This window comes from Odocoileus virginianus, chromosome 26, assembly GCF_023699985.2.
Source record: "Odocoileus virginianus isolate 20LAN1187 ecotype Illinois chromosome 26, Ovbor_1.2, whole genome shotgun sequence".
Taxonomy (NCBI): domain Eukaryota; kingdom Metazoa; phylum Chordata; class Mammalia; order Artiodactyla; family Cervidae; genus Odocoileus; species Odocoileus virginianus.
This window is the reverse complement of record NC_069699.1, coordinates 31,676,643-32,179,032: the sequence shown is the minus strand read 5'-3', so window position 1 is coordinate 32,179,032 and position 502,390 is coordinate 31,676,643. Positions and strand designations below refer to the sequence as shown.

The window sequence follows — 502,390 nt, the reverse complement described above, 5'->3', positions numbered from 1 at the left end:
GTTTTGTGTCAAGAAGAGTATCACAGACAGGCTTGACTGTGAGGTTCAGGGTCACTGTCACGATGAGTGTGAGCTTCGGGTCACAGAAAGGATCAGGTTCAGAACCAGGGTCAAAATGTGTGTCAAGGTCAACCTAAGAGGCATGATCAATGAAGGGTTTATAGTCAGAGTGAAAGTAGAAATCAGAGTCAGGGTGAGGGCGATTGTACTATTAGGTCGGTGTCAGGGTGTTGAGGGCGGGTTGTCATCAAGGTTACTCGTGGGTTCATTGTGGGAATCAGGAAGAGAGGGAGGCCAAATAAGGGTCAAATCTGGGGTAAAGCTGAGTTCAGCTTCAGAAACAAGGTGAGTATTAAGATCAAGGACAAGGTGGGAATGTAGGGTCACTGTTTAGGGGAGAGTCAGGGTGAGGATCAGAGTCAGATTTAGTATCAGTGTGACACAAGAGTGCAGGTGTATGTAATCAGGGTCAGGGTCATTATCAGAATAAAGGTAGGGTGACGGTCAGGTCCAGAGTGGAGGTAATATGATGGTCAGGGTGAGCATCTGAGTCAAGATCGGGGTATAGTTAGAGTCAGAGCCAGCTTGAATGTCAAGTAAGCTACAAGGGTGAGGAGGTCAGAATCAATGTCGAGATGGCCTCCATATCCCCTGGGACACTTGAGCAGTACAATGGCAGAGAAAGGAACTTAATCATCTTTGTGTCCTCATACACAGTTTAGTGTCTGGCAAATAGTGCTCATGCAGGGTGTTGGGAAGAAGTGAAAAAAAGGGTTACTCTACTCAATTTATGTACCTCCTTCCTTTGTGTCTGAATTTGTAATCAATATGAGATAATTGACCTAAGGATACAGTACTAGAATTGCCCGTCTTATAGCTGGAAGCTTTAATGAAAATGTCAAGATGGTGTATGCAGCCGAAAGCACCCATACCATTTACTCCTGTAGGTTCACTCTTTTGGATGTTCAGAGTTTTCTGTTTTCAAAAACACTTCATAAAATGCTGATGCCTCATACTCAAGAGATAGGAACATACTGTCTGTTGTGTTCACCACTCTATCATGTCATTAAGGACACTGCTTTTTCATTTTCATTTTCGTTCCTTGAGTGAGAACAGTGACTGGAACATAGTTGGAGTTCTGTAAAAGATTAGTTGAAGGAGTGACTTTCTGGTACCAACTTTTATTGACAGCCGCTGTCTGCTGGCAGCAATTCGTTGAGCTGTGTGATGTTGTTTCAGCAATAGATTAGCAATGTCTGCATGTACACAATGAGCAAAGTGAGGATTTTTGTAATATGTTTGCCATGAATGTGTTAAACCATTCTCCTTGCCTTAGGTATCAGCTAACATTCTGAACAGTTAGTTGACTGCAAAGAGCAAGACTGTGGTACTGGATGGGAGAAGTGTATTAACCAGGAGGACTAAAGGTGTTCTGAGATGGAAATGAGAATTCTGGAAGACAGATTTTGCTGCTTCCCATGTTTGGCTGAGTACTCTGGTGGAAACAAGAATTTTAGGCTTTTTTTTTATTCACTAGCTTTTTTGTTTTATTTAGTTTTTCCACAAAACAAAAGGTTGTGCAATGCAACAGTGTTTTTAACATGATGCTAATTGAATGAAGCTAGTGATGTGCAACGAAAAGGTTTTCATGTTTATTTATTGAGATTGTGCATGCATTCTGTTAATTTCACACTCTTTGCACATGTATTCCTTCCTGAATTAGAGGAGAAAAAAAAAGCATTGTTAAGGCTTAGAGATAAAGCAGTGATTTTAAAGAACAAAGAAATGGATTTATAATTTCTCATCCCCAGAGTCTTATATCTTTCTCTGGTTAGAAAGCGGAGGCACTTGTCATTTTTCCAAAGCTAGATTATCTCAAGGCTTTGTGTCCCAGATCAGACTGGGGGTGTCTGCAGCTGTTTTACTAAGAGCTTGAAGAGAATTTGAGGGGTGTAGAAAGACCTTCTATAGCATAAATACAAAGGATCTTATACTTCTCCCCGCTCAAACTTAACAGCGTGAACTATGTCAGTGCTTGCTCAAAGAGCAGTCATTTTTATCTGGAATGCAGCATGCTTTGTTGGCTATGTGATGGGCAGCTGAGTTTCCTGTCACATTGTCACAGATGCAGTTTGAGGCATGAAAACTCATTGCCTAATTTGTTGTCACTTCGCACCTTCTTGATCAGTAGAGGCAGTCCACTGCACTGTGTGAGAATTATTCATTCATTCATCCAATGAGCATTTTGCCCCAGACCAGCACTCAGGTTACAGGACCAACTAAGGTCATCTGTTCCGAAGGGCATCTGTCTTAATTTCAGTTTCTTCTACAATAGACCCTGAGACAAAGACTTGGATGCAGGTAGTTTTCGGGGGGAGACACTTCCTGGAAGCACAAATGAGGAAGTGGAAAAAGTGAGACAGGAGAGAGGAAAAAGTGGTAAAGTGTGCATAAAATAGCAGATTAGGGCTCAGTTATCCTGGGGAACCTCTGAGAAATGATGTAGAACAAGTACAAAATGTCCCTGTTAGAGTGAGGGGTGGAGCACTGATTTACTTACACTTCTTGATGGTGCCCGCCAAGCTCTCGGAGCAGGAGAGCATTCAGATAGAGGGCAAGAGACTCTGATTGCTGAGTTGAGATGCTGTCTCTGTGCCAGGGACTGTTGACTACAACTGCCTGCAAGCCAGAGATGTGGGGCCAAGCAGCAGTATCATTTGGTGCAAAATCCTCACTTTCTCTGCTCCAAGGCAGGTCCGGTTTTAGAACTAACAGACTTCAAACTAAGGTAGATGTAAGGCTAGGTAGGTTGTGCACTACCGCTCCAAGGCTTGCCAGTTACACGGAGTGAATGTAATGTTTGTCTCCCAGAGCTGTGCAATGAGAACTGCGTGGAACATTCACAAGAACTACTTTGTGATTGTCACCTCTTGTAGCCATGCAAAGCTGTACACTCAGTTTCTCTTTATTTATGTATATATTTATTTATTTAGCTGCACCAGGGTTTAGTTGTGTCACCCCACCCTATCTTTGTTGCGACATGCAGGATTTTTAGTTGCAGCTTCTGAACCCTTAGTTGCAGCACATGTGGTTCTAGTTCCCTGGCCAGGCATCCAACTTGGGCCCTCTGCACTGAGAGCGTGGAGTCAGCCACTAAATCAGGTAAGTCCCACACAGTTTCTTTTATATTAAAAAAAAAGTCTGAAGGGTAGATATTATTTTTGCAGGGGTGAATAAATTATTGTAAAGCATCAGACAGAAGACATTTCAGGAAAAAAGGGACTTCAGTTAGTATGTTTGTATCAGCCCAGTGGTAGTTACAGATTCTAAATGGCCATCAGGCTCAGGAGATCCAGAAAACTTTGCCTAACAGCATCTTGTCTTAGCTTTTTAGATGGATATAGACCACACACACAGCATCTGCACCTCACTGAGGGACCCAGCTGCTATTCAAATTCCCAGTCCTCTGGCCTTCCTCACCTACGTGGACAGGTATAGCTGCCATGTGTACAAGGTATGGGTGTGTCACATTAGCTCTGAGAGTCTGCAGTCTCAGTTTTCAACTAATCCTTTAGACCATTCTAGTCTGGTGTTGTCCCAACAATTGGATGTTTCACAGCAAACAAGGCAGATAAAACCTTCCATGTGTGTCTTAGTTTGTCATTTCCAATGAGACAGAACTACAAGAAGACACACTCTGAAGTTGTTTCAAAGGCAGATCTTGGTTCAGCCCAGGGCCCGATGTGATATTGTGCATGATTCACTTGCAATATTTTGCATGATTCTTTGATGAATAAAAATACAATGCATATGAAACTTGGCCCTCATCTTCAAATTCCTGCCTAAAGCAATTGACAAATGCTACAAACTTTCATGGGCTTTGGGCTTTCCCAGTGACCCAGCAGTAAAAGAATCCACCTGCAATGCAGGAGACTTGGCAGGAGCCACAGGTTCGATCCCTGGTTTGGGAAGATCCCCTGGAGAAGGAAATGGCAACTCACTCCAGTATTCTTTTCTGGGAAATCCCATGCACAGAGTCACAAACAGTCAGATATGACTGAGCCACTAAAGAACAACAACATAAACTTTCATAAAAAAAAATACATAGTTAAAATCAACCTTTTAAAAAAATTACAAATGAGTCTCATCGTTAATTGTAAAATATTTGAAAAAGAAGATAGGCACATAATATACATTGTAGATATACGTGTCTTGCTATAATTTTAAATCTTGATGGTAAGTTCTGTCCCAATTTTGTTGTCCATCTAAGCTTTCTTTTAGAGGACTATTTTAGAAGCTGAGAAGAAATAGAAGTAGAGAAGAAAGATAGTAAAATATAATCATCTACTATTATTGCAGAAACCAGTACTCGAGAAACCAAGCACCACTCTTGGAGAGTTGGAGAACTCAGGTTTATTATGCCGGCAGGCCCAGAGGAGTTAACACTTCAAGCTCTGAGCCCCGAACAAAGGGGTTTCAGAGTTTTTATACACCGACAGGCATGATTAAGCGGGTTTTCGGGTTTGCAGGGGCTAGGGCAATTGCAAAGAGTAGGACAAGGGTGAATGAGATGAGCTCCAGTTCCTAGTATTGTGAGTCCCCACTTTCTGAGACCTATGTCATCTAGACTTTTCAAGGAGCAAGCTGAGTTCCAGAGGCAGAAAGGGCAGGAGGTTATGTAAAAATTTTATCTTTTCCTCTTCACTATTATGGACAGCAAGGAGATCCAACCGGTCCATCCTAAAGGAGATCAGTCCTGGGTGTTCATTGGAGAGACTGATGTTGAAGCTGAAACTCCAATACTTTGGCCACCTGATGCGAAGAGCTGACTCATTGGAAAAGACCCTGATGCTGGGAAAGATTGAGGGCAGGAGGAGAAGGGTACGACAGAGGATGAGATGGTTGGATGGCATCACTGACACAATGGACATGGGTTTGGGTAAACTCCGGGAGTTGGTGATGGACAGGGAGGCCTGGCGTGCTGCAGTTCATGGGGTCGCAAAGAGTCGGACACAACTGAGTGACTGAACTGAACTGATTACTATTGATCAATTGTTGAAACAGTTTATCAGCACAACAGTAGTTCTGCCTCTTTTTCATGAATTAATAATTCACTGTAAGGACTTCCCTGGTGGTCCAGTGGTTAAGACTTCACCTTCCAATGCAAGGGATGCAGGTTTAATCCTGCATCCCCTTAATCCTTAATCCCCTGATCGGGGAGCTAAGATCCTGCGTGCCTCACAGCCAAAAAGCCAAAACATAAAACCGAATCAATATTGTAACAAATTCAAGAAAAACTTTTAAAAAAATTCATTATATGCAAGCATAAAGTAAGCATACTGTGAGTACTTGTGTAGGTAGAGTACTCCGCTGAGTACTTGCCGAGAGTAAAGCACATATTACATGGGAAAAGATTTTATAATTAAAACACTACAGAAAAACCTCTTTGTTTCTGAGGGATTAGCCAACTGTATTCTAGCTTTTTTCAAGCTTATTTTTAATGATTTTTTCTCTGGATTTACTAAGATAAAATCTAGGTTCTTTTTTTTTTTTAAATCTAGGTTCTCCTTTAGTCTTCTTGTTTAATATCTGCAAGCAACACAATCTCATCGATCATCTCAATGACTTTTAACACGAGAGATGATTACCCGCTTTTGTGAAATGGCCATTCTATATTTCCAACCAGGTCACAGTACAACTGGTTTCTCATTGCACTGGTTGGATTCACTTGTGCTACTGAGAGAGCTTGTTTCATTCCTTTTTGTAAAAAAATAATTATTTATTTTGGCTGCAGTGGGTCATAGTTATGGCATGTGGTATCTTTTTTAGTTGCAGCATGTGGGATCTAGTTCCCTGACTAGGATCAAATCCAGGCCCCTTGCATTGGGAGCTTGGAGTCTTAGCCACTGAACCACCAGAGAAGTCTGGAGAGCTCAGTTCTTGAATGAATACCATGGCAGGCCAATGACAGTGAACTCTGGGAGGGCACGGACCAGGGAAATTAGGCTAGGGATTGCTGTGTGGATTACATATGCTCCTTTGTCAGGATCGCCTGCTCTGAACTGACATCCTTTGCTTTCCAAACCCCAGACATAGAGGAGGAATAGTTTTCTGGAGGAAAGGACACCTGAAGATTCACATAGCATTACAGACCCTCTAGAATTGGTCTCCAGAAGTCTTGGCTGTCCGATGACTCTTCCCAATGCACATCAGCTTTGCTACATGCCTGAAGATGCAACTGTTTCTTACGGTCTTCTTCATTCCCTTCCTCCCTTCCTCTCTCCTGTCTGTTCTTCATTCTTCTAACAACTGAACTCCTCCTATGTGTCTAGTGCTGAGTACAGTGGTGAACTTGACAGACGTGGACCTTGCCTTCATGGATTTTATTTTTATTTATTAAGCTGCATCAGGTCTTAGTTGTCCTGTGCAGGCTTGGTTGCTCCGTGGCATGTGAGATCTTAGTTCTCTGACCAGGGATGGAACCCGCATCTCCTGCACTGCAGGGCGGATTCTTAATCTCTGGACTGAGAGGGAAGTCCCCATTCATGGCTTCTATAATCTAGTGGTGGAGACAGCTGAGCATACAAACATAGAATTATGAATTGTGATAAGTGTGGGGGAAAAGCTATAGGAGAAATACAGTACGATGAAGGCGATGTGACAGAGAAGACATCGTCTCAGGAAACTACAGTAAGCTGAGCCGTTAGTAAAGGTCAAGGAAGAAGGAAAGGTGTGGAAGTGGGGGTTGAGTTTGTGTCCAAGCCCTGAGGCAGAAGGTGGGGAGAGGATCAACTTCCCTGGGGGATCAAGAGCAGAGAAGGGTGCCTGGCAGGCCAGGAGGTTGAAGCAGTAGCCTTGGGCCCAATGATTCAGGTAAGAATATAAAACGTCTGGTGAGGAATAAAACCTGCAGGAGGAACTAAAAATTAGCAGAGGACATGGGACTTGCACATAAGTGACACAACGCTCTCTTGTGATTATTTGGGGGAACAGAGGCCATTTTGCAATGTCAGTAACATTAGACCCGAGAAGTGACAAAGGTATTAAGTCACCTTTTTAAAGTGATTTTTTGAGCTCTAATTGGTTCACCCAGGGATGGATGGAGAGGATTACTATTCAATATGGCATGAAGCCTAAAGTGTTCATTTAGGACTCATGCTGGTAACTCAGAGGAGTAAAAGGTCCTGTCCTTTTGAATGGAGGACTGGTGTTTGTTTGACATAAGGTAAGAAGTAATGGGCTTCCCAGGTGGTTCAGTGGTAAAGACTCCGCCTGCCAATGCAGGAGATGTGAGTTTGATCCCTGGGTTGGGAAGATCCCCCGGAGAAGGAAATGGCAACCCACTTTAGTATTCTTGCCTGGTGGGCTACAGTCCATGGGGTTGCAAAAGAATCGGTCAAGACAGTGAATGAGCACACACACAAGATTTCATTGTATATATGCACCACATTTTGTTTATTCATGTATCAATGAACATTTGGGGTGGAGAAAAAGTATCTCCAGCCCCTGTAGAAGGAGGATAGAATTTGACTGAAGTTTATTTTCAATGGGAATCTCAGGGTATAGTACAATGACTACCTTTTTAAAAAATTATTACAATATAATTTATCTTTTAGAGCAGTTTAAGATTCACAGCAAAACTGAGCTGAAAGTGCTCCATTTGTAGTCCTCACTGGGGAGTTCCCATTTACTCCTGGTTCCTGTCCACCCACAGCCCACGGCTGCCCCCACTATCAACATCCCTCATGAGAGGGGTATGTTTGTTTCGGTTGGTTCGTCTATATTGAAACATTATCATCCAAATCCATACTTTACACTAGGTAAATCGCTCAGTAGTGTACATTCTACCAGTTTTGACAAGTCTGTAATGACATGCATCCACCACTGTAGCATCACATAGAAAAGTCTCAATTTGCCTTTTCCAGAATGTTGGAAATCATCCAGTATACAGCATTTTCAAATTGACTTCTCTCAAACAGTAGCATGCGTTTAAGGTTCCACATGTCTTTTCACAGCTTGATAGCTCATTTCTCTTCAACACTGAATACCATTCTATTATCTGGGTAGACCACAGTTTATTTATCCATTTACTTACTGAATGACATCTTGGTTACTTCCAAGTTTTGGCAGTTATAAATAAAGCTGCTACAAACATCCATTTGCAGATTTTTGAGTGGACATAAGTTTTCGACTGATTTGAAATACATGAAATAAATACCATGGAGCACAATCCGCAGATTATATGTTAAGACTACATTTGGATTTGTAAGAAACTGCCAAACTGTCTTTCAAAGTATCAATGACTTCCTTTTGGGCTTTACTGTTTTCCTTTCAAAAACCAGGAGCCCAGACTTGATTTTAATATATAAGTCACAGGTCGGCAGCTTAAATTAACTGAGAAAATAAATAGGGAAATCAGTCATCTACATAAGGCCTGAGATAAGATGGTTCCTTTTTATTTCTTTTACTCTTGCATAGTTGTCCAGAGGAACTGGAAATGGGAATATGGAATTGGGAGAAGGTTTTTATCACCTTTTCAGTCATTAAATTTTGATTTATGAAGGTTTAAACCAAGTCGTTCTGTAGAAAGGAGAGGAAGAAGTCCTCTAAAGAACTAGGCAGTGGTTTAGGCATCAAGGATGATTAAGAAACTGGACAAGAGGCAGCCTTCTTAACCTAGCAGATTGTAAGAATCAAGGAACACCATGATAAAAAATGAAGTTGGGAGGATCAGATGTTTAGAAAGAAGAAAGTCTGTTATGGACAACAATGTGGTTAGCACTTGCTGATGGAATTAATTTGAAGACTGATAAAGTTCTTATGTGTGATTAGCCAGAAGATTGTGGTTTAATGGTGGACATTTTTCTTTTCAATTCCTAAAATGGGAAGATCATGGACCCCATTTCTGTTTTCCCATTATTTCCTCTACTGCAGAGAAAAAAAAAAAAAAAAAAAAAGCTCAATTTGCCCTTGAATCTCCGTAGTGAGTGGCTGAGAAAAATCATTTGTTTTTGTCATCTGTGTCAGGGATCACACAGGTGACATAATTATCAGTTGCCACTTGAACAGAGGAGAGCAGTTACATCAAAGGCACTTCCTTGTTGGATTTCAGTGTGACAGGCTTGCCAAATTGATGGGCAGTAAATGCACACGGCACAAGGTTTTAGGATAATTTGTGGCTCAGCTGGTAAAGAATCTTCCTGTAATGCAGAAGATCTGGGTTTGATTCCTGGGTGGGGAAGATCCCCTGGAGAAGGGAAAGGCTACCCATTCCCAGTATTCTGGCCTGGAGAATTCCATGGACTGTGTAGTCCATGGGGTCGCAAAGGGTCAGACACGACTGAGCAACTTTTCTTCCCCCCACATCCAATGAAGTGGAGATCTTTGTCAGAGAATGTAAAGATTAGCTGAGCAAATTTCATCCTGATTATTTTAATATATGTTTTAGAAACATAGCCAGAGCTGCTTCTTGGGTAAAATACTGAACAAAGTCCAATAATGGGAGATAATTGATTCATGCTTGGTGAAATCTAGGCAGGTTTATATAAACTGGCCCATGGAAAAGACAAAAAATTAAGCAATATCATGTGAGTGGCTGTCAGCTGGAGGGTCAGCAACAATAAATGATGGTAACAATTACAGCAGTACTATTTATTCATTAGAAATGGCCAGTAATGCAGGAAGAAAATAGAGATCATTTTTAATGTACCCAAAGATAACCAATCATCATACAGATTTTTTCTGTGCATTTGTAAATTATATTGATATTTTGCCTGTAAGATTGTCCGTATTGATTGTCGCTGCCTTGTAGTCTACCCTTGTATAATCCCCTCCCTTTGAGTGTAATTAAGTTATAAAAGATTGTGGCTTCTGTCTCGGGTTTTCTCTCTCTCTGATGGAAGCCAGGGGCTGTGTTGAAAGCTCCCACATGTAAAGCCCCCATGGCAAGAAACTGAGGGAGGCCTCCGGTCAATAGACATTGAGGAATGGAGCCGCTCACTCCGGCATTCTTTGAAGAACTGAATCTTGCCAACAACCATGTGAGTGAGTTTGGAAGAAGATCTCCATTTGAGCTGTCAGATGGGGTTGCATCCCTGGCTGACAGCATGACTGCAGTGTAATGAGAAACTCTGAGGCAGCCAGGCCTAGCTATGTCACTTCCGGATTTTAGACCCACAAAAACTCTGAGATGGGACATGTTTGTAGTTTTAAGCTGCCAAGTTATTAGGGTAGTTTGTTATTGCAGCAATAGATAATTAATATGTAAATGTTTCCAAAAACTGGATTAGAGTGTCTTCTGTCAGTCAGAGTTCTAGCAGCAAACGGAAGGCACCCAACTGGGATTTTGAAGAGAAACTTGGGCAGTGTTAGGAGAATCAATAAGGTACAAAGAGGGAGCCAGTGCTGACAACAGTGGGAAGCCATTATGCTCCCTAGACCTGCAGGGGGGAAAAGGGAGCCTGAGAGTGGAAGCTATTCCCTGGGAGGGAACTGGGTAGGCGCAGGGAGGGAGCAGAGACAATCACCCCGACCTCTTTCTCCAGCAATCCTCACATCTGCCCATGACTTTCATTGGCCAAACCATATTGGAAACTAGGGAGCAATTCCTATGGGTTGGCTCTCTAGGACAGAAAATTAGAGAAGAGAAAATAGGAGAGTGGATTTGCTGGGGCATAAAGAGAGAAACCAACATATGCAAATGCTCTTGTGTAATGTTTTTTAAAAAATATTTTTATTTGTTTACTTATTTATTTGGCTACGTCAGGTCTTAGTTGTGGCACGTGGACACCCAGATGAGGCATGTGGAAGTTAGTTAGTTCCCTGATCCCCTGGCATCGAACCTGAGTCCCTTGCATAGGGAGCTTGGAGTCTTAGCCACTGGACCACCAGGCAGGTCCATGTGCAACTGTTTTTATGTTTACCATCCTTCTGTATCATTAAAGATTCTTCTACATCATGGCTTTAAATAGATACATATGGATACTATAACTACATTATCTCAGTCATGCAATGATGAACATTTTTGGTTGTAGAAAAATTCTTCTTTTGCTCTGGAAAGCTGTGAAATGAGTATCCTTAGAGTCATATTTCTATGGATTAAAAAAAAATAGTTCCTTAGAGTACAATGGAATTAATAGAAAAATTGAGGAATAAAAAACATTTTTTTAGGGCTTTGGTATCTTGCCATATCACTCACCAGAAAAGTTGCTTTGATGCTCCCCCTAGAAAAATCTTGGGTGTCCCTGGTGGTTCAGTGGTAAGAGAATCTTCCTGTAATGCAGGATATGTGGCAGGAGCCGAGGGTTTGATCCTTGTGTCGTGAATATCCCTGGTGAAGGAAATGGCAACCCACTCCAGTATTCTAGCCTGGAGAATCCCATGGACAGTGGAGCCTGGTGGGCTACAGTCTATGGGGTTGCAAAGAGTCAGACATAACTCAGCGACTAAACAAACACTCGCTCTAGAAAAGTTTTTGCCTGGATAAGTTTAAAAAATGTTGTATTAATTTTCATTTCAATGCTATTAAGGAATTTAAAATATTTTCACATGTTCGTTAGCTACTTATTTTTCTTCCTTTGTGACTTTCCCCATTTCTTTCTATTGATATTGATGTTTTTTTCTTTCTTTTTTAATATTTATTTATTTGGCTGCCCTGGGTCTTAACTGTGGCATATGGGATCTAGTTCCCTGACCAGAGATCCAACCCAGGCCCCCTGCATTGGAAGCCTGGAGTCTTAGCCACTGGACCACCAGGGAAGTCCCTTCTTTTTAATTTATAGGAGCTATTTAGTATTAAGAATTCATTCTTGTCATATGTGTTGCAAATATTTTTCCTAGTTAAAAAAACTCATGCATAAACCTGTTTATTTACCTTAAGAATATTAAAATATTTACCTTTGCCTTCTAATAGTTTAATAGTCAAATTATGTCAAGTGAGAATTTTAACCCATTTGGAACTGTTTTTGGAGGTAAAGTATGAGACAGGAATGAAACATAATTTTTGGACAGTCTTGTTTTTTTTTTTTTCCTCACTCATTTGAAATGAAAACACAAACCTACATGGAAAGCATAATCTTGTTGTTATCACTTAAAAGAAGACTGTCCTTTTTTTTTTTTAACTTTTTATTTTGTATTGGGGTATAGCCAATCAACAATGTTGTGATAGTTTCAGGTGAAAATGGAAGGGACTCAGCCATATATATACATGGATCTATTCTCCCCCAAACTCCCCTCCCATCCAGGCTGCCACACAATGTTGAGCAGAGTTCTATGTGCTAGACAGGTGTAGGTCCCTGTTGGTTATCCATTTTAAATTTAGCAGTGTGTACATGTCCATCCCAAACACCATAACTATTCTTTCCCCACATCCTTCCTCCGGGAAACCATAAGTTTGTTCTCTAAGTCTGTGAGTCTCTGTTTTATAATTTCATTTTTATCATTTCTTTTTAGATTCCACATGTAAGGGATGTCATATGAGATTTCTCCTTCTCTATCTGACTTACTTCACTCAAAAAGAAGACTGTCGTTTAAAACAGAGTTTTTACATTTTGTATTTTCTTTGCATACAGGTTGAGATATGTGAATATTTGTATTGAAAATGATTCTAACTATTACTTTATCTTTCAATAAAGATCAGTAATAGGAACTTGGAACTTGGGTTTAAATTCTGGTTAAAGATTATGTCCTTTATTTCCCCTAAGGTGGGCCTAAGTTTTTTTTTCACTTGGTTGCATCGGCTCTTAGTTGTGGAATGTGGAATCTAGTTTCTTGACCAGGAATTGAACCTGGGCTCCCTGCATTGGGAGCATGGAGTCTTAAGCACTGAGCAACCAGGGAAGTCTCCTAATTTGTTTTTTGATATACTGTTTTTGATGTCTTGCTTATTTTCATAAATACTACGAATATTTCAGAACTTGTTTAATCGTAAACTTGGCTTACAGAGGTAGATTTAAGAAAAATATATTATTAGTATAATTTCACATGTTTCTGCAAACCGGTAGTTATTGCATTTCCCATTTTTTTTTTTAGATAGAAGATTTGAGTATATACTCTCCTTGCAATGTGGCGACAATGACAATGCATTGTAATATTCCATTTAAAAGGCATGCACAACTGGTAATGAATCTTTCTGTAAGCATTTCATGGAACAGGGGCCCCAGGTCATGTTTCTAATATCTGTATTTCCCAAAGGGTTTCCAGTGGCATCATGAAATACCCGATGGAGCTTTTACCTCTGTACAATAGAATGTAACATTTCTGTCTTGCTGTCTCTTAGGTCACTCACCATGGGGAAAACCAGCTGAGGACACTCAAGCAATCCTGGAGAGAGGTCTATGAGGTGAGGAACTGAGGCCACCTGCCAAATGCTGGCACTAATTTGGTACTCATGGAAAGATGCCGTTTTGGAGGTGGATCCTCCAGTCCTCACCAACTCTTCAGATACACCCTAGCCAATGCCTTGACTGCAGTCTTATCAGAGAGACCCTGAGTCTGAACTGAGACAGGCTTGTTACTGAAATTCAGCCTCTGTCCACTGGTGCTGAATTAAATCTCAGAGACAGAGCTTTGGGTGAAATAGTGTTACTGCTTTGCCAAGCAAAGGGGCAATAGCAGAATAATGCCCTTAAGACTGTGAGTCCCACGCTGGAGTGGGTAGTGAGGAGTCTTATCATGTTTAAGGAATAGCATGTGATCAGCTCGTGGACATTCTTCTGATTGATTGGTAGTGAGGTAATTAGGAGTCAGTATCATCAACCTGTGGCTTTAATTGGTCTGGGATTACATGTTTGTGGGCAGCACACAGTTAACTTCTTCCACCTGGTGGGGATTTCAGTACCTACAAGACAGCTCCAAGAACACGACTTATAATATTATCTATAGTCTTTGAGGAAGAACTAAAGGTCCTTCCTTGACTGTTTAATGGCCAAAGTATTACTATCTTGTCTTGCTTGACTGTTTTCCTTTCTTTCTGCATCTTGTCACTTCTCTGATTAAAGGTATTCTTTTAAAAGTTTTTGTACAGACAGAAGGCAGGTGGATGAAATGGGTGGGGGGCTCTATCCTGGGAAGGCCTTGCAGCGAGTGTCCTGCTCCATTACTGGCTGGGACCTGGGACTTGGAACTCTTTGCAGCAGTGCTTGCACCTTTACAAACATCTCCTCAAGCAGTAAAGAAACTATAAGGGACTAAAAATAACTGATGCATGCACTGCCGGGACAAGTTATGAACAAGAAAAGACCAAGCACCCAACTATCACATCTGAGGAGCTGGGAACAAAAGCAGGGTATTGCACATGGTCCTTGCAGACAGCAACTCCAAGGAGGTGCCCAAAGCATCCCTCCAGCCCGACCCCGGGATCTGCCCCCAGCCTCACTCCAAGGATTAGCTCTCCACCCCCTACCCCTCCCCACCATCTGTGAGGGAGCAAGCAAGGGCACCTGTTACTCATTTTCACTCCTTTGTGCTGCAGCATGAGTCCAAGTAACGGCTTAACTGAATTTATTGTCTGGCCTCTTTTCAATTTTCGTTAACAAAACTGCTCAGGTAAGCCACTCTCAGATTCCTGAATGTTCAGAATTTGAAACGCTAAAGGTATTGTGCTAATCATGTCTAGGTCATTTCCACTGGAAGAAAATAAAGACTGTAGCAGTGGTATGAAAGACACAGGGAAGAGAGGCAGACATAGAGCCTGCTAAGGCTTTAGCACAGGGTTTGAGGAAAGATGAGGAGTAAAATTTCAAGCCTGGGTGCGCTGTGATCTCTGCAGCTTTGGGCCAGCTTCTGTACCAGTTGCAGAACAGGGATTCTCTGTAAAATGAGGATGGCAACAGTGCTCACCTTACAAAGCAGCTGTATTAAGAGCACCTTATCTGAGATGTTGTTGGCCCTTAATAGAAGCAAACTTAGAAGGTATTTATTTAAAAAATGTAAAGTCACTGTCCACTCCAAGAAGCTTATAGTAAGTACTTAAAGTGGTCACTGGTACCACAACTAACAAGATGAGCAAATGAATAACTGAACAAGTGAATAATATTAGGAGCAAAAACTGTCCGTAAGGAGAAGTAGGGGCTTCCCTGGTGGCTCAGTGCTAAAGAATCTGCCTGCTAACACAGGAGACCCCGGTTCGATCCCTGAACCCAGAGAATCCCCTGGAGGAAGAAATGGGAACCAACTCCGTTATTTTCCCCTAGAAATCCCCATGGACGACGAGCCTGGCAGGCTACATTCCCTAAGGTCGAAAAGAGTCCAACCCAACTTAGAAACGGAACAACAACAAGGAGAAGTAGAGGATGCTAATTTTTAACTCAAGGAAGGAATTAAAAAAAATAATTTTAATGGCACGTGGCACTTGGTTGCTGCACCTGGGCTTTCTGTAGTTGTGGCCTGTGGGATCAATAGTTGTGGCTCACAGGCTTAGTTGCCCTGTTGGCACGTGGGATCTTAGTTCCCTGACCAGGGATAGAACCTGTGTCTCCTACATGGGCAAGCTGATTTTTAACCACCGGATCACCAGGGAAATCTCAAGAAGGAAACTTTTGAAGTGGTTTTCTATAGTTAATAATTTTCTAATGATGAGTCTGTTTTATGGAAACGTCAGACGAAATTTCTACAGATGAAGCCAAACGATAAAGCAAAAAGAAATAACATTGGAAGCCACAGGTCTCCCCAGAAACTAGTCCGGCAGCTCCATGGCCACGCCTTCCACTATAGCCACGCCTCTTTTGAGTTAACGCTTGGGCTTCACCCTGCGCTCAAGGCGGCGGGGCCTTGCTGCAGGGTCTCAGTCTAGGCTCATTTGCTCGCGAGAGTTCCTCCACCTAGCCTACTGAGAAGCTGTCGGACTTGGAGGCAGGGAAGAGTCGCGAGACTTGACTAGATCACCCTTTCCAGACTCCGCCCCTCCATCCCGGCACTCCTCCCGGCGCAGCTTCCTCGTTTGCACGTGTAATTGTTGTGGTTCAGCCTCACGTGGCCGCGGAAGTGCCGGCGGCTTCCAAAATGGCGGCGCCCAGTGTCAGGTGCCCGTGACTCGCCGCTGGTCAGCCTTGAGTTATAACCCTGAGCAAGTCTATGGGGCCATGGACCAGCCTGGGTTCACAGCCTCGCTGGTGGTGAGTACAGGGCGTTAGGAGTGTCGGAGTCCTGCACTGGAGCCCGTGCTGTCTTCTCTGTCTTCCGGTTTTGCAAGGTGAATCGTCGCTGGGTCACCGGATACCAGGTCCTGGAGGAAGCGCGGGGGTCCTGGGCCGCGCCGGGGCTTGTGTCAAGTCCCCAAGTCTGCCACCTGTATGCCAGAGGGGACAGGAGTGGGTTAGCGGTGGGATTCTTCACTCGGCCTCCGCACCGCGGTTTATTTAAAGGAAAAAGAAAAGCTTTAATTGTATACAATTATATACCGTAACCACACTTTGGAGAACTCGGCAGTTAAAAAATATTCACAAGGACGCTCAAGCCGCTTCCAGACCTGTTGGCCAAGACTGTAGTTTTGTTTTGCTGTATCTTTTTTATTCTCGGAAAATGATGTATCCCTTCATTCAATACACAATTGGCTATTCTGCTTCTGAGTATTTTTCTAGGCTTTAGGTATGTACTGATGAGCCCAAATATCCGCGCTATGCAGTCAGTGGTGTATAATAGGAAAGAAAAAGAATCAACGTGTCTTAAAATAACAACCGCCCTGCCAAAGTCCTTCAATAAATATTTAAAAAGAGGTCCAGTAGGGTTTACTAGATACAGTGGTGAACCAGACAGATTGCCTGTTTTTTCATTGTGGTAGAGTGGGTAGAGGCAGAAAACAGACAAATATCTTTACAAAACCTTGCCTGAGAAATGGAGACCCAGAGGGCTTTCTTCATTCAATTATCAAATGTTTTCTGCAGGTGTGGGAGATAACATGGTGAACAAGATAGACCTTTTCTGGTAGTGGAGGCTGAAGAGGGAAATGATTGTTAGCCTAAATGACGTGAGGGTTACTTTCAGTGTGGTTCGGAGAGATGTGGAAGGGGGATTTTACTCAGACGTGTGGAAGGTTGGTTTTAAAATCCAGCTTTGTTGAGATCTGTGAAAGCTAGGTTTTAGAGATGCAGAGAGAGGCTTTGCCGCTTTTGAAGGCGTTTTCCTGTACAGCTCGTGAGATAGCGGTAGTACTTGTGAGAGCATTGCTCTGTGCGGAAGTAGGGTAAGCTTTTTAGGTACAGCATCTGATTTCATTCTGACAAACAATTGAAGTCTTCTCCTAGGTCTCTCAGTGAGGGAACTGAGAAGTGATATGTTAGATAATTTGTCCGAAATCACACAAGTGAGATACATTTCATGTGTGTTAGTGTCTGAGCACAGATTCCAGGCCTTGTAACATGGGATTTCGTGCCCCTTACTGCTCTTTAAGGCTGTCTCTTAAGTCAACAACAGTAGCAGTTGCTGAAAGCAGGTGTCAGTTAAGGAAGGAAACATGGTTTTAAAATTTATTTAGGATTTATTAAATAATGGTACATATGTGTACTTTTTAAAGTGTAGTTACAGAGAGTAAAATTAGGAGTGATTGGTTGAAGTTTCAAGGAAAGTTTTGCTCTGGCTGAATTCATTTCATGTGCAGTTTCTCTGCCTTATATTCTGCCTACTGGTACTGTGATTGCCCTTGGAGATTTGATGGCAAACAAACCAAAGATTTACCGTAAGGTGCTGTGAAAGAAATGAATTGAGGTATTACTGAGAATCATCTTGGAGAACTAAGATCCTGCATGCTGCTTGGCCTCAAAAAATAAAACTAAATGACAATGACCACCCTCCCCCCCAAACATGGTTAGTAACCTTTTGTTACAGTCATTAATTCATGTATTCTTCTAATAGTTATTAAGCGCCTACAATTGCCTGCTGTGTACTGGTGCTGGGAACATATTGGTGAACAAAACAGGTATGGATCTTACAGTCTGGTGGGACACACACAAACTTTGAAGAAATGGTCAGATGCTCAACTATAGAATTAAAATTCCAATCAGTGTAGAACAAGAGGGTCTAAACACAGACTTGGGGGATTAGAGAGCATCATGTACACAGTCCTAGAAATAAGCAAAATCAGATGACTCAGAGGAAAAAGGTCATGGTGGCAAGAAGGTACCTGGCAAAGCGTTAATGATGGAGTTGAGGGTGGAGAAGGTGGAGGGGGGGGGGCACGGTGGTGAACTTCTAGAGGCTTGCAGGCTGTACTGTGATTCTGTTTTTCATACTAAGGGCTTTTGGAAGCTTTGAAGAGCGTGGAAATCTGTTTTACAAAGACAACTCTGCCATTAGTGTAGAGGGTCAAGAAGTGCTGCAGGGAGAGTGGGTGAAGGATGTGGAAGAAGGCAGGTCTCATAGGAAGCCACAGCTTTGCATTGAGGAGGTTAAAGTCACTGGTGGCCACCTCACTGTGGAGAAAACCGAGAATGTCAGGGAGGGATGTTCTCCGGAGAAGCCATGTTAATGTTTTTCTTGTTCTTAGTTGTGGTCTAGGCTGGGGGCCTGTGATCATTTTGCTTAGTTAAATTAGGCAGGTGGTTTAGTTTTTGTCCTGTAGTTGAATAGCTGTGATTTTTGTTTTTCCTGTTTTTGCCGGCTTTCTTTGGAGAAATAAAGGTTTCATAGCATGTAATCTTAACTTTCTTCAACTACCAAAGGAATTTCAAAGCACTGATTAGACTCTTGCTGTCTGTAACACTTTTAAATTAAGGTCATGGTATATATGTTATCTATTGTATATGGTATCATGATCTCAATAAATTGTTATGGTGAGGTAAGTCTTGCTGGTTATCTGTGTTCTGTTGTTTTTGGATTTTTGTCTAGTACTTAGGATTTTCTGTGTAAGCTACCGTAAATCTTGAATCCTTTGGTAACCTTTTGATACGTGATCATAAATAATTTCTCAGGCTGAAGAAAAAAAATAAATCGGTAGAGTTCCTTAAGATTCAGTTGATGCTGACTTGATGTAAAATTATAAGCATTCCTTAAGGTTTTTAAAAAAATCTTAAACATGTTGCTGTATGTCTAAATATATATGTATTCTTATTCCTGTTAGCTGTATTTTTTCCATTCTCATGAATTTACATGATACTTGAGTTATAGAAGTTTGAAATCCACAGAAGAAGTTAGTAGCTCTTTTTTTTTTTTTTGAAGTTAGTAGCTCTTGATTCATGATTTGCTAGATCAGTAGATTGAATCTGATCATTTACTCAGTATACAAGAATTCTGATGAAAGAAGGGCTGGAGAATCAGTGCATGCAAAGTAGCCAAATAGATTAAAAGAGTAATTAACTTACTGATTAAAATTTAGCAGTAGATAGCAAGCATCTTTGTGAACCCCTTTCTAAGATTAAAGAGAAAATTAGAATGAAGTGCAGCATATTTTTAAAGAAATCAGTCATATCAGACATTCTCACAAAAATTTTAGTTTTCCTTGTGTTTTGAGAAAATGAAGAGGCACGCAAAATATTTTCTTACATATTGAATTTATGAAGTCCTTAAAGAATAAGTGAGAAGAATGTTGAAAAAATTAACTTTTATTTTTCAACTTTCCTAATTGTGACCTTTGCCCTGTGGCTTAGATGATTTCTTTATATCCAGAAAGATATTCCACATTGTCTTTTTTTTTTTTTTTCCCTACTCACACTTGATACTCCACTGGCACATCTCCGTGTTCTTTTCGTGACAACTTTTTAGGTCATTTGCAGAGTGGCCTGCATGGTTCTGTCATGCCTTTCAAGGTAGTGTACACTAATTTTTAATAATTGACCTATGCTGACTCATTGAAAAACAGATTATTTCATTTCTCATCCAAATAATTTCATTTTTCCAGTGAACTCTTGCAGTGGTTTTATCGTGCATGGCAAACAGAGCAGAAAGTGTTTGCTAGGTACTAACCCTTATACCACCTGAGCACTTTGCAATCCCAAAGGATGGAAACAACATGATTTTGAACTCTGCCTGTATGTTTGAATAGTATTGATTCCTCTTTTCTGTGTCATGGAATATATAGTTTTTAATGTCTGCTTTTACTTTTTGAATAGGTAATATATTCACATAGGTCAAAGTTCAAAAGATAAGAAAGTTAGCAATTCAGTTTAAAAATAACTATATAGGAACCATATTGCCGCTTTATAATTCTTTCATTTACTTGCTATAAAATGGTGTTGATTCATGTCTTTAAATGGTACCTCTAGACCTTGTGTATTGACCTTTCTCTGAGCTGTCTCTGAGCTTCTCTTTTTCTGGGTTTCATTTTGCTTTGACTCAGCTGTAACCGGTTTTTTAAATGTTCTACTCTACCTATGCTTTACTGTAATCACAAGGAGCAGACTTGGTTTTCAATCAGTTTTTAAAGTGCACCTTCCCTGAAGCAACATGGGGTCTCTTGGGAGATGATGCATTTGGGGCAGGTTTAATGCCCTCTAGGAATTTAGCTCTATTTTTTCATTTATTCTCTTAAAATTTATCAAGGAATTTTCCAATATACAAAAAGTAGAGAAAATACCAAGAACCCTCAGATATGTGATTCTTTTTTTTTTTAGTTCTACCACTTTATTGCTACCAACCCATCTCCCTCCACCCTCGTGCACACATGCTCAGTCATGTAAGCCCGTGGACTGCAGCCCGCCAGGCTTCTCTGTCCATGGACTTTTCCAGGCAAGAATACTGGAGTGGGTTGCCATTTCCTTCTCCACGTGATTCTTAAAATGTGGATCTAGATTCACAGGCAGCATTACACATTTAGAATGGAAATTTCAAAACAGTTTTCTTTTAAATGCAGATTCACTACTCAGTTAAAAAGGCCAAAAATACAACATATGGTATGCTTTGGAAAGATCACTGAGATAAACTGTTAAATGAAAAAAACACAGTGCTGCAAACCATCTTTTACTTAAAAATTTACCATTTACTTGTTTTTTATGCATTTTTTTGACTGCACAGCATGTGGTATCTTAGTTCCCTGACCAGTGGTGAAACTTGTGCCCCGTTCAGTGGAAGCACACAGTTCTAACCACTGGATGTCCAGGGAAGTTCCTCATATTCGGATTTGCTTGTATATATACCTAAAGTAACTTAGGACGGATACAATAAGAAACCAATAAAAGTGGTTACCTCAGTTTTTCAGGATAAGGAAGGAGACTTTGAACTCTTTTCTGAGGTTTATTTTACTTCTTTGAACCCTATGAAATCATTAAAAATGAATTTAAAATTAATATAAAAATTGTTAAAAATTGTTAAACATTTGTTTAAAACTGGATATAAAATATAACATTTACAATTTGAAAGTATAGCTCAGTAATGGTTATTTTCCCAGGACAAATCTGTAGATTTAGGTAGGAGGTCTTTTGACTATACCAGAGTAGTCTGGTGATGTTTAAAACCATGTTTGAAAGAAATATGCTTTAAAAACTTCCATCTTATCCCCATCCCTCAAATGGCACATTATATTTTTGTAACTTGTTTTCCAGGCTGGCGGAATAGCAGGTGTCTCTGTCGACTTGATATTATTCCCTCTGGATACCATTAAGACCAGGCTGCAGAGTCCCCAGGGCTTTTCTAAGGCCGGCGGTTTTTGTGGAGTGTACGCCGGAGTTCCTTCTGCTGCTGTTGGATCTTTTCCTAATGGTAACAGTTATGTTGATATTACCCTTGCTTTATATAAAGCCAAGCTAATAGGATTTACTTTCAGAATAATGTGTGGTCCAACCCTAGATAGAATTCCTTATGTTTAATGTAGTTGATTTGTTTTCTAGTCATTAATCCATTATTTTTGACTCAACTAGTGCTAGATATGCCATCCTAAACAGCAACGACAAAAAAACAAAACCACGAGCAGTCTTTTGAAAGTGGTTTTCATTGGTAGAACTCCTAGTTAGAATCCTTAAAGTGTTCCTCTAACGTTGATTGTGATGCCTTAGAGTAGTTGTTCTCAACCTTGCCTGAATGTTGAAATCACTTGGGGAGTTTTACAAAACACTGATGCCTGTGTCTCTGTGAGAAGTTTAACTGGTCTTGGCTTTGCCTGGGTATCAGGAGTTTTAGTAGCTTCCCAGGTGATTCAGATGTGAAGCTAACCTCAGTGACCTCTGCCTTGGGGAGTCTCATGGAGCAGGTGAACCTGGTTTATTTAATCCACCTGTTGGTGTACTCTTTTTTCAGGTACTTATTTTGATAATTGTTTACTGATGCTTTGATTGGCACTCACACTGAGCAAACAGAAAACCACTACCGTCAAACACACACTCACAAAACCACTCACTGCTCCATAAAAAATAAAAATTAAAATTTTTTTTTATTTTTGATTTATTTTTAATTGAAGGATAATTGCTTTACAGTATTGTGTTGATTTCTACCAAACATCAACATGACAGAAGATTCTTAAATTCTAAGGTTTGAGTTCTTTTTCGCAGTGTATTTCATTAGAAATTCTTTCTTGTTAACTTGACATTGAAATGTCCATCTGTAAAAAGTACAGTATTCACATAAAGATCTGTAGTGCAGATATTTTTGGTCCTTTAGTTTATCCCTTCTTCCCTTTCCCCGAGCCATCCTTAGAACAACCAACTGTTTTGAGCTTATCTTTGAATTCTTTTCCCTGGAGAAGGGAAAGGCTACCCACTCCAGTATTCTGGCCTGACAAATTTCATGGACTATATAGTCCATGGGATTGCAAAGAGTCGGACATGACTGAGTGACTTTCACACTCACTTTGAATTCTTTTATGCCTAAATTTTCAGTAATCGATTATAGCAAGTTACCATTTAGCACGCACTCCATGCCAAATATAGCTCTGTTAGTGGGAGATAGGCCTTGGTTCCTGTATTTGTCTGTGTTTCAGTCACCTGATCATTTGAGTTTTTTTGTTTTTTTAAAAGTACTGCTGCCTGTGACCCACTCTCAGAGGTATGGAATTTAGTTGGTCTGAGGTGTGGCCTGGGCTTTGAATTTTTAAAGAAATATATATCCCATGGTAATTTTAATATGCAGACAAGTTTGGGAACCTCTGAACTAGGGAATTGCAAAGAAATATCAGTATGTTACTAAGTCCCTATCTTTTGGGTGGTACTCCTTACCTTGTCTCCTGCATTGTTGTAAATTTTTCTCTTACATATTATGTAGGGATTGTTGGTAGATGAAGTATTAATGATGGTCTGCAGGGTACATGGGCCTCCATTAAGCTCACGGGACTGGTTTAGATTCTTGTGAGCAGGAGTTTACATAGAGAACGTGGTTTTGAATTTTTGTATGTTTGAGAAAGTGGATGTTCTCGGACTGCTTTACTTTGCCCTCTACAGAACATCATTGAATAGGAGAGGCTGGATGAAAAGTCAGAGTGCCAGCATTCCAGAAATGGCTGTTTTTCTGCAAATTTTTAGTGAACTGAAACTCTGTGAGGAACTTTAAACATTTTCTGCTATTGGTTCAAGTTCTCTTCAGAATACAATACACCATTTTCACATATAGCGGTTGTAGGTTTTTTTGAGGACATATTGTGCAGGGGGTGCTGGGCTGCAAGTGTGAGCTGCAAGAAGAGAGGAAAGAACTGCAGTCAAGATTCATAAGTAGAACATGTTTAGAAGGGAATGTAGAAGGAATGTAGAGAAACCAGTTTGTTTGCTTTTTTCCACTGGGGGGGTGGGGATGGGGGTGGGTGGTGCGATGTCCAGTAGGAGGAACTTAGAACTGAATTTGATTGGTAATATTCTAGCCCAGTGGTCCCCAATCTTTTTGGCACCAGGGACCAGGTTCATGGAAGACCCATTTTACCACAGACAGGGGTGTGTGGGGGGTATGGTTTTGGGATGATTCAAGCATATTCCATTTATTGTGCACTTTATTTCTCATATTATTATATCTATTTTCACCTCAGATCATCAGGTGTTAGATCCTGGAGATTAGGCACCCCTGTTCTAGCCCATTTCGTGAGTGGGCCAAAATAGGACCAACCTAGTTAAGAATTGCAGGTGGGAATTAGGTCCTGCGTTAACTAAATACAGCTGCCTGCTCGGGCCTTAATTATCCAGGGACAGTGTGCCGCCTCTTCTGGCCTCCTGTTCGTGGGCTGCTGAGGAGAGTTTGTTGCAAGCTGACTGACTGTGGAGAACTGGTTTTCACTCTCAAGCTCTTTTCCTGAGTATTTCAGACTTTGCTGTGACATGTTCAAATGACCTTTGAAAGATGATTTTGCCATGTATTTATCTTTCATGCCAAATCTTTTATGTGACTGGTACACATCTTTGATTAACAGTACAGGGCAAGTCTAAAAGCCTTCCTGTGCTGCTAGTTCATATGATGGGGGTAGCTTTTTAGAGATTTTGATTTTCAGTTTTAATTAAATAGTTGATTGTTTTCTTGAAGTAAAGGTGAATTGAGGTAGTAAAAAGTAGCCATGGTGATTTTGAGTATCCAGCAATAAAGCATAATGGAATAGGTGTTTTATTGAGATATAGGTTTGCAGTTTTAACCTGTCTGTAAACTAGTGTAGTTGATTATTTTATGATCATATGTAAAGATATTTTGGATCATGGATATTCATATCCTTTTCTAAAACTCTTATTAAAAAGTGTTAAGTGACTTGTCAGTACAAATTGGTAAATGCCAGGTTAGCTGTTAGGGTTCCTCATGGCAGCAGGGATCATGTCTTCTGCATTTTTGGAAGTCCAAGGTCAAGCGTGTAACATGGGCTCAGTGAAATCTGTAAGAGTGATGGGATGGCAGGGAAGAGTATATATTATTATTGTATCTTTATTATTTTTACTTATATTTGAAATATTTATAAATATAAACACACTATATTATTCATATTTAATATTATCTTTATTGTCTCATAAGTTAATAATTGAGTTGTAATTTTTTTTTGAGAAACATATTCACAGTTTGTGTAGATATTCAAGCTTTGTGAAAGATTGGTTTGTTTTAAATTTCAGCTGCTGCCTTTTTTGTCACCTATGAATATGTGAAATGGATTTTGCACACTGATTCTTCTTCACATTTGATGCCTGTGACACATATGTTGGCTGCCTCGGCTGGAGAAGTGGTAAGTAATAAGTTATGTGTATAACATACTTCAGAAATGCAAAGCATGAATTATATTCACTATATATATTAGTTCATTTTCGAAAGATAATTCTAAATTATGAAAGTCTTAAATCCCAATAAATGTAATTGTATTAAACCATGATAGTTGAAAGATAGCTTAGATAGTATGAAAGAAGAATCCAGATATATGTTATTTACAAGAGACATACCTCAAACATAATTATACAGAAAGAATAAAATTAAAGAAATAGAAGAAAATAACCATGTAAATTGTGGTGGCTTTTTGTTGTCAGCATAGTTGAGCAAGAACTGTTTCCTAGAACTCCCTTTCCAGGAGGGTTCCAGGTTAGCCTGGCTACAAGAGAAATCTGCACAATATTTTGAAGGCGAAAGTGACCCAGCATTTGTGTTCCTGCTCAGAAGGTTGGTGTGGGGTCAGACACAGTTGCAGTTCGTATACCTCATGAATGATCTGTTGGCTTCAGGAAGCAAGCCAGGCCTCTAGCTGCTCCATCTCCAGCTGGATCTTCTTCTTCAGCTTCTCTAAGTTTTGAGTCAGATGTGTGGGCTCTGGTGAAGGATGCTGCTTGGTACTACAGGACACCCACAGCATCGAGATTGGTGTGATGGAGAATGTGAAATTCAGTTTGTCCTTGCTTGTCTCCATTTCACACCCATCTTTCCTTCCTGATTGCTTGTCTTCTGAATTTCTGTCCCAACTCTCCATGCAGAGGCAACAGTTCTATATGAAGTGCCTAATTAGCTCTCACAATTACTGTTCGTATCCCTGTGATAACTCCTTATTCTTACCTCTCTTAGTGATTCTACTTCTCTGGTCAGCCCTCACTGATTCAGAAATGCTACTTGAGAGTAGATAGTAATGTTAACATTAGCCCCCCTCCCAAAAAAAAGACTTAAAGCTAATAAAAAAGAAACTGTTGTATACTGATAGAAGGAACAATTCTCTTGGGAAATGTAATAAACCTGAACTTGGACTAAATAGCATAGTCTCAAAATATAAAGCAAAAAAGTGCCAGAATTATAATGAAAAATCAGTACAATTATTATCTTCATTGGTGATAGTCACATCTACTTTATAAAAGTCTTAGGACCAGGCAGGCATAACTTGTTAAGACCATAGAAGATTTGAACACAGTGACAGGAATGGTCTAATGGATTTGTATGCAGTTCTGCACCTAGTTGCTAAAGATTATTTTTTTTAAGCGTACTTGAAACCTTTAATAAACATCTCTCCTTTAAGAGAATGTTGAAAGAAGTTAGCTCAAAAGACACTAAATTCTCAAAACTGTTTTATATAAAACTTCCTTTTGACATTGGTTTACAAATAATTTTGGAGAATCCAAGCCAACTCTGGATTTAAAATTGTGTTCATAATTTACTGAACTTATAAGTGTGATAGGACTAACAATATGTTCGTTTTTGGAGTAGCAAAGAGCATAAAGTGGTAGTTCCTTTATGAGTTAGAGACGCCTTTAGGAAGCTAATGAAGCCTGTGGTCGTCTCTCCCGTAAGCTGCACTTATGGACAATTTGTGTACAGTTTCTGGGGATTTTCATTCCCTCCATTCTTTTTTATTTATTTATTTATTTATTTTTATTAGTTGGAGGCTAATTACTTTACAATATTGTAGTGGGTTTTGTCATACATTGACATGAATTAGCCATGGATTTACATGTGTTCCCCATCCCGATCCATTCCCCCCATTCTTAACCGAAGTAAAGACTCCAGGACTTGAATTCTGCCTGAAAATTAGTTTAGTCTGCCATTTGAAAGCAATTTATATTTAATTTAAAAAATCTTTTATTATCCTTGGCTTATGTTTTTGTGATCATGTTCTGACATTAGAACCCATTGCATGCAGTTATTTTCATGTATAAATACTAAACAAGAAAAAGTGTGAGAGAGTTTCATTGTCTCTCAGCTTGTAAAAATTCTGTCCTTCTGACTGCTCTTGCTGCTGTTTTAGAATTGCCTGTTACTTTGATTTAGTTTAAATATATTCTTGTAAGCTCAACACTTGGCTTATATTTTGTAGTATGTTCTGAGAGCAAGCATTAAAAAGAACTTGGCTGCTTTTTTTTTCATTTCACATATAGGACCGTTGTGCTTGAAACTTGATTTGCCATGTTGGAGGATAGACTTTCTTTCAGTTTATAAAATTTCTGTCTCTTAGACTTACCAAAATTATATAAAGCGTTAAAATCAAATCAGGCAAAGGAGAGCTGTTAGGTCAGTCATATTAAAGATAAAATATTTGATCTGTAGAAAATATTGTATTCTAATATGTTAGTATCTGTAAATGGTGTTTTTTTTTTTTTTTAAACTGGAACCTTTTAAATGTAATATTCTGTGTGTGTACTGTTAGGCAAAATAAATGAATTAAGTAGGCTTCGGAATTAGAAAATAAGTATCTGTAAGACTGGAAATAAATAATTTTAGGATAGTTTTATCAGTATTGTGTCTCATAGTGTTTGCATCGTCCTTCAGGTAGTAAAGCTTTGTGTCAGATGTTTCTGTGGTACCAGGAGAACCTTAAGATGAGAACTGATCAGCAGCAGGTACATAGATTGAGGCTTTCACTGGTGAACCATGGCTTGATGTTGACTTTGATTTTAAATTCAGTTACAGTTTAGTATGCTAAAAAGTTTATTCCATTTATGGAGTTTGTGAAATGTTTTTCTTGTCATCCTGTAATCTTTAAACTTTCTTGATAAACTTCCTAAAGGCATTCAGTGTCAGTGTTCCCAGGAAATGTACCTGCTGCCTTTCTGTTTTAGTCATTTGCATTTGTTTCATAGAGCATCAACTTTCAGTTTCAGATTCAGCCAATTGTGGTCGCTGCAGGAGAAAGAAACAGATGAATTTAGGAGAAACAAATAGGTAAAATAAAAAGGAATAGAATATAAAAAACATGTATAGCTGTCAGTGGTCAGAAAGGTATAAAGAAACCTAGAGAAAATCAGATACAGTTTAGTGTAGTCCTTGTTCTGTAATGCATTTGTGCTGATATAGTTACAGTTGCAAACAGATGCCTTACAAACAATACTATATATTTGTTGGCATTAAATGTGTCCAGTTACTTTGTTGTAGTGATGACAAGTGTATGAAACTTAGAAACAAGGGAGCACTGCTGTAATAACCATTCCCTGTAGTAGCAGGTTGATTAAAAGTTAATGACAAATCAATAAAACTGTAATTACAGCCTTCTACCTTATGTTTGTAATTTGGAATACAGTAAAATCGATCAAATAAGATTTAATATGTAACAACAGCAAGAAGAGTCCCATTTGTGCCGTTTTTATTAGGAGGTTTGCTGTACCAAATCTCTAAATCCCTGTCTTAATTATTTTATGGCTCAGTTTTCATCAGACACAGAAAAAGCCCTGTAAGAAGTAAATAGAAGCTGTAATTAGATCAGAAGGCTTGGGGTGGGTTTACTTCAGTATAACAGATGCTATGACATTGCAGTGGTAATGATTTTTTTTTTTAACTTTAAAATTTGACTTTTCCTGGGTCTGATTTTCCTGGCCTTAGTCAATATTGTTTTCAGAAATAAAAGAGCATTAAAATTTCTTTGCTGTTAAAAGCAGCCCCTGTGATTTAATGTGCTCAAGGGTGATGTGTGTGGATGTCCTCACACACAGAGATGCTGGTAGATTTTTCTTTTCAGTCCCATTCTAACTTGGGATTGAGAAAGTTAGGAACTCAGTGATACCATGTGTTTTCTTTTTCCTTTTTTTTTTTCTGGCCACAATAGGTGGCATGTGGGATCTTAGTTGCCTGACCACGGATTGATCCTGGGTCCCCTGCAGTGAAAGCATAGCGTCCTAACCACTGGCCTGCCAGGGAATTCCCAGTGATACCCTGTTTTCTGAAGTACCTCTAACAGTACTTCTCCACACAGTAATGTGGCCCAGGGAGCACCAACTTTAGAATCAGTTGCCTGGGCATTAGTTTACAAATGAAGTTTTTGGGAAGTGACACTGTGGGTCCTGCATTTTCAGCACAATTCCTAGATGGTTCTGGAGTTCAGTGATATTTAAGCACCACTGATGAAGGATTATCAAAACTTTTAATATATACCCCAGTCATAAACATTTTCACTGAGTTGACTTGGCAGTCGTGTGTTTAAGAATACTGAACAGGTGTGGAGCACACTGATCAGAGCGTGATTCCTTGTGTCGTCCTCAGAATGCCATATTTGTCGGCCTACTGAAAAATCTTAGTTTATTAAACTGGTTAGTTTTTGAGGGTGGCAGTGTATTCACACATGGAGATTTTGAAGTCAGAGTGAGCATTGCATGCAGCATTTTCAAGGCCAGACCTGCTGTTGAAGAGCCTTGAAAGTGAAAGTAGTGTAGGCTGTAATTTGCTACTGTAGCAACTAACAAGGTCAGTGGAGCTACTTCATACAGTAGTCATTCCAGGGGTTTGTTGAATGTCAGATGTGGGTTAAGCATATCATTTTTATTCAGCTTCACCACTAAATTGGCTGCTGAGAGGATTAGATGCATTGTTGTCAGGAGTGTTACCGGCTACACAGCACAGTGTATGTGTTACTTATTATTTTATATTTTCCCTCAGTGGGGATTTAAGCTGTTTTTGATTGTGTTGTTCATAGCATGTTTTCAAGTGCTTTTCATGATGTTTACCGACCTTATCTAAGAAGAACCGCTGAGCAAAACAATAGGAGAAAGGTTGGCAAATTTTGAAATATGTTTCATCTTTTGAAATGATCGTGAAAGGTTTTGAATATCCATAAATTAATAGAGATGCACTCTCATTTGAAATTGTGTTAGTAGTTTGTCAGACTCCTGTGCAGTTGTGTAATCAAATTATGGAAGATAAGCTGAGTGGAAAATAAGATGGGTGTCACTGAAGTGCAGGATTGCTATAAAGTCTGGAGGAAGCTCGCAGGAATGCTGCAGGTGAAAATGCTTGTGTGTGTTAAGATGCTTGAAGGCAGGAGTGTACAAACAGTGCTAGGAAGTTTGTTAGACGATCAGAAGCTGCAGCTGTGCTGTTAGATACCCAGCTACACTCTCTCAGGCACGTTGTTTTTTGAAGTATCTGAGCATATGCCTCTGCCAAGGGGGCTTTTTGCCTTGTTCTCTCTGTTCATTTTCCACTGGGCTGGGAAGCCTCTTTTTCTACTTTAGGAACATTAAGTACATAAGGCAGACTTCATAATTTCTCCTCCTTCTTTTAAAAAAATTTATTTATATATGGAGCTTCTCAGGCGGCACTAGTAGTAAAGACCCTACCTGCCAATCGCTTCTTGGCCTTCTGGCTAAGATCAGGTGAAGAATCTATCTGCCAATGCAAGAGACGTAAGAGACACAGGTTAAATCCCTCGGTGGGGAAGATCCCTTGGAGGAGGGCATGGTAACTCACTCCAGTATTCTTGCTTGGAGAATCCCATGTGGAGGGGCTTGGCGGGTTTTAGTCCATAGGGTTGCAAAGAGTTGGACACGACTGAATGTGACTTAGCACGCACATGCATTTATTTATTTGGCTGTGCTGGGTCTCTCTTGTTGTGTGGGCTTTTCTCTAGTTGTGAAGAGTGGGGGCTACTCTTCCTTGCCAGCATGTGGCCTTTTCATTGTGATACCTTCTCGTTGCAGAGCGTGGACCCTGGAGCCCGGGTTCATTAGTTGTGGCACATGGGCTTAGTCGCTCCACAGCATATGGGATCTTCTTGCACCAGGGCTTGAACCCCTGTGTCCTGCATTAGCAGGCAGATTCTTTACCACTGAGCCACCAGGGAAGTCCCGTAATTCCTTAAGAACCCGAAACGATAAAAATTATAGAAAAAATTGTCTCCAGACTTATAAGAAAGAACCACCTTCCTATTGCTTTCCCTTTTTATACCCTTTCCTCATTTGGACTTCTTCATTTCCTTTTATCTCAGCTGCTTTTGTTCAGCTCCTCTTAGTTTCCTCCACCACTTTTGTTATCCTGACCTGGCAGTGTGGATTTAGACCTCAAGAAGGCCTTAATGTGTTTTTGGCAGTGAGGATAAAATACTTCCTTTAGAGGCTTGCAGTGAAGACATGCAGATGGACATGGAAGTGTGGACGTACAGTAAAGGGTTCCAGGTATTTTAGGGGAAGTGAATTCGAGTGGATGGACGGGTGTTGAGTCAGGAAAGGCCTCAGAGAATAGCTCGTCCTTGAGCTGATTTCAGAGGATGATGGTGAAGTGGGTTGGTACAGGGAAGGCTCTTGAACTTAGGCAAACCCCTTGTTAGACGATGCTTTCAAGTTCCACATGGCTCACAGATGTGACTGCACCGTCCTGGAGGGCGCTGCCTGCTGTGCCGAGGAGTTATTGGCTGTTACCCTTTGAAGGTTTGAGCAGAGCCCCTCAGGGCTGGTGGTTTAAGAGCAACCTCCGGCAGCAGTGTGGAAGTGGGCATGGTGCGTGAGTGGAGGCAAGGAGACTTCTGCAAATCTCAAGGAGAGAGAGATGATCGGAGTCCCTGTTGAGGCAGGGTGTGGGATGCAGAGGGAGAAGGTGAGTTCATGAGAACCCAAGTGGGCGTTCGTCTTTGGAAAGCTTTTCCCGCAGCATTCCTTCAGTGCGTTTCCTCCTGGCTGTCCTTGTTGGCTTGTTGTAGCTGTGTTGTGTGCGAGCTTGAGCTCCTCTCGGTCTCTTGAGCGCTGTTAAGAAGCACACCCCAGCTCTTCTGCGGTCCCAGCCCTCTGAGCCCGAGTGTGGAAAGCGGGGAGAGAGAGGGCAGGGCCTGGCGTAACCTCCATGTGGTGATGATCCTGCTGGTAGTTATTCATTTAAAGAATCAGCGTGGATGTTTTGAGAGATTGTTCCTAGTCGCTCTTGTCAAGGAACTGCTTACACACCTTTCCACCGCTTTCTTTGTGGCTTCTTTCTCCAACAAATTTCAGACTTTATGTTGTATGGACTTTTCTCTCCCTAGTGTCATAGGCAGCGTTCATTCAGGTGGTGTTGACTCATGACCTTGGCCAGCGTGTTTTACTGATTATCTTATGTAGTTTGTGTGGGGCAGTGGGGGAGCTCTGTGTTTTTTATTTAAGAGCAATGTCAGTTTATGCTGCACAAATTAAGCTCAACTTTATAGAAATGATGGGTATGATTTTCGTATAGGATAATGAAGTTGAAGAATCTGACTTAAACTGCAGAATTTACAGATACTTGAAGATTTCTGAGTGCTTAGTACTAGATATCTAGTACTGTGATTGGTGCTAATAAGCATAGAATAAGAAATTTTGACCCCTGTCCTTGAGGGATATATAAAGAAGTTGGATACATTTACTAAGTAGGTAGAGAATATTTTGAGGGCCTCTTTAAGGAGGCAGAGTATGGATCATGAGCTGTCAAGTTACACAGATCAAGGTTGGAATTGTGTCTTATCTGTGTATTTGCTCTGTGTCTGAAGGTCATTTACGGGGCCACCATCCCCAGTGGTTCAGCAGTAAAGAATCTGAGACACGGGATCGATTCCTGGGTTGGGAAGATCCTTTGGAGGAGGGCATGGCAACCCACTCCAGTATTCTTGCTTGGAGAATCCCATAGACAGAGGAGCCTGGTGGGCTGCAGTCCATGGGTTCTCAGAGTGACTGAAGCTACTGAGCATGCATGCACGTGGGCCGTTAACACAACCTCACTGAGCTGTTGTTTTCCTTATCTAGAAAAATTGGGTTAATGATGGCCCACTCACAGTTCTTGTAAAGTTTAAGTGATACAACACTTCTAAAGTGCTCAGTGTAGTGTCTGATAATGTAAAATGTTTATTAAAAATTGGTTCTGGTCCCATGTCACGCAAATTGCTATTAGGAGCACATTCTTAGACTTTTACAGGTTTGTGAAGGCTGTCACTTCCAGAAAACAAAGAAATTGAAAGTCAAAGACATATAGTGGTGCACTCAAGGTTTCCCAGCTGCTGTGGAAAATAAAACACCATTGCTAAGTGAATAGTTAGACAAATATTAGACCTTCAATTTCAACTTTTTATATCTTTTAAAAGTGGCAGAACTGGTGCAAAACTGGAGATGGATGCTGTTTTACTTGGGTAATGTTGAGAACTTGAATCATTTGAGGTTTACTTCTGAGTTCTGTGAGATTCTGTAAACAACTTCTAGACACAGGGCCTAAAAGATGTAATTATTTTTGTTGAGAGGACTCTTAACTTTTTGTGTAGAGTCTGGATTATCAAGTTTGTTAGTTTTGTCAGGGAAGAGAAGACGTATACTTTAAAAAAAAATCTCTCTTTATGCTCATTGGCTCTTTGTATATGTGTAAAGAGGCTTAAAAGGAAGAAGGGCATAGTGAATTTACACCTCAGTATCAGTGGATGTAATTTAAACCCTAAGGGAGATATTGGGCTTTGCTGTGGCTCAGACAGTAAGGAATCCGCCTGCAGTGCAGGAGCCCTGGCTTCAGTCCCTGCTTTGGGAAGATGTGGAGGAGGGCATGGCAGCCCACTCCAGTGTTCTTGCCTGGAGAATTCCGTGGACAGAGGAGCCTGGCTGGACAGTCCATGGGGGTCACAAAAGAGTCAGACATGACTGAGGGACTTAAGCACAAGGAAGGTATAGTAAGATTTGCTACTGCTGCTAAGTCACTTCAGTCGTGTCTGACTCTGTGCGACCCCGTCCCTGGGATTCTCCAGGCAAGAACACTGGAGTGGGCTGCCATTTCCTTATCTAATGCATAAAAGTGAAAAGTGAAAGTGAAGTCGCTCAGTCATATCTGACTCTTCGCGACCCCATGGACTGCAGCCTACCAGGCTCCTCCGTCCATGGGATTTTCCAGGCAAGAGTACTGGAGTGGGGTGCCATTGCCTTCTCCGATAGTAGGATTTAGCAATTGCTTTTTGCGTTTTATCAACAACTGTGATTCCATTTATAACCAGAAGATGGCAGAATTGACAAGCAGATGAACTTTTGCAGGGGTTTTGAATTTAAATGGTGGTGTTGAAAAAGGTAATGTTAGGTGTTCTTAATTTGAAAACCTGTTTTCTAGAAAGAATTTTGGGAATGTGGAATACAATACAAGTAAATTGTGCTTTAAAAATTTTTTGGAGTGCCCTGAATTCTCATTTTCTGTGTGTCTCTTTGTCTCTGTTTCTCTCTCATTAACTTGCCACTTGGAGTTTACTATGCAAAGTCTAAAGCAGATTTTTTGTTGTTGTTCAGTCACTAAGTCGTGTCTGACTCTTTGTGACCCCATGGACTGCAGCACGCCAGGCTTCCCTGTCCATCACCAACTCCCGGAGCCTACTCAGACGCATGTCCATTGAGTCCATGATGCCATCCAGCCGTCTCATCCTCTGTTGCCCGCTTCTCCTTCAGCCCTCAGTCTTGCCCAGCATCAGGGTCTCTTTCAGTGAGTCGGCTCTCTGCATCAGATGGCCAAAGGATTGGAGCTTTAGCATCAGTCCTTCCAGTGAATATTCACAGTTGTTTTCCTTTAGGATTGACTGGTTTGATCTCCTTGCTGAGGAACTCTCAAGAGTCTTCTCCAGCACCACGGTTCGAAAACAGCTTTACTTTGTGATTAAACTTTGATTGGCTCAGTTTTTAAGTTTCTGTTGAACTAATTGTGGCATTGTTGGTTTAAACATAAGAATTAGCTGATAATTAAACCTGGAACCTTTAAGTTCATTAGCTGCATGTAAATATGATACATATTTAATGAAAAATCTGGATCAGTCTTCCAAGGCAATAAAAATCAAACAAAACTAAACAAATGGGATCTGTCAAACTTAAAAGCTTTTGCACAGCAAAGTGAAAGTATATGTTGCTCAGTCTTATCCAGCTCTTTGTGACCCCGTGGACTGTAGTCTGCCAGGCTTCTCTGTCCATGGAATTCTCCAGGCAAGAATACTGGCATGGATTGCCATTTCTTTGTCAGGGGATCTTCCCGACCCAGGGATCGAACCCGGGTCTCTTGCGTTGCAGGTGGATTCTTTACCGTCTCAGCCGCCAGAGGGAGTAATAAACAAAACAAAAAAACTTCCTGTGGAGGAAGTATTTGCAAACAGTGTGACTGACTAGAGCTTAATTTCCAAAATACACAAACAGTTCATACAGCTCAATAACCACAAACAACAACAAAAAAAAGGCAATAAAAAAATGGGCAGAAGACCTAAATAGACATTTCTCCAAAGATGACATCCAGGTGATCAGTAGGCACATGAAAAGATGCTCGACATTTTTAATTATTAGAGAAATGCAAATCAAAACATCAGTGAGGTATTAGCTCACACTGGTCAGAATGACTGTCATCAAAAATTCTACAAATAGTAAATGCTGGAGGGGGTGGAGAGAAGGGAACCCCACTATGCTGTTGGTAGAAATGTAAATTGGTGCATCCACTATGGAAAAAGAGGCAGTTCCTTAGAAAACTGAAAATAGAGTTGCCCTATGATCCAGCAAACCCACTCTTGGGCATATATCTGGGGAAAACTATAATTCAAAAAGATACGTAAACCCCAGTGTTCATAGCACCACTCTAGTAGCCAGGATGTAGAATCAATGTCCGTGTCCATCAACAGAGGAATGAATAAAGGTGTAGTGTATATACATATGTACATGTGAATGTATGTATTATGTATAATACCATAAAGAACTGTGGTGCTGGGAAAGACTCCTGGGAGAGATTGAGGGCAGAAGGAGAAGAGGGCGCCAGAGGATGAGATGGCGAGATGGCATCTTTGATGCAGTGAACATGAACTTGCAAACTTCGGGAGATAGTGAGGGACAGGGAGGCCTAGGGTGCTGCAGTCCTTGGGGTCACAAAGAGTGGGGCATGACTGGGCAATTGAACAACACACACAGTGGATTATTACTTAGCCATAAAAACAAACTAATGCCATTTGCAGCAACATGGTGGGTCTAGAGAATATCATACTAAGTAACGTCAGAGAAAGATAACATGATATCACTTAGATGTATAATTTAAAAAATAATGCAAATGGAGTTATTTACAAAACAGAAACAGACATAGACAACAAACTTAGAGTTACCAAAGGGGAAAGGGTGAAGAGATAACTTAGGAGCTGGGGGTTAGCAGATACAAACAACTATATATAAAATAAACAACAAGGACCTATTGTATAGCACAGGGACCAATATGCAATGTCTTACACTAAACTTATCTGATAATGGATATATATATATATACACATATATATAACTGAATCACTTCGTTGTAGCCGAAAGTAATACAACATTGTAAATCAATTATACTTCAATGAAAAAATTCTGGAGATGATAATCAAAAGATTTGGGTTTTACCCTTGCTTCCTAGGGCAAGTAGTTCCTTGACCTTCATTAACTTCTGTCTCAGATTGATTTATATGTTAAATACTGACATAATTAGCTTCTAATATGAAATTAATATTTTTAGTCTGTTTATTAAGCTTCCTATGGAAAAGTCTTAAGTCAGGTATTTTTTTGTGTATGTAAACTGTGTTGAAATAGTTGGGTAAAAGATAGTGTTAATAGAAGTTACTGTGGGTGATACCCAGCAAGTTTGAAGAGGGTTTCAAGAGTGAGAGGTTGGAGGTGAGACTGTTAATTACTGGCAAGTGATGTGTGGAGGTGCGGGGCTTGGGTAGGGCAATGAGAGAACCAGGGTGTTTTAGCAGCTTCTTTCTCTCACTCCTTTTTCTCTGCCTTCACTCATTTTACCTAATATCAGACCGAAGCTAGCTGTGATTTTCTTTGCTTTCATACACTTACTCTTAGGACTTGTAGTTTTGCATCTTAGTGTTCCATGAATACTAAAAGATATTCTGCTCCCCATTTCAAAAATAAAAACATACCAGAAGAGTTTTTATTTATGTCAAAGAAAGAAAAGTCTTGGTAGCAACTTTCATGTTGTAATCATTCTCAATCTGAAGTTCATCAGAGTGTTGGTGTATTAAATTCCCCTGAGGTCAGTATTGTATTTGAACGTTGATGAAAAAAAATGAGACATGTATATTCTTTATGAAAAGCCTTATTTGTCTTGTCTTTCGATAGAGCTTTAACATATACAACATTTTGGGGTTTAATGAAGATGTCACCTTCCCTGTGTCATGGATTCACACTGAACCCCAGGCATCTGAGGAAAGGATGCTCTGAAGAATGGATATACCCCAAGACCCTCAGACGACATTGCCTTTATTTCCTTTCATGCAGCCATGAGATTGTAACATGTTTTTGTTCCTGTGCAATGAAATACTCTATTGGGGCTCAGATTCAAATCTAAGAAAGATCAGAGTTAATAGAAAACCAAATGGAAGGCAAGGGAGCTGCTGAAGGAAATAGAAGCATTACTTTGTGGCCTCTTAGGCCAAAATTGCCGTGCCAGGGAAGTCAGGAAGCCATGCTGGGTGCTTTGTACCTCTTCTGTTAGTTAGATTGTTTTTCATCTGGGAACCTTTACAAAATTTCTCTGCTGCTGCTGTATTTTTAAGAAATAAAAATACAACATAAGAACATGGAGGGTTATGAAGCATGAAGTTCCATAAATATTTATGCTGAGGCACAAAAGTGGACAATTCCTATTTTCTTGACATATTGGGGTTGTATTTCACTCTTGACCTCTTGAGTTGAAAAATACAAGGAGTTAGCGTACCCTTTTCTTTCTTTTCTCTTTCTTATTTATTTTTCATTTCTATAATGAGTTTTAGATGCTGGGAACTGCCCTGTAAGGTTCATGTAAGTTTCAGTGGACTTTATTTTCTATCCTGGCTTATAAATATGGCTTTAGAAGTTTGCACTCTCACCAAAAATAACATAATTTATATCCAGTTTTAGTTAGTCATAAGCTATTTAATGTGTGTGTGTTAAAATTGAAACTAAATGTTGTTTTTGTCAGGGCTAATAAGTAGGATTGTTTCTAAAAGTGTATATAAAGTAGTCCTTTGATTTTATTTTGTCCCTCACTTAAAATCTTTGGTTCAAAACAAATGTTTTTGCCCTTTGAAATTATGTTAAAGAAACTTACGAAGTAATCATACATGTTCACTGTAGAGAATTTAGAAAATGCAAGTGGTCAGAGAAGACGAACGTCGCCTGTAATCCCACTCTTGTTTTTTCTGTTCTTTTTGTAACTATTGATACATATAAAAATAGTCTATTCAGTTCAAAGGAAGAAAATGCATTTAGAAGATTCTGAAGTATTGGTAATGTTTTTTTGTGGAAATGATTAATTTTTGGCATTTCCCCTCTTCTTGGGTAGTTTTATTTACTTTCTGCATAAAGTAATACCAAAAAATGGTAGATGCAGTTTTGTCAATTAAACCTAAAATCAACTTGGAAAAAATAAACTAGAGCATTTCGTGTCCCCTGCCCCACCCCTGTTGATTCCAGTTGATTAGTAAAATTAATGCATGTTTTTGCCCTCAGATTATTTATGTTTAGTAGGAGAGAAAGCAGTATATTTTCAAAAACTATATGGCATAAGTTAAGTGACAGTTCTCAGTTGAAATCTTTTTGGGGGTGAGAATGGTCAGGAAGTAGTTGATTTGGAGAATAAAGAGCGTCTGTGGGCTCCCCTGGCGGCTCAGACGGTGAAGTGCGCGTTCACAACGTGGGAGACCCGGGTTTGACCCCTGGGTCGGGAAGATCCCCTGGAGAAGGAAAGGGCAGCCCACTCCATTACTCCTGCCTGAAGAATCCCATGGATGGAGGAGATCTTTGAGCTTATAAAAGAGAAAGTATAACAGGCAAAAATTAAGAATTATAGAAATCAAAACCTAAAAGGGTATGATGAAGATTTCTAGTACAAGTCAAATAAGAAAAGCTAGACCCTGGAAGGTGATGGGAATGCTTGAGACTTCACTGATAAAGCTGGGACCACCGACTAGGTCTGAAGCCCTTCACCCAGACTACTGGTCATCCCCTCCTGGAGCCAAGTCCTGAATGAACAGCGCAGTTTGGATGCAGAATGGGTACCCTGTGCTGAGGGCAGCTCAGTTAAAGGGATGCTGTTCCAGTGGTGCAGACATGTGCTTGGGCCCCTGGCTCTTCCTTCTTCATAGTCTCGGGGGTTTTCATGTGTCATCCCATTTCTTAACTAAATTGTCAACCTCTGCTTTGCTGTTACAACTTTCCCTCATCCTACCTACAGATACTTTTACCATCCTAAACTATCTCTCCTAATGTCTCCCCTAGCTTTTCTTTAGGAGTTGTCCACACTTGCCCATCTCTATCTTTGAATCACTTGTGAATTTACTGTAATTCAGTGTGGATTCACTCTCCTGCCCCAGCTCTCCACTGAAACCATTCTTGGGACCTTCACTAGCCCTAATGTGTGCACTGGTTGAGACCTGTGACCCATTATTCTGGAAATCTTCCTCTGAGACTTCTGGTCCCTTTGACTATCAGCGGTCAAGTAGCATTCTTGGTTGCTTGCAGTTGAAATTGATCTTGCTATTGTGTGAGAAAAAAGCTTGGTGTTTGGAAAGTTGGTAGACATTGCTGCTTTCTCTTTCTCCCTTGATTTGCTTTGGGTGGCAATGTCCCTAACCCTTTTCTTGATCTACACATATTCTCAGCCTTCCTAAGAGGGGGTGGCCATGTCACAATGATGGTCAAGTGGACACCCACTAGGGGGCATCTGAAAAAAAAAAAAAAAAAAAAAAGAGCTTTTCTTGCCTGGAATCCAGTTGTATGACCGGGTTATGCTGGAGGATTTTGAGTCACATAACTCATGAGGCAGCAAGCCTGTGGATGGAAGGCCAATACGCCAGCGCTGGCAGAGAAGAAAGAGAAAGAGCATGGATTCTAGCTCACTTTGTAGAGGTTCTGCACTAAATGTTGACCAAAACACTTGTTAGGTGACAACTTAATGTCATTGATTGCCCAAGCCACTAGTTGGTGTTTTGCTGCTTTATCCAAAAGAGATTCTGTAATTGATTCAGAACACTGTTTGATGGCTCTTAGAATAGGTGGAAGACTGGAGAATGAGGGAAATGAATGGGAAGGGAAGCCATGGCAAGGACCCTGGTCAGGCCCGTATCTTAGGGTCAGTACAGTTAGGATGCTGCCCCCGGCACTGCCCGCTGACTGCCCCTGGACCTTGGATGTTGCTCTCTTGGTAGCCCCAGAACAGTACTGTCCAACAGAAAGACTCTCTGACACTGGTGTAATTTTACTTTTTCTAGTAACCACATTAGAAAAGTGAAAAATAAAAAGCTAGCTGGATGATTTTAATACATGTTCTCAACCCACACGTATCCAGAGTGTTAATCTTTCAACATGTAATCAGTATAAAAGAATTATTAACGGGATGTTTTGCATCATTTTTTGACACTAAAACGTTCAGCATCCTCTGTGTGTGTTGTGTTGACAGCACCTTTCAATTGCGCGTGCGCCTTGGCCAGTGCGCTGTGGCCTCACGGGACTCGCGGCTCGGATTGGCCAGTGTCGCTCAGGATGCAAACCCTTGGGTGGGAGTAACTGACAGTTAAGCCTAAGTTGGTGACGTGGCCAGGGAGAAAAGGGACTGACACCTTTTGTTTTCTTCAGTAGGGGGGCCTCTCACACACGAGCGTTGAAAACTGGGCAGCCACAGGAGACCAGTGTTCACTGCAGCAGTTTTTTCCTTCTAATATGTCTGATCGAGTCTTTTTGTCTGCTTTTTAAGAATGGTTGTTCCTCAGGATTCCGTTCTTGACCTTCTGACCTTCCCTTTTTGCCTTTTACTTAGGTAGTTTAATTCACTCTCTTGGTTCCAGCTACCACTTAATGCTGATGATTTCTTTGTCTGTATCTCTAGCCCTGTTACTTTCTAGCTTTAGTCAGATACTAATTTCTTGACCAGATTGAGCCCCTTACATGTGCCACAGACTTCTCAGCGTTTCGCAGTCTGAACTCCAAACCTGTTTTCCCCCTCTGACCCCTGGTCTCATTTAACAGCACCGCTATATTGACCTCTTATCAGTCACCGGGTCCTTTCGTTTAACTCCTGACTCAAATTTCCTTCTTTTATGAACCGTATTCATGTCCTGATATCTTTTACAGAACTGTTGTAGCAGTCTGAGAGCTTGTCTTTTGCTTTCTTTTTGTCTTTCCTCTTTGCCTCTTACCATTCTTTCTCATCCTCCAAGTATTCTACCTGGTGCAGCCAGAGTGATGTCCCTAAAGCACACACAGGTTATCATTCTTCTGCCTAAACTTTATGTATGTATTTTATGTATTTTTTTAATTGAAGCATAGTTGATGTAAAGCTTTATGTAAGTTACGGGTGTACAATACAGTAGTTTACAACTTTTAGCGATTATACTCCACTTATAGTTATTGTAAATTATTGGCTGTGTTCCCTGTTTTGTACAGTTTATCCTTGTTGCTTATTTTTTTCCTTGTACCTTATTTTATATCTGATAGTTTGTACCTCTTAATCGCCTATAACTCCCCTTCCCCAACATCTTCTCCCCATTAGTAACTACTGAGTTATTCTGTATCTGTGAGTCTGCTTCCTTTTGCTGTGTTCACTGGTTCATTGTGTTTGTTTTTTTTAGATTCCACATGTAAGTGGTATCATACTGTGTTTGTCTTTCTCTGTTTCGCTTCACTCAGCGTAATGCCCTCCAAGTCTGTCTGTTGCAGCTGCAGATCTGCCTAGACTTTTCCAGTTGTTGCTGTTGTCTGTGCGTTGAAGCCCAGCCTCTGAGTGTGGCACAGGGCCTCCTTGCTCGGCCATCTGTTCAGTCTTACTCCCCATTACTTCTGACCTTAAACTTGAAGTTTTGGTGGTATGGAATGGGTTGGGTGAGTCCACACTGTGGAATGCTGAGGGATGACTCTGTTACCCTGAACACTCTGCTTTCATACTTGTGTGCTTTTCTGTTTCCACTCCCCATCATGCCCTTTTTACCTTTCTTCGCCAGCTAATTCTTGCTCATTTGGAAGGCTCTCTGAAGGCATAATATCTGACAGTTTTCGTTTTCCCTCACTTTGGAAGTTGGACTAAATACCCCTCCTTTCCATTTGCTATGATACATGTCTCTGCCTCTTTGAAGTTTTATTCTATTTCTTGCCATGTGTTGCTGAAACTGTTATGTGACTGTGGGTGCTTTTAGGTCAGGGCAGCTTCTTAGTCTTCTTTACCAGGCAGTTTCTTGTGCTGTATCTGGCTCCATCTGTTTTTATTGAACCGAATCAGGTAAATGTGAAAGGAGGCTATGGGTGGAAAGATAAACTGGCCTGAATTGCAAATAGCTTTGCAGACAAAAAGCATTCAAGTGATTGATGAATGAGGAAAAACAAGGTAAATAATATTGTTTTGTACGTCTTGTCAGTTTGGGGAGAAAAATGACTTGAGGTCATCAATCCTTTGCTATCCTTGTTAGAGCAGTTGGAGTGCATCCACATAAAGTCCTGTTCCTTCTGAGCTACGTTTCAGAGGTGATACGGCCCTGTTAGCTGACTCCATGACATCTGGAATCACATCACACACCATTTCTGTTCCTTGTGTCCTGGGGTTGCTGAGACCTACGTCTGTCCTGTGTCTGCTTTGCTCTTGCTGAGGCGAATACGAAGGAAGGATTTGCTCGTGTTTATGTCGGGGGTGGGGGGGGGGGTGTTGGCAAAGCATTGCCTATTTTTATAAATAAAATTTTATTGGAACACAGTCGCACCATTCAGTTACAGATTACTATCTTTGCTGCTTTGTGTTCCCACAGCATAGTTCAACTGTAGTGACAGAGATCGTTGGCTTGCAAAGTCTAAACTATTTATTGCTTGATTGTTTATATAAAAAGTTTGCTGATTTGTACCTTTGTCGTTGCTGTTATTTGGTCACCAACTCATGTCCAACTCTTTGTGACCCCATGGACTGTAGCCCGTCAGGCTTCTCTGTCAGTGGGATTTCCCAGCATGAATAGTGTGGATTGGGTTGTCATTTCCTTCTCCAGTGGATCTTCCTGACCCAGGGACTGAACCCAAGTCTCCTGCATTGGCAGGCAGATTCTTCACTGCTAAGCCACTGGGGAAGCCCAGTTTGTACCTTAATATTAAGAGCTACTTAATATTAGAAAGACAAAGCCTTATATAATACCCAAATTGCATCATAATTTCAAATTAGGAATTAGGAGACTGCAGATTGAAAATGGCAAGTATCCTATTTGATGGTATGGTTTTCTTAAATTTCTTGTTTTTATTTCCATTTTGTTGCATGTGTTATTGAAGAAAGAGTGTCCACATTTTTTTATTGTGCCTCATATATATGAAATACATATTCTGAAAGTTTTAAAATTAATCTCAACCGTATACAAAACACTGAACACCAGAGTCAGGGGTGTGAATTCCAAGTTGGAGGAAAAATTTGTATCCTTGGCAGACTGCTTGGTCTGTGGAGGCTTAAGTATAGGACTTCCGTTATAGCAGTTTAAAATATCAGTTTATATATCTCCCTCCCTGTTCCCTGCTGCCTTCTGTCCTCCAGTGGGCAGAGTCCCTTCTGATATGGCCAGTTCTTTATTGTTAACTGTTTCTCTAAAGAAGAGTGGGCTACTGAAAGCAGAGTCCTGGAAGTGTGAGATTGAGGTGCTGTGTAACTGACTCTGGCATGTCCCCAAGGGTGATGTTATAGTTATTTGTTGGCTGGTCTAGTCAACAAATGGTATGGACCAGGCAGGACCCAAGTCTACTCAAATGCTGGAGCAGGGCCCAGGAGTGCCTGGGGTTACTTCTCAGCTGTCGAGTGGTGGGGAGGTCAGGGCTGCTGAAGCTGTGAGCAGGTTGAGGCTGGGAATGGAGTGGAATGGAAGATTGGGGTTATCAGCTGATTTTTCAGTCTTGCCTCTGTCATTGTGTATTACTCCAGTAAAGCTAAGGCACTTTTGATTCATTCATCAAGCAGACATGTTTGAAATAGCTGTTGTGTAAATGCCAGAGGCCCTGCTAGGTGTTGGGAGTTCAGGATGAGTTATGTGAGCTCCTTCCCATGGAGGGGTATACAGATGGGTGTGCTTGGAGCAGTGAGGCAGGAGGTGGGAGGATCCCCACAGAACAATGCATGTCCATTAATGCTCTGAGTGTTTTAGGTTAAAAAAGAAACAAAAACAGAAAACCCTTTGATGTCTTGCAGTGAGCACTGTACATTATGCTTTTCTTTAACTACATTTTTTGCTCATGAAAAAATTTCCACTCTCATAACAATTACTTCACTTTAAGGATATAATTAAATTTATGTATTTTAGGTTGCCTGCCTGATTCGAGTTCCTTCTGAAGTAGTTAAGCAGAGGGCACAAGTATCTGCTTCTTCAGGAACATTTCATATTTTCTCTAACATCTTATGTCAAGAGGTAAGAATATGTATGTTTTTTTTTGGCTGCATCGAGTCTTAGTTGTCACATGAGGGATCTAGTTCCCTGACTAGGGATCGAATCTGGCCCCCTGCATTGGAGCACAGTCTTAGCCACTGGGCCACCAGGAAAGTCCTGAAAATATGTTTTTACGCTCTTGTATTGAGGATATTTTATTGTAGCTGATAGGAACACTGTGGCCTGACCCAGGAGCCTTAGAGCTTAAGGCTAAATTTATTGTCCAGTTATAGCAACTGTTAATGCTAAGATTATCTTTGCCTTTCCATTGTTTTCAATTTCTTATTTTCAATTTTATTTCTTTTTCAAATTTATAAACAAATACACCATTAAGCATGTGCCCTACATTGTAATCGGCCTGTCGTTCTTTCGGAATCAGAAATAGAATAAATAGTGAATATATAAAGTGAATAAAGATGTATTAAAACATCACTACAGAATTTGAGGACCATGGAAGAGACCTGTAGTAATGGAGTGATACTAGTGACCCATGTCATAATATTTATATTTACTTGTAATTCGTCTTATACTGGTTCATGTTAAACTGTGGGTCAGAAATCATGCTTGCTGACCATGTGACTGGGGACCATTGAGCTGCTTTTCTTTATAGTTTGTACAGAAGGCCCCCCCATCTTTTCTTTTTTTAAATGAAAATCAATCTCATGAAAATTTCAGTGAGTCCAGGTTTTAGGGGACTTATTTTTAACAATCTCAATGTCTCCTCATTGAGGTGTGAATGAGATAAGTCCAGGGAAGGGTCCCTGTTGAATCATATAGGTAGTTAAATAGATCAAGGCTTGCCCAGAGGTATTTATCACTTTTCAGAGATTATTTATGAATTTATCATGTCTGATGATTGAAAATATGAAATATAAATATAATTGTTTTTATATGAAAGGATAGCATTCTGTGTGTATTTGCATGTTTATTTAAAACATCTCAAGTATTTTTTTTCCAAGAGATGAAATGTTGAAAACGAATAAAGCTTATTTGAATTGTAGTCATTCTGAATATTTTAAAACTCAAACTTTAGAAAAAGTTAATCTGCTTTATGTAGAATGTTGTTTAGAAGTCGCTGCTCTTCTGACTTTCTGAGCTCTTGGCTTTTTATTTGTTTCAGGGCATCCAAGGATTATATCGAGGCTACAAAAGCACAGTTTTGAGAGAGGTAACTAACTTAATTTCTAATATTGAGGTATAAGAGAATGATACACTTTGTTCAATAAGTTTATTTGGAGAGACTGGTTTAAAAAATTACAAAGGGAAATTATCAGCCACTGTAGTTTTTTCTTTTTTTTTGTTTAATTTTAAGGTGTGGGATTAAAAGAACAGTATTTTTATTTTTGACTGGTCTGGCTGTTTGCATGTGGGCTTTCGCTAGTTGTGACGAGCTAGGGCTTCGTGTTGTGCTGGCTTCTGTTGATGGAAGAATGGAGCGCAGTGGGGCACACGGGCTCCATAGCGTTTGTCTTCAGTAGTTGCAGCACATGGTCTTCATTGCCCCATCGTCTGTGAAAACTTCTGGACCAGGGATGAAGCCTGTGTTCCCTCCATTGGCAGGTGGATTCTTAACCACTGGACCACAGGGAAGTTCACTGTTACCTTGGTTCTGAGTTGGTCCCACTGAAAGAGGAACCCCAGTGGTCAGAATGACCCATCCTATAGCTTCATGTTTATCTAAGGTGGCTACTTGGCCACCACAGCTGACATAGTAAGAAATAGCTCCTAAGGGTAAGATATCAAGTTAATTGCTGTAATACACAAAAGGAGTGATAAAATGGTCATGAAAGAAGCACTCTGGGAGACAAGTGTCTCAAAAGTCTGTTTTTATATGAAAAATTGTACAGTGAGCTCTTATCTTCCTGATGACAAAACACGATGTGTTAGAAAGTTCAGTCTGGACTGGAGTGCTGGCCCGGCCCGAGGCTCTCAGTGCAGTGTGCTTTGCAGCAAGCCTTCCAGCCTCGAAATTCTGAGGTTCAGTATGTGGTCAGTGTCGTTTTTTTCTTTCGTTGAAAAAAGCAAAGTATTTTAGTATGTATATTACTGCAGAAAACATGTTTTAATTTTCTCTTCACATACAAGAGGCAACTTTTGTTTGTTTTTGTTGTTGTTTTACTTTTTTTTTAGATGATTTTTTTAAGATTGAAGGATAATTGCTCTACAATGTTGTGTTGGCCTCTGCCACACAATGCAAATCAGTCATAAGTCTCTATATACTCCCTCCCAGAAGAGGCTATTTTGAAGTTTAAAAGTTGATTTATAGATAAGGTGGCATATGGAATATAGGAGAAGTCTTTGTTTGGTTGGGGCCGTAAGTTTTTTTTTTTTTTTTTTATGAGTTTCAATCCTAGACTTTTTTTTTTGAGGTATATATATTGACAAATGAAATTGTGAGGCATTTGAAGTATACAGTGTGATGATTTGATATAGGTATACGTTGTGAAAAAGATTAGGACATAATTTTCTATTAAAATGCAAAAGAGAATCTGCATACCTCTCCTTGAATCCTTATTTTCTGTTTGGATTTCCCTTGGATGCTAAAATGTTCTCATTTATAAAAATGTGTTTAGTTTAAATATGTATTGTCAGAATTAGAAAATTGAAATTCTTTGGAATCTGAATTTTATTCCCAGGTAGTTTTTTTATTTTGTCTTATTTGTTTGTTGTTAATATAGATTACAGTCTTCTTTATGAAACACCAGCACTGTTATCTGTTATTTGAAGCTTTGATTTCTATGAAGTAATAACCTTCAGTGCAGTGGTGGTGTTGATGTATATCTTTGAAAAACTTCTTTTGAAGGCAGACTGAATGTTTGAAAATTAAGTTATTTGTGTGAAGATGACTTCTGCCTTTCAAAATAACCATCTTCATTCTGTACTTATTTTCTGACTCACTAAACACTTGTTATTTACTCAGGTTTCACCTGGGTGCAGGAAAAAGAGAGGTGGGCAATACATCTCTTTTTTATTTTTCTGTGAGATGCCGAATGAATGAATGCATTTACGTGCCAGAGAATACTCATTGTGCATACAAATAGGTAAAACATGGTTACAACTGCATTCTGTTCTTTTAAAAATTTGTTTTGACATACGTCACACTAGTAATTAATTTCTAGGCTGCAGTTCTTGCTAAAAGTGTGACCCTGTTGAGATGACTTTGTTTACTCAAAATGGCAGTGGTTTGCTGAAAATTTAATTGGGGTCTTCTGCATTATGCATTTTCATAAAAGATCCTTCAGAATTGATTTTAGTTGAGATATTGCTTTTGTACGGATTCTCAGAGAGAATGAGAGAAGAGTTATTGCCAAGTGAAACATAGCTTCTTTTCAAAATGAGAAAAATAAGAAGTGATTTACCTTCTTTAAACAAATTTTTTCATTATAAATAGTTTCAGTTTTTACATTGTTCTGACATCTGTATAAGATCTTTTCACCAAGAGCTTGTTTGATTGTTTCAATAAGAAAATACATTGAAGCTTTAGTGAGAATCACGAGGAAACTTATACATTTATTCTGTGTGTGGTTTTTGTTTAAAATAGTTTTATCTCCCTCACAGTAGCCCATTAGAATGAAATTGAAGTTTGAATCCATACCTTATAAGATAGATCATGTGTATTCTTTAGATTTTGTGAATGCTGTCACATGATTTTTTTCTACATTTGATGTTTGTGGAGATTGCATGCTTATCCCTTATGTTCTCCTAAATTATTTTAGTTACTGTGAATTTTAGACAGAGTCTAAGCAAGGGCAACTGATTATACTCTTTATCTCACCCTTTCAGTATTCATTTTCCTCATGATCTAGGCCAGATTACCTGTGGCCAAGCATTGTGGGGCAGTGCGGTTATTTCAGTAACATGGAAATGGGGAGTAAAGTCACAGCAGCCTCTGTAGCCAGGCTGGTTTCAGAGGGTCCATTGACCCAGACATAGCATATTAAAAAGCAGAGACATTACTTTGCCAACAAAGGTCCGTCTAGTCAAAGCTATGGTTTTTCCAGTAGTCATGTATGGATGTGCATACATGACTGAACTGAACTAATCATCAAGGTCTATAGGAGGCACTTCATGTGGATCTCTTCATTTAATTTGCACGATAACTTCAATATAATTAAAACCATCAGTTCACAATAAAGGAATAAACTCACTCTCAGATACATATTCATATGCCCAGTCTCACTTAAAATTACAGTGAGATCACTTCTCACCTCTGAGATTGCTAGTACTGTTGGTGAGAAGTGTGAAAGTGTTAGCCGCTTCAGTTGTGTCCGACTCTTTGAGACCTCATGGACTGTAGCTTGCCAGGTTCCTCTGTCCATGGGATTCTCCAGGCAAGAATACTAGAGTGAGTTGCCATTCTCTTCTCCAGGGGATCTTCCCAACTCAGGGATCAATCTTTGTCTCCTGCACTGCAGACTGATTCTCTGCCATCTGAGTCAACAGCGAAGCCCCAGCTGTAAAGTGGCTGCCCCCAACTGGCTTCCCCACAAGAATGTGAATCCTTTAGAGCAGAAGTGTTCTGCGTGGTGCCCAACACACACAGCAGGCACCTTTAAAAAGGAGTAGAATGTGTGGAGAAAACCCATTTGTTGAGCTTAACTTACTGGAAACAACTTGCCTCTCTGTTTTCTTTTGCTACAGAAATTCCTTTCTAATTCACATCCAAGTTCAGGAGGCTGCTCTCCATACAACTTCTGGGTCAGTCAGTTCAGTTCAGTTACTCATTGGTGTCTGACTCTGCGAGCCCATGGACTGCAGCATGCCAGGCTTCCCTGTCCATCACCAACTTTCAGAGTTTACTGAGACTCATGTCCATTGAGTTGGTGATGCCATCCCACCATCTCATCCTTTGTCATCCCCTTCTCCCACCTTCAATCTTTCCCAGCATCAGTGTCCTTTCTCATGAGTCAGTTCTTTGCATCAGGTGGCCAAAGTATTGGAGTTTCACCTTCAACATCAGTCCTTCCAATGAATACCCACGACTGATTTTCCTTAGGATGGACTGGTTGGATCTCCTTGCAGTCCAAGGGACTCTCAAGAGTGTTCTCCAACACCACAGTTCAAAAGCATCAATTCTTCAGCACTCAGCTTTCTTTATGGTCCAACTCTCACATCTGTACACACTGGAGAAACCAAAGCTTTGACTAGATGGACCTTTGTTGGCAGAGCAACGTCTCTGCTTTTTAATATGCTGTCTCGATTGGTCATAACTTTCCTTCCAAGGAGTAAAAGTCTTTTAATTTCATGGCTGCAATCACTATCTGCATTGATTTTGGAGCTCCAAAACATGAAGTCTCTCACTGTTTCCATTGTTTCCCCATCTATTTGCCATGAAGTAATGGGACCAGATGCCATGATCTTGGTTTTCTGAATATTGAGCTTTAAGCCAACTTTTTCACTCTCCTCTTTCACTTTCATGAAGAGGCTCTTTAGTTCTTCTTTGCTTTCTGCGATAAGGATGGTGCATCTGCATATCTGAGGTTATTAATATTTCTCCCAGAAATCTTGATTCCAGCTTGTGCTTCATCTAGTCTAGCATTTCTCATGATGTACCCTGCATATAAGTTTAATAAACAGGGTGACAGTATACAGCCTTGACGTACTCCTTTCCCAATTTGGAACCAGTCTGTTGTTGCATGTCCAGTTCTAACTGTTGCTTATTCATCTGCATACAGATTTCTCAGGAGACAGGTCAGGTGGTCTGGTATTCCCATCTCTTGAAAAATTTTCCACAGTTTGTTGTGGTTTACACAGTCAAAGGCTTTGGCATAGTCAATAAAGCAGAAGTAGATGTTTTTCTGGAACTCTCTTGCTTTTTCGATGATCCAACAGACCATGGCCCGGACCATCAGAACTAGACCAAGTTTTTGCATCAGGAAGTTTCCGTAAGCCTCTTACCCTTCTCCATCAGAGGGCAGACAGAATGAAAACCACAATCACAGAAAACTAACCAATCTGATCACATGGACCACAGCCTTGTGTAACTCAATGAAACTATGAGCCATGCCGTGTAGGACCACCCAAGATGGACAGGTCATGGTGGAAAGTTCTGGCAAAACGTGGTCCACTGGAGAAGGAAATGGAAAACCACTTCAGTATTCTTGTCTGAGAACTCCATGAACAGTATGAAAAGGCAAAAAGATAGGACTCTGAAAGATGAACTCCCCAGGTCGGTAGGTGCCCAATGTGCTACTGGAGGTCAGTGGAGAAATAACTCCAGAAAGAATGAAGAGACGGAGTCAAAACAAAAGCAACACCCGGTTGTGGATGTGACTGGTGATGGAAGTCAAGTCCTGAGGCTTAGGGTATATTCAGAATATGTTAACTATGATTAATAGTATTCTTGGTAACTGAAAGGGCTTTTGACAGGACATGACATCTCAGTGTGGAACGCCTCTGTCTCTCACCAGCTCTTTGCCCTTGGCAAGTAACCTAACCTCTCTGAGCTCACATTTGCCTCTGTGTATTTGGAACCTCATGTTGATTGTTCTTGCTGCAGTCTCATGAAGAAGGTGTTACAGCAGTATGGTCTGCTAAGACCAGAGGTGAAGCAAGCTACCTCTAGGCTGTGAGGTTCTTGAACAGGGATGCAGCCTTGTTCTGTCTGCATGTAAACGTGTGAATGCCATCTCATGATGATGAATAAACACTCATTGTGTTTGAACCAGAGGCTTACTAACTGTTACTGCTTAAAGAACTTCTCAGCTCCAATTGGAGAGTGTTTTATCCAAATGTCTTGTAGAATGAAGTTGTTTATTCAGTTAACAAATTGCAACCTGCAATTGATTTTGTGTTCACTGGCTACTTTTGTAGGAAAAACAACATATTGGTTATAATAATGTACAGTTACTCTAGTTGATGGTTGAACTGAGCAAAATTACTAATGTAAATGGGTTGGAAAATTTTTCATAGTTATTCTTTTTTAGGTCATGTTGATAATTTACTGGAATTTTTTCTCCAAATAAGCTAACTGACTAAGAGAAAGGCTTTCTTTCACAGATTGCAATAGTTGAACAATTTCTATTGAAAAATGTTTTCAAGCAACTGTGGCTGGAATTGTTATTTACTATTCTTAAGTCTGTGTACTGTTTCCTGCCTTCATGATAGTAAGAAGAGAAAGAAAGTATTCTCTGATGAGAACTTTGCTCCTTCTATCAAGGCTTTGTATCTCTGTGTGTGTTTGTGTGAAATTGTTTCCTTGGCTTTATCTCTTCCTTTCTCTTTTGGTTTGTTTCAGATATGTCTGGCTATATGTAATTATGCCTGGTCTTCCCAGGCAGTCTGTAAGATCCACATGAAGATAGCAGTGGGATTTTTACCTCTTTGTATTATGCGTGGGCTCTGGGGGTCACACCTGCCACAAAGTCAGTGCTCAGTAATTATTTGTTGCTTTTTTCATTTAAGTTTGATTGTGCTTTGTTCAGATGCTGTTAGACTCCGTGACCATTTCAGAATGCTGGGGGAACTCTGAGGGAACTTGGAACTACGCCGGGTGGGGGCTAAGCCTTTGACACACTACAGTAGATCTTTGCATTAGAGTGGTCATGAAATACCAAAGAGTATATCCTTTTCTAAGATTTCTGTCTTCTTAAATCTTGAAAAAATAGTTTTTATAAAGCTGGTTTCATTAGAAGAGTAATTAATTCCCCCCTTTCCCCTACCACTTTAGTAATTCACTTTAAAGGGGAAAAAACTGATTGTAAATCTTTGCAAACTTTTTTCCCCTGAACTTTTAATGTGAAATTGTTTTCAGTTAAAATCCAATGCAAACATATTGAACCTTGTTTTAATCCTACATAATTCATTTTATTAACTATGACCAAATAGAACATCTGTTAAAATTCCATAATGTTAGCTTCATGGGAAAAGAAAAAAAAAGTCCGTTTGCTCTTGGAACCTGTCCATTGTTTTATTGTTCAGGCTTTCAGTAAATGTGTAATGAGACATTCTTATTAATGGGAATATTAAACAAATGAAAATGAAATATTGCCTTTAATCACAAGCGGTTTATAAAATGAGTCACCTAATTGCATTTACTTTATTATAACTTTACTGTAGAGATGGTCTATGAGGAATGAACAATACTTCATTCTTTAATCCAGAGAGTAAACTTGTTACTCCTCAAATATGGATTTCAGCCTACAGTTTTTCATCATCTCTTAAATAAACAAACAATTTTAGAAAGAACAATTTTGTAAAATTATCTTAATGTAGAAAGATTACTTTAGCCCCTCAGTGCATATTTTCTCATGTTTTGTTTACATGAAACCAGCTGCTATTTACTTTTCTTGTTCTTAGGACAAATTTCATTTGCACTGTACAGTTTTGAAAAGGCTACATATTTCCACTGTTGCATGGTGGCCGTGTTGTCTAGAAGGGGTACCCGTTCATGTCTCTAGAGCGTCCAGAGAAGTAAATTAATAGCATGAATCTTCAGTGGAAATATAAGAAAAGCTGTTGAATAAAGGTGGAAACCATCTCTTATTTCTTCTTTTTAGATGTTAGCATCATATACCATAATATTGAAATAGCTGTGTATAGGGTGTATGTGTTTTTTCATCTCATGTGAAATATCCTGTCTCTTCACATTTGTGTGTTAATTTAGATGGCAGGTTGACTGTAAAGAACAGAAGATCTGACTATAGTGGCTGAACTAAAATATGGTTGTCCTAAAAAAAAATGTGTTTTTTCTCTCACATTGTAACAAGAAATTTGGAGATGGGCCCTCTAACGCTGGTGTACTGGTTAAATGATGGGCACCTAGAAACCAGGCTTTTTTCATTCTGCTTGGGGAACCCTAATACTCCGGTAGAATTACTCATGATTACAAAATGGCTGCTGCACTTCTGGGCTCGTGGCCCTCGTCCAAGCATGAAATGGGAAGGGCAGGAGGCGTTATCCGTCACTCTGTTTACTTAGAAGACAAAAGGTTTCTTGGGCCAGGTGTCTACAGCTCTCCTGAGTTGCATGGGCATTGAGATGTTTGTATACATTGTGGTTTTTCAGTGTGGTAGATAAAGGCGGGCACAGAGGATGTTGGGACTATGGATACTGAGTCTCCAGCCTACAACATCTGCCCTGTTCTCTCTGTTCAAGTCTTGGTAGTTCAAACTCAGCTGCTTCAGAAAGGAAACAGTCTCATGTACCCGTGACTTCAGTTGCAGATCCTGTTGTTCACATTTAGATCACTTGTCTGGACTACAGATTTTTGGACATTTAATTCTACTTTGTAAATTTTGATATCTGTTCTTTTTCTTTTTTTTCTGTCACCTTTGTTTTTGTGGGCATAGTGTGGAAGCTTTTCTTCTAAAATCATTTGTCTGTAATCTTTAATTTGGAGATGGACTTCAAAATTACTTATTTTTCATACATTTTTTAATTTTAAAGTTAAGTTCTCAGAATACCTATATTGATACAGTCATATGTAGACACTTTCCTTAAAAAATAAATGTTAACCACAATTGAAGTAATAGCTAATGCTTACCAAGTATTTACGTTTCTGTGCTACATTCTTAACATGCATTATTTCACATACCTTCACGCTGACCTAAAACACCATTCATTCTTTGTGGAAACTCAGGCTTAGCAAGACTGTGGTTCGTCCAGAGTCTCACATCCAGTAAGGGAGGAAACCGAGGACTTGAAAGCTCATGACATTAGGCCCTGTGGTGAGCTATGTATTTTGCATTTTATACACAGACAAATTTTTCAGGAGAAGAAAATCATATATTTAAAATTTAGTACTCTATACTTTTCATTTTTTTCTCATTTTTAAACCTTTAAGTAGACATTAGTGCCAGGAGTTTGGGAAAAGTAAATCTCAGTAACTAGAGGTCTCCATGACATTAAAAAAAAGTTAATTAGAGGATGTAAATAGAGAATGTGTTGATAGAGATGTTCATGGTGCATAGTGGCTTGTAAGTGCACATTATTCCAGATGTTTGCATGATTTGTTCTTAACCATTCAGGTGTTACTTCACACGTCCCTTCTCGTGAGGGGCCTGCTGTGACCACTCTAGCTCACATACACCTGCCAAAACCCCGCCCAGTTACTTGGTACCCAAGCAGGTACTGTTTCTTATTTATGATTTTTTTTTTTTTTTTGCCTTCCTCTCTTCACTGGAATATGCTCTATTTTGAGGGCAAATGCTTCTTGCATGTTTTCTTCCCTACTATTAGTCCAACACCTAGCAGAGTCCTCGACATATAGCACACTCAGAAAGTATTCAGTGAATACAAATCAAGTACTTAATCACACATTTCAGAAGTAGACTAGTTTTAAATACTTAGATATTTAAAATCTCCATCAGATGCCCAGACTGAGATGTATGTGGCAAGAATTATGGAGTCCTAGCTTAATTCCCAGACCAGTTAGTGATTTTCTGCCATCTGAACTTTCTGCACTTCCAGTGAGCTTAATTTTCTCCTTGTCTTTTCTTATCACATTTCCTGATATTCTTGAGCCTTCTACAAATAGCCCTTATTTTAATTTTGTCATTTCTTGTTAAGAGTTGGTCTTATGAATATTTTATATATGTAAAACTGTTTTTGAAATGACATGTGAAAATAGCAACTTATTTGTGAAGAAAGTCTTTTATCAGCTATTGCAACTCACAGTGAGCACTGAGTAGAAATTACTCTTGAGGTTCTTAGGATTGTCTACTGTCTTACTGGCTGAACAAGCACCATCTTGTAAGAGATATTAAGAAAAACTTTGTGTATTAAGAAATCCAGATGTGCAGGTAAAATCTCAAATGTTTATGTGTAAATCAAGGATTGTGGTTGCAGGGAGTCCTATAAAAGAATTATTGGAAATGCTTACCTGTGGGTTTTGTTGTCTATAGCACATTACCCTGGGAACATACAATGATAACAGTTACAGTTTGAATTCTGGGCTTGTACTTTACTTGTGTTCAGTTCAGTTCAGTCGCTCAGTCGTGTCCGACTCTTTGCGACCCCATGAATTGCAGCACGCCAGGCCTCCCTGTCCATCACCAGCTCCCGGAGTTTACTCAGATTCATGCCCATCGAGTCGGTGATACCATCCAGCCATCTCATCCTCTGTCGCCCCCTTCTCCTCCTGCCCCCAGTTCCTCCCAGCATCAGGGTCTTTTCCAGTGAGTCAACTCTTCGCATGAGGTGGCCAAAGTACTGGAGTTTCAGCTTCAGCATCAGTCCTTCCAATGAACACCCAGGACTGATCTCCTTCAGGATGGACTGGTTGGATCTCCTTGCAGTCCAAGGGACTGTCAAGAGTCTTCTCCAACACCATGGTTCAAAAGCATCAATTTTTCGGCCCTCAGCTTTCTTCACAGTCCAACTCTCACATCTATACATGACCACTGGAAAAACCATAGCCTTGACCAGACGGACCTTTGTTGGTAAAGTAATGTCTCTGCTTTTTAATATGCTATCTAGGTTGGTCATAACTTTCCTTCCAAGGAGTAAGCGTCTTTTAATTTCATGGCTGCAATCACCATCTGCAGTGATTTTGGAGCCCAAACAAAGTCTGACTGTTTGCACTGTCTCCCCATCTATTTCCCATGAAGTGATGGGACCAGATGCCATGATCTTATCTTCAGAATGTTAAGCTTTAAGCCACCTTTTTCACTCTCCTCTTTCACTTTCATCAACAGGCTTTCTTAGTTCCTATTCACTCTCTGCCATAGGGTGGTGTCATCTGCATATCTGAGGTTATTGATATTTCTCCCGGCAATCTTGATTCCAGCTTGTGCTTCTTCCAGCCCAGCATTTCTCATGATGTACTCTGCATATAAGTTAAATAAGCAGGGTGACAATATACAGCCTTGATGTACTCCTTTTCCTATTTGGAACCAGTCTGTTGTTCCATGTCCAGTTCTAACTGTTGCTTCCTGACCTGCCTATAGGTTTCTCAGGAGGCAGGTCAGGTGGTCTGGTATTCCCATCTCTTTCAGAATTTTCCACAGTTTATTGTGATCCACACAGTGTTGTGCAGAAAATTCGTTCGGGTTTTCCTGTTACATCATATGGAAAAACCTGAATGAACTTTTTGGCCAACCTAGTATTTTTCTAATCTTTAGATAAAACTGTAAAGTATTGACTCCTCCCCACCCTCCCTTTAAAAGCTGATCATTAGGCTGAGGCTTGGAAAAGTTAAGCAATGCAGTTAGTATATATGGTATATGGCAGATCTGGAAGCAGAGACCCAGCCTGTGTGTTTCCAAAGTCTGTGTTTCTGGTTATACGTGCTGCCTGCTCATGTTTTGCAGATAAATTCCCTATTCATTTGCTCTCTGAATTTTTCAGTAAAGTGTGGGAAAATAAAGTGGTAGTATATCCGTGAGACTTGAACCCCATCTGTGAACTTGAAGTGGAGCACAATTTCTAAGTGTTAACAGGACTCTGAAAGATAGAAAAGGAGCCATCTGTATAGGCGGAGCACAATGAACAGTGCTTCTGAATTAGTAGTGTTGATTTCAACATCTTCTTTCCTCTAGCCTGTGTGAAGTTTGCTTAAAAATGCTTTGACTGCTTTTAGCCTTCTGTCTGTCCTCTTGTTCCCTGAGCTTTTAGCATATATTCTGAGAAACAACCCAGTAGATGGGAAAAAGTTGATAATCTTTGGCATAAAAAATGGTTTTGGTACTTAGCCACATAATTAACAGATAATTTATTGACTAGTAGAGATGCATAAATTGATGAGAGGGTATTTTCCTTTGTGAAAATACTCTGCTTTAAAATTTTTCTTTTTTTACGGAGTCTGTTGATAGAAAAGTTGTGTTACAACAATGCACACTAGAGGGCGCACAATGTCCGTGTTTTAAATTTTGATGACGAACACTTTAGTGAACCTGAACCTTGAAGCTCTTGAATTGGGACTTTTTAAAAAGCAATTCGAACTTAAAAATGAAAAACAAAGCTTAATAGTAGCACTTTCCAATCCAAGGTTCCTAAATAATATTTTCTTATTTAATCCATACATAACTTCATTATGCATCTTTAAAATACAAGAGCCAATATGTATATTTAACTTTCAAAAAATGAGTATCACAGTCTTAAAGTATTTCCCTCAAACTATTTTTCAATTACAACTATAATTTTAAAATTCGGAAGAACTGGCAGATACTTCTTTATTTAGTTATTTTAATTGCAGGCCAATTACTTTACAGATGCTTCTTTGTTCAAGTGATGAAGGGTGACATAACCAGTAATAAGAAATGTGATACACAATACTACCTCTTTGTTATTCTTGCACCGCCCCCCCAAAATACATAATTTCAATCCCATCATGAGAAAACATCTGACAAACCCAAATTGAGGGACATTGTACAAAATTTTCAAGGTCATGAAAAAGAAAGGTGAAAGAATTGTCACACCCAGGAGTAGGCTAAGGAGATAACAACAAACAAATGCAGTAGATACTAGGGGGGAGAACTGGGGAAATTCAAATAAGGTCTATAATTTAGATGTTTGTACTACAGCAGTTGCCAGTAGTTGGTTTTGCTAATCATGTTAGTTGCTCAGTCGTGCCCAATTCTTTGCGACCCCATGGACTGCAACCTACCAGGCTTCTCTGTCCATGAGATTTTCCAGGCAAGGATACTGGAGTGGGTTTCCATTGCTAATCATACTCAGTGATTAGGTTCTTACCATGTCGGAAGCTAGGTGTAGGGTGTATGTGAACCCCCTGTATTATTTGAGTAACTTTTGTGAAAGTTGATCAATTATTTTTAAAAAACAAGAAGCTGGGAATTCCTTTGTGGTCCAGTGGTTAGGACTTCATTCTTCCATTGCAGGTGGTCCAGGTTCAATCCCTGGTTGGGGAACTAAGGTCCTTCTGCTTCATGGCATGGCCTAAAAAATAAATTAAAACAAAAAGCTGGAAAAGGAAAGATGCTAGATTTAAACCTCGTATGAAATCATTTATTTTTAAAATGATCTTCTAAAATAATGACAATTTAAAAAATACTGACAATTTAGACTTACAACTTAATTTTTTTTTTATCTAAGTGATAGTTGGTAACAATTCAGATAATACTTGAAGAAGATTTTAATATGGAAAGCAAGTCTTCTGCCCTGCCGTCCTTCATGCTAGTCCCACTCTCTGGAGGTACCCGCTTTTATCTTTTTGCATTTTCAATTCTTATTACATCAGTGTTTCTGAATAATTATCATCTGTTTCTTCATCTGTCAGTTTAGATACAGTCTCCTGAGCCTTTGGAGTAGAAGATGAAGTTGAGCTAGTAATATGCTGCTCCCCAACCTTATCTTCCTTGATATCTCAGTTGGTAAAGAATCCGCCTGCAATGCAGGAGACCTCAGTTCGATTCCTGGGTTGGGAAAATCCCCTGGAGAAGGGAAAGGCTACCCATTCCAGTATTCTGGCCTGGAGAATTCCATGGACTGTATATGTATAGTCCATGGGGTCTCAAAGAGTTGGACACAACTGAGTGACTTTCACTTTCAATCTTATCCTAGTGTTCCAGTTACATAAATTTCATTCCTCTGGTTATTTTAGAAACTCAAGGTCATATATTTGAGTCATTATTTCTTAATCCCACAAACTTCCAGCATCTTCTAACTTTCTTCTTATAAGGTGAGCCTCTTCCTATTCGACACCTTATCCTCCTCATCTTTTAGATACCACTTTCTGGAATGACTTCTTGTCACCTGCGCTTCGATCCTAGGTTGTTACCAAGATGAAAGTTTCACCCTGCCCTTCACCCAGTCACTTCTTTGATGGCTTCTCTGGGTTGATTCTGAAAGCTGAACATCAGTGAACTGGTGGTAGTGTTGTCTGCGTCTTCAGGCACGATCACTAGGCCAGGCAGTGTCCCAGGGTTAGACTTCCTGTTGTGTTGACCCTGCATTACTCTGAAAGAGGTGTTTCCAACATCACAGTCGAATAGTCTTGCATTCCATCACTTGCTAAAATTTGTACCATGTTGTAATTTGCTGAATCATGAACTTTTTAATGTGGTTTTTTTTTTTTCCCTTGGAGTTTCTAATTGCCTTATGGGAGGGGTACATTATTTGCCCTTTTCATACATTTGTGTCAGCCTCAAAACCATGTTGTTTTTGTGGTTTTGTGTTTTTTCTTCTCTTGGGAGTCTTGGAATCTTCCCATTTCCCACTTGAATGCACTGTGTCTGGACTTCTCACTGCCTTCCTCAGCTGGCTTCACTGTTGCCTGGAGGTGTCAGGGTACAGTGGTTCAGACCACAGGCTTTGCAGTCAAGACTGCTTGGGTTTGCCCACTGCTCTTCCTCAGGCAGTCCACACCTCTGGTTCTTCACTGTCTTCTTCTAACAAAAACATTGGAAGGTATAATAAATAGAAGGATGTATCTACTTTGTTTGTAAGCCTTTATTTTATCCTGATTTTTTTTTGGGGGGGTCAGGTAATTACCTTTCTCTGGTTCCTAAAACTTACTAAGGTTCTTTCTAATGATACTTGATAATAATCATTTATAATGATTCTTTGGCCTCAACTGTGTTAGGTTGATTTTTTTTTTTAAAGAAAGGAATTGTGTTAAGTTATGATTCTTAGAAAAGCATGTTGATCTTATCAGTTCAGTGTGTATCCTAATTATATATGGGAAGTAAGTGATAAAATTTGTGTCTAGTAATCTTATAAACTGATACCAAATTTTCTAATTAAGCTTTCCCATATCTTTTTATTTTTTTTATTTTTTTTATTTTTTACTAAACTATTTGGTGTTTATCTGAAATAAGGCATAAAAATATCTAAATTTCACTCTTCTTTTAAAAATTGTATTTCCCTTATGTTGTTTGCAGTTTTTTTTTTTTAATTTTATCTTTTTTTTTTTTCCATTTATTTTTGTTAGTTGGAGGCTAATTACTTTACATCATTACAGTAGTTTTTGTTATACATTGAAATGAATTAGCCATGGATTTACATGTATTCCCCATCCCAGTCCCCCCTCCCACCTCCCTCTCCACCCGATCCCTCTGGGTCTTCCCAGTGCACCAGGCCCGAGCACTTGTCTCATGTACCCAACCTGGGCTGGTTATCTGTTTCACCCTAGATAATATACATGTTTCAATGCTGTTCTCTTGAAACATCCCACCCTTGCCTTCTCCCAGAGTCCACAAGTCTGTTCTATACATCTGAGTCTCTTTTTAAAAAAAATTTTTTGGCTGTGCTGGGTCTTAGTTGTGTTATGTGGGATCTAGTTCCCCGACGAGGGATCAAACCCTGGTCCCCTGCATTGGGAGCCAGGTGTCTTAGCCACTGGATCACTGGGGAAGTCCTAAGCACCCCTTTATCTTGATCTACATGTGATGAGTTTTTCTGTTGTTTATCTGTGAATTATTCCATATTTCTTTTTTTATAATTAAATTTATTTTTAATTGAAGGATGATTGCTTTACTGTATTACATTGGTTTCTGTTAAACATCATATTCCATATTTCCATTTTGGGAAATAGAGTGATAACCAAGTTAAAAATCACTTTGGGATGAAGTTTACTTTCTTCAGTGGGTAAATTAAGTATGTATTTTAAGTATGTCTTTTGTCTGGGAGAAGATATCAGTCATATCTGTGTGTAAAGGAGACACTGATTTGTCTTATGTTGAGCAACCAAGATCTTGTGAAACTTATACTCTGCCGATTTATCTGTTAGTTCACACAACTGTTTACAAAGGTTCCTTCTTCCTCCTTGTGGATGTTTAATAAGAGTCTAAAAAGAATTGTGTAGCTAACACATCTTAGTCATTAAGTTTTGGACTAGTTTTGATTAAGTGAAGGCATCAGAGAAAGGGTCTGGCACATAATAACCTCTGAGTAAGTTCTCATCCCTTTTTTTTCTGTGTTTGAAGGAGGAAATAGATTGATTTTATCCAACCTTTGCCACTTTGCCAGACTAGATACTTTTCACATGCTTTTCATTTGATCTTTATACAGTAATCATACAAAGAGTCATAAATGTCAACCAAATGCTTGAAAATTGTGTACCCCTGTTCCCCCCCCCACATATCTAGTCATGATTACAAGCCATTCTATAATGTTTGTCTCTTGTAAACCCTGTTACGAGCTAACAGATAGTTGCCTATTTAATACCAGTGGGAGGCTGACATTCAGATGTGTCAGTAACTTGATCTACATAAAATAATACAGTTAACAGAGGGCTGAGTTGAGCTCTGAATTACTTGAACTCTTATGCTCTTTTCATATCAGTGTATATATTTTCTTTTCTCTTTCAGGGGTGTGAGTAAGTAGGTTTTAGAATGAATAGTATAGCACTTTATTTTTCTTTTGTCCCTCTCCAATATTTTATTTTGAAAAATTTCAACCTTCAGAGAAGCTGAAGCATAAGTTCTTTTCCTGGATTCACTGATAGACATTTTGCCCCATCTGTTTTGTCCATCTTTCTCTATACAGTATTTTCCTGAAGCATTTTAAGTACAAAGACACAACCCAGGATAGTTCATCATTAAATATCCAGCATATGTCTTCTAAGAATAGAGTCATTCCTGTCATAACTATAATACCCTTATCCTTTTAAGAAATGTAACATTGATAGATTCATATTATCTGATACATGGTCAGTTTTATAATTTTTTTCTATTGTCCCAGTAATAAAAACTGTGTACCTTTTCTTTTTGCAGGATCCAGTAAAGAATCACACATTGTCTTTGGCTATTGTTTCCTCAACCTCCCCCCGCCCCCACCTTGCCTTTCCCATGTGGCGTTGACACTTTTTAGAGTCCAGGGCAGTTCTATAAATAGTGCCTTAATCTGGAAGTCGAATTTCCTTGAGATTATATTCAGATCATATCTTAAAATTTTGTGCATGTGTATAGATAATGCATGGATGATGCTGGGTACTTTTGTTGCATTGTATCAAGGATTACATAGTGTCTCATACTTGGTGAAACTAAGTTTAATCATTTGATTACACTGGGATTCCCTACCTTTCTGTACTCCAGAGGTTCATCTGTCCTGTGTTTTGAAAAGTAGTTGATGGGGTACTGGGGTCTTCCTAGAGGGTGCAGCAGTAAAGAATCTGCCTGCAATTCAGGAGATGCAGGAGGCATGGGTTCGATCCCTGGTTGGGAAGATCCCCTGGAGAAGGAAATAGCAACCCACTGCAGTATTCTTGCCTGGGAAATTCTGTGACAGGAGGTGGGGGCCACAGTCCATGGGGTCTCAGAGAGCAGGGCACAATTGAGCGCGCATGCATGCGCTGTGGGGTCAAAGAGCCAACATGATTATCCTGCTCCCCAGTAATCTTTCACCCAGTAGTTCTAACATCTGTGAGTGCTTCTTGCTGGAAGAGGTTATTACACTGGTGATTGCAAAATGCTGATTTTCTAAGGACTGTCCTTTTAATTTATTTGCTGACACTCTTATGTAAAAAAGAGCTTTCTTTAAAAAAAAGAACTTTCTTCCTTTATCAACCGCCCCCACCCCCCACCTAGCCCCCTTTTTTAGTACCCCTATGGACGCATGGATTCTTTTTTTTTTTTTTTTTAATTTTAACAGCCTCATTGCGATATAATTCATGTACCGTGTAGTTCACTCATTTAAAGTAACCATCTAGTGGGTTTTTATCTATTCACTGATCCGTGCAACCATCACCACAGTTGAGGATTCTTTAGTAGTATAAATGTAATAATTATAATCCCTTACCATTATTACTATTTCTGATGCTCAAACTGGCCTGAATTTGTGGTGGGCGCCTCTTCACGCTTACTGTTCTTAACGCATTTCCTAGTCAGTCCTTGGGAATTTCCTTATTGGGGTGACAAGGTGTCCCTTCTTTGTACTTGCCCTGCCCATCTGTAATCAGCTGCCTCTGCAAGGAGCCCTTGATTCTTTTCAGTGGGGAGTGGTATTTAGAAACTAAGTGTGGGATCCTAGGTGTATTACTGCATGTACACTCTTTTCATTGTGCAGAAAAGCTTGTAAGAATTAAATACATTGTTTTTATTCCTCCTCCTCATTTTCCTGTATTTGTCTAAGGTGAAAACAACACATGATTACTATTTATTTTGTTTTCTAAATCATCATACTCCAAAACTGACTTCTTTTTGGTGTACAGAGCTATACATCTAACAACATGTATTCATTCATACAACCAGCAGTACTTTGGGGCTACATAATACTCTGTCATCCCCCAAACCTGTTATCCCTTTGTAGTCATTCTCGTTTTCCTACTTCTAATCCCTGGCAACAACTGATCTGTCATTTAAATGGAGTCATATGTTATAAAACCTTTGAGACTAGTTGTGATCACTCCTCATCATGCTGTTAAGAGTCATCCCAGTTGTGTGTGTATTGGTAGTTTGTTCCTTTGGACCCTTTCATTGTTTGGGTTTACCACAGGTTGTTTATACATTAGTCCACTGAAGGACTCTGGATTCTTTTCAGTTTGGGGCTGTCATGAACAGAATTGTTAACAAATATTCACGTATAGGTTTTTCTGTGAAAGTACATTTTCATTTCTCTGGGGTAGACAGTCAGGAATGGGATTGCTGATCATGTGGTTAAGTGTGTGGTAACTTTATAAGAAACTGCAAAACTGTTTTCTATGTTGGCTGTCTACAGCTTTGCATTCCCGTCAGCAATGGACGCCCTGAATCTTTGCCACCACTTAGTTGTGGTAGATTTTTTTTTTAAATTTTAACCATTCTCATAGGTGTGTAATTACATCCCGTGGTGGTTTTAATTTTCATTTCCCAAATGGTATTGATTTTGAACTTACTTATTTGCCACTGTTAGATGCTCTTTGGTAAAGTGTCTGTTGTCTGTTTTTTAATTGAGTTGTTTCTTTAGTATTTCAAAAGTTCTTTGTATGTTAGAGATGCTAGTCCTGTGTCGCTGATGTGATTTGCATGTGTTTCCTGATAATCTCTAACTTGTGTTTTCATCCTCTGAACATGTTATTTGTAAAACCTTAAAATTTTGGCAAAGTCCAATCTGTCAACTTTTTCTTTTATGAACTGTGCTTTAATTGTAGTGTCTCAGAGCTCTGACTAACCCTAAATCCTGAGGGTTTCCTCTCATATTTTCTTCTAAAGGTTTTATAGTTTTGTATTTGACAGATCCACAATCTATTTTGAGTTGATTTTTAAGTAGTGGGGTTTAGGTTAAGGTATGTTTTTTTCGCACATGGATATTCAGTTGTTCCAACAATATTTGTTGAAAAGACTGTCTTTTCTCCATTGATATGTTTTTGTATCTTTGTATTATAAAAAATCATTTGCCTGTGTCCATCTGGTCAGTGTCTGGAATAAATTTGAATTGGTTCATTGTTAGGTTCCAAGCAACGTGTTTTTGTTTTTTCTTTTCCTCCTCAGGTGTTTGTGTTCATATTTTTGAACATCCCAGTTTTGAAAGATGATATTTTGATTTTCTAACAAGTTTACTTAAAAAATATTAGAAAGGGCTGCTAAAAAAAGCTGCCGAACTCAGGCATTTTCCATCCTTTTTTCTTTCTAAATCATCTCTTTTAAAAAATGATAGGAAAGACTGACTAAAAATACTTGAAAACTTTTATGTGTCTTTTATCCTTTTTTATTTCCATATTTTAAAGAATGACCTATTTTCTGTTGAATTACTGTACCTTTAGTAATGTATCCTGAATAAGGAAATGGCAACCCACTCTATTATTCTTGCCTGGAGAATCCCATGGGCAGGGGAGCCTGGTGGGTTATAGTCCAAGGGGTCGGAAGAGAGTTGAACATGACTTAGTGACTAAACAGCAGTGTGTATCCATCAGTGGGCTAGAGCTTAGTTCTTCATCTGTTATTCAGCAGATAGTATTATTTCCTTATATAATTTGGACCATTAATGTTTTTGCTGTTATTGCTGTTAAATTACCATATTGTATGAATAATCTTGACATTTACTTGCAGAAAAGATGCTATGTATTTTATTGTATTGAAGCATGAAGCGTATTTGCTTTCAGAGTTATCCCCTTAATGCTATTCTATAAAATACAAGATGTGAAATGAGTTACCAATACTACTCTGCTAGTTTCTGGTGAAGGTAAAGTGAAGGTAAACAGAGATTATTTGACCCAATCTAGCTCTGCCTTCCTAGAATGAAAAGGCTGCAAACCATGGAATTAATATGAAATATTTAATGCAAAAGATAGGTTACGGATTTTTTTTGGAGGGGTATACAACAGCTTAAAAGAAGTTCGCTGCAGTTGTGAGATAAATATTGTTGCTGAGATGGTGACCAGTGGTTTTAGCTCAACTAAAAATGTTTATGATGTGTGGGGTTCTGAGCTATGGAGTTAGCAGTGTGTGGATAAGACAAAAGAGGTCAAAGATTCTCCCCTCAGAGAGCTTCTGTTACTTGTATGTGGAGGGGCACTTATGCATTTGAAGACCATTTATCAGTGGTTGAAAATAATAGTGAAAGTGCTGGTAAGTATAGGGGTGAATAGTCAGGGAGTAAAACCTTTATCTCTGGATAAGTTGAATTTTACGTAATCCTTTTACAAAACAGGAAAGGGTAGAGGAGAGTAATGGGATCCTTGTGTTAACACTGGAGGACACATGCTTTAAGAAAGTATGCTAGCCGCCTTTAAAAGAATGTTTTTTATACTTCAAGTGGTACCGAAACCCTGAGCTTGACTTCCTGCTTGTAATCACATGTGTGGTTGGGACTTTTTTTATTTTCTGGAATGCCTAATGCTTGCCTCAAGTTAGAAGGGTAAAGTAGAATTGGAAGTCCAGGTGGAATTTGCTTGGAGAGGGGTCTCTTTAATGTTTTCATGTAAATTATAGGAATGAGTCTTAGAATATCAACATTAAATAGAAGAACTTAGAAAAAATCTGTCTTGTACTGCCCCCAAAATCATACTGTTGGCAGCTGATTAGCACTCTCCGTATAATACTTAGTAACCCATTTACTGTGGGCTTTCCACCGATGACTGCAGGTAAATGTTTGAGAGACCTTTGTTGCAAATGTGTCCCTAAGGATCAAATGTGGGCGCAGTCAAGGCTGACACTCTGCCCTTGCCTCTTGGTGTGGGATTTCACCTCAGAGATTGAGTGTACTGACTGAGTAAAATTTAAAAGCACCGAAGAGTTAACCTCTTAATCATGAACACTTTACTTTGATTCTTTATGTTAAAATAAAGTTAGGTGTATGCTGAATTAAAAAGAAAATGGATGCAAAAAAAAATACTGCCACATTTGTTTCATGCAAATCAAAACCCCCAAATCATTTACAACCTGACCTATTTCTGAACTTAGTATTAAACTGATGTCACCCATATTTGGGGGCTTTTTGAAGCATTTATTCAACATAATGTCAAGTTAGGCTAGTTTTTGCATTTTCTCAAACTTGTTTGTGTGTGTGTGTGGTTTTAAAAACTGTAAAATATTCTAGTTCTTAAAGAAGGGAAGTCATCAAAGTTGGCAAGTGTTAAGCATGCTAATTAATTAGTTCAACATACTGACCAGTTCTCTGAATTATTAGTTCAAAGAAGTATGTGGACAAGGATGAAATTAGATTTGGGCATTTTTCACTCTGGTTGTTTTAGGATACTCAGGGTTGCTTTGATCTGTAAATAACAGATGCTTTTTCATGCATGGTTCAGGATACATCAAACATGCCTAAAGCTTTGTCTCATTTAGAACTCATTGTTTGTATCCAGAATGGGATGTACACATTGTAACTGTCCAGCAACTTCAGAAAAATCTATTCTGAGTTTGTATTTGATAGTTAATAAGTGCAGGATATTTTATTTTTCATAATATGCATGTACCAGCCTTTTTGGAGGGGTAAACTGGTGTAGTTATAAGACAGTGGATAAAATTTATCAGTTGCTAAAATATATTGACTTATTTAAATGTCAATTTTAAGATTAAAAGCTTAGGCAGCTATGAAAGCATAAAGTGTGTGTGTGCATACATGCGTATGCATATATAACTGCTTATGTGTGTTTATGTATATACATATAGTCATGTGCTTTTAGCTATTTGTGTGGTAAAGATAAATATGTTGTCTTATTTTTGTTAGCTAAATATTCTTTTAAATTATCTAATAATTAGAATTAAGAGCAAACCTAGTTGTGTGCACACTAAGTTTTACAATTTACTACCTCCTCTGGCTTTTATGTGGGAAAACTTTAGTGTAATCAGGAATAATTTTTGTAAGGAATGGCATTCATTTACTCAGTGAAAGACTAAGAGAATAAGAAGTGAGAAATCCATGACTGCTCACTACCCTCAGTGGCTGATCAGAAGGCTCTGTCACAGACCATGCTTCAGCTCAGTGTTAGATGCAGGGGCCCATGTGACAGGAGTGCAGGCCGTGTTCTCTACTGTGTAAGGACAGGAGTACTGTGTATTCCTATTTAGAAATAATCTTAGAAATACTAAATAATGTGCTCAGTCGTGTCTGACTCTCTGCAACCCCATGGACTGTAGCCTGTCAGACTCCTCTGTCCATGGGATTCTCCAGGCAAGAATACTGGAGTGGGTTGCCATTTCCTATTCTAGGAGATCTTCCCAACCCAGGGGTCAAACCTCCATCTTCTGCATTAGCAGGCGGATTCTTAACAACTGTGCCACCTGGAAAGCTCTATTAAATAATAATGTCTTGTATTAATGAGAGAGTATAAAAATACCCTTTTGTTTAGTATAAAGTTATTTTTTTCTTTTTGTTTATTAAGCTACATGAGGTTTTATAACACATTCTATTTTTGTGGCTTTTAAAAATCAAACTATTACTTCAACCGCAGTATACTGCATCAGGCATCAGGATTCCAAAGTTCTAGTTGCAATTATGTCATTTACTATCTTGTGCCTAAAAGGCACAAGTTGTTTAATCTCCCTGGGCATTGGTATTCTTATAGTTAAAGGGAAAGTGAAAGTCACTCAGTCGTGTCTGACTCTTTGTGACCCCATGGACTGTATAGTCCATGGAGTTCTCCAGGCCAGAATACTGGAGTAGGTAGCCTTTCCTTTCTCCAGGGGATCTTCCGAACCCATGGATCGAACCCAGGTCTCCTGCATTGCAGGAGGGTTCTTTACCAGCTGAGCCACAAGAGAAGCCCCAGATAGGTAAAATGGTTGGTAAACTTGTGGGCCTGTGCCTGAACACATGCTGTTTTTGTCAGACAGCTTGATTGGCCCAGAGCCGCTCTCACTTGTGTGTCTCATCTGTGGCTGCTTCCACATTTCAGTGGCAGAGTACTGGTGGCAGAGACTCTATGGCCTGAAAAGCTTAAAATATTTATTGTCTTATAAAAAAAAACTCTGCTGAATCTTGGACTAAATCCATCTCCAAGGCCCATCTTCAGTTCAATTGCTCAGTCGTATCTGACTCTGCGACACCATGAATCTCAGCACGCCAGGCCTCCCTGTCCATCACCAACTCCTGGAGTCCACCCAAACCCATGCATTGGGTTGGTGATGCCATCCAACCATCTCATCCTCTGTCATCCTCTTCTCCTCCTGCCCTCAATCTCTCCCAGCATCAGGGTCTTTTCCCATGAGTCAGTGCTTTGCATCAGGTAGCCAAAGTATTGAAGTTTCAGCTTCAACATCAGTCCTTCCAATGAACACCCAGGACTGATCTCCTTTAGGATGGACTGGTTGGATCTCCTTGCAGTCGAACGGACTCTCAAGAGTCTTCTCCAACACCACAGTTCAAAAGCATCAGTTCTTCTGCTCTCAGCTTTCTTTATAGTCCAACTCTCACATGCATACATGACAACTGGAAAAACCATAGCCTTGACTAGACGGACCTTTGTTGGCAAAGTAATGTCTCTGCTTTTTAATATGCTTTCTAAGAAGGTTGGTCATAACTTTCCTTCCAAGGAATAAGCGTCTTTTAATTTTGTGGCTGCAGTCACCATCTGCAGTGATTTTGGAGCCCAAACAAATAAAGTCTGACTGTTTCCGCTGTTTCCCCATCTATTAGCCATGAAGTGATGGGACCAGATGCCATGATCTTAGTTTTCTGAATGTTGAGCTTTAAGCCAACTTTTTCACTCTCCTCTTTCACTTTCATTAAGAGGCTTTTTAGTTCCTCTTCACTTTCTGCCATAAGGGTGGTGTCATCTGCATATCTGAGGTTATTGATATTTCTCCTGGCAATCTTGATTCCAGCTTGTGCTTCTTCCAGCCCAGCATTTCTCATGATGTACTCTGCATATAAGTTAAATAAGTAGGGTGACAATATACAGCCTTGATGTACTCCTTTTCCTATCTGGAACCAGTGTGTTTTTCCATGTCCAGTTCTAACTGTTGCTTCCTGACCTGCCTATAGGTTTCTCAAGAGGCAGGTCGGGTGGTCTGGTATTCCCATCTCTTTCAGAATTTTCCAGTTTATTGTGATTTACACAGTCAAAGGCTTTGGCATAGTCAATAAAGCAGAAATAGATGTTTTTCTGGAACTCTCTTGCTTTTTCTATGATCCAGCGGATGTTGGCAATTTGATCTCATGTTCCTCTACCTTTTTTTGGGAGGAGGGGGTGGGGGGTGGGCAAGAATACTGGAGTGGGTGGCCATTCACTTCTCCAGGAGATCTTCCCTACCCAGGGATCAAACCCTGGTCTCCCACACTGTAGGCAGACGCTTTACCATCTGAGCTACCAGGGAAGTCCCTTGTTCCTCTACCTTTTCTAAAACCAGCTTGACCATCTGGAAGTTCACGGTTCACGTATTGCTGAAGCCTGACTGGGAGAATTTTGAGCATTACTTTACTAGCGTGTGAGATGAGTGCAATTGTGTGGTAGTTTGAGCATTCTTTGGCATGGCCTTTCTTTGGGATTGGAATGAAAACTGACCTTTTCCAGTCCTATGGCCACTGCTGAGTTTTCTAGATTTGCTGGCATATTGAGTGCAGCACTTTGACAGCATCATCTTTCGGGATTTGAAATAGCTCAGCTGGAATTCCATCACCCCCACTAGCTTTGTTTGTAGTGATGCTTTCTAAGGCCCACTTGACTTCACATTCCAGGATGTCTGGCTGTAGGTGAGTGATCACACCATGGTGATTATCTGGGTCGTGAAGATCTTTTTTGTACAGTTCTTCTGTGTATTCTTGCCACCTCTTCTTAATATCTCCTGCTTCTGTTAGGTCCATGCCATTTCTGTCCTTTATTGAGCCCTTCTTTGCATGAAATGTTCCCTTGGTATCTGTAATTTTCTTGAAGAGATCTCTAGTCTTTCTCATTCTGTTGTTTTCCTCTATTTCTTTGCATTGATCTCTGAGGAATGCTTTCCTATCTCTCCTTGCTATTCTTTGGAACTCTGCATTCAATTGGGAATATCTTTCCTTTTCTCCTTTGCTTTTCAGTTCCCTTCTTTTCACAGCTATTTGTAAAGCCACCTCAGACAGCCATTTTGCTTTTTTTCATTTCTTTTCCATGGGAATGGTCTTGATCCCTGTTTCCTGTAAAATGTCATGAACCTGTGTCCATAGTTCATCAGGCACTCTGTCTATCAGATCTAGTCCCTTAAATCTATTTCTCACTTCCACTGTATAGTCATAAGGGCTTTTATTTAGGTCATACCTGAATGGTCTAGTGGTTTTCTCCACTTTCTTCAATTTAAGTCTGAATTTGGCAATGAAGAGTTCATGATCTGAGCCATGGTCAACTCCCAGTCTTGTTTTTGCTGACTGTATAGAGCTTTTTCCATCTTTGGCTGCAAAGAATATAATCAGTCTGATTTTGGTGTCGACCATCTGGTGATGTCTATGTGTATAGTCTTCTCTTGTGTTGTTGGAAGAGGGTTTTGCTATGATCAGTGCATTCTGTTGGCAGAACTCTTTTAGCCTTTGCCCTGCATCATTCTGTACTTCAAGGCCAAATTTGCCTGTTACTCCAGATGTTTCTTGACTTCCTACTTTTGCATTCCAGTCCCCTATAATGAAAAGGACATCTTTTTTGGGTGTTAGTTCTAGAAGGTCTTGGAGGTCTTCATAGAACTCTGCAACTGCAGCTTCTTCAGTGTTACTGGTCGGGGCATAGAGTTGGATTACCGTGTTATTAAATGGCTTACCTTGGAAACGAACAGAGATCATTCTGTCATTTTTCAGATTGCATCCAAGTACTGCATTTCAGACTCTTTTTGTTGACTATGATGGCTACTCCGTTTCTTCTAAGGGATTCCTGTGGCCTCTCTCAGATTTCCTTTATGTCAGCATCTCTTTGATTCTTATGGTTAGTGGTCTCTATCTAAAAGATATAGGGCTTTCCTGGTGGCTCAGCTGGTAAAGAATTGCCATTAAGTCAGAAAACACAGGTTTGATCCCTGGGTTGGGAAGATCCCCTAGAGAAGGGTAGCCACCCACTCCAATATTCCAGTATTTAAAGAATATAATATATCATATACCATGGTTCAGCATTCACTTTTCCCCACTACTTTGCTGCTTATGAGGACAAAGAAAATATTGACTAGATCACTGGTTCTGAGAGTGTGGTCCCTGGAGCAGTTGCGGCAGCGTTACCAGGGATCTGTATAGAAATGCAGATTCCTAGGCCGCACACCTTTGATTCAGAAATTTTGGGGTTAAGACCTGGCACCGGTGCTTTACACGCCTTCCATGTGATTGTGATGCACACTGATGTGTGAGATCCACTAGGCTACATTATACCAAGTTCATTTACGAGATTGTCTTGATTCCTTTTCAAATAAGGAAAAAACTTAAATTTCTACAGCCATTTGATAAATCCTGAGAAAAAGTAAATGTTGGATAGTATTACAGAAACTAGGGCTTCCTTAGTAAGCTTAATGGTAAAGAATCTGCCTATCAGTGCAGGAGACATGGGTTCAATCCCTGAGTTGGGTAGGTCCCCTGGAGAAGAGCCCACTCCAGTATTCTCTGGGAAAATCCCATGGACAGAGGAGCCTTGTGGATAACATGTAGTCCATGGGGTTGCAAAAGAGTCAGACAAGACTTAATGACTAAACAACAAACAACAGCCATTACAGAAACTGGAGAAATTACTAATTTTTCTTCTTTAGGAAAGCCTGTTGTCACAAATCATCATTTTTTTCAAAATAATGAGAAATTCCTGAAAGGTATGTCTGTGTGATGGTCAGCATAATTTTCTTTCTTTTTCTTTTGTGGACAGAAAGGAAAGTAACCTTGACTTCTTCATGGGGTTTTCCCTTTTTTTTTTAGTGAGAGATTATTTTGTAACTAGTGAAACAAACAGTTTTCACAATAAAAGAATTACATCAACTTTTTTTTTTTTTGGGACTTGTAAAGGGAGGGCTTTAAGAAAAGAACATTTGAGGGTACAGTAGCCTGTGTGTTGTGGCTGCCTTTCTTACCGTTTTGTTAGAATCATTTTAAATTGACTTTTTCCTGACACTGGAAGCCACTACAGTTCTAAGCACCAATCAGACTCCTCATCTCTGTTATGAAAGATCACAAACATAATGCTTCATATTCAGTCTCAAAGAGAGGAACAGAAAAATTGTACATGTCAAGAAGGCATTACAGAATGACGTTGTTATTTGGAGAATTGCTTTCATCTCTGAGATTCCTCACACCTGCTTCATTTGGCACAGACTGTTTCCACATCATGGAAACCAGTCTTTGCTCTTCCCCAAGTCCCAAGGTAAACAGACATCACATGGCAATAAGAGAAAACTTTGAACATAAAAACTCACTTAAAGGTGCCATCTGAAATGCAGTGTGTGTAAGCGGAATTAACCACATTTTGTTCAAAAGGGACCCTTAGTTTTGTGTGTGTATGTATAACAGCATACACATAAATAAACTTATACATACATATATATACACACACACACATGATATTTGAATGTGTATAAACATTTCCATGTATGTGTGTGTGTGTATTTAAAATAGTGCATACAACAAATTTTGTGTATTTGGCCCTCTAATACTGTTTATTAACTGGTTCTAAAACCTGTGTTAACTCTTAGTCACTAACAGTTCTGTAGGCCAAATTTATTACGCTGGTTGCTTTTACTTTCTCTTAAAAATCTTTTATTTACTTATTTTCTGCTTTTAAAAAATGCACCAAAAATATAATGAAAAGGTACAAAATGTGTGTGTGTGTGTGTACATGTGTATGTGTGTGACGATCTAATTGAGAGTTAGATATTTCCAAATACTAATAATATGATAAAATTCTCTGAAGTCTTCTTTGGATAAGCAGTTTCTGCCTTTTAGGTCATAGGTGTTTTTGTTTCTATTTTTAATTAAGCATCGTGATTATTTGCATGTCATTTAACTCCTTGACACACTTCGTCCATGCTCGAGGTTTTTGAAAAGGGAGTATTTATTTGCTTCAGTTTTTCAATGGGTAGAATCAGACTTCTTTTTAACATTTTATAGATGACATATTTGGCTCTCCTTGGGCAAAATCCAGTTAAACATAATAGTATTTAATATTTAATAAACAAGCTTTTGGAACCATCTGGAACTTTATTTTCTTTGCACGCAGCATCTGAATTTCAGCTGTTAGAATTGCTCCTTTGCTCTAGGAAGGGTCAGTTGCTTTTAAAGTCTTTGATGCTTGCTGTGTCAGCCCTTTTTGTATTTTTCAAATGCCCATATAAAAGGGCTTTTCATCCGTTCATGCTGATAATTCTTTTGAACTTGAGGTTTCAACCAAACTAATCAAATTTAATTATAGCTCAAATCCCGTTACAGTGAACTCAGGTACACTTCTTCTAGATTATTATTTATTTTTGTTATACTGGAATTTAGCCATTACCAATGTTACTAGAAGTGAGTGGGCCCTAGACTGTGTTTTGGGAGATCTTTTTGTAATATTTTTTGTTATATTCCAGATTTTGTTATACTGACATTGGTAAATATGGATTTGAACTTTTATTCTTCTCTAGAGAAAATACTGTTAGTCTGAAGTAAGATTTCTCTTTAGATTTCTGTACTTCAGGTGATCTTTTCCTGTTCATCTGTAACAGATTTTGAACAGTTCAATTCTAAAAACTACTTTTTGAAAGAATCCTTCAGGTTTGTTGTTGCTGATGTTTGTTTTTTGTTTTGAAGGTTCTAGGCAGAATGGGGTTTTAAATAAAGCCTCCTGGGAGCAATACTGTGGTTTATGTTTTTTTTTTTTTTTCTTTCCTTCTATTTGCTTCATTAAAAAAAAAAAGATTTGGGCAATATTATTTAGTGGAGACACAAAGTAGGAAATATTTATGTTTTAGACTATAGTATATATTTAAGGGAAGTGGACTAATACTGACATTTTTAGTGCTTTCTTCAAAATGATTGCTAACACATGTATATTATGTGTTAGCATCTTGTTAAATTTACTTGTTAATCTGTATTTATGCTTCTGTATATGAGAGTTGTTTTTCCTGACAGTTTAAACTTCTGTCCATTTTAAAATAAGGTCTGTTTGGATTTCTAAGCAGATTTGGGAGTTGTGGCATTTAAAATCCTTTAAGTTCCTTTTTATCTCTAAATAGAGTATACATTTTAATAATATTAGAGTGGTTTTTGATCTGCAAGAATAAAATGACTTTCCTCAGAGCTTTTGACTCTGAAAAAGAAAGTAGGCTTAGTGAAGAAGAGCCAATACCAGAGCTCCTATTAAACATGAAAACTAAACTTTCTTTTTAAATTTTGTGTCAAAACTTCTGGTTTCCCTAAATTTATTATAGCGAGAACTTTTCTTTCAAAAGGAAGGGGATGTGAGTTACTTTACATACCGGTTGTTTTGAAGCATAATATACTTTACATACTAGTTGTTTTGAAGCATAATTTTGCTTGCTAAGTTGTTACGGATTTTGAAGACATGCCTTAAAGGAATGTTAGTAATGATGCTGCCATATGTAGTTTCTGCACAGTTGCCTGGTGTCAGGCAAGTTTGCGCATAAATCTCTGGTGAGTTTAGAATTGTTTGCCCTCATTCCCACTGGTCAGAAAGCATGACCAATTCTGGAATGCCTTTTTTGACTTAAACGCAAGAGGCTCTGATACCCACATATGGTTGTCAATATTCTTACATAAGCAGAAGCACAAATTATCATTAGGAAAATCAAACTCTGACTGTCAAGGAGGACTGGATCTTGCTAAGCCAACATAATTTCTAGAGAGCAGAGAGTTAATATTTTCGTTTAGAAAAAAAAAGTTTGCATTTCCTTACATGTTCAGACAGAGGACACAGCGTTGTTTAGCTTTTTCTCGTCTAAATGTTGGCACGTAGATAAGAACTGAGACTGAGGAAGCATGTTTTATCCATGGGTATAGGTGTAAGAGAGATGGAACTCACTGCCTGCAGATGTCAGAGTGAGAAGGGTGACGGGTGGTGGCTCGGAGGTTGGCCTCCAAGGGGAGCCTTTCTGGGTTCAGGTCTGAACTCCACACACACTACTCTAGGTCCTTAAGCCATTATTTAATCCCACTTTCTTCATTTTCTTCATCTTTATGATGAGGGTGATAATAATACCTACCTCATAAAGTTGTTGGAAAGGTGATATATGTTCATACATAAAAAGTATCTCGGCCAGTGCCTGACAGAGGAATCTGTTATGATTTAAGTAATTGTAGTGGCTGTGATGTTATTGTTTTCCTCATTAGAGTCACCCTTGAACTTGCTAGACTCCCCCAGGAGCCTTGTCATGTAGCTTCATCCTGAGGGTCCCTGCCCCTCTGTCTCAAGCCCTGAACAGGCCCTGAATTCCATCTCTGGAACTTCTTCATTGGCCCTTATTATAATTTCCAGACCATATATTTCAAAGAGCTGGTTCCAAGTATTGGATCCATAAAGTATTTTAAAACTGTAAGCCAACTTGTTAAAATTGAGTGGTTTAAAACACAACTCAAGATACCAAGTTTTCCTGGGAAGTCAGCTGTCTGGCAGCGTCGAGCCCACATTCCTTTGGGGCAGCAGCAGCTCTCTCCTTAGACAGAGCTTGCCCTTCACATCACTGGGGTGTCTACCGCTTCCCGTTGTTTTGACCCCTTCCTCACATCAGCCTTTTTTTTTTTTTTTTTTTAATTTTTTTTTCCATTTATTTTTATTAGTTGGAGGCTAATTACTTTACATCATTACAGTAGTTTTTGTCATACATTGAAATGAATTAGCCATGGATTTACATGTATTCCCCATCCCAGTCCCCCCTCCCACCTCCCTCTCCACCCGATCCCTCTGGGTCTTCCCAGTGCACCAGGCCCGAGCACTTGTCTCATGCACCCAACCTGGGCTGGTGATCTGTTTCGCCCTAGATAATATACATGTTTCAGTGCTGTTCTCTTGAAACATCCCACCCTCGCCTTCTCCCAGAGTCCACAAGTCTGTTCTATACATCTGAGTCTCTTTTTCTGTTTTGCATATAGGGTTATCGTTACCATCTTTCTAAAGTCCATATATATGTGTTAGTATACTGTAATGGTCTTTATCTTTCTGGCTTACTTTGCTCTGTATAATGGGCTCCAGTTTCATCCATCTCATTAGAACTGATTCAAATGCATTCTTTTTAATGGCTGAGTAATAATCCATGGTGTATATGTACCACAGCTTCCTCATCCATTCGTCTGCTGATGGGCATCTGGGTTGCTTCCGTGTCCTGGCTATTATAAACAGTGCTGCGATGAACATTGGGGTGCACGTGTCTCTTTCAGATCTGGTTTCCTTGGTGTGTATGCCCAGAAGTGGGATTGCTGGGTCATATGGCAGTTCTATTTCCAGCTTTTTAAGAAATCTCCACACTGTTTTCCATAGTGGCTGTACTAATTTGCATTCCCACCAACAGTGTAAGAGGGTTCCCTTTTCTCCACACCCTCTCCAGCATTTATTGCTTGTAGACTTTTGGATAGCAGCCATCCTGACTGGCATATAATGGTACCTCATTGTGGTTTTGATTTGCATTTCTCTGATAATGAGTGATGTTGAGCATCTTTTCATGTGTTTGTTAGCCATCTGTATGTCTTCCTTGGAGAAATGTCTGTTGAGTTCTTTGGCCCATTTTTTGATTGGGTCATTTATTTTTCTGGAGTTGAGCTGGAGGAGTTGCTTGTATGACAAACCCACAGCAAGCATCACCCTCAATGGTGAAAAATTGAAAGCATTTCCCCTCAAATCAGGAACAAGACAAGGGTGCCCATTCTCACCACTACTATTCAACATAGTTTTGGAAGTTTTGGCCACAGCAATCAGGGCAGAAAAAGAAGTAAAAGGAATCCAGATAGGAAAAGAAGAAGTGAAACTCTCTCTGTTTGCAGATGACGTGATCCTCTACATAGAAAACCCTAAAGACTCTACCAGAAAATTACTAGAGCTAATCAATGAATACAGTAAAGTTGCAGGATATAAAATTAACACACAGAAATCTCTTGCATTCCTATACACTAACAATGAGAAAACAGAAAGAGAAATTAAGGAAACAATACCATTCACCATTGCAACAAAAAGAATAAAATACTTAGGAGTATATCTACCTAAAGAAACAAAAGACCTATACATAGAAAACTATAAAACACTGATGAAAGAAATCAAAGGGGACACAAACAAATGGAGAAATATACCGTGTTCATGGATTGGAAGAATCAATATTGTCAAAATGGCTATACTACCCAAAGCAATCTATAGATTCAATGCAATCCCTATCAAACTACCAACGGTATTTTTCACAGAACTAGAACAAATAATTTCACAATTTGTATGGAAATACAAAAAACCTTGAATAGCCAAAGTAATCCTGAGAAAGAAGAATGGAACTGGAGGAATCAATCTGCCTGACTTCAGACTCTACTACAAAGCCACAGTCATCAAGACAGTATGGTACTGGCACAAAGACAGAAATATAGATCAATGGAACAGAATAGAAAGCCCAGAGATAAATCCACGAACCTATGGTCACCTTATCTTCGACAAAGGAGGCAAGGATATACAGTGGAAAAAAGATAACCTCTTTAACAAGTGGTGCTGGGAAAACTGGTCAACCACCTGTAAAAGAATGAAACTAGAACACTTTCTAACACCATACACAAAAATAAACTCAAAATGGATTAAAGATCTAAATGTAAGACCAGAAACTATCAAACTCTTAGAGGAGAACATAGGCAAAACACTCTCCGACATAAATCACAGCAGGATCCTCTATGACCCACATCCCAGAATTTCAGAAATAAAAGCAAAAATAAACAAATGGGACCTAATGAAACTTAAAAGCTTTTGCACAACATTAGCCTTTTATATATGATTTGCTTGGCCCATGTGATAGTTACTTGCTGCCAGAGGTTTAGACTAAGCACAGGTTCTCAACTCTGTGCTATGCACAGTCAAGTTCCCTTTGTCCTTCCCTGGTAGGTCGCCAAATTCTGATCCATTTATGAAGCACACGTTTGTTAAGGTCAAGTATACATCGTGGTGTTTTGGGTTTGCCTGTAAAAAGAAACGCTGAGCTGTGCAGTTGTGTCTGTGTTGTCCAGCAGGATGCAGCTTGCTGAAGATCAGAGGTAAAAAAGTTAGCCCGTGTTCAAGCTCAAGTCAAGGAAAAGTTACTTAAAGCACAAGCCAGAGAAAACGAGGATACAGGCGAGCTCTGCCTCCTGATTGTGTCAGCGGGCAGTCAGGGTATGTCACCCGTGGCGCCTTCTGCAGGCTCTCTCACCTCTGGCACCAGTGACATTTTCTGCGCAATAATCCTGTGGCCTGCAGCTTCTCCTCTGCGTCATTGGACGTTGAACCATATCCTTGGCCTGTAAGCACTGGATGCCGGAAGCACTGTCACTTCTCCCCGGGTTGTGACACCCAGCTGTCCCCTGGGGGGCCGACGTGTCGCTGGTTTAGAACCAGTGCTTTCAGACAAGACGTTATTATAATACAGTGGCTGTGCTCTAGTTGCCATTCACCTCCTTAGTGCTGCTCTTCGCCTCTGACTCTTTTCCGGTATCCGCTTTAAAACCCTGCTTTTCTAGAGTGGGCAGTATGTATCTGACAGGCATTTTAATGCAGTAGCTGAGAAAGGAGATACCCTCTCCTTTCCCTTCTGCAGTCAAGCCTGACCACCAGGATCTTCAGAAGAGGCCACCTGGCGGCTGTCGCTCTTGCTGCAGAGTCTTGGGTGCTCCGAGCCCCGGCACATCAGCGCCCTCTCTGCGGCGCGTCCGGACAGTGAGCTGGTCATGTCTGATGGTGGCCAAGGTGGTGCCTTCTAGGTTCACCTTAGGCCACGAGTCCGAAAACAGTGTAGAATTTCTGAAACCGTAACGGCTTATAATACACATATTATTATGTATGTTATTTTAGCTATTCCTTGGTCTGAGGTCATTTGATAGTCAAGATCATGTAACCACAACATCCCACGTTTTCTCCCAGTTAAAATGAGTGACTTCAGGGAATGCCACGTAATAGCCAGTTCACTTAGGAAACATCCAGAGGTGCTTTTGAAGACTGTGTTAGTTTCCTATTGCTGTGTAACAAATGACCACAAACTGAGTGACTGACAACAACATTTATTCATTCTCTGCAGTTCTCTAGACCACAGTCTGGGCCCTGAGTTCTCTGCTTGGGGTCTTACATGGCCGCAGTTGAGGTGTCTGTGATCTCATCTGTGGCTTGGGGCCGTCTGCCAAACTTACACTGTCATTGTTGGATTTTGTCCTTTGTGGCTGTATTGGCACATTATTGTCACTCGAAGAAGATTGACAATGTAGGCTATGATTTTTAGGATCTAAAAAGACCTGTTAAACTCACCCACATTTTATTCCATAATATCAAGAAACTTGAATGATTTTGTCCCCAGAAAGTACATCTTAGGGTTTGTACAATGTGGTGGTATCTGTTGTTAGGGTCCTGGGATTTCTTTTATTAAGCAAGTAATAATTTTTTGAAGCTAAATTTTACACTTGTAGCTGTCAAGCCACATCTATTTCCAAATGATCTTCATCCTTCTTCCCCCAAATAGAAACTCACAAGCTCATTAAGTGGCCTGGATTCTTAGGTCATTCTTTAGTGTTCTCATGGATGGGAGAAGTCTGGAGAAGTACCGTCTAGACTTAGAAAATGGAGGTCTTTGACATTGTCAAGTGTATTGCTGTAAAGACATATGAAAACTTGTCTTTTTTCTCAAGTGGATTTTTTTTTAAAAATGCATGAAAAAGTTTTTTTTGGCTGTGCTGGGTTTTTGTTGCTGTGTGGGCTTTTCTCTAGTTGTGGGACTTGGGCTTCTCCTTGCCGTGACCTTCTGTGTTGTGGAACTTGGGCTCTAGGGATCCAGGCTTCTGTAGTTGTGGCGTGAGGGCTCAGTGGTTGCAGCTCCTGGGCTCTAGAGCAACATGCTCAGTAGCTGTGTCACACGGGCTTAGTTGTTCCACGGCATGTGGGATCTTCCCTGACCAGGGATTGAACCCGTGTCCCTTGCATTGGCAGGCAGATTTTTATCTACCGTACCACCAGGGATTCTGGGATCTTATCTATTTTTCTTCAAAATAGTTCTCCAAGAATAACATGATTGGGATAATTTAATCATTGATATGAAAACTAGAGCTCTTGGCTAGGATTTTAAGATGATATTAACAGACACCAAGTTTGTATAGTAAGGGTAGAGGGAGTTTTCAATTCATAGATTTGAATCTGTCTCTCCCCATTCCCAGGTGACTTTTGCTGTACTCATAAACTGTGATTTAGCACTGATACAATTTGTATATGCCAGTGACTGTGGATACGTAGTGAAGGCAGAGTCACAGCCATCTTCTAGGAAGCTTACAGTTTGAGATAGGGAGTCAAGAGCCTGCTTCATTTAAAACTGGTTCAGTTCAGTTCAGTTGCTCAGTCGTGTCCGACTCTTTGCGACCCCATGAATCGCTGCACGCCAGGCCTCCCTGTCCATCACCAACTCCCAGTGTTTACTCAAATTCATGTCCATCGAGTCAGTGATGCCATCCAACCATCTCATCCTCTGTCGTCCCCTTCTCCTCCTTGCCCCCAATCTCTCCCAGCATCAGGGTCTTTTCCAAGAGTCAGCTATTCCCATGAGGTGGCCAAAGTATTGAAGTTTCAGCTTCAGCAGCAGTCCTTCCAATGAACACCCAGGACTGATCTCCTTTAGGATGGACTGGTTGGATCTCCTTGCAGTCGAACGGACTCTCAAGAGTCTTCTCCAACACCACAGTTCAAAAGCATCAATTCTTCTGTGCTCAGCTTTCTTTATAGTCCAACTCTCACATGCATACATGACAACTGGAAAAACCATAGCCTTGACTAGATAGACCTTTGTTGACAAAGTAATGTCTCTGCTTTTTAGTATGCTTTCTAAGAAGGTTGGTCATAACTTTTCTTCCAAGGAGTAAGTGCCTTTTAACTTCATGGCTGCCATCACCATCTGCAGTGATTTTGGAGCCCAAACAAATAAAGTCTGACTGTTTCCACTGTTTCCCCATCTATTAGCCATGAAGTGATGGGACCAGATGCCATGATCTTAGTTTTCTGAATGTTTTGAGCTTTAAGCCAACTTTTTCACTCTCCTCTTTCACTTTCATTAAGAAGCTTTTTAGTTCCTCTTCACTTTCTGCCATAAGGGTGGTGTCATCTGCATATCTGAGGTTATTGATATTTCTCCTGGCAATCTTGATTCCAGCTTGTGCTTCTTCCAGCCCAGCATTTCTCATGATGTACTCTGCATATAAGTTAAATAAGCAGGGTGACAATATCCAGCCTTGATGTACTCCTTTTGCTATTTGGAACCAGTGTGTTTTTCCATGTCCAGTTCTAACTGTGCTTCCTGACCTGCATACAGGTTTCTCAAGAGGCAGGTCGGGTGGTCTGGTATTCCCGTCTCTCACTTTGTTGTTACTGGGGTAGAATGAAATCAGAATGTTTCTTTTTGAATCAGCATTCTACTCACCTGGTATTCCTGTACTTCTCCTGTCACTGATTAGTGACCTAGTTCTTGTAACTTTCTTTTGTGGTTGATTTGAGTAGCTTTGGTTGAAAATGGTGCCTAGTCTCCCATAAGTGAATTTTCTTTGTGAGCATGTAAATACTATAGACAAAACAGGACCAGAATGACATGTCTTTATAATTTAAAGGCTCAGCTAAACCTAAATCAAAGTACTGATATCAATAATTCAATCTCCAGTTGGGTTTTAGAACAAAAAATATAAGTCTAAAATTCAGCAGCATTAAATACATTCATAGTGTTGTATAAACATCACCTCTATCTATTTGAAAAGTTTTTCATCACCCTCAAGCATAACTCCTGCAATCGTTAAGCAATAGCTTCCCATTCCACCCATGTCCCAACTCTGTAACCTCTGATCTCCTTTCTGACATTGTAAGTTTGCCTGTTCTAGATATTTCGTGTAAGTGGATTGTGAAATATTTGTCCTTTTGTGTCTGGCTCATTTCACTTCGTTCCTTTTTATGGCTGAATAATATCCCATTGTGGGTATATACCATATTTTGTTTAAATAACCACCTATTGATGGACATTTGAGTTGTTTCCATCTTTTGGCTGTTGTGTCTTAGATTTGGCCTATGTAACAGAAATGTCACAGTCTAGAAGACTTGTAAACAGCAGAGATGTAGTACAGTTCTGAAGACTGGAAATCCAAGCTGTGGGTGTCAGCACAATCAGGTGAGGGCCCTCTTCTGGGTGGCAGACTTCTTGTAGCCTCACTGGATGGAAGGAGCTAGGGAGCTCTGTGGCATCTAAGAGCGCTAATTTGATTCATGAAGGCTTCATGCTCGTGACCTAATCACCTTCCAAAGGCCTCACTTTCTAAAACCATCACATTTGGCATTAGGAGTCCAACGTGTGAATATTGAGGAAACATGAACGTTTAGACTGTGGCATGCAGGGACCATCGGTGTACAAGTATCTGTTCAAGACTCTGCTTTCCACTCATCTCAGTATATACCTTAGAGTGGAATTGCTGAATCATACAGTAATTCTCTGTTTAGCCTTTTGAGAAATCACAAAGCTTTTTTTTTTTTTTTTTTTTTTACAATGGCTCTACCATTCTAATTCCCACCAGCACCATCGGAGGGTTCTGATTCATCTCAACACTTGTTTCTGTTTTTGATTATTGCCATCCTAGTAGGTGTGAAGTGGTATAAAACACTTAAATATTTAAAAACAAGTTGACGATAATTTGTTTCTGAAACCTTTAAACTTTGTTTTAAAATGCCCTGAGTTCAACAATCAGAAACAGTTGTTGCATTTAAAAATATTTTACATAAAAGTATTATTAGACCCTTAATTCTTTTCTGTGTTAACATTGGTCATTTTTATCCCATTTGTCATGATGGTTAAAGTGTGTGTAGCTCACCTAAAAAAAAAAAAAAGGGTTAACTAAAGAAATAGAAATAGTTTTGGGGGGAGAAAAAATGAGCTTGTTATAAATTAATGCCAATTTGTTTTCCAACTATGGAAAAATAATGGGATTCTCCAAACAGTTTATACACATCTGCTTTTACCAGTGGTTTTCAGAGTGTGCTCCGTGGACCAAGAGCATCAACATCCTCTGGGAAATGAATTTAAATGCCGATTTTCAGGCCCTGGAGATAGGGCTCAGAGTGGGTGTTGTAACCCAGGTAATCCAGAAGATTATGATGCAGGCCAAAGCTTATTCCATTCTCTCCATTCAGAGTACTTTCCTTGTCCTCTAAAGGATGGTAAGGGTCAGTACATCCTGACCCTGCTGCACTAGTCCCCCTTCTAGGAAGTCTTCCAGCCCCAGCCCGCTCCTGCCCCAGGCTCCCAGCGACTATACTGTAGCGTGCCCAGTAGCTTGTTGGGTATCCCCTGCAGTGTGGGAAGGCCTTCAGTGTAAGGGTTTGCATCTCTTTTGATTTCTTTATCTGTCCTAATGCTTAACAAATTATTGGGGTTCTTTAAAGGTCTGTTCATTTGGATTGTGTGATTAGTGGGTGGGTCAGGGTATGAATGATTCTAGGGAAGAAGCGAGGAAGCCAGTTATTATTTAACTTGTGGGGTCCTGGAAATCATGGTAAAAGGTGGTTTTACATTAAGAAAATGTTTTTCTTGTGGATTTTATTATACTTTCTCAGTGCTTAGCTTCCTGACTACTTCATTGCTCTTTGCCTTACTTTAACCGTGGTATGTTACAGAGAATTCAGAATTATCAGGAGGAACTTGCTTTAAAATACAAGGTTGTCTGAAATGTACTTTGAAGATGTTGTGGGGCTGATTCTGATACGGTGATGATTTGTCTGTATAGTAAATTGTCTTTCTAGGAGGGAGTCCATTATATTAGTACTATTTCACTATTTACTAGTTTGATATATGCTTTACATTTTAAAAGAAGATACTTTTTACCTTACACAATTTAAACATATAAGTAGTTGAAGATGTCATTTAAAGTTTTGGCACACATTCTCTCAACAAACAAGTAATGGGATCCGTGTTTTCTAGCTGAGGGGATAAAAATAAAAACTTGGTGAATAGTTGCTATACTTTCAATCCCGTTACAGCTGCAGTGGTGTTTTCTTATTAACACAAACCTCTTTTGACCACAGAGACACTTTCAGAGTTCAGAAAGCCTCATAACTGAGGCTGCATTGGAGTTGAGTATCTTGCCTTTGACAGACTTCTCGGGCTCTATTTGTTTCCCACAATTTTCTGCGTGTTTGTCTCAAACGAACCATGAAATGCTTCAGTGCCAACATGTGGTTTTCATAACAAATAAGCATGGGCAAATGAGTGTTGAATTAGAATGTGATGTTTTATATATACTATGACTTTAATTCCTAAGTCATTTTATAGCCCAGCAACTCAGTGTTAAATCATCAGTTACTATGAGAAAGTTTTTGTTCTGTGCATCAGTTAATTGGAATGTTTGTTGATGACTGAAAAAGCAAGATTTGTTGGTAAACAATTTTCTGCAGGTTTTTCATACTGAATTTCTAGTCAAGTTTTATGATTAAGTGGGAAACAATTTCCTCCCAGAGCTCTTTTTATCTTCTTGATTTTTAACTGTAATAACAGTTTATATTAAAATGTTAATTACACAATTATTTTAGTATTATAAAACTCACTTTTTTTTTTTAAACAAAATTCCCACTGAAAATGAACTTTTGAAGTAGGAATTTAGTTGCTACTCAGAACATTAGGATTAGGAATAAGGGGAAATTTCTTCTCTCTCTGGGATAGACAGCATAAGGCAGTTGTCTGTGTAAACATGTCTTTTCCCTTAGATGGCTTGTGGGGTGGGGAGTGACGGGGAATGAAAGAGGATGTTGAGAAACAGTTAATAGAGGCCACGTGGAGTTGTCTTGCATTTTAAAAGTTTTGCCTAATCTAAAACCATATTTTCCAGTCAGCTACACAACAATAAAAAAGGATAATCTAGCCTAAAAATAAAGAAGTAATGCATTACATCTGAAAGAGCATCTTCAGTTGTTTTACGCATCTTCAGTTGTTGAAGTCCACTTATTAGCCCCGTTTGTTTCTTCTGTTTTATATTCTGTGTCTTAACTTTTTCGTTTTTAACTTCTTGAACTCATATTTTGTTTTTACATCACGATTTATCTTCGTTAAAGTACTTACTCCTTTTAGGTCAGTTGTATTGAGGTATAATTTGCCTAACAAGAGATGTGTTTTAAACATGTAGTTCCAAAAAAAAATGTAGTTCAGTAGGTTTTGACATATTCAAACAACCTTACAACCCCATCATCCCAAGTAAGATAGAGATGAAGAACAGGTGTCAGAAACTTTTTATGTAGAGGGCCACATAGTAAATGTTGCTGACCTTGTGGGCCATAAAATCTCATTTGCAACCACTCAGTTCTGCCTTAATAGTTTAAAAACAGTTGTAGATAACACATGAATAAGTGGACATGGCTGTGTTCCAGTAAAACTGGCTTGCTAAACCAGGCAGCCAGCTTGCAGGCCACAGTGTGCCAGTGTTCCATATAGGACATTATCTTGTTTTAATATAATTTTATTATTATTATTTTTGGCCGTGCTGTTTCTTCACTGCTGTATGGCGTTATCTCCAGTTGCCGCAAGTAGGGGCTGCTCTTCCTGTTGTGTGCACAGGCTTCTCCTTGCAGTGGTTGCTCTTGTTGCCCAGTGCAGGCTCTCGGGCGCTCAGCCTTCAGTAGGTGCAGTGTGTGAGCTCAGGAGTTGTTCCCAGGCTCTAGAGCACAGGCTCAATAATTAATGGCAAAGAGACCAATCACAAGCACCAAAATTGAAACTGAATGAAAAATCTTGCAACAAACAAAAGCCCAGGGCCATATGGCCTCACAGGTGAATTCTACCAAAAGTTTAGAGAAGAGCTAACACCTGTCCTCTCAAACTCTTCCAGAAAATTGCAGAGGGAGGAAAACTCCCAAGCTCATCATGTGAGGCCATGGTCACCCTGATACCGAAACCACAAAGATACCGCAAAAAAGAAAACTACAGGCCAGTATAACTGATGAAAATAGATGCAAAATTCTTCAATGGAATTCTAGCAAACAGAATCCAACAACACATTGAAAAGATTATACATCATGGTCAAGTGGGATTTAACCCAAGGATTCAAGTATTCTTCAGCTGACAGAGGAGCCTGGTTAGTTACTGCCCACGGAGTTCCAGAGTTGGATGCAACTGAGTAACTAACGCTTATAAGTCCTAGCCACAGCAATCAGGAAACAGAAATAAAATGAATCCACATCAGGAAAGAAGTAGTAGAACTCTATTTGCAGATGACATGATACTGTACATAGAAAACTCTAAACATTCAACCAGAAAATTACTAGAGCTAATCAATGAATACATTAAAGTTGCGGGATATAAAATTGACAGACAGAAATCCCTTCCTTTCCTAACAATGAAAAATCAGAAAGAGAAGTGAAGGAAACAATCCCATTCACCACTGCAACAAGAAGAATAAAATACCTAGGGATAAACCTACCTAAAGAGATGAAAGACTTGTATGCGGAAAACTGTAAGACACTGATGAGAGAAATCAAAGGCAACACAAACAGATGGAGACTTATATCATGTTCTTGGATTGGAAGAATCAACATTGTGAAAATGACTATACTACCCAAGGTGATCTGCAGATTCAGTGCAATCCCTGTGGAGCTACCAGTGGTATTTTTCACAGAACTAGAACAAAAAATTTCACAGTTTATATGGAAACACAAAAGGCTTCAAAAAGCCAAAGCAGTCTTGAGAAAGAATGGAGCTGGAGGAACCAACCTTTCTGGCTTCAGTCTACACTACAAAGCTATAGTCATTAAGACAGTATGGTATTGGCACAAAAACAGAAATATAGACCAGTGGAACAAGATAGAGAGCCCAGAGATAAACCCACACACCTATGGGCACCTTCGTTTTGAGGAGGCAATATTACATAGTGGAGAAAAGACAGCCACTTATTAGTGGTGGTGGGAAAACTGGACAGCTGCATGTAAAAGAATGAAACTGGAACATTTTTTAATACTGTACACAAAAATAAACTCAAAATGGATTAAAGATTTCAATGTAAGGCCAGAAACTATAAAGCTCTTAGAGGAAAATATAGACAGTACATTCTTTGACATACATCACAGAAAGATCCTTTTTGACACACATCCTAGAGTAATGGAAATAAAAAGTAAACAATTGGGACTTGATTAAAACCTTTTGCATAGCAAAAGAAACAATAAACAATGTTAAAAGACAACTCAGAATGGGCGAAAATAATTGCAAAGGAAACAACTAACAAAGGATTAATCTCTGTAATATACAAGCAGCTCATATAGCTCAATACCAGAAAAACAAGCAACCCAATAAAAAAAATGAACAGAAAACCTAAACAGACATTTCTCCAAAGCAGATATACAAATGGCCAACAAACACATGAAAAGATGTTCAGCATTACTCATTATTAGAGAAATGAAAATCAGAACTACAATGAGGTATCACCTCACACCCATCAGAATGGCCATCAAGCCTCTTGCAGTGTTGGTGGGAATGTAAATTGATACAACCACTGTGTTGACCAGTATGGAGATTGCTTGAAAAACTAGGAATAGAACTACCATATGACCCCAAAATCCCACTACTGGGCATATACTGTGAGAAAACCACAATTGAAAGAGATGCATGTACCCAGTGTTCGTTGCAGCACTTTTAACAATAACAAGGACATGGAAGCAACCTAGATGTCCATCAACAGATGAACGGATACAGAAAATACGGTACATATAGTCGATGGAATATTACTCAGCTATAAAAAAGAACACATTCGAGTCAGTCCTAATGAAGTAGATGAACCTAGAGCCTATTGTACAGAGTGAAGTAAGTCAGAAAGAGAAAGACAAATATTTTACATTAATACATGTGTCTGAAATCTAGAAAGATGGTGTTGATGAACCTATTTGCAGGGCAGCAATTGGAGATGCAGACATAGAGGACAGACTTGTGAACGCAGTGTGAAAAGGAGAGGGTGGGATGAATTGAGAGAGTAGCATGGAAACATATACATTACCAGATGTAAAATAAAGCGTCTGCCTACAACGTGGGAGACCTGGGTTCAGTCCCTAGGTCGGGAAGATCGCCCGGTGAAGGAAATGGCAACCCACTCCGGTGTTCTTGTCTGGGAAATCCCGTGGAGCCTGGTAGGTTTAAAGTACGTGGGGTTGCCAAGAGTCGAACTCGACTGAGTGACTTCACTTTCTCTCACTAAAAGCAGCTAGCTAGTGGGAGTTCGCCGTGTGACACGGGGAGTTCAGCCCGGTGCTCTATGATGACCTAGAGGGGTGGGGTGGGGTGGGGTGGGAGATGGGAGAGAGGTTCGAGAGGAAGGGGACATATGTATACCTGTGGCTGATTCATGTTGACGTATGGTGGAAACCACAATATGGTAAAGCAGTTATCCTCCAATTAAAAAAAATAGTTGTGGCTCATAGTCTTAGTTGCTCTGCAGCATGTGGGGTGTTCCTGGACCAGGGATCGAACCCATATTTCTTGTACTGGTAGGTGGATTTTTTACCACTGTTGTATTGTTCCGTCGTTCAGTCATGTCTGACTCTTTGCAATGGCATGAACTGCAGCACACAAGATTTCCCTGTCCCTCACCATCTCCCAGAGTGTGCTCAAACTCATGTCCATTGAGTCGATGATGCCAGCCAACCATCTCATCCTCTGTCGCCCCCTTCTCCTCCCACCCTCAATCTTTCCCAGCATCAGGGTCTTCTCCAGTGAGTCGACTCCTCAAATTAGGTGGCCAAAGTATTGGAGCGTCAGCTGAACCACACTTTTCATCCACCCTAGAAATGTTTTTCATAGTGAAATCTCCATCCTCAGCCCAGTCAAGTACTAATCGGCTATCTAGTACTTTAGATCTAGTTTGTGTGTCTGGAAGAATTTATAGTAAATGAAATCATACAGTATGTTATCTTTGGGGTCTGGCTTCTTTTACTCAGTTTAATGCTTTTGAAGTCGGTCCACACTGCTCGGCGTATCAGCACATTGCTTTCTGTTGTTGAGTGGTATTCAACTGAACAACAAGTAGATCACGATTTGTCTGTCTACTTTCCTGTAGATTGACATGTGAGTTATGAGTTTTTGGCTGTTATAAATAAAGGAACTATGAGCATTCTTATGCAGATCTGTATGTGAATGTTCAACTTCTTTTGGGCAAATACCTAAAAGTGGAATAGATGGGCCATGTGGTATGTAACTTTTTAAGAAACTGCCAGATTCTTTTCTAAAGTAATTGTACCATAGTACACTTCCACCAGCTATGCATATAGAGTCCTAGTTGCTCCACGTCCTTGCCAGCACCCGGTAATTTTCAGTGTTTTTTTACTTTTCTGTTCCAGTAAACATTCTTTTTTTTTTTCCCTTTTATTCCTTGTCTTGGTATACTTGGCTAGATCCTCCAATAAAATGTTAAATAGATGTGTAAGAGTGGACATCCTTGCCATTTTCCCAGTCTCAAGGAGAAAGCATGTGACCTTTTGCCATTAAGTCAGCTATACGCTTCTTATGGATGTTCTTTTTGAGATTAGAAAAGTTTCCTACCATTCCTGATTTGTTTATAATAATGGGGATCTCATTTTTAAAAGATACTTTTTGTGCATCTGTTGAAATTATTGTATGTTTTTCCTTTATTCTGTCATAACTTTTTCAATTTCAGGATGAATGAACCTTGTATTCCTAGGCCAAACATCACTGGCTCATGATGTGCTATCATTTTTATATATTTCTACATTCATCCTACTAATATTTTGTTAGGAATTTTTACATCTGTGTTCACGAGGAATACTGATCTGTAGATTTCTCTTGAAATATCTTTATTTGGATTTGGTATCAGTAAATGCAGATCTCATTAGTATTAATTCTTTCTTATTGTTTGGTAGAGTTCAGTAGTAAAGCCACCTAGACCTAGGTTTTCTTTGTGAGAAGGCTTTTGATAAATTCAGTATATTTGATAAATAGAGGACCAAAGTATTCTCTTTAGCTTTTGTCAGGTTTATAAAGTTGTACTTTTTCAAGAATTTTTCCATTCATCTAAGTTGTTTGTCTTATCTTTTTAATGCGATATTCCTTCTTTCATTTCCAGTTCTGAAATTTGTGTCTTTTCTCTTTTTGGTCAGTATAGCTGGAGGTTTGTGAATTTATTGATCTCTTCAAAGAAACAATTTTGAAATAATTGGTTTTATGTATTTTTTTGATCTGTTTCATATTTCACTGATTTCTGCTGCTTTCTTTGTCATTTCCCTTTTTCCTTTTATCTTGGGTTTACTTTGCTGTTGTCTTTCTAGTTTCTTAAGTTAGAAGCTTAGGTCGTTGATTTGTAGATTTTTTTTTTTCCCCCTCCTCTTCTGAGCATTTGAATTTATAAATTTACCCCCAGCACCAAATTAGCCCAAGTCTCCCAAACTCTAATATGGTATGTTTTAATTTTCATTCCTTTCACAGTATTTTCTCAAGTACCCTTTCACTTAGGATATAAAAAGCCACAAGGAGGAAAGAAGCCAGATAACATATAAAGTCATAGTTCTTTTTCTTGAGCCCATTAGAGCTGAGGTTGCAGGGCAGCTGGGGAAACTGAGTTCTACGGGGTCACAGGAAGAGGCTGGGTAGACACAGACTGTTTGATCTCCTGTGGACAAGGAAGAGGCGACCCGAGAGTGGGCGAGGAGGAACCACTGGAATCTGAACACAGTCTTAGGGCCAGTGTTGTGATCATGAGAGTTCAGGATTCCTGAAAGACTCAGGCGCCAGGCGCATCTGCGCCCATTCCAGAGATCGTCCCATGTCACCCCACCATCTACTTAGAAAAAGGATTTGGAGGCCGGGCAGGAGACCTGAAAAGAGTCTCCTCCTGACAGGGTTTCAAGGTGGCACAGCAGTCGGAGTACTCAGAAAAACCCACCTGTGCTCTGGGCCCTGCTTGAGTACAAAGCGCTGATCAGATGTCGCTGGCACGAAGCTCATCCGCATCCCAGAATCTCCATGGAGGTGCGGCAGAAATCACCTGCAAGGGGACGGAGCAGGTAATCTCTCCCCTACCCCCACCTAGCTTCAGTACCAGACAGCTGAGGTTGGCAGCCTCTAGTGGAGGAAGCGAGAAATCCTCCACAGTCTTCTGATGTTGCTTGGGAAAATGCCGTCTGCCACTTCCAGGGGGCCAGAAAATAAAACCAAAGTATTGCATTTCTTGAACTTGCTACCAGGAAGATGACCGATTCTCTGTGGGATGACTGTGGGCTTCCTTGGCTGAATGTGACTTGGGGCCTGTTACAGTCCTTATTTACTGTAGTGAGGTTACTGCTCGGGGTCCATGTCGATGTGTCAGTGTTCCCTTTGAGGATAACCTAGTGATGTCCCTCCTGGCTCAGCTTGTTAAGCATCTGCCTGCAATGGAGGAGACCCTGGTTCAGTTCCTGGGTTGGGAAGAGCCACTGGAGAAGGGAATGGCCACCCACTGGAGAAGGGAACGGCTACCCACTCCAGTATTCTTGCCTGGAGGATCCCAGGGACAGAGGAGCCTGGCGAGCTACAGTCCATGGGGTCGCAGAGAGGCAGACACGACTGAGAGACTTTCGCTTTGACTTAGTGACTTCCTTTGTTAATTTTATATTTGAGATGTATTATTCTCTTTATGAGGTCCATATTTAGGATACCGCATACATTGTAAATGCATACCTAGTTGTGTCTGTTGCTTTTTACTTTTCTATAATACTTTTATGTCCCACATGGTGGTTTTATACTTATATCTAGAGAAATGTATCATCTCCTTCTCCATCATTTTTTTTCCTTTGCTTTCATAAACAGGACTGTATCACTTTTCTTCTTTGAGCTCTACTACGCATATCCCACATGGCACAGGTCTTAAGTGTACAGCTTGGTGAGTTGCACTTTGGTACATATCCCCATAATCGCCAGATGAAGATACAGAACGTTTTCATCCCCCAAAGGCTCTCTGGGGCCCCTACTCATTTCCTGTTTTCACTCCTGTCCCCAGGAGGTAATCACTCTTTTAACTTTCGTTATAGATGTTTTGATCTCTTCTTGGCCTTCAAATAGTAGAATCACACACTATGTGTTCTTTTTATGTCAGCATTCATTCACTCTGACATTCAGCAGTGTTGTATATGTAGTATCAGTAAGTCTTTTTTTTTTTTGGTTTTCTTTTATTCAGTCCTATAAATATGGCACCATTTGTGTATTGGTTCTCCTGTTGATAGATGTTTGGGTTGTTGGCATTTTTTGGCTCTTTTGGATAAAACTTATGAACACTCTTGCACATGATTCTTTGTGAGTTTATGTACTCATGCGTAGGGGTGGAAATGCTATGTTATAGGGTAAGATGGTATCTTACCCAGTCATTTCTTGTTATCTGTGCTGGTTTGGTTCTAGTACCCCTCCCTGAGGATACCAAAATCTGTGCATGCTCTTGTGTCTTACATGAAGTGGTGTAGAATTTGCATATAACCTATGCACATCTTCCCATGTACTTTTGTTTTTTTTTTGAGTTATAGTTGATGTACAATATTATATGGGTTTCAGGTGTATCTCCTATATACTTTATTTTTTTACTTCAAAAAATTATGTATTTATTTAGTTTTGGCTGTGCTGGGTCTTCATTGTTGTGCAGACTTGCCTTTAGTTGAGGCAAGCAGGGGCTACTCTCAGTTCACGGGCTTCTCATTGCAGTGGCTTCTCCTGTTGACCACAGGCTCCAGGTCACAGAGTTCAGTAATTGCAGCACATGGGCTCAGTAGTTGGCGGCTCCTGGGCTCCAGAGCACAGGCTGAATAGTTGTGGTGCATGGGCCTAGTTTTCCGAGGCATGTGGGATCTTCCTGGTCCAGGGACTCAAACCTGTGTCTCCTGCATTGGTAGGCGGATTTTTTACCACTGAGCCACCAGGGAAACCCGTTATACTTTAAATAATACTTACTTAAGTAGTTAATAATGCTTACTATAATGTACATGCTATGTAAATAATTGTAAATACAATGTAAATGATATGTAAATAGTTGCCAGAAAATGCAAAGTTTACTTTTGGAACTTTCTGGAATTCTCCCTCCCCCCTCCCCACCCCCCAAATAGTTTTCATCCTTGATTGATTGAATCCACAGATACAAAGGGCTGACTATTTAACTTAGTAGATACTTTGAAACTCTCATCCAAAGTGGTAGAACAAATTGGTAATACCCTCCTCCCAAAAAGCATGTACTCATTGGTTTTTTCTTGTTGAAGAGATCCTTTTTTTAAAATTAAACATTTTATTTTGTATTGCAATACAGCTGATAACAACGTTGTGATAGTTTCAGGTGGATAGCAAAGGGACTCAGAGATCTATATACATGTATCCATTCTCCCCCAAACTCCGTCCTTCCAGGCTGCCACGTAACATTGAGCAGAGTTTCCAGTGCCATAGAGTAGGTCTTTGATCCTTTTTGTCTTAAATATTTTTAGCAAAAATTCTATTTTGGTTCATCTTCAAACTGGAGCTTACTTTATGAGAAATATTCTTTTGTATAATTGAGTGACTTAACACAGCTCTACTGAACATGACAGGAGGTTAAGTGCTGATTCCCTTGTCACATCCCAGTATTCTCAAAATACTGTTGTTTAGGAAAAGCAGTTGTTCTTTTTCCAGGTCAGTACGTTCCTTTAACAATTTCATTTCAGCTTATGTAAATTCTTTAGGTGCTATAGAGGGTGTAAAACTTCTTTGTGGTTTTATTTAAGTGTCCTGGCATAAAGGGACTTTTTGTGTATCTCACTTTTAATTTATTATATTGAAATGAAAAACACAACACAACAAAACAGCTTACCCTTTCTCAAGGATATGGGAGAGCAGTGGTTTATTGTTTCTAAGGTCTTCTTTTATCTGGAAATCACATCCATCGTGTATTTGAGACCCACAGACCCATTGAAGTCTTCTACTGACCCCCTGTAAAGAAAGCTATCTTTGTGCTCACATTGCTTGTGCTTAGCTTGATGAGTGAAATGGTGCAACTGGAGAGAACTGTTTAGCAAATGGCATTGTCACAGGGAAAACACTTCGATGGTTCCTGTTTGTGAAACAGTTGAAGTGCTTAGAATGTCTTCCAAATCAAATATCTTGAAGAGCATGTGACTCTCCAAAGGTGGGACCTCTGGTCTCTGTTAGCTGCTCACATAGGAGTGGGGTTTCATGCAATGGGGTTAGTAGTTTAGGTATGCTGGAGAGAGAGATCAGTTCTCAGTTCCTCATTTTGCTCAGTGTCTGTATTTCTACCTCTGTATTCATAAGGACAAGAATGAAGACATAGAGACAAAGGAGAATTTCTCATTTCTCACTCTTGGACATGCTAACTTTGGCCACCTGTTAGGTGAGGTGGCAAGAATAGCGAGAAGCAACTGTGGTTCTGTTCACGGTGCCTCCACATTCTCCTGCCTGTGCTGTGGATGCTGTACTGGACTCCCGACCACAAATCCAGACTTTCTCCTATTCTTAGTTGCCTTGGTTTCTGGCAAGAAGTCCCACTAAATAGAGAAGGGTCCTGTGGTCGCTTAACTTCCCCTGCAGACCTGTAGAGCCTAACCCATGTAAAATGGGATTCCACTGGGATGGCTCCAAAGGTGCAAGGGTCTTGGTTCTTCAGTGTGGCTATGGTAAGAAATGCCAGCCAGGAAAGAGAGGAAGCAGTTGACTTTATTCTTTCCTGCAGCTTTCCAAACCACAGCATGTATGTGGTTTTGGTTTAGCAAACCATGCATTTAAATCCAATACCTACTGTGTTCCAGTCCCCATGCTGGTACATTTTGCACACAGGAACTTGTTGAATCATAACTGATATGTGTATCTATGAGCATACATCGTGGTTGAGGAGGTTTCATAATAGAACAAAATGAGAAAAAACCCACAGGCAAGCCAGTCACTTGAGAATACTGTTCCATCTTCCTTTCATCTAGGAATTTGATAGTATCTTAGAGGCAGAATGGTTTGACTGCTCAAGGATCTGCACATGGCTTTTCTCTTTTCTAGGCTTTAGCTCTCTGGCTTTCATCCCTTAGTGTGCTTGCATTACTGTCTGAGGTTGGTTATCTAAAACCAGGTCTGGTAAACTTAAAGGGCAAGTTAAGTGACATTGATGGAAATTTGGAGCTGTCCTGGGTGCTTTCATTCTTCCTTTACTCTGTACCACCACTCAGCTTCATAGTTGGCTTTCCACGCCCACCTCCCCTTTCATTTGGGTTTCTCTTCATTCTGGAGGGTTGTCTTAACCCTTGTAAAGTTTTCTTAGTCTCCTTTGATGTTTTCATAGTTTAAATGCAGGCATTTCTCTCTGAACACTCATCCAGTTCTAGTTTGTGGGAGACTGGGGTATATATTCAACAAAGAAGAAAAGATTACTAGTGTAAAAGAAGATAGTTCCAGGGAAGGGTGAGATGATAAGCCTTACCCTGTTTGTGTATCAGGAGTTAAATTCAGCTACGCGAGGTATCACAGATTGGTGGGTGGATGGTTAGGTCATTGATTCACTTGAAGTACACACAGTCTTTCATGTGCACAAGGCACTGTGCATAGGGGATGTTCATTAACAAGGCAGGTATGGCCCTACTCTTTGTTTTTGCTTTGCTCTTGGTCAGGTAAGTGAAACAGTAATGTGAACATGCGAGTGTCAGAGGAGAAGCACACATACTGTGGAAGTGTCTGAGTTGTGACTCCTGGTCTTATCTAGGATCAGTTAGTGGCATTTTCTTGGATGTAGTGCTATTGAGTCTGAATTCCAAGGTATGAATCCTAATTAGATGAAAGGGGGTTCAGTGATGGCTGAACAGTCTGGACAGGGATCATGTATGAAGGCTCTCAGCAGATAAGGCCAGAGTGGCTTAGAGCCTGGAGCAAGGTCAGGTGGCTTGAAGTGAACAGTGCATGCAGAGTCTTGAAGACCAGGGAATCATGTTGTATTTTATCATAAAAATAATAGAAACCTTTATGTAGAAGGTGACCACTCACTGTTTCATTTGCTGAACTACTGTTCTAGTACTGCCTCTGGTTCCTCTCAGAAATTTGTGTTGGGGGGAATGGGAAGGAGGTGGGAGAAAGATGTCAGGCTCTTGCAGTTGTTCAGATGGAAGGCAGTGGGAGCTTGGATGAGGAGCGCAATGCAGAGCAGTAGGTTGAAGAAATAGGTAGGAGAGCAGATTGACGTGTTAGAATGGGCTACTAGCTAGTGAAGAGAGACAGGACTTCGCTGATGGCTGGGATGGTAAAGCGTCTGCCTACAATGCGGGAGACCTGGGTTCAGTCCCTGGGTTGGGAAGATCTTCTGGAGAAGGAAATGGCAACCCACTCCAGTTTTCTTGCCTGGAAAATCCCATTGACGGAGGAGCCTGGTAGGCTACAGTCCACGGGGTCGCAAAGAGTCGGACACGACTGAGTGACTTCACTTAGTGAAGAGAAACGAAGTGCCAAGAACAACCCCCAGGTCTCTGACACGATGACCTGGTTGTGTAGTGTCCTTGTTGACACTATAGGGATGCCAGGAGAATGAAAGACTTTGGTGGTTGGGGCAGTTGAAACCTGTGGATCAGGAGCTAGAGGAACTGTCTGGGCTAGAAAAACATTTCAGATGGATTTTAAAAATCATTTCTCTATGATTTCTGAGTGACTTCATTTTCCCTGATGATGAAGAGGACATCTTTTTTTGGTGTTAGTTCTGGAAGGTCTTGTAGGTCTTCATAGAGCTGTTCAGCTTTTTCTCTGGCATTAGTGATTGGGGCGTAGACTTGAATTACTGTGATGTTGAATAGTTTGCCTTGGAAACAAACAGAGATCATTCAGTCATTTTTGAGACTGCACCCAAGTACTGCATTTCGGACTCTTGTTGACTATGACGGCTACTCCATTTCTCCTAAGGGATTCTTCCCCACAGTAATAGCTACAACGGTCATCTGAATTAAATTCACCCATTCTAGTCCATTTTAGCCATCTTGGCTATCTCCATAACTGTTAATGAAGTGTCCAATATTGCAAAAATTTGCAGGCACCACAGATTATGGTAATACAACTTTTTTCTCGTCTTTTTTTTTCCTTTCTTTTAAAGTAAGATATCTTCCGTGACAGCAGCAGTAAGGGAGAATGGAAACCTTCAAATAAGATTACCCGTAGAGTCGCCTGTAAGGAAGCTGCCAGTCACAGGCTATCCTCTTTCCAGCCAGATGCGACGCCCAGCTCTTTATATCTCTCATCCTCCCAAGTAGAACTTCTGTTCATTAGTTAAATGTGATGAGGCTTAGGGACATCCGGTAACTTCACTCTTTGCACTAACACCTGTTGCAACCCAAGAAATGGTTAAACTAATCTCTAGTCAGTTTAAAATCATTATTTGAAGCATCTGTGGTTTCACAGATACCTGGAATGTACTCTGTTTCAAAGCACACTTCTTGACTTCCTCATCTGCCTCTTGTACCAGTGTTCTCTCAGCCAACAGAACTTAAAACTTAGAACCTCAGAATTCTAAAACTTTAGTGTTGGAAAGGGCTTATGAGATCTTGATGTCTAATATCCTTAGTGTACAGATAACCAAACAAAAACATCAAGGTCACAGATCCTGTTAATGGGAAAGGCGGACTGTAGCCCAAGCCTCGAACTCGTGGCTCCTCGTTTCACCGGTGTCCACTGTTGATCTCATCTTTGATTTCTCTGTCGGCACTCACATGCAGCCGTGTAAGCACCATCCACTGGTCTCCCACCAGGCCTTTCAGCCCTGTTACTGACCCCGCCTCTTGCTCTCCCTAGCCTCACTCGTTCTCCCATCCTTCCACACTGTCGCAGGGACCTCTAGTGGGTCTTCGCCCAAGTCCCACAGCGCCCCTTTCCAGCTCACAGCGGTTGAGTTCTCCCCAGAGCCCCGTGTGTGCTGTCCCGGCTCTGCAGCTCCTCTTCTCGTTGCCTGTAGTTGGGCCGCAGCGTCCACCCACGCCCTGCCTGTATGACCCACCAGTCCTCAGCACACACCTCGCTACCCCGCACAAGTCACTGCTCCCCAGGGGCTTTTCCCTGTCTCTGCTTTGTTTCTGCTGCCGGAAGGTCCCACTCCCCTCCTTCACCTTCCAGAACACTCTGTTTCTCACAGCCTGTTCCTCCATCAGCTGCGAGAGTCAGTGGCTCCTGCCTGAGGTCTCCTCTTAGAGCGTTGTGCTCCCGTGCGCTCATCTGCACTTCCACATGGGGCCTTGCGTCTTGTAGGAAGTCTGTAAATGTTCGTCAGATAAGTTCTGTCATTCTTTTTTTCTTCACTGTTGCATTTTCTTAAGAAGACATTGCATTTGCTTCAGTCATTTGGATTTTAAAACTGTAAATATCTTCCGATTTCTGGTAACTTTCCAGTGTGCACTTACGTTCATTGCACCATTCATGTCTGGTTTCTAGTTTTCACATCCCTTTTTGACACTGTTCTTAGGGATGTTTTTTACACTCTTTTGAGTCCTGAGGGATGGGATACTAGATGTTGCTGGCTGGAGTCTCAAGGATTTGGTAAGAGTGGGCCTAATTTGAAAACTAAAATCAGATCATTGGGGACTTAACTATTGTGAGATATTCATCTTTCTTTAGTTCAGTTTGAATTATTTTGCAGAGACCATTACTTCAAGTATTATATTGTCTGTAATTTATCAAAAAGTATTTCTAAATATAGTATAATATATGCATACATATAGAAGTTAATTTAATCGCTGGGTCTGTCTTCAGATTTCCTATAAGGTGTCTTTTCATTGTAAATATCACCTGATAAAGAAGTTGTTGGAAAGGAGACTTAATAATAGCCTAGACCCCTCACCTGCTTCACCTTTATTTGCCTTGCCAATATTTAAACAAAAAAATCTAATCACATTGGCTTAGTCAGTTCATAGAAAGATAGACAAATGGTGAGTACGGTCACCACCAATAAACCTCTCTGGTTTTCTCACACCCCCTGTTAAGTACATACACAGAAACATACAGAGTGATGCCTGGAGCTGGTCCAGGTAGCATAATATTCTAGAATATAGATTTGGAGCTTTTCACTTCTCTCTGACTTAGCTTTATTATGTCATCCATGTAGGGACTAAAGTTTCTGCCTATATTATGTGGACCCTTGGATTTATTTCCCTATTTGGGAGTGAATTTTTATTAATAGATTGACATATTGTAGCTGTATGTTTGTTAAATTATCAGGGATTAAAAAAAATTCTTTATACTGAAAGATCAATTATATGAAGGTTCCACTGAATATTTTATTTATTTTTAGAAAATAAAACTAGCAGATTCTTGGATAATTCTATAGATTCAGCACAGCTTTTTAACTGATAAAATTGGAAAATTAATATTTCATTCTATCTGCATTATAGTGTGTCTAAGAGTTTTACACACATGTATACAGGTATAGTTACATACATATATTTACTGTGCCACCCCCACCCCCCGGCCGTGGCTCACTTGCTAAAGAACCCATCTTCAATGCAGGAGACCCAGGTTCGATCCCTGGGTAGGGATGATCCCTTGGAGAAGGAAATGGCAACACACTCTAGTAGTCTTGCCTGGAAGATCTCATGGGCAAAGGAGCCTGGTGGGCTACAGTCCGTGGGGTTGCAGACTTGGACACCACTGAGCCTTCGAGCGTATACAGGTATACTTGCACACATGTATTTACACATATACAAATATATACCAAAGACATGTAATTATTGATGTAAGAATAATAGTATTGACTTACACATACATGCACACCCCACACAATGTATGAAAGAAAAAAAGTGAAAGTCTCTCAGTCATGTCTGACTCTTTGTGACCTCATGGACTGTACAGTCCCTGGAATTCTTCAGGCCAGAATACTGGAGTGGGTAGCCTTTCCCTTCTCCAGGAGATCTTCCCAACCCACGGATTGAATCCAGTCTCCTGCATTGCAGGTGGATTCTTCACTAGCTGAGCCACCAGGGAAGGCCAAGAATACTGGCGTGGGTAGCCTTTCCCTTCTCTGGCAGATCTTAGGAATGGAACCAGGGTCTCCTGCATTGCAGGTGGATTCTTTACCACCTGAGCTATCAGGGAAGCTCCAAACAGTGTATATTGCTCCCCCCCATCTCCTTTTCCTGTTTCTGTGAAATTTTTTGTGAAGTTACTTGTTTCCAGATTTTTTCTAATTTTTTGGACCAGAACTGAAATGCAGTTACTAGGAGTCATCAGTATCATCTGCCCAACTTTCTTGTTTCCAAATATATAGATACAGTTGAAAAACTTAATAAACTTGTAGCTGAAATAGTCTGGTAATCCTTCCTGTGGTACAAAATCATCTGACTGTCTCCAGGGTCACCTCAGAACTAGTACTCAGAGAGGAAGTTTCTTGGAAGGAATTGATTCTCCAGCTGTGTGACATTAGAGGACAAGGAAGGAGCACAAAGCTTCAATCTCCATCTTACTGTTTTCTCAGCTTTGGAATTTGAGAAAGGTCAACTTTTAAGAGGGAAGTCAATCTGCCTCTACCTATATGCTGTTGCCCTCTCTAGCTGAGCTCCGTTCAGCTCAGTTGCTTTAGGGATCATTTATGAAGTGCTCACAGTGGACCAGGCCCTGGGATAGGCTTGGGAAATGGAGCCAGTGACTTTTGTTCAGTGGAGTTTAACATCTCTTTTATTTAATTCTTAAAAGAAAAAATAACACTAGAATGGAGTCTCCTTGAGGTCAAAGACCTTGTTTTGATTATCCTTGTATCCCCAGGGTTTAGCTTAGCAATGGGTGCTTAATGAGTTGGCCTACAGTAGTTGTTCATAGTGTTCATGGAGATTGGACCAAAATAAGACTTTTTGAATTAAAACTTTCTGAACTTTCATATTGTGTTTTACTTAAAATTTTTTTCCATAAAAAACACTTTTTAAAGGTTTCTTAGTTTTGTTGTTGGTTTTTTAAAAATTTAAACTTTTAAAATTCACTCTGTTCTGACCTTTTCATTTGTTTCTTTCTGATTTAACTTAATGATGGTTTAGTCATCGAGAAAGTAAGGTATTAGCATGTAATAAAATCTTTTGTTGTGTCAAATTGAAAAAAACACATAGTAAAGGTAATGCCTTGGATTTATATTAATACTGTGGTTTATTAGGAATTTGAAGCATTTAGTGAATATTCTATGAAAGTATGTCTTATTCTCTTGTAAGTTATTCCTTGTCTTTTACATTTTATTTCATTTTTTACTTTCTTACTATTACATTTTAATTAGGAAGATGAGTTTCCACAGATTCTTTTCATTATGCTTATCTTTTTTCACATTGTGTTGACGCTGCGTTCTTTTCAGTAATGGTTAGAAAGAGAATAAAAGTCCTTTTAAGATGAAAATTCAAAGAATGACTTACTTCATAGCAAAGGTTTTTCGTTATATTTAGTCGTCAACCTTTTTTCCTCTGAAGTTTTATTTAATATGAAAACCTGTTTCTGAGAGGTGCTTTTCATGTGAATCAGTGTTAGATCTTTGTGGTTTTAAATCCTGCACATGTGGCCTAATGCATAACCTACCACTAAGTAGGAGATCAGCTGTGGCTTCTGAACAGCTCACATATTTTCAGATGGTTTATTGTTACACTGTTTCCTTTAATGATAGGACTGTAAGAGGTTTGCCATCTGACACACTTCTGTTTCCTATTTAACAATAATTCCATTCATCTAAAGCTGCTAAATCATCTACTACATTACAAAATGTTTACCTTAAAGGAAACTCAGGTGTTCAAGAAATAGCTTAGGTGTCTTTAGATAAGACATTGTTTTATACGTTTTTTAATCAATAAGATTGTGTCAGTAGAACACCACTGTGTTTCTCCTTATAAGGTATTCTTTGATAAGTATTTGCAATTATATTTGAATCTTAGTTTCTCATTTGTTGTCTAAATGGCCCCATTTAAAATGTTTTAAGAAGACACTAACATTTTCTTATTGGATTATGAGAAAAGCATATCTTTAAGGAAAAATTACCTAATGAGAAGGTTACCTACAGTATTGTTTTCTCATGGCTTGTTAAAATCCAAAATACATGCAGTTTTTTAAAAAAAGTTGTATTAGAATTAGTTATATGTTACTATTTATTTATAAGGTACATAAAGTGCTTCAAACAGTGCCTGCCTTACAGTGATCACTAAAGGTTTGTCATTACTCTTAACTTGATTTTACAGATGGAAAAGATGGAAATGAAGGGTATTTTTTGGTTCTTACACTGAAATTCCATTTTATCAGTGATCATTATTATAAACTTGTTTCCTGTAAAATTCTCTGCTGAAGATTTTCTTTCTTCATATTTAATTTGCGTGTATGCCATAATTTGTTTTTCCACACTTTCTCCTTTTGTGGTTTCTCTGTAGATTTTTTTAAAAACATGTCTTACTTAAGAATCTCTTCCTTTTCTTAAACTTCTACATCCTTCTATAAACCAAATAATTTATAAAGCCATTCAAATTTTATGCATTTAAGTGGTACCAAATTTGAGAAGCAAAGAAATAAGCTGTATTGCATGCCTATTTAATAATGAAGAATATTGCAGAGAATTGCTTTTAAGAGATTCCCCCCTTTCTACCCCCTTGCCTTCCAAGAGTGAATGAAGGTGTTAGACAAAATTGACATGAGTTTCCATTAGGGTTTTTCATGGAATTTTTCATTATAATGCAATTGCATATTTACTTACTACATTCTAAAATATAAGTAAGGTGAAAAAAGAAAACCACTAAAAGGCAATTAGGTTTATTATTTTATGGCAGATTGTTCTATTATTATTTCACCCACTTTATTTTAACATTGGTTTAGATAGTGATTGTAAATCATCTTCTATAATGAACAGCTGTGGCATTTATCCTTGTGTTTTTTTTTTTTCTGAGATATATTCATTCATTCAAGAAGTATTTATTGAGAACCTGTTGCATATCAGATGTTATTCTTGGGACTTTGATTCATTAAGACACACCACCCCTACCCTATCTTTAACTTCCCTACTTTCTCTTAATCTTCCAGTCTGCTCCTGAGTTAAGGAGTTTCCAGTAAGTTGGCCTATAAAGGATGTGATTTGTGAGAGGAAAAGGGCAGTCATCCAGTTGGCCTATACAGTTGGTCTCTTACCTTAGAGTTCCCTTTAAGATGGGAGAGACTGTAGGTAGAGTAGGTCTGAGAGGAAGATCAGGAGTTGAGTGTGGACCTGCTCAATTTAAGATGTCTGTTAGACTTCCAAATGGAAATGTTGAGTAGGCAGATGTAAAATAATAGAAAATATGTATGTTGATCAAAATCCCTGGTTTTGGCTAGAGATCCTAAAACCCTTCCAAATTCATGTTTGGTAAGAATACTAAGAACATCTTTTGTTCTAATGTTTGGTCTTTGACCCCGGTTCACAGAGTTCCTAAATCCCTTAGGATTTTCCCAGAATGTCTTTTGCCCTAGTGAAGTGACTCATGGTGGGCTTCTGGATGTCCCTTGGTTGAGAGTGGTCACTAGAAAGACGAAGCCATATTTAAAATACTGGACCTTTCCACCTCACCCTCCATCTTCTGGAGAGTGGAGGGGGACTGGAGGCCTGAGTTAATGATCCATCATGACTCTGTGATGAAGCCTTTATAAAAACCCAACATACGGGCTTTAGGGAGCTTCCAGGTTGAGCACATGCACGTACGTGCATCAGGGTGGTGCGCTCCATGGGAATGGAAGGGCAAGACTCTTGAGGCCTCTTGTACCTCTTAATCTGCCTGTTCATGTGTCTGAACAGAACTGTTTTCCTGAAGCCTGTGAGCTGTTGTAGCAAGTGATTGAATTGGGTGGATGGGAGTGCATCATGGGAACCTCCAGTTTGTAGCCAAGTTGGACAGAAGGTGTAAGTAAGCCAGGGACCTGTTATTTACAATTGGTGTCTGAAGTGGAGGGCAGTCTTGTGGGGCTGAGCCCTTAACTTGTGGGTTCTGCTTTAACTACCTTAAGTTAAATTCAATTAAATTATAGGACATGACAGAGGATGAGATGGTTGGATGGTATCACTGTTTCGATGAACATGAGTTTGAGCAAGCTCCAGGAGTTGGTGATGGACAGGGAGCCCTGGCATACTGCAGTCCATGGGGTCGCAGAGTCAGACACGACTGAGCAACTGAACTGACCAGCTGGTTTCACAGAGAATTGCTTGTGTGGGAAAAACCTCACAGATCTGGTGTCATAAGTGGTGTGAGTGTGGTAGCTATTTCTGGAACTTTGTTTCTGGAATTTCATTTCTTGGGTCAGTTTTAGATTTACAGAATTACTGCCAAGATACTAGAGTTACCATATATCCTCTGTGTGTGTGTGTGTGTGCGTGCATGCACGTGCGTTTGCACGGTTGTCTCCAGCTCTTTGTAACCTCATGGATAGCCTGCTAGGCTCTTCTGTCCATGGAATTCTCCAGGCGAGAATACTGTAGTGGGTTGCCATCTCCCCGACCCAGGGATCTAGGCAGATTCTTTGCCTCTAGCACCACGTGGGAAGCCCACTATATACTCTATAGAGACAGTTTATCCTGTTACTAATATCTTACATCAATATGATGGGTTGGTTGTGGCAAATGAACTAATACCGATACATTGTTGTTAACTAACATCTATACTTGAATCATATTTCCTTAGTTTTTACCTTATTATTTATTCCCCCTAGGATTCCACCCAGGATAGCACACTATTGCATTGGCCAAAAAGTTTGTTTGGTCTTATGGGGATAACCTGAATGAACTTTTTGGTCAACCTAAAATATTTTGTTTTCATGTCTCCATAGGTCCCTCTAGGTTGTGTCAGTCTCTAAGGCTTTGTTTTTGAAGACCTTGACTGTTTTGAGGAGTTCTGGTCAACAGCTCTGCTTGAAGAATGCCTGTCTATTGGGATTTGTATAATATTTTTCTCATGATTAGACTGATGTTAGGGTACTCACTGCCTACGAGACTTGTCACTGTTAATGTTGACCTTGATTACCTGGCTGAGAGAGTTAGTACTTGCTAGGTTTCTCGACTGGGAAGTTACTCTTTCTTTTCCCACACTTAAGGAGTGGGGGACTTACGCTCCACATTCTAGAGGACAGGGCATGTGCCTGAATTACTTGAAATTCTTCCATACAGATTTGTCTCTTCTCCCTAATTTAGTTAGTTATTAATTAGTATGATTCATGAATGCTTATTTTATACTTTGGATCTGATCCATTACTACTGTACTTCTATTGTTTGAATTGCTCTAGTTTGAACTATTGGGTACTCTTTCCCTTGGCTCCTATGTCCCTCTGACATACCCTCATCAATGTGAGTGTTGAAGTTTTTTGTGTTTTTGGTTTTGAGTATTAATTTCTGGACTTACAAGATGCTCCTGGCTCTTCATGTAAATTTCCTGCCCTAGCAGTGGAATCCTGTCCGGGTTTTCCCTCCACTCTCAGGTCCTCCCTATGCCCCCTCCCCCAGCCTTCTCTACTGTAAAACCTATTTTGAATGCTTGAAATGTGTTCACCATTTGTGATAGGCACTAGGGCTCCAAGGTGACAAAGGATAAATTCCACATTACTTTTCCTGACATCTCAGACTTTGTATAGACCTGTCCTGGTGTATCGTTGTAGTTTTTACATTTTCTTTTTAAATTTTATCAATTTTTTATGTATTGATATATTTAAAACATATATCTTTTATCCTTTATAAAAGATGACTTACATGGTACGTATTTTCCTGGATTTTGTCTTTCTGTCTTTTAAAAATAGCTAAAGGAGGTCTTCGTCCCACCTGTTAGAATTCTGATTCATTCTTTTAAATGGCTGCTTACTATTTTCTGGTAGGTGGTCATTTTAATGAATACAGCTATTTCATTGTTAATGGTGTTCACATACTTTTCTTCTAAGGCATTATCACTATGAATAGTGTTGCAGTAAAAATCCCTGAACAGAAATGCTTTATTTTTGTAGGATGAATTTCTCAGAGTGGGTTTGCTGTATCTAAAGATATGTTTTTAAATAGTTGTTTCTAGATCGCAGCATTCTTTTAAAACTAGCAAATCACACACCCACCAGGAATGTCTGAGAGGAGCCTTTCCCTTGCATTCTTGTCTGCAGCAGGTAGAGCAGGTCTCATCAGTTTTGCAGATCTGGGTTCTGTGCAGTGATGCCTCCTTGGTGGTTCAGTCTGCGTTTCTCTCGAGCGTCGTCCTGTTTATCGGTTGGGTACGCTGACCCCTGAGAACTGCCCTTCTGTGAGCTTGTTTCTTCTTTGTCCTTTACCATGTTTTTCCTGGGTGCTCATCTTGTCAGTTTGTATAAGTTCTTTGTGAATATTAAGCCTATGTCCTCTGTATTAGAAATATTTCATAAGTTCCATAAGTTGTGTCTTAACTCTTTGCGACCCCATGGCCTGCAGCATGCCAGGCCTCCCTGTTGCTCACCATCTCCTGGAGTTTGCCAAAGTTTATGTTCATTGCATCGGTGATGCCATCCAGCCATCTCATCCTCGGATGCCCTCTTCTCCTTCTGCCCTTGATCTTGCCCAGCATCAGAGACTTTTCCAGTGAGTCGTCCACTCGCATCAGATGACCAAAATACTGGAGTTTCAGCATCAGTCCTTCCAGTAAATATTCAGGGTTGATCTCCTTTAAGCTCGAGTGGTTTGATCTCCTTACTGTCCAAGGGACTTTCAGGAGTCTTCTCTAGCACCACAGTTGAAAGGCATAGATTTTTTGGCATTCTGCCTTCTTTATGGTCCAGGTCTGACAACTGTACGTGACCACTGGGAAAACCCTAGCCTTGACTACGTGAACCTTTATTTGGCAGAGTGATGTCTCTGCTTTTCAGCACACTAGCTTGTCATCGCTTTCCCCTGTATCCGTTGTCTACTCTTCTGTGTTTTCTGTTTGCTGTAGAAATCTAAAATGTTTCATGTAATAAATCTGCTTTTCTTCTTATTTATAGCTTTTGGGTTTAAGGTCTCTTAGATTTTTTTTTTTTTTTTGCAGGTTTTTTCTTAATCCAAATGAAATTTTTTAAATTTACTTTTTATTTTGTATTGGAGTATAGTTGATTTACAATGTTGTGTTAGTTTCAGGTGTAAAGCAGAATGGTTCAGTTATTTTTTTCTTTTTCAGATTCTTTTCCCAAATAGATTATTACAGAACTTTGAGTGGAGTTCCCTGTGCTGCACAAGAGATCCTTCTTAGTTACCTGTTTTATATATAGCAGTGTGTATATGTCAGTCCATTCCTCCTAATTTATCCCCCCCCAACTCTTCCTCATTGGTAACCATGTTTGTTTTCAAGGTCTGTCAGCCTGTTTCTGTTTTGCAAATAAGTTCATTTTTACCATCTTTTTAGATTCTACATATAAGTGATATCATAATGTGTTTGTCTTCTCTGTCTGACTTCACTTACTGTGATAATCTCTAGGTCTATCCATGTTGCTGCAAATGGCATTATTTCATTCTTTTTTATGGCTGAGTGTTATTTTGTTGTATACGTGTACCACATCTTCTTTATCCATTTTTCTGTTGATTGATATTTAGGTTGCTTCCATGTCTTGTCTTTTGTAAATAGTTCTGCAGTGAACATTGGGGTGCATGTATCTTTTTGAATTTTTTGTTCAGGTAAATGCCTAGGAGTGGAATTGCTGGTTCATGTGATAGTTGTAAATTTTTTGTTTTTTGAGAAACCTCCATGCTGTTCTCTATGATGCCTCTAACAGTTTACATTCCCACCAACAATGCAGAAGGGTTTCTTTTCTCCACGCTGTCTCCAGCATTTATTATCTGTAGAATTTTTGATGATGATCATTCTGACCTGTGTGAGATGATACTTCATTGTAGTTTTGATAGCATTTCTCTAATAATTTAGCTCTGTTGAGCATCTTTTCAAGTAATTAGCAGTGTTGAATATCTTTTCATGCTCTTCTTGGCCATCTGTATGTCTTCTTTGGAGAAGTGTCTACTTAGGTCTTTTGCCCATATTTTACCTGAGTTGTTTATTTTTTGGGGCTGTATGAGCTGTTTATGAATTTTGGAGATTAATCCCCTGTCAGTTGATTTGTTAGCAAATGTTTTCTCCCATTCTGTGGGTTTTTTTGTTTTGTTTTGTTTATGGTTTCCTTTGCTGTGCAAAAGCTTTTAAGTGTAATTAGGTTCCATTTAAAATTTTTTTAAATTTTCATTACTCTAGGAAATTGATATATTAAAAAAGATACTGCTGTGATTTATATTATAGAGTGTTCTGCTGGGAATTTCCTCTGAGAATTTTATAGTATCTGCTCTTCTGTTTAGATCTTTAATCCATCTTGAGTTTATTTTTGTGTGTGCAGTTAGGGAATATTCCAATTTCATTGTTTTTCATGTAGCTGTCCAGTTTTCTCAGCACTGCTTATCAAAGACATTGTCTTTTCTCCATTGTATTATGTATTCTTGCTTCTTTTGTCACAGAATATTGGTTCATGGGCTTGGTTCTGGGCTTTCTATTCTGTTCCATTGATCTGTCGTTCTGTTTTTCTTTTTTTTGTGCCAGTACCATACTGTTTTGATTAATGTAGCTTTGTATTAATAGAATAATCAAAGTCAGGGAGCCTGCTTCCTCTGGCTTCTTTCTGTTGTTTTGTTTTTCTCAGAATTGCTTTGGCTGTTCTGAGTCTTTTGTGTTTCCATACAAATTTATAAGTTTTTTTGGTTCTAGTTCTGTGTGAAATACCATTGGTAACTTGGTAGGGATTACCTTGAATCTCTAGATTGCTTTGGGTGATATAGTCATTTTGACAGTATCGATTCTTCCAATCCGAGAATATGATGCATCTTTCCATCTGTGTCATTTTCGATTCTTTCATCAGTGTCTTACAGTTTTCAGAGTACAGATCTTTTGTTCCTAAGGTAGGTTCATTCCTAGGTATTTTATTCTTTTTGATTCAGTAGTAACTGAGATTGTTTCCTTAACTTCTCTTTCTGATTGTTCATTGTTAGTTTGTAGAAATGCAACAGATTTCTGTATATTTGTATCCTACAACCTTTCCAAATTCATTTTTGAACCCTTGTAGTTTTCTGGTAGCTTCTTTAGTCTAGTGTTTATATTTTGTGCCTGGAGTGAGATGGGGTTCTGCTTTAGTCTTCTAGTTTCCCATGGTGTAATATACTAGAACCTTTTTTTACCTTTTTATAAATTAAATTCTCTTATATGTTGAAATTTATTATTAGATTGGTGCAAAAGTAATTGCAGTTTTGCATTGTTGAACTTTGCTGTTTGATATTGAAATACATTCTTAAATAAATGTGATTATGTTATACATCATTTTAATGCATATTTCTCACTTTATGTTTTTTTGCTAATGACTTATTGCTGTTTGTTTTATGTTTATCTTAGACTAGGGAAACGATGTTAGGCAAAAAACAAATTTGAGCTATTTTCTTATTCGAGTTCAAAATGGGTCATAAAGTAGTGGAGACAGTTTGCAACATCAGTGGTGCATTTGGCCCAGGAACTGCTAACGAATGTGTAGTGCAGTGATGGTTCTAGAAGTTTTGTCAAGAAGATAAGGAGCGCAGTGACTGGCCTTCAGAAGTTGACAACAACCAACTGAGAGGATCATTGAAGCTGATCCTCTTACAACTACAGGAGAAGTTGCCAAAGAACTCAACATTGACCATTCTGTGGTCATTCAGCATTTGAAGCAAATTGGAAAGGTGAAAAAGCTCGATAAATGGGTGATGCAAATTAAAAAAAAAAGCATCATTTTGAAATATCTTCTCTTATTCTGTGCAACAACAAACCATTTTTATATTGGACTGTGATGTGCGATGAAAAGTGGATTTTATGCTACACCCAGGAATGACCCGCTCATTGGTCGGACTGAGAAGTACCACCAAAGCTCTTCCCAAAGCCAAACTTGCAGCAAAAAAAGTCATGGTCACTATATGGTGGCTGCTACCTGTCTGATCCACTACAGCTTTCTGAATCCTGGTGAAACCATTATATCTGAGAAGTATGCTCAACAAATAAATGAGATGCATTGAAAACTGCGATGCCTGCAGTTGACACTCGTCAACCGAAAGGGCCCAGTGCTTCTCCATGACAGTACGTGACCCAGTGTCACACAACCAACGCTTCAAAAGTTGAACAAATTGGGCTGCAAAGTTGTGCCTCATCCACCATATTCACATGACTTCTAGCCAACTGACAACCACTAGTTCAACCATCTTGACAACTTTTTGCAGGGAAAATACTTCCACAACCAGCAGGAGGCAGAAAATACTTTCTAAGAGTTCATCAAATCCTGAAGCATGGATTTTTATACTACATGAATAAACAAACTTCTCATTGGCAAAAATGTGTTGATTGTGATGGTTCCTATTTTGATTAGTAAAGATGTGTTTGTGTTTACTTATAATGATTTAAAATTCACAGTCTGAAATTGCATTTACTTTTCACCAACCTAATACTTGGCTCACTATTCTGTTTTGTTAATAGTTCTATTTACTTTTAGGCTACAAATGTATTGATTTGATTAAAGTTTCTTTTTAAGTATATTCTGATATACAAACATGAATTCTGCTTCCCCCCACCCACCCCTTGCTCTTGTTTTTCAAAATACTCTTGGCTATGCATGTGTATAGTTTTCTTCCATATAAATCTTAAGATCAATATGCAATTTTTAAAAGATTGCTGTATAACTGAAAGTTATATTAAGTATATATGTATTAAACTTGGGAAAACTGAGAAGAATGCAGTATGGTTTCTACATTTTTTCCAGACCTTATTTGATGTCTTTCACTAATTATTCTGTAGTTCTGTTCATAATTATAGATCAGTTTTTTGGCTATGCTGTGTGTTTGTTGCTTTGTACAGACTTTCTCTAGTTGTAGCGAATGGGGCCTTCTCCTTGTTGCAGTGAGTGGGTTTCTCATCGCGGTGGCCTCCCCTGTTGTGGAGCATAGGCTCGAGGTGAGAGGGCTTCAGCAGCCCCAGCACACAGGCCCAGTGGTTGTGGCACGTGGGCCTGGCTGCCCCACGGGCCTGGCTGCTTCTGGTTTGTGGGATCTGCTCAGACCAGGGATTGAACCTGTGCGTCCTGCGTTGCTAGGCAGATTCCTGTCTACTGCCCCACCAGGGAAGTCCTCATTTACCTCTTGAATTTATCCGTAGGTTTTGTTACTATTGTGAATGGTCACCACCCCCACCCCCTTTTTTTCTTTTTAGGAGCTTATGGATAAAACAGTTTTAATAGGTATTGACTTGGTAAGTTTCTCGGTGACTCTTGGGTTTTCTATGGCGTGAGAGTAGGAAAGATTCTTTTTCCTTCTCCTTTGCTCTCCTCTTTTTCTTGTGTTCCTACCGGTTATTTTATTTTTTTGTTTTACTCTGTTCACAACCTTTAAGGAATGTTGACTAATACTCTTGGCTGATGACAGTATTATCTAGTTTCAGTTTTTTATTCATGTAATTGCTAAGGTTTTGGTTGGGTATAGGTTTATGACATGGCCTGTTCATATATCCTGGCTTTTATCATTACATAATGACACTTAATGGAGAAGGAAATGGCAACCCACTCCAGTATTCTTGCCTGGAGAATCCCAGGGACGGCGGAGCCTGGTGGACTGCCATCTATGGGGTTGCACAGAGTCGGACACGACTGAAGCGACTTAGCAGCAGTGACACTTAAAAACATATCATTTAGTCATTTTAACCTTCTAAACCTAACTTCTGTGCCTGTCCTTTTAAGTGTTTTTTTGTGATTTTACTTTTAACAGAATATAACTGGGTCTTATAATGTAATAATTTTATTTTTTCACCTGTTGTATAAATAATTTTTCTTTTAACTTGCTTAGTTATATATTTTAACTTTTGGTTTCTTTATTTCCTTTTTATTTTTTGCTGGTTTGATCAAGTTATTTTACACTTTTCTTTTTTTGGTGCTGGTTCTTGTTTAAAAATTGTCCTACACATTTCCATCCCATGAGTAATTACCTTTTCTGTACTCATCATTAGAAATATTTACTTACCCTTATTTGAACGTAAGACACCAGTAATTTCTCCCCCGCAACTTGACTTCAGTATGACCAGCTCAACTCCAGAAAAATAAATGACCCAATCAAAAAATGGGCCAAAGAACTCAACAGACATTTCTCCAAGGAAGACATACAGATGGCTAACAAACACATGAAAAGATGCTCAACATCACTCATTATCAGAGAAATGCAAATCAAAACCACAATGAGGTACCATTATACGCCAGTCAGGATGGCTGCTATCCAAAAGTCTACAAGCAATAAATGCTGGAGAGGGTGTGGAGAAAAGGGAACCCTCTTACACTGTTGGTGGGAATGCAAATTAGTACAGCCACTATGGAAAACAGTGTGGAGATTTCTTAAAAAGCTGGAAATAGAACTGCCGTATGACCCAGCAATCCCACTTCTGGGCATACACACCAAGGAAACCAGATCTGAAAGAGACACGTGCACCCCAATGTTCATCGCAGCACTGTTTATAATAGCCAGGACATGGAAGCAACCCAGATGCCCATCAGCAGACGAATGGATGAGGAAGCTGTGGTACATATACACCATGGAATATTACTCAGCCATTAAAAAGAATTCATTTGAATCAGTTCTAATGAGATGGATGAAACTGGAGCCCATTATACAGAGCGAAGTAAGCCAGAAAGATAAAGACCATTACAGTATACTAACACATATATATGGAATTTAGAAAGATGGTAACGATAACCCTATATGCAAAACAGAAAAAGAGACTCAGATGTATGGAACAGACTTGTGGACTCTGGGAGAAGGCGAGGGTGGGATGTTTCAGGAGAACAGCATTGAAACATGTATATTATCTAGGGTGAAACGGATAACCAGCTCAGGTTGGGTACATGAGACAAGTGCTCGGGCCTGGTGCACTGGGAAGACCCAGAGGGATCGGGTGGAGAGGGAGGTGGGAGGGGGGACTGGGATGGGAAGTACATGTAAATCCATGGCTAATTCATATCAATGTATAACAAAAACTACTGTAATGATGTAAAGTAATTAGCCTCCAACTAATAAAAATTAAAAAAAAAAAAAAAGAATTCGGATCTAGAATTTATTACATGATGCCAGACAGTTAATAATTACTAACTTGGACTCAACTGTATATAAAACTTTCATATTTCATAATTCTAAAAAGGAAGTTTTTTTTTTTTTTTAGCACCTTTGAAATTAAAATGTGCCTTATAATTGATAGCTTCCTAGGATTAAATTTACAATTGTCCTTTGCAACGTTTGTCTTTCTTATGGTTAGTAGAGTCAGCGGAGTTGATACAGATGCATGAAACTGGATATAGGGAGAGGAAGCAAGTGCAAGAACAAAGTGTTTTCTTGCTCTTTCTGATGTCCTCGCTTAGAGGGTCTTTGTTCTAATCCATTTATTCTTCAGTCAGAATTCTTTCACAGATATTTTTCTATATGAGGCTGATGGGTGGTACATTTTCTGAGTATCCACCCATCTGTTTTACCTGCTAGACGTGGTGTTTAGGCATCACTGTTTTCCTTTCAGTAGTCTGTTAAAGTTATTGCTATAGCTTCCTACATTGCACATGAGAAGTCAGATGTCTCTGAATTCTCTTCTCTCTAAGGTCTTGTTACCTGGAAGCTTCAATTTTTTTTCCTTTCTTAAAATGCTGAAATAGTTCAGAAATTTACATAGTTATGTCTAGATTTGTGTCTAGGGTAAAGTGAGCTCTCTGAATCTGAAGATTAAGGTCTTTTTTTGGTCTCAGCAAATTTTCTTCTGTTATGTATTGTTAATTGTCTCTTCTCTGTCTGTTCGTATTTCTTCTGCTAGAACTGCTGTTCTTCTCATTAAATCTATCTTCCAGATCTCTTGTCTTTTCTATCATGATTTCTATTTTGCTACTTTGAGCTATTTTTTCCATTTGACTTTCCAGACCACAAATTTGGACCTTTGCCACAGTTCATTCTTTCCTTTAGTTTATAGACTGTATGTTTTATTTGGAAACTTGTTTTTAGATGCAGGAAGACTGCCCTATGCTGTGATTAAATCTCCCTAAGTTCCAAAATTATTTTTCTGACCCATATTGGCCTCTCTCACTTCAAGCAGCTCTGTTTAGTTGTGGGTTTGTCCCCTTTGTCCTGACCAATCACTATCTTTTCGGATGCTCAGCCTGCTTATATGTGGTCATATCTTCCTTGAAAGCTCATCAGGGTCTAGTTCTGGTCTTGGCCTCTACTTATCAGGGAGACATGCCTTCCTCCTGTCCCAGGGTCATCAGATCTCCATGGACTGGGCTTTTTCTAGTAGTGTTAATTTATAATCTTTGTTCCAGGCTTGTTCCAAGAGGCTGGTCCCCAGGCACTAGGCTCTGCTCGGAGGGAAGAAAAAAAAAACAAACAACATTTTCTAGTTTCCTCCTCTACCCTCGGAGGGATCCAAGCCCTCAATTTCATCTAGGTGTCTGCAGGCTCCAGGCCTATGCCTGTTGTTGCAGCAGATAGATTGAAAATAGAATGGGGGTAAAGGGGACTGAGTTCATGTCGTCATATTCTCAGAATCCTCTTCAAGCCTGGATTGTTCATTTTTTCTTTCCCTTAATGGCTGTGAGTATGCACTTTTGCTCAGACTTACCAATAATGGGGAGGAAAGCATTCGGCATGCAAGTTGGAAGCTCTGTGGGATAAATTATATCATAGTTCTCAGTTCTGCGTCTTTCTCAGTAAGATGATCTGTTATGCTTTGCTGCCCGTGGTTAAGTGATTTGCAGTGCCTCCCTGCCCCATAGTCATGTTTGGCGTCATGACTTAGCTTGGTCAGTGAATGTATGTGAAAGTGACAGTGTTCTATTTCTGAACAAAGCTACAAGAGGCGTAACAAGTTTCTGTCAGGCCTCTAGCTTCTGCCTTTTGCCTTGAGAATGGCATGTCTTAGGTAAGGTCTGTTCCTTCTGATTGTGTCTTGGAGTCAAAGCTATGGTTTTTCCGGTAGTCCTGTATGGATGTGAGAGTTGGACCCTAAAGAAAGCTGAGTGCTGAAGAATTGATGCTTTTGAACTGTGGTGTTGGAGAAGACTCTTCAGAGTCCCTTGGACTGCAAGGAGATCAAACCAGTCCATCCTAAAGGAAATCAGTCCCGAATATTCATTGGAAGGACTGATGCTGAAGCTGAAGCTCCAATACTTTGGCCACCTGATATGAAGAACTGACTCATTGGGAAAGACCCTGATGCTGGGAAAGATCGAAGGCAGGAGGAGAAGGGGATGACAGAGGATGAGATGGTTGGATGGCATCACCGACTCAATGGACGTGAGTTTGAGCAAGCTCCAGGAGTTGGTGATGGACAGGGAAGCCTGGAGTGCTTCAGTCCATGGGGTTGCAAAGAGTCAGACACGACTGAGCAACTGAACTGTGAGAAGACATGGAGCAGAAGCCCCAGCCTGGGGGCGGCCATAGCCACCCTGCAGCTGACACGTCATGTGACTAGGAAAAGCAATGCATAATGTGCCTCTGAGGTCTGAGGATTGTTTTGATACTGAAGCAAGGCCTACCGATAAAATCTGGTTTAATTTTTTTGTTCCTTTTTTTTTATTAGATAAGTTTTTTTCCATCTTTAAAAAAGTCTATTTCAGACCCTAAAATGTATTTTCTTTCTCCTGATCTTTTACCTGACTGATAAGCATAAGCTGGTGTTGTAATTATAGTTAAACACTAAATAGCTATGGTAGAGGATTCACGAATTATATACTAGGACCCAACCTGTGTAACCAAACTGGGAGAAAAGGTAACCAGTAAATCCGGGCAGTGTCTTCTGGTAGTTTATTACATTGATTTATCTAATACCTTAAATTCTACCCCGGATTATTCTTCTGGAAGCATAGCTTCTTTTCAGTTGTACAAAGTAGATTATTTATAGTTCTCAACACCTGGGCTTTAATGCTGTTTTCTACTATCATAAATGGAATGATAAGAGATAAGTGGAGAAGCATTCATAGAGTGGCTTTCAAAAGTTTTTGTTTCCTGGGATGTGTGTGTACAGTGTGTGTGTGTACGTGCATATTTCATCTTTTTGACTTAAGTAACAAATAGAATGAATGGGATCTGTTTTTATTCTTTTAGCTTTTGTGCTTAATTGATACTCACTTTTTTCTCATTATTCAGCTCTCAAAACATTGTTGTAACGAATACTTTTAAGTTAATTGTCAATGAATGAAAAGAGTATTCATTGGACTATGAACCAGAACACGTGAGTTCTACTGTTATCCTACCACTAGCCTTATTTCCTGCCTTCTCTTCTTCCATTCCTTTGCCTTTCTTCTGTTCACTTACATAATAAGTAGTTAGTGAGCACTGTCAGGCCAGGCAGTGGGAGATAACGAGAGGTAAGTGGACACCTCTGCCTTCCTGCCCGTTTCAAGCTTCCCGCCCTCTTTCCTTCTGCTGCTCCAGCCTCTCTTCCTTCTGACCACACTGCAGCCTAGTCAGCGCCCTACTTACGCTGAGGCTCCAGCATAAGTCATTTTATGGTAATATTGTCATTTCATGGTAATGGGACTGCTTTTGAGTTTGCTTTTACGATCATTGGATTACTTTGGCGAGGTTGAGGGAGTTGCTGGGAGAGGAAAGAAGGAAGTGGGAGGGAGAGGTGGAGGGAGCTCCCTGCACAGCCTAACCACTGTACAAACCTGTCTTTATTTTTCATAATTCTTTTCAAGTTGTAGTTTTGCCTACCCAAAGGATGTACCTATGCAGTAGTGGTGACGAAACCGCCTGTCAGTGCAGGAGACGCAAGAAGCATGTGTTTGATCCCTGGGTCGGGAAGATCCCCTGGAGAAGAAAATGGCAAGCCACTCCATTATTCTTGCCTGGGAAATCCCATGGACAGAGGAGACTGGTGGGCTGTGGTCCATAGTGTGGCAGAGAGTCGGATACGGCTAAAGTGACTTAACCCACACACACATACAAATGTTTTGAATATTAGGTGAGGTGTTTATTGCTCCTGGTTGGTCTTTTAAATTGTATTAATCTAATTTTTGTTTCTGAGAATTTGGGAAGCCATTGATTACAACATCTTTATTACCAAAAACCAAGTTGCTTCAGAAAGGAGCAAAACCCAGATAAATAAGTATGTGCCTTAGTTACCAAGGACAGTTGGTGATATAGTAAGTTAAATAATATACTCTCTATTACAGAACTTCTTGAGGGATTGGTTACTCATTTTTCCTTGCTTTCTGAGTCAAGAGCAAGATGGGCTGCTGGATGAGAAGGAGGGAGTGGTAGGTGGGAGAGACAGCCAAACCCTTCTTGGTAAAACCATTCTCAGCCACAGAAAAACATCTCAAGAACAACCTGATTATATTTTGTAAGGGATTAAAGTTGCATGCAAATGCTAACTGAGAACATCTGTTTGCTGACCCTGTGCCAGAGTTCTCACATCTTGACAGGAATTCTGATTTTGAAATTCTGAGTCTCAGGCACCTCCCTCAACTGCTCTCTGGCTGTTTTCTTAGAAGCCTTACATCAACACTGCCTAACGTGTTGGGAATGACTCCGTGAAGAACTGAAAATGAACATCCTTTGCTTTTTATACTCAAAATTTCAGGTTTCATTACCGAGCGTTGTTCTAGTAGCTGAGTGATTAGCCTGAAGACTTGCGGGGTGATCTGCAGTTCTTTAAAGAAGTCAGTGAAAATGAATGGAAAGGAGTCCGTGTGTGTGTGTGTGTGTGTATTGATGGGTTTGGGATGTGTTGAGTCTGTTGCTGCACGTGCTTTTCTCCAGTTGTGGTAAGCGGGGACTATTCGAGCTGCAGTGCACACGCTCCTCATTGCAGTGGCTTCTCCTCCTGCACAGCACGGGCGCTAGAGCCTGCAGGCCTCAGCAGCGGTGGCCTGTGGCCTCAGTGGTTGCGGCTCCTGGGCTCTAGGGCACAGGCTCAAGAGTTGTGGCAAGGGCTCAGTTGCCCCTCAGTACACGGATCATCATGGATCAGGGATCGACCAGTGTCAGGCATTGGCAGGCAGATTCTTTACCATTGATCCACCATGGAAGCCCCTATATGTATATATTTATATAAAGATGGATTTTATTTAACTTTCTTAAAAATAAATGGAAAACTTTAAAAAATATTTCTAACTTTATTTAAGAGTCTCAACTAACATAGTTTTTTTTTTTTAAGATTGGTTACAGCTAGTTCTACTTGTGATCTTACATTTACATTCCATAAATCAGACATATATTGGTAATTCTTGATGCCATAATTCCACTGCATAAGTAGTTGTTTATAGATCACTGGAAGCAGGATTAAATCTTAATGCAAATGTTGAACATTTGCTCAGAGTCAGTTAGTGCTGACTGTTATATTAGAATTATTCACTGGATACATGAAAGCCAGTGTGGTAATGTTGCTTTCCTTTTGATTGACTTATTAAATGATAGCTCATGGAAGATATCTTTGTGCTCTGATTTTCCTGAATGTTAACACTAGGCATTTATAAAGGTGAGTATGTTGATGAATGGTTAATGTTGGACCTTAGCCTTCCACGTTGTTATTAGATATGTTCAGAAATTATATATTAACAATCTGTATGATATATCTAGAATCTCCTGTGTATCAGAAATGAATGATTAAACAAAATAGTATCTTTTGAGGGAAGTAATTGGACATCAACTATTATGGGACAGTTAAATATTATAAAATACTATGCATTGATCCGAAATGATAATCATGGAGATATCTCCATGGAGACATTGTTTAGGGAAGAATCTAAATTTTGGAACTATATGTATACTACTGTTTAATTGAGGGGACAAAAACACTACGTTGAGATAAATGAGAAGCTACATCCCAAACTGTTAATGTCACTTAACTTCGGTTTAACTGGAGGTGGGAAGCCGGGTTCAGCTGTTAGCTCTGGGCTGCTCTAATCCTAGTACACGGATTCTGCTAATGAGAAGCTAATCCTCCTTTGTGCTTCTGTGCTGGTTCTGTGGTAGAGAATCCGCCTGCCACTGCAGGAGACGTGGGTTTGATCCCTGGGCCGGGAAGGTCCCCTGAAGAAGGAAATGGCAACCCACTCCAGTATTCCTGCCTGGAAAATCCCACAGACAGAGGAACCCGGTGGGCTTACAGTCCCACAGGGTTGCAAGAGTCAGACACGACTTAGCGACTAGACAACAATTGTGCTTCACTTTTACAGTTTTTTTTTTTTTCACTTAATAAAAACTTAAGTCATAGGTAAGGTAAAGAAATAGTATAATGAATCCGAAGTGCTCATCATCAGGCTTTGACAGTTAGCAGTAATATGTCATTTTTATTCATCTCTTACCTCAACCCACTCTTCACTGCTATTGTATTTTTCATAGTGTATTTGTAGATAGCATTTGTATATGTTGAAATGCACACATCATAGATACACACTTTTCAAGAGAGGATATATTCGTAATCCACACCCTATTATGATATTGAATATTTCCGTATCTCTAGAATGTTTTCTGATATCCCATACCAGTTACTCGGCCCATCAGGTTAGTTTTCCCTTTCCCTAGAACTTTCTGTAAATAGAGTCTTGCAGTATAAATCCTTTTTGTGTGTCTGGCTTCTTTTCCTCAGGGTAGCATAGGTGAGAGTCATCAGTGTTACAGCATGTATTGGTAGTTCTTTCCACTTTATTGCTAATATTTCATTGTATGAATATACCACAGTATATATGTCTTTTTTTCTGTTGATGGTCATTACCTATTATGGTTAAGGCTACTTTGACATACATATACCAATCTTATCACAGGCATATATTGTTACTGCTCTAGAATAAATAACGGAGTGGAATTTCTGGATCAAATAAAAGCTGAGCAAACTCCTTTTGAAAGGGACTGTCCCATCTTAAGTTCCCACAGGCAAAACATGAGAGCTGTGGTTGCTGCACAATCCTTACCTTTATTTGGTTTTGTCAGCCTTTTTAATCTCAGCCGTTCTAATGGTTGTATAATGGCACCTCAGTGTGTGCTTTTTAAAAAACAGTTTTTAAATTGTGGTAAAATAGGTATCACATGAAATTTGCCAGTTTAACCACTTTTAAGTATACGCTTCAGTGTAATTGATGACATGGTGCAGTCATCACTGCAGTCTACTCCCCAACGTTTTCATCACTGAACAGAAACACTGGACTCACGAAGCAACAACTCCCCACTCTCCCAGGTGGCGCAGTGGTAGAGAAGCTGCCTGTCAGTGCAGGAGATGCAAGAGACGTGGGTTCCAACCCTGGGTTGGGAAGATCCCCTGGAGAATGGAATGGCAACCCATGCCAGTATTCTTGCCTGGGAAATCCCATGGACAGAGGAGCCTGGTGGGCTACAGTCCATGGGGTCGCAGAGAGTCAGACATGACTGAGCTCACCCTGTTGTTCTCTTTCCTGAGTCCCATAACCTTTAAACTAGTTTTTGTCTCTCTAAGTTTGCATAGTCTAGCTGTTTCATATAAATGGAATCATATAGTATTTGTCCGTTGTGTCTGACTTACTTCACTCCGCATAATGTTTTCAGGGTTCATCTGTATTGTAGCATTTGTGTATCAGAACTTCGTTCCTTTTTATGATGGAATAATATTCCATTATATGGATATATCACATTTTATTTATTGATTTATTTGTTGATGAACATTAGGGTTATTTGGTTATTGTCAATATTGCTGCAGTGAAGCTTGTTGTACACATATCTGTTTAAGTCCCTGGTTTTGGCTCTACCTAAGAGTGGAATTTCCAAGTTGGAATTTCCAAGTTGTGTATGTAACATTAGTGGGGGCAAACACTGCATTGTTTTCTCAGTATGCTTTGATTAATGCTTCCTTGATGACTAATGATGTTGACCATCTTTCCTGTGCTTATATTAGTGAATTGTATAACTTTCTTTGTGAAATTGAAGTCTTTGTGCATTTAAAAAAAATTGGGTTATTTTTCTTTGTTGTCTATGTTTTCTTTGTGTTGTTAAAGTTCTTTATTCTGAATAGAAGTTCTTTTTAAGGTATGTGTTTTGTGAATATTTTCTTTCATTCTGTGACTTGTCTTTTTAGTAACAGTATTGTTTAAAAAATTTGACATATGTTAACATTGTAATAAAATACACATACATGTCATTTTAACCATTTTGAAGTGTACAATTCAGTTGTACTGTTTTCACATAGTTTTGCAGTTGTCTTCAAAACATTTCATTTTGCAAACCTGAAACTCTTTAACTTCTTTAATAATCATTAAACAGCAACTCCCCTTTTCCATCTTATCCCAGTCACCCCCTCCTCCACCCCTGGCAGCCACCATTCTACTTGGTCTGTCTGTGAATTTGACTATGTTAGTCACCTCATGTAAGTGGGATCCTCCAATATTTGTCTCCTTCTGACTGGCTTTTACTTACCATAATGTCTTCCAGTTTCATCTGTTCTGTAGCATGTCAGAATTACCTTCTTTTTAAGGCTGAGTAGTATTTTGTTGTTATGTATATACCGTATTCTGGGTATCCTTTTGTCTGCAAGTGGGCACTTGGGTTGCTTCCAGCTTTTTGCTATTTTGAATAATGCTACTGTGAATATAAATGTACATATCTCTTTCTAAGACTTTGCTTTCAGTTCTTTAGTGTTTATCCCCAGAAGTAGGCTTGCTGAATCATTTGGTAATATTATTGTTAGTCTTTTCATGAACTACCATACTGTTATCGAAGTGACTGCACCATTTTACAGTCCCATCAGTACAGCTTGTGGATTCCAGTTTCCCCATATCCTTGTCCACACTTGCTTCCTTCCTTCCCTCTTTCTCTCTCTCTTGTTCCCTCTTTGTTTCATAGTAGTTTCATAATGAATGATACTTTGCTTTTGATTTTCATTTCCCAAATGACTAGTAATGTCGAACATCTTTTCATATGCTTGTTGGCTGTTTGTATATCTTTTTGGAGAAATGTCTAGTCAAATCCTTTGTCCATTTGAAAAATAGGATGTTTTGGTTACTGTTGAATTGTAGAAATTGTTTATGTATTCTGAATATTAACCTGTTATTAGATTGATGATTTGAAAATATTTCCTCCCATTCCATAGGTTGCCTTTTCAAGCTGTTGATTTTGTCCTTTGATGCAAAGTTTGAAATTTTAATGTAGTTGTTTGTCTAGTTTTGTCTGGTTTGTCTAATTTTACTTTTGTTACCTGTGAATTGGTGTAATAGTCAAGAAATAATTGCCAAAGCTAATATCATGAAGGTTTTTCCCTTTTTTCTTCTAGGAGTTTTATGGTTTTAGGTCCTACCTTTAGATCTTTTATTCTTTTTTTTTTCCTTTGATTCATTTTGAGCTCCTTTTTGTATGCGGTATAATGTAAGGCTCAAACTTGATTCCTTTGTATGTGTATATCCGTTTTCCTGACAGTGTGTGTGCGCACACACGCTCAGTTGTGTCCAACTCTTTGCAACCCCTTTGCGGCCCCATGGACTGTAGCCCACCAGGCTCCTCTGTCCATGGGGGTTTCCCAGGTAAGAATAGTTGAAGGACTTGCCATTTTCTACTCCAGGGGACCTTCCTGGCCTAGGGATCAAACACATGTCTCTTGTATCTCCTTCATTTCAGGCAGACCCTTTACCACTGATCCACCAGGGAAGTCTTTGAGGAAGTTGTCCTTTCCCCATTGAATGTTGTTGGCATTATTGTTAGAGATCATTTGAACATATAGGCAAGGGCTTAATTCTGGACTCTTCATTCTGTTCCATTGTCTGTATACTACCGCACTGATTTGCTTACTATATATTTGTACAAGTTTTAATACTCTTAGTGCTTTTGCCTTTGAGATTAACTTTTACTTGAGAATCAAACTGCTTACCGTCATCTCCTCCCCTAATTTAGATTTTGTTACTCTTGGGTCCACTTAGTGCTGTATTTGGAAAGATACTTCCAGAATTTTAGTATGGTTTATAGACCTGTGGGGTGAGTCACTTTAAATTTTTTCTACTTTTAGGTTAATTTCCTTTACTAGGTATACATTCTGTTCTCTATATATAGTTGTGTGTAAGTGAATTATAGTTGCTAAGTTAAAAAAATCAATATGTATTATTAGAATTCTTTTCTGGTATGTCAAATGCTAGCAGACCAGATTTGAATGAGTCTCTCTCTTTTTTTTATAAAAGAATAGTAGTCACTTTGGGGAAAAATACTTTCTGGTCTTCAAATTCAGTTGTCCTTGGTTACCACTGGGCTTGAGTGGAAAAAACCAGAATATGTAACAAAAGATCTGGCCTTGTTATCTTTGCAACACTAGAATGGAAAACCTGAAATCAAACACAGAAATTTGGACACTGTCTTGCAGCAGAAAGGAGACTTCCTTTGGGTCACTTGTTTGCAGCTTACAATCAAGTCTTTTTTTTTTTTTTTTTTTTAACATGTTGGTATTCTGTTAATAATTTGGAAGATTATTGAGACATAGAATTCTAGAGCAAATGAGACTTTAGAAATCATATCTTCATATCCCTTCAGTTATATTGTAAGTCACATTATTTGATCAAGGACTATAGGGTTATAGGCATTTAAGATCACAGGATTGTCAGCACTGATTGGCTTCAAAGATAATTCTAGTAGAAGCACTTGGTAATAGGTAAAGTGTGCCGATTATATAATTTTTGTACCTTCTTTATTTCATTAGTAATGCCCAACACTTCCCCTGTTTACCACTCAGCTTTCACTTTCTCTGCTTCATGTGGAATCCTTATATGCACTCTTGTGTAGAATTATTGCTGTGTTTATTACCAGTGGAATCCATGGTGAATTCTAGCAGGTTCTCCCTCCTCTACATCTGCCTCTTTGATGGTAGTTGGGTTTACTGCTGCTCACTTATTAGTGCCCTGGGTCTTAGCAGCCTTATTCAAACAAAACATCTTAAATGGAGTCATTAAAAAGGTCACAACAGTGAGCCATTTTTGTAACTTTTGGTGCAATAAAATGGGTATGTTGTGTTTTGGAATACAAGACCTCTGAGTGCAGCTATTCATTTTCTTCATCTATAAAACATTTTAGAATAACAGCTTACATCTGTTTAGGGTTTAAGATTCCATGTTTTGAAGAAACATCATTGTTTTGAAACTACAAACCAGACCTGGGGAGGGAACTTGCTTTCTGACTGGCCCATTTTCTGTAGTAGTTGGGAGTGTTTGTTTTAGCTGGGGAGCCATATTTGCTGGCAGTACTACTGTAACATGTGTGGAACACATTTTCATTATTTCTTCATATTGTAAATGACAAGACACATTCAATATGAATTTGACTTGAAGAATGTTTGAAACATTTTCACACATCACGAGTTTATCTTATGAAGAATATTTCGTTACCAGAAGTCAAAAATACATTTAATTATTCAAGCATTTATAGCACATTTAATTACCTGAGACTGTCAGTTAATCTTGTTTTAGAGTAAAGTTGGGATTTACTGTCGGCTGACTTTTTGAAATAAATACTCTATGGAATAGTTTTGGCCATTTCAAATGTGTGATTTCAAAATTATTTGTTTAAATTGAAGTAACAAAGTAATGAATAACTCTTAATAGAGAAAAATGGGCAAAATGTCCATCTATAGTATTCAAAATCTGGTATTATTTATTAAGTATCAAAAAAGTGCCAATAACATACAGTGCAGTTTTATGGGTTAATTTTAATCAAGAAGTGAGGAAAGCTAGCATGGACCATTACAATAAGTTATAAGGTGTTTTTCATCTTATAACTGTGACATATGTATATTCTTATTAAAGTGTAATATATTTACATTTGGTAGGAGACAACACAAAGAAGAAAATTAAAATCATCTGTAATCCCACTTTTCATACTGTTCATGGGGTTCTCAAGGCAAGAATACTGAAGTGGTTTGCCATTCATGAGAAAGGGCAACAGAGAATGAGGTGATTGGATGGCATCACGGACTCAATGGACATGAGTGTGAGCAAGCTCTGAGAGACAGTGATGGACAGAGAAGCCTGGTATGCTGCAGTTCATGGGGGTCACAGAATCAGACAAGACTTAGCGACTGAACAAAAACAATAATCCCACTAACTGTTAGTCCTCTTTGGCATTTTGTTACATGTTATAAATTTTTTAAAATGGTAGTCCAGTGGTTTGGACTCAACACTTCCACTGCAGGGGGCCCAGGTTTGATCCCTGGTTGGGGAACTGAGATCCCGCAAGTGTGCGGTACAGCCAAAAAAAGAAAAAGAAAACTACAGTCAGTTTTTTTTGGTTTTGATAATTGATAATATAGCACTCTACTGTCAGAATGGACAGTGTCAGATGCTTTCATGTTTTGGTAACAGAAACTCAACTAAATTTATCTGCTGTTATGGTACTCTGATGTACAGGATGGGGTGCTGCTTAATTATGAAGATGACAGACTTCTCTGAGACTCTTAGGTTGTCAGCTTAAACTAGTTTGGTGACATAGGCTTTTTTATTTTTATTTTTTTCCTCACTGCCATTTCCTGCCTGAATGGAAGGCCCAGTTTCTTTCTGTGGACACTTGTCCCAGGGCCACTATTTCTTCAAGCAGAGGAAGAAGCTGATGCTAGACTCTTAATTTCTGATTAAATATAAATATTTTAGAAATAAGTTAACACTCTTAATTCACTGGAAGATAAATACTCATTAATCTCTTCAACATTGTGGTCTACACACACACCCACACACGCACACACACCCCTGTGCCTGTTGTTACTGGTCAGAGTCCACATTTACTCTTCACTGACAGCTGACCTGGGTACAGAGCAGCAATTCTGGGGCCATAGTCTGCTTGAGCAAAATCGTCTCTTTCTCGGGACCAGTGCACAGTGCATGGAGATTATCTAGGCTACTGGGTAGGGTCCCCTGAAGTTCAGGTATTTTTATCTTAGGAAATATGAAGGTAGGGTCCTTTTTTTTAGAATTTTAGAAGATTTAGTTAAAAGCACATGGATTATACTGGGGGTGAATTTATATGCAGATAAATCCAGTTTAGGTGTCTTAGGTAGTCTAGTAGTCAGATGGTCTAGGCTTCTTACTTCTTAACTCTTTATCTTTAGGCAAGTTAAACAGCTTCTCTGAAGCTCCATCCCTCATCTATAAAATGGGGATGGTAATGATACCTGTCTCACTGGGTTGTTGTGAAGATTCAGTGAAAAAGAACTGTGAAGTGCTGATAGACACAGTTCCTGGCATGTGAAACGTGCTTGGTAACAATTCTAGCTTATCAATACACATCTGATTGTAAATCTTTAAGTGCATTGATTGTCTTCATGCTAGAGATGACTCTTGTCCCTGACGAAGCTTGAGACTAAATCAGGCTCTCAGGCCACCTCTGCTCCTGTCTGCTCAGGGCCCTCACTCATCCAGCACAGAGAAGCGTTGCTTCCTTCCCACGCTGGGCTCTGGCCCTGGATCCCTCTTCTCAGCTTCCCCCTGCCAGCGGCTCTGCCTGCCTCCTCTTCCCTCTCTCCTGCTCTGTCCCTCCATCCACCTGCCTCACCCCTCTGTTTTTCTTCCTTCCGCCCCCTCCATCCCTTTTTTCTCCCTCCTCCTCTTTTCCTCTCTTCCCTTTCTTCTTTCCTGCTCTCCCCTTCTCTTCTCCACTCCTCCTCCTGTCCTGCCTCAACTTCTTTCTCTTACCCCCTCCCAGTTTCTCTCATCAACCCTGACACCTGGCCTGCAGACAGCTAAAATTCTAAAGCAGAAAAATGTCACGTCCTTAAAGCTTTATTACTTGTGATGGAAAGTATTTATTTTCTCATTTTTTTTCAGTTGCCAGACTCTGCATACTGCACTCCTATTTCAGTTTTAAGAGGGCATCACAGCATCATTTTATATCCCTTGTGCTTAAAAAGTCAGTAGATTCTACAAGCAGTTACTGTTTAATTCTTTACTTAAAAATTTGTTTAATGGTAATTTTTTATGTACATAAAGTTAAAATGAAATAATGTTTCTGAATAATAATTATAAGTTCATATGGTCATGCTAAGCAAACTGATCTTTCTGGCCTAATTTATTTGGTTTTCCTTTTTTTCTCTGCAGATTCCTTTCTCATTGGTCCAGTTTCCCTTGTGGGAGTCCTTAAAAGTAAGTTTCCTGATCTTCATTTAAAATTGCTGTCTAATTATAATAAATACCCACTAGTTTCAGCATGGAATACTGGAATATAATATTGATTATTGATTTAAAAACTCAAAATCATTAGTTGGATTCATTTTGTGAGTGGAATTTACATGCCAGTAAACTTGTTTTGAACTTGTTTAGGTATCTGTGGTATATGGGGAAGAAGCATATGGTAGGCATAACTGAAATCCTGAGATGTTTGGGAAAAACTTTACTTTCCTGTGTGTTGAAGCTCTTTTTCTACCCAGTTGAATTATATTTCAGTTCGCTGTGTGCGTGTAGAAGTTAAGGAATAACAGTGAGGGTAAATGGAAAAGGAAGGAGAGCCAGGCTGTGGGTACTTATAGGCCTAGAAGGCCAGGACCTCCCCCCACCCCCACATCTAGCAGTGGGCCAGAGTGGGAGCAGCGGGGGCCCTGTCTTCCTCAGGTCCCTTCCATCTTCCCTGCTCTCCAGGCTCAGGAACCCTCACTAAGCCTGAGCAGGAGCAGAGTGTAGGGAGTCAGCCGTGAGGAATGTCACGCATAGATTGAAAAAAAAAAAAAACCCAACTAAATGAATGTGTGAAAGCCATTATTCAAAACACGAAGAGATGTTGTATTTGTTTTTCATCTTCTGGTGCAGTGATTCTGAAAGTTGTGGGCCATGCTGTGACTTGTGTGGTTGTTTGCCAGCATTTTAAAGATAACAATAAAAAGAAAATAATAGCATCTTGAGGTAAGGTTAATAAGTCTTATTTTGTCAAACTGAATTGTGTGCACATATATGCACACATCTGTGAACTGGGTTGCAATGTGAAATGTATTTCTCACTGTGGATAATGATCAAAAAAATTTGAAAGCCCTTGTGCAAATGAAAATGATTTAGAATTTGACCAAACTGTAAAATGGCAAAGTTCCTAGGTAGGCACTTGATATTACAAAAAATGAAGGAATAACTCAGTATTGTAGAGTATTAATAATCATGGCACACTCAAAGAAAATGTCTTTGGAAGAGTAACAGTTATTTGGAGTCTGAAAAATAGTCTGTTAAGGTTATACACTAAGGATAATAAAATGAGACAAAACGTTACTCAAAAAATAAGCTCTTCAGTATTTAGTATTGAGAAATACTTCTTATAAGTGATCTGGTTTTTAAGGAGTAATGCAGTTTGTTTAACGCAGGTTTTGGGGTCTTTCATGGTTATTTAGTTTGTTTTTGCTTTTACTGTTTTCTGTGTGGCACACAGGGAAAATGAATTTCTCTGGCAGTGTTTCCAGGCGTGATGTAACAGCTGTCCAATGAGAAGGTCACATTCCATAAGCATAACAGCTCTCTTTTTGTGTGTGTGACAAAAGAACAACGAAGCAACAGCTGTCCTGAAAACAAGACTCACTTTAGTAGTGTCTCAGTAACCAGCATTCACGTAGCTTCTGCACACTCGCTGACTTCCCCAGGCCCGGTCTCTGCACAGGAATGTTTTGAGGCCCAAAGAGGGAAAAAGCATGGGGCTTCTTTCTTTTCAGTTCTCAGGACATTTGTAGTATGGTAACTAGTTAAGAAATGTCTAGAATTTTTCAGAGTTATCATAGATGCCAATGTTGGGCTTTAATACTTTTTTTTGAACCAGTGTTCAGATGCTAAGGTTTTTTTTTCAAGTCAGATGTATTAAGGTATAATCTTCATATAGGAAACCTCTGTAAGTGTACATTTTTATAGGTTTTGGCAAATAATGAGTACCACCCTAAACATGATACAGAATATTTGTAGGTTTCTCTTTTCCAGAATCTCATATAAATAGAATCGCACACTGTGGAGTATTTTGTGCCTGGCTTCTTTCATTTAATGTGATGCTTTTGAGGTTCATTTCTGTTCGGTCCCATACTTGTAGTTTGCTCCTTGTCGACACTGAGTGTAACTTGTGTGCGTATACTATAGTTTGCCTAGCCAGTTACTAGTTGGTACACTTTTGAGTTGTTTTCAGTTTTTGATGATTTTGGATGAAGCTGCTATATATATTTGCATAAGGATATTTTTGTATGGACATATGTTTTTGTTTTTCTTGGTTTAGTACCAAGAAGTGTGATTGCTGGATCTTACGGAGAATGTAAGTTTAAGTTATTAAGAAACTGTCGCAGTGTTTTCCAAAGGAGCTGTCCCGTTTTCTAATCATGTATGAGAGTTGCTGTTGCTCTACATCCATGTCGTTGCTTATTATTAAAGTTTAGCTTTTCTGATAGCTGTGTACTGGTATCTTCATGGCAGGTTTTTTGTTTGTGTTTGTCTTTTGTTTTTGCCACACCGCTCTGCATGCGGGCTCTTAGTTTCCTGACTAGGGATGGAATCCCTGCCCCCTGTAGTGGAAGTGCAGAGCCCTACCCTCTGGGCTGGTGGCGAAGTCCCCTTGCAGTTCTTGTTTATGCAGGTTGGGCTGGGTGCGCGGACTTCGCTCTGCTTGGGGCTCCTCCTCGTTGCGATGCAAAGGCCTCTCATCGCGGTGTCTTCTCTTGCGGTGGAAGCACAGGCTCTGGGTGCACAGACTTCAGCTGTTGTACGGGCTTTGCTCCTTGGCGTGTGTCATCTTCTCAGACCAGGGATTGAGTCTGTGTCCCCTGTGTCGTTGGATGGATTCTTATCCCCTGTACCACCAGGGAAGTTCCCTCATTGCAGTTTTGATTTGCATTTTTCTCAGGGCTAAATAATGTTGAGCATCTTCTCATATTTTTTTTTTTAACGTACATATAATGTGATATCACAGTGCTTTGTAAAAGTAGGTAATTTTTGGCATTCTTTTATTTTTGTATTTATGATTTTTATCAAGTGAAACTTGCTTCTGCAGCCATGGAGACACTGCATTATATGCAGTAGTTTCTTTCTGTTATGTTTAGGGAGAAATACTGCTCAGGAAGATTTTTCTCAGCAAGGACTTTGGTAGATTGTGTGCACATTATGCTGTAAAGTAGTGGGAATCTGGAGATAGGGTCTAGCCACTGTCACCTTAAACTTATTCTGCCTAAAATTGATGGAATCACCTTCTAAAATCACTTCCTCCTATCTCCTTGATTTCTGTTAATCGTACTGCTGTTCTCCTGACTCCTTAGTCTCAAATCCCATATTAAATCTGCTTCTTGGTTTCTGTATCACTCACCAAGTTGTGTTCGCTAAGACTTTTTAGAACCTGTGGTATCCTTTGTTTTTATCAGATTCTTACTAACTTGTGCCTGAACTAAGTTAACACTGATCTATTCTACACACTGAATTTGTGTGATCTTCCTTAAACATTTTTTGAAGTTCCCAGGAATGTGTAATGTTTTAGAACATGAAGTTGTTGGCACTCAAGGATATCCACATTGTGTCCTTAATTGGTTTTTACAGCTCCCTTCCCCAATACTTCTTTTGTTTTGGTTCTTCCTCCCTTCATTTCTTTCCTTCCAACCAGAATAGCCTCCTTACTGCCCTTTTTCTTTGGCTAACCTCTGAAATGCCTTTTCACAGATCAAATGCAAATACATCTTTTAAAGCCAGCTGAGTTTTTTTTCTCCTGCCTGAAGTCTTCCAACCCAGGCCCTGAAGACATACCCACATGTCTAACATCTGTCTGTATTGCTGACTGGTGTTTAATCGTGTACTGCGTTGTGTATAAAACGTCTTAGAGGTGAGCCGTGGTGCGTTCTCATAAGGCCCCAACCCCTTCCACGGATCAAAAAGTGACCGATGCCATTAGTGTACATGTATTGCCTGCCTCCTATGAGCTCGATACTGTGCCCTTTCACAACGGTTCAGAGATGACTGGGGTGTGACTGATGCCCTTGAGGAGCTTGCAGTCCGTCAGAAAAGTGCACACTCAAGGTAGCGCCGTGGTCAGGTGTCTGTGACTGACGCTCACCAAAGGCAGAGTGGGGGTCCGCCCTTCTGACTCCCTGAATCATATCACTGCACCACCTCGTTTCTTAGATTTTCTTTCTGTTTTTAATAGTACACGTACTTACAAAAACGATTTAGATGAGAGACTAAACAGCATAAAGATGGACTTCCCTGGCGGTCCAGTGGTTAAGACTTCCCCTTCCAATACAAGGGATGCAGGTTTGATCTCTGGTCGGCGAGCTAAGATCCCACATGATCTGTTTTTTTTGTGGCCAAAAAAACAGAACATAAATCAGAAGCAGTGCTGTATGAAATTTAATAAAGACTTAAAAAAAAAAACCATAAAGAGAAGGGGAAGTAAAGGAGCTCAGTCATCGTATCTAGAATCCCCACACAAATAATTTTCCTTTAAGGTTTATGTTGACTTTGGAATTTTCTGGCAGCCCAACAGGAAGAGAAGTGTGTTAGATGACATGGTTCTATTACCCAGCAAATGACGAAAGCATGCTATTTTACCTTGTTTCTTGGCTTTGGATGCCATATCGGTGTGGATAACTTGCACATTGAGAGCTCTGTCATGGACCCCCTGCTCTGAGTTACAGCCTCACATGACCAACATCTTTGGTGACATCCTTATCAAGGTGTCTCAGGGGAAGCAGTTCAGAATACAACACTTGGTTTGTATTCCCCTTTTCCCCAGCCTATTCCTTCCCAGATGTCCCCTCCTCAGTAAAATAGCACAAATGTCTGTTCCTTGCCAAAGTAGAAACTTAAGGATAACTCCATGGTTCTCTCCGTCATCATCCAGTCCATCGCCAACTCCACTGTTGGGACTTAAGCCTCTAATTTACCTCCTGTCTGAACTGCTGCATTGACCTCTCCGAGGGTCTCCCTGATGGTATTTGTGCTTTTCTAAAATATCCTCTCTTCACGACAGCCAGAATGATCTTTTACAGAAATAGATCTTAACACTCTCTGCTAAAAGCCTCCAGTGACAGCTCTTTGAAAGAAGAGTAAAATGCGGAGTTTCAGCTGTGGTTGACAGGCCCCACGTCATCTGGGCCCCCCTGCCTCACTGACCTTGCCCTGCAGTGCCTGCCTGCTACGCGTCCTGCCCGGCGGCCCCTCTGGCCTCCCTCTATTCTGTCTGGACTTGCCAGGCCGCTGCTTCTTACCCGAGGGCCTTTAAGTTTGTTGTGCCGTCGTTATTCATTCTGTGCTTTGTGATTGGATGCCTGCTGTGTGCCGAGGGCCTGGGGCTGGAGTGATCTGGGGGGTTGGCAGAAATCCCTTCCGTCCTCATTCCGGCTCTTTTGCTTGGTGTCCAGATCCTTCTCGTTTCCTGGGTCTTAGATCATGTCACCACAGAGAGGCTTTCCTTCCCTGTCCACCCCTCTTTAAAGTAGGACTTTCCGCTCTTCCCTGCTCAGTCAACACAGCACCTGTTTATTTCCTTCCTGACATTTTAATAATTCATTTATAAGTTATGTTAAATTATGAGTTTATAGTTTATAAGTTTAATAGTTATGCACTTACTGTCACCTGAATTCTTGTAAGAAACACATTGTGTGTAGAATAGATGTTATATGCTGGGGTGGGCATTGTGCTAAGCAGTATATTATATATTCCTTAGCCTCTTATTCATGTGACATACAGCTCAGGGAGACAGGGCTTGGTCATCCCCACTAACACAGAGAAACCAGGTCTCAGAGATTGTGTTTCATCTCCCAAATCAGGTCCTTGGTTTTCTGCCCAGCACCCTTTCACCACGTTAACATTGTTTCTATTCCTACAATTATTAGTAGTTATTAATAGCCACAGTAGTTAGCATTTCTCATAGTTACAGTGTGCCCAGCACTGTGATAACCACTTTCCATGGATTGTTGTTCAGTCGCTCAGTTGTGTCTGATTCTTTGCGACCCCATGCAGCATGCCAGGCTTTCCTGTCCTTCACCATCTCCCAGAGTTTGCTCAAACTCACGTCCATTCAATTGGTTATGCCATCCGAACCATCTCATCCTCTGTCAACCCCTTTTCCTCCTGCCTTCAATCTTTCCCAGCATCAGGGTCTTTTCTACTGAATCAGCTCTTTGCATCAGGTGGCCAAAGTATTGGAGCTTCAGCATCAGTCCTTCCAGTGAATAGTCATGGTTGATTTCCTTTAGGATTGACTTGTTTAACCTCCTTGCTGCCCAGGGGACTCTCAAGAGTCTTTTCTAGCACCATGATGAATTTTGACATATTTTTCTGTCTATGAAACTTTATAATGAAAAAAAATGAATATATTCATTGCCTTCTCAAAATTTACTCATGTTTCTCTGAAACCACTTCCCACTTTTATTCTTCCTCTGCCCCATGGGCAGCAAACACTGATCTTCTCTGTGTCACTAGAGATTAGTTTGCTTTTTCTAGAATTTTATAAAAATGGAATTGTATACTATATAACTTTTGGCTCTGCCGCATGACTTGTGGGATTTGAAAGCATCAGTTCTTTGGTGCTCAGCTTTCCTTATGGTCCAACTCCCACATCCATACATGACTGTAGCTTTGACTATACAGACCTTTGTTGGCCAACTGATGTCTCTGCTTTTTAATATGCTGTCTAGGTTGGTCATAACTTTTTTTCCAAGGAGCAAGCGTCTTTTAATTTGATGGCTGCAGTCACTGTCCAAGAGTGCTTTTGGAGCCCAAGAAAATAAAGTCTGTCTCTGTTTCCATTGTTTCCCCATCTGTTTGCCATGAATTGATGGGACCAGATGCCATGATCTTTGTTTTTTGAATGTTGAGTTTTAAGCCAGCTTTTTCACTCTCCTCTCTCACCCTCATCAAGAGGCTCTTTAGTTCCTGTTCACTTTCTGCCGTTAGAGTAGTGACATCTGCGTATCTGACTGTGCGTATCTGATTCCGTGGATTCTCTCATAAATCTTCATGGCAGTTCTGTGAGGCGGGTGCTGCTCCTGTGTGCTTAGTCTCTTGTGCTTGGTCACTCAGTTGTGTACGATTCTTTGCGACTAAATGTAGCCCCCGCCAGGCTCCTCTGTCCATGGGGATTCTCCAGGCAAGGATACTGGAGTGGGTTGCCATACCCTTCTCCAGGGTGAAAGGTTGTTGCTGAACGATGAAAAGACGCCGGGATTCTTCGCCTCTGGAGGAGAAGAATTCAATCCGGGGCCAGAGACGAGGCTTGATTGCTCAGAGCTTTGAGTAATAAAGATTTATTAAAGTATAAAGGAGCTAGAGAAAGCTTCTGACATAGGCATCAGAAGGGGCCAGAAAGAGTACCCCCTTGCTAATGTTAGCATACTCTACAATTAGTTATTACAATGAATCAAAAGAATGTCTGGAGGTTGTAAAGACCTCACTAGACCTATTCCCATAATTTACATTTTAAGATAATGGGATTAGCCAGAAGGTTTTTTCCAGAGACTGTCCTCAAGCAGGATGCATTATTGTTATATAATCCTAAGGGATGTAGAGGGGAAAAAAAAGTTTGTCCTTTCTTCCTCCTTGAGAATTCCAGACCCCTCTCTCCTTGGGCACCCCTGGACTTCTTATCAACCGGCCTAGGAAATCTCTCTCTCAAGGGGATGTTCCCAACCCAGGGATCAAACCCAGGTCTCCCACATTGCAGGCGTGCCAGGAAAACCCAGGAATACTGGAGTGGGTAGCCCTATCCCTTCTCTAGGGGATCTTCCCAACCCAGGAATCGAACCAGGGTCTCCTGCGTTGCAGATGGATTCTTTACTGACTGAGCTACCAGGAAAGGCCTTTGTTTTGCAGATGTGGAAACTGAAGGAGAGTTTGAGTGCCTTGACCAAGGCCTCAGTAATACTCATTGTTAAGGGGTACATCCGGGATTTGCACCCAGACCATCTGACTCCAGAATTGGTGTCCTTTAAAAATTTTTTTCATTGGAATGTAGTTGCTTTACAAAGTTGTGTTAGTGTCTCCTGTACAGCGAAGTGAACCGGCTATATGTTTACGTACGTCCCCTGCTTTCTGAATTTCCTTCCCGTTTTGGGCACCAGAGAACGGTGAGTGACGTTCCCTGTGCAGGTTCCCTCATTAGTCACCTGTCTCATACATGGTGGTGCATATAGTCATTCCCGTCTCTCAGTTCACCCCACCCCATCTTTCACCACGTGTTCATACGTTTTTTTCTCTACATCTGTGTCTCTCTTACTGCTTTGCAGAAACACCTGTACTGTTTTCTGTATCCTACCTGTGTGTGTTAATATATGATTTTTGTCCATTTCTGACTTTACTGTGTGTGACAGACTCTAGGTCCCTCTGCATCTCCGCAAATGGCACAGTTTTGTTCCTTTTTGTGGCCGAGTGATATTCCGAGTTGATGTTCTTAATTATTTTACACATAATTTTGCACATAGTGCATGATGTCTTTAATAATGTTGCTGCTGTTTCATAGGTTCAAAAGTTGAGGTTGTGTTATTAAATCAGCTTATTTCAGGTGTTTCTAGAAATTGTGTTGATTGTTTGACTCGATGATACAAATATGGCTCGTCAAGTCAACCATATTTCTTACACCAGTACCGCCACCGCAAGGGTTTAACAGTGTTCATTCAGGAAAGACTCAGCTCTCAGAGTCTGACATGGGCTGGGGGGGCACAGATGGTTTATGGGGATGAGTGGAACCAGACCACATGTTTCCATACGCTTGTGTTTTAACTCTGCATTTTGGAGGAAGAAACTTTGTCTTCTGATCATTTATGTTTATATTCTTTATAGTTATATCTTTTACACAGCAGGTGTTCACAGCTAATTTACTAATTGTTTGGAGGTTAGCATTCTTTTTCAGGGTCAGTGCAAAGTTGGATAGCTGTATACATGAACTGTTTTATTTATAATTAGTTTCTCTTAGAAATACAACCAGAGCTATAATGTACAGATGTACTCTTACTGAACCTTAGGCAAACAGTACATGGATTGTGAAAGGATATGATAGAATTTCCTGTAAGAATGTCAGATTTGTTCTTGTGTCTGAATATGTAATGCAGTGTAGAGGATTGTTAACAATGCTATCAGGTCTAAGTAGTTGTGCTTCTAGCCACAAGGTGTTACGAAGTTGCAGCACAGTAACTGGAAGAAACCACAAGCTTTAACTCAGATGCAACATTTGAAGCAAACTGAAAATAAACTCAGTTTGTTTAGTGAGATTTTCACATTATGCTGCTGATTTTCTAAGATGAAATCATAGCTTTGCAGTAGAAATCAGGGGACATTGAATTATCATTTCCGTTATAGTACAGTGTATAAAATAGTAGATTTTATGTCTTTTAAATAGACAGTACTTTATAAAAACCATATTTTTATTCAGATTTACAGGTAATAACTTGTTTATTGTTGTTGATTCTTATTTTAACAATAGTTAAATGTGTCTTATCACCCCACCCTCAGGATTCTTCCATTCCTTTGGTAATGTGAACGGAATGACAGTAATGTAAAGGTGCTCAGGCTCTCCACTTCACACTGTTTCAGACACCCACTCACGTCCGACTCTGTGTGACTCCACGGACGGCAGCACACCAGGCTTCCTCGTCCTTCCCTGTCTCCTGGAGCCTGCTCAGCCTCACGTCCCTTGAGTCGGTGATGCTGTCCAACCATCTCATCCTCTGTTGTCCTCTTCTCCTCCTGCCCTCAGTTTCATGAGGCTGGACAATCTAGTGTCTGCACAGACATGTTTGATCAGAACATAGATTCCTGTAAAGGTTGAGAAGGGAATGATAACAGTAAAAAGATCCTGTATGATTTTACCACACTAAACTTGTTCCTTAAATACAGCATGCCAATATGGAAAGAAACACTTGAAAATAAGAGCAAAGTATTTTGTGTCCAGATCACCAACAAAGTCAGAGTTGCCGATTAGGATTTTTAGCAAAGTTGAACCCATGTCCCCTGTGTTGCCAGGTAGATTCTTAACCACGGGACCACCAGTGAAGTCCCTGTATAATAGCTAATCGCCTATGGCATGGAGGGCAGTCGAGTGAAAATAACCATCTGTCTTCAGTGTGTTATAAAATTCTGGTGCTAGACGGACAGCACTGAGACCCGCAGAGAGAATTGTGTGGGTTTTGTTGTTGTTGTCTTAAAGTAATCGTCATCAGTTACTGCGATGTTGATTCATGTGGAACTGAGTAGGCTGTTACAGTACATTCCTACTGTTGTATCGAAAACGTCATGGCGTACAGTTTTGTAATGTTGCACAGTTGGAAGCCACATGACTGCTTCTGAATATAGCAACTGAAAAAGTCTCACATTTAGGTTTCCCCACACTGAAGCCAAAATGGCCTATTTTCAATTTGTTGTTCATTCATAAGACAACTGTATGCATTTGGATGGGTCTTTTAAAGTGACAAAGCCTCCTCTTCATGCTATACTTTTAAAAAATTGTTTATTTTTTAATTGGAGGATAATTGCTTTACAGTGTTGTGTTTCTGCTACATAACAAAATGAATCAGCTCTGTGTATACATAAATCCCTTCCTCTTGTGTTTTCCTCCTGACCCCCACCCCCAGTCCACCCCGCTGGATCATCACAGAGCACCAGGCTGAGCCCCGTGTGATACACAACAACTTCCCACTAGCCATCTGTTTCACACACTCACGAGCTCCATTTATCTGGAAATAGGTACACTGGCAAGTTGTTCTCCTCAGAAGCACCAAAAAATATGTATAATAAGCAGTCACTTGTTCTCATTAATCTGCTGAAGCTCTCTCATCTGACTGCCCGTTCTCAGGAGAAAGACCTCTTTACCTCTTCTCAGTTCGTCCCAGCCTCTTCTTTCCACCTTGTGCCCACAAGTCCATTCTCTATGTCTGCATCTCTATTTCTGCCCTGCAGATAGGTTCATTGGTACCATTTTTCTGGATTCCATATATATGTTTATTAATTTACAGTGTTTTTTTTCTCTGCCTGACTTGCTTCACTCTGTGTGACAGATTCCAGGTCTATCCACATCACTGCCAGTAACTCAACTTTGTTCCTTTTTTTTGGCTGAGTAATATTCCATTTTATATATGTCCTTGTTGTTGTTCAGCCACTCAGTTGTGTCCAGCTCTTTGTGACCCCACGGACTGCAGCATGCTTCCCTGTCCTTCACCATCTCCTGGAGCTTACTTAAACTCATGTCCATTGAGTCAGTGATGCCATTCAACCATCTCATCCTCTCTTGTCCCCTTCTTCTCCTGCCATCTATCTTTCCCAGCATCAGGGTCTTTTCCAATGAGTTGACTCTTCCCATCATCAGGTGGCCAAGTATTGGAGCTTCAGCTTCAGTCCTTCCAGTGAAGATTTGGGGTTGATTTCCTTTACAGTTGACTGGTTTGATCTCTTTGCAGTCCAAGGGACTTTCAAGAGTCTTTTCTAGCATTGCAGTTTGAAAGCATCAATTTTTTGGCGCTCAGCCTTCTTTATGGTCCAGCTCTCGCATCCACACATGACTACTGGAAAAACCATAGCTTTGACTGGATGGACCTTCGTTGGCAAAGTAATGTCTCTGCTTTTTAATATACTGTCTAGTTTGGTCATAACTTTTCTTCCAAGGAGTAAGTGTCTTTTAATTTCATGGCTGCGATCACCATCTGCAGTGATTTTGGAGCCCAGGAAAATAGGATCTGTCCCAGTTTCCATTGTTTCCCCACCTATTTGCCATGAAGTGGTGGGATCAGATGCCATGATCTTTGTTTTTTGAATGTTGAGTTTTAAGCCAGCTTTTTCACTCTCCTCTTTCACTTTCATCAAGAGGCTCTTCAGTTCCTCTTTGCTTTCTGCCATAAGGGTGGTGTCATCTACATATTTGAAGTTATTGATATTTCTCCTGGGAATCTTGATACCAGCTCATGCTTCATCCAGCTCGGCATTTTGCATGATGTACTTTGCATAGAAGTTAAATAAACAGGGTGACAATATAAAGCCTTGATGTACTCCTTTCCCAATTTGGAACCAGCCCATTGTTTCATGTCTGGTTCTAACTGTAGCTTGTTGACCTGCATACAGGTTTCACAGGAGACATGTAAGGTGGTCTTGTATTCCCATCTCTTTAAGAATTTTCCACAGTTTGTTGTGATCCACACAGTCAAAGGCTTTAGCATAGTCAATGAAGCAGAAGTGAATATATCTCTGAAATTCTCTTGCTTTTTCTGTGATCCAGTGAATGTTGGCAATTTGATCTGTGGTTCTTCTGCCTTTTCTAAATCCAGCTTGAACATCTGGAAGTTCTTGGTTCACATACTGTTGAAGCCTAGCTTGGAGGATTTTGAGCATGACCTTGCTAGAGTGTGAAATGAGTGCAATTGTGCAGTAGTTTGAACATTGTTTGCCATTGCCCTTCTTTGGGATTGGAATGAAAAATGACCTTTTCCAGTCCTGTGGCCACTGCTGAGTTTCCCAAATTTGCTGACATATTGAGTGCAGTACTTTAACAGCATCATCTTTTGGAATTTGAAATAGCTCAACTGGAATTCCATCACCTCCACTAGCTTTGTTTGTAATGATGCTTCCTAAGACCCACTTGACTTCAGACTCCAGATGTCTGGCTCTAGGTGAGTGATCTCACCATTGTTATCTGGATCATGAAGATCATTTTTGTATAGTTCTTCTGTGTATTCTTGCCACCTCTTCTTGATATTTTCTGCTTCTGTTTCTGTTAAATTGTTAGCTTACAGTGAAAGTTGTCAGATGCTTGATATCCGAAGAAGATTTAGCTTCGGGACCAGGGACCAGACTTGATCACTGAAGAACTTTTGTGCAGCAGAGTTTTATTAAAGTATGAAAAGGGGCAGAGAAAGCTTCTGACACAGACCTCAGAAGGGTGACGGAGAGCACCCCCCTTGCTGGTCAAAGCAAGGGAGCTGTATACTTTTTAATTGGTTATTACAGTAAATCCAAAGAATGTCTCAAGACTGTGAAGATCTGACTAGACCCGCTTCCATACTATACATTTTTAAGATAACATGATTAGTCAGAAGGTTTTTAGGAAGGAGAAACTGTCCTCAAGCAGGACACACTATTGTTACATAGTCTTTAATAAGGACTGTGGAAAAAATATTCGTCCTTTCCTCCTCCTTGAGAGCCCCAGACCCCTATCTCCTCCTCGGGGACCCCGGATTCCTTATCAACCTGCCTAGGAATTGACTCTCAATATGTACTACATCTGATATATGGCCTACATCTTCTGTATCCCTTCATCTGTTGGTGTAAGTTTAGATTGCTTCATGTCCTGGCTATTGGAAATAGTGCTACAGTGAACTTTGGGGTTCATGTGCCTTTTTGAATTATGGTTTTCTCAGGGCATATTCCCATAGTCTGATTGCTGGGTCACATGGTAGTGTCACTCCTTGTTTCTAAAGGAATCTCCATCCTGTTCTCCACAGTGGCTGTATCAGTTGACAGTGCCACGAACACTGCAAGAGGGATCTCTTTTCTCCACATTGTCTCCAGCATTTATTTTGTAGATTTTGGTGACGGCCATTCTGACCGCTGTGAGGTGATAACCTTACTGTAGTTTGTTTTGCATGTCTCTCATAATGTGCGTCTGAACAGAAGGCACTTGGCCCAGGCTTGGATGTCCAGTTGTTTCCTGGCGTGGAGCCTGCTGTTTGCTCTCTGTCCTGTGAATGAACGCTGGGGCTTATTGCTGTAACCCTGGGGGGAGTGTGTGTGGGGAAGCCTTGAAATTACTTCCTGCTTTTCTTCCTCTGACGGGCCTCGAACTATGAGTGAAGAATGACTTGGAAAATTAGAACAACTTGATTGTATTTGTAGTGCTACCACTAACTGTTCAGAATTCCTCATGATATATTGAATACTACTGATAATAGAAATAGCATTAATTGAAAAAACAGGCTTGCTGTTTAAAAATTGTACACCTAAAAAAAATAAAAAATTAAAAAAAATAAAAATTGCACACCTTTAAGCATTGTGAATGGTGAAATTCAGTTAAGGTCTGTGTCTTACTATTGTACCTATTTTCATTTCCCAGTTTTATAAGTATACTTGGGTTATGTAAGATGTCAACATTAGGGTAGGCTGTGTGAAGGGTACATAGAACCTCTACTATTTTTGTAAATTTTCTGTAAGTCTAAATTATGTCAAAATGAGATTTTCTAAATAAGCTACTAGAAATAGTTTCCAGTCATCCTATGTTAATTAGAAGCTTTACTCAAGACAAACCGCAAAAGTGAGATTAAGAACATTTCTGACTGCCATTCTCATTACTTGAAATGTTTCGTTAACATGAGATGTAAACAAATGAGCATGGATTCATCTGAAAGTTTCATTCATTATTTGAAAAGAAAATGGAAACAGGAGTTTCAATTTTGATAAATAAGCAAACACCAAGAAAAGTATGGCTGCTTGATTTTTAAAAAGTCTTATTTAGGTTTATTTTTAGGTTCCCAAGCTTTGTCACCTCATTCGAGACACCAGCACTGTGGTTTTCATATCTGGGCCCCTCTCTGCGCCTTCACAGGAGTCATCATTAGACCTCAGTGGCAATGGAAATACTTACTTAATGGCAATTAAAAATTTTGATGTTGAGGTTTTAAAAAAAATTCTCCATTACAAACCCACATTATTTAACTAAATTTTATTGACATCAAACTATAATAACTTGCATATTGTAGCTTCTCTAGAAGGTGAGCTGTGTATCAAGGGAGCTTACAAATGTTGTTTATATTACTGTTCTGTCTACAAGACACATGGCTTTGAGGGAACCATAACAACCAGGTTTAGCTCCCCCACTTTCTGTCTGACCTCAGGCAAGTTACTTGACATTGGTTTGCACCGCCCCACACCTGTGTTTATGGATAATAATACACACCTTTCAAAATTAAATGAGAAATGTGAAATCTTTGCATAGTTTCTGGGTACTCAGGAAGTGGCCAGTAATACTGTCAATCACAGTCATTCATACTGTTGGCTGACACTACATTTTTGTTCCATTTCCCACTACTCTTTAAAGTATTCAAAGTCCATAAACAATAATGCTACACTTCCTGTGAGTAATCTTTCCTGTCCTTCCAGTCAGTTTTTTGTTGCTTATGACCCTCTAGTTCCTCCATAACAAATAAGTAATTTCAAATTGCTTTAATAATACATTTTACCAGCCAGATTCTTGTCATTATTCTTGTAGCTTAACGAATTTAAAGTTGCTCTCAGATGAATAATTTGTAAACAACACTTACCTTTTTTGGGTAGCGATTGATCTATTTACTTACTTTTGGCTGTGCTGGGTCTTCGTTACTGCACAGGCTTTTCTCTAGTTGCGGCAAGTAGGGGCCACTCTCAAGTTGTGATGTGTGGACTTCTCATTGTGGTGCCTTCTCTTGTTGTGACGCCGGGGCTGTGACATCACAGGCTGATAGCTGTGATGCATAGGCTTAGTTGCCCCACGGCATGTGGGGGCTCCCTGGACCAGGGACTGAGTCTGCGTCTCCTGCATTGGCAGGTGGGTTCTTTACCGCTAAGTCGGCAGGGAAGCCGCAACGGCACTGTTCTCTTTAGCTTAGTGTCAGTATTCTTTTTCTGAAGTTTTATATTCAGGCAGTTCTTTATTTTAAAAAATCACACATATTTAAAAATTTTTTTTCAAAAAATTTTTTTGATTGGTAAATATCACATAATAGAAAACATACTACATTAACCTTGTTTAGCTGTCCAGTTCAGTGGCACTTAAGTATATTAACATTGTTGTACAACTCTCACCATCCATCTCCTGGGTTTTTTATCTTCCTAACCTGAAGCTGTCCCATTAATTACTAGCTCCCATTCCCCACCCCCACCCCCCACACCCCTACCCCCAGCATCTATGAGTGTACTTCACGGCTATGAATTTGACTATTCTAGGTACCTCATGTAAGTGGAATCAAGCAGTGTTTGTCTGTACCTAATGTATAGATGGGGAAACAGTGGAAACAGTGTCAGACTTTATTTTTTGGGGCTCCAAAATCATTGCAGATGGTGATTGCAGCCATGAAATTAAAAGACGCTTACTCCTTGGAAGGAAAGTTATGACCAACCTAGACAGCATATTAAAAAGCAGAGACATTACTTTGGCAACAAAGGTCCATCTGGTCAAGGCTATGGTTTTTTCCAGTGGTCACATATGGATGTGAGAGTTGGACTGTGAAGAAGGCTGAGTGCCAAAGAATTGATGCTTTTGAACTGTGGTGTTGGAGAAGACTCTTGAGAGTCCCTTGGACTGCAAGGAGATCCAACCAGTCCATCCTAAAGGAGCTCAGTCCTGGGTGTTCATTGGAAGGACTGATGCTGAAGCTGAAATTCCAATACTTTGGCCACCTCATGCAAAGAGCTGACTCATTGGAAAAGACCCTGATGCTGGGAGGGATTGGGGGCAGGAGGAGAAGGGGACAACAGAGGATGAGATGGCTGGATGGCATCACCGACTCGATGGACATGAGTTTGAGTAGACTCCGAGAGTTGGTGATGGACAGGGAGGGCTGGTGTGCTGCAGTTCATGGGGTCGCAAAGAGTCAGACACAACTGAGCGACGGAACTGAACTGCATGTATGTTGGGGGCTTCCCTGGTGACTTGGTGGTAAAGAATCTGCCTACCAATGTAGAAGATATGGGTTTGATCCCTGGGCTGGGAAGATCCCCTGGAGAAGGGAACAGTCGCCCACTCCAGTATTCTTGCCTGGGAAATCCCATAGACAGAGGAGCCTGGTGGGCTGCAGTCCATGGGGTTGCAGAAGAGTCTGACTAGTAACTAAACAACAACAAAATGAATTCTGGAATCCTTTTTTAACTCCGTGTATGTCCTACAAACAGATTGTACCTTCTCCCCCTGCCCCCGTGCCGCACAGCAGGCCTCACGGATCTGCTTCATGCGTCATCGTGTACACAGTCTGTCTGCTCTCCCAGGCCATCCCGCCATGCACCCCCGTGATGTCCACACGTCTGTGTGTCTACTCTGCTTTGCAAATAGGTGCATCAGTACCATTTTTCTAGATTCCACATAGAAACATTAATATATGATATTTGTTTTTCTCTTCCTGACTTCACTCTGTATGACAGACTCTAGGTCCATTCATATCTGCAAATGATACAGTTTTGTTCCTTTTTATAGCTGAATATGTTCCATTGTATGTGTTTATCTTTATCCATCTTTACCCATTCCTCTGGTGAATGACATCTAGATTATTTGCATGTCCTGGCTGTTGTAAATAGTGCTGCACTGAACACTGGGGTGCGTGTATCTTTCAGAACTACGATTTTCTCTGGATATCTGCCCAGGAGTGGAATTGCTGGGTCATATGGTAGCCTGTGTTTAGTTTTTTAAGGAACCGTTGTACTGTTCTCCACAGTGTCTGTATCAATTTGCATCCTTATCAACAGTGTAAGAGTGTTCCCTTTTCTTCACACCCTCTCTAGCATTTAGGGGTTTGTAGATATTTTGATGATCTCTATTCTGATTGGTGAGAGGTACCGCGTAGTTTTGATTTGCATTTCTCTAATAATTAGTGATGTCGAGCATCTCTTCATGTGCCTCTTGGCCATTTGTATGTCCTTTTGCAGAAAAGTCTGTTTAAATCTTCTCCCCATTGTATGATCAGCTTGTCTGTTTTTTTGATATTGAGCTGCATGAGAAAATTCGTATTCTTTAAAGCACATTATTTTGGACATTGACGTAGTTTGTTCATTCACTTGGTTATTCTGTTATCATTCTAGTAAAAGTTATCATCTGTATATAGAACTGTGAAATGTCTTATAGATACCTTTGTTTGCTTTCAAGACACCTCTAACCTATAGATACAAGTTGGAGCATTTATTAACTGTCATTCTTTAAACTTTGGCAAGGTGCTTAACTTCTCTGAGCCTCAACGTCCTTGTTTGTGAAATGATTAAGTGGCAAATACTTTGGAAGATTGTGGTTAGGATTATATGAGTTAATGTATGTAAAGTGTTTGGTGCCTGGAGCGTAGTAAGTTCCGTGTGACTGTAGTTACTGTGGTTCCTGTTACAATGCTCTGTGTTTGCCGTGGAAGTTTTTCACTTGAATCTTAATCTTTTGGTTCTAGAGATTTTTTTTGTTTGTTTATTAGTATCTTTTTCTAATAAAAAATTATTTCTTTTTATGTTTCTAGGCTAAGTTATTCTGGCCAGGTGATAGTGGAAAGTTATGCTTATCTTTGGAGATTCTATTTTTAAATTGTGTCTTCAGCCTTTTGGGTCTATTTTGACCCAGTGGTTTTTTTTTTTTTCCCCCTTGGCAACCAATTTTTTTTTCTTCCCTAGGTTATAGCAGGCACCTCTGTGAAGCCTTCTTCTTCTTATAACCTCTTCTGTCCTCGTTATACCCCCATCAAATATTAGACCTGGGGACTGCTATTTCTTTTTCCCCTGACTTTACACTGCCTGAAACCTAGTAGATATTGAGTAAATGCTCAATTTATGAATTATATAGTGTCTCTGATTTTTCTTCTCCTGTATGACATGTAATACACATCTTATTATTTGTTCTTTATTACTAGTTATAAGGCCTTCCCAGGTGGCTCAGTGGTAAATAATCCACCTGCCACTGCAGGAGATGCAGGAGACACAGGTTCGATCCCTGGGTCAGGAAGATCTGCTGGAGGAGGAAATGGCACCCAGCACCAGTATGCTCGCCTGGGAAATCTGATGGACAGAGGAGCCATGTGGCTGCAGTCCATGGGGTCGCAGAGTCGGACACGACTGCACCTGAGCATGTGCTCACTACTTACAAACTCAGCATTATTTGTAGTATTTTACGTCTGTTTGGAGTAAACTTTGACTCTGTGGAATCCTTGCAGGTTCCAGCAGAAACTGAAGATGACTTTCAGTCATTTCCAAAATGACCATTGATATTTTATGTTTTGTATCCATTTCCTGAAAACTCAGCAAAGTAAAGAATAGTGTTCAATTTGGCATTAGCCTGATAAAATAAACATTTTGCCACCTTTAAAGTAAAAAGTTGTGACTTCCCTGGCTATCCAGTAATTGAGATCCTGCTTTCCAAACAGGGGGCATTGGTTTTGATCCCTGGCTGACAGACTAAGGTTCTGTGTGCCTTGGAGTGTGGCCAGAAATTGAAAAAAGATAAACAGATAAAAAGTTGCTGTTCTCCTGATTTGGTTCTTATGCTGTCTCCAGTACTTGCAAGAGCTCTGGAGAAAAGAACTGTTTTTTACAAAAGCAGACAGATATACTTGGAAACATTAGAACATTTACAGAAAAATACCAGAAATTCTGCTTAATGGCAAGACTATCTTTAGAAAGCTGTTTTTGATTAAACTTTCTTTTTTTAGTTAATCTACTTCCACAAAAATCTATTTGATTAGCTTTACTCAGTCCAGTGATTTCAATAAAGATATTTTCCAAGTAAACAATCTCATTAGTTAGGTGGAAGGAAATGTTGGAGCTGGACACCACACATTATTATACATTTGATGTCTGACTGAAGAAGCGTTGTTAAAGCTGACAGAGACATACATGCCTTGGTTTGTTTACATGGTGTCTTTTCCATTTCTGTAGCAGCTTTCTCAGCCTTCCAAGTATATTTTCAGTGGAGAATTATTGAGAGTAGGGAAGTAGTACTAAGTTAGCTGTTCTTTCGGTTGTGCGTGTATGTGTGTATATTTAGAGGATAAGAGCTGTACAGTGCTGTGTTAGTTTCTGAGGTTCAGTGAAGTGACTTAGCTGTCCGGCCACCATGCCGCCCCTCTCGGTCATCCCATGGCACCAAGTTGAGCTCCCTGTGCCATGCAGCCGTTTCCCGCTAGCTGTCTGTCTCACACGTGGTAGAGTGTATGTCCATGCTGCTCTTTCAGTTCGTCCCAGCCCTGCTCTCTGCCTGACCCGTGTCTGCGTGTCCATCCGCGGTATCTGCGTCTGTATTCCTGCCCTGCAGATACGTTCACCTGTACCATTGTTCTGAATTTCCTGTATATTCAATAATACGTGATACTTGTTTTTCTCTTACTTCACTCTGTATGAAAGATGCTAGGTCCGTTCACATCACTACAAATGACCCAGTTTCACTCCTTTTTATATTGTTGTTCTTCAGTCGCTCAGTTGTGTCTGGCTGTTTGCAACCCCATGGACTGCAGCACGCCAGGCTTCCCTGTCCTTCACCAGCTCCTGGAGCTTGCTCAAACTCATGTCCATTGAGTTGATGTCATCCAACCATCTCATGCTCTGTCGTCCCCTTCTCCTCCTGCCTTCATTCTTTACCAGCATCAGAGTCTTTTCCAGTGAGTTGGCTCTTTTCATCAGGTGGCCAGAAATCTTAGGCTTCAGCTTCAGCATCAGTCCTTTCAATGAGTATTCAGGTTTGATTTCCTTAAGATTGACTGGTTTGATCACCTTGCAGTGCAGGGGTCTTCTTCAGACTACAGTTCGAAGGCTTCCATTCGCTGGCCACTTGGGCATTCCATTCTTTTGGCATTTTTATTGTCCAGGTCTCACATCCATACATGACTACTGGAAAAAGCATAGTTTTGACGCTATGGACCTTTGTCAGCAAAGTAATGTCTCTGCTTTTTAATATGCTGTCTAGGATTGTCATAGCTCTTCTTCCAAGGAGCAAGCGTCTTTTAATTTCATGGCTGCAGTCATCGTCCACAGTGATTTTGGAGCCCAAGAAAATAAAGTCTCTCACTGTTTCCAGTTTCCCCATCTATTTGCCATGAAGTGATGGGACCAGATGCCATGATCTTTGTTTTTTGAATGTTGAGTTTTAAGCCAGATTTTTCACTCTCCTCTTTCACCCTTATCAAGAGGCTCTTTAGTTCCTCTTCCTTTTCTGCCATTAGGGTGATTTCATTTACCTCTCTGAGGTTATTGATATTTCTCCCAGGAATCTTGATTTCAGCTTGTCCTTCATCTAGCCTGGCATTTCGCATGATGCACTCTGCAGATAAGTTAAATAAGCAGGGTGATATATAGAGCCTGATGTACTCCTTTCCCAATTTGAAAGCAGTCTGTTGTTCCATGTTCAGTTCTGTTACTTTCTGACCTGCATACAGATTTCTTGGGTGCCAGGTCAGGTGGTCTGGTATTCCCATCTCTTGAAGAATTTTCAGTTTATTGTGATCTCTGCAGTCAAAGGCTTTAGCATAGTCCAACATAGATGTTCTGGAATTCTCTTTTTCTATGACCAGTGGATGTTGGCAGTTTGATCTGTGGTTCCTCTAGCTTTTCTAAATCCAGTTTGTACATCTGGAAGTTCTTCATTCACATACTGTTGAAGCCTAGCTTGAAGGATTTTGAGCATTACTTTGCTAGCATGTGAAATGAGTGCAATTGTGTGGTATTTTGAACATTCTTTGGCATTGTACTTCTCTGGAATTGGAATGAAAACTGACCTTTTCCAGTCCTATGGCCACTGCTGAGTTTTCCAAATTTGCTGGCATATTGCATGCAGCACTTCTGCAGCATCATCTTTTAGGATTTGAAATAGCTCAAACTGGAATTCCATCACCTCCACTAGCTTTGTTCGTAGTGATGCTTTCTAAGGCCCACTTGACTTCACACTTCAGGATGTCTGGCTCTAGGTGAGTGATCACATCATCATGGTTTTCTGGGTCATGAAGATCTTCTTTGTCTAGTTCTTCTGTGTAGTCTTGCCACCTCTTAATATCTTCTTTTTCTGTTAGGCTTATACTGTTTCTGTTCTTTCTTGTGCCCATCTTTGCATGATGTGTTCCCTTGGTATCTCTTAATATTCTTGAAGAGATCTCTAGTCTTTCGTATTCTGTTGTTTTCCTCTATTTCTTTGCATTGTTCACTTAAAAAGACTTTCTTATCTCTGCTTGCTAGTCTCTGGAACTCTGCATTCAGATGGATAGATCTTTCCTTTTTCTCCTTTGCCTTTCAATTCTCTTCTTTTCTCAGCTGTTTGTAAGGCCTCCTCAGACAACCATTTTGCCTTTTTGCATCTCTTTTTCTTGGGGATGGTTTTGATCACCACGTCCTGTGCAGTGTTAGGAACATTCGTCTATAGTTCTTTGGGCACTCTGTCAGATCTAATCCCTTGAATCTATTTGTCACTTCCACTGTATAATCATAATGGATTTGATTTAGGTCATACCTGAATAGCCTAGTGGTTTTCCCTACATTCTTCAATTTAATCTGAATTTTGCAATAAGGAGTTCACGACCTGAGCCACAGTCAGCTCCTGGTCTTATTTTTGCTGACTGTATAGAGCTTCTCCATCTGTACAGTCTCCCATCTGTATGGCTGCAAAGAATATAATCAGTCAGATTTCAGTATTGACCATCTGGTCACATCCATGTGTAGAGTTGTCTCTTGTGTTGTTGGAAGAGGGTGTTTGTTGTGACCAGTGCATTCTCTTGGCAAAACTCAGTTAGCTTTTCCCCTGCTTCATTTTGTACTCCAAGGCCAAACTTGCCCATTACTCCAGGTATCTCTTGATTGCCTACTTTTGCATTCTAATCCCCTGTGATGAAAAGGACATCTTTTTTTGGTGTTAGTTCTAGAAGGTCTTGTAGGTCATAAAACCATTCGACTTCAGCTTCTTTGTCATTAGTGTTTGGGGCCTAGACTTGAATTATGTGATATTGAATGATTTGCCTTGGAAATGAACAGAGATCATTCTGTCATTTTTGAGTTTGCACCCAAGTACTGCATTTCGGACTCTGTTGTTGACTACAAGGACTAGTCCATTTCTTCTAAGAGATTCTTGCCTACAATCATAGATATAATGGTCATGTGAATTAAATTCACTCATTCCTGTCCATTTTAGTTCAGTGATTGCTGAAATGCTGATGGTTCACTCTTGCCATCTCCTTTCTGACCACTTCCATTTGCCTTGTTTCGTGGACATAACTCTGCAGGTTCTATACAGTACTGTTCTTGCCAGCATCAGACTTGGCTTTCACCACCAGACACATCCTCAGCTGGGCATTGTTTCAGAACAGCAATGTTCTGTTCTATATTTGTACCACATCTTTATCTATGGATGGACATTTAGGTTGCTTCCAGGTCTTTAGGTATTGTAAATAGCGCTACAGTGAACACTGGGTTGTGGATGGTACCCAAATAGTAGGACTGCTGGTAGTTCTGGTTTTAACATTTTAAGGAACCTCCATACTGTTCTCCACAGTGGCTGTATGAATTTACATTCCCACCAATACTGCAAGAGGGTTCCCTTTTCTCCATATCCTTTGCAGCACTTAGAGATTTGTAGATTTTTAATTTTGAAGTAGTTTATTTGTTTAATTTTATTTTCAGTTGCTATGAGTCTTTGTTGCTGCGAGTGGTCTTTCTCTCATTTCAGTGAGCAGGGGCTACTCTTCAGGTACAGGGGCTTCTCACTGTGGTGGCCTCTCTCGCTGTGGATCATAGCTTCTGGGTCCACAGGCTCCATTAGTTGCAGAACTCTGGCTGAGTAGTTGTGGCACATGGCCTTAGTTGCTCCAAGGCATGTGGGATCCAAAGCCATGTACTCTGCGTTGGGAAGGGAGTTCTTAGCCACTGTATCACCATGGAAGTCCAGGTTTGTAGATTTTTTGACGGTATCTCATGGTAGTTTGGCTTGCATTTCTCTAATAATGAGCAGTGGTGAGCATCTTTTCATGTCCATTGGCCATCCATACATCTTCTTTGGAAAAATTTCTGTTTAGGCTTTGTGCCCATTTTTTTATTGGGTTATTATTATTATTATTATTATTTTTGATATAGAGCTGAATGAACTGCTTCTGTATTTTGGAGATTAATCCTTTGTCTGTTCCTTCATTTGCAAGTATTTTTTCCCATTGTGAGGGTTGTCTTTTCATCTTGTTGAGGGTTTCCTTTGCTATGCAAAAGCTTTTAAGTTTAAATAGGTCCCATTTGTTAGTTGTGGTATATTTGATCACCTATGAAAATGTCACATCACCATTGACAGGATATTATATATACCATTCTAACCATTGTAATGAATCTATTCAAGAGGTCTTATTTCTAATATTCTTTGTCCTTATTGCGGTACTTGCCATTATGCTAGAAGCCACAAGCAGTTCAGTAAGGCAAGAAAAATAAAAGGCAGTAATTAAGAAAGAACTGTCAAAACTCAGTAATTACAAAACAGACAACCCAATAAAAATGTGTAAAACATTTGAACAGACACTTCATAAAGAAGATATTTTATGGATGGTTAAAAAAAAAAGTACATGAAAAGGAACTCAGCATTATCAGGGAAATACATATTGAAACCACAATGAAATACTACTGCATATGAATTAAAATGGTAAAATATTAAAAATACTGACAGTACCAGATATTGGAAAAGATGTAAAGAAACTGGTCTAAATGTAAAATGGTACAACAGTTTCTGAAACAATTAGATAGTTTCTTAAAAAGTATACCTACATACGTCTGCCATGTAGTTCAGTTATTTCACTCCTGGATATTTTTCCAAGAGAAATGAAGGCATGTGTACATATGAAGTCATAAATATAAATGTTCATAACAGTTTTATTAGTAGTAGCCCCAAACTGGAAAAATCGTAAAGGTCCATCAACAGGCAGATACATAGACAAATCATGATACATCTATACAATGGACTATTATTTAACCAATAAAAAGGAACAAATGATTCATATCCACATTATCATGAGCAAATCGTACAAAAAATCTGAAGGAAAGAATTTGAGTTAAAAAGTTAATATATAATTACATTTATATAAAATTCCAGGAAAGGCAAACTAATCTACAGGGATCGATCAGATTGTTTAAGGTTTGGTCAGGAAGGGCAGGAAAGGGGGATGACAAAGGGACAACAAAGCTTTTTGGGGTGATGGATATGTTCATTATCTAATCATGGCGATGGTTTCATATGTGTATCAGAAGTTACTGTATCACCTACTTTAAATACATGTAGTTTACTGGGTATCATTTATACCTCAAGAAAGCGAAAAACAAATAGTGCAGGCTCTGCTGTTGGCCTGGATGAAACAAGGACTGTGGGTGTTTTGGGTTTTTTTTGTACATTTGTTTGTTTTGTTTTGTTTTTTAATATTTATTTAGCTGTATTGGGTCTTCGTTTTGTCATGTGAAGATCTTTCCCATGGATTGTCTAGTCATGGCATGTGGGATTAGATACTCTGTGGGGCAGGTAGGATCTTAGTTCCCTGACTAGGGATCAAACCCACGTCCCCTGCAGCACAAAGCAGATTGTTAACCATTGGATCACCAGGGACGTCTTGGGTTTTGATATGTGTTCAGAGGCTGAACCACGGCCTGACTCAGAGCTCTTCACCATTTGAAATGACTGTATCTCATTTTCTAGTGTATCGTAAACTCTCAGCAAGCAAGGCACCACACCCCTGCCATCATCTTGTCTAGTTTTTTATGTTACACATATTACACAGAGCAGTGTGAAAACATTTTGAGGGACTTTACATTGTTTAGTAATAGAATCAGCGTCCTTCAAACATGTACAGCATGGATAAAGATTGAAAACAGAACTGTGGAATTTGATATACACTGCTTTGGAATAATTTGTGTATTATGGTATTTTTTTTTTTAATTTCTTTTTTTTTTTCCATTTATTTTTATTAGTTGGAGGCTAATTACTTTACATCATTGTAGTAGTTTTTATCATACATTGAAATGAATTAGCCATGGATTTACATGTATTCCCCATCCCGGTCCCCCCTCCCACCTCCCTCTCCATCCGATCCCTCTGGGTCTTCCCAGTGCACCAGGCCCGAGCACTTGTCTCATGCATCCAACCTGGGCTGGTGATCTGTTTCACCCTAGATAATATACATGTTTCAATGCTGTTCTCTTGAAACATCCCACCCTCGCCTTCTCCCAGAGTCCACAAGTCTGTTCTATTCATGTTTAGAATTATACAGGAAATATTTTAAATGTTACATTGTCTTAAAGATGTCTTTATTTTTATACCTATATATAAATGTGTTTATATGTGTATGTGTATGACACGTATTCCCAGAAAATGGTTTCCTTTGGGCATGCTAATGTCCCTGTCCCCCTGGTTTCTTTGACTTATTTTAGAAGGTCGTTAAGTCCTTGGGAAAATCACTTATGTCATCAGTGAGGAATGCCACCAAAATAGCTTCTCACTTAAGTTCCCATCCCCAGAGCTAACCCACAGGAGGTTCTGATAAATTCAAATATTTAATAACTTGTATTTTTCTTTCTCCTTTACCACAGGCCCTCTGGTCCTGGCGGCAAGATCATGTGGTGAATTCTTGGCAGTCAGCAGTCTGTGGAGCTTTTGCAGGTGCAAAGGATTATATTATACTGGGAAAGACCAAGGAGGGGGAGAAAAATGTGAAAATATTAACTATGCAAAAACAACATTCTTCAGAAATTCCAGATTGTTTAGAAGAAGAGAGTTCCACTAGTTTGAGAAAAGAGTGTCTGGGTGGGTGTTGTGGGGGGACTCCTGCTAAAAAGGTGTCTGCCTGAAAGACAGCCAATTTGTTTTTGACAAATTTTTCATTTTCTTTTTATTAAAGCCTTCACTCAGGCCCTTGGATTATCTTGAAGATGATTTAGCAAGGCCTCTCTGCGAAGAGCCTAGCTGTGGGTGCAGGGCTTCCAGTGCAGCTGTCTGCCTCGAGCACTTCTTGGGGGGTTTCAGCAAATTCTGCAGGAGGCAGTGATTCACGGTCCGTGTGACATGTTTGACAGACTTGTAGATTAACTATTGTCAGGACGGCAGAGGCTGCTTCACAACTTACCGAAGGCTAAACTGCACGGTGTAGAAAATACGGAGGTCTAAACATCTGGGCGTCTTTCTAGATATTAAACAAAGAGCAGAGTGACAATATGCACTGTCGTGCTATCTATCACTTGATCATACGCATTTCCAGTGAGGTTTTAGGGAGAACGCAGAAACTGGAAACAATTTAGTAAGTGAGAGGTGTAACAGTCTGAGAGAGAAAGGCATTTTGTTGTTGGAAATAAAGGTAAGTGAGAATTACAGTTGAAATAAATTGAAACGGAGATTGGCCAGAAAACTATAAACTGCTGGTTTTGATGCAGACCCCATAAAGTGACAGATACATGGGCTTAGGATACCAGCTTTAGTGGGAAAAAAAAAAAAAATTCATTTCCAATTTGTTTTAATGGTTGTCGGATGGGCTTTTTGTTATAGTGATCAGGAAAACAGAAAACATACATTTTAATAGGATCCTGTAGTAATAATTGGACCCTTCTGACTTGTAGAATTGATAATCCAAAATAAGACTATTGCCTGTAGATACAAAACCAGCTCGGATTGATTATGACGGGTGATTGTTTCCACATGATCCATGTCCTCAGCTGTGTTAAGTGGGTAGGTGGTCTTGATTCATTTGCCAGTGGTCAGGAGTCCTTACTCCCTGGTACCTATGAGGTTCTGTCTGTGGACCCCCTCTGGGGCCTGGGGGCAAAGTGAGCATTCTGGAAATTGAGTCATACTGGTTAAGGAAGGCCACTTCTTAAAATGAACATACTATAAAATGCCCATGTGTTAAAACAAATATATATTTTTTTCTGGTCTCTTTGTTTAAGGAGCTAATTCAAAGATATACTTGCAAATATAATCATTCCTTTTAAGGACATGTGTGTTCATTACAGCTCCTTTTTGTGAGAAGCATTGATGATAGACAGTAAGCATTTAGTTTAGTCAGAGGTGGCAGGAGGTGGGGGTGCGGCAGAAGGGGGAGAAACTTGGTATCAGTGATCTCGGGGGTCTCGGCTGGCAGCCACTTGAAGCAGGGCTTCGGTCCCGGCCAGAGATTGAGGACCGGTCATGGCGGAGAGAGCACTAAATCTTAGCCAGTAGACAGTGGTCAGTGACAAGACCCTGGCTTTTCAACTTTGCAGGAAAAAAATTCCCACAGAGATGGGAAGTGAAGTTTTTATTAGGTGGAAAAAGGGTACAGTACGTGTGGACAGAAACCCCCACAGGCAAGCTTAGAGAAAGAGTCCCTGAGTTGTGCCCTCGGGGCAGTGCGAGTTACTATAGTGAGGCATCTCTTCCAGCTTTCCTTTGGCTAGTCATTATGGTTCGCCCGGTTCATAGCCCATATTTGGTGTATCTCAGGATTCTTCTGTGTGTGCGCACATGTCTGTTAGCCAAGATGGATTCTACTGCAGAGGTTTATGCGTGGAGTATCTCTTAATGTCACTCCCCTTTGATCGCCAAGACCTTTTCTGCACATGTGTGGTTGGGGAGATCGCCTGACTTGGAGAATGAGAAATCTGTGATTTGGGCCGGGCTCGGCCTCCCATCCTGCTGCTGTCACCCTGGAGTTTCAGTCCACAGAGAGTGAGTCTCCAGTCACTTGACCCTGGGTCGGGGAGACGTGGGCTGTCTGCTTCCTGCATCACCAGTATCCACTGTCTGGGTCAGTGGGGAAGCTGGGATCGGCGCAGCCAGTGGATTCGCCCAGAGCTGCAGCCTCCAGTGCTGGCTGACCTGTCCGAGTCACAGAGCTGTCAGACCTCTGTTCTGTCCGCAGCTGGGGAAGGAGACTCCGGGGCCTTGCTAGGCACCAGTTTCCTTACCTGTGACCTAGAAGCAACTGTCCCTCCGTGAAGAGGTTGTTTCTGGGGTAGCTGATAGTGTGTGTTATTGTTGTTTAGTCCCTAGGTTGGGTCTGACTCTTTCGTGACCCCATAGACTGTATAGCCTGCCAGGCTCCTCTGTCCATGGGATTCTCCAGGCAAGAACACTCCCTTCTCTAGGGGATCCTCCTGGCCGAGGGATTGAACATGCATCTCCTGCATTGGCAGGTAGATTCTTTACCACTCAGCTACCTGGGAAGCCCCTGCATAGCGTGTTAGTGTTCGGTAGTCTGTAGAACTACATTTAAAGAATCACTACTATTGCAGTAAAAACAGCTAACACCCAGGAAATGAAAAGCTGTCGTCATCATAGTAATTCTTAACTGCATGGGGGGAAAAAGCACATTAATAAATTTAGTATACCTAATCATTGCCGCTACTCGGGTATAGATTTAAAAGCTCCTCCAAGACAATTATCTTATTTTTTCAGCTGACGTCTGATAGGAATTTGCCCAAGGTCTGCAGAAAATTGTCAGTAGATGTACATGTCTTTAACAGAAGACAAAGTTAAATAGGTTTCTTGTTTACATTCCTTGTTTTGAAATTTTAGTTGGTGCCAATATTGACCCTGAGGAATAAGGTTACTGTTTAAAAACTTTTCTAAAAGATAAGCATAATTGGAAAATACTTGACATTGTGGAAAAGTGATATTCTGTAAGAATTTGCTGCAAGATTGTGTACTACACAGTATAGAGACATGAGTCCCGACTTGTCACATTGGGCAGCCCGTAAGTTCTGGCACGGTTACCCGCTGCACTTTTCAGATGTTTTCGCCTTAGATGGCCATAAAGGCAATGATAAAACTTGCACTTAAACCAGAAATCTTATTTCTCATCCCTGTGTGCTTTTCCGAGTTTAAGCTGATTAAATTGTCATAGACAAAGCTCTCTCTGGTCATCCTTGGGCTGTTTGGTGCCCATGCTTGCTTTATGAACCACTTGGCACAAATATCCAAAAATGTCCCTTGAGATTGGAGGTGTTGATGGCTTGTCATGCTTAAAAATTCCCTTGGCCTCTGGTCAGGGGTTAAATTAGGGGGAAAAAATGATCTTTGGAACTGTTGCCAGCTTCCTCACTTCAAGTTAACTCCTAAACATAAAACCACCATCCAGTCTGTACAATTATGACATCTGCTGTGTGGTGACATTTGCTGTTCTGATGTTCTTTGATTCATTTCCTGTAATGAACACTTACACTCTCTGGGAGAAGGAAGGAAAGCCATGGCTTGAAATTCTGTAACAGGGTGAAGGATTATCTGGGTAACAAATGACAGGGCCCGATACAGTCTGAAAGAAATGGAAACACGTTTGTTGCCATTGTTGTTGTTGAAGCCCCATTTGTTCGGGGCTCTCCGCTGGAGCAGCTCTTCCTGCTCCCAGCTAGTGAGTGGGGGGCAGTGCGTGGCAGCCCCCCACCGCTGTGCCCCGCCTCCACACTCCCAGCAGATGTTGGAGGTGACAGCTCCAGACTTACTGTAGGCAGGTGGCCCCTTTGTCTGGAGGGGAGAGAACCCTGAGGACACGTGAGATGCTGTTTCACTGTAAAAATCTAATTTCCCCTGAATCTGGTTCTTGGAAGCAGTTAGCCTAACATTAAGGACAAACCTGTCTCTAGTGGAACACATAGAAAATTGTTTCACATGTGATTTGAATACTAACATGGCCTGCAGTTGCTATACCAAATAATTATTTCCTGTCTAATACGCTAGCATGTTCCTTGTATTTATTACCAGAGGTTTACAGTTCCCTTAAGTAAAATGTAGAAAATAACTGCATTTTAACTGAAAATACAGCTCCCCTGCTCCCTCCCCATTATGACCGGTTATTCTGTTACATGATCTTCACAAGTCCTTCTTACAGCCTCATAAAAAAAACACTGTGAGGTCTGTGAATTAAAGCAGTCTTTGATATTTGAAGACATTTAAATTGACATTAATAACTTTCATAAAATAAAGTTTCCTTCATGGTAGTAAAATTAGGACCTATTTCAGCATATGTTTTTGTCTCACTTTTCTTTATATTACTTTCAGGAAACAAATCACTGGAAGAATATTGGCAGGCACCTATAGTAAAGGAATAATGAACTTCGCTAATGGCCAAAATAAGTTCAATTTACAGTATCCAAATTTAGTAGAAGACAAATACTTTTCAACACGGGTGATTCGTGAGAGCTTGAGTGGTCAGATGGAGGACTGATGATGTCCTTGTCAATTTTTAAGCCTTTTTAGTTGGTTTAGGTCAGTTTGAAACATTTTCAAACAGGAAAATGGTTATGCACCTAGGAATTTAAACAACTGGACAAATTTGTGTTTGTCTTATATCAAAGTCATTGTGTAATGAAACAGTACTACTTTTGGAGCCAAGATACATGTGACTTCGAGTATCAAAGGCAGAGTAAATGGTTAAGTGATTTAAAAAAGAGAATAGTGTTTGAGGATTGAGTCCACAGAATTTTAAAAATACTTGCAGTTTAGCAGGTTTCTGAATTTCAGGCAACTTTTGAATTGGGAGGAAAACATTTCACATTCATAACTCAGAGGTGGCTAAAATAAAAGGCAACTTAGTATGCATGTTTCTGGTTTTACTCTTTAGCCCTAAATTTGTGCCCTTCTGAGTATATCTTTCAAGAAGTCAGCCTCATAATAAATAACATAATGTTACCAAATGGAGGAGGTTCAGTTTAATGATCTTATTTCAGCAACATATTTAGAAAGATATTTGGCAGAGATCAGATGACCTCCTTGTCCACACAACCCAGAACTTAGAGGGAGAGGCTGCTATTTCTGGAGCATCCTTCACACATGTGTTGTGTTCAGCTCTTAGAAAACTGTCCAATTTCACTGTGGTCATGGAAGCTGAATCTTTAGAAATCCCTTTTGGGCTTACTGTTTCAGTCTTTTTTGGGACTTTGGGGATCTGCAATATCTCTGTAGCATATTGAATAAAATATTGATACCAGATACTATGATTTCTATTAAAAGAAAAAAGAAAAAGTCTTCCACTTCCTCTGTGTGTACATACAGACCCCTTTAAAATATGTAGATTTTTTTAAAGATCCATTTGGCAGTCACAGAATTTAAATAAAGAGGACAGAGCCATAAGGAAGAACTCGGGCTTGAATCAAGACTGACTCTAACAAGAAATGAGTTTAGAAATCTTGTGACTCTAGCTGTCCTGTTGATCAGAAGTCTGGAAATACAGAAAAATGTACTCTCTTAACCGTTAAAAACCCAGCCATGTATACCAAAATTTCCCACAGCAATACACATGTTTCTCTTTGCCAGTTTTGCCTAAGAGCAGAAACCATAGCAGCGTTTTGGAGTCGGATTAGAGAACATAGGCCCGTGAAAGGCATGGACCGCCTGAGCTCATGGGGCGCCGCAGTGCCTCTCAGACGGGCGGGGGCTGACCACAGATACCCCACATCCACCCAAAGGTTTGTGCGCTGCTTCACAGGAGAGCAGGATACGTTGTGGGGCCTTTTTTTAAACTTGAGCGTATAAAACGTTGTCCCGTCACCTCTGTGATAGCAGCAGAGCGTGCGGGTAAAGACGTGGCATGTGTGCGTCCTATTCTTGAATCAGTCAAGTGGATGTAACGATAAAGAAGTATTTTTGGCAGAGTTGCGAGGAATTCTGGAGTAAAAATTATAAAATGCCATGCAGCGTGGTAAATAGTGCCTTGCTTGTGTGTTGTGTGTGTTTATGTGCACAGGTGGCTTTGCAGCTGCAGTCACCACGCCTCTGGACGTGGCCAAAACAAGAATCATGTTGGCAAAGGTAAGTGGTAAAATAAGGTATCGGACACAACAGACGCTTGTCTCCATTAGGGCCAGGGCTTATATGTATATAAAGTGAACAAAGGTGGCGTGATACCTGTGTGTCAGCAGCCTTACGCTGCCTGTTGAGTCACGAATGGAACTGCCTTTGCACAAAGCACTATCACAGGAATCGCTGTGACGGCTGTCTTTTTGACATGATTTTCCTCCGTCTTACGTGAACAGGTGGGGATGGTAGGGCCTCTGGCTGGCAATACTGTTTTCAGAAACTCCTTGTTTTTACTGGTGACGGTCCTGAGGCTCAGAGAGCTGGCCTGCTTCACGCCAGGCAGCAAGTCTGAAGTTCTGAACTCAGATCATGCTTATTAAGCTTTCACCAGATGAACTAGGACAGTTTTCAGAACTGTCAACAAATGACATGAAGAAAAATTATCTTTAAAAAAACTGCATTAAGACTTCAGAGAAGTCCACAGGACATATCTGAACCAAAACGGTGATTCTGAAAGGTCATGCCCTTGTGGAAAAGTGGAATAAAGACAGAATCGTAATATGAAGCTTCATAGGGCAAAGCCAGTTTTAAACAGAACGTAGTGTTCTTTATCAAATGTGTGCATTAGCCACTTAGAGAAGTTTCATAATGCCATTATACTGATTACCCTCCATCCTTCTCAGATCAATTATACCACTTCCCATCTTTTTCCTGGTTAGTAGCAGTCTGTGAATTGTTCGGGAAAGCTCTGCTCATCGGTTGATGGTGAGAGAACTCACCTAGAAAAGCTGCTTCGGGTGGGATTTGGGCCAGATCAGTGCTTGCTGGCAGCTTCGGATGTGAGGGCTGCTAGTCCAGGGAGAGCCAGGGAGCTGATTCCCTAGGGCCTCCCCAGCCTGCCTGAAACTGTCCCAGGTGAGGGTGTTGGGGGGCCAGCTGTAAGTGGCTTGGGGAATTTTGTGAGATGATGTCTTCGCTCTGTCTTTCCTTGCAGGCTGGTTCCAGCACCGCAAGTGGGAATATCCTCTCTGCCTTGCACGCAGTTTGGCGGACACAGGGGCTGTCGGGGTAAGGCCGGGGGGAGGCCTCTCCACCCTCCTCCTCCTCTAGCCGTGTCGGGCACACCCACCCTTCTTCTTCCGCTCGTCCTGATCGTGGAAGACGTTATGTTTGATGTTACGTGTGTGAGGTGCTGCTTACACAGTCGAGCTGACGCAGTGCTGTAGCCGGTGGGTCCCATCCCGATGTCAGGTGATGTCCGTGTGTGTGGCCCCTGCTGGGTTCTGGGCTGCAGCAGTGAGAAAGCCAGCGTCCGCTTGTGTAAGGCAGGACCCGAGTGACGAAGGTAGCGTTGTTAGAAGACAGCATTTGTGGTTTCTACAGACAGCATTTGTGGTTTCTACCTATCTTAGTTATCACCTTCAATATAGCACAGTGCGTGACACCTCCCTTGAAGCCCACAGCTTTGTATCGTCAGCCGAGTGCTTCATACTCTAGCGTAGTGTCCCACAAAGCTTTCTTTAAAATATTATTTCAGTACTACTGCTTTTACAACATGTAAACCTGTTCAAGCGCTTCCCTGGTGGCTCAGCAGTAAGGAATCTGCCTGCAATGCAGGAGACACGGGCTTAATACCTGAGTTAGGAAGATCCTCTGGAGAAGGAAATGGCTGCTCACTCCAGTATTCTTGCCTGGGAAATCCATGCACAGAGGAGGCTGGCAGGCTACAGTCCATGGGACACAGCTAAGTGACTAAGCACCAAAGCCGTCTAAAGGTTGGGATCTGTGCAGATGGGTGAAATCATGATTCTCTCTGGCATCATCTCCAGGGATTTTCCTGAGAGCCCAGCCTCCTTTCAGGGAAGGTTGAGGGAGCCTGGGGACAAGGCTGGTATGACACAGCCCAGCCACAGTAGTGCCCCCTCCTCGTCCCAGAGCCACGTCCATCAGTTGACTAGTTTGTGTCCATTTGGCAGGTTTTATTGCAGCTCGTTGACAGTCTGGAGAACCTGGTGCAGGTTAGCCAGGCCCAGGCAACGGTATTTTGCAGAACAGCCCCATCCTCTATTCAAAACAGCTAATGGTGTGTAGCTTCACTGACTGTGCCGCCTCCCAGCGGATGCCGCGTGCCTGTAGGACACGAGGTATGGAGACTGGGGCTGGGTTCACCAGAGTGGTGGTGAGCCTGGGAGGGCAGGGTGGTAGCTCACCTGTCCTGAGTCAGTGACGCACGGCTAATCGATGGTGAGGAAGTAGGAATCTGGTTGCTCATAGTTGAGACACTTCGATTTTGATGTCAGTTCCTCTTGAAGAAAGAAATGGTGTGAGAGGGGAGAAAAAGAGCTATGAAGTAGCCCAGAAAAGGTTCTTAGAGCTTCAAATAATGACTGGGCCACACAGAGGTGTTGCCTGCAGTAGCTTTTTTAGGTTATCATGTCAGACTGCCGAATTTTACTCATTTGTTTTAATATCATTCTTTTTTTTTTTCCTCTTCCATTTATTTTTATTTGTTGGAGGCTAATTACTTTACAACATTGCAGTGGTTTTTGTCATACATTGAAATGAATTAGCCATGGATTTACATGTATTCCCCATCCCGGTCCCCCCTCCCACCTCCCTCTCCACCCGATCGCTCTGGGTCTTCCCAGTGCACCAGGCCCGAGCACTTGTCTCATGCATCCAACCTGGGCTGGTGATCTGTTTCACCCTAGATATACATGTTTAGATGCTGTTCTCTTGAACATCCCGCCCTCGCCTTCTCCCACAGAGTCCACAAGTCTGTTCTATACATCTGAGTCTCTTTTTCTTTTTTTGCATATAAGGTTATCGTTACCATCTTTCTAAATTCCATATATATGTGTTAGTATACTGTAATGGTCTTTCTCTTTCTGGCTTACTTCGCTCTGTATAATGGGTTCCAGTTTCACCCATCTCATTAGAACTGATTCAAATGAATTCTTTTTAATGGCTGAGTAATATTCCATGGTGTATATGTACCACAGCTTCCTCATCCATTCGTCTGCTGATGGGCATCTAGGTTGCTTCCATGACCTGGCTATTATAAACAGTGCTGCGATGAACATTGGGGTGTACGTGTCTCTTTCGGATCTGGTTTCCTCAGTGTGTATGCCTAGAAGTGGGATTGCTGGGTCATATGGCAGATCTATTTCCAGCTTTTTAAGGAATCTCCACACTGTTTTCCATAGTGGCTGTACTAATTTGCATTCCCACCAACAGTGTAAGAGGGTTCCCTTTTCTCCACACCCTCTCCTGCATTTATTGCTTGTAGACTTTTGGATAGCAGCCATCCTGACTGGCGTGTAATGGTACCTCATTGTGGTTTTGATTTGCATTTCTCTGATAATGAGTGATGTTGAGCATCTTTTCATGTGTTTTTTTGCCATCCGTATGTCTTCCTTGGAGAAATGTCTGTTTAGTTCTTTGGCCCATTTTTTGATTGGGTCATTTATTTTTCTGGAATTGAGCTGCAGGAGTTGCTTGTATATTTTTGAGATTAATCCTTTGTCTGTTGCTTCATTTGCTATTATTTTCTCCCAATCTGAGGGCTGTCTTTTCACCTTGCTTATAGTATCCTTTGTTGTGCAAAAGCTTTTAAGTTTCATTAGGTCCCATTTGTTTATTTTTGCTTTTGTTTCTAAAATTCTGGGATGTGGGTCATAGAGGATCCTGCTGTGATTTATGTTGTTTTAATATCATTCTTAAAGAGGCTCTGGCAACTATTGGTCAAACCTCTGCCCTAGACCTTAGCCCTGTGGAGTCTGAGTGGGGCTGTAGCCTGCCTGCCTTTTCTAGGAAGGTGGTGATGTTTGTGGGGGTGGCCTTGTTGGCAGGACCGTGGAACCAGAAGCTCGCGGAGGTGGGATTTCCACGAGATGATCAAAACTTAACCTCGCCTGTCCCGGCGGTGGTGTCACTGGGTGCTGCCTCATGGGGCCATGCCAGAATCGCAGGCAGAGACAGGGCATCATCCTCATGTCGAGGGCCTGTCCCTGCCCCTGCTGTCAGACGTGTGAAGGGATCTCACCTTCCAGAAGCTTCTTGAGTCTTGGGCTCCCATTGGTATGCCCAGTGCGGTCCTTAGCTGAGTGTTCATTAGCTTCTCATTAATGTGATAGGAGACAAATAATTGGACAAGGGAACTGTAACAAAAGGCAAAGAGGCAAAGGCCCTGCCAACGCGGGCAGCTGTTCTGAGCAGTGAGCCTAGGCTTCTGCTGCTTCCTCTGTCCTTGACGCAGAGGCCCCGGGGGCTCCTGGTGGTCCTGGAACATGCCTGCCGGCTTTGCAGAGGGTTCCAGCTACCTCGCAGGTACAGCCTCGCGCCTCGTGTACACGTGCACACCCCCCACAGCCCAAGCCCCGCTCGGGGCTGGTGCTGAGCTCCTCGCATCCGTTAAAGCAGTGACGCGCTTGGGTCACTCCGGGGAGGGCGGGAGGAAACCATGTTCTGGCACAGATCTGGGAGATGTGCCCTTGGGCAAATTGGTTTCTCAAATAAAAATACCACACGCTCATGCAGCCCAGTGGGCCGAAAGCAGACGGGAGCCTGTTTATCCTGCTCCGTCCTCCCGCTCGCCTCCTGGCCTTCTGCTTTCCTCTCCTGCGCCCTCCCGCGCGCGCCGCCGCTGCCCCTCGGCCCTCGCGTGGCGCCCCGTGTCGTGTCTCCCGCGGGCTCCCTCCGGTGAGGCTCCGCTCTGCGCCAGCTTGTGTCTGAGTCTGGTTGGGGCGCTTACTGGACAGATTACTCTACGTTAAAGCTGTAATGATGTTAACAGACTCAGTTGTCATCTAGTGAAGCCATAAACTGCTTCCGTCTGCCCCTAGCGTGGAGCAGCTGAGCTCATTAGCGGGAGCGGAATGAGACACTGGCTGTGGAAACAGGGCAGGGCGGAAGGATTCTGTGGCAAATGTGGTTTCCACAGCTCGGCCCCTGCCGACCGCCCGGCCAGCTCGGCCCTTTGTAGGGTGGGGGATGGCAGGTGACACTGTTCTCCAGGTCAGAAGGGCAGGGGGCCTGAACGCAGAGGTTTAGGGACACCTCATATAGAAACACTTCACACGGGGCTGAGCTGAACAGCTTTTCCCTCACAAATGTGTTTTCACCGTCTGTAGAATTTTCATGTGGACAAGAAAAAGGTTCTCATTTTGGGTATCATTTTCGTTGATGATTTAAATTCTCAGCTAACTAAATCACTGACCCCCAGAACTCCGGTCGAGTTTGTTTTCCTCAGAAGTGCTGAGGGCTTAGGTTGGGATTGTCTGAGGAGCAGGGAGCCGGCCTCTCCTGGCAGTTAGACAGAAAGGGGGCAGCTGGGCAGCCGTGAATTAGGCTGCCTTCGTGAGGTCTCCTTCCTGTCCGGGTCTTGGCGAGTCTCCCTTCAGCTGAGCATGGAGGTTTCCCAGACTGTCAAGGCTGCCCCAGGCTCCTGTTGGCATAATTATGTATTTTCATAGATCTGATCCAAAGTATTTTTAGTGGTGAATTCACTAGTTCTAACTTTGTAATTTTGTTTTCTGCTTACACAAGTAATACTGTTGGTAAAAAGGTTCCATTATTACAGACACATAGGCGAGGAAAGTCTCCACAGAAAGTTGAGGACACATGTCGGCCGTGTTTGTCCAACATGCAGTCATATTATACTGCTCTGGGACTTCTTTTAGAACCCATTTTGTCTGTCTTCCATTGAGTCCCTGTGCACGACCTTATTTTTCAGTTGCATAATCTCCCAGGTTTGTCTCCTGTACCAGACAGAATCTGTAATCTGAGAGTAGGTTCTTTGCAGTTTTTGTTTCATCAGTGAAACCACGATGACCATCTTTGAACAAATAACTGTGCGTTGCTCTGGGAGTGTATTAAACAATGATTGCCCAACTTACAACCCCAGTAACATTGTTCTTTTACTTTGCATTTCTTTGCTTGTTCGAAAGTTGCAACTTTGATGGTGACTGGCCTTCCCTAGTGCTTGGGGACAAAACCCATAATGAGGTGCTGTTCCCCTCCCAGCTGGAACAACCCATCTGTCTTGCCCTTCATTAGAGGAGAAAGAAAACAGGATCCATGGAGATTGGAGTCCCCAAGTGGCATCACATTTGTCGGGTTTTAAGGACAAAATGGGACCAAGTGAGTCACCGGGAGCAGGAGAGTCGCTGGAAATCTCCCTGAACGCCCAGGGCCCACATCAGGTTTAAGGTGTGGGGGGCTCCAGCCTTCCTCAGGAGTCATTGACAACTCTATTAAAAAGTCGATTTCACTGTCTCTCGAAGACAGAAATGGTGTGAAAGTTGCTAACAGAACTCTTGTGGGGATCAAGTTAGTTTGGACTAACTGCTGGACTTAGTGGTGGGTGCTCACAAGTAAGCTCTGTTTGGTATTCGGCCACTTTAGCCAACAGACAGCTGGGATCCAGCTTCAGCAAGTCTACTCGGGAATGTAAGTGCCATTCTGAAAGTAAAAACACACGTCTGAAGTGCTCTGTGGGGTTTAATGAGCGTGGTGTGTTAAGTTGAGCAAGCTGTGGGTGTTGGAATTTAACCTTTTTTACACACACAGTTTTTTAAACATCTTTCCTCTTGCCTCCCACCAGATTATTTGCAGGTGTCTTCCCTCGAATGGCAGCCATCAGTCTGGGGGGTTTCATCTTTCTTGGTGCTTATGACCAAACACGCAGCTTTCTGTCGGAACTTGGCAGAGAGAGCCCCTGAATCAGAGACGGCCCCTGCCTTCAAGAAAGGATCCTGCTGTGAGAAGAGTTTCCCTTCCATTTAGCAGCTGTCCAGCCATCTGAACGACGAGACTCCGTGCGGAAGCCCAGTCCCGCTCGGGTTACAACATGGAGGACGCGTCTTCCGCGCTGCAGGCTGGCTGGGGTGACGTCATCGGCTCGTTTGCCAGAGTGGAGAGAGAAAATGATGTCCACAGCGGTACTCTGAACAGTTTTTTTCTCAGAACCCCTCAATAAATAAGCATGGTAATGCTGAGTCCAGGCCCTTTCAGAGCCTTCATTTGATCTGTATCTGATCTTTCATTTCCTGCCACCTGATAGTGGAGTCAGCCAAAGGCAGGGATGGTTACAATTTTAAAAGAATGGCCAGAAGGAGACTTACGGAAAAAGTTGAGGATGTGGGTGGGTTTTTCCCCCGGGTTAATTCCAGTTGCATCAGCTTACAGCTTTGTGTAAAAAGAATGAACTACAGGTGCACGGCAAGCATCCTTGCTGGGTAAGCAAGCTGCTGGTCTTAATGACCATCACATTTCACCTATAAAAACACTTGTATTCTTTTACAGAGAGGTGTCCAGCTGCTCATGTGGTGTTTTGTGAGAGAGAACCCAGTCTCGGCTCAGTGACTAGCTGGGCCGTCACCGACCTCTCCCCCTATTTCAGACTCAGAGCAAGGGCCAGGGCTGGCTTTGCAAACACAGTGGTTTCATCCTTCGGTTCACCGTTAGGAATTTTAAGCTCAGCACTGGAAATCGAAGAGATGAAGTGAGAAGGTCACCATTCTAGAGCTTGACTAATAAGTTCCAGGTGTTAGAAAAATTCAGAGAGAAATCTTAGGAATCCAGTGCTGTCATGTCTTCCCTGGAGCAACAGTATATAGTTCTGCTTTGACTAATTTTTTTTTCCTTTTCAAAAAGTAAAAGGGTAATTAGGGCAGGATGACTCCCTTACAAAGGCAGTCTCTGGAATTAAACAGGATGAAGCACGGCTGGTTAATGTAGGTATAAAAACAACCCGCCACACACGTAACATGTTATAAATGAACCTTTATTAAAGACACTTCAATGCCATTTGTTAGACACTTCAATATTTTACATGTTTTTCAATGTACATTGTACCAAAATTTCTATAAATAAATAACTTTGTACATAAAAGTAATACTTCCTCTTTCACATTGCCTCTCAGAAGCAGCAAATTCACATATTTTGTGGAAGTAACAATCAGTTAACTGTTGAGAACAGAATTCTAGATGTGCTTACCTTTTGGGACAGTGGTGACAGCTGACAGTGATTAACATAGGTAAGTAACCATTCCATCAATATGTCCCCTTCAGCTTTTTGGCTAAAGGAACTTGGCTTTCTGAGATTTTTAAGGACCTTGTTTCAATGTAATTTTTCCTGAAATACACATTGGCACTCACAAGATGGTTAGCAACAGGTCTCAAAAAAAAGTGCAAAAATACCCAGGAGGAGGGCTGATCTCTGAGAGTCCAAGCCCGGGGCCATCTGGGTGAGGGAAGGACATGGCCAGGCCTGCTCTGGATCCTCAGTAGAGACATGAGCCCTGAAAAGTGAGGACTCGGATTTTTTTTTCCCCTAAGGCCAACGTAATATTAATTATATCGGCAGAACTACAATATCACTATTGAAAAATCCACAGGTACCAACACCAGCAGCCTCTATCTTATTAAAAAGCCTCAAATGACCATTGAATGATACTGACAAGACCACATTTGCCTTTCTCACAGAAGGAAGAAAGGCATCCTAATTGTTGGAACCGATTGCTTGTGATGGATTAATATTCCACCTGTTAGAGAAAGAACTTAAACCTACAAGAACGCCTTCACCATGAAGGAATGTAACGTCTGCCCCTCCGGGCTCTACAGGGAGGTCCCCGCAACGCTGTCCACACAAGCAACCGTCACAGGAAGTTGCTTCCACTGCAGACACAGCCTCTGGTGGTAAAGCATCCCAGGGATGCCAGAGCGCCTCCTTTCCATCCACCTACCAAACCCTCCTGTGAACAAATGTGGTTTGTAGCTTCAAGGAACTCCATCCATGCATTAAGGCACCAGAACTATCCCCCCCCTCCAAAATTAAACAGCAACCAGGTATGAAAAATAATAATGTCAACATTGTAGGATTTTTGTTTCTGTTAACCATGCACTAAAGATTAAAATAGCCTCTGTAAAAGATACATATAATATATATGGCATCTCTGAGAACTCTTATGTACAAGGGTACCAAATACTTCTCTACCTTTTATACACGCTACTAGCCTCTTGCATTTCTGTGCTTCTACTGCAAGTCCTTTCAGACTCTTGCCGCTCTACGTGGAGGTGAGAACTATGTACAAATCAGTGATGCCCGAAGCCAGGCTCCCTCGCGGCCTCACCCACCTCTCTTTCCTGCAGACGCCATGAGGGCCGAGGTAGACAAAGCCTAGCTTTTCGGTGCAAACAGCAGTGGTGTGTTCCGTCTCCCGGGCGGCTGTCCTGTCAGGGGCGTGGACTCGGAACCAGAGTCACAGGCTTGGGGGAGGTGTCCGTTGGAAAGAAGCAAGTGCTGGCCTTCACCGGGCACGTCAGGGGAGCCCGAGGCGGCGTCCATGAGCTCAGGCTTGCCTGGAGTTAACACAGATGAAGGCTGGAGGTCTAAGGAGTCCGGCTCACACAGCCGCGCTAGAGTCCAAGAGGATGCCCCTAGGAGGGGAGGGAGGGGAGAAAGGAGAGGCCACGTCAGCCTGGCCGCGCACCCCACCTCCCCCCACCCCGACTGGTGACCCTCGGAAGACAAAGCCCCGTTACCTTTCCCATCGAGAGGCACCACGGGCTTCTTCAAGGCGGCCCGCATTCTGTCGTGGTTACTGGGGTAGAGGGGCCCCCTGCTCGGATGCAGTGGAGAGTGTGGGTGCTCACTTGGGCTGGGCTCCTGGCTGCTCGGGGTTCCCGGCTGGCTGCTGTCCCCGGGCTGAAGGTGGCCGGCTGGCTCCTTGGAGTAACCGTGCGAGTCAGCGCTGCAGTCACCGCACGCCATCGGGCCGCCGCGCTCTGTGGATGAGACGGAACCATCAGCCACTCTGTAAGGCCTGAGCCCTGCTCTCATCACCTCTGTAAACGCCTCCCCTCCCAAGTCTGTTCACAGACGAAGGACTGTGGCCAACACCAAGCTATTTGTGAAGAACGGAGATCTTCCACATTGAAATGCTGCAGATGAATTTCTTAATCAGACTGTGAACTGCTACTCTCTGATCCCAGGTGAAAAATCCAGTGTGCATGAGGCGTTGTGCAGTGTCAGAGTGGCCCTGGTGAAAAGGTAACTCTTTTATTTGTCACTTAAAAATCTAAACTCATGCTTACCCCAGCGTAGTATTACTTAAGCGACATCCTATTCTGGAATTTAAACAGGAAGTATGGCCAGGTTCTTTTTATAGAGTGAATGCCAAATTCTGAGATAGTTTGACATCAGTTATGTGTCTCCCCCCACAACTTTCATGTAGCGACTAGGTAAACTCATTTTGATTTCAAGAGCTAAATACTCTTTCCTGAGGAAAGCTGCTCATACCCATTGTCTTCTGGGGACCAGGTGGGCCATCAGCCTTCTCCACCACTTTCCAGGGCTCCTTGGTGAACCCGACGCAGAACTTGGGCTGCCTGCACATAACACCGTGAGCTTCCACCTCGGGAAAGAGGCCTGCGTCTCTTGGACAAACACCTGCAACAGACTCCCACCGGTTAGACTCCCTCCCTGAGGTGGGCAGAGCGCTTCAGACGATGCTGGGTGCAAAGAACGGGCAAGGCGAGCAGCACAGGGACACTCGTCAGGAGGTTCCTCCCAGGGGTTTGTTCCTGGGCTGATAACCCAGAGGTCCAGCGAGGACCCTTCTCTAACCCTGCCTTCACACCAGGCCGGCCTTGCAGCACCCAGTTCTGGTTTGGATAAACTCACTCCAAACCACTGTGCAGTCTTGCCCCATTGCTCTGGGCACTTCCTACTCTGAGAGGCTGGAAGAGCAGAACGGGGCGGTCTCGTGCTTTGCGGCTCTTACTGCAGGCAGTGCCACCTTGTCCGGGTTAGGAGATGGTAAACCCAACAAAGACCTTGTGGAACTTGCACAGGTTAAGTCCCAAAGACCCACCAGCAGACTTGGGTCACCCAAGCTGACAGGTCCCCGTGCTTAAGAGGATGCGCTCAGGCTGAGGCCCTACCGTTGCTCTCCAGATGCCCGTTGGCCTGGTGGCCACCTTCCGTCCTGACTGCAGTCTCCTGTCGGTCCGAGAGCGTCCCCTGAGAAGAGAGGTAGCTCGGGACGTCTGGGGGCACGATGGTTTCATCTGCAGGGAGGCAAGACGGTCAGACAGCAGGGGTCCTGACCCTCTGTGGTGACAACAAGCAGACGTGGGCAGCCGCTGGAAAGCTGTGCAGACGCTGTGTGGCGTCTGCGCTGGAGAAGCCCTCCTAGCACCTGCTTAGCCTGACTACCCAGGATTGGGAGAGATGTCTGTCTGCCTTCTCATCATTGTGCCCCAAGAGAAAAACGACCTGGTGAAATCCCTGCAGCAGCAACCCACCACACAGCAGCAAAGCTCGACGGCTCAGAAAACTGCCGTTTGTAATGTACTTGCATTGAGAGTATTCCCATTAAAAATGTGCTATTCTCGAAAGATAAAATGCGGTCATTGAGAAAGATAAAATGGTGTCACTCCCCAACAATCCAGACTTTTGAGTACACTGAGTCTCGAAAAAGCCTGTGGCCTCCTTCCCAGACAGCCTGGCCGCTCCTCTTCCCTGCGGTCCCCTGGGCTGCGGTGGCTCACCTGTGTTCGTGACACTGTACTCCTCACTCTTCTTCCTGGTCTGGTAGATGATGCACACCCAGACCAGGGAGGTGAGCACGATGCTGCACACCACGGCGATGGTGAAGATGCCCACGGTGGTGCCGTCCTTCCGGCAGCCCGGGGTGGGCAGGACGCTCAGCTGGCTGTGCGCGCGCTCGGTGCCCAGGGCGTTGGACATCTCGCAGGTGTAGCGGCCCGCGTCTTCCACCACCACGTTCTGAACGACCAGCAGCTGGTTGCCGGGGGTGAAGTGGTGGCGTTCGGTGAGGCTGAGGGGCCGGTCCCCCTTGAGCCAGGTGATGCGGGGCGGAGGGCTGCCGCTCGCCTTGCACTGCAGGGCCACCGTTTCTCCCACGGACACCACACGGTCCTCCAGTGGCACCGCCAGGGACGGGGTCTCTGCAACAAAGTGGGGGTCTCACCATTTCTCTCTGGGCCTCGGCTGTTCTAGGTCTGTCCCCTGGAAACGCGTCATGCAGTCCATCTGGGAGCTTTTATCAGAGTGGCTAGGTTTTCTACCAGAGGGACTAAGCCGTGCTGTCTGGGGATGAACTGACCTCAAGCCACAGAACCCCCGTGGTTCCCACACCACCTGGTGACAGGCTCACGTCTGTCCCTCTTGACCCACCCTGCCTGCCTGAGGAGAGGGCAGTTCTTCAGAGTGCCTTACACCTAAGCCCTGTGGAGACTAATCCGATGGCTTTTTTTAAGAGAGGGAACCGCTTGTTTTGTTTGAAAACCGCCTCTTGAACTCCCCGACCCCAGGCTTCACAGGACAGTCTGAGAACTGTGCCTCCAGGTCCCTATGATGTGTGAGAAAACCTCTCCCTCACACACACTCAGCGTACCAACCTAGGACAGTCAGGGTGGCGTTGGCTGAAACGGAGCCAGCCGAGTTCTGGGCGGTGCAGCTGTAAACCCCCATGTCGTCTATCTTCACATCCGTGATGAAAAACACGTCGTCGTCGGGCATGACGTGCATGCGGCGCTCCCGAGCAGCGGGGAAGTCTGTGCCCCCGTCCTTCTGCCAGGCGATCTGGGGGTTGGGGTGGCCGGTGGCAGCACATTCAAGGCGGGCCGTGGTGCCGGTCCGGATGGCGATGTCGTGGGGCATTTTGGTGAACGAAGGGAACACTGCAGAGCGGACAGAGTCAAGTCTGTAGGAAGCTGGGTGCAGAGGCCAGGAGTGGCTTCTGTCAGACTGACTGCCCCACTCCCAAGCGTCAGCTCACACTCACCGCCCTTTGTGCAGCGTCCGCCTAGGACCGCCCCTGCCAGAACCAGGAGCCGGGCTTTCTGAGCGCTGCTGACCGCTCCTGCCGCAGGGGCGGCAGTTATCACTCCCTCTCATCGCGCACACAAGGTTGGCTTGGACCCCTTCAATGGAAGGCTCCCCTGAAATATTGCTACTGTCTGTCCTGTGGTGACCTGTCTGTATAGGGATACCCCGTAAGTGCCAGGGCCTGATACCTGCCTGCCTGCTTTAGTCACCCTGAGGGAGCCTGACTGCTCAAACTACCTCTCTCTCTACCCTTAACTGACTACTAGAAGGGGCCCCCCCGAAGGGGGTCATCTTGACAGGCTCCAGAGCTGGCTGCCAAGTAAAAATCCTTGTCAGATACCCGCAAGACCGTTCTGCTCCCGGGTCACTGGTCCACGGCTCTCTGGCCTGGCCCCACCTGGGCTGGCTGCCGGCCCCAATGCTGGGCTGTCTCCTTGGAGGGCAGCGGCTTCCCCAGTGTTGGGGTGCACTTGGAATCTGGCTGCCAGGCATCCTGGGCTGAGGAGGATAATAAGTGAGGGGGGAAAAAAAATAACAAGGTTTGGTCCTACCTACAATGTGGTGGTGGTGGGGTGAAGTTGCTCAGTCGTGTCCGACTCTTTGCAATCCCATGGACCATACAGTCCATGGAATTCTCCAGGCCGGAATCCTGGAGTGGGTAGTCTTTCCCTTCTCTAGGAGATCTTCCCAACCCAGGGATTGAACCCAGGCCTCCCACATTGCTGGTGGATTCTTTACCAGCTGAGCCACAAGGGAAGCCTACTGTACATAATAACTGGATTAAAAAAAAAAATCACCCCAAAAGAATTCACTGAGAATAACCCTACAATCTGCTACTCCTGAGCCCAAGCCAGGCCACAGTGTGTGACAGAATGACGCCTCCCATCTCAATCACCAGCCGGGTGACAGAGCAGTCCCGAGCGGGGATCTGCGGGAACCCGACCCGCAGTGCAAAGAAGCGGCGCACGTACCGTGCACGGTGAGCTTGGCCTTGTGTGAGTAGGAGGAGCCGAAGTGGTTGGTGATGACGCACTGGTAGCGGCCCTCATGCGCGAAGGTGACGCGGCGCAGGTGCAGGACGGTGGTATACTCCATCACCTCCCCGTCCTGGGCGCGCACGTGGGCGAAGTTCTCCATGTCGGCGTTGGCCAGTGCCTCGTTGTCCTTCTTCCAGGCGAATGTCATCGGGGAGCTGCTGCTGCTGGCGGCCGAACAGGTGAAGCGGACGTCCTTGCCCATCACGGCTGTGATGGTCTCTGGCTGGGTGATGATCTGGGGCTTTGGCAAGTCATCTGGGGTGAGGGGAGCCAGCTGTAAGGCACTAGGACCCTCCAGGACATGGGGACCAGCTGCGGTTCTCGTGAACAAGAAACGCAGACCTCCGCGGGTCCCTGAGCACCCTCAGCTCTACCAGATACTCTCAGGGACATGCACTGTGGTTATCTAACCATATCCAGTAGCAGCTCCATGAACAGTGACCCCTCCATGATCACACCCCTCGATTACAGACATATCCATGGTGCTCAGTTATCAAACAGTCCTCAACTTCCCTAAGGCTACCTCACTGTCACAGAAAACAGAGCATCATGAACCACTGTGAATGCAGAGCCCCCACACCCCTCAAACTTTCTCCAAAGGGAGCAGGGTATGAAGTACCTCCAGAACATCACTCACTTCCCTTGTAGCTCAGTTGGTAAAGAATCTGCCTGCAATGCTGGAGAACTGGGTTTTGATCCCTGGGTCGGGAAGATCCCCTGGAGAAGGGGATGGCTGCCCACTCCAGTATTCTTGCCTGGAGAATCCCATGGAGAAAGGAGCCTGGCCGGCTACAGTCCATGGGGTCGCAAGAGTTGTATCGACTTAGAGACTAAACCGCCACCACCAGAACATCAGAGTAATGGCTTGTGAAAATATGCACCTCTATTAAAGCAGTGAGAACGTTAGCAAAAATCATCGCCATCAGCTTTTTTGGAATCCTAGGAAATAACTAGTATGTAAGAACCCAAGGAGTGTTGATTCAAGAAAACACTTGAAGAAAAGTGACCGTTCTGGCATAACTCACCTGAAGTCCCATTCTCTCCCCAGCTCTATGGTAGCAGTAAAACCCCACAAGCCTAGTAACTAGTGAGGCGAGCAGGACGGGCTGGGCACACCCACAGAAGCTGCGTTTACTTGACCTGATACAGTCTGCTCAGCAAGGGGAGCCCCGGCCTGGGGCATGTGGTAAAAAGAACCAGCAGTCAGTACTGAGGCAGGTGTATCAGTTGGAACCAGTAAGAGGGCGGCCAGGAGATTGCAAAGGAAATCGGGTGAGTGAAATGTCACCAGTGGGCTCTGAAGAGGTTCAGTACATTTCTGAAGGACCTAGAAGGCCACCTGCATGTGCAGGACTAGGCGTGTGCCCAGGAAATAACCTGAGAGAGTGCAGATTTCTTCCCTGTGATGCGCATCGAAGATCAAACAGGAAGTAATGGCACATCCCAAACACACAATATGTTCATAGGCCGCGAAGACTTAAAATGGCAGTACTCCTGAAATTAATCTAGAGGCTCAATGCAATCCCTGTTTCAAAATCTCAGCTATCTCTATTGCATAAATTGACAAAATTATGGGGACATCAGCAGGAGCCGTAGTGAAAAGAATCTTCAACAAGACCAAAACTGGAGGACTATGTACAAGCTAATAAAATTGTGAAACTCTCAAATGAAAACATAGGCATAAGTCTTTGTGACCTTGTCTATGCTAATAGCTTTTTAGAAAATGACATCAAAATACAAATGACAAAAGAAAAAATCAGACAATCAAAATTTAAAAACCTAACTAACCCATAGAATGGTAGAAAATATTGGCGTATCTTAATCCTGCTGAGGATTTACTATCCATAATACATAATGAACTCTTCTAACTTAACACTGAAAAGGCAGATGACCAATTAAAACATGGGCAGAAGATGTGAGTACCCAGTTTTCCAAAGCAGAGATACATATAGGTCCGATAATATGCATATGAAAACAAGCTCAACCTCATTAGGAGGATGCAAATCAAGACAACAGTGAGATTCCACTTAATATCTACTAGTCTAGGTAAAACTGAAACGGCAGTAACAAGTGTTGGACAGCGGAGCCCAGCGTGCTGCAGTCCATGGGGTCACAAAGAATCAGACACAACTTTGTGACTGAAAGACAGGGAAACGAGACTCCTCATGCATTGCTTGGGGGCATGTGAAGTGGTACAGCCACTTTGGGAAACAGTTTGGCAGCTCCTCAAAAAGTTCAGCATACAATTGCCATATGGCCCAGCAGTTCCATTTCTGGTATAAACCCAAGAGATTTTACATAAAAACTTGTACATGAATTTTCACAGCAGCATTATTTATAGTAGTCAAGAAGTAGAAAACAACCTGATGAATGGCTAAATAAATGGATAGCCATGCACTGGAATATTTATTCAGCCACTTAAAAAATAATGAAGAACTGATACATGGTGGGGGAGGGAGAAAGAAAAAAAACTACAGTAAGTGAAAAAGGCTAGCCACAAAACACTATATATAGGATTCCAGTTACACAAAACATCCAGAATAGGTAAATCCTAGAGACCTGATGAACAGGAGTGGTTATTAATCTGTTTGGGGTTTCTTTTATGGGTGATGAAAATGTGAAATTAGTAGTGAGGGTTACATGACTATTTCATATTCTAAACACCACTGATTTGTGTACATTATTTATAGCAGTAAATTTTATATGTAAATTATACTTCTCTTAAAAAATAGCTTTAGTGAAACAACTTTCTTACAATACCATCCACCTATTTAAAGTGGACGACTGATGGTTTTCAGTATGTTCACAGGTATGTGCAAACTGCATCACAGTCCATTTTAAGAACATTTTCATCACCTCAGAAAGAAACTTTGCATCTTTTAGCTATCATCCCTTCTCCCTCCACCCCTCCCCAGCCCTAGGAAACCAACTAATCTACTTCTACCTCTAGAGATTTTCCTAGTCTGGACATTTCACATGAATGGAATCATATACGGTCTTTTGTGACTGACTTGTTTCAAACTCAGCTTGCTTTTCATGACCTAATAATAATCCTAATTGTATGCCTATACCACATTTTATTTATCCATCATCAACTGATAGGCATGTGGGTTTCCACTTTTTGGCCAGTATGAATAATAGTGCTATCAACATTCATGTACATGCTTTGCTGAGGGCATATATTTTGTTTCTCTTTGGAACTTACCTAGGAGTGGAATTGGTGGGTCATATAGTATCTATGTTCAACTGTTTGAGACGCTGAAAGCTGTTTTTCAAAATAGCTATACTATACTGCATTCCCACCCGATGGGTAGGCAGCTTCGGAGCTCTCCCCGTCCTCACAGACCCTTGTTGGTGTCTGACTTTGATTCTAGCTTTCCTAGTGGGTGTGAAGTGATTACATTTCCATTTTCTTAAAAAGGAATGGGAGATTCCCACAGAGCTTGAAATTCTGATCTTCTGCCCAGTGTTTCCATGATTCCCACTAGTACTGGATGATTGATTTGAGTGGGAGCCTGAGCGAAAACGTGAAGGTGGCTCTGAGAAATGGGTCCTGACTGCCGCAGCCCAGGACCTACCTGCCGGGGCCACAGGCCAGAGACTGGGCCCAGCATGTCCCAAGTCCTGCCTCGGCTGGCATTCACTGGGAGAGGTGATGCCCCGTAGCGGGACAGAGGAGGAAGGGGGCAGAAAGTGCAATTTCAGGGAGCTCTACCGAATGGTCAGGGACCAGGAACCTGAGAACAATGGAGGATGTGGCTCTTCTGTCCTAGAGAATGGGAGCCAAGCTCATGGTTCTCGTGAGAAGCACCGACAGTACGGACGGCTGGTTTGGGGGGCTGCTACCACACCGCTGGACTGGGTCAGAAGGCAGGCGGGCAAGCCTGCTCTCAGAAGTGGTGGAGGTGGTGGCGGGTGGGTGTGTGGAAGGCGGGCGCCTCTATCCTGACATCCCCAGGCGCACTGGTTACTGCTGTGCCCAAAGAGTAAGAGAGTGAAGTGCACCACGGGGGTCCCCAGACCCTGCTGTGAGGAGCTCCTTCCTGGGAACATCACCCCCAAGGCTCCGGGCAGACCAGGGGGACAAGAGGCAGCAGGATGCACAGCTGCCCGGCAGTTCCGCTCCTAGAGCAGGTACCAGCAACAACTCGAAGCTCACCTCTTTCTGTGACTACATCTTCCTGCCCACGAGGCTGCGTCATCCCTGCATGGTGCCTGCGTGCGTGTGCGTGTGAGCGTGTGTGTGTCTGTTCAGGTGCTCACCATTTTCTGTGCTCTCTGCAACCAAACCTGGATCCCGACCACCCCTCGTCAAAAAGATGGCAGGAGCGATATGCCAACAATCAGAAGGAAAAAAAGCTACAAGTGCGATTCCAGTGCTTTGGAGACGCAGCAAGAGTGCAAGTCAACACGAAGGAATTATTTTTACTGCAGCAACTGTTCTCCTGAGACTCATTCTTCCTGTATTTAACCTTTCATTCTTGGGGTTGGAAAGAAACACACAGGAAAACCCCAGCCTCGTACGCTGAGTAAATTCGCAGCTAAGCCTGGGCACCAGCGCCGTCCTGAAACAACACAGCCACCTTCCTGTAACTGATTATTCGCCGTGTAACTGAACCAGCTCCTGCTCTCCCCTGATTAAATGCATGCACTCCAACAACCACATAATGAGGCGATGGCCCCGTAAATATGACGTGTGGTTTTGGTGGGAAATGAACTGTATCCAGCAGCTGACAGGTCACTGCGGGCTGGGCTGACTCTCATCACAGCAGCCCCTCCTGTAATGAAGTTTCACCCGGCTTCTGTGCCCTTGGTAAAAAAGAAAAACGCCAAATTACCAAAACCGTCTTACCACACACGAAACTCTCCGGCGGCACGGAGAAGATGCTCCGGCCCTTCAGCGCCTCTGGGTGGGCACAGGTGGCCGTCACGAAGCCCTGCAGCGTCCTGCCCAGCAGCCAGGAGGGCAGCCACTTGAGCTGGCAGTCACACAGGAAGCTGTCGCTGCTGATGTGGCTGAAAGGGAGACGGAAGGGCCATGTGAGCTGTGACCGCACAGGAGGGACCCTCCCCGCCAGCCGGCTCTGGCTGCGCGTGTCGGCAAGCTCCAGTGGGGGATGCTTTCTCTGACGGTTCCTCTCCAGCGACCTAGAGCTGTGCGCACAGTCTACCTGGAGACTGAGCAACAGCAGCTTCTCGCTCGGCGGTTTAGATTCCGCGTCACGAGCAAGCCGCCTGGTGACGCTGACCCTGCTGGTCGAAGGCCCACACTTCAGGCGCCGCCATCTAGACGCCACACGTGTTCTCTCTGCGACAGCCACCGCTCTCACGGGGCCCCAGGCGCGCGGCCTCCTGGCCTCTGACCATCCGGATGGGAACAGCATGGCCGGTGTGTGTTAAGACACTCAGCTGTGTCCCACTCTTTGTGACCCCATGGAGTGCAGACGCCAGGCTCCTCTGTCCGTGGGGTTCTCCAGGCAAGAATACTGAGTGGGTTGGCATGCTTTTTCCCACCCTCCTATAAGACAGACTTGGAGCTTCCAAGCTCAATCCAAGAGTGAGATCTAAATTCCGAAACAAGTCTTGAGAAGGGCTCTTTTCCTATATGACTGCTGTGTTTTTATCTGGCGGAGCTGCAGGTTTTGTTACGTCCAAATGTCAGCTTCACCAGCGTGCTCCCTCTTGTTTGTATATTTATCTCCACACCAGCGCTAGTCAGGAGGCCGGCAGGAATCGGCTCCGCTCCCTAAATAGTGCTTGTGAGTTAATTGCCACTGCCCAGGGAGCATGAGAACGCACAAGCTGGGTTTTGTGAGGCTCCAACCAAAACAGAGAATATTTTCTTTTTCATTTCTCAGCAACTAAGGATAAGCTTTTTCAACAGAAATCGGAATCGCCATCTCAGCGGACATTCCTTCCTGAGGAGTCACTAGAAGATAAGTCAGCCGAGGAGCAGACCTGCCCTGTTCCTGGAAGACCTCAGGCCATGAGCTCAAGAGTGGAGGTCAGCCTGCCACGAGAGTGGAGACAGAGGGCTTATTACATGGGCTTCCCTGGAATAAATGGTCCCAGGTACATGATGACAAAAAGGGGGTGCTGAGATGCTCAGAAATCCCAGTAATGTCACATGGGCCAGTTTTAGAGCAATACCTGTCCGCTAACCCCCCCCCCCCCCCATATTCCATAGCCCCTTCTTTATTTTCCTGTATGTCACTCAGCCTTTGAATGAGCAGAGAAGCCATCAAATCAGTCAACAGCAAGGCGGGATGAACCTGAAGGCAGAGAACCCACGGCTGACAAAATTATATAAAGCCTGCTCTTTGCTCCCATTCCTCACCTTTCCCAGATGAGCTGGGCATCTTCACTTATTAAAATAATTTGGGGAAGTGATTTCTCAAGACTGAAATAATTGAGATCTGAGCCATGATAACTGGGATATTGCCCATATTACACCTTAACATCAACACTGGGTTTTGTATCTATTTGATGGGGTAGGGTTATGCTTAGCGCTCTCTGGAGAGTTGCTCTGTTGAGGGTTCCTAGAGGTGCCAGGAGGGTCCTCACAGCTGAGCGTGAAGAAACAGCCAATTCCCATCCCACATCTGGAGAGCTCCCCAGAACAGTGGTTGTGGAGGTGCCACGAGACACCAGAAAACTCCTCAGCACGGGTGAAGAGCAGAAAGGGGCTCCCCACTGTTGGGGGGCCATCCGGAGTGGCTGCCCCTTCCCACAGGGAGGCTTGGGCACCACACATGAACGTCTAGGGGAGACACTGGCTGTCACTGGGAGCCTTCAGGCCTTCACGTCGGGGACAGGGGTGTGTTTCATTTGAACCACACAAACAAACGAGAAAACACACCTGACTCTTCTCCCTGATCAGAAATACTTTTGGGAAGGGTTAAACCTCACGTCACACATGCAGGGCATCTGCTGGCCCAGCTTCCTGGAGAATTTCACCTCCTCCTCCTGTTAAAACCTCTGCAGATGGAAGCCTCGAGACCTCAGAGACAGTGGGTGTTCAGGATGGACAGAAGGCTATCCTAGAGAGTTTAGGAGTAACAGGCCAGAAGAAGAGGCATGGAGGCAGACATCGGGGACACTGACCTCCCTTCCACACACACACACACCACCTCCAAGACCAGGCCTAGCTTGAAAGGCCAGACTGGGGGGGTCACTGGTGACCCCAAGACTCTGCAGCTCCCTGCTGCCAACAAGCACAGCCGTCCTGGGCTCCTGCCTTGCAGCCAGCCCAGCACTCTGCTGGCTTCCATCATGCATTTTCATGACTCCAACTCCAAGTGTGTTTCTAATCATTGCTTGTGGAAATTTACCCAGAGGATGACTAAGTGCACGGCTCAACCTGCCTTGATCCGATGGGGGAAGAAAATGACCAAGTGGGATTACCCATTTCTCCCATCAGAGGGCTGGGCCCAGGGCCAGCCGCAGCTGGGTACATGCAGGGGCCCAGGCTGAGCCTCCAGAACCAAAAGCAGCATCTGGGGGGCAGGGCCGGGGCGGAGTCAAGCACCTGGAGGGGTCCAGTCGTTCCCAGCTAGAAAGCCCTAAGGAAGCCCGCGTTCTTAAGAGGCCCAGAGGAAATTCTTCTCTCCCTGTCCTACTGTCTTCCCTCAAAACACCCTCTTCCCTTTAATGAGATCGTTTTTACTTCCAGCACTATATTTGGAAAGTTTAAAAAATGGGAATGCTGGAAGAAATGTACAGTGAAAACACAACTTAGATTCTACAATGAATGCTTTGTGATGCTTACTTTATCATGTATCTATCCACGTGTCCATCCTTCCACGAAGTCTCGTTCTAAGACCACGGCCCTTCTGAGAAACAGCACGATCTGACAGACAGGACTCTCACAGGACACTGAGCGTCACGAGGCCAGTGCTGCCTGCCTGCCTGCCCTCACCAACGTCCTTCCCAGGGGAACGTCACTGGGGCCTCTTCCTGCTCTCCTTTCCAACCATGGAGACTGTGCCTCTCTATGGCCCATTCCCCGCTCCCCGCCCCCACCGAGGGTCCACCAGGAGGGTCCTCAGGAACGAGGATGAGCTCAGGGTGCAAAGACAGCCATGGGCACGTGTGACTTTGTCAGCTACTTTAAGAACCCAAAGCTGCACCTCTAGGGAACTAAAGAATCAGATACATGTACAGGAAGAAGAAAGGAAGCTCGGGTGTTGCCACCTCCATCCTTAGATGAGCTGCTCTGCCAGGGGTAAGCTCTTCTAACCCGTCGCCCCAGGGCCACACTGCAGTGCCAGCACCACCCCCTGCAGACGCCACGGAGGCCCTGGAGACACAAGGGGGCCGGGCACCTCCTCTCCATCCCGAAGTGCATGTGACACTCCACGGGGAGTTCTGCCCTGTCCACAGTCCACCCCGCTGCTTAGAGAAAGCCCTCTCGATAAGGGCCCTTCATTGTAAGCACACCCTAAAGATGGAGACTTGTCCTTGATGTAATTAAAGGGACAAGTATCCATTTTACAGAAGAGAGTTTGTTTCCCATCATCGACAGCAGTGGGTCGTCAGCTGCAGCCTGCAGGCCCACTGCCTGTTTCTGTAAATAAGAATTTACTGGCACACAGCCACACCCACGCATTTATGTATTATCTATGGCTGGTTTCTGCTTAAGAATCAAGCTGTCATGACAGAGCTCTTGTGGCCCAAAAAGTGGAAACTATTTACTGAGGTCCTGTAAAAAAAGGGTATTGTCCCCTGATTCAGAATAAGCCCCTAAAGGGCATTTTTTTCCCCTAAAAGACAATTTAACTTATAAATGATCCTAAGTGTGAAAGTAAAGTGTTAGTCACTCAGTCATGTCTGACTCATTGTGACCCCATGGACTACAGCCTGCCAGGCTCCTCTGTCCATGGAATTCTCCAGGCAAGAATACTAGAGTGGGTTGCCATTCCTTTATCCAGGGGATCTTCCTGACCCAGGGATCAAACCTGGGTCTCCTGCATTGCAGGTGGATTTTTTACCACCTAAGCCACCACAGAAGCCCATAAATGATCACACAACTGTTTGGTAAAATGAAGCTTACTGCAAATAAGGCACTTCTTACTCTGAAATCCTCTACTCACGTTAATCTGGGGCCACAGAATCCTGGGTACTTACAGCTCTTTAAGATTCTTCATCTTCACAAAGGCATCAAACTGGACAGATCTGATTGCATTCTCTCCAAGGTTACTGAAAAGCAACATTCTTTACTTAGGCAAAGAAACTCTAGGTGTCCTTCAGATTAGCCATGTGTGTGAGTTAAGATGCTCAGGGATTTTTCCTGACAGTCCTGGTTTCGCTGATGAACCATGGGCAATAGGTCACACCCCTGTGTCCTGTCCAAAGGCCACCATAAGTGGCTATTCTTTCACCTATACTGACACAAGCACACAGAATAACTGGGGAATAAGCCACTCTTAAGGGCAGCATCAAAGCTAAGCTGAGGCCTGCTCAGCAAGTCAGTAGGGAAAACTTTTCCAAAAGAATCAAGGTTGCATTTGATTTAAAGACAAACTAAGAATCCAGTACCAGAGGCATCAGATGGTGACACTGATCAGCCTCAGGGCTGGCCCTGTCCTCCCAGCTCCTGGCTCGGCCCACCGTGTCCCTAAGCCCTGCTGAGCTGCTTAAGGGGAGGCTGAGCCTGAGGCAGGTGAAGGGTCATCAAGGAAGTGGAAGGAGCCCAGGGCCCGAGTCAGCGCCGGGCAAGGGAAGGGAGGAAGGTATTTCTGTGAGCCCCAAGAGGCCGTATGTTCGGTAACCATTGCTGGCACAGGCAAGACGAAAGCCAAAGTTGAAGCTGACTTAGAAGGAAGCAGCTGGCATCTCTGAGCAGCCTGTTTCTGGGTTTACAAAGACGTGATTGAATTGCCAGTGGATTCCCCAGCCACCGGGTCCGCAGGCCTAGGGTCGGGGGGGCCTGGCCGGGTACTCACAGAAGCTCCAAGCCTTCCAGCCCCGAGAACGCTTTCTTGGCCACGGACTTGATCTTGTTGCCGAACAGCGTCCTGCAGTTTCCAAACATCCAGAAACGGAGGTGGAGAGGGCAGGAGAGTGACGAGGGAAGCGGGGGGAGAAAACACAGCGTCAGGGCAATGTTAGCTGAGAGGTCGGTCTGCGGAGAGGCAGGTGGGAATCTGGCCTGGGCTGACATGATGTGTCTGAGGCACACAGACCCTCCCCTTCTGAAATGAGGTACTTTTACCTTTAGCAGAACTTAACAGTGATGACAAGTAGGAACTCCGTGCTCTGTCTTGCCAAAAAAGGCCCTTTGTGGTGGTAAGTGGAAATCACCTCATCCAACCTGGTTATCTCCCCAGGGACCACCCATGGGTGGGGGGTGTGTAGCCACAGTCTCACAGGGGAGAGAGCGACTCATCAGGCTCCAGTGAGAGCACACGCAGTCAGAATGAAAACTCTTGGAACTAAAGACTACAGCCCACTTCTGAAAACTGCATTCTGGGGATAAAGGTCCCCAAAGGCGGCTGGAAGAGGACAGGACAGTGGATGTGCACTGAGATGGCAGCCAGGATGCGGCCATGCGGAGCTGCGCCCCTGCCCACGAGAAGGCCCCTCAGCTCTTCAGCAAGAGCCCAGGTTTCACATGAAGCCAATGGTGCGAGGATCGTCAAATCCCAGACAGACAGGTCCTCAAAGGTTACCTAACTAACACCTGTACCTGGACCGCCCACCCAAGAGAGGGCGCGCCCGCCTGCTGGCCACTCCAATCACCATCTCAGCAGTGACAGCCAGAGTTTTCTCAAAAACCCAAACCTGGTGCCTGCTATACACCTGGAGGACACGCAAGCCTCTTCCACAGGCTGTGTGATCCGAAGGGCAGTGAGCCTGGACTTGGGGTAAAGGGTAGGGGTGCACTGAGGGGCTGGACACTGGGAAGGAAAAGCATCAGATTCCAGATTCCCCTCCTCATTATCAGACGCTCTGCTGAGCGCCCACACCACATTCTCTCCACCCGCAGCTGCACACAAACCCGTCGGCGAACACTGAGATCAGGCTGACATGTGTGGCTCTGTGACCGTGCTGCCTACCAGGGTTCTGCAAAGCGCAGGTTAGGAAGGCCGCGGGCTCCCAGCAGCCAGCGTCCGGGAAGTCTCTGAACCACAGGGTGGGGCAGAGACCCCTAGGCACCGGGCAGGTGCTCAGGGCAGAGAGCCCTGGAGAAAGGCCAGCTGCGAGCCGCTCACAGGAGCGGGAGTCTTTGTCCAGATCCACCGAGCATCAGGGGGATGATCGCCATCAGAGGCCAGCCCTGCTTCAGACCTGCGTTAGGATGGGGCCCACGAGGGACAAGAAGCACCAACCACTCTCTGGAAAGAGAAACGTGAGTCTTGAAGAAAGCCACAGATGGGCCCCAAGCCTCCGCCTCACTGCAGAGTCCCTGCGGCCATGCAGGCGAGGACCACCAGGATACCTCCGAGAGACGGGGTCACAGGCCCCGCGGACCCAGCCCGCACCAGGTATGGCCTCCGCCTGCTCCCGGGCCGCTGGACCCCAGGGCTGCGCCGGCCCCACAGCATCACAGCAGCCCCACAGGGACCCTGAGCTTGGCCCTTGGATGCAGCAGCTCCGGCCCCCGCCTCCGAGGGTGAAGAGCACCAAGGCCACCGACCCCTTTGCCCTTTCCTTCTCCAGGAGCTGGTCTGCATGAAGGTGAAAACAACAATCTCATCTCGCAAGAGCTTCCATGACTGCTGTCTGAGGCTTTCATTCTAAGACAAACAAACCCAGCACCCAGAAACCCGGTGGCTGTGCCTGTCGGGGCTCCCTCACCGCCGGGCAAGTGTAGCCAGCTCTAACTGGAGGGGCGCCGAAGCCCGGAGCCTCTGACAGCGCTGCCAACCTCGCACTTACTCAGATCCCCCAGGCCGAGTCACTGCGTGCTCCAGGTCCCAGTAAAATATAGTGAACTCTTCAGTGAAATCTTCCGTAAATGAGATCCAGGAAAAAAGCTGTGCTTTATTTTATCTGTTAAATATTAGTCAGGTTGACCTCTTTGACAATGAGGGCAGGCTGCTATTTCTAATGGTGACAATAGCAATAAAACAAAATCTCAAATTCTCAATTATTCAGGGGCTGGCTCATCAACTTGTTGGTGGATTGAAACAGGTCCTCCCATTCCCCAGCAGCTGTCTATGGGTGGGGGCCAGGCTTGCCCAGCAGACTGTGTGGGCAGAGGAGAGCTGGGGCTGTTGGGGGGGGGCACCCCCATCCTGTGTGCTGGGGGCCAATGAATGTGGCTGCACTTGATGATGGCTCCCAAGAACGACAGCCGGCCCGATGACCCCACACCATTGACCTGGAGCAGACAGAGACCTTGGGCTTCGCCTATCAAACCCTCTCCCTCATCCCCTGCCAACCCAGCTCTAACTTCACCCCACAAAGACTGAAGGGCCTGTGCCCAGGAATGCCACGGGAGAGCCGGAGCTGTGGCCGGCACCTGTCTCCCTGTTGCATACAAGTGACTGAATGCTCTTCTCTGTGGCTGACCTGTGCTCCAGAAACCCTGCCCCCTGCCACACGTGGGCCCCAAGCTGGTGTCCCGTTGACATTCTGGAAGGGGGGGCCGCCGCGTGGGTGAGCACAGTAATGCCAGCCAGCAAGCTCTGGCTGGAAAGCCCATCACCGATGGCTCTGTTCAGCGGCTGCAAAATGAAAGGCAGGGCGGGCTTCACAGAGGGAAGCCTTTTATGGCTCTGCTGCTCACTTGTTTCTTTTTGGAAAACGTTTTAATTTCGGTCTGGCCTTGAGCCTGGCAGGAAGGACCCCAGGTCCTTGACTAGGGGGGTGCAGGCCACACAGTGTCCCCCGGCCCTTCCGAGGGAGGTCCCCGATCTCTGCCCGCCGGGTGCTTCCGTGGCTGAGCCAGTCAGGCTAAGGGGACCCGGAGCCCTGACAGCAGCCCCACGAGTGGACAGCAGCTCGAGGGGGGACAGCCCTCCTCCACACTGACATGTGCCCCCTGACCCCCGATAATGGGTCCAACAGAGTCACCACTTGGCTGCTCAGTGGGGCGACGTGGTGTCAGGGCCACGGTGCAGAGCGTTCGGGCAGCGCTCCAGGGAGACCAAGGCAGCTCGGCTTCCTCCCACTTCCCGTGACTCAACACAACCAGCCATCAGGAAGGGCTGCAAGCTGAACACGGGCTGGCTGACACAGAGCCACACGCCTCGTGGCCTCAAAAGCCAGGCCTGCCTCATGGGCGGGAGGGGCCGCCACGTGCCACTCACGCTGGTTTCTAACCAGAGCCACGTACTAGGGTCACAGAATCACAGCCCATCTCACAGCTGTGACCATCATGTAACGGTGCCAGTCCTATTTCCCGTCTGCCCACTTCTCATTCCTCACCTCTGAGAATCTGCATCACATAGTTTTCTTTTTCTAACCAAGAAAGAGAATTACTTTTTTTCCTTTTGCGTAGAACCGAAACACCACCCTGCCTAAGTAACTGATTGCATGTATTTAATGATGTTAAGGAATTACCGTTACTGTCCCAGTTTCACCCAATTGTTTGCATCTGTCTGTCTTTTTTGGAAATGCCCAGGAGAGCCTCCATGTCCAAGATCCTGGCCAGTGGACCTGGGTGGGAGGAGACTGGAGACTATTCTACAGGTCAGGGTTAACCAGCTGCTTCCAAGGAGCCCGTGTCAAGCAGCTCAGCGCAAGCGAGGGATCCAGGCTCTTGGGCTGAGTCCTTGGGACTTTACACAGGACTGCTACTTCAGTCCAGCGGGGAATGGAGAACACACAGGGGAACAGACCACAGGCAATTAGAAAGTAGCTCCAGGCTCCAGACACAGGATGGCTTACACGGAGCCAGAGGTCACATGCCCCGGAGGGTCACTGCCCTTCACCTGCCAGGGAAGAGCCTCCTGGAAGCCGCGACATGCAAGAACCGCCTCCAGGTTTCACGGAACGGACAGGCCCCACACAGGACCCCAACTTCGCCATCGCTTAGTCAGGCTGGGGCCGGACGAGGCGCTGGAGATGAGGCTCGAGCTGAAGGGCTGCTCAGGTGCCCACACCCCTGCCCACGGCCCCCAGCGGCCGCAGCCCGAGCTTGGGGCTCCCCTGTCAATGACAAGCCCTTGCGCCCCATCATCGGTCCCCTTCCCAAGCTTGTGGAGCAAAGTGCCTAGGAGGTGGGGGAGAAGGGAGCATTTTTAGGGGAGAAGAAGGCGGCTGCCAGGCTTTTTCAATCCACTCTCAGAACATAGGATCCTCAGGAAGAGACCTCAGTCAAAACAGCTGACACATACTCACCACTCCCAGAGCACCCAAGGCGTGAAAAACCCCACTTTTCTAAACAAATTAGAAACGCTAACTCCACAGAAAGACCCTCCCACCACAGCCTTTCCCGGAGCCTCGCCTTCCACTGCCGCTTTCAAAATATTTACTTTACTCTCGTGCTCGGCTCGCCGTCTCCGAAACAGGCCGGGGGAGGTGGGGGTATGGAGCTGTGACCATCCTCTGTCTTGTCCTCCTCCACACCCTCCACTCGAGAGGCAGTAAACAGTAGTAACAGCTCCCACCCCTTGCCTGAATGTTCCCGGGGCAGGCTCGGCGCAGAGCGCTGGTGAGAGGCAGCAAGAGCGGACGAGGAGGAGGATACAGGGTGGGCTTTGGGTCCGCACAGGCCCTGCCGCCCAGCAGCTGTGTCATCTTGGGCAACATCGCTCCCCCTGTTTCCTCAACTACAGAAAAATGCAAAACACAGCCAGGCCTCCTGAGATAGTTAGATGTCACACACACTCACACACAGACACACACTCCTCCTGAGACAGATGTCACACACAGACAGACACACACCTCCTGAGATAGGTAGATGTCACACACACTCACACATAGACACACACGCCTCCTGAGACAGATGTCACATACACTCAGACAGACAGACACACACCTCCTGAGATAGGTAGATGTCACACTCACTCACACACACACAGATACACGTCTCTGGCGAGTTAGACGTAACACACACAGGCGTGCATGCACACATACACACGCCTTGCAAATTCTAGGAGCTTAGAAAAACAAACCCAAACACCGGAAACCCTGAATGAAAAACAGCTACTGTATCACCCTTGGTAATGACTGTTTCTCTTTAAGATTATGATTGACAACAAAAAGACTGCCCGAAGTCTCTAAACCGTCAAGAGTTACTTGGCTTTAGATGTTTAGAATTTCTAGAAACTGAATAACAGGGCAAGACGCCTTTGAGCAAAGAAAAACAAAAAAGTTGGCTGTTTTCACATCAGTCAAGAACTGAAGAGGAAAGATCTAACGGGCCTCCAAACCCCAAATCTTCAGCCCCCAAAAAACCAATACCCAGGGCAGCAAGGAGACGGCAGGTCAGAGAGAAGTGGAGAGGTCTCTGCCTTCCTAAGCAGACTTTCCTTTCCAAACAAAAGAACAATGAATGTGCCAGTGCTGCCCGGGGTGGACCCACAACCAAAGTGGTGTGTGTATCGGTGGGGAGCCACCTCTGTGCGCCATCCCCACGGATCTTCCAGTGCCCACACTCACAGCTTGCTGAGGCTGTCCAGCCCTGTGAAAGCACCACTGGTGTCCTCGATTGTGCCCGAAATCTCATTGTGGTCCAGATCCCTGCGGAGGAGAGACAGAAGGCTCAGCATCCAGTCTGCTGTGGGAAGAGAGACCCATGCCTAGCCTGCCACCTTGAAGCTCAGAACATCCCAGTCTATTCCAGACGCCTGGACGGCATGTCTGCCCGATTACAGGCGTTAGAAAACAAACTTATGCTTGCCTGTACACATGGCTATATTTAAAATGGATCACCAACAAGGACCTACTGAACAGCACAGGGAACTCTGCTCAATGTTACGTGGCAGCCTGGGTGGGAAGGGGCTTGGGGGAGAATGGATACATTCATGTGTATGGCTGAGTCTGTTCACTGCTCACCTGAAACTACCACAACAGAGTTTATTGGCTATACCCCAATGTGAAATAAACAAGAAAAAAAAAAAAATTTAGCGGTGTGACCACCGGGCCACCCTGCCGCGCAGCCTGGCTCTCTCAGCCTCCCAACAAAGCTGACAGGGGCCTCTAACCAGCAGCTGCTGGGCTACACGTGCTGCTCCCCAGTGGGCTAAGATCAGCCCCGGGGGAAGGGGTGCAGATGGCACACGGGAACGCCTGCTTTGGATTCCACTCCCCAAGGGTGGACTTCTGGTCACTGCTCTGGGAATGAGTCCAAAAGGCTCCCTAAGGTTGCCTTCTGCTTTCCTACCACCTAGAGTCCCTTCCCTGGACTTGACGAGACACTGCACAAGGCCCGCGGAGGAGGGGGACGGTGAACAGCAAGCCCCCGGCACAGGGCCCTCTGTAGCCACCTCCAGGCTGGCAAGTGGGTTTTGCACCCTCAACTCCCAACCCCCCAGGGCCTCCACAGGTGCTGACTCCCAGCCAGGCACATCTGGGTGCTGAGTCAGACTTGTGACCCACTTGCCAGGATGAGAGTACGAGGCCAACTTCTCGGACTGGTCCCCTCCAACAATGAGAATCACAAGGTCGATGACTCAGCTTCCTGCCCCAGCTTCCAAGGGCAGGTCACCACCGGGCGAGACACCCCACCTGGTGACCATGCCCCGCGCTGCCCCGGTGGGCCCTCTCTGACTTTCCACAAGGTCTCCCACACCTTCCTTTCTGGAGCCCTGGAGACGTGGGCCGTGAACAGGACGGGATGCCGCTCTTGGCTCCTGGGAGAGCCAACGGGGCAGGGAGCTTGGACCGTGGAGTGCGTTGGTTGCTCTGACCTTTATTTTACAGCAGCATGTGCAGAGAGCTGCGATTCAGAGGCTGGAAGGGCCTCCTCCTTCTCATCCGTTACTCCTTATTTGTCCTGAAACACCCGGGACCCGGGGCTGCGGCTTTGTGTGCCTGTCCCCCTGCTCCAGTCCTGGCTGCCAGAGTTTTTTCTCTCTTCTCTGGCCTGCGCCATCTGAACATCCTGGCCGTGTCAGTCAGCACCGCGAGGGCTCGGAGGCTGACCCCAGCTTGAATAGCCTGGTGTCCGGGTTCTTTCTCACTCCCCAGCGACGGCCTGGCGTGACAGCTTTCTCAGCCCTCCCTGCCAAGTGCAAGGGCCTTTCTCCCCATCAGGCTGGAGCAGCCGCTCTTTCTGCAGGGGGCAGGCCTGGGAGGGAGGACCCACAACCCTCTGTTGAAATCCAGATGCGCTCCCCTCTCAACCCCCACCCCATAGCTGGTTGGCTGGTTGTTCTCTGTTGCCTGGAAGTTCTTGGAAGCCAATGGCTGAAAAATTTCAGTCCCCAAAAGCGCCCTGCAGCAAGCTCTGAAAGTTCCTTCCACCTCACTGGTTGCTGCAAGGAAGGTGACACGACCACCTCCGCTGGGTTAAACGACCCTCAGGGACACAGGGCTCCCCTGTCACCTCTCGTGGACGTGGGCTTCTGAACGCACAGTGTGTGCTGAAGAAGTTGAGATGCTAGCCCAAGACACACGCCTCAGTACTGCCCTCGCTCAGATAAAAACGCTCAGGACAAAACCTCGAGTCACTGTGGGACGGCTCAGGATGCAAGGACGGCCCCCCGGCTGGGCTGCTGTCCCAGGGGGCAGCGTGCAGTCTGGGGAAGTTCCTGCAGCTGGACCCCACGTCCCATCACGCGTAATGTGGGAACCAGCGCTTGGAGAAGAGTTTGAGTCTTCATCATTCTAGGCACCACCCTAAGGGGAATGAAGGACAGTTTTCTGCTCAACCAGCTCTTTTTTGATTTATGATATTAAAGTTTGAGACCGTGGCAGACATCACAAGTCAGCTGTGGATCTAACTGCAACTCAAGACCAGTGAGAAGGGAACACAGTGAAGCAGGTGGCTTGCTGTCTTCTGCTCTCCCATCAACCCAACGGGGAAAGACTTACAAGACACGCAGGCTCTTGAGTCCCCGGAAGGCGCCTTCCGCGATGTGACTGATGGAGTTGTGGCTGAGGCGCAGGATGCTCAGGCTACTCAGGTCGGCCAGGCTCTCCTCGTCCAGCCGGGTCAGGTTATTGAAGGACAGAATCCTGAGGAACGGGAGGGGAGAGCAAACGTGATCACCATTGGGTTGCTCGGTGTTGTCCCTTCTCCTCTCCCGACGGTGGAGCCGGGTCAGCCAGTCGTCTGGGTCCAAGTGGGAAGGGACATGGCCACCAGAATCCTGAGGGCAAAGTGGTCTCAGAGCTAGAAACCCACCACGGCTTGATGCCCATGGAGCTTGACTCTTGGAAGGAGATCTGTAAACAGGGTCGTTCAACAAGCAACCACAAGGCTCCAACCCTTTCCTACACGTCGTGTCCGTGGCTGGTCCTGATTCAGGCCACGGAAGACTTCTCACGGCTGTGGCCAGAGACTCTGGATGGGACCCCAGCGGGTTCTCACAATGAGTGAGGCAGCCGGACAGCCTCCGCCCTCGGCCAGCAGAGGGCGCCACCAGGCACTCCCTGGAATAAGACTTCCTCACCGAACTGTAGGCCTCACCTGGGCGGCGCCCTTGGGACCAGTGTCCCTCCAGGCTTCCTTGCCCTCACCTGAGCCAGCCTCTTAGCATGATCTCCCTACTGTAAGCAGGTCAGGACCACACCTCCAATCACACACCTTCTCTGAGCGTCAGAATCAAACTTTCCTCCCAGCACACCCCCTGCACCTCTGATGTGGCTGTGGGTTGTGACCTAGCGTATTAGTCATCTGTCCTTGAAAAAATGGGAACTCTGGGCTGGGGCAGGAGGAAGGAAAATAAATTCGGAGATTAGTAAGTATGTTAAGGTAGCAGGGAGTGACAGTTTTTCTCTCCTGGAGAAGTCAGGCATGGTGTCTGTCAGTTGCAAAGACCTGGCAGGAGATCAAAATTACATCCTCACCTGCAATTAAAGAATTCAGCTTAAAGGAGGGGCGGGACACACACGTGGAAAGCAGCCCTAAATCTGGCTCCAGGGTTACCTGGGTGTTGGACACAGTGTGAAGCTGGTCAGGACACATTCCCGTCACCGCTTCTGACCCTTCTGAAGGGCACAGAAGGCAGGCCGAGGGGGGCAGGAGGAGGCGCCCCTCCCCATTGCCTCAGCAGCAGGGGGCACACACCCTCCTCGATTCAGCGGGCGGGAGGCTCCTCGCCTGTGCAAGTGCACGCGCTCCGGGGGATGAGAAGACCTCTCCTGCTTCCCCACGGCTCCGATGCCCGGACCGTGGAAAACCAAGGGTCCTGGGAGCTCCTGAGTGGGGTCCTGGCCCAAGGGGAGCCTTTCAGAAGCCATCCCAGTCCACGTGAGGATACCGTGCAGCTCCACGGCCTGGAGGGGGCAGGGAGCCAAACCCAAAGGGTTACTCTCACACACACACACACACACACACACACACACACAACTATCGATTTTTACATTAGGTAATGATGGACTTCACTGAAATATAAACTCCAGGTCAGTATGGGGTGGGCTGAGGGGGAAGGAGGAGGGGGGAGAGGGGAGAATGTTGACAAATAGATAAAAACACAACCTGCAAAAGACTCAGTACTAAGTTTAAACATGGTAAACACATAGAAATTCCTTACTGTCCACGTGTCACCACTTCTCGGGTTCACTGTCTTTTCTGTGAGCCCCAATATAGACATAACTTGCTTTACTGCGCTTTGAGGATACTACACTTTTTTTTTTTAAACAAATTGAAGATTTTGGCACCCTGTGTGGCTGGGTGATAAATAGCATTTTTCAGTAATAAAGTATTTTTAAATTAAGATCTGTACATCATTTTTTCAGACATAATGCTACTGCACACTTCCCAGACTACAGTGTAGCAAAAAGACACTTTTCTATGTACTGGGGAGCCAAAAGCGTTACAAGGTGGTCTGGGACTAACTGCACAGTACCACTGAGGTCTGCCTGTAGCCGCTCTCTATACAGAAGCACATGTTACAGGCTGCAGCCGTTTGTGGCCAGAGGCTCTCAAAACAGCTGTTCTTAGACAGTGGTCCCTGCTAATCTGAAATGGGGAGCAGAGTCTAGAATAGGTGAGAGTCAGGCTCTCAGGTCCTTGGAGTCCCGCTCTGCAACAGGCCCTCAACACTCCTCCCAAGCCCCTGTGCTGTGGGTCACGGGGCCCAGGGCTCCCCAGGCTCTGGAAGAGGCACCCCCGGGTGCGTCCACCGCCACCCGCAGCGCTGGTGGGACACTCACAGCTCGTGCAGCTTCTGGCAGAAGCTCCAGCCGTCTCGGTGGATCCGGGAGATGGAGTTGTTGCCGAGGTGCAGCTGGTGCAGGGCCGTGAGGCCGTACAGCGAGCCGCTGTTCACCTCCGCCAGGCTGTTGTACTCCAGGTGCCTGCCGCGACAGCCCCCCGTGCGGTGAGTGTGAGTGCAGATCCCGGGGGTCCCGCACCCACCCGCCCACCTGACGGCGAAGGAGCCGCTCCCTGCCATCACACCAGGCGGCACTGAGGACCTGACACTGCTGGAGGGGCTCGTGATGGGTGTGCACTGACGTGTGTGCGCACACCTGTGGGGTGGCAGGGAGACAAAGCTACCCAGATGGTGGTGAGGATTCAGGCTAGCTGCGGGGGCTCACAGGCCACAGGGAAGCTCCTAGAAGCAACCTTCTGAGTGGCATACAAGCGAGCCAGCAGCACACGGGCAAGGAGCTCAAAGTAGAAGGCAGGGCCCACTCAAGGCAGAGAGAGGAAGACAAGGAGATAGCTCTCATCACTATCCCTGTCTTACAGATGAGGAAACTGAGGCTGAGACAAGCAGGGTAACCTAAGACTTGTTCCTCAGCTCAGCCAGTAGTGAGGGGCTGGAATTCAGAGCTAGGTGAACCAAGCCTGGGCCTGGGGCCACTGTGCCAAGACATGGCTTGACATTTGGGGTTGAAATACTGCGACTTAATTCTCAATTCTGTCACCTGGCTGGTTGGAGGAGCCTGAACAACCATGAAGTGGAGATGCCCAAGAAGTATTGACTACATAGGGCTGTGCTGAGAAGGCAGAAAACGCAGGTCAGAATTTCAGCTTCTTGCTGAGAACTGAGCTCCTGTTTAAGTTCAGTAAGTAGGGATGTTAAGTTACCACCAGTCTTCTCGACAGCGCGGCCACAGACGATGCGCCACCTCACAGGACTGGCCTTGTGACCAGAAGCTACTACTTCATATGCTGCTCCACACGCACAATCACAAGGGCTTCGGGCAGCCGGGCTTTGCTTTTCACATCGTCTGTTTCCTGCGTCTGCTCAAAACGTGAACCCTTAATTTATAACTAACCTCTAAGGTAACTCTTCCTTCACCCCCCAACTTGCATGAATTTGTTCAACAGGAAAACCAAATGGTATGTGCTAAGAACTCTATATTTTCCTGAGAATGCACTCTGACTCCCAGCCCACCCAGTGCACGACCACCTGGCTTCCAAAGTCTAAAATGACAGTTTTAAGGATGTCAAGGACAAGTATTCTTGAATATATAAAAGAGACAGAGTTATGCAAAGGTGAACAATGAAGAGAGGGAGAAGCAAAGCTTCGCAAGGCTAAGCTGTCTACAAAATATGTGTGTGTGCGTGTGTGTGGGTGTGTATGAAGGTATGCACATTGAGAGATGCTCCAGATAATGACGAAGGCACAGGGAGTTGATGGAACTGGACCTGGAGTTTCTGGTTTTTGTTTCAGTTGCAAAGATAATTGAGCAAGGACACAGATGGAATGGTGTAACCTGCAGACCGAAGGGCTTCGGCGTGTCTTGAGCAAGTTAAATCACTGACCATAAAGCAAGAAATCTCATGATGACACACCAAAATGTAAGTGGTATTAGTATATGAACTTGGAAGGAGCAACCAGCAGAACTACAAATAGAACACAAAGATAGAACATGATGAGAAGTGACTGCCTGCCTCTTGTGAGTGGAACTGGGAGTGGGGGGAGAGACTGGGGGCTAGGGTTGGGCAACAACTGCTTTTCTTTACTATCTGATTTTGCTCAACTATTGAGTATATGTTTCTTTTGATTAAAAATAAACAAATGTAAATATTTAAAAGTTGAAGCTTGGTAACTGCCTCGTCTGACCCTCTCCGGACGCTCTTCTGTTCCCCTGTTAGGCCGGCAAGCCCCAAGACTGTCCACATCTGGCTGGAGCAAGTGCTCCCTTGACAGAAATGGAACATCTGCAGTGAGGGGCTTGATTAGCTCACAAAACAGAAATAAATCTCTCAGGACAAACTATACATTCTTTGGCCCACCTGCACATCAAGAAAGACTGTCAAAACCGAAGTAGAGGGAGAGGGAACTTCCTGTGGCGTGTGGGAGAGGGGAGAGGATGTGGGAAGGGAGCGCACTGTCCGCCAAGGAGCGGGGGGCAGGGGTATAATCAGGAAGAACAATCTGACTCCATAATAGATGTTCGCTGTACTTTAACCTTCGTATTCTATCTCTTTTGCTTCCGGTTAAGAATGCTGCCTAGAGTATGAAGAATACTAGGCCATATGACGCTTTTCCACTCATCTAGAGACAAGAAGTTGCAGAACTAAGAATAACTTTTGTCTGGTCGGAGGTTTACTGAACATCAGGACCTGACTTACAATGGATGGCTGCAAGATCAAGGGATTCCTACACCAAGGCTGCTGGTTGTAACAAGCAACCATGCTCCTCTCTCACTTGGCCTTTAAAAATACTTTCCTGAAACACTTTGGGACTCTGGCTTTTCTTGGGGCATGAGCCACCCATCTCCTTGCATGGCCCTGCAATAAACCTTTCTCTGCTCCAAAGTCTGACGCTGCAGTATTGTTTGGCCACATTGTGAGTTGGGCACCAGAGCGTGCATTCAGTAACAGGGGGAGTGGAAATGGAAGAGGGGAACAGCCCCAGCAAAGCGGCCCCTGCCTTCCATCCTCACCAACCAGCTCACTTTACCAAATCCTCTGAAACTCTCCCAAGAGATTATCCTAGCCTGCAAGGAAAACACCCCAAGAGGTAGCAAAAGATCCCAAAGACACTGAGGAGGGCCACCGCTGAGGTCCCAGAGGGCAGGGACTGGGTTCAGCCGAAGTCCCAGGGGGTCGCTCAGGGCCTGCAGGAGCCCCGGCGCCCGGCGCCGACTCACAGCGCGTGCATCCTGGCCAGCCCCCAGAAGGCACCGTCCGTCAGCTTGCTGATGTTGTTTCGCTGGAGCCTCAGCACCTCCAAACTGTCAAGCCCCTGGAATGTCAGGCCCTCGATCAGCCGAATCCGATTCCGATTGAGGTCCCTAAAGAGAGGAGGCCAGCAGTTCAGAGCATCCACTACCCATGCCCCCCCCACAGCCATCACCAGGTGGTCCCCCGGGACAATCCCAGGAGGAGGTCCCCGGCAGCACAGACATACCATGGAAGCCCGTGTGCCCAAGACACTAACTGGCCACTGTTAACATGTGAAAGGGAGCCCAGGGCTCCTAGAAGCTGGTCCCCTTGCACCCCAGAATGAGCAAGCACTCCTATTTCCTCCCCCATAACCGTGACTCTGTCGTGAGGACAGGGTGTGACTCAGGGTATGAATGTCTTAGGTGAGCCATCTCTTAGCTCAGCGGCAGAAACCACCGTCAGATGCGTCAACCCAGGAACTCGAACCACTAGATACTGGTGGTAACTTCCCACCAACTGCATTCGGGAGGAGGTGCCTGGAACCACCATGAAGCACACTCATGGGCCTCCGGCCCCTGTGTGATGAGACCTCAGTGAACCAAAAGATTTCAGGAATCTGGGTGAGCTGGCTACATTGGTAACACTTGGGAAGGGAGAACACAGCCTGACCAGTGAGCCCTCGGTTTTCCCCAAATTCTTCTGCAGTGTCTCATGACGCACACCAGGTCCTGACTATCAGGGAGTCTCTCTGCGACCCCCGGCCTGGTGTGCGGGGAGAGCACAGCAGTGAGAGAGAGGGGAGCACCCCGTCTTGCCACCACACCTGCCCCTGAGTAGCCCGTTCTGCTTGAACCAAAGCTCCAGTATCAGTGTATTCTCCAGAAATACATTTTTCTCCTACCAAAAAAAGGACGCTGGAAAGGCAAAAAACCGGGGAACAGGCAGTCCGTCAGGTTTTGGTAAATAGAGGTTTTCTTGACTCCAAACCCTGGGCCATTCTAGGAGTGCGGTCAGTTGTGGTAGTCAAAAAACTAAACAAACACATCCTTTCTTTACCAAAAAAAAAGCCAATCAACTACCTTATGAGACTGAGGAGATGAAAACAGTGACCCTACCTCTTGCTTCCTACCTCTGGCTACACTAAGTTCCTCTCTTAACTGCTCAAGCAGCACTGGACCCCATAATGGCCACTGGACAGATTACATGGGTTCCTTAAAAAAAAAAACACACACACAGAAACCTCACAATAAATAAGGACTCCAGTCCACACAGGCTATGTGTTAGCCAGGGTCAGCTAAGCAGCAGGATTCCTCACTGTGTTCTGGAAAGTGCTGAAGAGGACCGGCCTGCATATCCTCAGAGGATCTTTCCTCAGCAACCTGGGGCAGTTTGCAGGCTCCAGACCCAGCGTCTAATTTGCTTTTATTAGGTGCTGCCGCAGGGCCATCAGTGGTAGTTTATGCAGAGCCCAACCGAAGGGGAGCAAGGGAAGCGGGAAGCGGGTGCATTTGGAACACTCCTTGGGGAACTCGTCTCCATAAAGTTTGGCTAAGCTTAATTACGGTACAGGTCTCTGGACTCACAGTTGTGTCAGCCGGGGTAACTTGAATGCTTTCACAGGAAGCTGGGTGATCCTGTTTTTGCTCAACCGAAGCGTTAGCAGTGACCGTGACAGACCATCAAATGCTCCTGATTCCAGGGTGCTGATCCGGTTGCTTGCCAGGTTGCTGGAAGGATTCAGGAGAGAAAATGCAGGGGTCAGTAGGAGGCCTTCCTTGTCTTGTTACAGACGCCAGACCTGGCTGAGTTGGGAAAACAAGCTACAACACACCCAGCAGGCTGGGTTTCCAATGAGACACTGGTCATCCTGATGCTGCAAAGCCCATCTCCGCTCCCAGCCTCAGGTGTTAGGACCGTCTTCAGACGTGACAGAGGCCTGGCTTGTTCGAGCCCAGAGCTCACCCTGCTTTCAGCCAGGGTGACTGCTCCAGGAGGGAGGTCAATGGCCTCCACTCCAGCTGGGCTGCTGCAGGAGTCCCTCTGTGCCAGCCACTACCCAAGGGTCAGGGTTCAAGGTTGGTGAGAAGAGCCTTAGGAAGCAGAGAGTCCACTGTGAGGCAAGGTCAGAGAGGCTTTCACAATTTGGGGAAATGGCCTTTAATTCTGAAGTGGATCCCATTGTATGACTTCTAAATGTACATAAAACATTTCATTTTAATCATTTCAAATGTGTCAGAGAAACATTCTAGTGAAGGAGAACTGCACACGAATGGTTCCGAGCGGGGGAGAGGGAAAGGAAGTGGGGCCACAACACTTTTCCTTCCACCTTCCCTGTACCGATGCTGCCTTGTTGTGCCTTAAACAAAAGAGAAGAGACCAGAGAGAATTTTCTACATCAGAGTTGGGAAGGGAAGGAGGCATTCTTCATCTCCATCCGGCAGAGGCCCAGCACAGGGCATATGAGGATTCTTTGCAAACGGAGCTGGACTGTTTGTTCTCAACACTCCAGATTAAAGAACAGTCTGTGTGACGAAGATATACCGGCCAGCTTCTGCCAAAACAGAGTCCCCCTGCTTTCGTGCAGAAAGAGAAGGTCACTGCGAGGCAGTTCAGCAGGGGAGGTGTTTTTGTCCCAAGCAGGGTGGTGGGGGGTGGCTGGTGGACCTCCTTCGGAAGCCCCACTGGGGCTGAGCACCACTCCATCAGCTGAAGGATTGGCCAAGGCCTCCCGCTTCCACCTCAGGCACCCTGATGCATCCTAAGAAAGAGACTGTTCTGCTCCTCGGGCATCTCAAAAATCTGTGCGCCCGGCCTTGGTCTCTGAACTGATGGGTCACAATGACCCATAAACCAATCTCACAAACAGCCCTTAGAGTACTCAGTGGTAACCCAAGAGATGAGGGCTCACATGTCATCTGAAGACGCCTCTTTAGCCTGAGTTTTCTGTTTCTTCCCTAAAATAATCTTCTCCTACCAACAAGCAGCGGGTTAACTAGGTTTTGACTGTTTTCCTTCTGTCTGCCATCAGCAGGCATGAGACAGGGCAGAACAGAAACAGACCAACAATCCGACGAAGCAGGTCGAGAGCACTCTGAGGACAGGTGGGCACTGGCTGGTGGAGTCTCTGCAGAGAGGCCGCCCTCCGCTGTCACTCACCTAACTACTCCCCATCTCTTCTCTAAGCTCACCTAGGGGGCAGCCCCCGGAAGGAGAAAGAAACCTGGCTTTGTGGTCCACACAGCCACACGTTTTAGTGCGAGATGGTTCTCTGAGATGGTCTGTCCCCCAGGTCAGCTCCCTCGCCCACGTGTACAGTCAGAACAGCACCGCTGACTTGGACATGCTGAAAATGGGCTAACAGAGGACTGTGGACCTGGGGCCCCTGCCCTGCTGAGGGCACAGATGGCAGGCATGTGCCTGGCCCACGGACTCAGCCAGGCATCCACCAGCGTCCAGGCCTGGCCAGTGCAGGCAGACCTGATGCACTTACAGCTCCTTGAGGGGCAGTCCGTGTGGGAAGCAGGTGCTCCGGATCTCTGTGATGTTGTTGACGCTGAGATCCAACACTTGCAAGGAAAGGTAAGCCTTCAGCTGACTCCCCTCCACGCTGCGAATCCTGTTGTGTTGCCTAAAACACACAGGGCAGGTGAGTCCAACATGTCATTTTGCAAAGAAACTATTTTCCTCCACACTTCTAGACATTTTTCCCCCTGCAGTTTCAGAGAATTACAAATGCTATGACACTTGCAAATGAGGTCTCCCATCCTTCTTTCCATCAGGTTATTATTACCTGCAGGCCGGAAACTAGACGGAACATTAAATTCTTTGCCTGTGACAAGTTTGTCTGCCCAAGTTCTAAGCCAGGCTGCTCTCCCCAAGGACAGGAACATGGGAGTGATATTTTGGCCATGTGGAGAGCAGCCTGGCATGACCAGAACTCAGAGCTCACTGGTACACTTTCCCACAGAGGATGTGCCCCATGCAACCAGCCAGCTTTTGAGGCTGCTCGTGTCTAGAATCTTCAGAATCCAGGCCAACCCCATCACTCACAAGAATGCAGGCACCAGAGCCCAGCATCCAATTTAATCCAACTGAGCGCATCATTACACACTTCACATTTTACCGACACCTACCATGTACCAGGCGTGTCGACAGGCACAAGGGTTTAAAAAAAAAAAGTGCAGAATCCTGCCAGCCTAATAAGGGAAACAGGAATTCAGCGCTGGGTCTAACTGGAATAGAATCCCCTGCATCTCTGACCCCACCCTCTTGACAGCTCTGTTCCTCAAGTTTCCTCATCTGGAAGATGGGGCTACACCCCCTTACTTTAGAAATATGAATGGTTCCACCTGAATCACACTGCTGTCTTTGGCAGATGTTCACATATGTGTTCAGTGTTCACCTCCCTCTGAGACTTATTTGTCCTTGGATCCTCTTTCTAAAAAACACCACGGTCTCACCCACCAACCAGTATTTATTAATCAGCAGAAATCTGACAAATGCCAACCAAGGCTGGAAGGAGCAGGCCAGTCCCCTGGTGGGTCTGGCTCTGCCTGGAGGATTCAAGCTGCCACAGCCCAGATCCTGGTATCCAGATATTTCAGACCCCGTGGAGTTGGGCGCTGTGCTTCTGGTTCCACGCGCTCACTGGGGCCGGCTTCTGAGTAAACAGTGTCGGGGGCTCCAGCCAATCCAAGCAGTCTCGAACACGACACAAGGGAGCCAGGCGTCGCTCACCAAGTGGCATCTCTTTTAAACAAACACTTGACCAAATCGGTTTCAACAGGCATAAACAAGGCCTTCTTTCCCAGAAGCTCTGGGCCTTCTTGCTGATGCCTTTGTTTTCTTCCCATCTTTCCCAGGCCTTGAACCCGAAAACCCATTTACGAGGGTACAGCTCCCTTTACGCACAGCAGAATCTCCCTGGAGTGAAAGGCCACTTTTTTTCCCTTCATGCTCCCCTCGCCAAACTACTTCCTTTGAGTTCTTTATTAAGTTCTTAATAAAGATAGTCTCTTCAGTTTTCTGACTCCCAAATAAAAAGGAAGAAAAAAAAGAATAGAAAAGGAAACCTTTATTATGTAAAGTATGGGAAAAAAGAAGGAGAAATAAAGGGAACAGAGTTGAGCCTCATCCAGGAACTCTGAATGCAGTACCAGGGAGCCAGGAAAAAGAAGGTCTAAGGAAAGAAGGGGAGGGGCGCTGCCGGCCCCAAGTCACATAAAGAGGGACCGACTGTACACAGTCCGAGGGGCCACGGGACAGCTGCAGGCCACCCCCAGCGCTCCCCCGCTCAGGCTTCCCTGTCTCTTTCATCTTACACCTTCTTTCTTCTCTCATCTGTGTATTTATTCACCGAATCAAACATGTTCTGGGCCCCGCTCTGTGCCAGGCCCAGGCTGGAGGAAGGATGCTGTGATGAAGACGGGTCTCTTTCACACGCTGGAAAGAGTTCCCTGTTGAGCAGAAGAGGCAGCCATGGAGATGGGGAACAACGGAGCGTGGGAGTGAGGATGGGTGAGATCTGCCAGGAGGGAGAGGGGAGCTGGGGTGGATTCTGCCTGGAAGAGGCTGCGGGGGCCAGCTCCAGGGTGGGGGGCGGGTGTGGATGCAGGCAAGAGACGGGGAGGGCAGAAGCAGAGGGACATCAGGCGAGGCCTCAAGAGCCTCTGTGGAGTAGGGCGTCTATGTCCCAGGGGGCAAGGTGAGAGATGGCGGCAACAGAGACAGGGTCCACAGGATCAGGACACCACAGAATGGTGATGCTAAATTTTCTAGTTCAGAAATATTAAGAAAACCAGGTAACTTGGCTTTCCTGGTGGCTCAGTGGTAAAGAATCTGTCTACAACATAGGAGATCCCTTGAAAAAGGAAATGGGAACCCAGTCCAGTATTTTTGTTTGGAAAATCCCATGGATAGAAGCCTGGTGGGCTATAGTCCCCGGGGCCACAAAGAGTCAGACACAACCTATCGAGTACAGAACAACAACAACGAGGTAATGGGCTACCCTTTCCATCTTTACCCCCTTCCGGCCTACTCTCAACTCAACATCCAGAGAAATCCTGTCAGGGCATCTCTCAGAATGGGAGAAAACATTTGCACACGTTATCTGATAAGCAGGAAATAACCAGAACACACGGGAACTACAACTCAGCGACCACCACACAAGAAACCCCAACAAGTTGAATAAAAAATGGGCAAAGGCCTTGAAGAGACAGTTCTCCAAAGATGATAAACAAATAAGCACATGAAAAGATACTCAACATCACAGATTGTTAGGGAAACTCAATGAGTTAGAGCCCCAAACCCACAGCATGACCACTACGAAAGACAAAACAAAAACAGGAACAGTAAGTGTGGGAGAGGGTGTGGAGAAGCTGGGATCCTGGCACAGCTGCTGAAGACAACGGTACGGTGGTTCTTCCACAAAGTAGGCAGACAATTACCAGCATGGGCCCCAGTAATTCTACTGGGTATCCATCTAAAAGAAATGAAAGTGGACCTCACAGGGATCTGTACACCTACATTCACAGCAGCATCACTCACAGTAGCCAAAGGGTGAAGCAACTCCATCAGTGGATGAATGTATGGATGGATGGACAAACCGACAGGTGTACACGTACAGTGGACTATTACTCAGCCTTAGAAAGGACGTTCTGACACACATTACAGTATGGATGAATCCTAAGGACACTATAGTAAGTGAAAAATGCAAGTCACAAGAGACAAATACCTCATGATTCCACTTCTACAAGGTACCTAGAGCAGTCACATGCATTGAGACAGAAAGTGGAGTGGAGCTGGTTGCCAGGGGCTGGGGTTGGGGCATGGGGAGTGGCTTGATAGGGGTGGAGTTTTCATTTTCCGAGATGGAGAAAGCTCTGGAGACTGGTTACACAACACGAGTGTACTTACCACTACTCAACTGTACACCTAAATGATTGAGATGGTACATTATACGTAATGTGTATACGACCACAATTTACAAACAAAACAAAGAAAAAAAAAGCAATTTACAACGTGTATTTGTCTAATACTCGAGTAACAGCTCTGTGTCTCACTCAGGACTAAGTCCACACAACAGTCTCCAAGGCGCACGTGAGCTGCCACACACCTGCCTTGCTGCCTCACTTCCCGCCCTTCCGCCTTGCACCTTGCCCAGAATGCTGGCCCTTGGACGCAGCAGGCAGGATCCTGCCTCAGGGTCTTTGCAGATGCCTTTTCCGCCTCTTGGAATGCTCTTCCCCCAGAGATTCGCAGGTCCCAGGCCTTTACTTCCTTTCCATCTTTGTTCATATGTCACCTTTTCAATAAGGTGGGCTGAGCGACACTCTCTAAAACTGTAAGCCTCTGCCTCCTAATTTCTTTCCCTCACACATACAAATACACGCACGCAGGCACACACACAGACACTCATTCACACTTTCCACTCTTTTGCCCGCTTTATTTCTCGTAATATTTCTATCATCTAATACTCCCAGTATTTAGTTTATTTCTACTTTAACATCTCTCCCATCAGGATGCAGCTCCCTGAAGGCAGAGATGTTCATCTGTTTTGACTACTGTGTCTCCAACCACTAGGATAGTGTGAGGTACACAGTACGTCCTCAGTAAATACTTGCTGAAGGAATCACAAAGAATGAATACAGACTGATTTCAGAAAGGCTGAACCCAGATACAGATTTGGGACTCACCTGAACATTTAAGTAGGTGGCACTAGCGATAAGAACTCACCTGACAATGCAGGAGACGAAAGTGACATGGGTTCGATCCCTGGGTTGGAAAGATCCTCTGGAGTGGGAAATGGTAACCCACCCCAGTATTCTTGCCTACAGAATCCCATAGACAGAAGAGCCTGGCAGGCTACTGTCCACAGGGTCGCAAAGAGTCAGACACACCTGAAGCACAGCATTCCACAACATTTAAGTAGAAGAAAACCATGCAAGCAGATGAGTATAATCAAGAAACATGAAGCGAAGAGTTAGACAGCTGCTCTGTAGCAGCTCAGAGGCAAATGACCTAGCCCACAGTGACTTCAGAGCTTCCTGCGCGTCATCTTCTCCCCCAGGTCTGGTCTTTCTGCTCTAGACTCTAGCCCAGTACCCTGATTAAACTCTTCCCAAATTCCTTATGTTCAGGAAAGCTGACCCCACAGCTGTCTCCCTTCTCTCACAGAGCAAGAATCACATCTTGTTAGATGTTTATGTGGACCCCAGCAATTTCACCCAAGGCCAGCTGTTCTTCATGGGCTGGAACACGCTGCAGCACTGAAGAACAGGCCGCGAGCAGAGCCCTGCCTCTGTTTGAATCCCCATACACCCCTTACAGGTGTGAACTGCAATCAAGTGGGGTGTCAAGTTATATGCCCCTTGGGCTGACATGACCTGACATGAAGCACGTACTCAATAAAGTACAATGAGTTCTTGTTTTTATTAGCCATATTTGTATCCTCAGAGCCAGGAACAGTATCCAGTTTGTGGGAGGTGCTCTGGAAAGAGAAGGAATATGGTTTCCTATTTGTCTGCCACATTACAATGCAAACGGGCAGGACCGATTCCTCTCTAGGGAGCAGAGAGCTGACTGAGAGCTCTCACTCTTAGCTTCATGCACGACATGAGTCTATTCCAGCTGGAGAGTGTAAAAAAATCCTGACACTGAGAGACAAGGCTCTTTGGGGCGCTGGGCCTCAAAGTAAATCCCAGACTGAAGCTTCTGCAGGACTCGGGGGGGGAGGGGGTGGCCTAGAGATCTGATGGGTCCCTAACAATCCCCTTTCTCACTCCTGTAGCAAGTGGGACTCAGGCCCACACCCCTAACCCAACCCACCAAACCCCACCCCCTCGGGACACCCGCTCTGGACACGCATCCCTCTAGGTTAGAGCAGCAGCCAGTAGGCAGGAGAGCCTCCCACGCCTCCTCAAGGGGTGCCCTACCTTTCTCAAACTCCACGTTTTCACCGCCATGTGACCGTGAGGGCCCTATCAGTCCTTTACTGCAACTAACTGTCCAGTTTTCAAGGAGGCCCACAGTCAACACTGTAATCTCTGAATCTGTCCAAGCTCTTCTTGACGACAGCCGACCAGTTACTGGACACCTGCATGTCACAGGCCCTGGTGATGGCTCCATGAAATCACACTGTGATCTCACAAGGAACGTACTCTACTTCACCATCATCTCTGCTTTACAGCTGAAGACATCAGGACTCCGCCTGCGGTCAGCCCAGCTGGGACACGAGAGGAGCCAGCATGCGAGCCCAGGGGAGGAGGAACTGCCAGTCCATCTGAAAGGCTCTCTAGGCAGAACTTTAAGTGCACCACCCCAGGTTCAATCCGTAAGCCTTCGCCTGAGCTTGGCTAGATGTGAATGCTGGCCGCCTCTCCCCAGGTCAGCAAAGACGGTCTGCGTCATCGGTCTCAGCCCGGCCTGTTTTTTGAACCAGACTCCCAAAGGCCTGAGTGACTGATGAGTCTGCACAGGGCGAGGGGAGCCAAGCTCAGCAAATAAGGCAGAGGAAGCTCTAGTTCTTAAGGATACTCTGGATAGAAAGAAGAGAACAGTGTAGAGAAGCTGCAAAGTGATGCCCTTAGGTTTACAAAGAGTGAGGAGGGGGGAGGGGAGGGGGCAGTGCCACGCGAAGACCTCTAACTGGTGACAGGGACTGGGGGGGCGGGGGGCAGACCGCGCCGCCTGCATGTCCATCCCAGGCTGCTTTCCCCCTTGGGCTGCCCTCTGGGGCACAGAAAACTTAATACGGCAGAAGTCTATTAAACCAACACCTGTTAAAGGCTTCACAAATAAAATCAGGCTTCAAAGGCGGAGAGCGGCAAGATAAGCTCTTTCCACTTGGCCATGTTCTCAGAGCTGATGTTAAATTAGACAGGAAAACAGACCGAGGCATTTGAAACCAACATTTAAAAGTTTTTATCGTAAGTGACTGTTCCAGTACAGTTCTGTAAACTGGGGTTTATAAGGTAGTCCTGTGAGCGGTGAGAAAGATCTCATGTCACAGATAACAGCCAGGAAGAAAGGGCAAGGAGATCAAAGAAGGCAGGGTCAAGAGGGGTCAAATGGATTATTGCTGGTTGCTGAAATTATGCACCTACTGTCTACACCAGGTGTCAGCAACGTATTCTATAATGGGCCAGATTTTAAATATTTTAGGGGTCATTTGGCTTCTGTCACAACAACTCAATTTTGACACTGGGGTGTAAAAGTAGCCAATATGTAAGCCAATGAGTGTGGTTGTGTTCCAATAAAACTTTATTTACAAAAACAAGCTGTGAGCCAGATTTGCCCCCCTGTAGTTTACTGACCCCTGGTCTATACTTCAGCAACTAGTTTGGGTTTCTGGGGGCAGGGACCCAGATTCTAATTCTAGCTCTGATTCTAATTCTGGCTTTAGAACTATGTGCAAATCATTCTTTTTGGATCTGGTTTAATCACCTGCAAAATGAGGCTAAGTGCCTCACTGCAACAGAGAGAACCTACCGTGCTCCCTCCAGTGCCCAGGTCAGACCTCAGTAATCAATGCCTTCCCCACTGATGCCTTCTCTGCCCCTTCAAGAAGTGAAATGGAACCTAAGTTTACGCCATTTATTATGTACCTCAGATGATGATCCAGGTTCCTGACTGGGGCCAGCAGAGCAGGCGGGCTGACAGGGTGATCTGAGAACAGATTCACACTTGTGCATCCTCACTCTTAGTTCTTCCAGTGAGACAAGAAGAAACACACTGAAGCTAGCCAACACAGCAGTCCTAACTCTAAGCAGGTATGCCCCGGGCTCTCCCAGACAAGTGTCGTGACTCACAGTGGTCAACTCCTGCAACGGCGACTACTACTACAAACAGCAAGTCTTCCATAATGTTACCTTAAAATCATGCATTTAAAAATCAGCAAAATTCAAATTATAGCTCTCACCTCATTTGAACCTCTGGCTCAGAAACAGTTTCGCACGATCTAGTCCAGAAATGGAGGGAAAATGTAACACACCCGCCGCCATTCCCACCCCTGGCCCAGTCCTTTCCCCAGAGTGACCTTGGCAGACACGGTGAGTCAAATGGCACACCTTGCAGCCTTGGAGCGCCCACAGCACTTTGCACCTGGTCCATCACTGTGCGGCCCTGGAACTCCTCCTATGACTTTGCACCTGACCCCATGCCCCACCTGGAGCAGGTGCTCCAAGATCTGATCACAATGAGGAGAATGAAGGTGCACACCAAGTATTAATGATTTAGCACAAAACTCAGTGCTGGGCAGAGTAGCCCTGATGGCTACCTCGGGGATTCAGCTGAATTTCAGCAAGGGCTAAAAGACATTCATCATTCAAGAACAATCAAGAAGATCATGATTTCTCTTTTGTTGAAAAATATAACACTATACAACAGGCCATGTGTTGGGGGGGGGGTCTTGCTGTTCTGTTTGGAAATGTTTTAATGAAGTATCACAGGCATACTGAGAAGTGCATAAATGATCAACATAGAGTTCAATGCATTTTAATAAAGTGCCTGCACTCACGTGACCATATGACAGACACAGGACATTTTCAACATCCCAGCAGGCTTCCTCTTGTCATTTTCCTTGTCATTTATTCCTTTCCAAGGCAACCGTAATTTCTATCACCTGTGATTAACTTTGCCTATTGCTGTGCTTCATCTACATGAAATCAGTCCATACTTACTCTTCTGTATCTGGCTGCTTTCGCTCCACATATGAGACCCCTTCATGCTCTTGCCCAGTTGTGTCCGGCTCTTTGCAACCCCATGGACTGCAGCACACCAGGCCTCTCTGTCCCTCACCATCTCCCAAAGTTTGCCTAAGTTCAAGTCCATCGCATTGGTGATGCTATCCAGCCATCTCATCCTCTGACGCCCTCTTCTCCTTCTGCCCTCAATTGTCCCGAGCATCAGGGACTTTTCCAATGAGTCAACTATTTGCATCAGATGACCAATATACTGGAGTTTCGGCTTCAGCATGAGTCCTTCCAAACAGTATGCAGGGCTGACTTCCCTTAAGATTGATAGATTTGCTCTCCTTGCTGTCCAAGGGACTCTCAGTAGTCTTCTCCAATACCACACTTTGAAGGCATCAATTCTTTGGTGCTCCGCCTTCTTTAGGGTCCAGTTCTCATAACCATACATGACCACTGGTAAGACCATATAGCCTTAACTATACGGACCTTTCAGAGTTGTCTCTGCTTTTCCGAACGCTATCTAGGATTGTCATAGCTTTCTCGCCAAGAAACAAACATCTTGTTTGTTGTTGCATTAGCAGGACTTTACTCTTTTTCATCATTGTGTAGTACTTCTCTACAGCAATTTATTTTCCATTCTACTGCCGATGGATACTGAGTTACTTTCAGTTTGGGTTACTGCAAAAACCACATTCATGCACAGCGACGTGCCTTTTGCACGTATCTTTCAGTGCATACTTGCCTGCAGGTCTAGCATGCATCAGCGTCTAGGGTGGTGTTGCTACACATTTATGTTCAGCCTTTGCAGACATCGGTACATTCCTTTTAACCAAATCCCTCAGGGCTGAAATGAATCTGAAAAGTCATTTGATCCAAGTGCCATGTTTCATGCTGGCTCATTTAACCACATTCTGAGATGCCACCGCCCCCATGTGTCTCTTTTCTAGTACCCTTCCCCCATGTAAAGCATCAGAAATATAGCCTGGGACCACACAGCATAACAAAGCTCAATTTAATCTTGTTCAGGAGTCAAGTAGAGTAATGTTATTATAAGTAGGGGCTTAATGGAGCACCGAAAAAGGGGAAAAAAAGAGAATGAGTAATTCTAAGCCTCAAAATCGGCAAGAAAACTGCTAATATGCCTGTCATTGGGACCAATGCCCATAAGCATCTTGAAAATAAAGAGATTTTTTTAAACAACCCATGAATTCAGAAGAGCTTTCCTAGGCCAACTTGAGGAAAAGTTTCTCTTCTCAGAATGACATTTAAAAGCATCACCCTCTCACTAGGCTGCTTTGCATTCATCATCTTAAAAATGAAAACCCAAACCATCTGTTTTATTGCATAAATTGATAATTTGCTCCAAGAAACCAGTGCCTTGTGAGAAGGGCCCAGCCTGGGTTATTTTCTGGACAGGAAATGAGACTCCGAAAAAGCAGGTCTCCTTCTGTCTCTTGCTCACTCCCTCTCCCCCCACCCGCTGCTGGTGAATCACCAGTTCCCTGGGGAATTTTGGCGCGATTCTCAGCCTGGCTGCAGATGACGTTCCGGATCTGTTTATTCAGGTGGAGATCGGATAAAAAACAAGAGCGGTCCAGTGGCGGGATAAACAGCCTTCGCCAGGCGGGGTCAGCCACTCTGAAAGGCAGGACTGGCCTGTGTCAACCGACCTTCTGACCCGTTCACTTCCTTCAGGGTCACTTTCCCCTTGGGATCTTCAACAGACTGTTCCAATGAACTCTGTGTGAAGGGGATCGGAGGTCCCCGGGCACCTTGGTGCACCAGATCATGCTTGGTTCTCCCACCCACCAGCTTATTCACATGGAGCTGGAAGCCCAGCATCTGGAATGAAGCAACTTAGGCACAGTCAAGGGTCGGCCACTACAGTTCTGTGGAGTCAAAAGCGACCCAAGTCACGAAGGACTGCAAGTTTCAGGATCTAATCCAAACTACAAGCACAGGACAAAAACAAAACCTCCTGAGGAAACGCACATTGCTGAGTGGGAGAAGCTAACCAGAAAAGGCAATCTACTGTATGATTCCAAATACATGACATTCTGGAAAAGGCAAAACTACAGGGACAGTAGAAAGAGCAGTGGTTCCTAGGGGGTTGGGAGGAGAGAGGAATAAACAGGTGATGCACATGGGAAGTTTGGGGCAAGGAAACTATTCAGTGTGACACTGTGATGGTGAATACGTACCCCAAGACATTTGCAGAAGCCCACAGAAAGTACTGCACAAATAGTGAACCCTCAGGAAAACCGTAGGCTTGGTTAACAATAGTGTAGTAATACTGGTCCATCAATGATAACGAAGCACCACACTAATGCAATATGTCAACAGTGAAAACCAGAGAGGTGGCAGGGTTTATAAGGGCTGTCTCTGTGTTTTCTGCTCCGTTTTCCTGTAAACCTACAACTGCTCTAGAAGTCTATTAATTATAAACAGAACAAAACAAAACTTCCTAAGGTATTAAGTAGTCCCAAGATCATCACATCATTAGAATATAAGCTACACAAGGGCTGGGATTTAGTCACCTAGGACCACGTGGAGGACATAAAAGACAATATCTGGTGAAGACTCACAAACTTAGAGAACAAACTTATGGTTACTGGGGGGAGTGTGGCAGGGAAGGATAGTTAGGGAGTCTGGGATTGACAGGTACACACTGCTGTATTTAAAATGCATAACCAACAGGGACCTACTGCACAGCACAGGGAACTCTGCTCTATATAATAATCGGAATGGGAAAAGAATCTGAAGAAGAATGCATATATGTATCTGTATAACTGAATCACTCTGCTGTACATCTGAAACACAACATGTTTTTCAACTAGCTCCAGTATAAAGTAAAATTTTTATAAATCTGTTGAATAAATGAATGACTTACAACTTTACTTCAGTCTCCTATATCTGCTACCACATTCACGAACAAACGAATGTTAATCAGAAAAAAAAAAAAAAAAAAAACTACTCTGAGGCAAAATCCACGATTCAATTAAAATTTTTTTAAGGAAAAATGTGAGAGGTGTAAGGTAGAATCAACTTTCTAGTTGGGAAGCTAACTGATAACCTTAGAAGAAAATTTCAAATACCATGGACTTTCAGGTTGACTGTGTGAATCTTTCTCCCAAGTTCAAACTGACCTTGAATAGTCACTGATCAGCTGGGGTTGGTGCAGATGATGCCTCTACTTGTCATGAAGTAGCCAACAGACCCCTGCCCCACCCCCAACAGCAGGGAGGGCTGCTTGGCCCTAACCAGGATCTCTGTCACTGCCACACAGACCCTTCCCCAATCCTGCCTCGGCTACAGCGAAAACGGAGGAGGAGAAATTCCAGCAGGGAGTTCCAACCCAACAAGCTGACCTGAGGACGCCTTTTGGGTCACATCTGGACTGTGCTCCCCTGGGAGATGGCTGGGCCATTTCAGACTGGCAGGCGCTTCTAAGGGCTGGCTGGGGACTTGGTTCCGTGACCACTGGGAGGTAACCTGCCCTGGATCTGGGCAGCGCAGGGCAGCACGAAGCTGGGCCAGGACATGGAAAAGTCAGCAACAGAGAGCCACTCCACCTGAACTCCTACCCACAAGGGGCACCCCGGGTCAGAAATGCCCAGAGAGCTTCTCTCTTCTGGTCAAAGTCGACATGGCCCCTCTGGGCTTTATCTTCCCCTCTACGTGAGTTGATCAAGACCTTTATTTTTTTCTCCTTCTCTCCCCTTGCCCTGGCGGCCTGCTCCCTGCACACCCCACCGCACAGGTATGATCCTCTGCATCTCAATGAGGAGGGGCCTGGCTGTCAGGCTGAGTCACATGGAGCCACACACCCCAACATCAGTCGGGGGCCCGTCAGTGCTGCATGGCTGAAGGCTGAATGGACTTGCCAAGTTTCTCATTATATTTTTCAAGGAGGCTCTGCAGGGCAAGCCTAACCACAAGTTAGAGGCACAGACTCTTCTAGATTCAAGGGGCGAGGCTACCATTCCTGGCAAAGAAAGGTGGGAAAGATGGAGAGAAGGCAGTGATCAGAACCCAGGAGGTCAGAGCATCCATGAATGCCAGGCTCAAACAAGGGGTGCCCACACAACCCCCCTGGAGGACGTGAAGATGCTGCGGTGGGTACTTCTGTAACTGATGGCTCCCCAGAATGAGAGTTGGGTGAGCTGGCTCCCGGCCAGGTGACACGATTGAGCTGCTGGCTTGCACAGAGCAAGCACCCCTCCCTAGGGCCCATTAATGCTGGTCTGCAGCTGGTGGGGCTGGGGGAGCACAGGGGGTCCTCAGGGATCTGAGACCAACAGGCTGTGCCAGGAGCTCCTCATAGTGGTGGTGGTTTTCCCTTCCCATCCACCTCACCACTCAAGACTTGAGAAAACGTAGCCACTGCAGAGGAACAACATGGAGGCCTCTCTCAACATTTCCAAAGGAAACCTAACCTCGTTCCTCCCTGGGCTGGGCTCCCATCGCAGCCTCGGCCACCAGGCTGCCCAAAGGACGCAGGCGCTCAGGAGGCTGTGCATGCCGCCTGCCAGAGCAAGGGGCAGGACACGGAGCTGACTGGCCGCTGAGCCACCGAGGAGGCGCGTACCTCATTCTCAGGAGATACAGGAGCTGGAGGACTGACACATCCAGCGTTCCATTTGCGCTCACTAGGAATCAGGCTCTGGTTCAGCTCATTCAATCTTCATGACAACCCGAGGTGGACCCTGTTACCATCCCCATTTCACAGATGCGGGGGATGACGTGTAGGAAGGCCAACCAACAGGAAGCAGTGCAGCGGGACTGGAGCCCAACGCGACTCCTCATGCCCCCCTCCCACCTGCGTGTGGAGCCGCCTTGTTAACAGAAACGGGTAGAACGACCCTGGGGAAGCGGGCTTCTCTGGACAGGACCCTGTGCCTCCCCCTCCTCCCAGCATCCACCAGGGCCACCCCTGATCCTGTGATTCCAAAGGAGGTAGCGCCCGACTGCACATGGAGGAAGTGCACATTCTGCCACTACCCACCGTCCCTCTCACACCCATACACACACACCCCAGACCCTCAACCCACGGCACATCAGCACACAGTGCTGCAAGGCCCTGCCAAACCTTTCTATTTATGTTTAAGATGATGGGTGCAGGCCCTAAATAGGACTGTCAAAAGCGGTTCGTCCATCCTCAGGCAGTCAGTATCACAAGACAGAACTGGGTACTTCTCATGGAGCAGAAGAGACTTGCACACCCCCTGCTCCACCCTCCAGAGAGGGTACACTGCAGCTCTGGGGTCCCCCAGATAACAGCCTGCAAGTCCAGCTGCCCTCTGGCTCCGGGCCACGCTGCTCTCTGGAAACAGCCCGTGGCTACGAGGACAAGGACAGGCCTGTGGTTGCTGGGGTGCTGAAACTGCACCCCCCCCCGCCCCCCGCCGGCCAGTGCCAGCTGTCCGTGGGCTTGCCTGCCAGCACTCCTGCAGCTCCAGCCGTGGAGGAAGCTGCTTCAGCACTTGGCTGTGGCCTCTAAGCTGAGACCCTCCCGCCTCCAGAGACTGACACCACTGATGGGCCTTTACAAATAAAGCCGGGCCTGCTTCCTGCCCCATCTGGAAGACTTCTGATCTCCCGATCATATGATTTAGTATATCTCTTACCACGCAATTTCCCAAGCCTTCAGCATGCGACCTGACTGCACTCTGGGAGGGTGGAGGATGAGCATGGGCGGGATTAAGGAGTTGGCTTCTAAAAGAGTCCTTCTTACCCACACTAGGGGGCTAAGACTTGCTACGACATCAAAGTGGCACCCACTTGAGCATCTCTCCCCTTCTGGGTTCCCACTCTTGCTCTCTTCCTTTCATGAAATCACAAGCTTCAATTTTCTCCCATGCTTCAGGTTTTAAAATATGTATCATCAGGAACCTCAATGTCAAATGTAAACTAAAGACTTTTTAGAAAAAACATAGGAGAAATCTGTTTTGGGATCTCAAGCTAGACCAACTTTTTAAATTTGATACTACAAGCACAATTCATAAACTAAAAAATTAACATACTATAATTCTACCAAAATTGAAAACATTTGCTTCGGGAAAGATCCTGTTAAGATGAAAAGGCACACTACAGACTAGGAGAACATATTTTCAAACAACACATCCAACAAAGAGCTATTATCTAGAATAAATAAAAGACTCTCAAAACTCAATGGTAAAAAACCCCAAACAACTCAATTAGAAAATGGGCAAAAGAAATGAACAGATATTACTCAAAAAAGAATACACAGATGCCAAATAAGTACATGAGGTGATGTTCAGCATCTTTAGCCATTGGGGAAATGTAAATTAAAACCACTAGGAAATAACAATATACACCTTGTGAATGGCTAAAATAAAAAATACTCTCAATATCAAATGCTGGTCATGCAGTGGAGAACCAGATTGTTCACTGCTGGCAGGAATGTAAGACAGTATAGCCACCCTGAAATAGTTTGGCACTTCTTTAAAAAATCTAAACATACAAGTATCATACAATGCAGCAAATAGCCCCTAGGGCATTTCTCCCATAGAATGGAAATTTATGCTTACACAAAAATGCTCAAAGCCACTTTATTCTTATTAGCCCAAATTTGCAAACACCCCAGATGTCCCTCAGAAAATGAACAGTTAAACCAAGTACAGTTCTGTCACACTGTGGATACTCAGCAGTAATAAGGAACCAACTACTGATACACACCACAATGACCTAGATGCATCTCCAGAGAATTATACACTGATTGAAAAAAAGCCAATCCCCAAAGGTGAGATGTTGTATGAAGCCATTTATATCAGTTCAGTCACTCAGTCGTGCCCGACTCTTTGCGACCCCACGGACTGCAGCATGCCACACTTCGCTGTCCATCATCAACTCCCAGAGCCTATTCAAATTCACGTCCATTGAATCGGTGATGCCATCCAACCATCTCATTCTCTGTCGTCCCCTTCTCTTCTTGCCTTCAATCTTTCCCAGCATCAGGGTCTTTTCCCATGAGTCAGTTCTTTGCATCAGGTGGCCAAAGTATTGGAGTTTCAGCTTCAGCATCAGTCCTTCCAATGAATATTCAGGTCTGATTTCCTTTAGGATTCACTGGTTGGATCTCCTTGCAGTCCAAGCAACTCTCAAGAGTTGTTTCTCCAACACCACAATTCAAAAGCATCAATTCTTCGGCACTCAACTTTCTTTATAGTCTGACTCTTGCATCCATATATGACTACTGGAAAAACCATAGCTTTGACAGATGGATCTTTGTTGGCAAAGTAATGTCTCTGCTTTTTAATATGTTGTCTAGGTTGGTCAAAGCTTTTCTTCCAAGGAGCAAGCGTCTTTTAATTTCATGGCTGCAGTCACCATCTGCAGTGATTTTCGAGTCCCCCAAAATAAAGTCTGTCACTGTTTCCATTGCTTCCTTGTCTATTTCCCCATCTATTTATATCACATTTCTTAAATGAAAATTATATACATGGAGAACAGACTAGAGATTGCCAAAGGTATGGGGCAGGAAAGAGTTGGTGTGGGTATAAAAAGGCAGCACAATGCATGACCCAGGGATGGAAATGTTGTTTATCTTGTCTGTATTGAAGTCAATATCCTATATGTATGAAATTTTGCAAGCAGTGGTCATTGGTGGAAACTGTGTTAAGGGTATAGAAGGATCTTTCAATGTAATTTTTTACAATAGCATGAGAATCCATAATGAACTCAAAAAGATTAATTAAAACATCAAAAACCATGGCAAAACAGCGGAATCAGAAACTCTGGTGAAATTTATGGTGGAATCAGCCAGCCAACCTGCTACCTCATTTGGTTTCCAGCAAAAATCTACCCAGTATGATTCAGTTCCAAGGGCCAAGCACCCAGTGCTGCTGGACTCTGAAATTTTCAAAATCTAGGGATAAGCATAAACTGTTTCATTACTTTCCACTGATTAGGAAGGAATTGCGGGGTGGGGGACGGGGTAGTTTGGACTCAGTGAGAAATGTGTAGCTGACAAAGGTGACTGGGAAGAACACTGCCTTCTGTCTGTATATCAGGAGTCAGCTCAGTTCAGTATCCTGTGATTGGGCCAAGATCCAGCATTCTGTGGCCAAGCAGGAGGGCCTGCTGGGCGTCAAGTAAGATGGTCGTGGACACGAGTCAGGCCTGCCCTGCCAGACACAAGGTCCTCAGAACCCCATCCCTGGAACACCAGCCTAAAAGGCTCTGGAAGGGTTGTATATATTCCTCCCATGGCAGTCCTGGCAGACTCCCAAAGCAGGTTCAGGAAAGGTACCCTCTCATTCTGCTCAGTGCTGCATTTGCTAAACTTTTGTGACCTTCCTCATGAAGCAGCTCTTAGTATCTCATAGAATAAGGGCTTATTTCTTGTGGGAGACACCACGCTGCACCCCCTCATTATTAAAGGCTCTACATATCCTGGGGTAAAGGAGGCTGCTCACCTTTAGCTCTGGGTTTCCTGAACTTCCTGACTGCAGAGTAGTAATTGGGCTGGGACGGATGCACTGAGGGGTCTGCAGGGATTCTCCATCTTCACTGTGACAGAACCCTTTCCCCAACCATCATTTCCTGACACACCTTCCAGGGTAAGGGTGATTTCATGTCGAAGCAAACTGAGGTTTCCAAAGCTGCTACTAGAAAAGAACAGGATGAGGATTCACACCTGGACAATGGGACCCCTGGGCCTGTGTACCTCCCCAAAGCCATGCTGACTTTCACAGGGTAATTTCAACTATTTTTCCTCCAGAACATCTGCTCAGATTTTCAAGAAATCAATGAAAACGAGTCCTCTTTCCTAGCTGAAAAGACCAGGCCCTCTAGGAAGTCCCCCAAAAGACCATTTCTGTTATTACTTGTCTCAAATGTGTCCCTTCACCTGGACAATATATTTCTAAAACTAACCAATATCTGCCTTAAGCGTCATACTCACTTATTCTTGGATGAAACCATTCATTTAGTCCTTAGTTTATATTCAGTCAAGTGTGTATGGGGTGCCTATGTGTGCAGCAGCTGTAAGAAAAAGGTAAACCTGATCGCAGTAGAGCCGACCCCCTTCTCCCTGGAGTCGAGGAGTCACAGAAAGACGGAGGAGATGGACGTCAACATATGGGGACACAGCGCTGCTGGGGGAAGGCTGAGGGAGAGACAGCCATTCCAGACCAAGGGGACAACATGAACGAGGCCTGGAAGCAGAGCCCTGGGCTGTGAGGGCTCCCATCACGAGCAATGTGACGTCAAGTTCGAGGCAGGAAGTGGTGAGAAGCCAGGAAGAAAAGGAACTGGGGCCACCTCTGAAAGAGTGGAGATTTACCCCACAGGTGATGGGGAAGCCACAAAGGGGCCATCCTTCATTTCCTCATCCAGCACTGACGGAGGGGCCACTGAGAGGCAGGCACCCACTGGGTGGTAGGTGTGGCGTGCAGGGTGATGAGGGTGGAGCTCTGTGGGGTGGGGGGTCATGAGGGACGGAGAATGGAGACGAAGAGAAGGGCCAAACCCTGACCTCACTAGAGCCGAGGCTGTGAGGACCCCTTCAGAGCTGGGGAGTGTGTCTCAGGTTTGGTGGTGACCAGAAGAGCTAGGATGTGAACTTTGTACCATCTAAGCAGCTTCTCGACAGGGGTATGCAGTTGGCCCATGAGACAGAACTCAAGCATCTGAGCCTCTGTGAGGAACCCAGGGTCCCACAGCTAGTGGGACAGAAGCTCTCTAGTTTGCTCCAGAGAATACACAGCCCAGGTGCCACCTGGGGCTGTGGGAGAGGAAGAAGCCATCTATATCCTTAACCCGGGCTAAGTGTGGCTGGTATGGAACCAGGACCTTCCCTCACAGCTGAGGGAACAGAAGACTGAAAAGGAAACATGGCTTGTGAAAGGCCCTGTAGCAGTGTCTCTGCAAGTGGCAGGGTTGGAAGCTGAGTGGGAGGCCACACTCACCGGAGAGATGCTTCTTCCTGTTCCCATTATGCTGGGAACGGCTTGCATTCTGAATTCAAGAGGTAGGAAGTGCCTTGTTGGGTGACAGCCTGGCTAAAGGACAGAATGGGGTGTTTTCCTGACAGCAGAAGAGCCGCCCCAACACCCCATGTCCAGTTGGAGGTGAACAGACATGACCAACAACAGTCTCTGCTCAAATGCCCATAAAGGAGCAGCGCGGGAGGGGCAGGCGGGGCCTCTGTCAACGTGCTGTGCGTCTTCTCTTCTCCACGGTGACCATGGGGCCACCGAGAGAGGGACAGCACTGACTGTGGCCGCACCAGTAAACGGGTCTGATGGTACCCATGAAGCATATGGCACTTTGTTTTCTGAATCCATCTCCCAGGACAATTTCCTGAGTCTTCCAGGAGCTGGGGTTCTTTTTCAGGGAACAGGGGAAAGTGAAGACAGGCGTGAGACTCTTACTTGGAACCACATAATTGCTGGAGCATCCCCAAATCAGGGCTCTTGTTAACACACACTAGAGAATGAGGGGGAGGGGGAAGAGCCTCGAGTGGTGAAAGGGTTTATCGTGGCTGTCGGCAAGGCCAGGAGGAGGGGGGACCCCTGGAAGGGCCAGTCCTCACGCTGTCTCCCAAAACCAAACAACAATTATGGGGCAGAAAAACTTCACTCTGCACACTGATAGCCACTGCTTTGCCATACACAAAGAAGAATGACACTCGGAGAAAACGTCACATTCCCAACAAGTCCAAGGGAAACTTTCCCTCTTATTTCCAAAGTTCTAGTTACTCTCTGTGACCTGGTGAAGGGGCCAATTCCAAACACAACCCTCACAGAATACCAACGGATAATTATCCACAGTGAACGTGAGGACCAGAAATCTGCTGTATTACAGTACAGCTTTTCGGTGGAATCAGAGGGGACATTCACTGCCTATATTTTATGTTTACATATTCTTTTTTTTTTCCTAATTAAGAGTAAAGTTCAGTGACTTCCCTGAGTGGTCCAGTGGTTAAGAGTTCACCATCCAACCCAGAAGGTGCAGGTTTGATCCCTTGTTGGGAGCTAAGATTCCACATTCTGTGTGGTCAAAAAACATTAAACACAAAACAGAAGCAATACTGTAACAAACTCAATAAAGACTTTAAAAATGGTCCACATTAAAAAAAAAAAAAATTAAAGTCTTACTTTCAGAATTATAAAGAAAAAGATTTATAAAGTCTGATGTAAGTTTTGCCTATTGTTTTACTATAAAGAGATACCCCCTCCACACACACACCACTATCATAATGGGGCTTCTCTGTTTTATAAGCAGAATCCAAATGAGAGATGGGTTGTCTGGCTTTCAGGAGGTAAAAAATAAATAAACAAATAATCCAGATTAAGTGGCAAACCCACAGTCAAGTTCTGTGATCACCAATGAGCCGGTCATGCCTCACCAGGCCAACCAGGCTGTCACACACACCACGAGGCCAAAAGCATCTCCTACTCATTTTAAAGGGCTAACCTTGTAGTAGAAACTGCTAGTTGCCGAGTCGTGTCTGACTCTCTGCAACCCCACGCACTGCAGCCTGCCAGGCTCCTCTGTCCATGGAATTCTCTAGGCAAAAATATTGCAGTGGGTTGCCATTTCCTTCTCTAGGGGATCTTCCTGATCCAGGGATCAAATCCGGGTCTCCTGCACTTCAGGCTGATTCTTTACAATCTGAGTCACCAGGGAAGCCCAACTTTGCAGTATCTTTCCATTAAAAGAGGTAACTAAAACCTCTAACAGGGACTCCAGAATTATAAGTACTAAATTAAAAGTCAGCCTAAAGAAAAAAGAAGGTGTGAATGTGAGGAAGGCAGGGGAGCCTGCTGATTTTAAGTGACAGGCATCAGAGGGGAGGAGAGACACAAAACCTTTCACGTGCAATTACCCAACTGTGACTCATTAATTTTACCTGCACGTGGAAAGGACCTGGAAAGGAGCTTTAAAAAAAACAACATGAAACACTAATAAACCCCCAACCCCCGAGTCCCAAGGTTTTCCACTGACCTGCCCTGGGATGCAGCCTGGGCATCTAGGCTTGTTCAAGCTCCCTCGGTTTTCCCACTGTGCAGCGCAGGGTGGGGGGATGCCTGCACAGCCCTACTGCTCCTGCACCTCTGCCCGGCGACGAGGAAAGAGAAGGGAAACTAACTCTCCCAGGGCATGCAACGGTTTCCACGGCAGGAATTAATACAGGAGAAAGCCAAGTATCACATACATATATACACACATGCGCACAAGGATGGAGGTTAACAAGCCACAGTGGGGAATGGCAGCAGAGTCTGTTTTCAGGTAGTGCCGAGCCTCTGCCTCTGCTTCTAACGCCAACTTCCGTGGGCACACAGACACCAAAGCAAGGCCAGCTCCATGCCCGCCTTCCGCCTGCCGCACCTCCACTAGCCGCCAGAGCCTGCACGGAGACTCGTGGGGTTTAGTGAGTCCCACGTACACCACTGCACGCGTGAGCGGACCAAGGCCCAGGGGTGATGGAGGCGGCGCTCTCTAAGCCAGGCTCCATAGGGCCCTCTGACATAGGAGGCGCTGTGAAGACAGGGACACCTCCCTCTCCCCAGATCCAGGGGAGGAGCCCGCTCTCCACCAGCTGATCCCAGCAGCCCGCCTCTCACAGCCCTCCCCACTGAGAGGAGCTTCTCTGCCCCCAAAGAGACTACAGCTGTGCAGCCGAGTCGAGACCAGCGGCCCGCAGAGAGGGCACCGGGAGGGCCGCCTGGCTGCACCCTGCAGCCCTGGGCACAGAGCTCCTGCTCCCGTTGAAGGGGTGGGGAGGAAGAACCACACGTTGGCACCTTTATCTCAGCTGCCTGCGTCTGAAAGGCTTCCAGGAAGTGAGGAAACTGTGCAGGAATCTGCCTTGAAGTGACGTGTCGGAGGGCAGAGGGCCACTGTCTGAGGAGCTGCTGGCAGAAGCGAACAGGCCTGGGGGCTGCAGAGACCTGGGAGCAGGGCGAGTCGTCTGCCCTGCACCCTCACAGGACGGGCGACCAGAACCAGCTCAGAACAGGCAGCCTCTGAGGGTGACTGGGGGTGAGGGGACAGTCAGGCTGATCTTCAGGAGGACTTCCTGTCACCCTGCATCTGGAGATGAAAATCATACTGAGGGCCTCTCAATGTTCAGAGGTGGGAACATGACCTGAAGAGACACCGCCTCCTGGGGCACAGCCTCTCATCCACACCGGAGAGCCACATCGGAGCCTTGCGGCTACAGGCCAGAGAAATTCCCCTCCTGACACAATCTGAAATGTCAGCACATGAAATGACAAGACCCTCCCAGGTTCCCAGACCACACATTTCCCCATGTACAGTGAGCACGAAGCCCAGAGGTGCACAGAAATGAGGTCAAGACTCACCTCTGCCACTTTCTGTGTGACCTCAGGCAAGTGTCTTGCCCTCTCTGTGCCTCAGACCTGTCATCTGTAAAAAGTGCTTAACAACAGACCCTGTGCCTCCTCGGCCTGCAGAGGCAACACGATGAGATGAGGCCTGGGGACAGACACACAGCAATGCCTGCCAACGTCTGTGACCACATACAGAAACTGTCGCAATTTTCTCTCTCTAGAGGCTGAACCATCATGAGTCTGGGGATGCTCTGAGCATTTCTGAACTATAAAACTGGACAGTTTCGTATGACTCAGCTTAAATACACTGGGTAAACTGGCCCGTCTTTAAAACCCTTGCCTTTGAACAGGCAGGGGGAATCTAATATTCCATCCACATGGCCTGACAATGACAGGCCTCATGAAAGGAAGGCCCGGCATAAATGCAAACACATTTCTTCCACTTGGGCTGTAGAAGCTGAAAATGGCTCCCAGGTGTGAGCTGACACAATCGGCCCAGTCTGCTTCACAAGGTCACCACGGGGGTCAAAGTCGAGCCGGCCATTTTCGGATTAGGTGCACACGCTGGCGAGCCTTCCCCCGGGGTAAGTGGATTACAGAAGCCACCTGCAGGAAGTGGGCGCGGGGGAGGAGGGGGAGGAAACTGGCCGGCTGGAAGGAGGCTGCGGACATAGGCGGGGGCCAGCTCCTCTCACACGGGAGATTGTGCAACGGGCCAGGCAGCTCCCCGTCCCTCTCCAGTGCTGCCAGGTCAGCACCCACTTCCCTCTAAGACCATCCACACTGCACCCGCACCCCAGTCCCACTGGATCTGGGACTCTATTTAAAGCTTACGTGGTCATCAGAAAAAATGAGGGGGGCGGGCGGAGAAAAGAGCCAGAAACACCACGAAGGCCAACTCTGGCCAACAGACCCTAAGCTACCGAGTTCCCAAAAAAAGGCAGTGTCTTCGGTGACCAAGTTCCTACTCCATGGGCGCGCCCCTTCCTCTGTTCCCCAGACCCCACAGCTGGAGTTTACTTCACTTTCTCAGCAAATGATATGCAGATGGACTGCTCATCTGGCTGCCTCACCACCCCCACTCTCAGAGACAGAGAGAGAGAGAGAGAGAGAGAGAGAGAGAGAAATAAGGAAAGAAAAGAGAAGGAAAATGACAAGTCAGGGCTGTGTGTCATTTGGCAGGCTTGCCTCAGAGGCCTCGACGGCTCCTTTCCCAGTGAAAGGCTCCCTGAGACTCCGGGTGAGAGGTGACCCACACTACAGAATCCAGGGGACGCTTACAAGACAGAGAGCTGCTTTGTCAACTGGGTGTTTTAACTTTCTGTTTCGAGGCCCACTGGTCGTGTCCAACATCTGAGGTGGCTGTGGGTCTGAGAACCAGGGTCCCGCCCTGGTTCCGGCAGCAGTGTGCTGGCCTTCGGAGCAGCCTGCCTGCTGGCAGAAGGAAGAGTGGGGAGCGGGGAGCAAACTGGCCTCACCATGGAAGCAGCCATGTCTTAGGGACATTTCTCCCACTGTTCCTCCAAGTGGCCAGCATGTCGGCTAAGCACCGCGCTGCCCCATCTTGAGGCCCATAACCAACGTCCCCATATGGGGGGGCGAGGAAGGGGATCCACGGAACGTCACTTCGTCTGGGAACCTTCCTTGTCTTGCAGCCCATCAGTGACGGTGGTGAGAAGCCCGAGACACTCCCCAGGCCTTGACTGTGCATGGCAGCTGCCGGCTTACTCATCTTTCTCTGCGGCAAGACTGTGAGTCCCTCGAGGGCAGGGGCTCCGGTGTGCAGGGCTCATTCATCAGCCCTGGGCTCCACGTGGGGCACATGCTGGCACCCCTCTCCTCGGCCTTGCACGTGGGTCCTGGGCCCTGACATTCGCTTTCGTCCGCTTTCCTTTCAGTTCTTGTACCCCCTGACAGCCTGGACGGCAGCCTCCCAGGGGCAGAAGGCCGGGCAGACAAGAGTGGAGGACTGGGGTCACAGACATCTTGGGGTGGGAGGAAGGTGTGGGCCCCACATTCTGATCCCCCATCAGGGCCGACAGCACTGCTGTGCTTGTCTTTCAGATGTTCCTTTTAACTTCCGCCTGGCACAGAGCAGCACCACTCAAGTCTCAGTCAAGGGCAAAGTTTCATCTGATAACAGTGACTGATAACCTGCAGAAAGGTAAGCGGTACTAACAGCGGCTCCCGGCCCAGGCCCTCCTGCCCAGGGACGCAGGCCATAACGAGGGCTGCAACACCGAACACCGAGGTGGGAGGTAGGAGCAGATCTCCTGCCAGGAGAGGGTGCTTGCTGAGAGGCTCCCTGCCTCCCAGGAGCTTGTGAAGGTCTGATGGGGAGGCCGTGTGATCACCCAAGAGGCAGAGCTGTGCTGCCCATGCTCACTTGATGTCCACTGCTCTCAGCACTTTCCTCAGAAATAAATACCGTAACCAGGGCTTGGAGCCCCACCGTCCCAAATAAATGCCCGTGCCCACACAGGTGACATGGGGAATTTGTCTAAGTAATTTCCTGCCCTCCAAAAGCTGGGCAGCTTGGTTAGTAAGGAGTCTCCCACGACCACCCATCACTACAGATGCTCAGGTAGTGGTTCTCAAAAGAAGGGCAGGGGGTTGCCAGACCAGCAGCACCAGCATCACCCAGGACTTTGTGAGTAGAGCAAACTCTGTAATCACACTGCACCCACACCCGCCATACCAGAAACTGTGGCTGGGACCCAGCCATCCTATGGTCCAGTGAGCCTTCTAGGCGATTCTGGTAAATGGCCCAGTTTGAGAACCACACAGGTGATGGCGAAGCCACGGTCTCTCAAGATAATCGGTGTGACATTTTATCCAGAGGAAAGAATTCGTTCACATGCACCCAGAGAAATCTGGGCAAGAAAGGCAGAAGGCGAGCACGTCTCTGAAGACACAGAAGAGGAACCGAAGCCCCTGCTTTCCTATGTTTTCCTGTTGCGCTGTCTTCTGACGAGGGCCCTGGCTTCCCTTCAGCATCTGGGACCTGAATTGGACATTCACGCTTGACTTACTGCCTTTGAAACCAGGGCTTCCCTGGTGGCTCAGATGCTAAAGAATCTGCCTCAAATGGGGAGAACTGGGTTCAATCCCTGGCTTGGGAAGACGCCCTGGAGGAGTGGCATGGCAACCCACTCCAGTATTCTTGTCTGCAGAATCCCCATGGACAAAGGAGCCTGGAGGGCTACAGTCCATGGAGTCACAAACAGTCAGATATAACTGAGGGACTAAGCACAATGTTCAGTTTCTCCTTAAAGCATTTCAGTCACTACTAACTCCATGATCCTGATGAGAGTGTCCAAAAACCCGCAGCAAATACGATGCCAAGAACCCACAGGGGTTCTTTTACTCCAATGCCCTGACTGGCCTTCCTTCACCAGCAAGGCTAAACTAGGTTATTATTGGACGACACAGTTCAGAAGCAGAAATGGGGGGAAAAAACTGCCCATTTTCTCTTAAACTTGGTTAAGTCCACTCTTAACCTGATGATTCATGGATGGTCCAGCAAGCTCCCCCAGAGGAAAGATGGGTAACCCCTCAGATTGGGGAGAATTCTGATGTCCGCCTTACACAAACCTGTACTCCCCACAGGTCCACCTCTGTAACATGATGTAAAGAGCTCCACCGTCCACAGTTACCAGTCAACTTTTTAAGACAAGCTATGATTTCACACTTAGGGGGAGAAACTTCAGATTTCTCCATCAACTATTTTGTCAGATTTCAGCATCAACTATTATGTCTACAAATGATGACCTTCTTCTAGGTGAAGAAACAGAGAGAAAGTTTCAAGGGCAGCAAAGTAAAGGCAAGAGGTCTGAACCCAAGCTACACCCACACACGGCTTTAGCAATGCCCAGAAACTATTTATTACTCAGGAAAACTTCACCTGATTACTAACAGTCTCCGCTCAGGTCCCAAAGTCAGCCGAATTTTCTGAAGAGAAGTCTGGGGCTCCTTTCTCCCTGGCTTCTGGGCTGGGCCCTCAGAGACCTGGATTCCAGCACTGCGAAGCAGCCCAGGTCCTCAGTGCCTTGTGTTAAGGCTCTCGCTTTTCAATTACTCTTTAATGTGACCTCATCTGCCCATGAACGAGCCTGCAAAGAAGACTGATCTAGCCCCTTTCTTTGAGAGGGTTTGCTAGGCAGAGGGAGAGTTCAATATCACTACTGATTTTACATTCACAGCAGACCTGGCCCAGAAGAGTTCGCTCCATCCTTCCCAGCCTTAGGGTCCCTCAGCCCCACCCAGCGCTCCTTCCATCTAACTGGCTCCTTCCATCTAACTGGCTCCAAGTGGTCAACAGACAGGACAGCAGGTTTCAGTCCTTCCAGGTTTTACTCTCTGGAAGTAACAATAAAGTAATGCTAAATATTCCATGCCTTTAATCAGTTTTTCCTCAATTAAGAGGTCACAGCAAAATACACAACTGCGTAGTTCATTCTGCTTCTGATACTTTTACTTAAGATTCAATTCTAAGTCTTCAAGGTACATTTGCTAACAGGAGAGAAAAATACTACTAAAAGATGAGTTTTCAGGAAGCTGAGAGGGTGGGGATAGGGGAGGTGATTGCTTAAGGAGTAGGGGGATTATTTTGGGGTGATGACAACATTCTGTAATTCGATTGTGTTGAGGGGTGTGTTGTGTTTGAGGAAGTACACCTGAAATTTGTTTAAAACAGTGTTTTATGTTAGTTTTCTCTCAATTAAAAAAAAAAAGCTTTCAGAAAAGTTTATTTCCCCCAGATTCAAAGTAAAAATTATTTTGCTCTGTTTCCAAATGGAACCTAGATCTGAGGATTTTAACAGCACAAAGTCACAGGTAACAGTGTCTGAGTAGTCTTAGCCTAGATCTCCTACCTGATTGAAGCCAAAGGAGGGAGAGGAAGCCACGAAACATGGGTAAGGGACAGGGTCCAAGACGCACCACCCAGAGGAAAAGAACTTACGTGGAGCCGAGGGCGACATGGCTAACACACACGAAACAAAGCTGCTAGGCTTTACAACTCAAGTTGGTTTTACAGCAAGCATTTTACTCCTAGGGCTGAAGGGGGGAAAAAAACACACACACAGAACCATTTCCACTGGAACCAATCTCCTCAATGATACAAGTGCAGTAACACCACAGGAAAAGCGGAAATTTTTCTTCCCCAGAAATGTCACTTATGCATCACATGAAATTACTATTGCTGTGGGAATTGTAACTTGAGTTTCCTGGACTTCAAATTAGAAAGAAAGAAAGAAAAAACTCAAACGTGAAAATCTACCAGCAGAGTCTGCCCCCATTGAACAAAAGTCTGTTTCTTTTTCTGAGAAGCATTTCATGAAATCTAGCTCCCTCACTCCAACCGAATCCTATTAAAAGCTTTCCTTGAGTTTAATGCTTTTTGGTTATTAAGGACAAATGGCTTTGTCCTTATCTGCAGAACACAGTGCAAATAAAAATCTGCTCTTTGACAAATACATTAATTGAGTCAGATTCCTTTAATCAGAAACTGTTAACCGACTGAAATTTTCCTGAAGGACTCCAGTTCCCAAAAACTAGAAAACTCTGTCCTGAGGCCCTGATAGTAAAGCCAGGCTTGAAACAAATCCTTTTCCCCACACAGTCCTCCCAAGCGTGACCTCAGTGAAGCAGGGTGCTGGTATGCGGGTGATGAGAGCTCTGTCATGTGAGCAGGGACCAGGGTTACTGACACAGACTCGGGAGACAAGAAACCAAACACAGAGATGGAGAGCTGACTTGGACAGGCAAACAAAATCCAGAGGCAAAAGTCCCTAATCCCAGGTGTCTGAACTGAAAACCACAAAGCTGTGATCTGTCCTAAAAGACATAAGGCGGCAAGAGCAGTTATGGGACAGCAGGGTCGGTGTTTCTTTTGTGACATTATTGCCTCAACTCTCAGTTTCCTGGTCGTGGAAAGGATATAAAAGCTGCAAGTGTACCTTTGTTAGTTTTTCAGCCCCTTCATCCACCTGTCCCTGTTCACAGTATCATCAGAGATACAGCTGGATATTTGCCTGGTCCCCCTCTTTCCCCTGGCCCACCTGCCTACAGCCGTGTCCCCAGAAAGTCGTCCCAGCTCCTCAGCCATGTAGTCCTTTGGCAAGTTCTGATTATTTACCCCCTCCTCCCCCTGCCCAGGAAGGGGAGAATCTGGAGACTATAAGGGCTACCAAGGTGAATGCTAATTAAGCTAACTGACCTATCACATCCACAGAGAATACGTCAGGAACCTCCTACGTGTGATGATGTGTCTTTCCCAGGTCACTCTGGGCTCCAACTGCAGGGGCACAGAGGTTCCTACTAAATGTTTGTGGAATACGTGACACCTTTTACTGCTATTCTTCTGAAAAACCACAAACATACCAGCACAACTTGCCCTTCAAAGCCTGAATGGTGGGCTCCCCTGGTGGTTCAGTGGTAAAGAATCCACCTGCCAATGCAGGAGACACAGGTTCGATTCCTGATCTGGAAAGATTCCACATACCGTGGAACAACTAAGCAAGCCCATGTGCCAGTGCTCCAGAGCCCGGGAGCTGCAATCACTGAAGCACGCGCACCCGAGAGCCCGCACTCCGCAACAAGAGAAGCCACGACAGTGAGAAGCCCATGCATTGCAACTAGAGTTGTCCTCGATTGCTGCACCTGAAGAAAAGACTCAGCAGCGACCAAGACCCAGCAGAGCCGTAAATAAACAAATAAAATAAATCTTAAAAAAAAAACAAAAACAAAACAAAAATCAGCCTGAACTGTTGGAATTCTCAATCGTGGCTGGATGGAGATGCAAGGTGTTTCCCCTTAGAGGTCAGGCTGAGAAAGTCATGTTTACCTGCTGTCCGCTCTCCCCTGCTCTTTGCACAACTCACTTAGGAAATACAGGAAGGCGTGAAGGAAGACAGCACATTTGTCTATAATCCTGCTACTGTGACGTCATGCTGTTAGCCTGACTCCCAGGCAGTAAATCCACGAGTTTAAGATCGGCGAACACAGGCCCTTTAGACAGAAGGAAGGTGAAGACCCTTCAGTGTCTGTCATTTCAGAGAATTCACTGACCAAGTTACATGGAGCCCAGCTTCAGGCCAAAGGGAGTATCTGCCAATACAAACCTGCATTTTCCAAACTGAATCAGAATTGGGAGGGAGCCCTGTTTTCTTTTTTCCTTCCTACTTTACATACTTTAACGCTGTCTAATGGAATAGCAGGAACAAGGCCAACCAGCCCCCCTGCTTCAGACACCTGGGCCAAGGAACAGAGATGTATTTTTAGTCAGCAGAGCAAGGAGTGATTCACAGCGCCACAGGCCCCAGGGCAAACGGGGGGCCCTGCCCGTCCTGGCACAGGGCGGGTCACAGTCACCTGCCATGCTCCTGCCCCCATGTGGGGGGAGAGAGAGGAGCCGTGCACGGGCGTGTGCTCAGTCTCCGCTCACCTCTCTCTTGCGCAACTCACAGGAGCTCAGGCAACCTCGGGCTCCTGTCTGGTAACATAAAGATGGTCTCTGTGGCCTGGGCTTCCCAGCCAAGTGAAGAACAAGGGATGGGGAAGCCGTGCTTCTCAACCTTGAATGAGTGGGCCAATGGTCAGAGGCCGCGGTGAAAACGGCTTCTGACCAGCAGGACTGGGATGAGGCCTGGGAATTTGCATTTCTAATGAGCTCAGTACTGACAGCACACTGCTGGGCCAGGAATGGTCCTTTAAATAGCAAGGCATTAGAAGCATCTTCCGGTGCGTTGCTCTATAAACATACCAGGGATTGACATGTCCTTAACTGGCCTCAGGTATGGATAACTCACTTAATCAGCAATGAAACACCTTCCAGATGCTAGAACACCATGGACCAAACAGGTGCAACAAGAAAATTAGATCCCTGACTGATCATCTTGGTATAAAGAACCATATGCATCATTCCAGCACTTCACAGGTACAAGAAGTGACTTGCAGACCCTGTGGCCCTAAAGGTGAGATCATGCCAAGGCCCAAGGGGCCAGGTGACAACTAGCCACCAGCCGCTTCCACCCGTCAAACACCTATTCTGGCTTGTGCAAGACATTAGGCGTTTCCTGTACCTCATGCTCCCCTCCAACTTTGGACTCACTGCCCCGACATGTACAACACAAGGGGAACAGGAACACGTCCCGTAGATGAGGAAAATGAGGTTCAGAGAGATGAAGCTGTCTGTTCAGGACACAGGGCTGGATCACAATTCTAAGCCCCTGCTCCCCAACCCCACAACACCTGGAAAAGGGTTAAAACCAAGACTGTGTGTCCCAAGGCTGGGCCATCTTCGAACACAGGCCCTGCAGCCAGGAAAACCCAGAGACCTGTAAGCCGCGCTAGTTATCGGACAGATGAAGCCTTCTCACCAGTTCACTCTGCTCGGGTCAGTGTCAGAAATGATACCTCCAGGTGAGTGGACGAGTTATAACACCAGTAAAATCACAATCAAATAAAAATGGGCAGGGCTGGAGTGGAAACAGGAAATTTGGTGTGAAGAGGGAGGTGCTCTGCTGGGGAAGCTGCCAATAAAGGCTGGTCTAGAAAATAGCTGGACTTGTGACTGGTATATCTGGAAAGACCTCTGGGTGAGTTTCAAATAAGCGAGCACCTCCGTCTGACTACGGGAGAAGTGGGGTAACTCACAGTACTTAACTACGCCACAGGGTACTTTTGGCCCCAACAATGACATACCCAGGGCATCTCCCTTTCTTCCTCACTGAGGTCCCTTTATTCCCTTTCTCATTTCCAGTATGTTGTCTATAACAGTCGACAGGTTTTATGCTGTATAACACTTGACCATGACAAAGAAATCCTTACTTTCATGCTAATGTCAGAAGCCTGATGAGTTTTTTGGTTTTTTTTTTTAAGCCCTGAAAGTGAGCTGAGTCACATTATCAAAGTCACTGCCACAAACATGAGCCTGCTGTCTCATCACTCATCATTCATACAGTGTTCTTTAAGTTCAGTTTAGGTACTCAAACTGCCAGCTTATCCATTAGGAACAAGACATTTAGTACCCCTGGGTATTAAAAAGATAATTTCCTGCCAAGCTAGAGATGAGGCAAAACTTCCAGTTTTTAATTCTACACAGCCCGAAACAGCAAGCAACACATTTGTCATGATCACCAGAGGTACGTGGAGTAAGACCATTTTTTCCAGTGAGCCCAGGAATACAAGTTTCCCTGATACCCAATGTCAGCAACATGATACCACGGCCTCCCCACACAGCCCCAGGTCTCCCAAACAGTACCACTTACAGAAAGAGAGAGACGATATGAGACGAGGCAGTGCCCAGGGATGGTATGGCTGTCAACTCATTGTTATTGAGGTACCTATAATGACAAGAAGAAGAAATGAATCAGTTAAATCATTAAAATTAGTTGTATGAAATCACAGATATACAAGGACATTTTTTAAACAATAGCCATGGGCAAACTGCTATGCTGTAACGCTGAATATGAGAATCTAAAAGCAAGTTTTTAATAGGAGAGAAGTTATACCAGGTCATAAACACTACATACCACACTCACAGTTTAGGAATAAACACATCCAGGACACATCCTCTGTCCTCTAGGAGCTTCCACTTTAGCTCAGAAATCAAGACTAACAGACAAGGGACCATGAACACAGGCGGAGATGCACAAATGAAACAGCAGCTCCCCAAGACCATCCCTGACAGTGCTCCTTGTGGGCTGAAGGACCAGGGCCCACTCCAGCTGGGATCACCACCTCCCCCATTGTTTTGTATGCATCCACCATGTGGCTCTGCCCGCACCGAAGGGCCACAGGCGTGCACCCAGCGCCACAGATTCATGCGCTCCTGTGGGGGGTTCCCGGTGCTGGAGACACATGAACTAATGACTGGTTCTTAGAGGTTCTTATCTACTTGCGTGAACTGTGATGAAGCCTCCAGATGTGTCTTCCAGGAATATATCCATATACACACATACTTTGGCACGCAGGCAATCTGAAAATCCTCTGCAGACCAGAGACCCTCCCCAAGCTCCCGTCCTGCTTGAATATTCTATGTCTGTACTTCCACAATTCTCAACTCTTAATGGAAGGGGAAGCCCCAAAACCAGAACACAGCTCGCCTGGGCCATCCCCAGAGGCTCTGAAATCCAACTTCCTTACATGGATAAGTATTTCCAAATTGGGGAAGAGACTCCAAAATCAGATTTGCAAAGTGAGCCCCGAAATCCTTAGGGATAGCCAAAGCACGGTGATCTGGCTTTTTGACGGGGACAGGCTGGAAAGAAATGGTATCTGAGATGCAGAATCAAGGATAATGCTGGTTTACCTTATTCTTGTTTTTTTACACAGTATGTCTTATACAGAGCATCCAGTTAGGGTTTGAAGACAAGGCCACTGAAATGACAGCTGTATTCATACAAGTTTACAGTGAGAATTTGCTTGAATAGAATAATCTGGTTGTCTGCCATCTTTTATAGAATGAATGGGGAGGGGGAGGAAAAGGCCTTGAATTATCCCATTCGCTTTCTTCAGTGCCAAAGCTGGTTAGAGATGAAGCCTGGCAATTACTGGACTGAGGGACACAGAATGTCTATTTCAACAGCTTCATGACTGAAGCATCTGGTGGAGAGAAAGCAGATCTGTATCACGTGGCAAAGCCTTTCTCCACTTAAAGGGCCCTTGTTTGTGTGCTGAAGTAGACGATTAATTACTTTAACAGTCTCTTATCTGACTGCCCCTAAAGCAGACTACTTCTGCTTCACCTTTTATCTCTCCACCCCTGCTGTGATCCGTTTCCCATCTTGGTACAAGGATGCTGAAAACTCACCATCTGTCGGAATCTATTAATAAATTTTCACAGGACCATAAATGTACGTATTCCTCGATGAGATCCTCAGATCTTACCAGGGCAAGGAAAGCTAAGGTCAAGGGCCTGTTGCCAAGAAGGCAGCTTGCCTTACAAACTCTTCATTTCTTAGAGATTTATTCTAAAACACAGATGCTGGGGGTGGGGGGAGGGTTGTCATAATAATTATAGCAGCAGCTAACTTACTGAGGGCTTATTATGTGCCAAGCCTGACTCTTGAAGGCTTTTCAATATATTAATATGTCCTTAGAGCCCTACTAGGCAGGCCCCATTAACATTTCCATTGTACCAATGAGGAAACTGAATCACTAAGATGTTAAGTAATTTAACTGAGGTCACCAGCAGTAAAAGGCAGTGGCCCTGGGGGTCAAGCCCCAAAGTCTAGGTTCTTAACCATTACTCCCATTGATTTATAGCTGCAGCAGCAACTCTACAGCATTATGTGACTGCACTGTCAGACTCTGGGTTCGGAACCAGGTGCTAGTACTGTTCTCTACCTTACAGGTGAGGTCTCTAAGTTTAAGTCACCATCCTAAGGTGACAGGGAGAGAGAGAGGCCTGGACAAGAGGTGAACGAAGTGTAACTGCAAGCCACGGGAGAGCCACAGCTGAAAAGGCTAGCAGGCAGAAAGCTCATAACCTCATGTAACACGGTAGCTGTCTTTCAGTTGTCAGTAAGGACGTGTCTTCAGGAGAACTTTCGCTGAATGAGTCTGGTCTCGGGCGGCCCTGCTGCACACACAACAAACTGCTCCACCCAACTCCTAGGAATGACAACTGAACAAGGAAAGGGGGCATCATTATCATATCTCAAATCGTGACCAAAATGCTGGAAGCAGAGCGTGCAGGTGTGGCCAGTGGTGCTGAAGGCACACAGGGCATTTCAGGTCTGGTCAGCAGCCTGGAGCCAACAAGGTGAGGCGGAAATCGCAGGCTCTGTTCTCAGCGGGGCTTCTGGATTTATGAAAAGGTCAGAGGGAGCATAGAGGAGAAGATCTGCAAGGCTAGCTTACTTCTTGACCATTTCTGCTTCAAAAGAACTGCAAGTAAACCTCAATCAACTCCTCCACCACTGGCTCTCTGCTCGCTCTGTCCCTCGTTGAAACCAGAACACTACCCTCGGAAGGCAACAAAGGCCCGACTCCCGCTGAGACACGACCAACTTGCCAGCCTGAAATAGAGACCGGTCAAAAATAGCACCAGCTCCAGAGCCAGCCGAAGAAGGGCCTCCAGACGTTCGGCACAGTCTCCATGTGTAGGGATGTTGTCAGGATTTAGGATGTTTGATGAACTCTTCTGAATACCTAGGGCTGTGCAGTCTTTCCCCCCTTCTCACTCCCTCCAAATATGTTTCCATCCAAAGGCCCTAAAAATTCTTCCTAAATATCTGGCTTCTACAACTGAAACTTTTCCTGATGATTTAGGACCAAGAAACGCTCTGGAAGCATCAGACCGTGAACAATGGCCCAGCCCTGCAGCTGGAAAAGGTGTGAAAAAGGCACGGGGTGGGATGGGGGGAGAGCTTTGCATAGACCGCCTTCCCATCCCCCCACTCCCCATCCCACTCCTGGGGCAGAACCTGGACGTTGGCCTTTCCCAGCCTTCCAGGCCCCCTCAGCTCTCTCTCTGAAACTTCCATTTTCTGGACCTGGTGAAAGGAAGTTTTCACATTGTGCAAGATGCAGAATGTTAAAAAGGATGTTTCAGAGAACTTTTATTACTGACTGCCTCAACCAAATCAGCCATCAAGAAACAATGAAAAACAAACCCACAGGATCACTTTGAATTATAGCCCTTTCTTTTTTTTAAAAAAACTGTTTGGCCCTATTTACTTACTGAATAGCTGATATAAGTACACGGTGAAATTCCAAATTATTTCAAAAAAAGAACACCAGGACTATATGTTGAAAGCCACCCCCCGCCCCCTCGGCCTCTGGTTTGCCTCCAAGAGGAAGCTCCAGCTGCAGGCTGCTGCAGATGGACACGCGGTCTTCTTCCACACAGATGCCTGTGTCTCACACAGACTATTCTGCGCCAGTTTCCCCTTAGTAATGGATCCTGGAGCTCTCCCTAAATCTTTTAACCAGAGGTGAAGTGCTCCTCTGCTGCAATGAATGGTGTGAGTGAACCACGACTGATGTAGCCGACTCACTAATTTCCTAGACACTTTGGTTGTTTCCAAACACAAAGTGGGCTGCCATTAATAACAGTCAAGTTGGGCCGGGGGGTGCCGTATCAGTTTGTTTTGTTTCTGAGGTGGGAGAAGGTCATCAGTAGCAGGTAGGAGCCACTTTGGAAAGTTAGGGCCACTTCATCAATAGCTGTTATCAGTGCTTTCAGCTACTCGAGAATAAGGCAGACTACGTTACCGACTTTGGCCAGACTTATAGTTTGCATACCAGCGGGACAGGTACAGGTATTTCAGGACTGTGACACAGAATACAGTTCCTCTAAGTCAACACTTAGAAACAAGAATAAAGGCAAACACTTCTCCGTGTGCCAGGCTCCGTGAGGAGGGTTTTCCACACCATGTGTCACTGAATAACACGCCGACCCTTGAAGGAAGGCACTATGTCATCACCTCACGCTGAAAGGAGGAACGGAGACCCAGTTACTGCACAGCAGAGCAGGGAGTACCAGGAGGAGATGATACAACTCACGTGTTTAAGTCAGACAGACCCGGGTCCATTTAAGCCTGAGCTCACCCCCTACCAATCAAACGGCCTTCAGGGTGTCACTGAGCCTCACTGCGCATTAGCTTTCTTCTCCCCCAAATGCACAAAGTACAAGCCCCAACTTCATATGGTTTTGGCAGGATCTGGCTGAAATCACTAAATCTAACAGCCTAGGAGAGAGCCAGATATATAGTAAATGCTTAACAGGTGGTGGTGATTCACAGCCAAAAAGCAGTGCCTCAAATGACACCCCCTTATGATTTCAACCCTCCCCTGAAACACACCGCACACGCACACACAGGGGCAGCAGAAGCCTGGGCCACCACAGGGTGAGCCATAAATACCCAGAGGCAGGCACGCTCAGCCTTTCTCGGTGCCTTCAGAACCTTTTAGGTCAACGACCCTGGAAAGCACACGGCAGCACCCACGTTAGGCATTCCCGGGCCAGGCAGCAGTAATGCGATCTGAGCGCAGCTCTGAAGGAGGACGGTATAAATAGCCCCTCTTATTAACAGAGGGGCCTCGCAGTCCAGGACTCCTGGCTGGAGGCTCTCCCTGGCGGGCTTTCCTCAGTGCTGCGGGCAGTGACGACCACGTGGTCTGGCGGCAGCTGCGCCAACATCCTTAGGTCCTCCGGGGGCCCCCAACCGGTTTGCTTTCTCTCTCCAACTGGCCCGGGATGCTCTGCGGTTGCCGGCCTCCAAAATAAAACCACTGCTAAACCACCGACCACGGCTTTGCCAGCCTGTGGTTCCCCTCTTGCCGAGGCTTCCAGACTCAAGTGGTGGCTGGTGGCTGTGCAGGTTTCAGGAGAACTGACAGCCCTTGGAAGACCCAGTTAATTTAGAAGCAACTGTGTGCCCACTGTGATTTTTTTTTTTCTTTTCTTTAACATCCTTCTCCATCTCTCCACCCATTGCTCCTCACTGCCTGCCTCTTTCTGCCTGCACGATGTATTAGAATTCCCTTCAGGAAAGGACTGAATCTTTATCAATGACAAGTTCCACTGATCTGGGCCCTGGGGAATTTGTGTTATCCATCCCACAGTTGCCACTGGGGACCGGGGGTGGTCACGCTGGTAAAGGGTTCAAACTATCAGCCCCCAAGGATTTGTTTCTTAACAAGCCACCCAGCTCAGGGGCGGGGTGGAGGGGTGTGGAGGGCGGCTCTGGGGTTCTCAAAGGAGCAGAAGAGAAATAATACACAGTGTGTGCCCCTGGGCTTCCCAGGTGCCTCAGCAGTAAAGAGGCTGCCTGCCAGTGCAGGAGACCTGGGTTCAACCTTCAGGTCAGGAATAGCCCCTGGAGGAGGAAATGGCAACCACTCCAGTATTCTTGCCTGAAAAATTCCATGGACAGAGGAGCCTGGTGGACTACAGTCCACAGGGTCGCACAGAGTCAGACACGACTGAGTGACTGAACACACAGCATAGAGCCCTGCCCGTGTACAACGCTCTGAAAATCAGATCCAGTAAATAGTTACGGTCTTTGTAACTGGGTAACATGTCACTACACCCATGTTCCAGATGCAGCGTGGAAGGAAGTAACTTGTCCGGGGACTCAGTCCCGGTAAGGGGCAGAAGCAAGACTCCAAGCCAGGTTTGCCTACTACCAAACTCACATCCTCCCAGTACACGACACTGTACTCACAAGGAGTGATCCCTCTCTTTACAAGTCCCACGCCTGGGAAGACTGCGCTGCCATGGAGAGTCTGGGACAGGAGTGAGACCAGGGACTCCAGGCCCTGCTCCCCCATTTACTAGCTGTGCAATTGCAGCCAGGTTCCCAGGCCTCTGCTCCACAACTGCCTGAAAATGTAGAAATGACCATAAGGAGTGGGGGGCTTTTTATTAGCACAAGAGCCAGCTACGGTCAACTTCCCTGAGCTCATTAGCTGGAGTAAGAGGAGAAGACACACACGGTAGAGAGAGGTAGACGATGGGGGTCGAGAAGCCTCACCCTGGCCCTACATTCAACAGGAGCTCAGAGGAAGGGAAAAAAGCCAGAATGTGAAGGGAGAAGGGCTTGGATGGGGTGATGCGGGTTTGGACAAAGAGTCTGGAGGAATCAGAGGAAATACCTCAGTACCTCGATGGAGAAGACCAATGCAGGAAGAGCGATAGAGGAGATAAAACACTGGACTTTCCATCCTTTTAAAATCTTGAGTGGAAGGTTGCAGGTTAGGAGGAGGGGGTGTGAGGTGAAGGCAGTGCAGCTTCAGGCTTAAATGCACAGCTCTGGAAATCAAACAAACAGATTTGAGTTCAACTCTCAGCTTTCCTGAGGCTGAGATTGTAAAGAATCCACCTGAAGTGTGGGAGACCCGGGTTTGACCCCTGGTTTGGGAAGATCCCCTGGAGAAGGGAATGGCAACCCCACTCCAGTACTCTCGGCTAGAGAATTCCATGGACAGAGAAGACTGAAGGGATACAGTCCATGGGGTTGCAAACAGTTACACTCAACTGAGTGACTAACACTTTTCTCAGCTTTACCAACCAGGGGACACTGCACAGGTTTATTTAATCTGTCTGAGCTTCCATTTCCTCCTCTGTAAAGTGGAAAAAATGACTGTAAAGAAAAGAATTTAAATCACATAGAGCTGGTGTCAGGATGAAATGAAGCTGTCTTCCCCTAAGGCTGAGTTGCTGTTACTGTCATTGCTGTGCTGTTGTGATTCAGGAAATTTATTTTTAAGACTAACCAGCATCCCCAGTGAAGGACAGGTGCAAGTCAGATGCTCTCCGTTCTAGATCTGGGTGTGGATTAAGTTCTAAAAAAGCACCAAGTAAAAGGGGGATTAAAAGCCGCAGGTCAAGGGAACCAAACCAATTGAAACTGGACGGCTGTTTGGGGAAGGAACAAATGGAAACAGAGAGCTAGAGAGAACACAGAAAAGGCTCACGGAGCATCAACTGTGCACCCAGTCTATGGCGGGCCGATGACATTGGATCCACAGCCTAACAGGACCCCCAGGGCCCCATGGGACCCAGGCCCTGGCCACACATCCCACCCTCATGCACATCAGGTGCAAGGGCCCTCGTCCTGGTCCTTCTTTGAGGGCCTTGTCTTGTATTTGCAGCTCACCCTGTCCACACCACTCACAGCTGCTTGATCTGCCTATCAGTCACCATCCCGAGCACTCCAGCTCCATTATTACCTCTCCAAAATCAAAGAAGAAAATCCTCCCCTGACCCTGTTCTAGGCCCCCCAAACACGTACGACTAGTGAGTCACCTGGCTTCCTTGTTCCCCACCTATCTTTCCCTTTTTTAATGTGGTTCTGTGACAAGCAAGGTTTGTCTGAGGTGCCAGGATTGTGGGAGATGGGAATAGTATTTTAAGCGGCCACCAAGAAAACTAGGAAGCCAGGATAAAGAATATCTGAATGTAGCACTTTTAAAATATGAAAGTGAACACAAAACTACATTCAGAGTTTGTAAGTTTTCAAACCAAGAAATGATCAGCAACAGAGCCCCATCAAGCCAGACAGAAGCCTGGAGCAAAAGGAAAAATAATCAGTTAAGCTGATTCAGACTTTAAACTTTTTGTATTTTTTTCCATCATGGATTAGTATTATTTTATTATTTGGCATCCATTTTGCTTTTTTTTAAATACTGCATTAAGATGTCCTTCATCTCGAATGCTGAATTTTTAGAAGCCCCTTCAATCCTGCACCACCGGCTAACGCCTCCCTTACCTAGCCCTCACCCTAGCTCTCTCTGTCTGCCTTATTCATTCCCGTGCCCCCAGCAGCAGAGCAGCGCCTGGCCCATAGGAGGTACTTGAGGAAACAGTAAATGAAAGCCTGAATGACGCCCTAAGAAATAACGTGATTTTTTTTTTGTCCAATTCTAAAAGAAACCACTAAGCTCTGAGACTCAACACACAGAAGTTGAATACAGCAACCACAAGTGCAAAGACAGCCTGGATCAAGGGAAAGCACTGTGTTATGGTCTAAACCAGCTCCTTGATGGGCTGGGTCTATCATTTCAGGTGGCTGGGGTGGGTGAACTGCACCCTCACAAAATTCTTAGGCTGTAGTTCCAGGCCTCCGCACTCAGCTTGTGACCGTATGTGGAGAAAGGGTTTTTAAAGGGGTCATATGGATGGGTCCTGATCCAGTGTGACTGGTGCCCTTTTGAGAGGAGGACATTTGGACACACAGAAGAGGCATCAGGGAAAGGAAAGGATACGGGAAGAGGCAGCAAGAAGGTGGCCATCTGCAAGTCAAGGAGAGATGCCTCAGAGGAAACCAACCCTGCCAGGACCCTCATCTTCAACTTCCAGCCTCCAGAACCCTGAGAGAATAAGTTGCTATTGTTTAAGTCACCCAGTCTGTGGTCTTAAAAGTTTACTACAGTAAACTTAATAATGACACACTTCCAAACTAGTCCTAATCACTATGACCTTATGGAAAAATACAGAAAAATAAGGGCCCTGGACAAAGAATTTCCAAGGGTCCCTTCCAACTCTCATCTTCCTTTAACTTGGGAAGTTGGAACCTTCTTTAAACAGACCTGGAAATCATAAATAGCATTTTGGAGAATCTGGAGATGGTGGTAGAGAATACAAGTATTTAACAAATTGCATCATCTGATTAAATTTCCTTTAGACCCTCATCAATGGGATCAAAAAATAATAAACAAGGATTTTTATCAGTTACATATAACAAGTAAAATATATAAAGCACTTAATGTCTACTAAAAATAGAGTAACAACAGGAGCATTGGGTGAATGATTTATGAAATCTTCATGCATAAGTAGCCTTACTAAAAATTGAAATGGGATAGTAAAAATCTTTTAATTTACATGACAAAGTATTCAGAAATGTAAGAAGTAAGGAACAGATGTAAAACCACAGTACAAATACAGTTTGACTCCAAAATTATGTGTAGAAGTACATATTTTTCACTGAGTGTCCACAATGTTTTAGCCTTGGGTGATAATACTGGTGATTTTAATTCGTTTTACATATTTCTACAGTTGCCAAATTTTCTGCAGTGGGTATGCATGACTTTTCTTTGAAGTCCCCATGGAACTAAAATCCTGAATAACTCTAACATTCATGTTAAAAGCAGAATTCCTTACATTAAAAAGAAGAAAAGACTGAGGCCTGATTTAAAGGACACTGCAAGAGACAGCAAACCTAGCGTTCTAAAGACAGTAATGTCTAGTTTTGTTTGGAGATCAGGAGAGAAAAATCAGCCTTATCATCCATTCCTCGATACCTTGGATTCCTGGGAAAGAGAAGGGGTGGGCTGGCTGATATGCCCCTGCAAAGCAGACTGCTCTAGTGCCCTGGGGACTGGGGGAAGTACCAGCCAGGTTGTTAGTCCCCTTGGCACCCAAGGCTTTCCACAAGCCTGTATAACCCCCGTGGGCCTGTGATTTCCAGTAAAGTCACACCTGCTGGACACACCCACCACTGACTGCCCAGGAAGAAGAGAGGGGCTTCAGCAAAGGAGCGCGAAGGAGGCAGGGCCTTCTGTCTCCAACAGCCCCCAGCAGATGTCCCCTCTAACAAGTTCAGAATGCTTATCCAGGGGAAAGAGCAGCGCTGCGACATGAGAGGCTCCTCCCCAGGAGCTTGCCATCCTGCGCACCAACCCCCCAGAGTTTTGGGAAAAGCACTCACACTTCTTGTAGATTCGGCAAGTCCTCAAAACCAGCAGGATCAATCTCAGAAAGTTTGTTGTAACTCAGGTTTCTGGTAAAAGGAGAGCAAAAAACAAAGAAAAAATTTAGTCAATACTCCCAAATTCAGGAATCATCTACCCATCTCTCCCCAGGAGAAATAATCCCTCTTACTCATAACTGCCCCCATCTCATGTACTATTTTAAGTAACCCTGGTGGCTCAGACAGTAAAGAATCTGCCTGCAACGCAGGAGACCAGGGTTCAATCCCGGTGTCGGGAAGATCCCTGGAGAAGGAAATGGCAACCCACTGCAGTATTCTTGCCTGGAGAATTCCATGGACAGAGGGATTCTGTGACCACCATGCTGGTCCAAATGCCTGGCACCATATCAAATGGCTTTTTTAAAAATTACTGTTTTACTAAGGCATCAAACACTATTAAGAAGCAGTAAAGGGAGTCTGATCCTTCATTGACTAAAAATCAGTGGTCCCCAACCATGGATGACATTTGGCAAAGTCTGTAGACATTTCTGGTTGTCACAACTGAAGGGGAGGGGAGGGGAGGATCCTACTAGCATCTGGTGGGGCGAGGACAAGGATGCTGCTAAACATCCTCCAAAGGACAGGACAGCCCTTAAGGACAGACCCAGCCTTCACTGTTAATAGTAACATTCAGAGGTTCAGAGACCTTGGTCTAAACAAAAACTTCAGGATCAAAACTCGCTGGGATGTATAGTTAAAGTTGAAAGGACTATTTAATAAGTGAGCAATGTAAGATCTTAATCATAAGGTTTATTTATATGAACATGGCATTCCTACTATCAGTGAATGAATATTTCATGTGATAATCATGCCAGAGAGAGGAGCAGTGTCATAGGAAATCACGCTGGTGTGAACCAAAGCCTCACATGCCAGTAGCCTTCTCAAGATGACAGCGTCTATCACATGACTCAGAAATACATCTCTCTCCCCTTCAGCCCATCCTTGACCCCATACTCAGAGGGAGACAAGGATCAAGCAGGACAATGTCTGATCCGCTGAGCTTCCCAGAGCACACCCTCAACCCAGACCAGCTTCATCTTTCAGGAACAGAATCCACACAGATGTGGTCCACACGGGCCCTCACTGTGCCTCACTCTCTTGCCACCAAAACACATCCAGTCCTGTGTGTGCCAAAGGAGCTGGCTAACATTTTTCATCTTGGCTATTAATTCCATTGCCATTACTGCCAATTAACAAGTACTATGAATTGAGAGTTCAAAGTCTCTTAAGGGGCCCAGTATCACATTAAGTGGCAACTTTCTTTTAAGCTTCCTCCAGAGACATTCCAATCAATACTAAGCCAGAGCCGAGAGCCATTTCACTGTCAACTCAAGACATTTATCTAAATAAAAGTCAAACCACCCTTGAAATTAATGGTACCTCTGTGTTCAGGGCACAGCCTGAATTAAAAGCAATTTGTCCAGGGATTATGTTACCATAAAAATTGGAGGTGGTAATTTTTAAACCACCTATTGAAGTCAAGTGTGAGCTTGTCTGTTCTTGGGAGTATTTACAATGAGATACTTACACAGAAATCAACAGGTTAGACTTGGAACAGAAAATCCACAAATGGAGAGAGTTCTCTCCCGTCACAGAAAGGACTGAATGGACTGAAAGTTTCTCCTACGATGAGCACATTATCATGACAAAGTGGGGCGGAAATCTTGTTTCTGGGTCTACAGGTAGTGTGAGTTGATAATGACTGTGACATTCATATCATCACAGGTAATGGGGAGTTGCTAAGCTGGAGCAGGCTTGAGAGAAAGACTCAGAAACCACAAAGCCAAGAGCTGTAAGGGTAAACAAGTGATGCAGGGGGTCACCTGGCAGGTGTAGAATGAGGCTGACACAGCAGTGCCAACTCAACCTGCCTGCCACCTAAAGAGGTCATTTGTACCTGCTTCCCAAAAGAAGGGTGGTGCAGACCAGTCTCCTTCATTTTCAAGAGAAGCCTGATCTCTGAAATTTTATGTGAAGTTTTTTCAATTCTTTAAATGTATATGCACAAATCTGGCAGTGTGTGTGGACCACATCTCTGCATACATAAATCTACAGACCACATTTAACCAGAGGATCACCATTTTACAACCTCTGATCTAGTTTCAAAATGAATGACTTGCGGCCAGGGCAGGAGCTGGGGTTCACAGGATCTAGAGCCCAGGCTAGGCCTGGTGGCTCTGTTCTGAACAATCTGAAAGGCAATCACTTCCCTCAATCCTCGTGCCAGTTTTGTCCAGATCCTTTAGGAACTCAGGATTAGAATAAAGACATTTAAAATCACAACTCTCCTTGGTCTCTATTTTTTCCCTTAAAGAGCACATAAAATTTATCTACATTTCAAAAATGCTGTATCTAGTGTCATATTTAAAACACATGGTCAACTAGGACCTACTGTATAAGATAGGGAACTCTACCCAATACTCAGTAGTGACTTAACCAGTAAAAGAATCTAGAAAAGAACAGATACCTGTGTATGCATATGTGACATATGAATTACTCTGCTGCACGCCTGCAACTAACGCAACGTTGTCAATCAACGATACTCCAATATAAAATAAAGTAAAACAAACCAAAACAAAAAAACCTCGTACAAATTCTGCTTTTTAGATAAGGCAACTTGATAAAGGGGGATTCCATAAGCTACTGTTATCAAGAAGCCAGACAGGACCAGTACTTAACACGGAGATTCCAGGGACGCAGCAACAAGTTCAAGAGACTTGTTAAGTGGAAATTTAAGTGTTCACTTGGTCTGCCTGGATGAAGTGATTTTTTGATTCTTGATCAACTAGAAAAGCCATGTATCACCAACCCAGACTGCCTCTAAGAGTAATTCTCCTCTCAGCGCCTGTCACCAGCACAAAGAGAACACAGTGGCTGAGGCCCAGGTCCCTTGGAATGGCTCTGCTTTGGGACAGAGCTTTTAAGTCTGAAAAAGAAATCCTGGTACAAAGCGGGGAATGAGGCCGACACAGCAGTGTCCACTCATCGGCCTGCCACCAAAAGGGGCCATTTGGACCTGGTTCCCAAAACGAGGGTGGGTGCAGACCAGTCTCCTTCACTTTCAAGAGAAGCTCGATCTCTGAATTTTTATGCAATTACCAACTGCTTTATCAAAAAACAGGGAAAACATTTACTTTCTTCTCCCTGACAAGCACAATCTGAAGTAAAATCCGCAGACATTTTTCTTGCTTGCTTGTCTCTGGGAGAAACGCTCTCAGTATAAATAGTTTCCTATTGTGGTAAAAGACACATAACATAGAATGTACCATCTTGACCTGTTTGTGTGTACAGTTCGGGGCAATAAGCACATTCTCACTGTTGTACGAGCATCACTACCAGCCATCCCTCCCTAGCACATACAGTTTTCCCAACTGAAACTCATCACCCATTAAATACTAACTTCCCATCCTCCCTTCCCTCCAGGGCCTGCCCACCTTCACTCCACATGCTGTCTGTAGGACCTGGACTTGAGAGGTACTTCACCCAAGTGGGGCCACACCGTACCTTTTGTGTCTGGCTTACTTCACTGGTGCTTCCATACTGTAACATGTGTCATGCTTTCCTGTTCCTTTTTGTGGCGGAATAGTGTTCCATTATTCACGTGTGTGTGTGTGTGTGTGTGTGTGTGTGTGTGTGTGTGTGTGTATCTTCCCTATTTTGTTTCTCCCTATAAAAGCTGATGGATATTAGGGCTGGTTCCATCTTCTGGTTATTGTGAATCATGCTGCTGTGGACATGGTCATCCCCCACCCACGCCCCGGCATAACATAAAGATATTTTTTTAACTCTTTGATTGCCACACTTTCTGACAACATTCATTTCTCCAAGATGAAACATATTCATATACTTTGGTCCAAGAACTGTGCAGAGAAGGGTCTGAATAACAATTTAAGAGTTAATTAGTGAAAAACTTTTACCTAAGAGACCTTTTTTTTTTCAGGTGGCAGCTGACAGGGACACAAATCTAAAGCATCTCACTTATTTCTGCAAACACGGTCAGCCTTACCAGGCCTGACATCTGAATGTGTTATTGGTTGAAGGTTTCAGATTCTCCTGTCAAAACAATCCATCTATCAGCAGGACAGACACTGTCAAAAGCACTTCTGCACCTTTCAGGAGCAAAGCAGAGAGGAAAGAAACCTTGGGGAATTTAGTTACTGCCAATTGCAGCTTTCATTAAACAGTTTGTCAGCCATTGTCATAACACAAATTTCCCTTGTTCTTGCACAAAGGGTGCACCACTCTTCCAACAACGGAGCCCAGCCGTAGATACTCTTTCTGCTAATCTGCTGAGAGATGACTGTCCGGCCCACCGTTTGCCCAACATGCAAGAGGCCCCTCCGCAGAGACCGGCTCAAGTTTTAGACAGGTTTTATCTGCAGCTGAAGAGCAAAGGGTTCAACAGTGCACGGCAATAATCTGCTTGCTGAGCCCTTTTCCTGGCAAGACCCCCTACCCAGACCTCACAGAATGAGAAGAGCTAAGTCTTCAAATAGCTGAGAAATCCGCCACTGTTCTGTAAACCCCTGCTCTCCAATCCAGCAGCACCCAGTGGAGTAACCCTGACAGTCATACTTAAAACTAATCAAGATTACAGAAAATTAGGACTTCAGGGTCTCAGGGGCACCTGCCACCATACAAATGTCCAACCACCTGTGGCTAGCAGCTACTGTCCTGACTGCACAAGGCAGGGGCAGGCCATTTCCATCATCTCTGAAATTTCTATTGACTGAAATCAAGGAGTAATCAACAAATATTTAAAGTGAAATGCCTGGAGGGAAGAAAGTTGGATTTGAAAAATAAATGTGATCACTGCAGCTTTGTAGTATAGTCTGAAGTTAGGGAGTGTTATTCCTCCAGCTTTAGTTTTCTTTTTCAAGATTGTTTTGGGTACTTAGGACTTTTGTGTTTCGATACAAATTTCAATTTTTTTTGGTTCTAATTCTGGGAAAAATGACAAAACAGAAATAGTTATAGATGTAGAAAAGAAACTTTTCGTTACCAGAGGGTAAAGCGGGGGTATAAATTGGGAGACTGGGATTGAAGTGTACACACTATTACATACAAAATAGGTAACTAAGGACGACCTATTGTGGCACAGAGAACTCTGCTCAATACTCTGTAACGACTTTTATGGGAAAAGAATCTAAAAAAGAGTGGATATTTGTATAACTGAGTCATTTTGCTATACACCTGAAACTAACACAACAATGTACATCGACTATTCTTCAATAAAAAATTTAAAAAATAAATCTGAATTTCCCAATAATCTCAATCCACTGGAGTCCAGCACCAGCTGTGCTTAGAGGCTCAGGCGTGTCCGACTCTGTGTGACCCCATGGACTGCAGCCTGCCGGGCGCCCCTGTCCACGAGCAGGTTGCCACGCCCTCCTCCAGGGGATCTTCCCAACCCAAGGACTGAACCCAGGTCCCCCGCACTGCGGGCTGGTTCTTCACTGTCTGAGCCGCCAGGAAAGCCGAACGGCTTCGTTAAAAACCTGGTGGGCGCGGGGCTCAGATCTCAGCCCACGTCCTCAGGCACACACAGTTCTCAACCAATCCCAACAGAGAAAAGGGGCTTTGAAAACTAAATCCATGAGGAAGAGGCTCTTAAATCAAAAAATGCCCTCTGAATGTAATTCTATAGGCTTTATCAGTTATTGACATAATCTGACCAGCACCATTCTGGATTACAACCAGAACCACATATTACGAACTTGGCAAACACTGTTCAAAGCTGGCAAACAATAATTCATTGACTCCTTGGAAACTGAGGGAGAAAACGCTCCACTTACTTCTGAGTAAGTTGTGGTGAGGAGACAACCCCAGCATCACTAGACAATGTCAATAGCACTTTACCCTCAAAAACAGACACTGCTCACAGACCACTGACTCTATAGGCAAAACCTCTCAAAGGAAGGAAAGTGCCACGCACAGCTGTATTTTTCAACTTTATGAAGAAAAATAATCCAAAGTGAAAGGAACTGGCCACAAATCTGTGACAGGAATCCTCTGGGAAAGGAGGTTTTCCCATTCAGTTTGGTTTCCAGGCCAGTCTATTTCCCACTACTCAGCACTGTCTGGGCACCTGAACAAAACAGAACTTAGCATATTTTAAGCGTTCAGATGTTCCAGAAAGCGAAGAATGCAGCTGGAAAGCAACCCATTTGCTGAGCACATTGGGGTGCCTCGGACTAGCCCAGGAACCTCTTCTTTCTGGGGAACCTGTGAGCTTTGGCTGTATATCTCCTCTTGACCTTATAGGGTGCTGCCTGCCTTCCATTATAAAAGGAGTCATCTGCTTAGCACTGACTGGAAAGACGTGATTAGTCTTTTTCCCAAGGGGTGTGAATGAGGAAGAACACGCAGACTTGTTAGAGTCATTTAATCTCTTAAACTTTCAAGGCTTTTTCTGTTGCATTTTTGCCTTCTGAGCAGTTATGTGTCGTACATATCAAGATCCAACGAAATCACCACACTGTGTTCCTTAGGCCCACATTATAAGGTTTTATGAAAAGAAATTTCTTTTTAAATCTAGGATATCAGATGCCCTTACCTTTTTCTTCTCCCTATTACAACACTTTCCCCTCATTAACCAAAAGCCATAAGTGAAAGGGCTGTTCATACACATTGAAGGTTTATTTCAAGAATGACAAAACTGTATCTTAAACTATATTATCATTCCTCAATATCAGAGGAATTCCTCACCCAAGAATTACCAGGCAAAAGGTGGTCTTATACTTGTGTCTCTTCTGTCAGGTGATCAACCACATATTCCCTAAACTGAGGCTCAGATAAAGAAACACATTCAGCAAATAATCTAATGCAAAATCACTGGACAGAACTCAGTACTTACCAGCTCACCTTGACAGCTTTAGGTCCACTAACACTGAACAAAGTCAGTAATGAGTCACAGTTATTCTGACTTTTGAAAATGTTACACAGATAATTCTATATGCAAATGAGTCTTTCAAGTAACTCAAAACAGGAGTTATTACACACTAGCCATTATCCACACACCAGAGTCACTCACTCCTTAAAACCAGCTTTAGAAATGAGTATGGGTCTCCGACTTCTGATGCTTAAGACATTATCTAAGAGAAGTCAGCCTTGTGTAACTCATCCTGTTGGTCTTAAGTGTGCTTCTATGCCTGACAGTTCACACAGCTCACCCGGGCCTGTGGTTAGTTTGAATGCAGGTTTAAGTCTTTGTCCTATAGCACCCAGAAGAGGTCAAGTTTGACAAATATTTACTGAGTGTTGGTCTATAGTCTATATTGCGCCTAGGTTAAGTTCTAATACAAATCAGGATAAGATCTAGTTTGTGACTTTAGAGAGTTTACAACCTACTGGTCAGATAAGACCCTGAACCAAATAACTCCACCTAAAGGCTCTAACAGGGCAAGCATCTTGGGAATGATGAACCCGGAGTTGCAAGATGACAGCTCTTGGGCCAAAGGTGAGCTGCAGGGAAATTCGTGTTTGACTAAATGGTATTTGGAGAGACCTAAAGTTTTCAGCAAAAATTTGAAAGTTTCAGCTTCTCTTGAAATTGCAGGGACACCTCAGAGATAATGTGAGTTCAGTTACATACCACTGCAATAAAGCAAATGCTGCAATACAGCAAATCATACAATTTTTCTGGTTTCCCAGTAAATACAAAATTGTGTCTTTACACCATACTATAAACCATGAAGTGTGCAACAGCATTATGTCTTAAAAAATAATAATGAACATACCTTAATTATAAAATACTGCTCTTAGAAAAATTGACCCTACAGACTTGCTCAGTTCAGGGTTGTCACAAACCTTCAATTGGTAAAAAATACAACAAAGTGAAACGCAGTGGAGGGCGGTGTGCCTGTCATCACAGGGCCAGCATGCTGACAGCACAATCCGTTACATTATTTAGCACGGACCCAGCTGACCACAGGACTCACCACTCCTATGAGCTCCCTCACGACTTCTCTGCTCACTTGTAGTATCTCCCTGGCCCTGCAAGCATCTAGGTTTGCCTTCCTGGCATGGAGTCCAGGTGATGTTCAGAGCAGGGAAAATTAACTGTGATGAGGAAGGTTTATAGGAAAATGCAAGACCTTCGCTAAATCTGGAAGAGCAGCAGCAGAACGGCATGGCTTTTAAGGAAGAGTTTCAGGATATAAGGTCAGAAAAGTACAATAAAGCATGAATTAAAAAAAAAAAAGAAAAAAGCCAAGTCAGGAGCTCCTAGAAAGGGAAGGCCAAGACAGGAAAGGCTGCAGGCTATGAGGAGAAGAGCATGCAGCCCCCGGCTGTCAGAGCGACAGCCCCGCAGGCAGTTAAATCACGGGTTCTACAAACCATAATGAACCCCAATGCCAGGTTTATTGTGAACATTATTACAAGGTCATTACAGGTGATTCCCCCAGCAACAGAAAATCTCCTTGCTCATCTACTTCAAGTTCTGACCCGAACGCTCAAGAGGCCCACCATCACTGAAAGTAATCAATATTTAATTTCTACAACAGCCCTTAAAACAGGAAATCCTAGGATCAGCTTTCCCTGCCCAAATCTTAGCTTGGGTAAAGAGAGAAAGCAACTGGATATGATATGGCTCTCTCATTTAAGCAGTCTCGTGCTTGATTGTGGAGGATGTACTAGGGGGAGTACACTTTTTCCATAATAGTCATTTGTTAAATATGGTCTGTGCATCACTGACAATGAGAGATTAATTAATTTCATTAAGAAGAGGCACTCCAGTCGCTGCAGCAACTAAGCAGTTTGGTGGGGACCTCACTAATAATGAAGATTTGGGCAGAGAATAGCTGCTGGCCACAGGCTGACCCCCCGCCCCCCCCCGCCTGCCCGCAAACCTGTCACAAAGACACGGATACCCAGGAACACCCCAGCAGGGAAGACGCACCTACAGCCATCACTTGGTTTTGCTATTAGAGAAGTGACTTTGCACCGACTTGGAAATGGGCAGAGGCGGTGAGGGGTCAGGAGTCTCCTCACCTATTCTCTCCTTTATCACCTCTGGATGGGAGTCACACACTGGCCCTTTCGGACAGCCTTTAAGCTCCGTAGGGCTTTCCAAAGTCATCGCCCCCTTGCTGGGCGCACTCCACACACAGCCTAACCTTTCCCTCTTGAAAGCCCAGCCATTCTGTAGAACAGAGGGTGGTGGTGCCTCAGGCCAGGCCCTCCCACCCCCACCAACCTCTCCCGCTCCAAAGGCACCCGGGGGCTCTGGTGAGAGCAAAGGGCTCATCAATCAGGACCTAAAAAGGCTCTAAAATGAGCCCCAAGAATGTGGGCTCACCTCCACCAACACACTCAAGAGGCTGGAGTTCCTTCAGTTATAAAAAAAAAATGGAGGAGGGTTTTCCTAAATGAAAACCATGCTGTATTAAGGCAGGAAACGGAGGCTCTTGCTTCTGCAGTAGTTAAAACAAGCCGAGCGAGCAAAAGGGACAGGAAGTGAGGGACACATTAATCCAGTGGATAAATCTGGAATCCACGGTTTGCCAAGTGCTTTGTGGAGCCCACCAGTGCCCCTCTGGTCACAGATCACTGTTTTCCTGTCCTAAAATCTCCACCTGTACCTCTGTCCCTACAAATATTCACTTTCAGAAGATTAGCTTCCTGTGGAACCAATCACTGCAAAATAAAGGGTATTTAATAAAAGGGTGATGGGGCTTTGAAATTCTTTGAGTCTGAGTTGACCTGTTCAAGACGTACTGTAGGAACAGTTTTTTCAATGTGTCACCCAACCAAATGTAACTATATAAATGGTGGCACAACCATATACTGTGATCAGTTTCCTTTTACAACACACTGAAATGCTCCCCCACATAGCGCAGAGTGGTTCCCACCCTTCATGCCGCCACCTAAGGGCCTGGGAGGACTGCGAGTATCAGAGAGGAAAAGAACTATTTTAACACAGCCCCGTAAAAGGTACTCCTGGTTGCAAGAACAGGCTGGCCAGATTCCAAGCTTGTCTTGCTGGCAGAAGATATAATCGAGGATTTCATTGGGATAAAAGGATAAAGAAATCCTATACCAGGGACTCGAGACTCTTCAGAAATGAAACCTCCAATAATGGATTACTTCCCCTGAGTACAAGAGACACATACTGAAATATTAAGAACCAACCAACCAACCAGAAAAAAAACCAAAACAACAACACCCTTCCCATCATCTGAGCCATTATACACCATCCTAAATACTCTTCTCTAGATGTTTCCTGAACCAGGCAAGCATCAAGGCATTCATTCTGTGCTTTTTAAACCCTCATTTCTGAAAATTCACTTCACAACATAATCCAATCAATGAAAAAATAGTACACAAGCTTCACATTACAGAAATGTACACTGAAAGATGAAAATTAAACTGTGCACATGTGATGATCAGAGTCTGTTGATGTTGTTTTAGAAAAGTATTTAGAAGAGTCATTTTAGTTAGGCAAACATAATTTTGGGTTACAAAAGGGCAGTATATATACATACAGTCTATGGGGTCACAAAGAGTCAGAAACAACTTAGTGACTAAGCCACCACCTCTGACATGGTAAGTGGCCTTTTTGTCCCCCCCTTTAAGGGGGAAGAAGGAAATTATTTTTTTCCCCAGTAATTACATTTTTATAAATAAGTATACCTTAATGTTATCAGTATACCTTTCCTAATCTGACACAAAAAAATTTAAGGGATAAATGACATAAGTGGGCATAACTACCTTCCCAGAACAGAGCTGCTCATAAGGAAAACCTTCTCTGGAAAGCCAGACGTTCATACAGGTATTCTCTGGAATCCTCTTTCAGCTTGCAGTGGAATTTACATGCATCTTTTATTTTTCCAACTGAGATCACACCAAGCATTCACTAAAGTCTCAGGCATCTCTCTGTGCCTGTGCAAAGCCCGAGCATCTGCAAGCTACAAAGCTAACAGAAGAATCTCGGTTTACTTGCATTTACCATGTTACTCTGCATTACAAGCTGATGGAGAGCAAGGTTCCCACAAATATTACCAAACATTGTCTTCTTGGTTTTCTGTATCTTCTTCTAGGTCTCAAGGAGTCAAATATTACCTTCTAGGTTTACCTTCCCATTCTTTCCCACATTTCCCAGCTACTTTCCAACTTAAAAATGAAGATGACTCAAATATAAAGAACAGATCCCACAAAAACTGAATTTGAATTTACCCACAAGTTTTCAAGAACACATCCGCTGTATTACAGGGAGGCACACGAGGGACTGGAGTTAAGTATTTTAAAGAAAACGCGGTTTGGAAAGGTCAGCCTCCTGGCTAACAGTGAAGGTGCTGACTTTATTAGCTAGCTTATCGACTTGGGATCTCATTCTGTCACTTTTTCCGCTGGGCTTTTAAGAGTTTATGTGTGTCATGAAATGCTCAGCTGAAGCCAAAATTTTTTGTTTCTATGACGCTCAGATGTCACACAAACACCATAAAATTCAAAGCCCATCCACATCGCTGTCCTGGGGCCATGGTGACTTCTCTGGTTCTGGCCGCTGGAATGGCTGAGCAGAGACCAAGTCAGTTCAGGGGGAACAGCTAGGTGGCAGGCATTTCAGGGCAGCTTCTGCACAGCGTTCTCTGCAATATGGGGCCTTCCTTCTCACCGAGATTACAGACACCAAGAATCAGATGATGCCTGTGACCTGCACCCTGGACATATTAAACTTCTACTACTTCGAATGCAGAACTGTCAGTGAAAATGACAGAGCTACAATATACTTTTGTTGCTTCTTCTCTTTTTTAATCTTTCATCAAAGTTTCCAAAGGCTGGTGTGCTACAATTCATGGGATCATGAAGAGTCGGACATGACGAGGTGACTGAACAACACGACGTATCTCAGAGATCCTCTTCCACATGGCTCACTGACATTCGCTGAGGCCCAGGGCACCCGAACATCCAGCTCCTCACAGTCACACCGTCCATCCCCCACCCCCCTGCCTCTTCAGAGTCTGCAGTTCCAGGTCATTTACTCCCAAACATGTGTCTTAAAGGAGGGATCCCAACAGTGAATTCCGCTAAATTATATCTCAACCAAATAATGACTGTTACTATCTATGGGACAGGAGTCTGTTTTTAAAGTAAATCACCAGCAAAAGCAATTAAAAGCTCTACTGAAAGTCATTCCTACATGGCTCCCTATGGTGTCCCTGTTAACAGGCTGGAGAGACCTCAGAAACACCACCTGGACTTTGAGTTACTCCATCTCCTCTCAGAGTGCTCGGGAGAGACAAAAGACATCCAATTCCCATCTCAGCAGGGACTCAAAGCCCATGGTCTGGCCAGACCCAGACATCCATGACATGGGCTACAGGGAAGCAGCTGCCCTAAGAAGAGCCAGCACTCCTTTGCCTACCATTTGTTATCTCTTGAACACTACCACAGCCCACCCCGGCAGCTTCCACCATCACTCCTTTTTAAAGATGATGTCATCAAATTCCAACTAGTCACAGTCTCTGCTCAGCTTGCCCTGGTCAACCAACTCTGTCACTCTCAGGGGAGAGGCTGACTCGCGCCTGCAGACTTCATGCTAACAAAGCTGGCATCTGAAACCCTCTCTGGTTAGAAGCCAGTTGGGTTCCACGCACTGAGATACAAAACCAAACAAAGTACAGCTGGGAGTGTGGCAGACTTGGGGTGATAAGGCCTCCAGTGATGAGATCCAACCTGTCCTCCAACTCAGACTCTCCAGGCTGCCTTTCCTGTCTCCTCACTCCCTCCTCCCCACAGAAGACTGTCACAGCAAATAAAAGATGCCCCCGTCCCACCCCAGGTTGGGTCCACGCGGCCACACGAGCGTGACTCTGCAAAACGGCACTGGCAGCTCATTCACCTGTGGCAAATTTGGCCCCGATCGATAAGCCGAGGCAGGTCTGGATTCGGGGAGGCTCCCCCTCGCAGAAGCACAAGGCAAAAACCACCCACGCTCCCAGACCCAGAGGGCTCCTGCGAAAAGCACCTGCACGAACTCGTCAGGGTGGTTTGGGAGGTCACAAGTGCTTCAAGAAAAGATCTTTTCTTCCCAGGGTCACGGGACAAATGGTAGACCTGCCGCACTGCCGGTGTCAATATTTATCTAAGGCCTAGGTATTCACCATGGTAGAAATCGGGCCCTTTTTCAATTCACTCATTCACGTACTTTGCCACTACAAAACTCCCCAAGAGAGATTCATTTACAGCTTGAATTTCTTTTCTTCCACTGCCATACAGGAGGCTGGTGGTGGGGCCCATGGTCTGTGTCAGCCATAATCCAGCAGCTCGAGAAGAAAGCATTCAATGTGTTTCAGAACTGCCGATATCGAATGGCCTTGCCCCCGAGGACAATAAAAAGACGGGGAAGTGAAACAGAGCGCCTGCTTTCTCCCTCCCCAAGGCATGTGCGTTTTCTGCTCTGGAAATGAACAAAACTTAGGCCTTGCAGTAAAGTGAATCCCCAGAACCACACCCGGCATTTCTAGGTGTGACTTACTCACACTGCAGGATTAATCCAGCAACGAATACCCAAGGTATGTGCAGCTCAAAGGAAGCCATGTGCTATTTCAGGAGCCCTTCTTGCTCAGTTCCAACTCTCCTGGACCCCCTCCTTCTCACCCTGTAAGGAGTCTTGCTCCCTTAGTCTCCCCTTCTCCCAAGAAAGAGGCATATACACAATCTCCCTTTCAGGTAAACATCAAATTTAGGAGGCCCTTAAGGCCCCTGAAAATAGCTGTGCACTGTGGAAATAAGGCTCATAAATGGAGGCCTCCAAGTCTTTCCCCAGCACTCAGAGTCCTGAGATGCCCTTTCCGCAAAGGACGCTGAGCTGCACTCCCTCCATCCACTGTGCGGACATCTTCAAGGAGAGGTGCTGTGTTGGCCTCGTGGGGCCAGCCGACTCCAGGCTTTTACGCCAAGGAAACTGAGGCACTGCAGAAAAAGGGTGCTCTCTCCAGTGATGGGTCAAAGAACTTGCCTGAAAGCCCTCCTGCAAAGCTCAGGGGAGTGACAGAGAAAAGATTTCTCAAGCCAGATTCCTACGATTCACTGGATCTACCTTTCTGAGTCCATATACACAATACTTCCCAGTTACCTGGGTGTCCCCCAAGACCCCACTAAGATCTGGACACTCCACAAAACCCAATAAGGATCATCAGACTTCAATCTGCCAATGGACTGTAAATCACTTCCGTTCCTTCCTGAGCAAAAAGTGTGACAGCAAGTGATGAGCTATGAGGCATGTGTGGTCTGCGAGGGGCAAGCATTCCTTCCTCTGCTTTAAATATTCCTGCTGGGTGGAAGCGGGCCAGCATTGAGCCCAAAATGGTAGCAGCTGAAGGTGTGGTCAGTTTTATTTTTTTCTCACATAAAAATATACAGGACACTTAAGCGCACAGTATTTCCTCACGCACACTGAGGTTAATAATTCACAAACTAACTGACATTCATCAAGGATTAGAAAATTGAAAGGTGGTTTGTGCAAACACTCCTGTTCTTGCTCTTACTTAACAGCTGGTTTATTTAACTGATGGCTTCTGTTGCCATTAGTGGCAGGTAGCACTTCAAAAGGTTAGGCATCAAGGCAGATACGCCACTATCTGGGTTGCGCAGCCTCTGGCTTATATGTTATCCAAAACCCTGGAAGATCCCCTGGAGGAGGGCATGGCAAACCACTCCAGTACTCTTGCCTAGAGAATCCCATGGACAGTGGAGCCTGGGGGGTTACAGTCCATAGGGTCCTAAAGAGTTGGACATGACTGAAGCAACTTAGCACGCACATGCACACATAGAGGGAAAAGCTGGACAAGTCCAGTAAGGTGAAAATCCAGGATCGCAAAAGTCCTAGTTTGCTGATAAGACTTTATTGTAGTCATGCTCTCCAGTTTCTAATCTGGGCAGATGGTCAAGTCCCCAGAATGCCATTGTGCAAGAGCAGGAGGTGCCCACAGAAGAGGCAAGCTGCTGGGATTTCAGATCAGATTGTCAACCCCCCAAAAAGGAGGGCCTGATCCCCTCTTCCCTAGACACTTTCCACTTCTCTTATCTCACTTCGGTTTCCTCTAAAACGGTGCATATGTGTGTTGAGAGTGGGGAGGAGGACTGTAAGGCTGCTTTCTCCAGCCGCTCCCGAGTGTCTCCAATGCGGCAGGACATGACGCTGACCAGTGGGTGGTGGATGTTTTTCAACCAGGGGAAATTAAACCTCGGGGGTCTGTGTTATCTGCAAAGCCATGAACTTCATACAAACCCGGGACCTACCGCCTGGGTTTATGAACCTGTGATAGTGCTAAGGCCGCATGAATGTCCACATAACCCTTGTTAAAGAGGTTACACATTAACCGCCACAAGGCTCGAGGAAGAGTCTATCACCCACACCGTCTCCACACCTCTCATATCCCTCCTTTGAAAGGGTTTTCCAGAAGTTGCTACCATGGCACTGGGAATAAATAAGGCTGGGTCCACATTCTTAGTTTTTAATAAAGCCACAACTTCAGTGGGGGGCGGCTGGCCTTAAAAGGGACAGAAAATAATACTAAATAATAGTAAATGCAAAAGGGCAAACATACAGGACACAACCAACCACTGGTTATTTCACCAGGTGTTTCAGGGGCATGGGGAACAGTGTCTGGGGACAATATGGCACAGTAGAAAGAGCAGTGGTCACTCACACTGGTTTGGAAGTGAGTGAACACACACGAGTGTCCTGAGCTCCAGGAACGGTGCTGGACTCCAGGGCCGTGGGGTAGCAAGGTGGCCTCTCCCCTAACGGAGTGTATAAGCAGGAGGGGAAGACAGATGCTGAGAGACATGTTCCAAAGGCCACCCTAGAGCACGACCATAGCCAAGCTCACCTGGGTGTTTGGACAGACCCCTCTGAGCAGTGGTTTAACCTGAGACCAGAAGGATCACACGAGTCACCTGGAAAAGGCACAGGATGAGGGCACAGGCAACAGCTCCGTAGGGAAGAAACGGCTCGGCTGGCAGAGGTAACAGCAGTCCTGGTATCCAGCGACTGCAGAGGGCGGGCAGGAGGCAGGGAGCAGGCGCCTGGAGCCACACGGACGCGAAGCTGGACCCAAGGGACCCCAGTGTCCAGGGTAGTGAGTCTCACACTTCAGACTCAAAACCCACTTCCCCAGATCCTCAGTCCCTGGCACCACAGACTCAGACTCCAAAGTGTGGGGATGCGTTAAATGGACCCCAAGGCTCCCTGGGGGACAGCCAGCCAGCCACCATGTCATTACTGTTTCAGTAATAATCAGCCCACTGGCCAGTTGACCCGCATCGGTGGATCGCCAGAGGTGGACTGGCAATGTTTTTCCAAAATCTACCTGTCGCCCTTCTTTCAAGCAAGACTCCGACCACCTGGGGCCCTCAGCACACCCAGAAGAGGACTAGAGGGTAAGAAATGAGAAACAAGTAAGAGGAGATCGGGCCCGCCAGTCCAGGCCCAGGGCTCTCAGTGCTCACAGAGGTTCAGTCCAGACCCCCTGAAGTCACCCCACTAGCCCCTCTCCCCCGGCTTCTGGCTCTAAAGGAAACCGCTGCCGAGCCTTGGCTTCCTTTCCCATTAAAAGCCACCAGGGCCACAGGTTTCAATTAGCTGTGTCAGCCTACCACCCCGAGGCCGCCCAAGTTCAACATGTCAGCCCTCCCCCAGCTTCCGGTCTCCACAGAGCACTTCACACCTCCCTATTGTAAACCTGTCCAGAGCAATTACCCTGCCTGCCTTTGGACAGCCTCAGGACCGCATTTCTGTCTAATTTATAGCTGCAAAGCTCGGTCGGCAGAGGCAGCCTTGCCCTGGAGCAGAGGAAGTGCTGAGAAAACGGTCAGACCTGGCTGTACACGCAGGCGCACAGGCCAGCGTCCTTAGGGTACAGAAGGGCAAATCCTCCCATCGTCCCAGCGGCGGACACGGCGTGCTAAGCTGCCCGAGAGAGCCCGGAGTCTGTATTCGCTGCGGGAATAACTATTGTTCTCTTCTGCCGCATTTCCTCCTTCGCTTGGAATTACAAACAGGGAGACCGGTACAGCATACACACTAGGCAAATACTGCCCGTTTTATTTCTACCTGAAGATCTTAAAAGTCTTTAAACTCAAAAATAAAATCCAGTTCACCCAAGGATGGTGAGACAGAGACATTTCTGCCCCTGGGCAATTCAACTCACTCAAGATTTTATGACCTGTCTTTTTTTTTAAACTTGCCCTGTTTACAACTCAAAAGACAAATGATCCAACTGAAAAATGGGCAAAGAAAATGAATAAATATTTCTCCAAAGAAGATATACAAGTGGACAAGAAGCACATGAAAACTTGCCCTGCATCACTAGTCATTGCTGCTGCTGCTGCTAAGTCCCTTCAGTCGTGTCCGACTCTGTGTGACCCCATAGACGGCAGCCCACCAGGCTCCCGTCCCTGGGATTCTCCAGGCAAGAACACTGGAGTGGGTTGCCATTTCCTTCTCCAGTGCATGAAAGTGAAAAGTGAAAGTGAAGTCGCTCAGTCGTGTCCGACTCTTAGCTACCCCATGGACTGTAGCCTACCAGGCTCCTCTGTCCATGGGATTTTCCAGGCAAGAGTACTGGAGTGGGGTGCCATTGCCTTCGCTGCATCACTAGTCATTAGGGAAACATAAATCAAAACCACGAGGAGATACTGCTTCATACCCACCAGCATGGCTATAATTAACCTGACAGAGATAACAAGTACTGGTAAGGTTGTGGAGAAATGGGAACCTTTATTCCCTGATGATGAAATTGCAAAAGGTGGTGTGCAGCTTCTGTGTAAAACAGCCTAGCCGTCTCTCAAAAAGTTAAACATAGAGACACCACATGACCAGCAATTTCAATCCCAAGTATCTACCCAAGAGAAATGAAAACATACATTCATACAACAAACGCTATACACCAATGTTCATAGCAGCATTATTTGCATCAGCCAAAAAGTCCAACAACTTATGAATGGATAAACCCAATGTGGTCTACCCATGCAAGGGAATATTATTCAGCCATAAAAAGGAAAGATTTGCCAATACATGCTACAACATGGAAGAACCCTGAAAACACGAGGCCAAATGAAAGACAGACACAAAAGACCAGGTACTGTATGATTCCGTTTATATGAAATGTTCAGAGTAGGCAAATCCAGAGAGCCAGGAAGCAGATGTTGCCAGGGGATGAGAAGAGTGAGGAGGGGCTGCTAGGGGAACAGGGTTTTGTCCTTGGGTGACTAGGATGTGCTGGAATTAGCAGTGATGGTTTTACAACTCTGTGAATAAACGAAAAAAAAACCCTGAATCACATAGTTTGAAAGGATGGCTTCTAGATATTTAAATTTTATCTTAATCAATCTATTATAAACAAAACATAAACACTTTTGCTTTAGCAGGCTTTCAAAATTACAGGCTGAAAATGCCACCTAGCTATAATACTTCTGTACCACACAGATGCAGAAATAAACTTTTTCTCTAAGTGCTAGGAGATAAATGCAGTGGGGGAACAGGCAAAATGTTCATATTTCAGATGCTCAAGGCATGGTACCACCTCTAAAATCCTTTCCACCCAATCAACTCCTCCTTGCTTCCTAAACTGCACTCAGGACCGCAGCTCAGTCCACGAACCTGGAAGAAGGAAAACCTCAGTTGGAATGTATCCTCCCGCAGAAAATAAATTCTCAAGATTTCAAAACAGCGTTTTTTTTTTCTTCTGAGTAATTATTTAATAAGGCTGTGGAAAGCAGGGTTTTCCTGATGGCGAGCCTTTCAAAAATTAAGAACAAGCCAGAGGCAGGAGGAAGTGCCACCACAATGGGGAGAAAATAAATTGGTTAGATTAAGATCTAATTGATTAAGATCTGATCCCTTTCTGTGGTTGGTGCCGGCGGATTTTAGGGGAAAAAAAGCATGTTATTTCGGGAAAAGTCTTTCCAGGGGAAAAGCTGGGCAGGGGTGAGACTCTCCATTTCAGTTTTATGTTAAAAATTCACTGAAGCTGATCAAAAGCAGATACAAATAGCCAACACTCCCCACTCGCTCTGAACGGGGATGCTGGTCCCTTCTGTTCAAGAAGTGTCCCCCTAGACCACAGGTTACCATGGCATAGCACAGTCTTTGCCAGCACACATGCAGTTAACTGGGAAGTCCAAAAGTCTAATGGGGCCAGGACGCTAACCAACTTCAAAGAGATTCCAGTTGCTCCCCTTATGCAATAAACTTCTTTCACCCGACATCATTCACACTTTCAGAGTGCAAAGTTCACTCTGATATTGGTGACTTTCTCACTTTGTAGCTTTTCTGGCAAATGTCCCTTGGCCTGGTTGTTCATTAATATGTAATAGGAACATTAAAAGCATTGTTTCGCCTTCTAGGGAAGCTGTGGCCAATTTAATAAAGTCGACATTGTCCCTGGAATGGAAGAACTGTTATAAGCCCCGCAGACAATTCAAAGATGCTCAGGTCAGAGGGTAGGTACCTGTCCACACCCTCACACTTCACATGCGAGGTATGTATTTCACAAGATGTTTTTGATATTCCTACTTGGCAAAGGGGTAAGATTAAAATGTTGATCTTACCGCACAAATGAACCTGGCATTTCTTTCCCTTTCAACACAAGATTACTCCTTACCTTTTAAACCTCTCCAGGAAGTTGTTATATTTGTGGCAGGAAGACAGATGAGTTAGAAGGGACATCTCCAGGGCGATCGGGCGGACTATGGGGATGCTGGGGAGGGCACTACTTTTACTTTTCAAATCAGACACACACCAGGACAACTCACTTTCGAGACCATGTTTACTTTGCCGAAAGCCACACTCTAAACACGGGCTCGTTTGTAGAAGGGAAGTGGCTTAGAGTCCAACCTTGTTTATGCTCCAAGTAGGTTTGACAGAAAAACCACATCAATTTGTTTTAAAATAATTTCCATTTGCTGGAAGCTGTTCTTGAAGGGCTCTCCACCACGCTAATCTGCTCTGATTCCTAGCAGCTGGAGGTGCCAGGCACGCTGGCCACAGACGGGGAGGGCTGGCACAGACAGGCTAGCTCTGCGGGCACAGCTGCAGGCTGGGGGGATTTCGGGGGACCCGCAAAGACACGGCGACATCCCCCTCCTGGACGCACAGTCAACTCTGCTTTAAGAAGAACACACAAACATTTCCTAGTTCAGAGGCAAAAGTGAACTAGGAAATTGACACGCCCACACAGAAGCAGTTTTCTAGGCAATTACACCTTGGCGGGGCGGCGGAGGGAGGCTTTCCAGGCCCTCAGACACACACCATCTCTGAGTATCAGGGGTACTGGATGTGTGTTTGAGCCCAAAGGTCACAGTTGAGGGTGCTAAGAGACGTTATTTGGCTAACTAAACCTAAGAAAAAGAAGGAAACTTGAAAGAGGAAGAGTCCATGGGTAACACGGGCAAAGATCTTTGGCCTCACCATCTGAAGAAATGCAGATTAAAGTGATCCAATGCTATTTCCACGTATTAAACTGGTGTGTGGTCGAAGAAAGAAAGCAATCTCAAGTTTGTGAGGGGAAATGGGCACAGTTTCACACGTAAATCATAAATCCACAGCCTCTCAGAAGCAGCCGTGTCAAGTCCTAAGAATTTGCATATCCACAGCAATTTAGATTTAAGTCATCCTAAGAAAATAAGAAATGTATAAACATATAAGGATGTTAAAGAATAATCCTAATACTCAATATCAGGGAAGTTTAATTATGACTTAAATCATAGTTATTTAAATGTTTAAAGTTGGAAAAAATATTCATGATATTGAGTCTTAAAGCACATGTTCTATTGTACATACACCTGAAACTAATGTCACAGGTCAATTTTTCCTCAATTAAAATTTTTTTTATAAAAGTAGAAATTACAACTGAATGGTAACCATAATTTTGTTTATATATATATATAACTTGTAATAGTATTCAACCACAGACATTATTGGAAATTTATACACCAAGGTGGTGTATATAAATTTATACACCAAGGTGGTAATATTTACCACTGGATAGTAAGATTAACTATTCTTTCTTGTGCAGCTTCCTCTTTATTCAATACAATGCCTACCATGTGTCACCAGAGAATTAAAAGTAACTAAAAAAATGCACGGGGAATACCCTAGTGGTCTGGTGGTTAGGACTCCGAGCTTTCATTACCAAGGGCGCAGGTTCGATCTCTGGTTGAGGTTAAATTAAGATCCCACAAGTCTCATGGTGTAGATAATCAATCGATAAATAAAATAAATGCATGTAACTGGGATATCAGGTTAATGGCACAAAACCCCTTTCACATCAAGCCACCTTCCTCAGCTTACCAGGTACAAAAGGGCCTTACCTCTGAATCACAGCCTGAGGCCTCCAAACCATTAAAATAAACATTTGAGGCAGAGTTTACCAGGGAGAAGATAGCTTTCCCACTGCCTCTCATTAACATGTCCGGGGGACTGCCCATGCCTGGGGTGCATGCTCAGCAGGGTCAGACTTAGAAATCCATCTGCCCAAAATGTGTCCAGCCACAGACTAAACCTCTCCTCTGCCCTGTACCAGAGGACACAGTAACCCGCCCTCAGCGTCCTTACAACTCATCTGGTCAAGGAGAACCGTCTTCCCCTGTGCCAACAAAGAGGGAGAAAAAAAAACAAAACATGACCTTGGCCTGATCATCCCTTCTGTCAAAGAAGAGGCCTTAGCGAAATGAAGAAGAGCCAGGCAACCCAAACCAGCTGCCTGGCCAGGGCTCAGCATAAACTGAGCAGAAAAACCACAAGGGGAAGGGTGTCTAGACAGCCCTGGTCTAGGTGAGAGGCAACCCGCCCTTGCTGTGTCAACTCTGCAAAACCGGGCTCCTGGCGCAAACACAGCACGCAGGACGGAGACCAGAGACCCCAAAGGAAGGCAGGTTCCACATGGTGCTTAACCTAAAAAAGGAAACAATACCTGCTTACAGGATTTCACAGCCACCCTCCCCACAGAGGGAGGGACCAAAAAGCAGCCAAACCTTCTTGGGGCGTGCAGGCTGCCCATCTGTCATAGCTCCACTTGGGTGCCACTTCTTTCTTCTTCCTTCCATTCTTTCAAGTTCTTCAACACAAATATTTGGTGGAGGGTGGAGAAAACTATCAAATAGACAAGGTGTGGAAATGACAGACAGTTGAGCCGCTGGGAGGCCTCAATGATTCCCACTATCTGGGAAAGATGTTTCTGTAAGACTTACAGGATGACGCAGAAAGAGGACTGAGAGCTCCAGCTACATCAGGATCTGTCCTGAGCATTTACTGTATGCCAGGCTTGGGAAGGGATTCTGGGGCACCACGTGGATCAGAACCAAGGCCAGTCCCTGCTCCAGGGAGCTGACAGTTTAATGGGGGAGTGAGGATGCAGAACTTCCAATCAGGATGCAGAACTTCTGTGCGAAGTACTGCAGGGTCCCCGAGGCAGGACTCTGTAACCCAGAGAGGGTCAGCAAAGGTCTCCAAAAGAGAAGAGACATTTAAGGGGAATGAACAGGAGTTTGCAAGGCAGAGAGCGAAGAACGCCTGTCTCAGGCAGAGGGACATGTGACACATGGAATATTAAAACAGCCTGTAAAAAATCCCACCTGGTGGCCGGGATGCATGGCACCAGGTGGGAAGGAGAGATGAAGCTGGAGAGGCAGGTGGATGGCCAGAGCATTAGGCAGTGGGAATCCTATGTTCTAATGTGTAACTCTGCTAAGACCCCCATAGCTTGGGGTGAGGTTGGGGGGGGGGGAAGAGATGAGAGTAAAAAGTCCTTTACTTCCTGTAAAGTCTGCATAACACAAAGAAAATATAGAAGAAACTGAGCATCAAACTGATCCACCAACAGCTGATGAATTCCACCTTCTTTCCATCTCTCCGATATCATCTTTTTATAACATGAAGGCGGTGGGGAGGCAGGCAGGGGCTCACTGATGGCCACAGCAGTCTCCTGGGACGGCTCACAGGGCTGCACAGCCAAGGCACGCCAAGGATCGCAGGCGGAGCACACACTCCATCGGCTGGCCTAACTGTTTATACGTTCTTGAGTTAAAAATACACCACTCAGGTCAGCGTTAACACCAGGGCTTTATCACCAAGGCTCTTTGTAAGCCAGTTACACAAGCGGGCCTGTGACTTGCCCATCTTTTAAATGTGCCTCAATCTGCAAATTGTCTGCCGATACATCAGTGGGATTATAATAAAGCCACCAAATACACACGCATTTGAGAAAAACACTTTCCAAACCCAAGGATGCTTTACTGTTTATAAATAGTTTACTTTTTTTGATCCCTGGGCATATAATATTCGCAGTTGCTCCAGAAACCAAAGAAACATGGAACAGGAACACAAACCACAACCTCACAGAAACAATAAACAACAGATGGCGAGACATATGCGCAGGCTGCCACCCCTGGACCAGAGGGGCACACCAGAAATGGATGCTGACACACCAGCCTGCCGATGAAGACACGTGCCCTTCCAGATCACGCTCCAGACACCACTTAAGGAGCACCAGCCGTACACCTAGAACCGTGTTAGGTGCTTCAGGCCACCAAGGAGGTGAAGGACCGATCCCGGGCCTCCAGGAATTCACAGACTTGAAGGGGATGCCAGACAAACACATGAAAGCAGATGACACCAATCTCACTGAAGTCTTTCTAAATACAGTTATGTCGTCCGGTTTGGGTTCTAATTCTGGCAAAGGGCTAGTTTCTGGGCAGGTTATTCAACCACCCTGAGCCTCGTGCATAGCAAAGATGTAAGATATTTCACAGAGTTAGGGTGACAGCTAAAGGAGTTTGTGTTGATGTGTCCTCAAGCAAAAACACAAACTATCACGGCTATGTGCTGGGGCCTCTCTTCTAACAGTTATAAATGATTTCAATTTTGCCCTCCCTCACAACAACTTGAGTGAGGTGGGCTCTATGAGTGCCCTCATTGAACACAGAGAAGAAACGAGTCCTTCAGAAGCTAAGTAGACTGCCCAAGGCCACCCAGGAAAGGAGGCACACATGCTCCCACTGTTGCCACTGTACTACCTAAAAGCATGGCTGGCTTCATCGCTGCCACCAACACCCGTCATCATCACACAGGTGCCATGAAGGGGGCTTTGTAGAGGACGGGACACAGCATTATCTTCCCCAGCGGCCCCTACAACTGTGTCCTATTCTGGCCTTTTCCTGGGTTTTATGGCTTGAACTCACTTGAAAAGTTCAAGACAAATGCTAAAATAAATTTGGATTCTAATGTCACATTTGCCATAACTAATGATTCTGATTAGTTGATGCTTACAAAAATTTTTTTAAACGTCTGCTGTCTCAAAACAAAGGGAGGGGACCCAATAAATAAGTGCGGCAGTCATATTGCTTTCCATATATGGACATGTCTATTTCAGGAATCACAATCTCATGTCCAATTACTCTGCCAATTTCACCTCAATGCTCATTTTTTTAAACTCTGACTAGAATTTTCCAACTACACTGTAACTTTAAGCCTTTGTGTGTCTTCTACATTTAAAAAGAATGCCATTTCCCAATATATAACTCCCAGATGTAGAATTCACAGATGATTCATCTCGCAGAACAAGTGTTCGGAGACATCAGCTCCAAATAGAGCAAAAACTTGGAATTCCCTTCTCCCCCAAAGTTAAGAACTCGCCTAGATCTGCTCTGCTCAACAAAGTTTGTTTTCAATTATATTTCCAAATTCTTTTAACAATAACTGCATGGCGTCTGGCATCAACACATCTGATTCTTTGAAGTGGTTCTCAAGCAGAGAGCAGAAAATAAGGATAAAGTGGAAAGGAAGGGAAGTCCATCCATAATTTCTGGGCTTTATGTCCCTCCAAAAGGGCTCTTTGCCACATAAAATCAGACAAACCACAAGCTATGACTTCTCCCTGAAGGTCCATACTGTCGGAAGCACCACGACTGAAGAAGGCTCCTGAACTCATCCCTTTACCCATCAGCTGGGCTCTTCATGGGAAAGCAGGTCTTCAGCACAAAGAAAATGGTCTTTTACTCTTTAAACCTGAATGCCAAACACACTTCCGTGAAGTCCTCCACAAAGGTCAATTAGGAGTAATCACACCTGGAGGGTGAACCTCAGAACCCTTTTCAGACACAATGAACACATGGGATCCTTTCTGCCCAGAAAAAAGTGCACCAAGCCTCAAGAACGAGAGCTGTAGAGCTATAAACAATACTGATCCACTAATTCCTGGCCACGTGAAACTGGACAATCCCTGCTGCCTCACGTGGAGAGAAGAGAGACAAGGATGTCTGAAAACTTACCTAAGCAGAGAGACTCCAAGATTCCTCTGGGGAAGGACAAGATATAAACAATAAATCCACCAGAACAAGGTCAAGTGAATAACAGAGAGTGTGTCTAATGTTGACAAAAGCTTGTGGAAGGGCAGGAGGACAATCTGGACTATCTCAGAACGCACATGGGCAAAGGCCATGTTTAGGCCTGAAAGGGAGGATATTTAAAAAAGAAAAAGAAAGCCTAGTTCTTTGGACTATTTCCTTTAGTCCTAAAGTAGTCCCTAACTCTGTCAACTCTCCTCTCAAGAAATTCCAAACCACTAATTGTGCCTCCCAACTTCACTGCATTTTAGCTGTATCTCAAACAGGGCTCCAGATTCTCAGAATTAGCTCTACAGGATAAAAGAGAAAAAAAAAAAAAGTCAAAAGGTTCTACCTTGTGAAACTGTGTATGACAAAGAATGAGTGGAAAGGAAAAAAAAGTCCAAGACCTTCCACTGAAGGCACAAATGAACTCGACATCAGAGAGAGGTGGATATTCAGGACACAGAGGAGAAAAGCTCTCAGACTTGGTATAACAAATGAAGTCTTTTAAGGAGTTCCATTATGACAAAGACCATTTTCAAAACCAGTGTCTGACCAAGTGAGAACCAATGAAGACCCAATGCAGATGGGTAAATTGTATGAACTTGACCAGAGAAAGAGAGAGACTTCAAAACTGCAAAAATCAGGCCCCTAGACTTAGTATGGACATAGTATGACCTTGATCTGATAGTACGGACATAATATGCTGCTGAGTTTCCACCTTGAAAGGCACCCTCAAAAGCGCTCCTTGGTAAAGGGTTAACAGCTCCTCTGATGCCCGCAATGTCCCCTGCATGTCGCCAATGGCGAGCCAGCTCAGGGAGGACAGACAAGGTGGGGAGTCACTGCCCCTCCTCGGGTGATTACAAGTGAATCTGCTACAGGCGGCTCATCTAGTCATTCACCAACGGCCGACTTGAGAGGGATGCTGCCTGCAGTGGCCCTAAGAAAGGCAGAGGAGACAAGTGACTCTTTGAAAAAACAGGCCCTTAATTTATTTGCCTTTTGTGATGAGATCTTAAAAGGTTAAATCAAAGATCTAATGTAGGTCTGCATCAACTTCTGTGGTTTTCTTTGGGTTAGTGGGAAAAAGAGGCAATGACCAAGTAAAGAAATACGGTGGGGTACATGCCCCCCTTCAGTAACTCCTACAGGACCACAGGAGGCGCCCCGAGAGTCCCACACGCACACCGTTTCCCATTACTTCCCCGGGGCATCCAAATGAAGATACCACTCAGAAGCACCGAACATGGAAGGTGACTGAAGTAAGTATCCTAGACACAGCGAGTAAACTGACTGATTCTTACCATTCACTAAGTAGTGTAAGTTTATTACTTCTTTGTTTCAATTCAGATGGACTGCTATACTTGAAGATGAGCAGCCTTAGAAATCATACATCGCTTTACAGAAAGGAAATGAACTGATTAGATCAAGGTCATATTGCCAAGCAGGGGCAGACCCGGGACAAAACCCCAAACTTTCCAGATGTCCAGCCATTTTCTCAACCATCCACACTCCTGCCTTCACAGCTTTAAGACAACTATTTGTTTTTTTCCTTTTAGGTCAATAGTTTTTACTCCTCTTTGGTCTAGAGCCCCTTTAAGATGCTTAATGAAAATGTTAGCTCCTTTCTGCTCAGAAAGATGCAGCGAGTTTTGAGATTTCACATACAGTGTAGTTCCCTACACTGCCCCCTCTCCCCCCCCCATAATATTTGAGGTCAGTCAGTCTGTATTTTAGGATAGTCTGGAATTCAATATAATTTAATCAATTCACAATTCTGTTTCAAATGAACTCGTGAAGGGATCCAAAAATCTAGGAGATTTTTCTCTTGGACAAAACACAACCATCGATGAAGCCAAACCACTGTGGCCAAGAGTCCCACACAGACACCAAATCTGAGAAAACATTCAGAGGAATTTGGGATGGGGCAGACTTTCAGAGTTACAAAACATTTCAGTTTGCTTTCTGGATCTCTTCTCCTCCAAAGACGAAAGGAAACTCCATTCCATTTGAGCTGGAGCTTCTGCATCCATCACTTTGCTGGATCAACAACCAACTTCCTGGAAGCAACAAGCTCTTCTGGCTGTTTATAAGTTTTGCAAGCCCTGGGAGCTTGTGTGCCAGAAACTTACACCAGCCCAGGTGTAGGGAGGAAATCAAAGGAAAAAAAAAATTAATTAAAAATAAAATGAAAACTAAAATGTAGGCAAGATGCATGGTACTAGATCAAGGTCCTGCACAACAGAAATCAGATGAAACAACAAATTTATAAAATAGAAATTAAACTCACAGTCAGAATTCCTCAGTTTTAAGCGCCCTCCCACCCTGTAGATCTTTCTTAACCCCTTCGGTGTGTGCTTCCACTTCCCTAAACACAGAATGCCCTGTAAGATGGTATCTAACCAAATATCATATAAATTTTATTAAGCTTAATACATACATGAATTTAACCTGACCATGTAAGACAGCTTTTAAAACCAACGAACACCACAGGATCCATACAGAATTAGATTTTCACAAACAGAATATGGAAAACATTCCACAGACTTTGATCAAGTGGATTGGTATGTAACTCCCATTCGGACTGCTAATTAAGCTGCAACCAGCATGAAATCCATTCTAAAAGTCTCTCCTAACCAACAAAGTAACAGGCTGCAGAGAAATTAAACTATGCATTTCGACAAAACCAAACCAAACCATTCTGCAGCTACTTGAAGAAAAGCATTTTCAAATCTGTGTGAAGTTTAAATCAAGCACAGAGGGTTCCAGGAACATAGTTCTTTGCTTTGGGGGGATTTTCTTCCAGGGTGCCTCTCACTCTATTTAAAGCAGCCTCAAGTAGCCACAGCTGGAGGGTCATACTTACAAAGTAAACAATAGTTAACTCGATTCAGACTCACGACTTAACTACAACCAATAGCTAATTACCCCTCTATTAACCAACAGTACCTGAAATATCACTTTTTAAATGACCCATTTGGAATTATGCTCGTTCACAAAAGAATTCTTATGAACAATTAATAGCATAGAAGAAACTTCCAATTAACAGCTACATGGGGAGAGATGAGAGTTTCTCAGAATTACCACATTTCAGGCAACGGATAAAAGGACAAAAGAACTAAGTACCTCTCATAAGAGAGAGACAAAACTGTATTCTGAGCGCATACAAATTGAGAGAGCACACACTATGTGCTCAATAAACATTCTTTAAAGGTATAGTTTACCAAAAACTCCCTTTGGAAAAACAGACTTAAAACAAGTGATTTTTTTTTCCCCAAAAGGTTGTTACAGTTAGCACTTCTTTAAACCACCCTATAGCAAATAATATATGTAAATTATATCTCAAAAATAAATGTATCTTAATTTTTTAAAACCTATCTATATCTTCAGATGAAGTGATATGCTCGGATTTGCTTCCAAAAAAAAAAAAAAAAAAAACCATGGGGACAAGCCTATTATGGCATAATTAACAAAAGAGGCCATTATCAAAAATAACACAAATAACAAATGCTGGGGAGGGTGTGGAGAAATGGGAACCCTGGTGTACTGTTGATGGGAATGTAAATCGGTACAGTCACAATGAAAATAGTATGGAGGTTTCTCAAAAAAATAAAAATTGGGTTTCCCCGGCGGCTCAGTGGTAAAGAACCCATTTGCCAATGCAGAAGACATGGGTTCAATCCCTGATCTGTGAGGATCCCACGTGCTGCGGAGTGACTAAGCCCACGCGCCACGACTACTGCACCTGTGCTCTGGTTCAGGAGCCACAACTACTGCAGCCACTAAAGCCCAGAGCGGTCCTGTCCCACAACGAGAAGCCCTCGCACCCCAACTAGAGAGTAGGCCCCACTCATCACAACTAGAGAAGAGCCCGTGCAGCAATGAGACCCAGCACAGTCATAAATAAATAAATAAAATTATTTTAAAATGCACAGCTAAAAATAGATCTACCATATGACCCAGCAATTCCACTCCCGGGTATAAATCCAACAAACAAACAAAAAGACGAATTAAAAACGATACAAGCACCTCAATGTTCGTACTGGCATTATTTACAACTGCCAAATACACAGAAGAACTTAAGTGCCTCTCAACAGATGGCCAGATAAAGATGTGATGTGACATCCACATATATACGTAAAATGGAATACTATCCAGTCACAAAAAATGAAATTTGCCATCTGAAGCAACACGGATGCACTTGGAGGGCATGAGGTTAAGTGAAACAAGTCAGACAAAAAGACAAGCTCTACATGCTATCACTCATATGTGGAATCTAAAAACATACAACAAAGTCGTGAACATAAAGAAAAAGCAGAAGACTCACATATATAGAGAACAAACGCGTGGTTACCAGTGGCAGAGGGAGGGGGGTGTCAATGCCTTTTCACCCAGCTTGAAGTGCTAAAGTTGGGGGTACCAACAAAGAGCACAGTGACTACAAAATGTGGAAATAAAGTGAGATTATCCATTCCTTAGTTCTAAAGTGCTTGATTCTTCTTACTGTATATCTAACAGGCCATCATCAAGTAGGTAACCCAGTGAGGAAGAATTTTATCAGTGCAATGTATGCCCTGACCAAGGTAAGTGTGAAATTACTTGAACAGCAATTATAAACGGGTGGTAGGAGCAAAGAACAGGAAGAGGAGGTGGGGGTGGGGGGACCCCTCCTAAATACTGTATAATACAGTCTTAGAAGATGAAGTTGTGTGATTTGTTTTTAATCAGCTAAAAAATAAAATAATTAACTCTCCACTATCTTATTTCTCAACATATAGGTAATCCTACTGCAGGACAGAACCTCACTCCTCTCATTCATTTTCTTCCCAATAATAAGAGACCTCAAGAAAAAAAAAGTACCCACAGATCATAAAGGATCAGAGACTTGGGCACCATAAAAGTTTAAAGAATAATCAATGCAAAGTGCTTCAAAAGAAGACAGGCCATGCTTTCTTTAAACTCTCTGAAGGCCACCTTTTGCCAAAATAAACTGAATGAGCAGTGATTGGAACCTGCATCCTGGTTCATAAGGAAACCAAGATGTATTAGGACTTACGGAGATGAACGGATTGGTTGTTCACACAATGGGCTTTACTGGTTATGCTAGATTAAATGGTAATAAAGACGCAAACAATCGTAGCCGTTCATGCGGGCAAGGCTGTGAGTCACGGCCATTCAAGGGGGAAGGGAGGCAGGTGCAGGTGCAGGGGCGAGGAAAGAGACGGCTTTTCAGGTGGCATCCTTGCCACATTCCACGGACGGCCCCGTGCTCAATGCCCACGTCCCCTACAAAGTTACTGCACGATGGCAGACAAACCAAACAAACAAAAAACGTCGGAGATGTCCAGCCCTCGGCAAACCACCCCACAATCATCTCCCCCGACACTACCTCCTCCCTCAAACATTTCCAAAGAGAAGTGGGTACAGCAGAGGATTCAGCCAGCCCCTGAGTTCGTAACCTAACTCTTGTTTGGAAGAGTGCACCTGCATGTTTCCAAGCAATTGACCGAACTTCTCGGTAGGGATCAGTTTCAATGAAACCCTGAGAAATAATAGGATAAAATTATTAGTTTAAGGGCCTCTCACTTCTCAGCCTCCTTCCCATACCCCACCTCCCAGGAGGGTAATGCTCAATAGACAGTTGTATTTGCACAACTGGAATACATTTATAAACTACCTCAATCATTTTTTGCTAATTGCATAATTTGTATAATTTTTTGCAACTGTTCATAGAGTCCCCCTTGAATTTGTCTGAGCTTCCCTAGGGCACACAAAGCTTCACTGTATCCATATCACCAGAAACTTTATGGAAGAAGGCCACTTGGGGTCTGAGCCCTGCCACCTGCTCCCAACAAATGAGATCTTCATGTCAGAAAAGCACTCTTCCCAGGAAGCCTCTGTCACCAGGAACTGCTGACTTGGAGAGGCTGGCCATGCTACAAGGGGATACAAAACCTGTTAATGGGGGGGGAGGTCTTAGCCTCCAACCTGTGTTCTGAATCATCAGCAAGGTGGCTGACCCACACTGGATTAGGCTGAATACACATATTACCTAACTTTGTCTTCATGGCAGCTTAAGGTAGAATATTATGATTCCTTCTTTTACAAAGGGGAAAGTTTCACCAGAAATCACACACATAGCTGTAGGGTGGCAGAGCCAGGAATGGACCCTAGAAATAATTTCCAATCTCATCATCACTACTCTGGAGTGAATAGTGAGTACTGGGTGCCATCAGCAGGGAGGAGGCACCCAAATCATTACCAGAGAAGAATAAAGGAAGCTTTGCCCTCATCCGCTCCTTCCTCCATCACCAACCCAAACAAGACCCGAGGAACGATCAGACATCACGTGCCAAGCTGCAGGACAAAGAGAAGAGCTGAAGGAGGACACCAAAAGCACGAACTCCAGGGGAACAGGGAAGCAGCTTTTCAAAAAACAGTGACTTTTGTAAGCAGACTGGGTTTATAGCGTGTGTCTTACAAGATTATGCATAAAGTATATTGAAACCACACGTAAAGTACAAAATTATATAAAACATATTAGTAGAGAAATGTATAAAGCATAAAGCCTTTGGATAAGAAAAATTCATAAGCATACCCCACCAAAACCCTAAAAACTAGGATACAAATTAGCAACTTTCAATCAGACCACAGACAAACCACAAGTTACATTTTTTACATAATCCTTATTTAACTACTCATTTTGCTTCATGGCAACAATGGTCCTGTATCAAGTTCTTCAGTAGAAAATTTCTCAGTCTACTCATATAATTGGCCAATTAATAGGTAAGTCTGGACTGCCATTTCCACAGTTATATAGAAAAAATAACTCCAAGAGGGTTAACTACTGTGCAAATTTTTACCTCTGGTCTCCGAAGTCCTATTTCTCTGGGGAAACACGAACAGATCTGAGTTTGTGACACATTCCCACGCTTTAACATGAAGCAAACGTAGAAGGCAACCACACTACTGACACAGTATGAACTGAAGCCAGGACGGAGATGGAATGGACCCATAGGCTCAATGACATGCCTAAGTCGTTAACCACCACCACTAACGGTTCCTAAATTTCCCATCGGCCAGGAAACATTGGGGATTTTCAGATATATTTCCCCTCCTCTGCCTGGGAATTTTCCTCCTACCCCTCCTCCTCCTGTCTCAAGACAATGCCTCCAGCCTTTGAAACTGCATCCATTGTAAACAGCCCTGAATATTAACAGAGCCCAGAGTTCTACTCTAAAAGACCCCCAGGGTTTCTAACTGCAGTTGCTGAGGAGGGGAAAGGTCCCCAATGAGTAAATGTCACCAAGCTCATTCACAAGTCATTGAAAATCAGGCTTGCTCATGAAACTTGGTCTTTCAACCTATGGGCTAAGTCACAGGAATCCCTCTGAGTTTTAAACCAGAGATACTGGTACAACCAACATCCTTGACTGCTTATAGCAACTTTCAGTTCAATGAATCCCTTCAGCAGATTTCCCTCTCTAGTGGATGTCACTTTTGAAATAACCAGTGGCTATTTTAAACCACCTCCTTCCCCAGATAACAGACCTTTGGGGCTGCAGCAGGTGCAGAGAGCTAGGCCAGGGGTATTGTTAAGTCGCACAAAACCCTAGCGGCTCTCTTGCATTCCTGTCCACACTGAAAGAGAAGATGCTGAAAAGGCTTTGCACCAGGGAGACACCTCTGCAGAATGGGGGAGAGGCCCTTTCATTGTGAGCATGGTGTCTGAGGGAGAGTAAGGTCAGCCAGAGGTCATACCAACGTGCTCAGGGAAGGCTGCGTGGGGAATTCAGGCCAAGGCATTAATCGGAAGGGAGAGAGACTTACAGCCCCTGGGCAGGGCTACAAGTCCCGTGGAGCTGGACATCCACTGGGACCCAGATCTGATTACTCCGCACAGAATCCTCATCCTTCTGGAGATGAAGAAGTACTGCCCACAATACATTCAAAAGTCCAAAGGTTGGGAAATCTGGTGACCTGATGTAAATATGAAAAGAGATGAGCACGCTTCTAAAACTGTCCCTTGTAAAAGGGGGCAGGAACAGCCCTGACATACACTCTAGACAAGAGACACCTTGGACTTTGGGGTCTCTGGGCACTCCCTAATTTCAGCTTCAAAACTTAGATTTATGACTATAATTTCATATTAAAGGGACTTAAATCCTGTGCATAAAAAGGCACTCAATTTCATTTCCTTGACTTGCCCTTATTCAAAAAAATGTATCAAATAACATAAGGGATGTAGGCTTCCCAGGTGGTTCATTGGCAAAGAATCTGCCTGCCAAGCAGGAGATACGAGTTCGATCTCTGGGTTGGAAAGATTCCCTGGAGAAAGACATGGCAACCCACACCAGTATTCTTGCTGGGAAAATTCCATGGACAAAGGAGCCTGGTGGGCTACAGTTCACGGGGATCACAAATGAGTTGGACACTACTTCGTGGCTAAACAACAACAACGTATCACATAGGTGCTCCATCATGTAGGGGAGGTGAAGCCAGGCTTCTGACACTTGAAAAGAAAAGGACTCTGAGCTCAGGCTAAAGCTCCCCCAAACTTTAAAAGCACTTGCACTTCTCAGATTTTCTCTCTGCCATTACCCTGTGTTGGACAAGCTCCCTCTTCAGAACAAACCTCGGTCCATACCCACGAATTGGAGAATTAGATGTTCATGGTATGCTGAATTCTTCTTAAGTGATAGAGACAGAAAGAGGAAAATGGGCAGAGAGGAAGAACTCGGGGCAATCCAGACTATTATCTACCTCTTAAAACAGACACACACATACACACACATGTGCGCGCGTGTGCATCTTAGCTTTGGTTCTGGAACAATTTGGTCTTATGCACTTTAGATCTAATTTGCATAAACAGGATGGAAACTATTTTCCAAACCCTTAATTCACAACACCCTGCACACCTGGGTCTTCCAACACAGCTGTAAAATTTGAAAGACAAAGGCCCTCTTTGCTTCCCAACAACAGTGGGAACCACCATGGGGCTTGCGTTTTGTTTTCTAATATAATCCTAAGTGCCCCGCAGGTGCCCACACTGACAAAGAAGTTCGACTGAGTCCCCTGGGTTTGGTAATGCAAACAGGTAGGGAGACAAAACACAAAGAGAACCAAATCAATACATTTGTCTTAATGTGACTCAGAATGACCATACTCGGTGACCTTTAGGGAACGTCCTTGCTTTCCAACGCCAAATCATCTTCCCTCCAAGCTGAGAATCAGTGGTTCCTCCTCCAGGGCCTACCTGCCTTCCTATCACAGAACCATTAGCTCATCATTGAGTTGCCAGACCCTGTGAACAAGCAAGGCCCTGCTCAACTTAATGCCACAAACAAGAGTCGAAGGTAAATTGTGTTTAAAGCATCTTAAACAGCTTCTGAAGCCATACTCCCCAAAGCAATTTCAAAGAAAGAAAACATCTGAGTTCTAAGAAGTGCAACGTCTTCTAAGGTTCTGGGAAGTTTGAAGAGAGCTTGGCAGAGCTGGGAGCTATTTATGAATGTGCTGGTTGGACTAGGCCGTTCTCACCTACGTAATGGGATGGCAGACTCAGTTATGGCTCGACTACTACACCTATAAGTTATTGTGTTGAATAAGTTATCCTCAGGCCCCAGGAATGAACATATTTTCCCTTCTCCCAGCACCATTCCAGTTCTGTTATTCCAACTGCATTTACATCCACTACTAAGGAGTTTTACTTTCCTTGTGTGGGGCTTAACAGCAACTCCAAAATTAGATGCACTGTTTACAAAAGCAAAAAAAAAAAAAAAAAAAGTTCCGTAAAGCCACAGGTCCCCTTCTATCTCAAACCCACAGCCTGAAATTGAACTAGCCGCAGTAAATCTAGTTCATGGGGTTATAAACTAGCTCAACGCACTTTCTAGACACAGTGGACTCAGAGGGTGTAAAGTTGGTGAAGCTATAATGTATTTTATCATATATATAGACAGAGACTTTCTCCCCTCAAGTCTGACTGAATCATAGCCAGGAATATAAAACACAAATATCCTGATGGAAAATTCAGAATTAGACTAATGACCTAAATCGAGAAATGTGAAGCCTGGGGGAGGAGGGGGAAAATATTTACCAAATTGTTCTTTAATCAGAAGAAAAACAAACAAACTTCACAAACATTTTTTCAAAGGACACACATTTCCGTACTGAATACCATATTGCCACATACTAACCAGAGGCCATACTACTCACTTAAAATCTAATCAGTTAACACCATAATCAGTATAATCAAGTCTCCTGAAATTCGAAATAGCCAGTTTTGTATTCACTGATCAGCAAATGTGTTGGGAAAAGAGAAAAGACTGCAATTTTAAAGGTATTTATGACTTGTGAAATGTCACTCTTTAGGAGACAAAAGCCCCCCCAAACAACCAGTAGTTTTGCTCCAAAAATTAAAGGGCAAGGCAAAGAGGATCTTGTGGCCATAGGAAGTGAAAAAAAGAGGCCATCCTGTCCTTGCCAGGAAGCCACCACTTCTGAACTCAGTGCCTTGCCCATGATGCCACCGACACGTGACATTGGGAGTCACTATTCCTGCAGGTGAACACTTAAGCAGCTACTGATCCCATGACTTAAAACAATTTAAAAAAAAAGAAACTACTTAAGAGTATGCAAAGGAAAACCTACAATACCCCAGACTGCCCCAGCTATATACCATACTACCTAATGGCAACTCTGGGGTCTACCTCCATTAATTTGCATGACCACCACCTGTGTTAAAACCCCACCACCTGACCACCGGTTTTCCCTAAGTCAGGAATTCCAAAGCAGCAGCAGAACACTGAAGAGAAATCCTGTGCATAAGGGTCGCGCTTCACAACTGCACAGGATGGAGCGCTAAGCAGTGTGGAACGTTAAGAGATCTATGCCCCACTCTCAGAGACACAGGATCTTCACATTTGAAAGGAATTAACTTCTTTCCCCTTATGGCAGTCTGAGTCTCAGACCACAAGTTCTTACATCAAGCCACAGGTGTTGGTTAAAACTGGTGTCACCAGTTTTGTTTCTCTTTTTGAAGAGTGAATGTCATGCCTGAGGTTACTACTGTGACTCTTGCATGTTCTAGGAAAGATGTCCAATTATTCAACTAAAAAGCAGACTATTCAAGCTAGGCCTCTTTTGGAAGGTACTAACAGTTCTGCAGAGATGTTAATTACTGATAACTGGACAGGATTTTGACTCATGAAGCAGATTTGTTAGAAATTTTAAAAGGTTACGAGATTCTGCTATGTTTACACAACTCCGTATTTGTGTTTTGCTGAGAAGTGACCCACCAAGTCCCAATAGGTCAAAATCCTGACAGCACAGAGATGAGACTCCTGCCGGTTAACACACACTGCTGAAACCTGAGTCTCGCACCCTCTCCGGAAGTAGCACTACTCCAAGACTTATCTGCACCATTTACAGAGGAGAAATGCTACAGGGTGGGCCCCAAGGTGCACTGGATTGGCAAGCCCTAGGAGCCCCCTAGGGAGCAGCCAGGAAGGCTCTGAACACAGTTCCCTAAGATACAAACCAGGGGGGAAAGGACCAACTTCCAGCAGTCACAGATCTCCAGGAACTCTCAGAGTCCCCTAACTCAACTCGGGGAGTCCTCCAGAATTCTGTGGGGGGCCAGAGCCAAGTCAGGCCACCAGTCTGGTGGATGAGGAGGCAGCTACACACACTCTCACTAATAAATGATGTAAATGGAAGACTGGAGCCAAAAGTCACCTTCATTCATTACCCACTGGAAGGCCAAGCAGCTCAGACAAGAGAGATGGATTACAGGAGAGAGAAAAAGAAACACTCGCGGACCCCCAGACAGACTTCCTCACACTCTCCCCTCCAGATGTTTCCCGCTCTCCACCCACACATACACCCTCACCTCCTGACTCTTCACTCAAACTCTTTACCTTCACATTCCCACCCACTCACCAACTCCCAGGCGGCTTTCACGAGCCACGCTCACTCACCTCCAGACCCCCACGACACTTTTTCTTCTCCAGAACCTCAAGACCCACATTCGCTCACCTTCAGACCCCAAAGACCCACGTTCGATCTCACCCTTCCCTCCACGAGGTACACTTCCCGCCTGAAGACCCCAAAGACCCACGCTCGTGCACCGCCACACACTCACGAGACTCACACTTTTCCCATCCAGACTTCTTCGCACGCACAGTCTCCTCCAGATCCCCAAGGACCATGTCACCAACACAATCCCACACTAACAGTTTTGCAGCTCATTCAAACTTGACACGCACGAAACTCAAAGCGTAGCCCCTTTTCGGAGAAGCACCCCAGCCGCCCCAGCCGCAAGTGACAGCGCCCCGGGGCGTGAGGAGGGCGTAAAGGGCGGCACTTACAGACTCCGCGTCCAGGCGGGCAGGTCCCCAGGCAGCGCCACCAACCCGCGCCCGCCGCAGTCCAGAGAGTCCCCAGCGCAAGTGCAGGGGGCGGCGCAGGGCGCCCGCGAGCCCGCTGTGGCCGATGCGGTCTCCAGCTGAAGCAGCAGCAGCAGCCAGAAGAGAAGACAAGGCGAGAGGCGCGGGGCCCCGAGCGTTCCGCGGACCGGCCGCGCCATCTTGTCTGGAGCGCGCAGCGAACTCCCTGTGCTGGGGCTGCGAAGTCCGGGGCGACCGCCGGCACGGGCAGGCCTGCGGGAGCTCCGCTCCGCACTAGGCTCAGTGCCGGGGCATGGCTGCCAGCACAAGTTCTCTTTGCGGTAGCGACTCTGACGCTCAGGGGGCCCCCAGTGCCTGGGCTACTCGGCAGAGCCCGGAGGGGGCCGCGAACCCCGCGCCCATCCGGGCCGACCCGTCCGTGCTCGCTGCGAACCCCACGGAGCCCAGCAAACGGTGCTCGGCTGACTCTCCTCGTTCCCCCGCCACGCTTCGGAGTCCCCGCGCACACCAAGTGCCGCCGCCGCTGCGAGCAAGGAGCTCGGAATCAAAGCAGAAGCCCTGCGCCCGTAGGCATATTCCTCGCGGCTCCAAGCGTCCAGCTGCAGACTCCCGGCTGGACGACGCGGCCACCCCCGCAGTGCTCCAAGGGCCCGGTGCGCCTAGCTGTCCCAGCGCCTCAGGCAGAGCGCGCCCGCGCAGTTCCGGGCTCCGCACGCTCCTCCGTTCAGCTAGAACCCCGCAGACCTCGCGGCCGAACAATCAGCCTCTCGCCGCTCGCTTCCCAGCGGCCCAGCCCGGGCCGGTCCCGAAGCCCCGCCCCCGGCCGCTCGCCCTCACACACCCCCTGGGCTCAGCCGCCCGCGGCCTCCTGCCGGCCCACGTTGGATGCTTTGCAACAGCGGCCCGCCCCGCCCCCGCCTGCTGTTCATTGGCTGCCGGGGTCCACGGCGGCCAGTTTGGGCGCTCATTGGAGCGTTCACGATGATCCCGCCCCTCCCGCCTCTCCGGCCACCCCACCCCAGTCTCTTTTCCCACCCAAGGTGTGAAGGGCGGGGGACTGGGAGGAGAAAGGGAGAGTCGGCCTCTGGCTCTTAAAGGGGACTTACTGACTGATGGAGGAGGGGGATGCGCAGTGGGGAGAGGTGCAATAAAAGTGTGCCCTCTGGGTGTACAGGAGGAGAAAACTTCGGTAAAGAAGGCAATGCTCCCGCTTTGGAGCGTTCTGGTCTCAAAGTTTCTTCCCTCCTTCCCAGTCTGCAAACAGGGCCGGCGACTTAAAGTTTACACCCATTCCCAGATGTATGCAGATTTAAAACTTCACTAATCTACTGCTGGGGGCAGCTTTAGTTATTTTATTAGGGGTGACCGCCTTCCTCTCTCACAACCAGGAGCTCTTTTTGACTCCTGGCTTGTTCCTGACCCCTTAAATCTAGCAATATGTCCTTGATTACCAAAATGAAAGTGTAATGCGTGCAGAAACCGAATCTGAAAGGTGTTCGCAGTCCCACCTCCATCCCCACTTCTGCCCTGGTGAACTGAAGGGTTATCCTGGAAACACTCCAGCCTTTGATATAAAGGGGTTGCTTTGTTTGTTTAAATCACAGCCTTTTAAAGCCAGTTTTCAAGAAGCTATACATCAAGAACTCCTAAGAGACAGAATAAAAAGAGAAATAATAATTCTTACAAAGTTGCTAACTGTGGCTCCTACTGGTCCGAGCGTAGTAGCCAAGTGTTAACGGCAGCGCAGAGTAAGGCAGGCACACCGCTGGGGGGGCGGCGCGCGCGCACACACACACACACACACACACACACACACACACACACACAGTGAAAAAGTTACAAGATTAACACATCAAGATATAGCTGCTCCTATCGACGTTTTGGTTTGCTGGTGTCTCATGTCCCTTCCCAAGAGTATGCAAGTTTCTAACATAACTGCACACATTGTCAGAAAAATTAAGTGAGTCATGTCTGTTGAAAAACATTTGCTCCAGCTATTGAAATCTGACTTCGGTGTTACCAAAAAGAAAGGAAGATGTTCCTCAGAAAGAAAAAAAAAATTTAAGCATTGCTTCATTTTTGATACATTCTAAGGGGTTGCTTTAATTGAGATGTTAAAATTTTCCTCAGTCAAGAAAACTTCTTTTCTTTAACCAAAACTAGGTTTGGGCTTGGTAGTCACGTGGTTGTTGGTTTCCTTTCTATTTGTCCCCTCCTTCCTCTTTATCCTCCTCCAACTTCTACTGATTCACTATGCTATCAACTACTGGTGCCTCATGTTTTCCTTCCTTCCTCCATTCCCTCCTCCCTCTTTCTCTCTTTCTCCTTCCCCCTCTCTCTGCAAGATCTCAATAGTAATGCCCAAAGCAAAGCACAAATATGTGTGTAAATCCAAATATGATTCCCAAGGAACACTATCAGAAAAAGGCTGTACCTGATCTATTCTACCAAGAGCTTAACCAGCTTTTATGTTTAATTTGTGACCCATACTAAACATACACCATCCCTCTGGACAAGAAGAAATATACCTCTTTGTTACAATGCCTTTCAGTAAAATAATATTACTAAGCAGAAAGATGGAATTTAAAGGACCCAAAATTGGTGTAGTCCTCTATGTCAAGGTTTCTGAAACTTTTCATGACCAAAGAACACAAAATAGTAATTTAATGCAGAATACCCATGGAGTACTTCCTTAAACAAAGCTATCAGACCTGCCTTGCCCCACCTCAAATGAAACAACACATGCAGCAGAAACAAACTGAACTCATTGAATCCCTTGAGAGGCTGACCTAAAATTACCTTTCATGTTTGTTCCACAATTGGTATTATAAAGTGGACATTTATTGTCAAATGTTTTTCCAAATGCTTGTGGGTGCACCTGTGAGATACTTTCTTGGAGGGTAGGGAGGTTGGACCTGAGAACTGGCAAGCTAGGGATGTGCTCACAAGTCTAAAGCAGCCCCTGTGGTCTGGTTACCACGCAGCCAGAGAGAAGGATTCCAAAACCCAGGAACACTTGCAGGCACCGGGCGCCTGAGCCTTGGCAGTTCCCCTTGTCTACAGCAGAGCATGAAGTCATGTCTGCTCCCCATACCATGTATGGAAGTTTGCCCATATACTAGCAACCTGCTTGTGACTGAAAGGAGAGTGTGGGCTTGGAGAGCTCAGGGGAGAATTCATCTGTAGCCACAACTTAAAATCACAAAGACCTGAAGAAGAACAAGGGCAGCTTTCTAAGGGAGTCTCTGTCACCGCTTACAAAAGAGCAAATAGTGGTCCACTAAGCACAGAGCAACAGCTGATTTGGGCACTGTGGGTCCTCATTTTCCTCCACTGCCATCTCCTCAGTTTTAAAGTTACTCCTTGAAGGGGGTCATTCAGGGATTTTTAGGCTTTTCACTTTGTTTTAATCCACCAGAGACCAACCCCTAGGACCAGCATGGACTCAAATCCCCCCTCCCATCCCAAATATCTGCAGGATTTTCTTAAATACAGCAGTTAATCACCCTAAACCCACTGAAAGAGACAAACCCCAAATCTAAATAACCTGAAATCACCAAGCAGGAGAAAAGCAAATGACAAAATAACAAGAAAACAGATTGAGCGCATGGATTTTTTTTTTTTTTTTTTTAAAGAAAACACAAATTCCAGGAGACTGAACTGGGGCAGTTTATGACAGTTCTAGGTGGTGATAATTGGTGGTTTTAAAGAATGCTGAGATTCAGACGTGCTTTCTGACTGTGAGAAGAGATTTTACACTATGTTCAGTACATTCAAAGAGCACCAGGGCTGTATTCAGAAGACCTGGATTCTAGCCAAGACCTGTTACCCATGAAACCTTTGCCCAGTCATTTCCTTTAAGCCTCACTTTTCTCAAATGGAAAACAAAAAGAATGGTACTTCTGACCCAGTGCTAAGAGAGTTAGGGAAGGATCCGTTCTGGTACAGGACCTGGGGGACTTTGTCAATCATTTGGGCCTATATACATAGATTTATTTTTAAAGTATTACTGAATTTTAAGTCTGAAAAAAAAATTGAGCAGGTATGGTATGTGTAGGTACATACCATAGATGGAATATCTTAGTAGTTGCTTAGTAGTAACACAGAGGGTTTTTTTCCCCCAGGCAGGCCACAAAGGGTTAATAATTACCTATAAAACCCCTGAAGATTTGCAGGGTGATGACAGCCCTGCTTTGAGCCTGTTTTGTATCTCTCTTCCAAGGAAAATAAAGCTGTGTACTCATTAACTCCTTCCTCTCAGTAACTGTGTCAATGAGACAGATAGGTAGAGAAGGTGACAGGAAGTCAAGGGATGGAATATAAGAAGAGACAATTTGGAGATTTCTCTGTTGTCCCATCCCAATTTTTCCCTTGGTGGAAGTGCGGAGATGTATACTTTATTGTACATTCTCTGGCTACTGAAATATTCGTTAATGCCCCAAAGGGTGCCAGGCTGCAGTCACTGCATTTCCATAGCAAGAAAGGCCGTTGCCTGAAGTTCATCTGTCCACTCCTGCTTCTGCAAAGCATCACCTATCAGAGGCCCCAGACCACTAGAGTCCACCTTCTAACACAAACTAAACCCTGTATGTTTGTCCTTGCCTCATGGATCTGCCATTTTAATTGGTTCACTAGAAGACTAAGGAAAAGCTTTATGAAAGCTAGGAGCATTTCAAAATTTTGGGATTCTGGTGTGAGGATCAGTGTAAGACGCAGCCTGTCTGCTCCAATGATGAAAAGATGGCTAATTACAACATCACAGAGGCTGTAACTCTCACCACCAATCTGCTACCTTTCCAATTATTACTTGCAACCACACATGACAGAGAAGGGGGGCGGGAAATCAAAGTTTATGCTTTACTGCCAGAAACTCGAAAGCAACACCTCAATGTATATAAAGAACAGCACATTTATCATGTTATAATAATAATCTGCATGAAGTCATATACCTTATATTTTTCAAAGGAAGGTCACATCATAACAACAGCTGTCATTTACAGAGCACTTATTCTGTGTCTATCCCTTGGCAGAGTACTTTAGGTACTTTTTTAGTGAGGTAGAAGTTGAGAAAAATGGTCAAGGTCACACAAGCTAATAAGTGACAAGGCCAAGATTCAAACCGGCTGTGAGGACACCAAAGATTCATTATGACATTTGAGCCTCATAAACTTCAAATATGACAATTGTTATTGTTTCCACTTTATAGATGAGAAAGCTGAGGTTAAACGACATGTCAAGGTCCCACAGAGTCAAGAAAAAATAGAACCTTAAATCCAAGTTCCATTTCAACTATCGTCACACATGCTTTATATTCAGAAAATGTCTTAAGAGATGCTCATGTTGCTTGTTTTTCAAGGATCCTGTGAGAATGGATGAAATTTCTTTCCTCTTCCACAGTGGTCAATCACTTTCCTGAATTTCCTCTCTGATTAATAAGCAAAATATTTTACAGATAAATATATTGGTCTTTCCCCCCACCATACATGGCAGGATTTGTATAATAATAAAAGTTAATCATTACTGACCAGTTACCATGCACTATGCATTATGTGGTGTTATGGCTTAATTTCACTGAAGTCACCTAAGAATTCTGTGAGGTAGGCATTGGAAAGATCATTTTATAGGTGAAGACTCCAAGACTCTAGTCAATCAACTAACCCAAGCCACATCCTTGTTAGCGGTTCAGGAATCAAAGCCTCTGCTAATTGACAGATAACTCATCAGAATCACAGTTAACCCACCATTCCCTCAGCAGTCTCTACTGCAGTTGTTTTTTGTGTTTATCTTTCCTTCTAGACTGGCAGCTCATTAAGTTCAGAGCCCGAGTCTCAGCCCAGTGTCAGGCACGTGGTAGGCACAGAGGCAACATTTGCTACCTGACCCTCGCTGCCCCCTGAACAGGGAAGCATATAGCAGCCCCTTCCACCCACCATCTAATACAAGCTTGCTCTTCTGTTCCGCGCACCAGCAGCATAAATGCACCTGAGCGTGTCAGAAACTCCAACTTCAGCTCCCACCCAGACCCAGTGGATCAGGATCTACTTTGAAACAAGGTCCCCAAATGACTTGTCTGCACATGCAAAGTTTAAGAAGTACCAGGTCACCTTACACATCCCACACATGAACCTCCTCTGTCTCTCCCATCACTGCTATGAGGACAGACCATACTTAATGCATTTTCATATGCTTATGTGTATATGTTTACATTTTCCATATTTTCACAAGCCCTCAATAAAATAACTCCCAAAATATAGGCAGGCATGTGGTTGGCATTATTACCCCTTAACGGAAGAGCATTCAAAACATCTGCTGCCCATGAGATTTTGGTCAAATCCTCTCGTGCCATTCAATTCTTCTTTTTCTTTGAGATGCATTCAGGCTAATAAGAAGCATTTGAGAATTTTATGGTCTGCTATATTTGTTTCCAAAAGGATGCTTGGGTTTTTGACACATTTCAAATTTATCGTAAATGTATAGCCAGACATATGCATATATGCTTTTCACTGTTACTCTTCTCCATGAGCTACATTCTTTAGGTAATCATTTAAATTTCCTCATTTCCCTGAGGGAGTTCTGACACTCTTCTTGGATTTAGATATCTATAAAGACTTTGTCTTGTCACCAGACCCCCTCACCAAACACCCACACACACAAAACACTATTTTTTCTTCTTTGAAGTGCATTAACTAAGAAGGCAAGGATATAGGTTAATTGCCTACAAAAATGGCCACCAATAATTTCTTCCATCAAGATGTAGAGTACATTTTCTCTCCCTCTTTGAATCTGGATTGGTCCTGTGACTTGCTTTGACCTTTGACCAACAGAACATGGTGGAAGTGACACTGTGCCAGGTCTAACACGTGTGTGCCAGCACCACGTGAGCAGAGATATGCCATCCCCACTGAACCTGGCCCAAATTCCTCACCTACAAAATGGGAACCAATAAAAACAGACCTTCCAAAAAAAAAAAAAACAGACCTTCCTTTAAGCCACTAAGTTTTGGGATGATGGGTTATGCAGCAGTGGATACCTGAAACAACAAATGTGGCTAACAGGACATGCAATAACATGTGAGTAGATGGGGGGAGGGTGGGGAATTAAATCTAATCAAATAAACCTGTCATTAGGAGTGTCTAAAAAATGAGTGTTATCACTTGACCTTCCTGGCATGTTTGTCAGGGCCCTTGATTGAATGAAACGTGCTGACTGACTTAAGAGGTTGAACAAAACTTACTGGGTAATAAATATTCTGGCTCTTCATCAGGGCACAAAACGAGCTCTCTTCCTTCTCACTTGGAACTTGGTATGAGAGAAATGCAGAATATCTGCTTGTTTATAAAAGGTAGCTTCTCCCATGTAGCGGGCAGCAAAATAAAATATTGGAAAGGATGACACTGTGGAAGTCCTATTCTTTCTCAAAAATATCAGCTAAGGCTTAAAGTGTGAACCCTATTTTTCATAAGACAAATGGAGAAATCTAAAAAAAAAGAAGAAAAAAAGTCTTGGCCATAAAAGTCCTTGACATTGAGATACGAAGTCTGGGTGTGGGTGTTCAGTAGGCAATGAGGGGTTGTAACTCTTGAGCACAGACTTTCTTACCCCTCTCCCTAACCAGGTGGCTGTATGCTTGCCTCTAAGGTCTGTAAGGCAGAGCTTACTGCTTCCGTGTGTTATCTTACCCTCTTCTCCAGTTCTCATCACCTCGGAGCCTTTCCTGTGCATGACACTGGGGAGAGAGGCAGGGCAGTGCGGGGAATAGAGCTGAGTTTCCTGCTTTTGGTTTGGTGGACTGCTGGATCTCTAGCAGCTGGAACACTACCTGACAAATAGCCGGTATCCAAGAAAGTCGTGTTGAATGAATACATGACTGACTGACATGGTTTTCTGTAGCTGAACCTCATTTTCTCATACAGACCATGAGCAGATCGCAGGAAGCAGTCACAGAATCATACACTGTTGGAAGACAAATGGACCTTTATGACCATGGGTTGGGCTCCACCTCACACCTATTGGACCAGAAACTCTGGGGGTGGGGCTCAGCATCCCATGTTTTAACAACAGATTTTCATACATGATGAAGTTTGAGAACTACCTGTCTAGTCTGAACTCCTCATTTTACAGAGATGGCGTAAGATGGCCTCACAGTCCCACAGCTAGTCAGGGGCTGGAAGCAGACTGAGGGCGACCAACCATCTAGTGCTGCCCAGAACTGAGGGGTTTCTCAGGGCACATGACTTCAAGCACTAAAACAGGGAAAGTTCTGGGAACTGTCAGGGAAGCTGGACACCTTATTAGAACCCTAGGTCCAAATTCACATCTAGATCCCTGTGCCTATCATATAGCTAGCTGATCTACCTGAGAACCAACTATACCAGTGAATGACCTGAGTGCTTTAAATGCATTAACTCACTTAACCTTCTCAACAATCTGATGAGATAAGGACTATTATCATCTTCATTTTGTAACATACAGGCATACCTCAGAGATTATATGGGTTTAACTACCGACAAGCTCAGTTAAGCAAGTCATGTGAGGTTTTGGTTTCCCAGTGCATAGAGAAGTGTTGTTTTAGAGAACAGACTTGTGGTTGCCAGAAGGAGGCAGGGAATGGATTGGGAGTTTGGGATCAGCAGATGCAAACTATTATATACAGAATGGATAAACAATAAGGTCCTACTGTATGGCCCAGAGAACTATATTCAAAATCCTGTGATAAACCGATAGACCATCATGAAAAAGAAAAAGAAAAAGGATGCTTACCTGTACTACAATCTATCACACTATTACTAAAAAACAGTAACCATCATCTGATACTTCAGCAAGTCATAGTACTAACATCAAAGGTCACTGATCACAGAGCACATAACAAATATTAATATAATAGTCATGAAAAAGGTTGAAATATGGTGAGAATTACCAAAATGTGATAACAGAGACATGAAGCAGGCAAATGCTGTTGGAAAAATGGTGCCAACAGACTAGCTTGACATAAGGTTACCACAAACCTTCAATTGGTAAAAAACACAATATCTGTGAAGTGCAATGAAGTGAAATTCAATGAAATGAGGCTTGCCTATAGAATACTGACACATAGGAAGAATAAGTAACTTGCCTAAGGTCATAGAGGTAGGAAATTAGACTCTAGAACTTAAGCTCCAGAAACTCAAGACTCCAGAACTTAGCCATCATTCTCATATACTTTCTTTTTATTATAGGAGATTCCCAGCTCCTCTTCCACTTTTTTTCTTTCTTGTTAATCACATCCCTTTGTCTTCATAACACTTTTTCACAGTTCTTTCACAGCTGTTATTTTCCCAATTTGTCAGTCAACCTGTCTAATAGGGGAATAGAGCCTGAGAGAAGGGGCCACCACTTGACCTTGCACAGTGCCTGGCACAGACAGGGCTGAGGACACAGGTGTTGAATGAATGTCATGAGCATGAAACATTGTAGGGTGACTGAATGACTGACTGATCAACCTGAGTTTCTGAAAGAAAGGGAGTCTAATATTAACGGAATATCCACCATGTCTCAGCCACAGCCCATGAAAAATGTGGGCCAAACTTGGCCTTCAGGTATGGTCTATTTGACCTGGTGTGTTTATTTTCAAAATCTAAATATGACTCAGCTTTAGGGGCTAGCCATCTGCTGACTGTCCTAATTTTTATTTCCTTTCTGTCCATCCTGGCAGGCATTTGGGTTTGTAATTAGGACCCAAAGCTTTCTCTAAGACAAATTCATTTATTTTTAACAATAAGACAATGTAGCAGGTATTTACATCTACACTTTACTGATACAAAAACTGAGGCTGAGGAATTACAGGTAACCTGGCCGAGATCGCAAGCTCCTGAAGACTCAACTCAAAAGAGCTCACCCTTCTCCCCACCTCCATCCCTCCAGCCCCAGGCCCTTTTAGCCACTGGAGCACCACAGGAGCCAGAGGGCGGTCTCCTCTCAGATAAAGCGTCCAATTTACAAGGGTGAGGCTTCTACAAAAGGAGTCTCCTTTTGCATTCCATACAATCACTCCAAATGCACCTCAGGGTCTTTTAGATTGTTCTTTTCCATGACTGAGATATGATGAGAACACGGTGTTCTGGAAGCCAAGTGGAAGAACAGTCAACCACGTCAAATTCTTTCATAAGGTCAAAGTGAGAACGACAGACTGACCGTTGATTTAGCAATACAGATTTCATCCGTCCCCTTGGCGAGAGCTCTTCTGGTGGAGTAGAGGTAACAAAAGCAGATAAGGATGTTAAGAAGTGAGCTGAAGGTAAGAACTGGACACCGTGAGGACGCATAACAGTTCTGAGGCACTGTCCTACAAAGGGGAACAGAGATACGGAGTAGTCACACTTCCTAGACTAATGGAAATAAAAACAAAAATAAACAAATGAGACTTAATTCAACACAAAAGCTTCTATACAGCAAAGGAACCAATAAACAAGATGAAAAGACAACCCTCAGAATGGGAGAGAATAACTGTAAAAGAAACAACTCACAAAGGATTAATCTCCAGAATATATAAGCAGCTCATACAGCTCAACATCAGGAAAACAAATAGCCCAATCAAAAAATGGGCAGAACACCTGAACAGACATTTCTTCAAAGAAGACATACAAATGGCTAATAGACACATGAGAAGATGCTCAACACTGATCATTGCTGCTGCTGCTGCTGCTAAGTTGCTTCAGTCGTGTCCGACTCTGTGCAACCCCACAGACAGCAGTCCATCAGGCTCCTTGGTCCCTGGGATTCTCCAGGCAAGAATACAGGAGTGGGTTGCCATTTCCTTCCCAATGCATGAAAGTGAAGTGAAAGTTAAGTTGCTCGGTTGGGTCTGACTCTTTGAGACCCCATGGACTGTAGCCTACCAGGCTCCTCAGAAATGTAAATCAAAACAGAAATGGGGTATCACCGCACACAGGTCAGAATGGCCATCATCAAAAAATCTACAGGTGACAAGTGCTGGATAGAGTGTGGAGAAAAGGGAACCCCCTTGCCCCATTGGTGGGAATGTAAATTGATACAGGTACCATGGAAAAGAGTATAGAGATTCCTTAAAAAACTAGGAAAAGAACTACCATATGGCCTTGCAATCTCACTCCTGGGTATATTTATGGATAAAACATGATCTGAAAGGATGCATGCCCCCAGTGTTCACTGCAGCACTGATTACAACAGCCAAGACATGGAAGCAATCTAAATGACCATCTACAGAAGAATGGATAAAGAAGATGTGGTACATATATACAATGGAGTATTACTCAGGCATTAAAAAGAATGAAATAAAGCCATTTGCGGTAACATGGATGGACCTAGAGAGTGAAGCAAGTTAGAGAGAGAAAGAGAAATATTGCATGACATCCCTTATATGTGGAATCTAAAAAGAAATGATACAAATGAACTTACTTACAGAACAGAAAGAGACTCACAGACTTAGAAACCAAACTTATGGTTGTCGGGGAAAAAGGGATAGTTAAGGAGTTTGGGAAGGTCATGTACACACAGTTATATTCAAAATGGATAACCAACAAAGACCTATTGTATTGCACATGGAACTCTACTCAATGTTATATGCCAGCCTGAATGGGAGAGGAGTTTGGGGGAGAATGGATACATGTATATGTATGGCTGAGTCCCTCTGCTGTTCATCTAAAACTACCACAACACTGTTAATCGGCTAGACCCCAATACAAAGTAAAAGGTTTAAAGTTTGAAAAAAAGGAAAGCCAACTAGGAATAAAACTACCATAGGACCCAACAATCCCACTACTGGGCATATACTCTGAGGAAACCATAATTGAAAAAGACAGATGTACCCCAATGTTAATTGCAGCACTATTAACAACAGCTAAGACATGGAAGCAACCTAGATGTCTAGTGACAGATGAATGGATAAAGAAGTTGTGGTATACATATACAATGGATTATTACTCAGCCATTAAAAAGATCAGTTCTTAAAAGTCAGTTCTAGTGAGGTGGATGAACCTAGAGTCTATGATACAGAGTGAAGTAAGTCAGAAAGAGAAAAACAAATATTGCATATAAACACATATATATGGATCTGGAAAGATGGTACTGATGAACCTATACACAGGGCTAGTGAAAAGGCTTGTGGACACAGTGGGGGAAGGGGAGGGTGGGCCAAATTGAAAGAGTAGTGTGAAAAAATATACATTACCATATATAAAATAGATAGCCAAAGATAGGCACAGGAAATTTTCTCTATGATGGAGGGAACTCAAACCTGGTGCTCTGACAACCTAGAAGGATGGTAAGGGCTGGGAGCCGGGAGGAAGTTTCAAGAGTGAGGGGACATATGCATACCTATGACTGATTCATGTTCATGTATGGCAGAAACCAACACAGTATTATAAAGCAATTATCCTTCCATTAAAAATAAATCAATTAAAAAAGAAATGGGGTGGTCAAAAGAGAAATGGAGTCAAAAGATGGGAGGAATAACAAGATACTTGTAATGATGGAAATATTCTTGTACAAAATGGGAAGAACCAATAATGTACTAACGGAAGGAGAGAAATGTGGAGAACTGAATTCAAGAATTCAGATATTTTTGAAGATGCAAGAAGTGATGTAGTCTTGTGGACAAATGGAGAAGATGGTCTTACCCAGGACCATGGAGCCTTAAATAAGCTGGAAGGCAGATTAAATGCCAAAGAAGCAAATAGCTCTGGTGGTGGGAGTCTGCGGATATTCTATTCTGGGAGCTTTTCTGCCTTAGTGAAATAGGAGGCAAGATCACTTAGAAAAAGAATACAGGTAGAGGGGTCAGAGGCTCATGAGAAGCCATGAGCCACAGCCATGAGAAGGTATGAAAAAATCATCTATGAGAATGGAAATGAGAGACATGGAGTAAGATAATCAGGGAACATACATGTCTACTCAAGGTTAGAGGGCATGGATGAAAGTGGGCATGGCTGTATGTATCTTTTTAGTCAAATTCCTGGGCTTAGCTGCAGCTGGGTCCAGTATTGGACATCACCAGAACTCAAGCTTTGCTGGAAGATTGTTACAAAGCAGTGAAGGAGTGGGGGAACTTGAGACTATACGCTAAACAGTAATTAGAACAAAAGGCCGTGATGTGTAAGCTAGGCAGTAAGGGATGTGAAGACAGAAAGGGGTGAGGGACGGTGAGAAAGGTGGTGTGGCATCAGTGCAATAAGTCCCAGGGTTTGGGATTTCTTGAATTTGAGAGCTACAGGGAGTGAACTGGGAGGCCTGATTGGGCAGGAGTTGCTCCAGTTGTTGAACACTAGGCTGGGACCATAGCAGTCAGCAGTTGAGAGAGTATGGAAGAGGAAGGTCTGGCACTCCAGCAGATCTTGTCGGATGTTGAATAAAAGCAAAATCACTGGAGGTGATCTAATTCAAGATCTGAGAGGCCGGGATAATGGAAATACTGTTTATGAAAACAATACTAAAATTACCAAGAATTATGATGGAAAGCATCCCCAAGAAAAAGACATGCAAAAAGGCAAAATGGTTGTCTGAGGAGGCCTTACAAATAGCTAAGAAAAGAAGAGAAGTGAAAAGCAAAGGAGAAAAGGAAAGATATATCCATCTGAATGCAGAGTTCCAAAGAAGAGCAAGGAGAGACAAGAAAGCCTTACTCAGTGATCAGTGCAAAGAAATAGAGGAAAATAATAGAATGGGAAAGACTAGAGATCTCTTCAAGAAAACTAGAGATACCAAGTGAACAATTCATGTAAAGATAGGCACAATCAAGGACAGAAATGGCATGGACCTAACAGAAGCAGAAGATATTAAGAAGAGGTGGCAAGAATACACAGAAGAACTATACAAAAAAGATCTTCATGACCCAGATAACCATGATGGTGAGATCACTCACCTAGAGCCAGACATCCTGAATGTGAAGTCAAGTTGGCCTTAGGAGGCATCACTACGAACAAAGCTAGTGGAGGTGATGGAATTCCAGTTGGGCTATTTCAAATCCCAAGAGATGATGCTGTGGAAGTGCTGCACTCAATATGCCGTCAAATTTGGGAAACTCAGCAGTGGCCACAGGACTGGCAAAGGTCAGTTTTTATTCCAATCCCAAAGAAAGGCAATGCCAAAGATTGTTCAAACTACTGCACAGTTGCATTCATCTCACACACTAGCAAAGTAATACCCAAAATTCTCCAAGCCAGGTTTCAACAGTACATGAACCAAGAACTTCCAGATGTTCAAGTTGGATTTAGAAAAGGCAGAGGATCAAATTGTCAACATCCATTGGATCATAGAAAAAAGTAAAAAGAATTCCAGAAAAACATCTACTTCTGTTTTATTGACTACACCAAAGCCTTTGACTGTATGAATCACAACAAACTGTGGAAAATTCTTCAAGAGATGGGAATACCAGACCATCTGACCTGCCTCCTGAGAAATCTGTATGCAGGTCAAGAAGCAACAGTTAGAACTGGACATGAACAATGGACTGGTTCCAAATTGAGAAAGGAATACATCAAGGCTGTATACTGTCATCCTGCTTATTTAAATTATATGCAGATTACACCATGCAAAATGCCAGGTTGGATGAAGCACAAGCTGGAATCAAGAAGGAATCAAGGAAGGGTATGGGAGAATTTAAAATCATGAGTTTCAGAGCTGTAGGGATTTGGGGGAGAAAGGAAGGAGAATGGTCTAGAAGTGGCAACTAGGATCAAGAAAAACATCTACCCCACCTCCTGACTAAGAAATTTAAGAGGTGTGAGAGAGAAACAAACAAACAGCCATCAACCATTAACTTTCCCTGGAATCATAATAAACATAATTTGGCTAGACAGTCATCAACACCAGAGGTCAACAACCTTCCTAGTGAAGGGCGAGAGAGCAAATACTTTGTCAGCCATAGAGTCCTTCTTGCAAATACTCTACTGGGTCATTGCAGCTCAAAAGTAGCTGTATATGATGCATAAATGAATAAGTATTACTATAGTTCAATAAAGCTGTATTTACACATACAGGCTGCAGGCCAGATTAGGCCTATAGATAGAAGTTAGATCCACTAACTTCTGACAAAAACTTTTGGAAAAAAGTCTAGCTAGGGGAAGGTCTAGTGAAGAAAAAGAGGACATGTTTATCTAAAGACCAAAGATTAAAAAGGACTTAAAATTAGAATCTGATTACAAGCAGAGCACCCATGTACAGTTGTGAAAGTTGCACACTGCATAACTCCCTGCACAACAGAGCACTATTCACATAAACATCAATGTCAATACTGCCCCAGACATTGTGCAGGGCATAATCTGAGCGTTTACACACGACAGGCCTAGTTGTGAGAACAGAACTGCAAGGATTTTACTGTAATGAAACAGTTGACAGGACATGCCAACTTGAATTACTTTCACCACTATTTCTAGAAAAACAATAACTACTTGTATTGAGCATCTGCTGAGCACCAGGCACAATACATGGGGATACATAAATATTATCCCATACAAAACCCCAGCAACCCTGTAAGGTATATATTTTCCGTTTTTTAACTTTGATATTCAGAAAAGCTAAGCAATCTGCCTAAAGTACCCAGCTAGTTAATATCTAAACCAAGGTCTGCCTCATATTCAATTTCTTCTATACCTCTCTTCCCTCACATAAATTAGGAGGTTCTTTAAGGATGACCTAGTAAAGCATATGGGCTTCTCAAATGGCTCAGTGGTACAGAATCCACCTGCCAATGAAGGAGAAGTGGGTTCAGTCCCTGGGTTGGGAAGATCCTCTGGAGGAGGAAACGGCAACCCACTCAAATATTCTTGCCTGGGAAATCCCATGGACAGCGCAACCTGGCAGACTACAGTCCACGGGGTCACAGAGTCAGACATGACTGAGCACAGCACGGCAGCAGCAGCAGTAAAGCATGTATGAAGAAATTTTCTTCTGGAGACCTAATTAAAAATAATTACATACCTTAAAAGACACTGAAAATACGGCAGGCACGCCAACAAGGAAGACAGTTTTTATTATATCGATGTCTTTATGGATTTGGATTCTGTTCAGAAAAGCTCAAACTGAAAAGGTAGTTGCTGGCAAAATCCATCAACCCATAATTAACATATGACAATTATTCTAATAGCCTTAAACAACATTTCTATGTTTTTAATTGTAGAGCAATTTGCCAATCTCATCATTAATTGGCGATTCATATTTTAAACACATAAAAGACAATGGGCCTTTATTTCCTTTGAGGCAACTGAACACATTAATTGAATTTTTAAAATATGTTTTCTTCTTTTCTCTGACCACAGGACCCCCTTCAGTTGGCTCTGATTGCAGTTTCTGTTGGCCAAAGTATATTTTCTCTGGGTAACATAATCTTACTTTAGCACTTTAATGCATTTTCCTAACAATTCACTTAGACCAGATCCTTGTTTCTCTCTAGACACCCTGAGCAGGGCTCCTGTTGACTTCAAAGGGAAAAGAGTAGGTGCAAGGGAAACTGGGAATCTGGTTCCTGGTTTAAAACACCCTCCACACACTATAAAATCTCACTGGTGTCTTCCTGTGTGTTAAGGGCAAATTAATGTATGTGAGTAAAGCCTTTGTATGAAACCACACTGGCAACTTGTGAACTTGCTGGAAAGCCCAGCAGCTCATGGGAAACAAAGTTTAGTGGACCCAGTCCCATATAGATCCCTGGTTTGCTCATGGGGAGGGAGGAAGAAGAGTAAGAACTGCCTCAAAGGGCAGAAAGGCAGTAAAGACAGTCACTAACTCCCCCATATTCTCTCTCTTTCTCTCCATTCTTTCAACAAGCATTCATGGGCCACCATGGGCCACACCCTGGGCTAGGTATCAGAGATGTTCATCGCTTAAGCATTACCCCTTCACCCCAACTGTAGCAGTCCCTTTTCTCTGGAATGGGGAAAAGAGGTGATATGCCTTAACTCTGCAGCTCAGGAAGTCTGACACAGCCTCTCAGGTTGCAAGTCTTCCCTCCCTCCAGGCTTCAGGTTGCAAGTCTTCCCTCCCTCCAGGCTTCAGCCCCATCAGGGGGATGCTGCTTCTCTGCATGAGCATTTGTGGAGGAGAGCAGAAGGAACAAGATGTCTTTCCTTTGTCCCTTATTCTACTCCCCTCCTCCACACACAAAACCACCACCACCATTGCCACTGCCTGCACTAGGCTGGGAGAATGTAGTGATGGCCTGGAGATATCTGAAGGAAACTGGAAGACAAAACTTTTATCAAGGTCAAACTCCTCATAGCTGTTTGTGTGACTGTTATACAGAGCCGCAGGAAACAAGGCAAATTCACATGTTGACAGGGGTTTCTGGGCTGGCCTTGATTTTCAGACTTCTGGGCACTATCTTTCCAAGAACATCTCCTTCTCCAAACGTGGCTCTTTGCTCTTGCCCTTGCTTGGGGAAGTTCAAATCTGATTGGATATTTGCTGGTGAGCCTCAGCGCACCAGTCAAATCAGAACCTCTTGACATGGAGCTGGGCATCAGGACATGTTTCATTTTCCCAGGTAGCTAGGAGAGACTTTAACGTGCAGCTAGGTTTGTGAGCCACTGCCCTGGCAGAGATCCTGTCCCTCCACCAGGTCACAGGGCAGAATGGGAGTGGCGGTGCAGGTTCCAAAGCTTGAATTAGTCAGTCTAGACCAGAGCTTGCAAATTAGAAGCCCACCCACAGGCTCGATCCGGCCAGCAGATGTGTTTTGTTTGGCCTGTATGGAGGTTTAAAAAAAAGAAGAAAACTGAATTACTTGCCAACATTTATTAATGGGAATGTATTGCATAAAAATCTGGATATCTGGCTTCATTTTGAAAATAGGGTTCTCTGGCCATTCTCAGTCTGCATTCCTGTGTGACCATAATTTGCTGGAGAGGAGGGGCCGTCCTCACCACTCCCTAATACCTTCCTGGCCCTGGTGACTCTGACTAAAGGGGGAGGGCGGTGGGGGGGGAAGCCCTGTCTTTCTCTGTAATATCTCCCCCAGGAAGTACAATACAAGGACTGCCATCCACAAGGGTGGTGACAAACCCACAGAGATTCTTGGATTTACAGAGAATTAGGGACGAGAACTCCTTTTCTATACACAACTTAATCCGCTCAGGTCCCTGGTGGTGCTGCCCAGTCACTCAGTCATGTCTGACTCTGTGTAACCTCATGGATTGCACCACGCCAGGCTCCCCTGTCCTTCACTATCTCCCTAAGTTTGCTCAGATTCATGTCCATTGCATCGGTGATGCCCCCTTCTCCCTTTGCCTACAGTGGGAGAGTACTTAATACTATTTTCACAGAGTGGGGTTGGTTTGAAGCTCACTCCCTCTCCACCCTTACCTCCACTTCCATTTCTTCCTTTAATCTCAGACTTGGACTTGCACAGGAAAAAAAAAAAAAAAAAAGAAATCCCATCCCCCGACTTCCAACCCATTCAGTGATACACAGTTACTGTTTATCAATGCCCTGGGCCAGGCCAGGTGGCCCCCCCACCTGTCTTCCTGGGGTGGTGTATTTCTCAACATGTGGTTCAGCTTGTGGCAGATTCCTGGGCCCCACCCTAGACTCACTAAATCAAATCTCTAGGGGTGGGGTCAGGAATCCACACTTGTCAAGTGACGTTTTTACTCAAGAAGAATCTCAGCAGCAGCTCATGGCAGCACTTATCAAGCACTTTCTTTGTACTATCTCACTGAATCTTCACAGAAATCCTTAAGCTGTGTAGTAATAGCCCCACTTTATCAGTGAGGAAATTGTAGCTCAGAGAGGTTAAGCAGTCTGTTCAAGGTCTCACAGTCAGTAAGTGGCAGAGCCAGGATTCTGATCTAATCTTTAGTTGAGAAACCATTGCTGTGAGTTTTTGAAAAGGAGGCAGGAAGAAGGTTCATAAGCGCCCAGACCAAGCAAGAGGATGGGGTAGATGTTCATTTATGGCTAGAAAGCATTGCCTTGTTTTCAGGAACTTGCAAATGTTTGGGGCAGAGACTAGACAAAAGCATGTTACTTATAACACATGGAAGTGTATAGTTAGAGGACAAATACGCAGTGTCCACAGGATCTGGTCTCTGCCTCTCTGATGTCATCTTTCCATCTTATTCCCAGTTTCCCTGCCGTCCCCTGAGTTTTTGTACTGGGACTTGGCATGTGTGGGTCCTTTGTCCAAAAGTTCTTTTCTTAGACCACAGTCAGCATGCTTTCTCCTTAGTTCATCTTTTAGGCTTTGGGCTCCATCAATTCTCTGTTTTAACTGCTCACTTCTGCCGATGTAGCATCCAAGTAGCCACAAATGGTATAGAAGTGAATGGACGTGGATTTGTTTGGATAAACCTTTGTGAACTCAGAAATCTGAATTTCCTACGACTTTTCTGTGTCACACAATACCCTCTACTTTAAATTTGTTTTCCCCATTTAAAAATGAAAAACCTATTCTTAGCTGGCGGGCCGCACAAAAGTTGGTATCGGGTAGGGTGTGGCTACGGGTCATCCTCTCTCTGCCTTAGATCTTCTCATGGGCATGCTTTCTTGTCCTCAAGCTCAGTTCACTTCTCAGAGGCCTTTCCCGGTGCCTCCAGCTCAAGTTGCACTACCCCACCCCCCCCCTTTCATATCTCTCCCATCACCTTTTAAAACAACTCTATAATGCTTAGTACTATTTTAAGGTTTTCTTGTTCATACATTAGTTTATCTGTTCATTTGGGGTCTCCTTCTGCTAGAATACCTGTTCTATGAGGACAGAGAGCTAGTCTGTGTAAACAGCTCCCACTGGCCTCAGATACTCATAGAGTAAGAACCAGGATAAACCACAAGACAAAACTCTCCAGTAGTACAAAGCACAGCTCCTTCAACTGATCTCTTGCAAATCTTTCCTTATGCCAAGCTCAGGGGCTGCAGAGATAAAAAATATCACCCAGCCACTGCCCCACAGGAGTGGTAAGTCATAGAAAACAAAAAACCAACAACAACCTAATTTCTCTTATATAAAATAGAATAGAGTTTCCTAAATACCAAGGCTGGCTATAATTGATTAATGCCTGTAATTCTTGGATTTAGGCACACTAATTTTTCAGAAAGCAAAAATGGCATCTTGGGTTAAACTAAGCATTTCCACGTTTTCTTATGAAAAGGTTAAACAACTAGGGCTCATGATTTTCTCTCATGTATAATTAAGACAGTAAGCAGCTCTTAAATGCCATGCCTCGTGAGGGTGTGAAGGAAATGGACTTCTGGCACACACATGAGAGAACAAACCTGTGCTGTTATCAGCTTTGTGAGCAGGGCCATAGGGCCCCGCGATCACAAGAGAATGTTCCCCTGAGGCTCTGAGCATCAGCCAAGTGGCACAAATGGGCGAACACCATGATGTTCACATATTCAAGGGATGTTTTCCTTAAGTCACAATCTTTCAATCTTAAACAGTGATGTTTTCCTCCCACTAAGGACCCATGGGAGGGGCTTCTGTCTTCCCAATTGCAGATTGAAAGTTGGATGAGAGTGAGTTTCAGCATCTCCAGGTGAGTAGCCCAGTGACGACTTAACACGTGATGGTCATCAAGTCCTAGGTACTGTCAGGCTCCTGTGGACTTCACCACACCAGATTCTTAGCCTGAAGGGAGTTTTGTAAAGAAAAATTCTACCCCAGAGGCCTGAAGCTGAAGCTGCGTGCTGGTTGCTGTGTTCCCTGAGCATCTATTTCAGATGACAAAGTCTCAAAGGGCCCTGTGGGCATGAGCGCAAAGGCACTGATGCCTAAATGCAGGATTTCAAAGTTAAAATCTGCTATCTCTTCTACAGAGAGCCCTGTAGCAGTAACTTGAAGCACTGACCATGTTTCACTCATCATATTAATTATAAGCCATTAAAATGATTCAAGGGTCACCTTGGTTTCTTAGGACCTAGATCTTAAACAAAGATTCTTTGAGCATTTACTACATACAAAGCACTACTTTGATGGATGAGTGGAGTCAGTGGGAGGGTAACACAAGGATGAAGATAGCATGGCCTTCTCAGGTTGGAATTCTCAACTGACTGGAAGAGTGCACGTGCTGGATAATATAATTAGGTGTTTAGATACTTAGAACTGGAAATTGAATGGAAGTTTCATCATCACTGGAAAGAAAATGAAGCTACTCTTGCTGGGGATCAATGGCTATCGCTCACTGAGAACATAATTTGTTTGACTTTGTCTAATTCTCACAGGCAATCAATGAAGTAGGTTTTCTTTTTGCCCCATTTTATAGATGAGGCCATAAAGGATCAGAGATGTTAAAGAAACAGGCACGAGTTCACATAGATGGTAAATATCTTAGCTAAGGATCAAACTGGGCTCTGGTGAAGCCCCTCTAGTGAAAGTCGCTCAGTCATGTCCAACCCTTTGCAACCCCAGAGACTATATAGTCCATGCAATTCTCCAGGCCAGAATACTGGAGTTGGTAGCCTTTACCATCTCCAGGGGATCTTCCCAACCTAGGGATCGAAGCCAGGTCTTCTGCATTGTAGACGGATTCTTTACCAGCTGAGCCACCAGGGAAGAATACTGGAGTGGGGAGCCTATCCATTCTCCAGCAGATCTTCCTGACCTGGGCATAGAACTGGGGTCTCCTAGATTGCAGATTGATTCCTCACCAACTGAGCTATCAGGGAAGCCCCTCTACCTGATCGCTAAACCCTTTGTGAGAGTGCCCTACTCGGTTGGCCTAACTCTTAGGTAAGAGACTTCTCCTCTAACTCCACCCTGCAGTCTTACTTCCAAGTGCTGTGATTTTACCATTAGAGATTCATTGCTCTGGGGGAAATCTAGGTCTCATGGTAAAATGGCAACACCCCCTCAGAGGACTTATCCTTTATGAACTGCTCATTCTCATATTGATAAGGGAAGCACAGAATAATGGGCTGGGAGTTAGGCACAGTTTAGAGAGTAGCCTTCAGAGGAGTTCCTCACGAGGCCTGCAGTCTGGGGTTCCCGGCACATCTGGCCATAGGATAGGGGCGGAGAGTGACCAGAAATGAGCCCTTCTCTTCTCTGCACTGGGCTTCAGGCCACTGCCAACATGTCCTCCTCTTCTTCCTGACACCCAGCAATGCTACGTTTGTCTGCTTCTTTTAGAACAGGTGTGGTCTCACCGAGTTCAGACAAAGATGGAAAAGCCTGGTCCCCTAAGCAAGTCAGTGCCTGAACCACTACCCTCCTCCCCCTCCAATGAACTACGATAGGAGCGCGGAATACACTTAATGTATACAGCCACTAAACTCTGGGGACTGTTCATCACAGCACACTGTTTACTGTATTACATGCTATGTGAGCTCCCTACCATCTTGCCCTTTTAACCTGCTAACCCTCAGCTATGTACTCACACGCCATGTGGAAATAAGTGCCTATTTATTCAGAGTGGGCTATAACAAGGTGCACTGGGTGGGATAGCATCCCCCCCAAATTCATGTCCATCCCAGAACCTCAGAGGGTCATCTTATTTGGAAACAGACTCATTGCAGATGTAATCTGTCAAGATGAGGTCATACTGGAGTAGTGTTGGTAGCTCAGTCGTGTCTGACTCTTTGTGACCCCATGGACTGTAGCCCGCCAGGCTCCCCTGTCCATGAGATACTCCAGACAAGAATACTGGAATGGGTTGCCATTTTCTCCCCCAGGGGATCTTCCCAAGCCAGGGATCGAACCTGGGTCTTCTGCATTGCGGGCAGATCCTTTACCATCTGAGCCACCAGGGAAGCCACTGGAGCAGGGTGGGACCTTAATCCAATACAACTGGTGTCCACAAAAGAAGATGAGAAGAGACACACGGGAAGAATACCATGTAAAGATGGGGACAAGATTAGAGTGATCTAATCCATGAACAGACAAAGGAGCAGCAAGCATTATCGTCAACAACAGAAGCTAAGAGGAGGCATGAAAGATTCTCCCCTAGACCTTTGAGCTGATTTAGGACTATAAGCCTCCAGAAATATGAGAGGACAGGTTTCTGGCATTATAAGCCACTGAGCTGTCATGGGTTGTGGCAGCCCTAGAAATGTAATACACAGGGAATCAGCCACTATCACTTGCATTTGGCAAAGACTCAAAGGCTCTCAGGAAAGAGGGAAATTTTTAGAGTGAGGAAAGGGAAAGGCTTTAGGTGTGCCCTGATGGGAGGCTATTGGCACAGGAGAGGTGGGGGCTGCTTAATTAGAAATGGGGCAGTTTGTGTGGTTGGAAAGCATTCTTGGCTTTCTCTGGTTACTCCTGACCTGGGAGTAGGGGCAAAAAACATAGATGTTGGCTGCCACTGACTGAGTCTTAACCATCCTGAGCTGATGATTGCAGAGGTTGTGTTTTGGCTTCCTGAACTGGTCATGAAATTAAGGGGCCTTTGATTAGGCTTACTAGGGTGGTTGGTGCAGAGGTATATGGCTCAGGATTCTGTTGACACACATGGTCTTTCCATTTACATATTCAGTGTCTAAGGTGAAACCCTTTTTTTTTTTCCCTCCTCTTCTTTATCATCACACCTTTGTTTCCTCTTTATTCCTGGAAAGTAAGTTCTTTAGGGAAAGTATCCTAAGAAACCATAAAACATAATAAAAATGATAATAATAGCTAACATTAACTGAATACTGTGTTCCAGAAATGTACATTTTCCATTGAATCCTTTCAACAACAGTGTCAGATATTATTAGCAGTGGTTTGCCAATGAGGAGGGAAAAGCTCAGAGCAATTAGGCAGCTGAAGTGCTCTTTTTCCAGACTATGAAAAAGATCTTTCTCCTTTTCATCCCTCACATTGCCTTCTAATAATTTTCCTCTTTATAAAATTAAACTTGCCATCTTATTATGATGATTATCTTATTACTAGTATTACATGTGTTTTCAAAATTTCTGTGAAACCTTTTCAATGCTCTTCTAACAAAAGCTGCTGCTGCTGCTAAGTTGCTTCAGTCGTGTCTGACTCTGTGAGACCCCATAGACGGCAGCCCACCAGGCTCCCCCGTCCCTGGGATTCTCCAGGCAAGAACACTTGAATGGGTTGCCATTTCCTTCTCCAAAGCATGAAAGTGAAAAGTGAAAGTGAAGTCGCTCAGTCGTGTCCGATCCTAGCGACCCCATGGACTGCAGCCTACCAGGCTCCTCCGTCCATGGGATTTGCCAGGCAAGAGTACTAGAGTGGGTTGTTATTGCCTTATCCGCTTCTAACAAAAGAGAAAGGTCCTATTTTGTCATGAAAATAATAATGGTTAAAATGGGAAGGGTTGCTGATAAATTCATTTTGGAAGTAAAATTGTATATTTAATTAGGGAATTTTAATTTCTAAAAGCTGATACAATACAACCTCGGAGCAGAGAGCTGATAAAAAACAGTTTTATGGCAAGCACTTGATTTGGTCATTACAGATTTACATTGTGATTGAATCAGCAAAACAAACTATTAAGCAGCATTGAAAATCGATGTGAAATGGGTTTCTCTGTGACTTGTCTATGCACAAGTTGGAGTTTGACAGAAAGCAGGTGCTTCATTGGAATCCAATTAGAAAGATTGGTTCAATACAACCCCAAACTGATTACCCATAATTCACGTCACAAATACTATCGTCATGCCCACGGTCTGCCCTCTAAAGAACACGGTCATCTATGTATCACATGGTCATTTTCAAAATCTTTAGGTGGCTTAAAACAAACAAACAAACAATTTGAGCCGTTGTCCCCCCAGCCTCCCATCCCTGCTTTTTCTCCCATCCCAATCTTTTCTTACTCACTGGAATGGATGTAAAGTTAGGTATGGTAACATTTGGCAAGAAGAATCTGCTACACATGTTTATTCGTTATGGACTAAGATATGTGCTAGACACCATGTGCTGTGCTTAGTCACTCAGTAGTGTCCATCTCTTTGTGAACCCATGGACTGTAGCCAGACTCCTCTGTCTGTGGCGATTCTCCAGGCAAGAATACTGGGGTGGGTTGACATGCCCTCCTCCAGGGGATCTTCCCAACCCAGGGATTGAACCCAGGTCTTCCGCATTGTAGGCAAATTCTTTACCACTTGAGCCACCAGGGGAGCCCATGGCAGCCACTAAATGGACCACCCTGCAAACTCATAGTCTTCGAGAGACCAGGTACGGAACAAAGTTCTTTTGACATTCCTTTCATAGACAAGTGGAGGTCTTGACTCCAGTGTGTGACTGCTTTGGGTGATAAAGTAAGACAGAGGAGATGCTTGGCTAGGGCCAGATCTGCCTTTGTAGGGATGAGGAGCTTTCCTTTTGGTTTACTGGATCCCTGGACTACCATGTCAACATATCAACTACACTATGGTCCCCATGCCATGAGGAAGCCCAAGCTGGGCATGTGAAGAAGCTCTGTTGAAAAACTGAGCCAAAGACATACCCAAGTCAACTTAGCCAATGTTTCAGAAATCATCGAGCAAACACATGCCATTCCTGCTATGCTCTGATCAAATTTTTTCACATAGAGATTCTTGAAATCAAACAGGAAATTGTAGTTTTACATCATTAAGTTTTGGCATATTTTCCTGTGTTGCCATAGAGAAGCAGCAATGCTTAAGTGTTAAAATAAAGGGATACACGAGAAACATGAGAAACCAGAAGAAAAATCTGTTCCTAACCTTAATGATGGTGGGAGGAAGCAGGGAAGGCTTCAAGAAAGTAGTGACATTTGAGATGAGTTTGGGAAACTTTGAGGATTAGGAAATTCAGAGACAAGAGGCTAAGGACAATCCAGGCAGAGAAAAAAAAAATGCAGGTAAAGGTACAGGAGGCAGCATTGAAACATGTGTATTATCTAGGGTGAAACGGATAACCAGCTCAGGTTGGGTACATGAGACAAGTGCTCGGGCCTGGTGCACTGGGAAGACCCAGAGGGATCGGGTGGAGAGGGAGGTGGGAGGGGGGACTGGGATGGGGAATACATGTAAATCCATGGCTAATTCATATCAATGTATAACAAAAACTACTGTAATGATGTAAAGTAATTAGCCTCCAACTAATAAAAATTAAAAAAAAAAAAAAAAGAAAAAAAAAAAAAAAAATAAAGGTACAGGAGGTAAGAAAGTATCTGATGAGTGGGGAACATGGAGTGGTCCATTGTGGGGGGAAAAAAAAAGACTGTAAGAGTAATGTGTTGGGATATGAAAAAAAGAAAGGCTGATATCAAATATCACATCACCAAAGGCCTTAATGCCAGGGTGAGGAGGTAGATTCAATTAAAGAGACAAGTGGCTATCCATTATTTTGAAAAGAGAACTGATGGTTATAACCCTGTGCCTTAGAGGAACTTAATCCAGTGGGACTGGAGGTAGGAGTTAATGAAAAGAAGAAGGCCAGTTATGAAGGTCCAGCAGACAGAGAACTGGGGGTCCGTCCTGATATCTCTTTGGGGTAGAGGTGGGGTACTAGAAGGTATGGACTAGCAGGAAGAGTCATGCCCCCAGAAATACCCACGCACTAATCACTGGACTCTATGAATATGCTACCTTATGTGGCAAGAGGAACCTTGCAGATGTGATTAATGGTAAAGACTTTGAGATGGGAAGTTTATCCTGGATTATCCAGATGGGCCCAATTTAGTTACATGCATCCTTAAAACGAAGAGCCAGTAATCCCAGTTGTGATTACGCAGAGATACGCCCATGGATAAAGGGTCAGAGAAATAGGATGTGACAAGAACTTGACCAGCCATTGCTCTGAAGGGGGCCATGAATCAAGGAACACGGCACCTTTAGAGGCTGAGGGGCCATCAGCTTTCAGACGGCAAAAAATCTGTAATCTCAGTCCTGAAACTGCAAAGAACTGAATTTGGCCAACAAGGCAGAAGAGCAAGGACACAAATCCTCCCCCAGAAACTCCAGAGAGGAACGCAGCCCTGCTGACACCTCAATTTTAGCCTCATGAGAGACACAGCAGACTTCTACATTCCAGAACTATAAAAGAATACATTTGTGCTGTTTAATCTGCTAAGTTTGTGGCACTCTTTTATAGCAATAGTAGAAAGTAAGTGCAGATCTCAATGAGTGAGTGACATTTACTAAGCACCAGGAGCTGAAGACCTCTCATAAGCTTCATCTCCCTTTCGGCTACAGTTCTATTTCCCTGCTATGGGATAAACACTGGCTTCTTGTCCTGATGGGGTCTCTACCCACCGAGGTGATTTTGAAGAAGTTAGCCAACCTCTCTGACCTTTGGTTTCCTCCTCTGTCAAATGAGAAGACTGAGCAAGAACAGTTGCTCTCAACTTAATTATTATTATTTTTACCATGACGTGCTTCACAGAAAATGTTCCCATCCACCAGGCAAGGATGGACATAATCTAAGTTGGAAGAAATTTCCAAGGTTCTAGAGATAACAGTCTTTCTTCACCCCATCAAGAAATCATCTCAGAATATAAGTGATATCTTGACAGAATAACCTCAGATTTACTCCAGTTTACTGAGCTTTAAGGTAGCGCAAGGCAGTTTATGTACATGTTCTCATTCTACAACAGACGCACAGAATTTCATTAGTATAACCCAAGACAAGAAACTGATCATATATTATAAATATCAGCAGTGAATTATTACTGCTAGTGTTACATTACTAATAGAAGTAGGAACACTGGATTAGATGTTGGCTATACTCTTCCTAGTACTGACATTGACAGTTTTAGAAACTGAAGAATGACCTGAATTAGTCAAGGGTGAACCACTTACAGTTAGGAAGGCAGGTGGATAGAGAAGGGAAAAACAAAGTTTTCTAACCCTTAAAAATATTCAGTTTCTACATACCCTCTGCTTTCCCATCAGACCAAACAACTTGAACACATCCTTAACATGGTAATATATTATTAGATTATAATTATTTCATTAGAAAATGATACCCAAATGCAATCTTCAGTTTGTAGAGGGAGCACAGGCTGAGATCGTCCAACAATTCTTAATGAATTTCCTACTGAACAAGAAAGAGCGAAAAAAATGGTAGAAAGGAACCCAGCAATATCGACAGCACAGGCCTGAGTTGCAGTCTATTTAATATTTCATGTTGAACAGCTGTACCAGAAAAAGTGCTAAATCTGAACATTTAAATATTTTCAAGGCAATTCAATTTGAGTTAGGCAACCTGACAGAGCATGTGAATTCCTAGAAAAAGAGATGAGCCGTTGCTGGAGGAGGGAAGCCCTTATGTTGGGGACAGTGTAAAAGTGTGGCTACGGTGCTGGGTCCTGGGGTCAGACATCCCTGTGAATACATCTTACTTTTGTCACTTACTATGAGTCGGACATCAGGTAAGATATTTATTTTTTTCAACCTCAGTAACCTCACCTGCAAGATGAGAATGACAGCACTTTCTTCACATTCTGAGGGTTTAGACTGATGCCTGGTAGATACGAAGGACTCAATATCAGTTCTCACTCTTGTTAATAAGACCACACAAAAAAAAAAAAGACCACAGATACCTCAAGAAGAAAGCTGACAAGTCGACTAGGTTGTTTCTTATATTAATTAATATAATGCTATGCATTATATTCCTAAAATTCCTTGCCTGCGTTATAAAATATTAGGGTACTTCTACATAAAATTCCAAACCCTGCATCTATGCTCTTAATTACCTTTCTGGAATTCTCCACAGTCTGGCTTTCATGTCATTTCCATCATTAAATATTAATTTTTGGAAAATTTGAACTGAGCAGGCTTTTTGAGGACAGGATGACACAGGGTACTCCTGGCCCCATCCTCAGAGCAAGGGATGTGTGAGTCGTTTTCACCACCCTGCATCCTGGCTCTTTTTCTGTCTTAAAAATGGTCCTGTTACAGAGAGTAGGTCGGTTGCCAGGGGTCAAGTGAAGGAGGGAATGGGGAATGACTGCTAATGAGTATTAGGATTCTTTTGGTGTGATGAATGCTGTGGAATTAGATAGTAGAGACAGTTGCATGACTTTGAAAACGTACTAAAAAATACTTAACTGTACACTTTAACAGGGGTACTTTTATGGTATGCAAATTACAGCTCAATAAAAAAAAAAATTTAGATACCTTCTTCTCCCCAAAATTTTTATATGCATGGCCTATAGTTACTATGGGCTTCCCTGGTGGCTTACCGATAAAGAAATTGCCTGCCAATGCAGAAGACGTGGGCTTGATCCCTGGATTGGTAAGATCTCCTGGCGTAGGAAATGGCAACCCATTTTTTTTTTCCCCAGTATTTTTGCCTGGGAAATCCCATAGACAGAGAAGCGTGGTGGGCTATAGTCCTGTGTGTGTGCTCAGCTGCTAAGTTGTGTCTGACTCTTTGCAACCTTGTGGATACGACTTAGAGACTGACTAAACAACAATAGTCACCATAGTTCTTTCTGTTCTGATTTAAATACTGGTTTGAATGAGGGGAGGGGGTAAAGAAAAAGAAACCCTTTGGGAGACCCTGCTCAACTGTCTGTGAAACTTGGAATTTAACACTTCTTCCCTTCGCCTTCCTCCCCTGACCTGAGCATTGGAGGTAAATCCCAGTTTGACTTCAGTAAAACAGATTCCCAAATGTGTGATTTTTCTGCTGTGACTTTTCCCACAGTTTCCCCTGGAGCTTCTAAATTTAAAAACAGAGAGAGAAAGGGACTCTTTGTTTTCCAGTCAGAGGCACTGCATTTTAAAGATTGGGGACAGATGAGTTTGACAGCTAAGTGTAGTCCAAGTCTTATCTTTTCTATTACCTTACACTGGAAAAGATGACTTTGTCTCATCAAAGCCTATAACTTTGAGAAAGATCTGAATCCACAAATGTCCATCTGAAGGGCCATGCTTTAATAAAAATTTCAGCAGATGTTGACTCTTTAAAAGATTAACTGGGAGCTTTGATAGTTTGATTCAGCAGCCTGTTCATTGCCTAAGAGGAGAAAACCAACTCCACTACTTCTGCTTATCTGTCCATATCTTGTCTGTGCTAATGGTCTGTTATCTTTTTCTTTGAAAGGGTACAGTAACCCCACTCATGAAAGAGGTTCATGGAAACAGTGATTAACTTTAATGGTGCAACTAAGATAAGACAGGATTCTCCCTAACCTCTTTTACTCTGGTGAAGAAAGCCCTAGCCAAACCTTGACCTCCTTGAAGAGTACCTATTAAATGAAGAGAAGAGTATTTATCAGTCAGACAGCGGATGGAGTTGAAGGAGGTAAGTAATAGGCCAGGCTGTTCACTCTTCCTTTCACGCTAGGAATTTTCTGGTGCTTCTCAATCTGTACAGTATACACAGAGCACCTGGACATGTTGTTAAAATTCAGATCCCAAGTCAACAGAACTGAGTGGAGCCTGAGATCCTGCATTTCTAACAAGCTTCCCCCTGATGTTGATGCTGCCGGTTCAGGAATCACATTGAGTAAGAAGGAGTATCTCTGATTTCCTAAGTATCTTGAAAACTGAGATTCAAAAGAAGTTTCATAAAGTTGACACTTTGAGATTCTTTTTTGCTGGTCCTACTTAAATAGTAAAGGTGACAATAATGATTACTATGATGATGACTGACAATGACGGAGGGCCTAGTATACAAAGGGCAAGTCTAGCCTACTTATAACTGTCCCCATCTTATTAATATAAAAGGACCTTCTGGGGTTTGGAGACACTAAAGTTGCCTGAGATCATTTTAGCTAGTAAGATGCAGAGCAGTAAACTCACATGCTACCTGGCTTTACAGATGGGCTCTTAAATGTGACTGCCTCTCATTTTCCACTGTCATATTTTAGGCTCAGTGAAAGGAGCATTTTCCTTGTGCTATAGGAGTGAGTCACTAGGGGAAAGTTATCCATGAAATCAGATGGAAAGTATAGAGAGACAGAAAAACTCACCCAATAATGGCCTGAAGACTTAGGCTGCACTGACAGCAAAAACTTTCAGCCAGTGACTCACTTTTTATCCTGAAAACAGATACTAGATTAGAAGACTGTTACCACCATAAATTTGGAGCTCATTCAAAATTGGTGAAGAGGCAAGAAAAATGTATCTATTATATGCGCTTTAGTTGCTTAATTGTGTCCGATTCTTTTCCACCCCATAGACTGTAGCCCGCCAGACTCCTCTGTCCATGGGGATTTTCCAGGCAAGAATACTGGAGTGGTTGCCACTTCCTCTTCCAATCTATCATATACTTTTACATGAAAATTATCTTCCTTGAACAAAGAAGAAAATGCTTAGGAAGGATACCGTAAGTACAATGGATAAAAGAAAACACTTGACAAATTGGATTTCATCAAAATTAAAAATATATATACTTCAAAATATTTGCAAATGAAGTGACCAACAAGGGCTTAATTTCCAAAATATACAAATAGTTCATATAACTCAGTGACAAAAAACAATCAAAAAATGGGCAGAAGATCTACTTAAATAGGTACTTCTCCAGAGATGGCCAATAGGAACAGGAAAAGATGCTCGTCATTGCTAATTATTAGAGAACTGCAAATTGAAACTACAATGAGGTACCAGCTCACACTGGTAAGAATGGACATAATTTAAAAGCCTACAAAATGTTGGAGAGGGTGTAGAGAAAAGGGAATCCTCTTACACTGTTGGTGGGGATGTAAATTGGTAGAGCCACTATGGAAAACAGTATGGAGGTTCCTCAAAAAAACTGGAAATTTTGTTGCCATATGATCCAGCAATCCCACTCCTGGGCATATATCCAGGAAAAACTATAATTTGAAAAGGTACATGTACTCCTATGTTTATAGCAGCACTATTTACAATAGCCAAGACATGGAAAACAACTTAAATGTTCACTGACAGATGAATAGATACAGATGGTAATGGTAAGTATACACAGTGGAATATTACTCAGCCATAAAAAAGAAACGAAATAATGCCATTTGCAGGAACATGGACGGACCTAGAGATTATCGTATGAAGTGAAGTAAGTCAGAAAAAGAAAGACAAACATCATATATGTGGAATTTAAAATATGACACAAAATGAACATATCTAAGAAAAAGAAACAGATTCACAGACAACAGAACAGACTTGTGATTGCCAAGAGGGAGGGGAGTGGGTGAGGGAAGGATTGGGAGTTTGGGATTAGCAGATGCAAAATATTATATATAGAATGAATAAACAACAAGGTCCTACTGTATACACAGAGAACTATATTCAATATCCTGAGATAAATCAGAATGGAAAAGAACATGAAAAAGAATATACTAAATCACTTTGCTCTACAGCTGAAATTAACACACTGCAAATCAACTATACTTCAATAAAAAATTTTTAATGTATATATTTGAAACAGCACCAATAAGAAAGAATAGACAGAGAAAATATTTGCAAATCATCTATCTGATAAAGGACTTGAATTCTTACAGCTCAGTAGTAACCCAATTAAATAATGACCAAATGATTTGACTAAATATTTCACCAAAGAAGATATATGGATGACAAACAAGCACATGAAAAGAGGGTAACACCATTAGGCATTAGAGTAAAGCAAATTAAAACCACAATGAAACACCACTTCACACTAACTAGAGTGGCTGTAATAAAAAAAAAAAAAAAATAGACAATTACCAGCATTGACAAGGAACTGGGGAAATTCCCATGTATTACAGGTGGGGCTGTAAAATGTCTCAGTTGCTCTGGAAAACAGCATCCTTTAATATCTTTCTAAAATAAAATGCACGTATATTTATACATTGGGCTTCCCTGGTGGCTCAGTGGTAAAGAATCCACCTGTAGTGCATGAGATGCAGGTTCGATCCCTGGGTCAGGAAGATCCCATGGAGAAGGAAATGGCAGCCCACTCCAGCCTTCTTGCCTGGGAAGTCTGACAGAGGAGCCTGATGGGCTACAGTCAATGGGGTCACAAAAGAGTCAGACATGACTTAGTGAGTGAACAACAACAACAACATTTATACATGTTGTATTTGTCAACTTCCCTTCTCTTCCTTTTTTCTTTCCCATACTATTTCTATATAGAAGGTGTTATGGTGGTTAACTTTGCAATCAATTCAAAGGTTTCATGATACTGAGATGTAGTGCCACCGACTTAGTGAGATGGTCATGATCCAGAAGTCCTGGACTTTGAGCTGGGGATGCAGGAATTGAAGAAACCATGCGTTGCTTTCCTCTGGGAAGTGGATGAGCATGTTTGTGGCTCTATGGGATTTGGTTGCACAATGTTAGCTGGAACATTAAAACAAAACAGAACTGTGGTAAGGCACGCTGCACAGCTACAGGAATAAGCCACAGTAGACACTGTTGCTATCTAGCAGCCTAACTCTCATCCTGTTTAGGGGACTCACCACTTGCATGTGATCTGTCTTTTATGATGGAAGCCAGAGAGCCATGACAGATCATCCCTCTCTCTTCTTCTCTCTGGATCCCAGAGTGGGAACATATGAACCAGGAGCAGCCACTCAGCAACATCTGCCCAGGGTTTTGAATCTTGATTGAGCATCACAAGAGGACTAGTAAGGTTCATTCATGGCAGCAGTGCATTCACGTCTGAGGGCCCTGGTACTGATGCTGCGTGCTGTGCCTGGCTGATTTTGGTCCCATCGTTCCCCTCGCGCCTCCACTCCTTCCAGGTCTCTCCCATTTACGGAAGAGATCACCTCAACTGAAACAGCTCCCTTATCTGCCTGTCATCCTTTATTCTCTCACTCTATTTTTCCACATGGCACACATCATTATCTAGAATTATATAGTTAGTTTTAACAGGTTATTTTTTTGTACTGTATTAAAAATGTATCTCCACAAGGATATAAACAGTCTATCTCATACCCTCACTTCATTTCCAGAGCTCAGAACAGTGCCCAGTACATGCAGCTGTTCAGTATACTTTTGTTAAGTGAATGAAAAACAGAAAATTAGCCCAGGGCCTGGCAGGCCAATAAAAACCTGTTAAGCTGTACTGAATTAGTATTACTTCTTTATCAGGCTTACTTGGGGGGAAAACAATCCTGAGTGACACAAAGGTGAAATTATGATTTGAGAGCTCAGTCCCAGCTGTGTCTTGATGCCTGTGCTAAGTTAGGAAGTTATTTATCTATGAAGTTATTATGTTACTATCTTATGAAACATGAACATCTGGCTGTGCAAATTTTAATTTAAAATGGCATCCTCCTGCATGTCTCAACACAGTATCTGCCAGCTTGTGCTCAAATACTTAAGGAAAACTAAGAAAAAGATAGAAACCAGCCTCAATAGAGGATCAAATGCCGAGTACCAGATGAATCTTCACCAATGTAAGTCAAACGGTACTGTATCAGGAAAGCAAGCCACAGTTCTTTGAAAACACAAAGCCGCCTTCCTCAAAAAAAAGTCAACAGCACTTTCCACAATTAAATGACAAAGGTTAAAAGACTGAAAGTGAAATACATACCTACAAGTAGTTTAAGTGAAAAGCTTAGAAATAAAAGGATGAGTAAGATTTTCCTTGAAAATGCAAACGAAAAGATCAGAGGTGGCACATTTATGTTTTGGCAATTTGGCCACTGCTGCTGCTAAGTCGCTTCAGTCGTGTCTGACTCTGTGTGAACCCATAGAGGGCAGCCCACCAGGCTCCCCCGTCCCTGGGATTCTCCAGGCAAGAACACTGAAGTGGGCTGCCATTTCTTTCTCCAATGCATGAAAGTGAAAAGTGAAAGTGAAGTTGCTCAGTCGTGTCTGACTCTTAGTGGCCCCATAGGCTGCAGCCTACCCGGCTCCTCCATCCATGGGATTTTCCAGGCAAGAGTAATGGAGTGGGGTGCCACTGCCTTCTCTCTGGCAATTTGAAATCTGAGACAAAAATCAATCATGAAACAAAAGAGGCAATTTTGTACAGATAAAAGTTACAACCCACAGCAAAGACAGAATACTCAATAATCTAAATGCATCATTTATCACAGATATAGTAAAAAAAAAAAAGGTGAAGTAGATAGCAGGCAAGTATTGTGGGAGATTTTACAATGTCTTTCATATACTTTTACAAACTGGGTAGTTAAAAACTACAAATAGGCAGAGGAGAGAATTTGAACAATAAAGTTAGAATCAATATGTATATTTATATAATGAAACAATATCCTCTTCTTGGGTATCCATTAAGGTTTATAAAAATTGACTATGTTGTCACATTGAGAATGTAACTTCCTCAACTGAAAATACCCGAGTCATATATCCTCAACGTAGTGCAATAAAATTAGAAATGAATAACAAAATGTAAGATAGAAATCTTAGAAACATACTGAGGAAAGGAGAAATAAAATGCCTACTAACTGACAATTTGGAAATTAATGAAAAGAGAGTATTTTCAGAAAACTAGCAAACCCAAACTCTAAAATCACTGACTTAAATTTTCTCATTATTAAATAAGAAAGAATAACATGATCCTCTACGTAGAAAACCCTAAAGACTCTACCAGAAAATTACTAGAGCTAATCAATGAATACAGTAAAGTTGCAGGATATAAAATTAACACACAGGAATCTCTTGCATTCCTATACACTAACAATGAGAAAACAGAAAGAGAAATTAAGGAAACAATACCATTCACCATCGCAACAAAAAGAATAAAATACTTAGGAGTATATCTACCTAAAGAAACAAAAGACTTATACATAGAAAACTATAAAACACTGATGAAAGAAATCAAAGAGGACACAAACAGATGGAGAAATATACCGTGTTCATGGATCGGAAGAATCAATATTGTCAAAACGGCTATACTACCCAAAGCAATCTATAGATTCAATGCAATCCCTATCAAACTACCAATGGTATTTTTCACAGAACTAGAACAAATAATTTCACAATTTGTATGGAAATACAAAAAACCTCGAATAGCCAAAGTAATCCTGAGAAAGAAGAATGGAACTGGAGGAATCAATCTGCCTGACTTCAGACTCTACTACAAAGCCACAGTCATCAAGACAGTATGGTACTGGCACAAAGACAGAAATATAGATCAATGGAACAGAATAGAAAGCCCAGAGATAAATCCACGAACCTATGGTCAACTTATCTTCGACAAAGGAGGCAAGGATATACAATGGAAAAAAGATAACCTCTTTAACAAGCGGTGCTGGGAAAACTGGTCAACCACCTGTAAAAGAATGAAACTAGAACACTTTCTAACACCATACACAAAAATAAACTCAAAATGGATTAAAGATCTAAATGTAAGACCAGAAACTATCAAACTCCTAGAGGAGAACATAGGCAAAACACTCTCCGACATAAATCACAGCAGGATCCTCTACGACCCACATCCCAGAATTTCAGAAATAAAAGCAAAAATAAACAAATGGGACCTAATGAAACTTAAAAGCTTTTGCACAACAAAGGAAACTATAAGCAAGGTGAAAAGACAGCCCTCAGATTGGGAGAAAATAATAGCAAATGAAGCAACAGACAAAGGATTAATCTCAAAAATATACAAGCAACTCCTCCAGCTCAACTCCAGAAAAATAAATGACCCAATCAAAAAATGGGCCAAAGAACTAAACAGACATTTCTCCAAGGAAGACATACAGATGGCTAATAAACACATGAAAAGATGCTCAACATCACTCATTATCAGAGAAATGCAAATCAAAACCACAATGAGGTACCATTACACGCCAGTCAGGATGGCTGCTATCCAAAAGTCTACAAGCAATAAATGCTGGAGAGGGTGTGGAGAAAAGGGAACCCTCTTACACTGTTGGTGGGAATGCAGACTAGTACAGCCACTATGGAAAACAGTGTGGAGATTTCTTAAAAAGCTGGAAATAGAACTGCCATATGACCCAGCAATCCCACTTCTGGGCATGCACACCGAGGAAACCAGATCTGAAAGAGACACGTGCACCCCAATGTTCATCGCAGCACTGTTTATAATAGCCAGGACATGGAAGCAACCCAGATGCCCATCAGCAGACGAATGGATGAGGAAGCTGTGGTACATATACACCATGGAATATTACTCAGCCATTAAAAAGAATTCATTTGAATCAGTTCTAATGAGATGGATGAAACTGGAGCCCATTATACAGAGCGAAGTAAGCCAGAAAGATAAAGACCATTACAGTATACTAACACATATATATGGACTTTAGAAATATGATAATGATAACCCTATATGCAAAACAGAAAAAGAGACTCAGATGTATAGAACAGACTTGTGGACTCTGGGAGAAGGCGAGGGTGGGATGTTTCAAGAGAACAGCATTGAAACATGTATATTATCTAGGGTGAAACAAATAACCAGCCCGGGTTGGGTACATGAGACAAGTGCTAGGGCCTGGTGCACTGGGAAGACCCAGAGGGATCGGGTGGAGAGGGAGGTGGGAGGGGGGACTGGGATGGGGAATACATGTAAATCTATGGCTAATTCATTTCAATGTATAACAAAAACTACTGTAATGATGTAAAGTAATTAGCCTCCAACTAATAAAAAAAAAAAAAAAGTTGGGAAAAAAAAAAATAAGAAAGAATAAAAATAAATGAGGAGTGTTCGATACAAACCCTTATCAAAATGATAAAACATACACATTGAAAACAAAAAATATATCAGAGCAAAAATTAATAAGATCTGAAAAAATAACCATATAGTTAATAAATAATTCTATGCACTTAAAAAAAAAAAAGGCAAAATAGAAAAATCTCAGGAAATTTTCACCCAGAAAAAGAAAACACAATAAATGAAATGTTAAGTGGAGGAGAGTGACAGAAAATTAGGCGCCCTTTTCTCTATTAACATTGTTGAGGATTTCAAAGAAGTAAAGGATTATCTGAGATAATATAAAACTAAAAATTGTACAAGAAAATGGAACTATGTATCAAAAAATTATATCTAAAGTAGCTTCTGAAGCCAAAAAAGTAAGGTTTTTAAACCTTCAAAAATTAGGCAATTCCTCTGTTTAATATAGAAACTTTCTCAGAGTAAGAAATGTTAGGGCTGCCATCATAACACAGTACAAACTGGTGGTTTCAACAACAGAAATTAATTTTCTCACAGTTCTGGAGGCTGGAAGACCAGCCTCGATGTGCTGGCAGGTTGGTTTTTGGTGAGGACTCTCCTTAGCTTGCAGACGGCCCCCTTTTTGCCGTCTCCTCACATGGCCCTTTCGCTATGTGTCACACTCCTGGGGTCTCTTCCTTCTATAAGGATACTGGCCCCATGAGATGAAGGCCATGTTCTTCTGACCTTCTTTAACCTTTAATTGTCTCCCTAAAGGCCCTATCTCCAAACAGTCACATTAGGGGGTTAGAGCTTCAACCTGTTTTTTGGGGGGAGGGACTGGGGAGCACAACTCAATTTATAACACCTGTGGATAAAGAAATCTGAAATTTATAGGGACGTCTTACAGAGTACATACAGGTTCAGTTACGTCATCAGTAGTAGTAATAATAAATATTCCTTAGTACTTTGCAGTTTATAAACCTTGTTCATTTATACTATATCTCAAGTCAGTCAAATATCACCTCATCATTGAGGCTTCTCTGAACAGTGCCTCCACCATATCATGTGCTATCATGTTTGTGCACTGGGTCCCCCAGTCATTGTTCTCTAACTTATTATGTGGCTTTACTTTTTAACACTTGTCATCATTCACTATATTTATTTAATTAGTGAGCTTGTCTCCTTCACTAGAAAATGCTTCTTGAGAGCAGAGACTGTGTGTTCAGTGCACTATTGCATTCCAGCACTTAGATCAATGCTTGGCCCAAAGTAAGTGATCAATAAATTGTTACATGAAAGAGGGAGTTACCATGTGATCATCTCAGTTAACCCTGTGTAGGTAGGTGTGTTAGTAGATGAGGAATCAGAAGCTCTCCATGGTCACAGGAGAGGGCTTCTGATTTTCCATCCTATACTCCATCTGGTATCAAAAAATCACAACATTTGCAATTCATGTTGTCTTAGATGATTAGATAAATTATGTTTTTTGAGTAGGAAAAGCTTCACTGTGATATAATTCACATACTGAGTGCTGAAGAATTGATGTTTTTGATTTGTGGTGTTGGAGAAGACTCTTGAGTACCAGTCCTAAAGGAAATCAACCCTGAATATTCATTGGAAGGACTGATGCTGAAGCTGAAGCTCCAATACTTTGGCCATCTGATGTGAAGAGCCGACTCATTGGAAAAGACCCTGATGCTGGGAAAGACTGAAGGAAGGCAGGAGAAGAAGGATACAAGAGAGGATAAGATGGTTGGATGGCACCATTGACTCAATGGACATGAGTTTGAACAAGCTCTGGGAGATGATGAACAACAGGGAAGCCTGGTATGTTGCAGTTCATAGGGTTGCAAAGAGTCTGATACAACTGAGTGACTGAACAACAACAATACTTCATCCATTTAAAGTACACAATTTAAAAAAAAGTACACAATTCAATGGTTTTTAGTATATTCACAGAGTTGAGCAATCTTTTCTACAATAAATTTTTGAACGTTTTACCACCCTAAAAAGAAACTCAATACCCTTTAGGTGACCTGCCTTGATTTCTTGAACGTCCCCAGGCAACTCCAAGTAACAGTAATCTACTTGAAATCCTTACTGACTTGCTAATTAGTGTTAAAATATATATGACTTCTAAACTTTGTTGGAATTATTTCTAGATAGTTTATGTTTTCATAATCATTTCAGATGGAATTTACTGTTTTAGAGCTGTTCTGTCCAATACAGTAGCCACTTACCATGTGACAAAGGAAGACTTGAAATGCGGCTGTTTCTTTTTCCTTTGTTTAAAGTGGCTACCATTCATAACAGCATGGCTGACAACAGTCAACACATGGAAGCAACCTAAACGTACATCAACAGATGAGTGGATAAAGGTGATGGGCTACATATAAATAAAGGAATACCATATGCTTAGTTGCTCAGGATATCTGACTCTTTGTGACCCCATGGAGTGCAGCCCACCAGGTTCTTCTGTCCATGGGGAATACTACTCAGCCATAAAAAGAATGAAATAATGCCATTCACAGCAACATGGAAGGACCAAAAAGATTATCATGCTAATTGAAGTCAGACAGACAAAGACAAGTATCATATGATGTCACTTATCAAGACTAGGTTCTCAACTTTGTGTTTGGAGAGGGTGACCATGAAGAGAGTCAGTGGAGTGAAGAAAGAAAAGGATGTCCTTTTATTGTGATCCTAGGCCACTCTTATGACTTTAGACACATTTTATACATGACTGTGACAGAGGTTAAGAGTACTTTTGGTTATAATGACAAAACTCACTTCATGCAGTTTAAAAACAAAAGGGAGTTGTTGGATCCACTCTATGGAAGACAAGAAGAGAGAAGTTGGCTTCAAAGAAGCGCTGAGTCCAGAGCCTCAAGTGTTGAACTCACCTGTGCTGATTTGGCTGCTTCCTGTTTTTCTCAGTTCTATTTGTCTCCGAATGTCACCTCCTTATTTCCTAAAGCAGAAGTGTTTTCTCCTTACAGCACAACACATGACCGAAGAGACCTTTCTGGTTTTGCGAAATTTCCAAGAGTGAAGAGTCTTTCTTTCTCTCGTAGTTATAAAAATCCTAGGGAAGACCTCTGATTGGCCTCAATGAATTACACCCCCACCTCATTAGCCAATCACTAGTCAAGGAGGTGACGCATGAATCATGTGTTCATCCCTGTGTTCAAGGGAGATGAATCACCAGAAAGAGGGTGTGAAATGAACAGAGAGGGGGCAGTAGAAATAAAGAATCTGAAAGTGTCAGCTGTTAATCATAGACATACAGATACTGAAATTTTAGTTGCAGAGTGAATATTCTGGTCATTTCCTCCAGTCCTCCATTTTATGGATATAGAAGGGTAGATCAAAAAAAGTTAAGGAACCTATTCAAGGTCACAGAGCTTTTATAGTAACAGAGTTGAAACTAGGAAGTCAGCTGAGAAGACTGAGGCCCTGATGTGTCCATAATGTTGTGCTCTGTGTGCTGGCCAACTCCATTCCCATCGCCCATGAAGTGTCAGTTAATACACAGGCTCCTCTGATAAAGATCTTGCACTGGAAAGGCAATAAAGGCAATGAGCTGAGTACCTACTTTGTGCCAGGCACTTTGTACGTTTATTTTGAAACTTCACCATCACCTTGAGTGGTTAGTACTATTTTTCCTATTTTGCAGGTAACAAAAATTGAAACCTGGAGAGGTTGACTGGTTCCCTGAGGCCACACAGTTAGATGTCCATGTGACGAAACTCATGTCAGATGCTACAGCTCACACTGATTTCATAACACCCACTGCCTTCCTTCCTAGGCATCAAAGCCTCCTTCACTAATAACAAGAAAAGACTTAAAGTGGGGGGCATCTAAGGGAAGATTTTGTTGTCATATTTTTTGCCAAATGGGTGCTGCTTCTTGGCAGTCGCTTTGAAAACAACTTAAAGAAGAAGACTGGGGAAGATAGTTTAGATGGAATAAAAAGCTGCCCCTGCAGTTGAGGAAAAGGAGAGTTTGGGGTGGGTTGAGAGGGTGTGGTGGGAAGATAGAGATCTTGTTGACGCCCATGCCAGATCCCCTGGGGAGTTAGGCTGCTTCCCGCTCAGAGCTCCCCTCCAGTGCACGAACCATCAACCTCATGGTGGTAAGAGCACAAGACATATGGTTTCTTGTGTGGCTGCCAGTGTCAGGATAATGCTATTCATCTGAATAAGGATGAATAAACTACAAGTGACTGAGCTTACAGAATTTCCTTTCGTCCTCTCAAAAGCTAGTGAGGTGAAGAACTTTCACGGGACCTGGAGACGCAGCAAAGTGAAGACCTCTGCTCACAGCTGAGCAGTCCTTTCCCACCACACCTCCGGTCTCTCCTGTTTGTCCCCACCTCAGCCCCAACTGTGTGCTTCCGACGCTGTGCCTGTGCTGCAGCTGAACCCTTGCCCGGAATGCCATCACCCCGCCTCCGCTTCACAGCCATCCATCAAAGCTCAGATGAGATCCCCATCCTGGGGGAAACACATCTGTGACCACTTTAGCCTGCAGAACGTTTTCCCTCCTCTGATGCCTTTAAAAAAACACTTCTCTGAACTTTATTAGGAACGTCTTATACATATCTTGATTTATTTAAGTTACTGCTTCACATTAAAAAACCATACACACAATTCTAAAATACTTCTCACAATAGTCCCCAGAAGGCCACCACTTGCTAGCTGTGCAACTCTGTTCAGTCACTCTCGGAGCCTCAGTTTCCTCAGCCCCTAAACGGAGACAATCTCATCAAGCCCTTGATGGCTGGCAGCATTCTGGTGAGGATTCCCTCAAATATTGAATGGGGAAAACTTTACTGTAATTCTCTAGCCTAGGGACTGGGAATCCAAATCCTCACAGGATTTAGGCAGCTAATGTAAATAAGAGAAGGCCACAGTGAGGCGATAGAGGCAGGTGGGGATGTGGTAGATTGTGGTACCGGGAGACCACATGATTCATCTAAAGGGGACAGTCATTGCCCAGATCTAGACAACTGTTGCCATGCAGCAACAAGGCAGAACCTCTGCTGTTGGAGCTTAATTTTTGAAGAGAAGTCAGAAATATAAACATTTTATAACACCTCTTCATTTTTGAAACATTCTTATGCCCAACGAAACCCAAAATCTTTCTGATAGGAAGCCTGTATGTAACTCTATTCTATGTATATGTGTATTGCTCCAAACGACAACAGGCATCTGGATCGCATGTCTGAGTTATTTCCACTCCTGTGTTTTCTTCAATTTGTGCTTTGTGAGTCTATGTTTTTGTTGTTGTTATTTTTTGTTTTCCTCAATAAGACTGTAAAGTTTTTGTGGGCAATTCATATCTTCTGTATTCAAACCCAATTAATCTTGGTAAATGGTACTTGCTTGTTTGTCTAGTTGTATAGCTCTTAAATTTTAGCATGGGTCAGTGTTAATGGAGTTGCTTGTTAAAAATGCTGATTTGCCCCAGCAATTCCACTGCAAGGTATACACCCAACAGAAATGTGTACAGATATTCATCAGAAGGCATCCACTAGGATATTCATAGAAGCATTATTCTTAATAGCTGCAAGTTGAAAGCAATCCAATAGCCCATCATAGTCTCAGAATAAATCTAAAAATTATGATAATATTTATAATAAAAACATAGTGCAATGAAAGTGAATGAACTGCAGCGACATGTAGCAACATGAATGAATCTCACAAATCATAATATTGAGTATAAGAAGCCAGAAAACAAAAAATCCAGTTTACGCTTACATGTATAAATAAATCCACCTGCAATGCAGGAGACCCCAATTCAATTCCTGAGTCAGGAATATCTTCTGGAAAAGGGATAAGCTACCCATTCCTGTATTTTGGGCTTTCCTTGTGGCTCAGCTGGTAAAGAATCTGCCTGCAATGTGGGTGACCTAGGTTCGATCCCTGGGTTGGGAAGATTCCCTGGAGAAGGGAAAGGCTACTCACTCCAGTATTCTGGCCTGGAGAATTCCATGAACTACATCGTCCATGGGGTTGCAAAGAGTAGGACGCGACTAAGCGACTTTCTCTATCTTTCATATAAATACAGATTGGCCAAACCTCATCTATAGGTTATAAGTCAGGATAAAAGGAACTGCTAGAGAGAGGCAGTGACAAAGGGAACCAGGTAGGGGAGAGGGATTGATAACTGAGGCCTTTGGGATTCACCAATACACAGTACTGAACATAAAACAGAAAAAGAACAAGGTCCTACCGTATAGCACAGGGATTTTAACTATACTCAGTATCTTGTAATAACTTATAATGGAAAATAATCTGAAAAAGAAAATATATGCATATATTTTGAATTACTTTGCTGTACACATGAAAATAACGATGCTATAAATCAACTACACTTCAACAACGATGACAGACACATTAAAAGAAAAGGGAACAGGACATTTCTGGGGTGCTGGTGATATTGCTGATTACATGCATGTTTGAAAATTCACTGAGCTGGACACTTATTTGTACTTTTCTTCACATTAACATTGCAGTGAAAAGTTAAAATGCTAATTCCAGGGCCTCACTCCAGACCAACAGAACTGCTCCCCGGACACTACCAGTGGGAGTCAGCAGAGGCCTCCCACTTTGAGAAAGCCGCTGCACTAGAAGAAGCACACATTTCCTCCTCCAGAGACTTTCTAGGAGCACTCTAGGCTAGGACCCCGGCACCTGCCTTTCCTACTTTCCCCTGTATGTTCCCATGTTTTACTAGAAATAAAGAGTGACATAAAATTAAGAGACATTATGGGTATGTTCAAACAGTGGCACTTGAGGCAACAGAGAGAGAGAGAGACAGTTCTGATGATGTGCCAGCTTATAAAATATAGCTAAATAAAATTAAATGTTTATGGGCTGACTAATGCGCCATATCCCCAGGGTGAAAAAGTCAAGTGTTCACCGTTGTTGAATGTCAGCTGAATCCTGGTCTCCCCGGGAGGGATGAGAGCTGGATGGAGGCCAAAAGGATGTGGGGCATTCACTGGAAGGAAAAGGGGAGCTTCTGAGACTGGGGCAGGAACAGGGAACACCCAGCACTGGAGAGGTTTTGGGAGCTGTGCTTTCAAGCTTAGTTTTTGTCAGTGTGAGAAAGCTGAGGCTGAGAGGTGATTCAGATGACAGATATTTACATTCTGTGCTCTAGCATTTAAGAATTCTGAAATCAACAGAATGTCATAGGGAAAATGGAACGAATCCTTTAATAATCTACAGGAAGATGAAGACTGTTATCTATCAGCTTCATCTTTGAAGCCTCAGCTCCTGGCCCCATGCCTGGCACATTAGAAAACTCAATGAATTCATTCATTCAATACCTATTTATTGAATACCTATTCTAGTTTAGGTACCATTCTTATAAGTTGAGACAAAACAGACAGAAGTCCCTTCCAATGACTTCTGCCTCACTCAGAGTCTAAGCTGGGGTCTGCACAGTGAGTGACCACAAGCCTGAACCAGTGGCTGGTAAGCTTATAATCTTACATTTAACCTAAGTATGTGCAGGTCTGCAATTCTGTTTTATGCATCACTGTCAAACTTGAAATAAACTGTTTTAAGGAGAGAAAGTTTCTTCACAGACTTAGAGAATGAACTTATGGTTGGTTACCAGGGCTAAAGGTCGGGGGGGGCATCATTAGGGAGTTTGGGGGTAACAGGTTCACCCTGCTATATTTAGAACAGATAACCAACAAGGACAGGAACTCTGCTCAGTATTACGTATGGATGGCCAAAAAGTTTGTCCAGGTTTTTTAAGCTGATTCAGTAAAACCTGAACAAAGTCTTTGGCCAACCCAGGAACAACTTAAATGGGAAAAGAATTTGAAAGAGAACAGATACATGTATAACTGCATCACTCTGCTATACACCTGAAACTAACCAGCACTGTTAATCAACTGTGATCCAATAAAAAATAAAAAGGTTAAAAAGAAGAAAGTTTCTTAAAATTACAGGCCAGCCTCCTCTATCCATGGAATTCTGTAGGCAAGAATACTGGAGTGGGTTGCCATTCCTTTCTCCAGGAGATCTTCCTGACCCAGGGATCGAACCTGGGTCTCCAATGTAGGTGGATTCTTTACCATCTGAGCCACCAGGGAAGCCCATTTTTAAATTAACTCACCATGAAAAAGAAAATTCTTTTGCATGACTTTTATCAGTTTTTCATTAAAAAAAAAAGGATAAATTTTAGTTTAAAAGGAACTTCAAAGGAAGAGAATATCTAGATACCATCCAACATCATCCTGTACATTCCCCAGGGCCACAGGTACAATTTACTTAGAGACACTCTGGAAGGACAGTAGGGATGGAGGGGAATGCTTTTGGAATGGTGTCTCCTGCTGGCACTTCTGTCAAAAGGCTGGGGCAAGAATGTAGCCTGTTGCCTGGGGCAGAGGGGGGAGAGATGGAGACAGGAGCTGGTTCCTTCCAGGAGGCCTGAGAATAGACAGGTTGGTGCCAAGCTCTGGAACGTTTACATAAGACAGGAAACCTCATCGCGCAAAGGACGACTTTTGTCTACAGAGACTTGGCAACCAATTAAAGTGGTTGTCAAGCTGTGGGGCTTGGAGTCTTCAAAAAGGAGCAGATTGGCAGGGTTTAAGATTTATATTCCAGGACTGTAGGAGTACCACTGCGAATACACAATTCACACAGGTCTGGCTAACTCTTCCCAGGTCCTATTGCTTCTTCTCTGCCTTCTTGAGTTATTATTCAGGTATTTATAAAAAGGGAGCATAACACTTGGCTGAGATCCATCATCGTTCAGCACAATCAACTTAACACTAAGCCCTGCAATATTCTGTAATACTGATTTTGTTAAGTAAGTGAACAGAGATTAGCGAGAACCAGACAGAATTACAACCAACAGCAACTTTTTATTAAGCTTTGAGCCTCGTTAAAGAGTTTTTACTGTTAAGTTATGCCCAGTGACTCTATAAAATAGGGATCTCCTGAGCCCCACTTTCAGGATGAGGCAATATAGTAAATTTAAGGAACTTGCCTGGTGTCACATGACTACTGGATTCAAATCCTGACATGCCTCAATTCAAAGTACCAATAGGCAAATGTTCAGACAACAGGGTTTTAAAGACAAGAGGAAGACTACAAGGCTCTGAAAAAGGCTGGTCCATCCAGGGCATATATGGAAACAGAATTTAATGGTATCTATCTGGTACTGGTTTGACTGAGTTAAGAACGTACATGAAACAGAGCTGTACAATACTAGACCAACCATGGGGTCCACATCTAACAGTGTGGGGGAATCATTAACCCTGGGAGACAAGGACACGTGTGTTTGTAGTTAGGTTATCTGGAATCAGTCTCAAGTATCATGCCACTGATGTCCTGGGAAGAGTGTGCACCAGTCACCTGGCTGTGCCTCTACAATGCTGGAATTCTGGAAGACTGGAGAGAGAGTTGTTATTATTAGTTGCTCCCACAAAATATCCACTTGGCTGTCAATTTCAACTTTGAAAGATGGTCATATGTGGAGGAAAGATTTCAATACGAACATTGTCATCAGAGCCTTGGCCATCACAAATGTAACATTTCATGGTGATGAGGATGATGGTGTGATGAGGATGAGGATGAGGTGATGGTGAGGTCCCAGACACTATTCTAGGCATTTTTTCATGTGATTCATTTAACCTCTTAGGTCACCACAATTAACCCCATTTTACAGATGAAGAAGGTGAAGCAGAGAAGTAACCTCATCCAGGCTCACACACCTACCACCTGGGAGAGCTTGAATTCAAACTAGACAGGATGTCCTCAGACAATTTCAGTCTTCCTGAGTCACTGAAGACTCAAGATGTAGACTCTTGTGTCATGCTTCAGAGGCATGAACTGAAATACACTTGCTATGAGGGACTTAGTGCCAGAAGCTAAACACTTAGGTAGTGACTAAGCCCAGCTCTCTGACCAATATCTGAATCTCAGAAAAGTTCTGCTGTTTTCTGGTTAACTGAATGTGGACGGGACCTTTTTTGGGAAAGTTACATAACATGGTAGATTTAATAATTATGCTTTTAACTACAAGTGACAAAAATACCAAGTAATAGCAGTTTTTAAAGTAAAGACAATTTTCTCAAGTAACAATAAGTCTGGAGACAAGTATGTGTTAGTGATGTCTCCCCTCATGGTCCTGAGATAGTTGCAGTGTTTCCAAGTTTCCCATCTTTACACCCTAGCATTCCCCTCCCCCCTCCAAAAGAGGTGGGGCAAAAAATACTGCCTCTTTTAAGGAGGAAAATTACTTTCTAGAAGTTCCCCTACCTCCTTCCTGTCACATTTTACTGACTAGAACCGTGTCACTCTTCAATTCCTAGACCACTGTGTCACAACCTCGTTTGTTGACACCTGGGGCCAGGTAATTCTCTGTGACGGGGAGCTGTCTTGGCATTGCAGGAGGTTGTGGAGCATCCCTTACCTCTACCCACTAGAGTCCAGGAGCACCCTCCCAGTTACCATAACCCCAATGCCTCCCAACATCACCAATGTCCTGTGGGGGTGTGTGTGTGTGTTTAAAACTCTCTGGGATGAGACCATTGCACAGACTAATGACAGGCAGAGAGAAACGGATAGTCACAACTGGCTCAGACCAATCCTGGTGCATCCCCCAAAGCTGGGCACATGGCTGCCTGAGGAGTTCTGTCTGAAGGAGAAGGGGTGAGAGCTTTGGGTTTGGCAACTGCTCCCCTGAGAAGGAGGTTTTCCCTCTCCCACATCCTTCATAAAGCACATCAGAGAGACGAGAGCCTCAGCAACATCTAATCTGCAGCTTTGGGGGTTACAGGAAAACAAGCAGGACTCAGGGTGGTCTGTAGTCTTACTTAGAAAATCTACACCAAGCTGTCTCTCTCTGAATGCATTCCTTTCTTTTCTTCTTGCCTCACCTCCCTTAAGAAAAAAAAGAAGGACAAACCTGTATTTGTCCAGGGATGTTTAGTAAACAAGGACTTCAAGTAGAAAATTCTCACATTTGTTCCCTCAATTACAGCTGCCTTGGACACTTAAAAATACATGTTGGTTAAAGTACAATTGATCATTTCATGATGAGGACAGTCACTCCGTTGTAAATATGATTATTGGAGGGTGCAAGTTTTAAGAAAAATAGCTAACACATTTTGAGCATTTGCCATGTCCTGGGTGCTATGATAAATTGCCGGATGTGGATAAAGACTGTGAAGTAGGTGTCAGGATTTGGTTTTACAAAAAGCCACAGAAGTTCTATGACTTGCTGATTTGCACAGACAGGACGATGAGGCACTCACCTCTGAACTCAGCTTGAATCATCACTCTTTGTTGTTTTAAAGCCATCTTCAAAAATTAAGATTATGTATCAAATCATTGCAAAAGAAAAACTAGTCAATTTTATGCCTAAACACACATACATACACCAAACAAAAAACACCCCAAACTTTTAAACTGGATGTTTGACAACCATTGGTAAATTCTGTCAACTGGCAGCCCAAGGTCATTTCAATATTATGCTACCTATTTTTAAAAATTCCATCAGTCTGATGTGGAAGATGGATTCAGAATTTTCAGCTCAAAAACACTGCCTGCATTTAAAGGGTTACAGGTATGACTTCTCTGGGTTTTAAGAACTGTTCTTCAGATCATGGTTCTCATCAAAGTCACAGTCTACATTTTTGTAAACATGTTTAATAAGAAAAAAAATTAAATGGCAAAAACAATATGAAAGATCACTCTAAATATGGAAACAGTGGAATGAATGTTATGTTTTAAAGGCGCTCACTTATGAAAACACTAATTAAAAAGCACACACTGTGTATCTTAGGGAAGGGAGATACTTCTTCAATGTTTTCCAAAAAAAATTTTTTTCTACTGTCGTTTAGTAGTAAGAATGAAAGAATATTGAGCATACTCAAATGAGAACCCAACTTTCATATTAAAGAGAAAACCCAGAGTCAATATGAAATCAGTTATATTAAGGGCTACAGATTCCCATGAAGGTTGAAAACTAATCATAGTAAAAGAAAATTCTGTTAATCTCCTTAAAGCCCTAGAGGCATAAAAACTTCAGGAACTGATTAATTTTCTTTTGCTCAGATACTTTATAATGATTCAGCAAAACAAAGTTATAAATACCTCAGCACTGAGTAACATTAAATTGGGAGCAGATTTGAACCTATCCCCCCAAGCCAACTTGCCTCAGAAGAGTCAGCAATATCAGGGTATGCTTCAATGCAAAAGTTTACCCTGAATTGATTGGAGCAGAGAAAACAGAATCATATATATATATGAGTTTCGACATATAAACTCCTATTTCTCATCATATGCTCAGTGCATCCCCCCCTTTTTCAATGAAAACAAATCTGGTTCAAAATATTTCATTTGAAAACAAAGTCAATCAGATTTTGTAGAATAAAAAAAAAAATAAATAAACACAGGGAGAGTGTACGTACGGACAGTTGATTCTCATTATCTGCGGTAGTTTTGTTCTAGAAAGTCATAGCAAACACTGAATTAGTGAATAGCAAGTCATCATTCCTTGGGGAAATCTACCCTGTGAGTCTCTGGCCATAATATTATTGTTAACACATAACCTTGTTTTCTGTATTTCTATTTAAAGACATCTTATTTAATATATATTGCTGATTCTGTAAGGCACATCAGATAACAAACACTTAAGCACTCTGCTTAGGGGCCACTGTAAACAGCAAAACCACCAACTAAAAGCACAAAAATATGAAAAGCATGGTGCTAAATGGATGGTGAAAAGGATACTTGTTCAGAGGCTGAGAGCTCAAACAGGCAGGTACAAGCGTCTTTGCTTGATCTTATCAGGAATTGTGCCTGATGGAGACTCAGATTTTTCACTGCTCTGCATGCATTTGCAGATTAAGGCAAACATGCTGCATATTGGTTTGGGGTTACAAATAAAGTCTAGTGAGTGGGTGAATTTACAAATATGGAATGCATGAATAATGAGCACTCAGTTTATGCATGTGCATGTGTGTGTGTACGTGTTCAGTTGTATCTGACTCTTTGATTCCACGGAGTGTAGCCTGCCAGGCTCCTCTGTCGATGGGCTTTTCCAGGCAAGAATACTGAAGTGGGTTGCCATTCCCTTCCATCTCCAGGGGATTTTCCCAATCCAGGGATCGGACCTGTGTCTGTTATGTCTCCTGCATTGGCAGGCTGGTATTGTAACACTAGTGTCACCTGAGTTTCTGCATAGATGTTCCCTGTTTACCGCAGGTAAATGGAGAACATTCTCTGTATTGCAGGTTTCACTACAATCCTTGAGTTTGTACTTCCAATCCTTGGGTAGGAGCAGGTGGATTCTTAAAGAAAAAGAGAGGCCAGGATGGACCACTGCCTAGGACAGAGGGGCTTCAGAGAGTGGGGAAGGGGAGGCTACTCTAGACTATGAATTGAGAGGGATGTTAACAATCAAGTGCAGCATGTGGAGAAACCAACTGTAAAAAGATACTTTTGAGAAAATTGGGGACATTCAAATACCAACTGGCTAGTAAATGATGTTAAATAATTATAATCTGCTAAGTGTGATAAGAGTATTGCAGTTTTGTTGGTAAAGGTTCTGATATTTTAGAGATTCATACAGAATTGTTAAAGGGTGAATGATGTTCTGAATGATAGGCATTCACTCTAAAATATTATGGAAAGAAAAAGAAAAAAGAACTGTGAAAAACGGCTGCCAAATTAGTTCTTTGACTAAAATTAACAGTAAATTCCTCCCAAGTGAGTGCTGCCTAAAGTACTTTGGAGCTATGGAGGGAGTTTAGCTCAATTACTCTATATAGTTGCTATTATTTAGAATAAACATTTGTGTTTGAAAGAGAGAAAAGTAGAAATACGTTAAGAAACAGTTGGTAAGTAACAGCTTCCGCTGAAACCTCTTGAGATCTTTGAATAATTTGTGATTTCAAGACTCTTTACTACAACACTCAGGAGCTGCTATAAACTGAGACCTAAAAGCTAAGAAAGGAAACATGTTCCGGGCAGAGGGAACAGCATACACGAAGGCTCTACAGAGCACTGTGCATATGGTGATCTGACTCAGAGTGGTTCTGTGTACTGGGAATGTAGAGTTCACAGCACATACACTGTTAGGAGCAATAGTTGATGGAATGGTTCGTGTGTTTGGGGGTGGGGGTGGGGTGGGGTATGTCTTTGCCTTACAAATGCTCTTTGGCACGGGTTAAAGCCTAGAGCTTGGGCTCCAGAATTCTCACAAAAGCAGGTGGCAACCTGTCAAGGTTTGGAAGGCCCACCTCAAAGGTATCAGATGCTGTATATTTTCTCTCTGTGCCATAAATGTAAAAATATGGTTCTTAAAGATATTCAGTTTGGGGCTTCCATGCTGGCTCAGTGGTAAAGAAACTGCCTGCCACTGCAGGAGCTACATGTTCCATCCCTGGTCTGGGAAGATGTCACATGCCGAGAGGCCACTAAGCCTGTGTGCTAGGACTGCTGAGCCCCGACGCCCTAGAGCCCGTGCTTTCTAACAAAGAAGCCACTGCTAGGGGAAGCCTGTGCACCACAACTAGAGACTATTCTCTACTCCAGCTGCAACTAGAGAAAAAGTCTGCACAGCAAGGAAGATCCAGCACAGCCAAAAATAAACAAATAAATGAGATACTCAAGGTTGGCAAAGCAATAGTAACCATCCTAGTCCACACTATAGAGCATGTGTGAGTTTACATATGAAGCTCTTCCTTCCAAGCATTCCTAAGCTTTGGTTTTGAGTCTACAAGGTAGACACAGTGGGTATTCTTATCCCCAGTTTTCAGAGTAGGAACCTAAGGTTCTGAAATGCCAGGTGTCTTGACCTGAGTCACCCAGTTAATGACTGGCAAAGCCAGGACATAAAGTTGGGTTTCTTTCCACTAGATCATTCATAAAGCAATAAGTTCATGAAAATGCTTATTGATCTTGTATGATTCTGCTGACAATGAAAGCTGAGGTTGTAAGATGGGTAAGACCCAGTCCTTCCCCTCACAATCTTAGCCCTGGTAGTTCTCTGCATTTCAGCACAGTGTCTAGTACACTGCAGCGGATTCCAGACCAACAGATTCTTGGGTCCTTCCACTGACCTTCTGCCTTTGCAAATGGTTGCTAGGTTCTGTCAGATGGGTCTGATATTACATATTAATAGTGAAGACCACTGAGGTGATAAGAAAGAATTGCCTATCGGCATTTCATAGTAACTCATTCTCAGATTTAGGGCCTTTCGGTAATGTGTTTCAGGTCTCCTTTCTTGTCCTTTTCACACCAACATTTCACACGAACGCACATGGGGTTTAAGAAGAGGGCAAGCCCACACTTGTCCCCTACCTCTGAGCTGTCCATGGCTCCCTGCTTTCTAAGGCAGAAGTGGTAACGTGATGAGTTTACAGACCAAATCCAGCCCTCAGGTTAAATCCGGCTCACTGACACAGAAGTGGGGCCTTCTGCCTCACTGGATCTTCACTGTATTTTATGAATTAATTGCTTTGGCCACCTGATGCAAAGAGCCAACTCACTGGAAAAGACCGTGATGCTGGGGAAGATTAAGGGCAGGAGGAGAAGGTGGTGGCAGAGAAGGAGATGGTTAGATGGCATCATGAACTCAATGGACATGGGTTTGAACAAACTCTGGGAGATGGTGAAGGACAGGGAAGCCTGGCATGCGGCAGTCCAGGGGGCTGCATAGAGTTGGACAAACCTTAGTCACTGAACAACCACCAACACTTACAGAGAGGGAGAGTGGCACGTAGGGGTCTGGATGTCACCTTTGGTTGAACAATGCGAAGATCCGGCAAGGGTAGTGTTGTGTTCTCCCGTGGTAACAACTGGCTGGAGTATGGAGTGGCCTCTTTGGGTAACTCAACTGCACTCCTATTTGCCACAGGTCCCACCATTCCTTGTTGTCCCTGGGCCACTGACTGATTCACATCAGCTGCCTGGTATTGGCATTCATGTACAAAACCTTAGGACTAAAGGGTCAAAGAACGTTTCCTTAGTCCTACATTCATGGCCCATGGCCCTCTAGCATTGGTCCCGATCCACTTCTTCCGCTTCATCTCCAGCACACTCTGAGCTTTATGCTTTTGCAATAAGGAGATGATTTGAATCTCCAGAAAATAGCATGTCTTTCCTTTCTTGTAATGCCTTTCACCCTCTTCTCAGTTCTGGGAAGCCATACTGAGCCTTCAAGTCTCAGTTTAGGTACCAACTTCTCCAGCAGGCGCTCCCTGATGCTTAGGGTCAGACAAAGATCTCTTTATGTTACCCTACTTGCTTGCACCTCTTTAGCTGATGATTTGAGAAGACTGGCTTGTCTAGCTGTCTTTCCAGCTGGGGAGTTCCCTCACCTACCCATACTCACTTCTGTAACCCACACCCAGTGCAAGACCAAGCACATTTAGGAGAGGATACCACACGAAGTCAGTCAAAGACTCTGCGCCCAAGTGTCTCCAAGGGAGGAGGTCTTGGGGGTCCCAGAATGAGAAACTTTCTTTGAGTCCAAATCCCCTTCTGTAGCCTTTCCTTCCTTTTCTCTCTGTGTCCATTTCAAGAGTCCCTGACTATGAAGGAAAACAAAACAAAACAAAACACTTGTTTTGGCTGTACTGAGTACTGTGGACTTTAGGTAGGAGATAACTTTTTAACAATCAAGTCTTTCTGGCTTCCTGTCTTTGCACACCTGGCTGAGGTCAAGGTGGGAGTGTAGGTCAGCCACTGGGTGGCCTTCTGGCCCTGCTGGGGCAAGGCTGAGGGGCCCACTCCCCAGGAAAGGGGCTCCTGGCAATCTGGGGGAGGGTACTACTTCAGAGACGCCAGTGAGAGGCCAGGATGAGTTAATAACTCTAATTGCTCACTGCCACTATTAATAATCACCTGTTATTTAGATATGAACTAATTAATTCACCACAAGTAAGTGGAGGTATTTAGACAGGAATTAAATACCTGCCTAAGGCCATCCTTCGAATAAAGGCAGGGAATTTAGAGACTGCTCTAGGAAACTCACCTGGATGACAGGATCTGCTGAAGATGTTATTTATTACTTAGAAGAACATCCTCAGGGGGCTCCAAGGGAGACACTGATAGATTGCTACTTATCAGGAAGATAAGAGCTTTTCCTGGACAATGTGAATTATGCAGCTGATCCTTTTTGTGTGAATTGTTGGAAAGCTCAGAAGCAAATCTGTGACTTGCCTGATTAAATCTTCATGATATTCATTTTTCGAATAAGCCTCATTCCTAGCTCCCTATTCTTTTTATTTCTTTTGGTTTACCTATTTTTCTTTTAAAGAAGGTAACTTTCTCATCCTGTTCTTCTATAAAAGTAACATAAGCTCATTTTTAGAAAATGTAGAAAACACAGAAATACCAACATCAAATTAGTAAAAATTATTCATGGTCATACTTGCAGGGAAACACCTTTTATGTTTTAGTGTTCCCCCTCTTCTGTCCCCATGGTGCACATATTTTACAAAATGAAATCATGCCATAGATAGTGTTTTAGAACTGTCACCCCCACTTGTTACCCATGCACTTCTCTGATTTAGTAGATGTCCCAAAATTTAGTCAGCCAATACAGGATTGGTGAATTTTATAAATTTCTCCATTTACAAAAAGAAACATTTTCATAAAACACCCTTGTAGCTGAATCTTTATGAACATATCAATCCTTCTTGCAATTAAAATTCTTAGAAATTCTCCTCAGCTTCTAAGTTATGTCATTCTTGCTTTACTCAGTGTATCCCGTTGATCACCCTTACTTTGTGGAACAAGCAGAGACATAATTAAGGAGAGAAAGTCAGACACGCCTAATCTCTAGTCCTCAGATTAGCAGAGGCTCAGCACAGCTATCCATCAGTCAACTGGGATTAGTGCATGGCCTTTATATTCAGTTTTTCTCTGAGGACTCAAGATAAAAAAACCAAGAGATGTTCTCTGTCTTCAAAAGGTTTAAATTCTACTAAGGGAACAGATGAGTGATAAGATGTGCACCAAGTTACCAAATACAAGATGGAAAAAATGTCTATCAACAAGAAAGTAAGGTGGTATCTGAAAAGTGCCAAAAGCAACAAGTCAAGAAGGCCGGTGGGGGCATTTAGCAGGTATTTACTGTACCAAGTGCAGTGTGTGACTACAAAGGAGATTAAGACACTGAGGAGCTCAAGGTCTGTGTGGGTGAATGGGTAAAAGAGAAGGAGGTCCCACTGCAAAACCATGAGGTAAGTGTACCAGAGAAACACACAGGGTGTTCTAGAAGCATGGAGGTCAGCTTCTTAAAGCAGAAGGGGAGACTGAAATAGTCTTCCAAGAGTGTAGCCTAGAGAACACAGAGGAGAACGCCAGAAGAGAAGCAAGAGTGTCTTAGTAACAGACAGACCTTTAGCAGAGAGCATTGGACTCAAACCTTTGTGACCCACACCTGAGAAATTCACTTAAAATCTTAGATAATCTACTATAGGTTCATTTTCATATATAAGTGAAATACAAGTCCATGTATCAATTCCTTTTTTAAAACAGGCAAAATATTCTCTTACTTTCTATTTTACTTCAGTAAAAGGGAGGAGGGTTGCCACCCACTACATTGTTGGAACCCACTGGAGTGCACTGACAGTTATAGGCCTAAACTTAAAGTGGGTGTAGTGCCTGATAAACGCAAATTAAACAGGGTGGTGGCTCAGACTCCAAGTCTGTGAATCAGATCAACCTGTCAGGAAAAAGCCCTCGTAGTATGAAATCAAGGCGTGAATTGGTTTCCATTGTCCTGGAAAAGTGACTCAAGAACTCGGTGTTCTATTCTTCTGTGGGGTATACCAAAAGCTGCCTCATTCTTTGTTATATGGAGCTAGTGCTTGAGTAGAATTGACCAGTTTTCATGCAAACTGCTCCCAATCTCTTTTAGAGGGATCCAGGCCTTGCAATAGCCCCTATGAATGGTGGGACAGGGCCACGGAGTCCCTAAAATAGTATAGTATTAGATGGGTAGCTCCGCTGGTAAAAAGCCTGCCTGCTGTGTAAGAGACCCCAGTTCAATTTCTTGATCGGGAAGTCCCCTGGAGAAGAGATAGGTCAGTGACTCCAGTATTCTCAGGCTCCCCTGGTGGCTCAGATGGAAAAGAATCTGCCTGCAATGCGGAAGACCTGGGTTCTATCCCTGACTTGGGAAGCCTCACCTGGAGAAGAAAATGGAGACCCACTCCAGCATTCTTGCCTGGAGAATCCCCATGGACAGAGGAGCCTGGCAGGTTACAGCCCACGGGGTCGCAGCGTCAGACATGACTGAGCGACTAAGCGCAGCACAGATTTATACTAATCATTAGGCCCCACCCGAATGGCTCAGAATCCAGAGTCAGGCTGATTCTGGCACAGGGTGTGATTAATGACCTGAACTCCCCTGGGCTCAGTTATCTTGGCATAGTGGGTGTGCTTTAGTGAAAAAATGGGTACAAGTGGGAATGTAAAGGGAAAAAAGCTGTAATAAAGCTCCGAACGAGATGTCAACGCGCTGCTTCAGAAGGTGCTTGGATCAGTCAGAGCCTGGTAAGTAAGGGCACGCCCGCAGTTGCAGGGACAGTCTTCAACGGCGTCCTTGTGTGTTCAGGAGAAGCAACACAACAGCAGTAAGTGATCAATGTAGAGGTTCTTTTTGAAAAGGAGTAACTCCTTCCAGACTCAGGAACATTCTGGGGTTCTTAGACAGTTGTTCATGTGGGAAGATGTCTCAAACAAATGCTACAGAACATCCTGCTATTATGGCAAGATTAATTATATAAAAAAAGATGTGACCAGATTTAACTCTGAGTTTGGAGTCATCACAGTTGCCTGGGTCCGTCTTACTGAGCCCTTATTTTTAAGCACGCCACCAGTGTTCTCCAAGTCTGGTCCCACGACCAGGAGCATCACTAGGGAACTTGTTAAAAATGCAAATTCTCACTTACACACCCCCCTCTACCGCCCACTCCCCAAAAACTGAATCAAAAGCTCTCGGGATGGGGCTTGACAAGTCTTATTTGACGAGCCCTCTGAATAATTCAAATCCCACTAAAGCCTGACAATTATTGCTTATTGGTCCTCCCCTTCCCCACCTTTCTCTTCTTTAATTCTTCTAATTCTGTACCTGGGCTGGCTGCTGAAATTAAGACAATAGCTGAGACAAGTTCATTAGAAGTTGGAAGACAGCACTAAGATACTGCTGAAGACCTGGGACTTAGTTTGGTCCTGAGAGCTAGTAGAATTTGACCAGGCAGAGAAAAGACAGGAGGATAATTTAGGCGGAGGAAGAGAGGGGTATTGGTAGAGGGAGGGAGGGATGAGGCATGCTACAGGACAGGCAGGTAGACAGTGTGGCTGCAGGGGCAAGTGAATCTTACCCTGTAGATAGGCAACAGGCTGCAGAGGGTTAGACTAGGGAGGGCCTGAATCTAGCTTTAGATGATAATGCTTTACCTGGCACACAGTAAGGAGGCACAGGAGATTTTGAGCAAGGGAGATCTAACAGGGCATCATTTTGGGGAAAATCGGAAGCAGTAACATACTCAACTGTCACATACTCTGATTTGTTTTTTCTTTTCTATTTTCTTCGGTACTCATCTGTTTTACTCTTCGAAGATTTGTAGTTATGGCTCACTAGCTACAGTTATGATTTAGTTGGGCTTCCTAGTCGGCTCAGTGGTAAAGAATCTGCCTGCCGGTGCAGGAGACACAGGAGATGCAGGTAGATCCCTTGGTCGGGAAGATCCCTGGAGGAGGAAATGGCAACCCACTCCTGTATTCTTGCTTAAAAAATCCCATGAATAGAGGAGCCTGGTGGGGTCCACAAAGAGTCGGACAGACTGAGCACACAAACACACACCTATGATTTAGCTATGGTTTCACTTCCCATGAATGATTGGGTTCCAACCCAAGGTTTAAAAACATTACATGAGAATATACTACTTTACAAAGAAAAAGCCAACTGTTGGGAAATAGCAAGACAGAACAGATGGCATTTCAGCACATAATTGTTGCGAGCAGGTGAAAAGTGTCACGGTCATGCATTTGGCTGCCACGGCCAGCTCCATAATGACTGAGCCCATCTCTTCCCAAGAGTGTCTGACTCCACTCTCTGGGCTCTTGACTGCTGAGCTGTGCTGAAGCATCTTCTGACCTTCTCACCAGGGCCATGTTCTCCTCGACGTGGTCTTCTCATTTGGAAGCTGACAGTAAGTGTGGCTATTATGTCTGGTCAAACTCTTTTCTCCTTCATGAATGAAAACTACTTTCACAAATGCAGGGAACCGGCGCATGTGAGGTATAGTGGATCCAGGGTCTCCAGTTCTCAGGGGGAGTGGGTCAGAGCCCCTCCTTACTCTGCTGAAGGCCGAGGGCAGGCCTGTCAGGAGGAGCGTGAGGGTGAGCGCTATTCCGTTCCACTTTCAGGATGTGGATGTCTTGTCATCCATTATACTCAAGCCACATGCTTGTCCCTTTGTTTTCTTCAAAATTTTATTATTTATTTTTACTTTAAAATTTTTGGGCCATGCTGTGAGGCTTGTGGGATCTTAGTTTGGGGACCAGGGATTGAACCTGCACCCTTGGTTCTGAAAGCTTGAATCCATAATTGAGGCATAGTTGATGTACAATATCATATAAGGTGTACAACACAGTGATACATAATTTTAAGGGTTTTACTCTGCCTATAGCTATTACAGAGTATTGGCAACCTTCCCTGTGCTCTACTATGTATTTTGTAGCTTATTTACATAGCACTTTGTACTTCTTACTCCTCTACTCCAATCTTGCCTCCCTCTCTTCCCCTTTCCTCACTGGTAACCACTAGTTTGTTGTCTCTGTGAGTTTGTTTCTTTTTTGTTATATTCACTAGTTTTCTATTTTAGATCTTGCATATAGGTGATATTATACAGTATTTGTCTTTATCTAACTTATTTCACTAAGTATAATACCCTACAAGTCGATTCATATTGTTGCAAATGGCAAAACTGCCTTTTTTTTTTTTTCTTTTTTTTTAAATGGTGGAATGTCCCGTTGTCTTCTAGAACTTGCCAAGCTCCTCTCTGCTTCTGGGTCTTTGAAACAGCGCTCTTTCCCAGGTCTCAGCTGAGAATGTCTCCTGCTCAGAGTTGCCTTTTCTGACCACCCCAGGTAAGCAGCTCTCTACCACTGCCCTCTGATTAGTTCTGGCCATTTGTCACATGCGTATTCGTTGGTTTACTTGACTGTCAGACTGATTGATAGAATATAAGTTCTACAAAGGCAGAGAACAGGCCAGCTTGCCTTATTGATGAACCTCCTTCATGAATAGCACCTGGCCCTGGACTCTCAGTAAATATTTCTTGCACCACTGAAGACATCAGACTGGAGGTCTTTCAAGATTCGGGTCCATGGTGTGAACTTAGGTAAACTCTTTCTTGTCTAGGTCTCAGTTATCTCATCTGTGAAATGGCCTCAAGATGACCTCTAAGCTTCCTTCCAGCTCTGAAATTCCCCAGCTCTGTGATCCGACATCAGAACGATTGCGCCCCACCCTGCATGGTTATTTTGCTTTTATCACCCAAACACTTCTTTAGAAAAGGGGGTGGGGCACTGCTGCTAGAACCTTCATCCTTTTCTGAGCATTTGGGCAGTTTTCCAATTCTTGTAATTAGGTTAGAAAGTGGCATTAACTGAGTTATTGATTCTGCAGTTTGGGGCCTCTGTTGGTGAGACCAAACCCATAGGCTCACAGTTCGGTGTTATTTTTTCTTTCTCTTTTTGTTGGGGGCGGGGGGATCATTGTGGGATTATAGGCCAGTCCCTGAATCAACAATTCTTTCAGCCTATAATAAAGCTGTGTTTTTAAATTTTGCTTTTGACTTTAATTGCAGCCAGGCATGAAATGAGAGAATGAGGGTGCCGTTCCAGATGAGTGCACATTCAAAATCATTCAAACTCTACTTGGACAAGGAGAGGCAAATTAATAATGAGAACAAACAGGCCTTTGGAACTGGGCTCCCTCCTCCTCCCTTCTTTGTAAAATGGAATCCTTTTCCTAACAGAGATGAAGGAAAAAAACACCAGAGAGAACACGCTATGGAAGGCACTGGCACAATTGGTTCTTTTGGTCTATGCAGACCTCAATAAAGTGAAGTCTAAACTATGTACGTAATAAAAGCAGATAACTGAACATTCATTGATTCATTCCTTGACTCCTGTTTCTTTGGCTGTGCCATGCCATCTTGTGGGATCCTAGTTCTCTAACCAGGGATTGAACCCAGGCCATGCCGAATCCTAACCACTGGACCGCCAAGGAATTCCCACACTAACTCGTTCGTTATTTCTTTCTTCTCACCCAGCAAGTGTTTGTTGAACTCCTATCCTGTGCCAGATTTTAGACTGGGTATGCACATAAAACAGTGAATAAGACAGATACAATTTTCAGCATAATACAACAAATACTACTCATGACAATAAAAATAACTGTTATTCATACTTAAGGCTTCCCTGGTGGCTTAGATGGTAAAGAATCTGCCTGCAATGCAGGGGACCTGGGTTTGATCCCTGGGTCAGAAAGATTCCCTGGAGGAAGGAATGGCAACCCATTCCAGTATTCCAGTAACAATAACTGTTATTCATACTTAATAGGTTCATGAATAACTTCTTTTAACAAATTTTCTCAGTTAGTCCTCATGATATCTTTAGGAAGCATGGATATCTTTAGAGATGGGAAAACCGAAGCCCAGGGGAACTGAGTTGTTGAGGATCAGGTGGCTGGAAAGAGACCCACAGAGACAGCTCTGGAGCCTGCACGCTTATGCATAGTAGATCCAGGTGGTGAGCAAATGGGTGGTTCAAATGTGATTTGAGAAGTGCTGAGCTATCAGACAGAGAAAAGCCTGGCTCATTTGAGAGCACTTCGAATGCAGAAATTGCAAGACCAGGTGATAACTTGAGTCTCCATTTTTCAAATCAGGTAGGAGACTAAACAACTTTGGCTGCATGTGATAAGTGGTAACTCTCCACTTTGTGCTGTGTGGACAAGGTTACATGTGAGAAAATGAGGGAACCCTCTACCCCGTGATGTCATCTTCCCTGTTGGCACAGTGGATAAGAATCCACCTGCCAAAGCAGGGCACAAGGGTTCGATCCCTGGTCCGGGAAGATCCCACATGACCTGAGAGGAGCGACGAAAGCCTGTGTGCTACAACTACTGCAACCCAGCGGCCTAGACCTTGTGTCCCCAACAAGAGAAGCCCGCACACCAAAACTAGAGAGAGCCCCCGCTCACTGAAACGACAGAAAGCCCGCTCATGGCAAACAAACACCCAGCACAGCCAAAGATAAATAACTGAAAAAACTATTCAGAAAAAAAGAAAACGAGGGAACCCTCTACCCCGTGAGGTCATCTTTTCTCAAAGACTCCAACAAAGTTGATACGAAGACAAATGCACATCCATGTTTCAGTCTTTGCCATTGTAATTTACACCATTTTCAAAGCCCCTCCTAAGAACACCTCTGATAATTTACAATCAGCATCCAGTCTTTTCTCTTTTAACTGGTGACTAAGAGTGATTTAGTATACCATGTTGTGCTTTTGCCTGGACTACTGAGAAGTTCAGGGTGAGTTTTTATACTCGTAATAAACGTATTAGCCTAGGTGCCTCAGCCACGCTTTCTCTTTTTTAATGCCTATCATTTTCTACAGAGGCCTCTTTTTGTTGTTACAGGCATACAAATTTTTATAGGCCTCCAATGCTGTTTGGAAGAAGTGGTGTATAAAATGATAAATACAAATTACACATCTGAGAGTGAGGTCACAAGGTCTGGCTTCTAAACCAACTACATCCTCTCCCATCACAGGTCTCCCATCACAGGTCCTGAGATTCCCTCACTAGACTCACTCTCTTTTGTTAGGGCATCTTCTTCACAAGACCCATGAGAAGCACACATGTATTGTTTTGGACGGAAACTTTTCTGCATTTACTAGTAAGACTAGTTTGTTGAATGTGATGTCACACTCAGCACGGTACAGGGCTCGGAAGTGATGATAAACAGGACAAGGGAAGCTATGGTGGATACCTGGAGGTTAGGGATATTTTGCAGCTTAGAGCGTTGTGAAAGTCAGGTATTACCAGCATGGACTCAAGTGGGAGGTAATGGAAGGAGTCTCCAGATCACCCCAAAGTTGGACAAGCATCATTGGCAGGAGAAATGGAAAGCCAGAAAACTGGTCACTCAGTCTTGTTTTCTGGCATTCTGTTGACACAGGCTGACCAAGCCACACTTTTGACTGACATGAACAGCAACCCCAAAATACCATATTTAGGTGACTACCCACAAAGAATGATGTTTAGAAGGCTTGGAAAAAGATTCTACTCTCTCTGGTCTGAATATGTTTTATTATGTTTCCACTGTTGGTGGCTTATTCATTGTATCAAGTCATTGCCATTTTGGGAAGTTTCTGCCAAGATGTGAATACCCCAGTGTTTTCATACAACACAGATGAAATCCTAGGAACATAGGCCTATGGGCTTGGAGAGAACTGATGGCAACACTTGTGTATGTGATACATGAAGAAACTTAACCACAGGGAGGTTAAACTAATCAGACCTAAATCACCAAGCCAATTACTGGCAAAACTTGGATTAGAATACAGGTCTCTGACCACTAGTAAAAGTTCTTTCCATATTAAGTGATTAGAGGTTAGTTTACATCTGATTCCTTTCTACAGTTAACAGCTAAATAAAAGGAAACTGGAGCTCCAGAGTGAGCAGGTTTTGATAGGAAAAGAGAGAAAACAGACCAATAGTAATTATGAGGACGTGCTTATGGAGACGTCAATCATTTTTGTGAAACGGTGTGGTGTTGGTGCAGAACTGTCCTTTGTCTACCCCATATGATTCTGGTGGGCTATCAGCCAAAGACCCTACAGTTGGCTGACTCCCTTCCTACCCATGAGGGCACAAGCAGCTAAGCCCAGTCAATCATAGGTCACCCCATACCATTTTGCAGACAGAGGTCTAAGCAAGGGGTGGCTTTCAGATCCACTCAGAGTCCCTCCATGAAATGGGGTAAAGGGAAGTCTTACTTCCTTTGTAAGATTATTTGGCTTAGAGCTGTAAGAAGCCATTTTTTTCACATTATCTGCGACAGCCTGTCTGAGTATGACACTTACAAAAAAGCAGAGTCTAAAATAAGAAACAAAGAGCAAGAATGAGAGGAAAGTAAGGAGAGGAGGAGAGAAGGAGGGAGAAAGAGCGAGAGATAAAGAGATTGAGACAGAAAATACAAAAGCAAGCAAGCATCTGGAAGAAATAATTTGAGTAACTGGATCCAGCTATGCCTGAAGCCAGATGCACCCCAGGACTTTTCAGTTGATGGGAGCCAACAAGTACCTTTTATTTTTTTCTGCCTAAACTCATTCAAGTTGAGAGGTTCTCCTCCTTTTAACCATAAAGATTCTATTTATAATAAACTCTTTATATAAATTATCCCACTTGATTTTCTCAACTACCCTGTGAGATGGTTACCATCACGATCACCATTTTATGAATGTGCAAACTGAGGCTCAGAAATGGCTAGTGATCGGCCAAAGGTTACAGAGCTTTGTGACAGCAGCCTGTGTTACTCTGTATAGGATTCTTTCTTTTTATCTGCTAAACCCTGGCTGTGCAAGGGTTTAGACTGAAAGGCCCAGATGCCAGCTCTGTCCTCTTGTGGCCTGGTGCGGCGCTAGCCATCCTCTTTGTGGGCTGTTTTTCCGAAGCTGGTGTGTTCATGAACCATTAGCGGCTAAGATAATGCTCACTTGATAGGATAACTACCCCTGGCCAGGAGAAGTGGGTTATTTGAAGGGCTGAGTTGGGCATGGTACACGCACCACCAGCCAGGGGCAGGCGTGTTTCCAGCTCTGTGCGGGTGGAAGCCGTGCCAGCCATCCAGGCTGCTGTCGCCTCCTCCACGACCGCAGCAGGCCCTCCGTGGGAAGCGTCACTCTGAGCCATTCTCCTCTGAGGTCAGCGTGTGGTGCCGCCGGGAGCCTGTGGTCAGCATGTGGCAACTCAAATAATACGCTCCACCGGGGTGAGAAAGCCACAACACAGCACAGAGGAAACAGTGCACCAGAGCTTTCTACCTCACGTCTGCTGGGCAACAAGGCCTCTGTGGCTGGGATTCGAGCAAGGCCTCTGAGTTCACCCATCCGTGTTTTCCAGAGAATTGTGTTAAAACTCACAGGTGGGGGATTTCCCTGGCAGTCTAGGGGTTAGGACTCAGCGTTTTCACTGATGGGAGCCTGGGTTTGATCTCTGGTTGGGGACTGAAGAATCCTCATGCCACAGAGCATGGCCAGGAAAAGAAAAAATCAATTAAAAAGGGAGACGAGAAAAAAAAAAAATTTAAAAAGACAGGTGGGCTGTGACACAGGAGAGCTCCTCTAAACAAAAGCTAAAAAGGCCTGACTCTCTGGATTATTTCCCCCAGCACTGGGGCTGAGGACACACAGGCACATCCTTCCACTTCTGGGGCATCTCTCCACACCCTCAGAGGACACGCCAAACTCCACGCCTCCTTAATGAAGACACGCAGCCACGTGGGCTGGGGTTAGGTTGTTTTCTGAACCAGTTCCTTGGCTAACTTGGGGCGTCTGCCTCAGTTTTTCTTCCGTGTTCCTGGGAGCCATGTGGCTCATGTGGTCCAGCAGCACAGGAAGAAAGGTCTGGGAGTTCCTGGTCCTCCGACTTGGGAGCACGTTTTGCCTCCCTGGTCCTCTGACTTGGGAGCACGTTTTGCCTCCCTGGTCCTCTGACTTGGGAGCACGTTTTGCCTCTGATGTCTTTTTCCTGAATATGGTTCAGCTTTATTCTTCTGATTCTTTCTCTCCCATCTGGTTTCTATCTGATGCGAGCAGCTGTTTTTTCCATTGAAAATAACACACTCACCTCTTTCTTCTTTACATGCTGTGTTTTCAGTTTTGAATTGCTTTTTCATCTGGACTGAAACACATGGAGGTGTTTTTGTCTTCTTCTTTAAGAAAAGAAGTACCTATATTTTGATTTGGGTACGTGTCAATTCTTTCAGCAGAACAACAGTAATGAATGTCTTTCTCCCCTGGCCAAGATGCCACATCTACGATCAGTATGCTCTGTGTTTAGATGGCCCTTAAGCCATGACTAATATTAGCAAAGCACCGTATATATAACGTGGTCAGTAATGTATCATAAATATTTATAAAGACCATAGGAACCTTGCTCACAATGCAGGGGGATGTGCCCAATAAGAGTTGAGCAGTATGTGTCAGAGGTTTTTGGAAAATGAAGAATAGACAAACTTTTTCCAAATGACAAAATGCCTCCCTCAGCTACCCCCTTCCACCTCTCGCATTTTAAAGATAGCTGGGAAATTGAAGCCCTGGAATTCTCTCTGCTGATTGAAGAGTGAGGCAGAACACTTTGCCATGAGCCATAGAAGAATTTATTCCCATTTTAAGTAATGTTTACACTATCCACCACACCATAGAGAAAGGGAGACAGCAAGAATTTGAAAGAGTGAGGCTCAATACTCAAGACAGTGGCCAATTAAACAAGAGACAGCAGTGAGGCACTGGGATTAGAAGGAGAACTGAATCCTGAGTCCATGATTTGTCAGCTGTGTGACCTCGTTGTTCCCTTTCTGGCCAGCATCTCTGCACACACTGCTTCATGTGTAACACACTTCCTGCCTTTAGCATGGGGGCGCCTTCACGTCTCTCTTGACATCACCTCTTCAAGAGGGTCCTTCCCTAACCACCCCGTTAATGCAGGCCTGCCATTTGCCTTGTTTGTTTCCATCATTACACAGAGCACCAGCTCTTGTAATGTTTTTATTTCTCTGTTTTCTATTTGTCCTCAGGTCTTCATAATGGTAGGGCCTGTGGTCCCCCGTTCCCATTAAGAAGAGAAAATAGACTTTTGTTTTTGAGCAGATTTAGGTTTACAGAAAAATTGAGTGGCAGGTACACTGAGTGTTCTAACTGAGTGCTCTAATACATTCCCTCATAACCCAACTGCCTTATGACTACTATCTTGCATTAGGGTGGTGCATTTGTTACAACTGATGAACAAATGCTGACCCACTATAATTAACTGAATTTCAGAATTTATATAAGGGTTCACTCTGGTGTTATACATTCTAGGTTCCACCATTATAGGATCACACAGAACAGATTCACTGCCCTAAAAGGCCCTTGTGCTCCACCTATTCATCCTTCCCTCCCTTGAACATCTGGCACCACTGATCTTTATGCTGTCTCCATAGGTTTGCCTTTTCCAGAATGTCATATATAGTTGACTCTTGAACAACGTGGATTTGAACTGCGTGGATCCACTTTATACATGGATTTGTCTATATTAAACAATAAATATTTAATACTAAATATTAAATACATGATCCGTGATTGGTTGAATCCTCAGACACCATACAGTGGATACAGGGGAACTTGAGATACGAAGGCCTAGGAGGTTAACTATAAATTAGACTAGAATTTTCCACTGTGTGGAGGGTTGACACCCCTCACCTCTGAATTGTTCAAGGGACAAGTGTAGTTGAAATCAAACAGTAAGGAACTGTTACAGACCGACTTCCTTCATTTACAATTTTCCTCCTTGCCTTACTTTAAAAAAAAAAAAGCATTTATTTTTGGCTATGCTGGGTCTTTGTTGCTGCGAGTGCTTTTCTCTAGGTGTGGTGAGTGGGGGCTGCTCACTGCTGGGGCTTCCCCCGCTGTGGAGTGCAGGCTCCAGATGTGCAGGCCTCGGCAGTTTCGGCTCCTGGGCTCTGGAACACAGGTTCAGTGGTTGTGGCCCATGGGCTTAGTTGCTTCTCAGCATTTGGAATCTTCCTGGACCAGGGATCTAACCCATGTCCTTTGCCTTGGCAGGCAGATTCTTTACCACTGAGCCACCAGGAAAGTCCCTCCTGGCCTCATTTTTAACCACTGTTATTTTGGAGTTCTAGATACAGGAAGTGCCCAGTGAATATTTCTGGAATGAATAAATGAATTAGCCTTGAGCTGTCCTAATTTGTTAAACGAGTCTACTTTATAAAGTTGTGAGGATTCACGAGGGTAACAAAGGGGAAGGACTTGCTGAGCTTATGACCCATGGTGAGCCTTTGAGAAAGGTGGTTGCTATTTTTCATATTCTGGGGGCATAATCTAGGTTGTGGTGATGCTGGTGTGTGGATGGGGAGTGTTTAGGGGCTGACAATGTGTTTATGAAACTCAGGCTCTTTTCAAAGCTCTGGCAGGTAAAACCTCAATTTCTGCAACAGCTTTTCTATGGCAGGACAGCCACTCCTTAAACTATGAGGCCCTTGGGAAATCTTGGGAAGGTGCTGATAGGATGTCTCTGGTCATTGCTTTCAGTGCAAAATATTTCCACTGTTTGTAATTATTCTGAGAGATATTTCTTGCAAAATGATTCTGAGGCTCTGTATTTGAAATGTTCTTACTTCTTTTCTCTGACATGATCTTTAGTAACCTCAGCGTTTCCTGAAGAAAACCTTCACACGGTGATCCCAGCTCTGCCTCCTGGGGGCATGGACTGAAAACTCTGATGGCTGTCCCCGTGGGAACCTGATGAGACTGGCCTGCTTGTAAAAGTGGGGCCTGCATGTGCAAAGTCTCTATATTCCGCAACTTTTCAACTGTCTGAAAATTTCAGATTGTTGAAACAACTTCTAAAATGTAAAATGTGAAAAGCATCTCATAAGAGCTCCTGTCCATATTGAAAATACTTTTGGGAACTAGAACATTTATCTGATTTTTTTTAGGCCAAGACAGAAGTTGTGTCTTCGATTGTCATGTTTTGTTTATTTAAGGCCATCCATCTTGTTGCTTGTGGATGGCCAGGTGACTTCTGCATGTGTGCTCTGGCATTTTCTGGAGTGTTAGGATCATTGTTTTATGAAAATAAAATGCAACTTTTGAGGCATTTTAAATGGGCTGCGCTCAACAAAACTGGTTACAAAAATGTAAAGCCTTTGTCATTTTAAACAGATGGGGGAAAAGCCATCTTTTTGATCTTGCAAAAAGACAGTGATACATCTAAATAAACAGGGTGAAAAATTCTAAAGAGAATTTCCTTCAGGGAATAATCTTACAATATTTATAGGCTATCAGTTCTAATAATTTAAAATCTTGGTTGTAGTTTTGCAACTTGCACATAAATGGGATCACTTCTTGAGACCTGACCTATTTGAAGGTCAGATGAAATCCAAAGGTGATAGTAGTTGGCTATGGGTTAAAGCAGGGGTTGTCAAACACTAATGCTTGGAGGGATCATTGGGCACTCGATGCTCATTAAAAGTACAGAGGTCATCCCACACCTAGACTTCCCTAACTGCCTGGGGTCTGAGATGAGGTCCAAATGACTTCATATGGATGCCAGAAATGTCCTGGGTTAGTGCTGTTTGAACTAATATTTATAGAGCACTGTTCTAAGAGCTTTGCATGTATTCACTCATTTACACCTCACTGTAACACTTGGAGGTTATCCTCACTTCAGAGGGGAGAAAACTGAGGAAAAGGTGTCATGCACCTCATGCAAGATCACCCAGACCCAGCTGGCTACAGTGAACCTGGGGTTCAAACTCTGGCAGCCTGGTGGCAGAGTCTACGCTTTCAGTCACATTGCTACACTGCCTCCTATGGGTTATCACTGCTTGCTTATTTTGAGTCTGGATGAAATACCTTATTTTTTAACTTTTTGTCTGAACAAAAATTTGCATCTTTCTGTGACTTAGATTAGCTGTATAGAGCCATCAGCTGATTCTATGAAGATGACCAGGAAAATAGACAAAAGACCACTTAAAAAGAAATGGACACACTTATTAGGATGGCATAATAGATGTTGGTGAGGAGGTGGAGACACTGGAACTCTGGTGCATTGCTGGTGGGAGTGTAAAATGTCACTGCCATCATGGAAGACAATTTGGCAATTCTTCAAAAAGTTAAACAGAGAATTGCCGTATGATCCACCAATCCCACTTCTAGGTACATACACCCCAAAGAACGAAAGCCGAGACCCAGGGAGATTCCTGTACACCAGCAGCGGCCTGAGTCACAAGAGCTAAAAGGCAGAAGCAACGCAAATGTCTACCAATGGATGAAGAAAGTGAAAGTGTTAGTGTGAGTCACTCAGTAGTGTCTGACTCTTTGCCATCCCCTGGACTGTAGCTCGCTAGGCTCTCCTGTCCATGGCATTCTTAAGGCAAGAATACTGGAATGGATTGCCATTTCCTTCTCCAGGGACCCCAGGATTGAACCTGGGTCTCCTCCATTGCAGACAGATCCTCTACCATCTGCTCCCTGAGGGAAGCCCAGTGGATGAAGAGGTAAATGAAATGTGGTATATCCATACAGTGGAACATTATTCAGCTACAAAAAGGAACAAAATTCTGACACATGCCACAACATGGATGAACCTTGAAAACATGATAAATGAAACAAGCTAGACACAAAAGGACAAATATTATATAATTCCGCTTATATGAAGTACCTAGAATAGGCAAGTTCATAGATATCGAAAGTATAACAGAGGTTACCAGGAGCTTAGAGAGTGGGGGAGAGGATGGTGGGGAGTTATTGTATAATGGGTACATAATTTCTATATGGGATTATAAAAAAGTTCTGGAAATACAGATACTGGTGATGGTGTACTTAATGCTAAATGTACTTATTGTTAATGTATTTAATGCTATACTAAAAAATGGTTAAAATGGTCAATTTGATGTTATTTATATTCTATCACAATTAAAAGGATGGAAAAGGGAGAACATCAGCCAAATGAGAAGAGACAGTGAAGCAAAGGGACTTAGGATTTGATTCAGATTCTTATCTCAGCTCTTGGCATTTTATCCAGATAATCACCCCATTGTTATCCATTCCAATGTATACATAGACATAGAGGGGATAACTTTATAGAGACACTGCTGAAATCCATCAAATGTTTATCTTCTCGTAGAGAATAAAAGTTATTAATGTTAAAAACCATTAAAACCATTTTAAAACACTACACTTCCAACAAATCCTAAGCAATACGATCCATTAAGATGAACAAAGTCCCTCTGATTCTTGGAGAGGGGTTCACCACAGTGTTGCATGACTACAGTGGGGGTTGTAATGATCCATTCATAAACGCAGGCACCCCAATTATTGGCTCATCCAGGCACGTGTCATAGGAAACAGAAATGTGCAACCTTGACCTCCAAAATGATGAACCCTGGCCAACTCAACTGAAAGAGCAACTTGTAGAGTGTATCTAGTGAAGGGCTGTGGTTTGAGCAAAGACAAACAGCACATAAAGTAAAGTTTGTTGTTCAATCCTGCCGAGGAAGAGTAAAGTTCACAGGAGCTCAGTTAAATGCGTGTAATCAGATAGGACACCCAAGAATTAACCAACATGAACCAGGCAACAGAGTGTGACTGTGCAGGGACAGCACATTCGCCACGGGGTTGGGAGACAGACTTTATGACTCAGGAATGAAGGCGTGGCCTCTGGCTGATGAAGGGAATGATCTCACTTGAGAAAGATCAAAATCATATCCAAGGAGGGCTATGGCAAAGGATAATATAGCTTATGGTGAACTCTAGTAAGTACTTTCCAGCACATGGCAGATAAATAAACTCACAATATCTCTATCCTCTTCTGCGAGGCACTTGTCTTTTTCAACAATTCAATTGAAGGAGCAATGTGCTAATCTCTGAGTCAGTTTATGACTTCTTAATGCTAGTGTCAACATCTAGACAGACAGCATCTGTCCATCAACAGCGTTGATGAGAACAGCTAGGCAGAAGAACTTAGGAAAACCTTCCCTCTTTTAAAAAAAAACACTTATAAAGGTGTGAATTACTTTATTTGCTTAAGTAAATAGGCAAAGATATTATTTACTTTTGCTTTGCAGTTGTGCACTAGTTTTTCTGTTTAAGATATAGCAAGAATGGACTAATATTTCTCAAATCTCTCCAACTAGTCATCTCTCTGTAACTATCACTGTAATCCCAGCCACCTTCACCTTGCACCTGGGCTGCTGCAGTAGCTTCCTAGTGGGTCTGCCTAAGACCAAATTGCTTCTTTCAATCCAGTCTGCAGTCTCCAAAGTGAGTGATCATTTTTAAATGGAGATTTCATCATTCCACTTACTTGCTTAAAACCATCAACAGCACCTCATTCCTTGTTCTTATAAAGCTTTAAATATTTATTAGGTCCTGCTGGATTTAGTCTCTCCCTAGCATTCTGGTGCCTGGTCTTGCCCTTGATCTTATATACCTTATGGCCCACACCAGGACCCCCAGCCTGCCAGCAACAACCCTGCCAGCCTCACCTAACACTTCCCAGCCTCAGAGCCTTGGCCAATGTTAGTTCCTCTTCCTGGAAGAACCTTGCGATCAGTTTTGAGTAGGCCTCCTTTTATCTCACACTCATTGATAAGTTACTTTCTCAGCGAGGCCTTCCTGGGGCACCCCAACCAAATGAGATAGCCTGTGTACTCTTTCTCTTGTTCTCAGGTCCCTTTCCTCCCCGGCACTTATTATTGTTGGTAACTGTATTTTTATCTGAGTGATTACATACCTACACCTAATGTCAGCTGTCTGCTGCACTATTAACATAAAAAGGGCACTGCGTATTAATGCATCTTCAGAATCTGGTAGGGGGGTGGCCTGCTACAGAGGAGCTTCTCAATAAATACTTGTTGAATGAGAAATATTTAATCATAACGAGCTCACTGTGGTCAGAAAGAAGATTTAGGTGGAGACATCTCATAAACTACATGCATTTTTTTAGGACTCAGTTTTATTATTATCTAGATACTTTGGTAAATTTAAAAAAATACTACACTGGGGGAGAAATCTGATTAATCATTTAACCTTCATTCATATTTAATATGACTTTTCCAAACAGATAGGCTTTGCCAGTCTTGTAAATAGAATTACAAAATATGCATGGTCGAAACGCACACACACAAATCAATTTTATCATTCCCCTCCCTTTCTGCTTTTCATATTCATCAACTCATCACAACCAAGAATTAGTCCCATCCCTGGCAACAGGAGGTGTGGAAATGAATGGAGGACGTGGGTAATGACTTAGAATCTCTCAGAGCTCCCACTAGACCCACACTCTTAGAGAAGTCAGAGCAAGAAGTGTAGAGGAAAGACAGAGGCTAATAAATATCTTTTCTAATCACTGCTTCGTGTTTTTAGATCTACCTTGAGCAAGGCAGCCAGAATTGTTTTAAAAAAAATGATCCATTTGATTGCTGAAGTTCTCCAAGAGAAAGTTATGCCACAGTATCCACAGGGATGAGGTAAAGATTAAATCAGATAATACGTGGAAAGGATTTAGCCAAGTGGTCTATATCGAGTGCTCAATCACACTGTTGGCGAGGATTATTACCATTCAGCAATGCTGGGCGAGCCTCTTTCAGTCTTTAGTCTTGGAAACTATACTGATTATCTAAGAACTCTTGTGGCCAAAAAATTTTTGATAAATCAAACCTAGCCTCCTTGTCATTCAATAGTCTTTGGCGACCTTTAATATTGCACTTCCCTGCTTCAGTCACTTAATTGGAAATATTTTCTCCATCTCCCTAGTAGACCTTTGTGATAGTGAACTATCATTTGTATGATTTCCAATATTTAAGCAGTTACTTTAGTATTGAACCCTTATATTTTACCCTAGCTGGCTTCCCTGGTGGCTCAGATGGTAAAGAATCTCCCTGCAATGTAGGAGACCTAGATTTGATCCCTGGGTCTGGAAGATCCCCTGGAGAAGAGAATGGCAACCCAGTCCAGTATTCTTGGCTGGAGTATCCCAAGGCAGAGGTGCCTGGTGGGTTATAGTCCATGGGGTCACAGAGAGTCAGACATGACTTAGCTTCTAATACACTAACACACCGGGGGCTTGAATGGTGAAGGATATGCCTGCAATGCAGGAGACCTGTGCTCTATCTCTGAGTCGGGGAGATTCCCTGGAGAAGGGAATGGCTATCTACTTCTGTATTTCTGTCTGGACAATCCCATAGACAGAGGAGCCTGGCAGGCTACAGTCCATGGGGTCTCAAAGAGTCACACAGGACTGAATGACTAACACTTTCACAACATATTCTGTACTTTCCTTACAATATGAAACTAGAAACTAAGAAGTAACTACTTCATGTTGCCTAGGATCCTAGCAACTGGTGAAACATCTAGGCCTAGATTTTCTCCTCCTTTTTGTCCTAACCTCCGTGTTTGGGTAATTGCATCAATTCTACACTGTGCTTTGCATCTATCCCTAGAGTGTAAAAAGGGATGTCCTTTAATGATTTCCTTTGAATGGCTTTCCATCTGGGGAGGAAGAGGGCCCCTCTTGTTCAAATACAAAGGAACCATCCAACCACCAAGACCTTTCTTCTCTGTTAAGTATCTCTTCAATTTCAAAGGAGGACTTGAAATTTCTCAGTCCCAGCCTTAACCCGCAGCTCCAGAACTGCAGTCTATTGTCTTTGTCTCTTTAAGACTAGTAACACTACAGGCAATGAAGTAACTGTTCTTATTTTTCTTGGGTTCCAAACAAGACCAGATTCCAACCTGCTCGTGCTTACCATTTCATAGTAACCAAGCAGTTTATGATAATTAGCTCAAGAATACACTTTCCTTCCAAACAAGGAGATGACTACCAGCAGCAACAGCTGTATTTTGCTAGTCAATCCTCATGGTAAAGATTTATAGTTTTCAATTCTGTCACTTGATTTGCCAACTGCTCCTCTTCCTGGAGCTGCCCAGTTGTTTCTGAGGGGCCTTGAAGTGGTTTCCTAGCTATTTAAACTCCCCTTGAATGACAATGCGGCTTTAGAGCTGGACTGAAGAATGGAATTCCCTGTTTATATCCACAAGACTTCTCTGCTCTCCCTCTTTTAAACATATGCAGAGTCACCGCAGAAACTGGAACCAGATTAAAAGAAATGCTGGCTTTTAAGGAGTTTGAAAAACGGTAAAGCTGGGAGCCGGCTCTGTGCTCTCGCCCTCTTCCCTTTCCGCGTTATGTGATTCATTTGCTCTAATCCATCACCGATTCATCATGCTCGTCCGTCAGAACCTTCAAAGCAGAGTCCACAGCTGCTTTTGCCATTTATCAGTGGGAAATAAAAGAGAAAGGGGGGAAAGTAAGGAAAACACATCACCCCGTTCCAGGACCTGGGATAATGGGTGTGAAAAAAGGGTGGAGGGTAAGCTTATCTAATGAAACCCAGAGCCTTGCAAGGATGTGGAATCTTGAACAAAGGATTATGACTGAGAGTGAACCCAGCAGTCAGTCTGCCACCAACTTTGGGGGAGAAAGCCTGACAGAAACAAAAGGTTTAGTGGGAAACTGGAGGAGTGTGTACCAAGTGATACCCACACTTGAGAGGAGTTTAAGACTCACAAATATTTGATGGAATTTGTTCTCTGTGACATGTCTCTCAGCTTGCTTTAAGCTGTGCAACAGAGCTGAGGCTGGGAAATGATGGAAGGAGGAATTCACAGTTACCGTTTTCATAAGATGTCTTGCAAATCACCAGCCATTGAAACATGCCTGATGAGTGTCTCATGCATCAAGATTTGTTCGCAGGTTTGAGGATCAAAAAGCAAGGATTATCAAACTCAGTGACTTCTAGAAGTCCAGTTCATGTCTTTATAATCCCCAGGAGAAGAGGTCAATCTTTGTGATAGCAGAAGGTATAAACAGCCTCAATGTTTACCAATAATGGCATAAGATGTAGTTATGAAGATGAGGAGATTAAGGAAACTGTGGATATATTTCGGAATCTACTCCTTCCTGTGGAATTCTCAGCAATAAAAAGGAAGATGTGCAACAACATGGATGAATCTCAAAACCAAAAGTGTACATACTGTATGGTTTCTTTTATAGGAAATTCTAGAACAGGCAAAGGTATTTTATGGAAGAAAAACCAATCGTTGTTTCTGAGGATGTAAGAGTCGGAAATGACTGGGGAAGGACATGACAGAAAGGACAATATTAATCTTCTGTATCTTGTAAAGAGTCTGTTTGTATTCATTTGTCAAAACTCAGTGAATATACACCTAGGATGTGTGCATGTGTCAAAACTCAGAACATGTACTTAAGATTTGTGCATTTTTTTATACATATATTTTACACAAAAATGTAAACAAATATTGAACTCTAGGAAATGATACACTTGCTGAAGTATTTAGGTGAAAAGTATTTTGAGGTCTTCAGTCTTTCTTGAAATGCAGCAAAAAATAAGGTGGTTAGATAGCTGGCTAGAAGGGTGCATATTTGATAAAGCAAGCACAGTAACAATACTAATGGGAAAACCTAGCTGGTGAGTGTTTACAGGTATTCACAATAAATTAACTTAAATCTTGCTCTATTTTGAGAATGTGCATAAAGTGCTGGGGGGAAAAAAGAATGAGGAAGTTTTTCATGTCCTGATAAGGACTTATCTCCAGTTTCATTAAGTGAAAAAGTAACAGTATGCACACAGTATATACAGTGCACTGCCAATTGTAGGAAAAAAAAAAGAAAAGAGCAAATGTGCAAGTATCTGTTACTCTGTGCAAACAGAGGAGGACTTAGAAATGTAATCTATAGTGGTACTAATCCGAGAAACCTTACCTTAGAGGAAGGGAGGGAGGATGTGTGTGTTAAGTGGCTTCAGTCGTGGCTGACTCTTTGCGACCCTATGGACTAGCCTGCCAGGCTCTTCTGTCCATGGGATTCTCCAGGCAAGAATACTGGAGTGGAGAAGGCATATTTAAAACATAAGGTAAATAATTTTATAACTTTAGATTTTGTATATTGTACACAGATATACATGGATGGAGTAAAATGGATGGACTACCTACTCAAAGAAAAAAAAAAGCCATGAAAAAGAATGTATATCTGAGCTGTCTCAAATATCAAGACTGACACTTAGAATTTCTTTATTTTATCTTTTTTTAACATCCATTTATTCACTCCATATTAACCAATTGCCTGAGTGCCAGGCATTTTGCCAGACCCTGGGGACAGGGTATGGAGCCAAACCCAGAGGTGCTTCTTGCTGTCACAGAGTCTACTGACTGGTGGACCTAACTAAAGGTCAGGTGTATGTCCCAGGGTGACCTAAGCTAGTCTGGGGTGGGGTGGGATGGACTGTGGATGGCATTCCGGGGAGGGAGAACTTCTTGTGCAAAGGTTCTGCGATGTGAGGGAGCAAAGTAGTTCACGTGCCCGGAAGAAGATCAGAATGGAGGATCCCAGAGAGAACACAGGCAGCTGAGGTAGGAGGTGAGGAGACACCAGTTGGGACCAAGCATTCAGATATTGACCTTTATCCTATTATTTAACATCATAACTTACTTTCTGAACATCCTTTGTATGACAAGATACATATTTTCTTCTATGTATACTTTTTTTCTCACAAATTCTAAGAGGATGTCAGGGCAGAACTCGGTATAGCTCTTTTCAGGAGAAATGGAGCATCTCACTAAATCTGGAATATCAGACAGTCACATCATCTTGTTCTTTCCACCTCAGGACACACTGGCCTGACTTCCAAGGGCCAGAGCCTGCCTTTATTTGCCTGAGGGCTTTCTTTGTCAGTTGGAGTCCTCCTCACACTGTGAGGTCCGCAGAAGGGTACCCTAGAGAGTAAATGCCTCAGACAGCAGCCCTCAACCAATGACTTGAAGAGAGTTGGGATACTAGTAGCCCAGCTTCTCCACTTTGGCTTTCACCAGTCTTTCTCCTTTTGACCACTGGGGACTTGGGAAGACTGGTTTTGGTGGGTTCAGTTGCAGAATTTGGGTTGAGTTAAAATCCTAGGTCTTCTGACCTCATCTTAAGTCTTGACAGGAGAGTGCGTATAACTAGTCATATTTTCTTCTCAAGAACACAGCTGCTGTTTCTTTGATCTTTAGTTTCACTAAATACAAATCACAGAGGAGGCACTCATTTATAGATTGTCTTGCCTTCCATTTTCTATCAAGATAATCAACTCACATTTTTAGCCTATGGTCACTTTATACTCTTCTATGCACCAAAACCAATATTGAAATTATCAAGAACCAGATAAAGAGATGTCAAGTAGTCTGGGTAGATCAAAAATATTATTTTATGTGACTATTTATGAAGGACTTTCACCTTTAAGCCTTTAAACTAAAATACATGCTCAGTATAGCTAATTCTCCACATCCCGTCTCTCACACTCTTCATTTGTTACTTTTGAAAAAAAAATCAGTGAAATTTTCTGCAGAGATCAGATGTGAAGAAATCTGTGGCAGGCTGAAATTTTATAGTCTGGATGCTGCCTTTTTATTAAGGTGTCATTTCCTTTCCTTAAGAAGAATGAGGCTGTTTTAGGGTGGGTCTCTGTGAATGACTCAAACCCTTTTAGTTTGGGAAGTCCAAGTACCAAGATAATTTTCACGCTGGGATTACTTGTCCAGATGGTTTGAGTGTAGTTTTCTTGGCATGCTTATAAGAACACAGGAATTTTCAGGGGAAACAAGAGAACATAGTAGGGAGGAGAAGAGGTGGAGAGGATAAGTGTGGCTAAGAAGTCAGAAAAAATTTTGGATTCCACAAAATGGCACTGGTTGAACTGGAATCACTTCCTAGTTATATTTGGCAATGGTAGCCCTCTGCCTTTTCCAAGAGCACAGACTTTTCTTTGTCATAGTGGGAATTACAAGACTCTCCTGACAGAGGACAGAGGAGGAAAGAACCAGAGAGAAATTCGCAGTGCTGATGGAGGTAAGCATGGAGGGGCAGCAGAGAACCTCACTAGCAGGAAACCTGGGGTGGACTCCTGTATGCCTGCATGGGGCACTGAGTGAGGCAGAGAAGGAAGGCTGTGGAGGGAGATATCATTTCAAAGAGCTGTCTTAGACTCCAAAACATAGTATGGGCAGGAGACTTTCTCTGATGGCCTCAGCAGTCAAGGAACTAAAGCGTGGCAGTAGGAAGAATGCTGAAATGCCCCACAAGATTCCCCTGGTAGGCACAGACTATCTCCTGGTCAGGCAGTCAACTACTATTCTAAGCAGTGCTGTGAAAAATTTTGGAGATGTAATTTAGGTCCCAAATCAGCTGACTTTAAGATCAGGTTTTGGTCCAGCAGGATCTAAGACACTCTACATGAGTCTTTTAAAGACAGAGTGGCATAGATGAGAGGCAGAGAGGCCTGGAGGAAAGCAAACAACCTCGTTTGTGAAATGCCCATGGAGGTCATACGGCAAGCAGTGCAGGTGACCTGTAGGAGCTGAGGGTGACACCCAACTGACAGCTAGGACATCAGTCCTACGACCAAAAGAAATTAATCTGCCAACAACTGGTGTGCTTTTTGGAGGAGCCAAAGCCCCTGATGAGAACTGCAAGTCTTGGCTGACATCTTGATTTCAACCAAATGAGACCCTAAACAAAGAATCCAGCCATGCTGTGCTCAGACATCTCACCTACAGAAACTGGGAGATTAACTTGTGGCAACTTGTTACTCAGCAATAGAGCAGTAAATCACAGGACAATAGTTAGAGTCACAGTCAGGTAGTGGGGCTTTTTGATCAGGAGGATGTTCTCTTTATTCAAATGTCTCTGATTAAAACCCTGGCTCTACCAATTATCAGGTGTGTTATTTGTAACAAATTACCTAACCTCCCTAAAACTCAGTTTTATTATGTACAAATTAAGATTAAAATGATAGGTAAGATTTTCTAAATGTTATGAAGATAAGAATGAAATAATATGTATCAAGTCCTAAATATGATGCCTGACATTTAACAAATGCTCAAAAAGCAAGAGTAAGCAGTAACAGCCATGATCATGCAACACAGATCATGTGTTGGGCCCTCTGCAAGGGGCTTCCTAGGATTCATCCTCATAGAAACTGCATGAGGATGAAACTATTATACCCATTTTATAGATGGGGAAACTGAGATTCAGAGAAGTTCAATAACTTGCTCAGAGAAGTTCAACAACTTGTTATGCACCTAGTAGGTGGAGAAGTTAGAATTAAAATATGGGGCTTTTTGAGTCTACATACCATCAGCTGAATCTCTTAATATTTTAAGCTCTATTCATAGCAAAGAGGTCATAACTCTCGAGATTCCTCTTTGGAGGAGAATCACAGTAACAGGTTGGGATTCGGGCCTACTGAGTGTCTCAAAATAGAGCCAAAATGATTACCATTTCTTTTAGCCATGGTCTCTGATTTGTAGGATGCTCTCCCCTTGTCTCCCTGCCCTCCTTGTTTGGGTATCTCCTACTTAACTTTAGACCTCAGCTCAAATACTCCTTCCTCAAGAAGGCCTTCTCTGACTCCACCGTGAAACCAGACTCACTTCAACACATTCTCATAAAGTTTCCTTCTTTTATAATAGTTCCCACAGATTATCATTATGTGCTAGATGAGTGGTTCTCATCCAGGGGACATTTGTCTATGTTGGGAGACACTTTTTATTATCACAACTGCAGGGGGCGGTGCAAATTCCATGAACAGGTCATGGATAATGCTAAATATCCTACAATGCACAGGTTAAAAAGTCCATACAACAAAAATTATCTGGCATGAAATGTCAGCTGCAACATGAATAAATGCTCAACACCACTCATTATTAGAGAAATGCAAATCAAAACTACAATAAGGTATCACTTCACATGGGTCAGAATGGTCATCATCAAAAAATATACAAACAAGGTGGTGGGAATGTAAATTGATACAGTCACTATGGAGAACAGTATGGAGATTCCTTAAAAAAAACTAAAAAAGAACTACCACAAATCCCACTATTGGGCATAAACCCTGAGAAAACCGTAATTCAAAAAGACACATGCAGTTCTATTTCCAGCTTTTTAAGAAATCTCCACACTGTTTTCCATAGTGGCTGTACTAATTTGCATTCCCACCAACCACAGTCATCAAGACAGTATGGTACTGGCACAAAGACAGAAATATAGATCAATGGAACAGAATAGAAAGCCCAGAGATAAATCCATGAACCTATGGTCACCTTATCTTCGACAAAGGAGGCAAGGATATACAATGGAAAAAAGATAACCTCTTTAACAAGTGGTGCTGGGAAAACTGGTCAACCACCTGTAAAAGAATGAAACTAGAACACTTTCTAACACCATACACAAAAATAAACTCAAAATGGATTAAAGATCTAAATGTAAGACCAGAAACTATCAAACTCCTAGAGGAGAACATAGGCAAAACACTCTCCGACATAAATCACAGCAGGATCCTCTATGACCCACATCCCAGAATTTTAGACATAAAAGCAAAAATAAACAAATGGGACCTAATGAAACTTAAAAGCTTTTGCACAACAAAGGATACTATAAGCAAGGTGAAAAGACAGCCCTCAGATTGGGAGAAAATAATAGCAAATGAAGCAACAGACAAAGGATTAATCTCAAATATATACAAGCAACTCCAGCTCAACTCCAGAAAAATAAATGACCCAATCAAAAAATGGGCCAAAGAACTAAACAGACATTTCTCCAAGGAAGACATACGGATGGCAAAAAAACACATGAAAAGATGCTCAACATCACTCATTATCAGAGAAATGCAAATCAAAACCACAATGAGGTACCATTATACACCAGTCAGGATGGCTGCTATCCAAAAGTCTACAAGCAATAAATGCTGGAGAGGGTGTGGAGAAAAGGGAACCCTCTTACACTGCTGGTGGGAATGCAAATTAGTACAGCCACTATGGAAAACAGTGTGGAGATTCCTTAAAAAGCTGGAAATAGATCTGCCATATGACCCAGCAATACCACTTCTAGGCATACACACTGAGGAAACCAGATCTGAAAGAGACACGTGCACCCCAATGTTCATCGCAGCACTGTTTATAATAGCCAGGTCATGGAAGCAACCTAGATGCCCATCAGCAGACGAATGGATGAGGAAGCTGTGGTACATATACACCATGGAATATTACTCAGCCATCAAAAAGAATTCATTTGAATCAGTTCTAATGAGATGGGTGAAACTGGAACCCATTATACAGAGCGAAGTAAGCCAGAAAGATAAAGACCATTACAGTATACTAACACATATATATGGAATCTAGAAAGATGGTAACGATAACCTTATATGCAAAAAAAAGAAAAAAGAGACTCAGATGTATAGAACAGACTTGTGGACTCTGTGGGAGAAGGCGAGGGCGGGATGTTTCAAGAGAACAGCATCAAAACATGTATATCTAGGGTGAAACAGATCACCAGCCCAGGTTGGATGCATGGGACAAGTGCTCAGGCCTGGTGCACTGGGAAGACCCAGAGGGATGGGGTGGAGAGGGAGGTGGGAGGGGGGACCGGGATGGGGAATACATGTAAATCCATGGCTAATTCATTTCAATGTATGACAAAAACCACTGCAATGTTGTAAATAATTAGCCTCCAACAAATAAAAAAAAAAAAAAGACCAAAAAAAAAAAAAAAAAAAAGGAAACTATAGGCAAGGTGAAAAGACAGCCCTCAGATTGGGAGAAAATAATAGCAAACGAAGCAACAGACAAAGGATTAATCTCAAAAATATACAAGCAACTCCTCCAGCTCAACTCCAGAAAAATAAATGACCCAATCAAAAAATGGGCCAAAGAACTCAACAGACATTTCTCCAAGGAAGACATACAGATGGCTAACAAACACATGAAAAGATGCTCAACATCACTCATTATCAGAGAAATGCAAATCAAAACCACAATGAGGTACCATTACACGCCAGTCAGGATGGCTGCTATCCAAAAGTCTACAAGCAATAAATGCTGGAGAGGGTGTGGAGAAAAGGGAACCCTCTTACACTGTTGGTCCAGCAATCCCACTTCTGGGCATACACACCAAGGAAACCAGATCTGAAAGAGACATGTGCACCCCAATGTTCATCGCAGCACTGTTTATAATAGCCAGGACATGGAAGCAACCTAGATGCCCATCAGCGAACGAATGGATAAGGAAGCTGTGGTACATATACACCATGGAATATTACTCAGCCATTAAAAAGAATTCATTTGAATCAGTTCTAATGAGATGGATGAAACTGGAGCCCATTATACAGAGCGAAGTAAGCCAGAAAGATAAAGACCATTACAGTATACTAACACATATATATGGAATTTAGAAAGATGGTAATGATAACCCTATATGCAAAACAGAAAAAGAGACTCAGATGTATAGAACAGACTTGTGGACTCTGGGAGAAGGCAAGGGTGGGGATGTTTCAAGAGAACAGCATTGAAACATGTATATTATCTAGGGTGAAACAGATCACCAGCCCAGGTTGGGTGCATGAGACAAGTGCTCGGGCCTGGTGCACTGGGAAGACCCAGAGGGATTGGGTGGAGAGGGAGGTGGGAGGGGGGACCAGGATGGGGAATACATGTTAATCCATGGCTAATTCATTTCAATGTATGACAAAAACCACTACAATATTGTAAAGTAATTAGCCTCCAACTAATAAAAATAAATGGAAAAAAAAAAAAAGACACATGCAGGATTGGGAATACATGTAACTCCATGGCTGATTTATGTCAATGTATGACAAAACCCACTGCAATGTTGTGAAGTAATTAGCCTCCAACTAATAAAAATAAATGGAAAAAAAAAAAAAGACACACGCACCCGATGTTCACTGCAGTGCTATTTACAATAGCCAGGACATGGAAGCCACCTAAATGTCCATCAACAGGTGAATGGATAAAAAAGTTGTGGTACATATATACAATGGAATACTAGTCACAACAAAGAATAAATCTGAGTCAGTTCTAGTGAGGTTGATGAACCTAGAGCCTGTTAAACAGACTGAAGTCAGAAAGAGAATAACAAATATTATATATTAACGCAGATATATGGAAATGGTACTGATGAGCCTATTTGCAGGGCAGGAATAGAGACACTGACATGAAGAACAGACTTACAGACATGGCAGGGAAAGGAAAGGATGGAGCAAATTGAGCGAGTCGCACTGAAACACATATATTGCCATATGTAAAATAACTAGCGAGGAGGAAACTGCTATATGATAAAGGGAACTCAGTCTAGTGCTCCGTGACAGCTTGGCACTGGGGGCGATGGGGTAGGATGGAGTGGGGGCTTGGGAAAGAGGTTCAGGAGGGAGGGGACATATGTATACTTACGGCTGATTCACGCTGTTGTATGGCAGAAACCAATACAACATTGTATAGTAATTATCCTCCAATTAAAAATAAATTTAAAAAAAGAAAAGAAAGTAAAAAGACAATCTAACAAATGGGAGAAAATATTCACAACTCCTGTATCTGATTATAGAGACTTGTATCCAGGATATGTGTGTGTGTTTGCATATGTGTATATATATATATATAAACTTATAAAATAATATTAAACCAATTTAAGTATGGGAAACAAGCAAAAAAAAATGTCAGTTGCACCAATGCTAAGAAACCCTGTCCCGTATTTATTTATATTTTAAAATAAAAATAAGATCACAACTACAGATCATTTGCCTTTACAAGTTAAAAGTGACTCCTGAACATTTATTTATTCATTTCTCTAACAGAAGCAGACTTACAGGCATTGAAAACAAACTTATGGCTACCATAGGGGAAACGTGGTGGTGAAGAGCTAAACCAGGAGCTTGGGATGGACACACACACACTATTATGTATAAGATAAGACCAACTAACAAGGACCTACTGCACAGCATAGGGAACTCTACTCAATATTCTCTGACAACCTATTTGAGAAAAAATTCTAAAATAGAATGACTGCATGTATATTTATAACTGATTCACTTTGCTGTACACCTGAAACAAAGCAATGTTGTAAATCAACTATGTGACAATAAGATTAAAACGTTAAAAAATTAATATTACTAGTTTCCTTCTAGTGTGAAAATTCTTTCATGCCGTCATCTAGCTTTCCATAACACTGTTCTTTTTAGGATGGCATGTCATTAATACCAACCAATTCTGTATTATTGGACATTTAGATAGATCTTTCTTCCCCCGCTTTTTTCCCCTTCACTTTCTCTCTCTCTTTTTTGTCTTTTTGCTATTATAAACACCACCATCATGAACATCTTTGAGGCTTAACTTTACACACATCCCTGATGACTAACTGCTATGGAAATCACTTTGTATTGCTGAAGTTAACCAGGAACCCATGGTCAACAGCAAACCCACAAACATTTCAAGGGATAAAAGCAAGTGTTTGACCCCTCCTAATAATGCCGATGGGGGAGCCGAGGCTGTAAGAGAAGAGATGCGGGACAGCCAATTCTCACTTGGGATGTGGTTTTCACATCGTCTAAACCTGCTGGGGCAGGCCAGCCTTTGGCAGGGACTAACTTTATAATCTCTTTTACCAGAGGCTTCCAAAAATTCTCAACTACGTTCTGAGTTCCCAGTGAAGATTCTTGACATTCACAAAGTTAAAGAAAAAGATGTGCTCACAGACAAATTAAGACAGAGAATGCCAACTGGCTGGAGATCATTCTTTCTGTGTAAGGAAGGTAGGAAGCGCAGTCAAAGCCCTAAGTAAACAGCTTACAGAGACAAAAGACAAGGTGTTTTCTTTTCTGAGCACTGGAAATTCAGGAACAACTTGCGTTAGATTTTGCAACTCTCAAAAGAGTTTGGCTATCACAACATAATGACTGTATTCCTGGAAACGTCTCAGAACCAATTACCAGGTTCTTTGACCTGAAAGTCAAAGATGGCCATGAAACCAGACCAAACCAGGTGAGATTTGAAGACTGGTGGGGAGATAAACAGAGCTGAAATAAAGGTGATGGGGACAACAGGGTATCTTGGAACGATTTAAAAATCCTTCCGTCTCTCAACTCTGACAATTATTTGACTCTATGTGGATAGTCTGAACTTGACGCATTCTTCAGGTGAGCACAGGACAAAGGGAGAAAGGATGTGTTCTGGTCAAACAAAGAACATATCTTGTAAATGTGGGAGGTGACTTCTGCCAACATGTTTTCAGTACATAAGGGGTTAACATGCAGGAAGAAGCGACCCAACCCCAAAGCATTTGAGTTGTGTGGTTTTCCTGGGCATAAAGGCATAGAAAGAGTCCAGGGGAAGGGAAGAATGTGTTGTTCATAAAATCTAAAGCTAAGCAAACAGTGCAGGTTGGAAAGGAATTGTAGTGTCTTAATATTGTGCAAAAGAATAGATGATAAATCTATTTAGAATTGACAGAAGCAGCCACGTAAATAATCCAACAAGCACTGCTCCAAAGTCTGGAGAATGAATAATGTGATGTCTTGCCCTGGCATATTTCTCTTTCTAAATATGTTTCCTATAATTTATTGTTTAAATGAATAAGCATTCCCTGAGTGGCTGGAGAAAGGGGACCCACATTTTGAACAGCATTAAGACGTACCCCTGGGGTCAAAACATTCCTGCAGATAACTTACACAGGCATCAGTGAGAGCTGACTGGGGGTGCTATCATCTAGGGTTTTTTCAAGTTAAAAAACTTTTGAACCCACTGTTGTCCACTCCTAGTTTTGGTGTGGTTTTTCCAGTGCCCTGCACCCTAGTGACAACTCCGTTTGCATTCCCTGACCAAGAAGACATTCACTGCATGTTGTTAGCCAATTTTAGTTTCTTATTTTATCACTCCTAGCTGAAATTTTCTTAATTAATTTTAATCTTTTAAAACTTGAATATAAGCCGTGAGGTTTAAAGGATTAGGAACTCCTCTGTTTTGTTTGCTGTTTTATTTTTTATGCCCAATATACTACTTGGCTCACAGTTGGTGCTCAGTAAATTTCGCTAAGTAAATCAACATGTTTTCATCAATGTACTTTCTAGAAAGGAAGTCAGGGCTCCCTGAAGATGCAAAGCGAGCTAAGCTCCTTCAAATGATTTCCGACCTTCATATCTTTCCTTTTTTCACCCCTTTTCAAATATTAAGATATAAATCACCAACAGTAAACTCCATCTCCCTTAGTATATGGTTCTGCAAGTTTTGACAAATGCATTCAGTCATATACCCACCACATCAAGACAGGAAGAGTTTCATCACCTCCCAAACCACCCCCCCGCCCGAACTCTGGGCTATTTAGCAGCTAATCACTCTGCACCTCTGCCCTGGCAACAGCTGCTCTGATTTCTGTCCGTACAGGAGCAAGTCTTTAGAATCTGGCTTCTTTCCTTTAGCATAATGCACTGGAGGCTCATCATACTGTATCATTAATTCGTTCCTTTCAATGGCTGAGTCGCTTCCCTTGTATGGATGTACGAAGTTTGTTTATCCATTCCCCACTTGAGGGATATCACCTCCTCTCTTCCTATATGAAAAAGTAATGCCTTCACAGTGGCTGAGAGCAGGTTTGGGGTCAGCTAAACACGGGACTGAATCTTCGGTGTGGTACTTCCTAGTGTGTGAACTGTGGGCAAGTCAGCGAAGTACCACGACTCAGTTTCCTCAGAAGAGTGCTGGAGGAAATCTACACAAAGCACGGAGCAGAAGGTCTGGCAAACAGAGTGAGCAGAGAATGGCAGCCGCAATCATTTTGGGGTAGACTGGAGTGAGGTCCTGCTGAAACTTCCCTTCCTCCGATCACCGTACCAATCTTTAGTCATCTGGTCATTACTTAACAGCTTTCAACTTCAGTTTATTTAACTGAAAAGTGGGGCCAATGACACAATTTCATAGAGTTGCTTTGCAGGCTTAATGGGCTAATATATGTAACTATCCTAGTGTGGTGGTGCCTGGCCCGAAGGAGGTCCTCAAGAAACAGCAGTTAGAAAATGAGTGTTGGGACTTCTCTGGCAGTCCAGAGGCTAAGACTGCATGCTTTCTGTGCAGGGTGCTCGGGTTCGATCCCTAGTCAGGGAACTAAATACCACAGGCTGCAACTAAAAGTTTGAATGCTGTAACTGAAGATCCCGCATGCTGCAGCTAACACATGTGCAGCCAAATAAATAAATATTTTTTTAAGAAAGGAAAACAAGCGCTGAGATCACTTGGTTAATGTGACTCTTCTACCTTCAGGGTTTGCATGAATAAGAACAAAGCAGTGTTGTATAGGTGAGGGGTGGGGAGACAGGCTCGGCAGTCAGACTGCTTGGATTTGATTCACTGCTCTGCCCCTTCCTAGCTGAGTGACCCTGGACAAGTTACTTCACCTCTCTGTGCCTCAGTTTCCTAATCTGAAGCATAAAGAAAATAATAGCCACCCACAGGGCTGTTTTGGGAATTACATGAGACAGGGCATGTCAAGTGCTTAGAAAAATGCCTAGTACATGGAGTTCAATAAAATATCAGCTGTGAAGATGCTACTAATTGTTAGATACTGTATGTGTCTGATTCTCCTAGATCACCTGAGCTTTAGGTCTCTATTCATCACAGAAGTGAACAGTTCTGGGCACTATGTATGAGTTCAGTGTATGCTTGTTGAATTAATCTGAACTAACATATATCTCTTTGGGTCACATTATGATCTCAAAATTTCATTATATATTTTAAAATGCTAAGCAAAGCAAATTTTCAAAGGATACATTCTGTGAAACCTACTAGTATCACTGATGAGATTCAGAGAAGCAGTTGAAGACATATGTTACTTATGAAAGAGGCCTTTCATTAAGATGACTGTGTAACATTTTCCATACTGACACTTCTTTTAGAGAATCTCAGCCTTGATTTTTCTGACAGCTCTTTTACAGTTCACTTGTTTTGTCCTTCAGAGAAGAGTACATTCAATTCTTGCAATGACCTGGTTGTCTTTGGAATTAAACTTGTCTGTTTTCTGGTTCCAGGACTGACCTGCTGTGTGACTCCAGATAAAGTGATTGCCTTCTCTGTACCATAGATGCTCCATCAACTACTTTTGCACATTACAGAGTTAAATCAACAATTGCTATTTAGTTGCTGGATATAAGGGTGGGAGGTGTGTACTGAGGTAGGGGAAGGCACTCTAGAAGTTGCTGCTGTTTACTGTAAAGAAGTGAGCGATTTTAGACATTGCCTGGTGATAGGCCTGTATAGACTATACATGTGTGTATGTTGCTATTAAGCTCACATTGAGGTCTGTTTGTATATTCATTTGTCCATTTTACACCTGTCAAACATCTATCGTCTTGCCTAGTTATCAACAGGACAGTCTGCTCCGTGGGCAGGGTACAAAGTCCTGATGCTGGGGTGGTATGAGGCAGTAGTTCCACACCACTTTCTGCTGCCATGCCAATGGTCAGGGACGACTGGGGTCAAACCCAGTCCAACTGGAGTGAATCCTCTAAATTCTGGTGGGAACTGCCAAAAAAGAGACTCACTGTTTCCTCCTGGACTTGACATTAGAAGCAACTACTGGTGGCCACTCTGCCACCCAGGGGAGGCTATCCAAGAATGGAACCAAACAGAGGGAGTTGGCTGAGGAACAGAGCAAGACACATGCACACATACACACACACACACACACACAGACACACACAGAATGGGAAATGAGGTCCTAGTGGCAGAGTATGAGGCCTGACTCCAAGTGTTAACTGAAGGCGACACTTCCTATGTATTTTCTATTGATGTACCTATTGATGATTTTTTTTCAATTCTGTAAGCCAATCAGTCGCCATCCCATCTGTTTTTTCTGGCATATGTCAGTTTGGGTTCTATTTTCTATTATAGCCTCTTACTAGTTATGAAAACTTGGGGTTACACAACCATACTGAGCTTCAATTTATACATTTGTAAAATGGGGGTAAAAATTTATAATCTGGGGTTTTATTGTGAGAATTAGAAATGATACTAGTATATAGCAGTACACAAAGAAACAAATCTTTCCCGAATGTTACCTTTGCAGGGGAAACTGTGCTGATCTTCCTACTGAAAATTTCGAGGCCTCAGCATCTTCCATTCACAAAGCCTGCTTTGTTTCTGTAGCATTTATTCTCTGTCTTTATTTCTGAAGCACTTATTGCAAAATCATTTATGTAATCTTCCCTGAATCTGCATCTTTTGCCCTGTCACTTCACAGTCCCCTCCACTGAGTCCAGGCTCTGTCACGTGACCTCCTTTGGTCAGTTGTAAACAGAGACTTGAGAAGTGTGTGTGCCTTTCCATTTTTTCCTTTTGTAGAATTGGACTGTTTGCCTTTGCATGTCTGCCTTGCCATGAGAATTTGCTGGGGCTAGTCTGCTGGCGGGATGGGAGAGACATGGGCCAGAATGGCCTAGTTTGCTCCGGCTGACCCGGGATGACTGAGTCCAGCCACAAGCCAGCCAGACATGTGAGCAAGCCAAGAGCAGACCAGAGGAAGTAAACAGCCTAAATCACTGATCGGGAGAATCAGGAACTACGGAAATGGTTACAGTGTTAAGAAACTGAGATGTGGGGTGCTTTGTTATGCAGCAAAGGCTACCTGATACATTGACATACCATTAGTCTACCTATTTGCTATGTGTACTATCTTTCTCCCCCAACTAGACTGTGAACCCCAAGAAGGTAGGGATTTTTACATGTTTTGTTCACAGCCTGGCAGATAGTAGGTACTTGGATAATACTACTGAATGTTAAATGAGTAACACAGAAATGGCCTACAAAGTGGCATGTGAGTTGATGTTTAATGAATGGTAGCTGTATAATAATAATGTTTAATATTTTTTACAAATATTTTTATGGATGTGAGAGTTGGGACTATAAAGAAAGCTGAGCGCTGAAGAATTGATGCTTTTGAACTGTGGTGTTGGAGAAGACTCTTGAGAGTCCCTTGGACTGCAAGGAGATCCAATCAGTTCATCCTAAAGGAAATCAGTCCTGAATATTCATTGGAAGGACTGATGCTGAAGCTGAAACTCCAATACTTTGGCTATCTGATGCCAAGAACTAACTCATTTGAAAAGACCCTGATGCTGGAAAAGATTGAAGGTGGAGGAGAAGGGGACGACAGAGGATGAGATGGTTGGATGGCATCACCAACTTAACGGACATGAGTTTGAGTAAGCTCCTTTCTCTGTGATGAGCAGGGAAGTCTGGCATGCTGCAGTCCATGGGGTTGCAAAGAGTCAGACACGACTGAGCAACTGAACTGAATACTTTTTATGACAGAACAAAGTTTTTTTCTCAGGTTCTTCTATTATCTTCCATGATGATATTGTGGGGAAAAAAAAGGGAAAAGACAAGCTGCTCTCCTTTGGGTACAGGATGGATGATGAGAGTTAGCAATAATGTCAGATGCAGGCTTAATTTTTTTCTTACAAAGTGACGTCGGATTGTGGGTGTTACAGAGACACAGCTCTTCATTTTTCAACTTGGTAGGTGTTGCCCTAGCAGTCCCTGCGATGTAGTTCGGTTGATATTTATGTGTATAGGTGGAAGCAAAGGGTGTCCAGAAGGTAGATTTATAGCAGAGGTAACATTATTTTAAAACTTCCCTCATACTTAGAGAAATTGATTAGTTACTGGATTATCTGTGTAATTCCTTTCTTCTCCATCAGGCTCTCAGCTCCATGAAGGAGGGGACCACTTCTACTTTATTCACAATTACACCCACACCATCCATCACAGTACAAGTACTTAAATCTATTTGTTTGGGAAATAAATTGTGCCCCTATTCATTTTAAGAACATAAGCTTCCCGAACTAAGGGCCTACATCTTCCCACAAATAGTGTGGGAGCATGGCACTACAGTTCAGTTCAGTGCAGTTCAGTTCAGTCGCTCAGTTGTGTCCAACTCTTTGCAACCCCATGGACTGCAGCATGCCAGGCCTCCCTGTCCATCACTAACTCCCGGAGTTTACCAAAACCTATGTCCATCAAGTCAGTGATGCCATCCAACCATCTCATCTTCTGTCAACTCCTTCTCCTCCTGCCCTCAATCTTTCCCAGCATCAGCGTCTTTTCCAATGAGTCAGCTCTTCGAATCAGGTGGCCAAAGTATTGGAGTTTCAGCTTCAACATCAGTCCTTCCAATGAATACCCAGGACTGATTTCCTTTAGGATGGACTGGTTGGACCTCCTTGCAGTCCAAGGGACTCTCAAGGGTCTTCTCCAACACCACAGTTCAGAAGCATCAGTTCTTCGGCACTCACCTATCTTTATAGTCCAACTCTCACATCCATACATGACTACTGGAAAAACCATAGCCTTGACTAGATGGACCTTTGTTGGCAAAGTAATGTTTCTGCTTTTAATATGCTGTCTAGGTTGGTCATAACTTTCCTTCCAAGGACTATGTTTCTTGTAATTTCACGGCTGCAGTCACTATCTGCAGTTATTTTGGAGGCCAGAAAAATAAAGTCTGCCACTGTTTCCACTGTTTTCCCATCTATTTCCCATGAAGTGATGGGACTGGATACCATGATCTTTGTTTTCTGAATGTTGAGCTTTAAGTCAACTTTTTCACTCTCACTTTCATCAAGAGTTCTTCTTCACTTTCTGCCATAAGAGTGGTGTCATCTGCATATCTGAGGTTATTGATATTTCTCCCAGCAATCTTGATTTTAGCTTGTGCTTCATCCAGCCCAGTGTTTCTCATGATGTACTGTGCATATAAATTAAATAAGCAGGGTGACAATATATAGCCTTGATGTACTACTTTCCCTATTTGGAACCAATCTGTTGTTCCATGTCCAGTTCTAACTGTTGCTTCCTGACCTGCATACAGATTTCTCAAGAGGCAGGTCAGGTGGTCTGGTATTCCCATCTCTTTCAGAATTTTCCACAGTTTATTGTGATCCACACAGTAAAAGGCTTTGCCATAGTCAATAAGGCAGAAATAGATGTTTTTCTGGAACTCTCTTGCTTTTTCGATGATCCAACGGATGTTAGCAATTTGACCTCTGGTTCCTCTGCCTTTTCTAAAATGAGCTTGAACATCTGGAAGTTCATGGTTCACATATTGCTGAAGCCTGGCTTGGAGAATTTTGAGCATTACTTTACTAGCGTGTGAGATGAGTGCAATTGTGTGGTAGTTTGAGCATTCTTTGGCATTGCCTTTCTTTGGGATTGGAATGAAAACTGACCTTTTCCAGTCCCGTGGCCACTGCTGAGTTTTCCAAATTTGCTGGCATATTGAGTGCAGCACTTTCACAGCATATCTTTTAGGATTTGAAATAGCTCAGCTGGAATTCCATCACCCCCACTAGCTTTGCTCATAGTGATGCTTCCTAAGCCCCACTTGACTTAGCATTCCAGGATGTCTGGCTCTATGTGAGTGATCACACCATCATGATTATCTGTGTTGTGAAGATTTTTTTGGTACAGTTCTTCTGTGTATTCCTACCACCTCTTAATATCTTCTGCTTCTGTTAGGTCAATACCATTTCTGTCCTTTATTGAGCCCATCTTTGCATGAAATGCTCCCTTGGTATCTCTAATTGTCTTAAAGAGTTCTCTAGTCTTTCCCATTCTATTATTCTCCTCTATTCCTTTGCACTGATCACTGAGGAAGGCTTTCTTATCTCTCCTTGCTATTCTTTGGAACTCAGCATTCAAATGGGTATATCTTTCCTTCTCTCCTTTGCTTTTCTCTTCCCTTATTTTCACAGCTATTTGTAAGGATTCCTCAGACAGCTATTTTGCTTTTTTGCATTTCTTTTCCTGGGGATGGTTTTGATCCCTGTCTCCTGTCCAACGTTCCAACCATAGTTCATCAGGCACTCTGTCTATCAGACCTAGTCCCTTAAATCTATTTCTCTCTTCCACTGTATAATCATAAAGGACTTGATTTAGGTCATACCTGAATGGTCTAGTGGTTTCCCCACTTTCTTCAATTTAAGTCTGAATTTGGCAATAAGGAGTTCATGATCTGAGCCACAGTCAGCTCCCAGTCTTGTTTTTGCTGACTGTATAGAGCTTCTCCATCTTTGGCTGCAAAGAATATAATCAATCTGATTTCAGTGTTGGCCATCTCGTCATCATATATGTGCAATCACCCTCACTTTGGGGCAAATTTCCTTCGGCCATTACTATGTGCCAGGCACTGTTTTAAGCACATTGTATGTGCAGGAAGGCCCTGTTAAAAGTCCTATTTTATAGATGAGGTATAAGAAATACAGTAAACCTCTGGTGGAATACTGTGACATACATAGGGCAAGACACCAACCCTCTGGAATCTCTGTCCCTCAACTGTTACTTAAAGGGTTCAGGATAGAGCAAGGTTTCCTCCTAAGGGTTCTAAGGAGAACTATATATCTGGGTTGCTCTAGAAGGAAATAAATACTTCTGTGGTGAGCAGACTTCTGTGCCATGCCACATCCCTTTGGCCCACCTTAGCTCAGGGCAGCTGTGTGGAAAGTTCCACGGACATTGCCAGAGTTCCATGTCGACTGTTTCCTTGCTGTCTCTTTGCTTTTTTGCCTTAGCATTTTCCCGAAAGCTGCAGCGGTTTGCTCTGCCAGCACTCAGGTGCAACCCAGAAAGGGCAGGGCATCTAACACCTCACGGACAACCTTCAGCCAATAAGAGCCTGAGGAGCCTCAATCTTTAGTGGGACAATCTTGAGGTACGTTTTATAAGGTTCCTCAACTGTCCTCCAGCAACACTGAGTTTCCATTACTCATATTTGTAATCAGCTCCTAATGCATCTTTTTCTTTTCCTGTTTCCTGCTCCCCACTCCTTCACTTTTCATCACTGGAATCTACTCAGAAATAAACTGTACCTGAACTCAAGCCTTTGTCATTGCTTCTAGGAGAAGTAAAACTAAGACATATGGTCAAATAATAAGAAAACCCTGCATGCTATGTTTCTCTGTCAGACATTCAAAATGCACGTTAACATATTCAGAGCTCTGAAAAGTCCTGCTGCAGTTACCTGTCTAGCTCTCTTTAGGGCTTCCCTGGTGGCTCAGTGGTAAAAAAAAATTCACCTGCAATGCCAGAGTTATAGGAGATGCAAGTTCGATCCCAGAGTTGGGAAGATCCCCCAGAGGAGGGTATGGCAAACCTCTCCAGTATTCTTGTCTGGAGAATCCCATGCACAGAGGAGCCTGGTGGGCTACAGTCCATAGGGTCTCAAAGAACCAAACACGACTGCAATGACTTAACAGAGACATACACAGCTCTCTTTAACTCAGGGCTTCTCAAACTCATCTGCCACAGAATGGTTTACTCCTAAGATCTTTAAAATTCCCCAGGATGAAAGCTCCCTGGAACGTGCTTTGAGAAATGCCCATCAGTATAATCTCGAGCACCCTCTTCCTCGCTTGCATTCTTCATGGTAATGGGTGGATCCAGCATTGGCTGCCATTCCCTGGCCTGGAGTCAAAGCCAAATAGAACTTCCTGGATGAGAGATTTCTCAGCATCAGGGAACAGAACCTTCAGACAAAGCCTTTCCGGAAACTGTCTCTTTCCCTTTTCCTTACAAATGGGATGGTCAGCCTGCTGCTGGGGCCAGGAATGTCTGGCTTGACTGGGTTGGGAATGCAGCTGTGGGCATCCTGAGAAAAAGCTCTACTTGCTGATGACGTGGGAGCCCAGAAGCGATGAATAAGAGATGCATGCCAACCAGTCTGCCGCCCCTGCTCTTCTGCTCACAAGCAGCCATGGGAGAATTTAATTGGCGTGGGTCCAGAGAGGATAATTATTTCCGAAGGTGGTGCACAGAAGGGCACTCAGGAGACCAAATCAGTGCAGGATCAGGAGGGTGCGTGTGGAAACCTGGGGCCTGAACCTCCCTGTGGGGGTGGGATGGTGGGAGTGGAGAGGGCTGCCCAGCAGCTGGTCCATCTTCCTTTACCACTCAATATCTTACATTTAAGTAATAGCATTTGGGTTCTTGGATTTGGGGGATCAAGTCACATGTATTTGAGAGACTTGCTTGAAGATCTCTTCATTCCCTTGTTTAATAAAAATGAAACCAATGAAAATAATAATAATGGAAATATCAATTTCTAAATTCTTTGTGAAGAATATACACATACAGCCCTTTATCAAATCCTTTATATTCAATGACTGATCTGGGTTAGAGTTTCTCATCCTCAGCATTACTGACATTTTGGGCTGGTTCATTCTCTCTTGTGGGGCTATCCTGTACATGGCAGGATGTCGAGCAGCATCCCAGGCCTCTACTCACTTAATGCCAATAGTGCCTTTCTCTTCCCAAATTGTTACATACAAAAATACTTCCAGACACTGCCCAATGTTTCTTGGGGTTGTAAAGTCAGTCGCGGATGGGAGCTATGGTCTATGTTAAAGAGGCAGGGTAGGTATCATGCTTAAAGCACAGTTTTCCAGCTCGGCTGTCTTTGTCTAAACTCTGGTTCTACCATTTCTAAGCCTCGTGAATTTAGATACATTAGTTAACTTCTCCCCCTTCACAGATCACAGACTTGTCATGGCAAAGGGGTTTGCATAACTCAGTGATGCTATGAGCCATACTGTGCAGGGCCAACCAAGATGGATTGGTGGAAAGTTCTGACAAGATGTGGTTCACTGAAGTATTCTTGCTGCGAGAACCCCATGAACAGTATGAAAGGCATAAAGGTATGTATGACACTAGAAGATAAGCCCATTGGGTTGGAAGGTGTCCAATATGCTACTGGGGAAGAGTGGAGGGCAATTACTAACAGCTCTAGAAAGAATGAAGTGGCTGAGCGAAAGGGGGAGTAACACTCAGCTGTGGACGTGTCTGGTGGTAAAAGTAAAGTCTGATGCTATAAATAACCATATTGTATAGGAACCTGGAATGTCAGGTCTGTGAATCAAGGTAAATGGGATGTGGTCCAGCAGGAGATGGCAAGGGTGAATATCGACATTTTAGGAATCAATGAACTAAAATGGACAGGAACAGGCGAATTTAATTCAGATGACCGATATATCTATTACTATGGGCAACAATCCCTTAGAAGAAATGAAGTAGCCCTCATAGTGAACAGAAGAGTCTGAAATACAGTACTTGGGCGCAATCTCAAAAATGACAGAATGATGTCAACTTGTTTCCAAGGCAAATCAACATCACAGTAGTTCAAGTCTATGCCCCAACAACTGATGCTGAAGAAGCAGAATGATTCTATGAAGACCTACAAGACCTTCTAGAACTAAAACCAAAAAAAGATGTCCTTTTCATCATAAGGATTAGAATGCAAAAGTAGCAAGTCAAGAAATACGCAGAGTAACAGGTAAGTTTGGCCTTAGGGCACAAAATGAAGCAGGTCAAAGACTAACTAAAAAGAGTTTTGTCAAGAGAATACATTGGTCATAGCAAACACTTTTCCAACAACAAAAGAGACAACTCTACGCATGGACATCACCAAATGGTTAATATTGAAATCAGACTGATTGTATTCTTTGCTGCTGAAGATGGAGAAGTTCACACGGTCAGCAAAAACAAGACCCAGAGCTGTGGCTCAGACCATTGGCTCCTTATTGCAAACTTCAGGCTTAAATTGAAGAAAGTAGGGAAAACCACTAGGCCATTCAGATATGACCTAAAGCAAATCCCTTATGATTATACAAAGGAAGTGATGAATAGATTCAAGGGATAAAATCTTCTGCCTGAAGAACTATGGATGGAGGTTTATAACATTGTAAAGGTGTCAGTGATCAAAATCATCCCAAAGAGAAAGAAATGCAAGAAGGCAAAGTGGTTGTTTGATGAGGCTTTACAAATAGCTGAGGAAAAGAGAAGCGACAAGCAACAGAGAAAGGGAAAGACATACCCAACTGAATGCAGAGTTCCAAAGAATAGCAAGGAGAGACAAGAATACCTTCTTCAATGAATGATGCAAACAAATAGAGGCAAACAATAGAATGGGAAAGACTAGTGATCTCTTCAAGAAGACAGGAGATATCAAGGGAATATGTCACGTAAGGATAAGCACGATAAAGGACAGAAATTGTAAAGACCTGTTAAGAGGCAGAAGAGATTAAGAAGAGGTGGCAAGAAAACACAGAGCAATTATACAAAAAAAGGTCTTAATGACCCAGAAAACCATGATGGTGTGATCACTAACCTAGAGCCAGGAATGTGAAGTCAAGTGGGCCTTAGGAAGCATCATTACAAACAGAACTAGTGGAGGGGATGGAATTCCAGCTGAGCTGTTTCAAATCCTAAAAGACGATGCTGTTAAAGTGCTACACTCATTGTGTCAGCAAATTTGGAAACTCAGCAGTGGCCACAGGACTGGAAAAGGTCGGTTTTCATTCCAATCCCAAAGAAAGGCAATCCTAAAGAATGTTCAAATTATTGGCCAACTGTGCTCATTTTGCATGCTAGTAAGGTTATCTTTCAAGCGAGGCCTCAGCAGTATGTGAAATGAGAACTTCCACATTTGGAAGCTGGGTTTAGAAAGGGCAGAGAAACCAGAGATCAAATTGCCAACATTTGTTGGATCATGGAAAAAGCAAAGGAATTTCAAAAGTATTCCAAAAAACTACTGACTACGTGAAAGCCTTTGACTGTATGGATCACAACACACTGTGGAAAATTATATTAAAGAAATTGGAATACCAAACCACCTTACCTGTCTTCTTAGAAACCTGGATGTGAGTCAAGAAGCAACAGGTAGAACTGGACATGGAACAACAGATTGGTTCAAAATTGGGAAAGGAGTACGACATGGCTGTATACTGTTACCTTGTTTATTTAACTTATTATGCAGAGTACATTATGTGAAATGCCAGGCTGGATGAATCACAAGCTGGAATCAAGACTTTCAGGAAAATATCAACAACCTCAGATATGCAGATGATACCACCCTAGGGGCAGAAAGAAAAGAGGAACTAAAGAGCCTTTTGATGAGGGTGAAAGAGGAGAATGAAAAAGTTGGTTTTCCAATAGTCAGAAAACTAAGGTCATGGCATCCGATCCCATCACTTCATGGCAAATAAAAGGGAAAAAACTGGAAGCAGTGGCAGATTTTATTTTCTTGGGCTCCAAAATCACTGTACACTGTGACTGCAGTCATAAAATTAGAAGACATTTGCTCCTTGGAAGAAAAGCTATGACAAACCCAGACAACATATTAAAAAGAAGAGAGATCACTTTGTTGACAGAGGTCCATATAGTCAAAGCTATTTTTTCTCCAATGGTCATGTACAGATGTGACAACTGGACCATAAAGGCTGAGCCCTAAGAATTGATGCTTTTGAACTGCGGTGTTAGAGAAGACTCTTGAGACTCCCATGGCCTGCAAGAAGATCAAATCAGTCAACCCTAAAGGAAATCAACTCTGAATATTCATTGGAAGGACTGATACTGAATTTCCAACACTTTGGTCATCTGATGTGAAGAGCTGACTCATTGGAAAAGACCCTAATGCTGGGAAAGACTGAAGGCAAAGGAGAAGAGGGTAGTAGGGGATGAGATGGTTAGATAGCATCACTGACTTAATGGGCATAAATCTGAGCAAACTCCAGGAGACAATGAAAGGTAATGAAGGCTGGTGTGCTGCAGTCCATGGGGTCACAAAGAATCGGACACGATTTAGTGACCCAACAACAACAACAAAATTTAACTTCTCTGTATGTTAGTTTCCTCTTCCGTACATTTGGGTTAACAAAAGGACCTATCTGAAAGGGTTCCCGTGAAGATTAAAGAGGTTCATATATGTATTCAAGTACCGATGAAGTATTTAGCACAGTCTGGTGTGCAGAAATCTCTCAATACATGCAAACTTTTACCATTATCAACATCATTAAAATTTTTTTTGTTTGTTTTGCTTTTTCCTCCTGGTCTGTAAACTCTTTGAGTGCAGAGAGCAAACCTTATTTTTTAGTTCATGATGTCCAGGAGAGGGACGTAATAAAGACTGAATTAGGGAGAAAAGGAGGAAGGGAGAGAGGAAGGCAATGTGGAGATTAGCAGTGGAACTTTCGGTGTGAAGGCACAAGAGAGGAAGGTCGAGACCTTCCCCAGACAGCGGCCTCTGTGCAGTGTCTGGAGCTGGGGCTCCAACAGTTTTAGATCAGATCAGGGGCGATTTCACATCCACATGACAATTCCTGCAATCCTGCCACTGGTAAGAAATTATAGATATTTTCAGATCGTATTATAGTTGTGGCAGGGGTACTGAAATAGTATTTTCCCTTATCACTTCTTTAAAATTACAGTGGCTATCAGATGCACTGCTCAATCATGTTATTCAGCACGTTACTAAAGAGGCTCACAGATAATTTGATCACAACATTTCAATGTAAACACTGTCTTAATGATTTTTTTTCTAATCCAGTGTATTTTGTTTTATGCATTTCAAAATCTTATTGTGAGAAGGGGTCTGCAGCCCTCAGCAGATTGCCCAAAAGTCCACGTCCAAGGAAGTGGGAAGGGTTCTATGCCCAGCGCTCTCCAGTTCCTGAATCTGGCCCTTTCGCTAGTTTCAGCTCTCCAATGAGGAAAGTCTTACTCAGTTTTGCCTTCCTGTGGGAGATGCCTAAGACAGGGTTAAAGAGTGGCTGGTGGAGGATAAAGTCATATCCCAGGTGTGCAGACTAATAAGGCATCAATTAGGAACCAGCTGAGCTGAAAGTGGAAGTCCAGGGCATGCTGCATTGGGCTCTTTCTTCTTAGCGTTTGTTGACAGAACACCATCCACCCCTTCTCTTCCTGGACAGAAACGGGCCAGGTGTCTCCCTTTGCAATGATGTTTTTGCAGAAAATCCATTGCTGCAGTCCTGGGTCAGACCCTGGTTTCATATGTTTAATACGTCTCATTGATGGATTTGTTGTAAACCTTCACTGAGCCCTTCCTGTGTGCCATGTAATTTGCCGAGGGCTGTACCTGGTGATCTCATCCAGGCCTCACAACAACTCCACAGGGAAAGTCCTCCTATTATTTCTATTTTTCACTTATGAGGCAATAGAGGGAGGCTCAAAAGAGCAAGTGACTTGCCTAAATCCAGACAGGTTGCAAGCGGTGGGCTGGGATCTGCACTTGGTGTAACTCTTCCAAAAGTCTGTTCCGTTGGAATTTGGGGTTATTTGGTTTTTTGTTTGGGTGCAATAGAAATGTCTCAATTTTAAGGAAATAGCTCACATTGTGTCGTTTGATAGGCAGTGAGCACAGAGGCAGCTTGTGAACCAAAGACCCATGATAACATCGCAAGTGACTCCATGAACACAATGGGGGCTTTCTGAGAATTCCACAACCCCAGAGTGGAGGACAACCTGCATTACCCTCAAATCTTGCTGTTCTATTATAATCACAAAGGTTGATACCAGAGAGGCCGTGTGTGTATGTGTCTGTGTGTGTGTGTCAGTGAGAAAGGTGTTCTCTTATAATGAGATAAAGATCACACATATCTGTGAATTTTAAGTTAAAAAGTCAGGGGAAGTCAAAAGGTACAAACTCCCAGTCAGAAAGTAGATGAGTCGGGGATATGATGTACTGTGTGGTGACTATATAACTAACAGAGATACTGTACTGCATGTCTGCAAGTTGCTAACAGACTATATCTAAAAAGTCCTCATTGTAATAAGAAAAAATATTCTGTAACTCTGTATGGTGATGGATGCCAATTAGACTTATTGTGGTGATCATTTTGTATATACTGAATCATTCCATCAGATATAATGTCAATTATATATAATCCTGTATGTCAGTTATACCTCAATTAAAAAAAAAAAGCCAAGGGGAAAAAGTCACCTCTCTCTTCCTTATAATGGTCTAGTCAAGTTCAGGTCTTGCACTGCTAGAACTTTGAGGGAAGTGGCGGGTTTTTCTCTGGGACATTGTAGGTTGGACAGATTTGCCATCTGAGTCACTCTATCCTGGGTCTGGGGTCGGCTTTTCTCTGCCCTGTCTTTGATCACCCAGAAATGTCAATACTCAGATGCAGTTTCTCCACAAGGCACCTACCCTTTGTCACCATCTGTTTACATCACAAAGAAATACTTCATGTTGCAAAACACTGAAATTCAGAGTAAGTGGAGTAAGGCACAATCCATTCCTTGTTTTAAATCAAGTTGTCATAATCCAAAGGCAAGCTCCAATTTTAATAACAAACACCCAATGTTATGACATTTTACCTTTTCCAACTATTTATGTAGGCACAAATATTGTGTTTAAATTTTAAACTATACACTTAACATAAAACAGCCCACTCACTTACATAGAGTAAAAATAAAGCAAGTTATGCCAATTTTGTTTCCCTTTTAGGCCTCATTCTTTAAATAGATCATTCATGCAACAAACGTCTGCTCGGCACGCAGTGTCAGATACTAGTTTGGCACAGTTCACCCTAAAATGAACCAGAAACTGTCCTTATGCTCTGAGCACCAGAGGGAAAACAGCCAGAGAACCCTCGGGGCCACTTTTACACTCTGACCTGTGCTCTGCCACCTCTAACATCTCCAAGGAGAGGTCTCAGAACTGATCTGCATTCCCTCTTCATTCTCCAATAAACCCTGTTCCCTCAAATCAAACCTCAGTGGGGTCTAGGAACTGCATCTCTGGAGTATGGTTTTTCAGCAGTTTTAGGAACTTTCACTGTGAAATGCAGAAAGCGGTGGACACAACAGTATTTCAGAGGATTTTCCCCCAAGAAAGATACCATGTGTGATGCTCAAGGCTTGACATCCTGACTCTTCATCCCACACTCAGATGGCAATTGGATTTTAACAAGGAGTGGGGTTTGTGGTTTGGGAAATATGGCATTTTTTTAACTGCCTTGGGTCATATTTAAAATATTTGCAGGCGTTTAAAATAGCGTAATGTTATTTTTTCCCTTGTCTTCAAAACAAACCCAGTAAGCTTTTATAAGTCATAACAACAAGCATAAAATTGGGACATTGGGAAACCCATGGGCAGGGATTTGGAAAATCCATTCTCCCCCAAGAGGAGTTGGGAGGCTCATGAGCCCTGAGGGGCCCACATGACCTTGAATGACCTTGGGATCCTGAAGGAAGGGAGGAGAGCTCAGGTGGCAATAGAAACCAGGACACCCCTGCCCTGCAACCAGTCTTCAGGGCAAAGATAAAAAGCATGTACAGGGGCTTTGGGATTTTCCTTCCAGCCAATTTTACCCTGGAAATTTCTTTGAAAGAAAAAATAAAAATAATCCAGAGACTGATATTTATTTAAGTGACCAATTCCCAAAACCCATTGCCCTGGAATTCTGTCCTGAGAGCCTTGCTGTCTGGGGCCTTTTCCTGCCAAAGGGCCTCAGGTGGGGGCAAACACTAAATGAAGATGTGAACTGGCCTTGGATGTAAGGGTACCCAGCTTTCTGTTTACTAGAAAAATGAATGGTAATCAGTCTCTGCACAGAAGGAAACATGTAAGGAGATATATATATATACACACACACACGAACACACACACACACATATGTGTATATATTAACATAAAAGCTAATATTTCTTGATCATCTAGTAAGCCATACCCCAAATAATCCACACAACAACTCCATGAAATGTGTGCTATTATCATCCCAATTTTGCTGAAGGAATAAACATGGAGGTTAAGTAAATTGCCCAAGGTCACACAGCTGGGAGGTAGTAGAGCTGGGACTTGCATTTAGGCAGCTGGATGTGGGAATGGAGTTTCTATTATCATTACTCACCCTGGACTTGTTTGTCAAGCCCACATTTAAATAAATCCATACCAGAAATTCTAAAAACCTGATGGCAAAGTAAAGTGTTTGATGGCTTTCCGTTTGATGTTTGGTATTAAAAAAAAAGTTAAGTCCAATTCTCAGATGTGGAAGATATAAGAAGATGAAAAAGATCAAGAATGAGTTAAACCAAGTTTTCTCTATCTCAACCCTACTATAACCTCCCCCAAAGAGAAAAGAAGCAAGAAAAAGAAGGAGGAAAAGTTCTTGATTTGTCACCTTTTCAAACTTTTAAATGCCTGACTTTAGGAATGTAAAAGAAGAAGAAACGATGCAAAACAGTTTTTGAAGCTGAGCAGAAAGCAGCAGAACCCAGCAAGCTGTGTGCTTCGCAGGGCAGCCTGCTGGCGGTTGTGCTGGAGTGTGGGAGAAACCTTGTGACAAGGACATGGGAACATGCTCAGCATCCCGGGATAAAAGACTTGAGAAGAAAGACGCCTCTCAGTGAATGGTGCGCAAAATGGGCTGGAAAACAGGGGAAACGGGCCCTCTCCATGAAAAGCTGAGAAAGTGTCTTTTTTGTTGATTCTCTCACTGCAAAGTGCTGCCCTCCCCCTCCTCTGTCACCCACTCGACCCCTTCCCAGGCTCATCTCCCTGGGCTCAGAGAAAAGGCTCCTTGTAATCCCATCTGCTGGCTGCTCATCCACACTCTTTTATCTCTGCCCAGGGCTGGCAGTTGGGCCTGGGTTTCAGCTGCCAGAAATTTTGGGTTTCACATCGAATCTTCCCAAGATGGGCATCTGAGAAATGTCAGCTTACATCAAAATTGCCTTCCTAGCAAATAGCCAGAAAGCCTTCTTTTCCCTGGCAAAGTTGGGAAAGAATTCTCTCTTGGAGATCATGCCAATACAAACTCCAATCCACATTTGAGATGATTGATCGGACTTAAAGGGATAGGGACTACTTCAGCTTTATGCTTGAAAAAGAAAAGAATTTTAAGTTAAAGATGGAAAATTAGTAATGCTTCCTTTTTAGTAGTGCTAGGTGTAATAAGGAATACTGTAGTGTAACAAATTCTTAAGAACAGAGTTTGTGGATATGGTTAGAGAAAGCAAATAATCCTTTGGATAAAGGCATAAAAAGAAGGATCTTTTCGAGAAATATCCCTGATATTTAGAAAGTTCTGAAAGAAAGGAAGCGAAGCATTCTTTGAGACAGCTGATGGGGGCTCTTTACTGAGTGTTAGAAAGGCTGTGAGAAACTGGGAGAAACTGATTTTTTAATGCTGCAGGAAACCTCTGCTCAGAATAATTTCAAGCACTGGCACCTCTGTCCTACAGGCTAGACTCTGGCTTCTTGCAGAAGGAAATCCTGGGCCAAAATGGACAGAGCTGTAGTGACTCTGCAGGACTGGTGTCTGTGTGGAATGCTGCCTGCTCTTCAGTGCCAGGTCTGAAAACAGAGCAAGGCATCCGAAGGCAACGAACGACCCTGTCTGCTGCTTGCCCCCTCTTCCAAGGTTGTCCTCTGTCAGGTGGATTTTTATCTAGGGGTGGATATGGGAGGCTGAGAGGGCAGGAAGAGGAGGGGTTAGGAGATGGGAGTTGGGAGGGTTGGGAAGGTGGGGGTGGGTGGGAACCAAACAATAAAACCCCTGGCGTGGCTGAGTGTGGCCATCCTAGCCGCCACCTTAAGGTGATGGGCCTGAAGTTTCACACAAAGATACTGTTAGGTTTTGAAGCCCCTGGCAGTTCTCTTTCCACCCCCATTTTTTTGTCTCCTTTGTACAGAATAAGCAGCATCCTGCTGCTGCTGGTCTTTAGTTGCTGCTGCTGCTTAGTCACTATCTCTGACTCTTTGTGACCCCATGGACTGCAGCTTCCCAGGCTCCTCTGTCCATGGAATTCTCCGGGCAAGAATACTGGAGTGGGTTGTCATTTCCTTCTCCAGCGGATCTTTCCTGACCGAGGGATTGAACCCATGTCTCCTGCACTGGCAGGCAGATTCTTTATCACTGAGCTGCTAGGGAAGCCCAGTAGCCTCAACAGCTTTTTTGTTTGTTTGTTGTTGTTTTTTTTCTGTCTTTCAGCAAAATCTCTAGTCCCTGAAGCTAGCAAGGCTGTTCTCAGTTCAGTTCAGTCACTCAGTTGTGTCCAACTCTTTGCGACCCCATGAATTGCAGCACACCAGGCCTCCCTGTCCATCACAAACTCCCAGAGTTTACTCAAACTCATGTCTATCGAGTCAGTGATGCCATCCAACCATCTCATCCTCTGTCATCTCCTTCTCCTCCTGCCCTCAATCCCTCCCAGCATCAGGGTCTTTTCCAATGAGTCATCTCTTTGCATGAGGTGGCCAAAGTATTGGAGTTTTAGCTTCAGCATAAGTCCTTCCAGTGAACACCCAGGACTGATCTCCTTTAGGATGGACTGGTTGGATCTCCTTGCAGTCCAAGGGACTCTCAAGAGTCTTCTCCAATACCACAGTTCAAAAGCATCAATTCTTCAGCACTCAGCTTTCTTCACAGTCCAACTCTCACATTCATACATGACCACTGGAAAAACCATAGCCTTGACTAGACAGACCTTTGTTGGCAATGTAATGTCTCTGCTTTTTAATATGCTGCCTAGGTTGGTCATAACTTTCCTTCCAAGGAGTAAGTGTCTTTTAATTTCATGGCTGCAATCACCATCTGCAGTGATTCTGGAGACCCAAAAAATAAAGTCTGACACTGTTTCCACTGTTTCCCCATCTATTTCCCATGAAGTGATGGGACCAGATGCCATGATCTTAGTTTTCTGAATGTTGAGCTTTAAGCCAACTTTTTCACTCTCCTGTTTCACTTTCATCAAGAGGTGTTTTAGTTCTTCTTTACTTTCTGCCATAAGGCTGTTCTAGAGTATAATAAAAATGAGACCTAACACTCTAGCTAAAAACCCTGCAGAGGACTGCCTGTCTTCCTCAGGGTATGATGCAATCCAAATCATGGCTCAAATGCAAGAAGACTTATCATCCAGAGAAGGACATTTCTAAAGGTGAAAGTGAGTGCAGCACAAATTATGCCAGGACAACGGACATCCACAGAGGCTGTCCCCAGCAAATCAAGGCGTGGACTCATACCTGTGGTATCTGGCTCCTGCCTGCTCCCTCAGCCTCTTCTTATTTTCTTCAACCCTCTGCTCTCTGCTCCATCTAGGGTGGATTCCTTTTGCTCCATGTGCCTTTTCCACTTAAGGGCCTTGATCAGTCCTTCCTGTTGCACTTTCCCTCAGATCCTGCTCTGCCCAGGGAAGCTCCCCATGGCTACATGACGACGCTGGACCCCTTGTTTTCTGTCCCAAGGACCAGAGGTGACAGTCAAAATACATAAGTGCTGTGGGGTAATGAATGAATCAAGGAACAAACGAATGCAAGAATTAACACTAATCTCCCTCTGTCTTAGCTAGCTAGGGATGCTATAACAAATTAGCATAGTGGGTAGCTTAAGTAACAGAAACTAGTTTTCTCACAGTTCTGGAGGATAGAAATCCAAGGTCAGGATGTCAGCATGGTTGGGTTTTGGAGAGAGCCCTTTTCTTGACCTGCAGACGGCTGCTTTCTCTCTGTATCCTTACCTGGTAGAGAAAGCAAGGGCAAGCTCTCTGGTCTCTTTTTATAATGGCACTAATATCATCATGGGGGCTCCACCCTCATGATCTCATACAACCTAATTCCCTTCCAAAGGACACACCTCCAAATACCCTTAGGGCTTCAATATGTGAATTTTAAGGGGGACACAATTCATTCAATGGCACCCTGTATTTCTCTACATAAATTAACCTATATGTTGAACAAATCTGCTTACTGAGTGATATGTTACAGTATAAACTGTTCCAATAATTTCCAAGTTACTTCTTAAAAACTATTTTAAAATAATTATGGATTCACAGGAAGTTGCAAAAATAATACAGAGAGGCCCTGTGTCCCCTTCACAGAATTTCCTCTCATGGAAACATTTTACAAAACTCTAGTATGAAATCAAAGTTGGGGCATTGGTGTTGGTGCAGTCCATAGAACTTTTTTCAGACTCCATCAGTCATACAAATACTTTATGTTTGTGGGTATAATGTATGTATGTGCATGTGTGTGTATGTGTCTGTGTTGCTGTTTAGTTGCTAAGTCTTGTCTGACTCTGCAACACCATGGACTGTAGTGCAACACCATGGACAGGCTCCTCTGTCCATGGATTTTCCTGGCAAGAATGTTGGAGTGGGCTGTCATTTCATTCTCCAGGAGATCCTCCCAACCCAGGGATCAAACCCATGTCTCCTTCATTGGCAGGTGGATTCTTTAACACCAAGAGACTTGGAAAGCTGTTATGTGTATGTAGCTTTATGCAATTATATCACATGTGTAGATTGATGTGACTATCACCACAGTTAAGACACAGGACTGTATCAGCACCACAAAGATCTCATGAGCTCTCCTTTTACAGTAAGACTCAATGCATTTCCTCACCATCCCCACCTGTTTTCAACTCTTGCAAGCACAAATTTGTTTTCCATCTCTGTAATTTTGTCATTTCAAGAAGCAATATCAATGTAATCAAATAGTATATAACCTACTTTAAAATCACGCAGTATGTCATCTGAAGGTTAAACATAGATGGTGTGGTCTTATCTTTCAAGTGGAATGCCACTAGCTAAATATGTGTCTTCTGGGTTATGATTTGACAGAGGAATCTGCACTGATGTTTCCAATGACCTCCTCATTACATCAGTAGCGGTGAAGTAGCTGGCCTATTTTGTCCTGGTGAGGGATGCTACCTGCACATTCAGGTGGAGCACATATGTGGATGCCAGATCTTCCCATGTACTCAGGAGAACCTGTGACAACAGTGGCACCTCCCAAGTCCCTTGTCTTGCTACCTGCTCCCCATCCCCAGAGACACAGGCCATCCCAGAGTAGCAGGTGGGCACTGCCAAAGCACTCCAGGTCCTGTTTAGGCTCTGAACATATCTGGACTACAGTAAAAAAAAAAAAAAAAAATTACACTCACCAGTCAGTACCGAAATCATTTCATCATTCTAATAGTCTTCAGTCGTACTGGTGCACATTTACTAACCACCACCCTGTAATGTCCGGTTCCATGTCTGCCCTCTAACCTCCTGGAAATCAGATACCTCCTGGTACCTGTCATGTCACCAGCACCTCCCTTCATGTCAGCACACAGTAGGCACACAAAGCATTTCTGCTGAATGAGAAAGTGGGAATATGTTTTGAAATAGAGTGTTAAATCTAAACTGATTTCTCTTAAGAAGAGATTATTTATTCCTTGCCTGAAAGATGCTTTCCCCTCAAATTCCACTGGACTTTTTTTTTTTTTTTTTTTTAATAAAAAAAGACGGGAATGCACCAGCAGCTGCTAGTCTAAATGGCCTAGTTATGGTGTTCTCAATGCCTCCTGCCCTCCTGACTATTTTGAAATAAGCACAGGAAATTACGTAAATTGGCAATAAAAGTCCAACAGTTGGGATCGGGGAGGTATGCATATTTGCTTTTCCAATTTTCTGCTCCCCTACCAAGCGAACACATGGAGCTTTGACCCTCCATATGTTTTTAATGCGTGTCGGAGATAAACGTTCCAGCAAGTTGGAAGCAAGAGGTTGAGTGCTCCCCCTGCCCCCCGACTCCATCTGACGCTGCTTCAAGGAGGCTGTGGACCTGAGGAAGAACAGAACAACCTCCTACAGTACTAGGCCTCAGAAAGTTTTGCACTCCTACCCTGCTGACTGGCTTGTGCAGAAAATTTTCCCTGACCTGCAGGGCTGGATTAGGGAACCCTTGCCCCCAGCACCCTGTGTTGACCTCTCATGGCACTGGCTATGCTGTACTGGAATCACTGTCTTGTCCTCTGTCACCCACATCCGGTTATAAATCCAGGGGAGATAGGACCGTGTCTGTCACCTTCCCCACCTTGTCCCCAGCATCTGGCTTAATCTCTGACCCAGGGCAGTGCTCAGAATGTATTTGTCAGATGAATGAATGGATGATGAGAAGGGAAACAGGAGCATTAATCAGAGCTTTACAATTGCCAAAAGTCCCCTGGACTTCTGGCACTCATATCTTCTGGTTCTTATTGCAAGAATGAGCAGAGCCTATTGGCACTGGCCCTATAATTCAGGGGTTCTCAGCATTGTCTGTGCATCACAGTCGTCTGAAGGATCTGTACAAGGACAGACGATGGTCCCATCCCCAGAGTTTCATGTTCCCTGTGTCGGGGTCCTGACATCAGCATTTCTGACACCTCAGAGGATGCTGCTGCAGGAGCTCCAGGGCTACGGTGTGAGACCACTTCAGGAATAAATCGGGGAACTGCGTTGTACCTGCATTTCTTTTAACAATTAGATTTGCACTGCAGGTTTTAAGAAATGGCAATATTACCACCTACAGTGGAAAATCAGCCTTATCGGTTACAGTGTGATCTGAAGAACTTAGGAATGTATATCTCTGACCATGTGGTAGACAGATGGGCCTTTCATCAATGTAGATTCCATATTTAAAAGGCATGTGTAGGAAAGAGCATGGATTTTGGAGCCAGTAGGACCTGACTGAATTTCACTTCACTGTCAACTGGCAAGGAGACCCTGGACAAGTTAATGCTGTCTAAGGGTCTCAGAATATCCATCAAGAAGTGTAGATTATAAAAGATTCTTTTCAAAGTTGCTAGAAAAAAAGAGTAGAAAAAAAGAAGAAGAAGAAGAAGAAAAGTATTCCTACTTACTAAAAGATCAATTGGATTATTGGAAAAAAATTGTCAATTTGTATAGCAGGGGATATAGTGCTTTTTGAAGTTATTTGGCTCCTGAGTTTTAGGTAGTGAAGGTTTTATTGGAAAATTTTATTTGGTTATTGAGCTTAGATAGTAAGAGTTTGGACAGAGAAAGATATTTATACATGTAAGGAGACGCTCAAAAAAAAAAAAAGATACAGAGGTATAATTCAGAGATATTATAGATTTGGCTCCAGATTACCATATTAAAATAAGTATAGAGATAAAGCAAGACACACGGAGTTTTTTGCTTTTACAGTACATATAAAAGTTGTATTTACAGGCTACTATAGTCCATTAAGTGTGCAATAGCATTATATCTAAAAGAACTAATTATAAACCTTAATTTAAAAATAATTTTCTTGCTAAAAAATGCCAACCATCCTCTGGGCCTTCATTGAGTCCTACTGAAAACATAGAGAAGTCACTCATCACAGAAGATCACAGTAACAAATACACAATAATAAAAAAGTTTGAAATATTGTGATAGTCACCAAAATGTGAAACCAAGACCCAAAGGGAGCAAGTGCTATTGGAAAAATGGAGCCAATGGACTTGCTTGATGCAGAATTGCCACAAACCTTCAATTTGTAAGAAACCCTATCACTGTGAATTGCAATAGAGTGATATATGCCTGTAATAGAAAAATGAATGCAAGAGAATAATGTGTGGGTAAGAGAGTGGATAAATCATATGGGGAAGATCTCCATTACCTGAGTATTCATTATTTGAGAACTTGGAGGGAATAAATTGTGAAGGGACGCTGAGATCATGGTAACATGAAAAATATCCACCAATGACACAACTATTTCAAAATTTGTGCCAACTTAAATTCTTCCTTGCTTAGCACCCATTTTGCTCATTAGGCCACAATCTTAGTTGGTTCCCCTCTCTTACTGTCCTTTGGGTGCCTACCTGTGAACAGTGAATCTTACAAACAGCGTAAGACTTCACAAACTAGATGAAAAGATGTTAGAGATCTGTTCAAGTCACATAGAAAGAGGGATCTACAGCATTGAAACATGTATAATATCTAGAGTGAAACAGATCACCAGCCCAGGTTGGATGCATGAGACAAGTGCTCGGGCCTGGTGCACTGGGAAAACCCAGAGGGATCAGGTAGAGAGGGAGGTGGGAGGGGGGATCGGGATGGGGAATACATGTAAATCCATGGCTGACTCATGTCAATGTATGACAAAAACCACTACAATATTGTAAAGTAATTAGCCTCCAACTAATAAAAATAAATAAATTTAAAAAAAGAGAGAGAGGGATCTAGCAGAATTAGACAAGTGTACACCCAAATAAGAGGAAATCCAGAAGGATGGTGTTATAATATTTTCAAAAGGTAATTATTTAGCTATGAAAGGGCTGTGCGAAATACTAAAGAAATGAAGAAGCCCTCCAGTATTTTTGCATAATAATGGGCTCTTTTTGGTAAAACTGCTGAGTTCAAATAAGAAGTGATGATACTTCACTTTGTTACCACAAATTTTGTCAGAAATACTGTGTTAAAAAAACAAAACACAACACAACCCACATGATTCTTGCTTTTTGTAAGAATCGTATATACTACAATTATGACCCAAGTCAAGGGTCTGCAGACTGTAGCTCGAGAACCAAATCTGACCCATCACCTGAGTTTGTAAATAAATACTAGAGCACAGCAATGCTAATTCATTTGCTTATTGTCCATGGCTGCCTATATACTACAGCTGAAGCCTTGAGTAGCTACAGCAGAGATACCATTGTTCACAAAGCCAATAATACTTACTATCTGGCCCTTTACAGACAAACTATGCTGACTTGTGATCTAAGTTTTTTTTTTTAAGTAAACTTTTTCTTATTTTATTTTTATAAAATATCTTTCTAATAAAAACTTTTCCCTCCACTCTTTCCAACAGCATTTTGATTTCTAAGTTGATTTATTCTCGGTGATGCTTACTCCTGCTTATCCTCCCTGAATTATCCCTAGCTGATGAGGCCACTCTATAGTTCAGACAAAATGTGGTTATTCACAGAAATAAATCATTGCTGGTTCCTAATTTAAGAATGCTCGGAACCAGACTGACAGTGTTTGAATTGCAGTACTATTCTTCCTACCTGTGAGCGTGGGCAAGCTTCTGTCCTCTGGGTCTCAGTTTCCTCTCCTGTCAAATGAGTTTAATAGCATTAACTTTGCACAGTTAGGGACTAAAACAAGATAATGAAGGTCGGGCTCTTATTCCATCACTGGAGCGTAGTGTACACACACAGTGGTAGCTTTTGTGATTTCTATGTGTCTAGTTTCTCTTTGGTTTGGAATGGCAGTTTACACAGTCTAGATTCTGAGCTCTGAGTTTCTCCAGGCATTCTCTGAGTTGCTTGTTCTAAGGCCCTCCTCTAGCACTCTGGTTTATGAGGTCCTACATGGAGTGGAAGCAAGTTCTCTACCAAACCAACCAGTCTGCCCTGCTAGAAAGAGCAAGGCATGAGTGAAGAATTTATCTTTACTTTTAAATGTGTTCTCTTTAGTCAGTTGATGTCATAAATATCGGCAGCAGCAGCTGGGGGGAAACTCTTCACAACAGTCCACTCCAGCAGGGGGAGAGAGCCCAATACGGCTTGCATATAAATACTCCCAGATGCTCTGACTTCAAGAGGGGCGGCATTTTGTCATCAGGAGCAGTGGACAAACATGACAGCCGTGCGGCAGTGACGGTAATGAGGGTGGCAATCAGCCGGCCAGGGGCGAGCAAGACAATTTCCTGACGAGACCACGGGGGAGGAACAATGCTGGCTTTATTCCTCCAGACCGCATCCTAGTGTAGCTCCCCTGGTGGGCAGCTTCTAAGTCAGCATCCCACAATCCCACCTCTTTATATTCCTGCCTCTATGGAACTCCCTGCCCCTGAGTATGCACTGGAGCTAGTGACTTGCTTCTAACCAACGGAAAAAACGATGGGCTGTCACTTCTGCGATTAGGCTACAAATGAGTCCAGCATTCGTCCTGTCGGCAGACTCACTCTCCTGCCCTCTCAGCTTGTTCATTTTCATGAAATAGGCTGCCGTACAGAGAAGCCCACCTGTCAAGGAGCTAAGGCCCAACAACACTCCATTTTGTCAATCCTGTTGACAACCGTGAACAATAGATTCTTTACCAACTGAACTTTCAAATGAAAGCCCAACCTGGCCTGACATTTTGGTTCTAGCTGTGAGACCCTGAAGCCAAGGACCCAATTAAGGTATGCCCAGATTCCTGACCGACATGAGATGTGGGATAATAAATATGGGTTATTTGAAGCTACTTCATTTTAGGGTAGTTTGCTATACAGCAGTAGATTACTAACATAGATTTCTTTCTTAAAGTTAAAAAGTACATACACATACATTTCTGCTGAGAGTTGGTGATGAGTTAGATTGTCACTTAGTTGGTTTTCTCTTAGTTTGAATTCTTCAAAAAATGTGTAGATAGGTTAATCCACCTGAAGAATACTTCAGATATTACCCTTCTTCTATTTAAACACCTTCATTGACTTTTATTGACCGAAGGAAAGAAGGACTACTTTTGCAAGTGTCATTAAAAGCTCCCCTGGATATCTACTTTCTGCCAGCTGTTAGAACAATCTTCCTCAGCATTGAAATATGTATATTATCTAGGGTGAAACAGATCACCAGCCCAGGTTGGGTGCATGAGACAAGTGCTCGGGCCTGGTGCACTGGGAAGACCCAGAGGGATCGGGTGGAGAGGGAGGTGGGAGGGAGGACCGGGATGGGGAATACATGTAAATCCATGGCTGATTCATTTCAATGTATGACAAAAACCACTGCAATGATGTAAAGTAATTAGCCTCCAACTAATAAAAATAAATGGAAAAAAAAAAAAGAACAATCTTCCTAAAACACCAATTACTATTAAAAGAAAAGAAAACTCAAACAACTCAATCAAAATATGGGTGGGAGATCTACATTGGCATTTCTCCAAAGACGACATACAGATGGTCAACAATCACACGAAAAGATGCTCAACATCACTATTTATTAGAGAAATGCAAATCAAAACTATAATGAGGTACCACCTCACACTGGTCTGAATGGCCATCATCAAAAGTCTACAAACAATAAATGCCAGAGAGAGTGTGGAGAAAAGGGAATCCTCTTGTGCTGTTGGTGGGAATGTAAATTGATACAGCCACTAGGGAGAACAGCAAGAAGGTTCCTTAAAAACTAGAAATAGAACTACCATATGATCAAGCAATCCTACTCCTGGGCATATCAAAGAGAAAATCATAATTCAAAAAGATACATGCACCCCAATGTTCATTACAGCACTATTTACAATAGCTAGGACATGAAAGCAACCTAAAGGGCCATCAATAAAGGAATGAATAAGAAAGATGTAATACATATATACAATGGAATATTACTCAGCCATTAAAAGGAACAAAACTGGGTCATCTGTAGAGATGTGGATGGACCTAGAGACTGTCATACAGAGTGAAGTAGGTTAAAGAAAAAGAAATACTGTATATTAATACATATATGTGAAAGCTAGAAAAATGGTATAGATGATCTTATTTGTAAAACAGAAATAGAGACACAGATATAGAGGACAAAGGTATGGACACCAAGGGAGGAACAGGGGGAATGGGATGAACTGGGAGACTGGGATTGACACATATGAGGACTGACAGGATGGATTATCCTATGTAGCCAACTTATGCACTGTGCCATCTCCTGTCCCTTCTTTTCCTCCATCCATCTTTAAGACACATGCTTTCTCTTAACCTCCATTGTCTTTCTCCTCTTGGGAAAATTTATACTTAAAGATTCAGCTAGATGATCAGTGTAATCAAGAGGAAAAACAAAGAACCACAAATATACTCATTTCTTTAGATCTGCATAGATGAACTTTAGAAGGATCCAGAAGAAATCAGTGACACTGGTTGTGCTGGGGGGCGTGGTAGGGTGGGTACTCAGTAGGCTTAAGGGATAGAGGTTGGGAGAGAAAATTTTCACTGTATATCCTCTGGTATCTTTGTAATTTTCTAGCATGTGAGCACATTGACTTAATAAAAAACCAAAGAAAACAGCTACAATGAAGGAAAGAAAGTTAATTTCTTGACTCATCCTTGTTAAGAAGAAGCCTTATTTCCCCACACTGAGTTAATTGTGGGATGACTTGCTTACTTATCTGTCAACTCCTCTAGTATCTGAGGTTGTAGGTTCATTCCTTATTCACTCCTTATCTCCGTCCCCCACTGTCTAGTGCAGTGTCTGCTACTTCACGGGTCCTTGAAATATCTGAGGAATAAAAGAGCTGCACTTCCTCACCACTCCCTGGGCAGATGCTAACTGCCTCCCTGGGAGCTCTGGACTTTACTGCCTCTGGACTGTATCCTACTGATTCCTTTGCCTATATTTTCTTTCCCCCCACCATTTCATTTTTGATTCCTCCTTATCTTTTAAGACCCACCTCAGATTTCACCACAGGAAGTCATCTTCTTTTTCCCTGACGTTCAGTAGCATGACTGAGGAGTTCTACAACTTTTCCGTTTATGTCCAGGCTTGGCAAACTATACCTCCTGAGCCAAATCTGGTCTAAGCCTGGTTCTGTGAGTGAAGATCCCATTCTTCTACCTATTGCCTCTGGTGTTTTCCTTAACAAAGGCAGAGTTGAGACTCTAAAGCCCTGCAGGGCCAGAAAGTAAAAAATCTTTGGCCCTTTATAGGAAAAGCTTGTTGATCTCTGATTTATACCTTAATTACACCTATTGACTATTCTGCTCATTAAAACTCAAATTTGTACTCAAACTCTGTGCTGGATCAAGCCAAACTCATCACCCTGGCAAAAGGCTGCCCCCTCCTCCCTGGAGCCTGCCAAGGACCATCCCATTGCAGACTTTCCCTACCTTGAGGGCTTCTGGAGTCCTTTCCCGTCTCAGGTTGGAATGTGCTCTCCCTAACTCCCTGGAACTCAGCTCACCCCAGATCGATTTCTTCTCACTTTCTGAGTCACACCCAGGTCCTCTGCTCAGAGAGGCCTTCCAGGATCACCTCACTGGGGAGGATCACTGCTGATCTTACTGCAACACTGGGCATTTTTACAAGGCAATTCTGCAAACTGAACTTATTTTTAGTTGCTTGAATTTTTTCTCTCTCCTACCAGACCATGAGGTCCTTGAGGGTAGGCTCATATCTATCTAGTTTACCATAGTATTTGCAGGGTCTAGGATAGTGGCTGTCACACACTGGTAAGGACTGTAGGAAATACTATTTACTGACTAAACAGATGAATAAATGAATACATTTTCATCTCCATAAAAGTGACTACCTGAGAGTCTAACAGGCACTCAAAATTATTTGTTGTACGAATGAATAATTTAAGAGAGGATATTTAGTCATAATACTGATAGATGAAAGTAACTCATTGTTGAGGTTCTCTCAACTTTTTAATATCAGCTCATGGAAAAGAATAGCTTTCTTCAGCTCCATTTAAATTATTCAGGACAAAGGAAAGAAAGTACACTTTCGAGGGACACCCTAGAATATCCTCTGATCGTGTGTGTATATGCGTACGTGCCTGCGTGTGTGAGTGAAAGAGAGAGATACACACCAGCCTGTAGGTCTGTCAGTCAAGCTGCTGTCCATAGGCTGGGGGAACAGGAGAAGAGAAAGGACACCGCAAACATGCTGCCAGTGGACTGCAAAATCTGATTTTCCTTAAAACCAGCAGTTCAGAAGTTGGAATACTCATTCAATATAGTTTTTAAAGCAATGCTATTTTGGACCATAAAACTGATGCATGCATTGCAAAAGAATTTAAAAGCTAAACAAAATGTAAACAAGAAAATAAAAATTACCCTTAAAGTCGCCATCATGGTTGCCTATCTTTTTCTTGTAGATTTGTGTTTTAAATCCCTTTCCCCCCCTCTCTCCTTTCTGTTTCTTTCTGTCTCTCTCTCACACAGACACACACATACACACACGGGATCTATTTAGCATTCTATGTGTTCTGTACACCAACTATGCCTCAATAAAAAATAAAACAAATGTGTTTTGATGAAATTTTAAAGAACTGTATACTATTACAGTTAATTTACCCTAATCCCTTGCATCAGTTGTTTTTATTTATTGCTATCAGTCTACAACTAATACAAAAGTCTACAATGAACAAATTTGCTAACTTTGCATTTTCCTTAAGGAGCTTTGTAAAAGCAACATTATTGGCTAACGGAGTATACTGTGGACTGACACAGCCATGTTAATTGTGTGGGAATGATAAAAGTCCACAGTCTTAACCCCATTCATATCTATTTTACCATACCCCCGCCAAAGAATTTCACCAAAATTATTTTTAAACACATAATACTTTTATATTTCATTAGAAAATATCACTTAAAATGCTTCCCAATTAAATCTTTTTCTACAAATTTATTTTCCCTGTTCACATGTCTTTTGAAGCTTAAATATTCAATTACACTTAAAGAATTATTGATATCATCTACATGCTTGATATTTTAAGTGTAGTATACGAGAATCATTTGATATAAACAATCACATTTATATAGGCCGGAATACTACTACAACAATGAAAATTTGTGATTTAACAGTTCACTTACCCTCAGCTGATTTATTGATCCATTTTAACTCTTTGGAGTATGGAACACCTGCATAGAAACAAAAGAATGGATTTGGAAAGCTGAAATTAGGATTAAGGACCAGGCTCTCAGGCAACAATCCTTGAGGTCTGGTGCAAGTACACAATACAACAAAGTCATCTGGTGGGGCTGTGCCTAGCCCCTACCCGCAGATCAGACGATCCTGTTGTCAAAGTCTGGGGATCTTAACAAGAATTGTAACAAGGAATGTTAATAAAAATCTTGCAATTTAGGAATGCAAGGAAATCCAACCAGTCCATCCTAAAGATCAGTCCTGGGTGTTCACTGGAAGGACTGATGCTGAAGCTTAAACTCCAATACTTTGGCCACCTCATGCGAAGAGTTGACTCACTGGAAAAGACCCTGATGCTGGGAGGGATTGGGGGCAGGAGGAGAAGGGGATGACAGAGAATGAGATGGCTGGATGGCATCACCAACTCAATGGACATGAGTTTGAGTAAACTCCGGGAGTTGGTGATGGACAGGAAGGCCTGGCATGCTGCGACTCATGGGGTCACGACGAGTCGGACATTGACTGAGTGACTGAACTGAACTGATAGACTTTCTTCTTTTCCCTGACTCTGCTGTGCTTTATCCACAGTCTAATAAGCCTGTACACATATTCTGAGCAAGACAGCTCTTATTCAAACAGAATCTTGCAAATGGGACTTGCCACAAGGACATGTTTTTCTTTGTTGGATACGATCTATTGACTATACTCAGAGAAGAAGCATGTGTCTTAGGAATATGCTGCTGCTAAGTCGCTTCAGTGTGTCCGATTCTGTGTGACCCCATAGACAGCAGCCCACCAGGCTCCTCTGTCCCTGGGATTCTCCAGGCAAGAATACTGGAGTGGGTTGCCATTTCCTTCTCCAATGCACGCATGCATGCTAAGTTGCTTCAGTCGTGTCCAATTCTGTGTGACGCCATGGACAGCAGCCCACCAGGCTCCTCTGTCCACGGAGTTCTCCAGTCAAGAATACTGGAGTAGGTTGCCATTTCCTTCTCCCTCTGCCTCTATAGGTCTGGTTATATAGTAGCTGCAGGGGCTATGCCCTGATTATAGACACAGGATTAAGGACCTGTAAGAATCTAAGAGGATGATATGGACTCCTCTCCTGCTCAGGAGTAAGGCGGGTCTTTGACTTAGGGGTCAAACCCCACTGGTCTGGGGGTGAGAGTGGGGTGTAATAGCTGAGCAGAACTCGTAAAGTAAGGTAGAGACAAACCTTGGAAGAGGAGAGGAAGGTTGGCTATAGAACACAGGAGAGAAAGTACCAGAGAAATTCTGTAATATATCCAGAGGGAAAGCATCTTTCTGAGCAATATTCTTCAAATATTACTGCTCATAACTCCTAAAATGCTTCTGAAAAATTATTTATCCTTCATCTATGTTATTATCACAACTATTTTTATTTGCATTTAATTGGTCAAAACAACAGATATATGCATTATAAATTTTGATAAATAATTACAAAACACAAGAAGTAAAATTTTAATGGAAGTGTGTATCTTAAATGAGTTTGGGTTTTTCTCTCCTATTAACTCCAGAATACGTTTTATTGTCCAAGTGAGACAGAATTCAGCATCAGTTTCACTCCTGCCCACCCCCCCGCCCCCCACCTTTTAATCACAATTGTAAGGACTGAAAACCTTTGTTCACATAAGTAGATGGACGTGGAAAGAGTTTTTTTTACAGCAACATCACTCAAGTCTTTAAACTCTTCCAAGTCATTTGTCAAAAATTATATGCTGATCTATCATCAAAAATTATTTTTAATGATCAACTGACAACTCCATCAGATCCTTCTTCAATTTTGTTGAAAGCAAAGAACTGAGAAGGATTTGTAACCCAATCACTAGAATCATTCATTTTCTCAACACTAACAGCTAAAGTTTGAATCACTCCTTTGTCTGAAGTCCTGGATTTTTTACCCTGGGGGAATGCACCACAGTAAGATTCAAATGGTCAAGAGGTGGGCCTCCCTTTGATAAAAGGGGGAAAAGGCAGTCATGAGAAGGGCAGTGGGAGGGAACCAGCTGGGGCCCATGGTACAAATCCAGATGCGTCCTCCTTGAGTTGTGGTGTCCTGGAGCAGACCACTCCAGGAGCCCACATTGTGAGGCTCTGGCAGGAGAACTTGCATGCCACATGCGTGCTCTCAGAACACTTTTAGAAGACTCTAGAGGGGAGCTGACAATCTGGAAATTATTCCTTTAAAACCGTTCATGCAAAGTTGCCCTTAAAAATCTTCATGTCAAGTATCAGTGAAATAGCAGATTCAGGCAAAAATCATCAACGTAGGCTAGAACTGGTGAGGAATAGGACAGTTACTAAACATGAAGATGAAACAAAGTATCACTAAATACGACATAATTATAGAGCACAGAAAGTTGCGAACTGTACATGGACAAACAGTGGGTCCCTACAGAGAGGATGCACTGAGAAAAACATAGCATCATTTCTGATAGTTCCACCTGAAAAGTGTATCTTGAATTGCATCTTGGGGAAATGTTTAGAGAAACTCAAATGGAGGGATGTTCTACAAAATAATTGGCCTGTACTCTTCAAAAATGTCCAGACAAACGCAGTATGTGACCACAATTGGATCCAGACCTGTAAACCCATTACTAGGAAAATGGGTGAAATGCAAAAGAAGTCTGTAGATTAGAAGGCATCACCATTTCATGGCTGTACTACGACGATGTGGGGAAAGGCTCTTATTTTTAGTGAATAGACTTTGGAGTATAAAGGTGTAATGTGTATTAACTCAGCAGTGTAACTTCTTATGGCTCTGAAAAAATACAAGTACATATATTGAAGTATATATTGAGTATATTGAAGAAGTGATAAAACTGCGAGGAACCTGAGTGAAGAATATGCAGGAACTCACTGTACTGTTATAGAAGCTTTTCTGAAAGTATGAAATAATTTTAAAATAAATCATTAAAACATATTATTCTCCTGGGGAGCTGCAAAGCCCTAGTTTAAAGATCATCAGATTTTTTTTTTTTAAGAAACTTCATGGACAAAGATAAAGCCTGCAGGAGTTCAAAGCCAGTGTGAACACATAAAAGAACTCATTACAAGTAAGAAGGTCCTCATTATGTAGTAGGAATAAAATCACGCAGAGATAAGTGAGTGAGTCTCAAAGAAGGAGGAGTAGAGAAGTTCCCTTGTATATAGGTAATGAGTATTTTTTTGATTCTCCTTTTATTCCCCCCCCCCCCGAATTACTACTATGTTTACATAATAATGGAAATTCATATATTTAGAGTTCTCAAAACTACATCCTAGAAATGATCAAACTGACTTAGAGATATACTTGTTTAGGGTTTTACTTATGACAATGGCTAAAAACACAAATATTTCGCTACCTGATTTTTTAGAACTAAGAATTGGTGTGTTTTTAGCTTAAGTAGAAAGCTCTCTGGAGTCCATGTCTGGCCTTGAAGTCATGGTACTGCTCAGGGTATAGGGATGGAATGTGCCTTTTTCTCTCCAGCTCACTGGAGGAGGGTGGATAAATTTCATGACTACTTTTGTGCAGGCCCTAGAAAAGAGCCAACAAATAATTTTTTGAAACAGGACTTAGGGGTTCCAGAGGATTACTGTGAAATGTTCTGCTCTTCATGCAGTTCTCAGAAACCAGAATAATACTGAACCAAAACTGGAGACATTTTCATCTGGAGCACATTGGTCTATAATAATAGGACTTTAACTTCTTGACTTTTGTAAGCAAAATTATTCTGGAAAAGTAACTTTTTCATACAATTGTGTGTGTGTGTGTGTGTGTGTGTGTGTGTGTGCATGTGTGTACAGGCACAGTCTGTTGTGTTTGACTCTTTGAGACCCCATGGACTATAGCCCATCAGGCTCCTCTGCCCATAGGATTTTCCAGGCAAAAATAGTGGAGTGAGTTATCATTTCCTTCTCCAAGGTAATGAGTTTGAAGTTTATGCAAAGAGAAGGCACCTGAAGAAAGGTTGAAAAATTCTGCCACAGACATCAGTAGGATACCCCCAAACCTGAAAGAGGCATAAGACAGAAACTAAGCATAGGTCATACCCTCTGATGTCCATCTCTAGTATTTTTTCATTGATTAAAATGATGATAACTCTTGTTCAGTGTAGCCAACAGAATAACCTGCATTCTGGTCAGGACTGGATTTTCCTCTATGTGTCCAACTATGATATGATCTGATCTCACATGGGCTCTTTCATGCTAGGATGTACATTTCTTTATTCTTGGTCCTTACTGTGAAATATCTGCCTCTAATATTTTATCAGTTGATTTCTACTACTAGTTTTGCTTGCTTCTCATTGACTTTGCAAACAATGGCTATTGCCATGCCATATTATAGTTCTATCTCTAACTACAGTCTCTGTTTCTGTCTAGATTCTCAACCTAAACATTTTCTCTACTGCAATGACTTGGGATGGTTACTATTTAAATAGGAGAAGGCAAATTGCCCTTATCTCACCACCTGATTGGTAATAGGCCTCTTGGGAGTCTTCTACTAGACAGGATTTTGAAAGTTCTTCTGGGCTCAGTGGGAGAGCACCCATGACTGATTAATCACTTCTGCTATGGCCTCGGGGAGAAATAGAATGATATGTTGGTAGGTGAGGATAGGTAGCTTCTGTGGGAATCCCCATTGATCCCTTTCCTGGTATTCTTCTCTTTGAGAGTGGGTGGGACCTAGTGCCTTGCTTGGAACCAATAGAATACAGCAAAAGTGATGGACTGTCACATCTGTGTTTAGGTTATAGAAGACTGTGACCTCCATCTTGCTGGAAGATGCTCTCTTGCTGGTCTTGATGAAGCAAGCTAGCTGCCTTGGTGGAATGGCTCATATAACAAGGAACCGGGGTGGGGGTGGGGGGCTCCAGACAACAGCCAATCAGAGAAGTGAAGGTCTCAGTCCAACAGTCCTTGAAGACTGGAGGCCTGCCTTCAGATGAGACCCCAGCTGTGGCAAAGACACCTTGACTGGCAGCCATGTCAAACACTCTGAAGTAGAGGATCTAGTTGAACATGCTGGATTCCTAACCCACAGAAACTGTGTGATAATAAATGTGCGTTCTTCCAAGCCGGTAAGTTTCAGGGTAGTTTTTTACATAGCAATAGACATACCGTGTACATGCTATGCCTCATTTAATCATTTCATGAACATTACTGAGGAACAGAAAAATGACAGGGGCAGTGCCACACACTTAGCAAACAGTAAGAAGCTGGAGCTAAATTGAAGGGAGGAAGTACAAATATTATAAGATCAACTGCAAGAACCCAAGGCACAGCTATCAGAGTGGCGAGGCCAACTGTTCTGGAGAACCCAGCCAGCTCTGAATTTAACTATATTTGTCACCCAATTCAATGAAGTTCACAACAGTCTTTATTTCTCTTATCCTGCACTTCAGTATGATTCCTTGTTTTTCTCTCTTCTTCACCAGAACAGAGGGTTTATAAGAACAGACACCCTTTCACTGGAAAAGAGTGTACCCGGCACAGTGTCTGGCACATACAAGGCTCCCATAACAATTTATTGAATAAATGAATGTCTACATTTCCTTGACTGTCAATAACTCACAAAATACTGCCACACATCTGAGAAAAATAAGTACTGAAATGGTTATAATAAAGATTTTCTTTACCCTGTAAAGGGAGCAAGTCTTAGTATCTGGCCAATTCACTCATTTAAGGCATCTAATTCCCTGATAATGTCAGTTAAAAGGGACCTTACTGTAATAAGTACCATAAATTATTCATGGCTAATAACACGGTGCTCAAGGTCAAGTGAAATCTGATGGAAAATCTCTTCACTGAGGAAAAAATCAGTTGCTGATTGTTATCACAACTTTCACAGCCTCTGTTTACAGAGCTTCTTGCCTTCTGGTACGTTTGTTCAACAGGGACCACAGCCACTAAGTTCACTGTATGGAAAATAAGGCAATTTCGTTTATCTGACTGCCTGCTTCTCTGCTGCTAGGAATTTCCTTATTCTTCTAAAGGATATTATTTTTGTCTTTGAACTATCATAAAGAGAGCACGAAATCAGTTATGGTATGACAGGGGCAGAATAAGTGAAAAATAGATAAGCTGTTAAAAAGAAACACAGAAAGCAAGTATTACCAAACTTCTGAGATGAGCCCTGAACTTGCTTCACCTATAAAATCTAGAACCTACACTGAAGGGATAAGTTTAGCATTAGCTTGGCTGGTAAAATGACCAAAGGGTGTGTCATCTTTATTCACTGAGAATGAGAAATAGCATTTAGGTTTCTCCTGTTGCTCTGTGTTGAGAAGGATTTTGAGGTCCAGTGAAGGAGTCCTATGATTGATTAATGATGGCACAGAGTCTAGAAAAGACGTGTTAGTGAGTTTATTTACAAGTCGTAGATTTCTCTAATTAATGCAATTTCAGGGTAAATTGTGACTCAGTGAAATCCAATTATGATTTCTTTTTTTTAAAAAAATTGCAATAGCATGACCAGACATCTTTCTAAATTCAAGAAAAAAAAAAATTCTCCTCTTTTACCTTAGATTTAAACTTACCTTCAACAGGTTGTTTTAGTTTAGGGAAGGATTTCAGGTTCTGAAATGTTACCAGGTTTCCCATGAGGGAAAAACAAAGCCCACAAAAAATGAATCATTTTTCAAAGGTGACAGAATCCCCTGATGCCTCTGGCTTATGTGTTTGCATTTCACTGGAAAGCAATAACTACATGTCCACTGGTGATTTGCTTTAATCTTAAGATAAATAAAACCTGTTGGAGCAGCAGCTGGGAACAGGGTGGTCAGAGGGTAAACAGCATCGCGAGTACTTTGTTCTCACATTGCACATGATTTCCTTGGGGCATCTAGCCCTTCACCAACCTACATTAGTACACCAAGCCTTTAGAAAAGCCCCATGAGACAAAATAGGCTGAAAAGGCTTTACAACATAGTTATCAAACTCAGTAGATTGCATAAAGGCAGTGTGTATTTTCAGACAACCTTGGTCTATAAAACTTTTTTCCTTATTCGACTGTGAAATGTGAGGTGATCTGACACCTTGAGAGCAGGACCACAGGTTCCTTCCATTTGGCAAGTATATGCATTATCTGGACTTTGTTTCTGCCAGTTTCTACCAGATACATTAGTTGTCTGGAGTCTTCTACTCCTTCCTCTCAAAATATAAGGTGTGGAGCAAACAAACACCTTCTCCAAGAACCTGCCTTCTCTTTATTACTATATATTTGTGACCCAGCTTGCTAAATTTTCATTCATTCATTTATTCATTCACTTGTTCATTTATATATAAATTTAAATGTACTGAGATGTGATGCTAGTGAGGTCCTGAAGATACAAGGGGAGAGAAAAGAACAGAGTTAATATCTTCATGGAAAATATACTCTAGTGAGGAAGACAAATTAAACATGTAAATGAATGATATACTGTGTGTTACAAGGAATAAATTAAGAGACTGAGAAAGAGAAGAGTAGAAAGGTATTTCTGTTTCTAACCAATTGGCAGACTAGATGTTTGCATAAATTCATCTTAGCAAAGTACAATGATTTTAACGCTTAAGAAACTACTAAAGACATTTTTTTTTCATTTATTTTTATTAGTTGGAGGCTAATTACTTTACAATATTGTAGTGGTTTTTGTCATACATTGACATGAATCAGCCATGGAGTTACATGTATTCCCCATCCCAATCCCCCCTCCCACCTCCCTCTCCACCCGATCCCTCTGGGTCTTCCCAGTGCACCAGGCCCGAGCACTTGTCTCATGCATCCAACCTGGGCTGTTATCTGTTTCACCCTAGATAATATACATGTTTCAATGCTGTTCTCTTGAAACATCCCACCCTCGCCTTCTCCCACAGAGTCCAAAAGTCTCTTCTGTACATCTGAGTCTCTTTTTCTGTTTTGCATATAGGCTTATCGTTACCACCTTTCTAAATTCCATATATATGTGTTAGTATACTGTAATGGTCTTTATCTTTCTGGCTTACTTCACTCTGTATAATGGGCTCCAGTTTCATCCATCTCATTAGAACTGATTCAAATGAATTCCTTTTAATGGCTGAGTAATATTCCATGGTGTATATGTACCACAGCTTCCTTATCCATTCGTCCGCTGATGGGCATCTAGGTTGCTTCCATGTCCTGGCTATTATAAACAGTGCTGCGATGAACATTGGGGTGCATGTGTCTCTTTCAGATCTGGTTTCCTTGGTGTGTATGCCCAGAAGTGGGATTGCTGGGTCATATGGCAGTTCTATTTCCAGTTTTTAAAGAAATCTCCACACTGTTTTCCATAGTGGCTGTACTAGCTTGCATTCCCACCAACAGTGTAAAAGGGTTCCCTTTTCTCCACACCCTCTCCAGCATTTATTGCTTGTAGACTTTTGGATAGCAGCCATCCTGACTGGCGTGTAATGGTACCTCATTGTGGTTTTGATTTGCATTTCTCTGATAATGAGTGATGTTGAGCATCTTTTCATGTGTTTGTTAGCCATCTGTATGTCTTCCTTGGAGAAATGTCTGTTTAGTTCTTTGGCCCATTTTTTGATTGGGTCATTTATTTTTCTGGAGTTGAGCTGGAGGAGTTGCTTGTATATTTTTGAGATTAATCCTTTGTCTGTTGCTTCGTTTGCTATTATTTTCTCCCAATCTGAGGGCTGTCTTTTCACCTTGCTTATAGAAGAAACTACTAAAGACATTTTAAGAAATGAATTGCTTTCTGCGCAGGAGAGCAAGGGAACTGCATAGAGGTCATAAATGACCAGAAAACAAGAATCATCAGGGAATGGTAGCGCTGGAGTTTGGCACTTGTCTTAGGGTAAGTTATCTTTCTCATGGCTGACATCCTGGGTCTGAATTAGTCACCCGGAGGAGATAAGAGGGGGCTTCCCCAGTGGCTTGGCGGCAAAGAATCTGCCTGTGGTGCAGGAGACACAGGAGAAGTGGGTTTGATCCCTGGGTCAGGAAGATCCCCTGGAGAAGGGCATGGCAACCCACTCCAGTATTCTTGCCTGGAGAATCCCACGGACAGAGAAGCCTGGTGGGCTACTGACCAGAGGGTCGCACAGAGTCAGACAGGACTGAGCAATCGAGCAGAGCACGCAGGAGAGAAGAGGAGCAAGAGCTCGAGCAGAAGCTGGCTTTACGGGGCTCTGCGTGAAGCCAGGAGAGAAAAGAGACAGTGTCTGCAGGTTTGGGGCTGGAATCCATGCTATCAACGAACAACCTCAGGGCAGAAATGTAATTTTAGGCAGTTCTAAGGTGGCTGGGAGAAGGAAAAGTCTCAAGTCCTTAGTGCAGAAATGCAATCAGAAACCTGGATCTTGAAGAGTATCAAGAAATGACATTCACAATTAAAACCAATACAAACATTAAGAAACAAAGTCATCATGCATATAATGAGAAACAAGACTACATACATAATTACCCAACTAGTCAGGAGGAATAAATGGAATTAGGGAAGCCTTGCCCAGTCTTAAACAGAATGCAGTCAACAGAAAGTTTAAAATAAGATTATAGACTTAAATAGTATTATAGTATTAATCACTATAAGTAAAAAAAAATTCAGTAAGAAATAGAAGCTTATTGGATATCATTTTTAAAAAAGCAGCAATACAGAATGATTAAAAAAATAAAAAAGATGAATAGACTAGGTAAGTATTAATCCAAAGAAAATGTGTACCTCTATTTTTAGAAACAAATGCTTCTACAGATAAAGAGGGTCACTAGATTTTCACAAAAGTTGCAATCATCAAAGACAGAACAATTCCAAACATGTTTCTAGTAGTATAACTTCAAAATTCCTAAAGCAAGAATTTTAGGACCACAAAAAAAAAATTAACAAGTCCCCTATGATTGGAAAAACTTCTTTATCAATAGGAACCAAAAAATAATAAAGGAAATAAAAATGAGAAGATAGAAGATTTAAAGAACACAATTAGTAAGAATAACGTACTGAATATATAGAGAACACTATTCCTAACACATTCACAAACTTTAAAATTTTTTGCATACATGCAACATATATAAAATTTGACCCTGTACTGGGGCATAAAGAAAGTATCAACAAATTTTAAGCAACCGATATCACAGAGACAGTGTTGATACTTGATTTATGCCCTAGTTCAGTTCAGTAGCTCAGTCATGTCCAACTCTTTGCGACCCCATGGACTGCAGCATGTCAGGCCTCCCTGTCATCACCAACTCCTGGTGCTTACTCAAACTCATGTCCATTGAGTTGGTGATGCCATCCAACCTTCTCATCCTCTGTTGTCCCCTTCTCCTCCCACCTTCAATCTTCCCAGCATCAGGGTCTTGTCCAATGAGTCAGTTCTTTGCATCAGGTGGCCAAAGTATGGGAGTTTCAGCTTCAGCATCAATCCTTCCAATGAATATTAAGGACTGATTCCCTTTAGGATGGACTGGTTGGATGTCCTTGCTGTCCAAGGGACTCTCAAGAGTCTTCTCCAATATCACAGTTCATAAGCATCAATTCTTCAGTGCTCAGCTTTCTTTATAGTCCAACTCTCACATCCATACATGACTACTGGAAAAACCAATAGCTTTGACTAGACAGACCTTTGTTGGCAAAGTAATGTCTCTGCTTTTTAATATGTTGTCTAAGTTGGTCATAATTTTTCTTCCAAGGAGCAAGTGTCTTTTAATTTCATGGCTGCAGTCACCATCTGCAGTGATTTTGGAGCCCCCTAAAATAAAGCCTGCCACTGTTTCCATTGTTTCCCCATCTATTTGCCACAAAGTGATAGGACCAGATGCCATGATCTTAGTTTTCTGAATGTTGAGCTTTAAGCCAACCTTTCCACTCTCCTCTTTCACTTTCATCAAAAGGCTCTTTAGTTCTTCTTCGCTTTCTGCCATAAGGGTGTTGTCATCAGCATATCTGAGGTTATTCATATTTCCCCAGGCAATCCTGATTTCAGCTTGTGCTTCATCCAGTCCAACGTTCCTCATGATGTACTCTGCACGGTGACAATATACAGCCTTGATGTACTCCTTTCCCGATTTGGAACCCATCTGTTGTTCCATGTCCAGTTCTAACTTTTGCTTCCTGACCTGCATACAGATTTCTTAAGAGGCAGGTCAGGTGGTCTGGTATTCCCATCTCTTTAAGAATTTTCCACAGTTTGTTGTGATCCACACAGTCAAAAGTTTTGGCATAGCCAAATTTTATATATGTTGCACTTGTGTGTGTGTGTGTGTGTGTGTGTGTGTGTGTGTAACCTGACAAGTTGTTTAGAAATTCACACAGAAAAGGAAGAACTGGCAAGACATGCCTTAAAAAAGTTGATAAGATTCGCTATAACATATTAAGTTAAATAAGACAAAGTAGTGTGGGCCCAGGGACTGGTTCACAGAACACAGAAACAAAAGGTCCACGTGGAACCAGTGTGGGAAAATAAGACAATTCAATAATTGACATTAGGACACTTAGTTATCCATATGGGGAGAAAAAAAGCAATTGAATCCCTACTTCACAACTTTCATGAAAGTCAATTTCAGATGCATCAAGGGCTTAAATGTGAAATGCAGAACTTTAAGACATTTAAGAAGAAATACAGAAGTTTATCTCTATGACTTTGGAGGTGGGGAATGATTTCTTAAATGATTTCTTAAACAAGAAACAAAAAGCACCACCTATGAAAAAAAGATAGATGAATTTGACATTAAAAGTAAAAATTCTGCTCAATGAATGATATGGGAAAATAATATTTCAAGATAACTATAACTGCATGTTACAGAAAAAAAAATCAACATTTTCTACAGGTTAAAAAGTCACAGGTACTGCCAATTCTACTGTGTGGTTTGTTGCCTATATTTGTAATTGAATGCCATTTTTTATTTCAGTTAGAGGTCACTGAAAATAAAAAAATGTATATTTTCCTCATCCAAGTTAACATATAACATATATAAAGTCTGTTTAGGCTACTATAACAGAACATCATAGGTAGGGTGGCTTACAAACAACAGAAATTGATTTCTCACAGTTCTGGAGACAGGGAAGTCCAAGGTCAATGCACTGGAGAATTTGGGGACTGGTAAGGACCTGCCTTCTGGCTCACCAATGGCTTCCTTCTTAACGCCTCACATGGAGGAAGGGTGACAGATCTGTCTGGGGTCTCTTTTATTAGGACATGAATTCATTCATGAAGGCCCCACCCCATGACCTAATCATCTCCTAAAGGCCTCACCTCCTAATACCATCACACTGGGGATTAGGTTTCAACACATGAATTTTAAAAGGAATATGAATGTTCCATCTAGGAGCATCAGTGTTCTTGAAAAAGCAGTACTGTGTTTCTTTTTAATCTTGTTTATTAAAATTTTAAGAGATTAAGAAAAAAAATCCAACATGTTCTGTGATAGAAAAACATTTAGCTGACACAAAACAGGTCCTTTAGTTTCTTTCTCTTCTGTTAAACTCAAGCAGTATTTAAATGCTTTCATTTAAAAATAGAGTTGAACAGTTACATTTCTGTTTAATTCTATCAGATGATTAGACTGCCTCTCCATCCATCCATACGTAAGTTAAGCATGCTTCTCTGATATTTGATTTTGGATCTAGGCATAGGATTTGCTTTGCCCAGTGGGATGTGAATAGACAAATTACAAGCAAAGGCTTGAAATGTGACTTCATGGTTTGGCTTGGCTCTCCTGTACATTTCCTATCACCATGAGACAAACATACCCTTGAAGCCACTGTCCCTCTGGTCTGGGTACCAAAATGTCACGTAAGATGCAAAGTCAACAGACAGACCCACAGGCCGTTGAAGAATTTGTCCAGACAACTCACAGAAGCCTGAATAAGAAATAAAGGCTAATTTTTGAATACTGCTGCTATTGTGAGGGTATCTGTTATGCAGCCATAGGTGACTGATACAGTGTCCATCTATCCAGCCATTCTATTATCAGTTATAAGCACCTAGGAAGATGTCTGCAGTGATGTCTTTCAAATGTTAATAATGGTTGTAGAAAAAGCACTTCTATTGAGGCTTGGTAGTAAGCAATTCCAGTTCTTGTTGTTGCTGGGCTATTGCTAGTGTATTGAGAAGACGCATGGGCAAGAGTGAAGAGTTTCTGTTACACAGGGCAGGCAGCTCTGCCACCTACCAGACTGGCCCTGTGACCTGGGTGAAGCAGGCAGTCTCCCTGACAACACACACATACCCCATACCCCTGCCTCCCCCGCCTCCCACGCAGTGCCTCTCCTGCAAATTTTATTTTATTTATTTATTTATTTTGAGGCGAACACGTCAATATTTATTCACATGCTTTGTTTTCTCTTTTAAGAATCAAAGTTGCCCAAATTAAATCTTTCTGCTAATGTTACTATATATGTCTAAAAAAAAAGGGGGGGGGCTTTTAAAATAAGGATAAAAAGACTTAAAATCATCAAATTAGTCCTCAGCTCCAAATACCTCTCCTGCAAATTTTAATACAGAGCTAAGGTTGGGAGTAGGGGAAAAAGGAGGAAACAGCTCCAGGTCAGGTCCTGCCTGTTACTGCTTCAGCCTAACGAATATCATTATTCATAAATTATAACTGCTCATGCTCTGGATTTTACTTGTTAAGAGCTGAGTATAATATCCTTAATTAGAGTCAGGAGTTGTAATGCCTAAAAATAGAGATGTGGAGAACATCAGAAATTCTGAACCTAAAATAAAACTCTTCAAACAGATTATTTTTGAAAGAATAAAGCTTTATATGCTCTTGGAGAGACATCTTTGTGTGTGTGTGTGTGTGTGTGTGTGTGTGTGTTAGTTTTAAGCCTGGGAAGTTTGTTCTGTACCCAGTGATTCTACAACGCAGTTTTCCTGCAGCCTTGTTGAATTTTACCACATATTTGTACTTCTACCCTCAACATTTAAAAATGCTTTCATACCTGCCATCTCTCCTATCTCTCTTCTTTCCCAAGGGCTTGCTGGGTAGGTATGATCGCCTTTTGCTCAAGTTAGCCAGAGAAGATTTCTTTGCTTGTGATTCACATTTCTTTGCTACAGACATTCTAAGAGCCTCTATATACTAGTGTGCATTGAGAACACCAGAAAGGAGAAAGAAAAGTCAGCATTCTTCCAGCTCATAGGACCCATTTTTTGTCTGTGGCATTCTTCAGAGTGCTAGTAGAGACCTGTTGTCTTAGTTATAACTTCTGTTAAATAAATGCTTTTCTTACGCGGTGTCTGCAGTCACCATACTGAGATAACAACCAAATGAAGGAGAAGCCAGGAGAGACGGGTGTGTGACAGGGCTGAATCTACAGTAGGGACAGAGCTGTCTTAGGAAGAAGATCTTGTGGTTTTTAAAAAGATCATCTTATTTGCCTTATTCATCTTGTGATTTCTTATAAAGCCTGAAATCTTATTCCCAGGCAGCTTGTTCTTTTCTGGTTTTGGAGCCATTGGCTTGGCCCTGCACCCTTTCAAAAACTCAGAATGCTTTTCTCTCATTCAAGGTATGCCAGATACTAGCTCTTTACTCCTTCTTTTCACATCTCTTCGACTCCTCCCCACCCACCCCTCCCATGGAGGTGCTGCTTATGGAAACTGTGCCTAAACCTGGTGGTCTCAAGGAAAAGTTAGTTGCCTGGCCTTGTGGAACAGGGCCTGTGGGTGTTACCGGGAGTCACAGGGCGCTGCAAAGCATCTGGGCTGTCAGCAACCCGAGGCTCTATCTCTGCTGAACATAAAAGGAAGCAGCCGCTGAACATTTCCCAGATGGGAAGCTGGCCTGGCGGGTTACACAGGAGATTAAAAGAACAGTTTTTTTGGTTCCCCTATTGAAGAGGTGTCAACTTGCTTCTCACTTGCTGGAAGTAAGTTGTCAGTATTTCGAAAGGCATCTCTTCACCCACATGACCAACTTTAAATGGGTCTGAACAGGGGAGGAGGGTACCCACAGGGGACACTGGGCAAAGTGTGGAGATATTCACGGCTGCCACGATGGGGGTAGGTGGTAGGTGGGTAATACTACTGGCTTCTAACAACCAAGAGGACAAGGAAGCTGCTAAACATCCTACAGTGTGCAGGACAGCCCCGCAATGAAGAACTATCTAACCCTCACTAGTCAATATTGTCAGTACTGCTAAGGCTGAGAAATCCTGTTGCAGAGCATGATGGCTAATCATAAAAGCCATCAGAAAGTCAGAAAGGAGTCAGAAAGGCCAGAGTTCAAATCCTGGCTTCATCACCTACTGCCCCTGTGACCTAAGCAGATTGCTTCATTTAATTCTTTCATTTCTAAAACGAAACTAGTAACACCTACCTCATCAAGTGCTCAGATTAGTACATGGCACTTAAAATGATAAGATTTCACTATCAGTGCTCTGAATGGGCCTATGGAAGACAGGAAGTTGACAGATGTGAACAGTACCTCATGTGCCAGGTACTGTGGCATGTAGAGCAGATTGTGCGGAAGAGTTTGTAGAAGAGACAGAGCAGAAACATGCTGCCCTATGTCTCATAGAGTTTAGAATCGTGTGGTTCAACATAACTTTCTGGAGTGATGGAAATGTTCCCTAACTGCTCTGTCAGATAGGATAGCTCCTATTCATACGTGAATTGTGAGCACTTGAAATGTGGCTACTGCAACCAAGGAACTGAATTTTCAATTACTTAAGTTTAATTATTTAAAATGAGGATGCAACACATAGCTTCTAGCTCTTGTATCGGACAGAGCAGTTTTAGAAGAGGAGATGAGACTGATGTGGACTGAATCTTGACAATCTGTGACACCACATGGGGAGGGGCACAGCTGGGGCAGAGAAATTGAGGGGGAGAGGCCATCACTTCTGAACAAGCATTTCATGGAAGAGATTCTAGGAAAGGGCGGGCCTGGAGGATGAATAGGCTTTTGCATAGCAGGAATGAAGACCAGTGAGGGGGAGCAAATTCCAGACAGAGGAAGCATGAGGGCAAAGGTGCAGGCATGGGGAGAACAGCCTGGCATGTCTATACAGATGAAGGTCAGGTCCTAAGAAGGCAACATCTTCTGAATGCAATGAAGATGACATTTAAATATATAGCACCCAAAAGATACAACTTTCAAGTGAATTTAAGACAACAGAACATGTTAAATACACCACACTCAGAGGAATGACTTGAAAAAATTTTAAATGCCATGTTTTGTAGAGCTAAATTCTTTTGAATCCACCACATGTTAGTAAATGCACATCTTAAACCCATGTCTATGTGACTTCAAGTACAATGTTTTCTGGTCTACCCCATGAAAGCCCCAAGTCTCCATGTGGGCATTAATAATATGAGAAGCTGGAAGAATGCTGAAGACATATTTTGACAATCTGTCTCAGGCTGCTCTGATTTCTGGAACCCAGTTAAGGATGGATGACACGGAGAGACAGAGGATACTTGGTACTATGAAACTCCTGTCTCAATTCAATTTTATTGCAGATACCCAGACACTGCCTAAAACTTTTCCTAGACATCTATTAAGTATCACGACTCCACCAAGCAGTAATTACTTAGAGGCAGGAAGGGTTGGACCAAAAGCAACAACTGCTCTGAGGATCTCACCTCCAGGGAAGGGGAAAATAATTTTTGAAACAGAAATCTGAGGTGTGTTGCTGGAGAGAGGAAAATTGATCTTTCAACATAAGGAATGTTTGCATAACATGCCAATTGTAGGATCCAATAAAGGCGAACAAAGAACTGTTAGTAAGACAAACATTTTTCAGGACAAAAGGAAATTATCTGTGCAAACCAAATCTTTGTCAGCTCTGGTTACTGGCTTCAAACCAGGGTTCTTATGTAACTGGAAAACAACTGTGGCTCCCCAAACCAGGTGAATTTTTAAAGTTGCATATCTTAAAATATCTGACTCAAACAACCAAAAATTTTGGTGAATAAATTGGAAAGAAAAATTTCACAGTGGCTGTATCAATTTACATTCCCACCAATAGTGCAAGAGTGTTCTCTGTTCTCTACCCCCTCTCCAGAATTTATTGTTTGTAGACTTTTTAATGATGTCTATTCTGACTGGTGTGAGGTGATATCTCATTGTAGTTTTGATTTGCAATTCTCTAATAATGAGTGACATTGAACATCTTTTCATGTGTTTGTTAGCCATCTATATTCCTTCTTTGCAGAAATGTCTGTTTAGGTCTTTTTCCCACTTTTAGATTGGGTCGTTTGTTTTTCTGATATTGAGTTGTATGCTCTGCTTGCATATTTTGGAAATTAATTCTTTGTCAGTTGTTTCATTTGCTATTATTTTTCCCATTCTGAGGGTTGTCTTTTCACCTTGCTTAGAATTTCCTTTGCTGTGCAAAACCTTTTAAGTTTAATCAGGTCCCACTTGTTTACTTTTGTTTTTATTTCCATTACTCTAGGAGGGGGTCATAGAGGATCTTGCTTTATGTCATCGAGTGTTGCCTATGTTTTCCTCTACAAGTTTTATAATTTCTGGTCTTACATTTAGGTCTTTAATCCATTTTGAGTTTATCTTTGTGTATGGTGCTAGGAAGTGCTCTAATTTCATTCTTTTACATGTAGCTGTCCAGTTTTCCCAGCACCATTTATTGAAGAGGCTGTCTTTGCCCCATTGTATATTCTTTCCTCCTTGGTCAAAAACAAGGGACCCATAGGTGCATGGGTTTATTTCTGGGCTTTCTATCTTATTCCATTGGTCTATGTTTCTGTTTTTGTGCCAGTACCATACTGTCTTGATGACTTTAGCTTTGTAGTATAATATGAAGTCAGGATTCCTGACTTCCTCTAGCCCCATTCTTCTTTCTCAAGACTGTTTTGGCTATTCGGGGTCTTTTCTGTTTCATATGAATTGTGAAATTTTTTGTTCTAGTTCTGTGAAAACTGCCATTGGTAATTTGATAGGGATTGCACTGAGTCTGTAGATTGCATTTGATAGTATAGTCATTTTCACAATATTGATTCTTCCTACCCAGGAACATGGAATATCTCTCCATCTGTTTATGTTTTTGATTTCTTCCATTAGTGTCTTATAATTTTCTGTGTACTTTTCTTCTGTTTCCTTAGGTAGGTTTATTCCTATATATTTAATTCTTTTTGTTGCAATGGTGAGTGGGATTGATTCCTTAATTTCCCTTTCTGATTTTTCATTGTTAGTATGTAGAAATGCAAGTGATTTCTGTGTATTGATTTTGTATCCTGCAACTTTGCTAAATTCACTGATTAGCTCTAGTAATTTTCTGATACTCTGTGGACTGTCTACAAATTTTGGAAGAAAAAAAGGAGAGATGTCTCAAAATAAATATACAAATGTTTATAAAGAGAGAGAGAAAGAGAAACCTGGAAACATCTTTGAAAACTAAGCACGTTGTTCCTAAAGGCAATCCCACAGAAGAGTGAAAATCATGTCAGAAAAACAGAAGCTCTATGGCATTATCAATATTTTTTTTGTTCAATCACTCAGTCCTGTCGGACTCTTTGTGAACCTTGGACTGCAGCATGCCAGGCTTCCCTGTCCTTCACCATCTCCCAGAGCTTGCTCAAACTGTGGATAGCTTAATTCACAATTGTAGTCATCTGGTATTAAGACAATAATTTCATAAAGGGAAATTTCAAAATAACTTATAGGTGTCTACTCATTTAGGAATTAAGGTCTGTAGAGTTTCTCTCTAGCTAGAATCTAAGATAAGAACTCTAGGGAACAAGATGACCATTTTCACCTCCCTGGTTTACAAAGTCCTGGTCCCTTTCTGTGGTCAGACACTTTGGATCAAGTCAGATGTGTTTTCAAACTACTTTGCCTCTTAATTTTTAAATCCTTGTTTATTTTAAAGAAAATTTAATCCATATGTTTCCGATTCATTTACACTTAACTCATCAAAATGCTGTTTCATAAAAAGCTCTTTGATGTTTAAATTGCCTTTGGAGCTATTTTTAATAAGTTTTTTTTTCTTTTTTTAAGGCTTCCCTACTTAGAAACAGAAAGTTTCATTTCATTGCTATTTAACAACTTGGGGTCCAGAGGGTTGGGTTCAGTTTATTATCTAAATGAAATAATGTATGTAAAATGCTTCATAAATTCTAAAGCAATTGACACCTGTTGGTGATTAGAGTTGCTATTGTTATTACCACCACACAGAAGACATAAGGTTTGAGGTTTCTCCTTCCCATAGTTGGCTGGACTAGCTCATCTTGTGGCTCCCTCCTACTTAAAACATTTTCTTATTCTATGACTTTCTCATTCTTAGTAACACATACAATAAACATGTTAAGTGACTAAGTAATGACAGAGTAAGTCAGGGAGAGACTCACCCACACAAATTAAACCCCTTTTAAATGAGCTCCTGGTTGGACCTACTGTGAGTAATGTGTCAGTCTTCACTGAGGTTCAAGGTCTAGCTGGGTTTCACTGACTGAGGGGTCAGTGTTTTCCTGGAGTATTATGTGCAGGAATGGTTAGATTCTGTTAGAAAAAGAATTCACTAAGAAGGAAGTTTTGATAACAGGCACCTAGGGGCAGGAGGGGGACAATCAAAGCAAGGTGCGTTCTCTTCCCCAGTCTTATGGAGTGCTGCATGGAAAAGCTGCAGTTATTCTGGGAAGCGGGTGGTGTGGGAACATGGTCACATACTGTATTGCTCAGGGTGACATGACAAAATGTGAGATAAAGCGTTCTCCCACTTCTTGGTGGAACCCGGCTCTGCCTTGTCCTCATACACACTGATGATAGAATCTGAACAGTGGACAGCAGTGGTTGGGATCTACGGTCTGGTAGGATGTGGCTGAGACATCTTAGCAATGCACAGCAATTGCGTGTAGCAGCAGAGTCCAGTTAAAGTTGGCTTAAGCACATGGGAGTCGCCTCTGAAACACTTTGGTGTATGTGTGTGGGTGGCCCAGGGGGTCTCTGTGACCTCATTCCTAAAGTCTAATGAGCCCTGGGGTCATTCAGATTTCACGTGAAAATGCCAAAATGGGCATTCAGCTTGTCCTGTCTTGACAACTGCGCAAAAGGTCTCGACCATTCTAACAAAAGTGAACAGGAAACTTTTGTCTCCTGGAAATTGACCCTGATCTTGCGTGTGAAGCACACACCTCGCTTCCTCATGCTCTCCCCATGCCTTGGCCTGTTGTACACCAGGCTGCCTTTAGGAATTTGGAATAAAACATGAAACTCTTCATCACACAATGAAGGGACCACTGCTCTGCCCTTTCGCACATCAGTCTTTCCTGGTGAATGGCTCTCCGGCCCTGTGATTCTTGCCATATGGAACAATCGGTCCCTTCAGTTAACTTGCCAGCAGTAATCAGTTATTTCTCCCAGCCATAAATTTTCACCATTCTTTTTGGAGGGGGAAGAAATTAAAGTAACAAAGGGAGGTGGCTATAAAGAACAGAACTGTCAGAATAGAAAATGTTTGAGTAATTTGTTGGGTCCTTGATTTAGGGTTGACTAATTTCAGCACTAGTTTTGGTTTGGACTCTTTCTTGGGACCAAGAGGCCTTATTTTCATCTGCATCTCTAGTGAAGATTGGGACTACAAGTGTGGAAAAGCTGTGAGAGAGGTTTTATCAGAATGTAACAACTTCACTGATATTTTTGGCAGGGAGGACAGGGGAGAATTCATATCTGCTTGGCTATCTCTTTTCTCATGAAACAAACCAGAGTTCTGACAGCACCCACTGAACTTGGTCCATTACAGACACTGCCTGAGAAGCCACCTGGTTCAGCTAAATGGTAATAACTTCTCTGAGCATCTAATTCCACCAGGTCTCATTTGAAAAAGAGGAAAAAATTCCCCAAATGACTAATGCTTTTAGGTCCGGCAGCCGTTTTTCATTGTCCCCAAAGCACCTGGTGTAACCTGCTTGCCTTCAATTCTTCTCAGAGCCTGTGGATTTGAAATGAAAAAAGCAAACAGGATCCCCTAAGTCCACAGGGCAAGGCAATATACTTTTATAAAGAAAACATTGAACAGTTTTGAACATGTGGCCCTCTAAGCTCCCCCTGTCAGGGTCAGATTTATGTATTTGCTCTGGAACCAAGATTTTTGTACACCAGGCACAATACCGTGGGGTATTTACAGTGCAAGCTATTTTCTTAAAGCAAACAGCTGCATCGGTAACCCCCCATCCCCAGACACAGGAGTCAGAGCCTTCTCTGGGAGCAGGTGTGCCGTAACTAGGAGGCAACCTTCCTTAGGCCTGACTCCCTGAATGTCTGAACACTTCCCCCCTTCCAGAGCCACAATCTGATGACTTCTGAAATCTTTGAAAAGGCAATTCTTTTCTTATTTCCCTCTTGATAAGAAAAACTAAAAAAGGGTCCAGTTATTGCAATCTAAAGGGAAGGGGTGGGTGGTTTCTAGAGGAAGCTGTAGATAAAGCAGAGCTATGACAAAGGCACTTTATCTTCCTCTTCTCTTCTTCTAATAAAAAACAAAGTTCCCCTCCCTCTTTTCTGGCAGGGAGAGTAGAGGCCTTGGTCTTGAGCAGGAATGTGAAAGGGAAACAAAAAGGCAAATCCTGAAGTTGGGATTCCCAGGGAGCTCACTTGGCCTGTGAGAAACTCCTAGCTGGCCTCCCTCAGTAGAGGTGAAAATCATCCACCTTCTGTAGAAGGGACTTGACAAAAACAGGCAGAGGTGGCATAAGGAGATGGGGTGAGTCATTTACTTATTCATTCCGTAAATATTTATTAAGTGCCCACCTGGTATCGGGGGCTGATGACACTTTCGTAATGGAGTTGAACATCATCCCTACAAGTGATTAAAGTGGTCTCCTTCATTACTTGACCTCAAAACCTTCACAATTTCAGCCATTCCTTACCCTTTTAGAAAAGAGACACTGACAGGAGGCTGTCAAAGTGGAAACGCCATAAGAGGACAGTTGCCATTTTTCTATTATATTTAAAAAAATCTTTGCTTGAGTGGTGGGACACCAGTGTAACATGGTGTCATGGGAGAATCACAATTCAACAGTCAGGAGAGATGAGCTCTGCTTCTAGTTCTGCTAATCACTACCTGAGTCATGTGATCACATGCAAGTGACATTTATCCTCTGGGCTGCAGCCTATTGAAAGGTATGAGGAGGTGGTGAGGATTTTTAATTGCCTTGCAGCTTTGTGATCCTACAATTTGTTAATAGTTTAAAAGTGGATATCTACTTATTTAATTTATATGCAGAGTACATCATGAGAAATGCTGGGCTGGAGGAAGCACAAGCTGGAATCAAGATTGCCGGGAGAAATATCAATAACCTCAGATAGGCAGATGACACGACCCTTAAGGCAGAAAGTGAAGAATTAAAGAGCCTCTTGATGAAAGTGAAAGAGGAGAGTGAAAAAGTTGGCTTAAAGCTCAACATTCAGAAAACTAAGATCAAGGCATCCAGTCCCATCACTTCATGGCAAATAGGTGGGAATAGTGGCTGACTTTATTTTTCTGGACTCCAAAATCACTGCAGATGGTGACTGCAGCCATGAAATTAAAAGACGCTTACTCCTTGGAAGGAAAGTTATGACCAACCTAGACAGCATATTAAAAAGCAGAGACATTACTTTGTCAACAAAGGTCCGTCTAGTCAAGGGTATGGTTTTTCCAGTGGTCATGTATGGATGTGAGAGTTGGACTATAAAGAAAGCTGAGTGCTGAAGAATTGATGCTTTTGAACTGTGATATTGGAGAAGACTCTTGAGAGTCCCTTGGACTGCAAGGAGATCCAACTAGTCCATCCTAAAGGAGATTAGTCCTGGGTGTTCACTGGAAGGACTGATGTTGAAGCTGAAACTCCAACACTTCAGCCACCTGATGCGAAGAACTGACTCATTGGAAAAGACCCTGATGCTGGGAAAGATCGAGGGCAGGAAGAGAAGGGGACGACAGAGGATAAGGTGGTTGGATGGCATCACCGACTCGATGGACGTGGGTTTGGGTGGACTCCGGGAGTTGGTGATGGACAGGGAAGCCTGGCGTGCTGCGGTTCATGGAGTCGCAAAGAGTTGGACACGACTGAGCAACTGAACTGAACTGAACTGAACTGATTCAGATTAAAATGTGATGGGAGGGCTGAAGTGCTTCGCATGTGGTCTAACCTGGAAGAAGAAAAGACATACAGGAGGGAACCCTATGTACGTAGGTTAATAAATAAATAAAATACTATTATCGTATTAACAATAGGTCAGGACAGCTGGGGAGAGAACATCACGGGCTATGGAGTCAGGCTACTTGGGTTTGAATTCTGGCTCTGCCACTATGCAGATTGAGGTATTTCATTGACCTTTTTGAAATCTCAGCATCATCACCTGTGAAAAGGGTTAATATTAGTACCTACCATAAAGAACTGTTGTCAGAATTAAGTCAGACTGCCTATCTAGCACAGGGTAGCTTAAACAAGTGTGGTCTGGAGACCCCTGAAGAGTCTTATTGGGTGGAGGTCTGTGAGATCAAAAGAGGTTTCATGGTGATATTAAGATATTATTTGCCCTTTCATCCTTATTCTCTCATAAATATACAGTGGAGGTTTCCAGAGGCTACATAATGTGTAACAGTATCACAGACTGAATGCAGAAGCAATTAGGAGAACACACCTATCTTTCTTTATGCTGGTTGTTCTAAAAAATTGCAAAAATATAAAATAATCCCACCCTTCTAATTTTTCTTGGAAAAAAGTTATCTTTCATAAAATATGCATTTTTATTTAACATGTCATATGTTCTATTATTGCTATTTTAAGTACACAAATAATTATTTAACACAATCTTAGTTTGAATGTCCAATATGGCAAACACTGGTAGCTCTGACTCACACAAACCAAAGCTATTTGGGGTTGCCAATTATTTTTAAGACTATGGTTCTAAAAATAAAGAAAAAATATATTTCTGCCTTAGTTTGCTATTGCTACACAACTGTTGTAACAAAACACCATGAACTTGGTGGCTTAAAAACAACATTCTTATTATCTTCTTGTGTCCCCAGGCCTGAGTTCTTTCTGGAGGCTCCAGGGGACAATTTACTTCCTTGTCCTCTGCAGCTCTGAGACTGCCTCCATCTCGTGGTGTGTGTCCTCCTTCCTGTGTCTTCAAAACACTGGGCTGACCTGAATAATCCAAGCACTCTCCCCATCCTAAGATCCTTAACTTTACCATGCCTGCAAAGTCCCCTTTGCCATATAAGATATCACAGGTTCTGGGGATTAGGACACGGGCATCTTGGGGGCCATTATTCAGCCTACCACAATTCCATTGAGTTATTCTACAAATTGGATCCTTAACAGAAAAACAAACAAAAAGCCAACTAAAATCTGTAGTTACAGTATATATCAATTTGAAGGCAGATACACCTTTTTTACTCATTTTCTCAACAGAGATTTCTACAGAAGTCTTTGCACAGACTTCAATCAGCAGTTTAAGAGCCCCCTCCTCCTCCCCCTGATATCTTCTTTACTTCCCTCAGGAGCGTTCCCTCTTCTCAGCATCTGCACTGAACCTGGACCAGAGTAAGAGCTCCATAATTGTTAGCTGACATTATTTCAATTACTTTTCCATGTCTCTTCCCTCTCCCAGGTCTAAGCCACCATCCTCTAAAGCATGTTTCACAAAACACTTGTCCCATGAGATGCCACTGCATAAAAACAGTTCTATAGTCAAAACATTTCAGAAAACACTACATATTTTATCCTCCCACGTGGAGATTCATGGTGCACATTACCATATTAAAGGCTCTGAGAAGTCCTGCAGTGTCCAGGGGTGAAGGTGAGGTTAGCTTAAAACAGTGTTTTTCAAATGTATTTGCCCAAAGAATCTTTTTTTCATATAAAATTAATTACCATTCTATTTTTAGAAACACTACTTCAAGCTCCTTGGGGTATGGACCAAATTGTGTCCTTCTTTTGTCTTCTGTGGCTGGACTGCCTCTGAGAGGTACTTGACGAATATATGTCATATGAATGTATTGAAAAGAGGAAAACCAAGTTGATAACACAAGATCTCTTCCCTTAAGTGGTTACAAATGAGGAAGACATATGTATAAATAATCATTTATGTAGTAGTGGGTAAGTGAAAAAGCAATCTAACTCAGGATTGTTAATAAGAAAGAGAAAATCAAACCCAAATTCTGGAAGCCAACCTAAGAGTTAAACAAAACTGAAAGAGGTAATTCAAGTGGCCCTTTGAACTTGGTGGACTGCCCTCTCTACAAAAGGGAAAAGGAAAATTAGATCTGTGTAGCGGAGAGTGGAACAGAAAGAAAGAGCTGTCTTCAGATAAAGAATGAAAATTATAATAGAAAAGATTAAGCAAGGGTTGAAATTCCAAGTCAGGTCTCTACTGCACCCCAAGTGATGGCTGAGAACCCAGTACTCACATCCAATTGTCCCTGTGAACTGCAGGCAGTCACTTTGAGGGAGTGAACCTGTAGCTTGCTGCCAAAGGCTGGACATAAACTTTTCAATCCCAACCACTGTCATTTATCAGAAATGAAGGTTCTCTTGACATGGGAAGCAGCGCTGGCCCCACTCTGAGATGGCGGCAAAGGCCAGGGCAATCACTGGTTGGACCAGTCACACTAGCAATGCTCCGTGGCCTCACTGGCTTCCTCTGTCAGTTGACTCCGAGAGCTAATTCAACCAAAGTCAGGAAGGGGCAGAAGGCAGTCTTACCCACATGCTCTGTTAAAGTCATGATGCAGAGGGAGAAACAAACAAAACTATGTCCAACAAGAAGAAAAAGAAGTTGGTATGGCTCTGTGGAAGTGGCAAAGGATTTGGGGGTCGCCAGGATGATTTGGGTTTGAAATTCTGGCTCTGTTGATCCTGATTGTGTGCAGGTTACTTAATATCTATGAGCCTGTGTCTTCGGTTGATAAATTGAATTTATCTTCTTAGGGTTGTTGAAAGTCCTAGAAAGAAGATTTAGAAAGTGCACATAATAGGCACTCAACACATAATAGTAGGACAGCATTTATAATCAATAACATTTTTTAGTTAATATACAGACATCCTGGAATGTGAAGTCAAATGGGCCTTAGGAAGCATCACTACAAACAAACCTAGTGGAAGTGATGGAATTCCAGTTGAGCTACTTCAAATCCTGAAAGATGATGCTGTGAAAGTGCTGCACTCAATATGTCAGCAAATTTGGAAAACTCAGCAGTGGCCACAGGACTGGAAAAGGTCAGTTTTCATTCCAATCCCAAAGAAAGGCAATGCCAAAGAATGCTCAAACTACTGCACAATTGCACTCATCTCACATGCTAGTAAAGTAATGCTCAAAATTCTTCAAGCTAGGCTTCAGGAATACATGAACCATGAACTTAGATGTTCAAGCTGGTTTTAGAAAAGGCAGAGGAACCAGAGATCAAATTGTCAACATCTGCTGGATCATCGAAAAAGCAAGAGAATTCCAGAAAAACCTCTATTTCTGCTTTACTGACTATGCCAAAGCCTTCAACTGTGTGGATCACAATAATCTGTGGAAAATTGTTCAAGAGATGGGAATACCAGACCACCTGATCTGCCTGTTGAGAAACCTGTATGCAGGTGAGGAAGCAACAGTTAGAACTGGACATGGAACAACAGACTGGTTCCAGATAGGAAAAGGAGTATGTCAAGGCTGTATGTTGTCACCACGCTCATTTAACTTATATGCAGAGTGCATCATGAGAAATGCTGGCCTGGAGGAAGCACAAGCTGGAATCAAGATTGCCGGGAGAAATATCAATAACCTCAGATATGCAGATGACATCACCCTTATGGCAGAAAGTGAAGAAGAACTAAAAAGCCTCTTGATGAAAGTGAAAGAGGAGAGTGAAAAAGTTGGCTTAAAACTCCACATTCAGAAAACTAAGATCATGGCATCTGGTCCCATCACTTCATGGCAAATAGATGGGGAAACAATGGAAACAGTGGCTGATTTTATTTTTCTGAGCTCCAAAATCACTGCAGATGGTGACTGCTGCCATGAAATTAAAAGACACTTACTCCTTGGAAGGAAAGTTATGACCAACCTAGACAGCATATTAAAAAGCAGAGACATTACTTTGTCAACAAAGGTCCGTCTAGTCAAGGGTATGGTCTTTCCAGTGGTCATGTGTGGATGTGAGAGTTGGACTATAAAGAAAGCTGAATGATGAAGAATTGATGCTTTTGAACTGTGGTGCTGGAGAAGACTCTTGAGAGTCCCTTGGACTGCAAGGAGTTCCAACCAGTCCGTCCTAAAGGAGATTAGTCCTGGGTGTTCATTGGTAGGACTATGTTGAAGCTGAAACTCCAGTACTTTGGCCACCTCATGCGAACAACTGACTCATGGGAAAAGACCCTGATGCTGGGAAAGATTGAGGGCAGGAGGAGAAGGGGACGACAGAGGATAAGATGGTTGGATGGCATCACTGACTTGATGGACGTGGGTTTGGGTGGACTCCAGCAGTTGGTGATGGACAGGAAGGCCTGGCGTGCTGCGGTTCATGGGGTCGCAAAGAGTCAGATATGACTGAGTGACTGAACTGAACTGAACTGAATATGTATTATATTCATGTAATAAAATATAAATAGCAAAATATAATAAATAGCAAATGCTAAGTTTATTATAAATAAATCAAATAATTTATCAATGATAGTAAGGTAACATCTGTGAACTACTAACCTTTGTTCCCCTACTCCTTTTATCCCATAACTGTATTTCCCACTGGGGAAATTGTCTATTCTGGGTCACTGCCTCAGGAAATAGAAAAGCAGATAAAAAGAAGGCTCTTCTGGAATTTGTACTCTGAAAGTCAGACAATGAAGGAATGGAAAGGAAGACTCAAGTCACAGACAGTGCTGACCAACATGGTAGCTACTGGCACTAAGTTTCTCCTGAATGGCTGACTATGTCCAGTGTAAGTGCACACTGCATGCTAGATTTCAGAAAAAGGGACTCAAAATACTTCACTGTTTTTAAAAACTGATTACATATCAAAATAACAATATGCTGCTGAGCTGAGTAAAGTATATTGGAAATATTAATTTTACCCATTTCCTTTAAAAATAAATCTTATTAGAAAATTACATATGTGGCTCACATTATATTTCTGTTGAACAGCACTGGTCAAGACAATGAAGGAATAGGAAGGATTCATGATATAAACAATAAATTCAGGAGAAAATATATTCAGTTAGAGCAAGGGATTTTTTTGCTCCTAAAATCAGAAAAGAACTCTCGACCTGTGTGAGAGGGGTCAAAGGCATGCCAAGAGGGCTAAGAGGCAGGTTTATTTCTTTGACCTAGATGACCTCTAACTCTCTAGCTTAATCCTCGGAGAAGGGAGGATACTTTCTCCAGAGAGAGCTTGGGGATCAAGAGGCAAAGATCCCCAACTTTGCCAGACAAAGTTCACATGTGGCAGCAAGAGTCTAGAAAAGAGATGACCTTCATGAGGCTCACTGCACTCCAGGAGAAGAAACCTCCAGCACCTTGGAGTAGTATAGACACAGGAGAGTAACTGCTGGATCAGAAGAAGCTTTACAGGTGGGATCTTTATTATATTAATTACTAAGGCACAGCAGGCTAATAAAGAGGTGGGATGAGGTGTACGTGAGAGAGAAGGAAAGTACATCTGATGACATATATATGACTGTTTTAAAAAGTGAAAAAAGAGAATTACATGGTATTGGTTCAATATGAGCTATTGGTTATGCTGGTAAGAAATATTCACGCATTCCAGTGGTTACATGGTGCAATATCCAGGTGGATATTAAATGTTCTGTGACAAATCTGGAATGATGGTACTGACACTATAAATATCTCATTAACAGAGTGCCACCACCTATAAAAAGAAAGCTGTTACTGACTGTATTCATGTGGTTGCCATATTTTCTCGAGAGTTTTACAAACATTTAGATTTGTGTAATTCAAGGGAAAAACAATCTGTCCTGGAGGGAGTTGCCAAGAGCTCATGAGGCTTTCAGTTCTTCATGTGTATCATAAGAGCTCATGTAACAGGTTTTTCTGCTTCTATTTGTTTCACTGCTTAATTCAATCAGTTTCAATTTACATTTTTATCCCATCTTTAGTTATAAAGCACCAAATAAGAACTTAAAATCCCTCAATTCAAAAACAATAAAAAATGTCAAACTTGCAAGGTTGTTTAAAAAATAATCATTATTTTGCTAAATATTTGCCAGCATCAAATATGCTAATTAGCTCTTTTTCCCACTGCCACCCCTCCCCCCACAAACTCTCCTGATCATTTCACTAGTTTCTCCCAAATGTGATTGAGGACTCTCACACAGTCTCTGCAATGATGTTCTTAGCTATTTTCTGCAAACTTTATCAAATTCCTTTGGGTCATTCACTCATTTAGTTCAGGAAAAATTTACTGAGAATTAAAACTGCTAACATGGTCCTAGTACCTAAAACAATCTATATATTTAATGTGATTCCCATCAAATTACCAATGACTTTTTTTTATTTTACAGATCTATAACAAATAATCCTCAGATTTATATGGAACTGTAAAATACCAGGAATTAGCAAAACAATCCTGCAGAAAAATAATAAAGCAGGAGGCATAATCTCTGAAGGTTTCAGATAATACTACAAAGCTACAGTAGTCAAAACAGTGTGATGCTGATACAAAAACAGACATATGGGTCAATGGAACAGAACAGAGAACCCAGAAATAAATCCATGCATCTATGGTCAATCAACAATAGGGAAAAGAGAGTCTCTTCAGGAAGTTGTGGTGGGAAAGCCAGAGAGCCAAATGTAAATCAATGAAGTTAGAACATACCCTCTCACCATACACAAAAATAAACTCAAAATGACTTATGGAGTTAAACATAAGACATGACACCATAAAATTCCTAGAAGAGATTATAGGCAAAACATCCCCTGACATCAATTGTACCAATGTTTTCTTAGGTCAGACTCCCAAGGCAACAGAAATCAAAACAAAAATAAACAAATGGGATCTACTCAAATGTACAGGCTCTTGTGCAGCAAAGGAAACAATAAGAAAAGACAATCTAGACAATGGGAAAAAATGTTTGCAAACAATGCAACCAATAAAGGCTTAATTTTCAAAATATACAAACAGCTCATACAACTCAAGACCAAAAATACCTAAACAATCCCAATCAAAAAATGGTCAGAAGATCTAAATAGATATTTCCCCAATTAAGACACACAAATGGCGAATAGGCACATGAAAAGATGACCAACATCACTAATTATTAGAGAAATGCAAATCAAAACTACAATGATGAACCACCTCACACGTCAGAATGACCATCATTAAAAATTCTACAAATAATAAATGTTGGAGAGGATGTGGGGAAAAGGGAACCTTCCTATGCTGTTGGTGGGAATGTAAGTTTTGGTATACCCACTGTGGAAAATAGTAGGGAAGTTCCTCAGAAAAGTAAAAATAGGGTTACTATATGATCCAGCCATCCCACTCCTGGGCATATGTCCAGACAAAACTCTGATATAAAAACACGCACGTACCCCTATGTTCACAGCAGCACTATTCACAACAGCTAAGACTTGCATACAACCTAAATGTCCATCAACAGATGACTACATAAAGAAGAGCAATGATGTAAATTGCCATTTGCAGCAACACGGATGCAACGAGAGAGTATCATGCTAAGTGAAGTAAGTCAGAAAGACAGACAAATATCATATGGTATCAGTTACATGTGACATCTAAAATATGATACACATGAACCTATCTATGAAACAGAAGTAGACTAATGGACATAGAGAACAGACTCATGGTGGCCGAGTCGGAGCATTGGGGAGAGGTGGAGTGAGAAGTTGGGGTTAGGTGATGTAAGTTATTGTACGTGGAATGGATAAACAACAAGGTCCTACTGTATAGCACACAGGAGTATATTCAGTATCCTATAAAAAGCCATAATGGAAAAGAATAAATAAAAAAGGATGTGTGTCTATATATACGTATCATTTTGCTGAATCATTTTGCTGCACAGCAGAAATGAACACAGTATAAATCAGCTGTATAAAAAAGAGAGGTTACCTAATGCCTATCATGTGCCAGGGGCTGTTGCAAGCACCATGGATCCAATGGGGAACAAAACAGGTCCACCTTCTGCCTTCATGAAGCAAACAACAAGCAAATTGTCATCAACTGGGCTAACAGGGAATACTAGATCTACATTTTGAACATGGCTTCTTTCTGGTGGCTTTTGTTCAACCTAGTATTTGTAGCTAGCCATTGGGACATTGAATAATGTCTACTACCTATCAAGGCAGGAGACCTGGGGTTTTAAAACATGCTCATTATTTTATAACCCATTATTCCCCTTCTACATGTAAGGAAAACAGACTGCAAGTTCATGTAGCCAACCAAGATTGGTCCTAACTTCTCTGTTTTATTGCTTTCCTCTCAGAAATTATTAACCGAATGGTATCTATTTGATTCTTATTTCATCTGGTTTTACGACCAATTTTTAGCCTTCATTTTAACCTTGGTAGGGCTTTCCCCGAGGAAGCAAACCTGTGCTTGTGATAGCAGCCATCACCTCTATGACCCTAGCCTCTGAAGTCACTTAGCCCTGGGGAGTTATAAACTACCCTAATTGCCTATAGTCCAAATGACTTTGTAAAGAGAAGTCTAGAGGACAGAGATCAAAGAACAAATGGGATCACATCTGCAATCTAGAAATACTAGTACAGAACAAATTGAAGAGGGGATGTCAAATTGGGAGCAAGGAGAAAAATGAGGAAGGCATTAAAATAATGCAGGAGACAAGTGACAAGACCTGTGGCAAAAGGCATTGCCAGTAAGAATGTAAAGGAAGCTATATCTTCATTACAATCGTTACAGGTATGAGTTTACAGTAATTATTCATGTAGGGGAAAATGTGTCTGATCACTAATAAAGTCCCATTTCAAGTGGGCAGGAGGAGGAACATGGGCAAAGGAAATGGAGAAGGTGTAACCACAAGGGCAGAAAGAAAACCAGGAGAGGGGCATCACAGAACAGAATGTGTTCTTAAGAGGAGGGGCAGTAGACAGAGGAACAATTACTAAAGAAGTCAAGAAGGAGAGCAAAGAAAATATATCTATCATCTTTGGCAACATGGCGGTGACTGAAAACCCTATACTAAGTGACTGATGTGGTGGATTGATGACAAAGGAAGCCAGATTGCAGCTGACTCAGCAACTCAGCCTTTTTTGCATCCTGGAGTAATGGAAAGCATGGGATGAAGGGTCGTTCCTATGCAATTACAGAAACTGCTGGAATACAGACATCAGATGGAGGCAATTCTTACAAAGAAGCTTGGTTTGATAACATAGAACATTTTCAATTTATACACATGTTGTCTTTGACTCACTAGAAATGATATGAATACAAAAACTTCAACACTGTGACTGCCCTCAACTGTTTGTACATCTTGACTGCCATCCAGTCTGTCTGGCCAAAATCAACTAAGCAATTATGCACGTGGGTGTGATAGCAATATACCAAATGTTGACTGTCCTCAACCAAGAGATAGTAATGAAAAGTTCTGCTAATTAGGTCCTGTTTGTATTTCTATAATCAAAACTAACTACCTATTTTATTCAATGATATGCTTTATTAATTGTCATTGGTGTACTTGTTTCTCAGCATATTTTAAGCATCTTACAATACTTTGTCTATCTTCTGGGTACCCTTACCAGCCAAGGTTTTGCTTGTATTAAAAAAGCAATAGATATATGGAACACAATGTGTTCATTACATAAGTTATTCCCCTGCCCCCTTTTTATCTTTCCCTGAGAAACATGGTCCTAGGCTTGTCAAATTTAATGTCAGGAGGGATAAATTTAAACATATTATTAAGTGAAGCAGTTCTTATACCAGGAGTAGGGAGAAGGCTTTTTTGTGGAACACTGGAATTTTATTTTATTTATAAGACAAATTTGAATATCACTATCAAATGCATTTCTGCAGGACAACTGAGGTCCTTAAGACTTTTCATATGTGGCTTCTATGACAACAGAATGCCTATAACATACAGTTTTTCAGAAAAAAAGAGACTTTCAGCTTCTATCATGGTAAGTTTCAAGTCTTTGAAAGAGTGATTAGTGGTCTGTAATTGAATTAGGGCAATATCTCCAGCTCTGAATGGAAAAGACTGAAGTCCAGATTGGGACAAGGAACTATCATAGGATTGCTAAGTGTGAAAACAGCCAAGTTAGAGCTGGACTTTCAGTCTCCTGTGTCTTCCCACTGACCTCTACCTTAACCCTGAACTTACCTTACCCTGTTGGAAAGGCAAGTTGATGATTACTTTTAAATGTTACCTTGACTGGGGCTAACTGTGGAAAGTGCTTCAAGAGACAGGAATACCAGACCACCTGACCTGCCTCCTGAGAAATCTGTATGCAGGTCAGGAAGCAACAGATAGAAATGGACATGGAACAACAGATGGGTTCCAAATCGGAAAAGGAGCATGCCAAGGCTGTATACTGTCACCCTGCTTATTTAACTTACATTCAGAGTACATCATGAGAAATGCTGGACTGGATGAAGCACAAGCTGGAATCAAGTTTCCCAGGAGAAATATCAATAACCTCAGATATGCAGATGACACCACCCTTAAGGCAGAAAGTGAAGAACTAAAGAGCCTCTTGATGAAAGTGAAAGAGGAGAGTGAAAAAGGTGGTTTAAAACTTAACATTCAGAAAACTAAGACCACAGCATCCAGTTCCATCACCTCATGGGAAATAGATGGGGAAACAGTGGAAACATTGAGAGGCTTTATTTTGGGGGGCTCCAAAATCACTGCAGATGGTGACTGCAGCCATGAAACTAAAAGATGCTTGCTCCTCGGAAGAAAAGTTATGACCAACCTAGACATCATATTAAAAAGCAGAGACATTACTTTGCCAACAAAGGTCCATCTAGTCAAAGCTATGGTTTTTCCAGTAGTCATGTATGGATGTGAGAGTTGGACTATAAAGAAAGCTGAACACCAATGAATTGATGCTTTTGAACTGTGGTGTTGGAGAAGACTTGAGAGTCCCTTGGACCGCAAGGAGATCCAACCACTCTATCATAAAGGAGATCAGTCCTGACTATTCACTGGAAGGACTGATGCTGAAGCTGAAACTCCAATACTTTGGCCACCTGATGCGAAGAACAGACTCACTGGAAAAGACCCTGACATTGGGAAAGATTGAAAGCAAAAGGAGAAGTGGTTGGCAGAAGAGGAGATGGTTAGATAGCATCACCAACTCAATGGACATGAATCTAAGCAAACTCCGGGAGACAGTGAAGGACAGGGGAGTGTGGTATGCTTCAGTCCATGGGGCTGCAAAGAGTTGGACACGACCGAGCGACTGAACTGAACTGAACTGACTGGACTAAAGGATACCTGGATCACCGGTAATATGTTATTTCTGGGTGGGTCTGTGGGAGCGCTTCAGGAAGAGATTCGCATTTGAATTTGTAAGTGGAGTAAAGATGGCCCTCACCACTAGGGGTGGACATCATCCAATTTGTTAGGGCTTGAGTAAAACAAAAGAGGAAAGTAAGGGCAGATACGCTCTCCTTTAGCTTGAGCTGAGACATTCATCTTCTGCCCTTGGACACTGGTGTTCCTGGTTCTTAGACCTTCAGACTAAGACAGGGACTTAAACCACTGGCTCCCCTGGTTCTTGAGCCTTTGAACTCAGGCTGACTTACACAACCAGCTTCCCTGATCTCGACTACAGGTGGCAAAATTGGGGGACTTCGCAGTCTCTGTAACTGCATGAGCCAATTCCTGTAATAAATCTCCTTATATATATTTATAAGTGTCCTAGAGGTTCTGTTTCTTTGGAAAATTCTAACTAATACAGGGATATCTCAGGCTCTGAGGTCACACAGATTTTACTTTGAAGCCTAAATTCACTCTATACATCACTCATCTCACCTGGAAAGTGGGTTCACAGAAGGTACCATTGTACTGGCTGGGATTACTGTGATGGTTAAGTGAGAAAATGTATGGAAAATGCCAAATCAGTGCTTGGCACATGGTGACTACCCTACAAACGTCAACTGCTTTTAACAACACAGAGCAGAACTGGCTGCCACTGTGTTGGGTTTGTCCCCATCCCAGAAAAAAAGCCTAGGATCCCTATAAACTGAAACAATCAGTCATTACTAGATTGTGATCTGTTTGTTTTTCAGACACTTGCTGCTGATCAGTTTCAACTGAGACCCAGTCATAGCCATAATCAAACATCAAAGGCATGTGGGAAATAACATACTCCCTTTTTTCTTATGTTAGATACATAAGTGTATCTAACTGAATTAATTGATTGGCTACTACCACATGGGAGCCTTTGACTAACTGGGACCAAACCTTTGTGACTGTTGAGCAGAGCAGTTAGGATACAGCATCATGCCTCTGTCCTACTGAACACTCCTGGTAAATCATTCAACCTCTCTGTGCCTCTGTTTCCTCATCTACAAAATGGGGATAAAAGAGGACCTACCTCTTAGGTTGTAAGCTCAAATAAGACGCTACACATAAAGTGCTGGGCTAAAGAGGGCCGCCTCCTAAGTCCTCAATAGTTGGGCCATTAGTATGATTTTTATTTCCCCTGCCGTTCCTACTATCTCACTGAGGAGCTTGGTTCTAACCAGGACCAGGATATACAAATGTCGCCTAAGGTTCACCGTGTTGTAAAGTTGGATTAACAGCATCATGCAGGCTGAGAGGAAATCCAAGATTTCTCCTCTACCGTAACATCTCCACCTTGTGACTAAGCAGGTGGGCTGTAGAGGGGGAAAAGACCTTTGGGGTCTCTGGGTCATTGAGTTTATAGGCTTGGATTTCTCACATAAACTGAGCTTAAAAGGATTAGAGCATGAGAGAGACTTGGTCTCTCCTGACTATAATTTCCCATCCTCTCTGTTCTCAGCCTCTCCTTTACTGGCTGGCTGTAAGAGATTTCCTCTTGTCTGACTTCTTATTTGTAAAGAGCTCCAATCTGATTCTGGATGCCAGTTCTAGAGACGATGAGGATCAGAAAAAGTCATATATGAAAATGAGATGTTCCAACTTATACTGTGCCTGTGGACCCAGGGTGTACTTACTACACAGTGGATGGTTGGCTCTGACCTTCAAATGTCTGAATTCAGCCAGTCCTGCCCAGCAATCTTCACCTCTCCTAATTACCAGACAAAGGAATTTAATGCAGAATCATGTCTGAATGTCACTCTAAGAAACTCGGTTCTTCCTCACATCTGCATCAATATTCTGTTGTTTTGAAACTTGTTGCTTCAGTAAGAGAACACTGGCCCTGGTGCTGCAGGCCTGCCTTCGTTCAATCCATACGGGCACCCCACCCCACCCTTCCCCGCTGAGTCACTTCCTGAGACAGGCTTTAATATCAAGAAACACACTTAAAGCCTACTTTTAAAATCACTTTAACTTTTTAACCAAGAGAAGAAATAGAAAAAAAGCATAGCACTAGAGAAAAAAGATACCACTTAAGTAAAGAAATTTAAAAAATCATAATCTTAAGACACCAAGCTTACTGATTTCGTCAAGTGAAGAACACAAGCCAAAACCCACTGGCCAATCTGGTTAAAATTTCACTGAAATGTGATTTCTACTGTTTAGACCAAACTCTCAAGGAGGAGGGCCTTCACGGTGGCACAGAGATAAAAGGGTCTTCCTTGCAATGCAGGAGACACAAGAGACATGTTTTTGATCCCTGGATTGGGAAGATTTCCTGGAGAAGGTAATGGCAACCCACTCTAGTATTCTTGCCTGGAAACTTCCATGGACAAAGGAGCCTGGCAGGCTACAGTTCATGGGGTCGCAAAGACTTGGGCACTACTCATGCTCACATTCATTCACTCAGCCTCAAGGAGGGAGATAGCTTGGTGTAATGGAAAGAATATAGATATTCCTATCAGACAACTTCGGTTTGAAATTTGGCTCCATCAATCCAGCCAAGTGACATTAATCTCTTTGAGGCTGGTTCCCCAATGAGAATAGTGATAATGTATATAACCTTCATAGCCCAGTTATTAGTATTATTAATGATCATTGCTATTGTCTTTATCTCTTCTTACCCTCAATCAGTAAAGTGTTCAGTTCAGTTCAGGTGCTCAGTCATGTCTGACTCTCTGCAACCCCATGGACTGCAGCATGCCAGGCCTCCCTGTCCATCACCAACTCCCAAAATTTACTCAAACTCACGTCCACTGAGTCAGTGATGCCATCCAACTATCTCATCCTCTGTTGTCCCCTTCTTCTCCTGCCTTCAATCTTTCCCAGCATCAGGGTCTTTTCTAATGAGTCAGTTCTTTGCATCAGGAGGCCAAAGTATTGGAGTTTCAGCTTCAGCATCAGTCCTTCCAATGCATATTCAGGACTGATTTCCTTTAGGATGAACTGGTTGGATCTCCTTGCAGTCCAAGGGACTCTCTCAAGAGTCTTCTCCAACATCATGGTTCAAAAGCATCTATTCTTCGGTGCTCAGCTCAGTAAGGTAGGGAACATAACAATATTATTTCATAACTGTTGTGAAAATTATTAAATTAGATAATTCAAAAGCTACACATTCAGTGTGTATGATGTGTCAGGTACTGTCCTAAGTACTTCACATGGATTTATTTATTTACTTCTTACAACAAGACCATTTTACTGAGGATGAAGAAACTGGGGCTTAGAAAGATTAAGTACATTATGCAAGGTTGCACAATTTTAAGGGGTGAAGCTGGATTACCACATGTGAAGGGCTCAGCCAGGACCAGGCGTACAGTAGACACTCAATAATGGGCAGTATTCATGGCGCCATGTATATAGAGAACCTTTCCTAAGGGGCTGCCTTGGGAATATCAGAATTTTGGCTGGCTGGAAATTTCACAATGGTCAGTGTGTTGGTATTGATGGAAGTTCATTCTTTCATGGAATATGGGTTTAGGGTTGCCCTGGAGGACAAAAAGAACTATCTCTGAGCTACAAACGGGAGTGGAGATATCTTTAAATAGGGGTTGAGTCAGATTCATTCAGTCAGGTGGTCCCCAAATTAATGTCACCTGTCTACAAAGAAACTGAGTAATTGTCATACTTAGAAAATTTCCTGTTTAGTCCTGAGAGAATGATTATGCTGCAAAGAAGCAGTTGTTAAGACTGGCTCGGGGGAAAAAAAAATCTTCTCTTGTAAGTTACATTTTGATGGGCCAACATGAGACACAATAAAGGCAGTGATATTTAAATTGATCAGGGACAGATGTTTAACATATTTTATGTAAGAATTGTAGACACAGTTAACTGCCAAAACAGACTGTTTCCTGAAACATTGGACAGATGGAACTAAGAAGATGTACTCCTGAGGAGTGGGAACTCCTCAAAGTGACCCTAATTTTTAAAAGAAAAAATCATTTTGATCAAAGCACTTCAGTGACTTTTAATTCTTCTGTTTCTGTACTTTGTTCACTTTGTCATGGCTACAAAGGTATTTGGGATGCAACATTTCTCTCTCTCTCTCTCTCTCCCGCTCTGCGTATGTGTATGCTACACATGTGTGAGTATTCCTGGTTTCAAAAGCATGCTTTGTTTTATTTTCTATCATTCACTGTGGGAAACTGAGTGTGCTGTACATATTGTTGGCTGTCTCCCCAGCATCTGCTCCCCTCCCCACTCCTCAGCAGTCCCTGATTTCCATTTGGGGATCTGGGGTTCCAGAGATGCTGATTCTACTTCCACTTACAGATCTTGTCACCATTCTGCTGCAAAGTCTTGCCTTTGATTGTTCCTTTTCTCATTCAGAGTAAAAAAAAAATAAAACAAAAAACAACAAAGTCTTCATACTGGGGCTGCCAGGCTTGATGCAGTGGGGCCCCGTTACTCCAACCTCATCTCCTACAGCCTCCCACCAGCTGTGCTTTTTACCACCCCTCTTGCTCTTCCTTAAACATTCCAGGCACTGCTGTATCTGCCAATATTCTCCCACCTCTAGAACTTTAACTCTCTGACCTGTTAGAATAAAGCAACTGAGTTGACCAGTTTCCCCTAAATCCCTCATTTGGCTCACAGGGAAAAAAAAAATCCTGATACAATCAGAGTAATGTTAATTAAATTAATTAATTAAATCAGATTACTTTCTGTGAGAAGTGGGAACACATTTTCATTCCCATTAATGCTTTAAGAAGAATGCTCACCAACATTCTGCCCTGGTGTATATGAAGTCTTTCTTCTTGTGTTCTTAAAGAACAATATACAATTCAGTGGTGCAGAGAAAGCCTGGTTGAGAGCAACTGCAAGAGTTATTTACTGGGTGGGGTTTCATTGCATTGGCTATTCTGCTGATATTCACTTAATGAAACTGACAAATAAAAACATCTGTAAAGTATGCCAACCAATGCCTGCTTCACCAATCCAGCTTTCTGGCTTGCCTCAAGTAGTTTTAATAAAATATGTTAACTGTACCAGTGTCTTGAAAGAATTCATGCTCTGTAAGCTAGCTCTCTCAATTGCTCTAAGTTTTGGAAATAGGCCCGTGAATTTAATGAACTACTTAAAATAATACTCCAAGAGACTTAAATCTTGGTAATTATGCAAGGAGTTGTATTTCAGGTATATTACATGTTTCGAAAATGACGCATTTTGCCTAGAATTCTGATTGTTGTATGTGCAATGAGCTATGGTCACCAGGATTGAATTTAAATCAAGTTTTCAATTCACAGATGACCCAAAATGAAATTCATGCAACTAACAGTAGGGAGGGATGGTGCTACCACTCTCTTGAGTTTGCCTTATAATGATGCTGTTTAATTTCCTGTTTTAAAGAAAGAACCTGAATGGAATTTCTTCTTCAGGGATTATTTGGTTTAAACCTGATCCTCTCACATGCCTTCCTAAATCCCTCCTTTGAGGATTTGGACTCCAGACTCACCTGAAGGTATCGTTTCAGTTCTTGGATGAGAGACACGCTCTTCATCATCCCAAAGCAATCCGAGAAAGTCCTTCTCTGCCACAAATGGCACCAGCAACTGTACAAAGCCCACTTTGTTCTGTGAGAAATGAAAACAGATTTTAGCAGTGCATCCTTGGATTGAAGTAGGAAGAACTTATACAGGGACATTAATGCAAGTCAGAATCATTAACATTCATAACAATAGCCACTGTTGCTGTTTATGCAGTTGGTGTTCAGTGCACCTGGGTCTTGTTTCATTCAATAACATAATATCTGCATTTGCCAGTACTCTTGCTCTGGACTTTTTGCTATTAAATTCAGCGAGGACTATTAGTAGTCAAACAAGTGTAAGGTTAAAGCCTTTATTAATTTTTTTGCCATGGGTGGTTAGTGGAGCAAAAGACCTCCTAGCCCATCCACCCTATCTTTCCAGTGGAAAGATAGCTCCTTGATAACAATGAAGGGTCAGTGTCTAAGCAATTTCTTTGGGATTGTGTATAGGTTGGTTTTAGCAATTCAGACAAGGATGACTCATTTTGATCCACAACACAAAAAATACATGCAAGTCAACTTATTCAAAAGTTTATTGACTAGACATAGTTATATAGATAGGAATTTCTATACAGCATCAAGTTAAGCAAGCAACTCCAACAAATTCAATTAATCATTGTGAGGCTAAACCAAGAGTAATTTAAGATTAAAAAAAAACACCATTAAGAGAAATAAAAAATTATAGTCTGATAAGATAATAGTACAATGTATTCTACTCCCATAGCTCAGGATTTCCAATGACTAGATGTTGCCTATGCACACAGCAAGAGCTTCACAGCTCTGTGAAACCCTGCCTGGAACATAGCTTTCTTAGAAGAATTCAGAATTAAAAGCCAGAGTAATCTAGTTCTAATAATGAATATCAAGTTTCAAATGAATATTTGAGTAACTCACTTATTAGGTTACTATGAAGTGACCCTTAATCATACATTGATATAACAGTCCATGGAATTTCAAATCATTCATGTAGAAGCCACAAGAGAAAAAAAAATACTAAAAATGTTAACTTCTTATTTTGAGACAATTGTAGATTCATACACAGTTGTGAGAAATAGGATGGAGAGGTCCAGTGTACTTTTTACTCAGTTTCCCCAAATGGTAATATCTTGTAAAACAATAGTATGATGTCACAACCACAATATTGACACTGATACAATCAAGATACAAAATATTTCCATCAACACAACAATCTCTCAAGTTGTCCTTTTGTAGCCACACCCACTTCTCTCCCACCTCCATCCTCTTCATCTCGGGCTACCAGTAATCTGGTCCCCATTTCTATAAGTTTCTCATCTCAAGAGTTCTAATCAATGGGATAATATAGTAAGTAATCTTTTGGGAAACTGCCAAATTATTTTCCAGAATGGCTGTACCATTTTACATTCTTACTGAAATATACAAGTGATCTATTTCTGTATATCCTCTCCAGCATTTGGTGTTGCCTCCATTTATTTTAATTTTAGTCATTCTGATAGATATGTAGTGATACTTTACTGAGGTTTTAATTTGGATTTCTCTAATGACTGATGCTGAATGGTTTGCCTTGGAAAAGAATTGAGATCATTCTGTCATTTTTGAGACTGCACCCAAGTACTGCATTTCAGACTCTAGTTAACTATGAGGGCTACTCCATTTCTTCTAGGGGATTCTTGCTCACAGTAGCAGATATAATAGTCATCTGAATTAAATTCGCCCATTCCCATCCATTTTAGCTCACTGGTTTCTAAAATGTTCACTCTTGCCATTATATAATAATAGCTACTACAAAGCCTTGGCCAGATACTTTCAATATGTGTATCAATGTGGTATTGAGGTCTGTTGATTGCTTTTTCCATGCAGTTTAAGGTTTTCCTCATCCTCTGCATGGCCAGTAATTTGGATGTATTTTGATTATTATAAAATTCTGTGTTTTGTTTGAATCTGATGAAAATTACTGATATTTTTGTTTTAGTAGGCAATCAAACTGGTTAGGTTCAGATGACAAATTTCAATCTATGAGCACTGTTTCTAATATCTTTTTAATTTTCAAAGTCTTTGCAGTACTATTAAGATCTGTCCCCCATCTGTGTCACTCAGTGGTTAGTCTGGAACCCTATCCAAGGCCTATCAGTTAGTTCAATTCTCACAAGTCTTCGATCTACTGATTAGAATCAGACTCCTGCATACATAACTCAGGGGAAGCCCATGTGTTCATAAATCACTTTATGGGTTTCTGTTTTTCTTTGAGTTCTCCTCTCCAATCTCCTAGGTGCTTTCATTTTCCTTGGGTTCCTCTTTTGGCCTCTGGTCTGAGAGTTGGGCTTTAGTTACCCTTTCTGTCTGGCACATTTGTGACCACACCCATGTTCTAGGCCCAAGTGGCAAAGGACAGAGAAGGAACCAAGGCAATGGAAGTGCTGTCCCATTCTCTCGGGACCACATTTCCATCACTGAAGAGAAAGGTGCCCTTCCCTAGAGTTTTGGTTCCTGCTAGCTCCAGGCCCAGTTTTTGTCATTGTTATCATGGGAATGTCTACAGAACATGGTGGGAATGAACCAAGAGAAGGAAAAGAAGGTAAAACCATTTTCCATACTGTCTCCAGCATTAGAAGTCCCTTTTCCCTTCTTCTCAAGTTTGGAGTAGAAGGCTTCTTCTGGAGCACTCTCTGTACCCCCAGGGCTCTCTATGGAGTTTCAGGTTGTACTGTGTTCAGCCACAGTGATGTTCAAAGGGAAAAAAAATAATAAACTCACAACCATTTTGGTGGCATTTCAAATTCTAGTCTTCTTCCCTAAACTACCTGGTACTAATTACTTTTCAGAGTCCTCAGATAGCTGCTCCATGCATTCTGCTCATATTTGACAGTTGAATTCAATGGGAGATATAGCATAGAATGTGCTTACTCCATCTTAACTGGAACATGAACCTTAAAACATGTATTTTCAAAAAAATTCAGTGGAATATAGTTGATTTACAATGTTGTATTAGTTTCAGAAGTACAGAAAAATAGTTTCATTTTTACATATACATATATCCACTCTTAAAAAAATATTCTTTTCCCATATAGTCCATTACAGAGTATTGAACAAAGTTTCCCTGTGCTAAACAGCAGGTTCTTTTTAGTTATCTATTTTATATACATACAGTGTATATGTCAATCCCCATCTCTCAATTTATCCATCTCCCTGCTTATACCCTGGTAACCATAAGTTTGTTAAAACATCTATTCAACATCTATTCAACATCTATCATAAAGAGTCCTACACCATATTTGAGAATTACCAGTCAAAAGCAAGGTGGCTTTTTCCTAAGAAAAGAACAATGATAGGTTTATCAGTCTTTTAGTCACGACATAGGTACCATTAATTTAAAACTTACGGCTGAAGATCTTAGATTTGCTAAGCATCGTTAAAAAACTATATACCTGGATGATACAATTTTAGCTCTTGGTTGAAATTTACTCAAGACAGTGATTCAAAACAGACTTTGGTTTTTATCCAAAGTAGAGAAGAGAAAAAGTAATCTAAAGTTTGCTTTGTTATCTTCTACAGTTCTACTTTGCAGGACATTGCCCATTTTGTTCCATGCTGTTTAAATAAAACATTCTTCTTTGAATTTCATGTAAAGAAAAGGTTCATCACTTCTTATGAACTCACATGCCTCTTATACAACTTTTCTTTTTTCCATGCCTTTCAGGAATATAAGAACCTCATATAGAACCTCACATAGTCTTTGTTCTGGCTCTTGTGTCACTGGTTCTCCTTAGCTAGTATTCTCAGAACAACTGTTTTCCTCTATCATATTACATGGGGCTTATTAGTTTATACTTATTTTATTGATAGAAACTAAGTCATAAGTGAATAAGAGGCAATGGTAAGATTATTAATCTCTCTCCTTTTTCTTTGCCATTTTTTTTTTGGCTTTTTCTAAATCATGCTTTAAAAATAATGCTTTTTGATGAATATGTAAGACATTATAATATAATTTTATCTCTTTTGTATATTCTTAAAATTCCTCACAATAAAAATTAAAAGTTAAAAATTAATGAAATTATAATAACAGTGTGGCACTGGTACAAAAATAAAGAGATAATTACTGAAATAGGATAGGTAGTCTTGATGCAGATCTAGCTAGCACATTGCTGACATATATTGATAGGTTGAAGATGCAATCATAAGTCAGTAGGAAAGTTACAGCCACTGTGGAAAAGAGCATAAGGTTCCTCAGAAAACTAAAAACAGAATTACCATATGATCCGGCAATCCCTCTTTTGGGCATATATCCAGACAAAACCCTAATCTAAAAAGATACATGCACTTCTATGTTCATAGCAGCACTATTCACAACAGTCAAGACATGGAAATAACATAAATGTCCATCAACAGATAAATGGATAAAGAAGATGTGGTACACAATATATAGTGGAATACTACTCAGCATAAAAAGAATGAAATAATACCATTTGCAGCAATGTGGATTGACCTGGAGATTATCATACTAAGTGAAGTTAGTCAGAAAGAGCAAGACAAATACCATAAAACCTATGATATAACATATGTGGCATCTAAAACATGATACAAATGAACCTATCTAGAAAACAGAAACAGACTCACAGGCATAGAGAACAGAACTGTGGTTGCCAAGGTGGAGGGTGGGGAGAGGAATGGATCAGGAGTTCAGGATCAGCAGATGTAAATTAATATAGACAGGACAGATAAACAACAACGTCCTACTGTATAGCACAGGAACTGTATTCAGGGTCTTATGGTAAACCATAAAGGAAAAGAATATAAAAAAGAATGTGTGCATGTGTATCTACATCTATAGGTAGATATATAATACATGCACATAACTGAATCACTGTGCTGTATAGCAGAAATTAACACAACACTGCAAATCAATGATACTTCAACCAAAACAACAAAAAAAATGTATCAGTGGGAAAGATTTTTTTTTTTGTACAAATAGGTATCTGGTAACGCATTAGTTGTTTGTGGGAAAAATTTTTTCTTTTCATTGAATACAAAACCTGAAAATCAATTCTAGGTACATATAAGAGTTAAATGAAAAAAAAAGTTAAACCATAAAAATCTGAAAAAATAAGTGATGACTGATTCTTCATTTGGGAAAAAACTTTTTAAGGTAAGAACAAAAGGCAACAATCCCAAAGGTTAAAGATTTTATCACTTAAACATTTCACACTTTATATTTTGAAAGTAACTAACAACAAACTATGAGTATCTGCAACAGATACGTACACCTAATAAACAGATAAAATGAACAGTAATATTCAAGAAGATAAATAGTCAAATATCCTGATAATTTATAAAGTGAAAATGGCTAACAAATACATAAAAATTCTTTAATAATAAGCTGCTTTAGAGAAATTAAAACTACTAGACATAATTATCTACCAAATGTAATAAATGGTCTTACAGAGAATGTGATGCAACTCTCTTTCTAATAATAAAGACAATCCTTTAATCAGGCTTTTTGGTTAAGAGCACTAAAGCTGTAAAATACTACACATATGATCCAATATATTCACTTCCCTGAGTTTATTTCAAGGATAAAAATATAATGTATAACATATATTATTATGCTATGTATGAATTATACACATATGAATGTAAGTATGGAATCATGTGATATTTTATAGCACCTCTTACACAATGATCCAATAAGAAATTGCAAATATACTTGAAAGAAATAAAAGAAAGAACATCTCATCATAGAAACAGGAGATATGAAGAAGAACCAAACAGAAACATACACAGACACACACACACACATACACACATACATTCACGCACCCACCCCAATGTTCATGTAAGTCTTAGAAAGAAAAATCTGGAAACAATATAATTGTCCAAAGTTATAACAATGGTTCAGTAAATTATAGCATATCCATATAAGGAATATTTTGTAGTTAATATGAAATGATGTTTAAAAATATGACTTTTCTCCAGGGGCTGGGGATATGAGAGGCATGATTTGTAAAACTTCTTTTTGCCATGATGAAAAAGTTCTGGAATACACAGTGGTAAGGTGGTTCATATGGTAAAGAAACTGCCTACAGTGCAGGAGACCACCGTTTGATACCTGGGTCAGGAAGATCCCTGGAGAAGGGAATGGCTACCCACTCCAGTATTCTTGCCTGGAGAATTCCATGGACAGAGGAACCTGGTGGGCTACAGTCCATGGGGTCGCAAAGAGTTGGACATGGCTGAGTGACTGACACTTTCACTTTTCAATGGTTATATAACATTGTGAGTTTTCTTAATGTCACCAAATTGTACACTTCAGTTCAGTCGCTCAGTCGTTTCCAATTCTTTGCGACCCCATGGACTGCAGCACGCCAGGCTTCGCTGACCATCACCAGCTCCCAGAGTTTATCCAAACTCATGTTCATTGAGTCAGTGATGCCATCCAACCTTCTCGTCCTCTGTCGTCCCCTTCTCCTGCCTTCAATCTTTCTCAGCATCAGGGTCTTTTCCAATGAGTCTATTCTTCACATCAGATGGCCAAAGTACTGGAGTTTCAGCTTCAGCATCAGTCCTTCCAATGAACACTCAGAATTGATCTCCTTTAGGATAGACTGGTTGGATCTTCATGCAGTCGAAGGGACTCTCAAGAGTCTTCTCCAACACCACAGTTCAAAAGCATCAATTCTTCAGCACTTAGCTTTCTTTACAGTCCAACTCTCACATCCATACATGACTAATGGAAAAACCACAGCTTTGACCAAATGGACCTTTGTTGGCAAAGTAATGTCTCTGCTTTTTAATATGCTTCTAGGTTGGCCATAACTTTCCTTCCAAGGAGTAAGCATCTTTTAATTTCATGGCTGCAGTCACCATCTGCAGTGATTTTGGAGCCCCCCCAAAATAAAGTCTGCCACTGTTTCCCCATCCATTTGCCATGAAGTGATGGGACCAGATGCCATGATCTTAGTTTTCTGAATGTTGAATTTTAAAGCACCTTTTTCACTCTCCTCTTTCACTTTCATCAAGAGGCTCTTTAGTTCTTCACTTTCTGCCATAAGGGTGGTGTCATCTGCATATCTGAGGTTATTGATATGTCTCCCAGCAATCTTGATTCCAGCTTGTGCTTCTTCCAGCCCAGCGTTTCTCATGATGTACTCTGCATATAAGTTAAATGAGTGAGGTGACAATATACAGCCTTGACATACTCCTTTTCCTATCTGGAACCAGTCTGTTGTTTCATGTCCAGTTCTAACTATTGCTTCCTCACCTGCATACAGATTTCTCAACAGGCAGATCAGGTGGTCTGGTATGCCCATCTCTTGAAGAATTTTCTACAGTTTATTGTGATCCACACAGTCAAAGGCTTTGGCATAGTCAATAAAGCAGAAATAGATGTTTTTCTGGAACTCGTGCTTTTTCGATGATCCAGCAGATGTTGGCAATTTGATCTCCGGTTCCTCTGCCTTTTCTAAAACCAGCTTGAACATCTAAGTTCACAGTTCATGTATTGCTGAAGCCTGGCTTGGAGAATTTTGAGCATTACTTTACTAGCATGTGAGATGAGTGCAATTGTACATTTAAAAAGGATTAAACTGATAAATTTCATGCTATGTATATTTCACCAAGATAATAAGGAATTTGGTAATACAGGAAAATACTTAAATAAAAAAACCCAAAACAACAACAAACCCAGATACTATGTTAAAAATGACTTTCTATTCATACTATAGGGAATACATTGTTATTTTTTTCTTTCCATTAGAATGCACTGATTCACAGTTGGAGATATGGACCTGAATCATCAGAGGAGCTTAAAAAAAATCTATTTATGGCCAAGGTCCATTCACTTTATATATACTAAATCATCATTTGCAGGGAAAGCCTTGTTTTTATTTGAAGATTATATTTAAAAAATAAATTCTACAACTGACTTTAATGTATATTAAATCATCATTTCCAGGGAAAGGCTTGTTTTTATTTGAAGATTATATTTAGAAAAATAAATTCTACAACTGACTTTAATAGGAAGACCTATTCTTTCAGACTAGGTAAACTTTAAGACAGTGACTAAGAAGAAAAAATAATTGCACTATAATTTCAAAACTATCCCAGGTGAAAAGATGGGCACACAAACCAAACATACACAGAGATTTCCTGAAAATTAGGGCTTCCCTGGTGGCTGTGACAATAAAGAAGCTGCCTGTGATGCAGGAGACGTGGGATTCATCCCAGAGTCAGGAAGATCCCCTGGAGAAGAGAACGGCTATCTGCTTCAGTATTCCTGCCTCGAGAATTCCATGGACAGAGGAGCCTGGAGGGCTATAGTCCTCAGAATTGCAAAGAATCGGATGAGACTGAATGACTTTCAGTTTCAAGTTTTTGGTGTTTTTTTTTTTTTTTTCACTTTTACTGAAAAGTTACACACAGAAATATTTCTGAGATAGGATAAAAACTGTCTGATATTTCATTATTTTTGTTTGTGTGTTATGTCAAGTTTTCTACATAGGTACTAGCTATATAATCAGCAGCAAATTCAGAGTAAATAGTCAATGAATTTCTTTTTTGAATAAGAGAGGTTTTCCATTTTAAAACCAGAGGTTACTCCAAATACCCACTTCTACTAACTGAATGTGCTCCTTGTCACTGCAGCCAAATGTGTTCTGTCTGTGACCAGAGTCAGCTGAAAACTGAAAAAGAATATCTACCTTTGTTTAGGGATTTGAGATGACAAGTGACCAGTCTTCTCCCTCCCACCACCCCACTCCAGTCCCCTTTTCTCCCTTTTTTCCCGAACTCCTGCCCACTGACTCTTATAACCACTGAATCTATGGCCCATTTTGGTTTCAGCCTTATGTTTAGGTTCAGAGATACATCTACCCAGGTTCTTGGGGGTGCTTCTGTGGAGGTGGCTTCTTTGTTTTGATTTTACATCTTTTTGACTTTAAGGGTTTGATATTAGTCAGGGAGAGCCAAAAAAAAAAAAAAAAAAAAAAAAAACACACCAGGTCCAGAGACTAACACATTTTGGCAAACACTTTGCGTGAAATACCTTATTTTCTAGTGTTCACTATAAAATCCTTATGCCCACCTTCATCAGATTTCCATTCTATCAAGTAATTTTTTTTGGTAAATCACTTCTTTCAGATGAGTGTTAACCACTGTCTAATGTTAATAATGTAAAGCCTAACCTGGCTTTCCATTATAACATATTATTGTAACATTTATGTTTATATTGAAAATTATAAACTTCAAGCTTAATTTCCTCCTTTCCTTTAGTGGATAGGGACTCTAGGGTCATAGACGTAGGGTTAACTATTGTAAACTGCCTAGCACCATGTCTGGTTTACTATAGGGTGTTTGCTAGTTCTCCTGTATTGGCTTCCTAAGGTATACACATTTTTACAGCCCTCTGCCTCTCATAAGATTATGGGAGTAAAGACTTTGAGTGATGAAAGATACAGGGAGAAGGCAGGCCACAACTTTTAAAAGATTGACACAGCTGTTGAAGACATGACAGACTGGTTAGAACCAACTAGGTCCAAGACGGTGGACAAGTTGACTTTAGCCACTAGACCTTGGGCCCCAGTACCTGCTCTTTCACATCAGCATGCCAAATGACACACCCACCAGTACTATGACAGTTTTGAGGCTACTTATAAAATGCCAAAAAAACTTGGTGGTGGTCCAAGTCCTGGAAATCCCTGCTACTCCCCCTAAATAGTTGGAAAAATCCTCCTACTCACTGCCCTATGAAATTATTCACCCCAATAAAAACTGACAGCCCCATACCCTGGTGCCTCTTGCCTTCTGATATGGCCCACACTCTATATGGAATGTGTATCTCCCTGAATAATCTTTCACTTAAAAACAAAACAAAACAAAAAAATAGCAACAAAATACCTACTAAATTTGGTAACTAGAGAGTCAGTCATTAGGAAAGGTTTTAAAATCCGTTATCACGTGATCTTTTTTGCTGGATATTTTCCATTTGCACCTCCAGATCCACTCTATATTTTGATGAAGCACTGTGCTCTCAGTAGGCTGATCATGGTCTCCGCCAATGGGCTCCCTTGCTCTTTCTGTTGAATGTGGCCAATCAAGAGCATTGCCAAGAGGTCCGAGAGTGAAGTTATCATGCTCCATCTCCCATGAGGCAGCCCTCAAGGGCACTAGACTACCCCTCTTCCAGTCCAGTGATGCCCAGATTCTGCCTCCTTGCTCCTTTACCTTTGGGCTGGTACAGCTCCTGAGTAGCTAAGCACAAGGTTCCTCAGCACCCCTTCCTTGTTCCCCTTAATCTATCTACACTTTTATAAGCTACTTTGCACTTTCATTAAATCCTCCCCAAATCTCCCATGAGAGACAGCCACATGAATCTTGCCAAAACTTTGAGTCACACTACTTTTGAAGTGAAGCAAGTTTTTTCCCATTAAGCCTTCACGGAAGAGTAAAGCACACTCTGCCGGCCGAATGGCGGTGACGGCTGCACCATGAGGCCTCCTTCTGCGATCCTGTGGGATGGGGGATGCTTCAGAGCAAACAAGGAGCATGTGAGCCCAGACGGGCACATTGAAGTCAATCAATGTGCTCAAAAGGCGTGGTGCCATGTTCACTTCAACCCTCAATGATTTTTCTGATCTAAGTAAGCACAGCTTTAAAACAACTGACCCCTTAGACCTTCCATCCAAAGGTCACACCAACATCCAAATAATTCAACATCCACCTTGCAAGTATGGTGGCTGTTCTGGCTTAGGTAACCCACATAAAGTGTGTGCTGACTGTGAAATACTCTGTTACTCAGTCTACAAATCCTCTACATTTAACCTCCCTGAGTCCCCATGAGGCTGATGCTGATGCTGTTTTATAGATGACTAAAGCAAACTCAGAAAGGATACTGAAGGAGCAGCAGAAGCAGCACCGTCACATGCAGGGCTGAGGCTCTGAAGGCTTAGAGAACGTTATTAGAGATACATCTTTGGTGATGAAAGCCTTACAGTTAAGTCCTAGCTCTCCTGCTCTGGTGGGTGACCTTACCCAACTTTTATGAGCCCAACTTTTCTCATCTACAAAGAAAGAGAAAGCATTTCTATATTACAGGTAAACTTTGACTACTATAAAGAACTAACATGGAGGAAATAATTCTTTGAATACTTAAGAACTGTAAAAATATGATTTATTCTTTGGTTGCCTTCTTAATCCTTTTCCACCTTGGAGGTAATGAATATGATTCCAGTTTCCATTTCCATGAGAAATCCAAAGACAGACCAGTGAGGCTTGACTTTCTCAATAGAAATGGTAAAAGTAATAATGACACCAGTAAAAACAATAAGTTTGCTCCTAATAACTCAAATTCATTGGCCAATCATCACATGCTGAGCCCTTTACTTGGATTATCTCATTTAATCCTCACACCCACTCTGTGAGTAGACGTAATGAAGTCACTGTTGTTTTCTTGGATGGAAAAACCAAGGTGCAGAGAGTTGAAATAACTTGCCCAAGGTCACACTGCTATACACACATATAAATATGGTTTGCATTATCCATTCACTGGATAGCTCTGGAATACAGCAAAAGGTACCTCATAAATCTCTGTTGGGATTATTCTAGAACTCTACTGCCTACAGCAGTAATGAAGAAAAGTAGACTTTTGCTTTCAGTAACATTTACCCAGAGCAGCAGTGGAGGAAGCAACCAAACCCATTTTTGTGTGGCCTGGAGAAAGCTACAGCTTTGCAGGTTTATCTTCACCAAGAAAGAGATCTGTTTTGTGGGGCTAAGGCATGTACTTCTCTAAATATTCTGATGGTTGAATCCAGCCTGAAAGCAAACATTTCAAAGCCTTTGGCAGAAGTAGTTTAGAGAGAGGCTTCCAAGTCATCAGGCCAGCAGATGATGTTTACTTCTTGTGACATAATAGTCAAGTCAAATTTTATTTCATAGCAGTCACTTTCATGTCCTGAAAATAGAAACATCCCTTCAGATGACCATAACACCCCTGCACAACCCAAATCCCATTAAATAAATCTGTGGCTTTCCCCCTTTTGTGGAGAACAGGCAAGATAAGTCCTTTAACCTCCTGAGATGCTTCTTTCATTAGCAGCACTGTGTTTGCCTCTGTGTGTGTGTGTGTGTGTGTGTGTGTGTATCTATGCAGGCTTCTTTATGCAGACTGATTATGGTAGGTTTCAAATGTGTGCCACCTGATTCAATAAGATGATTTGCAGAGCCCAAGTGCCCTCCTGTAAAATGCCTGGCAGAGGACAAAGATAGGTAGAAATACGAAAAGTATATGTTTTCACACAGGGCTGTACACTTTTCAGAGTCCTTATGCAACCGTGACTTCACTGTCTGTCTCCCCACTCCCACCTTCTCAATGAGGGAGTGAAGGAAAGTGAGCCCAGGCAGTGTTCCAGCTCAGTGCTGGGGAGAAAGGGTGAGATTTGGAATCAGTGGACCTGCCCTTAAATTTCTGCCCTGCTTTTATAGCTGGATGACCCTGGGCAAGTTACAGAACTTCTCTGAGCTTGCTCTGACTTATTCATGCAATATGCCTAATACAGACTCAAAAGCCTATACATGGCACTACTTCATTTATACGACATTTCAGAGGAGGCAAAACTACAGGAACAGAGAAACAGTGGTTTTCAAGGGACAGGGCTAGGTGTGGCGAAGGTCAGTCTACCAAATTTTAGCCTAAGGAAGAGTTTCGAGGTGACAAAACTGTTCATGGTGGTGGTCACATGACTCTGTGCATTTATGAAAACTCATAAAACTAACTGTAGAGAAAAAAACTGAGGTTTACTGAATGCAAATTTGAAAGATTCAGATGATTAAAAGATAACTGGGCTAATAAAGATGCTTCTCTCATGGGGTTGCTGGGTGTTAGCACACTCAACAGTAAAGTAACTGCCAAAACTATTTTTTACATATTCCTAACTAGATATTTCTAGGTTTGTGGCTGCTGAATGGAAGGACAAGAAGTAGAACCAAATTTAATGTCAACTCTTCAAAATGGTGAGACAGAAGTCGAGCAAAATCCCGGGCTGTAAGAGAAATGCTGATGTGGTGACAGCTGAAAAGAGACAGGGGACGGGAAGAATCCATACAGACTTCTACACGATGACTTTACCAATAAGAGAACTCGAAAACCTCTTTGTGCTCCCTGCCTGCCCATTTTCTCTTCCACTGGAGCCCCCCTTTCCTGTCCCACCAACTCTAAACTTTCTCACCAAGTTTCACACAGATCTAGTTGTTTCTTGGTTATTTGTTTCGGGCACAATGCCAGCTGGCTTGATCTGCTTACTGCTACAGAAAACAAACCTCTCCTCCATTTCTCATGTGTTACCAGCCTAACAAATAAACTACTGTCTAAGTTTTACACTGATTCTTGCAAATGACCCGGCCCCTTCCACGCAGAATGCTTTCTGCAGGCTGAGGTTTTTAAAAAGATGAAATATAACTGACAGGCAGCAGTGGGGTCCTCTGAGCTGGCAAAGGGTATTTTTAGCTGCTAGGTTTTCATTAATTACATTGGTTGCTGTTGGCTGTGGCTCTTGGTTTCCGCTGTCTTGCTGAAGAGAGTGTGTGGCTTTGAAATATAATTAAATCTGTCTGAAGGGTCCCAGCTCCGGAGCTTAGCAATTTCATCGTCTCATCTTTGTCCTTAGGGTGTTCTGGATTTTAGATGTTTTTACGGTAGGATACAGGGAGAGAATGGTTTCCCCTCTCTTTGCACAGTTTGAGTTCTCTTCTGCCTTTGCTTGGGAGATTGGCTCAAGCTTTGCAGCTTCTCCCAGCTTTGAAGGACATGATTACCACGCACAAAATGTAGAGTTTTAGTCATATTCTTTCCCATTATGGTATATTCAGGATGTCGAATACAGTTCTCTGTGCTATACAGTAGGACCCTGTTGCTTACCCATCATCATATTAGTTTGCATCCGCTAATCCCAAACTCCCAATCCTTCCCGCCCCTCATCACCTCCCCCTTGGCAATCACAAGTGTGTTCTCTATGTCTGTGAGTCTGTTCTTATTCTGTAGGTAGGCTCTTTTGTGTTGTATTTTAGACTCCACATTTAAGAGATATCATATGGTATTTGTCCTTCTCTTCCTGACTTTCTTCACTTAGTATGAGAGTCTCTAGGCCCAGCCATCTTGCTGCAAATGGCATTACTTCATTCTTTTTATGGCTGAGTAATATTCCATTGTATGTACTGGGTTGGCAAAAACATCCGCTTCAGGTTTTTCTGTTAACATCTCATGGAAAAACCTGAATGAACCTTTTGGCCAACCCAATATATACCACATCTTCCTTTTTTTGCGAGGGAGATCTGATTTTTGTAAATGTGTTTTTATCGGAATATAGCTGCTGTACAAGGCTGTGTTAGAGTCTACCGTTCAGCACCGTGACTCAGCTGCGTGAGTAGACACATGCCCCGTTTCTGGATTTCCTCTGCACACGTGAACGCAGAGCGCTGCGGAGAGCTTCCTGTGCTATACGGTATTTTCCCGTCATTGCCCACTTTTATCCTGCGTCTTCTGCATTCACTCAGCTGCTGGTGAACGTTTCAGTTACTGCCAGGTCTCAGCTGTTGTAAATGGTGCGCTGTGAACGCTGCGGTGTGTGTATCTTTCAGAATTAGTTTTCTCCAGATATACAAGCTATATAGGGAGAGTTTTCTCCACTCCTGGGAGTGGGATTGTTGGATCATATGGCAGCACAAATTTTACTACACAATGTAGAGTTTTAGAGCCCAAGTATCCCTCTCTGTGAAAGGGAGTTGGGGATGTAGACTTGTTCTGGTGATGTTGGGGGTAAAACGAGAAACTGAGATTTGGGCTGTGGAGGCTTCTAATTGGGAAGGCTGTGATATGTAGTGATCTCCCTGTCATGAGAGGCATTCAAGTAGATGGCCACCTGCTGAGGATCCTTGAGAGAAGTTTTATGCAGTCCAAAGGGGTTGGTGCTTTCAAAGTTCCCCCAAGCCCCAAAATCTGTGAATCCATATGACTGCTTCCCATGTAAGATGATGATTCAGGGAGGGTGTGGAATCAAACTGTCCTGCAAGTTACTTAATACAGTACTGGGCTGGATAACTTCTGTCTGTCTAGGTCTACTTTCTACACTTTCAGATTTTTTGGTCTTCCCAGAGGTTACAAATACGAGTCATATCCACAGGTTTCTGTGCTCTCTGGTTTCCAGGCGAGTCTAGCAAGTAGGGGACCCAGGAAGGGCAGAGGAGGGTGGGGTAGAGGGTTTATTTCCTCCCCTCTCCCACTATGGATCTGACACATAATGGATGTATTCCTTGGACAAAGGTAGCTCACCTCTCTCTGTCCTTTCCGCTTCCTTTACATGTCCTTTCAGGCTTAACGACAGTTCTCTTTTCACTCCTCTGAGGTCCTGCCCTACCTCCTACGATTTCTCTACACCTGCCTACACCTTGGGAACCTGCCCCTTGCTGGGCTCTCCTCCAGGATTTCATTTGAACAGATCACCTCTTTGCTGGCAAGACTCTGAATGACACAAACTCTGGGTTGGTCAAAAAGTTTGCTCGCCTGTTTCTGTAATATGTTATGGAAAGACCTGAATGAAGTTTTTGGCCAATCCAATATTTAATATCTATTGTGTGCAATGGAGCTGATCACATAGTTGTGCCCTCAAGTGCTTTCCAGGGTAGTTATGGAGATAAAGTGAAGATCTTGGGGGATAAACAGACACATTTTTATTGTGGTGCTTGTTGCTACGTAAGGTCTTGTAACCCAGGGAGATGAGGACTGTGCTGAGATATGTGAGCTAACAAGACCAAATACTGTTCAGAATAAAACCAACCAACTCTTCCATGAATGCAATCAAACAAATGTGTTAGTTTGTTTTGCTTTCTGACAAACCAGATTGGCTGAATATTCCTTTTGGACTAGCTGTTTGGCATGGTGTTCAGCTATGGCCTCTGACAGCATCTGTGTAATGACAAGGCTAAGTTTGGGAGAGCAATGCCCAGGGGGTCTGGTGCCCCGGGCAGCCACAGGGTAAAGTGGGAGGGCGGGGATCAGAACACATAAGGTAGGGCTGGATCCCGGGATAAGGTGAGGATACTGCCCTACAGGACCTCCCAGCTGCCTGATCATCAAGCAGAAAGAAGCTGAATTCCCTCAGGAGGGAAGCGCCTGCCGAACTGTTCACAGGAAGAGAAAGTCAGTGTTCCTACTGAGAGGAGTGTAGCGAGCAATAAAGACGTCCCTGGGTCTTCACGAGACACGTGATGCAGCACAAGGGGTGTCCCACCAACACCCTGCTTTGTGGAATCCAACAAAGTGCCTTGTACTCAGTCCGAGCACAAAACCATCTGCGTGCATAGCTTTGATCTTTCTGTCCAGCCCTTTCACTTTTCCTCGAGACTAAAAGCTGTATCAAGTCAGGGGTTATGTCATCTGTGTTCACTTTATTTTTTAAGATCTCCAGGTCTTTACAAAGTTTCTGATACATAGAAAGTGTTTAAGTAACTGTGGCTCATGCTCAGTTGCTAAGTCATGTCTGACTCTTTGTGACCCCATGGACTGTAGCCCTCCAGGCTCCTCTGTCCACGGAATTCTCCAGGCAAGAGAATCCCACTGGAATTCTCACTGGAATACCCACTGGAGTGGGTAGCTATTTCCCTCTGCAAGGGACCTTTCAAATCCAGGGATGGAACCCGTGTCTCCTGCACTATAGGTGGATTCTTTACCACTGAGCCACCTGGGGTGAAAGTCACTCAGTCATGTCTGACTTTTTGTGACCCAACGGATTGCAGCCCACCAGGCTCCTCTGTTCATGGAATTCTCCAGGCAAGAATACTGCAGTGGGTTGCCATTCCCTTCTCCAGGGGATCTTCTTGATCCAGGGATTGATCCCAGGGTCTCCTGCATTGCAGGTAGATTCTTTACTGTATGAATCATGAGGGAAGCCCTAAATAATTGTGGAATGGAAGGAAAACTGATATGCCTTCCTTCACCTGTGAGGTCACATCTCTCTGCCTAGTCAAACTGTACAAGTATGACACTGTCTTCCCTCTGAGGATTTCTAAGGAGTATCTGGGGGTGAGTCTGAGAATTGTAGGAGTGTTCATTAACAAAAGAGGTCCTTCTTGCTTGCTGTCCTATAGATACCACAAAAACCCTAGAGATATTCATCTGCACATGGAGCTCCCACTGGGCTACTGCTTTGTCACCATTACTGCATAGTGTGACTCTTGAAAACAAGAGGTCCAGAAATGTGGAACAGAATTAAATCATTGAAGAAAAGCCTTCAGGGCACAAGAAAAGCCTTCAGCCTAGCAGGGCACATGCTATAGTTTGGCCCAGCAGCAGTCTCACTGGGTCTTACAAATGGGGAAATGAAGCCCTTCTCTCCCTTAGTTAACATTCATTATATCCTGTTCTGTGCAACCTATAAAAGTGCCAGTCCCTTCTACTGTAATCACTTCCTATTCCCTAACCTTGTAACAAAACTCTATTTTCTTCACAATGCTTATGACTACTTGAAATCATTTATTATTTATCTCCTCTTTCTCTAGGACCTAAGCTTAAGTGCAGGGACAGCTGTATATCCGGCACCTAGAACATGTTGGGCACATGGAAGGTACTTAATAAGCTTTGTTGAATGAATGAAAGAGTGAGAGGGTCATTTTACAGTGTTATATGATGTTATGTTGCTATGCTGGTTCCTAATAATATATACAATTCTATACTACACAACTCTACACAACTCTTTTGCTATATGGACACTTGTCCATTTGGATAAGGAGGAATTTTTCACCTCAGCCATATAGGATGTTTGGAACTCATTTTCTTCCATGAAAAGATGAGTGGCTTTGAGGTCAATTAGCAAGTTTATCTCATCCCTTTTGGTGAATTCTCCTCTAGGCTCTCCGCCTTCCTCTGACCTATCCTAGTTCAGCAGAGATACTATATAATGTAGAACAGCAGAAGGTAAGGGGTATCACCACCATTTGTCATAAAATTCGCTTTGGTCCCTAAGTCAGAAATGACCACTGGTCTACCAAACTCATCAAGCTATCTTTCTGTGCAAACAGGTGCTCCATTTCTCATGGCCCTGTGCAGGCAAATGTGGTCACAAGACTGAGGCCTGCCCAATGTGACATGGGTGAAAGTCAAGTCTATGGAAAGCGCCCCTCTCTCCTCCTCTGTCTGCTAGACTCAGACCTAGCAGGGGCTACAGGGGAAGGTGGACCCATAAGACAGGAAGAGCCTGGGTCTCTGATGAAGACCCCCCTGAAAGCTAATCTTTATGTGAGTGAGAAATAAAATTATGGAGTCGAGACACTGAGATGTTCAGGTTTATCTGAACAGGTAGTTAGGCAAGTAGTCAGTTACCCTAAATAATATGTTCCTACACAAATTTGTCCTCTAGCCCTAAACATTCCATGAGCTTTGCAGAACAGGAGACAAGAGGAGTGCTGGCCTTTTTCCAACCACACTTGCCTTACATCTGCTAACTCCAAAGGGCCACCCTGAGTTCTCCCCAAGAGAAGAAAGTGTGAGTGGATGTTTCCACTACTACAAAGCTTCTGGCAAAGATGATGTGGAATTTTTTTTTTTTTTAAGTTTCATCAAGCTGGGACCTCACAGCAGATGAATTAATGTACAAACTTTTAGAGATGGAAACACATGCTGTGGGGTAAAACCGTATGATACAGTGAAAAGCATCTTTGGACCAAGAGAGATACTATCTATTTCTAGTCCGTATGATTCTGTCCTATTCAGCTGTGAGAGGCTTGGACTTCTGGCTCTCTCTAGGCTTCATGGGGGTACTGAAAGGATGAAGCAAGACAAAATACATTAAAATAGGTTCAGGTTTTATCAACCATAATGGGAGAGGTACTTTGATTTAACAAAGCTTTATCAGGATTTGTTTGAGGGGGCTGGATTAAATGGGACAAAACATAGCCTCTGCCCTCCAGTATCTTTTAACCTACTGGAGGAAACAGATCACAGACAAGCCCTAAAGGACCAAATGATAGTAAACTATCAGCACTGTGGTCTGGGTGTGTAAAAGAGATTAATCTGGAGAATGAGAAAGGCCCCAATTGTGTTCCTAATGATCTTAAGAATAAGGGCAAAATTTCTTAATATACTTACAAGGTCATATATGACTTGTGCTCTTACCCACCACTTCTTTGGCTGTAACTCTTGGCACTCCATAAACAATATTCTATGCTTCAGCCATAACTACCTATTTTGATTTTTTAAACTTCCTGTATTTTCTCCTCCAAGTCTTTGGACCCTCCTTTATCACCTCTCCTATTACAAAATGTGTTACGTATCTTTTATGCTTTAGCTCATGAGTCATCTCCTCCAGGAGGTCTCCCTCATCTGCCTTAGTCCAGGTTAGATACTCATTGTATCATTTAGCATACTACTGGCTGTAAGTAACAGATAATGAATACAGTGGCATTATCACATAACTGGATGTCACATATCTGGATATAAACAGATCAAAGTTCTGTGCTACGATAATGTTGAAAACTGAATACAACTTTTCTGTAATTCTCTTAGCTTTGCCTGATGGATACAAGAGGGCTACTGCAGTTCCAAATTATGGCCTCTCACAAAAGAACCAAGAGCAGGAAGGGAATCAGACACCTGTTTAAGGTGATCTTACTCTTCAAAGAAAATCCTTCCCAGAAGTCTCTGGCTTTCCCTAACATCTCCCTGGTCAGAAGGGGCCTATATATACATACCATAGTTGGAATGGAGGCTGGATTTTCAGGGAAGAGTTTCTTCAAGCATGGAAGAAATGCAAAGGGTATGATTATTGGGTAAGCCGTTGACAGCACCTCACTTTGGACTTCCACAATCGCTAGTTTCCCCAAGGTCCATCATTACATTGTATGTAATTACTTACTTGACTATCTACTAGCCTATTACCTTTGTTAGAGAAGGACAGTTTTATGGAATGAATGAAAAAAGAAACACAGCATTACTATTACTGGTACTTATAATAACAAAACAACAAATTGAAATCACTTCAGCCTATGAATAGCTAGTTTTGCAACTCTTTAGTGACCAGTGGCTCCATAGTGAAATCCTAACAGGTTAAGACCTCAACCTTAAGGGCTATAAGTTATGGAAAAACAAAACTGAAATAAAGCACAATTCCTGAGTCTCTACCAGGTGGTAAGATGAGGTGGGGACAGTACTTGAGACCTAGTGAGAGCAGAGAGACCTGAAATGACCTGGTAGAGGCCAAATAGGAGTATATATCATTTTGGATTCTACTGGATGTAAGAAACAGAAAACCCAAGTTAATTTACACAACAAAGAATATTTATTCTCACAGCAAGATGTCCCAAAGCAAGGCAGTTCCAGGGTTAATTCTGTTTCATGATCCATAGCCTGGTTTTCCCTATAGTTGCAGGATGGCCACCATAGTTCCAAAGTAACCAGAAGAACATATTTTCCCCTCTGCCTCTTTTTCAGGGAAAAGACACTTTTGCCAGGAGCTTCCCAACAGCCTTTATTTTTCATTTGGCAGCACCGGGTTACATGCTCATCTATAAACCAATCACTGGTGTGGCCAAAGAGATGACCATGATCAAATGAAATCAAGAAAGATTTATCTTTGATATGATTTACATATGACTTTCATATGACTTACATATGGACACTGCAACATGATTATGAGCTCTTCTTCAAACAAAAAAGGAAAAACTGGAGTGGCTGCTGGATGTGCAACCAATGACAGCTATCACAAATGACTCCCTGGCATTCAAGGCATGGAAGCAACCTGAACATCCATCGACAGAGGAATGGATAAAGATGTGATACATATGTACAGAGGACTAAGCTATTACAAAGAAAGAAATAATGCCATTTGCAGCAGCATGGATGGACCCAGAGATGGTCATACTGGGTGAAATAAGTCAGACAGGGAAGGAAAAATACCATAGGACATCCCTTATATGTAGAATCTAAGAAGAAATGATACTAATGAACTTACAAAAGGCAAAGAGACTCACAGAGAATAAACTTATGGTTGCTGGGAGGAAGGATGGGGGTGAGGGCTATTAGTTACGGAGTCTGGGATGGACATATACACACTGCTATATTTAAAATGGGTAACCAACAAGGACCTACAGTAATGAACATGGAACTCTGTTCAAAGTTATGTGGCAGCCTGGATGGGAGGGGAGTTGACGGGAGAATGGATACATGTACATGAATGGCTGATTGCCTTTGCTATTCACCTGAAATTATGACAACATTGTTAATCATCTATACTCCGATACAAAATAAAAAGGTAAAAAATGGCTACCTTGCAAATTCCAACTTTGGAAATGAGTAAGTCTTACAAGGCTGAATCTCACATCATACCCGGCACTATAAAACCCCTCACATAGAAGAACAGCCTGGATCACAATGTGTGTCCACTGGTTTCTTCTGCTGCAGTCTCACAGAGAGGTTCATATCATTACTTTTTTTTTTTTTTAGTGTTTATTGGTTCTTTTATTCAACCTCTTCTCTTACTATTCTAGTTTTTTTTTTTTTTTTCCCATTTATTTTTATTAGTTGGAGATGGGATGGAGAGGGAGGCAGGAGGGGGGATTGGGATAGGGAACACATGTAAATCCATGGCTGATTCATGTCAGTGTATGGCATATCATTACTTTAGAACTAGGACATCAATACCGAGTAATTTATTACATTCACTTCCTCTCAGTTACTTCTTTGCAGAAGGGATTGTTCAGTTATTTCTAAACACTGGGAGTTATGTGTCCTGAACTATTCTAGAAAAGTAAGACGGTGGTACTCACTCTCTGCTCCTCTGATTTAAGTCAGAGCCCTAACTTCCTGCCTCACTGGAATCTAAACAGCATTTCTGGGCTTCCTTGGTGGTCCACTGGTTAAGAATTCGCCTTGCAATGCAGGGGACATGGGATCAATGACTGGTCCGGGAGGATCCCATATGCCGCATGGCAAGTAAGCCCGTGCGCCACAACTACTGAGCCCATGTGCAGCAACTACTGAAGCTCACGCACCCGAGAGACCGTGCTCCCCAAGCAAAGCCACCACGAGCAGCCTGCGCACTACAACTACAGAGCAGCCCTGCTCACCACAACTAGAGAAAACCAACATGCAGCAACAAATAGCCAGCACAGTCAAAAATAAAACAAACAAACAAAAAAACCCAGCATCTCCATTTTTATCTCATCGCTCAGAGGAAGACGTCCTTGTTCCAGATTTGGAACTTGCTTTGATTGGTTCCAAACTATGAGGTAACCCCTTCATTAAAAGTTTTAAAATTGAGAGGTATTTTCTCACCTTCAGAATGAGTCTTAGTCCAGTTGGTCCAGAGAGACCAAGACCCATTCTGAAACTGGCCTGCTAGTGTTTATCTTCCATTACTGAGGCATGGCTCAGCTTATGCCAGGATATACTTCTAAGCCAGAACTTTACACGTGAATGGATTCTTCTGCCTGGTCATCTGGGTCCTTTTGTTAGATGTTCTGAGATTCCAAGCTAGAGATCAGCAAATTACAGCTTACAGGCCAAATCTGGTTCATTTCTGGTTTTTGTAAAAAAAAAAGCTTTATTGGCACATGGCCACACTCATTCAGTTATGAATTGTTTATGGTCGTTTTTGAGTTACAGTGGCAGAACTGAGCAGTTGTGATAGAGACTCTTTGGCCTCAAAATATTTGCTATCAGGCCCTTTATAGAAAAGTTTGCTGCCCTTTGTCTAAGGGAGAAAGAGCAAATGAGAAGTAAAAAGTCTATCAGCAAGATGAATGGCCAAGTGCATATAAATACTGAACAAAAGGTGCATAGAAATTAGAATGGATTCAGATGGTTTGGAACTGGCCACAGGGGGTCACATTGGGCCTTGCTGGGACTCTGTCCAGTCCCAGATATATACGGGCACTTCCCAGGGAGCTGAAGCAGTGCCACATCTCCCTGGGAAGAAGCACTGCCCTTTATGAGCATTTGTGTTCCCAAATGTGAAACCTGGAGGTGGTTTTCTAAACCGTCCAGTTTAACGGCTCCAGGCAGGGGTGTTGTGCAATCTGACACACACATCCATCAGAACTGTTCCCTTGGAGCCTCTGCACTGGTTGTAAAACACTCAGGCACAGACAGACCTCCTTGGTTTTCAAACAGGAGCCCAAGAAAGACCACAGCAGAAACCTGTTTACACAGTTCAGGTTTTCTTAGTAACATAAGGCAGACGTCAGACAAGACTTCGTCACTAACTAAGAATTGGTTTCTGCTATTAATAAAACCTATGGTAGACAGAGTTAGCAGCTTAGAGTTCTGGTTTCTTACCTTTTCTTTCTTTCTTTTTTTAAAAAATTTTTATTTTTTACCTTTTCTTAAACTAGAATCAAGAAATAAAATGAAGCCATGGAAGATAAGAATTAGGAAGCATGCTTATTTTAGACATCACATTAAGTACTTTATGTATACACTGCCTCCCTTAATCTTTACTATCATATGGTGAGAAGGGCATGATTACTATGCTATCTCCTTTTTAAAGATGTGGAAGGTGTGGTCGAGCATGGTGTTCCCCAAACCTGGAAAGGTTGTTAAAACACAGATCCCTGGTCTCTGTCCCTAGAAATTTCTATTCCATCAGCATGGGGTGGGGCCCTCAGATTTTGCATTTCTAAGGAGTCCCCAGATGGTGCTGAGGCTGCTGGCCAGGACTGCACTGTGACGACACTGGCCAAGCATTTAAATGAACAACCAAATCTCATGATCACCATGGCAGGGCCAGTTCTCAAACTCAGATGTGAATGTGACTTTTTACTCATTCTTTTAATCATTCCTGGTAAACCGCCTCCCATGACCTCCAAAAAAAAGCCAGTGAAAGATATCCAAACATACACTCAGAAAATCTTATAAAAAATTTAATGGATGCTATATCTCAAATGACTCAAGTCTCTCTCATTGGGTCCTGCATTTTGGGCCATTTAGGGAAGGGATCTGGTCCCATCACTTAATGGGAAATAGATGGGGAAACAGTGGAAACAGTGGCAGGCTTTATTTTTGGGGGCTCCAAAATCACTGCAGATGGTGATTGCAGCCATGAAATTAAAAGACGCTTACTCCTTGGAAGGAAAGTTATGACCAACCTAGATAGCATACTAAAAGGCAGAGACATTACTTAGCAAACAAAGGTCCTTCTAGTCAAGGCTATGGTTTTTCCAGTGGTCATGTATGGATGTGAGAGTTGGACTGTGAAGAAAGCTGAGCACTGAAGAATTGATGCTTTTGAACTGTGGTGTTGGAGAAGACTCTTGAGAATCCCTTGGACTGCACGGGTTCCAACCAGTCCATCCTAAAGGAGATCAGTTCCGGGTGTTCATTGGAAGGACTGATGTTGAAGCTGAAACTCCAATACTTTGGCCACCTCATGCAAAGAATTGACTCATTGGAAAAGATCCTGATGCTGGGAGAGATTGGGGGCAGGAGGAGAAGGGGATGACAGAGGATGAGATGGCTGGATGGCATCACTGACTCGATGGACATGAGTCTGAGTAAACTTCGGGAGTTGGTGATGGACAGGAAGGCCTGGTGTGCTGCGATTCATGGGGTCACAAAGAGTCGGACACGACTGAGTGACTGAACTGAACTGAACTGAGAGAAGGGATGTTTGCATACCACACAGCCACACAGACATGCAAATAGTCTGTCACAATCCTTTGGTCTAGGAGAGTGGATCCCTCAAAATTAATCAGTTCTAAGAAGTCTTATCCAAATGACCTCACCTCCATGCCTTTTTAATATACTTTCAGGGCTTGAGAAAGAGTTACCGCCACTGCAATTGTCTCAGTGCTACATATCATACCTTGGCTTCCCACACAGAATGGAAATTGCTTAAAGGGATTAGCTTCTCCTGTCCTGATATCCTAATGTTATACTGCACCTGAGTAGACAGTATTCAAGGTCCAGTACCATGGAGAGTTTCTGGATAGTATGACACAGTGTTGAGAATAGCTTTGCCTTCAGTTTTTTTGTTTGCAGAGAGTCATTGCTCCCCACTATGTGACTGCTCAAATTGCTAAATTTTCTCTTTCCCTATCAATGAAATGGAGATTAAAATAGTCCTGTAAAGTCAGATGTATTGAATGTATAGCACTCAACTGTGGTATGTGGAGAGACATAAAAAAATGCTACTTATAAATTATTATATACATAAAAATGTGGACTCAGTCATGTCCAACTCTTTGCGACCCCATGGACTGTAACCCACCAGGCTCCTCTGTTCATTGGATTCTCCAGGCAAGAATACTGGACTGGATTGCATTTCCTACACCAGGGGATCTTCCAGACCCAGGAATTGAACCTGCCAATGTCTTGGCAGGCGGATTCTTTACCACTGAACCACCCAGGAAGCCCATATATAACAATATCACGTAAGTATATTCTTATATAGTTACAATTATTATATAACTTACAATTATGTATTAATATTAACCTATACTTTATTAACATTATTAATCATATTACCAATATATTATGTAGCACAATCACTTATAAAATATCAACAAACCTATAGGAATTATATATAATGCATACTATATAGTATACAATTATATATATTTATGTAATTAAAAATTATTATTTAAAGCTCTAGAGAATGGGTTAACTCAATGCAACTTTTAATTTTGTGTTTCAGCAGAAGAATGGATGCATTAGTCAAAGTATGTGGTGTATGTCATGGACAAGGTTCCATGCCCAATAGTGCTTTTTCCTATGATCAGATCATTTTCCTTCTAGAACAAGTTCTTTTTCACTCTTTGCCTCTCCTGTCTTCAAGTCTGTCTCTGCTTACTATGTATGAGACCTTCTTAGACCATGGCTATACCCCTGTCACCCTTCAGGGCAACACTAACTTTTGGATAAATTGTACAAATGAATTTAAATCCTCTTTTCTACTTTTTGCTATGTATAGTCTTATTCCTTTAGTCAGAACAGAATCTTCTCAAGATCAATTATCCATGTCTGACTTGTTTTGTACCTGCCACATGGCTTGATAAATACTTGAATTATATAAGTGTGGAGAAAAACAATCAATTTAAATGTATTCTTTGAAAAGAAGCAGAGTCCACATGGTGACGCAAAACATGCTAAGTCCCTGCAGAATAATCACTGGTCTTATTTTACAAAATAACATTGCATTCAAACCAGTGCAAGTACAAAGTGTGTTTAGGCTGTATAACTCCAAACAGGTTAGAGAGAGAAATAATGAGGCCATTCTTTTCGCCTGTCCACAGCAGCAACACAATTAGACACATGCTAGAGACGGGTGGCATAAACATTTCTTAATGCAGATCTTAAAAGGGGCTGTAATCCTAAACTCACCTCTCCTTTAACAAAGTTATTCTGTTTTGACGTTGGCCTAGATTAAAATGTCCCATGAATTTAGCAGTTATACTTTGGTTCTGGTAGCAATGGATGTTATGGACAAGATCTAGAAAGCACAATGAATTTTAAAACTACCTTTCAACAAGGTTTTATATTTTCAGCCTAATACATGATTCTCCAGCTACAGACTTTTCAACTAACTTGGAAGAGTGATGTTGAGAGAGAAGACTGAACACCTGGTGGGTGGCAGTGATGACGGACCAGGGGTGACATCACTGATTCACCTGAAGCTGAGTCTGACCCATCTTGACTTCTTACTAATAGTCATAGGAGAAGAAGTTCCACTCTATGTGACAGTGACAAGCAGGATGGTGCTTCTCAAACTTTAACACACACATGAATCACATAGGGATACAGTTTACAAGTCGGTTTTGATTCAGCAAGTCTCAGGGGCCCTGTGACTCCACATTTCTAACATCTGAGCTTGTGCTAAGTCTCCTGGTTGAAGGACCGCACTTTGAACAGCAAGTAGGTAGAAGATGGTGGATCACTTTATGAATGGCTGCACAGACCAACCAGCCTGGGTGTGACAGTGACACATGTGCACCACTCCAGAGGGAATGGAAACAAGGGCCTTCTAGAAATGAAGATCAGAGAAGGCTCAGTTGACTTTATAACAAGCATTCTACTCAGGGTCTCGTGTCAGAAACATCAGATTAATCAACCCAAAGAACACACCTCCCTTTCTGAATCTGCAAAGCAATAACTCCTGAAAAGTTGCTAGCTAAAATGATGGAAAATGAGTGTGACTACAGGTAATCATGGGTTTTAGAGACAGAGAGTCCAGGTCTGATTCCCAGCTCTGCCACTCACTCATTAGCTGTGACTTTGGGAAAGTCACCTTCTCTTGCTAAACCTCAGGTTCCACATTTGGGAAGTGGGAATAATACTTACAGGACTGTTGCAAAGATCAAAGAAAAAACACATGTAGAGCACTTCCTTCTATGCATGGCCCATACTAGCCAATACATTGCAGCTTTTATTTTTTAACTAGGAAATTAGCTAGCCAAGAATCATGGAGAAATTGCTCAGTAAGCTTTCAGATGTTTCTAGGGAAAAGAAAGTGAAAGAGAGAAGAGGAGGAGGACAAAGAGACACAATCACAGTTCTCAAGAAAGTTCCAAAATATACGTGGAGAGGCAAATGCATACGCATGTGGAATGATTCAATATTTCCACCGTTACAGGCCAGGAAGCATCACAGGTAGAGTTATACAGAACACATAAGCCATTTGGAGAAAGCAGATGTTTAAAATGATATCACTCGAGACAGGAAAACTGGAGGAGTCCCTGGACAAAGCCAGGGCTGTAAAACCTTTTGAAAAATGTTTCACATCTTTAGTAAGATATTGACAAGAGCTGCTGTCATATGGAAACTATTTTTTAGAAACACCTGGCAGCATTAATTTGGAGGATTGATTTTTTTTTTCACACGAATTTATTAACACACAACAGAATACAAGGTGTGTCTGAGATGCAAGCCTGGTCAGAGGTTAGATCACTAAAGATAAATGATAGTAACTCCCATATTATTTCTCATTATGGCTTGGATGAGCCACCGTTCGCAAAGAACCCAAAGAAATTCTTGTAAAGCTCATGATAGTCGGAAGGCTGTTTTGATATGTGTCTGCTCACTCACTCAGTGTGTTGGACTCTTTGTGACCCCATGGACTGTAGCCCAGCAGATTTCTCTGCCAGTGGGATTCTCCAGGCAAGAATACTGGAGTGGGTTGCCATTGCCTTCTCCAGAGCCTCTTCCCGACCCAGAGATTGAACCCATGTCTCTTGAGTTTCCTGTATTGGCAGGCAGATTCTTTACCATTGAGTCACCTGGGAAGCCCTAAAACATTCATATCTGTTAATTTTGTCCCTCTGACATTATAAATTCAATAATATCTTGTTTTGATATTTTTCTCTTAAAGGCAACTCTACAAAAGAAAAATAAGAAAAGCTTCTTATTTTCTCCATTATTTATTTTGTGATTAAACTTGACCATCTTCCTGGTTACACAGGCCAGTCTGCTTTCTGAAACAGAGACAGACTCAAGGATTTTGACGAAGATGGAGATAGAAGTCTTCAGGGAATGAGCCTGGCTGACTGATGATTCTGACGGCTCTAACTCAGTCTGTAGGTACACATGAACATTTTTCCTTGGAGAAAGTAGCATGAGAAGAATCACGCTTCCAGTTGACTCTCAATTTGATTCCATCTACTAGACGGGACCATTCAACGCTATTTCAAGTAAACTTTTCAGATTAGTGGTTTAGAGTCATTGGTTTAGTTTTCTTATGGAAAATGCTAATTTCCTCTTAAAAATACTTACACTAGCGCTTCTCTCTCTTTCTGTTTATGGTCCTATCCTTAGCTTCTCTCTATTCTTTCTTCATTTGGCAATTGCCTAAAGCTTCACTTGGCTGTTCAATAGGCACCACCAACTTAATTAAGCTCAACCAACATGTTCTTGCTGGGCAGTGAACTGGCATAGATGACCTTGAGGTCCCTGCCCTCAAAGAGCTGATTAAAAAAGAAACGCAGATACAAAAGTAGGTCGTTTCAAAACAATATGTTAACTCCAAGTTAGACTTACACCCAGGAAGTGATGGGTGGCATGGAGGCGGGCATCTGTCTTTAGAAGGATGAAGTTTAGTGGAAGAGGTGCCATCTGAATTTAATCCTGAACTCTTTGAGGTAAGGGTCACATCCTATTTATCTCTGCCTGGCAGGTGGAAGGGGGATTAATAAATGTTTCATGAGTGAAAAATTTGCTTTCGTGGCTGAGTCTCCTTAAACTGCCATTAATGAGGCAACTTACCACAATTTGCTATGCTGTTTCTTACCCTCTCTTTGGTCAAAATTTTATCATTCAACTATACAAATAAACTATATGAATAATCGAATGGATGTAATTCATTGTATTTCTCTAAGCCCAGTGTCACAGTGTTTTACATAAAATAGAAAAATAAAAACAATTTAATATTTACAGGTCTGAAAAAATCAGATTCTAGATATACATGGGAAAAATAATTTTTTGTGACTCAAAGCTGCCATTGTCAAAGCTTTGAGTCATTGACAGTCACTCAAAGCTTCACTGTCCAAAGACTGTTTCCTATGTTGCTGGCCTGTGTGGATGCTGCATAATTCTCATAAATCCTATTTACTTAATCCCTATAAGAATCCTAAGATACAGGGAATAATACCACCATTGCCATTTTATGGATAACTTGAAATTGAGAAGAACTGAGTAACTCACCTAAATCTGTACAGCTAGAAAGAGATGAAGCTGGCATTTGAACTAAGAGGCCATGCTCAAACAGGCTACCCTGTGTCACTCCATTTCTGTAGGTCAGCAGTTTGCTTTCTACATGTTTGTGGGGAGCACTGCACGCTTTTTATTTATTTTTCACCAGCATTTGCTCTAATCAGAGACAGGACCCATGAAAGAAGAGGTGCTTTTCTTCCTGGACTTGCAGGATATGTAGGAATGCTCTTCCCAATAGCTCAGGTATGTTTCTATGTTCCCAGCTTGCTGCTCTTTTCCCAACACAAACTCTCTGCTTCTGTCTACTTCTGTCTCTTCCCAAACTTTCCTAGAGGACAACCTAGCACGAGAGTGTATCACAAGCTTGGTGCAAGAGTACATGTAGAAAGATCTTGGACACCTGGAGTCATCTTATTTCTAATCTCTCTATTGAGAGGCCTGAGAATCAGTGTGGTGGAAGAGATAGAGTGAGCGGGGTTCAGGCCCCTGTCTTCACTAACAGCAAATTGTTTAATCTATCACAGTCTCCATAATTTGTAACCTTTCAAAGGAAATGATGTTGTATTTTCATTGCTGTACCCTCTAGCACACTGCAGACAGCTCAGAAATGGCTGACCTGCAGCTCAGAGTCCAGGTCAGTGCTATTCACTAGAACTTTCTGCAGAGATGGAAATGTTCATTATTTGTGCTGTCAGAGGTGATTACTGAGCACTTGAAAGTTGGCTAGAGGGACTAAGAAGCTGATTTTTAAATTTTATTTAATTTTAATTTATTTAAATTTAAGTGAAGAATTGATGCTTTTGAACTGTGGTGTTGGAGAAGACTCTTGAGAGTCCTTTGGACTGCAAGCAGATCCAACTAGTCAATCCTAAAGGAAAAGAGTCCGGAATATTCATTGGAAGGACTGATGCTGAAGCTGAAGCTCCAATACTTTGGTCACCTGATGCGAAGAGCTGACTCATTAGAAAAGACCCTGATGCTGGGAAAGATTGAAAGCAAAAGGCAAAGTGGGCGGAAGAGGAAGAGATGGTTAGATAGCATCCCCGACTCAATGGACATGAATCTGAGCAAACTCCGGGAGACAGTGAAGGACTGGGGAATCTGGTCTGCTGCAGTCCATGGGGTCACAAAGAGTCAGACATGATTTAGCGACTAAATAATAAAGCCACAAAGGGCTAGTGGCTATGTACTGGATGGCACATTGCTTGACTATAAAATCAGGAAAATAATTCACAGTCTGTTTCTCTTATAGGGCTGTGGTAAGGAATAAATCAAATGATGGAACTATAAGGCAGTATCATGTGATGAAATCAGATAACCTGGTTTAAATATTAATACCAGCTCCAGCCCTGGGTATCTTGACTTTTGGTAAGTCTATTCAACCTCCTCGAGCATCAGTTCCCTCATCTCAAAGGTGGGTTTAGTAATAACTATCTTTTATATAATGGTCAAATGGATTAAATAAGATAATAGATGTAAATTGCTCAGCACATTGCTTGGCACACAGTAAACCCTCAACAAATGGTAAGTTTTGTGTTGCTTGTTTTGAAATTGAGAGTACTCTGGAAAGCACAGAATTCTATGTATGGGGGGCAAGATATAATTATTAGCAGGAAATGACATGGTCCATAATGGCTCCCCTGAGCTGAGCCTTCTCTGGAGGGGACACGGCTGTGCTGGATTCTTCCCTTTCCACAGCCTTTGTGGTCATATACCAGACAGCTTGTGAATACGTATCCCTTCAGATGTATCCCTGAAAGATTTCTCAGCTCCTGGAACTAGCCTGGGCTCCCCTGGGTGACAGGATACTGTCCCTATCCCGCCTTGAGGGCTGGGATGAGGTCAGCTTCCTAGGTCTCTTGCCTCCTGACACTGATAGTTTTCCTTGGAGTCTCTGCAGCTGAAACAGGCTTTGTCTGGACAAGCAGCGGCTGGCCTGGCTAGCACAGCAGCAAACATCCTCGATTGTTTCTCTCCGTGTTGGCTGCTAATCCCCTTTTCTGTTTATCCCCTCAGGAGCCCAGGCTCTAGGCGTGGGCTCTAGACCATGGGGCTTGGGGAGAGAAAAAGCAGATGTTCCCGGGACTGTCATTGCCATGGGCACCGGCCATGTTTGCAGTAGTGTTATTGATATGGTCCCGAGATGGCACGAGCTTCAGGCTGTCAAGGACAGCCCCCTGGCTCTAGTTACTGAAGCTGTCACCAGCACTTTACAGTTCCCTGCCGGCTGCCAGCCTGGGAGATTTCAAATCGCTGGAAAGAAGCACCTCTTTCCTTCCAGCCTGGTGCCAGAGCAAGAGAGCGTTTTTGCAGCATCTGGGAATCTATCCCAATTCTCATGGCTTTATGGTCCCAGCCTTACCCTGGGACCATGGTACAGATCTGTTCTGCAGGAGGGAAGAGGGAAAGAGGGCTTGGGTTGCTCTGTAGCAAATGCTTGATGAGGGAGAAGCAATAGCAAGTGTCGATAGTTGGGAAGTGAGCCTGGAAGCCAGTCATTGTGCACCTGATCATACACTGACTTGTTTGTTTATTGGCCACCTTTGCCAACAGAATGTAAGTGCCATGAGGGCAGGGGTTTTTGTCTACTTTGTCCATCACTCTATCCCTGAATCATGGCACATTGACACTCTTGAATGAGTATATGCTGAGTAAATGAATGGCTGGCTCCTTATCAATGAATCTTTTTTTCTTAAAATTGAAACGTATAAGTCAGACAGAGAAAGACAAATACCATATAATACTTATACGTGGAACCTTAAAAAATGACATCAATGAATTTATTTATAAAACAGAAACAGACTCATAGACTTAGAAAACAAATTTATGATTATCAAAGGAGAAAGGAGGAGGGAAGGATAAATGAGGATGTTGGGATTAACATATATACACTATTGTACACAAAGTCATCAACAAGGACCTATGGTATAGCACAAGGAACTAAACTCAATACTCTGTAATAATCTATGCGGGAAAAGAATCTGTAAAAGAATAGACACATGTATATGTATAATCACCACTTTGCTGTCCATATGAAAGTAGCACAGTATTATAAATCAACTATATTCCAATATAGAATAAAAATTTAAAAACTGAAGCATAGTTGATTCACTATGTTTTAGGTGTACAGCAAAGAGATTCAGTTATGTATATATACGTGTATATGTATACATACATATGTATGTATTTCACATTCTTTTCCATTATAGGTTATTGCAAGGTACTGAATATAGTTCACTATGTTATACAATAAGTCCCTGTTGTACATCTATTTTATATAGAATAGTGTGTATCTGTTGATCTCAAGTTCCTAATTTCTCTCTCCTCTATCTTTCCCCTTTGGTAACCTTAAGTTTGTTCTCTGTATCTGTGAGTCTATTTCTGATGTATCTTATAAACTGAACATATAACCAGAAGCCCCTGACTACAAATCTACCTGTAAAAGAACCAGAACACATTAAATCACTGACTGAATGATGTACCATAACTTTCCTCCTGCGTTCCTTGTTCCGCCCTCCTTTTTCCTTGTTCACTTTTTCATTCATCTAACATCCACTGAACACATGAGTAGCCTGATAAACTCAACCAGTGAGTTTGCTCAACCAGTGTATTTGAAAAAAAACAGGGGCCTCTCTACTGTGTAAAATATGAAGGTTTATTGGTGGTTGGGAAATTTGTTGAAAGATGGGATTAAAACTAGAGATACAAGTTGAACTAGGCGGTTTATAGCCATGTCCTGAAGATTTCTCAAGGGACAAAAATGTCAGAAGGGAAGAGATAGTCTTACTCTGATATTTTTATAGTAGGAATATTTACTGTACTAAGTCACAGATTCAAAAACACCCAATACAAATCTATTCAATTCAAAATACAAATTAATTCTTCTGAATATGAAGAATATGATGTCAGCTGGTAATATAAGTAGTTCAGGGTCTGGGGTGACCAAAATAGAGACTATTGGTCCAAAACAGGAGTCAGCAAACTATGGCCCATGGGCTAAGTCTGGCCCACAACCTGTTTTAACAAATACATTTTATTGGAAGGCAGTCATGCTCATCTGTTTACAAATTATCTCTGGTTGCATTCATGACAGCAGAGTTGAACAGTTTTGATAGTGACCGTATGGCCTGCAAAGCTGAGAACATTTACTATCTGACTCTTCACAGAAAAAGTTTTCTTATCTCTGGTCTAAAGGAAAGATGCTCTGATGCCCAATGAGAATCTCTAAAAGAAAACATTCCTCATACTGAGCCAAGTTCATGGATGTTTATACACCTGCTCTCCCTATCAACAAAAAGTAGCCAACAGTTTATACCATAACATCATCAACCCCCAATATGTAACTATTTTCTGTAACTCTTGCTGCAATATGGCCACTAAGTTAATGATCTGACATCATTTTCCATAAACTAAATTGCTGACAGATAAAAGCATCCTCCCTTCAGGCTCCCGACTGCACTACCCTTTCACTCTCCCATGGCAGGGTTGTACAGTACAACCACACTGCCTCAAGTGTACTCTGAGGTTTTGACTTGGCATTCAGCAGCCTTAAAACTGAGTGTTTCTTCACCTGTGCCTGTTTTGTGGTTACAGGTCTCTGAATGCCCATAACCATGATGAAACTTGTCCTTTTTCTGCCTTCGCATTTCACATGCGGGTTGTTTATGATGTGGAGTTACATAATTCTTGGTTTCCCAATAAAGAAATCAGCAGGTGGTGTGCCTTTTTTGTTTTTAAAGTTACCTCCCTGTGTAAAAATTTGGAGCCAGGTGTCCCTCACTGAGTTCATCAGACCCAAGTGTCCAGACCTCCTAGACCTTCCTTAAAACCCAGCCTTGACTTTTAAAAATTTTAAATAAATATTTTCAAAGAAGGGCTGGAGCTTTTGGCCATTCTCTCTACTCTTACTGCAATGCAGAAACTGAAAAATGGGATCCTCCTTCACTGTTCTGGTGATAAAGCTTTGCTGGAAAAATAATAATTTAAAAAGCAATTTTCAGATACTCATTTAATAAAATCCTCACAATCTAATAGAGTTCTTCTCACCCTTCTAAAAATGAGAAGCTGGACGCTCAGAGAGTTCCAATAACTTCTCCCAAGGACACACAACTACTGAGATGCACGGGCAGGATTCAAACCCATGCTCTTTCCATTCTGCTGTTCTTCTTCCCAACAGAAGCACAGGAATGAGGACCACAGAGCTCTCAGTGATTGATACCTAGAGACAGAGTTGACATCCTGTACTCAGAAGTTTAGAGAATCCTATTATAAGTGGAAGCTGGCTTTCATGATCTTAAATATTGTGCAAAGAACAATTACTTTGGTTGTCATTTCAAATGGAAATAGAGTTGGTGAGCATTTGGAACTTTGTGTGAGAACAGAGAGGAACAAATAAATTTCATTTTCACCAGAGAACCATGTATAGAAAGAAGCCAAATGTGGATGACAAGGTCTGGTCAATGTCAGCTTTAAGTTATGGAGAGTTGGTTAAAAGGTAATGGATCTCATCACTTTGCCAACAAAGGTCCCTATATTGAAAGTTATGGTTTTTCCAGTAGTCATGTACAGATGTGAGAGTTAAACCATTAAGAATGCTGAGTGCCAAAGAACTGATGCTTTTGAATTGTGATACTGAAGAAGACTCTTGAGAAATACTTAGAAAGCAAGGAGATCAAACCAGTCCATCCTAAAGAAAATCAATCCTGAATATTCATTGGAAGGACTGATGCTGAAGCTGAAGCTCCAATATTTTGGCCACCGGATGCAAAGAGATGACTCACTGGAAAAGACGCTGATGCTGGGAAAAATTGAGGGCAGGAGGAAAAGGGGGTGACAGAGGATGAGGTGGCTGGATGGCATAACTGACTCAATGGACATGAGTTTGAGCAAACTCTGGGAGATCGTGAAGGACAGGGAAGCCTGCCTTGCTGTAGTCCATGAGGTTGCAAAGAGTCGGACACAACTTAGTGACTGAACAACAACAACAACAATGGATCTCACCCAAAAGTGGATGTTACCTGCTTTATAATCTAAAGCCTCCTACCCTTTGGCTCTCCTGCCTTTTTCTTTTTCATCTCTTTGCTTCTCCTATCCATTCACACTGCTGACTAAAGGCCAGGTTTTAAGTAAGATCTGGAAGATAAAAGGACAATATGACATGTATCCTGCTCTCCAGATTCTTCAGCTTAAGGCTTTCATATTCAAATATTCTCCCCATTTTTCCACCTGTGGGGACAGAGAATGCAGGAGATACCACTGAAATACAACCCAAGGTATTTCTAGGGTCCCAAACATCATGGCATATGCGTCAAATTTTGCCCCTACAATTTGAAGTTCTGTCCTAGGAACTGCCCACCAAACATCTCCTTCTGCCTTGCCGTTGCTCTTTCTTATCTTCTCAGACCCTAAAACCATGACTCCAAGTTCAGCTTCTTTTGATCCACGGGGATACAGTCTAAGGGAAAAGTGGGGAACAACTGACTTACTTTAGCTTCCCAAGCAAACCAAAGGCAAGGAGAAGACACATAAATAAAATATTGCTGTAGTCAAACTTATCCTCTCTCCCTTTAAATGACTCACCTTCATTTAGGAATCCCAAAGAAATGGGGCTTGATGGAGATAGGATGACATCACAAACATCCAGTTTCTAGTAATAACTCAGAATATTTCATTAATCCATAAAAGCTTTAAATTTTGTTAGTTTTTTTTTTTTAAATCACACCCATAGAATGTATAGCACCAAGACTGAATCCTAATGTAAATTATGAACTTTGAGTGATAAGGATATGTCAATGTAGGTTCATCAAGTGTGACAAATGGACCCTCCGGTGGGGGGTGTAGACAGTGGGAGAAGCTTCATGTGATGGGCTGTGAATCCAAAACTTTAAAGTTTATTTTAAAAAAATGATATACATTCATAATCTCACTGGAAAAACTTGTTGAAACTGTAGAAAAGTACAAAGAAGCAGGCGGAAATCATCTGGCATCCTTCTGTCCCTAATGTCAGATGAGTAGCATGAATGAGTTAGTGACCATCTCTCAATGGCTCTTCTCTGGTCATACCTGTATGTGCACAGACTTCCATAAATAGAGATGTATGTGTATGCATGTGTGGATGTGAATGTATATATATGTGGGTTTCACCTGGCATGTTTTTGTCTCAGTTAATATTGATTTTCTTGATTTTTAATAGCTGCATGGTGCTGATGATATGAAATGTGTCATAATTTACCTAGCCAGCCTCTTCTTTGATAATCATTTTGGATTTTTTTTTGCTTATATAAATAATGATGCAGTGAACATTCTTGAATGCACATCCTTTGCCTATTGTGATCTTTTTTGAATGTATGTATCTTTCCAGTCCATACCATATCTTGGGGGAGGTTATGAGTTACATACACTTCACCCACACTGTGTGGATAGTTCTTTATACAAAGTAAACTTCTAGATAGAGAACACTGAAGAATTCTAGATATAACCTTTCTGTTAGAAAAAAAGAGGAAGAAGGTTTGACTATGAAACCACATACATAATTGATGCCTGTAGCTCAGAGCATCACACACAGTATATGACCAGTAAGTGACAGCTGCTAATAGGATCATTGTCATTTCTTTTGTTTTGGTCCACGTTTCTTTGCTGAAAAAGATCTGAGCATGGCACATGGGGGCCTGAACCACAGAAGATGAACTATTTTATTTCTTACAAATTTCTGTCTCTGGCTGTAATCATGTGTGAGTTTCAGAAACCAATGGTCAAGCCAAGAATGCAGTTCATACAATCACCCTGTTCACTCAATGAGCAGCAACATGGAGGCCCCATACTCAATGGTGGCCATAATAACGGTCAGACATCCTTTCTCATATGTAATAGAGAAGCGAGTACAACTTTTCTGGGTTTTTATACATCATTATATCTGTTCTGACTTTCCTGTTCAAAGGAAACAATAGTAAGGCATGTTGGACTCTTATAAATATTATTCCTTGATTGCAAGAACTGATTCTATCAGTCTTAGAGCTCAAGGTCAGCCCCAGATTGGTCCCAGAGACTTCAAGAAAAGCCTCTGAGTACTGTCTGCTTTATCTTTATCTTCAATTATGACACAGTTGTAAAAAAAAAAAAAAAAATCCCCCAAACAAAACAAACACATAACACCAAACTGCTTCTGCCTGCATCTACCACACTTTTTATGAGACAGGGTGTGGCTCCTGGCTGTGCTGATTTTGAACATCACCTTTAGGAAACTTTTTTGCTATAGGTCGAAGCTCAGATTTACAGCTCCGTTTTTCACCCTGAGGTGAGATGGAAGCAAAATCAACGAGGTTAGCTTTGGGGCCACTAGAAGTAAGTAACATGAGCCAATTATCAGTGATCTGAGATCTGTGAAGTAGGGAAAAAAGGTCCAATGAAAAGAGGGAAATCAAGAAGGCACTCTATCTCTCATTACTGTCTATGATAGAATTCACTTAAAAATAAGTAATTACGTTTTACTGGCACTAGGGAAAGAGTGGTGGGGATGGTTTAGTCACTGAGTCATGCTGGACTCTCATGTGGGTCTCCAGCACTGCAGTTGGTTTCTTTACCGACTGAGCTACCAGAGAATCCCGGAGAAAGATAAAACAGTATTAAATGTGGTAGTGGAAATTTTGAAATAGCCAAACAGTTTTGCTCCTTGACCCCTAATTAAAAGCAGTCCATGGTCACCTCCTTTGTGAATGGAGGGAGATTTTCTGGATCAAAATCTTGTGTCATCTCAAAGAAATTTAAATAAAAATAATAACCATGACTAGCATTTATTGAGCACCTATTGAATGCCTGGCATTGTACAAGGTCCTTGGCACATGAGTCACTCAATAGTCCCCGAGACCTTACTGTCTGCCAGGCATCATTCCAGGTGCTAAGGACACAGCAGTGAACAAGATACCCAAGTGCCTGCTTTCCTAAAGCTTCTATTCTAGTAAGAGGAGATAGTCAACAAGTTCTTAAAACAAACAACAGAATCAATGCTATGCACAGAATTAAAATCCAGTAATGTGACAGAACCACTGGGGAGTCAGGAAAGACCCCGATGAGGGAGGTAGTTTTAAGCTGAAACTTCAATGAAAGGAAGATTCACCTCAATGAAGGTGAGGGGGCAGAATTTAAACCTCAAGAAAGCTCTAGCAATGCTATTGCAAAGAGGAAGAAAATGAAGCTCAGAGAGGCTATGCAACTTTCCTATGGTAGGGCTGGAATTCAATTATTGCTCCCTTGTCTGTAAAGCTGCACTGTGAAGCCCCACTGTGAAGATTCAGTAGAGGAATAGGAATATCAACCTGAATTATGTCTAAAGAAATATGTTTCCAAGTTCCCAAGAGCTACTCTTAAACATTAGTCATATTCCATCCATTTATCAGAACAGTTATTTTATCAAATAGGTAGCATTTATGCCTGCGATTGTTTTAACAGCTATATGAGTCTAAGAATTCTTGGGGAACTTGCTAAATGGCAGACTCCTGGGTCCCAGTTCTAGGCAGTCATTGTTTCAGCAGAGTCAGGGTGAGGCCTGGGAAACTTTATTTTTAACATGCGTCTTGGTTCAACTTGAAGAATGTATAAGAAGAGTGCTTTTCAACTAGGAGTGATTTTTTGTTGTTGCTTTCATGGGACATTTGGCAATAGAATGCGAAAATGTTGGTTGTGACAGCTGGTGTGTGTGTGTGTGTGTGCATGCACATGTGTGTCTCTCACAGGGATCTAGTAAGTAGAGGCCAGGTGTGTGTGTGCATGTGTGTGAGTGACAGGGATCTTAGAAAGTAGAGGCCAGGGATGCTGCTCAACATCTCAGAGCACAGAGGCCAGCCTCTGCAATGAAGAACTTTTTGGCCCTAAATGTCAATAGTGCTGAGTTTGAGAAACCCTGCCTTGGGATTGAACATCTCTTCTGCATCAATCTCCTTTCCTACTCACCTCAAAGAAAATTCCTTAGAACCCTCTTTAGAACTTCCATAGCTCCTCTCATGTTAAAAACGATCTTTCTGGTTGGTTCCGTTACCTGGTAGAAGAAAACTTTATTTAGGCCAGGATCTCTGCTTCATGCATTTTTGAGTTTGGCCTCATCCTCACTCACTCCATGAATGATTATGCCATTTCAAGCAAAATTCATTTACAATACCCTTGGGACTGACCACAAAATGGTTCTGTGAGTGATAACCATAACTAGTGTTTACAGAGAGAAGGAAGACCCAGGGGCCTAATTTTCAGTCTAAAAATCTAATACAAATCTTCCAGGTTTCATTTAAGAAAATGGCTATTTTTTTTTTTTTTAAACATTCACCAAATATCACAGTTGCTTCCGGACCTGCCTGGGGGTGTGCAGCTGAGTCAGTCATGTGAACATGAAGACCGCCCATGGTGCTCCACCATCACACGGACAACCTCATTGGGTGTGTCTGCTGTAGTGTCTGGCTACCAGTTGGCAGCTCTGAGCAAACTAATTCAGTCCCTAAGCCAACCCTGAATTCCAGGAAATTAAAATCCAGCAAATAACTCTATACAGATCTGAGAGGAAACTGAGCAAGGTAACAGTACCCTCTAAAAATAGCCAGGTAATTACTTTTGAAGATCTTTCAAAAAGATTCACTAAACTGTACAGACTGAAGCAGCAAAGGGCTTATTTGTTTGTTGACAGAAGCTGTCTCTATGTAGTCAGCAGACTTTGGAATGTTGGATACCCAATCAATATTTGGATGCCATGGAGTTACTATGCTACTCAGCTGACCAGAGTTAAAAACAAGAGACCAAGAGACTACCCTTGGTGAGGCTGATCTGGCCACATTTTTTTACTCAATTGATCATGTTAGTTTTCCTCACTTTGCTTCTTATTCCAACTTTAGCACCTGGCATGAATATTGTGGTGAAATGCATTCATTGCTCTTTCACTTTATGTGTTGGAGCAATCTATCAGCGCCATCAATTGTGTAAAGGCTCCTTTTAAAGGTATTCTACCTCCAGCAAATTGGTGAATACAGAAATGATTATATCACAGATTGGTTATGAAGTTCAACCAATTTAGCAATTTTCCTCTTGTGGTTAATTATCCACAGAATGTTTGCTCTTTTTCTTCTTCATCTTTTAATTTTCAGTCTTGGCAATCTGCACTAAAGTGACTGGAAGTTATGAAAAGTATGAAAATGTGTCTATTTCAAATAGTTGGCTGAGTTCTTCATCAGCTGGAGGCCCAGCACAGGTGTGAATATTTGTTTATAATCCAAACACAGCAAAGTAAACAGTTCCATTTTGCACCTTTTTTCCCTCCATACAATGATATGAATATTTCCTTTGTGATGGTCAGTGACTTTGTTTAACTTGAAAGAAAGCCTGAATGGAAAGGAAGGGACGAGAGACTCGTAACTGTTTGTACAAGGGCCTGAAGTGACTGACGGCTCAACTAATCTGGGCGTAGAGCCCTGACATTTTGTCAGCTCCCCTGAGGAGTCAGACGTGCTGTCCACGACACACCTGTCAAGTGCTGATAGAAAAACAACTCTGTCACACATAGCCTTCAAGGCTACATATGTGACCCTTAACCCCAGAACCCCTTCTGGAGTTTTCCACTGGGTATCAAAAGCCTTTCAAATATTTCCAGCTGGACATCTCCATGAGCTGTAATGGCAGCTCAGCATTCTAGCGCTGGTGGTCATTGTTGAGGGGACTCCCCTCTCCCGGGTGTTTTTCTCTCCTGCATGTGAAGGCCCAGTTCTGAAATCTCTTTGGTAGCAAAAGAGAGGAGCTGCTCTCATCATCTAAAACTCAATCTTTGCCTCCCAGCTGAACCTGTGTGTCTTCCTGAAAGTGGGATATCTTTGAGGCCACTTAGATTCCTGTCTTCATCTCCAAGGTCTGAAGCCCTTGAATGGGCCCGCAAGACAATAAACTTTTCCAGGCTATGGTGTTCAGTGTCTTCCAAGGGCTTGGTCTGGTTTCCCTTCTTGCACAAGAGACAACAACAAACAGGAAGAAACAGAGACGCCCCTGACGCCAGGGGATGATGTTAGACAAATACTGAATTTAAGACAATCTGCAAGTCTTTGCTACTATCCTGATAGCCACCAGTAAAGATTGTGGGAAAAGAAAAGAAAAGATGAAAAAAATGGGAAAATACGCAATATAGGAGCTAAATCCAGGAGAAATGAATTCATAACTAAAGCAATAAATATCCTACAAGCGCAAAGATGCCTCTTCATTCAGTATAGCAAGAAAATAAGACAGTTGACTGAGCCTATTCAGAATAATAATTAATCAGTTTCAAGGAGGAAAACAAAACCACCTTCAAACTATGTCAGCTGAACTCCAACAGGGATCTTGGAATGCTTGGGTTGGTCACAGCTTTTCTTAAGATAAACTAAAACGGCCTTGGACAGAGTATCCACAAACCAGCACACCAGCCACAGGCTGGTTTAAGCCAGAATATTTCCGCAGCTTCTTCCAGGGATGGTTCCTTTTTTCTCTGGTTTCCCAGATTGTCAGACTAAAGGACCCAAGCATTTGCTGAGCACATTAAAGCTCATACTCATAGTTCCTCTATAGAAATTTCCACCGAAACGAGCTAAAAATAACTAAATGAAAGGAAAACCATGGACTGGATCTTTAGACGGTATTAACATCATTTCCCTCGTTTTATAGACGAAGAAACTGAGATCTAAAGAAGTGAAGTTCCTGTGCCCCCAGGTTACTAAACTAGTAAATGACAAACTCTCAATGAACACATCAATTTCCTTCATTTCTTTAAAGCCTTGGGCACCGCTTATTTCTAAAGCTGAATGTACACATTACTGTAGCTTATAGATACAAATTATTTTATAATCTGTGATTGTTTAGAAACAAACAAGTGGCTCATAATAATTACAGTTCAGGGAAAAATAAACTAAAAAATTATTATTGTTCTCAGGAATCGTTTTTTTTTTTTTTGGATGCCATTCATGATAATGTCTCCTTAGGATATGAATATTAATTCAGCTAGCCTCAGTGCCTGAAGTAGCTGAAGTCACTGTTTAACCAAACACCTGGAATGTTATATTTTTCAAACTGTCTTTTTTCAGGACAACTCTGCCTGCAATAAGCTTTGTGACCCATCCAGCTTCCTTGGAAAGTAAGGTTAGCTCCCCCACCATCTCTGATGGATCCCAGTCTTAATATTAAGGCATTTCCCTCAAATTTTCTTTAATTTAAAAAAAATTTTTATATTGGAGCATAGTTGATTAACGATGTGTTAGTTTCAGGTATATAGCAAAGTGATTCGGGTATACATATATATTTACCCATTTTTTTTTTTTCAAATTCTGTTTCCATTTAATTTACTACAGAATATTGAGCTGAGTTACCTGTTCTATATAGTAGGTTCTTTGGGCAATCTATTTTAAATACAGCAGTGTGTACATGTCAATCCCAAACTCCCAGTACATCTCATTTCCTCTTAGAAGACTTGTGTACCATCAGCCTAAGGTAGCTCAGCTTCCTCAGTTGCCAAATCCCTAGACAGATCAGCCTAATTCTTGTTACCGTGTCCAGGGATCTGCTTGGGCTGAAAATCAACACAACTCTCTTGTAACAGAGCAGTGGTCTCCTACCTTTTATTCAAAGACTTGAGTCTCAAGATCTGGGAAACTGCAAAGGAGTGGGAAGGATCAATCTCTGGAAGGAAGGAATGAGAGAAATGTGCAAGGTCAAACAAAATTTTCTGTAGATCTGTTGGTTTCTGAATACTTTTTCTGAGGTCACATAGTTTATCTTAAGAAATGCTGTTAAAATGTTGACTGCAAAGGATGGTGCATGATCTCATTGCTCCCTACACCTGCAATACAGGCATCACTTGGGAGTCTGTTAGGAATGCAGTATCTTGGGCTGCAGATCCACTGAATTACAGTATGAATTTCAACAAGATCCCCAGGCAATTCAGGTGCACAGTAAAGTTTGTGAAGAGCCTTGTGGTGAAGAGATCCATACAAGTCCCTCTTCATTTTTATCTCTTTTATTCCTGGCATTCAGAGTCACTGGCTAAGACGCAAGCCTTTTCCAAACATTTCTTTTTTTTTCTCCACCTGCACCTGGCTCATTCTTCACCTCCTCTCTTAGATTCTTGTCCTGCATGTCCCTTGTCAATCTTCTTCAACTCGAATCCTTAGAATACTATTTGTTTGACATAATATATCACTTTAGAGGTTTTTTTTTTTTTTTCCTAGAAATCTCTCATCTCTTGGAAGTCTTCTTTTCAAGTATAGGCCACTCACTCATTCTTCATTTTTTTTTCTGATGGCCCTTTTCTATTCCTTTATTCTTTTTTAGTATAAATTTATTTATTTTAATTGGAGGCTAATTACTTTACAATACTGTAGTGGTTTTGCCATACATTGACATCATCCTTCCTTTTTATAACCTATGACAAAAAGATTTCCCCTAACTTATCACAGATGCTTCTAGATCACATTCATTCTAGAAATTTTCTTTTGAGAATTTAAAAAATATGGCTTAGAGAAGCTTGATAAATTTGTCTGGGTTAAAATTAAGAAGATGGGTCAATCAAAGATAGCAAAAGCAAACAAAAAAACAAGTTTTCAGTGCATATATCACTCAGGATTAGCATCTAGAATATATGATGAAATGCTATATGTTAGTAAAAAAGTAAATCATACAATATAAAGAAAATGGGAACAAGAAACATCGAGGCAATCCACAGAACAGGAAACATGAACATCACACAAAACATGAGAAGATGCTCAATTCCACTTCTAATTAGGGAAATACATGCCAGAACCTTAGTAAGTACCATTTCACACTCAATTAAGAAGTTGGACAATATCAAGTGGGGATGATAATCTGAAGTAATGGAAACTTAGACTCCTGGATGGAGTATAAATGTTTATGACCACATCCGAGAATAATCTGGCAGGATCTAAGTCAGTTAAAAAGCCCTTACTCTAGGACTCAACAGTGTCATTGCTAGCTGAGTCTAGAGCAGCTCTCACCCGGATGCACAACGAGGTATGTGTAAACTGGGGCAAGACTGGAAATGACTAAAATTGGAAGCAACTTAATGTTCACCAAAGAGAATGATAAATAAATTTTATATTCATATAGTGTGAAACTATGCAGTAGTTACATGTGAATGAACCTGAAGTAGGTATATGTGTATGTGGGTGTATATGTGTATATGTGTGTGTGTGTGTGTGTGTGTGTGTGTGTATATCTCAACTTGAGTGATTCTCATAATTCAATGTTGAATGAATAAAAGGAAATTATAGGAAAATGTACAGTATCATTTCTGTAAAAGTTTAAAACATGGAAGTCAAAGCTTTAAGGATACATGTAAATTTAACAAGAACAAAAAGAATGATAGGCAATGATAAGACCTATTTAATAGTAATTACTTTGGTAGGGGCAGGAGTGGAGATATATCTATGAGGATTTACCTAGGGGGCTACAATGGTGTTGGTATAGAGCTTTATTTCTTAAGCTGAGTGATGGATGCAAAGGTAATGATTTTATTTTCTTTGTAAACTTCTGAGGATCTAAAATACTAATCAAGGTGAATTAAAACAAAAGAACTTTTCTTTAAGACTATATAACTCAGTCATGTCACCCTCTTCCCAGTTTCGTTACCACAGTATACTGATGAACTCATATCCAGCCTACAATTTTCCTCTCCATCCTCCCTACCATCAGCTGCATGATTTCAGCAGCCCTGTTGCTCCTGGTCCTCTTCTGCCCCAGCAATCTTGACCATCACTTGCCCTAGGTACTCACAAGATGGATTTTAGATCTTGTCACCCAGAACATCCCCAGCCAACATTTCCTGATTATCTCTTCCGCTACACCTTTCACGCTCCTTCCAAGCCTATCTTCAGTCAAATCCCCTGGGGGGGGCTCAATGTTCTTGCCCTACCTTATTCCTCAAATCCTCTCCTGAGTTTTCTTCTTCTTTTTCAACAACCCTGGATCCATACATAGCCAACATCTTAGAGCTTTTGTCACACCCATCTTGCCTAATTCTAACCATCCACTTTTTCTACTCCTAGCCGAGGATGCTGAATAATGCTAACGGAAATCATGTAACAGTCTTGCCCTGCATCATTTCAAACCCATTTCCTCCAGAGAACCTGGCCTCCAGACTCTGACACCAGTTTTTTTATTCACTCCTAGCTGAAATCATTCCCAGCACTGGCTTCCCTTTGCCAGGAGTGGAAAGTTAACTGTGTCCTGTACAGCCACGGAGGTGCCTGGGGAGTAGCTTAGGAGAAGCTTAGGAGAAGTCTTCTCTTCCGGCACAGGGTCCCCTTCCTCAGTTCAATCAGAAAGGTCTGCTTTAATAATTTAAAATATGTCTTCTGAATAAGATTTCATTTAATTAAAAAGGGCGGGGAGCTGTCCTGCTTTTGAAACCTTCAGCTTTCCACTGCACTGGGTATAGAACACGAACCCCTTAGCCAGGTGTACACGGGACATGGCTCCATCTTGGCTCTGACCTGAGCGAGTGCTACTCAGCCCTGGTTTCCCACCCTGCGGGCCTAGGGCCCTTCTGCTCTCACCTCTAGGCCCATGTGTGGTTCCACCTGCCAACACACCTGCCCCTTTGTCCTTTGTGTGCCTGACCCCTTACTTTCAAATTCCATCTTAAATGTCACCTCCCCCAGCATTTCTCTTTATTCTTAATCATGCTATCTTCTCTCTCTCTCACAGCACTCCCTGCACCTTCATTCAGTTTGGGGTCTACCTCCTCGTTGAGTGTCTGTTTCTTCCACCAGCAGACTGTAACTCCCTTGCCAGGAGGCAGCCTCTTTGTCAAGGTTCACATTCAGTGGCAGGGCCAAAGTGGGGTGGGGGTGGGGTGGGGTGGGCTTCAGACCCTCTTTAGGTCCTCAGAGAAGAAGCTGCACCTGAGACCACCCCAAATAAGTAGGTAATTAAAGGAGAAACCCTGGCTGTGCACCTCTGGCTTCCCAGAAAGGGCCCCAGCCCTCCCCCTTCCAGCCAGATGCCCCAGGACTTCTGCCACAGGGAAGTCCAGGAGCTGCACCGGAGCCAGAGCCTCCCTCGTGGATCCTGTTCCTGTGTGTAGGAAGCAGGCAGGAAATATTTTTTGATGAATCAATAAATTGTGAAAGTCTGAGAAGCACCAGGCTAGGGAAAGAAAAGTCAGCTCCCCTAGACTGATAGGAACAAGAAAAGTAGGGAGGTCAACCTTCCCCATCCTCTCCATCACTGGCTACCTACCCATGACAGTCTATTTCAGGACAAAGGGCAATAGAGCCAGACAAGCCTTCTGAACCAGCCTGCCTTTCAGCATCTGTGCTACATAGAATCTTCGGATATGAAGATCTGGATACTTGTGGAGGTAAGTGTTGAAGGAGTTTAACTGATTTTGTAACAAAATGATTATTTACTGAAGTATTTCTGGATACAACTTAAGCATCCTTGGTCCATCTTAAAATAAGTGGCAAGTCTTGAAAAGACTGTCATTATATGATGGCTGTCATTATAGCAGGAAGCAACAGCATTATGGGACACAGAACGGAAGTTAGTCACCTCAGATACATGAGACAAGTAGATGTGATTAGGAGTAAAGGCTGTCAAACCCCAAGCTGATAAATCTCAGTTATCCTCCTGTGTGTACCTGGGTTGCCATGGCTGAACCTTTGCTTGGCAAATGTGTCCAAGTACTTTTTCTCCCTAAGCTGCTTTGCCTATTGTGCTTGTCCACAAGGCCTGAATGGAACACAGAGAGATAGCAAACATGTAGTCTGTGTGGGTTTATTTGTTTTCCTGTGCAAACAAGATTGAGTTCTTTAGAAGAAATACACAGCAGGAGTTGATTTCAGGCATAACACAGGGTAGTACAGTATGGGGGAGCACATGGGTCAGCACAGGGCGGTGAGGTGGAGGTTCCGGGAGGAGGGCAGGTGAGTATGAAGACTATGTGGCTACTCTTCCTGAACAATCATCATAAACCAGGTACTGTGCCTTTTACATAGCATTGATTGTTACTTTCATAAATACTATGAGACAGGTTGTTGTTTTTAGTTGCTAAGTCATGTCCAACTCTTTTGTGACCCCATGGACTGTAGCCGGCCAGGCTCCTCTGTCCACAGGATTTCCCAGGCATTTGGAAAGAATATTGGAGTGGGTTGCCATTTCCTTCTCCAGGGGATCTTCCCGAGCCAGGGATGGAATCCATGTCTCCTGCCTTAGCAGGCAGATTCTTTACTGTTGAGCTACCTGGGAAGCCCATGAGGTAGGTACCTTTTTCAATAACCACTTTTTAAATTGATGTGTATTTAATTTACAACGTTATGCTCGCTTCAAGTCTACAGCAATGTGATTCTGTCAGACATGTATACATATAGCTCTTTTATTAATATATATACTCTCTTATGCATATATACTCTTTTTCTGGTTCTTTTCCATTATAGGTTGTTATATGATATTGAATATACTTCCTTATGCTATATAGTAAGTTCTTGCTGCATATTTTATATATATAGTTGTTTATATATATATATATATATATATATATATATATATATATATATAAAATCCCAAACTCCTAATTTATCTGCTTTCCCTGCTACCCCCTTTGGTAATCATGAATTTTTTACCTATGTCTGGGAGTCTATTTCTGCTTTGTAAATAAGTTCATTTGTATCATTTTTTAAATTCCACCTGTGAGTAATAACATATGACATTTGTCTTTCTCTGCCTGACTTCACTTAATATGATAATCTCTAGGTTCATCCATGTTGCTGCAAATGATTTGTTTCATTCTTTTTTATGGGTTAGTAATGTTCCACTGCATGTATGTACCACATTTTCTTTATCCATCCATTTGTTAAAGGACATTTAGATTGTTTCCACGTCTTGGCTACTGTAAATGGTGCTGCTATGAACATTGGGGTACATGTATCTCTTCAAATTAGAGTTTTTCTCTGGATATATGCCCAGGAGTGGGGCTGCAGGATCATATGGTAATTCTATTTTTAGTTTTTGAAAGAACCTCCATATTCCTCTCCATAATGGCTGCACCAACTTACATTCCAATCAACAGTGCTGGACTCCTTTCTCTCTACACCCTCTTGAGATAGGTACCTTTATTATTCCTCTTTCACCTCTAATACCTCAGTGAACACACTGAGGCTCAGAGAGGTTAAGCAATTTGCATAAGGTCACTGAGTTCATATGAGAGCCTGGATTGTAATCTAGGTTTATCTATCGCTGAAGTCTGGGGTCATGACCACCATTCCATGCTTTGCTGCCAGCTGGCAGAATAGCCTGGAGCCCAAGAGAGGCGTTAAGCTTAGAGCTGTAATTACAGGGAAAATTTCTTAGAAGGTAACATAGAGAACAAAGAAAGAGCCAATCTCTGGCAGCATCACTAAAAAAGGAAAGGACTGACAAGCAACCAGGTTTTTTATGTGAGAAAGATGTTCTACTATTGCTTACTTTGAGGACAGAAAAAGGAAAAAAACTGTAAATCTGAGGCTGTGGTGAAGAAAAGAAGAATAAAGGACACAGGAAACAGACCAAAAAGGGGAAAAAAAAAAACCACTTTAAAAATAACTTTCAGCACCCATCTATGATAGTAACTCTTCAAAAAATGGGCATAGAAGGATTCTACCTCAACATAATAAAGGCCATATATAATAAACCCACAGCAAACATCATTCTCAATGGTGAAAAACAAAGCATTTCCTCTAAGATCAGGAACAAGACAAGGGTGTCCAGTTTCACTGCAATCATTCAACATAGTTTTGGAAGTCCGAGCTGCACCAATCAGAGAACAAAAAGAAATAAAACAAATCTAGACTGGAAAAGAAGTAAAACTCTCACTGTTTGCAGACAACATGATACTATACACAGAAAATCCTAAAGATACTATCAGAAAATTACTAGAGCTAATCAGTGAATTTTGAAATCAGTAGTTATAGGATACAAAATCACTATGCAGAAATCACTTGCATTTCTACACACTTCCCTGGTGGCTCAGATGGCAAAGCTTCTGCCTACAATGCAGGAGACCCAGGTTCGATCCCTGTGTCAGGATGATCCTCTGGAGAAGGAAATGGCAGCTCACTCCAGTACTCTTGTCTGGAAAATCCCATGGACAGAGGAGCGTGGTAGGCTACAGTTCATGGGGTTGCAAAGAGTCGGACACGACTGAGCAACTTCACTTTCCTTTCCTTTAGAAAGAATAAAATATCTAGGAATAAACCTACCTAAGGAGACAAAAGAACTGTATAAAGAAAACTACAGGACAATGATCCAAGAAATCAAAGACAATATAATGTCTTTGATGAAGAGATATTCCATGTTCCTGGCTTGGAAGAATCAATATTGTGAAAATGACTATACTACCAGACGCAATCTACAGATTCAGTGCAATCCCTAACAAATTACCAATGGCATTTTTCATAGAACTATAACAAAAATTTTCACAATTTGTAATGGAAACACAAAAGATCCTGCATAGCCAAAGCAATCTTGAGAAAGAAGAATGGAGCTGGAGAAATCAACCTTCCTGTCTTCAGACTATACCACAAAGCTACAGTCATCAAGACAGTATGGTATTGGCACAAAAACAGAAATATAAATCAATGAAACAAGATAAAAAACCCAGAGATAAACTCACATACCTATGGACACTTTATTTTTGACAAAGGAGGCAAGAATATAAAATAGAGGGTAGATTATCTCTTCAGTAAGTGGTGCTGGGAAAACTGGGCAGCTACATGTAAAAGAATGAAACTAGAACACTTCCCAAAACCATATGCAAAAATAAACTCAAAGTGGATTAAAGACCTAAATGTAAGACCAGAAACTATAAAACTCTTAGAGGAAAACATGGGCAAAATACTCTAAGATATAAATCACAGCAAGATCCTCTATGACCTACTTCCTAGAGTAATGGAAATAAAAACAAAAATAAACAAGTGGGACCTGATTAAACTTAAAAGCTTTTGCACAGTGAAGGGAACTATAAACAAGGTGAAAAGACAGCTCTCAGACTGGGGGAATATAATAGCAAATGAAATAACTGAAAAAGGATTAATTTCCAAAATATACAAGCAGCTCATGAGTGTTTAAACTACTGCACAATTGCACTCATCTCACACGCTAGCAAAGTAATGCTCAAAATTCTCCAAGCCAGGCTTCAACAGTACGTGAACTGTGAACTTCCAGATGTTCAAGCTGGATTTAGAAAAGGCAGAGGAACCAAAGATCAAATTGCCAACATCTGTTGGATCATCAAAAAAGCAAGAGAGTTCCAGAAAAGCTTCTGCTTTATCAACTACACTAAAGCCTTTGACTATGTGGGTCACAGTCAAAACTGTGGAAAATTCTTCAAGAGATAGGAATACCAGACCACCTGACCTGCCTCCTGATAAAATCTGTATGCATGTGAAGAAGCAACAGTTAGAACTGGACATAGAACAACAGACTGGTTCCAAATCGGGAAAGGAGTACATCAAGGCTGCATATTGTCATCCTGCTTATTTAACTTATATGCAGACTACATCATGAGAAATGCCAGATTGGATGAAGCACAAGCTGGAATCAAGATTGCCAGGAGAAATATCAATAACCTCAGATCTGCAGATGACACCACCCTTATGGCACAAAGCAAAGAAGAACTAAAGAGCCTCTTGTTGAAAGTGAAAGAGAAGAGTGAAAAAAAGTGGCTTAAAATTCAACATTCAGAAAACTGAGATTATGGCATCTGGTCCCATCACTTCATGGCAAATAGATGGGGAAACAGTGGCTTACTTTATTCTTTTGGGCTTCAAAATCACTGCAGATGGTGACTGCAGCCAAGATATTAAGATGTTTGCTCCTTGGAAGAAAAGTTATGACTAACCTAGACAGCATATTAAAAAGCAGAGACATTACTTTTCCAACAAATGTCCATCTAGTCAAAGCTATGGTTTTTCCAGTAGTTATGTATGGATGTGAGAGTTGGACTATAAAGAAAGCTGAGTGCCAAAGAATTGATGCTTTTGAACTGTGGTGTTGGAAGAGACTCTTGAGAGTCCCTTGGACTGCAAGGAGATCTAACCAGTCCACCCTAAAGGAAATCAGTCCTGCATATTCATTGGAAAGCTGAAACTTCAATACTTTGGCCACCTGATGTGAAGAACTGACTCATTTGAAAAGACCCTGAATCTGGGAAAGATTGAAGGCGGGAGGAGAAGGGGATGACAAAGGATGAGATGGCTGGATGGTATCACTGACTCAATCGACATGAGTTGAGTAAGCTCCAGGAGTTGGTGATGGACAGGGAGTCTGGTGTGCTGCAGTCCATGGGGTCGCAAAGAGTCGGACATGACTGAGTGACTGAAATGAATTGAACATGCAACTCAACACCAGAAAAACAAAGCACCCAATCAAAAAGAGAGCAAAAGACTTAAATAGACATTTCTCTGAAGCAGACAAAGAGATGGCTAACAAACACTGACCAGTTTACCGAAAGACTAGAATTGCTGAGGCTGAGTTTTGAAATGACTTGCTTCTTACATGGGCAACACCATGGTCCAAGATGGGTTGCTTAAGGAATGTATGTATTTAGTGAAGATATTCCTGTGCAGAAGGAAAGAGATCAGCTGGTTCTTCATAAAAGAGCAGTCAGGAGATATCAACATAATGTGTAATGCATGCCTCACTACGGGTAAAATGGAAACTTCATTTGATCCATTATAACCAATGTAATTTTCACCTCTAGAGCTTTGCTACTCAAAGTGTGATCAATAAGCCATCACCTGGGAGTGTCACCCAGATGCACTGAAACAGAACGTGCATTTTATTAATAGGATCCCCAAGTGATTCTATCATACATGCAATAAAGCTTGAGAAATGCTTCCCTGCCATCTTGGTAATTTGGTGAACTCCTATTCATCCTTCAAAGTCCTGCTTAGATATCAATGTCTTTCTTAAAACTTCTCCTACCAGAGTTAATCACTTCTTCCTCTCTGCTATTTCTGTGGACCGCTTACTTATCTCCATCCTGTTCACATCACACTGTGTTGTTGATATATTCTTGAGGAAATGGGTATCTTTGTGTTCTTACTTTTGCAGTCTAGTGGCAGTTAACCATGTTATCTCTATAGATATATCTCTATACCTCTAAGATAGATTCTAAGGAGTATTCAATTACTCACTTTAGTTGTTGTTCAATTTAAATCATTCTGGGAAAAAAGTTTTACAATTTTCCCATGCACAAAAATCACCTAGTAAGCTTATTAACCTGGGGGACTCTGGATCCCTTTGCCATAAATACTGATTCTGCACTTTTTAGCTGGGCTCCAGGAATCTGCATTTTTAACCAGTAGACTAATGATTTCTGATGCATATGGTCAATGTAAAATGCTGGTTTAGAAATATTTCTGAATTGGAGTATAGGATGCCGAGTCCTGGTCTGGTGGGCTGCTACTGCCCTGCTCATTGCACTGGTCTCTATGTCCTCTAAATACCAAAATCATGGACCAAATACATCAGTGAGGGAGCCACCCAAGTTCATTTGGACTATGTTTCTGTAAGGATGCCTGTATAGAGAAATGAAAATGTGCTCAATTTCAGGCCAGATCAGTCTGAGTTACTCAATACAGATGAGTAACTTCACCATCAAGAAGATCTCCCGGGACTTCCCTGGAGGTCCAGTGGCTGAGACTCTGCATTCCCAATGTAGAGGGCCTGAGTTTGATCCCAGGTCATGGAGCTGGATTCCACACGCCACAAATAGGAGCCGGCACAGATCCAGCACAGCCAAATAAATAAATATTAAAAAAAAAAAAAAAAAAAAGGATCTCCCTCTTGAAATTGATCCACTGACTCTTAGGATCCATTCCAGTATTTTGGAAACACATGAATGTTATCCACATGCATAGCTCTGATTGTGTGACTCCTGCTATGGGCAGGCAACAGATAATATTCCATTTGATTTACACAATGCTAGAAAGCAAAGGACACTATCACCTTTTAATGATAAGGTCATTGAGCCTCAGTGACATTTTGTGACTTTCTTAGTCACAGAATTAGGAAAGGGCTGAGCCAGGAGTCAAAGTCTGGTTTGTTTGCTTCCAAAGCTATTGCTTCCTTCCTGTCTGTCAGACTGTCTGTCTCTTCAGCTACACTTTCCACACAATAATCCCCCAGAGGCTGGCACAGCTGGGGAAGGTGAGAGCTCTTCAAAACACCCATTCACTGCACTCCTGTTCCAAGTGGTGTATATAACCATTTATCTCCAGCTGTAGAGTACGTCTATACCAACAGAATGCCTGAAAACAAAGTGATCTGGCTCTCTCCCTAAAGTAACTTTTAACTAGCTTGACTCTTCCCTTAACTGGTGCTCTGAGTCAATGCATATCTCCATGGAGTAAGAGAAACATGGACACATAGTTTCAAGTTGTTACAATAATTGAATCAAATCATAACAGAGTATAGAGACAGTCAATTTTTGCAGTTGGTTGGGAAGACAAGAAATTGGATGGATGGCACTTATTTAGTTAACTGTCTAAAGCTCTTAGAGCACAAAGCAAAGTTGTTTTTTTCTTGAGAAGGGTTATTATTTCAGCAGTAGGAGTAAAGAATGGGTTAACTAAATTATGATATATCCATAAAAGAAGACTTTTATGCTGAATGTTTTCAGTCTACTATAGCTAGGGCATAAAAATGAGCACAGCACATATACTGCCTGCACTCACAGAACTGATTGTATACTTGATAAAGCAGAATGATCTAGATCTATACATTCTATCAGTGATACAAAAAATGTTGTAAAAATGCAATATGTGGTTTGCAGAGAGTACATAAAAAAATTAAAATGCTAAAAAAAGTATGTGTATATAAGTGGTTTTGCCAGAGGGTTCTACACAGTGTTATTCACAGCAGTTATCTTTGCAGACTAGGAATGCGTTTGGGTTGGGATGGAGGAATGGATGGGAATGGTGGACTTAATACATTTTTGTGGCAGGGAGACAACTGCCTACCCTCAAATCCCTTCTTCAGTCAAAAAAAAGAAAAAGACTCCTAGTGGCTCAGCGTAGGCATGTGAATACGTGTTGGGCAAGCTGTAGACTAGTAGTAGTTGTGCAGGACACCTAGGAAGCCGCATTAAAAGTGAAGGGACGAGCCCTTCTGTCCAGATCCCTCCCTGCTGCCTGGAATGTGGATTCCCGCTATGACTCCAACAGCCATCTTGGACCGTGAGGACATCTTGAGTGTAGAAGCCACGAACAGGAGGATACTAGGAGGAAAGAGCATGAGTCTGCTCCATTCAAACCCACTGCTTCTCTGCTGTCTGCCACGGGAGCCATGAACCCCATGTGAATGTCTTAGTAGATTAATCAAAATTACATACAATTTAAAGAAATTCAGTCCCTCAGCCCAAGTAGCGACACTTTAAACGCTTCGTAACGGCCGAGCGCTGGCCAGCGGCCGTCACACTGGGCGACACGGGCTTCCATCACAGCAGAGAGCTCTGCTGGCTAGTGCTGCTCCGCTCCTTGTTTCCAGATTCTAGAGAATAAATCCCCCCAAATTCATGTCTTTTTTACCTGTATTTCAACACACCCTATACATGTTTTTTTTACAAGAACATGTATCAATTTTATGATATAAAATGAATAGAATTTTAAATATACAATTGGACATCAACATGGATTAAAACAGACAAAGATATACTATAAATAATCTGGTGTGATTATTTAAAAATAGAAAAAACATTGTATCAAGAATAGATTTTAAAAAACACTAGGTACATGAGAGGTCTGGAAAACTATAAACTTTTAGATTTGTTTCTTTGTTCTGAAGTAAAAGGCTGGGCACCCAACGTTTATACAACCTTCACTTTGAGTTGACAAAGACCACACACCAGGTAGGCACATACATTTCTATAGAGTTGTTGTCTACACACTGAGCCACGGAGCAGATTAAGAATTTTCTGAGAGATACTGTTAACATTCATGGGAGGCACTTTTATAAGGATAAGATATGGTCTGGTGCTCTTTAGCTATTCATCAAACTCTCTGCTGTTTGCATTTTGAAAATATACACTGCCATTACATTTTAAATACACTGCGTTATATTGTGCTCTCTTTGAACCTGCAGCAAAATTATGATTCCATTGTGTATTTTTAAAGATTAAATATTTCTCATATTTTTGCACTATAGCAAGCAAACTGAAGGCTTTTAGCATTCCAGGTCATGTAGATGATTTCAACAAGTTTGTTTATTCTTCGTTCAACGTGTGCGGGATTCAGGAGAATCATTTGCATTCTTACAAGAAGGTGCCACCCAGGTAATCTTTGGCAAATGATTGTCAATGCATATTCTGATCTGCCTGGAAAATATGGTATATAACACCCAGGCCAAGGGAACCAAGGGCAGAGAAAGCAAGATTCTGTGGGGGATGTTTATCACAAAGCAGAATAACCTTAACCTTTCTGTCAATGGGGTACTGGATATACTAAGTCCTGAAGCCCCTCATCAAGTACTCTGCCAGCACAAACCAAGGACATGGGTCTTCTTCCGCCTCCCCTTTGTGTGTGTGTGTTTATGTATGTGTATTTTGTTCTGTAGGTCATAATGATATGCCATATATGCTGTTTGTGCACATTTAAATTTTCTAGTTCCACTGAAAGTCTCAGAGGCTTCTTCAGATGAGAACTGAAAGCCAGGCAAGTGTATTCTTGGTGGGCAATTGGTGCTGTTACAGAATTCCTTTTTCACCCTACTAGGAAAGAAGTGGTTTCAAAGGTGGGCATTCTCTGATCACCATCTCCTCCTTTTTACCTTTGTCTGAGGGATGAAGGGATGAAAGCAAAGAGTGAAGCTGGCTGAGGGGCATGACTGGGACAGAGGGTTCCAGATCCTACTCCTGATACTGACAACATTTCTGAGTGTTGTGTATTTCCTTTTAGTTCCCTCAGCAATGGTGATTTTCAGTGCACACTTTAGGATGTTGGGCTACTGTTCATTCAACAGAAAACCAAGTGTGATATTCAAAGAATATTAATGAACCACTTAAATTTTTACTGAAGTCTCTTGAAATGTCACGAAAAGGGGATTACATTCCCAACCCACAAACACTTTGGACAGTCCTCTTTCCCCTCTTTGTCCCACTGTCTCTGAAGTATTGCCAACTCTTGCATCAACCCCTAGACCCCCATGCTTTCCAAACTACCATGAGCCTGGATCTTTTCTGAGATCTGCCCCTCAACTTTCACGAGGGTCTTAGTCTTTTTCTAACACTAACTATTTCTAGATTTTCTGCCTATCTTTCAATTCTCCTTTGCTATTATTAGCAATAACACAACCAAAGGCCTTAGAGGGTGAGCAGGCAAATACAAAAGCTCCCTGGGAAGTGGTGGGAAGGGGAAAGCCTGAGGCACTTGCCTGCTGATTTTGATATTTTTGGACCTTGATTACAAAACCTCTGAAGACCCTTCTAACTCATTCCCTCTTCTTCCAACCTCCTTGTTCCCTTAACTTTAGCTGAACTTCAACTTCACTAGTTCTTTTATAACCCCAATACCTGTCACTTGTTCCCTCTTTCTCTCCCAGCCCCCTCTACTATGTGACCTTGAGCTAGTCATTCCCATGCTAAACGCTTGGTTCCCTCTCCTACACTGCTGGTGGGAATGTAAGTTGGTACAGCCACTACACGAAACAGTGTAGACGTTCTTCAGAAAACTAAAAATAGAATTACCACATACCACATGATCCAGCAATTCCACTTCTGCGCATATACCTCGACAAAACTCTAATTCAAAGATACACACGCTCCTAAGTTCATAGCAGCACTATTCACAATATCCAAGACACGGAAGAAAATGTTCACTGACAGATGAATGGAAAAAGATGTCTCTCACACACACACACACACAATGGAATACTACTCAGCCATAAAAAGAACGGAATAATGCTATTTGCAGCTATGTGGGTGCAACTAGAGATTATCATGCTAACTCAGTCAGGGAAAGACAAATACCATATAGCTTTAATGTGGAATCAAAAATATGGCACAAAAGAACCTAGCTACAAAACAGAAACAGACTCACAGAAATAGACAGCAGATGTGTGGTTGCCAAGGGGGAGCTGGAGGTGGAAGGCACCAGGAGCTTGCATTAGCAGATGTAAACAATTATATATAGGATGGATAAACAACAAGGTCTACTACACAGCACAGTGAACTATATTCAATGTCCTGTGGTAAACCATAATGGAAAAGAATATGTAAAAAAAGGAATATCTCTATGTGTATAACTGGGTCTTGCTCTGATGGGCGGGGACATGCTCAGTAAATCTTTAATCTTTAAGTTTCCCCCTCAGTCAGTCTCTCCCATCAGGAAGCTTCCATAAGCTTCTTATCCTTCTCCATCAGAAGGCAGACAGACTGAAAGTCACAATCACAGAAAACTAACCAATCTGATCACATGGACCACAGCCTTGTCTAACTCAATGACACTATGGGCCAGGCCGTGTAGGGCCACCCAAGACAGACGGGTCATGGTGGAGAGTTCTGACAAAACGTGGTCCACTGGAGAAGGGAATAGCAAGCCACTTCAGTATTCTTGCTTTGAGAACTCCATGAACAGTATGAAAAGAGAAAAAGATAGGACACTGAAAGATGAACTCCCCAGGTCAGTAGGTGCCCAAAATGCTACTGGAGATCAGTGGAGAAATAACTCCAGGAAGAATGAAGAGATAGAGCCAAAGCAAAAACAACACCCAGTTGTGGATGTGACTGGTGATGGAGGTAAAGTCTGCTATAAAGAGCAATACAGCATAGGAACCTGTAATGTCAGGCTCATGAATCAAGACAAATTGAAAGTGGTCAAACAGGAGATGGCAAAAGTGAACATAGACATTCTCGGGATCAGCGAACTAAAATGGACTGGAATGGGTGAATTTAACTCAGATGACCATATATCTACTACTGCGGGCAAGAATCACTTAGAAGAAATGGAGTAGCCATCATAGTCAACAAAAGAGTCCAAAATGCAGTACTTGGATGCAATCTCAAAAATGACAAAATGATCTCTGTTCATTTCCAAGGCAAACCATTTAATATCACAGTAATCCAAGTCTATGCCCCGAGCAGTAATGCTGACGAAGCGAAAGTTGAACGGTTCTATGAACACTTACAAGATCTTCTAGAACTAACACCCAAAAAAGATGTCCTTTTCATTACAGGGAACTGGAATGCAAAAGTGGAAAGTCAAGAAATACTTGGAGTAACAGGCAAATTTGGCCTTGGAGTACAGAATGAAGCAGGGCAAAGGCTAACAGAGTTTTGCCAAGAGAACGCACTGGTCATAGCAAACACCCTCTTCCAACAACACAAGAGAAGACTCTACACATGGACATCACCAAATGGTCAACACTGAAATCAGATTGATTATATTCTTTGCAGCCAAAGATGGAGAAGTTCTATATAGTCAGCAAAAACAAGACTGGGAGATGACTGTGGCTTAGATCATGAACTCCTTATTGCCAAATTCAGACCTAAATTGAAAAAAATCGGGAAAACACTAGACCGTTCAGGTGTGACCTAAATCAAATCATTAACGATTATCCAGTGGAAAATAGATTCAAGGGATTAGATCTGATAGACAGAGTGCCTGAAGAACCTGAAGAGGTTCGTGACATTGTACAGGAGACACAGATCAAGACCATCTCCAAGAAAAACAAATGCAAAAAGGCAAAATGGCTGTCTGAGGAGGCCTTACAAATAGTTATGAAAAGAAAAAAAGTGAGAGGCAAAGGAGAAAAGGAAAGATATACCCACTTGAATTCAGAGTTCCAAAGAAGAGCAAGGAGAGATAACAAAGACTTCCTCAGTGATCAGTGCAAAGAAATAGAGGAAAACAACAGAATGGGAAAGACTAGAGATCGCTTCAAGAAAATTAGAGATACCAAGGGAACATTTCATGCAAAGATGGCCTCAATAAAGGACAGAAATGGTATGGACCTACAGAAGCAGAAGATATTAAGAAGAGGTGGCAAGAATACACAGAAGAACTGTACAAAAAAGATCTTAATGCCCAGATAATCATGATGGTATGATCACTCACCTAGAGCCAGACATCCTGGAAGGCGAAGTCAAGTGGGCCTTAGGAAGCATCACTACAAACAAAGCTAGTGGAGGTGACAGAATTCCAGTTGAGCTATTTCAAGTCCTAAAAGATGATGCTGTGAAAGTGCCGCACTCAATATGCTAGCAAATTTGGAAAACTCACCAGTGGCCACAGGACTGAAAAAGGTCAGTTTTCATTCCAATCCCAAAGAAAGGCAATGCCAAAGAATGTGCAAACTACTGCACAATTGCACTCATGTCACACACTAGTAATGTTCAAAATTCTCCAAGCCAGGCTTCAACAGTATGTGAACCATCAACTTCCAGATGTTCAAGCTGGATTTAGAAAAGGCAGAGGAACCAAAGATCAAATTGTCAACATCCACTGGATCATCGGAAAAGCAAGAGAGTTCCACAAAAACATCTACTTCTGCTCTATTGACTATGCAAAAGCCTTTGACTGTGTGGATCACAAGAAACTGTGGAAAATTCCTCAAGAGATGAGAAGACCAGACCACCTGACCTGCCTCCTGAGGAATCTGTATGCAGGTCAGGAGGCAACAGTTAGAACTGGACATGAAACAACAGACTGGTTTCAAATTGGGAAAGGAGTACATCAAGGCTGTATATTGTCATCCTGTTTATTTAACTTATATGCAGAGTACATCATGAGAAATGCCAGATTGGATGAAGCACAAGCTGGAGTCAAGATTGCCAGGAGAAATATCAATAACCTCAGATATGCAGATGACACCACCCTTATGCAGAAAGCGAAGAACTAAAGAGCCTCTTGATGAAAGTGAAAGAGGAGAGTGAAAAAGGTGCTTTAAAATTCAACATTCAGAAAACTAAGATCATGGAATCTGGTCCCATCACTTCATGGCAAACACTTCATGGCAAATAGATGGGGAAACAGTGGAAACAGTCAGAGACTATTTTTGGGGGCTCCAAAATCACTGCAGATGGTGACTGCAGCCATGAAATTAAAAGACACTTGCTCCTTAGAAGAAAAGTTATGACCAACCTAGACAGTATAATAAAAAGCAGAGACATTACTTTGCCATCAAAGGTCCATCTAGTCAAAGCTATTGTTTTTCCAGTAGTCATGTATGGATGTGAGAGTTGTACTATAAAGAAAGCTGATCACCGAAGAACTGATGCTTTTGAACTGTGGTGTTGGAGAAAACTCTTGAGAGTCCCTTGGACAGCAAGGAGATCCAACCAGCCAATCCTAAAGGAAATCAGTCCTGCATATTCACTTGAAGGACTGATGCTGAAACTCCAATACTTTCGCCACCTGATGTGAAGAACTGACTCATGTGAAAAGGCCCTGATGCTGGGAAAGATTGAAGGGGGGAGGAGAATGGGATGACAGAGGATAAGATGGTTGGATGGTGTCACCGACTCAGTGAACAGGAGTTTGAGTAAACTCAGGAGCTGGTGATGGACAGGGAGGCCTGGCATGCTGTTGTCCATGGGGTCACAAAGATTCAGACATGACTGAGCGACTGAACTGAACTGAACTGAACTGATGTATATAATGAGTCACTATGCTATACAGCAGAGACTGGCACAACGTTGTATATCAACTATGCTTCAATAAAAAAACATGAAAAGTAAACCATCGGTTTCCTCAGCTCAGACAAGGGACCTGTTCTGGAAGGTCTCTGAGAGTGTGTGTATTCTAAGGTTGAAGATTCAGGTTGTGCTGCTCAAGGAAAACACACCTGACTTGATTAAAAGTGAGCACGTGAGCACAGGTTACCCTTTTACCTTTAAACTATTTTTTAATTGCACAAGTAACACATGAGTATTTATTCCTGTACAAAATCAAAACAGAATTAAGACTCAAATGGTTCCTACCTCCTACCCTAACCCTATCACGTGCTTTAGGATAAAAGAAACATAAACAGACACACACACATACACACAACACCAAATTTTATTCACTTCACTTCTTTAGGGGTTTGACCTGTCCTTTTCCTGGTGGTTTCCTGCTTTTATACACATAAAAATATCCAAAGAAACTGTATAGTATGGTTTTGTGAGGTTTTAAAAAATGAACACACGCTGTTTCTGCACATTTAAATTTTCCAACTCTACTGAATGTCAGAAGCTCATCAAAATGAGAGTTGAAAGCTGGGCAACTGTATTCTTGGTAAGCACTTTGGTGCTGCTATGAATTTAATAATAAAAGTATAAATGGAATACTGTGTTTAGTGCCTTTCACTTTTTTTGTCCTTAATGTCAGTTGCTACAGAAAAACCATAGATCATTCTTTGTAACAGCTGTATAGTATTCCCTTTAATAATAATAATTACAATTTATTGACTGTTGACAGTTTGCCAAGAACTGTTCTTACTTAATCCTCAAGAAACTTCATGAAATAAGCAGCCAATACTGTTCCTACTTCACAAACAAGAAATCTTGGAACCAACATAAAAATGCCATGCTTTATTTCATCTGCTGCTAGACGTTTATGATGTTTCCAATTCCCTACTATAACAAACACGCTACCAATTCTCCTTGTCCAGGTGTAGGTAGGATGAATAGGAGAAGGCAAGAGCTGAGGGGTAAGGTATGTGCATTTTTAGGTTTAAGACATTCTCCAAACTATGATGGGGTATGGAATGGGGAGTGTGCTCGCAGGATGGCCAGAAAGGGGGTGGCTGCAGGGACAACCCAGATTCCAACTTCATGCACTTTTCAATTGCCCCTAAGAACAATCCTGGGTAAAAGAAGGAATTTGTCACTATTTCTCCTAAGTTCCCTAAGCCCCAGGGCATCGTCTCACTTCTCTTCTTTCTCCCCAGTCCGGAGAACCTTCCACCCACCCAGCCGGTGCATCTGGGCACCAGCTGTGCCAACTTTGTTAGGTTTAGGAGAGATGTCAAGCCCTTCAGTATTTACTTTATCCCGAGAACATTAAGGAAGGTAGACAGGCCTCCATCCCTATGCACCATTTATACAGATGTCAGGCTGGGGATGTGGGTTCATTTTTCATTCTTTAATCCGCAGGTATGAATTAAACCATAACCTGCCTTGCCGACACCATGGCATCAATATTTTCTCAGACTGGAACATGGTCTCCCTGTTCTTGCCCACCCTTTAAAAATAAACTTAACATATGGCGTTTGTCTTATGGCAAAGGAATGCAATGTGTTTTTCTTGACATGTGACTCAATTCAAACACTAGGGAAAACTTTGATATTTCAGAGGAGGTTTGCAGTTGGAGGGAATATGCTTGTTACCTTCCCCATTAAACAGGGTAATTCCTGGAACACAAGATGTGCCAAGCTTCTCAGATAACTGAGTACCTTAAATCATCACACATGTCATGTAGACCTTAAAGTAGTGCTGTAGACTTCATGTGACATCTTAAAATAGTCAGAAACTAACAGGTAAAATGCATCCAGTTTGAGAACAACCCTGGTGATGTTTATACAGCTTTCTCAGTGACCGTACAATGCCTGACCAGTCATCAAACACACCCCAATGTCACAACACAGAACACACAGTAAAAGCCTGAAGGCAGAGACAAAATTAAATACAAACAGAACAATGATTTTTAAAAGTGACTGAACAATCATATTTGGTACAATGCTTAATTGCTACTAGAGCCTTTCTGGGTCTTTGAATCAGTTTCTCTGAGCTCCCTGCTCTTTTCTCCTCACTGAAAAGCATATGGGCTATATATGGTATATGCATGTGATGTTGATCTAAGGCGTACATAAAAAAAAGCAAAATTATTTTGATAATTTAAAATGCTTTTTATCATCTTCACAAAGGGTAACACCATACTGTACGCCAGCACTTCATGGGCCCTGTCTTGAGCAGTATCACATTGAAAGAAACCAGAAGTTTAAATCAATCTAATGTTAACTCACATCTCTTGCGAAACCTTAAAGATTTACTTTCTAAGTGAAAGCAGCATTTCCTCACAGATGCTAACTCTCTCACAACTTCAAGCTGGCTCATAATTTCCTTCTTCCTAACACACACTCAGCAGAAGGTGATGGCACCCCACTCCAGTACTCTCGCCTGGAAAATCCCATGGACGGAGGAGCCTGGTGGGCTGCAGTCCATGGAGTCGCTAAGAGTCGGACACAACTGAGCAACCTCACTTTCACTTTTCACTTTCATGGATTGGAGAGGGAGATGGCAGCCCACTCCAGTGTTCTCGCCTGGAGAATCCCGGGGATGGGGAAGCCTGGTGGGCTGCCGTCTATGGGGTCGCACAGAGTGGGACACGCCTGAAGCGACTTAGCAGCAGCAGCAGCAACACACACTCTCTACTTTCTCCCCAGACTCTTCTTTGATATTCCCAAATGGTAGCTCACTCTTTTCTGCCCTCACTCTTTGCTCTTCCAAGTGAGTTTTTCTTTGTTTGTCTGTCTTCCCCTCTCTAGAAGTGGCTCTCAGAGCTCTCGATGACAAATCTTCACTGGGTCTTTCTTCCTGTTGATTAGCTTATGGTTTCTTCACTTTCGTACTAGTGACACTTGGGTCTATACAATTACTCACTGTGGGGCTGTCCTGTGCATTGACAGACGTTTATCAGCATCCCTGGCCTCCACCCACTCGATGCCACTAGCACTGCCCCTTAGACAAAAATGTCTTCAGACACTGCTCAATATCTCCTGGCTGGTAAAAGCAATCCCAGTTAAGAGTGGATTACTCCAATCTATGTATTAAAAGCCGTGGGAGCAATTTGTATGGAAATACAAAAAACCTCGAATAGCCAAAGTAATCCTGAGAAAGAAGAATGGAACTGGAGGAATCAATCTGCCTGACTTCAGACTCTACTACAAAGCCACAGTCATCAAGACAGTATGGTACTGGCACAAAGACAGAAATATAGATCAATGGAACAGAATAGAAAGCCCAGAGATAAATCCACGAACCTATGGTCACCTTATCTTCGACAAAGGAGGCAAGGATATACAATGGAAAAAAGATAACCTCTTTAACAAGTGGTGCTGGGAAAACTGGTCAACCACCTGTAAAAGAATGAAACTAGAACACTTTCTAACACCATACACAAAAATAAACTCAAAATGGGTTAAAGATCTAAATGTAAGACCAGAAACTATCAAACTCCTAGAGGAGAACATAGGCAAAACACTCTCCGACATAAATCACAGCAGGATCCTCTATGACCCACATCCCAGAATTTCAGAAATAAAAGCAAAAATAAACAAATGGGACCTAATGAAACTTAAAAGCTTTTGCACAACAAAGGAAACTATAAGCAAGGTGAAAAGACAGCCCTCAGATTGGGAGAAAATAATAGCAAACGAAGCAACAGACAAAGGATTAATCTCAAAAATATACAAGCAACTCCTCCAGCTCAACTCCAGAAAAATAAATGACCCAATCAAAAAATGGGCCAAAGAACTCAACAGACATTTCTCCAAGGAAGACATACAGATGGCTAACAAACACATGAAAAGATGCTCAACATCACTCATTATCAGAGAAATGCAAATCAAAACCACAATGAGGTACCATTATACGCCAGTCAGGATGGCTGCTATCCAAAAGTCTACAAGCAATAAATGCTGGAGAGGGTGTGGAGAAAAGGGAACCCTCTTACACTATTGGTGGGAATGCAAACTAGTACAGCCACTATGGAGAACAGTGTGGAGATTTCTTAAAAAGCTGGAAATAGAACTGCCATATGACCCAGCAATCCCACTTCTGGGCATACACACCAAGGAAACCAGATCTGAAAGAGACACGTGCACCCCAATGTTCATCGCAGCACTGTTTATAATAGCCAGGACATGGAAGCAACCCAGATGCCCATCAGCAGACGAATGGATGAGGAAGCTGTGGTACATATACACCATGGAATATTACTCAGCCATTAAAAAGAATTCATTTGAATCAGTTCTAATGAGATGGATGAAACTGGAGCCCATTATACAGAGCGAAGTAAGCCAGAAAGATAAAGACCATTACAGTATACTAACACATATATATGGACTTTAGAAAGATGGTAACGATAACCCTATATGCAAAACAGAAAAAGAGACTCAGATGTATAGAACAGACTTGTGGACTCTGGGAGAAGGCGAGGGTGGGATGTTTCAAAAGAACAGCATTGAAACATGTATATTATCTAGGGTGAAACAGATAACCAGCCCAGGTTGGGTACATGAGACAAGTGCTCGGTCCTGGTGCACTGGGAAGACCCAGAGGGATCGGGTGGAGAGGGAGGTGGGAGGGGGGACTGGGATGGGGAATACATGTAAATCTATGGCTAATTCATTTCAATGTATAACAAAAACTACTGTAATGATGTAAAGTAATTAGCCTCCAACTAATAAAAATAAAAAATAAAATAAAATAAAATAAAAGCCGTGGGAGATTGGGGAGGAGTGGCTTTGCCAGAGCAGTGCCTAATGCCAGAGCTTTTCATGGTGGAAGAGGAAGGGAAATAAACTAAAAATATATTTAATAATGTGTGTCTTTATTATAGTACATGATC

General features: G+C 42.6%; 2 protein-coding genes and 1 long non-coding RNA gene across 10 annotated transcripts; 1 reads left to right on the top strand and 2 right to left on the bottom strand.

Moving 5' to 3' along the window:
• The first annotated feature begins 15,790 nt into the window (after positions 1 to 15,790).
• Positions 15,791 to 166,992, top strand: SLC25A26 (solute carrier family 25 member 26). 4 transcript variants are annotated; one of them, XM_020896555.2, is made up of 10 exons: positions 15,791 to 16,112; positions 21,468 to 21,624; positions 24,927 to 25,036; positions 44,237 to 44,341; positions 45,480 to 45,527; positions 127,720 to 127,764; positions 153,823 to 153,892; positions 159,942 to 160,006; positions 160,989 to 161,062; positions 166,599 to 166,992. In XM_020896555.2, the coding sequence occupies exons 1-10, from the start codon at positions 16,080 to 16,082 to the stop codon at positions 166,714 to 166,716; spliced, it is 825 nt and encodes a 274-aa protein (XP_020752214.2). In that variant the 5' UTR covers positions 15,791 to 16,079; the 3' UTR covers positions 166,717 to 166,992. The 4 variants fall into 4 exon arrangements, with proteins under 4 accessions (XP_020752214.2, XP_070311811.1, XP_070311812.1 ...); XM_070455711.1 differs by having other exon boundaries at positions 16,105 to 16,189; XM_070455713.1 differs by lacking the exon at positions 15,791 to 16,112 and adding an exon at positions 16,136 to 16,219.
• LOC139031242 (uncharacterized) lies at positions 136,980 to 142,969 on the bottom strand. Its single transcript, XR_011483706.1, has 2 exons — positions 142,878 to 142,969; positions 136,980 to 137,361 (listed from the first exon to the last, which is right to left on the bottom strand). It is a non-coding gene; the product is annotated as an uncharacterized lncRNA (long non-coding RNA).
• Positions 166,993 to 167,764: 772 nt separating the features above from the next.
• LRIG1 (leucine rich repeats and immunoglobulin like domains 1) lies at positions 167,765 to 279,836 on the bottom strand. Of its 5 annotated transcripts, none has more exons than XM_070455707.1 (19): positions 278,944 to 279,836; positions 241,193 to 241,264; positions 231,302 to 231,376; positions 200,508 to 200,645; positions 198,601 to 198,744; positions 197,002 to 197,145; positions 194,104 to 194,247; positions 191,818 to 191,961; positions 189,442 to 189,522; positions 183,834 to 183,905; positions 183,016 to 183,087; positions 178,742 to 178,905; positions 173,824 to 174,144; positions 172,423 to 172,704; positions 171,550 to 171,969; positions 170,941 to 171,066; positions 170,297 to 170,446; positions 169,540 to 169,782; positions 167,765 to 169,356 (listed from the first exon to the last, which is right to left on the bottom strand). In XM_070455707.1, the coding sequence occupies exons 1-19, from the start codon at positions 279,159 to 279,161 to the stop codon at positions 169,175 to 169,177; spliced, it is 3,192 nt and encodes a 1,063-aa protein (XP_070311808.1). In that variant the 5' UTR covers positions 279,162 to 279,836; the 3' UTR covers positions 167,765 to 169,174. The 5 variants fall into 5 exon arrangements, with proteins under 5 accessions (XP_070311808.1, XP_070311809.1, XP_070311810.1 ...); XM_070455708.1 differs by having other exon boundaries at positions 167,765 to 169,434; positions 169,651 to 169,782; XM_070455709.1 differs by having other exon boundaries at positions 169,651 to 169,782.
• Positions 279,837 to 502,390: the final 222,554 nt, after the last annotated feature.

Coding starts and splice junctions, on each gene's coding strand:
- SLC25A26 (XM_020896555.2), top strand. CDS start 16,080: ATGGACCAGCCTGGGTTCACAGCCTCGCTGGTG. Junction 21,625..24,926: donor TGTTGGATCTTTTCCTAATG/GTAACAGTTATG, acceptor TTTAAATTTCAG/CTGCTGCCTTTTTTGTCACC. Junction 160,007..160,988: donor CAAGAATCATGTTGGCAAAG/GTAAGTGGTAAA, acceptor CTTTCCTTGCAG/GCTGGTTCCAGCACCGCAAG.
- LRIG1 (XM_020896551.2), bottom strand. CDS start 279,161: ATGGCGCGGCCGGTCCGCGGAACGCTCGGGGCCCCGCGCCTCTCGCCT. Junction 231,377..241,192: donor TTGCCGAATCTACAAGAAGT/GTGAGTGCTTTT, acceptor TTGTCATTATAG/GTACCTCAATAACAATGAGT. Junction 174,145..178,741: donor GCCGGAGAGTTTCGTGTGTG/GTAAGACGGTTT, acceptor CCCTCACCCCAG/ATGACTTGCCAAAGCCCCAG.